The sequence below is a fragment of the Balaenoptera borealis genome (assembly GCF_965194805.1).
Source record: "Balaenoptera borealis genome assembly, chromosome: 9".
Lineage (NCBI taxonomy): Eukaryota > Metazoa > Chordata > Mammalia > Artiodactyla > Balaenopteridae > Balaenoptera > Balaenoptera borealis.
In genome coordinates, this window is record NC_138873.1 from 59,295,766 (window position 1) to 59,863,458 (window position 567,693).

General features: G+C 40.5%; 2 protein-coding genes and 4 long non-coding RNA genes across 9 annotated transcripts; 3 read left to right on the forward strand and 3 right to left on the reverse strand.

The window, feature by feature from the left end:
* Nucleotides 1-53,567: 53,567 nt before the first annotated feature.
* On the forward strand, nt 53,568-108,794 carry LOC309634827. The gene is made up of 3 exons (XR_014248451.1): nt 53,568-55,951; nt 99,967-102,833; nt 107,679-108,794. It is a non-coding gene; the product is annotated as an uncharacterized lncRNA (long non-coding RNA).
* On the reverse strand, nt 73,428-420,408 carry LOC309634829. Its single transcript, XR_014248453.1, has 2 exons — nt 418,643-420,408; nt 73,428-81,392 (listed from the first exon to the last, which is right to left on the reverse strand). It is a non-coding gene; the product is annotated as an uncharacterized lncRNA (long non-coding RNA).
* On the reverse strand, nt 142,880-164,075 carry LOC309634830. Its single transcript, XR_014248454.1, has 3 exons — nt 152,796-164,075; nt 144,336-152,451; nt 142,880-144,304 (listed from the first exon to the last, which is right to left on the reverse strand). It is a non-coding gene; the product is annotated as an uncharacterized lncRNA (long non-coding RNA).
* Nucleotides 194,436-261,106, forward strand: LOC309634820. 3 transcript variants are annotated; one of them, XR_014248442.1, is made up of 5 exons: nt 194,436-195,069; nt 218,809-218,925; nt 239,739-240,243; nt 247,092-247,167; nt 249,215-261,106. It is a non-coding gene; the product is annotated as an uncharacterized lncRNA (long non-coding RNA). The 3 variants fall into 3 exon arrangements; XR_014248443.1 differs by having other exon boundaries at nt 247,092-247,155; XR_014248441.1 differs by having other exon boundaries at nt 247,092-261,106.
* Nucleotides 294,094-364,503, forward strand: FBXL4 (F-box and leucine rich repeat protein 4). 2 transcript variants are annotated; one of them, XM_082405235.1, is made up of 9 exons: nt 294,094-294,243; nt 309,536-309,652; nt 310,304-310,887; nt 322,508-322,850; nt 331,588-331,832; nt 339,027-339,240; nt 355,486-355,557; nt 359,031-359,343; nt 363,954-364,503. In XM_082405235.1, exons 3-9 carry the CDS (start codon nt 310,376-310,378, stop codon nt 364,115-364,117), a joined length of 1,863 nt encoding a protein of 620 aa, XP_082261361.1. In that variant the 5' UTR covers nt 294,094-294,243; nt 309,536-309,652; nt 310,304-310,375; the 3' UTR covers nt 364,118-364,503. The 2 variants fall into 2 exon arrangements, with proteins under 2 accessions (XP_082261361.1, XP_082261362.1); XM_082405236.1 differs by having other exon boundaries at nt 309,536-309,623.
* POU3F2 (POU class 3 homeobox 2) lies at nt 391,776-398,543 on the reverse strand. The gene has a single exon (XM_082405262.1). The coding sequence runs from the start codon at nt 398,371-398,373 to the stop codon at nt 397,054-397,056; it is 1,320 nt and encodes a 439-aa protein (XP_082261388.1). The 5' UTR covers nt 398,374-398,543; the 3' UTR covers nt 391,776-397,053.
* Nucleotides 420,409-567,693: the final 147,285 nt, after the last annotated feature.

Here is a 567,693-nt window from a genome sequence, read left to right on the forward strand (position 1 = left end):
TGTCATCATCCTCTTTGTGATCTTGCTTGAATCGAAATCTTTTGTTCAAAGAACCTTGGAAATGTTTCTACAGATCATCAACAGCTACAAACAGTCTTCAATTCTACTGTACATTTGCAGAGAAGCCTTTCTTTCGTTGCCTGAACGCACACTGGAACGTTGTCCTTTGTTGATTCTGGAGTGTTAAGTTGCCTACGTTTGGTTTACTTGGGGGGAATAAAGCTCAGGAATAGGATGGATTTAATAGTGGTGAAGGGGAGAGGATTTGATTGATTTTTGTAAGCAGAAGCTCGCCAACTTGTAATGTCTTTTTTGAAAACAAACCTTGCAAGATGTATTGGAAAGATGAAGTAGGAAGAGGATCGTTGTAACTGGTAGCAGAGCACTTTGTGCAGTGTAGACCCTATGCAGTTTTATTAGCGCAACTTTTCTGGTGTTCTCAGCCATTGTCCGGTGAGGGGAAGGCAACGCTGAGGAAAGTCTTAATGTTTCTTAAGGATTTTTCCTCCCCTCCCCGTCCTCTCTCTCCCTCCCAATAGAGCCCCTGAACTCTTGGGGTTACTGTGTTGACTGAGGCACTCCATCTCTGAAGACATAGTTTTGGTTGACTTAGAACATTTTCTAGTGAAATATAGATTGAAGATCCTAGGGTGATGGCTGTGGATTTGGGCTTCTGACCACAACTGACTGGGGAAGGGTTATTCCTTATGGGGTTAAAGAGGAACTTCTTAAAAGACAGCGTCTTCTGGTAAGTTCACGTACTTTATTTGAAGAAGACTCTCTTTGAATATGGTTTTGACAAAATAGTCCTAAAATGCTGTGGATTCACAAAGAAGTAAAGGGGGAGAGTTTTTGAGGCTATTTACCATTTAAGCAACAGGGTAGGGCATATGTAACTGGGAAGAAATGCTGAAATACCCTAAGCTAGACATTTTTATTCCACAGAAAACTCAGTTGTTAATATCTTATTAAAGCCCTTCATCTTTTGAGAGGACTATTCGATGACTAAGAAGAATGTGTTGGAGGATGTATGAATGGATAAGCCTGTTTTGTTTCCAGCATCATTTGGACTGTTCGCCTCTCCTCTCTCTAGCTTAGTGAGTTCCAAGGCCAGCTGGTGGTAGTTCTGTGTGACAGGGAAACTCCTGGCCTGAAAATGTGAATGTAGTGAACAGGCAAACTGTGGACCAATCTCCACAAGGACTGAGTTCCCCTTTCCCCACCCTCAGCTGGAAAGAGTTGTGTTTGAAATTTTGTCTACAGTTTATTCTTCCTGTATAGCACCAAGTGTGCTGTATCTTCACGCCAAGAATGATTAAGTTATGAGTATGTAGAAGTCACAGATATTTTTTGTTGTGTGTTACTTGGAGGGCAAGTCCATGAAGAGCCAACATTCAAAGTGAAGTTGTAAGACCTTCCTTCATTCTCTTCAGGAGCCTCCCGCAGGGGCTTGAATGGACATTGCTGGAGTCCTGGGTACTCCCTGACAGCTCATGACTGGGTATTCAGCATTTTGTACGGGTAACTTGATTAGGAACCCTAGAGTAGACCGAGGTTTTACTTTCCCAAAGTTGGTTATGGAAACAAAATGACCAAGACAAAACCCACTGTGGAGTGGGTGACTGATGCACTCTTGATTGGGAAGGCTTTAATGTTATGTGCTTCATTCTAAAGCTATCCAGGTTTGAAGTGTTCTCCAAGTTGATGAACAGGTGCTACTTATAAGAAAAATAAGAAATTAGGGGATATTTTGGTCATCTGGCTTACTTGTTCAAGTTCTGTATTTCTTTTTACTGGAAGGTAACTTAAGGAAATGTGATCTTTAATGGTAGTAGATGATTTTGGATGGACAGAAGACCCATGGGCTACCTGTTCTTTTTTTTTTTTACCTCTCATTGTAAAATTAAATTCTGCCCTTCTCTCCACTTCCCTTTGCCTCAGCCCACCCCTGTCTCCACTCGTCAGGATGAAGGAACAGCAGCGTCACGCTGTGCCCTGCATACGCCAGAGTAGATACAGGGATGATTTAAATTTACGCAGGAGTAAACTATATTGTCGGAGGTTCCCATTTCTTGTTGTAACATCATGACTTGTGAATAGTGACACTACCAAGGCCACATGCTACCCAGCTGACTGATCACAGACTTAGAGCAACTGGACTTGAATCAGAACTGCAGTCTGGTCTTCACGTGAGCCCTGCCTGTGTGCACTGAGGTATGAGGATATGTGTTTGTGAAACAACTAGGGTTCAAGGAAAGGAAGCGTTAAGGATTATAGCTGTGGGGGTCTTACCCAGGTTATTTGAGAGAAAGTATAGACTCATAGAAATGGATAGCTGGGCCGTGGATTCGCTCTAGAAAGCCATATTTATTTGGAGGACAGGCCCGGAACGGAGGTCTTTCACCTTGCCTTTTACAGGGTTCTTCCCATTACATCATCTTGACTTGGATTCTTTTTAAAACCCACCTCCCCAAGAGGTCACTCCATGTTCATAGAACCAGCCGTCCCTAGTCTCTCTCTGACAGTGCTTGGAATTCTCCACTCTTGTCCCCTGTATCTCTTCAGCCTGGTCTAGGCCAATTCAAAGGATCTTTCTTTGGTATCTTCTCTGTGCAAGGCACTGCTGGGCTCAGTGAATGATACCAAGAGGATATCCAAGTCACTAAGACTCTTCATTCTCGGATTATATCTTTTAAGGAATCCATGCCCATATGCTCTCTCACTGGATATTTACTCACTGGTGAGTTGATAACCACCTACCCTGTGCCTGGCCCTGGGATCCACACTGGATATAGAGGGGTGAACAGAACAGACATGGCACCCTGGTTTTAGGGTATTCTCTTTTACCTAAGCTTCTGTGTTAACCTCTTTTACGTGCTTAGCCACTTCCCTGATCCATTCTGCTCATCACCACTAGATTAATATTTCTAAAAAGCTCTAACAGGGCACCGTATTGCTGCAGGCTGAGGTATTCCTTAGGGCCTGGTGTTCTCACCTCTTTCTTCACCTTGTTTCCTGGGGCTCCTCCACATGGTCTGTCCAGTGTATCCACGCTGGTCCATTTGCCATCGCCTAGACATGCCTCACGTGCCTGCGCTGTGCCTGTGCTCATGCCAGCCCTCTCCTGAAATGCCTGCCCTTCCTCTCCACTGGCGCAAGTCGTATGCACCTCGCAAGGCCCAACTTCGTCAGTTCTGCAGGAAGAGGTCTCATTATAATCTCCCCTTCCTCTAGAAACACAGCTCCCATCATTTCCTTCCCTGAAGGCTGCATGGGAAAGGTATGCCCAGAAAGTGGGCCGTACACTAGAAAGTAATGGTTTTTTTTTTTTTTTTATATTAAAATTGAAAACTTCTAAAAAGTTTCGGTTTTTAATTTTTTTGTCTCCATTGATAATCTAATTCAAGTCCTATGCCCTAGTCCAAGAAAAATACGTATCTGCAGATATATGAAATTTTACATGTAAGTTCAGGAGATTTAGAGACATCTTGACATTATCCGTGGATTCCTTAGGGGGTTCATGGACTGCAAGTGAAGAAGCCTTCTTCTAAAGAGTCTTTAAAAGTCACTGTTGTTAGTGTTTGTTCTTGCTTGCTTTTATCACAGCCAGACAGGAGACAAATTGGAATGGGATGTGCAAGCAAAAGTAGTCTCCATCATTATCCCCGCGGAGAGTGTGCTGAGTGACAGGGGAGGAGGGTAAGGCCTCTCACATTAGTTGAGAAAATATCTTTGTTTTGACAAGTGTGGCATTTTGAAAGTGACAGGGTTTCGTTGTCATCGTCATTGTCATCTCCCTTCTGACCACCCAAAAAGTTGATTTCGCAAAATCAGTTCAGGGCCAGGGGAGCTTCCCTTCAGCCCTGAAACCCACCACTTCTGCATGGGTAGGCTGGCTGACCTGGGCTTAAGGTGGGAGAGAAGACACTGGATTTTCCTTACAGGAAAAAGTTCTGCACAGTCAGGTTTTTCTACATTAATTAAGCAATTAATTAATTCATAGAACAGTTGAGTGTATTTTCAATAAAAGGATGGTGCCTTTTGTTGATAGGGAACAACTCAGGTTCTTCCTCTTCTTCTTTTCCTTCCTCTTCTCCTTTCTCCTCCCACTCGCCCCCCCTTCTTGCTTTTTGTTTTCAGGGTGAAGCTCCTTTCGTATGACCCAGGATCCTTTGTTCTCCTTTATATGTAGTGCTGTTTAAGATGAACACAGACTAATGAAAGTACATTCAATGACAAATACTTCTTGAGTCTAAATGCTGAACTCTGGCAACCCATTTCTAACAGGTCCGGGTCGATGGCTTGACCTTCCTTCACTTGCTTCTGGTGGTCTGGATGCAACCTGCAAAGCTCAAAAGGACCCCTTGGTGGGAGGGACCCCTCATCTGGCTGGCAGAACCCTTGCTAGTGCCAGGAGTAAATGCAAATGGATGTGAGGCTTTCCTCATTTAAATTTCTTACCAGAAATTTAGGTTTTTATTCTCTGACTTTAAAGAATATCTTAAAGATATTTAAGATTCTTTAGTCTTTAAGATAACTGGAACCAGCAACACATTGGCCTTGTGCCTTTGAGAAGGTTACAGAGAATATGAAAAATAGCGTAAAAGGAAGCAACTCACTGTTTTGGGGCTAACAGTGTGACCTTCTCAACCATTCTGGCTCTTGCCAAAGCAGGGAACTTGCCCCCAGACCAAAGCTTCTTTGAAGCTTCTGCTGCTGGCTAGACCATTAAGGTGGTCTCAGTGTTCAAGAGGATTATTGCCCCTAATTGTCAAGTTTGTAGACAGTAAAGGGGACCGTTGCAATAATAAGACAACTTATGAATGTGGTCCAGCCAGCACCAACACTCTTGATTATTTCCGTGTGGAAACAAGTTATCTAGAGCAGAAGATTGGTACAGTACTTTTGGTGTTCCGTACACAAATAATTTCACCAATTAACTTGATGGCCTTCTTGAATATTTTTCACTTGCTGTTATCCCTAATTACAGCTTTAAATATTTTGAAACAGTTCACTATAGAGCAATATATATTTATGATGATATTTCATTTTATGAAAAGTAGTATTACTAAATGTGACCAATTCACCTCCTTCCCCCCACCCATTGGCAAGCATCCCCCCCCACCCCCTGCTTTTTTTTCTGTTTTACTTTTAGCTCTAGAATAGAGTAACTTTTATTTATCAGTAAAATTTAAACCTTTTTTAGCATTAAAAAAAAAAGTTACCCCATGGCTTTAAAAACAATAGGATTTAGCTCCTGAATTGTCAAGTTAATCAGCAGTGGCTAAACAGATAGCAGAGGGAATGTGATATAATTGGAGGCTAGAAAAGAGTAATGCTTTGGGTATTTACTATCTCCCTCCCTTAAAAAAATACAGCAACCTATGGACTTTTCTCTTTAATAGTTGTTCAGAATTGGAAGTGTTCCCTCATATTTTCTTCTAGCCGCCAACAAGAGATCACATTCGGCTTATTAAAACATCAACGATGTCCAAATGATTGTATTTTTACCTTTAACAAATTATATCTGAAATTTTTTGCAGCAATAAGACTAAAGATAATGCTCAACCTTTGGAGGGATCTCTGCTTCAGTAGGGGCAACATGTTTGTGTTACTTCTGTCAAAATGATTTTACCTCAAGTGATCAGTCTCACAGGATCATGCTTATTGTAAACGTGTTTTTTTCCCAGCGATCTGTCTCCTGCTGAGTGTCTGACAACTCCACCGTTGATGAGGGTGACGGTTCCTCGATGGTGGTGATTGAAAAGATGAGGGTCCGAGTCCTTCATCTGGTGGTATTTGAATTTCACTGAGTGGGAGGAGAGGAGGAATGATGAACAGATACTGGGGCTTCAAGGAACCACGAGGTGTGGCTGTGTTAGAGATGCGTCAGGCACACTGAAAGTTTTCTGGGTGGTAGCATCTTACTAACACCATCCAAGGGACTACGGGTTTAAATCAAAAACAAATGCAGTCTGTAGGGAAGGATTGTCTGTGAATATCCTGTTGATCTTTGTCCTGGTTTCTGGCTTGTTCTGGTTTGCCCCGCCTGAGGCTGGGCCTGGGAACTGGAGGAATGGTCCCTGATTCTGGAACTTCCTTCTCATCTCTCAAAAGTGTTTGTGGCATATAGTTTCCATTTTACGATAGAAAATGTACAGAGTATATTTGTATATTCGTTTTATAGAAGACCTTTAAATGTTTAGAGACACCCCAAAGCATTCCTATGTAGGCAGTGGTTTCCAAGCCTTTGTGCTCATTGACCTCATCAGTAAAACTATCTGAGCATGCCCTGAAGCTTAGTTATTTATAAACACACACACACTGCTCTACTGATATGCTATCTACATTAAAAACCATAGCAAACTTAGAAATTTACAAAGAATAGTCTCTACTCAATAGAGTTTAGAGTATGGGGCGAGGAAGGCTTAGGCGTAGCACCCAGAATGTAGCAGTTGGTTAAAGAATGTGTAGGTAACGTTGGTGGGAAAATGGATGTAAAATAGGCATGGACGCATGATTTTAGGTCAAGATTATTCATTTATTCATTCAATCTTTTTTCTTTTTTGGCCATGCCGCACAGCATGCGGGATCTTAGTTCCCTGACCAGGGATGGAACCCGTGGCCCCTGCAGTGGAAGCGTGGAGTCCTAACCACTGGACCTCCAGGGAATTCCCCATTCATTCATTCTTAAAACAGGCATTTTTGGTTAGGAGAAGAAAAGAGTGAATAACTAGATATGACATTTACAAGAGCTCTTTTAAATTCTGTTTTTGGGACCACTTGATCTAGAACGTCTTGTCAATTCCTGCAAGATTTCCCAGTACAGTGATTTAAGCAAAACAAGAAAAGAAAGGAGGAGAAAAATCCCCATTAATGCAGATGCTGGCTCTAATGCCTGAGAATTTCTGAATCTGAAAAGCAAGTTTTGATAATTCCTGGTAATCATCATCTCACTGATTATGTGTCTTTTTTCTTTCCTTCTTTCTTTTAATAGATCTTTATTGGAGTATAATTGCTTCACAATACTTAGTTTCTGTTGTACAACAAAGTGAATCAGCCATATGCATACGTATATCCCCATATCCCCTCCCTCTTGCGTCTCCCTCCCACCCTCCCTATCCCACCCCTCTAAGGTGGTCACAAAGCACCGAGCTGATCTCCCTGTGCTATGCGGCTGCTTCCCACTAGCTATCTATTTTACATTTGGTAGTGTATATATGTCCATGCAACTCTCTCATTTCAACCCAGTTTACCCTTCCCCCTCCCCGTGTCCTTTCTTCTATTTGTTTATTACCCTGTGTCTCCAAATGTGTGGAAGATGTACAGATTTATTTTCAGATGTCTGAGATAGGAAGGACCAATGTTGGTGTGATTCAAACCCACGTTTCAGCTGCTTGGGGGGCTGATGGGTGGCCACTGCCTGGAAAACATTTACCTGCACCATCTGTTTTGCAAACACAGTGAATAGCATCTTGCTGAATGAGGGCCTCGACGTGGAGGTGGCATTCCAGTGTTTATTTCTGGACCTATGAGTTACTTTAGCAGTTATTGTTAGTAGTTTATAAAGCCATATTTAAACTTGTACACTTGACTGTAAGATAGATTTGAATTGTGCACTATGTTGATTACTGTATATAAATGTGGAAATTCTGTATATTTGGTCTTAATGCTGTATGTATTTGATGTGTAAATGATAACTAACAGATATGAAATAGCTGGCTGTGAATGTCTTTATTCCAATTCACTTCTCTTTTGCAAATTTGAATGTTTAAACTTTACACCCATGGGGAAAATCTGAGATTTTTGCATCTAATATACTGTTAAGTGGCGGTCTCAGATGATTGGGAGAATATTTTAGTTGTAAGGCTCTTGTATAATTAGAACAGAGGTAATGAATTTTTTAGGCATATGACTTTCTGATAGAATTTTAAATGAACGTTTTTTAAGTAGAAAAACAGGTCTCTGGATTACGTTGTCTTTACTCTCCTGCCTTTGTTTCATGCCCAGTGTTCCCGTCGGAGCCCTGTAAGGACTGATGTCCACTGGCAGAGAGAAGAAAAGGAGGTAGAGAGACTGGAACACATGTGAACCTTTACTGTGGCATCTGGGCCTGATGATAGACCAATTTTCCTTCTATATAAATTTGTCTCAATTAGTTTTCCCAACTGTTCAGTGAAGTAATTCTGATTCCCGTTTTGCAGATGAGGAAAGAGGCTTGGGGAGGTAAATTAGGACAACGTGGCTGAGATGCTCAAGTTACATATATTGGGATCAGAGATTCACAGCGAGGTTTTGGAAACACAAATCTTATTACTGTTTCACACACACGTGCCTGGCAAGGAACCGCGCAGGATAGCTGGGCCCGCGGGCATTTCAGGATGGGTAGAGACATTCGGGATGTTTGAAATCCGATCTACAAATTTGACCAACTATTATTCAAATGTTAGCTTCTTACCATTTAGAGCAAATTACATTAAAATCCCAAAATCCCAAACTCCCCCAAATATGGGGATATCTATTAAGTAACAAATGAGAGAACCCCCTAATCCCACATTCTAGAGATAATAGTTTGGTTTTTATCCTTTTAGAACTCCTTCTCTCTTGACCTATAAATCCTAACTATTCATCTCTGCTTATTTTTTTTTAAAAATATTTATTTATTTATTTATTTATTTATTTATTTATTTTGGCTGTGTCGGGTCTTAGTTGCGGCATGTGGGCTCCTCAGTTGCAGCATGCATGTGGGATCTAGTTCCCCGACCAGGGATGGAACCCGGGCCCCCTGCATTGGGAGTACGAGGTCTTACCCACTGGACCACCAGGGAAGCCCCTTCAGCTCTGCTTATTAATAACACAGACGCCGATTGGAAATGCTTTGGGGCAAATCTATTGTATATCTACTTCTAGAACATGTGTGGGGTCTTGCCCTCAAGCTTGGTGTCTGTCCCTTTACGGAAGCTTTATTCTCCTTGCTTTCAGGAGGAAGGGGGTTGTTTGCCTTTCCAACACGCAGTGCTCTCAAAAGTGTTAAGAGAAATACTTTGTGAACAGTTGTACCGGATATTGCATGAAGCCATTTTTCACATTTTTGTCCTTCTTTCCTTTTAGGGCAGAGACAGCATGGTCGGCCTCCTGTTCTCTCGGGCTGCCTGTGTTTTTTGTAGATGGTGCCACTGTCAGCACCCATTAAACGCTGCCCAGCTGGGCTGGTACCCATTAGCAACAGACTTTTAAAATCTGCCAAGGTTAAAGTAGCTTATCCTTCGGATGAAAGGGGGCTTTGGAAAACAAAGAGGAAAGAGAACCAGATTCCTTCCTCACGGGAATGACTGCATTGCTGCCCCGTGTGCCTAAGAGGTACCTGGTCGGTTTCAGTGATGGTGTTCTTATTGTGGAGACACGGGGTTCATCTCCGGGTGAGGGACCATCAGGATTGGAGTTTACCTCCCTGGGTGTTTGGCCTGGGCAAGCACACTGGGTAACTCGTGCTCTGCACGGATCCAGGAAAACCCTGATTGAAACAGCATCCCAGGCAGCCTTGAAAGAGAGGAGACTTGAGGAAAGGTCTGAGTGTGGGAGACAGCGGCCCCAGGCCTCTTGCCAACCCTACTGTGTCCTCGGAAGCCCGGCTCCTGCTTCTCCGCCCTCACAAGGCTCCTCGGCTTCAGCTGGCGCATTCCAAGGAAAATAGCAGAAATTTTAAGGGCTGCTCAGGGGTGTCAATAGTCCCGATTCACCGGTGGCACAAAAATGGGAAGTGGGGGTAAGTGGGGAGGAAGGACTCGGGGCCAGACTGTTTGGAAAGTCATCCCTTTGTGGGTAAGGAGGGTTTCTGAGCAGGGGACTAATGTGAGGAGAGAATATTTAAATAAGACTCACTGATGACAGCCTGGATGCAGGACTAGTCAGAGAAGAGGCTGCAGCAGAGCAGCTGGACCTGATCTCAGTGGCTCAGAGAGAAGTTACAGGTGGGAAATGAGGACAGGGAGGGGAAATGTGGGTGTGGGGAGAGCAGCCGCCTTGCACAAGGACACCCTGAGACCCCCGGATGCGGGGAGCCCCGGGGGAAGGTAACGCCGGGAGATCGGGTTCCTGATGCTGCTGCCGCCAGATACGGGAAAGATGGGGGAGGGGGAACTGATTTGAGGGAAAAGCAGCGTTTGGTTTTAGCCGCCTTGAATTTGAGGAACCAGTAGGAGATGCAGGACTGGAACTTGTGAAGGGGTAAGAGTGAAAACACAGCCCCCGAAGGGATGGCTGAAGCAAATGGGCTGGAGAGGGAATCAAAGTTATTGGCACCTTGCATTTGCATAATGTATAACTTTGAGATACTGTTAGAGTCAGTAACACCCGGACCGCATCACTTACTATCTTCGTTTACAAAATGAGAGTCTTATAGGTTGATCTTTAAGATAGCTTCTGGCTCAAATCTCCTTTTATCCTTCCCTGAGGCTGAAAACCACTTCTCTGCCGACACTGATTCTACCTCCTGCTTTGCTGATTCTCAAGCGCTAAAGAGAGGAGTTTTTTGACCAAATCAAATAGTAATAGCTAATTAATTAATATTGATAATATCAATTCTAACAATATAAGTATAATGTAATATTATATATAATTATTATACTATATTAATATTAATAATAGCTAATTAATTAATTAACACCATATTAATTACTGTGTACCAAGCGCTGTGTTCTTAGAAGCCTACTTCTATTTACTCATCTGCTCCTCACCACAACCCTGTGAGGTTCTGTCATTCATCATCATCCTCATCACCACACCTTCATCCTCGTCATCACCATCATCACCATCTCTAGTTTACAGATGAGGAAACCGAGGCAGAGAGAGGTTAAGTAACTTTCTCTAGTCTCTGCCAAGTGATCGGCAGAGCTGTGGTTTAAATGCAGAGAGTCTGAGTTTGAGTCCAGCTTTAACCTAAGTGTCCATCGACAGATGAATGGATAAAGAAGATGTGGCACATATACGCAATGGAATATTACTCGCCATAAAAAGAAGGGAAATTGAGTTATTTGTAGTGAGGTGGATGGACCTAGAGTCTGTCATACCGAATGAAGTTAAGTCAGAAAGAGGAAAACAAATACCGTATGCTAACACATATATATGGAATCTAAAAAAAAAAAAGGTTCTGAAGAACCTAGGGGCAGGACAGGAATAAAGATGCAGACGTAGAGAATGGACTTGAGGACACGGGGAGGGGGAAGGGGAAGCTGGGATGAAGTGAGAGAGTGGCATGGACATATATACACTACCAAATGTAAAATAGATAGCTAGTGGGAAGCAGCTGCATAGCACAGGGAGATCAGCTCAGTGCTTTGTAACCACCTAGAGGGGTGGGATAGGGAGGGTGGGAAGGAGATGCAAGAGGGAGGGGATATGGGGATATATGTATACATATAGCTGATTCACTTTGTTATACAGCAGAAACTGACACAACAATGTAAAGCAATTAGACTCCAATAAAGATGTTAAAAAAAATATCCATACTACAAAAAAAAAAACAAAAAAAAAAAAACCCCAGCTTTGGGGACTTCCCTGGTGGTCCAGTAGTTAAGACTTAGCCTTCCAATACAGGGGATGCAGGTTCGATCCCTGGTTGGGGAGCGAGGATCCCACATGCCTTGCGGCCAAAAAACCAAAACATAAAACGGGAGCAATATTGTAACAAATTCAATAAAGACAAAGAAAAAAAAAGTGTAAAAAAAAAAGAGTCCAGCTTTTATACTACCGTCTACCACTAGCTCTACAGCACTGAAGAGGAAAAGGAGGCAGAGGTATGGAAAATGGGCTAAAATGGACACAAGTGCCTCTGTGGTGGCAGCGACAAGGTTTTGCTCAAGAGACACCATGCCAGGTGCTTGGAGGCAGGTGGTGTGGGCAGATTGGGTGTCTGTTCCTTACGTCTTAGCATCAGTGAAGTCAACCCCTTCTCCTTAAAAGCAGCCTCCGCGAGTCACTGGGCAGCTTTTCCCTGTGAGCGGAGCCCAGGAAACTACTTAGACAGAGCCCCGAGGATGGAGCACTCGGGGAACCCCACTCCCAAACACCTGTGGCTGTAGCTTCCTAAAACATTTGTTTTACTCCTTTGTTGCTGTTGATGGGTATTTACTCCCCAGGCAGGGCTCTGTAGCTGGCTGTAGGATGTCTTATTTCAGGTGTTGGATAACTTTAAGGGTTTAAGGCCTGCAGCAGCTGGCGGCCCTCAGGGGAGAGGCACACTGCAGCTCTCCCCATAGCTCGGTGCGTGTAGGAAATGATCAGTAAAGGTTGGTTACAGGAACGGACAGATTCTCAGGTAAAAGACAAATCAAACTGCAAAGAAATATCCAAAGTTTGAGGTTTGACAAGACAGACTGTGCAAAGGCAGCCCGTAAATTACTCATAGGACAAACCGCAGGTGACTGAAATATAGGGTAGTGATTTCTGGAGGCTCAAGTGGTTTATGCAGTCCTCAGGATCCCTAGATGGAATTATAGCCCCATAATTCAAACAGCTCCCATTTCCTTGACACACAGATACCACGCATCTGAATCCCAAATCCTGCCCATGGTTGGCACTGCCTTCTTCTCCACCCCTGCACTCTTATGTTGCCCAATAAATTCTTTTGTTAGAGCCTCTGGTGTTAGGTACCTTCACCTGCTCTTTGTCTTACATTGTTTCTATGTACTATAGGATATTTAACTTATTAATGAGACTGCATACATTAAAACTCTGTGTATAGCTTTATTTTGGGGTTTTGGAAGCTTAAGCCTTTTAGCTCTCACTTTTTGCATCCTATAGGAAGCAGAGCGAGGTTAGTGATGCATTCTTTGGATTTAGCTTGGACTCTGCACATAAAGATAGAGGGAGAATTTCCTGGTAGGTAGGAGATAAGTCGTCTTCTTTTACGTTTTTCTCCTCCTGCTCTAACTCTTTCTTTACATTAGGAATTTGAATTCATAGTAATATGCCATTGTTCTTAGCCCTATTTCCTATACTGTCTTATGAATATGTAACTAGTACCTTAAAAGCAGACATGTCAGGTACAATTATAAATTACTATTTTTTAAAATAACTGCCCCTGCAAAGCCACTCCACGGTGCTAGTATTTCCCCTAATGTTGGATGAAATTTTAGGCGAGTCTCATTGTTTCTCTGCTCACTCTTAGACAATTGAAAGCTGGGGATCCCTCTAGTCCCTCAAAACAGTTGCAGTTCTGTTATTAATATGTACAGTCGGGCTTCCCTGATGGTGCAGTGGTTGAGAATCCGCCTGTCAATGCAGGGGACGGGGGTTCGAGCCCTGGTCTGGGAAGATCCCACATGCCGTGGAGCAACTGGGCCCGTGAGCCACAACTACTGAGCCTGCGCGTCTGGAGCCTGTGCTCCGCAACAAGAGAGGCCGCAATAGTGAGAGGCCCGAGCACCGTGATGAAGAGTGGCCCCCACTTGCCGCAGCTGGAGAAAACCCTCGCGCAGAAACGAAGACCCAACACAGCCATAAATAAATTAATTAATTTAAAAAAATGTACAGTCAAGGGCAATAATACAAATTCTGAATTGCATTTAACGCTGAAGCTGCTTCTCTGCTTAGCCAGAGTCTCCATCAGAAGAGGGGCATGGTCTTTTTTTTTTTAAATAGTTGCTATTTTACACAGGGTCATCTGGGAAAGGTTTTTAATTTAATTTTATTTATTTATTTATTTTTTGGCTGCACTGGGTCTTTGTTGCTGCACGTGGGCTTTCTCTAGTGGCGAGAGGGGGCTACTCTTCGTTGCGGTGCACGGACTCTAGGCACGAGGGCTTTGCGGGCTCAGTAGTTGTGGCTCGCGGACTCTAGAGCACAGGCTCAGTAGTTGTGGCACACAGGCTTAGTTGCTCCACGGCATGTGGAATTTTCCCAGACCAGGGCGTGAACCCGGGTCCCCTGCATTGGCAGGCGGATTCTTAACGACTGTACCACCAGGGAATTCTGGGCATGGTTCTTTTATTTTCTTTATTCTATCGACTTCTCCCTCTCTCATCCTTTCCCACCCCATACATGCATTGGCCAGCTGCAGCTTCTGACCCTTCTAGGGATAGACCAGAGAAAGGCAGAGGAGTTTAGAGAGTTTAGAGGTCTAACTCGGCTGCCACCAAAATGGTTGTAGATATTTGCAGGTGTTTAAAGATGACTCTCTTGTGGGCACTTTCACGGGCCCTTTGGAGACCTCCTTAGTATCAGGAAATCTTTCACCTGGATGTTCCCATGATACAGGCAAATGCCTCTCCTCTGGCTGAGCCCTTATGACTCTGCCATTGCCCCACGGCTGGGGTTGGAATTCTAGCACTCTTCCAGAAGGGCTCGTAAGCAAAGTCTCTTTTAGATGGTGCCATCATCTCTGTTTCTCTCTGTGCTAAAATGTAGACCTCTCCACCAAAATGTTGAGCTCTCCACCAAGCCCCATTCCAGTTCCTGAGGCAACTGGAAACTTCCCCTGCCCCCTTGCCCACCTCTGCTTATGTGTCTAAGACCCCACTGCAGAGTGGGATTAGTTGATGCCTACTGTCTTGGGGCCTCAGTGGAAGGTGAGGGTGCAGTCCTGTAAAATGTAGCATATACGTGTGAATGAGAAGCAGATAATTATTTTTAGGTGAGTTTAATGGTCATGAGTCTGTGAATGTCCTCCACTGACATCCTCACCTAAATGGGCGGCATTCTGGCATCTCTTCTCAGGCTGGTTATGGGAGGTTCTTATCACAAGGGCTCAGGGAAGTTTTAATGATTTGTGTTTTTATTATGCCTGTGTATAAGATTAGGGTTAATCTAAGACTTGTCAAAAATAGTAGAAATCCATGCTTTTAAAGTCTGGGTGTTACGTGCCGTCGTGCCCCTGGTGACAGCAGGTACAACCAGGAACAAAAACCCACCTTAAGTGCTGAATTTGTTAAAAAAAAAAAAAAAGTTAAAACTTTCTGACATCTTAAAATTATAAATGATGAATTATAATAATAAGATGAGTGGAAAAGATTATAAGTGCAGATGAGTTCCTAGTAAGTGAAGCCAGCATGGGCAAGAGAGATCGCTGATGACCGTGGGGAAGATGTGGACTCGAGCTTCTTCTGGGTGAATGGGTAGGATTCAGGCAAAAAACCGTAGAATGGGTGCTCCATTGGACTGCGGGTGTTCCAAAGTAGCACTCTATTTTATGACCCTTTCGTTTTCACATCTAGCACAGAGCTGGGCACAAAATGTGTGACCATATATGTTTGTTCATAATGAACTGTGCGTATGTTGGAAATAGAGAGCAGCATGTTGACAGTGGAAAGGTCTTGTTGTAAGTAAGTGGCAAATGAGTCTGTAGTAGATCTGTGCAAGGCCATAGAGCATGGCGGGTACCAAGAGGAGGACTTTGGACTTTGTGTGGGATACAGTGAGGACTTTCCGGTGGAAGATTCGTTAAGATGATAAAGGAGGATTAATCCAGCAGTAGTGTGCACTAGAAGGGAAGAGCAGGACATCCTGTATATTTGTTCCTTCCTTTCTGTTCACATTGTTGCTCTCACCTTGAGTCCTGCTTGCTTCTTGTCAGAACTTCTTGCTCAGACACCTTTGGTGGCTCTTCCCCTTCTACAGAGTAGTCTCACCTCTTTAGCCTGCTTGTCAAGGACTTCCTGTACAGAGTTCCCCCACTCTCAGAAAGTACGAAAACTTTCATGAGCTGAAATGTTATAAAACAAAGAAGCAATTACCTTAGAATTCATCTTGCCAATGGACGCCAAAAATAAAATGAGATAAAGCCCAGATGCTCACAGACACAGTTCAGAGTTATGGTGGCTTGATGCTGTGATGCCAAGTGTAGTTCCCAGGGAGCAACTTGGGGGACCACGCCCCCTGCCTCTGTAACAGCTCACTGCAAAACAATCACTGGCTGCTATTTTCTCTTTTCTCCTTTTTTTTTTTTTTTTGTAAAAGTGAAAATCCTTTTTGGATTTCTTTTGGTTAGTGGAGATAGGTAGGTCTTTCTTAAAAGTGAAGTCACACAAAGCAAACATTCAAAAAAGGGGGGATTCCTATATTTTGGTCCTAATGATTTCATTTTCCTACTCTTCAATGTGAACGCCGTCCTTTACCCAGAGAGCTGATTTACTCAAAAATGTGTCAAACCCTTGGCCACTTTCATGTCTTGGCTCATGGGATTTCCATCCTGTCTGCTTGTCTGTGCCCTGAAACCCATGTATTATGGCCATATCAAACTCATCCTTCTCTGCAAGTCTTCCTGCTCTGAGAAATGGCCCTTTCTTCTTCATTTCTGAAGCAATCCTTGTTCATCTGTTCACTGATCACCTAGCATATGCTCACATGCTCTCCTAGTCACCTCTTGCCGTATACCATGTCCCACTTTCTAGATTATAAACTTCCAGAAATGACACCTGAGTTCTTGTGTTTTGTAAAATTTCCTCTGAGGCTTCGTGTTGTCCAAAATGGGGACAGTGGAAATAGAGGGGAAGAGATAGAAGCATGAATGATTTCAAAGGAAGAATTCACAGAATTTTGTGATTACTGTCTTATCTAAATCCTTCTTGGGGACTTATTTTTATTTGTATGCTGTTCAAACTCTTGAGATAATAGGTTCCATATACATCCATACTCCTGTGTAAAGAAATTCTTCCTTTTATTTGTCCTAAATTGCCCTTTATACTGATGATCCTATTTAAAGCATAAGGTCTATATGCCTTTTAAAGGTTAGGGCACTGTTTAGCCAGACGCCCAAATATTTATATACTGAGACCTACAGGAGTGTTGTCTGATTAATACCTGTCTTCTTGGGAAAGCTGTGAATAATGTCAACATGAACTACATTATTCCTGCTAAAAATTCATCCATTTAGTTTAACTTGCATGTAACTGACACCTGAAAGTCAGGAGTTGTTTGCTGAGCGCATTTGCAATACTGTTGTAGCTCATTCATAACAAATGGTGATGAAGTACCTTCAGCATACGAAATGGGAGCCTCAGCATAAATTGGAAATTTAGGGGCTCCTGGAAACCTTTAATATGCAATGAATGTAAAAGGAAAATGCAATGGGTCTCAGAGCAATCCTTGTTTTGGGAAAAAAAGACGCCTTTAGTAATAAAATTGAATTGGGTATTAAGACGATGGTATTAACCACATGCTTTATGTTAATGCCAGTGGAAATTTATCAAGATAGCTGAACAATAAAGAAGGTGGAGATGGGGGTATTAAATAGAGCTAGGAAGGGCTGGGGAAGGCAGAACCTCTCCGTCTTTTCATCTTTCTCTTTCCTCTTTTTTGATTTCTTCTTTTCTCTCCTGTTACATGGTTCTGTTTATGCTTTTTCTTCCCTCTTGAAAGCTTTTACTTCCCTAGGTCTTTCATCAGCTTCTCCTCTTTCCTCTAACTGCAGATTCCTTTCTCCCCTCCCACTTCTTTCCTACTCTCTGTGAATCTACCCTCCCTCCACTTCAGATGATCTGTTGCCCCTCTGTTGTAAATTATGGAGGTTTGCAATGAGAGGGACCTTGAGACCATGTAGTTTAGTTTTCTCTTCTTACAGATGAGCCTGAAAAGCCCAAGAGAAATTAACTTGCTTGCTCAAGTCACATAGATAGTGAGTGACAGGATCTACACAAGAGGTACCACATCTTAGTATTGAAAGGGACTAGAATGTCATCTATGCCATTCTTCCATCTGATGCAGAAGCACTTTCTAAACTGTGTGGAGATATTTAGCTTGTTTGTGAATATTTCCAGCAGGACTGAGAGCCCATCCCTAGGTAGATTGACCCTTGACTTGTCTATAAGAATCTGGTGGCTTGACTGAGGTAATAGGCCTTGGAGTTATCCAGCTTGGTATGAGTAAGGGGAGAATAAGGAGAGGTTTAGATTTAGTTTCCAGAAACTTCATAATGGAGAGTGGGGTATTCTGATCTCCCAATTTCATCACCCTGTGTTTCCACCATTCGCCCATTGGCTGCCTGCTTATATGTAGGCCCTGGAAGAACTCAGACGGTTCTTAGGAATAATCAGACCCAAAGCTTCATTTGATAAATGAGAAAACAAAGAGGTTTTAACCTCTCACACAGCTAGTTAAGGCAGAGCCAAGGATTTGACTCCAGGTTTCCTGTTTCCCAGTTCAATTCTTTTTCTCCGGATCACCCTGACCCTGAAGCTAGAGGAGGTGTTTTTTTTTTGAGAACTGTATTTCAAACTAGGGTGGGATCAAAGCTCACATTTATTTTAAAAAATAATTATTTCATAAAATTTCCAAAGATACAATTACTGTTATTAAATAAGAAAATATTTTATAATCAAATATATTATGTATTAGTAAAATATATTATTAAGAATAATTAATAAGTTACAAATATTTTATAAAAAATAAACAGCTATGGAATGACTCACAAGAGGCCAATTAACCATCTAGTTGTGGGGTGGGGTAAAGTAGATCATGGAAAGCTGCAGGGAGGAGGTGACATTTACCCTGGGTTTTGAAGGATGAGTAGTAATTCACCAGGTAGTGGGGGTGGGAAGGACAGGGGAGACATCCCAGGGAGATCAGGATAAGTGATGAGTTAGGGGGCCATGTAGTAGGGTGTTTGGAGGAGTGGCCAGAGAGGAGAGTAAGAAGGTGGTGGGACCAGGCTGTAAAGGGCCTTGTTTGCCTTGCCAAAATTTTTCAACAATATCTTATAGAAAAATTCTGTTCAAGAGCCCCTTCTGATGGACAGGGCCATGTCAGGGGGTGTGTTTTGGGGTGTCTGTGAGCTTAGTACGACTTTAGACAGCCTGTCTGCTGGTAGGTGGGGCTGTGTTTCTGTCTTGCTCATTGTTTGGTCTGAGGCATTCAGCACTGGAGCTTGCAGGCAGTTGGGTGGAGCTGGGTCTTGGTGCCGAGATGGGGACCTTGCAGAGCTCAAGCCGATTAATATTCCCTGGGGCTGGGAATTCTCTGGTGGTCCAGGGTCCTGGAATTGGTGCTCCAACCCCAGGGCCGCAGGCCTGACACCGCGCTGGGGGACCAAGACCCTGCAAGCCAAAAAAAAAAAAAAAAAAAAGGAAAAGAAAACACACAGTCAAACAAAACCCAAGACAAATAACAAAAACAAAAACTAACAAGCAAATAAACAAATAAGAAGGCCCCTTCTGTGATCTTGGAAATGTTTGACATTTGTATTGTCCAATGTGGTAGCCACATGTGGCTACTGAGCACTTGAAATGTGGTTGGTACCATGGAGGGGCTTTAATTTTAATGAATTAAAATGTCAATTTAAATAGACACACGTGGCCAGTGGCTACCATATTGGACAGTGCAGCTCTACAATATGTGGGACCATAAGAGATGCTAGGTAGGTGAGATGTATGTTTAGGGATTCCTCCATCTGAGGAATCATGACTATGAAGCTGCATTTATGCGATGCTAGGACAGTCAATCAAGTAGGAAAAAAATAAATTCATTGATCAATTTCTGCACAGACCAGCCTCAGAATGAAAACAGCAGTGATCTTGGGATAGAGGATGCTCATAAAACAGGCATGAATTCTCACGGGATCAGAATGGATGCTGCTTTAAAACCACAACTCCAGCAATGGTATCAGTAGCCTTTGTATTGTGATATACCAATAAGGAGATGATAGCAAATAAAACACTGTTTCATTAAGGTTCCCCTCTTGCCTTAGATTATTAGACTATGCGGCTGCATTTCTATAAGATTTCTGAAATTTCATGTATACATTAAGAATATAATAATTTTAAAAAGTTCATTCCGGTTCATTTATCCGTCACTAGTTAAGTTGCAAGCAATGAGTCGGCAAGCGAGGGAATCTTCAATGTTTCATTAGCACAGGTAGTCCCCAGAGAGACAGCAACTTCAACACACATTCTGGATATATTCTAAGCTAGGGAGTATATCTTTCAACAATCCTAAAACAAAAACAATTTTTTGAGCTCCTGATGGGCTAAGGTCTTGTTTGGCCCAGTGGGGATAGGACTGGGGCTGCCTTCAGTGTGGATTCACCTCCCCTCCAGCTCCCTGGAGCCTGGTTCGGTTTCATAGTTGATCTAGTCCAGGATTTCATAATGGGCCTAAGCCCCTGACCTTAGTAACCCTCAGGATTGGTCCTGGAATACCTCACCTTCCTAGCTCTTCCCCCCCCTCCCCCATTACCCTTGGCTGGACCCAGGTTGGGCCAAGAGCCCAAATCCAGATTGTAGCACAGGAAAATTATAAACACTGTAAATCAGACGTTTTATTGTTTCTCCTCCTTCACCTTTTCCTCCAAGGCTAAAGGTATACCCAGACTTCCCTTGAGTACACTGAGCCTTGGCTAGAACTAGACCGATTTCTGGACACACATGGGATGGTCGGGAGCAAGCAAAGGTACAGTTTTTCCAGGTGCCTTGCAGAGGTGAGCAGAGCTTTTGGACACCAAGTGTATGTCCCTCCTTTTTGCCTGTGTCTCATCTTGGAAGCTGGAGGGACAGGATACCAAGTCACCCACAAGAGGGCAGCAAATGATTTCCATTCTAGTTTTGTTTCCCTTCCACAGAGCTTCTATTTAGTCAAGAAATAAATATTTGCTGCTGTTGGGAGGAGCGGGACCTGGGGCTCATTTCCCTTCGCAGCTTTTGCACATTTTCCCGGGTATCCTTGTTAGTACAGCTTATTGCTGGAGTGTGGCAAGTCCTGGCTGGAGGTCCCCCGGCCCAGGCACGCAGGATGGGAGGCCTGTGGGGATGGGGCCTTGTCTCCACTCAGCTTTCGAGGTCAGGGTTTATCCCTGAGGAAAGGAACATCACAGCCCTGCATTTAGTAGAGTATTTATACATTACCTCGTTTCAACTTCCCTTGTTCTGAAAGATACCTCAGATTGTGATAATTTGTGGACCAAGTTATCAGATGCTGCTCAGTTGCCAATTTACCTACGCAGGATACTGAACTCGGAGGGGGTGTCTGGAGGGCAGAGGTCTTTGCCTTGGTGGTCATCGTCAGGAATCCGCCCTGCTGGTGATGAAGCGTGATAATTCCTGTGTTCCCACCACGTGAGGCGCAGACAAGCCTAGGCTGAACTGTGAGAGTGGCCCTAACCTGGCATCGTTTGATTACCTCCTTCTCTATGCCCCTCTCTTGTGGGAGGGGTTTTCTATAGTCTCCAAATTCAAATCGAGGAATATTTATTAAGCACCTCCACTGGCAAGTCACTGGGTAGATGCTGAAATGGCCATCAAATGACACTAATAATAACTTAATTATTAAGTGTGTATGCTTAGCTCATTTCATGACTGCCCTAAACAACCCTAGCAGGTAGGTATTGTTCCCAGTTTGCAGATGAAGAATTGAGGCTGGGAGAAGTGAAGCAGTTTGTCACTTAGCTGGTCAAGCGGAGGAACAGGAATTGGAACCCAGGCTTGGCCAACTCCAGGACCCTAACTGCACTGCTATATTGGTTTTCTTCCTAGAAAGGCCTTTAGTCTCAAAGACCTTGTAATTTACTGCAGTGGGTTTTTAAACTTGGGTCTACATCGGGATCACTTAGGGAGCTTTTAAAAATCCCAATGCCAGGGTCTTATCCCAGGCCAGTTAAAGCAGAGTATGTGTGTGTGTGTATGTGTGTGTGTGTGTGTGTGTGTGTGTGTGTGTCTTGGGTGGGGGGTGTACTAGGCATCAGCCTTTAGAAAATCTCCCCCAAGTGTCTCCCTGTGCAACCAGATTTGAGGAGCCCTAAACGGAGGGGGAGGGATGGGTGATATGAAGTCCAGGCACCAAAATAACGAGCAGAATATATTTGTTTTTGCTGGGATTGCCTGTCTGTGTTCCTGCAAAGATGGGTACCTGTGTCCAAAAGGAACTCCCAGTTAATAATGGTTACAATAACTAATATTGGTTTGAATGCTTGCCCCTTGTGAGGCAGTTTTTAGATTGTCACCTATATTAACTCTTTTAATCCTCACAAAAACCTAATGCAGGAAGTTCTACATTTTCATCGAGTCTAAGAGGCCAGGGTTCCAAGATTCATCATCATCGTATGTACACTAAGAAATAAAGAAAAAACACCACCAATTCATTGTCAGTCACCATAAATTATGATTGTTTTTTTCAGAGATGTTAAAATGTGGGAAAACATGCATCTTAAAATTAATGGAATAAAAAGAAACGAAATTGAGTTATTTGTAGTGAGGTGGATGGACCTAGAGTCTGTCATACAGAGTGAAGTAAGTCAGAAAGAGAAAAACAAATACCATACGCTAACACATATATATGGAATCTAAAAAAAAAAAAAAAAAAATGGTCACGAAGAACCTAGGGGCAGGGCAGGAATAAAGACGCAGACCTACTAGAGAATGGACTTGAGGACACGGGGAGGGAGAAGGGTAAGCTGGGACGAAGTGAGAGAGTGGCATGGACATATATACACTACCAAATGTAAAACTGATAGCTAGTGGGAAGCAGCCGCATAGCACAGGGAGATCAGCTCGGTGCTTTGTGACCACCTAGAGGGGTGGGATAGGGAGGGTGGGAAGGAGGGAGACGCAAGAGGGAAGAGATATGTGGATATATGCATATGTATAACTGATTCACTTTGTTATAAAGCAGAAAACTAACACACCATTGTAAAGCAATTATACTCCAATAAAGATGTAAAAAAAAAAATTAATGGAATGTGGTTGTATTTCCACTTATATATGAGGAAACAGAGGCGCAGAAAACTTCAGTACAGTGTCCAGGATTGCTCGGCTAGGAAGCATTGTAAGCATTTACCATGTCATTAGTATTCTTCCTAGACATTTTTTTTTTTTTGGCCACACCTTGGGGCACGCGGGATCCTAGTTTCCCGATAAGGGACAGAACCCGTGTCTCCTTGCAGTGGAAGCGTGGAGTCCTAACCACTGGATTGCCAGGGAATTCCCTTCCTAGACATAATTTTTAATGGCAACAGTAAGTTTCATATAAATAAACCCTAATTACTTTAATTACTCCCCTAATTTTAGTTGATTGTATCTCAATGTAGGTTTTTATATGTGTCTTTTCCCAGGGCATTGCCAACCATGCATTGGGTGCTGACTATTTTACAGCTGATAATTCAGTTAAGTCATCCCCACTGGTGTGAGATAGATGCTGGGACAGTGCAGGCCTCCCGTAGAGCTTTCTCTTTTTCACCCGATTGGGTTGCTGATTGGCTACACATTGGCTGGTTTCATTATGCAGCATCTCTAGTCCTCTAGCTTCTGATTGGTCCTCCCCTCTGGACTGAGCCAGTTAGTCGCTCTTTGAGACTGACTGATAATGATTATACGGTAAATCAGATCTTGGGTGCATTGCTTTTCCTGCAGTTTTGGGAAGTGAGTGGAGGAGCGCCACCTGAGGGTTGAGCACACTTGATGATCAGGAAAAAGTGTCTGGGGCTTTCCGATTCCGGGAGATCCAACCCTCTACTGCAAACCCCTGTAGGCATTCCTCCTGTGTGATCCGTGAGGAGATGCTGGCACTTCTACGAGAAGCCTGACCCGTCTTTTGTCGAGTCTATCCTTTCCTTCAGCAGCGTGCTGCGGTTTGGAGTTCAGGCATTGATGAAAGCGACATAGTTCGTAGCTTATGGGAGAAGGTGGCAGGTTACCTCAGCTGGTTGAGGGTTTGGTTGGCGACACCTGAAAGCAGGTGTCTCACTCTGAAGAAAATCAGCCAGATGCTCACTTCCCTGTCCTTTCTCAATCGCCCTCTTTTAGCCAAGTGTTACAGTGTTTGGTCCCCACGCACTGGGATGCAGGTGATGTATCAACTGACCGCTGGTCGGTCATCTGGACGTGTTGGTTATTTTCTTTCACCCCGGGTAGATTTCTGGTAGGTAGGGCTACCTTCTTGAGATCCCAAGACTATTTCTGATTTACCAGAACTGTGTGGTATCAGTCATTTATTATTGTGTAACAAACGTCCCCAAAACTTAGGGGCTTAAAACAACCACCGTTTTATTATTTCTCATTTGGTTCTGTAGGTTGACTGGGCTCTGGGCTCAGCGGAGCAGCTCTGCTTGTGTCACTTGGAGTCTCTTTCAAGGAAGCGCAGTCCCATGGTGCATAGACCTCGAGTCATGGGGAGGGCTACCCTAGCTACCCTCAGTGGGAGGGCTGAGCCTCCGTCCCTCTCCACAGAGTCTCAGGACCTCTTCTGTCCATGGGGTCTCCCCATCAGGAGAGTCAGATTACCTGCATGGTGACTCAGGGATCTCCAAACAGCAAAGGTGGAAGTTGCCAGGCTTTCTTAAGGCTTAGGCCTGGAACTGGTGTGGTGTCACCTCAATTCGTTAGGGAGTCACAGTGCCAGTCTAGATGCGAGGGGAGCGGTTCATAAATGACTTTTTAAAATTTTTATTTTTTTATTGAAGTATAGTTGATTTACAATGTTGTGGTAGTTTCAGGGGTACAGCAAAGTTATATATATATGTAATTTTTTCAGATCCTTGTCCCTTAAAGGTTGTTACAAAATATTCAGTAGAGTTCCCTGTGCTATACAGTAGGTCTTTGTTGGTCACCTATTTTATATACAGTAGTGTGTATATGTTAATCCCAAACTCCTAATTTATCCCTCCCCCTCTTTCCACTTTGGTAACCATAATAAATGACATTTTTATGGAGGGAGTTAACAAAGAATTTGAGGTCATTGTTACTCTGCCACTTATGTTCACATGTGGTGGTGATACCGGCGAAAGTAGGCTAAGAGAGGGATCTGACCCCAAGGGTTTTAGGGTGTGCAACTGCTTCCCTACTGTTGCTTTGATGAGGATGCCAGATGGGTCTTGTGTGCATTGGCAAATGTTTATTAGGAAGAAACAGGAAAGTGTAGTGGACAGATAGGGTGCCTGGTAGTCTTTCTGCGTTGGGCGATGGCTGTCTCATCCAAGTACAGGAAGGAGAGTTGGGCACTTTTCCTAATGAAAACTGAATTCTTACCTCCAAGTTCAGCTATAATTTGTTTGTTGTCATGTTTGCTCTGTTTTGGCCGGTGAAGCTCTTCTCTCAGTTGTTCGTGGTCTTGGAGAGCTCCCAGCAGAGCTGCTGCTGGGCTGAATGACAAGAGAGAGTCTAGCTCTCCCCGTGTGGACGTATCTCCTGGAGGACACGCCAGTGTCTTCGCTCCCTTTGTTAACTATAGCGCCTGGCATAGGGTAGACAAGCAATTGATTGGTTTCAGTCGAGTCACAGGTGTTATGAAGGAGACAGGGCAAACCTAGGTAAGGTCAGATAATGAAAAGCACAAGAGACAAAATAAAAGTACTATCTTCCTACACTCAGCCTCCTATACGGGCGGAGATGGGACAGGGTAGCAATAGGGACTTGAGGCTGAAATCAGGACAGAATCACTGAGAAAACCTTCAGGGATGTTAATCAAAAGAGGGAGGACTCGGGAGGGCCAAGTGGGTTGAGGAATGGAGAGGCTATGACGTAGCACAGGCTTTTCAGACTTTTACGTGCAAGGAAACCACATGGAGGTCTTGAAAAAAGAGAAATGCTTGTTTAGTGGTTGGCATGGGGTCTGAGAGTCTGAGTTCCTAACAAGTGCCCAGGTATTGCTGATGCTGCCCTGTCCAAGGAAGATGGGGTGGAAAGGAGAAAAACGAGGCAAGTTTTCAGGATGGAGAAAAGTAGGTGAAGCTCGGAGGTGATGCAGAGGGCCCGGCTAAAGGAGCCCTTTCCTCTGGACGGCTCTTACCTTGGAAATTTTCTCTGTGAAAGGACATGTCCTTCCAGAAGGCAGGTGCGTGGGAGGCAATGGGGGGAACCGTGTCAGGTTTTTGTCTGTTTATTTTGTGCCAGATAGACCTCAGATATTTTCTTAAACATTCCTCACCTGACACTCCTCTCCCTCAGGGGTGCTGGGATTCCATCTTTCCAGGTTACCTGTAAAATGGTCTCAGAGATTCCTTCTGGGGGAAATAGGGAATTTGCTAATTTTGAAACTGCTTTGAGATGTGGACAGATGCCATGATAGCCCACAACACATTTGAAGATCAAAGTGATGTTTGAAAAACCTCAGATGGTCAACAAAGATGAGAAATTCTTGAAAAATCTATATCTAAAGACTCTTCGCCATTTCAGGATATTATTTATTTTCATTCTTACTCGGCAAGACTTTCATTTTCCCAGTTCAATATGGTAAACATTTTAAGTAGTGTGGGGTTACTTCTAATTCTAAGAATATGCTTCTAGGCTCCCAGTAAAATCCTGTTCATCCTAGGAGCACTCAGTACTGACTGACTAAAGCGGAGATTGTACCCAGGAAATGTCTGGCTTCTGCTGTAGCTGCACAGAGTTCAGTGTCTCCATTCCATCTGAGACACATGGGCCCAGGACCACCATGCCCTCCATGGTGAGAGCAGTTACGGACTGTAATGGGAAGTGAACACCTCTGCAGGTTTATGACCTCCAACCACCCCCCGTGACTATTCAGATAGACGATATCGCCTCTTATCACATCCCTTCTGTCATAACCTGGGAGATAGTGGTCAGGGTCCAAATAAATGATACCACTGGAGTTCAATTGGTGATTTTTGTATCACGGTAGTGATTTCAGGTATATACTCCCAAGCTCTATGAAATGCAGCCTCATGTCTTTCCTGTAGAGGAACTGTTGATTTTTAACACTAATTTTCCAGATGATTGTTTTCCTTGGTCTTGTATTGCTTCAAACTACTCCCTAGAAAGCTAATATTGTATCTTCTTCTTCTTTTAAAGTGGTCCAGTTTAGATAAGGAAACATGCTTTCAGATTCTTATCCAAAGCCTATGCAAACCACTTAGGTTTAGAAAATTGGTCTGTTAATCTTACAGGGTCTGGGATATTCTTGGGCACTTATGTGGTCTCAGGTGGGTCAGAAATTGATGCAGCGTGTCCTTGGAACTACAGCATTGCCAGCCTGTAACTGCAAATACTGGGCAGGGTTACGAAAGGGAAAGGAGAGGTACTGGACGCTTTGAACTCTGAAAAGGACTTCTGTTTCCTTTCCATTTCGGCTTAAAGGTCAGTTCTCTCCAATGGCAAAGCTTGTCCTCTGGGGCTCACCTCGCCTCGATAAGAACAGTTTGCCTGCTTTCCAGGGGTGCCAGCTGAAGGCAGCCAGATCGGAGTGACGCTGCGTCTGCCCTGTCTGCTGAGCTTGAGCTGTGTGTGGTACTTGTGGTAGCCGGTGACAGAGACAGTAACAATGATATGCAGGTTGCTGGTGTGCATGGCTTGTCCGGGGAGAAAGCAATGATACCTGCTACCGTTTATTGTATGCTTACTGCCTGCTGGGCTCTGCGCGTTCATTATATCATTAATTCCCTCAATAGCCCTGCGACGTAGGCATTGTCATTCTCCAGCTTTCTGCCAGGGTGACACAGAAGGGCCTGTCAATACAGCTAGCTTGCAGTATCTTAGTTCCCTGACCAGGGATCGAACCCCCTCCAGTGGAAGCGTGGAGTCTTAACCACTGGACTGCCAGGGAAGTCCCCAACAGTGGTGAAAATTAATTGGGTTGGTCTCCACTTCCAACTTTATCCATCCCTTTAGTTTCTTTGTCCTGCCTCCCTAACCCTGCTTTGCTCCTTAGGGAATCCAAGAAGGGCGAGAGGGGAGGAGGAGGGGCAGAAAAAGAGGATGGTGTTAGTAGTTCAAGCTAGGACAAGCTCTCAAGGAAGTGGAAGTGAATGGAATAAAGTTGCTCTGTCTTGAGTTCCAGGCCCTGACACACATGAGAATTTTTTTCACGGGAAGGAGACATGAGTGGTCCAGCCAAATTCTTCTTCTTTTTTTTTAATTAATCAATTAATTAATTTATTTGTGGCTGTGTTGGGTCTTCGTTTCTGTGCGAGGGCTTTCTCTAGTTGTGGCAAGCAGGGGCCACTCTTCATCGCGGTGCGCGGTCCTCTCACTATCGCGGCCTCTCTTGTTGCGGAGCACAGGCTCCAGACGCGCAGGCTCAGTAATTGTGGCTCACGGGCCCAGCTGCTCCGCGGCATGTGGGATCTTCCCAGACCAGGGCTCGAACCCGTGTCCTGTACATTGGCAGGCAGACTCTCAACCACTGCGCCACCAGGGAAGCCCTCCAAATTCTTCTTGGAAAGAGCATGGAGGGCAGGGCTGGAGGAGTGGTTCCCTGGGGTGAGATCTCCTTGGCATCACTGCCAGCACCAAGGGTGCTGTGGTGTGGAAGATACAGGCATCTTCCATTAGTATATGGGGGTACTCGCCTACTCTCTAACGACAGACCAGTGACTGCCAGCTTATTAACATTCAGAATTCAGGCAGTTTTTTTTCACTTTTCTCAGTGCAGGGAGCCAGACTTTAGGGAAGCACTTCCTTTCCTTTGTTACCGACACTCCGCTCCAGGGGTAAGGCTGCTGCCGGATGGCGCTTCACAGAGCTGTGGGATGAGGTCCCGCAGACCCTGGCTCTGGAAAGTCGAGTCTTCCTTCTGGAATCCTCCATTGCGGCTCTGGGTTTACAAGGCAGCTTGTCTCTCTTCTTTGAAACCAGGGTCATTTGCTAAGCAAAGGCAGCACTATCACATCTCACTGACGCTCCCAGCAAACCTCAGCAGCAAACAATCCCCTTAAGCAAGTGCGAGGGGCTGGAGGCAATGCTGGGGGCGCAATGTATGGAATGGACTCCAATCAAAACGGCTGCTCAGCCTCAATGCCACCGCACGTCAGAGGACACCTTGAGAATGCTGATGTGGAGAAGGTCCTCAGACCTGCAGGTGGGAGGATGGGAGAAGGGGCTGCCCTCCATGAGAGCAAGCTGCCTCCATCCCGGGGCACCGAGTCGGTGACCTCAGCTCTTCAGCTTTGCCTTTTTTGGCTGGAGAGAGGCTCAGCCACGGAGGCCAGCTTGCATGAGGGCGTAAGAGGACTGGACCTGGGCTGGAAAGGGAAGTGCCTTCTGCACACTGTGGCGCTTTGATTGCAGCAAGTGGTATATCCGTGAGTCCAAATGGACCCTTCCCATCAATTTTATCTTTTAATTAAAAAAATTGTTTTTTGGCTGAGCGGCATGCAGGATCTCAGTTCCCCAACCAGGGATCGAACTCGTGCCCCCTGCAGTGGAAGCGCAGAGTCCTAACCACTGGACCGCCAGGAAAGTCCCTCCCATCAATTTTAATAGGTGGCAGAAGTCCCTGCTACTCGAATATATGGTCTCTGTTCTGATTTTGGAAGAAAAAATCCTTGGCTATTTTTCACATCATCTTTGCTCAGTCTTACCACTCCTGTCATCAGTTTATTCTAAATCAAAGGAATTCCCTTTCCTGATGGAAACCTGGGACAGGGCTCTTTGCACAGAAGAGAAGTCAAGGAATATTAGTGGCTGGTGGCGCTGGTGTTACCAGGTTACTAGTGTAATGGCGGCGCATAGAAGTGGGACCACGTGAGGATTCAAGCTCTCAACCACAACGCTGTTGGTCTGCTTTCAGATGACTGTTGGAAAGGTCCGTGGAATTTGATGTTTGCATTTTTCTGGAACTTCATCTCAGTTCTCCTTTCTCTTCACTGGAGTTATTAGGGTCCTCTTTGCTCCCCAGCTTGTCTGATTTCCAGCCACAGTTGTCTCTTCGCCCCAAGGCTGGGTCTTCCTGAACACACCTGTAGTGTCAGCTCTGCCCCGGGCTCAAGGACTAATCCCACTTGCAAGCAAGAGGGATTTAAGGAGTTTCAGGTTTGAGCATCAAGTGGCCTTTGGTGCTGGTACAGCTTTGACCTCATGCGCTGATTCTGATAACTGAAGTTGTGTGCCAGTCCTGAGACATCCATCTTACCCTGTGCCTTACGTCTGATAACTGAGCTTCTGTCTAGTACTCAAGACCCAATTGTTGGCATTTTAATTGGAGAGTTTAGTTTTTTTATTATTTGCCTGTTATAAATTATTGTTTCAACAATCTGCCATTTATTTTTCTTTCTTCAGGGTGAGGATTCTCTTCATTCTCTCTCCCTGAATACCTTCTATCTGCAGATGGATATCTCTGATACTGCCTGCCTGTCAAGGCTGCTGGGTTTCTCCTGTGTCCCTTTTATCCCCCGATTAGCTGCCTTTTTAGGTAGCATGCTGTCTCTTTTTGGACTCTGAATCTGAATGCCCATTCGTCCATGCATTCATCCACCCATCAACCTCCTATCCACCCTTTCATTCACCCATCTACCCATCCTCCCACCCACTCATCCATCCATCCACCCATCCATCCATCCATCCATCCATCCATCCATCTATCTATCCAAGCGTACCTACTGTGTGTCAGGCATCATCTTCTCTGACTATACCCTTTAGAGACGATATTGCACCTGTTAGGCTGTGTTTCCTCCCAGCGCTTATAACTAGATCTCTCGTTCAACTCCATTGAGTGGATTTAGGTGTGGGGCATTCTTCCCTGATGTCAGACCCTTCCAGCTGCTCTGTCTAGTTGTACTTTACTGAGATTTCTCATTTGCCCACATAAGCCAGAGGCTTCAATTCAGTTTTTTATTCTTTCTTTTATGATTCTGATCACCATTATGAAAATATATAGTTTCACATTTTTAATCCAATTATTATTAACTCCATAGTATTCTTTGAACTTTATTAAGACTCTGGATCTGGTCAATGTAAACATAATTTTATTGTTTCAGATATGTTCAGATTCCTTCGAAGTTGTACAATTGGTTCATATTAATTCTACTCCTACTTTGGTCTTGATAAATTTTAATGTTGTATTCTTCTGAGAAATTTTGTGTCATTCTATCAAAATCTCTCATATTTTCAATACACTTATGGAAAACACTTATGGAAAAAACAAGGTGCAAAAGAATAAATGTCTTGCCCAACTCAGGCAACCTCAGAGAGTGACAAGCCTAGAGAGAAAGCCATTCCGTGTTCTCTCTTCAGACTCCTCAATGGGCAATTATTGCTCAGCTTTGCAAATGAATTGTTTAAAATTATTTCCTTTAAAGTGGCAGATTTGTTCTGCAAAACAGTAAAGTGGTAGAAAGAGTTAAATTAAGAAGACATAATAAAATTATTAGGTTTAAAGGAGTATGAAAAGACATCTAATAATTTGAAAATATGGTGCAGGAAAAATTTTTTTAACTTAGAGATTAGTGGCCTACACAGATGTAGACAACAAATGTATGGGCACCAAGGAGGGAAGTGTGTGGGGGGGTGGGATGAATTGGGAGATTGGGATTGACATATATACACTAATATGTATAAAATAGATAAGTAATAAGAACCTGCTGTATAGCACAGGGAACTCCACTTCGCTGTACAGTAGAAACTAACACAACATTATAAAACAACTATACCTCAATTAAAAAAAAATCAGTGACATAGATAATAAGTGAGTCCAAAAGCAAGCGCTAAATGCAAATTAAGTGCTAAACTCAGCGAGTGGGTAGAATACATAAATCTCTCAGGGAGAGGAGATTGGGCCTTTTTGAGGAAGATTGTTGGAATCTGGGTGACATACTCAGGAAGGTCAGAGGTTCCAGGACAGGGGTGGAGACATTTAAAGACAAGCAGACCCCACCGGAATCCTGGACACTTTCATTTATGCTTCCAGACAGTGTTTTCTGAACGAGCACTTGAATAGTTCCTCTGGGCAAAGTCCTTAGATGTGGCGGCTGAAAGCCAGTCCTATTATCTCCACAGTCGTCCTTCTCGCTCTTAACTTTATAACAGTTCACTCGATTCCCAAATGAAATGTTTCTCACCCGTCAGAGTCTTTGATCTGGCATGTCAGCGTCACATCAGATTGCGTCACCTGCTCCCTTCTCTCCTTGCTGTATCATCTTACTCTGTTTCTTCTGAACTGCATGTCCCTTCACATTTGGATGATTATGTTTGAAAACGTTGCCTCGACATTTTCCCTATTGTATCATGTGTCTCGTGCTCCCACTCTCTGTTGGAAATGAGAATGCACAGTTAAAGGAAACCCAAACATTTTAGTTAACAAGATGGGATGGAAACCTCCCTATGTGTACTACACACTGGAATACATCTGAAGAGACGCCCTTGAGAAAAAGCACTCTTCTTTAAAGCACTGCATATAATTCATTTAGAGTAGTTAAAGTTTAGCAATCTCTAAATTCTGCATAGACTCTGATTGGTCCATTCTCTTCTGCATTTTGGCAAATTAAGACCTACCTGCTGAGCTACTTGGTTCTCTCTGCTCTTTATACAGCATAGTATATATTATTTATCATAGAATAGTATTACAGTATGTTGTATTGTTACTTAAGCATGATCACAATCATCTGGATCCTCATCAAATTTATAATAGGTCCTACTTATTAAGCACATACTGCATGGAGTAGCGGTTTTCAAGCGTGGGTGCACCTCAGAATCGCCTAGGAAGCTTTTAAAAATCCCAAGGCTGGGACTTCCCTGGTGGTCCAGTGGTGAAGACTCTGTGCTTCCACTGCAGGGGGCGTGGGTTCGATCCCTGGTCGGGGAACTAAGATCCTGCTAAGATCCTGCATGCCATGTGGCATGGCCAAAAAAAAAAAAAAAAAAAGAAAAAATTCTCAAGGCTCAGGCCACATCTCCAGATCAACTAAATGAGAATCTTGGGGGTGGGACCCAGTCATCAGTATTTAAAAATTTTCCTTGACAAGGTGTAGCCAGGTTTGAGAACCAGTGATGTAAAACCTCGCTCCTCAAAGCTTGGGCTGTGTACCAGCAGCACTGGTGTCACCTGGGAGCTTGTCGGAAACCTCATCCCAGACTTAATGAATCAGAATCTGCATTTTGTCAGGATCCCAAGAGGCTTCCTTATGCACTTCAACACTTGGGAAGCACTGATGGCCCCGGAAGGGCACTCTGCTAAGCATTTTAAGGCCGTTCATTCACAAACAATTTATTATATTTCCATAATGTGCTGGACACTGGACAAGGCTTAAATTCATCGCTACCTGGCAAAGTAGTACTTGAGCATTATTTTATGAGGAAATTGAGGCTTAGCCAGGCTAAATATCTCAAAAGACACTCAGCCAGGATTTGAATCCAGGCCTCTGTTACTCTAAGACACAATTTCCGCCCGCAACACCAAGCAGCTTCTTAGTTCTTGGATATTTTCTACAGTAAATCAAATAAACAACACTCCCTAAATCTTTACGCTATTAATAACATCTTTAATCTATTTATCAAGAACAGAATTAAAGGCAGTTTCGCCTGGCAAAACATGTATTTCCTCGCAGGGAAACGGGAAGGTGATTAGTCGTTTGTTAGGCACTGAAGCAGAAGGCAGGGGGCAGGACTAAATTATCCCTCTTTGGTTATGAGGGCGTCCCAGTGAGCCCCACTGAATACTCATTTTAAAGATGAAATATCCTCAATTTAGTTACATGGGGGCTCTAGTGTGCCAGACTTCGGGTAACAGGTTTGGAAGAACCAAAATTGCCTGTGGGGTAGCTTCGAGGAATTCAACATACATTCTTGTCATCTCACTCAGTTGCTTGCCTCAAGGGGATCATTCTGGGGTTAGTTGTTCGAAGATTTTGTGTAAGCAATTCACGGGGACTCTGGCAGCTAGGATGTGAGGGATATGTGATATGACTGAAAATGTGCTCAGTGATGTATATTGTATGTATGGATATTATTTCTGCTAAATAATAATAATGATCTGCCACTGTCATTCTCTCCCACAAGTTTAATTCTTGGCTATCTTGTGTCAGTTTCCTTCCCAAATTAGAGATGGTTTTAGTGGGACATTTCTAAGTTATATGAGATGTAATAAAATGGAATAGGTAAAATAAACCCTACCTTTTCACTTAATCACAAGTATTTTTTTTCCTATCATTAAAAACCATAAACATGCAACAGCTTTTCAAAATTACTGTTTAATATTCTAATCTATGGATACATCTTAATTTACTTCACCATCATCATACTTTGGCTACCTCACTTTTTTTCTATTTTATATGAACATTTTTCTCCACAAACTTTTGCTCACCATTTAGATCTTTTCCTTAGGATGTGTTTCCTAAGTGGAGATAGTGAGTTAGAGAGCATACACATTAAACTCAGAAAGGGAAGGTATTCATTTACAATGAAAAAGATAATTATCAAAAAGACCACTCATCGACACATTCTTTCCTTGTCATAGGAAAGTACAGATATTTTAAAGGCTCATGATCCATATTGTAAAGTTCCTTTCCAGAAGTTTATGCAAGTGTGCATCTGCACCAAAGAGGTGGCATTTGAACACCAGCTGCCCCTGCAGGGCTTCTGATGGTGATCAGCCTGGTGGAACAGTCGTCAGAACGGGAGCCGGTACAACAGTGAGCTAACCCAAGCTCTGCCACTGGAGATGCATTGGAGACTTAAAATGCGGGGTCAGACTTTGTCTAGAGAATTAATTAAGCTTAATTAAAAGGAAAGTGATAGTTCTACTGAAACCGAAAGGGTCAGCTGCCTAGAGGAATGATGGTAGAGAATCTTTCAAGCGGAGGGAATAGCTTATGGGAGACATAGGAAGAGCTGGGGTTGAGAAGGATCACGTCCATATAAAGAAGTCCAAAGTGACTGGAACAGAGAAAACAAGAGCGGTGCAGGCCGTGGCTGGACAGGTGGGTAAGGGCCAGATCATGTGGGTCTTGGAGGCCACGGTAGAGAGTTTGTGTCTTGTTCTAAGGACAGTGGGGAACCACCTTAAGGTTTAAGCAGCAGAGGGACATGATTATATTTGCATTTAAAAAGATCACTCTAGCTGAAGTGTAGCTAAGAGAGATGAGCAAGACTGGGGAGTGTGGAGTCCATCAGGAGGCTGCTGCAGTGGTCCAGGAAGGACAGGGTAGTGTCCGAACCAGGTGAGGATGGTGGAGGTAGAAGAAGGAGGAGAGGCCTCAGAGATGTAGGAGACAGAATCAGTAGGATTTGGATGCAGGGGAGGGGGAGGAGGAAAGGGTGCATTCGCTAGAGGGTCCGCCTAGATGACGTGCAGAGTCCTTTGTACCTCTGAGGTGATATTCCATGAGCAGGGGGCATATGCAGGGTCACATGAATTTGAAATTTTGTTGTTTTGTTAAGAAACACACTTGGGGCTTCCCTGGTGGCACAGTGGTTAAGAATCTGCCTGCCAATGCAGGGGACGCGGGTTCGAGCCCTGGCCCAGGAAGATCCAACGTGCCGTGGAGCGAATGAGCCCGTGTGCCGCAACTACTGAAGCCTGTGCACCTGGAGCCCGTGCTCCGCAACAAGAGAAGCCACCGCAATGAGAAGCCCGTGCACTTCATAGAAGAGCGGCCCCCGCTCGCCACAACTAGAGAATGCCCGCATGCAGCAATGAAGACCCACAGCAGCCAAAAATAAAAATAAATAAATAAATTTTAAAAAAAGAAAAAGGAAAAGAAACACACTTAGCTCTAGGGAGAAAATGACAATCCTCAAACCCAGGAGGAATCCTCAAAACCAGGATAAAAATAAGCATAACAATGATAATATTTTTTTAATATTTAAGGCTTATTTATTTCCTTCTAAATAGCTTTATTAAGAGATAAATGACATTCAGTAAACTGCACATATTTAAAGACTACAACTTCAGGGCTTCCCTTGTGGTACAGTGGTTAAGAATCTGCCTGCCAATGCAGGGGACACGGGTTCGAGCCCTGGTCCGGCAAGATCCCACATGCCACGGAGCAACTAAGCCCGTGCGCCACAACTACTGAGCCTGAGCTCTAGAGCCCGTGAGCCACAACTACTGAGCCTGCATGCCACAACTACTGAAGCCCATGCGCCTAGAGCCCTTGCTTCGCAACAAGAGAAGCCACCGCAATGAGAAGCCCGTGCACTGCAACGAAGAGTAGCCCCGGCTCACCGCAACTAGACAAAGCCCGCGCGCAGCAACGAAGACCCAATGCAGCCATAAAAAAAAAAAAAAAAAAAAAAAAAGGACTACAATTTCATAAGTTTTGACATATGTACACGACCATAACATCATCATCGCAATCAAGATAGCGAACATACCCATCACCCCAAAACGTCTCCGGGTGCCCCTGGTGGTCCCTCCCTGCCACCCCATCCCCAGTCAAACACTGATCTCCTTTGGTTACTATAGATTAGTCTGCATTTTTTAGGGTTTCATATAAATGGAATCGTACAATGTTGTACTCTTTGGGGGGGAAGTTCTGGCTTCTTTTATTCATGAAACTCTTCTATATACCTTATCTGATTATTTAAAAAATGACCCTTTATCAAGGAACAGATATTCAGAGAGGCTAAGTCCCAAGTTCTCCCAGCTGAACAGTGGCAGCGTTGGTCTCGGAGGCCATGCTTTCGCTGTTGCCACACACAGCCTGGCTGGTGCACCCCTGCCCCCGTAGCACGCGTAGTCTCTGAGGTGCTTCATCTTCATGGCATGAGTCTAGGAGGCGGGGCCTAGCCCACGTCTCATGGGTTTGGAGGTTGGAATCAGGACCTGGTGAATCTGAAGATGAGCCCCTTACCTCCACGACAATGTACCTGTGAAGAATTCCAGTGGCAGAGAAACAGACATGGGTGGCCTGAAGTTTTGTAGGATTTTCATTTGTGAAGGACACCAGAAGCCTGGGCTGGTGGAGACAGAAGGAATTAGAAGGGTGGGACACATTGTCTGCTCCCTTGGTTTTGAAACAGAACCCAGTGCAGACCTGGGTTCAGCGAAAGGTAGGGGGAGGGCTCTGGATGCCCACCTCTGCCACAACCATAGCAGCTCTGTTCTACCTATTCCATACATTGTGCTTCTGGGAAAGATTTTTTTTTTTTTCGGCCATGCCATGCAGCATGCGGGATCTTCGTTCCCTGACCAGGGATCGAACCTGTGCCCCCTGCAGTGGAAGCACGGAGTCTTAACCACTGGACTGCCAGGGAAGTCCCCAAGACATTTCTTTTTTTTTTGACAGGAGACCTTCGTTCTTTAAAAAGTCTGAAAAATCACTGATCTAGTTTAATATTCCATCTAGAGATGAGGAAACTGAGGTCTCGATAGAGCTGCCAGATAAATAGCAGGATGCTCAATCAAATCTGAATTTCAAATGTACAAAGAAAAAAATTTTAGTATATCAAAAATATTGCATGGGAATACATATTAAAAATTATTCATTTTTGCTAAATCTGACGACCCTAAGCCTAGAGAGCGTAACTGCCCTGCCCAAGAGAAGGTCAGGGCTGGAGTGTAGGAGAGGCGTATGTGGCTGATGCAAATGAGTAGCCTCCTGTCCGGATGTGGACCTTGGTTAGAACATGTTGTGTAGAAGTTCAGCAGATCTTCCCATGCTGGAGGGCTGATAGTTGTTTGCAGCAGAGCCACACCCCTTTCCGGGCTGGAGTGAGGGAGGTTAGTGGAGACAGAGCCCTTGATGAAGCCAGTGGCCCTGCTGGCATCCCCCGTGCCTGCTTCCTCCCTTCCCAGCTGTGCCCTGGGGTCTGGGGATAGAGCAGCCCACGACACTTGGGGTGGTGGAGAGCCATGTACGGCTCCAGTACCGGCGCCTGCGGAAGGGGGCGCGCTGAGTCCTCGCCCTGAGAGCGCCCAGCTTTCTCTGGAGCAGGGAGAGAGGAGAGGAGTGCTGGGGGAGAGAAGGGGCTGAACGTTAACAAGCAAAGTCACTCAAATGATCTCCTGTCTTACTCTTCCCTGACTCGGCCTCATTAACACAAGGAGGCTAATATTTGGCTCCGGAGCGAAGGCAGGACTGAAGCTCTCTCCAGTGGCTCTGTTAAATGTCATAAATTGCGAGAGCGCAGCTTGAGGAGTTTGTAAATGGCATCTGAGCCCGAGGCCATCTAGTAATATTTATACTGTGGAAGTTCAGCCTTTTCCCCCTTTAGAAAAAGTTTCCGATTTGTTTCAGAGGATGTCCATCTTAATCACTGTTTCGGGCGCTCTAATGGGCAGGCTTCTCAGTTCCCGGCTGCCAGGGGAAGGGCGCGGAAGACACAAGACTCCGCACTGCGGCTGGCTGCTCGGTGGCGCTCAGATTGCTGACCTTTATTCCGCCCGATGCCTTCTTTCTTTTTGGGGTACACTTAGGAAACAGATGTCTAGCTGTCGTGGGCCAAGAGAATCATACTTATTTTTAGTCTATAAAATCCAAAGAATGAATTAAATATGCCTGTTTAGCCATGTCCAAAGAGCGTGAAACTCTTCAGGTGGGTTGATGAATCTCACCAAAAATAAGAAAATAATAACATACCTAAAACTTATTACTTGCCAGGCCCCCTGTTCTAAGCTATATAAAATATCATATTATATTATATTAGCAGTATATATACATATATACTGTATATATTAGCTTAGATATATAAGCTATATAATGTATGTATTTTGATATACATATATATTATATATACATACATGTATATATATTACCATGAATTAGGCACTGTTATTATGCCCATTTTAAAGGCTGAGAAACTGAGGCTGGGGTCTTAACTGCTAATCTCTATTACACATCCAAGTAGAGGGTCATGCTAGCTGCTCACGCTTAGGCTGGCTCCTGAACCCCATAGTCTGGCATTCTAGGCCCCTCACAGTTTGTCCCTAACCTGTCTTTTCAGTCTTATTTTGCACAACTCATCTCTGGGTACAACTCAGATGTGGCCCTACTGTCCCTGAGGTCACCAGGCATACTCCTCCTCTGAGACTCTGGGTCTACTGGGCATGTTGTGAATGTTGGCTGCCCATCTCTTCATAAAGAAAAAAATTCCATCCACCCTTGGATCAGGTCCTACCTTCTACCCAGACATCCTCATGGCCACTCCAGACCATCGAGATTTCTCTCTTGCTCTGAATTATTGGAGAACTGCTCCTCAGTCGGTTAAGCCTGGGCAGCCTTGAAGTTGCTTTGTGCTGCCACCCAAGTCTGATGCTGTTTCTTAATGACTCATCTCTTTGTCTTGTTCCCAAACTAGATTATAAGCTGCAGGAGGGAAGAGGCTTTGAATGAACATAATGGTCCCTTGGTCAGAGATACTGAAGGATAAGGGACTGAGTGCTTTGTGTTACACTTGCTGACTCTTAAAATAACCACAAAAGAGGTAAGTGGTTCTCTTCATGGGCAGTTGGGATACTCCTGGTGTCTCTTGTAATAGGCAAGTTCTGAGATTTAATACTGAATATAAGCAGACACTTATGCATTTCTGGTCTTACCCAAATTCTATTTTCCTCAAATAATTCTATAAAGCCATAGTAAGATTTTAGAGTCACAGAAAGATAGGGTTCTTGCAGGAACAAAGAGTCAACGGTCAGAAGCAGCAGCCGCTCTGAGCAGGGCTTTCCCTTTCTTTCTGGGATGATGTGGGTGACCACGGGACTCAGGAGGAGTTAGCCTGGGGTATGTCAGTGTTATCCGTGTCATTGTCCTGTCAGCTGCCATGAGTTCCCGTTGATCGCCTCACTAAGTGCAGAGCACCGACTCTGGAAAGGCTCGAGCTCTGACTGCAGACGTAAGGGTGAAATCCAGCGATGCGAGCACCCACTTTGTGCCTAGTCACCGATGGTTCGGTAGATTCAGCTCATGCTTATTTTTATAATGTGAAAGTGAGCTCCGATGGGGGATTGAAAGGAAGAAAAAATTATGCTGAAGTGTTTTTGACTTTCACAAAATTTGAGTTTTGCAGGACTTTTGCTAACTGAGCATTTGGGTGCCTTAGGGAGCATTTGTCATTTGTGCATCTGGGTGAGATAAACCAAAGGTGAACTCTTTTTTTTTTTAAAAATTAATTAATTAAATTTATTTTATTTTTGACTGTGTTGGGTCTTCGTTGTTGCGCGCGGGCTTTCTCTAGTTGCGGTGAGCCGGGGCTACTCTTCATTGCGGTGCGTGGGCTTCCCATTGCGGTGGCTTCTCTTGTTGCGGAGCATGGGCTCTAGGCGTGCGGGCTTCAGTAGTTGTGGCACGTGGGCTCGGTAGTTGTGGGTTGCGGGCTCTAGAGCACAGGCTCAGTAGTTGTGGCTCACAGGCTTAGAAGGTGAACTCTTTCTGGAAATGTGTAAGCATTTTGTGCCTGTGCCCTTTGCGAGGTCTCCAAGCTCACACCCCTGGTTCTTCTGGCCTCCAGGCTTTTCCTCAACTTTCCTTATTGCCCAGAGAGAGCTGTTTGTCCTCATGATAAGGGGAGGAGACCTGCTGGGGACAGAGAGTGATGACTGCTTTTCTTTTGTGTTCATCCTAAAGATCGATAATCTGCACATCATTTCCACATTGGGCGTAAGGAGTAATTATGAAATAATTAAATGTGCTAAGGGTGGCCAGGACTGTTAAAAGAGCAATTATGTAGCTAACTCCTCTGGCTGCCTTCACTCTGAGTCAAGATGAAATAATTTGAAACATAACATCAGGTTTCAGAGTGAACATTTCAGAGTCCTCTTCTGTTACACACTGTTTACCTGTGTGTTTATCTGTTCATTTACTTAATGAACAGATACCAGTCTTAGGACGTCAAACCAGGGCAGAGACAAAGGGAATTCAAGACTGAGCCAAGGTAGGGCCATCCCTACTGCATTTGTTCATGCTGCTACTAGCAGCCTGCCAGCCTTTCAGCATCTAGTTCAAATACCACTTTGTCTTGAAAAAATTCTGTCATCTGAATTATCTTGAATCTCTCCCTGACCATAGTACCTCCACTTCTATAGTAGAACTCTGTAAAATCTGTCTTATTTTATGGCTTTTTGATAATAAACATAATAAAAACCTTTCTAAAGTGCTTTGTAATTTATAAAGCATTTTCACATATCTTATCTCATTTTTATCCTCATAATAACCTGTTAACTATACAGAGTATTGCAAATTTATAGCTGAAGAAACTAAAGCTGACATGACTTAAAACTTTTAAACTCAAATGCCCATAGGCGCTAAGCAAATACAAACACAAAATAATCTCTTCAGGTATGTATCAGTCAGCATAAGCTAAAATATGGGCAGTAACAAAGTGATCCCCCAATCTTGGTGGCTTGTATCAACGAAGGGTTATTTCTCAATCAGGTTTTATGTTCATCGCAGGTTGACTGTGGTCCTGCTCCATATATCTTCACTCTGGGATCCAGGCTGAGCAGCAGGGGCATTGCTGGGAGTGAGGCAAGAGGTAATATGGTACAGCCGTGTGATGGCGTCTAAAGATCCTACATGAATTTGGTACACATCTCTTCTGCTCACTAATTAAAACATGTCCTTTTCCTCAGGCTTCTCTAGTAGATCTGTATGAACCAGACATTCATCCTACATTGGGGTTGGCCAACTGATTAATGCTCATGGGCCGGATCTAGCCCACTACTTGTTTTTGTATGGCTTGTGAGCGAAGAATGGTGTTTAGATTTGTAAAAGATTGAAAAAAATCAAAAGAAGAATAATATTTTGTGAGATGTGAAACTTACATGAAATTGAGATTGTAGTGTCTTTGTAAATAAAGTTTTACTTAGACAAAACTACTCATTTGTGTATTGTCTATGGCTGCTGTCACGCTGCAATGGCAGAGATGAGTAGTGGTGGCAGACTGTATGGCTCACAAAGGCTAAACTATTTGCTGTCTGGCCCTTTACAGGAAAAGTTTGTTGCATCCTGTCCTGTATCATCGGTCAGAAATCAACTCGGCCATGTAGGAGCTCAGACTAAGTCTCAGCTGCTTTTTTTCCTTTACAATCTCTATGGACAATGTGTTTGGAATCCAGGACCACTGCATACCTGGTGGGTGCTGTTCAAATCACTTCCAACCTAACTAGAGCCCCTGAACTTGTGTGATGTGGTGCCTTGCTCCCATCAGTGGATGTTAGGGTCTATATGTAGAAAGTTTCTTACTTGGAGCACTTTCAAAATGGCATATATATTATAACTAATGTAAATATCCTAAGTGATATTAAAAAGCAAATGTTAGCCTGTGGGAAATCCTGGAAACAAATATGGTAGACCAAAGATGGATATTTTTAATGCATAAAGAGCTCTTAAAAATAAATAGGAAAAGATAAATACCATAATATAAACAATGAATAAAAGTTATAAATATTTAAGCAAATATCCAAACAGCATATGATAAAATGTCCAAGCTCACTAATAAACAAAGAAATGCCAATTAAAACAGTGTGCTCTCAATTTCACCTATTAAACTGGCAAAAATGTGGAAATGCCCCCTATTGGCAAAGGTACAAGGAATAGAGCATAGTCTACAAATATGTACAATTTTTGATGGGCAACTTGTTAATATAAACCAAAATCTTAAAAACATTCATACTCTCTGACTTTGTCTACTTCAAGGGATTTATCATAAGGAACTAATAAGTAGAGATGCACAAAGAGATTTATGCACGAGAACTTTTACTACTGATGTTATTTCTAATAGAGAAAATTAGAAACTACTTAAATATCCAACAGCAAATATTATACAACCATTAAAATTATGTTGTAGAAGAAAAATTAATGTCATGGGAAATTGTTTGAGATATTAAGTAAAATAAACAGAATACACACAGTCTATACAAAGTGTTTCCATTTGTATAAAAAAACAAAAAACTAGGTGAGACAAATGTACATGCACAGAAAAAACACTGGGATATATTCACTAAAATGTTAATAGCAGTTATCTCTGAGTTAGTGGATAACGATTGATTTAAAGTTTTACCTTTGTGGTTTTCTGTACTTTTCTAATTTTCCACCATAAATATATACTTGGCAATCAGAAAAAAATTAAATATGTTTGGACTGAGGAAACTTTGTACTTACAGGATTCTCATGACTATATTGAGGACCATATAATCCTCTTCATCATTTCCTTCAACTTGGAAGAAATCATTTTGGAATGGCTTTTTAGGTGAATCATGAGCTTTGTCTTCCTTTTTTTTTTTTTTTTTAATATTTATTTATTTATTTATTTTTGGCTGTGTTGGATCTTCGTTTCTGTGCGAGGGCTTTCTCTAGTTGAGGCGAGCGGGGGCCACTCTTCATCGCGGTGCGCGGGCCTCTCACTATCGCGGCCTCTCTTGTTGCGGAGCACAGGCTCCAGACGTGCAGGCTCAGTAGTTGTGGCTCACGGGCCTAGTTGCTCTGCGGCATGTGGGATCCTCCCAGACCAGGGCTCGAACCCGTGTCCCCTGCATTAGCAGGCAGACTCTCAACCACTGCGCCACCAGGGAAGCCCTTGTCTTCCTTGATACTAGAAAATGTGTGAGTCCTGAGCACGCTGGAAAAGGAACATCCTGATTCAGTCTCTCTTACCTGGGTATTAAGATGTATTAAAGAGGAAATAGTTTGTTTGGATGCTCTGAGGTATTTAGAGAATTGCCTCAGCTCAACAGACTATTTTCTTACAACAGCTATGGCTTAAGACAGTTGGAAGCCAGGGTGCTTTCTGAGATGCAGTGATCCAGCTTTGAAGAGAAATGCTCTTCTAAATTGGGGTAGGACCTTGCAGCCTGTGGTTTTCATCGAGAGTCAGCATGCTTCCCCACCCCCTGAGATGAGTGGGCGCCTGCTCACCCAGTCCAGGCACGCCTGAGCATCAGGGGGAGTGGCCTGATGGGGCCTCCCTTTGGAAAGGTTGCCGACTCCTACTCAAGAAAATTGCTTTTGTTCTCCAGCTCTTGTTACTGCTAGTCTGGCCCTGGGTGTCTGCGGTAAATGAAATTCTACGTAAAGTTTGGAGAAAGTTGAATACTTTTCTTGGGTCTGAGGCTAGAAATCTAGAAAGTTCTGGGCAAAAGCCTGTTCATTTTTATTTTGGAAGTCAGCTTTTACTCGACCTCTTGGACATGGTGCCATCACAGAGTCGATTACCTGCTATCTCTGGTGTCGTGTCCTTTTTTGGGGATTCACACTGCCCTGGATCAGGGGCTCACAGGCAGATGGGGCAGATTGAGGGAAACTGGGAAGAGGCCAGGAATGGCTCTTGGTCTGCTTGCAGCAGCCGAGGGAGGCTTGGTTTGGCCAGAGCAGGAGAGATTCCAAGGCGCAGGGAAATAGCCTGGCAGAGTCAGTCATGCAGCCAGCAATGGGAATCCAAGACAAGGTAGCTGGGGGCCCCAGCAGAGAGGCAAATCCCAGCAGAAGGAGTTAGTCAGTGATCTGAATACCCAGTAAGCAGCCGGTCAGTGGGTAGCAGGGCACCAGACACCAGGTGAGGGTTCAGAGACGCTGGACACTTAGCACAAGAGAGTTGTATGGTCCAGCATTGGCCATGTGGTACGGCTGAAGGGGCATGGGCTTTGGGGTCAGACAGACCTGGATTTAATCCTGGCTTCACCACTGACTCACCATTGGTAAAGACCTCAGGTGTCTTACCTTTGAGCTAATGCCAACTAGCTCTGGGGGGTGTTGGGAGAATTAAGTAAGTTGGGATATATTGTATAATGCATTCAGAGCAGACACACAGAGGGACCTTCTTAAGTTCTATTGCCCCAGCTCAGGATTAGAACTGGGAGGGTCCCTGGGCTTGCAAGTGGAGAACCAGTTGTCCCAGCCAGGAGACCTGTTGTGCTGAGGCTGAAAGCCAGCCTGGGTCTCACACTTTTGATGGGAATTTTAGGAAAATATTCCCGCTGGATTTTTCTACTTTCTTTTCTAATGGCTTCTCTTTGGAAAGCCAAGGACTTTGATTTTATTTGATCATCATCTGAGATGATTAGAAGAAATGGGGGTGGTCTGAAAAGCAACTGAAGTTGGACTGGTGGAGAGAATTCCAAGATGCAGCGAGAAATTCCTGCAAAGAAATAAAATTATGAATGTCTGTGGAAAGGGACAATAAAAATGTAAAGATTATTGTTTATCTGACACATTGCTTTCCAATTTCAGTGAAAGAAAATGAGTATGGACCTATTCTTATGGTTTTAAACTCTTTGCAAATAATCTAAGAAGAGTTATTGAGGTCAATATTTTTTTTATCAGTTGTAAAATTACTACCACTGTCACCCTTTCAGCACTGCATTAAGAAACTCCAGCTTTTCTATAGTCATGACATAATGCCCACTATGACATTCGGTGAAAATAAATTAAGGATGTTAACTCCTTGAACCTACAGGAATGTGCCACATTAACCTCTGCCTCACTGACTCATTAGCATAGTGTTTCTCGCTTCCTTGCAGGCTCTCAATAAAGGGTTAAGCTGAAATGAATGAAGAACAACATTTTATTTTATAGCTTTATTGAGGTATAATTGATTTACAAGAAGCTGCATCTATGTAATGTATACAATTTGATGAGTTTGGACATATGCATACACCTGTGATGCCTTCACCACAATCAAGGTAATACACATACTCCCCACCTTCAAAAGTTTCCCAATAAACATCATTTTTAATTGAATGCTCCATTTATGCTCCATTCTAAGAAAACCCAAAGAACATTGAGATTACCAGACAGATACATAAGATGATGGTGGTTTGGATGTGAGGGAAGTTAAAATTCATACTACAAATGGTTTCTTATTTTACACAGTAAAAACAACTTTAAAGAGAAGGTTCCTGTGTTGAGTTAAAAATAAGATTCAGCTTTGGGAAATTCATCTTTGCATCCCATTTTGGGGACGTGTTTAGTTTCATGAACTAAGGAACATAGATACTTATTTTTCTATTAAAGTCATTTTTTAAAAAAGCTTGATTTGGACTTCCCTGGTGGTCCAGTGGTTAGGACTCCACACTTCCACTGCACGGGGCACGGGTTCGATCCCTGGCTGGGGAACTAAGATCCTGCATGCTGCATGGCCAAAAAAAAAAAAAAAAAAAGGCTTGGGACTTCCCTGGTGGCGCAGTGGTTAAGAATCTGCCTGCCAATGCAGGGGACACGGGTTCGAGCCCTGGTCCGGGAAGATCGCACATGCCGCAGAGCAACTAAGCCAGTGCGCCACAACTACTGAGCCTGCACTCTAGAGCCCATGAGCCACAACTACTGAGCCCGTGTGCCACAGCTACTGAAGCCCGCACGCCTAGAGCCCGTGCTTCACAACAAGAGAAGCCACCACAATGAGAAGCCCGCGCGCCACAACGGAGAGTAGCTCCCGCTCGCCACAACTAGAGAAAACCCACGTGCAGCAAGAAAAACCCAACGCAGCCCCCCAAAAAAGGTTGATTTCCCTTGAGGTGTCAGAGAATATGTAGTCTCTGACCCTGATGAGAAAAGGAACTTTCCCAATTCTGCTATGGACCTAAAACCTGAATTCCTAAGACCGAGATTCTAAACCCTTCTCTAATTCACCCGCTGAAGCCTCTACCCCAAATCTGCGTCCTTACACATGTGGTGGAACAACAGTCCTGGGGACAGAAAGTCCCTGGACAGGAGATGTCTGTGTGTCAGAGTCTCTTGGCCTCCCAGCACTGGTCATTCTTGGTGTGGTGGGAGTTCTCTGCAGAGAGCTGAATGACCCTGTGGGTGCTGGGCTGTGGGGAGAGATTCTAGTTCTAGAGTAGCCAAGGGGCAGAGGCGAGACCTCAGTATAATGGTGATACACTCAGAGAAGACGATGCCCAAACTATAAGGGAGGAAGTGGGTTATTTATGGTTCGGCTGTAAGATTCAGCCTTGTTTACATTGCCCTGATGTGTTTGTTTACCAATGCTGAGAGCCATGCCACTGACATATTTTGAAGCATCTTCGGTGGGTCATAAAGATTAACTGTAGTTCACCAGCAAGAGCACTTCATAATCAATATTGGAGGCCACTCAAAGACACAATTTTAGCCACAAAGACAAGGTAGAGTCAATCTGAGCCTGCCTCTTGGTCAAGCCAAATAGTTTGCCATTGAGATAGAGTAAGGTTCTTTATGCAGGGATTGAATTTTTTAAATGTCATCTATATTTCTAAAATTATTTCAAACTATCCACATTACATATTGATCCTATAGCACATTGATGTATAATCCAGCTCTCTCATACCTACCCTACTGCATTTCTCCCAGCCCCACTATGTGTATCCCGAGGTCCAGATTTGCTGAATTATTCACTGTTCCCTTTGTACAGCCTGTGGTTATTTGCCTCTGTGTCTTTGTTGAGGCTGTTCCTTCACCTGAAATATCCCTGCCCTCCGCAAGCCAAATACTGTCTTTTCTTTAAGACCCTGCAATGGGACTGAATATTTGTGTCTCCCCAAAATTTGTATGTTGAAACCTAATGCCCAACGTGACGGCATTAAGAGGTGGGGCCTTTGGGAGGTGATTAGGTCATAGGGGTAGAGCCCTCATGGCTGGGATTAGTGCCCTTATAAAAGAGGTCTGACAGAGCTCCCTAGTCATTCCCATGTGCGGTTGCAGTGAGAAGATGGCTGTTTAGGAGCCAGGAAGTGGGTTCTCACCAGATAACAAATCTGCTGAGAACCAGCCTTGATCTTGGACTTCCCAGCCTCCAGATCTGTGAGGAAAAATGTTTGTTGTTTACAAGCCACCCACTTTATGGTATTTTTGTTATAGCAGCCCAAACGGACTAAGAGAGACCCTGCTCAAGTACTGATTCTCTGTGACGACTTTCGGAGCGCAGGCTAGATGCCCCACCCCATTCCCTTACCCCATCCAGAGGACCCACAGATGGGTCCTGTAAACACTGGAACTTCCTCTGGAGAGTATTCTCCGGCCACAGGCTGGGGTTTGTGCTGCCAGGCAAAGAGAGTGACTGTCCTAGGAGCTACCTTCAACCCTGAGCGATGAGAGTTGAGGGAAGAACACTCCAGCTTCTTCCTCCCTCACTGCGATGATTCTGAGGTGTGTTCAGGCCTCCTCCAGTGGCTCCGCGTGGAGGTGAGCCCCAGCTGCTCATAATGGTAACCTACTCATTACAATACCTTGTTTTGGTCTTCCTCATTTTGCTGCCTTCTACTCCCTGTGCTTCCTGAGATCCTCTCCCACACCAATAAACTACTTACACTCAGATCTTTGTCTCAGGGTCTGCTTTTGGGGAAATAAACTCCCAGACAACTTCCCCGATATTCCAAATGCCAGTAATGTCTTTCCATTCCCAGGACACATGCCACTCTACTTCTTCTTTTATCATTGCAACAATTATATTTTACCTTATCTTTGAGAAATTATATCCGTGACTTATCTCCTCTATTAACCTTTTTGAGGGCAGGATCCTCTGGTGAGCTCTCCTTTCATTTTCCACACTGCCTCACACAGTACTTTTCACGGAATAGATATTCAATATCTATCTGTTGAATAAGTGAATAAGTGACTGATGAATGGATGAACGAATGAATGACAAAGCTCCTTGTGCTTTGTCCGTATCGGTGGAGACAGAACACATTCCGGAGGCTCTGCCTCCCCACTCTTTGCACATGGGAAGAACTCAAAAGGTGTTAGTGGCAGGAAAGAAAAGCATATTTGGTGGAAACAAAGCGATCCTCAGGAGGAGCCAGAGTCTTTTACCAGGCCCGTGCCCAGCTCGTGGTAACTTGATCCAATGGTATTCGAGAAGCCTGCATGTTCTGCAGACTCTAGAGGCCATTGGCAGCCAAACCCAGTTTGCTGGGGCCTCACAGAAACAGCCAGAACGGTCTGTCAGTCTGGGCTCTGTCCCTGTCTCTGTGAATGAGCCTCAGGACTGGCCGTTGGCAAGAGGGAGGCTTGCCTCCCTGACAGCTGTCAGCTGCCCATGGATGGTAGGAAACCAACTCAAGTGGCAGCCTATAAAATTCAGACTACTCTGAACCACTGAAGGGAAGCCTTAAAACCCCTCACATAGTGCCTTAGGGCCTGATCTCAGCCTGAAGAAACCCCTGTGGGGCTGAAGCTTGGCCGGACTCCCCTGGGATGCATGGGAGAGGGAGCCCAGAAAATTCTTTGGCTTTTGGGAGTGTTGAGGAGACACTGAGGCCCCAATTCAGACTCTCAGCTGCTGAAGTTTTTCATGCTGGTGGACTGTGTTGACACCCAGGGTCCAGGGTGGTAGAAGAGGTGACACCTACTTCCTGTGTGAAGGGAATTGCTTAGCGTGTTAGGACAAGACCTCACCAAGGGCACTGAGTGACCGCCCAACGCCACCTCTTGGCAAGGAGTGGATTTTGGGAGTTGAAATCACGGAGGGACGGTAGAAAAAGACAGACCTAGCTCTGATGCTCGTAAGCCCCGGTCCATGTGCAAGTCACATAAAGACACTCGGCCACAGTTGCCTTCCCTGTTACTGGGAACAGTAATGATACCTAGGACAATTAGGAGGATTGTGAGGGACAGGTATGTAAAGCACCTGGTTCACAGTAGCTACTCAAAGCCTATGTCCTTTCTTTTGAAGCTCTCCTCTCCTCTCCCCTTTCCCCCATTTCTTTCTCATTTCTGTTGCACCTTGGAAGAATAATAAACTAGAAAGTATTCTTGAAGTATCTCGTATTTTATCCTTATCACTAACAAACTGTCAGTTGACTTGTGTGTTTTTTGAACACTGCAGAGACTCATGCAGGAACACGAACATTCCAGTCACTTGTCAAGGGCAGCCCCAGGCAGGGAGCCCCTTGTTTGAATTCTTCTCCCGGCCAGTCTAGATCCAGGGCTTTGGGTGCCACCCTCTCCTCCCACCCCCTGTGCCTTGGCTGGGCCGGTTCTGACCTGAGACCCCAAGCATCTACCTGAGAGATCTCCCGGGAAGCTGATGCTCCCAGGTACATCTGAGACACCTGAGGCAGGAAGCTTCTGAAAGTGGAAGAATTCAGAAGCAATCTGGTTGATGGAGATGGTCTTGCATATTCCTGCCTCCTGAAAGGAAGCAGAGAGGTATACTTAATTTAAAAAAAAAAAAAAAGAGAGAGAGACAAAATCCCCTGGGAGCATCCCACACAACTTAGAAAAGACCTTAAAGGCGTCACAATTTCCCATGTTAAAAAAGCTTATAATTTAAATACCTACTTGATAACAGAGAAACAGAAATGTTACATAGATAATAAACTTTAACACTTTTACTTTTGTTGGGAGATTTGCAACAATGAGGGGAAAGTGAAAATTTGTAAGCCAAATCTGCTTTGTTAAGGAGAGAAAACAAGTTTAAAAAAATCTCTTTTACAGTACTTCCCTGGTAGCGCAGTGGTTAAGAACCCGCCTGCCAATGCAGGGCACACGGGTTCGAGCCCTGGTCCGGGAAGATCCCACATGCTGCGGAGCAGCTAAGCCCGTGCGCCACAACTACTGAGCCTGCGCTCTAGAGCCCGTGAGCCACAACTACTGAGCCTGCGCGCCTAGAGCCCGTGCTCCACAGCAAGAGAAGCCACCGCAATGAGAAGCTCGTGCACCGCAACGAAGAGTAGCCCCCGCTCGCCTCGACTAGAGAAAGCCCGCGTGCAGCAACAAAGATCCAACGCAGCCAAAAATAATAAATAAATAAATAAAAATCTCTTATTACAGGTAAGTGAGAAGTCTCTTCTGTCACAGCTTTGTTTTTAATGTTGGTAGCTATACTTTCTATTACTTTATTAATTTCTCTATATCTTTTTAAAAGGATTCATATTTCAGTAGAGCAGAAAAAAGCTTTGTGTGTTTCTATAGATCTCTGTCAATTATGGTGAGGTAAAATACATTTTGATATAAAGATTGTGTTATAGCTCTATCTTGTTATCCGCATCTACTAATCAAATGTTATGGGTTAGATTTGTGCATTTTACTGTCATAAAGTTCCAATGAAAATAATTATGTTGACATTCCAAATACTCTTTCTTACTTTGGACAGTGAAATGACCTTAAAATGTTTATGTAAAAGAAAGTGAGATGTCCAGAAAAAAATTATTCAATCTCTTCCAGTGTCATACATGTGAATTTAGTGATTGCTTAAAGCTAGCTACCATCTTGAATGGGAGATGGATATCTGTACCTGTGGTTGCCAAAGGGGCTTCGGGTGGTCTTGGGGGGAGGGCAGGAGGGGCTGGAGTGGGCATGCAGATAGATGGGCAGGGGCAGGGGGGATGTTTCCATGAAGGTCATTAGAAGGTCAAGCCAAGATGAGGGAAGCTTATGTCTCCATTGTTGTACAGAACCAAAGATAAGTGCAGCCTCATGCAGGAGGAGTTGTAGGGGGACCAGGTTGGTCCAGTCTAATCACATGGATTCTTTTTTTTTTTAAATTTTTATTTATTTCTTTTATTTTTGGCTGTGTTGGGTCTTCATTGCTGCGCGCGGGCTTTCTCTAGTTGAGGCAAGTGGGGGCTACTTTTCGTTGCGGTGCGCGGGCTTCTCATTGCAGTGGTTTCTCTTGTTGCGGAGCACAGGCTCTAGGCGCGTGGGCTTCAGTAGTTGTGGCACGTGGGCTCAGTAGTTGTGGCTTGCGGGCTTTAGAGCGCAGGCTCAGTAGTTGTGGCACATGGGCTTAGTTGCTCTGCGGCATGTGGGATCTTCCCAGACCAGGGCTCGAACCCGTGTCCCCTGCATTGGTAGGCGGATTCTTAACCACTGCGCCATCAGGGAAACCCCACATGGATTCTTAAGAGTGGAGAATCTTTCCTGGCCAAGGTCAGAGGGCAATGTGACTACAGAGAGATGCAACACTGCTGGTTTTGAAAGATGAAGGAAGGAAGGGGCCACAAGTTAAGGAATGCAGGTGGCCTCTAGAAGCTGGAAAAGGCAAGGAAATGGATTCTCCTCTAGAGTCTCCAAAAGGAATGCAACCTTGCAGACACCTTGATTTTAACCCAGTGAGACCTGTGTCAGACTTCTGACCTACAGCACTGTAAGAGAATAAATTGCGTTGTTTTAAGCCACCCAGTTTGCAGTAGTTTGTTACAGTAGCAATAGGAAACTAATACAGTAGTAGAGAACTAATAACTACAGATCTCTCAGAGTGGGTCCAGTTCTGGAATTCCTTAATCCAAACTCCTATATTATTAGACAGTTCCTCCTATATGAATACTTTCCCCATTAGCCTCCCATATTTCCAGACAATGTGACAGCATAAAATATTTAAGTCAAAACAAATAGGCTTAATGAGTTGACTTATCTTGATTTTATAAACATTTTCTCATTGATCAAAGATAGTCTTTTTTTTTTTGGCTGCGTTGGGTCTTCGTTGCTGCGCACGGGCTTTCTCTAGTTGGAGCAAGAGGGACCTACTCTTCATTTGGGTGCACGGGCTTCTCATTGTGTTGGCTTCTTTTGTTGTGGAGCACGGGCCCTAGGCGTGCAGACTCAGTAGTTGTGGCGCACGGGCTTAGTTGCTATGCGGTATGTGGGATCTTCCCGGACCAGGGTTTGAACTCGTGTCCCTGCATTGGCAGGAGGATTCTTACCCACTGTGCCACCAGGGAAGTCCCTTTTTTTTTTTTTTTTTCCAATTCCGTTCACTCAGAATAGTCCCATCCAAATACGCTTCTTCTGAAATGAGTTCACATGCATATCCCCTGCACATTCCCAGGGTTTTGTGCTCTAGGACCTTAGGAGATTAAGTTTTACGTGTTACCTTTTAGATGCCAAGATGGGTCACTGACATCTTAACAGACAAGGTTTAATTAAAGCTTAAATGAAAATGTACCAATGTGCTACTGAGAGTAAACCAGTCTTGGCTGAAGACAGCTCAGGACAGCTCTGATTCTGAGAGTCAATTAGGGAGAGGAAAGAACTCAGGTACTGCAGAGCAGGGGGTCATATTGACCCCAGTCTCACTGTGCTGCAGACACCACAGGATTGCTCTAGGAAGGGATCTCCCTTTGAAAGCAGCCATTAGGCAAAACATCCTAAAATAATTTTTAATTGAAGTGTAGTTGATTTACAATGATGTGTTAATTCTAGGTGTACAGCAAAGGGATTCAGATATATATATATATATATATATATATATATATATATATATATATATATATTCTTTTTCAGATTCTTTTCTAGTGTAGGTTATTACAAGGTATTGAATATAGTTCCCTGTGCTATCAGTAGGTCCTTGTTTTTTATCTGTATAATTATTGGTTTTTAGGATTAAAATAAACATTTATATTCAAAAGACTAAAAGTTTTTTAAAATAAATTTATTTATTTATTTATTTATTTATTTTTGGCTGTGTTGGGTCTTCGTTTCCGTGCGAGGGCTTTCTCTAGTTGCGGCAAGCGGGGGCCACTCTTCATCGCGGTGCGCGGGCCTCTCACCGTCGCGGCCTCTCTTGTTGCGGAGCACAGGCTCCAGACGCGCAGGCTCAGTAGTTGTGGCGCAGGGGCTTAGTTGCTCCGCGGCATGTGGGATCTTCCCAGACCAGGGCTCGAACCCGTGTGCCCTGCATTGGCAGGCGGATTCTCAACCACTGCGCCACCAGGGAAGCCCAGACTAAGAGATTTTGAGAAGGTCACTGGGTCTGTCTTATTCCTTCCTAGAGTGTTCTTGCTGCTCCATCTTACAGCTCAGGAAGGAAGAGGAGGCACAGCCATGCAGAGGCATCCACTTTCCAAAGAGAAAAACAAATTAAATTTCTGCTTTTCTACAGGTGAGAGGATCACAGCCACTGAATCACAAACTTTTTGAAACCACTGTTCCCTGGACCCGTTTCTACCTCAAAGCGTTCTGGAATCTCTAGACAAGAAGATACATGGAGGGCATACCATTCCATTCTGTTTCATTCCATTTCACTGAATTAAATTCATGTTTATTGAGCACCTGTTATCAGTCACGCATTGTATCAAGAGTTGAGAAAACAAATCAGTAAGATACAATGTTTACCCTCAAAGGACTCAAGGACTCACTGTTGAGGGGTGGGGGGTAAGAACAGCAAACAAATTTCAGTTGAGAGGTTAGTGCTACAATAGGGGTAAATATAAAGGGTAGAGGACGCAGAGGAGGTGCCAAGCTGGGCTGGCTTTGTGGGCGTGGGACCTATGTAGCCGCACAGGGGCCCACACTTGGTTTCTGCTGTCCAGTCTTGACATTCTTAATAGTTTTTAAACAGAGGACAGCTGCATTTTCATTTTGCATGAAACACTGCAATTGACGTAGTTGGTCTTGGTGGTGGGGTTGTCTTGGCGGCACCCTGTCCCTTCTATGCTGTACTCCCCTCTTGCTCAAGGACTATGGAATCACACCCCTTCTTGAGGCCCTTTCTGGGGGAAGGGCCAAGGCAGCACTTCCTATGTGTCCCCGAGATTCCTGGTGCAGTGCTGGCCAAAAGCCCCTCATCCACCAGCTCATCTGGCCCTATTCTGGGGTATTCACAAAGGTGGATTTGGCATATCCTCTGCCTCAGGGGAAGCTCACATGCTAGAATGTGGAGACCGGTGTACATACATAATCAACTACAGACTGATATGGCCAGTGCTAGAAGCAGGGATGTAGATGTTCTGGGAGCCCAGGGAAGGATGAGCAGGGATCACAGTGTGTATTGAACATTTATGACCTTTGTGTGTGGTTTCCTTCTCCTGCTTCTCTTGGCAGAAAGAGTAATTTTTTTTCTCATGATTTTATTTCCATGAATGAGGGTCCAGAGAAGGGAAGATTTGGTAGTGCAATTCTTAAAACTCAGAAAGGCACAAAACTTGGACTTGTATGAGCAGAGGCCTTCTGTCCCTGAGATTGCACAGCGGGTCCTGGAAGCCCTACTCCACCAGACTGTGTGAATGGCTGTAGGTAACTCTATAGTCTGACAAACAGTCCTCTGTAGCCAACAGGGCCTTCATCATAAGGTCCTTCAACATATTTTCTAATAACTTTTCCCTGGGTAATCTTATCTTTTCCATAATATCTCCCTCCTCACTTGGAAATGTCTTGAGTGGTCCCTTTGCTAGAGGTGGAAGGATTTTAAAGAGGAATCTTCATCCAGTGCTCTCAGTTATAAAATGTTTTCGTTGGCCATCCAAAGAAACCATCTAGGGGAGATTTAGGTTTTTTTTCTCCCTCTCTGACAGTAGAATTGTAAACAAATGTCTAGATTAAAAGGTGGCTCCCAATAGAAAAACTGCTCTCTCTTGGTACTGAGCTCAGTAGAGGCGGGGCTCCTGTCCCGTTGATCTTTGTCTCTGCTGTGCCTAGCACAGTGCCAGACACCTGGTCGGGGGCTCAATCAACAGCTGGTGAAATGAAACAATAACAACGGAGTGAGAGTGAATGCTCTCTGGAACACGAGTATGCAAAAGCAATTTTGAAATGTATAAGGGAGCTTCCACAGCTTAAGCTGCTGAAAAGTAGCCAACTATGGCAAGATCCTGGTCCACTCAGGATTCTGGACTGTATCTACCTTTAAATACCACGGTTATGCCTCCTCGATGCCGAGCAATTGGATTAATTAATTTCAGCTTTCCCTGAATTGGCCAGTGGTGTACCGTTCACGTGGAGAGAGCTGGAGAAAGCTCCTTTTTCTCTTCCGTGACAGTGTAACCGAGCAGGACCCTATGGGGGCCTTCCGGGACAGACCCCTCCCCCATATCCTCTGTTGTAGCTCCTCTCTCAAGTACCTAGATAATAGTATCTCATGTATATTTCCTGAGTTTTTCAGATGCTGAAAACCACCACCAAATGGAAGGAATTAACTGCTTGATGATTCCGAGCGTGTAATCACGCCCCCAGACCTTCTGGCGCCTAAGGGTTGATCATGTTAACCTCCCTGTTACCTCACCATCAGCCAATCAGAGGTCTGTGCACGAGCTGATCGCATATCCTGCAACCCCCCTCCCTCACCTGGCCTTTACAAATGCTTTGCTGAAAGCCTTTGGGGAGTTGGGGGTTTTGAGGGCAGGAGCCACCCGTTCTCCTGGCATGGCCCTGCAGTAAACCTTTCTCTGCTCCAGACTCTGACATTTCGGTATTGTTTGGCCTCACTGTGTGTTGGGCACACAAGCTTGCATTTGGTAACAACAGAAATGGAGGCCTGAGCCACTTTCCAGAAGATTTCCCAGCTGAGTTGATTCACCACATCGCATTAGCTTATTTAACCAAGTGCCCTTTCCACGCAGAAGCACCAAACCTGGAGTCACTTACAGCCAAGGCATGGACACGGTACATCTCTAACGGAGTGCCGAGCTCTCTCAGAGCCAAATCCCACCGCGTCACCCGGAGCTGGAGCCCATCTCCACGCACATCAATCTGCGTTTTGATTCCAGTCATGTTCTCCACCAGCCGAGGAAAGCGTTCAAGGTGAGCAGGAGCTCTGGGGAGCTGAACTTCTGCTCCTTATTCCTTTTGAGAAGACCTAGGGTTTCTCATAAAATAACACCTAGCATTTGTTTTATTTGATGAGGAGGGAGAAAGAAAGCAAAACCAAGTAAAACAGAATACATTTAAAATAGAATATCTCTGTAGTTGAAAAGCTGAGATCAGACTCCTGCCCTGGGTGTCTTTCTCCTCCTCTGTGGGAGAGATAGCAGCTCACTGTTGATCAGATGACCACCATAGCCATTATTAGTATGTGTCAGTCCCACAGCTCCAGAAACGTGCCAAGTGACTTACTCTCATGCTTTACAATTTATTAAAGAGAAAATAATTCTTTGAAGCGAATTGACTTTTCATCTGGGAAGTGTCTACTGATCTCTGGTTCACTTAACTCAAGCAGCCAAAATACATGGCTCATTTTCACTCCTGAATTTGAGCACCTTTGTACACAACCTCCAAGTTTCAGAATTTAACACTTTGGTGAAAAGTAAAAGCCAGATACAGTTTTTGTGAAAATTCTTTAGCCTTTTATAAAGACATCCCTTTGGCTGGACTTGTAATATTGGTAGTTAGAGTGAATTAAAATTAAAAAGAGAGGAAATAGGTTAGAAGGAAGAAGAGAATGACTTGAGTTGGAAGCAAATGTTGTCACCTGCACTACCGCCGCTTAGATTACCTTGTGCTGTCTCCCCTCCGCCTGTCCATCCTCTACAACGATGGGCTCATGGAGGTGAGCATGTCTTCTCTTGCTTGAACTTGTTGATGGCTTTGCATTGCTACCCAGTGTCTGACACACAGTAGACGGAAAGCAAACACAAGTTGAATTTGTTTGTTGAGATTCCCATTTATGATACCCCTAGGCCTTAGGGAAGGAGGAGGGAAAGAGATTTTTGACTGATTACTAATAAGGTGGGATGTTTTCCCTATGCTTGTTGAACTTTTGTATTTGTGTGTGTGTGTGTGTGTGTGTGTGTGTGTGTGTGTGAATTTCCTGTATATTCCCTCATCTACTCTTCTGATGTGGTGGGTATACTTTTCTTTCTTGATCTCAACATATATGTTTAAACAGTTTCTGGTAAAAATGTGATAGGCCAGCTCTTAGCTCTCTTGGCCATGAATGTGCACTCGCGAGCACACACACACACACACACACACACACACACACAGCTGTTCTGTGACCTTTGCTTTGCACCATCATTTGGTAAATTGTGCTTAAACTGCTTCACTAAAGAAGTCCTAGACTCATATTCTTTTCTTTAAAACCTTGCCTTTTCTCCCTGTCCCAGACCGAAAGCACACATTAGCAGTACTAATATTGTCTAGGCGTTTAAGTCTCACCAATGTAGTCTTTTTTATTTTATTTTTAGAATTTATTTTATTGAAGTATAAAATAGTATTTTAAATACTATTTTTATACTTTATACTTCAATAAAATACTTTAAAAAGTATTTTATTGAAGTATAGTTGATTTACAATGTTGTGTTAATTTCTGCTGTACAGCAAAGTGATTCAGTTATACATATATATACATATATACATATATATAACATATATACAGTCATACATATATATACATTCTCTTTCATATTATTTTCCATTATGGTTTATCACAGGATATGGAATATAGCTCCCCGTGCTAGACAGTAGGACCTTATTGTTTATCCATCCTATATATAACAGTTTGCCTCTGCTAATTTAAACTCCCAATCCATCCCTCTCTCACTCCACCCTCCTCTTGGCAACCACAAGTCTGTTCTCTGATAGAGAATGTAGTCTTAAGTACAGCGTTTAAATAAATTCCTTCACCGGGGAGGCCTAAGCTGTGTTCTGGCGTGAGCACTCTCCCCTTTGCTGGGGATCCTTTCCCAGGTCCCCGCTCTGCCCGTTGGTCCGATCTGCAATCTGTTCCTTTTCCCATCAGCCCTGAATGCAGCTGGGAATGAAGGATTAGGAAAGGAACTGATGTTCAGTGAATGCACTAAGGAGCACTTCCTGCACTCTCATCATTGGGCAACTGGTGCAGAAGACGCATTCCCTCCCCATGCCCCCGCCTCCACCCCTGAACTTGGCCAGGTTGGGTGGTTGTGCCATAGAGACAACATACACTTCAGTTATGAAAAAATACGAGGCCATAAGTGGTTAAGAATTTGAGGAACTGGTTTAGATAATAAGCGCCATAAGAATCAAAGAAAGGCGAGATCCGTGGGAACTAAAAGGATGGGGAAATATTGCTAGAGAAAATGGGACTTGACTTGGAATTTGAAGCGTGGCTAGTTTGGATTGCAAAGATGCTCCAGGTGAGAAGAGAGTCTGAAATCGGGTTTCTGTTGCAGAGAATGGGGAGGTAGGTGGATTCATTGGGTGGGTCTGGATATCATGTGGCCCGGGGGACAGGTAAAGCCTGAGCTCTGGGCTGAGGACCTGCTGGGGACTTCCGAGCAGGGCCGGTGGGATCAGAGTTTCAGGAAGATGACTGCTGGCAACAGGGGGTTAGCAACGAAGAGGAAAGAGCCTGGACGGTGGGAAAACCTTCTCCGGGGCCCAGTAGTCCAGCCGTGCTGTTGGAGGAGGGTTTCATCTGAGGAGGGTAGCCAGAGCGGACAGGCTTGACCAGATACGGGGTCTGAGAACTGATTGCACATAGGTCAGAAGTTTAAAATGTGACTGTGTGGTGGGGTCCCTGACGATGGCACGCAGAATAGGAGGGAACTCTGTGTCTGGTCTTTGGTGAAAGAACCAAAGAGCTGGTTCAATTCTAAAGCTTTGAGGGAGAGTGTGCACTGGTCCTCTGAGGGCCAGGGCCTCTGTCTCTCAGTCACTTCCCTGCTTTCATGATCACCCAGGATTGCCTGGCTGTTTTGGTGCCACCCGGGGCTGTAGGAGATTTCACGAGGCCATCGAAGGGCCTGGGACTTCCATGCCAATCCTGGCACTGATTTGTCCTGCTGCTCCCATGCTTTCCTGGGAACTGGGTGTGTGTGATGAAGTGCTTATCAGCCTAGACACAGCGTGTGGCTCTTTCCTCCTTGGGCATAGGGAACTCTGCATCACTCTGCTGTTTCCCGGAGCTCTGTTCAGGAAGAGCCTAGGTTCCCTTTGCTCTCCATTTTTTCCAACCTATCATCATATTTCATGCTCTTCCCCAGCACACACACACTCACACACACACACACACACACACACACACACACACACACGATATGAATACGCTCTTTACTTCTCTGCGTCTCCTTCACCTCTTCCTTGATCCAGGCAAGAAGGTCTTTATCTAACCCTGAGGTAGGGTATGTGGGGGGCTTTGCTCTTCTTCACATCTCATCTTTCCAATTATTTTGCCTAAGTCAGGGCAAATGAATTTGAATCAAGAACTGACTCCTGTGTTTTCCACTTTTTGCTGTGTCATCTCTTCCCTGTGGTAATTAATAACACATCAGGAAGAGTAGGAGCAATAAGAAATACTACGGAAAAATCCTGACTAATAATTCAATATGTGAAGCAAATTTGGGGATGGGAGTGTATCCTGCTATTTTACTTAAAATTGTATTTTCATTATTTTCCGGTCTTATCAAATATTTTTCTAAGACATAATTTTTTTTCATTCATAATTTGTTTTTAATTTGGCTTTTCAGCATTTACCCATCCCCCCATGCCTTCGTTTTCTTTTTCTTTTTTCTCTATTTTTTTAACGTCTTTTTTTTTTATACAGCAGGTTCTTATTAGTCATCCATTTTATACACATCAGTGTGTACATGTCAATCCCAATCGCCCAATTCATCACACCCCCACCCCCACCCCCCCGCTGATTTCCCCGCTTGGTGTCCATACGTTTGTTCTCTACATCTGTGTCTCAATTTCTGTCCTGCAAACCGGTTCATCTGTACCATTTTTCTAGGTTCCACATATATGTGTTAATATACGATAGTTGTTTTTCTCTTTCTGACTTACTTCACTCTGTATGACAGTCTCTAGATCCATCCACATCTCAACAAATGACCCAATTTCGTTCCTTTATGGCTGAGTAATATTCCATTGTATATATGTACCACATCTTCTTTATCCATTCGTCTGTCGATGGGCATTTAGGTTGCTTCCATGACCTGGCTACTGTAAATAGTGCTGCAGTGAACATTGGGGTGCATGTATCTTTTTGAATTGTGGTTTTCTCTGGGTATATGCCCAGTAGTGGGATTGCTGGATCATATGGTAATTCTATTTTTAGTTTTTTAAGGAACCTCCATACTGTTCTCCATAGTGGCTGTATCAGTTTACATTCCCACCAACAGTGCAAGAGGGTTCCCTTTTCTCCACACCCTCTCCAGCATTTGTTGTTTGTAGATTTTTTGATGAAGCCCATTCTAACTGGTGTGAGGTGATACCTCATTGTAGTTTTGATTTGCATTTCTCTAATAATTAGTGATGATTGAGCAGCTTTTCATGTGCTTCTTGGCCATCTGTATGTCTTCTTTGGAGAAATGTCTATTTAGGTCTTCTGCCCATTTTTGGATTGGGTTGTTTGTACTTTTAATATTGAGCTGCATGAGCTGTTTATATATTTTGGAGATTAATCCTTTGTCCGTTGATTTGTTTGCAAATATTTTCTCCCATTCTGAGGGTTGTCTTTTCATCTTCTTTAGGGTTTCCTTTGCTGTGCAAAAGCTTTGAAGTTTCATTAAATCCGATTTGTTTATTTTTGTTTTTATTTCCATTACTCTAGGAGATGGATCAAAAAAGATCTTGCTGTGATTTATGTCAAAGAGTGTTCTTCCTATGTTTTCCTCTAAGAGTTTTATAGTGTCCAGTCTTACATTTAGGTCTCTAATCCATTTTGAGTTTATTTTTGTGTATGGTGTTAGGGAGTATTCTAATTTATCTTTTACGTGTAGCTGTCCAGTTTTCCCAGCACCACTTATTGAAGAGACTGTCTTTTCTCCATTGTATATCCTTGCCTCCTTTGTCACAGATTAGTTGACAATAGGTGCGTGGGTTTACCTCTGGGCTTTCTATCTTGTTCCATTGATCTATGTTTCTGTTTTTGTGCCAGTACCATATTGTCTTGATTACTGTAGCTTTATAGTATAGTCTGAAGTCAGGGAGTCTGATTCCTCCAACTCCGTTTTTTTCCCTCAAGACTGCTTTGGCTATTCGGGGTCTTTTGTGTCTCCATACAAATTTTAAGATTTTTTGTTCTAGTTCTGTAAAAAATGCCATTGGTAATTTGATAGGGATTGCATTGATTGAATCTGTAGATTGTTTTGGGGAGTATAGTCATTTTCACAATATTGATTCTTCCAATCCAAGAACATGATATATCTCTCTATCTGTTGGTATCATCTTTAATTTCTTTCATCAGTGTCTTATAGTTTTCTGCATACAGGTCTTTTGTCTCCCTAGGTAGGTTTATTCCTAGGTATTTTATTCTTTTTGTTGCAATGGTAAATGGGAGTGTTTCCTTAATTTCTCTTTCAGATTTTTCATCATTAGTATATAGGAATGCAAGAGATTTCTGTGCATTAATTTTGTATCTTGCAACTTTACCAAATTCATTGATTAGCTCTAGTAGTTTTCTGGTGGCATCTTTAGGATTCTCTGTGTATAGTATAATGTCATCTGCAGTGACAGTTTTACTTCTTCTTTTCCAATTTGTATTCCTTTTATTTCTTTTTCTTCTCTGATTGCCGAGGCTAGGACTTCCAAAACTATGTTGAATAATAGCGGTGAGAGTGGACATCCTTGTCTTGTTCCTGATCTTAGAGGAAATGCTTTCAGTTTTTCACCATTGAGAATGATGTTTGCTGTGGGTTTGTCGTATATGGCCTTTATTATGTTGAGGTAGGTTCCCTCTGTGCCCACTTTCTGGAGAGTTTTTATCATAAATGGGTGTTGAAGTTTGTCCAAAACTTTTTCTACATCTATTGAGATGATCATATGGTTTTTATTCTTCAATTTGTTAATATGGTGTATCACATGGATTGATTTGCGTAAATTGAAGAATCCTTGCATCCCTGGGATAAATCCCACTTGATCATGATGTATGATCCTTTTAATGTGTTGTTGGATTCTGTTTGCTAGTATTTTGTTGAGGATTTTTGCATCTATATTCATCAGTGATATTGGTCTGTAGTTTTCTTTTTTTGTAGTATCTTTTTCTGGTTTTGGTATCAGGGTGATGGTGGCCTCATAGAATGAGTTTGGAAGTGTTCCCTCCTCTGCAATTTTTTGGAAGAGTTTGAGAAGGATGGGTGTTAGCTCTTCTCTAAACGTTTGATAGAATTCACCTGTGAAGCCATCTGGTCCTAGACTTTTGTGTTGGAAGATTTTTAATCACAGTTTCAATTTCATTACTTGTGATTGGTCTGTTCATATTTTCTATTTCTTCCTGCTTCAGTCTTGGAAGGTTATACCTTTCTAAGAATTTGTCCATTTCTTCCAGGTTGTCCATTTTATTGGCATACAGTTGCTTGTAGTAGTCTCTTGGGATGCTTTGTATTTCTGCAGTGTCTGTTGTAACTTCTCCTTTTTCATTTCTGATTTTATTGATTTGCGTCCTCTCCCTCTTTTTCTTGATGAGTCTGGCTAATGGTTTATCAATTTTGTTTATCTTCTCAAAGAACCAGCTTTTAGTTTTATTGATCTTTGCTATTGTTTTCTTTGTTTCTATTTCATTTAGTTCTGCTCTGATCTGTATGATTTCTTTCCTTCTGCTAACTTTGGGTTTTGTTTGTTCTTCTTTCTCTAGTTCCTTTAGGTGTAAGGTTAGATTGTTTATTTGAGATTTTTCTTGTTTCTTGAGGTAGGCTTGTATAGGTATAAACTTCCCTCTTAGAACTGCTTTTGCTGCATCCCATAGGTTTTGGATTGTCGTGTTTTCATTGTCATTTGTCTCTAGGTATTTTTTGATTTCCTCTTTGATTTCTTCAGTGATCTCTTGGTTATTTAGTAACGTATTGTTTAGCCTCCATGTGTTTGTGTTTTTTACATTTTTTTTCCCTGTAATTGATTTCTAATCTCATAGTGTTGTGGTCAGAAAAGATGCTTGATATGATTTCAGTTTTCTTAAATTTACTGAGACTTGATTTGTGACCCAAGATGTGATATATCCTGGAGAATGTTCTGTGCACACTTGAGAAGAAAGTGTAATCTGCTGTTTTTGGATGGAATGTCCTATAAATATCAATTAAATCTATCTGGTCTATTGTGTCATTTAAAGCTTCTGTTTCTTTATTTATTTTCATTTTTGGATGATCTGTCCATTGGTGTAAGTGAGGTGTTAAAGTCCCCCACTATTACTGTGTTACTGTCGATTTCCTGTTTTATAGCTGTTAGCAGTTGCCTTATGTATTGAGGTCCTCCTATGTTGGGTGCATATATATTTATAATTGTTAGATCTTCTTCTTGGATTGATCCCTTGATCATTATGTACTGTCCTTCCTTGTCTCTTGTAACATTCTTTATTTTAAAATCTATTTTATCTGATATGAGTATTGCTACTCCAGCTTTCTTTTGATTTCCATTTGCATGGAATCTCTTTTTCCATCCCCTCACTTTCAGTCTGTATGTGTACCTAGGTCTGAAGTGGGTCTCTTGTAGACAGCATATATATGGGTCTTGTTTTTGTATCCATTCAGCAAGCCTGTGTCTTTTGGTTGGAGCATTTAATCCATTCACGTTTCAGGTAATTATCGATATTTATGTTCCTATGACCATTTTCTGAATTGTTCTGGGTTTGTTTTTATAGGTCCTTTTCTTCTCTTGTGTTTCCCACTTAGAGAAGTTCCTTTAGCATTTGTTGTAGAGCTGGTTTGGTGGTGCTGAATTCTCTTAGCCTTTGCTTGTCTGTAAAGCTTTTGATTTCTCCATCAAATCTGAATGAGATCCTTGCCGGGTAGACTAATCTTGGTTGTAGGTTCTTCCCTTTCATCACTTTAAGTATATCATGCCACTCCCTTCTGGCTTGTAGAGTTTCTGCTGAGAAATCAGCTGTTAACCTTATGGGAGTTCCCTTGTATGTTTTGTGTCGTTTTTCCCTTGCTGCTTTCAATAATTTTTCATTGTCTTTAATTTTTGCCAGTTTGATTACTATATGTCTCGGCATGTTTCTCCTTGGGTTTATCCTGTATGGGACTCGCTGTGCTTCCTGGACTTGGGTGGCTATTTCCTTTCCCATGTTAGGGAAGTTTTTGACTATAATCTTTTCAAATATTTTTTCGGGTCCTTTCTCTCTCTCTTCTCCTTCTGGGACCCCTATAATGCGAATGTTGTTGCATTTAATGTTGTCCCAGAGGTCTCTTAGGCTGTCTTCATTTCTTTTCATTCTTTTTTCTTTATTCTGTTCCGCAGCAGTGAATTCCACCATTCTATGTTCCAGGTCACTTATCTGTTCTTCTGCCTCAGTTACTCTGCTGTTGATTCCTTCTAGTGTAGTTTTCATTTCAGTTATTATATTGTTCATCTCTGTTTGTTTGCTCTTTAATTCTTCTAGGTCTTTGTTAAACATTTCTTTCATCTTCTTGATCTTTGCCTCCATTGTTTTTCCGAGGTTCTGGATCATCTTCACTATTCTTATTCTGAATTCTTTTTCTGGAAGGTTGCCTATCTCCACTTCATTTAGTTGTTTTTCTGGGGTTTTATCTTGTTCCTTCATCTGGTACGTAGCCCTCTGCCTTTTCATCTTGTCTATCTTTCTGTGAATGTGGTTTTTGTTCCACAGGCTGCAGGATTGTAGTTCTTGCTTCTGCTGTCTGCCCTCTGGTGGATGAGGCTATCTGAGAGGATTTTGCAAGTTTCCTGATGGGAAGAACTGGTGGTGGGTAGAGCTGACTGTTGCTCTGGTGGGCAGAGCTCAGTAAAACTTTAATCTGCTTGACTGCTGATGGGTGGGGTGGGTTCCCTCCCTGTTGGTTGTTTGGCCTGAGGCAACCCAACACTGGAGCCTACCTGGGCTCTTTGGTGGGGCTAATGGCAGACTCTGGGAGGGCTCACACCAAGGAGTACTTACCAGAACTTCTGCTGCCAGTGTCCTTGTCCCCATGGTGAGCCACAGCCACCCCCACCTCTGCAGGAGACCCTCCAACACTAGCAGGTAGGTCTGGTTCAGTCTCCCCTGGGTTCACTGCTCCTTCCCCTGGGTCCCGATGTGCACATTACTTTGTGTGTGCCCTCCAAGAGTGGAGTCTCTGTTTCCCCCAGTCCTGTCGAAGTCCTTCCATCAAATCCCACTAGTCTTCAAAGTCTGATTCTCTAGGAATTCCTCCTCCCATTGCCAGACCCCCAGGTTGGGAAGCCTGACGTGGGGCTCAGAACCTTCACTCCAGTGGGTGGACTTCTGTGGTATAAGTGTTCGCCAGTCTGTGAGTCACCCACCCAGCAGTTATGGGATTTGATTTTGCTGAGATTGCGCCCCTCCTACCATCTCATTGTGGCTTCTCCTTTGTCTTTGGATGTGGGGTATCTTTTTTCGTGAGTTCCAGTGTCTTCCTGTCAGTGATTGTCTGGCAGCTTGTTGTGATTCTGGTGTTCTCACAAGAGGGAGTGAGAGCACGTCTTTCTACTCTGCCATCTTGGTTCCAATCCTTTTTAAGGTCTTTATTGGAGTATAATTGCTTTACAATGGTGTGTTAGTTTCTGCTTTATAACAAAGTGAATCAGCTATACATATACATATATCCCCATATCTCCTCCCTCTTGTGTCTCCCTCCCACTCTCCCTATCCCACCCCTCTAGGTGGTCACAAAGCACTGAGCTGATCTCCCTGTGCTATGCGGCTGCTTCCCACTAGCTATCTATTTTACACTTGGTAGTGTATATATGTCCATGCCACTCTCTCACTTTGTCCCAGCTTCCCCTTCCCCCTCCCTGTGTCCTCAAGTCCATTCTCTATGTCTGCATCTTTATTCCTGTAAGACATAATTTTTAATGGCTGCATTATTTATTTAACTACCTTTCTGTTGTTAGGATTCATTGTGTCTTAGTCTGTTAAGGCTCCTGTAACAAAATACCATGGAATGGATGCCTTATATAGCAGAAATTTATTGTTCACAGTTCTGGAGGCTGGAGGTCTGAGGTCACGGTGCCAGCATGGTCAAGGAAGAGCCCTCTTCCAGATTGCAAACTTCTCTTTGTATCCTGACCTGGTGGAAGGAGGCTAGGGATCTCTCTGGGGCCTCTTTTATAAGAGCACTAATCCCGTTCATGAGGGCTCCACCCTCATGATCTAATCACCTCCCAGAGGCCCCGCCTGCTAATACCATCACCTTTAGGGGTTAGGATTTCAGCATATGAATTTTAGGGAGACACAAACATTCAGATGATAGTACTTTTGTTTCCAAGTTTTTTTTCTTTTTTTCAATTTCAAGTAACTGAGTGATGAAAAACATTGCACATTCAGTCTTTGACTACATTTCTCTTTGTGTTCTTAACATGGATTCCTACAGAGGAATTGCAGAGTCAGAGCACATAAACATTTGAAGGACTCTTGATAATTGTGTCTAAATTGCCTTCCAGCTAAGTGGTTCCAAACCCTCCAAACCACAGCACCTATTTATCCACACTGTCAGCAGCCTCATTATACTGAGTGTCATCAGTTCTTAGAATCTTCTCTATTTTGAGATTCCATCTTTCTGTGTAGTTTTAAGTGGAATGTCTTTATTTGTAGTGAGGTTGGATATTCAAAAAGTATCGGGAAGCTCTCTGGAGAAGAGTGGGTTTGGGTTTGTAGGGGAAGAGGGCAAGCGCCTTGACAGACTCGGGAAGGGATTACCATGGGTACCCAGGGAGGCAGGTGAGAATGTGGGGTGAGAAATGGGAAAATGAGGCTTGGGCATGGCGGTGGGGTGGGAGGTCTTCCTGGGATGAGGGGATGGAGTCAGGACACCCAGGTGCCACCCAAACCTTCAATTACTTGCGAATCTCAGCGTAGTCACACTCACTTTTATTTGCAGCCACCGTATTAAAAAATAAAACCTCCCTGTTTTTTTTTCTAAGTAAACTAGAAGACAGGAAAACTGTCAGGCTGACATACAGCACATTCCAAGTGGGACCCATTTGCTGGGTAAGCAGTAGATCAGCACAAATTATGAGCATTTAGACGCGTTAACCTACTAATTGAGGGTAGGGTGAACACTAGGTGATGCATTCTCCCTAGATGCCCTTGATCTTCCCCCTCCTGATTCCTGAAACGCCAATTAACACTCTCAGTCAATACCAGAAAACATATGGTGAGGATAAACACTACCCCATAAAGAATCTCACCCCTGCTCTTCACAGGACATTAACCGACCCATACTGGCACCCCTAGGGGGAGGCAACAGCATATTGTAATGGAAAAGTTACTCTCTTCCTATTTAACTTCCTATATGGGAAAAAGATCCTTTGGATGTCTAAGAACAATAAGAAAGTGGTGTGTGTGTGTGTGTGTGTGTGTTGGGTCTTTGTGTTCTATCCCTTTCTCATTCTCATGCACACGTGATGCTCTGACTGTTGTTGCTTTGGCATAAGGGCAGCCTAACTGCAAAGGTGGGGAGAGAAGTGAGTACATGGTGTATTTTGAGAATCATCCGAATAATTTCCCAAATGAAGTCTGAAATTTCACCATTGGTCAATCATCTCCCTGTGTCAAGTGGTGCCCCTTCCTCAGGGAGTGCCTGTGTCACGGGAAGACTTGGGGAGTCTCTTAGCATGGGTTAGTTCATCACTTCACACTCTTTCCTCAAAGAAGAAGCCACCTGAGAAGCAGGGGTGCTCTGACGACCTCCCGGGGGTGGATGGCAGCACTGGCCCTTTGGCCGAGGGCTCTGTGGAGACAGTGTTCTCTAGTGCAGGCCTTCCATTCTCCATCCTGAGCCGCTGGTTCCCAGGACTCGGGGACTTTGCTTTCCTGTTCTGCCTACCTGTGGTGGGCAGAATGATGGCTGCAAAGCCATCCATGTCCTGAGCCCTGGAACCCATGAGTGTGTTAGATTACATGGCAAAGAGAATTAAGGTTGCAGATGGAATTAAGTTTGCTAATTAGCTGACCTTGAGTTGGGAAGAGTACACTCGATGACCCAGGCTCAATATAATCATAAGAGCTCTTACTAGTGGAAGAGGGAGACAGAAGAGAGAGGACCAGAGAGAAGGCTGAGTGAGAAGGGGTTGGCCTGATGTTGTTGGCTTTGAAGTTGCAGAAATGGGACCATGAGCCAAGGGATGCAGGTGGCCTCCGGGAACTGGGAAAATCAAGGAAGTGAATTCTCCCTGAGAGTCTCCAGAAGGAATGTACCCCGTGACGATACCTTGATTTTAGCCTAGTAAGACCCATTTTAAACCTCTGAGATCCAAAACTTTAAGACAATAAACTGTGGTAATTTGTTACAGCAGCAAAAGGAAATGAATACAATGCCCAAGATATCTGTTCTCAGCCTGGGACCCCAGTAGGGACATTGACTGAGTTCCCAATGTCACAACGCATCTAATGTTGTCCTTAGTCTCTTGGCTGGTATATGCTGGTTATTTGGTAGAAGCTTATAATTGCCAGGAATGGGACACCTGGGATGATGCTGCAGAATATCTCTAAACCAGACAAGCTGGGTTAGTGAGGAGATGGGAAAGATACAGGATGATACTTTGAGACCCGATGCATTTTTAAACTCATAAATAGTATTTTTGTGGTCCCTGTTTAAATCATTCAGATCTACTGTCCACTTGAAATCCTCCTTGTGTTCTGTTCAGCCTAGGCAGTTACTCCAGGAGGTCTGTGCTATTCAGAATGTGAAGAATCATGAAAAGAAGGTTTTTGTCTTCAAAGCATTGGGCTGACTGGAAACATGTATTCATTTATTTATTCAATGCAAATTAACTTAAAGTTTTTGGTGTTTAAGCTGGCATGAGAATACATATGTCTTGCTCAGGAAAGGCAAACTTGTGGGAAGGTTCAACTCAAGGACATGGGATCTGCCCTTGAAGTACTTACCCTCTAGTTGAGGAACTGAGACAGATTTAAAAAAAAAAAAAAAAACCCCTGACGCCGTTACAAGGAAGATTGTGACAACTCCCCAAGAAAGGTATTAGCAGGGGGCAATGTGAGTTCAGACGATCAAAGACAAATGGATATGTTGGGACATTGGAACCGGTCTTTAAAATGGGACAGATCATTTATTGCAAAGGTTCATCTTTCTTTGAAAGGAATTTAGTATTCAGGGCAAGTTCGGTTTGAGAGACAAAAGTCTCAGTGCAGCCACAGGAGCAAACCAGCATTTACCCTGGGGGCCAGAAGAGCTAAACACATTTTTAAAATGGGGTTACTTTTTTCAGGTTTCCTGATAATGATGCAAGTGTACAATAGCAGCGTACTGTTCTTGAACAAAGGATCGGGGCTTTAAATACAAATGGTCAAAGTGTAACAGTGTCCTAAGGATGTGGATCATAGGAGGGCAATTCCAGAGCACTTACAACTGAGTTGCTTTGTTGTCGAAGCTCAAGTAATGAGCCAAGCAAGTATCTGTGAGTCATCCTACTTCTGTTTCCAAAACAGACTCACTGACCTGATTTAAGAGGCATTAAAAGGGATGAAGTTGACATTTGCAAATATATTTAACTTATTTGTCTTGCAGGCAGAGAACATGTTGGGACAACTTTCAACTGCATTATGTGTGGTCCAGGAGCTTTGATCTCTTTATGCTTGCTTTATGTTGAAAAAAAGCTTTGAACTATTCTGCAATAATGAATATAATAGACGCTTGTTGTAATGGGTTGGTATGAAATTGATTTGACTCTACCAAGGGTCAACTCTTGTCTCCTGATGAATCCCTCACGTGCTGTAAAAGCCTTTTGCCTCCCAGTAACCTAAGAGAAGAGTGTTAGTCATACTTCCTATTTTCAGCTCATGGAGGGATATTTTCCATTTGTTTCTCCTTCAAGTCTTTGATTAGATAGGGTATCTGTGCCAGAATGGCTGTCGCATTGGCCAGTACAAGTGGAGGTGACGTGATTCCCACGCATCTACCTCTACGTGATGTTTTTCAGTTGTAAATGAGCTTTTTGAGCGACGCTGGTGATTCTGACATGATGCTTTTGCTTATGACTGTTCCACTGATCAGGGAAACTAAAGCGAAACCTAAAAATAACAGTCTCTTGGATTTGTATTATCCATGGATCCCAGATAGGTTTAGTTTGATTTCACTTGCCACTTCGGAGCACATAAAAAGTAAATCTTGTGTTTGATCAGCTTGAGCATCCCTTGCTGAGCTCTTTGCCCAGGCTTTCCAAATTGGCTCAAAGAATTGGGAGCTCTACAGCCCCTGAGATCCCACCTTTGCTGGGCCTTGGGACTCAGAGCCAAGAGTTCCTGAAGCGGGGGGGGGGTGGTGGTGGTGGTGGCATGCACCAGGGGTCACTGTGACCCCTTGCCATTCTTCAGGAGACGGAACAAGCCTGGAGAGCATAGGTGTGCTTCCACTAAGCAGGGAGAACTTTCCTTTTTCTCCTTCATCCTTTCCTGCCTCCCTCCTCGTCCTGGTCCTTTCATATTCCCAGGTTTCTGGCCGGGGGGCATCACCCTCTCAGAAGTAGAGAGGGGTATTTGGGCACAGAGCGTTCGTGGTTCCAGGTTCCCATCCCCATCTACACTGAGACGGCCCTGTGTGGCATACAGGACTCTGCCTTGGTTTTGCCAAACACTTGTCTCTCTTCTGAGAAACGCTTATCCAATGGGATGGGTCATGCGCACCCCCTGGATTTTACATCTTCTGAGTGAGACTAACTCTCTGTAGTTGGTGCCGTGTTGAGAAGGGGGTGAGGGCAAAGAGACGCGCCTGGGTAATAAGTGTCTCCCCTGTGCTGGGTGGGTGGCTGGGAATGTGTTTTTATGAGTTAGGGAGTGTGGCTGTAGACGTAAATGATGAAGACTGGAATTCCAGCAATGAGACACTGGTCTTCAATAAACTCCAAGCAATCTCCTCTCACTGGATTGACTTTCACATCAGGGAGATCTGTTTGTGGCCTGAAATCCATTCACAGTGCTCCTTTAATGAGAAGAAGAGTGACCTGGGATGAGGGAGGCCTGTTTCGAGCACAGATAGCTATTATTACAATTTTAGATAACCCAGTCTAACAGAAGGCCATGTGATTGAAAGGAAAGATGATAAAATCTAAATATGAGCAGAGCCTGAGAATGCCCTCTTTCTTCTGGTACTGACTGTCTAGTTGTGCTCGTTATCTAACCCTGTAATTAGGACGGCATTCAGAAAATATGAGGAAAGTTGGTATTCTTTTCATAACCCCCAAATCTTTGCCTTGCTGCATGAAACTTTTGGCTTCAGTTTCTCCCTGTTCATTAACCATGCCAAAATTTTTAATCTAACACCACTGTTAAAGAGTGGCAGGCTTCCAGGGAAATATATCAGCCAGGCTTATTAATTTCATGCCAAGTGCTGGAGGCGTGAATGTGGAGAACGCTGTTTGACTTTGGATAATAGGAATCAGGCAGCTTAAAGGCAAGGGATAAAGATCAGGAGCCCCGCGTCTCAGGAGGAGGAGCAGGTGCAGGCTTCAAGCAAGGCCTTCAGGCCCAAAGGGGCAGCCCGTGCTTAAAACAATCTGCAGTGCATTTTTTTTTTTTTTTTTAATTTGGCGTGTGCCTCTCACAGCTTAACAGACCGCTGCTGCACAAAGAGGGGTAAACAGAGAAAGGGAAATTAAAAAGGGAAGTCCCAAGGTAGACAAAAACAAATTAGGGCAAACAAATTACACAGAGTCAACAAATAAACAAGGGAACATCTGTGAATATATTTCTTGGATTTTCTGATTCTGAATGCAACCTGAGACATGGTAGCGGGAGGTGAGGATTTTAATCTGGAGCAAAGTCCTTTTTGGAGGCAACGAGCGAGCTGATCACAAAAAACAGGGAGAGGTACCTGATTCCTGGCAGGATGCTGCTGGGGGAGATCAGGGATTCTCCAGGGGCGCCGAGCAGCCTAGAGCAGTGACCCCGGGTGAGCTGGTCTCCTCTCTCCCTGCTGACCCTCTCTCCCCCTTGGAGGACTGTTGATGCTGTAGTTTGTGCTGAGCTTCACATAGGAAAGGGCTGTAGAAGTAGAAAGAGGTGGCAGTCCATTCACATCAGCAAGACAAAGTAAAGCAAGCCACATTCCAGTAGTGGATGTGTGCTCACCTAATCCATTTTCCATTTTCCACCTCTATTCCACAGTTACCTCTACCAACCACTAGACGCTTGCCAGGTGTTGGCTGGATAGTGGGACGTATTTGAGCTGCTCCTTCGGGCAGTTTGGTTGCTACCGACACAATTTCCCTTTTACCCCGAGGCTGGTGAGATGGGCTCAAGGTTATAAAGGAAGTTCAGCATATTGCACGCTGTTAACCAAAAGCGGAAACAGCGTTACTGAATTTAGAGACTTACATGTCTTTATCTAGAAAGTGGAAATTGGTTTACAACATTGACCATGGCTCTTCTCACTGTGGAGAGCAGGCAGTTATAATACAGGAGTCAAGAAGTGATAAATATTTAATTTATTCATTGCATAAACTCAGATGATGCTCATATAATTTCTAAAACTTCTCCGTTTAGATTTTTTAAGCTTCGTGAAGTTTGAGGCTGCATAGGATCTGAACTACTCTTTTTTAATCTTATGTTCTAAAAGCCCTATTTACCTATCCCATCTTTTATCTTCATCATGCAGGTGATAGTAACCTACTAGAAATGTTCAACAAGGTGGAAACATTTTTTGGTAAATGCAAGAAGGAAATGAGTGCCCAATTCTCTCACTATTCCTCACTTATATAATATTGCTATATTGCTTTTTCATAAATGGGACAAAATAGGTGTGAGCTGTGCATTAGAAGAATTATACCAGACGTTGTTAATTCGCACACATAAGAACGGTACCACTATATTAGAAACAGTCTAGCGGTTAGGATTTGGTCTATGAAGTAAGCAGTGCAGGGAGTAACAGTAAGCAGAAAATCAACACTAATCAATAACTCATTCGATGGGTAGTGGGGACACCCAGGCACTTGACCTAGCTGAGGTGGGCATGTGATGTGACCTTTGTGGAAATATTTGATTTCTGTGCTGTAAAATGGGCAGAGGCATATTTGTTTCTTCCTAGTCTTTCAAGAAAAGGTAAGAAGTCCAGCCAGTCTCTATGAGACACTTTCAATTCTGGTCAGAAATTGGCTATAAAAATGCCAGCCTCCATTTATTATTAATTCTCAAGTTACAGGGCTGCAAGGGGCCTTATGAGGGCAACCTATTCTCACCCAGCTTGTGGTGCTTGTTATTTAGAATCTTAGAGAAGCGTGATGATGGATTATTCCAAATTCCTTTGTGTCAAGGTATTAAGATGAGGTACCCAATTACTATCAAAGCCCCACTAAAAACTCATCCTAGGATGCAAGAAATCAATATCATCAAATATTTATTGTGTGTCTGTTGGGTGCTTTGTGTTTCATTTGTAACTATTTACTGTGATTTAGAGCTCAGGTCTACAAGCTCTTGCTTATTTAGTAACTTTTCTCTGCATTCAGGTTTCTGGTTATTTTTAATCTTTAGATTTTTCTATAAGCTGAATATGCTTCTCTGGAAAGAATTTGTAAGAAATCCAGGTTTAATGCCAATTCTGGAGAGAAGGCATGGAAAAAACTGCAACTTCATAGGAAAAAATATCACTTCAAAGGCTACTGCTACAGTAAACCTGAAAGGATAAACAGAATATGGTTTGTAATATTGTCATGGCATCACTTACATGAGAAACCTGATTCTGAATTAAACTGCAGTATTTGTTGTCCTATAAATCTTATAGAAAATTATTTCACTGCAACAGACATACCTCGTTTCATTTTGCTTTGCTTTATCGCGCTTCACGGATATTGCGTTATTTACAGATTGGAGGTTTGTGGCCACCCTACATTGTTAGAGGGTGGTTAGAATTTTTTAACAATAAAGTATTTTTTAAGTTAAGCTGTGTACATTTTTAAAAGACATAATGATATTGCACACAATAGACTACAGTGTATTGTAAACACAACTTTTATATGCACTGGGAAACCAAAAAAAATCATGTGATTCACTTTATTGTGATATTCGCTTTATTGTGATGGTCTGGAACCAAACCAGCAATATCTCTCAGGTTTGCCTGTAATTATAGTTTTAAAAACATAATTTGAGTAGCCTTGATGCAACCTATATTTACTCTGCTTGATGAAGTATCCAAACCAGCACTTAGTACATGCTACATAAATTCCATATCCCTTTAGGTCACTAGAGGTTATGGGGAGTGATATGCTTAATATGAACCATGGTGTACTTGAGGGGAATCTATTTGCTAGGATTTCAAAGCACTTCAATGATTTTGCCAATCAGCCTGTTAGTACTGTTTTTATCTAATTTCTCTGAATGGCTATGTACCTGGGAACTTGTTATTTTATCCATTATTCCATTTTAAAATTACAAATTAGAGCTGGAGGGAACTAGTAATGGTCCTTTTTTAATGTGTAGAAGTGCTTTGAAATCCTTGGAAGAATGGTGCTGTGGAAATTCAAGATGGTTATTAGTCTAATTAGCCAAATAATTGAATGAATCCAATTAGTTATTAACTTTGTATTGCTTATAGCCTATTAAAAAGTAATTACCACTCCTGCTTTCGATTAAGATTGAGTAGCTAGTATCAGACTAACCTTCCTGCTAAAAGCAACTATAAAACAGATGTTTGAAGGCAACAAAGGGAGATCAAGGCAGCCAGGACTTGACAGGTCAAAGTTCCAAAGAGAAGGAAAACTCACTGAAGTGAGTCCTACATTCACTATCAATTTTTCCTTATAGAGCAATTGCCAGTTGTAGGGCAGGGCACAGAGTCTGGACAGAAACTTTGCAGCAACTGTCCTCATTAGGCTGGGAGTCAAATATTAGAGTTCAAGATTCCCAGGGCAGCCAGGACTTGAGGATCTTAGAGATCTTAGAGGAAAGAGTGCTGTAGGATATTGAGCCCAGTATCCTGCCTGTAATTTCTCCTTGGGTCATTTGTCACATCCTAAGAAGTACATGCTTGGAATGGGATGCTGATAAACTAAGTAGAAAGTAGATGCAAGAGGCTAAAAAGCTAAGCAGAGAAGGTGGTGTCACAGTGCTAAGGAGACTGAAATTGGAATTCAGGAAGAGGGGGGCTGGTAATGAGCTGTAGCTTTCAGTTGGGACTCCAGGAGGGCCAAGCACTGAGACAAGGGGAAATCAGAAATAGACTCACCTTACCTGGATCAGGATGATCTCCCAGTTCTCTGTCTTCCAGGAAAAAAAAATTAAATCCTCTCTGTGGAATTATACACAGACAGGATTTCTCACACACTAAAATAAGAGATTACCAGGCATAATAGGAAACAGGACCAAAGGACTGAAAAAAACCCCAAAAAACAAAAAAACAAGGAAAAACTATAAAAGAAACAGACCCACAGATGATTCAGATATTGGGGCTCTCAGACACAGGCATAGTTTAAAATAACTATGATTAATGTGCTCAACAAAATGGAGGAAACAATGGAAAATTTCACCAGAGAACAAGAACCTATACAAATGAATCAAATAGAAATTCTATAACTGCAATTACAATTAACTGAATTTAATAATTCAAAGGTGGGTTTAATAGCAGATTAGAACACATGTAAAAGAGGATTATTGAACTGGAAGATAGGTCAGTAGAAAATATCCAGATTGGTGCACAGAGGGAGAAAAAGGATGAAAAATATGCAATATGAGATATATATGGAAATGATGAAAAACTCTAAATGTATGTAATTGGAGTCCTAGAAAGCAAAAAGAGGGGAAATGGGTCTGAAGTAATATTTGAAAATATATTGGCTGACAATTTTCATAAATCCATGGGACATCAAACCACAGATACAGAAGTTCTATGTATTATAATTAGGATAAATGCAAAGAAAACCATACTTAGACATATCACAATAAACTGAAGAAAAGACAAAATCAGGAACAAAAATTTAAAAGGAGTCAGAAAGAAAAGAAACATGCCCATGAGCAAAAATACGACTAACACCTGACTTTTATGAGAACTAATGGAAGCTAGATAAAAATAGAATGGCATCTGTTAAGTGGCAAAAGAAAGTAACTGTCAGCCTAGAATTTTCTACCAAGGAAACATTCTTTAAAATGAAGGTAAAATAAAAATGACATTTTGAGATAAACAAAAGCTGATGAAATTCATCTCTAGCATATGAACATCAAAAGAAATAATAACAGGAGTTCTTCAGGCAGAAGAAAAATGATCCCATGTGAATATTAATGAAATTAATATCAGATAAAGTAGATTTTCAGGCAAGAAGTGTTACTATAGAACAGGGCTACTCAATTCAGCACTACTGGAAATTTGGACTGGATAGTTCTTTGTTGGTGGTGAGGGGTGGCGGGAGGACTGTCCTGTGCACTGTAGGATGCTTATCAGCATCCCTGGTTCCTACCCAATAGACACAACAGCACCTGCCACCCCAAATTGTGACAACCAAAGTTGTCTCCAGACATTACCAGATGTCCCCAGCTGAGAAGCACTGTTACAGATAAAAAGAGACACTTCATAATGGTAAAAGAGTCAACTTACAAGGAAGATAAAACAATCATCAATTTAAGCTGTACTCTTCTTCCAACATAAGCATTAAGGTTATACATTTTTCTCTAAGCACGGTTTTACTTAAGTTTTATTGTGAACATTTCTTTGATTTGTGGATTAATTAGTATTATATTGCTTAATTTCCAAATGTTTGGTGATTTTCTAATTATTTTTCTGCTGTGGATTTTCAGACAACAAAATTTAGTAGGCACATAACAAATGGAAACAGCACGATCCACAAAATTTACCTGACTGCATGTATGGACTATCGTATTGAACGACTGCAGATATACACTTTCTTTTCAAGTGAATGTGCAACATTTACCAAAATAGAGTATATGCGGGGTCATAAAACATCTTGACAAATTTGAAAAAATCAAAATCATACAGAGTATGTTCTCTGACCATAGTGGAATTAAGCAGAAATTTTAACAGAGTGAAGGAGAAAAAAAATGATCACCTCAATGAATTAAGAAACCACATTTGATAAAATTTAATACCAACTTATGAAAAAGTCCTTAGCAAGCTAGGAATAAAAAGTAACCTTCTTAATTATAAAAGGAATCAAACTCCCCTCCCTGCCAAATCAACAGCAAACATCACTCTTAATGATTAAAGAGTGAAAATATTTCCCCAGATACCAGGAATGAGGCAAGGATGTCTACTACCACTACTTTTATTCATTATTGTACTGGAATTCCTAGCCAATGCAATGAGACAAAACAAAATATGTAAGTATTATATAGGAAGAAATAAAACTTTTTGTTTGCAGATGACAGGATTGTGTACACAGAGGTTTCAAAATATCTACAAATGAATTATTAGAATCAGTAATAGTTAATTTAGTAAGGCCACTGTATACAGTAAAGTCAACATATAGATATTAATTATATTTACATATATCAGCCACACCAAATTGGAAAGTAAAGTTTTAAAAAGATGACATTTATACGAGCATCAAAAAATATTAAGTAGTCAGGGAATATGTAATAAATGCAAGGCCTCTACACAGAAAACTATAAAATATTATTGACAGAAATTAAAGAACTAAATAAATGGAAGACTATAACATGCTCATGGATCTGAGGCTCAATATGGAAAAGATATCCGTTCTCCCCAGATTGATCTATAAATCTAATGACATGTTAATAAAAATTCCAGCAGGTTTTAAAAAATGGAAAATGACAAATTGATTCTAAAATTTATATGTAAATGCAAGAGTTAAGAATAGTGAAGACAATCTTGAAGAACAAAGTTGGAGGCTGTAGACTTTCAGATACCAAGACTTCTTATAAAGACACAGTAGTTAACACTACTGGACCAAGGACAGACAAATTGACTAAAGGAATAGAATAGAAAGTCCAAAAACAGACCCACATATATCCCTGGCCACTGGATTTATGACAAATGTGCCACAGCTGTACAGGGCCTGTTTTCTTTCTTAAATAAATGGTGCTAGATCAATTGCATATAAATAAGGAAAAAAAAAGGACTTTGGCCCCTGTCTCAGACCATACACAAATATCAATTCTTGGTGGATCATAGACCTTAATGTGAAATAAATATTCTAGAAGACAACATTGGAGAATGTATTTAAGACCTGGGAATATGCAAAGATTCCTTAAGTAGGACACAAAAAGAACTAACTATAAAGTGAAAGTTTGATAAACTGACTTCATTAAAATCAAAAATCTCTTTTCTTACCATTAAGGAGAGTGAAATGAGAAGCAACAGAAGAAGATATTTACATTAGACAGGAGAAGATATTTACATCACAAATATCAAGGATTAGCACCTAGAATTTATTTTAAAAATTCTACAAATCAATAAGAAAAGAAGAAAATCCAATTAAAAATGGACAAAAGGCTCAAATCAGCCCTCTTCAAAAGGGAATATCTCACTAGTCAATATGCATACAAAAAGATCCTCATCATCAATAGCCATTAGAGAAATGCAAAATAATACCCTAATGAGTTATTCCCAACCACCATGAGAATGTATAAAATTTTACAAATTAACAATACTAAGTGTTGTAGAGAATGTGGAGGACTGGAACTCATATATTTTTGGTGGGAGTATGAATTGTTAAAATCAGTTTGGGAAACTGTTTGGCAATATCTTCTGAAGCTGAACATATGCATACCCTATGCTGCAGCAATTCTACTCTTAGGTATAAACCCAACAGAAATTCATAAATGTGTGTACCAAAAGGCATGTACAAGAATTTTTATAGCAGCATTATTCATAATTGCCCAAACTAGAAACAAACCATATGTCCATCAACAGTGGAATGGATAAATAAATTGTGGTATATTCATAAAAGGGAATACTATACAGCAATGAAAAAGAATGACTTAACGATATCCACCACAACATAGATTCATCTCATGGACATAATATCTGAGCAAAAGAAGCCAGACATAAAAGAGCACATGTGGTATGATTGCATTTATATAAAGTTCAAAACCAGGCAAAGCTCATCTATGGTGAATAGAAGTCAGAATTGCAGTCACACTTGAATGAGTTAATGTCTGGGAGGAGCTACGTGGAGGCTTCTGGGACACTAGTAACATGTTTTGCTCTGGGTGCTAGTAACACAGGCTGTTCAGTTTGTAAAACCTCACTAGGTGTACCCTTAAAATTTCTGCATGCTGATGTATATCAATTGAAAATTTACAAAAATAATTACTATCCAGTAATCTGGATAGACCATGGGCTGCTTCTCCAGGGTAGTGGAAAAGTACCTTCAGAAGACTGAATCATGTCAGGTTTTTTTAAAATTTATTTATTATTTATTTTTTATTTATATTTTTGGCTGTGTTGGGTCTTCGTTTCTTTGTGAGGGCTTCCTCTAGGTGCGGCAAGCGGGGGCCACTCTTCATTGCGGTGTGCGGGCCTCTATCGCGGCCTCTCTTGTTGCAGAGCACAGGCTCCAGACACGCAGGCTCAGTAGTTGTGGCTCACGGGCCTAGTTGCTCCGCGACATGTGGGATCTTCCCAGACCAGGGCTCGAACCCGTATCCCCTGCATTGGCAGGCAGATTCTCAACCACTGCGCCACCAGGGAAGCCCCCATGTCAGGTTTTTAACTGCAGCCTTCTAAGAGGGAAGATTGTCCTCAAGTCCCTCTGATCCCTTGTTTACTGAAATTTACCTGGTGATTAGATAGTTATGCTAAATACAAGGGAAGTTTTTTTTCTTTTAACTGTTCAGACTGATCAGTTGAGTCTGGTTGTTCAAAGTGTTGTTTAAAGCTTCTTGAGACAAAAGACACACTTGGAAATAACAAACTCTTTTTACTACCTTCTCTCTAGAACTGGATGCTGAGACTGAATTGATAAAGCTTTTCTCATGCTTGGATTTTAAATCAAAGGAAAATTTCTTCCAGTCTGGCATCTTTCAGGGCAAACAAAAGGAGACATGTGGGCAAGGCTAAGGGTGGTAAGCGTGGGACTGTGGATTGGGGATTGAGAAGGTCCAAGAGAGCAGGATTCAGAGCAGGTAGGAGAGAGAGAAAGGGAATGTCAGAGGCCAAGAGTTAAGAGGCAGTGAAGGAGCCTGGAGTGAATTGGCATTTGTTCATTTGGATATGTAAAGCACCTAAGGGAGAGGAAAACAGGTGCAATATGAATGCATTAATGAAATGAAAAATGAGGCTTGACCTATGAATAAATATTCAGAATAAAAGCATTTAAAAATGTATCTTGGTTTTAGGGCACTTACTCTGTCTGGCAGCTAATTCAAAGTTTTCATGGTCACACACACTCACATACATGGTTTGTTAGCTTCCTGTCTGCCTGAGACAAACTCACTGCAGTTCCCGGTGTCTGTGTGCCTCCTTCTCCCCGCTTTGCTGCTCAGTCTTGTTTCTCTTATGAACAGAGTCTGTCTAAATTGTATAAAACAAGATTCCTTATTATATAGACTCAGGTGGTCAAATTATGTCACCAAAAATCATGAGCTAGACCTAAAGCCCAACAGCAATCCTAACGGCTGGTTGGTTGGTCCATTTTCTCCAGAAGAGCCTTCAATGTCAGCTGCATCAAAATCTCACCAGAAACCAATGAAAGAAAAGGATATTATAAGTTATTTCCCCCCTTAGAAATGTGGCTGGTGGCAGGTTGGGTGGAGACTCCCATTAGTTCATATCTGTGGGGAGTATCTCTGAAACACAAGGAAATAGGCTTTCAGAATGCTTTCCTCATCCTGGAGATGCGCAGGGACACCAGGAAATTGAATTCCACCCACAGCTGTCCCTCTGGCCTGAGACGTGAGCACAGAAATGGGCCTTTCCACAGTTTAAAGGGCTCTACCCCTCAGCCCAAACATTGGAAAGTTTTCTTCTGACTCAGCGGGGACCCTTCTGTTAGGGACAAACTAAAATCCCTTAGGGCAGCCAGGCTTCCATCGTCCCACCTGGAGGCAGTACTCAGCCTTCTCCATCTACAGGGATGCCCGTAGCTGCCTCCCCTGTGCTTTGTCCCGTCTTATCCTACCTTCTCTGTGCTGGCCTTGAAGATGCTAGCCAGCCTCAGCCTCTTTAGAAGTTCAATCTCCTGAAGATTATAATAATTTTGATTTTTTCCTGCTGTTATTAGATAATATCTTTTTTTTTTTCTGCACCACACGGCTTGCAGGATCTCAGTTCCCCGACCAGGGATTGAACCTGCGCCACGGCAGTGAAAGCCCGGAATCCTAACCACTAGGCCACCAGGGAACTCACTCTTTTCTTTTTTTTTTTTTAATTAATTAATTTATTTATGGCTGTGTTGGGTCTTCGTTTCTGTGTGAGGGCTTTCTCTAGTTGCGGCAAGCGGGGGGCCACTCTTCATCGCGGTGCGCGGGCCTCTCTTGCTGCGGAGCACAGGCTCCAGACGCGCAGCCTCAGTAGTTGTGGCTCACGGGCTTAGTTGCTCCGTGGCATGTGGGATCTTCCCAGACCAGGGCTCGAACCCGTGTCCCCTGCATTGGCAGGCAGATTCTCAACCACTGCGCCACCAGGGAAGCCCCACTCTTTTCTTAATAACAGTAATAGTGATAGCCAACACATGTATTAAGTCATTTATATTTACAACAGCTCTATGAAGTAGGAACTGTTATTAGCCCCATCTCATAAAAGAGGAAGCTGAATTACAGAGGTAAGTGACCTGCCCAGGGTCACCAGCTGGGAAGTGATGGAGCTGGCATTTGAACCGTTGCTCTTAACCACCATACTGCTTCTTTAAGAAGAGTCCTGAGCTTATCTTGATAAACTACAGGCCATGGAATCAGATAGGGCATAGATAATCTAGCCATAGAATTTGGAAAGCTTAACTGTCTCACTCCTGTATTGTTTGTTTGGTTGATTAATTCATTCATTCATTTAAACAATGAGAGTCTGCTATGTGCCAGACATTGTGCTGGGTGTGGGGAATTCAGAGATGAATGAAACAGGGAGCCCATCTTGTAGGAGAAGATGTATGTTTACAATTATTTACTAAATAGTAGTACATATGTGAATGTGGAGAAAAGTACAGCAGGCTTTTGAATCATCCAGGAAAAGGCAAAGGAAATCAGGGGAAGATTACAGAGTTGACATTTGAGTAATGCGTAGTTAGAAAACAAAACAGAACAAAGACAATTATTCAAGAGATACATTTGCTGTATAAGAATGCAAACTGTACAGAGTGTATAGAATAAGAAGGGAAAAACTACCCCCCTTCCAGAGGGATCTTTTAAAAATTTAATATGACATTTTTCTATATATTTACATAAATGTACACATATGCTAATACAGTTAGGACTAAAACAAAATGGGTGCATATTATACATACTGTCTGTATATTTCCCCCCACTCCAGCTTGATAATATCTTAGAGATTTTTCCATGTCATATCACATAGGTTCATCTCATTCTTTTAATTGTTGGCTAATAATTGATTAAATGGTTATAGCACAATTTATTTCCCATCATACTGCTAATGGGCATTTAGATTACAGTAGGACCCCCTTATCCGTGGTTTCACTTTCTGCAGTTTCAGTTACCTGCAGGCAACTGTGGTCCAAAAATATTAAATGTAAAATTCCAGAAATATACAATCGTAAGTTCTGAATTGTGTGCTGTTCTAAGTAGCGTGATGAAATCTCATTCCGTCTCATTGGGTCCTGCCTGGGATTCCCCAGCCGTTGACGTTGTCTGCTCCTAACATCAACCATTGACATCATCATGACTCAGGGATTCAGGATCACTGGAGCCAGATGATCCTCCTTCTGACATATGGTCAGAAGATCGATAGTAGCTTAACGCTACATCTCGATGCCTACATCATTCACCTCACTTCATCTCATCAGGTAGGAATTTTATCATCTCATATTATCACAAGAGGAAGGGTGAGTACAGTACAACAAGATGTTTAGAGAGAGATAGAGACCACATTCACATCACTTTTATTACAGTATATTGTTACAATTGTTCTACTTTATTCTTAGTTCTTGTTGTTAATCTTTTATCATGCCTAATTTATAAATTAAACTTTATCGTAGGTGTGTATGTATAGAAAAAAACACATAGTATATATAGGGTTCTGTACTATCTGCGGTTTCAGGCATCCACTGGTGGTCTTGGAATGTATCCCCTGCAGATAAGGGGGGACTACTGTAGTATTCGAGACATCTACATGCCACACAGATCTCGGCAATAAGCTATCTGTAAGTTAAGTGACGGATGACATTATGTGTTTTGTCCTCTCCTCTCCTCTCTCCTCCCCTCCTCTCATCTCCTCTTCCATTCCCCTTCCCTCCCCTCTAGTTCTCTTTCTCTCTCTCCCTGTCTTTGTCACTTTCATGTTAGCTAATTTAATGGTAGCTTAAGAAGGGATAGTTAGCCAGACCCCATTTTAACAAATATATTTTGACTGCTTCAACTGTAAGACACCTTAGCTGTTTCCTTTGTGCCTTGGCATTTGGATAAAACAATTTTTTGGTTTTTATTTTTTTATTTATTTATTTGCTGGTAAAGCCTCATGGCCCCAAATAAGCAGTGATCCCAGTGTTACTGGACTCTCAGTGTTGGCTGGACACTCTTGAGCCTCTCAGTTTCTCTTGCCTCCCAGTTTAGATTACCACTGAACTAGGTACTTAGAGTAGCAGTGTGAGAAGGGTGGAGTGATGTGGTACTGGGGTCAGTGGTGATGTGGCATTTTAAATAGAGGAAAAAAAAGTGTGCAATGGGGGTAAAGACAGGAGGAACACAGTGCATGTGGAGAGTGTTGAATTGATGAGACTATCTTAGTCCTAAGAATCTGGGTTTTATTATTAGACCAGCTCCATTACTTATGCTATGTGTGAACTTTTACAGGTCACTGAGACACACTTCATTTTCCTCATCTGTAAAATGGGGACGCTAAGAGTAGCTAGTTCATATGATTGTTGTACACATTAAATGATATAATACATGCATGCTAAGGACTTAGCACGGAGTAAATGTCAATACTGTAACTGTTAGGTTCTGTTACTGCTATTATTACCATTCATGTTTAATTGTGAGCTAAAATGCAGTTGGAGCCATAGGTGTGGTCGGAGGATGGCCCATGGTCAGAGCCGTAGGTATGAGAAACCACCAAAAAGAGCAGGGACAGTGACATGACTGGATTTGTGTTGAAATGTCTGTCTGCTGTGCTTTGAAGAACAACTTGAGTGCAAGAGACAAGGGACCCGGCTGTGGTGTGTTGGAGAGGGTATGTATCAGATGTGAGAGCCAATTGTTAGGTTTTCAGGAATTTTCTGAGTGGGTTATTGAACATGGATGTTATTAAATATTAAATTATATAAAGTTACTATTAAGTTATATTGAAAACAAAGACAATACATGCGCAAAGCGTATCGTTTCCTAATTATCTTACATTTTACCATTACCTATGCTCTTGAGGTTATCTATGTGCACTGTATCTGTATGGTGGAAACACTATATAATGGTGTGCTGCTGGGCTTCTCTCCCCAGCACTGTCATTGTGGTGTCGCACTGGTAGCTAGAAATGAGCCAGGTGGGAGTATTTATACTATAGAAATCAGCAAATTCTACAAATCAGGGCCTTTACTAACCTCCCACTGGGCCAGAGAGACCCATTTGAAAGCTATGGAGACAGTTCTGTAGAGAGATGTTGAGTGTTTGAATCTTAGCATTTGGAGTGGAGAGGAGACAGACTTGAGAGACACTTCAGTGTTAGAATGAGTAGGACGTACTGACTGACTTACTGAATGTGTGGGAAAAGAAGAAGAAGACTGAAGCCTGAGTGTGTGGCTTGAGAGACTCTTCCTTGCAGTCTGATGAATCGAGCTGCCCTATTGTGATCAGACTTATGGAAAGGCCCACATGGAACTGAAGGAGGCTCCTGGCAGATAAGCCAGCAAGGAACTGAGGCTCTCAGTCCAACAGCCTGCAAGGTGCTAAATCTTGCCAACAACCATGTGAGCTTGGAAGTGGATCCTTCCCCAGTTGAGCCTTCAGATAAGCTTTGGCTGACATCTGATTGCAGCCTCTTGAGGTAGAGGACCCAGCTAAGTTGTGCCCAAATTCCTGACACATCAAAACTATGTGATAATAAATGTGCGGTGCTTTGAGCTGCTAGGTTTGTGGTAATTTTGTTCTGTGGTGGTAGATAACAAATTCAGGGTCTTTGACTACTTACCTCTGGGGAGCACCTTTCTGCCCTGGGAGTTGAATTGACTGGAGCCTGGCCTTCAAGTCCACTGAGCAGAGTTCCACAGTGGAACCTGCAGTGGGGTTTGTTCTGGGTGACAGGTGAGTCGGCTCAGAGCTTGTCATGCTGGACTCTGCTTTTCCTGTGTGCACCGAGTGAAGCCTTCAGGCTCTGGAAAGTGGTCAGCGGTGCCCTATTGGGAAAATCTGGGTAAGAGTGATAGCTGACCTGAGTCCTGCACTGGCACGCAGAGCCACTCACCGATCCAGCATCGGCCGTGAAGAATTCCTCTCTGGTTATGAAGCCACGATCCTCCCTGTGTGGATGACCTCTGGGCTGGCCAGAATTCATGCTGGAAGATCTGCTCAATTTCCAGAGGTGGGAAGGGCCCTTAAGAGAAACATGGGTAATTTTTAACATTAATTGTTTGACATGAGAAAGACCACATGCTACCAGATACTCTTTTTTTTTTTTTGCTTTTCAGCAGAGAGGACTTGAAAAACTTTCATGAAGATTTTGTTTATTTAAATTGTGCAGCATAGAGGAAAACAGAGGGTATACATTTTGAGATGACACTAGTCATAAAGGGATCTTTGAATAGGATTTGGAAACTAAATGGCAAAAGTGCGGGTCAGGATCTTACTCCTGACCCCTGAGGCTGAAGAGAAGTTGTGTTTTGACTTTGTGCCCCAGACATGAGGTTTAAGAAGGACCATTGTCAAAGCAGGAATCTACTAAAGAGACATCTTCCCAGACTCTCATTTTTAAAACAGCAGTCTAATTGCTTGTGGGAATTTAAATAGCAAAAAATGTAATTTATTTTAAAAACTAATTACCATCATTTAAAAGGCTCCTTCTGTAGGATGTCAAGCTGAACCCCTCATTTAAACGGACCCCTTAATAACACACCCATTGAATTTTTTTGCCTGAAACAGACTAATTTTAGATAAGTATTTTTAAAAGTAAGATTCATTTATTTATTCACGAAATATTTACTCTGTGGCTACTTGGTGCCAGGCACTATTTCTAGGCACTGTCTTTATTTCAGTGAGAAAGAAAAACAATAAGTAGACAACAGATTATATAATATGATAATATAATGATATATTATCAATAAAATGTAAGTAACATATACAATATGATATTAATTTTGAGTAAAATATGTTTATGACATATAGTAAAATTAATCAGTATATTGGCAACAACTTTAATGGATTAATTAACAATAAATATAATTATAGTAATTAAATAACATAATGTCAGGTAGTGATAGATACCACTAAATTCATAAGCACACAAACTCTAAAAAATTTCTTCCTTTGTGGTATCATGCTGAAATGGAAAAAAAGATAATTTACTCTTCAGGAAAATAAAGACTATTAAATAAAGCCTCTTTCTCAAAGTGGGAAAAGGATGAAGAAACTTTTAAAGGTAGCTCTGGCAAGACATTTGGTGGCCCTGTATGTTAAGTAGGAATGCTTTGGCCTGCATGTGACAGGAAACTCAGTTTATAGTGGCTCGCGTAACAAAGGGTCAGGGAAGCAGGCAGCTGCTAGAGTTGGTTCAGCAGCTTGACAATGTCACGGTAAGCTTTCCGTTGTACTTGTTGCCTCCTAGCCACAAAATGGCTGCTCCAACATCAGATATTGCACTTACCTTCAAAGCAGAAAGATGGGGGATTGGGCAAGGCCAGCTATATTTGCCTCTCTTATCAGGAAACCAAAAGCTTTCCCGGGACCATCCTCACCTCGGCAGACTTTTACTACATCTTATTGGACAGATCTATGTTATGTGGTTAATCCTACTTGTAGAAAAGCCTGGAAAAGTGCATACTTACTCATTCCATGTTCTATAGTGGAAAGGACCAAAGGAGCAAGAAATTGGGTATGGATGTTGCATCAGCCAATCAGCAGGGTTTGCCACAGGAATCTCCGAGTTGGGGCCAAAAAATGCATTGACTTGTTCTCAAAGCTTTCCCTGCATCCCATTCTTATCTTTTTTTTTTAACTAATCTTTTTTTTTTTTTTTAACGTTTTTACCATCCTTACCTTTTTTTTTTTTTTTAATTTTTTTTATTTTATTTATGGCTGTGTTGGGTCTTCATTTCTGTGCGAGGGTTTTCTCTAGTTGCGGCAAGCGGGGGCCACTCTTCGTCGCGGTGCGCGGGCCTCTCACTGTCGCAGCCTCTCTTGTTGCGGAGCACAGGCTCCAGACGCGCAGGCTCAGTAATTGTGGCTCACGGGCCCAGTCGCTCCGCGGCACGTGGGATCTTCCCAGACCAGGGCTCGAACCCGTGTCCCCTGCATTGGCAGGCAGATTCTCAACCACTGTGCCACCAGGGAAGCCCCATCCTTACCTTTTGATGTGGGGAAACGCAGGAGCAGTTGGGTAGCATCAGCCTCAGGATGAACTGTATACTTATTTTGGTGAAGGGGTTTTGGAGAATCATAACGATGGCATAAAATGCGAGGTTTGGGTTTACAATGATAAACATAGCGGGGAATTGACAGTAATGGTCTGGCTTCATGCTAGGGGTGAGGAAGACCGTGGATTAATGGGATTGTAAGAAACAAAACAAACTGCTACTCCTTGTCAAGAAAAGTGGAGGGAGGGATCATCGACTTTTAAGTCTGTATGATATGATACAGCAGAGGTGGTTCAAAGAAAACAACTGGTTGTGGGCAATACAGAAAGATGTGATTTGGATAAGAGAACCCGGTGCGGGGGGAAACCAGGTTGAAAGAGTTTTAATGTTGGGTTGAAGCTGGGACTATGTGGATATTGAGGGCTGCTGGAAGTAAAGCAGGAGAGATGCCACCCTTTTTTTAGGCCATGGGCAGAACACCTGCTTGAGTACCAGGCTAGGAAACAAATACAGAAAGACAAAAAGCAAAAGGCATCAGAGGATGTGTGGGTCACACCCTATATGCCTTTAGAAATAAAGTAAGTGGAACAAATCCCACTATTATTCTTAGTAGAGTTAGATTTATATTGGTTCACTACATGCTCATTGAACTAGTTTGAAACAAACTTGGGTCACTGGCAAGGTCTGGCATGTGGGGATGATTCCCTAGTGTTTGCATGTAGGATGATCTTCGTTATTCAGAGATAATCTTTACCAGTTAGCCGAGAAAGTGTTTGTCATGTTGAAGGAACTCCATCCAAACTCTAGAGAGAGGTTTACTGACTAACATATAAGAGTGGTGACCATCAATCTCTGACTGGTGGGCACAGATACCTTGGTTGGAAAGTAGGCTCTTTCTTTGGAGGGATTACAGGTGTTTCGGCTCAGTTGATGAAGGTTAAATATGATCACCATTAGGAAAGTTAATCTCCTAGGTTCAGAAGTAGAATTTTAGGGCACTTTTGTAGGGTTATTGAAAGAATAAGCATTTTGAAGTATTAGAACAACTAATATGACGGGAACCCATGTGGCTTGCCTCATACTTTAAGAAACAGTCCAGCAACCATAAGAAAAAGTAATTTCAATCTTTACTTGTATCTCTTCAAGGATTAAAGAGAGATTACATTTATAATTTAGAGTACTACTTATTAAGATCTCCTTGAAAATTTCTAAATCTCTAAGTTTCTAAATCTCTCTCTCTTTTTAAAAAAGTTTATTTATTTTATTTATTTATTTTTGGCTGTGTTGGGTCTTTGTTGCTGCGTGCAGGCTTTCTCTAGTTGCATCGAGCGGGGGCTACTCTTCATTGCGGTGCGCAGGCTTCTCATTGCAGTGGCTTCTCTTGTTGTAGAGCACGGGCTCTAGGTGCACAGGCTTCAGTAGTTGTGGCTCGGGGGCTCTAGAGTGCAGACTCAGTAGTTGTGGCCCACGGGCTTAGTTGCTCTGCAGCATGTGGGATCTTCCCGGACCGGGGCTCGAACCCGTGTCCCCTGCATTGGCAGGCAGATTCTCAACCACTGCGCCACCAGGGAAGCCCCCTCTCTCTCTCTTTATCATGACTTTCTCCAACATTCAGGACGCTTTGTTCTTCTGTCTTCCTCATTTCTTGAGTTCTTCAGCATATATCAGGCAGATAAACTTAGGCTTCTTGTTTCATTTTGTTTTCCTACCCCATGGACTCTTTCCCTAGATTTTCTACAACCTAGGAAAGACCAAGAACTGATCTAGCAAGTAAGTTTACATCCTCACCCCTTGAAATTTGGGATATTTGAATTTCTTTCAGCTTATAAGCCATGAGGAAAGTAAGACACTCAGAAATATTGCCTTGAGGCAGTGCCTTTGGTGATTTTATATGTCAAGAAACTGTTCAAGGGCCTTAAAAATAGATATTCTGGCTCTGTCTGAATCTCTTGGCAGAAGGAATAACATCTTATGCTGGTGGGGTAGGGAACCGGAGCAGGGGGAGGGGAGAAGAGTTTGGTAACTTATCAAGTTCAAGACAATAAAAAAGTGCTTTATTTACTTAATTTGAACAGGAAAAGCTTAATATAAAGAATTATTGATTTCAGTAGGGGGTTGGAGCAATGAGGGATTAGCTAACAAGTGTAAAGAGAATCTGAAGAAATAGGAGTAGCAGATACCAGGAGCAGCTATCACCCCTCTTCTAGGGCTGAGAGAGAGCATCTCAGGAAGAACCCCGCCCCCCAACTCACCCCTCTGCGGGGGGCCTGAGTTCAAGACTTGTTGGTGGGGGCTCAGCAGATGCAGGGCAGTTGCTGAGGTGCTCTGTCGTCAGAGTGTGTTGGAAATCCTTCTTTCGGAATTCAGAAGAAAGCATCCACAGCGAGGTACAGCGTCTCAAAACTCACTGTGAAGCCACCTGAGGGGCTGCTGGGGGACTGGGCAGGAGCTCAGCACTGGAGAAGCCACGTGCGCTGCCCCTCGTTTTATTTTTCTGCCAAGAAAGTACACTAGGTCTGAACTTGATGGTTTGTGAACCTCAACTTCTCCCTTGTTGAATAATCAAGCAGCTGCTTTCTGCCAGGTAACTTTTGAGTCTGTGGAGAAACAGCAAAAAAACTCATTGCAAACTGTTTTCATATGTGCACATTCATAGGGGTTTCCCTTTGGCTTGAGGTTTTGGACTGTTAAAATGCAAATACCCTACAGAAGAAGTGGCATTTTAAAGCTGTCATTTATACCTTAGTGTTCACGAAGGTACTGTCTCCTTTCCAGAGAGCAAGGTTTGATGTGATAGTTGGGGGTGGAAGGGAGATGAGATGATCCTGGACTTTGGAAAGGGATTCTCCCAACTGGAATGGACCCTGGGGTACCAGCCATGACTGAGCCCACTTCACAGTGTTTGGGACTTCTGTCCTGACTGAGTTCCATCCACACATCAAATGCAAAATCCACTTCCTTTGTAGAACATTTCCCTTATGTTTCTCTTTTCTTACTTGCTTCGGGGAGGTTTATGGTTTGAAAAATTAAAGTGCGGATCTATTTTCATTACCAAAGGATTTGCAAAACTGAGCTGGGCCTGTCTGAGCTCACATTTGCATTTGCCATCCCGTAAGCTGATTTTCAATGCTGAGCAGCTATTTTAAATGTTTTCAAGAGCCTCCTTTTTAACTCTTTTCCTTACTTATGTTATCTAGTTCTGCGGTTAAAAAAATTCCATTGCATGGAGATATATGTATACATACAGCTGATTCACTTTGTTATACAGCAGAAGCTAACACAACAATGTAAAGCAATTATACTCCAATAAAGATGTTAAAAAAAAATTCCATTGCTGATTCCTGGTGGAAAATCCCCATATGAGACGCCAAGGAAATGACTGGGCGGTCGGAGCAAACATCCCAGGGGTGGCTTAGCCCGAAAGCCCTGCTGGGGGTGTGGCTGGCAGCAGATCTGGAGTCTCAGAGGATTTAGATGACTTCAAAGTTTCTTTATGGCTGGAGCAGTGATTGGCCCAGAGCTGGGACTCAATAAATATTTGCTGACATGAATGGGATAAAGGAGCAAAAAAAAAACTGCTGGGGAAATGAGGAATTATCCATTGTTCAATAATGCTAGGTGAGTGGCTTATTGGCTTCCCATTTCCTACAGGATAGACCCTGTGAAGTCCTCCATATGGTGTGACCCTTCCTAACGTGGCTCTGGCTTGCCTGTCCAGCCAAATCTTCCCCCTCCCTGCTTCATATTTTGTGCTTTCACCTGAAATGCTGCTGAAGCTTCTTTGTGAGGTCTTCCCTGACTCTTCTAGGGTGTGGTTCTTCTCAGCTTTCACCACACCTTGTGCATCCCCCATTAAAATAATGGTCATCCTGTTTTCATATACCATAATTTAATTATAACTTTTGCTTATCTGTCTCCCCATTAGACTAAACATTGGTTGCTTCTGGGCGTCATGTCTTTGTCTTTGAGCCCTTCACTATGTGTTTGTTGAAGGAATACGTGAACTTGGAACCATAAACTACAAGCAGATCAGCAGAGCTGTATCGAAGTAGCCAGGATGCCTCTGGCTATGGAGTTGGCTCCTGGGGCAGTTGGTGGTGAGCCCTGGTGCGCTCGGTAGTGAAAAGCCAGTCAAGGGGAATTATACAGCAGAAGGCCAACCCAGTGCTGGTTCCAGGACCAATTGCTAGCCCCAGTCTAACTGTCTGTGAGAAAATGATTATGGTTGACTTTTTGTATTTTTTTGGTCCACCATTACTTGTGTAAGTTCATTTCCTTTTCAAATTTATTTTTCCTTTTTGGGTAGTAGCAGGAAACTTAATTTGTATGAACTCGTACTTGATAACCCAACCCTAAGAGAGAAAAAGGGGAAGGTCTCTGGTCAAAGCAGGGACAGAGCATGTAGAGCCTCCAAAACTGGTCCCCCTTCACTTCTGTGTGTGATAGACCCTCAGACTCCAAAGGAGCACAATTTGAAAATCACTGATTTGGATTAAGGAATAAAGTGAGCACATGGGAATAAATCATTTCCTGGTATATTAGGCAGAAACCCTTTGGCAACCAGGTTATATATTTACCGAGCCTTTCATATGACTCAAAACTCTGTAACTCCAAATCAGTTTTTACAGCTTAAAAATTGGTATTGAAATTGTTACTTGGGTTTAATTTTAGAAAACTCAGGTCAATCAATATGTATGACTTTTAAGTTTAATCCTTCCTTTGGGGATCACGGAAGCGCCTTCCGGCCCCAGTGCTCTTTGATTTTCTGATTGTGAAGGGCAAGGTGGGAAAGAAATAAACAAGGTCACGAGGTTTCAAGGGCTAGCTTTCTTGGCATGAATGAGTAATTGGAAAGCCAGCATAATCAAAGTAATTTCATCCATCATGTACGGAAAGGGAAATAGAATTCAGGTTATTAAGGTTGCATGAAACTGCTTTTTGAATGTATGTACATATTTCTTCCTAGGGGCTAGGTAACGTTTCCCATTTTTATTTCTAAAAGGAGTTATGGAAAAAGACAACTGAAAATAAAACAGGAGCTGCAGTCTCAGAGCAAAACTAGAATAATTCATTAAAGAAAAGGGTTTTAAGTTCTCTTTTAAAAGAACAACCTCGCAAACCAGAATACCTGTTTTTAGTTCCTGAAGGTCCCCTAGGCCATGATTCAGCAATGTCATTTGTGACTCCCGCCCAGGGTGGGAACCGGTCTTGAGAGGCTAACAAGAACCTTAGTTCTTAGTTCCTCAGACCCTTGGTCTGGAGGAAGGAATCACGTAACTGACTTTTGGCTTTCACAATTGCCTAGGTGTATGACCTTTTGGAGTTTGGGGAAAACAAACAAAATGGGGGAATCGAGGAAAAGAAAACCTCAATTGCAGGTAAGAGAGATGGAGAAGGAGCCAAGGAAGGCCAGATCCAGAAGGCAGAAGAGTGATTGCTAACTAGAAGGGCAAGGGGGGCTCTTCCTGAAAAAGAACCAGCAGGCAAAGGCTACAGATCTAGACTCAGTGTCAGAGAGGTGGTGTAGGATAGATAAAAAAAAAAAAATCCAGGTTGACTTTCACTAACCCATGGGGAATTGGACCTAAGTTATATTTGAAGCTTTGTTTATCTCATTCTTTTTAAAAATCATAAGATGGAGAATTTTTTTTCCCCATTGGCACAAAAGCTCAAAACTGTAAGAACTTTGTTTCTTTTGTTCACAGCTGTGTCTCTAGTACTTAAAGCAGTTGTAGTTGCTCAATAAAAAAATTCTTATGTAAACAAATAAATGAACTTTTCCCCTGTATTTCCCCCTCTTTCAATTTTTCTTCCTTTTTTTTCTTTTTTAAAAAAGAGATTGGTATCGGTAGAGAAAGTGCATTCCGGGAGCTATGATGGTTGCATTCTGGGGCAATTCGGGGTGGGTGGATGAGAAGAGTATGGTTGTATTTTCTCAGTGTTAAATGGGCCCAGACTGTTGAGCCTTCAGGGTTCTGCTTCATCCGTTATTATTCGTAGTTGCTACTCTCTGGTATCAGCTGGTCTAATTACAGCAGCCTCCCCATTTTTCTCCTACTTACTGTTTAAGTTTGCTGCTTCTCCAAATCTAGGAAGAACTGAAGATTGTCTAAGAACATGTCACTAAGGCTGTTAAATCGTCAAGCTCATTTTATATACATTTCTAAGTCATGGCCAAGGGCAAAAAGTCTCCATCTTTTTAAAAATTAATAAAGAAAAATAAAAAGAGGGAAAAAGAAAACCATACAGTTTTTTACATACATGTAATTCCATGTATGAGTACCAATTCTTTCCTATTCTTGCATATCCACTTGAGACTAGTTCTGGTAGCATCCTTCAAAGCCCAAGTGCATTAATTCCATGAAGTCTTTCCCAATTAGTCTCATTTTAGTTCGCCTTCTCTGAACAGCTATGACATTAATTTTTTACTTAATCATGAATTATGGCATACAAGTCCCTAATTGATGTTTGCGGATTTTTTTTCCCCAGCTAGATTTTAATTTCCTCGAGGACAGAATCCTGCCTCATACAGTGTTAAGATATCTATCTCCTCGGCTCCCAAAACAATGCTCTGTGTATAGAGGGTACACGTTGGTTTGCCAATTTGTTCATCACACCAAATGCCCAGGGAGAGCTTCTACAAAATTTTTACCAAGCCAGGAAAGGACAGACTAGATTCTCTGGCCTGCCAAAACCCAGCATATACACTGGTCACCACAGCTTCCTAGTCTGTTAAGTCTTTCAATTTGTTCCTGATAAGAAAGGAGAGTAGGGGAAACTTATCTTCTTGAGAGAGGCAAAAATCATGTGTGGGACCATCTGACCCTCTAGCTTAGAAGTTAATGTTTGGTCCTAAGTCAAGTAACTTTCCCTTTACTTGTTCTTGGAGTTTTCCAAAGAATAGTAACTTATCCTTAAAAAAAAACAACCCAAAAAACAAAAACAAACAAAAAAACCCCCAACTCTGGGATCTAATAATACAAGAAGAACTTGTATTATTGTTATTTAACCGTTGCTATTAATGGTTATATATTTTGTATCTGTCCCCTGGGGACTGAAATGAACCCTAGACATCTTAATTACATATAATGTCACTCTCTCTAACCTGTTACGTTCCACAGGGTCCCTAAATTCTATGTAATGAGACTATTTCTGGCTTCTACATGTTTCTTCTTTCATCTCATATTATATCTGGGCTTGCAAAAGCAGGAAATTTAAACAGCACCAAAGTGAGAGAGAGAGAAAGAGAAAGAGAGACTTGGCATTGTTTCTAAAGACTGACAAGCTTTTTTTTGAAATTCTATTTTTCCAGCAAAAGTTTCAGATTCCCTTTGACTTTATTATTAATACCCTGAGGGTTCATGCATGATGATACAAAGATGATGTAGCCAAAATATAATTGTGTTTGAAACTTTTTAGCTTAATTCCTCACTTTTCTAATCTGTATGCCTCAAAATTATGAAAAAAATACCATGAATTTAATTTCCCTTGTTAATGTTATTTTCTCTTTAGTTACAAGATTAAAATCTAATATAGTACATCTGGGATTTTCTTTTCATTGAATTTGGACTATAGTATTTATGGGGAAATTGTCTTTTATTTATTTGGTGTAAGGTACATTGAAAACAGTAGAATATTAGAGCTATAAGCGGTTCTGGTTGCATGTTAGCATTACCTGCAGAGGTTTTAAAAAATATGGAGATTCTGTCCCAGTAGATCTGTGATGGGGCCCAGAAGTTTGGAATTCTAATATAACTGGTCTACCTATAGTTTGGAAACACTGGTTTAGATTTTACTTTGTGGGATTCCAAAAACTGGTATAAGATACTGATCAGAGAGAGCCACGTTTTTTTCCCCCTGGATCTAAGTTACCTGTTGGTTTTAACTTCACCACGTTTGGGGCTTATATTAATGACATAAAACAAATAGCATGCACTCTGAGTGCACAAAAGCACTCCTGCCTGACTATTATTAAAAATCATTGCAGCTCCTGAAGGTGTTTTTTATATACGACCATAGCGTAGGTAACTGTTGTACCGGGAAAATCGTATTCAGATTTTCTTCTTGTTATTTTTCAGCAAAAGCAGCCAATTCATTCTAGATAAAGTAGACCTGGTTTTGCCAATGAGGGAAGTGTGAATTGTTTAGATTTTTCAAAAACCTTGATATTTTATTTTATTTCTTTATTTTTAAACCTTGATATTTTAATAAATGTTCTAAGGGCTCTGGACAGGACACCTTGCAGGGAATGATTTTCTCAGAATAGCTGAGCTTCCAGATAACTGAGAGTTACTCAACAGCCACCATCTCATTCTTTCTCCTTTATGTTTTGCTGCCAGGCACATAGCTGCTCCTCAAGAAATACTGTTTAAAGAATAAGTGGATCAAGCCATAAGTCTCCTCTTATTGTTATTGTATATTATGAATATCTCTGCCTCTTAGACTATAGCAAATGTAATTTAACTTTTTTTATGATGACTTATGCCATCGTGCTGAGCTCTAGTGCCCTCGGGGGTCTGTTGTAGTATGCAGAATGTTTTTATTCTACACTAAATGATCCTAAACTGCTGTGATTTTTACTTCTTTTGTTTGCCTTCTATAGTTATTTTTCCCCCTGTTTCCATCCTTGCTGTTAAGCCATCAGCTGTCACTCGTTACTGTTATGCATGTGCCTCTTCTATCCTCTTTTTCTTTTAATTTGCTGCTCTTATTGGGCTGTTTATTTGGAAACCGTATCACCAAGCCTATTAGAATTTCCAAAGAGGAAAAGTAGGCCTCGAGTAAGAACCCTAGGAAATCCTTTCTGATAAAGCTCACTAATGAAGGTGTGTTCTGTGGTGTAGACGGTGGCTGTTAGAGGTCTCTTGTGTTCGTTTCTTGGTTCTCAGCTGTTTTCCAATAAAGCAAGTGCTGAGTAAACAAAGTGACAATGTGTCTTTAAAGAGGAGTGAGGTTCCCTCTACTCAATACTCTGTAATGGCCTATATGGGAAAAGAATCTAAAAAGGGGTGGATATATGTATATGTATAGCTGATTCACTTTGCTGGGCACCTGAAATTAACACGACATTGTAAATCAACTAATACTCCAATAAAAATTTTAAAAAAAATAAAGAGGAGTGAGGTTCCCTTCTTCTACATTTCAACTTCTTATACTTCTTGGCAATTAGAGATGGTTGGCAAACATTTCTGTCTCCAAGCCCCTCCTTTCAGAAAGGAATCAGCTTGAACCCAACAAAGCAGTTCAGGGCAGTTTGAGGTTGAGACCCAGTCTTCTTAGGCCCAAGGTGGTGGAAAGGGCTGGCTCCTCTCCATTCAAGCCTTTATGAAGCAGAGTGGAAGGGAGGGGAGAATTTCTAACCCTGTGAGGAAAGCAGGGCGGGTATTTCACCCTCATTTATTACTCTCATTTTACAGATGAGGAAAGTAAAGCACTGGCCATAAAGTGGCCACTGGGACTCAACTTTAAACTTCTGCTAACGTTAAATTCCACTCGTTATAATTGCTTTACCTCATGGGCATCTCAGCCCTCCCCTTATATGGTGGCTTTCAAGACTGGTGAGCATGTCCACTGGAAGCTTCCCCTTTCCTGGGTTTTTCGGGAAAAACTACCTCTCCTCCTTCTCCTCCTCCCTCTCAGGCCCCTCCTTCTCAGTCTCATGGCAAACTCCCCTTCCCCTTCCTGTCATCTGAACATGGATGCATCCGAGAGCTTCATCCTTAGTCGTCTTCTTTCCTTTCTCCTTACGTTTGCCCTGGTGATCACAACCGATCACATGGCCCTGCCTGATTTGATTTGCTTCTTAAAAACAATGACAATAACAACACAGAAGAAGACCCCCTGGAGCAGTTACCTAAGCACGTGGAGTCCCTGAGAGACCAGCAGGTGGCTTCCTCAGGCCCCTTTCCCACCTGCCTGCTTCCATCCTCCATGTTCGTTGGCTACCATGGTTACTCTGTCTCCTTTGGCTCCAGTCTTTGGCTCCCTCTTTCTGTCTGGCCCTTCAGATGTGGCCTGTTTACCAGGCTTGGCCCTTGGCTTTCCTTTGGCGTTAGGTCCTTATATCCAACAGAATTCTAGACCTGGCCACCTGAATGCCCTATAGCAAGTTATAGCAAACTCAACATGTCCAAAATAAAACTGGTTATCTACCATCTCAGCCAGTAACTTCTGAGTCATTCTTTCACTCACATCAGCTCCAACTCTACTTCCTGTCAATGCTTTCTTCTGAATATACTACGTATTTGTCTCCTGCTGTGTATATCTGTATTTTTTATATTGCTGCATGAAAAACTGCCACAAATTTAGAAGCTTAAGACAACACACATTTATTATCTCACAGTTTATATGGGTCAGGATGTCAGCTTGCTGCCTCCTACCTAGAGGAGCCTAGAGGCTCCTGCAGATCCTCGCCATGTGATCCTCTCATAGGCCTTCTCATAACAGAGTAGCTTGTTTCTTCAAGGCCAGCAGGAGGGTATCCCTGATGGTTCCAGTCTCTGACCTCTATATACTTTTTTTAAGGGCTCATCTGATTAGGTTGGGTCCATCCAGGATAATTTCCCCTTTGAGTACCTCACAGTCGACTGATTAGGGACTTCAATTACCTCTGCAAAATTCCTTCACCTTTGGTGTATCACAGAATGAAACCCATCATATTTTTAGTCCTCCCTCACACTCAAGGGAAGTGGGTTTCACAGGGAATGTGCACCTGTGGGTGGGAATTTTGGGGCCATCTCAGCATTCTGTCTGCCACAGTATCTCATGACCTCCTGCCTGAAAATTGTAGCCCCTTCCATATAGATCTTCCTGCCTCTTCCTATTCTAGTCTATCTAGCCTCAAATCCACCTTCTACACTATTAGCCCAGTGATCTTTCCAATGGGTAAATATGATCAAATAATTATCCAGCTCAACTCTTCAAATGTTTGCTAAAAAAAAACACCCCAAATCCACAAAAAACCAAAATAGGATAAAACAGATTCTTTCAGGTAGCATATAAGACTCTTTATGATCAAACCCTTACTAGTTTCCAGGCTCATCTCTTACTTCTTTCCTCCTAACATCAAATATTGTGCTTCAGCAAGCAAGCAAGCACACAAGCAAGCACACAAGCAAGCATGTATTTCCCTGAACACATGGTACTTTTTTCATTCCTCTAAGTCTTTGAATTGGCTGTTCCTCTACTTTCCTGAGATTCCATCCTCCAATGTGCACAATGATGGTCTGACTCATGAAGTGCAATGCATTTTTCAAATCTTATCTCCTTAATGACGTTTTTCTGACTCACCTGCTTTTTCTGCGCTCCACTGTACTTCCTCCACAACTGCACTGGTGCTGTCCTCTCTGGAGCCCAAGAAGGAGTGACACTTGTCAAGGTGTGTCTGTGATCTGCTGGGAGAGACCCCATAGAAATCTGTTGCCACTGAGGCTAAGGAACCTCCTGGGAAAAGAAGTCAGGCTCTGTCCTTTTCCAAGATTCAGGCAGGTTTGGTGATGTCTGCACAGCCAGTGGGGTGGCCTGGCTCAAGGCCTTGCCAAGGAGGTCAAGGAGCCTCCTGGAGGCTTGGATTTGTCTCCTGGCCAAACGCACATTGGCCTTGTTCCGATGAGTCTGAATCCGGCGAGTCTGCAGGTGCTACTTCACTAAATTCTGTAAAATTTCTTCAGGGTCTACAACATGGTGAAACACAAACGGGAGAGGGTTATATCCTCTTAATCGGCCACAGACGGTAGGCTGGTCTTGACTAAGGAGATTTTGGACAAGGGAAAATGGGCAAGGGCAATAGAGGTGTGGAGGAACAGTGTGCACTGCCTTGGTCACAGAAGCAGCTCTGGTAGGGTGGCAGGGGAGACTCTGTCCTACAGGAGGAGTGGCAGCGTGTATCTGATGGGAGAGGAAATGTTTGGGCCTCAGTGTGGGGATCCTCAGTGATGAAGCACACAGACGGTCAAACTGGGGGAAATTTTGTTGCATACCGATTCTCATTTTGAGCCGTAATTGTTATCACATTTTGTCTCTTCACTAGACAGTATTCGTTTCTGGGGATAGACACTGAGTTCTCACTGCTTGGTATACCTGAAATTTAACATGCAGTGGATGAATGAATGAATGACTCTTTTCACCGTATGGAACTGAGCTCTTTGCACTCTTAGGAGCACTGTATGCATAAAACTTTGAAAACAGATTGGGCATGCGTATTTAGTCTTAGGTGAAAGCCTTTGGAAGGTCTACTGGATTGTCTATTGCAAACGTTAAAAATTGTCATACAGTAGTGTGTGTTCATGTGTTCCTGATAGAAAATAATAATTTTATCGGAAATAATAATAATAATAATACTTTATTATCTGTTTCAGAGACACTTAACCTCACTGGTCTGGCAGCTTATCCAAGGAAACTTCTTTTTCTCCTGTTCGCTACGGAGTGCATATTAGGCCACTGGAGGGAGAAGAGTGGACAACGTGGTGAGTAGTTTCAAAGTGGTTCTAGATGATTTGAAAACTACAGGCACAGATGATCTCCAAGGCCCCCTTTCTGCTTCATATGTCCCTGGCAGCTGTATCAAATTGATCCTATTTGACCATGAAACATGGAGTACTTGAAATCACCAGACTCTTCTATTCCTAGCCAGGGGAAGAAAAAACAAAAAGGAAAAAGATTTCTCTTATTGGACTCAAAGTTTGGCAAGGTTACAGATGTGATCAGGAGCTTGGGACTGGATGTACAGAGACATTGGTCAGCAAAATTGTCTATGATTGAATGGCTGGTTCCAATGTAATTCCATTAGCCTCATTTCTTTCTTTTTTTTTTTTTTTTGTAGAAACAATTAGAAAATTCAAATGCTGTATTCGTAAATTGCATTTGGGATTTAATGGTGGTATTCTCTCCCCAACTGGAATGCCTCTGTGAGTTGCCCTCTAATTCCCATTTATTTTTCCTTTATGCTTGAGCCTAATTCACATGTGGCTCAGAATAAAAGCACTTTGTGCAATCTCTTAACTGTTAAATTTGTCATCCATAGAGGTCTTGGGGTCCTGACAGGATGCCACTCTTTTGACTGCTAATGTTAAAACAGGAGCTCTCAGGAAATGTGGCAAAAGGGCTAACATTTGAATGTAGCTGTTCTCTTAAAATATATATTTATATTTCAGTTATAGTCATCTTGCTATTGACTTAAGCTATTTATTTTTTGATCTTGAATGGAATCTCCCAGTGCTTATCTCGAAGCTAATAAACATATTTATTATGTGTGTTTGTATTAAAACAGCATTATTTTCTAAATTATGTGAATTAGGTACAAAAACACAGGGAAATTTATTTACAAAGCACAAGATGCGGGAGATGCAGTTGGGAATTTGAATGTAGAATCATTTGCTCTTTATCCTCTTGTAGAGTCAATAAATAAAATGTTGCTGTTGTTGTTTGGTCAATTTATTGGAACTCTCCATATTTTACTTATTTGTTTTTACCGTATTTCTTTGTCAGAAGAATTGAGTTGGTTGTGGGTGTTTATTAGATTCTTGTTGACTTCATTTCAGGAATAGGTACTGATAGTTGCTCTCACCTAGAATTGGTCCATGTGAACTTTGGTTGGCTGAATCCCTTTGGCCCAACCAGGGAAACTTTCCAGAAATTAGGTCTAGCCAGGGTAAACATCATGTGAAATGAGCATGAAGAAGTAGCAGGTAAAGCCTACGTGATTGAGACTAAGTGAACTATATATCTATAAAGGAATACTCCAGTGAATAAGTATTTGTTGAGAATTCACAACATGTCCAGTACTGAGGGTATACATATGCTCTTCCTTCAGGAATCCAAAATATGCTGAAATTTGCATTCACTTTCACAATGAATGTGATATGGCACATATGTGACATATACATACATCAGTGCAAAGAATACGGCAGTTGGAATTAAATAGGGATTTCAAATTCTGACTTGGCTACTTATTCTGAGTTACCTTTGTTACGTCATTCAATCAACATGAGACTCTCTTTCCATTTGAATTATATACTGACGACAATAAATACCTTCCCGGTTGTTGTCAGTGTTAGAGGTAATGTATATACAGTACATTGCATAGGGCCTGACCTATAAGGAAACTTAATGACAGATGATAACACGTAAACATGTATGAAGTGGGGTTTCATGATTTCAAATAGGCTGAGAACAGATCCACGTTGTTTATGATTGCTGATATTGTCAGAGCCCTTCTTCCAATCATACACCTTGATGAAAATTTTCAGCAACAGCGTTCTTACAAAAGCAATCACACCCTAGCAAGCCAGGGAAATTCTCCTTAGATGATCCTCCATGTCTCAAAAGACGAGTAGTTGTGGCTTCTTGAGGTGCCAAACATTAATTCATACTTTTTTTTCTGAGAATTTGTGCTTTGTACAACCAGAAATCTCTGCACACTTGCCTTGCCGGGGGAGAAAGCGGGGTGGCCGTTCTCTGGGAGGGTAGGCTGACTGAATCTCACCAAAGGCACGTCTTTCTTGGGAAGGAGCAGAGGACGTTTCCCCAATCCTTTTTGTCAACACAGTGGGAGTTATCTGAATTTCATTTGGGTATTACGTGCTGTGTGAGTTGGGTTTCTCTCTGTTAGAAGAGCTGCTGTTATTGGATTAAAACCACAGTTGTTGGGAAGCACTTAAGACTCCATGGGGGATTTCTCTAGCCAATAGCAGGGTCAGAGTTTTGTTTTTTTCTTTTTTCTAGTAACCCCACTCACCAGAGATTCCTGTTTTCGAGGTAACTATATCACATAGCTGAAGACCAAGGGGACGCAGAATTTCTTTCTTACTACCAAGGTGCCAGACTAGTCAGCCCAGAAATTATCCAAAGCTTGATTTGGCTCTTGGCTGTGGGATAGGACCACAGCCTATTTGGGGACACAGAATTCAACCGTAGGGGAGAATTTCGTAAGCAACAACCTCCAGGTAAAGCCACACATTCTTATGTTGGGTAAAAAGGCCACCTTATGAATATTAACTCACTCCCTGATTCTCTTGTGGTTTACATTCACTGTAGATTTTATCTTTCAAGACAGCCCCTGGCATTTACCAGAGTGATGTTCTCCTTTAGGTAAAAGCTGGAGGCCAATGCCAGAACCACTGGGATGTGCAGGGTGATACCCGCCTGCCCACTGGGCCGAGAAACCGAAAGCCTGCGTTCTAGCCCCAAACCTCGTCTGCCAGCGCTCAGCCAACAAATCTACCCGGTAAGGAGAAGTGCATTCGGGTGCCTTGAAAGTTTAGCATCTGCTTCTCTTTGGCCCCTGCTGCTTTAGAAAAATATTTGGAAGTTTCTACTGGATTTGGATGAGACAGAGAAGGTGTATTTTCCCCATCTCTAGAAACTTGCACCCCACTTGGGGAGCTTCATTTACATGCACATCGGGTGCCGTCTGACTGCCTCGGACTGTACCTTTGAGCGGATCCGATGGGATCTCCACATGCATGTAAATGAACCTCCCTTAGCCTGAGCCTTGCTCCAAAGAGGCAAAGAGCAGGCTTTTCTTGAAACTTGTTACCGCGACAATCTCAAACCAGACTCCCCAATAAGGAATTTTTTTTTTCTTGCTTGTGTGTGTGCCAGGAGGATGCCATGTAACTTGGTTTTCCAGACCGAGGTAATTTATTTAAACATGGATTATTTGAAAAATGGGAAGGGATACAGGGCTTGATTTTAATCCCTGCTAACACAGAGAAAAGAATGCTCGTGTCACAACTCAGTGAGTGTAAAAATTAAAAAAGGCTGAGACTATTGTTTGAAAACAGGCAAAATAATTAAAATTATTATGGAATAATCACATATCACACAACAACCTCCCACTCTTACGAGCAACAATCCAAAACAGCTCCTTCAAAGCGGGCCCAAGGGCAGAGGTTCTGTATATCATTCAAAGACCATCTGTCGTGCAATTCCTGTAGCGCCTTTGCACTATTCTGAGGGCAGGCTGAAATTTAGTCCTGGCAGTTCTCTTTCCATTTGCTAACAAACAGCAGTGATGGCAGATAAATACGGCAAACAATAGGCATTGGTAATGAACTGGAAAAGGATGGGGAGTTCTGCATCCAGCACCAGAATCAGAAGTTTTGGGTCCTGTGCTGGGCTCCTGAGACCCCCAGGGCTTGTTCTTGCCATGTGGCAGCTCAGACAGACATCTGCGGGCTGAGCAAGGTTTCCACGCGTTCAGCCAACCTGCTCAGGGTCTGATTTAAATAAAGTTCTTTTTTCTTAAAAAAATTAATAATCACAAAGACTCAAAGTTAGGGTTTTTTTTGTTTTTTCCATCATTGCTGTTGGTCCAGGAAAGTCAAACATGGCACATGGTTCCCAAAGTTGACTTTTTTTTTAAAAAAAAATATTTATTTATTTATTTATGGCTGTGTTGGGTCTTCGTTTCCGTGCGAGGGTTTTCTCCAGTTGCGGCAAGCGGGGGCCGCTCTCCATCGCGGTGCATGGGCCTCTCACTATCGCAGCCTCTCTTGTTGCGGAGCACAGGCTCCAGACGCGCAGGCTCAGTAATTGTGGCTCACGGGCCCAGCTGCTCCGCGGCATGTGGGATCTTCCCAGACCAGGGCTCGAACCCGTGTCCCCTGCATTGGCAGGCGGATTCTCAACCACTGCGCCAGCAGGGAAGCCCCGCAAAGTTGACTTTTTAGTTTGCAGTCTGTACCTTTATTCGGAGGCCACGTCACCTTCCGTAACTCCCCTCGCTCTTGTCTTCTTGTATCCTGTCTCATTCTGTGGTTTTACAGGGCTGGTTAGAGCATAATCTCGATCGTGATGCTCCCTGCGGTGTTAATTTTCCTTGTTTCAGAAGTATCAGTTTTGAGATTTGATTGTTTGATGTTGAATCAGGAAGGCAAGATATTGTTACATCCACCTTCAATAATTAACAGTTTTAAATCACAAATTAGTAATACCTGAGAAACTCTAGATTAACGCTGTGGTTTTGAATGTTCAGAGCAAGCTAGAATTCTGACCCAAACCCTCTTTTAAAATCATTTGTTGGTCACTTTTCTGTGAACCGTATCTATGTACAAACAAGCTCATAGGTTCATATACCCAGCTCTCCATACCCTATTTCTACCCTATTTCCTCCCCCCTCCCAATCTCTCTGTTTGTCTGTCTGTCACACCCCCACCCCCACACTCACACACAATTCATTAGGCAGAAGTTTCTGGAACACTTCCCAGCAGGTTCAAGAATGGATCACATAATGAGTGGAACAGTGTTATTTGCAATAGGCACAGAACTTTTAATAATTTAACTTCTAGTTGGAGTAATAAAAAGGTTGTTCCAGCTCATCTTGTAAAATTAGCACTTCATGCCACAGAGACCCTTGTCTATATTGATAAGGAGCCCATGTGGACCTTAAGTAGCAAGGCCGCCCTAGACATGTGAAGTGGGCTCTGGGGAGGGGTTGCATTTGTGTAGTCTACGGTTCAGGCCACTGAGGGGCTGCAGTGGGTGGGTGTGGAGAAGTTCAGAGGCAAATCCCAGTCCTCCATTACTGAAACTCCAAAAAGGCAAGGAGCTGATATGGGGAGCTCTTCCCACACTGCCCCTGACTTGGGTTCTCACTGGCAATTCTGTCAGCATGGTGTGCTCAGCTCCTGTGCTAAAGCCCTAATGACACTCAGGTTGTAATTTATGCAGGTTTTTATTTCCACCACTACTTTTCAGCAAGCATAGTTTTAAACTCAAAACAACTGAGTGATTAAAAAAAAAAAATTCCACTTGGAAGCCTAGGATTTTAGAGTCGTAAGGGACTTTAGGGGATTATTTACTTTATAGATGAGGCAAACTGAAACTTAGAAAAGTTAACATGATCTTCCCAAAGTCATTCAGTAGAGGAATAAGGACCATATTTGGGGCTTTCCAATCCTAGGTCAGTGCTTTTTGTCACACCACACTGTCCCTTTAGGTCTTGGTAGCATAGGTCCCTGAATCGTACCATGCTTGGTGATTTAAACTGACGTACAAGTAGAATTTGTGGAATCACAGGATTGGAAGACGCCGACCTTTAGACCAATCCGTGCCAGTATTACGATAGCATGGCGGACAATTGAGGCATCTCTTCAGTCTTTGTGAACTAATTGCCAGAGCCCTTTCACGTGTGCAGTCCTCTGTGTCATTTTAGTTGGTTCTGTATGTAACAGATCTGTTTACTTATCTGGCTGTTGGCAAATAACTATAATTCAGGTTACCTGACTTCTAGAACAGTTTTTTTTTCCCCTTCCCACTCCACCATTTTTTTTCCCCTACAGGGTGGGGAAGATCCCATTAGTTGGATACTTTTGCCACATGCGATTTCTTCCCTGCCCAGTGGTGTGCTGGTGGTGCCACTCTTGAGAGCCAGTTTTTGTCAGGAATTTTGCAAGTTAGTTGTTAAATGGCTGACAGCTTTAAAAGGACCGCGGCGGATTATTTACACCACAGAAATTGGCAAACATTACAAGTCAGGGCAACCCCTCCCCAGAGGGCTGGTTGTTCAACATTTCCCAGCACACAATGGCTCCTGGCCTTACTTTCCTATCTTTCCTAAGACCAACAGGTGAATTAAAAGAAAAGTTAAAGCTCAGTACTTTTACTGCTGCTGGCTGTCCAGTGAGACAAAGGTAAACGACTCTACGTATAGCAAGTCTGTACTAACCAAACAATAATCTGACAGCATTATTGTTTTCATTACTGGTACTTGTAGCGGTGACTTCATTGGAGACACATAGAAATACTTACTTCTAGACCTTTCTAGAACCGTCTCACTGCTCATATAGACAATATTTCACAGGCCATGTCCATGTATGCTGCCAGAAAGGAATTTGTTAGACTACTGAATAAATTCAACACATCTCCATTTAATGTCTGTGGATTCTTACCCTCTCCCTGTTTCAGACGAGGAAATGAAGGCCCTGGGTTATGCTGGCTCTTACTGGGCTTCCAGGGCACGTGTAGGCTTTGTCTCTGCCAGGATAAGTCAAACTGGAACACGTGCCGAAAGCAGATGCTGCTAAAAACCATACAGGGAATCGAGCTACTCCAGTACCTCCTGGATGGTAGAGTCAAAACAGCGAAGAGAGAGTTTCAAGCTCAATGCCAGGTCGACGCCTAAGTCACCAAACCTGGTTAATAAATTAGCCATTTTGTGAAAACCTATGTGTGCATCTCTGGATAGTATTTTTTCTGGTGAGGCTTCCTCTTCTGTCCTCCTGTTTGAACTTGAGTGACTACAGTGGGTTATCTGAGCACCACTTTTCCTTGCAAGGGATCAAGTGTGAAATTTCTTTCCCTGTCCAAAACAGTGACTATCCTAACTGCTGACAATGTTTTGCACTGGAAAACATAGAATAGAGGAGAACTGAAATTTAGTTCTAGTCCGTTAGTGCTAGACCAGCCTCGTGACACTGGGCAAATGACCCAATCACTCAGAGCCTCGGTACACCCATCCCTAAATGAGATTAAAACTACTGGATCTGTATATATACATATGACAGCAGGCTGGTAATTTTCTAATAACAACCACTTGGGATCCCCTCTTCCCATCATCCACATTTTCTTCATATAACTCATTTATTTTTACATCTCCCACACCTCTTTTAATATTCTAAATAAAGTGCTTTATCTTTATAGCCGTGATTCTTAAAAGAGTGGTCTCCAGATCAGCAAGGCCAACATCACTTAGGAATTTGTTAGAAATGCAGTTCTCAGGCCTGACCCTGGATCGGCTGAATCAGAAACTCCTTACATGGGGGCCTAGCAATCTGTGTTTTGACCAACTTTCCAGGTGATTCTGGTAGACAGTGTTAGGGAGTCAGATTGAGGGGTGAATGTGAGGAGTAGGATGACACGTGTGGGGAGAAGCCGTCTCAAAATCCCTCTGGTGATCAAGGCCAAAGTTTTCTCTAAAGCTGGGCACTTTTATCCAGTTTGCAAAAAGCATACCAGGTACCAGCTTGCAAAAGTGAAGAGTCTTAGATGACAATCGTTAATCGTAAAAGCAGTAATAATGTGTGTGTAGTGCTTTTTACGTTTCAGTATTTTTACCTCATTTTCTCAGTTGAGGCTTGGAGCTGGCAGCTAGAAGAGTGATGGTGAGAGGCTGTGATACTCCGCGTGGAGGCCTAGCATCTTAACAGGCTGATTTCCATTCAAGGAGCAATGTGGTCCCTGCTCCCAGGCCACGTTCCCTGGAGTGTGGTGATGGGCAAAACGCCACCGGTGCCACACACAGATTCTTCTGCTGTCTCGGATTTGGATCAACAAACTTTTCTGGGGAATTGTGGATCCAGCAGACCAATAATCACTTATCTCAACCAATGACAGATACCACAAGGGAAATGATTTTCAGATTTAAGTCACCCAAGTCCGTGACCAAACAAGTTACAGTGTAGATGGAAAAACTCTCGTTTCTGCAGCTCGTGGGTGAGAAGAGCCTGCTGACTGGGAATTATTTACACCGCAAGTCAGAAGGGGCTGCAGAATCGGGTGACATACGGCCCTCGGGCCTCTCACGCCTGTGATTGGCAGGTCACACTCTCTGGTTTTTTGACTAAGGCCTGTCACAGTTGAAAAGACAGCTAGTGAAATGGTTTTCACTTCACTGAGGGCGATGCCACAGGTCACCCAACGCTGCTACCCCAACAGTGAAATGCTGCAGTGCCTCTCCATTAAGGACCCTGCTCAGAGTAGTTTCACTCTGCTGTGTGTTCCTGCTGGATGAGAAGGTTGCCAGATGGACCAATGGAAAGAAGAGGAAACACTGTAACTTACACGTATTTGCCAAAGCTGACAAGACGATGTATTATTTATTTAACAGACTTACAGGGAAGTTAAAATCACAAGTGAGCAAATATGAGAAGGAAGTGTGTCCAAAATAGCTTGTTTTGGACAAGAATTAAGAAACAAACAAGAAAACACCACAGCAACATCCTGATGAAGTAGGAAATTTATAAGGAAGATCTAGAAACTCAAGAGTGTCTTTCAAGGGATAAATTTGATCTGATTTGATAGAATCTGAAGTACAGTTGATGGCAAACCTCTGCAGAGTTTCCCTGGCTTGTACACATCACACAAAAGCATATATTCATTAATGCAAATACATATTTAATTGTCCTTAAAGTGAAGTTATATAGCATTTAGAAATGAATAAATGCATAGCCTTTGGGATTGTTCATGGTGACATCTCTCATTCATTGTGTTTGTGTGTGTGTGTGTGTGTGTGTGTGAGAGAGAGAGAGAGAGAGAGAGAGAAAGAGAGAGAGGCCTCATTCTCATCAGTGATGGTCTTCTATGGTTTCAGAGAAGGATGTGGTTCATTCTGGACATTTGATAGAATTTGAAATGGTAAGGAGCCTGGACCCTGTGTGCATTTTTCTAAGCAACACCTCCCTTCTCTCTTTCTGTTTTTTCCTTTCTTTAAAAAGTTTTTAAATCTTGAATTGGTGCTCAAACTCATCATGGGACGTGATTAGAAAAACAGAAAATAACGTCAAATCTGATAACACTGGTGAAACATATCTTTAAAGGGATTAAAAAATCTAAAACCGCATGAATGTATGTATCTAGCTTTCACATCTTTGCTGCACCCTATTTCAGAGAGCACATTGATTTTTGAGTGTCGTCCTTGGTGCAGCTGTCGAGATCAGGAGATACTGTGCAGTTTGTTCATCACAGGAAGGGCGGGTTCCCAGAATGGTTAAAGAGCAAATTGCACTGAGAGAAGTATATATTTGGTCAAAATAAAATAATTCTATGGAAATGAAGATTTCTCCTTTTGTCTCGCCTTGTCTGTCTGTGGTTTTTAAAACATTTTTCAACTCTTATTTTTCTTTCTCACAACTACTGACAGAAAAAAAATTAAACTTTGACTTCGATGTTTTAAACTTTCTGAGTGAGTTGATTGTACACATCATAATTAAAGACCAAACATTGGCTAATGTCCACCTGGTAAAAACCGATGGCGAATTAATTAAACAGAGTGCTTTTTATTCTATATAATCAAAGCTAGTTTGTCATTTCTGCTATTATGTGAATAAATATGAAAACAGTTAATCTGAAATCCATAGGTAGGTTTAAATTTAATTCCTATTGTAGTTGACAGTAGAGACCCAGGCTCAATCAGTGTTTTTTTTACAGTGAGACTTTTTTTTCAACTTAAAGTAACAAATGATCATCCTTTATGTTAAAAGTTTGAACTATATCCACAATTCATGCATGATTGTTTCCTGCCATGGATGTTATGATTAGATGTTATTATAGTGGTTTTATATATGCATGTTTGAGGACACCTACTAATTTATAGGGTTTATCACCATCTGAAATCCACCCTTCCCCCCCCTCCCCACCTTTAGTCAGTTGGTGGTCTTTATTCAGAATGTCCTTTGCTTGTTGTATGCCCAGCCTGGTCCATTAGTAGCTGTTTTTTCTTGTGTTTGTCCTTTCTCAGACATTTTGGTTTTGGCTGTTTGCACGTGAGGTCAAATGACAAAGAAATTAAAAATCCTGCCATCAAGTAAGCAAATGCCCCAGTTGACTTACTGAGTAAATTTGTTTTTGTGTAGTTGTGCACAATACAGCCTGACTGTAAGACATTGGAGGGAAGATGTGTCTATACTTCTAAGAGATATATTTCACCTTGATCTTGAGTTCAAAGATCATTCAAGTTGTGGCTCGCTCTTTCCTTCAGCAAACCTGTGTGATCCAAAAGTAGGCAGACTGGGGTAGGTGGCGAATTCCATCACCTGCCCCTTTGGCTTTCATTCAATTAGCAACAAGGCCACTTTTGCCCATTTCTGCCATAGAGTTCAGAGGGCAGGTTAGATATTCACTTTGAAGGGTCTTAAAGAGTTGTGTACATGACACTCCAGTTTTTTCACCCTCTCAGGATATCTTTCATTCTGAATCTCTAAGCAAATTGGAATACGTTGAAACAGCTTTTGTCTAGTGAGTAGTGTTAAATAAAAATTATTAGCAATTCCTGACTTGTATTGATTTCAAATATTAAAAGCTCTGTAAGCCTTTGCTTTTTGGTTATATGTAACCACTCTATCTGTTTTGGTGAATAGTGTACTGGTCTTCCAAATTCTGACCTAGTTCCTGAGATAGCTGATGATGTCTTTTTTCTCCGTTGGAAGAACTTTTTGAATAACAGTACGTGCATCTTAAAATATTTTTCTTACTACAGAATTAAAGTTTATTGTAGAAAATATAGATTATCAAAAAGAAGACAATAAACATCACCTTTAATTTTACCTTCTACAGATAAGCACTCCATAATATGAGGAATTTACTTCTAGACATTTTCCTCTAAGCATATAAAAAAACGAATATTATTTCCTTATCAGAGCTTAAGGGGTTAAAAGGGAAAGAGGATTATTTCACTTCTTGCTTACATTTTCAGCTCCCTCAAGGTCCCCTCTTTAACAGACTGTCTCTGGAGTGATTCAGGATGCCGAAGCAGTTGATCACTGAATAAATCTTCCCTGACTCTGAAAATGTTACAGTATAATGCAGCGCACACAACGCAGGTTTCAGCTGAACTGCTCTGTGGCCAGAGATGATCTCTGGGTAAAGAAACTGCTTGGAATTACCCAGGGGAGTTTGCATTTCTGTAGCGAAATAGTGAGCACAGAAATGGAATTGAGTGACTTGCTCAATATTTTGGCCGTATAAACACTAAACACTGGCTGGGGGAGCGGAAGATAAAAGAAATCTCGGTATCTTTTGATTCAGGGAAGAGAAGGATACCTTATAAATGTCACTCATTTGGAGAGCCCCAGAAATGGGCATTTCAAATACATCATCAGACGGCTGGCAGGATGGAATATCCTGGGAGCCCCATTTCTCTTGGTGCCACCGTGAACAAGAGAGCCGTAGCCATGTAGCATGAGGTAACGTCTGCTTCACAGAGCCTTGGAGCTTCAGATGTCGGCCTGTCCTCTGTGTCGATATTGGGATGTGAGAGGCGGGGTGGGCAGTTGCTGGGGAGGAACACTTCAAATAGATTTTCTGAGAGATCGGTTTTCTCAGCCTTCGGACAGTGAGAAATCAGTTCTTGCACTTGCATTTCAAGGAATATTTTCATGCCATTGTGACCATCAGAATCATTTTGAAACCTATCCCTCCAAACTGGGAGCTACTGGTCTTATTCAATTTTTGTATTTCCTGTGCTGAGGCAGGTGCCTGAAACATACTAGACGCCCAGTAAAAACTTACTGAATGAAGAAATGAGTGAATGTGTGTTGTTAGCAAAGGCTTAGGATTAGCTACAATGTGTGAAGGGCATGGCCATACACAGCAGAAGATCCTTTTGTGTACCATCTCTGCTTCAGGTACCAAGAAAAGTAAACCCTTAACTACGGCCACTATGGTCTAGTCCATGGAGGTTGCAAACTGTCAGTGTCAATTCAGTACAGAGACCCGTTTTCCAGGGGCATGAGGTGGGGGGAAGGGTGACAGAGGTGGCTCAGAGTATTAAAAAATATTCTCAATGTAAATGCCTTTGGAAGAAATATTTATTTTCTTAGACACACACTTGCTTGTGTTAAAAGACATTGTCCTATACCCCCATTTACTTGCCTTTCTTGTGAAGGCATGTGAACTTGACAGCCTTGGTGTGGTGCAAAGCTTCTCCATAGACCAAAATGTACTGAATCTGACTCTCCAGGGGGAGGAGGATCAGGAATTTATAATTTCAAAAGCTCTCCAGATAATGTGGATACAGGTGGTCTGCGCACAGGCATTTGGGAACCAGTGGTATAGAGGAAGGGCTAATGTGGCTTTTCCATTTTTCTATAATTTATGGGAACCATTTAGTCTTAATGTCCAATTACTATGCAGTGCCATAATAATTACCACATGTATGTTGTTAAATGTGTGCCTGATTAACTTTATTACAGGTTGTATCTGAAATAGCAGTAACTGTACCTACATGGGGTCTTGGTCTTCAGAGATTTTATGAGCAGAATATTAGAAACATAAAGGGAGCAAAGTTTAGGGCCAAACTTTGTAAGTTTTTACGTGTATCTCTGTGTGGAAAGTTAAGCTGTAAACAGTTTGTCATCATTTTTTAAACATTATTTTTAATCTGTAGAATATTGTTGTTATCTCTTTCGTGGTACTTGGACTTTCATTTCCTTTGTGATGAATTTGGGAGAAAGGAAAAAGATGATCTAAAAGTATGCAGAACAAGCAAAATTTTGTTGTGATGGCAGTCTCCCTGTTGATCTAATATCAGACCATACACCGGTACCCATCCACCCGCCTGGTGACTGGGGGACGGGGCCAAGAAACCTTGAACCAGAAGCCATATTGAATTCAAAGATCCATTCCAAGGAAAGAAAGAACATTTTGCTCAGGACAGACTCTATAAATGACCGATGTGTCCCTCATTCTACCACAGAACTTTACCACACCAGAAATTGCTGGCCACGACTTGTTTATAGCACCCATGACACCAAATATGACCTTTTCTGACAGTGGTCTTGAAGTACACGTGTTAAATAATTAGCAGACATTGCCAAATATCACACCAAATCACTGGTAGGACATCAAATTTCATCAAATTTCAGCCAGTTACCACCATCTTGTCCCCTTCCAGTAAAAAAAGAGGGGAAAAAAAGGCAAATTGAAAGGATTATATGGATGAAATAAGTACACAACAAAGCACATGTTTGGAGATGGGTCATTATTTTACCTAACTATTGAGGATGGTGGATGGACAAGAAAGGCCCCTTCCCGAGTGCCACAGGGGATGGAACAATGATGTGGTCCTCACCTTCAAGAGTTCACAGTTTGTCAGGGTTCCTCTGGGTCTAACCATCACTGGAATCAGCAGGAATCTCACTTCCTGAGTCACTCGGCCACTCATTGACACCAGCCCCCTTCAGGTTTAGTGAAGAGCCGAGCTCTGACATAAAGGAGCTGCTCTAGCTCCATTTCCACCTTGAGTGACCCCCAGGGAGGCCACGATGATTATTCAAGCCTGGGCTTTGGTGCTCAGGACCACCTGACTTCACATTCCAGCCTTAATACTAACTTCTGGTGCCATGCAGGGCTGGTTACTGCAGCCCCATGAGCCTTGCTTCTGTAGGTGATAAACAAAGAGGACGATATCCACCTTGCAGTGTTGCTTTGAGGATTAAGTGAGCTTGTGTAGGTACAGTGCCCGTCACATGGTCATTACTGAGCGGTGCCATTTTCCTATGCGAGGGGCTGTGGAGCTGGCTTAGGGGGTCTGGACGCCACAATGGAGGGTTCAGACTCTGTTCCAGTGCGGAGGGACCAATGTGCCTTTCCAGGGGAGGGGATCTTCTGCAAATCAACCCTCTCCCCCAAGCCCCGAGGGTAACTGGGCAGTTGTCTGTAACCAGGAGCACTAATTTGGATCTGGGGACCAGGTCTTCCCAGAAACATGTTACCAGTCTCACAGTTGCACGCTCTGTTAAAGTGTCATACAGAGGCCTGGCTGGCGCCAAAAGGGGCCAAGAGTGTGCTGCCTTCTGCACGTGCGAGGGAGAAGGGGCGTCAAAAGGGCCAGAGACCGCTATGGGTCAAGGTTAGGAGGTGCTTTATGATTCTTTGAAGAACCTGCAGTTGTTTACGGCAGTGAATTTAAGGGGTAAAGCAGATTAGTTAGAGATATCTTACTGCACCGGGGCTGTCTTTTGAAAGACTGCTTTCCCCTCCCTTCCTCTTTCCTCCTCTCTTTGTGACCAAGGCTGTTGACCCAGAACCATACCCCTGCCCCTCCCTCTGGGGAAATGTTCAGCAAACCACCACCAGCCAGATCTCTAGCTGTGCTCACAGCACAGGAATAAGAGAGTCTAAGCACGAGGAAGCTGGTGCAAGCTGGTTCAGCTCCAAAAGTGGGACCAACCTCGCCCTGCAGCCCGTTACCATCTCGTTGTAATAGTAAGATCTCCGCCTGCCGTGCCGTGATGGTTTGACGGGCTGCTGACCAGATGCCAAAGGACCATACGAGGACAGAAAAGAGGTGGCGTCCCAGTTCCCGGAAGAACCCTGCCTATTCCCAGAAAACCAATACTTCTGCCTCCTTTCCATTAGCCTTGCCTTTAAACCTTGTCTCAATTGCACCCCGGCTGAGAAGTTGATTTTTGAACTAAGTTCCCGCTTCTCTATTCTCTGGCCCTCGGATAAAGCTTGCCCTGCTTGATCTCAGCTTTGGTTTCGTTTTTTGGCTGCGTGATTCAGAAGGTTAAAAAGAAACTCCCTGGCCAAGACAGGGGGTCTCCGCTCAGGCTAGGGCCCCAATGGGGGGGGTTCATACCACCCAGTTGGTGGCACCTTCAGGGCTTAACAGAGCCTAATGCAAGCATCCCCTTGGCCGAAGGGCATCTCCTGATGCATCCCATCCACATTTGGTCTTGTTCTTTAGTTAATCCTCTGACACTTTGTCCTACCAGTGATTTGGTGTGATATTTGGCAATGTCTGCTAATTATTTAACACGTGTACTTCTTATCTCCTTTAAGGAGGAGTACGCTTTAAGGATTGTAAACTTCAGAAGGGCAGAGAAGAATTTTCCATTTCTTCTGTCATTCTTTCAGCTCCTAGTCAGGGGCCCTGTGCATACTGGTGAGTGTGGCAACAAATATCAGTTGCATAAACAAGTGCTCATGTTTCTAAAAGGCTGTCGGATGCAGTCAGTGAATTCTTATCATACGACAGATTGGAATTCATTGGGAAGGGGATGTTCCTTTATTAACTGTCCCGGTCACCTTAACTTAATGCAGAATATTCAACATGGTCGAACTTCACTTGCTAATCAAGGAAGGACGTCTGGAGTGATGAGTAGCACAGACCCAAAGTTATCCCTGGTTTTGTTTTCAAGAAGAGGTGTAACTTTTCAGACAATTCACTTCAGCGTTTACTGCTTCAGCTTCCTCATCTGAGTTGAGTGTTGAACAGATAATATCTAAGTTTCTGGTATTGTCTAAGACTTTGTTATCTTTAACTTAGTGTTTTAAGGTTTCTCTTATGATTATGACTGCTCCATGTATCTCCCATAGCTGTTTTGGAAGATGTAGAAGCTGAATTATTCATCTTTTAAAAAAATTACATTTCCAATGAACAGTTTTTTGTTGGTTTTGCTTACTTTTGATAAAATTACAAACAATTATCTGATAAAATGAAGGTTTTACCCAAGATGAGGATTCTAAAAAGGTATTTTTAAAAAATCAAGAATAACTTTCTAGTAATTTTTATGAAAAATATTTTATAGCATTTCTATAACTATATTTAAAAATTTTGTGTTTAATTTAAAAACTCAAAACTCAATGCTATAAAGCTGTGAAAAGTAGAGAGACTAAAAAAATCTAATATCTAAATACATTTTTTTTTCTGGTAAAATTATAGGCAGTATTATGAATGTTCTGCCTGATTAACTTCTGATTACAACATTCTAATTGGAAAAGTCCTTCAGGTAAAATAGGACAAGTGGTAGTATAATAATAGGCTGAGAAACATGGCTTCATGGACACAGTCAGGCATCAAGTATTTAGCTGCTCCTGGGGTGTTGAGTTCTGGGCTGGAGACTTATAGGGAGACAATAAATTTTGGTAGATTCTGTCCTCAGGGCATACATTCTGATGTAGGACTTGTATTTCCTATACAGTATAATATCTATGTCTATATGTACCTATCTCTTTATTTCTATCAACTGAGTAAATAAATCCCCCCAACCAAACTCTTACTTTAAAAAAACAAAACAGACAACTCCCCCCCCAAAAAAAAACATAAAACAGTAGTTTTGCAGTTTCTTTTCTAACATAATTTTCAAAGTTCTACTTACTCTGAAAATTTTACATTGGCTGTCTGCACTTGAACCCCAGTGACTGACATTCTGATAACTCCTGGCCTGCCCAGATTCTTTTTCTTAGCTGAAAACACAGCATTTGCCTGAAGACAACATCTCTGAGTTATTCTACAAATATGACTTCCGTTAAAAACCAATCAGAAGGAAAACACAAAAAAGACACAAATAAATTATCCTGATTTCTTTTAGGCCCTGGACCTAAGTTTATTTTCAGGCCCCTCTCAACATTTTGTATTTATTTATGCAGAGTCTGCTTTGTTTTAAAAAGGACTTAGGGTTACTCTGTGTTCTCTATTTTTAGTTCTCCAGCAGAACTAATTTGACCAAATCCACCAGATAGTACAAAGTGGGTCCTATGTTGAAGATGTGGCAAACGCCCAGCTGTCACTGAGAAATTAGAAGGGTGCTGAAAAGCCTTATGAACCTACACTGTTTTCCCCCTTTGACTTTCTCATTATCAGATTTCATTAGAATCACTTCTTAGGAATCTTCTGTAGACAGGCATTTTAACTGGGTGAAGATGTTACCTGGGAGAGGCGCCAAATAAACTAATCTTTGTTAATGTGTTATATATCTGATTAATTCATGGTTGCAAACACAGTGCCTCAGGGGCCAGGCCAGTAGCTTGCGAGAGGGCTGCTGACTGCGGTGGCGCTGGACAGGAGTGGCGGGCCAGCTGCGGCCCGGCCCCTGCGAGTGTGTAGGACTGAGGTCCAGGCAGCCGTTTGCCTTCCTTTTGAAAAGATTAATGCCTGAAATAGCCTGATTTTTAAAATGTTGATAATTAATTCAGAATTTCTGGAAACACTGCATGGTCTTACAAAACCTCTTTGGCCGCCCTGATTTGGGCCAGGCTCATGGGCCTCCAGTTTGCCACCTCTGGATTAGTGCATTAGTCGTGTTGTATCCTAATGGCAGGTCCAGAAGCAGGTGACTGTTCTAAATGTTCTGTGAGGGCATGAGTGGAGAAGGAGGTCTGGGGATAATACCTAATGCCTGGGCATGGGATATGGGGGCGCTGGGCAGGGCTCGGGTCCCGTAGACCTGACTGCAGTCAAGTCTGAAGGAGGGTGAGGGGCTGAGGAGGGTTGGATGGGGGCCACATCCTCGTCTCTTCTGCCTGGAGTGAGACCCTGAGTGACTTGGAGGCTTTTGTCAGCTTCAGTAAATGACACTCATTTTCCTTCGATGTGGAAGCTGCCCTTGTCCGGTGTTCAGAGAGCTCTGCGTCTTCTTTGGTTCTCAAGGTGCTCCTGAGCAGAGCAGATAGCAGGGCCCTATCAGTGAGCAAACAACCCCCGCTGTGAGGCTTGCCGGCTGCTTCTCAGCCAGAGGATTAGCGATGATTTAGAGGAACGCAGGAGGACACTTAGAAGAGTGTCTTCTTGGCACTGGAGTCAGCCAACAGCTGGCCTTCAGGAGGAAGGCCGTCCTTTAATTCAGGACAAAAAACATAATTTTTCAAACGGCTCCCCTGAGTCCACTGTGACAGTCTGGCATTTGTGACAAGGAGACGCCTTCAGAGCCAGGTTCATTGTGAAAGCTCTTCACTGTGCTCCAGGCATGAGCCTTACTTGGGGGACAGGGGCACCCCACCAGGTGGCCTTGACAAGTGGGATTCTAACACAGAACCTGCTGGCGATGGTATGGGAGTTTGTGGGTAGAGGTGAGAGGGTGCAAGGAGGGCAAGATTATCTTGAACAAGATTAGCATTTGAGAAGTGGCTTGCTTTGTTTTACGTTTTTTGGAAATACAGGACTGTATGAAACTTCCGGTTCTCCGTTTTATCCGCTTCCTGGGACGGCCATTAGGGGGAGCGCTGCGCTTGACTAAGATGCATAGATGGCTTAGTTCAGCGGGCATCTGAGATTTTCAGAGAACTCAGTCCTCATTTTCTTTTCTTTTTCATGCTATGCCTTTGTCCTGCAGCAACAAGTGATGACTTTAGGGTATTATTTCAGGAATGGATGTGAGAAGGCACTGGGGGTGAACAAAAGAGAAGTAGTTGGTGATGATTTTGGTATTTCAGAACAAGAGGAAGTTCTGTTAGAAAAGTAGTGTGTGTGTGTGTGTGTGTGTGTGTGAATACGAGAGAGAAAAAGAGAAGAAGGGAGGGAGGGAGGAGGAAGAGGGAGAAAGAGAGGAAGAGAAATTCTTAGTTATTATGAGACAGACTGTATGTGACTTAAGTGAGTCTTACAGGGGCTTTTGGTTTTCATTGATAGGACCACTGCATTTCCTTGTCATAGACACTGATTAGACTCCTGAGTTAATCATCACAGAGCAGTTGACCAGCTGACCCATAGATCAGATGGAGCTAAGAACAATCCACGATGGAGTGCACTGCTCAACAGCAGATAAGTGAGTGGTTGGAGCGTTTGCACCCACAGCTAAGATTTTACATGGTCCCTTTTGGTTTGTGCTGCTGGCTGCAGTGCCTTGATTTAATTCCCAGTCAAGGTGAGGATCTGGAAGTACACGCAGGATCGGTAGCTGTTGTGCAGCTGCACACACAGAAACACCGTGCATGTTGCTTTTGTAATAAGGAGGAATCTAGTCTCCGACATTCTCTGCCTGGCTCCCTTCTTCCTCAGCGTCATCTTCCTGCGCTTGTTGTGGACTCGCTACTGTTTCATTCTCACCAGTTAGCAGGGAATGGAAGAAAGAGGAAGTCCGTGAGGTCGACTATGTTAATTTACCAGCCTTTTTTCGTTAAGCAAATAACAACAAACATCTTTGGCCAATATGAAATACAGATTTTGCGTATGGAATTTGATGATCCAGATAACCCTAGGCTTTCACTAACATGTATACGTATATTTCCTAAATAGCAATATCAGCAAAACATCACAGGCATTAAGGTGGGTAATAAGATTTCTTTAAAATGCTTAGGAGAGGGGCTTCCCTGGTGGCGCAGTGGTTAAGAATCCATCTGCCAATGCAGGGGACACGGGTTCGAGCCCTGGCCCGGGAAGATCCCACATGCCTCGGAGCAACTAAGCCCGTGAGCCACAACTACTAAGCCTGCGCTCTAGAGCCCGCGAGCCACAACTACTGAAGCCCGCGCACCTAGAGCCCGTGCTCCGCAACAAGAGAAGCCACTGCAATGAGAAGCCCGCGCACCCCAACGAAGAGTAGCCCCCTCTCGCCGCAACTAGAGAAAGCCCGTGCACAGCAACGAAGACCCAACGCAGCCAAAAATAAAATAAATAAATAAAATGAATAGATTTATTTAAAAAAAGTACTTAAAGTCATTTCAAAGCACTTTAATTGCCATGAAGTGATTCCACTTCCCACTTAACTTCTTCTGCCTCAAGGTCCCCTTTACTCAGACTGTCTAAGGCATGATTTAGGTTTTTGGAAGCTGCTGATAGTGGCATAAATCTGGCCAGACAGGGAGGGTGCTATGGAACTGGCAGTACACTCTGCTGGCCAGTATGCCCTAATGTCACAGCAAACACTCCAGAATGAAGCAAGCAGGGACTGCTGGGCACCCTGACCAATGCAGACAGGTATATAGCTGCCCTGGTATCCACGAGGGACTGGTTCCAGGACTGCCCCAATACCGAAATCCTCGGATGCTCAGGATGCCTTATATAAAATGGCATAGCATTTGCGTATAACCTACGCACATCCTCCGGTATACTTTAAATCATCGCTAGATTACTTATAATACCTAATACAATGTAAATGCTATGTAAATAGTTGTAAATACAATGTAAATGTTATATAAGTAGCTGTCTGTGTACATCAAATTCAAGTTTTGCTTTTTGGAACTTTCTGGAAATTTTCTTCCCCCGAATATTTTCGATCCATGGTTGGTTGAATCTGTGGTTCTGGAACCCGCTGATAGGTAGCATCTACTGTATAAGGAAAGGAGAAAATGTTGGGTCACGTGTTTAATTTGGAGAGGTACAATTCGAGAGTAGTTTTGGCCCCAAGAGGGGCAATGCTAGAAAGGCCTTGGGCAGTGTTCCTCAAAGTGGGTTTTAGAAATTGACCAGTAGTGGGACTGCAGGTGTTTCAATCTCACCTCTGACCTACTGCACCAGAGCAAGGGAATGTTTGCTTGAAAAAGTGTCCTGGGTGATTCTTTGCACACCAGTGTTTCAGAACAACTGCTTTAGGGACCCCAGGGCCGCTATTCTGAGAGGAGAGAATAAGGAAGGGAGGGTGTAGGCCAACATACATCCCAGGCCCTTTCACCTGCATCCTCATGTATCCTCAAGCGAGAGTAATACCAGTGAAAGTATGGAAGCACAGAGAGGTTAAGCAAATTGTTCAAGGACACACAGCTGGTAAGAGGCTGAGCCAGCCCTTGGTTTGGAAGTTAGTGTTCTTTTCACTAAACCGTGAAACGTAGAAGATTTTTCATTTCCTTGTCGAAGAGTCCCCAGACATCACTCATTATAACCAGGCATGAAAAGAGTTTAATTCCCATTTCTTTACATTTGTTCAGTTACTTCTCAATCTTGACATCTGCCAGCTGTGGAACGAACCCAAGCTGTCCCTCACACTTCAGAGCAGCCACCCTTTTCCCTGGGGCCATTCTGGAAACTTGGGAGAGAGGAAAGATGCATGCCCTCTCTCCAGGGAGAATTCAGACCCAACACTCCTGAAATTTTGTATTCTTCTAGCCAATGTGATGTAGCGTGTCTCATACCAATCTTTGTTTTCAATCATTTGTTGAAATAGAGATAAAAGCTCTTCTTAGGTGAATTTTAGGTGAAACTACTGTCTTTGGAGGTTTGGCAGGATTCACTGTTTTTCAGAAGATTTTAATTTACAAAAGAAAATCTCACTTTGAAAGGGGTTTTTCCAGGAGAATCTACCACCAGTCAAGGACCTGGCCTCTTATTTTTTGAGATCCTGATTTTAAAGCACCTGAGAAATGTTTCTTAGTGAAATCTTACCTACAGCCTTTGTCTTTCAGATCAAGAGTGGAATCAGCACAATTTAGTGAAAAGATTAGAGGCTCTGGAGGCAGACAGAAGCAAGCTATTGAGCAGTTTTGGGCCCTTGTTTCCTCAACCATTAAATAGAGATAATAAAACCAACCTCACAGAGAGGCTGTGATGATTAAATGAGATAAAGGGTGTGAAGGGCCAATCCCAGCATCTGGTGCATGGAAGGCGTCAAATGCCACTTCCTTCCTTGTTTCTGGAAGGTCGAAGAGACAAGTGATGACCATGGGCTGGGAGCCAGCAGCAAGGGAAGCTGAGGTCAAGCACAGGTGGGGCTGTAGTGAAGGGCACCAGCTGACAGAGACCAAAATGTAGGTATTTCACCTTTACAAGACAAGGGCTGTGCTCATCTCAGCTTCTTTGGCTCCAAGCTCTGCAGCCAGGCCGTGCAACTCTTTATTTATTTTATTTTATTTTATGGCTGTGTTGGGTCTTTGTTTCTGTGCGAGGGCTCCCTCCAGCTTCGGCAAGTGGGGGCCACTCTTCATCGCGGTGCGCAGGCCTCTCACTACCGCGGCCTCTCTTGCTGCGGAGCACAGGCTCCAGACGCGCAGGCTCAGTAGTTGTGGCTCACGGGCCCAGTTGCTCCGCGGCATGTGGGATCTTCCCAGACCAGGGCTCGAACCCGTGTTCCCTGCATTGGCAGGCAGATTCTCAACCACTGCGCCACCAGGGAAGCCCCCGTGCAACTCTTGAAGAGTGCTTTGCAGTGTGTAAAGCTCTTGTCAAACTCACAGTTGATTCCTCGGGCTCTTTTTTTTTTTTTTAAAGATTTATTGATTGATTGACTGATTGCTATGTTGGGTCTTCTTTTCTGTGCTAGGGCTTTCTCTAGTTGCGGCGAGCGGGGGCCACTCTTCATCACGGTGCGCGGGCCTCTCACTATCGTGGCCTCTCGTTGCGGAGCACAGGCTCCAGACGCGCAGGCTCAGTAGTTGTGGCTCACGACGGGCTTAGTTGCTCCGAGGCATGTGTGATCTTCCCAGACCAGGGCTCGAACCCGTGTCCCCTGCATTAGCAGGCAGATTCTCAACCACTGCGCCACCAGGGAAGCCCTCCTCGGGCTCTTATTCCAGCTTTGCCACTTATTCGTTGTGTGACTCTGGACAAGTTACTTTCTCAATTTCTTCCTCTGTAAAATGGAGGTAATAATGGTGCCTACTTTAAGGGTCATGGTCAGGATTGAAAGTGAAGTGCTTCCACAGTGCCTGGCATGCAGTAAGTGCTCCATAAATGCTATCTCCTTGCTTCCCATGCTGCGCAATGTTTACTTTTATTATCCACAGAATGCAGTTGGAAAAACTGCTTTAACTCACTGAGGTCCTCTTTCTCTCCTTGGGGCTGCAAAGTTAAGTAGGGGCAAAAGGCATCACTTAGTGTTTAAAGGAGGAAAAGTGTGAAGAAGAAAGGTCACTTGCTGATTAATGGACTACATTCTTCCAAGTCTTTTTTGTTAAGGCTAAATTTGCTTCTATGTCTATAAAAAGTCCCATCTTTAACTCTTTTTCATAACTGTCCTACTAAGAAAATTCAGATTTCTCCTTAGCCAAGTTTTGTATCCTCCTTTGTCCCCTTAATGATTATATTGACACATGCAACAATGGCAGACCATCTTATCTTAGCCCCACTCTCCTGGTGAGAATGACTAGAACAGGTGGACAAATGTCAACAATCATTTGTTTGCAGGCACTGGAAAACACTGAGGCAGCAAGGTCCTGAGGGACCAAGATCCTGGAGGGAGGGGAAGTCCAGAGAGGTGAACCTGACATTGAATGCAGGGCACTTGCTTACTGAAGTGGCAGCTAGGAGGCCGAGGGGCTGAGCAGAAAGTGGTGGCTGAGGGCTGAGTAAAACCACAGCAGTCTTTCACAAGTGTTGGGGAATAGTTTGGGGTTCAGGACCCACCAGGAGAAGGAGCTCTGGAAAACACCCCAGGACTTCAGCTGGGTCCCCTTAAAACTCATCTTTCTACCTGATTTTCTTCCTTTCACCACTCAAGCTGCAATGAATAGGTGTTTGTAATAGGTTAACCAAATCCCGCCATTCTTTTTAAAAAAAAATTTTTTTTAATTGGAGTATAGCTGCTTTACACTGCTGTATCAGTTTCTGCTGTACAGCAAAGTGAATCAGCCATACATATACATATGTCCCCTCTTTTCTGGATTTCCTTCCCATTTAGGTCACCACAGGGCACCAAGTAGAGTCCCCTGTGCTATATAGTAGGTTCTCATTAGTTATCTATTTTACACATAGTAGGGTATATACAAATCCCACCATTCTAAACAACTGATAGGGGGCTGAAAAAAGCTACTATGTGGGTGAAGAGCAGGTGCTTCCTGGGGACAACAGCCCCTTCCTCTTAGCCTAATTGGCTGCAACTTTTGGTAAATCATAATCTCTTCATCAAATTGTGAGATCAGAAAGAGGTCAAATAGAAGTGCAAGATTTTTATTCAGGCACTATAACGAAGTAAAAGTTTAGATTGAGTTGCCAACTGCTTAGATATTTGTGGGCTGTTCGTAGAGAGATATTGCAAACAGTGTTAATTAAATAAAAGAGAAGTCATAATATAACTTACAATAATATGTTTCTGCAAACTGTGTTGTATATCTTAGGTTGAATATTTTCAGAATGCCATCTATTGGATACTTTCTTTCTGTGTTGGGATACTACAGGAAGATATATTTGAGCATAACTGGAAATTTCTAGATGTACAGTAGAATTGCTTTAGAATCCCAATGTTGAAAAGTATTTGGCTTAAGGTAGCATGCAGTTTTGTTTTATTGTCTTTCGTTTATGCACGAAAATTTGTTAAGACAGTGCTTTATCGGTTAGTGATTGGGGAAGATTTCAAGTCCAGGATGTGTTGCTTCTGGTAGAACAGATAAACTGCAAGTAAGTAAAATGCATCAACACATCTCTGTGTAATTTCCTGTGATTTGAGCGTCTATTCAAATGAAATAAGCAAGGAAGATGCAGTGCTGACTTGAAGGCTTAAACATTAAAACAAATCTTTTTATTTGGAAATAATTTCAAACTTACAGAAAACTTGCAAGAATTAGGATAGTATAAAGAACACCATAAAGTCTCTGGCCATATTTACCCATTGTTAACATTTTATCCCACTTGCTATATTATTTGTGCTCTCTTTACATGTACATATATTTATACTCTCCAATATGATATATGTAAATGTATATATGCTCAGACTAGTTTTTCTGGACCATTTAAGGGTAATTTACATATATTATGGTCCTTTATCCCTAAATACTTCTGAGTGTATTCTTAACACAGGGATATTTTCTTACATAACCACAGTACCACTATCAGCTTCAGGAAATTTAGCGTTGTCACAATATTTTTGTCTAACCTAGCATTCACATTTTAATTTTGTTAATTGGCCCAATAGAACCCATTATAGCATTTTCCCCCTCAATACAAGATCCAGTCTAGGGTCAAATATTGCAATTAGTTGTCATATCTCCTTAGCCTCCTTTAATCTAGAACATTTCCAGAGCCTTTCTTTGCCCTTTTGACATTGGCATTTTTAAGGAATACAGGCCTCCATCTTTTTTTAATGGAACATTTCTCATTTTGTCAGATGCTTCCTCCTGGTTGGAAGCAGGCTACGCATTCTCGGCCGAAATGTTCCCTGGGGGAAGTTGTGGTACATCCAGAGGCAAACCATGGGCACCTTCCCTCCTTGGTGATGTTACTTGTGGTCACTCAGTCAAGATACTTTCTGGTTTCTCCATTTTATAATTACCATATTTCCCCTTGCAACTAATAAGCAGTCTGTGGGGAGGCATTTTTTTTTTAACATCTTTATTGGAGTATAATTGCTTTACAGTGGTGTGTTAGTTTCTGCTGTATAACAAAGTGAATCAGCTATACGTATACGTATATCCCCATATCCCCTCCCTCTTGCGTCTCCCTCCTGCCCTCCCTATCCCACCCCTCTAGGTGGTCACAAAGCACCGAGCTGATCTCCCTGTGCTATGCGGCTGCTTCCCACTAGCCATCTATTTTACCTTTGGTAGTGTATATATGTCCATGCCACTCTCTCACTTCGTTGTGGGTAGGCATTTTAAGACCATGCAGATATCTTGCCCAGCATGGAAATTTCCTTTAGATTTCGCATCCATGGATGATTCTTGCCTGATCCGATCTTCACTCTAATGCTAATACGCAGGCTTTTTAATGGTAAATATTAGGCAGTGAGCAGGTCATTAGTTTTAGAATGTGTGTAGCCAATAGCCAGCGACAGCTTTGAAAGAGTAAAATCCCTTTTTCTTTTCTTTACAGTCCAGGACACCAGATTGTGTGGAAGTTAAACCCATTTTTCCTGGCCAGCTAACACCACTCTGAGATTTAGATGAACGGGCTACCTCTCTCCCCTTGCATTCAACCTGTCTTTCGCTGCCTGACTTCAGGCTTGGTGAGGGTGGCATTGATGGTGACTCATTACAGAGCTCAGAAATGAGTTTATTACCTGTTTTGTCTCCTCCTAGTCCCATCACAACGGATTGATCCACACCTGGGATTCTCAGGGTTTCCTTTGCTTAACTTCCTAGCTGGTTTCTCCTCCCTTGACCCCTCACCCTTGGGAAGGGAATGGGGTGGGCGGGCAGAAACACTGACTTGGCAAGTATTGACAGAACTGCGTGTAGACAGGACAAATAAGTACATAAATAAAAGGAGGCAGGCAGCCAGCTCGGAGGAGCTTGCAGTCCTGCCCCCTGCCGGGACTCTGCACTTTGGGGCCCCCAATTCGCACATTACAAGTACATAAGCAAGGAGATAGCGATGCCGCGCCTCTCTGCCTTGGGGTGGTTGCTTTTCCTGTGGCAGAAACTATCTGTGCTCCCCAGTAAGTCCAGGAACAATCTCCACTTATTATACCAGCTCCAAACCCAGGACTGTTTACAGCCTCACACCGACCAGACACTAACCCTCACTCATTACTGTCACCGTGGGGATTGATCTGCACCATGCTCGCCTTGCATGGGGCCCACATTTTCACCCAGTAAAATCACATGTTGTTAACTCAATATATACAGCGAAAACAGCATGAGTAATGGAATCTTTAATCCTTATTTCTCAAAATTAGATTTCCATTTTATCCTTCTCCCCTTTCCTCTCTTTTAAAACAATTTCTTCTCAGCGCCAAGCAGAATAGATGTTGTCCAAACCTTAGCTCTAAGCAGCTTCTGTGGTATTTCCATTCCACTACCAATTTCGGGGTGGATTGATTGTGTTTCTTCCCCTGGTCACTTCACACGTGACTCGGGAGAAATTAACATCATCCCTGTCACAGGGGAAGAGATGGTCCCATTGACACTGAGTACGGAAATGGAGTGAAAACGTCATGTCTGATTAAACTCCTATCTGTAATATCAGAGCACGAAGACACACTCACAGCCTGGCCCTTTTTCTCAGTCTTCCTCTCTAAACGGATTTATTGGGTTGGAATTATTTTTGGTATTAAATCAGAAACCAGAAATATTAAATCAGGTTCAAGGATGGAGTTTGTCAAAGACTGGTGTGGGGCATTAAGAAGCCTTTGTTAATATACGTAGTTTTGTTTTTTCTTTTCTTGAGATTTAATTTATAAACATTAAAACACAGAGATCTTAAGTGTACATGATGTATTTTGACAAATGTATGCAACTATGAAACCAACATTTAAATAATTATAAAGAATATTCACATTATCCCACAATGTTCTCTCTTCATCTTTTGTCAGTCTCCTTGTGGAGGAAACTAACTACTTCTCTGATGTTTTTCATTATATGTTACCTTTGCTTGTTCTTGAAAACACTTGTTAACTTATGGTGGAAGTCAATAAAATAGAAGACAAAGCCAAATTTGATTCCTTAAAACGTACAGCAAAATTCTCAAACCAAGGTTGAGGAAAGATGACAAAGCATAAGAGTTCAAGAGGGAACATTACTACAGATCCTACACATATCAAAAGAGTAATAAGAGAACATTATGAACCCCTTTATGCCAATAAATTCGATAAGCTAAATGAAAAATATACGTAGTTTTATACAGCATGCAGACAAATACACCTAAGGGTCGTACCAAGGAGCTTCAGCTTGTTAAATTTTCATTATTCCAGATGTAGGTAAGTAAAACCAAATGGACCGGACCTGCGCTGGCTGTTAGGATGGTCAGCCTGCATACATTGACTGTCCCTTCTTCCTGAAGTTTTAGAAATGGTCACCTACATTTCTAAAGTACCACAGCTCTGAATACCTGAATACACACACATACACACTTTTGCGTACTATGGATAACTGGATTCCATGTGCAAATCCAGTCCTGACTCTGCCCCTATGTGCTAGGTAGCCCTGGCCAAGTTCCTCATTTCATCATCTGTAAACTAGGGACAATCATGAACCCTACCTTGCAAGGCTGTCCTAGGCACTGAATGTGTCAATGCATGTAAAGTGCTAGCATGGTGCCTGGCACATATACTAAACATGCAATAAATGTTAGTTGTTGTTATCAGAGAGGGAGTTTAGTAAAGAGTGGATGAATTCAGCTGTGGCTCAGATAATCCTGATCTGAAACCACAGTCTTAAAAAACAAAACAAAACCCAATTAAAAGCTCTAGCTAAAACCAGATTGATCTATATCAATTGTCAAGGTGGCCAAGATAATAGATTGGTTAGCCTGTGATCTATTCATTTCATGAATTTAAATCTATCTTAAGAATTTCTATAGAAATACCTTAACAATGTATCTCTTTGCTGTCACCCCCCCAGATCTTAAAGAGATAGATGCAATATTTTCTCTTCCAGATGCTTCTTTCTTTGGATGGCTTATTTTTTAACAAATGAAAGCCTTGATTAATGTATTTGGAGAGATGAAAGCCTTCATTAATGAAAAGTTCTTAGTGGGAAATAAGTTGCAGGTCGCTACTGTGTGTGCCTTTCCATCGTACCAAGCAGGCCTTCCGAGTCCTGCGTGTGAGGCTGCCTATGCACTGCGGCGGCCCTGGTCCTCCTGGCTGCAGCATTTGCTCCTGGCACACACCGTCACCTATGTCTCTTCCTCATTTTAGTGATAGATTATTTGTGTAGAAGGGAGAAGGGCATGTGAGCAGGTCTGGTGCCCGGGGCCAAGCAGAGCCCCCGAGGGCACCACTTCCGGGGGAGTGGGAGGCCGGCCATGGCCAGGCTTGTCTGTTCCTGCAACACATTGTCACTCCAGCAACATCTATCACTTTGCACCGTCCAGGCATTTTTCAAGCACGAGCAAGATACCTTTGTCAGAAAAGCAGATGTTCCTATTCTCACTTCGTACAGAAGGAGATAAAGGTGGAAGAAAGGAAAAGATTCACCTCATCCCCAACCCTACCTGTGCTAGCACTGGCAGAGGAGCCAATTTCTGGACGTGGAAGGGGTCCATTTCTGCATTTTCCTCACCTGGTTGCCTAAGCCTTCCTTTGTGAGTTTATTACCTGTCACTCAGTTTACAACCAAGTGACAAAATGACCATGTCCAAAAAAATACCTTTACATGCGTATGGAGTCTTCTGAGTTGCAGTTTCAAAATCTCCTATGTGGCTCTGTTAGAGGAACAGGATCACTGAAGCATTCAGAACACACACAAGTGTGTGCCCATGACCTTAGAGAGCTGGGTCCATCCATGAAGGTCCAAACAAGAGAAGATCCAAGAGGGGCCGGCACACGATGGAGACAGCTGCCCATCCTGAGGTTCTGAATTTCCCGAAGTTTGATAGTGTTACAGCATGATTGGTCACCTGTGGTGACTTCTGTGGTCTTTAGAGAGACGATGACTGTAAGGTCAGCCTTGGTCTCCTCATTTGCCTTATTATTATCACGTGTGCTCTCCCCTCCCCCTCTCGCCCTCCCTCCTTCCGGGAGCACAGGCCCCGCCCAGATGAGGTAAGTTGCCTCCCAGGACAGTGTGGAGCTCAGGGCTGCAGGGACGCATTAGCAGACGGGCGGCCTCACGAGTGGCGCAGGACTTCAGTCCTAGCCCGTCCCGTTCAGACCCTGCAGCAGATTTAATGGCTGGGCACGTGATGTGTCATTGTCTAGCAATGTGTCATCTTCTCAGAAACTAAATTTGGTTTAAATGAGGGTAAAGCTTCTGTAGTTGTTGTCTAGGGTCTTGTCAAAGTGTCACTGTCCTGAAGTCAAGGAAGATGAATAAAATGGGAAATTCATCCAGTTTTTATTAATTGGAGATACGTCCTCTCTGTATCCAGACCACTGCTCTCTCTCCCTCAGTGTAGCTTGTCCCTATCCCTAGGGTCAGTGCCATCTGGCTTATAACTTCAAGACCAGGGGCGAGGTCCATTGAAATGGAGCTGAATAGCACCTTACATGCGGATGTGATTATTCTGATGAAGTCCTAGCTGTGGCTCCTCTATGGTCAGGATGTAATAAGGTGAATTCTCCCTAACTTAGGTGAGTTTATATTTAATTCTGTATCTTAACTCCATTTTGGAAGTGGGAAAAATAGGTACAGAAAATGTCAAAATTCTAAAAAATAGAATACAGTAGTTAAATAAGGGTTAAGTAGTTTAAAAAGTTAAATTCAGTGCTTGTTTCTGAGTTTGTAACGAATTTAGTGCATATCATGACTCTGTAGGTCAGAGGTGTGCTGAAATTCAGTTGGTCTTACTTTGGACTTCAGGAAACACCTTTTGAACAAAGGAAATTTGTCCTTTAACTATGCCTTAACAGCAAAGCATTTGTATTGATATTGCAAATATGGGTTAGTGCCAAATAGTCCCAGTAACGGCATTTGTGGCATGGTTTGGTGGACTGAAGAGTGTTATGTCAGGTGGTTAGTCAACTGATGCCCATGGGTTGAATTGATTTCTTGTGTGTGTGGGGTGTGTGAGCTGCATTAATTTAAACTCCCCTACGGTTTGTCCAGCTTTGATTTTCCATAAAACATGTGCTATTCCCTCATAAATTCAGTGAACCCTGTAAGGAAGGGTAAGCCGCTCAAAAGGTACAGAAGAGAGTCCAAGTTTACCCTTGGTGGGGTCACCTCTGTGGTGTTGTGTTGCCTCAAGATCTGGAATAAATGAAAGGATGCGACCAAGGCCAGTGCCTTGTAATTTTATCCAAACTGCTCATAGTGACAAGTCTCTGGAACCGTGAGTAAAATACAGCACTCATGTAGGAAATAGGAGGTGGCAGTCCTTTTTTAAGGTACCTAATTTTAAATTCCTTCTTTGCCCAGCAGGGGACAGTCTGACACCAGAGTTGTTTATAAAAGGAGCGGAAAAAGAGCTCTCAATCTGTAGTCACTTAGCTGTCTTCACTGGAGGGAGATCCCTCCAAACCCAGACAGATCTTGCTACCTTGGTGAATCAGACCTGTCACTCAAACATAATGTTAAGTGATATTAGCACAAAGGCAACCACTCGGCTGTTTTAAACTGTCTTAACTGCAGGTAAAAGAAAGATAACCTTCAGTCTCATGCATGAGCATCTCATACTTTGACAGATCCACGTGTCTCTACTTTCCAAGTGTGTGTACACTGCTTTATTTCCTCTCTTGGGAGTCTGTCCTTTAAGGTTAGGATGTTGGTCCCAGAGCCTTCACTGTTCAATCATTGCTCTGATGGGGGCTGTCACCATGGCAATGGAAAGTTTCCCCACTCCTGCTGTCTTCTTGGTGGCTGAACCCAAGATTGGACCCCTTTTCTAGTTAAAGACAAGATGGTTTCCAATGTGCAAAACTGTTCTTAGTTGTTAGAAACTTGAACATGTGCAGCATCTACTGATTCCTAGAAAACAAAATGGTCTATGTATAAACTTGAGTGTCTAGATTTGTATCGTCCAACACGGTAGCCACTAGCCACTAGCCACATGCGACTTTTAATTTAAATTCATTAAAACTAAATATGATTAAACATTCCCTTCCTTAGTCACACTAGAATATTTTATTTTATTTATTTATTTTTACACTAGACACATTTTTTTAAACTTTTAATTTTATTTCATTATTTTTTATTAATTTAATTTATTTATCTATTTATTTATTGGCTGCAGTGGGTCTTCGTTGCTGTGCGCGGGCTTTCTCTAGTTGTGGTGAGCAGGGGCTACTCTTCCTTGCGGTGCCCGGGCTTCTCATTGCGGTAGCTTCTCTTGTTGCGGACCACGGGCTCTAGAGCGCAGGCTCAGTAGTTGTGGCGCATGGGCTTAGTTGCTCTGCAGCATGTGGATCTGGATCCCTTCCTGGACCAGGGATCAAACCCGTGTCCCCTGCATTGGCAGGCGGATTCTTAAGCACTGCGCCACCAGGGAAGTCCCCTAGACACATTTTAATGTTCAATAGCTATGGGTAGTGAGTGGCTATCAGATCGGACTGTGCAGATATAGAACGTTTCCATCATCTCAGAAAGTTCTGTTGAACTGAACTGGTCTAGAGGAAGTATGTGGGTTCTTATTCTGGGTCCTGAAATAGAACAAAACAAAAGATCCCCCCTCCACGCTACTATTTCCATTAGCCACCTCACCAGGGTAAGGGCTGGAAGGGGACTTTTCCTTTGTAGGGGGATCTAGTCCAGCTCTCTCTATATGGACTTAAACTATTGATAGTGTGGTGAAAAATGCCTGTGTCTACAGGGAGGGACAGTCCCTAAATGCCACCTTCTTTGTGACTGCTTTAGTGCAGTCAGCTAAAGATGGGCAGCAGAGAACACTGGGCTTTTTTATTAAAAAATAATTGGAAAGAAGAGAGAAATTAGATTGTAAGTGAGCCTCGTGCAGTCTGTTCTCAGGCAGCATTTCTTCCACCTGAAGTGTTAGAAAAGGAGACTGATCTTGGGAAAGAAAAAGGCCGTCAACCTGGTATACATTTTTGTAGTTCCTACAAACTCTTCGCCATGCTCATTTTTTTTTTTTTTTTTTTTTTTTTTACTTCTCTCCTAGTTCCTAATCAAAAACTAAGGTTTTTGTAACACTTGGACAGTGTTTAAATGAGAACACTTATTTAAAAGACCAGAAAACTGATTTCTAGGCTAACTGAAAAGAACTGAGAGAAGTACAATTAGTGTAATGATTAATGGCACTGCCTTTCTCTCTCAAAAATGTCCCAATTGGGGTGATAAATTATACGGTCATGTGTATGTTGTGTAACAAATCCTAAATGTTTACAAATTGACTAAATTTAGGAATATCGTTCTTTATATTTTAGTTTGAATTTTCCTCTGAACTGCCATGAAGCTGACTTTCAGTATCTCCAGGTCTGTTTTCCCCTCTCTGCTCTGATCAAAAATTTATCACCCCAGGAAGTCTCCCATCTCCTTTCAGACCCCATTCTTATTCCTTTTTCTTTTCCTGGGGCATCATTGTAAAACTCCAAGAGAGGATTCCGTGATTCTGTTTGGATTTACATACTTCTGAAAGAACATCAGTCTTGTCACCGTAAAACCGTGCTTTTGTTGTGATATGGAATTTTTTTTTTTTTTTTTTACCCACTTTAACCAGTTCTGTGCTTTTGTGCCGCAGTTTTTCCATGTGTTAAGCCGGGATGTCGATGCTTGAAAACACCTCATAGGAATGTGATGGGGAGAAACGTGGTCCGTGTTTTCAAAAAAAAGTGCTTTGAATTTGCTAGATGAAAGATATTGCCAGCATTCAAAGCATTACTTAAGAAAGACACCAAATTGTTTTACATATGTATATCGTTTAACATCTTGAAAACACAACTGTTCTGAAAATAATTTGCCCTTCCTGACTTATGAGCCGCCACACTAGTGACTGAGGAGAATATCCGTGGACACGCATGCCCTCATGAAGAGCTAGCTGTGCTGGTTATAGGGTCTTCCCTTTCCTCTCAAATACCTGCAGATAGAGAAAGAGGGGCAGATTTTGTCGGGGTACCCCAAGTCAGCAGCCTCTGATAGAAAGACAGCTGCCGAAAGCCTTGACTGGGGTGTGCGTGATTTCATTTGCATTTTGATTTCTGTGATTTCACTGAAGGCACAGATTGTGTCTGCCAAATATCCCTGGCCTACCAAGGGATGCCAGGTAGAACTGCCCAGAGCAGCTTGCCTTATGAGGATGGCCACGGCAGCACAACCAGTGCATCCCTAAACATTCAGTAATAAAAAAATCTGTTGTTCTTTGGTCGCCAGGATTTAACAAGCCTAATCCCTAGGAGAGGCGATAAAAATTCATTAATCTAATTAAATACTTCTTATTGCCAAAGTGACTTTGTTGAGTAGCTTTGCTGAAGGATAAGTGCAAAGTAAAATGGGGTCCCAGCAGAGAAACAAACGTTAGACTTGAGCAAGCTGGTGCACGCTTCATTAAACTCATAATTATCCTTTGGTTCTAAGTAGCTGCTAATATTTAATGAGTATCCAAGATAATTTAAAGAAAATGTTTACTAATGAGGTACAAACAGTGCCATGGAACACGGATACCTAGGGTGCCATAACCGTGTATCTTCCTGCTGAATCTTGTTCATTGGCTATTGGGAGGGAGGCCGCAGGCATTGTGACAGGCGTTTGAACCCAGTGAAGTGCATTTGATGGTAAAAACACATTGCTAGAAGCCAAACGTGTCAAAAGTTCTAGAGACAGAGAGAATGCTGAAGAGATTTATTATTGGAATAATGAGTTGGGGAAATAAGATTATCAAGAAAGGATCAAATGCCACACTATATGAGAAATAGTTGAAGGGCTTGGGTGTTTCTGATCTTTGTGGAGCTGCCCCATGGAAAACAACTAAATTTGTCCTCATGGACAAAGCACAAAATGAGGACAAATGGGTGGAAACTCCAAGGAGGTAGATTTGTAACCGTCTTAAGGTACAATTTTCTAATACTTATAACTGACTGAAAGTAGAATAGTCTTCTTTAAGGGGTGTTGAGGTCCTAAGCATTGGTTGGATGGCCATTTTGGGAAAATGATGAAGGGAATCTTTGGAAGTTTGCTAAATATTGCAATCCCCTCTCTCTATAGGAGAATTATATATCTCTTGACCCACTCAAGAGTGATCATATGACTTGTTTCGGCCATTGAGATGTGAGTAGATGTGACATCTGCCACTTCCAGGAAGAAGTTCTAAGAGAAAGGGCATGGTTTGCTATGTCTCTTTTCTGTTTGCCATACAACTGTCAAGGTGTGGTCAGCCTGGGCCCTGAATGAACATGGTGCCGAGCAGAACCACAGCTGACCTACAGTAGACATGTAGCATGAGCAGAGACAAACCCTGGATGGGTTTTTTAAACATTGGGATTTTGGGGATGTATATTACTATAGCATAATAGCCTATCCTGACTGATACAGATTATATTCTGGATGAAATGACCTTTAAAACTACTTCTGCAGCTGAGGTGTTATAAAGATTTTCATAAAAAACACTTAACTGTGTGATACCATCTACGGTATCTTTTACTTCTAGCTATTTAGTTCCTTTACTTCTTTTGTCACAGTTGAAGTGTAACTAACAGAGGTTATAAAGCCAGTGAAAAATTATGAATTGTCAAAATTACCCTTGAATAATGAAAACGTCCATAAACAGCAATATATATATGTATCATCTTCTAAGTGTTAGGTATGCATTTATATAAAGTGGTTGGGTTGCCTTTAAGGATCATGTTGCATGACAGTACGTACCTTTCAGTTCTAGAATTTTGCACAGTGTAGCAGGATGCTTATACTTTGAGAGGTTCCAGGAAACCAAGGCCAAACTAACTGAGGAAATAGAAATTAACGTCTCCCATCTCATGCTAATTGGAACATATGCTGACTGAGTGGAATGGCAGGTGGAAACATCCCCATGACTGAATGTTCTCTCTTTGTCTGTACCCTCAGCTCCGTGCATTAAGTTGAGTTCAGGTAAGTTATATGTTCTCACGCTGCCGGGCTGTTGTACTGCACTTCCTGCCTTTTTATTGCAGTGTGGGTGTTAGAAAGCAAGGCTAGACCCTGAATTCAAATTTCAGGTGGTCACAGGTTTTGGGAGATGACCAAATGTGGACACTATCCTTTAGTGTTTATTCCCTACCGGGGATTTTCTGGGGGGAGATGTAGCCTTAAATTGTCTCCTGGCCCCAATATGTACCAGTCCTCACCTTGGCCAGGAGCTGGCAGAGCAATGGGCTCAAATAGCAGGGCAGCAACATTTTGTTAGCCAAGTTCATCTGAGAATAAAGAAGAAAGGAGACAAAGAGGGAACAGACTATGGCACACAAAAAAACCTTTTTTGTTCCTGAAGGCAGTGGATTGAGAGTAAAGCTAAATCATTGCGGCCTAAGGATTCTGTGAACCATGCTTCCTCTTCTTGCCTACTCACTTTAAAAGGAGACAAGTGAAATAAAGAGATGAAGCACTGTACATATTCCCCTTCTTGGTAACAGAGCAAAGTCAGTGTGCTGGGCAAAGAGATGGTGATGGGAGAGAGGATAAAAGTGAGTGGCAGGATTAAAGGGAAGACAGGGAAGGCCAGATGTCTTCACGTCTTCTAGCACCAATGCACCAAAAAAGCCCAAACTTTTTGGCACAGATTAGACGAAAATGTTAAATAAACCAACAGCCTTGTGTCAATCATACCAATTGCACTTTCAAAACCTGTGGCTACTCAAGGATTAAGGCATCGGGTATTGCTATCAAATACGAATCCCTGGAATTTGTACCTTATTTGGAAAAAGGGTCTTTGCAGATGTTTGTGGTAAGAATCTTGAGATGAGGAGATTATCCTGGATTATCTGAGTTAGTCCTACAGTGCCACCACAAATGTCCTTATAGGAGAGAGGCAAAGGGAGATGGGACAGACAGAAGAAGGGCTGTGACCATGGAGGCAGAGATTAGAAAGATGTGGCCACAAGTCAAGGAATGCTGGTAGCCACCGGAAGCCGGGAGATGCAAAGAACAAATTCTCCTTGAAGACTTGATTTCTGACTCCTCTGGAACTTTCTGGAAACTTCTGTTGTTTTAAGCCACCCAATGCATGGCAATTTGTTACACCAGCCCCAGAAAACAAATCCAGATTTTAAATAAAAATGTGAGAGAATTCTTGGACCACCATTTCATGAATGTGGCTTTCTGGGCCTCCAGCCTCGTAGGAAACAGGCAGAGATTTCCACGAAGGTTTTGCTGAATCCTTGCTCTTAATCAAGGACTCTGGTTTCATTACAGAGAACCTCCTGCTTTGAAAGTTCATCCTCTGGGAAAAAGTGAGGTGCCCAATTCCTGAGGGTAATATTAAGCATAATCCGGATGGACCCTCATGATTCTGGTGGGCTGCTGGGTAGTGGGCTAGGGAGACCGACTTTGTACAAGAGGCAAATGGGTTGGGAATGGAAAACTTTTGATTTTTGCCACCTTGAGATGTCCTCTTCTACTGAAATGAATGTTTCTGGTTAAACTCTATATGCATGCAAATTTCAGCCTTTTGCAACCCAATGGGAGACTGGTTGCCTAATGTGGGAATTAGGGGGTCTATAAGCTGTAATGGTTTGGTTTCTGTTGCTTCACAAGAGGTGGAATCCTTGCTAATAATAGAAGCCTGGCAACATGACTTGATGATATTTTCAGAAGACTACATGTATATATATAAAGCTCATCAACAGGGATCAGGTAAGATGACTTCTTAATGGTACTTGCAAGGCTCACGACTGGGGGTGGTTTTAATGCAGGAAGAGTGTAATTTTAACAGCTGCCTTTCCTGCTTCTGAGAGCAGTTTTGCAGATGTGTTACCTATTGTGTGGCACAAAAGGTGCCAGCATAGTAACCAGTCATCAGTACGGAGTCAGGAGCTGCCTGTTCATATCCTGGAAATATAAGCACATGATAACGGCCTGAATACTTCATCCTGTAGACACAGTGAGATTCATAAAACTGTCTTTTAGCCATTTTAGAGTTGAATCTTTCTCACCCTCCAAAGCACTCCTTCAAAAACTAGCAGGCATTTTACAGTTGAGCAGTGAGGCTGATACTTTTAAAACTGCTTTAAGGGGCATAGTAAATGGAAATAGCTGTCTTAACTTCAGACCAGCTGGGAACGCAATCTCCATTTTATATAAAATGAAATGATACCTGGTTAGCTTTATTTTTTAATACTCACCTTTATTATTTTTTTCCTGAATTTTACGGATGCTATTGAAATATTCCACTTATAAAATTATACCCCCAACGTTAAGTTATGCAGAATGATTGTTTAAAGCTGTTAGAAACTTTTGCATTCTCAGTTCACTCTTAATTCACTTTTCTCCCTCCCTCTCCCCCACCCCCATCAGTAAATAGCTTTGCCCGTATCTATATTTGTAGCATGAAATGGAAATTTAAGGCAATTTTCTGGGTAATTGAAAATGTAAAACCTCATTCTACTCAGGAAATACTTTGTTTGGGCTAATTATCCAAATACTAGTTCCTTAAGTTCTCACTTTTTCAGTGATGACCATTTCAGTGCTACACACCCAAATTTCTTTCCACCTGCCTTCCATCCTGCAAATCAAAAAGTACCTGTGCTATATCTCATTCTCTTCAGCTCTTGCTCTCCATCTTCCAATGTGACACCTAGGATTTTTTTTTGCTGGAAGAGATACTGCATTTTGTACTTAGTTTCCTGTGTTTGTTTAGAGAGAAAAGTCTTCACCTCTGAGCTTTTATTTTTAAAAATATACTCTATTTGGAGAAACTGTGTTATACATATATCCTGATATGGAGTAAAAAGCATGGGCAATCTACTCTCTGTTGTTTTAGATTTAAAAAAAAGTTTGGAAGCTTGGTTCTGAGCTTCCCCAATCTTTATATGTAATATATTTCTTAAGAAGCACGTCTTGGCTGGGAACATGTACATGAAAAAGATAGGTTTCAATCCCAGGCAAAGCAAGTGCTTTCCTTGGAAGCTGTCCAATGGTGAGGGATGGGGGAAGAAGCATTGTACACATTTCCTCTACCTTGAGTGAGAGAGTACGGTGATCCAGGCTGTAAAGAGTAAGATGAAATGAATTTCTGCAACATCTGTGGGTTGCAGAGACAAACTCACACCATTTGGAAGGAGGAAGTAGTTCAGGGTGCCTATGAGAAGAGCTTACCTATATTTACTCAAAAAGGACTACCATTCCTGAGTATGGATCTACTGGCTTTTGTTTTCTGGACATTCAGTTCTCCTGCATTACTTGAATTTTTACATTGACATATCCTTTCCCCACTGTTCTTGGAGAGTCATTTGATTTCCAGCAGATCCTATGACAATTCCACCCTGTGCCATCAGCATGGACTGAAATGCATGCCTCATACACACCATACTATGCTTTCAGCTTTTGACTTTTTGATGTGGTTTTCTATTTCTTTTTTCTGATATGGAGAAAGCTTATTCTTTTTTATTCTTTAACAGCTTTATTGAGATACAATTAACATATCACATGATTCACCTATCTAAAATGTACAATTCAGTGTTTTTTAGTATGTTCCCAGGATTGTGTAACTGTCACCACAGTCAATTTTAGAATATTTTCATCTTCCCAAAAGAAACCACATATCCATTGGCAGTCACTTCCCATTTCCCCTCAACACTTCAGCCCTAGGCAACTACCAATCTACTTTTTGTCTGTATGGATTTGCCTATTCTGGACATTTTGTATAAATGGAATCATAAAATATGTGGTCTTTTGTGACTGGATTCTTTCACTTAGTATAATGTTTTCAAGGTTCATCCATGTTGTAGCATGTATCAGCAAGTTATTCCCTGTTGTAACTGAGTAATATTCCATTGTATGGATATAGATGTGGTTTTCTACTTATATGATCCCACATTTTGCGTGTTGTATGCAATACCCAGCAGAGTTTGGCACTTTGGGCAGAATTTTTCGGTATAGATTAAATCTCATCTTAGAAAGGTCGTTTTTTTAACCTGATTGACTTGGATTCATAATTTTTTGCACCTAGTCTTCCAGAGCATAGTTTTTGGTGAATAGTTTAAGTTAGTTAACATCTTGAGTCTATGATGCTTCTAGACTTCCAGACTATAGAATTCCCAGAAAAGCGAGAAATGCTATTATTCCCTGTCAGTTCTTTTCAAGCTACCTTAGGCAGGGCCACATCAAGCAGAACAACCAGGTATAGCTAGATTTCACTATTACATTTAGATCGGAACTTTTTTGGGTCACTGACTTATTTGAGAAGCTGATTAGAGCTACGGATTCTTTCTCAGTTGGTATAATTTGCACATATAAACAACATTTTGTGTATTAAGCCATCTATGTACTTCCATGAATAACCCAGGTATTAGAGATATTGCATTACAAAATGTGAAATGAAAAGAACAGTCTATATTCTACACCTGTATTCTATATCTACATCTAGTGGCTCAAAAATTATGACCAGAGAGTGATTCATTATCTAAGAGTTATCTTAGCTTAACAGACTGGGGTTGATAGGGATGGACCAAGGATTCCTGACCCTCTTTGTTTCACTTAAAGCAAAGGAAATGGCTATGCTACATTTAGTGAACATAAAAATGTAATGTCCTAGCCAACTGGACCTTTGGTGAACCATTTTCTGTTTCTCTTGTTTTAAGAAAGATACTGATGGAAATTTCTACTTCCTTTGCTGTGGTTGATATTTTTATCTAATACTGGATACCAGGGGTGTTTGTGCCATAGAATATAAAGGCTGAGAAGAACAATCTGGAACATGGTATATAGAAATTTAAGATTATTTCTATTATTTATCAATTCAACAAGTACTTTTGAGGACCCCTATGTGCCAGGCCCAGCTTGTTGCTGGGGATACTGTAATGAACAAGACCGAGATGACTTGGAATAAACTTTGTTATGTCCTTAAATAAATGGAGTGAGTTCTCCATGGGTAAGAAAAGTTGATTATGAGGAGCAAATATGTATTTTTAATTTTTTTTTCTTTAAAAAAGGTCAGCAGCTGATTTCTGAATTAGATGAAACGTGCTCTAGAAGAGCACTTGGGGAAACTGGGAGAGGGAGGCCCATGTGATGAATTTAATCGCCAAAGTGGTAATGAGTGACGGCAGGAATGGAGATTCCATGGTGCAGGTTATTAGTTAAGAGAAGCCAGCATAAAAAAGTGAGAGAAGGGAAGCCTTCCCCAAGTCTGGAAAATTACCCTACTGCTTGAATTGCGAGAGAAGCTTACAATCGTAATAAGTGATAAGGTGAGAAGCTTTTTGAAAGACCCGAGGAAAGTCTAGTGAATCAATTATCCCCACAGCCATAAAAGAGCCTCCTCCTTTGTAGACAAAGATGAGAAGAGCAATAAACGCGTGCAAGGAGCCGCCGCACCAGCTTCCAATAACATGCCTGCCTGGCTTATGGAAAAGACTGACTGCAGGTGATAAAGCTGTCAAGGTGTAAAGGACACTTTCCAGGACTACAGAGGGGACACATGTGGTGCCAGGGCCTCTGGTCTGATGTACTTAGTGAAAAAAATAAGGAAAAGAAGATTTAAAAATTGCAAGGTGAGCAAAATGACATCAGTTGTTTTTCTGTATATAGTAAAAGTATGACTGGGAAGGCTCTTGTTATTAATGTTGTTATTAAAATTAGTTATATTTTCCCGGATTTCCTCTACCACTTGGTGTATGGGAGAGCTATTTTTAGAGGTGGGATGAAAATAAAGTAATGAATTACAAGTAAAAATCAGTGATAAAATTAGGTTTTAAGCCATATATTTATTATGTGTTTCAACAGCTGCTCACACGTTAGGTTGGCATCCTGAGAAGTTTAAAAATAACCAATTATGTCAAAGTAAAATATTTTTCCTTATTTTAGAAATGAAACATCTACATCACCTATAAATCACCTTGCTCAGCAGTTTGGTACAACAACAGGGTCGCCAGTTTTACAGGGGAAGAAATTCAGACTGGGAGGTATAGAGAACTTCTGTCAGCCAGGGTTGCCCAGCATCTTTTGTGCACGAGTTTTAAATTTTGATGGTTTCCTATATTGTGAGAATTGTTTTCTCAAGAGCGACTCCAAAACCCATATTTCCCAGCTGTTCTCTTCAGCTGGGGAACAGATATGTCACTTAGACTTTGTTATTCAGATGCATAAGAGTGAGACTTGAACGCAGAAGTGAGCAACACGAGGTGGTGTCCAGGTGAGAGGGATCCACTGCTCAGCATGGTGGTGAAGGCATCTGGTTCTCTAGATGTCTGTGATGGAGCCCCTAGATCCTTGGTTATCGTGTTGATCCTGCTGTGTGGTTCATGACTTTGAGCCTGAAACTAGCCAGAGTGGATTCTGTTGTTTGCAACCAAGAATACTAACCAATATAACAAGGTAAACAATTGTCTTGAAATTACCTGGTAAATTAGAGAAAGAGTCAGAATTGGCACTAAGCTGTCTCATTTCCAAGTTTCAACCCCTAGATGGAGTTAATACAATACAGTGATTGCAAGTTTGTGTCCCCACCCTTATCACTTGGCTGAGATGCAGGCTTGGGCCTTTCTCCATTCAGTGCTCTAGGCTGGGAGTCAGCAGACCAAACCTAGCCCACTACCTGCTTTTGTAAATTAAGTTTTATTGAGACACAATTGTGCCCATTTGTTTGTGTATTATCTGTGGTTGCTTTCACACTATAACGGCAGAGTTGAATAGCTGCCATAGAGACTGTGTGGCAGGTAAAGTCTAAAATATCCACTGTCTTGCTCCTGGTAGGCGGTCACTACCAATCAGCAGGATCTGGCAGGTGAAATGAAGCCTGTTTGGCATCCCTGGTTTAATGTGCACTGTTAGTCATCCACTGATACTTTCGTTAGCAGCGTTAGCTTTCAACACGGGCTCTGACCAGAGGCTGGTGGAGATGAAGACTGTACAGAGATAATAAGGGAATGCACCCACACATAGGTTAGAGGGTATGTACATTATTCATTCTTTTGCCTCTACATTTTTTTTTATTAAAATGGATAATTTAGGAAGCTGTGCTTTTTCACTAAGTAGGTTTTACCTCTGTAGATGATTAGACTGATAGATTTCAACTAGAAAAAAAAAAAAAAAAGAGAGAGACCTGATCAAGATTGCTTCCTTTCTAAGCTGGCATTTAGTAAATGTCTTCAATCAACCTGGACATTGGCCACCCTTAAAAATGATTGATTCAAGTCCAAGGGGGCCTTGGGGAAAGTCCATAGGTCATAGCTTCGGATCCGGAAGATCGATATTGTCTTGATGCCAATGCCTCCACTTTTGACGCAGATTGATCCAGGTAACAGACATTTGGCTTCTCAGAACCTTAGGAGGAAGTTACTGAGTTGATCACATCTCCGGTGGATAACCCCTTTTGTTGCCCCAGCTGTGTAGAATGACTCACAGGTCCTGAATCTGCCTGTCTGTCTAGTGCTGAGGTTTTGCTCACACTGCTGGCTCTTCTCCGTGGCATGTGCATTCTTCATGGCCTAACTAGGTTCTCGCAGTCCTTTGAGACTCAAGCCCAGTGCCATCCCCTCCGCACCCCCCACCCCCGGGAAGATTTTCTGATCCCTGCGCTCTGGGCTCACTCCTGTCATGGGCTTTTCATACTGTGTTGTCCATTTACTTCTCTGCCTCCCGAGGGTGAGACTGTGCTGGCACTGAGTGGTTTACCTCTGTTCCCTGCACACAGCCCAGTGCTTAGCACACAAAAGGTGCTCAAAATATGTTTATTAGAAGAGATGGCATCCTTTTTGTGGTCCAGAGGCAGGGCCTGGTGAGTGAAGCTGAGCTTTCCTCTGTGGCTTCTTTTTCAGCAAAGGATTACAGTGCAGCAGGGGTTTTAATTGGATTCTGAGCCAATTTGTTTATTTACTCTAAAATAAATGGAGAGAGAAAAGGAAGAAAATGCATCAGAATGCAATGCTATGCAATTCGAGATGGTGGGATTCTCAGTGATTTTTTTTTTATTTTGTTTTTATGCTTTTCTGTATTTTCTAAACTTTGTATATGGGTGTGTGTGTTTAGTTTTACAAATAGAAGAATAGACATTAAAGGAATTAAAAAATAAAATAACCAGAGTAAGATGTCCAATAGATTAGTTATTGTTTATGATAAAATTAAAAATTTTTACCAGGCATGTTAGCCAATTTAAAAATTCTAAATAAAATATTGTAACCAGGAAATAAAAATAACCTCGGTCTTTTTTTTTTTTTATAAAAGCTATATCATATGTTGAAACATTAAGATGGTTAGAATGAATAACTAGGATTACAAGCTTTGGTTTGGCCCTGAGTTAACTCTAGAGTGGGATCCTATGTTCACCTTGCCTTTTCCTCATTTATCCCAATGAGCACAGATGGACATTTTTTGTGAAACGTCTTTATTAACAGGGCTTCTCTATCCTATAGAAAAAATATAAATGAAAAGGTTAGGTTTCCAGGACCAGAAGGGGAAAAAGTCATCGTCACACAGACTCAGGGAAAGCACACACTCAGGCAAGGGTCGTGGGTTGTAGCATTTGTAGGTCCAGCCGTCAGCTCCAGGGCTTGGGAGTGAAAATACCCAGGGCAATCGACCAAGGGTTGGTTAGTCAAGTGTTAAAGTTACTTACAGGCAACCTTAAAACAAAATACTCAAATGCAAAGCCTGTTATGAGCCTGAGTGTAGCACACTGAGGGAAATCTTAAAGGAAAGTGCTGGTGAGTCTGATGAAGGCCAAGTGCAAGCTTGCAGGCACCCACTGAGATAGCTTGGGGTGCTGAACCAGGGGGTCATGCTTAGGGGCACAATACTGAATTCACTTATAAAACCCCCGCATCAGAGCACTCAGACAATAGCCAAATTGGTAATGGTTTATGGTTACCCCAGAATATCTTTCAAATTGTATATAAACTCAGAAGTTTATAATACTGTCATACAATGACTTTAACATGTATCTAAACCTCAGTTCTCAACTAAGCTTCTAGACTGAGATTTTTGAAATTTTATTTCCTCTATTACATGTTAATGCATGAATAAGCACATCTGAAAGCACAGATGAAAAATATACCCACATCAGGAATTCCTCTAGGTACACATAAGTAAATGAAGGATATGGCAAAATTTTGGGGAAAAGATATTATTCCATTTCCCATTATTCAAATTTAAGAGCTAAATTTTAAGTGTGTTGGAAAAGCCATTGACTCACTAATAATATCTCCTATATTAGAGATAATTCAGTTGATAATTCTATGATCGAATCAAAAAATCCCTTTTATACCTGAGCAAAACTACATCGTAGAATTCATGTGCTGTTTGCAGTAACTATCACCACCATGCCACTCTGAACCTTGGAGCATTTGTCACTGTGGTATGGAAATTATTATTATGATGATATTAAAGGTAGAATTTGAGGGAGTATTTCAGACAGCACCCTTTAAAAGCAAGTATATAGAAATCAGTTGAGTAAATTGGATAGTTGAAACCCCCTGCCTTTCCTGACCCCCAATTTCATAGCTTTACAATGATTCATCCTGAAAATGTAGGCTGGGCGAAGCGTCCTTAACTCCCGTTCAGTTGACGCTAACCCCAGTTCAGTTACTCAGCTTTGCGGAGGTGTCATAACTTTAACATTTTCTTCCGTAAAATTGTGACAAAAGATAGAATACTCTTGTACTGATGTGTGGTTACATTGTTTCTCCTTCTTAGAAAAATTTCACATTTTAAAACCTACGGCTTTTTCATCTCCAGGGGACAGGTGGGGTGACCTCTTCTCGTCACTGTAGCGTTTTCCCCTCCTAGGCTGGAAGGCGTCTTGGTGTAATTTCATGGATAGCTGCATTTGTCTTTGGAAGTTTTCTGCATCATCACCAAACTACACTGCTTGTTAGTGTTCCAAGCCCTCTTCATCTGCAAAGCGCTCACTCTTCACAGTAGCTGGGGAGGTAACTCCCTATTACCACATTCCAGATGAGAAAATGAAAACTTGGGGATTAAGTAACTTCCTCAGATTCAGACAGTGTCTGTTCGTGCGTTGTGGAGTGGAGGATGGATGGGGCAGCAGATGTGTTCAGAATAGACCACAGACCTGATGATTCATTCAGACATTGGTCTAGTCATCCCTCCCAGCCTCCTTAAGTCCCTCTTCCTGTGCCCCCTTTCCTCAATAAGTCTTTTTTTTTTTTTTTTTTTTGGCTGCGGCTTGCGGGATCTTATTTCCTGGACCAGAATTGAACCCGTGCCTTTGGCAGTGCAAGTGCAGGGTCCTAACCACTGGACTGCCAGAGAATTCCCAGTAAGTCTTTTTCCATGAGTTCCCTGGTAGTGTCCCAGCCTTCCCCTCCCTAATATTTCACTGTGCTCTTGTGAACAGAGGCTTAGAGAGCTGGAGATGGTGGACAAATTTTTCTGGGCTCTGTGTGATTTCTAATCCATGGTCAGAGCATCTTGGGAAGAAGTTGGACACTCTTTCACTCTCGTCATCGGGCTTATGCAGGGTATCTGGCAAGGAGCTCCTTCAGTCCTGCTATTTCTTATTTGCTCAGGGTTTTTTGACTCCATGAGGATGAGATTGACAAGGTAGCTTTGGGGCAACTGTCCCTCACTGGGGATCATTGTGCCCAATCCCCTGTAAACACCATCCATCCATCCATCCATTTCCTCACTCAATAAATACCATGTTCCAGGCATTGCCACAATGATATAATGGCTAAGAAGAATAAGAGCTATTGGGACTTCCCTGGTGGTGCAGTGGTTAAGAATCCGCCTGCCAGTGCAGGGGACATGGGTTCGAGCCCTGGTCCAGGAAGATCCCACATGCCACGGAGCAACTAAGCCTGTGCGCCACAACTACTGAGCCTGTGCTCTAGAGCCCGTGAGCCACAACTACTGAGCCCACGAGCCACAACTACTGAAGCCCGAGCACCTAGAGCCCGTGTTCTGTAACAAGAGAAGTCACCACAGTGAGAAGCCCGCACACCACAACAAAGAGTAGCCCCCGCTCACTGCAACTAGAGAAAGCCTGAGCACAGCAACAAAGACCCAATGCAGCCAAAAAAATAAATAAAATAAAATAAATAAATAAATTTATAAAAAAAAAAGAATAAGAGCTATGTGCTCATGGAGTTTGTTCTAGAGGGAGAGACAAACAATAAGGAAGGAAATGAACAAACAAGACAGTTCCACCTTGTGACATATAATGAGGGAAATAAATGGGGGACCTGACAGACAATATCCCAGGAGGATGATTCCTTTAAATAGAGCTGTCTGGAAGACCACTTTAAGGGGCTGCCTTCTGCACTGATGCCTGGCAGAAGGGAAGGGCTCAGCCATTCTGGGACCTGGAGAAAGACCATACCAGGCACTGGGGACAGGAAGATGCTCAGAGGTGCAGCTGAGTCTGGCTTGTTCCAGGGGTTGGAAAGGGGCCGGTGTAGCTGGAGCGTAGTGAGTGAGGGGGTGTGTAAGCAGTGGGGTGGGGTCAGACCTTGTTGGGCTTTGCCCATAGCAGTGATTCCCAGATGGAACACACAGCACGGTCGCACTGGCTGTTTCCAGCGAGCGTCCACTTGGGCTATGCCTTGTGTTAGATATTTAGACTCCTGCCCCAGAGACAGGCCATGGCGAGGACCACTGGACTGTGAAAGCATGTGTTTCACTATTTCCTGTTACTCTTCCCAGGCTGTCAACATTAGGGGAGCTGTTGAGAACTTAGGAGCTCAGCCCCCAGAGAGGCGACCGTGTCACCCCCTGAGGACATGAGCGGGAGCAGAGCACAGGTTGCCCTTGTTCCTGTTCTGACCTTCCTGTTTATCCAGAATCATTCTGAGACACTTGCATTTCCTTTGGCAGCCTGCATAGCACTTAACCTTCACCATGCAAATCAGTATTAATCTATCAAGCATTCTAGGCTAGCCTGTTTTTGTCCCCATTAACCTCTGGCTAGCCCTACACTTCTCCAATAAAAGAACTCCATTTCCTAATCAGTGGTCACTTCCCGATGGAAATCATAATTATGGTGATGCAGCATTCGCTTAGCATACACAGCTTTTATGAGTGTGATTCATAGAAGTGAGGCAATGGGACTGAGTAGGTTGTGTGCCCAGTTGTTTTGCCCATCTTATTTTCCAGTTCTGTAGGGTGGCCATATACTTTACTGTCCAAGTAGGGGTGCTTTGCGGGATGGAAGGGGGCTCTATTAATAATTACATCATGAAAGTAGACGTAAACTTGGGTGTGTTCTCCCCCTAGGTTTTCAGTATTTGGATACCACACACTGCTGTTATATTTTCTAGGTTTTTCACATAACAATGAATGACAGTCAGTCTTTCTTGCCCCGATATGATAATCAAGTACATTAAGTCCATCCATTTTATGGGTTTAAAGAGGAAGTCATAAAATGACTCTCTTACTTGTGGCTGATGCCAAGGTTATGAAGGAAATAGCTGAGCCTAAGCTTGTAACCTCAGTTCTGCCCTGAGGCTCTGGATGGTTAGGAAAATGGCAGAGAGGTCTGAAAGCTTTTTGCTTCCCTCTCTTCCTATTTACGTCCCTGCATGAGGACAGCGCCTCTTGAAAGGGAAGGTGTGGAGGTGGCAGGGAGATCATTTGCCTGATGGTCTCCGGTCAGACCACCTGCTAGTGACAGCGAAGGTGGAAAAGGAGTGATTCCCAAAACAACCAATCATTTACCACAGTGAGAACCTGTTGTGTGTGCCAATAAGCAAGGAACTGTCTCAAGGGGAAGGAATGATTGGGGTGAATCCAATTGATTACTCATGGCAAAATAGATAATTCTGCGTATCCTCAGTTGGCAATAATAATTTTTTATTATTCTTTAATTTATTAGAAAATCTTTAAAAAGAGTCTTGGCTGAATGTTTGCTAATTTGCTTAAAGAGCACAAAACCGTGGGATCAATTTAACACTGTATCCTGTCCTCCCTCCTCAACCCACACGTAAGCCAAAGTCTCTCAGTCAAGTTAAAGGTTTTCTGCAGATACTGAGTCACAGTGAATCTGCTGTTAAGAGAGTCTTTCGACTGGGATGACATTCTTGAAAATGCAAATTATTCCTAAACAGGACCTGATGGTTTGTTTTTTCCAAGGACAACTTTTCTTCTTTAATATAAGAACTAACTGAGGCCTGCTGTGAAGAGAGTATTTAGTTCAGTAATTTAGACTAAGTATTTATACCACAATTCCCCACGAGGGTTTTATAGTAAGTCAGGTCAACCCACTGAGATGTTGACATTTACAGGGAAGCTCACCTAATCCTCCAAAGACCCATCTCCTCCTCTTCCTCCTGCCCACTCTTGTTCCTACCCTTTCCCACTGTAGTTCTGGAGCCTGCAAAACCTGAGCCTTCGTCTGTACTGGGAGAGCTATTCCCTCAAACCCGTTTGTGCTCCGTTCAGTGCAGCTCAGCCTGGAAGCAAATATTTTTGCGAAACAACTGGGATATAATTACATGACTAAGAAATAAGACAGGGATGGGGTTGTGGTTTGATTCTATGGAAAAATAACAAATTGCTGGTGTGAATCCATGGATGCAGGTTTAAGGATGCTTGACTCTTGAAGTGTTTTGCCATCTAGACCAGTGTCCACAAAGATATAATGTGAGCCACATATGCAATGTAAAATTTTCTGGTAGCCACATAAAAACAGGTGAAATTAATTTTAATAATTTATTTTGTTTAACCCAATATGCATAAAATATTATCATCCTAACATGTAATCAACTTGAAAAGTATTAATGAGATATTTGACATTCTTTTTCATGCTAAGCCTTTGATATCGGGAACACGTTTCAATCCAGACTAACCACATTTCACATGCTCAAGAGCTACACGTGGCTAGTGGTTACTGTATTGGAAAGGACAGTACAGATGCAGATCATTGCTACTCAAAACGTGGTCCATGCCAAAGAAGACATACAGATGGCCAACAGGCACATGAAAAGACGCTCAACATCACTAATCGTCAGGGCGATGCAAATCAAAATCACAATGAGATATCACCTCATACCTGTCAGAATGGCCATTGTCAAAAAAGACAAATAAGTGTTTGTGAGTCTGTGGAGAAGAGGGAACCCTAGTACACTGCTGGTGGGAATGCAAATTGGTACAGCCACTATGGAAAGCAGTATGAAAAATCTTCAAAACATTAAAAATAAAACTACTATATGATCCAACAATTCTACTCCTAGGTATTTATCCAAAGAAAATGAAAACACTCATTTGAAAAGCTATAAGCACCGCAAAGTTTAGCAGCATTATTTACAGTAGCCAAGATATGGAAGCAACCTAAGTACCCATCAACAGATGAATGGATAAAGATGTAGTATACTCACACACACACACACACACACACACACACACACACACACACACACACAATGGAATATTGCTCAGCCATAAAAAAAGAATGAGATCCTGCCATTTGCAACAACATGGATAGACCTGGAGGGTATTATGCTTAGTGAAATAAGTTAGGCAGAGAAAGACAGATACTGTATGATTTCAATTATATGTGGAATCTAAAAAACAAAACAAACAAATGAATATAGCAAAACAGAAATAGACTCACAGAGAACAAACTAGTGGTTACCACAGGGGAGAGGGTCGGGGAGAGGGGCAAAATAGGTGAAGGGGATTAAGAGGTACAAACTGCCAGTTATAAAACAAACAAGTCACAGAGATGTAACGTTACAGCACAGGGAATATAGTCAATATTTTATAACTTTGTATGATGTGTAATATATAAAAATATCAAATCGCTATGTTATATACCTTGAAACTAATATAATATTTTAAGTCAACTATACTTCACCTGAAAAAAATGTGATCCATGGACAGATGTGAGCTGTTTGCTACAGGACCACAATGAGATAAATTCAGGAACTGAAAGGAAGTGTTTAAAAACTTTGATAGCAATGTGAAATTGCCATGACATCCAAGCATGTGATCATTTAAAAAGCAATCCACCCTTATTGTATTTTAAAGAATATTAGTCTGCAATTGATTGGGGGTGAGAACGGAGGAGCAGCTTGAATCTTCCTCACAGAGAGCTTGAGAAGCCTTGTTCTGGGTCTTCCACTATTCCTACTCTGCGTTTCTCAACCTCAGGTTAGCCCAGCAAGTTGCAGAAATGGATCCCTCAAGGGTCACTAGTACGGCTCACTGTGGAACTGTGGTGTCATTCTGGTTCTCATTATCCTCGATGTTTCGTGATATTTAACTGTTGATCATCTCTTTTTTTCTCTCCCTAAGATTAGTGGTTCTCTTATCTGATTTCTTCATCACCCTCCTACCTTCTAAATCCAGGTTCATTAGGGAGTTGCATGGTTGGAAGTGAGCTAACTTAGAAAGAGTAATTTGTCCATTGAGCCTAATATGGTGAGAGTGGGAAGCTGAGAGATGGGTCAGCAGGGAGAGAAAGAGTACATGTGTTAGGATTCTCCAGAGACAGAGAACCAAAAGGATATATTTCTCTATATAGATATACCTCTGTTGATCTAGTATCTATCTATCTATCTATCAATCAATCAATCAATCAATCTATCTATCTATCTGAGAAAGAGAGAGAAAGAGAATATAAAAAATTGGCTCATGAGATTCTGGAGGCTGAGAAGTCCCCAGACAGGCAGTCGGCACGGTGGAGACCCGGGAGAGCTGGTGTGTAGTTTCATTCTGAGTCTGAAGGGCTGAGAACCAGAAGAGCCAATGGTGTAAGTTCCAATCCCCAAATCTACAGAGTCGAGACCCAAGAAGAGCCAAAGTTCAGTCTGAGTCTGAAGGCCAGACTCAAATGTCTCAGCTCAGAGCAGTCAGGCAGGAGGAGCTCCTGCTTATTCTCGGAAGGGTCAGCCTTTTGTTCTAGTCAGACCTTCAACTGATTGGACGAGGCCCACCCACATTGGAGACAGCAATCTGCTTTATTCAGTTTACTGATTCAAATGTTAATCTCATTCAAAACACCTCCCAGACATACTCAGGATAATGTTTGACAAATATCTGGGTACCTTATGGCCCAGTGCTGTTGACATATAAATTAACCATCACAGTGCATATGGAATTCAGATGAGAGGTGGTAGAGCCTGCATACAGGCAGTAGTCAGGTGGTAGAGAGGAGAGGAAAGGACCAAGTTGGGAGACCATCAGGAGAGGGACAATGGCACGGTGGAGACTCACGGTGTGAGAGAGGGAGCAGGTGAGGCTGACTCCAGGCTTGGTAAAGGGATTCCAGGGACGGCCAAATCCACTTTCCCCTGAAAGTCAAAGTATCCACAGTGGAACCCCTTTCCTCCTCCTATCACAGTCCCTTCCTCTCAGCTGCATCTCCTGAAGGCCATTCTGTGAGTGACATCACCAGTCTTCCAATCACATGGGCTCAAAACCTGGAGCCACCTTTGCCCCCCTTATCCTTTTCTGCCTCATCACTTGTGGCGTCCTATAGACTATTTCCACAGACCCTTTCTCTTCCAGCCTCTCGTTTCCATTCACATGCCTTAGCAACCAGCTAGACTAGACTCATTACCTCTAGCCAAGCTCTTGCAATATTCTCCTAACGCGTTGTCTTGTTACCAGCCTCTCTGTGCTCCAAACCACCTCGCATGTCACTGCCAAACAATCTTAAGGAACAGCTTCAAGACTGCCTTCCCTTCCCTCAGTGTCCACTCATTGGCTGCTAATGATGTCGAGTCTCCCTCCTCAGGGATCCCCCATGCCCTGGCGCTAGCAGGTGTTTCAAGGCTCATCGTCCCTGTGTTACGGAGCTCCCTGGGCATTGGGCACTGTGTTCCTGAGGGTGCAGCCCTAATGCGGTGAGAGGTTGTGGAGGGAAAAGCAGGGCTCACTGGGAGCACAGGTAAGGGACTTTAACCTGACTCAGGGTTCTCAATAAGCTGAAGCTTAAAGAATTTTTCGGAATTAGCCAGGAAGAGGAAACCATACATGCTAAGGCCTGGACATTAGAAAGAATGTGATGCATTCGAGGGCCTGGAAGAACAGCACGTGGCTGAATCCACAGAGGGAAAGGACAAGCTTAAAATGATGCCAGGGAGGGGCATAAGACAACTCTCTTAAGCATGTGGGCTTAATTCTAAGAGTAGTGGAAAACCATGGAAGGATTGTAAGTGGGGGTGTGAAATGATCAGATTTGCCTTCTTTTTTTTTTTTTTTTTTTAAATTTTGGGTTTATTTATTTATTTATTTATTTATTTATTTATTTATTTATGGCTTGTTGGGTCTTCGTTTCTGTGCGAGGGCTTTCTCTAGTTGCGGCAAGTGGGGGCCACTCTTCATCGCGGTGCGCGGGCCTCTCACTATCGCGGCTTCTCTTGTTGCGGAGCACAGGCTCCAGACGCGCAGGCTCAGTAGTTGTGGCTCAGGGGCCCAGCTGCTCCGCGGCATGTGGGATCTTCCCAGACCAGGGCTCGAACCCGTGTCCCCTGCATTGGCAGGCAGATTCTCAAGCACTGCACCACCAGGGAAGCCCCAGATTTGCCTTCTTAAAAGTTCACTCTAACTGCTGTAGATTTTAACTATTGGTCACCTCTTTTTCTCCCCCTAAAACTTCCTCTAACATTTTTAACCCTAGGTTAATATCTCCACGTAAGTTGGGAATTCCAAAATGTATTTGTCAAGGAAGCTATTTCATGTAACATCTCTCTTACACTCCCCGTGCGCTTTGGAACACCGTCTGAGAAATGCTGACTTAGATAACTTCCTCTGCCCAGGATGCCTCCTTGCCCTATTGCCCTATTGAAACCCAGTGCAGCTTGCCAGACTCAGATTCCACCCATCTTTCCAGTCCTGGCACCAATGGCTGGAGGCTCTCCCAGATCCCACTGTCAAGTGTCAAGTCAGTTGTCTTCATCCCTTAAGTCAAGGCTCCTCTCAGATCTTAAAAGGCTGCAATTCTAGGGTATAAGAGAGCTCGGTCTTTCCTGAAATCCCGCGGTGCATTGTTACAGTATCTCTTGGGCACTAATCAGCCGACTGTGAATTAGTGCAGAATGTGTGTCTGTCTTAATTCCCCATGAAGGCAAGGGTTGGGGGTTATTAGTTTCTGTATCTCTCTCATACCCCTACTACCTTGTCCAGGGGAGGAACTTGATTGCTATTTCATTAATTCTCCGCCCTCGAGAAGCCACGTTCCCACTATTCTAGGCCACATATAAGTACAGCTTCCTTGTGTCTTGGGCAGCACAGCAAGCCTCCCCACCTCATCCGGGAGTCAGTCTGTCAGCACCTGTGTCTGCAGGTGTGCTGCCGGGGGGAGCTTTCCCCATGCGCAGTCCACTGGGAGCCTGAAAGCCTTGGCAAACTCCTGCTACCTCCCCTCTATTTTTATCCTCAGATTGAGGCTCTGGAATGCTTTCCAGAGATCCCCAAGGACACCTGGAAAGCACAGACCAGGACAGGCATGCGAAGGGCTTGCTCATCTCTCCACCAAGCGCTTTCTCAGCTTCCCGGTCCAGGAACCAGAGGGGAAAAGGTCTGCTTCCTGTCGTGTCTTTGGGTGTTTCTCAGCTTGCGCCTCAGAACAGGCATCCTTTGGTCCAAAGGGTATCACAGCTGCGTTTCCCCTTTTGTGATGGCATGTGTGTGGCGAAGGCAAGTGGGGAGTAATGGCTTTTGTCAAAGAGTCCGTCCTCCCCCGCATCAGTGTCGGTTCCCCTTACCCGGGCTTGTTCCTCTCGCTCTTTGTGGGAAGGACTGTCAAAGGATGTCAGGATAAATTCTCTGCTCCTGCTTGTGCCTTTTCTTCCTCTCTCCCTCACTCTCCCTCCTCTCTTTTGATTCTGTCTTGATGTCATCTCTTCAAAGTATACTACCTGTAAAATATTGATTCACAGCAGGCTGCATCTGCCAGGATCAGATTTCTCTTCTGCTGGCAGCAGTAATAAACTACCACAGACACTGCAGACCCGGTGCCAGCTTCACCGCTGCTTCACACACATCCGTCTGTCTTCTGCCTGACTCTACATAATGAAACAGCATCCAGAGACATTTCAGAAGTAGAGAAACCAAGTAACAACCAGTGGGGACATGAAAGAGCCAGAGGAGCGTGCAGACGGAAGGTGTAACAGGCATCACCCCAAGCAGCAGATGAAGCACAAGCTCCCTGGTTTCCTGACAGCAACTGGAAGAACAGCAGTGGAAAACAAAGCTGCCCAGTTTACTGCCCATGGGAGCATAATGGCAATGGTACCCCACCTCCTTCTGACCTTCTCCCTTTCCCCCAGCATCTTGGGCCAGCTCGTGGAATTGCACCTTCAAACACGGATAACTTATGAGCCCTGCTGGGAATGTCAAACCTAGAGGAAGCTCTTATGTAACAGAGACATGAATTTAGTTTGTGTAGAAAAAGAGAATTAATGGCGCGGCAGCGGGCTTGGACTTGAAGAGCTTGGACTCTGGAGCCCAAGCCTGGGTTGGGTGCCTGACTCTGCCACTTACCATCCGTGTGACGTGGGGCAAATTGCTACGTTTACATCCCAGTTTCCTTGTTGGTATTATAATGGGATTGTCATTGTGACAAGTTGCAAGGCATTTAGAATAGTGCCTGGCTTATAGCACTATTGAAATGTTCATAAAACACACTCACAAATTTCCCTGCTGGGGAGTCAAAAGTCCCAGTTGATGGGAACAGTGTGGGCATTCCTCTTCCCTCTTGGGGATGTAGGTCATCATCCAGAAAGGCTTCCAGAGCAGATAGGCAGCTGGAGGTTGAGCAAGCCCCATCCCCCCAGGGTGGAGGGGGGAGCCTGAATATTCTCCTCTTGCTTTGCCTGCAAATGTGCACTTGTTCCAAGATGTCCCAGTCTCTGAGAAGGTGACTCTTTATTCCAAAGCACAGCAATTGTGGGAAGAGTTTTCTGAATCTCAGTGGCGTGTGTCTGTGTCATTCGCATCCTGGCTGGGGAGGAAAGTATTAAAAAGAGAAGCGGCCATCCGAAGTCAGTAAGTCCGTCATCAGAGATGACAGCTGTGTGTTTGCATTCTTGTTTTACTGCGACTTTGAGCAAGTTGGTGAAGGTGGCAATGGCATCCAGCTCTGGCCTGTGAAGAGTTACGATTTTCTACTGTATTAGCTACTGAAGGGACCCTACCACTTAGCACCCTCTGAGGAGCCTTCCCTTTTGCAGTACGGGGAAATTTACCCCTTGTGACCAACTGTTAAGCTTCCTTTGAAGCCTCTTTTAATTCAGATTTGGTTCAGCTCACGACGGCTTCAGAGTCAGTGGGGAAAACGTTTACGATATGACAAACCAGCAACCTGTATTTTTTACGTACCATTAGAGAAATCATGGGTCTTTTATTCTTGCGTCCTTCTGCTTTTTTGGGGAGAGATGTCCTCTGAGAGCCCTCAGTTCCTCGCTTTATATTCTTTCTCCTCTTCAAGCCTCAAAGCCTCTGTGCACAGTAGCAGGCTTCCCTTTGTTGAGGCAGGCTGGAGAAAGTTTCATCTGAAGCCCGCCAGAGCCAAAGGTCTGCGGGTCAAAAGGGAGACTGCCGAGTCAAGTGAAGCATCCATCCCATCCCTGGGGGTTTAGTTCCTCAGACCAAGGGGGTTTACTTCCCTTCCCCAAAGGCCTCGAAGGGCACTGTGATCTCATGGGCTACGTGTGGTCCCAATGTGCCCAAGCTGTCACCCTCACCATGGCGTGCTCCCAGAACCGTGCTGTTCTTCATGATGTCAGGATCCTGAATTACCGCGTGTGTCCCTTTTCAGAGATAGAGCAGGGGATTTAGCACTGTGCAAAGCATCCAAAGGTGGAGCTGTGGGAGAAAGAATGACTGAGCAAAGAGTGGCAAGCGAGGGGCCAGCAGCAAGACACGGGCCCTCAGTCTTGACCTTGAGCCAGGGTTTGCTGAATATATGATGTGGAGGCTGAATATCCCCTATGAAAAAGGGAGGGAGGTCAAACCACAAGGAGGGGTACAGTGGTGTGATTCGTGGCCTGGGTGTGGAGATCACTTCTGCAGTCGTGTGGCCTTGGGGAGAACGACTACACCTCTCTGTCTCCAGCTTATCTTCAAAATGGATTGTTAGGAGGATTGGATATGATAAGCCATGTAAAGCGCTTAGCGCAGAGACTGATACATAGTAAGGCTCAGAGGAATGTTAAAACATATTGATATAAAGAAGTATTGAGAGTAAGGGGCTCCTCAGGATATAACCCCTTGGGAACACAATGGGGAAACCATGGAAAAGGGATTTTTTAAAGGCTATTCAGTAAAGAACTTAAAAGTCACCCTTGGCTTTATCCATACTCTTCCTCCTATTTACAGCCTCTGGTAAGCAGTAGGCACTCAATAAATATTTGTTCAATATATGAACAAATATTCAGTCTTATATTTCTATCTGTGAGTTCAGCAATCATCAGTAGTCTAAAAAATTTCACCTTTGGCTCCACTCACCTGATTGCAATTGTATTGTTCCTGTCAATTAGAAAGAAATCTTCCTGTTATCTATTTTGTGCTTTTTCTGGTCTGAAGCTTAGGAGTCTGTGTTAATTTGTATATCTGGGTTAATCTAATGTTAATGGTTTCCTATGCATTTACTTAGCCAGTATTTATTGAGGATCTTCCATATTTCACTAGGTGCTACAGTTTAGTTTCCACCTCAACATCTGAAGTATATACCTTGATAAGTATTAGGACAGATATAAAGAGAAGCTGCTATGGAAATGCAAAGGGAGAGAGCTCTACCCACCTTGTGGGTGTGTGTGCATGCAGGGATGGGGGAGCTCAGGAAGGTTTTCTGGAGACGGTGGCTTCTCATACTCTAATAGTGATGCATTACATTTCAATGAATAGGTGGATACCATGTTGAGAAAAAAATGTTTGGAGACTGACTAAATATTTAGTGAAATATACTCTGGTACAATGGGATGAAAATCTTTGGATGTGGAAATGTGACTCTCAACATCCAGCCTTGCAAGATATAAAAGAAAAAAAATACCCGGACTAAACTTCCCTAGTATGAGTCTCGTAAACACTTACTTGTTTGTTTGTTTGTTTTCCAGCTTTATTGAGATATAATTGATATCTTTAACCTTTAAAGGCATTTGGCCCTGTGATTGTCCTACTGGAAGGTCAGTGAGAATGTGGAGCAGATTGATGGGGAGAAATGAGTCTTTTATGATGAACTAAATTACAATTCCAGCTTCTGGTGGCAGGAACTAACCAAAAAAGGCAAGGGTGTTGTGTAGGACATTTCTTTCATAGTTTCTGTTCCTGAAGGGAGAGAACAAGAGAGCTTTATTTTATATTGACTAATGTCTGTCAAAGAAGAACAATGCCAAGAGTTAAATAGAAATATCAGTAGATCACTTTTACTAATAACATTGAAATGAGATACAGACTGCCTGCCATATTACTTAGGAAATTGCTTGGATAACAGAAGCCCTTTTACTTCATGAGTAAACACAGACAAGGGTATAGGAGTCACAGGGAAGCTAGTTCAGGTAATGGCCTGGCATTCACAATAGTAAAAAGAAGTGATGAAGGGTTGAAAAGCAAAGGGAAAACTCATTTGAAGAGTGAGAATCAATAATGTTTGCTAGCATATTTGCTCATCTGTAAAATGAGGAGTTTGGGACTGGATCAAGTCCAAGGTTCTTGCCATCTTTGACACATTATGGACCTATGGATACAATAAGGAGCAGACAGGCAGCAGAGGGAAATGACTGGCTTATTAATTGGAACTTAGTATACTTTTCTTCTCAAGAATTAAGGTTCTATAAACAATGTTCAAATTCAGGGCATTTTTAAAGATAAAAATGGAACTATAACAATATGCAGGCAAAAATTACAGAACACAAATAAGTGTCATACTGTCAAACAGATGCTCCAATCATGTGCAATTTTCTCTGTGAGTGAGGTATATGGAAAGTTCATTAAACCTTTGGGATACTGAATAACTTTTAGTACACCATTTCTTTGTTGTGCTAAAGAGTATCCCCAAAACCTCAAAGAGTGGAGAATTTTAGAAAAATTAAGTAACTTATAATCATGGTGTATTGATATGGAGAGAATCTGCTTCAAAATAGAATATGAGATCAGTGCATGTCATGAGTTCATGAAAATTTCTATGTTCAGTTGAACATTTTGGAAGAGCGAGATGTTCACCAAAATAAGTGCTCCCCAGTCACAGAATCGTCACTGGAAAGTGTCTGCCCAATCATGGACATCTTTGCCAAACTCCTTGCTTCTTGGTAGGATCACATGACTATTCTTGTTGGTGGGCTATTAGTGGAAATGATATACATTTCTTGGCCCAGGGTATGGAGAACAGAGAGTGCCTTCATCAAAGTCTGTTTGTCCTTGTGATTGGATGTAGGGAACTCTGTAATCCTAGGGAATGTCAGAACCACAGGATGGAGGAAGCCCAGATCTCTTACTCACTGAATGCAAGAAATCTGCCCATCTACCAGAAATACTACATAGTGCTGTTAAGTGAACAGGAAATAAACTTCTATTGAACTTTTGGGGTTTATTTGTTATAGCAATTACCTGATTGATATAGGCACCAAATTCCTTGGTCTTCTCCAGAATGGTAAATTAGTTCATTGGAGAGAAACACACGCACTCTGATTTATGAGTAATGGAGCCTATTGGAAATCCTGACACGTTCTGTGGTCTAAAGCTATGAGGAAAGAGAAATCAGTAATCCTTTTTCTTTTTTTCTTTTTTTTTTGGTGATGTTAAGATCTTGTAAAACAACTGGAGTTCTCTGGCTTTTTTCTTGCCTAAGTCAAGGTGGGATATTTTGCTTCAGCCATTCAAAAGCATCAAAGAGTTGCTTCTTGATAATCTGCCACCTTGATTTCAGAGAGAAACACAAGTTTTTGACTTTTCTTTGGCCATACTTGATGAAAGGCGACAAGTATAATCAGTATGAGGTAGGCAAAAAAAATATGGTTGAGACTTGGGAAATAGCAGAAAATGCCATTTATTTTTATACTTAGTCCATGAGCGGAGAAAACGAATCATAGAATCTTCAACTGTCAATAGCCACATTGCATTTTTAATGTTATTGCTAGCATTAAAAAACACAATGGACCAAATAACATGTGTGATAAATATATCTGCTAGTCAAAGGAATTTCCTATTAAGACTCAATCTTCCCTCTTTTAATCGGTACTCACTGTTCTTTGTAGCAGCTAGTGGTCAGTACTCTTTAAGTACTGAGCTAACGGAAACCCAAGAGTGAGATAAACAGTCTCATACAGTCTTAAAGACAACACTCTATATTCTGGTAAAGTTTAAGAATTGGCACCATTGTAAAAATTGGTAGAAACTGATCATATCTAAAACCTGGGCAAGGGAAAATGGATCACTGTAAAAAAATGTGTGGTAAAACAGTTTAATTGGTATGATGACAAGATGAAAGAAAAAGGGAATTGCAGTCAAATTGTTGTATTCACATCAATGTATTAAATAAACCAGCTAGTTTGGGCAAAACTAATAGGAACCTATCTCCTAGGACAGAGATGAATGTTTCCAGACACCTCTGTGTTTTGAACACCTCAAAGAGTCCTGCTCTCTCTGGGATGACTAGTTTTGTGTGTAATTCACAGAAAGGCTTTATCAGTCAATGTCTGCTTCACTCAACTCCCTGTTTGTGTGAAGATTAAATATTTAATCATTGCTCTTTGAAAGTTTCCAAAACAACTCAGTACACATTTTGGTAGACTATTAAAAATTTATTTTCATTTTCTTTTTTAATGATTAGGGATTACTTAGAAATAACAAGTTCCACCAGGGCCAGGACTAGGTTGAGGGAGGGAGGCAAGCAGGGTATACAGTTTAAGGAGGCACTCATCCTCACCCTTTACTTGCATGACTCTGAGAGTGAGTTCTTCCTTAAATGTTGTGCCCTAGGCACTTCACTTGCCCCACCCTAATCCCATCCCTGAATGCCACAGATAAACTATCATGAAAACGGTATATCTGAGGTGTGCAAGGCAATCTGGGACTGCTTAAACATAGTTTATGTCTGAGTTTGGGTATCTGGTAGTAATTTCTTAATGAGAAATGCAGGAAAATCAGCTCCAATGTCAAGGTGAGTTCCTGCTGAGCAAATGACACCAGGAAAGAAAAGCTCCTCTTTTGGTCTTCGCTTGAATAATAATAATAATAAAAAAGACCTATAATTGGATTTCCTTAAAGACATGGAGAACTCACATCTTTATAACTTTTCAGATTGAAAGGTAGTCCTTTTGAATTCTATTAACTTTGCAGCCTACATTTTTTAGAAAGTAAGATTATGTAGCTTCTGAAGGAAAGCAGGAACAATGAAGGGAGCAGTATTTGCATTCACAAGTTATTCTGTGTTGGCAGATTGTCATCTTTTGTAGAAATATCACAGTTTTTCAAAAGGACCACTTTGAAGATAAAGAATTATATTTAATCATTTTGTTGTTGTTGTTGTTGTTAATAAAAAGTCATTTTGGATGCTCACTTTGCAATCAAAGATCCCATTGCCCTTTAGCATGGTGCAGCCCACTTCAGGTAACCACACTGCAATCAAGGGCACCATCCGCCTCTCATCTTCAACTCTGAGAGAATAATAGCCCACATGCACACCTCTGCCACTTACATTTCTAAAGATTCCTGTTAGAGGAATGAGAACCCGGTCATCTAGGAAATTTTAGTAGTACAACATCTAAAGAAATGGCAGCTAATAGCTACAGTAGGAAAGAGTAGCTAGCAAATTTCATGCGTGGGTCAGAATTCTGTGTTTTTATATTCCCATCTTAGTTTAAATTCCTAAACCTCCAAAACCTGTAACATGTGAGAAAGAGTTGGCTACAGTTGGGTCACTGATGAGAAAACAAGGTCTCCAAAAAGGTTGCCCTCTTATTACTTACAGAAGTTTCAAGGGATCGAGATTGGTAGATTGAATCTCCTCTCTTAGGAAACTAGATTTTCACATCACATAAAAGATGGTGGCAGTTTTCCTATATGTGATGTCACAGTCAGGGCTCAGGAGGTGATCACAAATGTAACTGCTCTGCTGAATGCACGGCTTCTAGGATATGATGAAACCCTACTCTGCATTTGCTTCTACTGCTTCTTTAAAATTTAGGCAGGGAGGAGAATCTTTCTCTGCCCCTGGAGAGATGATCCCTTGATTTTTATGATTATTCTTAGATAAAAGATTGGTACAGGATCCCTTTAAGCTGAAAACAAAGTCTCCACTCAGAAATTAGATTTTCTGGCCCAAGTGGTAAACTCTTGCTTTCATCCTCTTGCAAAGGGAAGACTTCAGCGCTGAAGCCCCACCCCCATGTTAAGGCCTGTATCGACGTCTTTCACTTCCTGCTTGTTTCCTGCTTCTCATCTCCACGAGGGAGAGGGAGGAGAAGTGAGGGGCTCTTCCCTGGCGGGCGCTTTCCTGGTTCTTCAGAGAGTCCCATCAGCGGGGCCTCTCACCTGCGGTTCCCGCGGTGTAGGCGGGGTTCACAGCCCAGCCTCTTCCTGGGCTCCTGGGCAGTGGTGGATCGGCTGCGGGCTCCTCCTGTTGGCGTCTAGGACCCAACAGAATCTCGCTCCATCGTGGCCTCCTTCGGGTGCAGGGGAAACACGGGCGCTGCAGGTGCAGGCTGACCGGGCACCTGCTCACCCGGCCATCGTGGTCCTCGGCGTGTTGGGCGCGGCTCTCCGGGGCTGCATCCCAGAGGATGCCCTCACTTAGGCGCCAAGTAAAGGAGTCACACCCCTGCTGAGGATCCTCACCTACGAGTAGGTAACAGGTAACGGCTAATTGCTCCCTCCAAATAAATCTCTTCACCAAGTCCCTTTGCTCTTCCTTCCAGCCCTGGTTCTTGTGTGTAGCAGCTCTCATGCTAGGGCCTGTTGTATTAATGCCTCAGCCAAAACTGCAGCTGGAGGATTCCCATTTCAGCACCGTGCTACATAAATGAAACAGAATGATCAAGAGATTTTCTATTAAACATCATTTATAGAATGTCTAATGATTGAATGATTTTTATCTGCTTAATATGATCTATCTGGTAAAAATCCTTCCCTGAAGCCTGCTCTGTCCCGGCTATGGTACTGGTACAGTTAGATGATGTGGAATGTCATGATCTTGCTAATGTGCTTTCACCCAAACGCTCTCGAGCGCAGAGATATGTGCTCCTTATTCACCAGGGCCAGCCAGGACGTGGGTCCTCCCCACCTCGGTCATTCACGCCCTGGCTGATTTTAGACAACCATGCCCACTTTCTCCAAAAATGGAGGTGTTTTCTAAGTGTCTCTTTCTTTTAAAAGGCAGTAAATATTTCCCCCATCTAGACACTATATTAAGTCTATAACTCACCAAGAATAATTTCATAACCTATTGGCCTAACACCCTTTACCCGCAATTTAGCCTCCTCAGGAAGGGTGCTTGTCAAGCGTCAGTGACATAAATACACTTGCTAGATCACCAAAAGCTGCCATACCCATGTTTAGAAAAGTAAACCCTGGCTGTCTAGGGGGCGGGAGATGCAGGCTTCTTTCCCTCGTGGGGATCTGGGGCCCACTGATGTTTGAGAACGCGGCACTTCTGGACAAAAGAATTATCTAGGAAACCTGAAGGAGCTACTTAAATAGCTGACACCTAAAGAACTTTCCCTCTTCATACTTTTCTTCTTTCTTTCCTCTTAGTTTTGGCGCTTGGGAGATAGCACTCAGAGAGTGTGTCAGGGCTGTGGGGAGAAGCTGAAGCTGACTATTTGAAAGTGCTCCTGGCTGGAGGTTTTCAGCAGGCAGTTGTTTCTGTCTAAGTTGTTCCCCTCAGCTCAGCAGGGTGGGAAGTTGACAGGTACTGCAAAAAACACACAGAGAGAAGGGAGCCTAGCATAGAATACAGTTTTAAGGAAAATGGTAATTCACCCCCATCAGTATTCAAACCACATACTTTCTGCTCGTGAAATCTTTCATGCAGGGAAAAATCTTACGTAAGCAAAATATTTGCCTTGAAAGAAAAATATGAACAACCCAAATGAAGTCATTTCCTATAATTTTCTATTCTTTGCAGTAGACCATGCAACACATTTTACTGAATATCTTCTCCACGCTCACAATGGAGACATAAATTTGAATAGGTTGCAAGCCCTGCCTTCCAGGAGCTTACAATGAGAAGGATATTAACTGGTATTTGATAGTTAACCATCTACTGCTTTAAATCAAAATTGATTTTCAGAGCAGCAATGAAACTACCGGTTTTCTACTATGTGACAATCATGACCAGGAAGATATTTCTAATGTTAATAATTTCTCCTACCCAAGGAACTCAGGGGATGTTAACAGCACAATGGCATCTAAAACCAAAAGCCATGTAGCCCGTTCTTTAATTCATGAGAAAAGACTGAAAATTTACCTGAGAATAAGCGTGTCCCCTCTTTCCAGGGACTCTTTTATTATTATCTTCTAATTCCAAAAGGATACTTCCTGTCTCTGTGATTTAAGCAAAAAGTTATCCCTTAGAGCTCATCCTCAGGGCTTATTCTTTCATTTACTTGGTGAACCTCGTTTCGTGGCCTATCATGCAACCCCATTATCCATTCTATAACTTAGCATATCATTTTACTCTTAGCTTATCCAGCTTACATGTTTGGTGTAGAGCAAATCCATCTTTTTCTCCAGCATAATGAAAAAACATGAACCTTGTGTTCCAATCAAGTGAGACTCTTCCTTATCACATTGTTTGGAGCTTTCTTATCTCCATGCTTTTTTCTCTCTTCTCTTTTCTCTCCATCTCCATTCATTTAACTCCTTCCCACCTTTTATGTATAACCCAAATGCTATCTTTCCTGGTTAAACCCAGTAGGTCTCCCCTGACCTTCCCACCAAAACCAAACGTTTTTGTTGTGAACGCCCATTGTGTAAGTCATTAATGCTGTCCACTGCATTTGTTTCTCTCATTTAGGGCTTGTTAGAAGATTGTTCCTCTCTACCCTGAGCTCACGTGTGGTTGTGGCACATTTTCAGCCAACAAAATGTGAATGGAGGTGATTGTGTCACCTCCATGTGGAAGCTTTACGAGCCAGTATGTGCTTTGTCATGTTCTCTTTTCCCTCTGCCATCGCGACCAGTGATAATCCACATGGTGCCACATCCGCCTGGATCGTAGATTGACAGTGATCTTGATGTGGAATAACGTTTGTTGTTTAAGCCGTCGAGATGGTGAGGTCGTTTGTTACTGCAGCAAAACCTAGTGTATTCTGACTGATAATGTGAATACATAATGCTGATGTCTCTTCATTCAGTTCACTTCACAAACGTATGCTTGATATTCAGTCCAGTTGAGACTTCAGATGATGGCAGCTCCAAGCCAGTATCTAATTGCAACCATAGGAGGGACTCCAAGGAAGAGCTAAGAAGGAAAGCAGGGTTTCTGGTCACCTATTTTCTCAGTGGCTATGGAATTTCTTTCCAAAGGAGTCCTTAATACATAAGGAGTGTGTACAAGTAGGAAGTGAGTAAGACAGACCTTCCTTGGCTGACCCTGTGAAGGCTGGTGTTCCCAAGGTTCTGCCCTTGACCCTCTCTTTTCTCTGCACATTCTCTCTGAAAAATCTTATATTCCACCATGATTTCAATCATAAATTTTATGTCTGTGACTTCCATATCTGTATTTCTAGCCCTAGAAAGACCTGCCCAACTGAACCCTTTCTAAGTTTCTACGATATCATGAGTAACATAAAATGTTTTTTTTTTTCACCACTAATTTTGGAATCATTTGTTATGCAACAAAGTAACCAGAATAGTGAATTACCTTCATTGCTCTTGCCCCTTCCCTCAGTAGTGCCACTCCTGCAGCCTAGGGATGGGGCAGGCATCCTCCCTGACCTTATCCCACAGCCCCTTACCCATGGCCCCATCCTGCCTGACCTTGACCCATCCTGACCCCCCCACACTTGCTGAGATCCTGATTCTGAATAAGCTGAATGACATCTCAAATGTGGATGAATCTAATGAGTCCTTTGTGTTCTCAAAGCTCTTCAGAGTGGTGATGTGCAATTTTGCTTTCTTTCAGTGTATTAGTATGAAAAGAGGAGAGGTTTGGCATAGGGAAGAACCTATATAGTCTCTGATTTTCCCTTGATTCTGATGGTAAAAAACTTTAGGAAAAGTTTCTGAGAATCCATGTTCTGGACTGAATATCAGCATTTAGGAACATGGCAGCGTGCCATTGCTCTGGATAAGGAGCTTGCCTTGGCAAAGTATCAATGCTGGTGGATAGTGGGAAATGTTGTCAGGATAGGCTGTGGCCGGGATGGGAAGGACCTTGAAGACCAGGCTAAAACATTTCCACTTCATCCTGTGGGCATTTGGGAGACATCAACATTTTTTAGGCACAGAAGGCATGATTATAAGAAAGCAGAACTGGAGTTAGTGTGCAGGGTGGGGTGGATTCTAAGGGTATCAAGACTGGGGTCAGGAGACTATTGCAATAGTCCAGGTACCAACGTGAAGGGAATCTGTAGTAAGACTGGTGACAGGATGAAGAGGAAGGCAAAGATGTCAGAGACTCTGAAAAGGACTGAGAGGACATGGTGGCCACCTCCATTAATATATGGGACAGGCAGTGGCAGAGAAGAGATCCAGCATTAAACCTCCTCAATATATATAACTCTTCCTACAATTAAGCATTTGTACAGTGTGTACTATGTGCTGAGAACTTTATGTAGATACTTATATTAATTGTTACAATAACCTTGGAGGCAGGTACTCTCAAGATCACCATTTTACAGAAGTAATTCAATCACAGAAGTCAATGCCCAAAGTTTTATAGCTTTGGGTAGAAAGCTGGTAAGTGGTAGAGTCAGGATTTGAACCCAGGCAGTTCACCTTCACAGCTGGTGCTATTCACCATTATTCTTTATCCTCTCTATTTATTTTCAGAACTCCCAGTCTTCTTTCTTTTAGTCTGATCACACTTGGAGGGCTTAATAAAATGTTATTTGATGCTGAACCTCGTTTTTCAATTGCTAATAAATGACCATCCTTCCCTGACCGAGGAAATAAATCAATTATGTTCTGGGTCTGTGGAAGCATTTTCTGAAATAGGGTCTGTGTGGGTCAGCCAAGAACATATTAAGTGGTATAACAATATCATTACCAACTCTTTCACCAGTCTGATTCTGTATTGCTAGATATTTGCAACAATAATTGCTCTATAAATCCACATGTGAAATTTGCTAAAGAGAGAGAGAAAGAGAGAGAGAGAACGTCAAAAAATGTGACTTCCATAGAGTTATTTATACGTAGTAAACACTCAACGTTTCAAGGTGACCTACCCCAATAATAGAAATATCATTCATGGAAAAGATGATCAAAAGCACAACTACAGACAGAAACAACCTGAAAACTGCATTGTTAAATATAGTATAATGAAATACATTTCTGTTGTTCCCTGAAATTTGTGAGATGTAATCCAATAAACCAAAGAACTTTAATGATGAAAATGTATGTGTTTTTTGGAGGTGGAAACAGGCAAGAAGTGGATTTTGAAAATGATTTGTATAACTGCTTTACATATACCTGGTACCTTTGCTGCCAGGGCTTTCACATACTTCAAGAACGACTTCTCAAATAACACATTAATCACCCCAGGGTCCTCAGAGAATATGTGAGAAGTAAACAGTGTTTATCAATAAGTTTTGTTCTCTTGCAAAAAAGAAACCCAACCTTGGTAACAGAAAGGTGATAGCTCATTAACTGTGGACACAGCTGGAACATCTGGACTGAACCTGCCAGGTTTGATAGACATTTGAATGAAATGGGGGGAGGGGAGTCTCCTCCCTCCCTCCCTCCCTCCCTTCCTGCCTTCCTACTTTTCCCTTTTAGGACATTTTCTGAAATGGCTCAGATTCTGACTAAGCACTGGAAAAAAACTAGTTCTTGCTTTTTCTCTTTTTTCTTCCTTTATACTTAATATGAAAACACAGTTTCATCATAGTAGTTCCTGATTTACATTTCTGCTCCATTGGTGGATTTTTCCCTCTGTGTTCAGCAACATTTCACTCCTAATGACTATTTATAGCCTCCCAGGGTCTCTGTGGCCCTAAGTATCACCGTTGAATTTATCAGAGTTCTTGCCTATCCTGATTGCCTAGGTGCACCTGCTGTGGGATTTATAGCCTTGAAAATAAGTACCAAACACCTAGTGACTTCTAAACTTTTTTAAAATCAGTTTTCAAGATAGGTTGTTTCCCACCCTTTGCCTCCTTAGGAGGTCCACAGTAGCTGTTTCTACATGATGTTGAATCATCCAGATGAAAAGTGAAAATTTTGCCAATCTCCTGTTCTCAGTTGTAGTTTAATGTAAGAGGCATTTGTGTCATTTTTGCAATGAAAACAAGGTTTTGAGGAGGGGAAGGAGCAAGATCTCTGCCTCCAGGCCCTTGTGTCTCTCATCCTGAATTACTCGGTCCCTTCATCCCACTACCATCACCTGGTGATTGTCTCAAAGAGGCGCCGTCTGCTTTCAAGACCAAATTATGGGTACCAATGTCTTCTGTCCCCAAACCTGCTGTCCTGTGCCATGCACCTTGTCCTGCCACACAATCTTTCTGTAGTCCTTTGCAGAAAGGCTGAATATTTGTTACATGAATCTACTCCCTTTCCATTCACAAAGAATGAGGATCATCTCAGCTAAAGACCATCTGCATGTATATGTTTCCTCCATCTGTCAGTTCAGAGCAGGGCACATATGAAGAATGAGGGACTTCTGATGAGAGATGGTGGATATGTTGTTTAATCTAAGATTGTCTGCTCCATTTCTGATGTGGAGATGTGGGAGATTAAATGCATAAACCCTCAGACCAAGCTGGTGAAGGGGCTAATGTGGCAACTTGATGGTTTAAGAGATGCCAGTGAGATCAACTCTGCTTTTCCATGTAGCCCCAGGACCAGTAATTCTGGGCATGGTCAGGCAGTGTGGCTAGAAGCATTTGAGAAGCACTTCCATGCATTTGAGAAGCACTTCCATGCATCACCTGTGTTTCTTTTCAAAGCAGCCACAAGTCTGCAATCATATTCCAAGGACCGAGGGGCAGGCTCTACCATTTTTCCTGTTGGGCTGATCTTTGGGGCCACATTATGAGCTGAGGGGTCAAGAATGCTTGATTTGATGGCCCCTGCCTATGGAAGGGGGACCCTAAAGCAGCATGACTGTTAAAATCTGAAGGTCCCCTCCTTCTGTAACTCAGACCTAATGGGAGCCTCCTGTTACATTCAAGTTGACATGACTTAGTCTATAACCAAGTTCATCCCACCTGTTTTTGTCTTAAATAGGCAAATCTTGAGGTCCTTTCTGTCCCCATTGGCTTCTCAGTCCTTTGGAGCCCCTATCATATTTCTCAGAGCAAGTTCTTGCCATCTTGGGTATAGGCTTATTCCTTTGGCTTTAGGTCACTGCATTCCCCACTGGAAGTACAGCCTGGCTCCCGGCACTTGGAGAAGAAGAAGGCTTGTCAGTGTCTCACGGCTCAGCAGTGGCAGTGCCTTAACTCTATAGTCTGGGATTTCTTTGCCTCTAGTATCTAGGGACATTTTGTTCTCCCCACTGTCTATGTTCCCCTGGCCCAATATAAGCTTTGCAGTCTCCCTTAATGCTTCCTGTGAGTTCTGCTTTGCTTTATGTATTATGTCTATTTGAGCTTTTCTACAATACTCAGTGTAACTTACATCTGACTCTCGCTACCCAAGCTAATCCCTTTCACCATCCCCAAGCTCTTTCCTTCCACTTTGCTCTGCCTGAGCAGTCCTGGCTTATTGCATTGATCCTGTGTTCTGTATCCAGGTAAGTGTCATCATTAACAAAGACAATCACCTTTACATGAACCATAAATAATTGTGTGTGGAGAATTGGAGTTTCTTCACAAGTCTTGTAAAATGCATTAGCACCAACACAGGCCTAAGCAACCACTGAGGACCATCATACCAGAGGAAAACATCTGGCATGTGGGCTGTTGGCTGTTTTTTTTTTTTTTTTTTTTTACTGTTTGAAAATTTTTTATTGAAGTATAGTTGATTTACAATGTTGTGTTAGTTTCTGGTGTACAGCAAAGTGATTCATATATATATATTATTTTTCATATTTATTTTTGGTATTTTAACTGCAAATTGGGTGCTGTAAAGTCATGGACACAGTAAACAAGAGCCTGTCCAAAGCTGCCTACCTGGTTTGCTTTTGCCTTGTGGGCCAGACAATGACAGCAAATGACACCGAGGAGAAGGACATGTTGTGCTTTGGACTCTTTAAATAAGCTGTTCACAGTGATTTCACTTCTTACTTTCATTCTAATTACAGCAATATTTCTGAAATGACCATTCCTGGTGGTTTATTCTCTTAGGGTGCAACCTCCTCTACTCTGGCTTTGTCTCCCCATCTTTCATTCTTTTCCTGAAAGATCTGAGATCTAGGAGTAAGCAGTCATCACATGCTTCTCACTCATCTTGAAAGAGGTTGGGAACGCTGACATGGAGGGCTTTCTGCATTTCAGTTAATCTCTTCACTATTTCCCCTGCCATTTCAGCCAGAGTAGAAGGCTGGTGGATGTCTCAACACCCTTGAGGATGTCAACATGTGGTCTTGAAGTTGGCCAGACCTCCCCATACAGTCTGCACGCTTTGTTTATTGGTAACATTCCCAGAAAAGGCCCAGCAAAAGGGCTTCTAGTCCAGTTTCTTTTGGTAAGATACACCCAAACAATGGCGTTAAATCTGTCAACAGATAGGTATTGAATACTACCATGTGCCAGCCACTGTGCTAGGAGCTTGTCTTGAAGTTGATTCTTCTTAGAACTGCTTTTGCTGCATCCATAGATTATGGAGTGTTGTATTTCCATTTTCATTTGTCTCAAGGTATTTTCTGATTTCCTCTTTGATTTCTTCATGGACCTATTGGTTTTTCTAGTAGCATGTTGTTTAGTCTCCACGTGTTTGTTCTTTTCCCATTTTTCTTTCTGTAATTGATTTCTAGTTTCATACTGTTGTGGTCGGAAAAAATGCTGGATATAATTTCCATATTCTTAAATTTGTTGAGACTAGTTTTGTGGCCTACCATGTGATCTATCCTGGAGAATGCTCCATGTGAACTTGAAAAAAATGTGTATTCTGCTGTTCTTGGATGGAATGCCATGTAGATAGCTATTAAGTCCAACTGGTCTATTTTGTCATTTAAGACTACTAGCTCCAGGCAAGACCAACAGACTTTGGATTTGGGGATCTCTCTGTGGAGCTGTTCATTCCACATGTGACTAAGTTAACTAGTTCACTGAAACTACTAATTTGGATAATTTTATTGGTTATTTGGATGAATTGATCAAATGCCCATTTTGGCTTCGGATAACCAGAGTAAACCTTAACCAGTTTCATGTACCAACTAATATTCTGTGCAATAGTTAAAGTTCTTCTGACTTTTTAGTTTTCCAGCAAAGTAGTGTAAGTCCTAGATACATGAAAAATGCTTTGGGCCTCCTGGGATATTTCAACAGAATGATTAGGCTATTTGGAATTAATCTCTCACCCTTCACCTCCATTTTGTTTTATAAAGTCAGGCAGGTGGGAATGTTGGGTTATATTTTGATTTGTGTTGAAGATGGGTAACATGACACTTTGAACTTTCTGGATGGAGAACTTTCTGGATGGAGCAGTTCACTTTTTGTGCTGTTTCTCCCTTTCACTGAACCTTTCTGCCAAACACTCATCCTTCCCTTTTGCAATGCCTGATTCCTGCTCTGTCCTTGAAAGCATTCTTTGATCTTTCTTCTTTTTGTCAGCATTTCATTTTGATAGAGTTGCTCAATGAATTACTGCATAAATGCTCTTATAGGAGTCTGAAATTATATCCCTGGAGATCTTTGTAGTTTTCTGGTTTCAATTAATATTCAAGTACTTGTCCAAGAAGTCTCTTTCCTACTGCTGAGTAGTTTACATTTTTGCCATATGTAACTCAATTCCAATTATGCACACACACACACACACACACACACACATAGTGTCATTGTTAGTGAGAGGGACACTATCCTGCTGTTAGCTATTGGCTTCACTCACTCATTGACAGACTCTTAATTCATATACTCACATTCCAATATAGTGGATGAGCTACTTCAAAAGGTGATTATAGCACCATATTCATTCAATAGGTAATTACTAAACATTCCTTAAATGTCAGGCCTTTGTTAGTCACTGGGGGTAAAATGTTGATCAGACATGATAAATGCCCACATTATTAGAAAAGATAGAATTTAATCCAATGGTTACACTAATAAATATAAAATTATACCAATAGCTGGAAAGTAGCAGTAGGTGTGATAGCCGGAAAGCCTATGAGAGACGACATGATCTAGCAAGGATGTAAGAGAAGGCTTCTCTGTAGAAACATTGGTTGAGGTAATACCTGAAAGAAGAGTGGTTACCACACAGGTGGACAAGGTAGGAATATGTTGTAAGAGGGGAGAAGAGCATGTGCAAAGGCCGGGGGTTACGAGGAAGGGTGGCACGTTTGAAGCCCGAAGAACTGGATTAGATAAAACAAAATGTGTTTGAATGCATCAGAGAGCCATCAAGGAAGCCCAGGTTTGCAGGACCAAGGTCCAAGAGCGAAGGGAGGCACATTCAGGTAAGCCTCACTTGTGCATCTATTTTTACCTTCCAGCATTTGCTGATCCAAGAAATGGAGAAAAGAAACTAGGCAGATAGGGGCGGCCTGAAGCTTTCTGCAGTTTCACTGGACTGAAAGATAGAAGTTGGAGTTTAAAGTTGCCAAGGTAGCCAAGACTTGAAGAGCTAGGAGAGGAGGCAATTACAGAGAAGTGGTCCAGAAATTCTCTTTGAGGCATTTGCTGAGTTAGAAGCTATGAAAATGTAAGGAGAGATGCCAAGACACCTGACGAATAGCAGCATCCAGGAAGATAAAGAGCTGAGCAAGATGTAGAAGCAGTTTCCTGGGTCTGGGAAAGCAGAGGGGCCCACCAAAATAGAGGGGCACTGGGAAAGAACCCAAGTTTTCAGTTGAGACTCTAAGAGGACTACACTCTAGAGTAAGTATATGATAAGAGCAGGACTAAGTCAGAAACATATCAGCCCTAACAAAGCTTGGCACTCCCCTTTGACTGGATCAAGGTGGTCTGTCTCTATGCTGCTTGCCAAAAGAAAATTAAAACTTTCCTGAAAAAAAGATACCATCTAGAACCACTATGATAATTACCAGGCATGCCAAGAAACTAGATCAAATGTCCAAAATCAAAAAGAAAAAAACATTAGAAACAGACCTACAGCTGATCCAGATATTAGAATTATCAAGTAGGGACTTAAAAATAGCTATGGCTAATACGTTCAAGAAAGAAGATGTAGGGAATTTCACAAGAGGACTGGAATACATTTTTAAAAATCAAATGGAAATTTACAACTTAATAATAGAAGAAATTAAGAACTCAGTAGATGGGTGTGTTAGTTTAGGTTCTCCTAGAAGATGACACCAACACAGTGATAGATGTGCAGGAGATTTATTGGGAGGAACACTTATGCAAGAAGGAGGAGGGAGCAGGAGAAGGTGGAAAGAGGCTTCCAATCACAATGCAGGTCTGATTCCTATGGAAGGAGAGGATGATCAATATAGATAAAGTCTCAGGGTTCAGAACAGTTCCAAGAAAGTTTCAGTCAGGTTGATGAGGAGTCCTCAGGTCAAAGTTGCTCTTTTGAAGAGTCCTGCATTTCGCTGGAATGGACCTGATTTAGTAGCCCTCTGTGCTGGTGATTGGCTGGGACTTGCCCACGGAAAGTGTTGCCTCTGTGTAGACACAGCGGTGGATTCAGAGGGCAGCAGCTGGGAGGAGCGGTCAATTACGGTCCGCACAACAGGAAATCTGACTGGTATATTTTCAGTGCCATTGCATTCTACCCATCGGACCACACAGCTCTACTTCTCCATGCAGGTTCAAGGAGCAGCTCCTTCATGGTTCCTTGGGCTTCTTTTCCTGAGGGGAAAATTAGACATGGGAATTAATGGGATAAACTACAGACCTCATGGCTGCAATTGGTCTTGGGGTGTAACTGGCGCTTACCCTAACCCTTCCACACTATCTTTTCTAAATTACCCTCATCCTCAGCTATCACCTCAGCAAGTCCTTGTGGTTATGTAGCCTCTATCTCTGTCACTAAGGCCAGTTCATTTGTGTGCCCACCATGCCAGTTTGGGGTTAGCTGATGATGAAGGCTGACCAGTGTCGTTTTGTCTCCTTGGTTGTTCAGTGCCTCTTATGTGGTAGATTCTTTCTGGGGGGCATTAATATGTGATAAAAAAAATTCTCACTTTTTGGGACTTCCTCGGTGGTGCAGTGGTTAAGAATCCGCCTGCCAATACAGGGGACACGGGTTCAAGCCCTGGTCTGGGAAGATCCCACATGCCGCGGAGCAACTAAGCCCGTGCGCCACAACTACTGAGCCTGCTCTCTAGAGCCCGCGAGCCACAACTACTGAGCCTGCGTGCCACAACTACTGAAGCTCGTGCTCCTAGAGCCCGTGCTCTGCAACAAGAGAAGCCCATGCACCACAACGATGAGTAGCCCCCTCTCACTGCAACTAGAGAAAGCCCGCACACAGCAATGAAGACCCAACGCAGCCAAAAGTAAATAAATAAATAAATTTATAAAAAAAGAAAATTCTCACTTTTCATGTTCATGCCCCTATATCCACCCATATGCCTTTACCTCAGACTTGTCTGTCTCTAAACTTTCAGGCATATTCCTTCCAAGCCCCTAACCAGCATCCAGGCCGCTAGTCATTGCCTTAAACTTATACAATGTCATATGTCAACTATATCTCAATAAAGCTGGAAAAAAGTAATAAGAAAATTTTAAATAATGGAAAGGATATATCATGCAAAGTTAAACCAAAGAAAGCTGGTATAGTTTTACTCATATCAAAGTTGGAATTTGACCTATCCTGTGCTGACTTCAACACTCAAAGAAAACCAAGTTTTCTAACACTGAACTGCCAAAATAAGTAAATGCGTGTTTTTCAAAAATATCTTGAAAATTGTTTTGATGGATTGTCTAAATAAAAGATCAAATAAAATAATTTGAAGCATATTAACTATTTGAAATGCACATGGAGTAAATGCTGATAATGTTATTAATGATGTTCACCTTTGAATGGGATATTTTTAAGTAGGAAGATTTGTGAAAGTTTAATGATTTAATGTCCAAGTGTGCAAACAAAGGTAAAATTATAAAGCATGCTATATGTTTCCCAAAGCACTTTTCAAGTTTTAATGATAATGCTGTGTATAGTGAAACCTCACATTAATTTGGAAAGGAGCATAAAACTTTGGAAAGCTCTGAATGAATTAGATTTAGACTAACACTTTAGTAAAGAACAATAGTCCATTTACTTGGATAGGAAATAGCAATTGCTTCAACTTTATCCTGTGTTTTAACAAACCATTATCAGACTAACAAGGTGTAACTTACCTTAAGTAGTGATTAAACAATCAGTGCTAGTATTTCAGAATTTGTTTCAAAAGTTAAAGAAGGTTGGGACTTCCCTGGTGGTGCAGTGGTTAAGAATCTGCCTGCCAATGCAGGGGACACGGGTTCAAGCGCTGGTCTGGGAAGATCCCACATGCCGCAGAGCAACTAAGCCCGTGCGCCACAGCTACTGAGCCTGCACTCTAGAGCCCATGAGCCGCAACTACTGAGCCCGTGTGCCACAACTACTGAGCCTGCGCTCTAGAGCCGGAGATCCACAACTACTGAAGCCCACGCGCCTACAGCCCGTGCTCCACAATAAGAAAAGCCACCGCAATGAGAAGCCCACACACCACAACGAAGAGTAGCCCCCACTCGCTGCAACTAGAGAAAGCCTGTGTGCAGCAACGAGGACCCAACGCGGCCAAAAAAAAAAAAAGTTAAAGAAGGTTAATGAATATGACAAAGGAGATCAGGTCAGTGTTAGCTTGAGATGATCCTCAACTTGAAAGTGTTTTATCAGGCACAAGGATATTGGCACATTTTATACATTTGTTAATCTTGTGCGAAGGCTATATTCTGTCATAAAATAGTCTTCATTTGAGTAAAATGGGCAAGAGGCACAAACTCTTATGTCGGGTCTTCACAAAGGGAAACACAAATAAGTCAGAAATGGAGCTGTGTCACCAATGCTTTAGAATTTATTAATTAGATGAGACCACATGTATAAAGTGGCCAAGAGTATGGGCTCTGGAGTCAGACTGCCTGGCTTCCCATCCTGTTCTGCTACTTGCTGTGTGGCCTTGAGTAAGTTACCTAACCCCTACCTTCATTTTCTTACTGTAAAACAGGGCTGATAAAAGTAACCAATAAAACTTTCCCTGATCAAGTTCTAGGACAAGATTTTAAAAACACAGTGCCTGGCATTTAATAAGTGTTCAATAAGTATTAGTTCACTGTTATTAGAAATACCTGGCATGGGACTTCCCTGGTGGTCCAGTGGGTAAGGCTCCGCACTCCCAATGCAGGGGGCCCGAGTTCGATCCCTGGTCGGGGAACTAGATCTCACATGCATGCTGCAACTAAGAGGTCACATGCCCCAACTAAGACCCACTGCAGCCAAAATAAATATAAAAAATTAAAAAAAAAGTACTTGGCATATGGTAGACCACTAAACATGCATCTACACACACAATCATATATACATATGTATATCAGTTAATTTATTAATCAATATATTAACATATGTATTAAGATATATTAATATATTAAATCACATTGTATTGTATTATACAATATCTAATATTATATTAGATTTACATGGTATTTTTATATACATTAGATATATATTAGACTAGATTAGCTCTCCAGATGTCTTTAATTCACAGCAAAAATATGAAAGTCAAAGGATATCCGTATCTGACAGCCCCTTAACATGCCCAGCTTGAGGAAAGATTTATCCCAATAGTTTCTTCTTTTTTTTTTTTAATGAAAGCTTCTTTTATTTATTTATTTATTTATTTATTTATTTATTTTTGGCTGTGTTGGGTCTTCGTTTCTGTGCGAGGGCTTTCTCTAGTTGCGGCAAGCGGGGGCCACTCTTCATCGCGGTGCGCGGGCCTCTCACTATCGCGGCCGCTCTTGTTGCGGAAAACAGGCTCCAGACGCGCAGGCCCAGTAGTTGTGGTGCACGGGCCTAGTTGCTCCGCGGCATGTGGGATCTTCCCAGACCAGGGCTCGAACCCGTGTCCCCTGCATTGGCAGGCGGATTCTCAACCACTGCGCCACCAGGGAAGCCCCTATCCCGATAGTTTCTTATAGTATTTACTGCAAGTCCCTGGAAATCTCTACTAAGGAAGACTCAATTTTATTAGGAAATTCAAGAATCTAGATGTACAAATGTTACCTTTTCTTGTAACTATTCACATTGTTAAAGCTTCTCTATGTTGGGAAAAGAAAAGTAAGCAACTCCGCTCATATAAAAATGTGACCCACAGGCTATGTTTACCCTCATGAAAAATCTCTGGATAGTTCAAGGGGAAAAATGAGGTGGTCTCAAGTACACATAACAAGAATTACATAGGTAACTGCTTCAATTTTCTATCAAATGTTTACTAAAGGCACTTTCTAAAGCCTTTCATTATTCCTTAATAGATGGCCCTTTGAATAGTGCTTTTGTTATAGAGATTCTCCTGCAATGACGTTTATAAATGTAATATGGCTTCACTCCCCAGTTAATAGGACAATAGCACATTTTAGTAACCTATTCTTTGGATGTTCCCTTGGAGAATCTTCTCATTCAATTTGCTCTTCAACTCTTGGTGATACAGTAGTACAAAGGAGAAAAAACGGTTACCTACTTCTATGGGTAATTAAGATTTTATTTTAAAACTTAAGTAAGTAGTACATCTTTTGTAGTATACATATATGGAAAAGAGGGTTTTCCTGGCAGAAAATGAAACTGGCCTGGTAAAGATAGATCCAGAGAACCATATATCTCTAGTTAATACTTTACAAAATGCCTGGTACACAGTAAGTGCTAAATAAATAAGTCAGAGCTCTGAGACTGAAATTTTCAGAAACATTCTCTTCAAACCTTTCAATTCTCTCTCTTCAGGGTCCAGCTCAATGTCTGGCTAATTTAATTGAGGAATCGATTTTTAAAATATGCTAATGATTGACAATTCTTTTTTTCTTTCTTTTTAAAAAGATATTTGTACCGTTGTGGACTTCTAGTAATAGTGTAGGAGGTATAATAGAATGGTCCTCAAAAGCCCAAGCTCTGGAGTCAGTACAGATCCTTTCCAGAGCTGTAAACTTGAATAAATCACTTACCTCAGGTTCTTTAACCCTAAAATGGGGAGAGCACTATTGCCTCCGAGTGAGATAACCCATTTAGAGCACTTAGCTACATTATCATGACCAGTGAAAAATCTATGAATTGCTGAGATTCAGAAATCCAGAAATTTAGAGATATTTTAGAGCAATGGAACACTTCTAGAGCCCACAAATCATGCCTCCTAAGAAGTTATCTGGGCAGCCACTGTTCGTGCTGGCCTCAAAACCACTATAATCCATGGCTTCCCACCTGGTTCCCTATTGTGATTACACTGGAGATGAAAGAGTCTGACATTCATTCACCAACGTTTATTCAGCACTTACTGTGTGTCCAGCATTTTGTAAGGTACTAACTAGAGATATAAAAATGAATAAGACAAGGAGTAGATAATTTGCAATTCAGTGTGATTAATGCTTTGGGATTCTACTTCCTCTCTTCCTGCTGGACCAGATTTATTCACTGAGAGAGTCCCCTGGAACAATTTACTTGGTTTAATGTAGACATTTTTCTGTAGTTCCTTTAGGGCTGAATTTACCTTAAAAAAATCTAGATGCATTTCTTTTCATTTTTCCAAAGTGGCAAAAGCTTTTTCTCATTTATTCCCAAGTTGCTGCTGGGGTATGACCCCTCACCGCCCAGCAGAGACCCCTAATGAGGGCTGAATTGGGCATGTCTCATTCTGATGAATAATGGGACTCGTCACCCTTCAGTGCCCTCCAGATTTACTCACAGGTCGCTGGGGACATTGCCAGCAAATAAATCCCCTAATCTGCTATAGGATCTTTTTCTCCTGCTGAGGCCCTTCCTGGGGCTTTTCACTGACTCCTTAGCTGGGTTACCTCAGGCTTATCCAATCCGGATGTCAAACCCAGAGTACCCTCAGTCCCCCAGATGCATGTCTGCACCAGGCAGATTTCTAGACTCTTTGGTCTGCTGTAGGCAGAGCCATGACCCTGTGAGTTTCCCCTTTTCTCATCAGTGTCTCCTCAGTCTGTGATGTACTTGTTTGTTAACCTGCAAGAACAAGTTCAGTACCCACACGGGCTGGCTCTTCACTTTGACTTATGCTCAACGGAGTCAACTATGTCTGCATACATGCAGTACGGTGGATTGAGCCCTCCTGGCCCTTCTGAAAGCATCCCTGGTCAACCTTGACCTTGAGTGTTGCTGTTTCCAGACACAGCCTTGGGTCGGGTGTGAAATGGGAGAAAACCGAATAAATCATGGCAGCAGGGCTGATGAGTGGCTTTTTCATTGCTTATGGTTGTCTCAGGAGCTCTGTGAAAATCTGTTGGTGCCAAACTCTGCCACTGCTACTGTCAGGCCCTTTGCAAATAAATATTTTATCCTATTACTTTGGAAGATTACTTTTGCATTCAGAGCAGAAGTCTACTGAATAAACCAGAGGTACCCTAAAGAAATCACAGAAGGTTGCTTCGTAGGTTTCTTAGTTGTTCTGTGGCGTACCATCCCACGCCCCCTTACAGATGATCTGAGAGCGATTTTTGCCTTTCAGTGCAGTAAGATCAAAGAAACGCCTATCAACTGTTGCCTCTAATCGCTTTAGACAGTTCAAGCTTCTGGAATGCCCCAGTGTATCAGTTTAACATTTACTGTTGTGTGCCTTGTGCAAATAGATGCAGTTGAAATTTAAGCCTGTTATAATGGGGGGGTTGACCACGTGGAGCAGGGGGAGGAAAATTTCTACCCAAATTTGAAATGGCCAAATGCCAGCTCCATATTTTGCCCTGGTCCTCCTGGCTAAACTCAGGGTACCAGCTCCCATTCATTTCCTTCCGCTGCAAGCCTGGAAGCCCCCGTTCGCAGTGACTACAGACTGGATATTATCTAAACTCTCAGTGAATCACAGCTGACAGCGCTGCTATTTCTAAGCCACAGAATCACTCTTTGAACAAAATGCAAGCGCTGTGTCTTTTCAACCTGTTCTTCAACGGCGGAAGCAGCAGGATTCCAGCACTGTATAATAACTGTCAGAAACAATTTCTGCTCTGTAAGTGAGGTGAAGCAAAATGTCAAAATATTTGAATACATTTCATTGAGGATATCTTCTTTTAAATTAGTGAAGGCTAGAGAAGAAGAATCCCATTCTCTCGCATAATAAATATGCATGGAACCGGGGAGCCACGTGCATTCTAATAAAGCCGAGTCCTGTCTGGTTAATACGTTATAGGTCCACAACAATAAAACACAATAATTACTCGTTAAAGAGATGCCAGTGTTGGCCTTTTACCAACAGCCCTGAACATATAATTCATGATAAATTTAGTAAGGCTGAAGTCGGCCTGTTAATTAACCTATTTTCTGCAATGACTGGGACGGAGGAAGCCATCGTGTCATCCAGCACGGCGTTCTCCCAAATGCGCGCATCTCATTGCTGGTTGGACTCTGCAGTTTGGACTCATCAACCTCACCACAGGATCCTTGCTTGTGTTCATACAGGTGAGAACGCTGTGGGAGAAGTGCTAAGGGAATACCTTACTCTGTAATTACCATATTCGAAAAAAGAAAATTGCAGGACGGTATACACACGGACTGGTGGGTTTAGGGGACTTTTTTTGGGAGCCAGCAGTTTAGGTAGGAAAACCTGAGGGGAGGAGCTTAGTGACCCAGGGGACTGCAGTAAGATGATGCACTGAGGACATACATTTTTACTTTTTTTTTTTTTTTTTAATAAATTTATTTATTTATTTATTTATTTTTGGCTGTGTTGGGTCTTCGTTTCTGTGCGAGGGCTTTCTCCAGTTGTGGCAAGCTGGGGCCACTCTTCATCGCGGTGCGCGGGCCTCTCACTGCCGCGGCCTCTCTTGTTGCGGAGCACAGGCTCCAGACGCGCAGGCTCAGTAGTTGTGGCTCACGGGCTTAGTTGCTCCGCGGCATGTGGGATCTTCCCAGACCAGGGCTCGAACCCGTGTCCCCTGCATTGGCAGGCAGATTCTCAACCACTGCGCCACCAGGGAAGCCCTACATTTTTCATTTTTTACTCAAAACCCTTAACATGACAAAAAAAATATAAACATGTCATAGTGGTAGTAAACAGGAAAGGGTATCATTTTCCGCCAGAAATTAAGAAATTTCTGGACTATAGAAAATAGAAGGGCTAAAACTGGCCAGAGCGGAGAGTGCCACAGTCTAACATAAACCAAGAAGAAAACCACCCTGAACTTACAGTTTTCTGAATCTGCTATTACTCCCTAGTAAATGAATAGGAAGAGGAAAGACAGGTCCTGGGAAATTATCAGGATTTTTTTTTTTTTCTTTCTTAAAAACCTGCTTTAGAACATTCCCCCTCCTTGCTCTCTCATACTGAACGGTACGTAGCAGAGGTGCTTGCCACCAGCCTCCAAGTCAATAACTATTCTCTAAGGAAAGTGCTGGAACTGGGTGTAGACCTGAGGGAACAGTAAACTCCATGACAGATGTCGGGTGGGAGGCAAAGACATTCATGTCCTCGAATGAATAATATACTTCTTATTTTACCAATGGAGAGGAGGGCTTTGGAGTATGTGGGCATAAACAGGCAGGCTGATGGAAACTCCTCCTCCCCTTCCAGGCAGGAGAGAGGCATGAGGGAGAAACAGAGGAAACCTATTCTAGTTCCATACATTCATCAACCTCACTCATTATTCATAAAAATGATTGGGCAAATAAGGATAGCCAGACATTGTCTAAAAACTAACAGGATAAAAGAGAAGAACCAAGTGAACCAGAAGAATGACTGGAAACAGAGATAATTCAGAGTGACAACATTATTAAATCAGAAGAAAACATTAAATCAGTCCTAATTAGTATCGTCAGTGAAATTCTAAAGTTTATTTATCCATAAAAGTAGAACACACTGCTATGAAAAAGGAACAAACAGAAAATGAAGAATTCTTGGAAACTAAAATTTTCATCGCTGGAATTTAAAAATTAACAGAGGGCTAAATAATAGAAAGGACTTAGATAAAAATATATTACTAATCTGGAAAATAAAGTTGAGGAAATGTCTTAGAACATAAAGGGCGTTAGAGACAAACATATTGTAAGAACTGAGTTTAGGCACTTGTAAGATCAATATCTAAGTTCCAACATCCATCTAATTGGTATTTTTTTGTAAGAGTCAGAGAGAAGTGAAGAAATAATAGAAAAAAATTTTCCCCCAATGTAAGTCACAAACTTCAAACTGAAAGAGTCTATTGAATGGTAAAGAAATTGAATGGGAAAATGAAATATCTGAGCTAAGATATTTCAACAGTAAGAAATTTGTTAATAAAATTTACTACTTTAATAGTTTAAAAGCTAAAAGCTGTGTTAATAGTCAAAATAATATGTTTGTACATATTCATCATTACTATTCACATTATGTTGAGTGGCTAAGACTAGAGAATTAATTAGTAGATATAAATATTGGTGAGTAAACTTAAGGTTTCAACCTACTGTCAATAGGAAAAAGCAAATTAAATCCACTCAGTATGAACATGTGTTCTTCCAATGAGCATTTAAAAGTTTGAAAATGGGGAAACAGGCAGTCTCAAACATTGTTGCTGGGAGTGTAAAATGGGAAAGCTTTGAGAAGGCGGAACTTGGTATATTTACTGAAACTTAAAATTCAGAGATTTTTAGAGAGAAGGTATTTTTCTAGATATATACTGCAGAGAAATATTTGTGGGTGTGCATGAAACTTCACGTGAAGGAGGTTCATTGCCATATTGTTTATCTAAAGAAGAGAAGGGCAGCAACCCAAATGTTAAAAATAGAGAAATGGGTCAAAGAAATGAAGATTATAACTACTGAGACATAGGATGTAGTTGTAAAAAAAATTGAAATGTGGTTCTTTGAAATCCCCAGAGGAACCAACAGCATGATATTTGGAAAGGAGCGAGAGAAACACTGGGGTTGTGGTCTCCTTCCCCAGCCTCTCTGGTCTGTAAGTTGCTGCTGCCTGTGGTGGGCAACGGTGGCCATCTTCTGTATTCAGAATCACCCCAAATTCAGAATTTCAAGGGAAATTCCCCTGGGTACCTCCCGCTTCAAACATCACCCCCCACCCCCGCCCGCCAACTACAAAGCTCCCTCGAAGAAGGGACAACAAAAGTTGTTCTTACCTTCCTTCTCACGTTTTGTCTCCATGTTCTTCTGTCCCCCTTTAGCTCTCTCACCACTGTGAAGCCCGGGTGCTGTGAATGGTACTTGAGAGTGTGCTTCCTTGAGCTTAGAGTCTAAAGAATTCTGTTTTCATCCATTCCCCTCCCCCACCCCTCAACTATGAACTCCCTCCACAGTAATCGATGCTCCTCCTGTTTAAAAATCAGATGGAAGAAGGTCCACAGGACAGAGCATCTTTAGTTATTTACTTATATCATCTCTTCCAGGAAGCAGGACTTAAAAGAATTCAGGGAATGAGAAATGAAGGGAAAAATTGAGATGTATAATGAGCATCTTGCATTGTTAAAGTGTTTTTCTTAAATAAAAATCTGCAGGGATCTGTGTTTTGGCAAGTTCCCTAGGTGAGTCCCTTGATGACCACGTTAGGAACGACTCTCCTGTTGAACGAGTTCTCCTTGGTAGCAGAGCAATAGTGATGGACCAACGAGATGGACACTCCTGATTCCAGAGCATTAGTGGACATCTGGAATCTGGGTGGCTGCTTGCTTAGAGTAAGAGAAGCAGAAAGGGAAAGATGGGCAGAGGAAGCTCAGACAAGAGATGATGGATCCAGCTGTTGGCTGAACTCCTTTGCAGTTCTTTTGAAGCCTGGCTGCACTCACTGTCACTGTGGGAGGTTCTCCAGGGTCTTTATGATGATCCCACTTTCCTCATCTTGCTTTGTTAGAATGGGTATCTCAGCCTTAATCTCACCAAAGGGGTGAAAGTTGGTTCTTGGGAGGGGAGTTAAAAGAGTCTTAGATATAATAAAATCTTATTCCTTAATATTTAATTGCTCTCATTAGGGAGAAATTTAATCTAAATTTTAATTAATTAATCAGAATGATTTAATTTAAATTCATTGATTAAAATAAGGTTTTCTCCTTAGGGGAATGATAGAGAAAAAGAAGGTTGAGAAATATGCAGCACGACCTGACTGGGACAAGTACACTTTTCCCTAAATATTTAAAAAAACAAACAAACACAAAGGAGAAAAGAAAAGCAATTCTTTTCCTCAAAGTTCCTAAGGTTCTTTTGTAATATCCACAAAAGTGAATTTTAAATTCTATGATTCCGGTCCATTCTTAGAGCAGCAGGAAGAAATCCACATTCATATCATCCTGTCAGAGAAAGAGAACTTAAAATTGTCTTATGTCCAATAATCAATGAGCCATCTAGCCTAGGTTCAAGTTATCCAATCGTTGATCGCCACTTCTCTGTTTTGCACTGAAAATATCGTAAGATCAGCAGGCTGATATGACAAGAAATAAAAATTGACTATAAAAATAATAAGCCAATCCCATAACTATTTTATAGCTTTTGGGGGGGTTAGGAAAATAATATTCTTACTCCCAATATTGATAAAGCTTTAGAAAAAGGGACTTATTTCTCCCTGTGTTACCATAATTTTACATGTCATTCTCCTCTGACTATGAAAAAATTATCTGTAGGAGTTTGAAGGTTCTGTTAATGTGTGTGTTGATTTAAGGTAATATAGCCTTTTATAAAACCAAACTAAAGAATATACTACCTATGGAAGAAAACAAAAAGAAATTGTTTTGTTTGGACAAAACAATAGGACAACTCTCTTCTTTACATTATAATAATGTCCACAAGAATCGTTTGAATTGGAAAATAAACCAGGTAATGAAAGCCATTCTTCTGCTTCATTAAAGATCTCCGCCACTTGAAGGGATATTGGTCCTACCTACTTCTACATAATCTTAATAACTTTACTGTTGTTCCATTAGAACTGTTACCCTCTTATGCATTTGCAGAACCTCTTTAATGATATAAATGAGACTCTACTTGGATCCTCTCACATGTCTGGGTAATTTTAATTCTAAAGTATATTGTGGTCTCTTGGCTAATTGGTTAAGAGGCTCTTTTCCCTTCCATTCACCTCTTTTAAAATTACCTTGAATTCTGAAAGCAGTAAAAGTGATCTTTCAAGTTGCCTTGTTCACTCCTCTTGAAATAAACTATAAATACTTACCTAAAACAACCCTGAAATATGAGATATTTTGAATTCAGTAGGAGACACGACAGGAGTGCTAATGGTAGGTAGACTTCTTGATTCATTGGCTTATCTCATTTATCCAAAATAAAAATATATCTAACTTTTCTTTAAAACTTTCACTTCATTATTGGGTAAAGTCTGAGTCCTATGTGTACTTATCAGTATTAGGTAGCAAAAATGTCACAGATATTTATTTATAAATCAATAGGAAATATTGCCAGCTTACGACAAAAAAAATAAAAGAAAAAAGGAAAGTTTGATTCAAGAACAGAAGAGATAAGAATATTGAATATTTAGGGTCTTTCTCTGACATTACACATCAGGAATTGCAATTATTATCGATCACCCATGTCATAGGTAGGCATCATTTTTGTTCATAATAAGATTCCTTCCTCAGTAATGACAAGATTAGGATGGAGAGCCTATGTCATACCCATCTGAATGAAAAGGGTCTCTTTCAGCAGCAAGTAACAGAAAATCCCAAAGTGTAAGGAAATTTATTGGCTCCTGTAAAGCCCATGGGTGGAACTGGCTTCCAGGTGCTTTGGGTGGAAATTTCCCTTTGTCTCTTAGCTGGGCTCTGCTCTCCTTTGTGAGTTGGCCTTGTCTTCTTCAGGCTCTATTCTGTGGCAAGAAGACTGGAGAAAAGATTCTGAACCATGCCTGCCTGGTCCCACAGCACTTGTTCCCTGTTCCCCTGGACACGCCTTGACCCCTAGCAATGTGACTTTACACTATGTCTGTTCAGACTTGTGGTACCTTCTGGTCCCGCTTAGCTGGAATCCTAGACTCTTTCTTATTGACTAACTTATTTTATTGCTTTCTAGACATCAGTGTGACATTCTATGAGCACCAAACACATGGTTGTTTTATTCTTTAAAGATCCATGATTCTTGATCCTGGTTGTATAATTAAACACCCAAGGAGTATTTAAAAAATACTGTTGCCCAGGGCACACTCCAAGGCAAATAAATTAGGACATCTTGGAATGGGGCTCAGGCACGTTTATATTTAAAAAGTGCCCCCAACCATGATTCTAATATATGTCCTTAGTCAGTGTTATGTTGGTAAATATTTAACAGCCAGCTCTCTGGAGTGGAGGGGTGGGGAGGAAGAGGCCCTGATTTGTAGGGTTTGCTGCTTTCCATGATGTAAATACTCCCACCATGGCCAATTCAAGCTATGAACACTTGAAGAGGGGAAGAGATGTGCACATCTGGCTCTGGTGAGTTGTGACCCGTCTCCAGCACACAATACACACTGATAGAATAGGTTAGTTGATTAGCAGCTAATTCTTTGCAGCACTTAACACTGTTGACTAATTCCTTTTTCCTGAAAAGCTGTCTCCCTTTGGTTTCTGAGATACAACATTTCCTAGTTCTCTTCCTGTCTCCCTGGATGTTCTTTCAATTCCCATTTCAGACCTGCCATCTTTTAACTGAACTTTACATGTTGGATCTCCTCAGTACTTGATCCTGGGCTCTATTCTCCTTACCCTAAGTTCTCTCTTACCCTTAAGGTCTCATTCCTGCCCTTGCTCCAATTCCTATCCATGTAATTCATGACTGAGTATTAAGCCTTCAACAGTGACCTTTCTCCTGGGCAGACCCCAATATCCAACTGCCTACTCCTCATCTCCACATGGATGGCTCAGGTCTCCCTGAAATTCAACATTATAAAAATGGTGCCTATGGTTCTTCCTTCATCTTCCTAAATCACATAGCTCTCTAGTTTTCTATAGCGAGTGAATGGCACCACCATTCCCACCATTGGACAAGCCAGCATCCAGGGAATCACTGTTGACACCTGCTCACCTTCATATCAAACGATCACTATGTCCTGCTGATCTTTATTTCCTTAAATTGTTCTTGAAACCATTCACTTCTCCCCATGTTCAGTGCTGAAATAAACCCTAGAGGCGAGAGAGGCTGACTTCCAGAGAGGTACATTTGAATGAACATGAAGGGTGAGTAGGAAATTGATGAAGAAGAGGAGGAAGGTATTCTGGACAGAGAAAGCCACATACTTAACTTCACCACGACAGACCCCTCAATGCCATTTTCCATCTCTACCTGCCTGTCTACTAGGCATCTCAAGTTTTTTTTTTTTTTTAAAAGGAATTCCTTTATTTTTATTATTTATTTATTTTTAGCTGTGTTGGGTCTTCGTTTCTGTGCGAGGGCTTTCTCCAGTTGTGGCAAGCGGGGGCCGCTCTTCATCGCGGTGCGCGGGCCTCTCTCTATCGCAGCCTCTCTTGTTGCGGAGCACAGGCTCCAGACGCGCAGAGCTCAGTAGTTGTGGCTCACGGATCTAGTTGCTCCGCGGCATGTGGGATCTTCCCAGAGCAGGGCTCGAACCCGTGTCCCCTGCATTGGCAAGCTGACGCTCAACCACTGCGCCACCAGGGAAGCCCGCATCTCAAGTTTAACTCCAGTAAAGCAGAAACTTGATTCTGCCCACATCTCTATATTTTGAACTATTCTTCCCTGTCTTGGGAAATGGCCCAACTCTCCATCCACCAGTTGCTAAATGCAAACACTTAGGAATCATCATGTTTTCACCCCCACATCCAGTTCCTCAGCAAGATTTATTTGCTCTTCCTAAAACTATGCCCCGAATAGGTCTACTTTTCCCAACCTCCACTGCTACTACCTTTGTCTAAGCAACTGCATATACTGCTAGAATCATAGCAATACCCTTCTAAGCAGTCTCCCTCAAATCCTTTTTCAACATAGGCCGATGGCTTTTATAAAAATAATCAGATCATATTTCCCCTTAAAGTCTTCCAATTGCTTTCCATCATACTTAGAATAAATTGCAACTCCTAGCCCAGCCTATAAGTCTCTGCACAACCTAGACCCAGACCACCTTTCGTGCCGTGTCCACTGCCAACCTCACTCCAATCTCCACTGGCACTGGCTTTCTTTCTGTTTTACAAACACACAAAAAACTCCCTTCCCCCTCCACAGTTCCCCTTCTCTCCAGTCTGAGGAACCTTCATTCTTGCTGCTCCTCTCCTAGAATGATCTGATCTCAACTCTTCATCTCCAGGAAGGCCTTCCTGGGCCATACAGACTTAATTAGTCACCAGCTTACCCACCCATCTTACTGGCCATCATATCACTCTGTTCTGTTTTCTTTACAGCACTCCTCATTACCTGAACACTTATTCATTTATCTGTGTACTCCCCATTCTCTACGAGAATATGTTCCCCCTTCCATCTATAATAATGGTCTCCGTGGGTGCAGGGATCTTATCTGTCTTATTTATCCCTATTTCCTCTAGAAATGTGCCTGGAATGTAGTAAGTCCTCAGTAAATACTTATGGTTGACACATATTTACTGTTGAAAATGTTTTCAAAGACAGGGACAAGAAAAAAGTAACCATTTACCCTAAATGTGTCTTGTTCAAATGACTTGTGTGACCTCAGGCAATCAGTTACATCCCTTCTTTATTTGGTTCCTTACTCTGTAAAATGCAAATAATAATATTTCCTATATATATATATATTTGCTAATATAAAGAATTTAACTATGAGAATACAAAGTACTTTTGTAGCATAAATGTATGGTAACTAAGTATGTGGTAGGGACACCAACTATTAAATCATGGTTGTCCACAGCCCACATCCCCTCCAGCTTCTAAGGAGCCCAAGTCTTGGCCTGATCCTGTAAATCAGGGTAAGGAGTGAGGAGGAAATTGAAGAGGAAAGGAGGTTAATGGGATTTATATTGCAGATGGAGAGGATTACTCATTGAAAAGGGGGAAAAAAGAGACAGAAGGCCAGAGAGAGTGGAAAAAAAAAAAAAGAGCTAGAAAGATGCTCTGGCTAAATTGGAGGGTGGGTTTTGGAGAGATGAGAAGAAGGAAAGGGCATTAGGATCAGCTCTGGCACAAGTAGCTCTCCATGGGAAGGCAGGGGTGTGGAGAGGCAAAGAGGATTTCACAAAGATTTGCTGTGGTTTATGAGTCCTTTTGTTGGCACTTCCAGATGACAGTAAAGACTTAATTTGATTTCCAATTAATTTTTTGGCCACCAGTTTGTTTTCTTTACTGTAAACCCACAGCCCCTTTCTGGGGCCGACCTTGGGGAGAGAACAGCAGGCCTGGCTTTGTGAGGATTGTAGAGGGAAATGTAAGTGTCACCCCCTGGCCCCTGGTCATCTTGCATATGACACATCCCATAGACTTAGCTGGGAAATTGTGTCTCAAATGCAGCAACTTGCATGTGGAAGAATGGGAAGATAGAGACAAAGAACTCAAATAAATGAACTTCTTCAATGTGGAAGGCACTGGGCTAGGAGCATAGGAATGGTTATTAACTTGCCACAAGGTTATACAGCCAAGCCAGGATTTTACTGGGCTCAGTCTGACTCCAGAAAAAGCCTTATGACACAGTGCCTTCCAGCCGCTGATGTTAAGAAACTTTAGTCTTGGCACTGGAAAGCTGGGTGATGAATCTGGCTTTGGCTTTTACCAGCCATGCAACTTTAGGAACAACATAGAAACCATATCCTCATTTCTAAAATAAAATGTTGAGCCAGGTCAGTGCCTTCCAGACACTAGTGTGAGAGGCAGCGTCAGTCTGTAAGGAAATTTTCATTGGTCAGTGAGTGTCGAATTAAAAAAAAAAAAAAGATAATGTTACATCTGCATCATTATATATTTGTAACTGGAAGATTGCTAAGCACCTTTTCTTGGAAATGAATGTTCTATTTTTTATTATAAAGATAATTGTATTTTATGATAACATGGTGATATAGACAGTATTTTTGAAGAAAACAATTGTCTTGGCTTAACAATATAAAAAGTTCCAACCTTTTTGTTGGTCCATCAACAGCTGTGAATTCATTGAATTAGATTACTTCTTTAAAAAAATTTTTTAAAATTTTATATTGGACTATAGTTGATTTACAATGTTGTGTTACTTTCAGGCATACAGCAAAGTGATTCAGTTATACATATGCATATATCTATTTTTTTCAAAGAATTAGATTATCTCTAAAGTGCCTTCTAGCTTTGAAAATCTTGACTAGGGAGGAGAGTTTCAAACTCAAATTCTTGAAGAGTTTATTCAGGTAGTTAAATATTGAGTTAAGCAAGGTGTAGGGCAACAGGTACTAAGCTGTTTATAGCAATCCCACTGTAAGATTTACTAGTTACACTGCCTTTTAGAAAGCATTGTCCATCTCAAGCAAATAATAACCAAATAAATGTGTTAATGGCTAGTACGTGACTGCTGGCTGCCACTTTGCAAACCCTGCTTAGTTAATTTCTAACAGTTTTCTTGCAGTTCTAATAGTCTAAATTCCTGGTTTCAATCCCCCACCAAAATATTTAAGCACATAATTATTTTAAAAATTTTATTCATTAGTTAACCTGGCAATAAAAATTACATTATATTGTGGTCTATAAGTGCTTCGTATCATTCTGGAGATTGTTTGACAACAAGAGCATGTCTTTATAAGCTATTATATGCAGGCTTTTTGCTTGGGCAAAGATGTGGAGTCGGGGCCTATTGAGAGTGTTTGAAAAAACATAAGTTGAATTTCTGTATTGACTATATCACAGCATCTGATTGAACAGCAGAACTGCTAGGTCTCATTCTTTACATTCTTATTTTACGGTTTCTTCATGAATATGATAATATCATCCCCCCAAAATTAATGAAATAAGCAGTCGGGCTACCGTCTGCATTATGAAATCTCAAAAGCAAGAATTGAAGCTCCTCTAACAATTTTCTAATTTCAGGAAGAGCAATGCAAGCTTTTTACCATTTTCCAAAAGTTTTCGCTTTGTGGATTTTCAACTGTATGAACTGTTGGAAAGTATCCTGTCCTGTAATGTAGCTTTAATCCATCTTCCTTTCTCAGGGGGGAGAAAAAAAAGAATCAGCTACAAAAGAAATGGTATCTTGGAGGTATGTAGAACGAGAAGATGCCATCAACCTACTTAAGTCTTTGTTTTGATATATGATTGTAGACTAAGGGGAGCTTCCAGACATGGTAAGCATCCAGCTCCTTTGGTGTTGGTTCCCACAAAAGTCCAATAAGGGAAAAAAAAACGTGATGAGTTTGAGCATGATTTGAGTAACACTGAGAGACAAGAATAGGAAGCTTTGAGAGATAAGTGACCCTGAGTCTCTTGTTTAACGGCGAGGTCCTCCTAGGATAGGGGGGTCTCTGGAGGTCCCCAGGGGGCTAGTGGCAGAGCAAATATGAGAGCACTCATCTCTCTGCCTTGTTAGTGTTCTCTATACTACACCAGATTCATCACTAGACAATAGTTGTCCTTAACCATTTTGGCGGGTTTCAGCCCCTTCTAGTCTTTAGTCTCTGCTGTGATTATCCTTAAAGTTTTATCCTTGGTCCTATGCCCTTTGATCCATCTTTTAGATTTGAGCATCTAGGAGAAGGCCTCTCTAGCCATGCTGACTCCCCATCCTTGCCTTTGTATTGCCACAATTTGCAGAGCTATCCATTGATTTATGTGTATTTGGGTATTCTCAGTTCTGAGCCAGCTTTCCTTTTGTAGTCTCGAGGCATGGCAATCTTTCCTGATTTTTCTCTGAGTGTCCAGAAGCAAAATGTATTGACACTTAAGGTCACATTTCCCAAAGTGGGGTCCACAGAAAAATGAAGTTCCATGGGGTAATTCCATGAGCTTCTATTGTTGTGGGGAGTGAGCAGAAGAAGTATTCCCTGATTGAATACATCTAAGGAACACTGGATTCAAATATTTTCAGACACTTTTTCCTGAATGATTTCCCAAGACATGAATTTCCAAGGGGGTGATATAGTAGGGCTGCTGGTATCTATTAATATTTTACTTTGGAAACCTTTTTTTTTTTTTTTAACTCTAGGAATTTATTTACGAAAATTCTAGTTTTATGACAATGGTAGCCAAATACTAGTGCATAGGGTATAACCTGGGGAGCTTAGCAAACATTCAGATTTGTAGGCCTCATCTTCTCAGTGAGTGATTCAATAGTTCTTCCAGGGAACTCAGGAATCTGCATTCTATGAAGTATCCCAGGACAGTGCTTCTCAAACTTTAACTTGAATGGGAATTACCTGGGATTTTGTTAAATGCAGATTCTGATTCCATAGACCTGTGCTGGGGCTTTAGATCCTGCATTTCTAATAGTTTCCAGGCGAAGCTATTGTTTACTGGTCCGAAGTCCACACTTAGAATAGCAAGGCTGCAATGATTCTGACCATCCCGTGTTCTCCACTTCTGTTATTATCACAAATGTCACTGTCTTCTAAGATTTCTGTCACTTTCAATTCCTGAAGTGTTGCCTTATTGGTCATTATTAAGTTCAGAATTGTAGTTTCCTTCATTGCTTATTCTGCCATCTGAGAGGTAGAACAGTTAGCAAACACATCAAGATTTATCAGATGCTCTTGTTCTAACCTAATGTGACGTGCAGATAGCTGCAGTCTTCATCTCACTATTCTGTCACTAATCTGTGTCAGGATTTTGGTCTGACTCCGGTATTGCCATGTAGTCCTCCAGTCCTACTGATGCTGGGAGGAAAAAAGTTTCCTCTACCCTTCTAGGTTCTTCTGGCTGGTCTAAGAATTAAAATGACATGAGAGAGATTAACGGGAGAAAATCAAACAAAGTGTAATAACATATATAAATGGGAGAGACCCAGGGAAACTGAATAACTCTCCAAAACTGCTGAAACCCTCACTTTAAATACTATCTTCAGCTAAAGATAAAAGAGGTTGTTGGGGGTAGTGGTTTGGGACTTCAAGGGGGAGGAAGGCAATTCATGTGGAGATGGAAGAGCAAATGTTTGGTAAACAAATACTTGCTGAGCCATGCAGAGACAATGGGACACAGAGTGGGCTCTGATTTCTAGGCCCTGCCAAATTTCCCCCATCACACCTAGCCCTTGTTCTTTACAAGTATCTCTGGTGATAGCTCTATTTTGGGGACAGGATCTCTGTCTAAATTATTTTAGGCAGTTAGGGGGATAGTCAAAGTTTCTTCCTGAGTCTTTTGGGCCTTGATTGTTTTCAGTTCGAAATAATCCTCATGCCAGAGAGACATTTTGGGGTGGCATATCTACCACTACCTTTTTTGCTATTGTTGTCATATATTTGCCTTCTACATATGTTATTAACTCCATAATCATTATTAATGTTTGTGTTTGTAACAGTAAGTTGCTTTTTAAAGAAATTAAGAAATTCAGAAAAGAGAAAATCTTTTATATGTGTTCATATATTTACTATTTCTGGCCTTCTTTCTTCCTTTGTGTATATTCATATTTCCATGGTATTATTTCCTTTTACCCTGAAGAACTTTCTCTGCATTTCTCGTAGTGTGGATGTGCTGCTGCAAAATTCTCTTGGCTTTTGTTAATCTGAAAATGTCTTTATTTCACCTTCATTTCATCCCTTTTATTCTTTTTCTTTTGAAATAATTATAGATTTACAGGATGTTCCAAAAAATATATACAAGGCAGTCCCATGTATCCTCCCCCAAAATCTACCTTCATTTTTTAATATTATGTATGTGAATACATCCAGAACTTGAAGTCATGTGTGTTAGTCCATTTGGTGTCCTAGAAGTGACTGGTGCTCTGTTGATTCTTCTTTAAGCCTTTTACTTTTTCTGACTCAGTTTGAATAGTTTCTATTGACTCGTCTTCAGGATCATGGATGTTTTCTTCTGCAGTGTCTGATCTGCTGTAAAGTCTGTCCAATGGCTTTTAAAAAAATTTCAGATATTGCATTTTTCAATTCTAGCGTTTTCCTTTGGTGTTTAAAAAAATAGTTTTATTGTTCTCCTGCAATAATGCTTATCTTTCTCCATTATATCCATATTTTTCTGCAAATTCCTGGTATATTTTATGTTGTTTTAAAGTCTTCTTCTGGGGAATTCCCTGGTGGCACAGTGGTTAAGAATCCACCTGCCAATGCAGGGGACACGGGTTCGAGCCCTGGTCTGGGAAGATCCCACATGCCGCAGAGCAGCTAAGCCTGTGCGCCACAACTACTGAGCCTGCGTTCTAGAGCCCTTGAGCCACAACTACTGAGCCCACGTGCCACAACTACTGAAGCCCCTGCACCTAGAGCCCATGCTCCACAACAAGAGAAGCCACCGCAATGAGAAGCCTGTGCACTGCAATGAAGAGTAGCCCCTGCTCTCCACAACTAGAGCAAGCCCGCATGCAGCAATGAAGACCCAATGCAGCCAAAAATAAATAAATTAATTAATTAAAAAAATATATATAAAGCCTTCTGCAAATTCCCATATCTTTTTTTTTTAGAATATGTGCCATGTATTAGATTTACTTCTCTTTTAATTAATTAATTAATTCATTTAAAAATAAATTTATTTATTTATTTATTTACTTTTGGCTGCACTGGTCCTCACTGCTGCACACAGGCCCTCTCTAGTTGCAGCGAGTGGGGGCCACTCCTTGTTGCGGTGCACGGGCTTCTCATTGCAGTGGCCCCTCCCATTGCGGAGCACGGGCTCTAGGCACGTGGGCTTCAGTAGTTGTGGCACACACGCTCAGTAGCTGTGGCGCACACGCTCTAGAGAGCAGGCTCAGTAGTTGTGGCACACAGGCTTAGCTGCTCCACAGCATGTGGGATCTTCCCAGACCAGGGCTCAAACCCGCGTCCCCTGCATCGGCAGGTGGATTCTTAACCACTGTGCCACCAGGGAAGTCCCCCATATCAGTTTTTATTGAATGTTTTTCCTTTTAATATAGTTCACATTTTCTTATTTATTCTCAAGTCTTATAAGTTTGTATTGTACTCTGAACATTGTATATAATAAACAGTGGGAACTGAGGAAAAGTTGTTTTGTTTTACTCATTTCTCAGAACATTGAAACCTTTCCTCCACCTGGTCCTTAGACTGAGGCCAATTCATTCATATTTCTCCCAGAGCGGAGTTGAGCAGGAGATAGGCTGCAACTTTTAATTAGATTGAGATCACCTGTGATTAGCCCAACCCCCAGACTCCTGTGCCACCACTGTGGTTTACATCTTGTCAGTATTTAAGCAGGGAGGGAGTTGGGCAACAGTTTCAGATATTTTTAGTTGACCTTTGGATTCATCTCTGGTGGGGCAAGTGCAAGACTATGTGATTTCTCTGATTTCAAGCCCTTCTTCATTACATTTCTTTGCATAATTCAGGGTAGGGTTAGGTAGGGATGGGAAGAGAAGAATTGTCAGGCAGTTTGCATTTGAGTCTTTTTGAGATTCGAATCCTTTCTGCCAGCCCAGACTGTCAGAATGTCCCTGCAAAGTCTCCTCATCTATGGTGAGTCTATGACAACTTCTCCATCTATCGTCCACAGATCAGGCATCTGACCCCAGAGGTGGAAGGGTCTACCATTCTCTTCTCACCCTTGTAGTGCTCGTTTCTCTCTGGAGCTCAACTAATCCAGGCTTCCTTGCTTCCTCTGTTCTTTGCTAGCCCCATTAACAAGTGTAATTTTAAAATTTTCAGGTTGTGTTGTTGTTGTTTTTACAATGAGAACAGAGGTCTTTTGCTTCCTTCTTTATCCTAACCATTTTAAGTAATCACAAAGCAAGCGAATACTCCCCCCACTTTTTATTTGAAATAGGTAAACCTAGAGTACATTTAATTGCTACGTAAATAATTCTTTTATTTTTTTTTAATTTTTAAATTTATTATTTATTTATTATTTTTATTTTTGGCTGTGTTGGGTCTTCGTTTCTGTGTGAGGGCTTTCTCCAGTTGCGGCGAGTGGGGGCCACTCTTCATCGCGGTGCGCGGGCCTCTCACTATCGCGGCCTCTCTTGTTGCGGAGCACAGGCTCCAGACGCTCAGGCTCAGTAGTTGTGGCTCACGGCCCCAGTTGCTCCGCGGCATGTGGGATCTTCCCAGACCAGGGCTCGAACCTGTGTCCCCTGCATTGGCAGGCAGATTCTCAATCACTGCACCACCAGGGAAGCCCCAGTAAATAATTCTTACTAGCAAACTTTTTGAATAAACTCCATGACTATGCACTGGATAATGGTTACGATTCAATTTTCCTTGATTTCTAGGTAACAGCTGAAGTCCATCTTGAGGCATATGTGGAGTTAATGCTGGCTACATTGGGTGTCTAGGGCCATTGTTGATTCCCTGTGGGATGGCTGGGTACTTTAGCTGGGATAATTTCTGTTACTACTTCCTTAAGAGCTTTCCAAGGAAAGAATTCCCTCGAGTATTTTCCCCTTTACCATTCTTCCTTTGCTTTTTCTATGTAACTAAAGCAAAAAGAGAAATTCCCTAAGATAGAATCTCACCCCAAAGCCACTTCCCATGACTATCAGAAGCCTTTAATTTCTTCTTGACTTTTGGAGAAAAAGGTAAATAGCTCTCGTCCCGTAAGTTTCCCAGCTGGAAATGACTACCATTAATGTCATTAAAATTCATTGATAATTGCTCTGTTGGCAGATCTTTAGTAATAATTCTTCTAGCCTCAAATTTAAAACTTCCATAGGTGTTTTCTGAAAGAATTTGTAACTCTATTAAAAAGTATACACTGAATGAAATTTAAATCTGTTTTAAAAATTAATTTAAAATGGCTTTGTGACATTGCTGTTTGAATTATAGTCATCATCGTTATCTTACATTTAAATTGACTATTTATGTTAATATCCTTCAATTTCTGCATACTACGAAAAGCGATTTAAAATGGAAATCACACCCAAGGATATATATTAATGATAGTTGTTGCAAACAGCAAACCCCACTGTTCTCTATGACCATGAGAAGATGATTTAGGGCTCCTCTTCCTTTCCCTTCTATCTTGAGTCTTCTTCTGGTGGTTGAGCAATGCATACAATCATGGCCCCATATATTTTTCCACAGTCTATGTCTCACTGTGGGCCAAGGAAGAGGCAAAAAAAAAGGACCATGACAGAGGGGAACGAAGGTTTTGTGACTGCCTAGTACCTGGAGTCATGGGATAATTGGCAAGATTCTCTTTTGTTTTCTCCTCCATACTATCTCCATCCAAATCTTTCTTTTTGCATGTGTGTTTATACTCATCGCCTTCTAAGAAATAGTCATACATTACACAGACTAATGAGACCATGGGCATCAGCCCATTTCTTCTTTTAGCTTGTCTCTTTGACATTCACTTCAGCCTCTGTCTTTGTTACAACCAAACCATCCTTCTTCTGACAATTACAGAGAGGATTAAAAAGAATTTGTTAGTTTCCAAGTAGACTATCAAATGTATGATCAACTCTGAGTGTTTGGTATATACCAGGCGAGGGTGTTAGCTGAATACAAGGTTATGTGGATTATCACAAAAATCAAGAAATTTATCTCCAAAACAATTGATTATATATACTTTGATTATATGTACTTTATATGGCTTTTTTTGTTGACAGGGTCATTCTTTTTGTCTGTTAAGAGTTTGTCATATATTCAGGCAAGATCCTGGTAGGGCAGGAATAACTAATAATTATTCTCTATTAGCACTAGTGGGTATGACCCCTGTACCTCTTAGGAATTGCATTAAGCAATTAGTAAAAAAGTAAAACTATTAAAGAAAAACAATAGCAGAAATAACAGTGGCTTACGTAAAACATAAATTTGCTTCTCTCACACCTGAAAGAAGTCTGGAAATTAGGCAGCTCAGCCGGGTATGGAAGGTTCATGGTTATTAGACACTAGACTTCTTTTAGCTTTCAGTTTTGCTATTCTCAGACATGATTTCCAACCACAAGGTTACCTCATAGTCCAAGAGGGCTGGTGAGGTCCCAGCCATCGTGTGTTGGAAATAAGAAAGGGAAAGAACAAAAGGGATGTTCATGTCAGCTGAGTGAACTCCCATTAAGCTGGAATTCCACAGAACACTTCCAATTACATCCTCTTGGCCAGAATGTCGGTAATTCCCACAACTAGCTGCAAAGGAGGTTGGGAAGTGTAATTTTATATTTGGTCATAACGCTGTCTTCTGTCACTAAGGGAGAAGAGAATGGATAGTGGGGAAAAACTAGCAATCTCTGCCACATCCACCCAAGCCTAAAAATAGAAGACGGCCTTTTGGATCGTTTTGAACATCAGTTGAAATTACGCAACATTTGAAGCCTATGAAAATGTACGACATCTATGTAACTCTACCTTATACTTTAAAATGTCTGAAGAGAGAAGGAACTATCAGGGAATACCCAGAGAAGGGTCAACAGGAAGTGGGAAATGTAGGAAGCATATTTTTTGAGAAATTATAATTTTTAGCTGTTATCAAGTACGTGAAAAGCTCTAGCCCCAAAGTGGAATTAGACTTATTCCATGAGAATAAGAAGTAGCTTTTATTTGAATTGGACCTGTCCAACAATGAAAAAGTTTGTCTTGGGATATACACAACTTCCCACCACTAGAAAAGTTCAAAATGAAGCTGAGCAACCAGAAATTTTTTCAGAGAGGTAACTGGAAAGGTTTGCAAAGATGTATGATCATAATTCCAATGTTTGAAATGTCAGGAATATGGAATAATATATTTACTTAACAATAAAGGATTTGGCTGAATACATAATGGTGTTATGGTAGATCCACAAACTATACAGGCTTTAAAGTGACTACATAAATACTTATTGGAAGAGAAAGAGGTTCATGATATGTAGTAGATTAAACAAATGAATTACAGAACAGACCTTATAGTATGGTTTTATATGTGTCTATAAATAGATAGCTATGCACCCAAGGTTAATCCAGATGGTGAGATTGTGGGGACATTTTTTGGTTCTTTAAGAACATATTGTATGAAAAACAGTTATTTGGATATTTGGCAGTGAATATGGATAGTAATATCTAATGTATTTAAGAAGAAAAAGCTAAATAATTATTTGTCAGGGACAAGGAAGAAGAGACTGTGTAGAAGTTTAGGCTCGCTGTCCTTTACGGTTTCTTCCAACTCTAAGATTAGATGACACAAAATCCATGTTTATGACTCAAGTGCATTGGATGATTGCCGGAATGAATAATTCACTTACCCACAGGTAATCAAAGAGACATCCTGTGGGTATTGCTGGTAAAGCTCAGAAGGGCTGATCTCTGAGCCCATTACAGCCCACGATCTTGGTGGCATGCTTTTACACATTCTTTATTTTCACCCTAAATTCTTCAACACAGCGACTTCTTCAACAACTGACAGCTGTCGTTTTCTAAGAAAACAATCTACCTAAACCTGTTTTATTTGCACATCGTTTCCTTTCTTCCTTCAAAAGCTACAACCCAACACCTAAAAACATACTGGCTAGAAACTGACATCTTAGAATAGCTCTCATAGCACAGCTGAAGGGAGCCTTGGCAAGAAAGATGGCTGTCTAAAACCCGGTTACACTGAGAGGGGGCAAAACAGCAATAACAAACAAACCAAAAACCTGAAAAACTTCTGGAGGATGGACCAAAAGGGTGATTTTGGGAAATTTAATATTCTCTTTAGAAAATTTAGTAGTTTGGGATGATAAAGAATGTACTACTTACTTCCTTCTTAGAACTGTGAACCAGTAAATGCGCCCATCCTTATGCACCCTGAGGTTCTTTCCCCAGGGATGCTGATGTGTTTCTGCATATCAATTCACCCATACTCTCTGACCTACTTCTGTTCTTGATATGCGAGCAAAATGACTAGCTGGGTTTACGCATATATACATACATACATAATTAACGAGAAAGATTTGTGCTAATTCCATTTCAGTATCTCACCCACAATCTTGGGTAATAAATCAGATTCTTGATGGCAAATAAGATTGTGCTTTGAATCAACACACACACATATACAAAGCAGCTAAAATTGGTAAACATCTAAGAAAATATAGGAAAAGCCTAATGAGAATATTTTACCAAGAGTTATTTTAAATGTAAGCTGACTAGAGTAAGTTGCTCTGAAGTCAAAACATGGACATCATATAGGACTATTTTGAGATGGAAACAGTTGTATTATTGAGGAATTTTAATGAATAGTGAGCCCATTTGTTATTTATTTTCTTCCAAATGTTAATAAACAACTCCAGTTATAATTGCTGATTTTCTATATTTATGGAAAACTGGCATTTCATAAATATCAAATTGTGATATCATCTACTTGTATGCTGGTTTTTCTATGAATATATAAATTTAGTAATTACCTCTAGAAGTGTGAGTTAATTTTTTGTGTGTGGATAAATCAAGAAGGAGAATGACAAATCTGTTAAAATGGTAGAATCTTAAACATCCTTTTCATTGTTCTTTTTAAGGATTTATCTAAAATGATGTCATGGAGTGGCAGAGAAAAATCTGGGATACAAGATTTTTCTATTAAAGCCACCAAGATGTTCGTCAAAACTAGGTCAACATGCAGGCATTTGACAGGGACAGTGCATAGAGCTTTCTCAAAAGACCAAAAGGTTAGGAAGACTTTATAGGTCCCAAATAATCAATGTTTAAAGGAAAACAGTTGTACAGAGGTTATATTAATTCAAACTAGCAAAGGATTTCTTCTTAAAAGGAAGTTTTAGCTTATTTTAATTCCAGGGAAAAGAAATTCTCACTTGGTATGTTTACTATTATAATGTATTCTGTTGGATAGTATTGGCAGAAACTCCCCATTAATATTTATCTTTAGAACTTTGCTCCATTTCATGGCTCAGTAGAGAATTAATATTTAGCAAATGTGTGATTAGCCTTTTTTTTTTTTGTCTTATGACTCAAATTCACCAAAGTCCTTCATATGCAGAATTTATTTTTGTTATGACTTTTATAATGAGTAAATATTTTACTCCACATTGTAGTAAAATACTTTATTTTGGGCTGCAAACTTTCTTTCAAAGTTAAGTCACGTCAAAATGGAATGTTTTAGTAGCTAAGGGAAAAAGTTGAGTCATTGGCTGGAAGACACTTGATCTCCTATTTATGACTCTGATGTCCTAAAATACATGAGACTGGCCAATACTGAAATAATTATCCCAAATCATGATAACATCTTTAAAAAGGCTTAAAAGAAGCTAGACCCTATTTTGAGCAGCATCAAAATTTTCTATAATTGGTAGACTATGTGTCTCATCAAACCACAGTTTTAAAGAGGTCTTTAAATCCAACTGGACATTGACACCTGTGCTGTGAAGGATAGTTTTAGTGGTGGTGAGGGACCACCTACAGTAAATAAGTTCTGTCTGTTAACAGAGACACTACTAATCGGACAAAAACCATGCAGTCATGAATTCAGGAAGCAATTCCAAGATGAAAATTTCCCTTTAATCGGAGGAACGTATCCTCTTTGTAAACGGTTCATGAATAACCCAGATGAAGCCTGTTTACAATCCAGGTGATGGTGCCAACTTTACCTCCCAGAAGCATCTTAACCAGCAGGTGGGAGCACATCTGTGTTCCATGACCTCCTCAGGTAGAGTTAGAGCCCCACCCAAAGAGCTTGGCTAGAACAGGAGTCCAGCCGGAGCTAATCAGTCAGAAAATGCCCGCCATGTTTTTTCTTATTAGGAAATGAAAAATAATTACTTGTGTACTTAAAATCAAATATGGCCCAAGTGAAATTTGGAATGCTTCAGAAAACATGGTTTTTGGATCCAGTTTTCTGTGGCTAGAAACTGATCAAAACATTGGCTCTGGCTTTGGTCTTCAGAGTTTCTTTTTTCTTAAAACAAGTCAATTAAGTGGTTTCCTGAGATGTATATTAACAGAAGGTGAATATTGATTGTGCCTCTGCAGACCCCTGCACAATATTTACCATCTCTGTGTTTTCAGTAGCAATCAAGTTCAAGCTCTAGAATGCGTATTGAACACAACGGAGGCAAACTTTTGACTCTCAGAGTGTGTTTGTGCTCAGGACAGATAGAATTTTCCTGAAGTGGTCTCCTGAATCCTAACCCACATGTTGCTTCAGCAAGGCTTTCTTCTGTTTTCTGGTGGTTTTTGTTTGCTTAAAATCTTTCAAATTGCAACTAGATTTTTATCTTATTTTTTTTTTTTGTTTTAGAACTCCTGTCCTTAATTTTATCCTACACATTGGCTTTGACTTTATGGGATTTCTTGGAGCTTCAGAGTTGCACAAAATGGTTATTGGCAAGGTTGTTCATTATTGACAGAGGTGGCTTCTCCACCTCAACACTCCACAAGAAGTCCAAACTTCTAAAAGTTCACAGACGCTCTTCATCATAATTTTATCATAGGAACTTTCTTCCTATAAAGAAAAAGCATAGCGAATACTTTCTAGAGTATATAAAATGCTCCAATAATTATTTTAATCATCCTACTTCTGTGGGTATCTCCATGGTTCCACACAAGTGGGCTTGGTCTGGTAAAAATAATCACAGCCTCTAATAAACATCTTCTTTGTTGACCATTGTCTTCATAGCCAATAAATAACTGGTACAGATAACTGCCTCACCTAGCCCTCAGGGCAGTCTTTAGGGGCCACTTTTTCAGGCTTCAATATTGCTCAAATATTGATTCCCTAATTGGCATGCTGATGTGAATCCACAAGGCTTCTTGAAGGTAATGATGCTGGTTTTTTAATCCTGAAAATTCATGGGGCTGCACGTAAGTGAGGTATCAACTTTTGAACCTATATTCATGTATAGATTTTTAGCTCAGCTTGCCCTTAAAGTTGAATATCACTAGATAACTCAGAGTATTGACTGCATCTAAATGACAAGTTTTCAAGAAGTATAAGGCTCATTTCTCTTCATTGACTGTGAATCAATGTGGGGACTGTGAGTGTGTAGGACCCCGAATAACAATAACAATAACAACAGTTACTAACCCTTATCAAGGACTCATTATAGATTAACTCTTAATGCTCAAACAACTATTATTTTAGAAATGAGAAAGTATTACTCATGGAGCTAAAGAAACTTGTTCAAGTCTGAAGAACTAGTCAGGGGCGGACCTGGCATTTAAACCCGGCAGTTGGATCCCAGACCACAGGCTTTTCAACACTGTCTTCTTAACAGCTAAATCTTTCTGTGAAATGGGTTCTGTCTGGTCTGGAGGCCCTCAAAGAGCAACTCATCCACTTGAACTAAAGGAGCATTTATTTTGTGTCCTTCATGCCAGTAGAGGAGTCTAAGCTGAACCTCATTACAGGGAGTGGGGTCAGCAGGACCTTTCTCTTTGGGTCAGAAGGAAGGATGATGTCTGTTGAATTCCACTTTCAAAAACAAAAGCAGAACAGGTTATCAATAGGGTTTCCCGCTGCCATCTTTGTTTGGCCAAGATATTAGGAATTAGAGTATGAGGCTATATTTTCCGAACTTTCTAAGATTTATGAAACTCTATAATTTCCCATGTTTCTTGTGTTTGGCATTTCCTGTTTTCCCATGGTTTTTGGTAGTAAAATCCTTAAAATTAAATGTTTATTGTTATTTGGAGGCATCAGGAAACTAGGGCTCTGGGAGGCAGAAAGAATAATCCCAAAGGATTGTGTGAGTGATGAACAGCTTTAAAGAAGAAAGAGAATAGATAGGAAAAGATTAAAAAATATAGTATTGATTGAAAAAAAAGCAAGATGCAAAATGATACACACAGGGCTTCCCTGGTGGTGCAGTGGTTAAGAATCCTCCTGCCAATGCAGGGGACACAGGTTCGAGCCCTGGTCCGGGAAGATCCCACATGCCGTGGAACAACTAAGCCCATGCGACACAATTACTGAGCCTGTGCTCTAGAGAGCCCACAAGCCACAACTACTGAGCCCACACGCCTAGAGCCCATGCTCGGCAACAAGAAAAGCCACCGCGATGAGAACCCCGCGCACCGCAACGAACAGTAGCCCCCGCTCGCCACAACTAGAGAAAGCCCGCGCGAAGCAAAGACCCAGTGCAGCCAAAAATAAATAAATAAAATAAATAAATTTATTTAAAAAAATGATACATACTGAATGATTCCATTTGTTCAAATATAAATCTATAAAATAGCATGGTAGAATATTTGTGGATTCATATATATATGGAAAGAACAAAACATGGAGTGGAAACATATACAACAAAGTCGTGACGGTGGTTGCTTCTGGGGAGGTGGAAGAGGGACTTTGGTTATAGTTGCAATATTCAATTTTTTGTAACAGAAGGAAATGTGATACGTGTTATTTTTGGATGGTAGAATGTGATGTTATATTTTTTTAACTTTTCTATAATTTAAAATTGTCTCAAAATAAACTAACTTTTAAAAATAAAAGGAAACAAAAAATAGAAGGAAAGAAAGAAGACAACTGAGAACTTCAAAAGAAAAGTGAGGCTGTGGAACATGAGTCTGGGTTTGACAATTGGTCCTGCTGTTCTTTGGAGCTGACTCTAATCTAGACTATCAATGAGACCTCCCTGGCGGTTCAGTGGTTAAGTCTCTGTGCTTCTACTGCAGGGGGCACGGGTTCGATCCCTGGTTGGGGAACTAAGATCCCACATGCCGAGTGGCACGGCCAAAAATAAAATAAAATAGACTTTCAATAACTATGAAAATTCCTATGCAGTGTTTCATATTATTTTACAGGTTAAAAAGTAGGACTCTTGTTTGTATGTGTGTGGGGAAGGGTTTTGTTTTTTTTTTGAGGGGGTTGTTTTTGATGGGGAAGAATATTTTTTGGAGAAGGGGCTGGATCACATGCACACACAGAATTACTAACAATCCAAGTCTTTACTCTTGAAATCAAAGTCAAAAACAGTAGTCTGATTAATATCTGACTTCAGTATGTGAACATTCTTGTTTCCTTTCATTCTTTACAGCCCTCTTTTCCTCCTTAAACGATGAACAGTGCATTCCCCAGGGGTTTAATGTGTGCTGTAGGATAGTAAGTTCCCTGAGAGCAAGTGGATTCAACAAATGCTATTAATTGCCCTGAGTTTCTTTTGCTTCAGTGGATTTATACAGTTCCTACCCTGTTTCTATATTCATGCAAAATGCTTTGCCCTTTCACTTAAATCCCGATGAAAGAGGAAGCAGAATCTTAGGAAAGGTCAGGCTGGAAAAATTAGATATGGCATCAGAGAACAGTGTGATTAAACAAACTGTACAGAATATTGCATTTTCATACCAGCCCTTGATTCAGTAGCATGTGGTAGAAACTTAAGGGGCTTTTTCTTTTATCTTTAGTATCTCCTAAAGATATACAATGAAAACTGCCCCCCAAGCTAAGCAAACAAACAAAAAATCCCATGGTCTGATGTTTGCAGTGGAAGAATGTTCTCTAATCTGCAACGTGTTATGTATACAGATACCTGCCCAGAAAGAAGACGCCATCTCAGGGTTTAAACTATGACTTTCATTCTGAATATAATAATTCAAGTGAGACGGCCTTAAAACTCTCAGAGCATTGCAAGAAACCAGGAGGCAACATTTTCTTGCTGTTTGATGTCGGTGAGACTCACAAGGGCAAGGCAGAGGAATCCAGTGGTAATCCTGACTCTCAAAGGAATACAGAGAGTATTGTAATAAGTGTCTCCCCTTTCCTCCCAAGCTGGTCCGTTTCAGATCAAGGTTGATCCAGTGTCCTCACAGGGGCCAAACTAGGCCAGTGTGTTACGATCCAGAACCGGCCGTGCCCCTCACTGATCTCCCTTCTTAGTGAGAAGCCTGAAGCAGGGGTCAGCAAAATATATCCTGTGGGCCAAATCTGGTTCCCCACCTGTTTTTGTATTTGGCCAACCTCAAGCTAAGAATGGTTTTTACATTTCTAAATGGTTGAAAAAAGAATCAGAAGATTATTTCTGATGAAATGTAAACATTATAAATATTCAAATTGTAGTGACAATAAATACTATTATTGGAACACAGCCATGTCCATTCATGTTACATATGATCTCTGACTGCTTTCACACTATAATGGGAGAGCTGAGTAGTTGTAACAGAGGTCTATGTGGCCTGTGAAGCCAAAAGTATTTACTATATGGCCTTTTACCGAAAAATCTTGCAGATCTGTGCCCGAAAACACTGTTTTCTATCACTGGAAAGGCTTTAAACAATTGCAGCCAATCAGACTGACCATTTTGAAAACTGTCTAGCTTGCTTTGGTATTGTAGGTAAAGTGCCACTGGAGTGCTCCAGAAACTCTCAAGCAGCATCCCATTCTGTGAATAAAAACTCTGCAGGCTTGAGCCGTGGGACAAGATGGTGGAGTAGGAAGATCCCGGGCTTGTCTCCTCCCACGGACACACCAAAGTTACAACTACACATAGAGGCACTATCTCTGAGAATGACCCGAAGACAAGCAGAAAAGATTTTCCACAACTAAAGATAAACAGAAAAAGCCACACTGAGACAGGTAGGAGGGGTGGACACATGATCTGGCTGGGACACACGCCCCAGCACTGAAACCCACAAGTGGGTGGGATATCACAGCTCCGGAGGAGTGGGAGCTCCAAACCCCACAAAGGGCTCCCCGGCCTGGGGTAGCTGCATGGGGAAGATGAGCCCCCATACCTCTGGCTTTGATAAACAGCAGGGCTTACATCCAGGAGAGCCAGGGGGCTGTAGGAAACTGCGTCTTCCGTCTTAAATGGCGTGCACAAAAACTCACTTACTCTAAGTCCTAGCACAGAGGCAGCAGTTTGAAAAGAGCCTGGGTCATACATGAAGGAGATCATTGAATAATTTTAGGGCGTGTGCCCATGGAGCGGGGAACTGTTTGAAGTTTCTTCTGGTATGGAGCAACTGGTGGGTGCCAGTTTTTTGTTTTTATTTTCGTTTTTGGCTCACCTTCTACCTAGCTGGCCCAGCGCTGGCAGGTGCCATTTCCAACTCTCCCCATCTAACTTACTAGCACAGATCTTCCTCCTCCTGGTTCACCTGTGGGCCTGACCCAACCAGCGCTCCTTCAAAGTGGCCCCCTGCCCCACCAGATGTGGCAGATGACCTTAGCCAGCATTGGCATCACTCCAAAGTGGCTCCCACACCAGGGGCTGGCCCTGTACACCAGAGCAGATGCAACAGTTTCAGCTGGGCCTCACAGCCATCCATACGGGGGACCAGCCCAGCTAACGCCCATAGCAATTTGGCCCAGTTACAACAGGAGGGTACATGCAGCCCACATAGGGGACACTTCTGCAGCACCTGTGACCAGGGAGGACCATTCTTATGGGCTCAGTGGGACACCTTCTACACAAAGCCACTTTTTTCAAGACTGGAGATGTAGATGATCTACCTAATACGTACAAACAAACACAGAGAGTTAGGCAAGATGAAGAGACAAAGGAATGTGTTCCAAAAGAAAGAATAAAGAAAAAAAAAGTCAGAAAAAAGACTAAATGCAATGGAGATAAGCAATCCACCTGATAAAGAGTTCAAAGTAATGGTCATTAGATGTTGAATGGAAGAACACAGTGAGAACATCAACAAAGAGATAGAAGACATAAAAAAAGAACCAATCAGACCTGAAGAATACAATAACTTAAAAGAAAAACACACTGGAGGGAAACAACAGCAGATTAGATGATGCAGAAGAACAAATCGGTGATCTGGAAGATAGGCTATTACCCAATTGGAACAGCAAAAGGAAAAAGAAATATACAAACACAAAAAAAATGAGGATAGTTTAAGGGACCTCAGGGACAACATCAGGCTTACTAACATTGGCATTATAGGGGTTCCAGAATGAGAAGAGAGGGAGAAAAGGACAGAAAACCTATTTGAAGACATAATGGCTGAAAACTTCCCTAACCTGGTAAGGAAACAGACAGCTGAGTCCAGAAAGCACAGAGTCCCAAACAAGATGAACGCAAAGAGACCCACACCAAGACTTATCATAATTAAAATGTCAAAAGTTAAAGAGAGAATCTTAAAAGCAACAAGTGAAAGCAACTAGTTATATTAGGAGAGAGCCCATAAGACTATCAGCTGACTTTTTAGCAGAAACTTTACTGTCCAGAAAGGAGTAGACAATTTATTTAAAGTATTGAAAGATAAAAGCTTATGACCAAAAATACTCTATCTATCTGGCAAGGTTATAATTCAGACTTGAAGGAGAGATAAAAAGTTTTCTAGACAAGTAGAAGCTAAAGGAGTTCATCACCACTAAACCAACCTTACAGAAATGTTAAAGGGATTTTTTTTAAATAGAAAAAAAAAAAGCCCATAACTAGAAATGTGAAAACTCTGAAAGAAAGAAAAATCTCACCAGTAAAGGCAAACATAGAGTAAAGGTAGCAGATTAACCATCTATATAATTAGTATGAAGGTTAAAAGACAAAACTAGAAAATCACATGTATCTATAACAATTAGTTGAGGGATATACAAAATAAAAATATGTAAAATATGATGTCAAAAATATCACGGGGGGGAGTAAAAACATAGTGCTTTTAGAACCTGCTCAGCCTTAAGCAACCATCAACTTAAAATAGACTACCATAGCATAGATTGTTACATCAGAACCTCATGGTAACCACAAACCAAAAACTAATAATAGATACACAAAAAAATAATGAGAAAGGAATACAAATGTAACACTAAAGAAAGTCATCAGATCACAAGGGAAGAGAGGAAGAGAGGAATAGAGAACAATAAAAATAACCAGAAAACAATTTTAAAAAGGCAATAAGTACATACCTATCAATAATTACTTTGACTGTAAATGGATGACATAGGGTGGCTGAATGGATAAAAAAAGAAGCCCAAGACCCATATATATACTGTCTATAAGAGATTCACTTCAGATCTAAAGACAAACACACAGGCTGAAAATGAGGTGAAGGAAAAAGAGGTTACATACAAATGGAAATGAAAAGAAAGCTGGGGTAGCAACACTTAGACAAAATAGGCTTTAAAACAAAGACTGTAACAAGAGACAAAGAAGGACATTACAGTGATAAAGGAATCAATTCAACAAGAAGATATAACACTTGTAAATATACATGCACCCAACATAGGAGCACCGAAATACGTGAGTCAAAAATTAACAGACATAAAGGGAGACATTAACAGTAATACAATAATAATATTGATACAATAATATTAGGGGACTTTAACACCCCACTTATATCAATACATAGATCATCCAGACAGTAAGGAAACATTAGCCTTAAAAGACACATTGTATATATTAGATATATATAAGACATTTCACCCCCAAATAGCAGAATACACATTCTTTTCAAGTGTACATGGATCATTCCCCAGGATAGATCCCATGTTAGGTCACAAACAAGGGTTAATACATTCATACAGACAGTGATGTGAATAGTGCCCCCTTCTGTTGTGTGCCACAATGGCCTCCCTCCTAAAATTTGTGAGAAGAAATACCTATAAATTAGGAGTGAGGCAGGTAGTGAAGGTGTTAGTTTGGGTCTTTGGAAAAGCAGATACCAAGAGAGACTGAAATGTGCAGGATATTTATTGGGGGAAACACCTGTGAAGGATAAAGTTGGGAGGGAACAGGAGTTGGTGGGGAGACCTTCAGATTGAGATGAAGGTCTGACGTAATGAGAAAGGGGAGGAAAGTGGACTGGGAAAGAAAAGCCCCAGACTACAGGCTGACGGGGGGCCCCAGAGCAAAAGTTTCTTGTTTGGTGAGTCCCTAACTTACAAACCCCTGGACTTATTTCCACCGCTGTGCTCTATTATCAGCTGGGAGCAGCCCGGGAAGAACATAATCTTGGTGTGAACACCAAATTGGATCCAAAGGTGTCCAAAGTGGATCCAAGATCGCAACTGGAGTCTGTGTGCACTCCTCAGGGCAGGTTCTCTTGTAGGGAGATATAGCAGCACACTCCCAGAGACCACAGTGATTGTGAACCAGGGGTGTGTGTGTGCGACTCTGAATTGGAGACTTGGAGAGTTGATTGTAGGAAAGAGATGTGAAGACACAGTTTGGAGCTGCCCTGGTTCCATTAGTTTGCAAGTGATTGAAGTTATCTGCACCAACACTGCAGAAGGTCTAATAGCCATAGTCCTTTCTAATCAGGAGATATTACATGGTCATCCATACTTCCCATAAAATCCCTAATTATACCAATATCGTTCCAATTTTCCAAATGCAATCTTTGATTTCCCAAGTAGATTCCCTTTCCCACAACTCCTATGGTCCATTCAAGGTGATCAAGACGTACCTGCCTTTAGCAGGTCAAGGATCTCTTAAACCTCATATCATGTACAGTTCCCCTTAAGTTGGAGAGCACTACTGCTTTCTCAAAGCACAGGCATTTCTATGATATGATTTTATTTTTATACAATCCTGAGAGAAAAATGACAGATATTATTTTACTCATTCTACAGACGAGAACTTCAAGGCTCAAAGATTAATTTTTCCAGAGTCAGACTGCAGATGTTTGGCTCCTGGCCCTTTGCTCTTTTCAAGGGACCAAGCAGCCACCTGTTGAAATAAGCCCCTCATCAGGTGATGAGGGCAATGGGTAAGGGTTTGTGCTGACCTAATTAATGCTCTCTAACGCTCTCTGCCTTTCTCAGGAAATTTCATTCTATCGATAGGCAAAGTGACCCAAAACTGTAGCTATATGTGCATCACTTAAAACTTACAAAGATAGAATTCCTAGAAAAGAATTTCATACCTGCAAAGAGCAAACATGGTGCGAAAGTATGCTTCCCACTCCCAGAAATTTATCCTTCAAGAGAGAAAATAGAAAAAATAAAAATATAATGAGATGGGATGGCTGAATAACCATTTAAGAAAAAATATAAAGCTGACTCCTTAAGCAAAATGGATTTTAGAGGAAGCAAAGATCTACATGTGAAAAATAAAACCATAAAATACTAGATTAAAGTATAGGAGAATAATTTGACAGCTCTGAGTAGAGGAGGATTTTTTTCCTACGCATGACAGGTAGTAAGATTCTCCATCAGACCAGCGTTTCTCTGATTCCCTGGTCACCAAATAATCTGATCGTGATTTATTTCTCCACGCAGCAATAGCAGTAAATACGCCTTCAGCATGGACTTACCATCATGATGAACATTTTACATGAATTTTTTCATTTAATTCTTAAAACAGCCTCATGAAAAACACTGTTATCGCACCAACCACACCTTCTTGGACACGAAAGCAGAGTTTAGTTGACCAGGATCACGCAGCCACTGAGCGGCAGGTGAGATGTGAATTCCAGCTCCATCTGAGGCTAGGTCGCCTGCTCTTCTCCACCAGGTGGATTTCCCTACAGGAGAATGTGCTGAATTCCTGATCCACTGTGAAGCTGGGCTTCTCATGGCAAATTAATAAACTGGCATTTCCTTTATCATCATCTCCAGCACAGTCAAGGTGAGCTCAGCTCCCAAGACCGATCGACGCTGGGTGCACAGACTGAAATAAAGTCCTGAGGCACAGAACTCAGGATGGAGGGAATCGTGGAAGGAAATGACTGTTTGGCCTAGAATGGCTGTCTTGCCTCTCCTGTTGACAACTTTATATCATCTCTTCTGCGATTTAACTGTAGATTATGACTTCTAAAAGGGCAAAACACATAGTAGATAAAACATAACATAGATAGCAGAGGATAAGGTTGCTAGTCTGATATGTTACAGCCCTTTCCGTGGAGTAAATTTCTGGCTTCCAAGGGGACATCATATCAACTGAATAGTCCCCAAGCTTATTGTAATGTGGCAGAGCACATGCACAAAGTTGGTTATTTCTATAGAATACAATTAACATGAGATTAAGCTTGAAGTTTGATGAACCTCCAAAGAATCAACTAAAAGGCAGATTTGGTGTGCCCTAAAACCACCGGTTTTTGGTGATTTCACAATGTTGACTGAAGTCGATTGAGAGCTTTAGGTGATACACTATATTCTGACAATTGACTCTACAGGGTATCATGGTTGTTTGTCACAGCTTTCTGAAATCAATAAATAGCACTGGCAAATTTTCCTGGCAGGGGAATTGTTTTTAGTACAGTCTAGAAGGGCAGCTGCTGAGTGGCAAGGAGGGAGCCAGAACCACAGTGCCGCTGTTGACCTTAGAAAAGGGTTGATTTCCAAGGCTGATCCTGACTGCAAAGAATAATTGCTGTACAAACACTGAATTGATTAATTTGGTGGGAGAAAGTGTGATTTTCAAATATACAGCTAGGAGGTTCCCAAGATGTCTTGAAACAAAATGTGTGCCTGTTATTTTATTCAGTAAGCAACAATTGGGATTCCTGGTTAGTGACTATGTTACAAACATGGTTTGTGTTCTTTGCCGTTTTTCTAGAACATTCTGACTTTCTGGAAGCGTAGTCTTTGTGCTCTGTCCTCTTCAGTACCCACTCGCTTCCTACCTCCTTAATATCCGGCTTCTGGCCCCCTGTTCTACGCACAGCGTTCTCTTGACTTACCTGGCAGCTGTCAGATTCCACACCTCTTTTTTTCCTGCTGTTATCCTTGACCTCTCAACTCAAACAGTAACGTTTAAACTCCTTTTTTTGGGTGTCTCTGGCCTCAGGTTTCATGATGTGATACCCTCCTATTTTTGTCCCTCGGTTCCACCTCAGTCTCTCTCACTAATTTCCTTTCTGCTTCAGATCTCGGGAATGTGGCCGTCCGCCCAGAGGATCTATACTTTCCTCTCCCCACATCCTGCCTCTGCTGTCTCAGTCTCCAGTGCCTCCACTAACACACTCGGGAATGTCTCTCTGGTCTGGGTCTCCAGCCTCCTAACTCCTGCACTCCCTCCAGTGTGAAGTCTGCCACACCATCACCTGTACAGACAACCCTGTCCTGTGACTGGTTTCTCAGGCAGTTTAACTTCCTACCTGCCATGTTAAATGCCCTGGCAGTTTATCAACATAACAGCATTTTAATCAGCATTTTTCTCCCCAGTCATCTCCATATCTAACCTCCATGCTGTTCTGAGTAGTACTGCTTAAAGCAGCTTGTGTACAGTCAGAGTCAAAACTGCCTCCTTTGTCTTTTTTTTTTTTTTTTTTAACATCTTTATTGGAGTATAATTGCTTTACAATGGTGTGTTAGTTTCTGCTGTATAACAAAGTGAATCAGCTATACATATACATATATCCCCTCCCTCTTGCGTCTCCCTCCCACCCTCCCTATCCCACTCCTCTAGGTGGTCACAAAGCACCGAGCTGATCTCCCTGTGCTATGTGGCTGCTTCCCACTAGCTATCTACTTTACATTTGGTAGTGTATATATGTCCATGCCACTCTCTCACTTTGTCCCAGCTTCCCCTTCCCCCTCCCCGTGTCCTCAAGTCCATTCACTACATCTGCGTCTTTATTCCTATCCTACCCCTAGGTTCTTCATAACCATTTTTTTTCCTTTTTTTTTTATTGATTCCATATTTATGTATTTGCATACGGTATTTGTTTTTCTCTTTCTGACTTACTTCACTCTGTATGACAGACTTTAGGTCCATCCACCTCACTACAAATAACTCAATTTTGTTTCTTTTTATGGCTGAGTAATATTCTAGTGTAAACATGTGCCACATCTTCTTTACCCATTCATCTGTCAATGGACACTAAGGTTGCTTCCACGTCCTGGCTATTGTAAATAGAGCTGCAATGAACATTGTGGTACATGCCTCTTTTTGAATTATGGTATTCTCAGGGTATATGCCCAGTAGTGGGATTGCTGGGTTGTATGGTAGTTCTATTTTTAGTTAATTTTCAATAAATTTATTTATTTATTTATTTATTTATGGCTGCTTTGGGTCTTTGTTGCTGTGTGTGGGCTTTCTCTAGTTGTGGTGAGCAGGGGCTACTCTTCGTTGCAGTGCGTGGGCTCTAGGCACGTGGGCTTCAGTAGTTGTGGCATGCGGGCTCAGTAGTTGTGGTACTCAGGTTTCGTTGCTCCATGGCATGTAGGATCTTCCTGGACCAGGGCTCGAACCTGTGCCCCTGCATTGGCAAGCAGATTCTTAACCACTGTGCCACCAGGGAAGTCCTATTTTTAGTTTTTTAAGGAACCTCCATACTGTTCTCCATAGTGGCTGTATCAATTTACATTCCCACCAACAGTGCAAGAGAGTTCCCTTTTCTCCATATCCTCTTCAGCATTTATTGTTTGTAGATTTTTTGATGATGGCCATTCTGACTGGTGTGAGGTGATACCTCATTGTAGTTTTGATTTGCATTTCTCTAATGATTAGTGATGTTGAGCATCCTTTCATGTGTTTGTTGGCAATCTGTATATCCTCTTTGCAGAAATGTCTATTTAGAACTTCTGCCCATTTTTGGATTGGGTTGTTTGTTTTTTTGTTATTGAACTGCATGAGCTTCTTGTAAATTTTGGAGATTTATCCTTTGTCACTTGCTTCATTTGCAAATATTTTCTTCCATTCTGAGGGTTGTCTTTTCATCTTGTTTGTAGTTTCCTTTGCTGTGCAAAAGCTTTTAAGTTTCATTAGTTCCCATTTGTTTCTTTTTCTTTTTATTTCCATTTCTCTAAGAGGTAGGTCAAAAAGGATCTTGCTGTGATTTATGTCATAGAGTGTTCTGCCTCTGTTTTCCTCTGAGAATTTTATCGTGTCTGGCCTTACATTTAGGTCTATAATCCATTTTGAGTTTATTTTTGTGTACGGTGTTAGGGAATGCTCTAATTTCATTCTTTTACATGTAGCTGTCCAGTTTTCCCAGCACCATTTATTGAAGAGTCTGTCTTTTCTCCATTGTATATTCTTGCCTCCTTTATCAAAGATAAGGTGACTGTATATGTGTGGGTTTATCTATGGGCTTTCTATCCTGTTCCACTGATCTATATTTCTGTTTTTGTGCCAGTACCATACTCCCTTGATTACTGTAGCTTTGTAGTATAGACTGAAGTCTGGGAGCCTGATTCCTCCAGCTCCGGTTTTCTTTCTCAAGATGGCTTTGGCTATTCAGGGTCTTTTGTGTTTCCATACAAACTGTGAAATGTTTTGTTCTAGTTCTGTGAAAAATGCCATTGGTAGTTTGATAGGCGTTCCATTGAATCCATAGATTGCTTTGGGTAGTATAATCATTTTCACAATGTGATTCTTCCAATCCAAGAACATGGTATATCTCTCCATCTGTTGATATCATCTTTAATTTCTTTCGTCAGTGTCTTATAGTTTTCTACATACAGGTCTTTTGTCTCCTTAGGTAGGTTTATTCCTAGGTATTTTATTCTTTTTGTTGCAGGGGTAAATGGGAGTGTTTCCTTAATTTCTCTTTCAGATTTTTCATCATTGGTGTATAGGAATGCAAGAGATTTCTGTGCATTAATTTTGTATCCTGCTACTTTACCAGATTCATTGTTTAGCTCTAGTAGTTTTCTGGTAGCATCTTTGGGATTCTCTATGTATAGTGTCATGTCATCCGCAAACAGTGACAGTTTTACTTCTTTTCCGATTTGGATTCCTTTTATTTCTTTTTCTTCTCTGATTGCTGTGGCTAAAACTTCCAAAACTATGTTGAATAATAGTGGTGAGAGTGGGCAACCTTGTCTTGTTCTTGATCTTAGTAGAAATGGTTTCAGTTTTTCAACATTGAGAACGATGTTGCCTGTGGGTTTGTCATACATGGCCTTTATTATGTTGAGGTAAGTTCCCTCTATGACTACTTTCTGGAGGGTTTTTATCATAAATGGGTGTTGAATTTTGTCAAAAGCTTTTTTCTGCATCTATTGAGATGATCATATGGTTTTTATTCTTCAATCTGTTAACATGGTTTATCACATTGATTGATTTGTGTATATTGAAGAATCCTTGCATTCCTCGGATAAACCCCCACTTGATCATGGTATATGATCCTTTTAATGTGCTATTGGATTCTGTTTGCTAATATTTTGTTTAGGATTTTTGCATCTATGTTCATCAGAGATATTGGCCTGTAGTTTTCTTTTTTTGTGACCTCTTTGTCTGGTTTTGGTATCAGGGTGATGGTGGCCTCATAGAATGAGTTTGGGAGTGTTCCTCCCTCTGTTATATTTTGGAAGAGTTTGAGAAGGATAGATGTTAGGTCTTCTCTAAATGTTTGATAGAATTTGCCTGTGAAGCCATCTGGTCCTGGGCTTTTGTTTGTTGGAAGATTTTAAATCACAGTTTCAATTTCAGTGCTTGTGATTGGTCTGTTTATATTTTCTATTTCTTCCTGGTTCAGTCTCGGAAGGTTGTGCATTTCTAAGAATTTGTCCATTTGTTCCAGGTTGTCCATTTTATTGACATATAGTTGCTTGTAGTAATCTCTCATGATCCTTTGTATTTCTGCAGTGTCAGTTGTTACTTCTCCTTTTTTCATTTCTAATTCTATTGATTTCAGTCTTCTCCCTTTTTTTCTTGATGAGTCTGGCTAGCAGTTTACCAATTTTGTTTATCTTCTCAAAGAACCAGCTTTTAGTTTTATTGATCTTAGGTATTGTTTCCTTCATTTCTTTTTCATTTATTTCTGATCTGATCTTTATGATTTCTTTCCTTCTGCTAACTTTGGAGATTTTTTGTTCTCCTTTCTCTAATTGCTTTAGGTGTAAGGTTAGGTTGTTTGTTTGAGATGTTTCTTGTTTCCTGAGGTAGGATTGTATTGCTATAAACTTCCCTCTTAGAACTGTTTTTGCTGCATCCCATAGGTGTTGGGTCATCGTGTTTTCATTGTCATTTGTTTCTAGGTATTTTTTGATTTCCTCAGTGATCTCTTGGTTATTTAGTAGCATATTGTTTAGCCTCCATATGTTTGTATTTTTTTACAGTTGTTTTCCTGTAACTGATATCTAGTCTTACAGTGTTGTGGTCGGAAAAGATACTTGATACAATTTCAATTTTCTTAAATTTACCAAGGCTTGATTTGTAACCCAAGGTATGATCTATCCTGGAGAATGTTCCATGAGCACTTGAGAAGAAAGTGTATTCTGTTGTTTTTGGATGGAATGTTCTATAAATATCAATTAAGTCCATGTTGTCTAATGTGTCATTTAAAACTTGTGTTTCCTTATTTATTTTCATTTTGGATGATCTGTCCATTGGTGAAAGTGAGGTGTTAATGTCCCCTACTATGACTGTGTTCCTGTCGATTTCCCCTTTTATGGCTGTTAGCCTTTGCATTATGTATTGAGGTGCTCCTATGTTGGGTGCATAAATATTTACAATTGTTATATCTTCTTCTTGGATTGATCCCTTGATCATTATGTAGTGTCCTTCTTTGTCTCTTGTAATAGCCTTTATTTTGAAGCCTATTTTGTCTGATATGAGAATTGCTACTCCAGCTTTCTTCTGATTTCCATTTGCATGCAATACTTTTTTCCATCCCCTCACTTTCAGTCTGTATGTGTCCCTAGGTCTGAAGTGGGTCTCTTGTAGACAACATATATACGGGTCTTGCTTTTGTATCCATTCAGCCAGTCTATGTCTTTTGGTTGGAGCATTTAACCCATTTACATTTAAGGTAGTTATCAATATGTATGTTCCAATTAACATTTTCTTAATTGTTCTGGGTTTGTTCTTGTAGGTCTTTTCCTTCTCTTGTGTTTCCTGCCTAGAGAAGTTCCTTTAGCATTTGTTGTAAAGCTGTTTTGGTGGTGCTGAATTCTCTTAGTTTTTGCTTGTATGTAAAGGTTTTAATTTCTCCGTCGAATCTGAATGAGATCCTTGCTGGGTAGAGTAATCATGGTTGTCGGTTTATCCCTTTCACCACTTTAAATATGTCCTGCCACTCCCTTCTGGCTTGCAGAGTTTCTACTGAAAGATCAGCTGTTAACCTTATGGGGATTCCCTTGTATGTTATTTGTTGCTTTTCCCTTGCTGTGTTTAATATTTTTTCTTTGTATTTAATTTTTGATAACTTGATTAATACGTGTCTTGGCATGTTTCTCCTTGGATCTCTCCTGTATGGGAGTCTCTGTGCTTCCTGGACTTGATTGACGATTTCCTTTCCCATATTAGGCAAGTTTTCAACTATAATCTCTTCAAATATTTTGTCAGTCCCTTTATTTTTCTCTTCTTCTTCTAGGACGTCTATAATTTGAATGTTGGTGCATTTAATGTTGCCCCAGAGGTCTCTGAGACTGTCCTCAATTCTTTTCATTCTTTTTTCTTTATTCTGCTCTGCAGTAGTTATTTCCACTCTTTTATTTTCCAGGTCACTTATCCATTATTCTGCTATTGATTCCTTCTGGAGAATTTTTAATTTCATTTATTGTGTTGTTCTTCATTGTTTGTTTGCCCTTTAATTCTTCTAGGTCCTTGTTAGACATTTCTTGTATTTTCTCCATTCTATTTCCAATATTTTGGATCATCTTTACTCTGATTACTCTGAAATTTTTTTCAGGTAGACTGCCTATTTCCTCTTCATTTGTTTGGTCTGGTGGGTTTTTACCTCGCTCCTTCATCTGCTGTGTATTTCTCTGTCTTCTCATTTTACTTAACTTACTGTGTTTGGGGTCTCCTTTTCACAGGCTGCAGGTTCATGGTTCCCATTGTTTTTGCTGTCTGCCCTCAGTGGGTAAGGTTGGTTCAGTGGGTTGTGTAGGCTTCCTGGTGGAGGGGACTGGTGCCTGTGTTCTGGTGGATGAGGCTGGATCTTGTCTTTCTGGTGAGCAGGACCGCATCTGGTGGTGTATTTTGGGATGTCTGTGAACTCAGTATGATTTTAGGCAGCCTCTCTGCTAATGGGTGGGGTTGTGTTCCTGTCTTGCTAGTTGTTTGGCATGGGGTGTCCAGCACTGCAACTTGTTGTTCGTTGAGTGGAGCTGGGTGTTTGTGTTGAGATGGAGATCTCTGAGAGAGCTTTTGCCATTTGATATTATGTGGGGCAGGGAGGTCTCTGGTGGACCAATGTCCTGAACTCGGCTCTCCCACCTCAGAGGCTCAGGCTTAACACCCAGCCGGAGCATCAAGACCCTGTCAGCCACAAGGCTTGATTTCCCCTCTGTTCTGTGGTTGAGGAAACTGGGACTCAGACACGCTGGGTGACTCTCATGTGGCCCATGGCTGATGAGTTAGAGTGAGATGTAAACCTGGGGAAACTCCAAGAGCACTTGTGGTGTTCTTGCTGCAAGTCTGTGCCCCATGGTTGGCCGAGGGGCTGGCTCCATCCACTGAGAAAGCTGCTGTCTCTGTATCTTCATTATAGTTGAAGACTTTTCCCATCTCATTCTCTGCTCTCTCCAAAGACAGCAATTTTTCCTGAAACTGTTATGCTTCCCTTTTCCTCGTGCAGACACTGCAGTGCCAACCTGGTTCCGACTGACACTGTGAGGAGGGAAGGAACACCAAACCACCCTCACCAGCAGAGACGGAGAGGCAAGCGCCCCACCTTTGTCTTTCAAAATTTCATGTGAGTAGATAAAATAGCCAAATAAACATAAAGGCAGCTGTATGAAGCCTGGCTGTCAGTTTGCCTCCTCCAAGTTAGAGAATTACAACAGGAATTGATTTTATTTTATTTTAGTTTCATTTTATTTTTTCATTTTGCTTTGTTTTAATTATTTTATTTTGGAGGTACTAGGTCAACTCTAATCTAGTCTTTGGGCATAACACCATCCTCTACAAAGTCTCCCAATGCTGGGGAAGATCCCAGAAGTTATGATTGATATGCAAGATCCCAGAGCCTGGATATTTAAAGACCTAGTCCCTATTTGAGGACTTCTTTCTTTTATATATATAAAAGTTATTTATTTATTTATTAATTTTTGGATGTGTTGGGTCTCCGTTGCTGCGTGGGGGCTTTCTCTAGTTGCGGTGCGCGGGCTTCTCATTGCGGTGGCTTCTCTTGTTGCTGAGCACGGGCTCTAGGCGTGCGGGCTTCAGTAGTTGTGGCATGCAGACTCAGTAGTTGTGGCTCGTGGGCTCTCTAGAGGGCAGGCTCAGTAGTTGTGGCGCATGGGCTTAGTTGCTCCGTGGCATGTGGGATATTCCTGGAACAAGGCTTGAACCCATGTCCCCTGCATTGTCCGGCGGATTCTTAACCACTGCACCACCAGAGAGGTCCCAGGACTTCTTCACCAGCTCTTCCTATACACAGATTATCAGTTCTTTTTAGTCCTTACAGTATTTGCTTTATTAGCAGCTATCAAATGGATCTGCAAAGGCTCATACAAAATATGGAAAAGAAGGTAGGTCAGGGCTTGGGAGTGGTTATCAGTGGAAGTGACAGAGTGAGAACTGCTCATCTTTAGGCTGGAGGAGACAGAGTTGGGCCAGGGCAGGGTCTGTCACTGCCCAAGACCCCGGGTGAGGAGCAAAGGCATAGATTGTGCAGAGAAGATCCTGTATGCTTGGGAAAGCAGAGGCATGCCAGCTTCGTACACAGCTGTGAGGCAGGTTTATGCTTCATGTCTTTGCTAGATTTCAAAATAGCCCTGGGCATATTTATAAGAAAGGAAGTTTGGGGATCCATGGGGGTTTAGAATAGGTAAAGGATCATGGAAATACCATATTTCCTTGAAATGGAGAAAGAAGAAAGGCTGCTCATTAAACTAAGATATCTCATAAATTTTGACACCAATTTCAGAGATGTTAAATGGTTCAGAAAAAGGAAATCTAAGAACTGATGAAATATGGTAAAGCATTCCATCATGCAAAAAAAAAAAGAAAAAAAGAAAAAAGACTACCCTAAAGAGAAAGTTCTTTTTAATTCCCTGCCACTTTCGGTGGGCGGCTGAGATAAAAAAGTGCTGTAAAAAATTGATAATTCATGAAAGGTGACATTCTTTGGTTGACACTGTGAGTTAACGGAATCCTTTCTTCACCTGTGAGTTTTAGGCAACTTCTCTTAAAATATAAGGTAAATTGGTTTCTTTTTCCCTAATGAGCACAAATGGATGTGTATCTGAATATAACTTTGTTCTTTGGTTTTTGAGGGAATTTAGACATCTTAAAAAAATTAAGAGACACAGGAGACCTTTTCAAAGATGCAGCCCATGTTCTGTCATAATCAGCATGCTTCTCCCCGCCGCTATGAGTCAGGACGAACCCGCTTCATCAGTGGGTACCGCCTGGGAAGGGTGCTCTCTCCACACCTCCTGACAAACCCGGAATCACACCATATGGTGATTTCCATGGTTTTGACTGATTTCTAGCCAAGGTGATAGTAATTTCCCACTGGGCCAGGTTCAAGTGAGCACTGCCACAGAGCAGGCGAACACACGAGCAGTCGATAGGTGAAGTTTGCTTCTAAATTAGCAACCGCCAAATACACAAGAGTTTTCAAAGCTGTTTTCCTGACTGATATGACTGCACCTGATTTCCATGGTCCTTGATTACAGCAGCTCTCAAAAAAGAAAAATCCTTCCAAATGCTGCCGGTGCTAAATCGCAAATTATCTGCTTGACTCCAGTGGTGGTGGCTTGAGAATGAGCTCTGAGGACATCAGAGGCTCACCTTGTTTGGCTACTCTCAGGCCCAGCATAGCTCACGAGTTGAGTTTTTGAACCATTCCTGGACTCATCACTAGGTTCTTTAAAAGAGAAGTTTGGGGAACTTTCTACCCAGAGAGGAGATTTACAACTCATGTCTTTTCTTCTAATTGCCAGTAAAATTTGGAGGACTCTTGTTGGGTGCAGACACATCTTTCCCTATCGAATCTCTTACCTCATGAGGGAGAGAAGTGCAGCAAGCAGGGTGATGATTTGTTTTGACAACATCAAAGCAAGTGAAGAAAAAAGTTACTTTTTTCTCTAAGTGGCACACATCATAAAATTATAATCTTGCACCTCTTCTTGTTTTGATGCTGTAAACCCAAGAGAGATGCTTTTATTGAAAATGTAATTCTCAAATACCTGATATCAGAGAGAGATATTTTGTTGTCTGGCATTTTGCTGAGCTACGGCTTCCAGAGTCACTTAAGTATATTTTCCCCCCATGTTCTGCTGGATAAAAGAGAGGATTACAATGCAACATTCAATTCCATTTTTATACAAGTGTCCTTAATGTCCCTGATATGTACCATCACCATATTTATGTTTGGGGACTGAAAATATAAATGAAACTGAATTCTTAAGAAGGTGCTTTGATCAAATTTTCATACTCTAAACCAGGAGTGATAAAGCAATACAGAAATTGCAAGACTGTTTCAACCTTCTCCTGTTTACTAATAAAAGCAGCATTTTTATGCAATCAAGCTTTTGTGTTCTGAGGTGAGCATAATATAATGATTGCATTTGCATTTTCAAGCATTGATCATGGTACCGTCTTCTGCAGCACACCTGTGAAATTTCTACTTTGAAGAAATTGCTTTGCAACGTGAGGAGACTCCATTCTGGTTTAGTTATCCGAGGGTCGCATTACAGAGTGGTGGTTTAGAACACGGACAGGCTTTGGGGCCAAGCAGAACTGGGCTGGAATCCCAGCTCGGCCCTACCGGCTGTGTGACCCTGGACACATAAATTAACCTTCCTTAACATGTTTTCCCATCTGTAGAATGGAGTTGATAGTAACACCTACTTATGAGACTGTTTCGTGATTAAATGAGATAATGCACATACAGCACTTCGCATAGAAACATGCACTCAATAACACTGCCTTTGGTTTGTGATGTTGGTGCTGTTGATGGGATTGCCATTGACATGACTAGTAAGCAAAGTCAGACTAGTTGTCTCTAAGTAGACGGAGGGGCTATGACACCTACACCCATAGAGAGAAATGGTCTACAGTTTGGGAGAGAGAGCTGCAGAGGAGGTATTCTGCTTATGTAGACTTGGATTTATTTGTTCTGCACCAGCAAAATGAAAGTTTTTTCTTGAAAAGGAAGGAGGATGGAAGGAAAGAGACGGTTCCAGGCTGCACTGCAAACAGAATGAGGGTTAGAGGGTTGTCAGTCTTAACACCTGTCTCGGGACCCTGTACAAGGTAGTCACCCGGGGACTTGTAGCTCATTTAGACTACACCATGTTGTTGTTTTTTTGCAACAGGAAAAACTTTCTCTTTTCTTGTTTTCAAAAACTAGGTAAAAAATTGTTATCTCTTCAGCAAACCTGTCCTCACTGGGTTGGACCAATGGTGCGGGTGATTTTGAGCCACACTCACATATAAAAATAAGAGGAGTCAGTTGTAGAAACTCTTTATTTCAAGGGTCCTTAATCTTGGGAATGTCATAGACAACTTTGAAAGTTTCATGACGTTTAAGTGCTCTTTCCCCGAGAAAAAAGGCTAACATACAACCATAGATACAATTTTGTGTATAACGATGGGAGTCCCAAGTCCTCCTAAGCCCACCCATGGGACTCCAGGTTAAGAGCCCTTGATATAGCGATTTCCTCACCTCAGGTATCAAGAAGGCTCTGGTCCTTAAAGTCCACAACTTTGATTCTGTTGGCTTCTGGGGACTAGGGTAGCCTTCTAATGAGAATAGGCATCTTGCCCAAAGGTGACACCTCAGAGCTGTGACTTTTGACTCTAGAAATGAAAGGAGACTAAAGAGAGGTCTGTCCACAAATAACAGACAACTGTTATCAGAACCTGGAAGAGGGTAAGGTGGGTAAGGTAGGACGATTGAACCGCGGACACAGACTAGGAATAAGAAAAGGGATTGTATCTTCTTCAAGGGGTGGATGGCTGATGCTTGAATTCAAGAATGGGTTCAATGTTTGTGTCTCAGTTAAGGAACTAATTATACTTCAAAGTAGAGAAGACTGTCAAAGCGTTGGTCGTTTTGCTTAGGTTGTGTTCATAGTACCACGGGAACTTTGTGAAAGAGACTGAAATTCTTCACAGGGCATATTGCAAAATGAGCCCTAGGGTGATTGAGCGGTATGTCTGAGGTTACAGAATGGAAGAGACAAATAAAAACAACAGCAGAGTCCTTTTGCGTATTCCTCTGCCTATGTGCTCCATGAGGAAAGAGGGCAGTTCCAACTGCTGGGTTGAGTTTTTTAGAGAGGTTTTCTTCATTTCTTGAGAAAGAAGGGAAATTGTTCAAGGACAAAATTGCTCTGTGAAGAACACAGAAAAAAGGAGTCTGCCGACTAAGAGGGAAATTAGAGAAATGAGAGATTGTGCCTCTTAATTTATATGTTCAAATTTTAGAATGATTGTTTCTTTCTCTTTGTAAAATATTTTCTAATTATTTCTCTTAGCGTACTGTTTTAAATAGCATCACTTCAGATCTTCAGGGTCGTGTGTGTGTGAGGGTGGAACGTGTTATCATTGTGAATACATTTTTTTTCTTACTAATATCGGTCTAGACTTGCCTAAGGGGATAGGTACGTGGGATTTTGCCAGGAAAGGTGAGGATATATTCTGACTGCGCTACAGTGTCGAGTCCTGGGGTCCTGGCGCATGCCATGCTGTGTCCCTCACTCAGTTAGCCCCGGGAAGGCCTGCGATCACCACACAAAAGATCTGTGCCCTCAGGACGGGTGTCAGCCTCCTACCACTGGGCCCAGTGAGCCCTTTTTTTTTTTTCATATTGAGGTTCTGTTTCTCCCATTTGGCTCTGAAGTTACACAGAGTGCCTGTAAATAGATCTTTGTGGAATTTGTATACACCCCCAAATCCATCTACTTCTCTAAAATTCTTTTTTTTTCCCCCAAACTCTACACCTAAATTCTACTCATGTCCTCCCACAGCCCTTTCAGAGAGAGAAAAGCAGCCACTTGCAAGGCCCCACTGTTTTTATGATAATGCTACAGCTCACAGAACAACATCTCATAGAATTTCCACAGCAAACCTCCAGGTAGCCCTTTAGAATGCCTGTGGGTTCCATATTATAATTTTAGCACAATGGATTTCTTTAAATTTATTTTCTGTTTAGATGAAATTGAGATAGCCTGTGTTGTTTCTGGCCCATGTTCATGGAGAATTTTTGAAAGCTTGAGCATCCAAATGCTATGGGAGACCTGGGATTCATTTCGCCCCCTCAGGGAAAAGCTTCCTCGTAGCTCTTGCCCAGGCATGGCAGGCCCAAACCCGTTATGACGACCAAAGCCGCATCTCTTCATCATATGTAGCCTCAAAGGGGGCAGGAGAAAGGGAGATGCGAAGACCACAACGCCAGGAAAGACACAATGTCTCAGACGTGGGAAGATTTGTCTTATGGTGCTGTCTCCAGGAGAAAACCATGTTTTCCATGGGGAGAAAGAAAGTACCAAAAGTAACTCTTTAGAGTAAAATTATTCCCTGCATACCACACAGGGCGACCATGCACAGATTTAAGGGAGATGTTTTTTGCTTGTTTGTTTTTTAAGAAGTGGTTTAAAGCGTAAAGAACTCTAGAGGTCAGTTAACAGCCTCTGGACAAGAGTTCTAGTTATCAAATTGGACAAGCTCCTTGTCTTCCTGGCCCTTTGCATTTTCCTCTGGTGGTGGGTTACACAGCACCCCACATTTCAAAGTGTAAAGTCCCACGTTGGGCTCCACTGATTTGCCACTTCTCTTCTCTGGCTTTATCCTCATTTTAGTCCAGTCGCCCCTGCAGTGACCTCTTCTTCTTTGAGCTTCATAAAATTTTAGGCAGGTAAAGTCTACCCAGGTAAAATGGATCCAGATTGTGACTGATTGCACAAGTGTGCAATGGGGAAGGCATTGAGTGTTGACCATGGCAGGCAGGTAAGCACTTGGGGTGAAGCAGTGAACAAGACAAAGCTCCCTGCCAGGGCCCTTACACCTGAGGGAGAGGAAACATGTAACGATAAATGTAATGAACAATTACATTATATAGAATGCTTTAAAAGTATTATGGGGGTGGGGAGGAGGAAAACAAAGAAACCTAGAGTGATGAAGGAGTTGGTTGTAACTTCAGATAGGATGGTCAGAGTGGGTCTCATTGAGAAAGTGGTACTTGAGCAAAGACTCGAAGGAGAGTTAACATTAGACTGTGTGTAGAGAATCACTCCAGGTGGAGGCAACAGTGCATTGAAGAGCCTCAGGGCATGTTCATGTTCCAGAAACAACAAGGAGGCTGGTGTGGTGGACTTGAAGGGGCAAGGGTCATGTAGTAGACAAGAGGTCCCAGAGATTATGTGGGAGAATCAATCCCTGCCATCGGACTAATGCCTTTTGCTGATTGGCCCAAGCCTGGGTTTCTAAACCAGTTACTGGCAAGAGAGATGAGAAAAACAGCACAATCCCATCCTTGGCTTGTGTGTCTCAGAACTTGAGCTTGGAGCTAAGCCCCCAAACCACAGGGCGGCTGAACATCTGGGAAGGGTAAGGCGGATGCTGAGACTCAACCACGACATCCTCCACTGTGACTGAACCTTAAGAAAGTTTCCCCGCACAGTCCCTAAAGTTTGAGTCCCAATCTTGGCCAAACAGCTTCTCGGTTTTGGCTGTTATACCACTGGCTGTCATCAAATATCTTTCAACCACAGGAACTGGAAGAAAAGGAGCAAGGCATAGATGATGTGGGTGGTCAAGGAGATACATAAGGAAGACCTTACTGGCAGTAGATGGCCGTTTCTGAAAAGGATGCTGAAGGCCCTTCTCTGGGCGTCTACAGAGACTCGGGGGCAAGGCTGTGGGGCTGCGGTGAGACCGTGCAGGAACACCTCTGACAGTGGCCCCATGAGCTTTCCACATTCTCCCCAGCTCTTATCTTGTGTGACCTGGAACACAGGGTAGTGGTTCAGAGGTGACAGGAGCCTGCTTTATTCCCTTTCTTCCTGCTGGCTTCCTGTTGTCTCCACGTTCACAGCTTTCCTTTAGATCTCAGCTTGAAAGATCAGGCTCAGAAACTGTGAGAGTTTAGGGATGATCTAATGCTAATCCGATGCCCTTGGATTTCAAATGTGAAAACTGAGCTCGGGGAAGGGCACTGACTTGCCCAAATGTACACTCTTGGGGGTTCATTTTCCACCCTACTTAATCCAGTAATCTGACTACAATAACACTAAAATGGCTCTTATTCAGTTTCTTAAAAGTTTTCTATTCTTACAGATTTGCTGAATCCTGGCTATAAGCGTCAGGAATAATCTCAAAGTTATTTAGAAGGTGACAGTGACTCTTGCAGACAGGAGGGATTATCTAAGACTCGAGTCATCAAGGTTGATTAGGTGGTCATTACCTACTTAAAAGCCAGATAGAGGACACAGGAAAGTGTGTAGGGTACATATTACCTCGGGAAATGAAAACAAATGAAAGTGAAATTCTACCTTGAGTAACATCATAATAGCAATGCACTCTAGATTCTGAGACAGGAAACATGGGTTTTAGGTGTAAAGTCTGCTCTTTCTGTGTGACCTTGAGCCAAGGCACTTCATCTTTCTGAACTGCAATGTGCTCATCTGTAAATGGGGACAGTGGGGTTAAACTGGTTGGTTATTGTGAAAATTCAGCTAGAAATTGATGTGAAAGCACTTTGTAAACTTGAAAGCTCCTCACAAACAAACGATAGTATTATGGCCAAGTGTAGACTGCAAACACATTGCCCTGGTGGAGGTAGAAAGGTGATATGGTCCTCATCAACTCAGGCTGCAGATTAAATAAATTACTATAAATCGTTCACTATTATAACTTCTGAGTCTCATAATATGATAATTTACAAAGTAATCCATGTAGTTCAAAGGCATTTGGGGCGATGTGCTTCACCATAAGATTTGTAACTCCCTCCCTGAGAGGTGCTATGATATGGCCTCACCTGTGTTACTGCAGGAGCCGTTGGTGGGATCTGGGGGTTTACTCTGGTCACGGCTGGGTGGTGAGGAAGGTGCAGGACCTGTGCCCTGGAGACCAAACATATGCTGGGTGGTGGGAGGTTGAGGGCTGTCTGGCCAACAGCAAAGGATAATTTGGTTGGGGAAGATGAATTGCTGTCTCACAACGAGAAGGCTTGGCGCCATTTTTAGAGAGGGCTGGAAGCTGGTGCCACAGAAAACATTCTTTATTCTTGGAGGCAGTGTGCTTCATGGTTAAGAGTGTAGGCTCTAGAACCAGATTGCTTAGATTCGAATCCTAGTCCTCTTAAGTTTTAGTGGTGTAACCTTGTGCAAGTTATTAAATACCTCTCAGGGTTAGTTTTCTCATCTGTAAAATGGCGATAACAGTAGTCCTAAGGTTTATTGTGAGGATTAACTGAAGTAATTCATAAAATATGCTTATGTTAGCACCTGGCATGTAGCAAGTAAACGGTCAATGTCCCTATAAATTCATTCAGGTAAGTTTCTTTCCCTACATACAGCAACGGGTATGAATACCACATATTTAAAAACCATAATTATTATTCCTTCTTGTATTTGAATATTTAGCATAAAAAACTGACCCTAAGGCTAAATTTTAAAATCTCTCTTTTAATAGAAAAGAAAAAATGATAAATAAGAAAACTTTTTTTTTAACATCTTTATTGGAATATAATTGCTTTACAATGGTGTGTTAGTTTCTGCTTCATAACAAAGTGAATCAGCTATACATATACATATATCCCCATATCTCCTCCCTCTTGCGTCTCCCTCCCACCCTCCCTATCCCACCCCTCTAGGTGGTCACAAAGCACGGAGCTGATCTCCCTGTGCTATGTGGCAGAGCCTGAATTTTGAAAAGTGGGAGATTCTTACTTACATTCTAAAATTAAATAAAGTCAATAAAAGAAGAAATAACAGATAGTTACTTACTGTCTCTAAATTGGCTAATTGAAATTGTTTTTTAACTCCACTGGAAACAACAGAATAGGGAAATGAAAATAAGTTGAAGTTTCCATGAAAAGAAAGAAGAAAGAGGTGGACTTTTAGGAATCTTGAATGATATGGGTACAAGGAAAGCATTTGTACTCTGTGAGGAAACCCCCATGAGAATCAGAGGACAGCCCACCATCCCAGCTCATTCCCAGAGGGCCACCCTGTCACCTCTTCCTGAACCATAGTAAGATCTACTCTGGGGAGTAATTCACATCGCTGCCCTTCCTTATGGAACTAGTGACTCGGAGATGTGGCGTTTAGTGAAAAACTACAAAGTATGACTTTGCTCAAATTCTGGTTAAGCAGAAGCCAGTGAGCCTTCGTGATACCAACAGCCTATTCCTGGGCAGAAGCATGACTACAGCAATCTTCACTACCTCACCTGTGAGCCCCCAGTGGGATTGTAAGTCCCTCTACATACATTCTAACAGACCACTCTGCCAAGCTTCTCTGTTATACACCATGCTCTGAAATATGTAATGTTTCCATCATAAAGCCCATCAGGGGTCAGCTCCTCTTCCATTTCGTAACTCCTTTAAACTAATGTCACAGAGAAGCTGCTAATGAATTCACACTTTAGGTCTTTTCTTCCTTAAGGATAAAGTCGGATTAATCTGGTCCTGCTTCTCTTTGAATTAATCATCTTCAAATACAGTTGGTCTCCCAACTTGCTTCCTTCTTTGGAATATTTACTGCCCACCCACAGAGAACTAGAGAGGAAGGAAGTTCCCTGAGAATCAGATTCTAGGAGCACAAAGCAATAGTTGGAAGGATGAGATTTCCCAATTTCTACTCTAACCAGCAGCCACTCAAGCCTCTATTTCATCATCCGTCCAGAGAATTTTTGTGGTAATCAAATCCAGCCCCGGTCATGCCACAGATCACTGGCCTTGTCCAGAGTTCTAGTTCATTCTTTTAAAGTTTGGGTTGCAGAAATCACATTTTTATTATCCCTGCCCAATGGCACATTCTGAGTTGTGGCTTCTGCTCTACTTCATTCTAAGGAGAGCACGAACCAGCCACAAGGACAGGGGAGAAACGGATTTGTTGAGCACATTATTACTAGTATTATTCTACCTCATTATATATAAAGGGAACAGCTAACATTTTTTTGGAAGCTTATTTTCCTCAGTCACTGGGATAAGGTTTTCAGAATATCTAGATAGGTTGGAATTGCAGGAAAAGTCGCCACGGGTGATTTCAACTTTCTGCAGCACAAATTGGTTGATTCTTAGGTGGGTGCATGAAAGCTGCCAGCAAAATTCCATGTGTTTTGCCTGCTAATGTCAGCACTAGCCATTGCCAGAGACTAATGTTTTCTCTTCTCTTTCACTTTCTAAATTTCATGGGAGTGCCTCTCACTGATGGAATCTATCCCTGCAGACAAAAAATTCTGGAAAATAGAGTTCCCAGGCTTCTACCCTGTGATGCAAGGGAGAGTTCAGAAGGAACTGGGGATGGTGCTGAGTTGACCGCAGTCTGTTCTAGTCACTACTTTCTACTGCCTTCCAGTAAAAGACACTTTTCCACTGTAGTGAACAGTACCACCACCCATTCCTCAGGCAAATAGTGAACATCTACAGATGATAGACACACGGATCTGAGGGTTTTAAAATCTGATATTCCTAGCCTCAGGTGCTCTTCACACTACCTATTAATCTTATTCAGATGCCTGGAAATTTTCCTACTGTGTCATCCTTTACTATAGAATTTACTTTATTTAGTGAAACGTATCAATTCCCTTCAGATTGATAAGAATTGTAATTATTACAATCATTGTTGATTCTCCCCCCTCCCTCAGGTTTACCTGTTACTGTTTATCTTGAATGGTCTTCTCCCATGGAGTAAATACGGGAATTTCTCCTGTTAGGGTTTTTAGTGTCAGTGCCTCGTTAGAGATTGTTTTGTGGTTTATGAATTTTTATTAAATCAGTGGCTCTGACATCTACATTAGACCCCTCCTCTGTCAGATTGCATTATTCCCACAGGGCCTTCAGGGTCCTGAATTCTGGAAGAAGACCAAAGAGTCAAGCCATATCTTAGGTGTCATGGGTAGATCTGGTATGAGTAATAGAAGAAGGAACACTGGGGAAAAGACTAGAGAATAAGGTAAGTGAGAAGTAGAAGGGAAAGGAGAAAGATAAAGTAGAACCATGTGTCTCAGAAAATGGGTGCAGTAACACCACCAACTGGCTTTAAGTTGCCCAGAAAATTGAGGCAATAGATTCTATCCCCTTAATATATCTTCACTCTGTCCGTTCCTCCCCCTCAATACCACCATTCATCACCAACCTCTTGGGTTATTGCAACAGCTTCCTTATTTGTTACCATGTCTCCAACTTCACTCCCACAAATGCATTCTGCTGAGGACAATCTCACAAAAAAAGAAATCTCATTATTTTAACCTTCCTTGGCCCCTTGCCAAGCTTACTCATAATCTGTTAATGTTTATAAAAGTTTTGAATGGAGCAAAGTTTATGGGATTAACTTTTAAAAGGTGTGTATAAAATTGCTTTTACAGTAAAATCTCAGATAGGTAAAATAAAAAATGTAGAAAAATATTGGAAGTCATCTGCCAAAATGTTAATTGTATGCCTCTGCATGGGTAAGATTATGGATGATTATTTTTTCCTTTCCAATTTTCTACAATGAGCATATACTACTTTCATAATCAGAAAAGAGCAAAATTTTTCTTTAAATGAAAAATAATTAACCAAGTTTCCATGTTAAGTTAAAACTCAGCCATTGTCTCTTCATCAACATTATAAAGCGGGGCAATCAGTTTTACTGACCAATTCTTCTTGGGAAAATGGATGGAGACATTAGAACAAACTTATCCATTTGTATTATTTGTTATCAACTTTCTAATGAATTTATGACCCACAGTAAGAAGTAAAAAAGAAAGTATATGTATAGCTATGTATATACACATAGAGTATACATATATGTATACATGTATGTATATGTTTGTTTATGTGTGTTATAGAGCAGTTAAAGTCATCATATAAATTCTGCATATACAAAGTATGAATTCCAAAAAACAGGGAAAATGGAGGCCCAGAGAAGTTCTGAAATCTTTGTGAGGTTTCCCAGTAGCTACCGCCTCATGAACATTACTCAGTACTGCTGACACCAGCCCTCTGTTAGTTCCCTGATCCTTGCTACCTGTCAGGTAAAAGAATGGCAGAATTCTCTAATCTCTGAGTCACTTTGATATTGTCAAAATTTATTGGAGGTACTTATTGTTCTGGTCAGTCTTCAAAATCCAGGAGATAAAAAATAATCTGATCCAATTAAAAGGATGTTTCCCCTCTACTGTGAGAAATTAGCATCTTTTCTTTGTTCCAATTTCCCGGGAAGTTTTACAGGTTCCAGACCTGGGCCAGTTTACGGCTCTCTTGGTACTTAATTGATTTTTTTTTTTTCCTCTCTAGGCAAAGACTTAATAAGGATCCATCCTTTCTGTGTCAATTCCAATGCAATTCATTCCATAGTGGTAAAATTTTAAAGGTACAGAAGAAAATAACAGAATGTTATTTCTTACTAAATTCACAGTGATACACACACACACACACACACACACATCTTAATCTCCAAATATCCCTAAATTTTTCTCATTTTAACCCAATGTTGTATAGACTTAATTGGTATTTCCACTCTAATTTTTTTCCCCTCTGTATTTGATGACATCTTTTTCTTCCCATCTTTTTTTTTTTTTCCCTGTAGTAGACATAACCAATATAGGAAATTATTTTTAAGGTAAAATTTTAAGGTAAGCTTTTACTCACTTTATTTCCCATGTTATTTTCCATCTGTAGTTGAATGTGACTGAATTATTTTAAATGAGTTTCCAAATTATTATAATGTATATTTCTGTCAAATGGTTTGTTTTCACACAGAACAGTCATAAGTTAGTGCTTCTTTCATCTCAGCACTGTTGTGTACGTCTTTCTCCCTTCAGAATTGATTGTTAATACATAATAACAGCCATATCCACCTACTCTAATGAAGTTATCAGTCACTTCATCAGATGCTTCAGAAGAAAGCTAAAATTAATGTTGAGTTTGTCTGCCCAGCAGCAGAATGGGTTCCAGAAATGAATTTGACTATAACTTTTCATAGAATCATTTTATCACAGGGACCTTTAGAGTAAGAAATTTTGTCAAATTAATGTAATTTAACTTGACAACATTTTTTGTTTGTTCTATGCCATCAAAACAACTTGTATTTTGAGGCCTTGACAATTTTTGTTGCTGTGTGAAGGGCTCCTAAATTATCTATCTGATGCAAAGACTAATGAAAGAATAGCCCTGAAACCCTGACTAAACATAGTCCTGAAGATTGACTTCCTGGTCCAACGGTAGAAGGAAAATCAATCCCAAAATTCTGGGGAAATATTTAGGATTTTTCAATATGCATGTTAGGATTATTGTTTTGGATTTTAAAATATTTTTTCCCTCATTTCTCTTTTTTATTCTACAGTTTTTACTTTCACATTTGCATTATATATTTGTCAAAATGTCATTGGATTAGGAAAGAAATGAAGACATGAAGGAAATAGTGAATAGTGAAGAGGGGGTGAAGTCAATGAATTGGGGGTCCCAAGTGAAATGTTATGGAAATCAGGGTACTAGAGAGAATAAGCAGAAAAGATAGAAGGAGGCTTGTAATTGAGATTATGAGGGGTTACAGATATTGGTAATGACAAAGTCTAGAATACGACCACAAGAAAAAATGACTGAGATAAAGTAGAGGACAAGTCATTAGAGAGGGAAGCTGGTATATCAGAAGTGTCATCCCCTTGGATATAAGAATCAGCAAGACTGAAGTAGTGTGAAGAGGTGACAGCCAGCCTGGTGTAGCATCTTTGAGGAATGAATGGGATGACTGGGGGTTGGTAGAAATTCTGGTTGGTTTGGCTGATAGCAAGAGCCTCAAAAGCGCTGAAGGCTTAAAGTCAGGAGAGAGAGTGAGTGATCTGGAAGAAAATGAGGAAGGAAGCTACCTCAGCTCCAGGTCCATCTGTGGGAAGACTGCAAGAAAAATTGCTTCCACTCTTTAAGGCTACAGGGGAGGCAGTGCCTTCAAGGTATGGTCAGATTTTATTTAGAATAAGGAAGAGGAAGGAATGCTGGGAGAGGAGGTTAAGGATAAAGGGGATTTGGGTGTGATGCAGTGGAAGGGTTTAGGGGTCCATCAGAGGAATGGAGCCCAATTAGGGGATGCACAGAGGTCAAGGGGATGAGGATGGTGCGCCCTCCTATCTAGTGACACAATGACGGGGTCATCTGCGTTAGCAGAATAGCTGTGCTGGGCTGGTACTCAGTTCTGAGCTGAGGGCCCTTGGAGTTGACTTCTCACCTTCTGTGCGCTCGGCAGTCTTTGTGTAGCTCTGCTGGTAGCCCTGACCTGGGACCTTTGGGTCAGTGCGGAGCTGGGGCAGCTGAAGAGGGCCAGGACACAAAAGGCGGCTGGACCAGAGGGCAGACAGCAGAATGGACACCAAGGGGGGAAAGTGGTGAGGGGGGGTGGTGGTGGAGGGATGAACTGGGAGATTGGGATTGACATGTATACACTAATATGTATAAAATAGATAACTAATAAGAATCTGCTGTATAAAAAAAAAAAAAAAAGGCGGCTGGTCCACTGCACTCACATCCCAGCAGTTTCCCTGTTGCTCCTTCACTCGGTAAACCTTCTTGAGCCTCCACCACGCTCTACACATTAGGTGAGTGTTGGAGTTATGCCAGATCCCTGCCCTCGGGGTACTCATACTGAGACATGCAAATACATGATTGCAATCTAATGAGACGGGTGAAAGATAAAGACATTAGTTTGTTTGGTTTAGGTTTTTCTGGCATGAATTTTAGGTACTAATGGAACATACAGCTAGAATTCTTTCAAGGACAGTTGGTATATGGATATGAAGCTCAGCACAGAGTAAAGGATAGAAGTATATAGGTTTGTAAGTTTGGAGGGTTTGAGGGGGTCCAATAGAAAATAAATAAGACCCGTCTTCTTCATCTGAGATCTGAATCAATTAAATTAAACAAAAGAGAAAGAGAGAAAGAAGACCAAACTGATAAAACCTGCAGTGGAGAATCTGGCTCAAATCTGCAGACAAGGAGACCTGTAACACTAAGCACAGAATTAGACAGAATTACCAGCCCCGTGATGGGCAACTGCCAGGGACCATACCTCCTGGCTCAGGGCCTTTACCGTGGAGCTTGTCATGTGCTTGGGAGTAACAATGACACGTGGCACTGAGACAATGAGGGAAGCTTTGGGCCAAGCACACCCAGTTCATCCTTTCCACATTTACCAGTGTGATAAGTGACTCCACCTTCCAAAGGACCGAGTAAGTGAGAGAGGGAATGGGACCAGGACGGTTTCACCGGCAGGGACATTTCCACATGGAAGGAAACATCAGTAGTGGGGCAGAAACATCCTCTCGACCACTCCCTCCTTAATCAAGTCAGGCCAATCAAGGGCCCAGGAGAAGCAAGAAGCTGGAGCAGGAACTCTGGGCGTGAGACACCAGGAGACCGGCAGCTGGGAGCATGGGAGCACCTGGGTAGAGTGAAGGGCAGAAAGATCTCAAGACGAATAAGCGTCTCCCATTTAAGGGAATACATCTGACTCTACCTGTCGCTCCAAGGACTCCTTTAATGGGAGATTTTATGTTAATAAAATTTTGACTGCATCACTGTCAGTGTTTTCTAAGACTGTCCTATATGTTTTTTCATGACTACTCACCACTTAGAAAACTCTAAGATAAATAGTATTTTACTGCTATCGTATAGATGAGGCCACTGGAATCCAGAGAACTTGAGTCTCTAAAGCATGATCACTCAGCCACTCAGGAGGAAGTTCAGACCTCAATCCAGGATTCTGATGCAGCCCCCTCACTAGGTACATACAGAGCTGAAAAAATGTATGTGATGATCTCTTTTGATCTGGTGATCGTTTAAAAGGATGACTGAAATGATTATCTGTTATTAGTTGTGGCTCCTCAGGTACTAATAGGACAATTAAAAAGAAAACACAGGATCTTCTATTCTTTATAAGAGTGAAATAATTGTCATAAATTATTTGTTTGAGGTTAAATCAGTATTACTCTAACTCTGAGACATAATTGGGTTCCTTTGGGCTCTTTGGTAAAGGGGAAAACTCAAAGCTGAGACAAAAGTCGTGAAATATCTGAGAAAACATATATTCAGCATCAGCGCTAAGTTGTGACATGTATGGCAATTTCACTTACTAATTCAAAAAGAGCATTTAACATAAAAAAGCTGAACCTCAGATTTTTTTTTTTTCCCCAAAGTGTGCTTGTCCCCAATCTTCAGTTCTTCCAGTGTTCCTTAGGCCTTAATTAAATAAGAGCAAGAGAGAGCGCTGGGCTTGGGTTCAGGATAAATATCCCGGGCTTGAGCAGGAGATGTTGCTTTATTGCTTTAATGACTTGGAATACATCCAGAAAGCTCAGACTGGCTAGCGGGCAAATCTGACAGCTACTGAATCTCACAGCAGCAACATTCTAACCAATTAAAAACAGAGCTAGAAATAATGGTTTGTCGCTGAGTGGTGTTTCAGAAACCAATTGGTCCAGATTAACCAGAGGATTAACTTTTCTAACTGAATTTAAAGGTCACGGGGAGCTGACTTTAATGAAAGAAAGAGAAAAGCATTCAATTAGAAGGGGAAGACTTACACAGAGAAATTATGTTAATAGATCTTGCTTTATTATTTATAGACAACTAACCAAATTGCTGTCTTATTTTACGGCAGGAGTTCACAGTCAAGGATAAGTACGTTCAGTATACAAAAGAAAGTTAAATGAGCAGTCAGGTGTTTCTAAGGGATCCCTCTAATGGAAAGGACATAGATGGCCTTCCAAAATCCATAAGTATGTTCATTTTTAAAAAAGGATTTTTGTTAGGTAAACCAGCCTACTTTTGACTGATACCAAGTCGGATGGGATTGAAGTCAAGTTAGTGACAGACCATCTGACTTGTGGAGGCACCTGAGATCAACTTGTCAGATGGCACTTGCGTGGATAAGACCACAGTAGCCTGTTCTTATCAGGGCCACCGAAACACGTGCACGAAGGGAAGGCTTTGGTATCACTGTGGCAAAGCTTTTCACCGCTGTGTGACGGATGGCTTTTCCTTGTTGTACGAATCTTTCCTCCAAGATAAACTCTTCCTGCAGTAACCTACCTCCACAGCGTACATCTTCCGTTGTGCGCGTCACCCTCGCACCCACAGAGTGAAAGCAGATTGCTGTGGGTGGGAGGATCTTGGGCTGGACCCTAGATGAAATACTGGTGTGCAGTTAAGTGTTAAAATGACCTCCTGTTTAAAGTTACTTCCTGTCCCTAGCACATAGTTGGTTTTAATAAACATTGTGGAGAGAAGGTTGGGTGTGTGTGGCAGGGCGGGGGGAGTTGAAGGGAAAGAGAGGGAGGAAAGCTAGTCCGACGGAAGGAAGATGTTGCTACTGACTGTAAGGGATTAGAATGGCCAAATAACCGAGGCAGTGTCCATTCTGTCATTTACGTGTAGAGCTTGCATTACGTTCTAGAACTGGATTTCGAGAGCTGGGTTTTGCCGCAAAGAGTAACCTTGTGTCAGAGGTGTGTGAAGAACCTTCCAGAAGCATGACACCCCAACTGCTGATAATTTAAAGGGAGCCCTTTGATTCCTCTGTGTGATATGTGTCAACAGCCTCCAACAGGCACCACTCGATCCTACTGAAGCCAGGCAGGGATTAGAGTTTCAGGCAGGATCTGAGATCGTACGCTGGCTCTAGTCACAGACATACAGGGCCCAGTCAATTTTCTGGACTCTCCCCTCTGGTCGGTTGGTCTAATGTAGAGTCTGGCTGGGATGTTCTGCTGAATGGGACTGAGTACTCATTAAAACTCCTCGTGGGTGGAAACCAGATTTTATACCAATATTCAAGGATAATTTTCAGTTGGGGTGCGCTGGTGTGACTGACTGTTAAGAGATCACTGCTTTTGTACCAGTGGTAAATGGCTGCGGCCATAAGCATGCCTGCCTCACACCCGCTGCCCCCTACACCTGCTGCCCTGGCCTCTCCTTCGCTGTCCTGCAACTAAAGGCCTGGCCCAGAAGGGGACCCTCAGGACTCTGAACCACGACCTGCAACCGGTGCCCGTTCTTAGGGTCTGTGTCGAGCACTTGGAATCTTGCTCCTGCCTACATCTGCACGAGGCTCTCAGCAGTCACTAATGTTTGTTCTGTGTGCCCCCTCATTGTCTCAGTTTAGAGGGGACACCTCACTGACTCCTATTCGCTCAGAAGCCCATGAGTAAATTACCTGCAGCTATCAAGGAAGGAAACAGTCGCTTAACATCTTCATCCTATATACACCACAGCTAGGCCTATATATCCCAAAGAGAAGCTTAGAGTTACTGTTAATCTGGCTTACTTAGATGTGAAGGCAGTCAAACAAGTTTTCTGCATATAAAATGCACTTTCTGACCGAATATTTAAATTGGCTAGTTAGGGGGGCTGAATTAACCAGACGGCTGACAATCTCACCTCGTTCTAGGTATAACCTTATCGTTAGCATCTTACAGCTAGAAACACGAGCATTTCAAACATTCTTAGCATTAGCAAAATTCCTTTGTTGATAGTTCATTTTTCTGCTGGCCGTTTAAGTTTTCTTCCCTTTTAAATCAGTTTTACTCAAAACATAAGAAATAACTGTCACCAAATTAATTGACAAAAGTTCACATTTTAAACCTCTAGTAAAAAGCAATTGTCCTTCTAGTGACATTTCATCTCAAACTGAAGTTATCCCTGCTGTATGAGGGCAGCAGAAAGATGAGCCACGTCTGTTCCTCTTCTGAGACTTGGCTGAGCTACAGTTGATAGGTTTTGCGACAAGTGCACTTAGATGCCGGTGGAGTTCCTATTATGAGCCACGCACTCTTCTGAGTGGTAGGGATTCAACAAGGAGCAAAACAAAGTCCCTTCCCTCCTGGGCCTTAAAATCATCCCAAAGTATTGTGCTGTTTGTGGGAAAAGAATCATGAATTCCCCAGATGTTTTGAGGATCTTAAAAAAGAAATTCTGCTAAATTATTTTTTATCTTATTTTTTGTTCATCCTAGTGATCCTACTTTTCTATTGTATATTATACTGGAAAGAAAACCTGGAAAGAAGAAAAAAAATATCAGAAAGATACTTCTGGTTATATTTACCATTTATTTACACTGCACATCCTTGGGTGTAATCACAGTAAACTACTCCCCTGTACATTTTTCACAAAAGGAGTGCCTTCTTTGTTGGCTTTGGTAAAATGCACAGTGCCTAGAAGGATGTCTCTGTCCCAGAATCCTCCCTGCCCTGGACTGGACCAGCCCTCCCTCCTGCTGGAAAGCTCTTCCCCAGACACCGCCACTTGTGCAAGTTCTCTTTTCCTGGTCATTTGCAAACACACTCCTTTGGTGTGTTTTTCCTCCATATATGGTGTATCCTTTAAAATTGAGGATTTAAAGCCATGTGTAGACCGCCCATTCTTCAAAGCCTTGCTCTGACGTTACTCGCTCCAGCAGTCCCTCCCTCTCAGAGCCCATGGGATGGAGCACATTTCTCTTTCTTCTCTCATGGCTCATTGTTTAATATTTCCTCCAGTCTATCATGAATTAGAGATCTTTGTGTATGCATTTGCCTCTTTCTCTAAAGCATGAGCTTCTAGAGGACTAAGACTGTATTTGAATCATTTTTGTATTTCCCAGAGTATCTAGCACGGTGAGTTACACAGAGTAGCCACTCAATAAATGCTTACTGAATTGAGTAGAATAAAATAATTTAGTGTCACTGCAATCCTTTATCACTGACTTAAAAAGGTAGAGAGGGAAGAAATTGGGTTAAGCTAAACATATTCATTTTTGCAATATACTCTATCAGACAGAAAGATTATTCAATGTATTTGTTTCCAGTTTCTTATAGAATATTCCTTCAATTTGTAGATATACTGTATATTGGAGTGTGGAAGTGAATTGCACATGAGGCACCCTGTCTAAAGTATATGGAGTTTACAGAATTGCCTAGGCTTCGTGGGACGCCCCCCCCCACAATGAGGGAAATAAAGCCCATCCAAATATTTTTGAAAGCCACTGGAGAGGAATAAAATACAAAAAGGTAATCATGCAGTAGCAATAGCAACCAGACTCCCTAAGTTTTGTCAAACTACCTGACTAGTTAGAGCCATGTTCAGGGCGTCTCCCGCATTTATCTCTACCCGTCTCTACATTCCCTCTGCTGCCTTGGGAAGCTTGCTCTCATTAAAAGGGATGGGAAACTCGCCACATCATTACATTCTCTTAAGGCAGAGTTTAGCTGGTCAGTACCCACTACTGTCAGCAACAAGGGCCACTTTGGGATTTTGAGCCCTTACGGGCATCTTGGTTTGGGCTGGAATTTTTATTTGTCTTACTTTGAAATTTACATGTCTTTAGAACAACTAAAATTCACAAGAACGAACTAATTAATGGATTCCATTTTTGACAGCTACAAGAAGACGGATGAGAAAGTAACATGCTTCTGGCAGCGTGTTATCAATTGGGAGGCAACAGTGCATTCTCTCTATGTGGAACAGTGAGCTGGAACCGACACTGACAGATGACACGGCCCTTTGACAGTGACGTCTGTACGAGCTGACAGCTCCACTTGCAGTCAGTCAAGTCCATGCTTTGCAGTGGAATTTTAACGGGCTTGATTTGCAGAATATGCTTTGCCTACTTCTCAGCTTGTAGTAGAAGTGAATAAAAATTTCAAAACATCCACATTAAAAAGTGGATTCTAGGCTCTGTTACCCAACCTTCTTCTCCCTTCAAAGCTAAGGGTAATAACAGTAAATAAATCTTAATCTTAAAAGACAAACAAAAAAATAAAAACCTGTAAGACATCTAGGAAAGGAACAATTCTCTCCTTAAAATTAGGTTTTCTATAAATCAAGGTAATTCACATATTAGTCAAAATCCCTTAGGAAGGGCAAGATGCCAAATTTCCCAAGGTAATTATAATTTAATCATAAAATATATATGTGTGTGTGTGTGGTTTGTATTCAAATCACAGAAAAAAGGACTGACTGATTCAGTTATGCTTTTTTTTTAAAAAAATTTACCACCTTTACCACTTTTTTTTAAAATAAATTTATTTTATTTATTTATTTTTGGCTGCATTGGGTCTTCGTTGCTGCACGCAGGCTTTCTCTAGTTGCAGCGAGCAGGGGCTACTGAGGGGGGCTACCCTTTGTTGCGGTGCGCGGACTTCTCATTGCAGTGGCTTCTCTTTGTTGCAGAGCACGGGCTCTAGGCACGTGGGCTTCAGTAGTTGTGGCAAGTGGGCTCAGTAGTTGTGGCTCATGGGCACTAGAGCGCAGGCTCAGTAGTTGTGGTGCATGGGCTTAGTTGCTCCGCGGCATGTGGGATTTTCCTGGACCAGGGCTCGAACCCGTGTCCCCTGCATTGTCAGGCGGATTCTTAACCACTGCACCACTAGGGAAGTTCCAATTATGGTTTTAAAACTTATTGACTATATCAAAAACTGCTTCCAAATATTAGAAAATATTTTTCTTTAAGGAAATTGTTTACTCATTCACTTCCAGGTTTTAGGTCACGCTTTTTCTTTTACCTTTTTGCAATCTCCTATCTTTGAATAAACCATGTGCATGAAGCTGATTTTCCTGTGTGACATTTGTAAAGTTACTGTTCTGTGTTTCAATTCCTTCACCAATAAAATATAGCTAATCACCCTGTCACCACCAACATACCTCCCAGGCTCAGAGCAAGAAATGAGGGTGTCTGGGGTGACAAACTAGTGACTAAAAGGCCAAATTGGACTGGCAGGGGTGAAGTTCTGCATTTGAATGCCCCTAGGCTGGGCAGGTATGCTCTGGTTTCCATAGCCTCTGCTCCCTGTCTAACACTGTATCTTTCCACATTTCTGTAACTTGCCTGGGCTCTGCAGGCAGTTGAGTTTGTGACGGTGGCAGCATCAACCAACGTATTCTCACTCTTCTTCATAGAAACACATAATAATTCTAACATTGTTGATTTCAAAAGACTCCATAAATGGAAGAAATAAATAGAATTGGATGGTGGAGACAGGCAAATACAAATGAAATAAACACACAGTTACCAAGAACAACTAAGTAAAAGGATAATATTGGCATATGAAGCAAACTCTGTTTCAAGGGTGATAAACTAGCCTTGAGCCACGCACTGGAACACTCCTAACCAGTCCTTCCCAACCATCCCCACCAGCCCCTCCCAATAAACAAACATAGAGTAGAAAGATGAGACTAGCTATTCTTTCTTAGGCCAAGCTTTGTTGCTTGGGTTATCTAGCCAGTTAAGATAAGCCACCCAGCCTTCACATGTGTACAATTATAAATGATTCAAGGAAGTGATAGGGAAGGCAGATGTATGAGAGTTGAATTTCCGAAGTGTCTTGAAGGAGGAAAGCTTCATGGATTGGTGGAGGAAACGAAGAAGTCATTTTAAGCAGAGAGAATGGTTTCTGCAAAGGTTCAGAGGTGAGAAAAGACTATGTTATTGGAATAGCTTCAACATGGTGGAGGAGTAAGACGTGGAGATCACCTTCCTCCCCACAAATACACCAGAAATACATCTACATGTGGAACAATTCCTACAGAACACCTACTGAACGCTGGCAGAAGACCTCAGGATTCCCAAAAGGCAAGAAACTCCCCATGTACCTGGGAAGGGCAAAAGAAAAAAGGAAAAACAGAGACAAAAGAATAGGGACGGGACCTGCACCTCTGCGAGGGAGCTGTGAAGGAGGAAAAATTTCCACACACTAGGAAACCCCTTTACTGGCGGAGACAGAGGAGAGCACAGCAACAGGGGTGCAGAGGGCAAAGCAGAGAGATTCCGCACAGAGGATCAGTGCCGACCAGCACTCACCAGCCCAAGAGGCTTGTCTGCTCACCCGTCGGGATGGGTGGGGGCTGGGAGCTGAGGCTCGGGCTTTGGAGGTCTGATCCCAGGGAGAGGACTGGGGTTGGCTGCGTGAACACAGCCTGAAGGGGCTAGTGCGCCACAGCTAGCCGGGAGGGAGTCCGGGAAAAAGTCTGGACCTGCCTAAGAAGCAAGGGACCATTGTTTCGGGGTGCGCGAGGAGAAGGGATTAAGAGCACCACCTAAACAAGCTCCAAAGATGGGCACAAGCCACGGCTATCAGCGTGGAACCACAGATGGCCATGAAACGCTAAGACTGCTGCTGCCGCCACCAAGAAGCCTGTGTGCGAGCACAGCTCACTCTCCACACCTCCCCTCCCGGGAGCCTGTGCAGCCCGCCACTGCCAGGGTCCCGTGATCCAGGGACAACTTCCCCAGGAGGACACACAGCGCGCCTCAGGCTGTTGCAACTTCATGTTGGCCTCTGCGGCCGCAGGCTCGCCCCGCATTCCGTACCCCTTCCTCCCCCCGGCCTGAGTGAGCCAGAGGCCCCTAATCAGCTGCTACTTTAACCCCGTCCTGTCTGGGTGAAGAACAGACGCCCTCAGGCGACCTACATGCAGAGGCAGGGCCAAATCCAAAGCTGAACCCCAGGAGCTGTGGGAACAAAGAAGAGAAAGGGAAATCTCTCCCAGCAGCCTCAGGAGCAGCAGATTAAATCTCCACAATCAACCGGATGTACCTGCATCTGTGGAATACCTGAATAGACAACGAATCATTTCAAAATTGCGGCGGTGGACTTTGGGAGCAACAGTAGACTTCGGGTTTGCTTTCTGTATCTAATTTGTTTCTGGTTTTATGTTTATCTTAGTTTAGTATTTAGAGCTTATTATAATTGGTAGATTTGTTTATTGATTTGGTTGCTCTTTTCCTTTTTATATATATATATATATATTTCCTTTTTCTCCTTTTGTGAGTGTGTATGTGTATGCTTCTTTGTGTGATATTGTCTGTAGAGCTTTGCTTTTACCATTTGTCTTAGGGTTCTGTCTGTCTGTTGTTTTTTTCTTAATATAGTTTTTAGCTCTTGTTATTATTGGTGGATTTGTTTTTTGGTTTGGTTGCTCTCTTCTTTCTTTCTTTTTTAATTACTTTTTTATTTTTAATATTTTTTAAATTTCTTATTTTAATAACTTTATTTTATTTTATATTCTTCTTTCTTTCTTTCTTTCTTTTTCTTTCTTTCCTTCCTTCCTTCCTTCCTTCTTTCTTTCTTTCTTTCTTTCTTTCTGTCTTTCTTTCTTTCTTTCTTTCTTTCTTCTTTCTCTCCCTTTTCTTCTGAACTGTGTGGCTGACAGGGTCTTGGTGCTCTGGCCAGGTGTCAGGCCTGAGCCTCTGTGGTGAGAGAGCTGAGTTCAGGACGCTGGTCCACCAGAGACCTCCCTGCCCCACGTAATATCAAATGGTGAAAGCTCTCTCAGACATCTCCACCTCAATGCTAAGATCCAGCTCCACTCAACGACCAGCAAGCTACAGTGCTGGACACCCCATGCCAAACACCTAGCAAGACAGGAACACAACCCACCCATTAGCAGAGAGCTGCCTAAAATCATACTAAGTTCACAGACACCGCAAAACACGCCACCAGATGTGGTCCTGCCCACCAGAAAGACAAGATCCAGCCTCATCCACCAGAACACAGGCACCAGTCCCCTCCACCAGGAAGGTTGTGCCAAACCAATCACAAGCACTGAAATTGAAACTGTGATTAAAAATCTTCCAACAAACAAATGCCCAGGATCAGATGACTTCACAGGCGAATTTTATCAAACATTTAGAGAAGAGCTAACACCTATCCTTCTCAAACTCTTCCAAAATATAGCAGAGGGAGGAACACTCCCAAACTCATTCTACGAGGCCACCATCACCCTGATACCAAAACCAGACAAAGATGTCACAAAAAAAGAAAACTACAGGCCAATATCTCTGATGAACATAGATGCAAAAATCCTAAACAAAATACTAGCCAAGAATCCAACAGCACATTAAAAAGATCATACATCATGATCAAGTGGGGTTTATCCCAGGAATGCAAGGATTCTTCAATATATGCAAGTCAATCAATGTGATAAACCATGTTAACAGATTGAAGAATAAAAACCATATGATCATCTCAATAGATGCAGAAAAAAGCTTTTGACAAAATTCAACACCCATTTATGATAAAAACCCTCCAGAAAGTAGGCATAGAGGGAACTTACCTCAACATAATAAAGGCCATGTATGACAAACCCACAGGCAACATCATTCTCAATGGTGAAAAACTGAAACCACTTCCACTAAGATCAGGAACACGACAAGGTTGCCCACTCTCACCACTATTATTCAACATAGTTTTGGAAGTTTTAGCCACAGCAATCAGAGAAGAAAAAGAAATAAAAGGAATCCAAATCGGAAAAGAAGTAAAACTGTCACTGTTTGCAGATGACATGATACTATACATAGAGAATCCCGAAAATGCTACCAGAAAACTACTAGAGCTAAACAATGAATTTGGCAAAGTAGCAGGATAAAAAATTAATGCATGGAAATCTCTTGCATTCCTATACACCAATGATGAAAAATCTGAAAAAGAAATTAAGGAAACACTCCCATTTACCACTGCAACAAAAAGAATAAAATACCTAGGAATAAACCTACCTAAGGAGACAAAAGACTTGTATGCAGAAAACTATAAGACACTGATGAAAGAAATTAAAGATGATATCAACAGATGGAGAGATATACCATGTTCTTGGATTGTGAAAATGACTATACTACCCAAAGCAATCTACAGATTCAATGCAATCCCTATCAAAATACCAATGACATTTTTCACAGAACTAGAACAAAAAATTTCACAATTTGTATGGAAACACGAGAGACCCTGAATAGCCAAAGCAATCTTGAGAAAGAAAAACAGAGCTGGAGGAATCAGGCTCCCTGACTTCAGACTGTACTACAAAGCTACGGTAATCAAGACAGTATGGTACTGGCACAAAAACAGAAATATAGATCAAGGGAACAGGACAGAAAGCCCAAAGATAAATGCATGCACATATCGTCACCTTATTTTTGATAAAGGAGGCAAGAATATGCAATGGGTAAAAGACAGCCTCTTCAATAAGTGGTGTTGGGAAAACTGGGCAGCTACATGTAAAAGAATGAAATTAGAACACTCCCTAACACCATACACAAAAATAAACTGAAAATGGGTTCAAGACCTTAATGTAAGGTCAGACACTATAAAACCCTTAGAGGAAAACAGAGGCAGAACACTCTATGATGTAAATCACAGCAAGATCCTTTTTGACCCACCTCCTAGAGAAATGGAAATAAAAACAAAAATAAACAAATGGGACCTAATGAAACTTCAAAGCTTTTTCACAGCAAAGGAAACCATAAAGAAGACGAAAAGACAACCCTCAGAATGGGAGAAAATACTTGCAAGTGAAGCAACTGACAAAGCATTAATCTCCAAAATATACAAGCAGCTCATGCAGCTCAATATCAAAAAAACCAAACAACCCAATCCAAAAATGGGCAGAAGACCTAAATAGACATTTCTTCAAAGAAGATATATAGATTGGCAACAAACACATGAAAGGATGCTCAATATCACTAATCATTAGAGAAATGCAAATCAAAACTACAATGAGGTATCACCTCACACCAGTCAGAATGGCCATCATCAAAAAATCTACAAACAAGAAATTCTAGAGAGGGTGTGGAGAAAAGAGAACCCTCTTGCACTGTTGGTGGGAATGTAAATTGATACAGCCACTATGGAGATTCCTTAAAAAACTAAAAATAGAACTACCATATGACACAGCAATCCCACTACTGGGCATATACCCTGAGAAAACCATAATTCAAAAAGAGTCATGCACCACAATGTTCATTGCAGCTCTATTTACAATAGCCAGGACATGGAAGCAACCTAAGTGTCCATCAACAGATGAATGGATAAAGAAGATGTGGCACATATATACAATGGAATATTACTCAGCCATAAAAAGAAACAAAATTGAGTTATCTGTAGTGAGGTGGATGGACTTAGAGACTGTCCTACAGAGTGAAGTAAGTTCAGAAAGAGAAAGACAAATACCGTATGCTAACACATATATATGGAATCTAAAAAAAAAAAGGCTCTGAAGAACCAGGGGCAGGACAGGAATAAAGACGCAGATGTAGAGAATGGACTTGAGGACACGGGGAGGGGGAAGGGGAAGCTGGGACGAAGTGAGAGAGTGTCGTGGACATATATACACTACCAAATGTAAAATAGATAGCTAGTGGGAAGCAGCTGCATAGCACAGTGAGATTAGCTCGGTGCTTTGTGTCCATCTAGAGGGGTGGGATAGGGAGGGTGGGAGGGAGACGTAAGAGAGAGGAGATATGGGGATATATGTATATGTATAGCTGATTCATTTTGTTATACAGCAGAAACTAACACACCATTGTAAAGCAATTATACTCCAATAAAGATGTTAAAAAATAAATAAATAAAAATAAAAACAAAATTCTTCCCTCTTCTCAAAAAAAGAAGGCTATGTTATTGCTGCTGGAATAGAGCCCATGCAGTTTGTAATGAGGAAAAGATAAGGCTGGGGTCCCAGGATTAACTACAGACACAAAGTATTACAGTGTGCTATTTTGTGAGGAAATACATTTCACAGACTGCGTACAGAAGGCAAGTAAAATATAATGACCTTCCATTTGTTTTATGGTAATTGGACTTTTAGTTGATAAAGTAAGTACTGCTATTATACCATGAGCTGTGCTAGAAAGGAAAACTTTTCAGTTTACATTTCACCCATCATAACCTTGAATATTAAAATAAACTTACATGCTCCATTAACTAGAAAATAATTTCTCTCCATGCTTTGAATTTGCCTAGGGTGTGGTTCTCAGTGAGGACAAATTCAATGGCTATGCTTGAAGAATTCTAATTAAGAAACAAGGTAATTTCAAAGGTATGACATTTAATGCATTACTAGCATCTTTTAAATGCATGCTTTTATTCTATCCTTCAATTTCTTGAAACTCCATATTTTTTTTGAAGCTTAACTTTGTGATTTCTATATGAATTAAATCTTATTGGTCAACCTCTTACCCCATAGATGAAAATTATCATAGGCTGATAAAGAATATTTGGTTAGTGCCTAGTATGCTTAGAATAGTGTATCAATGAGGGTTAGTTGGATATCCATGTGCTAAGTGTCTTGGTGGTATTCAAAAGAATTATTGGACATATTTTTTCCCTCTAATGAGCAGTTGATGATATAAAATAGAAAATTGTAGAAAATAGATTTCCTTTTTAAATTAATGCTTCTTGTCAGGTTTCTTTTTTTCTTTAATCTCTAATCAGTTTTTATTTTAAAGCCCTTGACCAATTATATGATAGGAAAACACAAAATGGTTATAAAATCAAAAAGTCAGGTTACATAAGAGTTTTAAATAAGATGGGTAGACTGTAAGACAGCTAAATATAATTATACAAAACTAATTATGAGAAAATTTCCCATTATAGATAGAAAAATGAGGGAACCAAAATTCCAATAAATAACTCTGGTCAGAGTAAGAAAATAAGAAAAACATTTTAATAACAGGAGTTAAAATGACAATCATGTTTGTTGTTCTAGTGGGATAAATGCAATAATTTAATGGAAATGTCCAAAGAAAGGCTTTATAGGTTTTTAATTGAATTTAAAACAAAAACGTTCATATAATAGCTGTATACCTGATATTTTATGTAGCTGTTGAACTTGGCATGAAGTAATCATTTATCTTTTGGCTTTGACTTTAATTTTGAATGATGCTAATTTAATAGACACTTTTAAGAATTAAATACAATTTAATTTTTATTTTTTTTTAAAAAAGGGAACTTGTTTTTCTATAATTGTGAAGAGGAAAAAGAAAACAGATTTAAACAAATACCCAAAAAATGAAATGAAAATTTCTTTAAAAAATTTTTAAGTGTATAATAAAATACTTTATTATTGGATTGAAATTAGTATGTTTCAATCATAGAGAATGAGAAAGGCGGGGGGGGGGGGTGGAGAGAGAGAGAGGGAGAGACCTAAAAAGTTTTTAAAGAGTGACCAGTAGGTCACTTTAAAGGAAAGTGAGTTGCTGTGAGCAATGTAAATTCAATACCCAAGATCTTGTTCTTTAATCCATGTTTTTTATTTTTCTACTTTTCTATCTTTGTTTACTGATTTGTAAACTGACTTTTAATTTTATCATTTTTACAAATGTAGAATGGATACCTCAATAATTGCATCAAATGTAAAACATAAATAAATCACTGTGGTCAGGTAGCAGAGGAGAAGTCAGGTCAGACAGGACCCCCCAATGTTTGGGGTATCCAGAATCTTTGTCAGACCTCTCACTGCCACTTTTATGGCCCACAGACCACTGCATTCGTATGGTAGAACTGAAAGCTAATTTGTAGTTCTACTCAACACTGCATTGTATTGGAGTGAGAGAATTAAGCCAATCAGGAAATGCATGGTGATTTGGGTCATCTTCATAACTATGACTCCATTTTCCCCTTCTTTTTTAACTAGGATAACAAATGGTTTTTGTTGGGATATCACTCTGAGCATGTAAGCGTTCAAGAAAGGCTTATAGATAGCAGAGACCAAAGGTGATAGTTCTTGGCTGAAATGAGTTCTGTGTTCAAAATATGAAGCTTAAAATTCATTAAAAACTCTCTTTTTGATGGTTTCTGCACACCCAAATCAAGTTATTTGTTTTATTAATTTCCTTGGATATAGTTGCATGGAATTATCTTGACTGGTATATTCCTCGTAAGTCAGGATAAAACTAAAAAACTGGGACAAGAGTTTTTGTCTGATATTAAGTGAAAATTTCATTTAATAAGAACCACTTCAGAACATATATATAGCTAGTAATGAGTGTATTAACTACAAATAGTCTTTGATTTTTCAAAACCTATTAACCTCATCAGCAATCATTTACTCTTTTTTTCTCTCCTTTCCCTAACATAATTTTCAGCTCAGTTGCTTCCCTGTTGACCTTTCCACATCTTCTGGAACTCCACTGAGTAGATTTCCCAGGAGCCAGGAAATCCAAGACAACGCTGACTCAGTGTACCTGCCATCTCTCCTCTGGCATGGTCCATCTCTGTTTGCTCAGGCTGCAGATTTCTTTCCTTCCCCTCTTCTTCATTCATTCAAGAACTATTTATTGACTATGTGTTGGATTGTGCTCAATGCTGAAGAAACAACAGTGAACAACATAGGCTTGGTCACTGCCCCCCAGAGCCTACAGTCTCCGTAGAGGCAACAAAACAAGCAATTACAATGCAATATAGGGGGTGCCATAAGGAATCAATATAGGAGGGGAACACAGCCCAAAGGGCTGGGAGACTTCCTGGAGGAAATGACATAAGCAGACACCTAAAGGATGAAAGGGAATTGGCTAGTGACGAGGTGGAATAAGTTCCCTGCAGACGGTACAGCGTATGTCAAGGCCCATATGCAAAAGAATGTGAAGGAAATTCAGTATGTCTGGAATACAGGACACTTGTGAGGGAGTGGTGGTGGTGGCGGTGACATTGAAGCTAGACAGGTGGGCAGGGTCAAAAAGTCATTCAGGGCCTTATAAACCTTGCTAAGTTAAGATTTCATCCTTGGAAAAATGGGGAGCCATTCCAGGAACTTCTATTTGAAGCACATGTATGTTTTCTATACTCACCTTATTATCATGGGTAAAGAAAGAGAAGGACATTTAATTCCTTTCCTTGACAAATACCATATTGTCCTCTTCATCTCATTATGCTTCTGTGAGTTTGTGAGTGTGTGCTGGTAGAAAAGAATTTCCCATCTGGAAAATTGGAGTTCTCTCTGCGCCAAAATAGTCTTCCAAAGGCTTCTCTGTCATCTTGAGTCTTCCAACTCTCTTTTCTAAAGAATGTCTTCATTTACTAAAAAAAAAAATATTTTTAAGCACCTAGCATGACCATTCATTGTGCTAAGTATAGGAGATGTAACACTGGGCAAAAACAGAGATGTTACCTGCTGTTGCGATTTACATCTCTGTTAGAGTTTCCAAAAGAAAACCCTAAATAAGTAAATAATCAGTATTTCTCCAGTGATAGTGGAATAAAAGTTTAGAAGTACAGAGCAACTTTTTTTCCCCAAGAACACTTCAGAGAATACAGATCTGGATTGAAATGAATTATTGGCTCATGTTTGAGCCCTGTTGACATGATGACAAATAAATATTTAGGCAAGTTATAAACTGATGTGTGAAGGCCACAGCAGTATCTTAACTTCCCCATCTCCCCTTCCGGCTTCACTCAGAAATGTTTTGTGAAAATGTTTCAAACTGCTGTAGTATACTGTCACATTAAAGGCAGGTTTCCAGGAAAAAAAAAAAAAAAAAGTGGCAGCAGCTTCCCTGCCACCGCAGAGATTAATGTTTTTCAGTTATTTATATCCCATAGCATGTGACTTTATGGCATGCCTGAAGGTGTTACAGCAGGAAAGACGAGTAAAACAAGTGAGAGGGGATTGAAACACATGACTAGAAAAAGAGGAGACATGCAGGGGGGAGGAAATAAAATGTATGCAGTTTTTCATAGGATTCAATGAGGAGGCATATTAATTAACTCAACCTCACTGGCTAAATTCACATCCCATAGGTGATGTGCCTTAAGGACTGATATAATGGGAGGCTGACTCTTTCTAAGCTTACAATAATTAGTCAGTGAGTGTTTATGGACTACCTTTGTACTACATGGCACAGAGAGATACAAAAGAACAGAAATCCAATGAGGACATGAGAGAATTTCGTTTTCTTGTAACTCCATGCCACTTGTTCCAGCTCTGGTTGAGAGGAGTTACGGATCCCTGCGTTGGGGGCACTGGTACCTTGGAAGATGCTCAGGGTCAGGTCCCCTTCCCGACGGTTTCCCTGGTGCAATTCTGGGACCTCCTCACACTGGCCAAAGTTTGAGAGAGTTGAGAAGGTCATTTTTGCAGATGCTATGATATGGGACCTCTTGGGATCGGGTTTCCTTCCCCTGGTGGCTCACCTGGCCAAACAGAAGTACTGGGGAAATTTATTTTTATTGAATTGAAAATGCATTTGGGCAATGTTCCCAAACCTGGCTGTCCATCAGAATCCCTGTGGGGACCTTTTAAAAATATGCATTCCTGGCCTAGTACCAGACCTTCTGAGTGACTCAGAGCCTTCAAAGTACCAGAATCCCACATTTTCAAAAGCGTTAGTGTGAGTCCTGTGCAACCTGTCTTTGCATGTGCTGGGGGAAAACTAAATAGTAACTCATACTACAGCTATGTTGTTTAACTCTAAACAGTTTCCCTTTGGAATTTTGATTCAATTCAACAATGATAATGTAAATATCTACCAAGTGTTCTTTGGGAGTCACTAATAAACATGACTGGAATTTATTTCTCTTAATACAGATTAACAATATAGTCATTAAGCTTTTGAGCCCTTCACAACTATTGTCTTATTTGATGGTTACTACAGACAGCCTTAGGAGGTAGATACTATTATTATCCCATTTTACAGATGGAGACATTGAGGGTTAGGCAGCTTAAATATCTTGACCAGGTCATGTCAGGATTTGAATCCCAAGTCGGCATAACTCAAGAGGCTGAGCTTCTAACGGCTCAGCCTACTGAATCTTTTTCTGTGCATTTAATAGAGATGAGGCTTAGAAGGAAATACTGTTCAATACTGTGTATTGTTTAAACAACTGGAAGAAACGATTAGCTTGCTGGGTAAAATGTTTTCAGTGGACAACTTGCCTAAAGATTTTTTTTAAGTTAAATTAGTCAGTGAGCAATGTGTCAGCTCCATTCAAAGGTAGGGATCCAAATTTAAAATATTGCTGAACTAAATATTCATGAGTGTGAGTAGACAGTTATTTACATAGGTAGATGTGAACATAGCCCAAAATAGATGTCTATGATATTTTTTTCTCAATCAAACTTTTCCTAGAATTCCTACTTTGATATGTTTTAAGTGATCTATATTTACATCAATGCTGAGGTGATTATGCAATTCAAGGCTGGCAGAGTTTGATATCTTCCAAATTTGCATGTGTCCAATGAAAGCAAATAACAAAATGACCTTGATGCAAATGATATGTTTTATAGAATTATGGGGAAAAAATGTATGTGATCGCAGAAGAGTTTCCCTTGATTACTTGATTGTGCTTTTTGAAATTGTCTATTTTCAGTACATAACTGTATAAAATAAGTGTTTTCATATAAGATGGTGTTGTTTGCTAACAATTCTGGTTTTGGCCAGAAAAGAGGGTGTTAAAGATAAGACAGCATTTACAAAAAACCTGCTAGAAACCAAGAATTTATGTCATGATCTGGGAATCTCCTTAACTTGCTTTCACCGCTTTGATCACAGGGTGACTCTGAGCAAGTTACCTAACCTCTTTGTACTTCCGCTCCCTTATCAGTAAACTAGGGTTGACGGTAATACCCTCTTCCTAGGGTGATTGAAGGATGAAAGGAAATAATAAATATAAAGCAGTTGCAAGACTACTTGGCACATAGTGAGCCCCCAATACTATTGGCTTTTGTTATTAATTCAATTCAGCAAATATTTACTGAATGCCAGGTGTAACAATAGCTGACCATTTTGTGGGTTACAACTGTGTTCAGTAAGTGTTTGTTGAATGAATCATTGACATGTCAAACAGATGAAGCAGAATCAGGATACTGAAAGATAAGGCTTCTGGCCAGCATTAGAAGAGCAACACCAATCTACTCCCTCCTAGATGAGAGTCTACCTGATTCCCCAGTGAGGAAAGACCATGAATATACCTGTAAACAATTGTTGAATCATCTGGTGTTGATGGAGAAGAAACATAATCTTTTTCCCTCTCCAAACCACGGCCTTTAAGTCTTGGATTGGCCAAAAATTTCGTTTTGGTTTTTCCATAAGACGCTATGGAAAAAGCCGAACAAACTTTTTGGCCAACCCAATGTATTCTGCCAAATCCTCCTTTTTCATCATTCCATAACGACATCTTCAACAGTGGCTTTCAGCTGAATAGAGTCCATTCTCACTGAAATCTTTAGTTTCATATCCAAGTTAGTGTTCATCCATTCTTCCCTCCCAGCACCGGCCTTTGATAGAGGGGCTTGGCTTCTTCTCCCACTGGGTTTCCTTCTCCTCCCATAGATTGGCACAGAAAGGGGGACAGTGGAAACGGACAAGCATCTCTTATTTACCATGGTCTTCTCACTGCTGTCTCTGCTTCCTTGGCCAAGAATGACTGACCATGAGGTTCTCTGGGTGGCAGGTATCCACATGACCTCTCTCTCATGGGATGAAGTTGTTCCAGGTCTCCTACATGAGGGTTCTTGCTCTTTGGGGAGGCCCTGGAGGGATGCCACACTGCCCCGCTGCACAGTACACTGCCTGGCGGTCCTCTGGGCTCCATCTCTTCCACCCCCTCCACCTTCATCTCTAGGAATAGGTCCCACTACCTCCTGTTGCTGGTGTCCTCTCACTCTGGACTTCAGCCCAGCTGACCTGCTGCTGCATCTGCTTGATCCGAGGGGAACGCAGCCATCCTTGCCTCCCCAAAAGGTGGGAGTCAGCCCACTTGTCTCTGGTCCTCTCTCCACTCTGCCATCCCTGTCTTTTCTTTCTACTTAAAAAGGAGTCCAGAGTAGTAGGCTGCATAGTACATGTTCAACCAGTCTCTACAAGTAATTCTCTGAAAGCCCTCCTCCTAACTGGGCAGAGGAGTTGAGGGCTGGCAGGGAGGAGGAAAGAGAGAGAAGACCCCCAGGGTGCTCCACACTCAGTCGATGACTTTTGACTCCAGTGATCCCTTTGAATCCCCCATCCCTGTAATAGTGAAACCTATCTGGCCAACTCTTTTTTTCTTTTTTGTATGAATTAAAAAAAAAATTTATTGAAGTATAGTTGATTTATAATGTTGGTTTGGCCAACTCTTAATAAGCTCTAAAGAGGTGTTTGTTTCTGTTTTTCTGCTGTCTTTATAATATAGGGTAATTGATTCCTCTTCAGTGTCAGTATTGGGTCCTAGATGCCAGTTCCAGAGGGATAAAAAAAATTTTTCTAATCAATATCTTGTGGTATCCTACACATTTCTCCCCATTTGCTATTTACAGATATATGCCACCAGCTGACACTGGGGTTGGGGGCATTTCCTCAAACCCCACCTTCTGGAACACAGGCCTCCTCACTAGTTCTGTAAGTCATTCATCACATACTTTTATATATTCTTTCTGCTCATATTTTTATGTGCTTACAGGTACCCAGTGTCCTTTGGGGGGCAATGAATGAAACTGATGAATTGGCTGCCTCCATGGAGCTTGCACTCTGGAGATGGAACAAACGTTCCATATGTAGCTGGATTATTACAGATAAGAACCTGAAAGGAGTTAGCTCTCACTGAATGCCTTGGGCGGTTCCAGATTCTGGTTCTTTTATAATGAGACTTCTCCTTCCCTCTCTCTCTGTCTCTCCCTCTCTCTGTCTCTCCCTCTCTCTCTGTCTGTCTCTCCCTCCTTCTCTCTCTCTCTCTCTCCCCCCTCTCTTTCTCTCTCTCTCTCCCTCTCTCTCTTTCTCTCTCTCTCTCTCCCCCACTGATTAATCCTTAGTCAGTCTGAGCTATAATCCTTTGGTCATCTACAAGACACTTCTTCCTAAAACTGCCCTCTGCCTCTTGACCCACTGTAAGGAGTTTAATTTTCATCTCTTATAACCTGAGACTAGAACAATCAGGCTCCTCCTGGATGAGCCATACCCTTTCCCCATCTTTCACAAAGGATGTCTCCTGCCTCTTTGCTCCCATAGCCCTTATCTGCGCCTCCATTACAGCACTTCCACACTTGAGGGCAGAGACTAGGTCATTCCCCTTTGTAACTCTCTCCCCCTCACACACACCCCCCCCCCCACCTCCACCTCCAGCTCCATCACTGCCCGTGCCACAGCTTCCAACACTGCCATCTTTGTGCCTTGTACAAAGTAGAAATTCAACAGAAATTGTTTGAGTTGAATTGTTTATCCATCAGCAATTAACCTTTCACAATGCCGGTGCAGTCTTTTAATAACTCTGCCTGGTCAGGCAATTGAAGAGCTCCTCCACTTCCAAGCTGGCAACAAGGACAATTCATCACAGATAATTCTACAGGAAGTAACTGACCCTCGTGGCCCAGCTGTCCGTTAGCCGTGGCTATTGTAAGAATAACCAGAGGCCTTCAAATTCCATGTCCTCCCATGATCCATGAACTCCCAGAAAGATAGATACATAAAGGACAAGTCTGTTTCAAAAAGCTTTGCAGTGTTAGCCAGCCTTTAAAACCTTATTTATTGTGTTCATAATACGTCAATTTAGGACTCATGTTTGGTCAACTCTGCTGAAAAATGTTAGAACTGCTATCTGAGCTTCCTTTGTTGGTTTGAATTTTCCATAAAAGAATTTCTCCTATAATGAAAATAACCAAGAGGGCTTTCATTCATGAAAATATTTGAGGCATTCGAAAGCCTAGTACATGTAGGAGTACTTTTGTACTGGTCTTTTTGAGGAAAATTTCTTTTAACTCTTTTTTAACTGTATCAAAAATGTTATGACAGATCTCTCAGCAACTGCCTCTTTGCAAACGAACATAAAATAGACACTAATTTTTAAAAAAGATATTTTCATTGGGAGTGGACAAGAGTGGAGGGTAGATCAAGGTTGGTGTCAGTCAAAGAAAATAAAAATCAAAATGCTTCCTAGGGTAATGACCTGACAAAAAAACAACAATGAGTTTTCCAAGGCCAGTTTAGGGCAAATTTTCTATGGTAATTGCTGATTAAACAAAAGAATAAATAGAGACTTTACATGTCATTTATTCTCCACCTGACTTGGAGAAATTGTGAATCCTACTTTCCCTAATTTTATCCCTTGCTAACTTTGAAACTCAGCTAAGGACTTGGTCATTGAGTTAGAGCATTAGAAAAACAATTCCTTGAACATTAAACCACTCAAAAATTTCTAGAAATATGGTCTTTCAGGAGATCTCGGAAGAAAAAAAGTAAAATTTATCGTAACAGAGGAGAATGTAAAGGAGGATTACATTGGGGATAGTAATGAATAGGATTATAGGTATTGATTTAAAGTGGTTTAGAATAGAATTAGACTTTATTTGCTTCTCTTTGAAACAGGAAACTAGTAGATGATTCCCCCATTAATTCATTCAATCATCTAACAAATATTTATTTTGCATCTACTATGTGCCATAATGAAGAATAAGAGTGGATAATGAAGACTCATAGGAGAAAACACCCATGTAATACAATTAAAATTACTTATTTTGAAGATCCTAATATCATATTAGCAGCATATCATTTACTTTGAAGCATTTCATAATCCTCTGTCTTAAGGATTCCTAGAAGATTTTTAAGACTAATTCAGACTTAAATTCCAGCTTCCATAAAATCTATAAAATTCCACATTTCTGGAGTTTTCTGAGAATTATGAATAGCTAAGCAGTGAAGTTGTGCAAATGATGTTGGAAACAGCAGGACTGGTGATTACATTAAGTGTATTCTACCTGTGGTAAAGTGTATGTCATAAAACAGTGTCTAACATATTGAAAAATTAATATTTTAATAATAAAATATTTACTAGTAATAATATATCAATATGATAAGAGGGATAGTCTTTCGTATCCCTAAAGAATAAGCCCAAAATAAACAAAATTCATTAGTTTAGTAACTAAGAATACACATTAAAACAGGAAGGAGAGAACTGTTTGCCTTCAAATCAACAAATGCCATTTTACAATGATAGTGACTATTTTTGGTGGGAGTTCTTGAAAATAAGCATCCTCAAATAACTATCAATAGGAGGGTAAATTGATACAGTCTTTCTGGAAGATATTTTAATACATATATCAAGAACTTTAAAAATATTCATTCTTTCTGATCAATTCTGTGTTGAGGAATGAGAGCTATACAAAAAGGTAAATCCAAGGATATTCATTACTGCATTACTTATAATAATAAAAAATTGAAAACCATCAAAATGTGCAACAATAGGAGATTGTTAAAAATTTAGGTTGCATCTATGTTTTGTCATATTTTAAAGCCATTAAAATCACATTGTAGAATAGTTAATGCATGGAGAAATGTTCATCATATACTAAGTGAAAAAAACACAAATGATATAGCAGGGTATGATACACCTGTTATTAGTCTGTTCAGGCTCTCAAAACGGAATACCAGAGACTGGGTGGCTTAAACAACAGGAATTTATTTCCCACAGTTCTGGATGCTGAGAAGACCAAGATCAAGGTACTAGCCAATTTAGTTCCTGGTGAGAAGTTTCTTCCTGGCTTGTGGAAGGCAATTGCCTTCTCTCTGTGTCCTTACATGGGAGAGAGAGAGAGAGAGAGACAGAGAGACAGAGAGAAAGAAAGAGAGAAGAAACTCTCTGGTGCCTCTTCTTATAAGAGTATTAATCCTATTGGATCAGGGCACCATCCTTGACATCATTTAACCTTATGACATCGTTTAACCTTAATTACCTCCTGAAGGCCCTGTTTCCAAACACGGTCACATTGAGAGTTAAGGCTTCACCATATGAATGGGAGGATGTTGAGAGTGCGGGCAAACAACCAATTCATAGCAACATGTCTATTTACAAATACACATCGTGTATTATAGATATATGGAAAGAGGCCTGAAGGACATACGTCAAAATGTTAACAATGTTTGCGTTTAGGTAGTAGGATTGGAAGTAATTTACATTTTTTTCTTTCTTTGTGAGTTCCTGTCACTTCAGAATGTTCTATTAAGAAAGTGTATTACCTTTGCAATTAGAAAAACACTGTATAAATAGTATATGTATTTTTAATCTCATTGCCATTGCGCCGATCTTCAACGATCTGACCATGTGCAGCGCAAAGGCAGGTCCTGGAATCGCTTTGGGCAAGGTACGCACGGCGCAGTAGGGAACAGAGACTTACTTGCTGAACTTCCCAGGGAACCCATAAGAGATAATACAAAGACAAAGCTTTCATGGGATTTCAAGAAACAGCTACTTCTCCAGGAGAGCCTTATTATAAATGGGATTTTCGAAGAATATGAAAGCCAAATAAGAATAACTAACGCTAGAAGGGCACTTTTAACTTTTCCAAAGCACTCTCACGTTTATTAATTCAATTGATCCTCATAACAACTATGCAGGCAGGACAGCTATTAGTATTCCGATTTTAACAATGAAGACAGAAAGGTAGAGAGCGATTAAGAGGCGAACCCAAATCACACAATCCGCGGAGCAGGGCCGCACTTGGGTGCCAGGCCTCTGGCTGTGGGTCCAGAGCTCCTTCTCCTGCCCTTGAGCCCTCACTCACAGGACTCTTTCCACAGCAGAGCCTCGTGGAAACTCTAGGATCTTTTCAGCTCTTATTAAAAAAAAAAAAAAAGAAAAAACCCTAGCTTTCTTGTGAAAAGAATGACGCCAAGTAAGAAATAGTACAATTCAAATGGCAAAATACAGCCTGCTTTCACCCAGACCGGCGGCTTTGCACCTACAGCGTGTTACATGATTGTTTCTGGGCTTTAGAAGGTGTCACTTTTTCCACTGATTATATACTGTTGCTCATTTTCTCTGAGACCTGGATAGGTAACAACTCTTAAGAAGTTAAGTGTAGCGAATGCTCCCCTGGTGAAGTGCTTAGGGACAATGCGCATTTAATTCTAGGTTGAGTGACTGAATGTGCAGTACAAGATTACACGGTCCTAACCTCTATCTTAATTAGGAAAGGATTTCCTATATAAGGACATTATTTTGTATACTAGACGACTTCACAGTTCTACCAAATGCAGTGTAAGAATATGATTTAATCATTTTTTTGCTTTAAACACTCAAACATGGCAGTTTGGGAGATAGTTTACAACTCTGTTTTTAATGAACTGATTTAACTATAGATATTATAACTGCAAATAAAACACATTTACAAAAAGCTGTTGTCTTTAGAATTGTAAATCTGGCAAGGTTTTTAGCAGTAGAGTCTTAGATAAATAAAAAGTTGCAGCTTTTTAAACTGCGGGTGTTAATTGGGCTTTTCTTATCATCCGGGAGGAGTTAAAAGCAGATGTTGATCTGAAACAATCACTTATCATGGCTAGTGGTCCTGAGAGATGGCATTTTCTTTGATGCCCTTATTTGTTCTGATTTATTATCAACCGGATTTACCTGCTGGTCACATACTTATTCTGGCTTGGATATATCAACCAACAATAAGTAATTCAGGAGACAGCTATTACTAGAGAGGAAGAAGACAAACAAGAATGTCACAAATGTGTTTTGTCAGTGGACTCTAGCCATGTCAAGGTGAGATAAACTAATCGTTTCACCTTGACGTGCTAAATTAAGTAGTGTGAAGAAATCAGAAGACAATGGTGAATAAAATGAGCTGAGTGAATAACTTGCTATTTCCTTGCATAAATACATTTTTTGTGATGATTAAAGCTTAGTGAATAAGTTCAGGGGTGGGGACAGATGAGGCAATTATTCCACACAACAGGAGAAAGCATCTGTAATTACTTCATGATAACTATTTAGAGTCAAACTGGGGAAGTTATCAGAGGTTTGTGGTTGAATATTTATCTAGTAAGCCAGGAAAGGCAGAATTTGTCATTCTGGCTCAGAAAACGTGGGTTCAAATCCATCCCTTTCAAAATGACAAAGAAATAGAAACATGGTCATTGAAGAGAAGTTCAAGTATAAAAAGGATGAATGCAAATACTGGAGGCTGTAGGGTTTGCGGCAAGTCGCTGAGCAATGAATGAATAAGAAAGCTTGCTCCCCTCTTCATCTCTTTCTTGACTTCACTCTTTCTCCCTCACTCAGTTCTTTCCACTTTAAGAACAACATTTATTGGGCATTATTCTAAGTTCAGGTCCTGTGCCCATAGGCACCGAGGCTACCATGGAAGCATTTCTGCTCTCAGGGAACTTCAAGGAAGGGAGCTAGTTCCATTAGGTGAATTCTTACTTTAGTTAAGTGCTGCCCAATCAGAAGACTTTCCACATCAGACTGGATATGAAAAGCAATCTCAACGCAGTTAATAAAGGCTAAACAGGAAAAACACACATTGTTAGGTAAAGTGTTAATGAGTGACAACTCCCTTCTGGGATTGTCCGGTTTGCCTCTCCCTCAAATGCACGTGCACATGTGTGTGCATGTCCATTCATATGGGGAGCCCAAGTGTGTAAATGTGAACATGTGTGTGGGCACAGGTGCATGCATACCTGTACATGTGTGTCTCTACTAGACCAGCAGTCAGCACAGCACGGGATTTTGCAAATCTGAGGGCCTAAGTCCGAGACCTTAACAATCCTACTTTTACTCAACTATTCTATTTCACAAGTTGGTGACTTCCCATTTGTAACATAATACATTTTTCCATTAAAATTGAGTAAAGTAAGGTCAAATGCCAAACCTATTAGCCCTTGGCTGCTACTTGCAAGAGTTTGAACTCAGGTTTCCTCCTTAGTGTCATGTGATATGTCATGACACTCTACAGAACCCAAAAGAGGGGTATGGACCAGGGCTGCACAGATGGAAGTCTTCCTGGAGGAGGTGTTGTCTAAGCCAAGAACTGAAGGATGAATAGGAGTTAGGCAGGCAAAAGACAGAGGGGAGGAAATGCATTTCAGGCAGAGGGCTTGGCAAGGGCTATTTTAGAGGTTAAAGAAAGTTATACATTCAAGGAACTTGTATTCATTTGCTAGGGCTGCCGTAACAAAACATGACAGACTGAGTAGCTTAAAACAGAAATTTATTTTCTCACAGTTCTGGAGGCTGGAATTTCAAGATCAAGGTGCTGGCAATGTTGGCTTCCTCTAAGGCCTCTCTCTTTGACTTGCAGACGGCGACCCTCCTGCTGCCTCTTCAAGTGGTCTTTTCTCCGTGTGGGAGCATCTCTGGTGTCTCTTTTTGTGTCCAAACCTTCTCTTCTGGTAAGGACACTAGTCAGATTGGATTAGGACCACGCTAACAGCCTCATTTTAACAGAATCACCTTTTTAAAGGCCCTATCTCCAAATACAATCACATTCTGAGATACTGGGAGTTATGGCTTCAACATATGAATTTTGAGGGGGACACAATTCAGCCTATAACAGAGCTTAAAGCAAAAGTTAATGCCATTTGAGCATTTATTAAAGAGGAAATACTTGCCTGAATTCTACAACCAAACCACAATATCAAATACATCAGTATTTTGGGACAACTCAAGAAAATACATTGTTTCAAAAGGCCCTGTGGGGCTTTTTCTTCTTGCCTCCAAATGGAACTGAAAACAGTACTTTGCTCACAGGAAGATATGGGCTTAAAAACATCTCAGCAACTTGATAGTAGCAGTCTCCGGAAAAATTCGTTAAACAAAAATCCCTGCCTTTTAAAAAGAGCATGTTCCCTTTATTCTATGAGCACAATACCAGACAATTCTCCTTCCTGTCACTGGGGGAGAACTGACAACACAACGGTGACTGATTCTTGTCCCAGCACCTGGAGTGACATTATCATTAAAAAACCTGTTGCCCGGTGGTAGCGCTGTGTGGAATCATTGTTATTAACATGAAAGAAATTTCATGCATGTTTAGGGCATCTGTCTGCTGTAAATTTGTCCTGAGAAAGGTCCTCACGAGTGAGGTTCGAGCCTTAGGGGTGCATCGCTCTGGTTTAACTCTAAGAGAACGACGTCTGCCTGTGCTGTCAAGAGCCCTGGATTCAAGTACAAGTTTTGCTGCTTACTATGATTCTGAGGTCGCTCCTGGCATGGACATTCTGTGGCTCTATATCCCTCCTCTATAAAGTCATGTCTGAAAGGGATCACAGCTACAGGTAAGGCTGCATTTACGCTTTGTCCTCATCGCCAATCGTAAATGGTGAGCTGATGTCAGAAAGCTGTCTTCTTGTGCCCCCAGCCCTGCGATCATGAAGATAGCACTATTAATGGGAGGACACCTGCTTTTCTTTTCCGGGCCTCTAGGCACTAGGCAGTGAAACCGTTCAAAACTTGGAAAGCTCTTGCCTGCATAATTTATGGCTAGAGCCATTTCTTTATTCACTCTCTTTCATAAGCACCAAATTCCGTTAGAAAATTTTGGGGAAAATCTGCCAATCCTGGGCTATTTTGGGGTTTCTTCATCATCTCTTGACCTTTGATATGACAAGCCAAATAACAAAATGAAAAATGGGCTCCCTAGTGCTGACCATGATTGCCACCAGAGCAAGGCAGCACGAGGAAGGGGAAACAAAAATCCACGCCATTCGGTACAAAAGATTCCCAGCTAGCCCCAAAGGAGAAACTTGAGAATTTGGATATCAAGTCCCAATAAAGTAAAGTAAGTTATTTTAAGTATGACAAATTATGCTTCTAATTTGCACCTATCTTTGTGGGATAGAAATGGAAGCTTAAGGAATTGTATGCCATTTTCTGTGGCCGTCTATATCAGGCACATCTCAAAGGGTAATTTTGATGTCCTTGACTTCTATGAGAGTGTGGCTATAGAGTCTATAAAATCCACCTGGTATTATTAATATCCTTAAGCTATTCCGCGAAGCTAACATTTAAAAATTTCGCTTACCAGTGATCAAGATGTTCTTGTATCGAGTTGTAATTTTGTATGAACATCAAGGTATTTCAGTATTGTTGACGGTTTTCCATTCTTGCTATATATAAAATGTCTAAATTTGAAAGTGAAAGCAAAGTAATGAGGAAATTTGCGAAGCACAGAAATACATTCCACTTGTTCCCTTCCTGAATTTTTTCTTGCAGGTAAGGAAGAAGGTGCAATGTGCAAGTTAATCTATTTAAATGAAACCGTAGCTTTTTAAGCTTTGAGGATAAATATTTTTCAGACATTTACATGCATAAACAATTGCCCTATGAAAGCTAAACTTAGTCATACAATCTACCTAAATCTTGAGAACATGCGCATACATTAAACCCGCTCAAAATTAATAAAACTCTCTAAATTATGCATGGCGCAGAGGGTGAAAAAAGTTGATAACAGGAACTGCTGTCTGCTTGGTGCTATGAACTTGGTAATGCACTGAGAGCAGCCCTATGGCTATGCACTAGAGAAGATCATAATAAGGTATAATTGTTGCTTGCTCATTTGCTTGAACTCCAAAACTATATCAAATAACACTTAATTATACACATAGAATACCATTACAGCAAAGAACTTGTGCTTGAATAGCTCAGTGTAAGTGAGGACATTTAATATTATTTGGCTCCAATAGGTGCAAAAAAAGATACAAAGTAACAGCTGCTAATTAATCTGGAGTTCTAGGTTTGCAACCTCAAAAGAAAATCTAAAGAATATTTCCTGGAGTTTGAATATGTAAAGTTTTAACAGCTCCATCTGGTGCATGCCCTCTGATTACCCAGAATGTTGGCTGGCAGCTTGAGGGACGCATTTGATAGTGGGCCAAGTTTAAAGGTCTGCTGGAGGTAAAACAATGCCCACCCTTTAACAAGAGTGCCATTGTTCCTTAACAATGAAGCTCTCTGGCTTATTTGAATGTCAACAATTCAGAAAAGTTGATGTTTGGAGCCATCAAATAAAATGTTTTTGTGAAACAGTTTATTATTTCAGTGGTAATTATTTGAATCATTCATGGTAAAGGATGTTTGCTAATGAGAGCTTGGCTGCTGGAAATTCCAGAGAGACTGAATGCTCTTTGTGCTGACAAAAAGACCCAAATCACTGGAGAGCAACTGACTGGACAAATCATTCATCTATGCAAATGCCAGCCGAAATGGTCAGATGCATTTATTACCCTCCTCATTATAGTAAACAAGGCAGGAATCGTGACTGGCAGTTATCAACTTGCCCTGAAGTATGATTTGTTCTCTTACCACTATTTAAATGAGAGGAAAAAAGGCATGCCACCAGGGACTTTGTTGGTTTATAAAAGAGTAAATGTCACATAGCCCAGTGCTTAAAGACTTTTGATTGACAAATGTTTTATTTGACATATCAAACAATGATGGTTTTCATATCAAATAGTCCATATTTGTTAGCAAAAATCTTAACCCCTTGAAGTTTGGCCAATGCTTTTAGCTCACTTCTGCCAAAGCTTAGAAACTAGAACACAGATGGCAAGTTACATTAAAGGCAATACCAAATATCTCTACACATAATGTGCAAAGACCTAAAAATACTCTGCATTGGGTGACAGAAATGACACAGTGTTTTATCACAACACATATAGTGTAAAATGTTCTTCTGAACTGATAATGCAAATTAAAGTGATGTTGACCTACTTGCACTTACTAAGTATTCTTCTGCTGTTTAGTGCAAGATAAGCTAAACATTAAAGAATTTATACAGCATATGTCACAGTGAAATCTAAATTGTCTGGTGTAACTCTTCTTAAATGTCACAACAATGTCACAACACACTCAGGGTTTCAGGGCTTACAGTTAAAGCCACAGTACCCTCATATAACCTCTCGTTCTCATGTGCTCAAAACTTTTCCTTTCTTGTTTCCTGGGACTTAAGTCTTGTGTACATTTCTGCCCAGTGGATATTTATAAGTATACCTCAAAATACAGAAGCCTGCCAGGCGGACATGTGAGTTTATGGTATTTGTAATCAAGGTTGTGACTTGAGAAACACCGCAAGACAACCTCCTTTGGAGACTTTTAGGATGACGTGTTCCCCCAAGTGCTTTCCTTCCTTTGTTGCTATGTTTTAGGCTGTCACCACTGCTGGTGGTTAGTGCCTCTTCTTTCTTAGAACCAAGACGGAACTGTTCATCTTGAAAAGCTAGAGACTTCCCTGGTAGCCCAGTGGTTAAAAATCCTCCTGCCAATGCAGGGGACACGGGTTCGAGCCCTGGTCTGGGAAGATCCCACATGCCGCGGAGCAACTAAGCCTGTGCACCACAACTACTGAGCCTGTGCTCTAGAGCCCGTGAGCCACAACTACTGAGCCCATGCACCACAACTACTGATCCTGTGCGCCTCAGGCCCATGCTCCACAAGAAGAGGAGCCACCACAAGGAGAAGCCCGCACACCGCAACAAAGAGTAGCCCACGCTCGATGCAACTAGAAAAAGCCCACACACAGAAATGGAGACCCAATGCAACCAAAAATAAATAAATAAAATAAACAAAGAAAGAAAGAAAAGCCAGAAAGTAACTACAATCACTAGAAGAGGTTCTAAACACACCCCAAGCAGTGGTATGTTTTCCTTGCACAGAATACAACACTAAATTATCATTATAGACTAAACTACTGGTTAGTTGTTTTCATTCCATGGTGTTTCAGTCAGGTAAGCTGACATATTTTTAGGCCTGTATATTATTATTACCTTAAACATAAAAATAAATTCCATCATTTTCATTGATATAATTTGAGCATCCTAATGAGTGTTTTATCTAAAGAAATAGTAGTATTCCTCCTTTAAATATATGATTGTAAAGTCATTCATGTCATCTTGGATCTAAACTTTCTCTACAGAGGCATTTCCACTTTTGTAAGTTGCAATCACAAAAGAAAACATGATTATTAGGGGAGGACACTTATTCCCCAAAGCTGCTGTTTCCTTCTATGTCGACGGCCATCCATTGGGAAACTCTTGACCTATATCTTCCCCATCACTCAGGGGCCTCTCTGGCTGATGCACTCGGGAAAAAACTGAGCCTCTTTCTCTGCCTGTCACTTTGGGGTGCGTCTTCCTGGCTGCCTGGAGAGTCCACGAGCTCTGATGTGCCCCTGGAGTGGGCAGGTTGGATCTCCAATCCCTCCTGAGACTGAGTGAGTAAATCTGCCTAATAATTCACGCGGCAGCATGAGGAAGCCCACTGCTGAATTCACACATGAATGTCATAAACTTCAGTAGTTTTATCAGAAGTTTGATCACCTTCCCCTGACTCCTTTATTTCTCAGTCAGTTTGGAACTTGGGTGAGCCAGGGAAATATATTAATATTAATATGCAGTAAAAGTCATTTCATTTATAAGATTTGGGGAACACATTTCTTCTGAAAGAAATGGTACAAGTGCATTGGGAAAGCCTGGGACTCAGCTGGCTCTGGTAAGTTGAGAGATGCTGGAGTTGAACAAAGAAAGGACAGGACCACGAGAGGCAAGAGCACACAGGAAGCTTTATTGAGGGGTGTTCGGACAGGTTGGCGGGACAGGGGAGCCCCTCTCAGCAGGACACCTTGCAGAGGCAACAGCACGCTGAGACCACCACCGAAAAGGGGACTAGGGCTGAAGGGGAAATTGGAGTGGGGAGCTTTGTGTCTAGCGATGTTGCTAAGCTGGAGGTAGGGAGTTTCTGGGTCCGAGAGCACTGAAGGGCAGAAGTGGTTTGACGTCTTTTATAGCCACGGGCTTTGTCTTATCCATGGTTAGCAGATACTGGGTGCAGTTTCAGGGAGTGTGTAAAGTAGGTAGGCTCCAAAGGGCTAAAAATACGTTTATTTGGACTCTATTTAAAGCAACTGGATGTGTGAGAATTTGAGTTTGGCTCCGGCTGGCTTTGGGCTGACGGTCTGAGTCTGCTGTGAAGTCAGTAACTCTGGGGCCATTTTAGGTGAATGCGCAGGGACTGTCTCTGGTTCATTTACAGAACTCTCGCTCAGTCAATTTTTGTTTCTTTTAGAGGTAAAAAATATCTCTTTAGGACTAATGCACTAGGCTTTGTTCTCTAAGGCACCAAAATGTCTCTGGGGGTAGGAGTTTTGGGCTCAGGTAGGAGTACATATAAAAGGCCCAAAGTGAAGGCACTTTTCTGATCAAATGAAGACTTGTAGTCCTGAAATCACATTAAGTACATGGCTGTGATTTCATTTCTTGTAGGGAAGCTTTCTGGATGGAAAGCTTCCTGAGGACAGGGAAGCCTTAGGGACATTTAGACAGATATTCCCTTTCAGAGCTATGACTTTTGCTTGGCTTCAATTAATGACTGCAGTTGTTCTTTGACACTGAGATTACGTGTGTGAATTTGTCTAATCAAACCTGGGTTAGTCAAATCCTGCCTTTTGATTTGGGGCTATAGTTGCTGCTTGCAAGAAATAATCATAATCTTTGCCACAGGGCTTTCACCAAAGAAATGGTTCCATCTTGCATGGCAATTGCTGTTGATTGCTTGATGATATGTGTTATATGATGTTGCCATTCTGCTTTGCTCCCCCAATACATCCCTCTTTTTCCAGCTACAAGCTTTTTGACTCTGCCTTTTGAAATTCTGACTTCTGAAATGTTAGCATGGTCATCTCTAGATGATAAGGTTATGGACAGTGGGATTATTTGCTTCTTTAGCCTTGTTTATGTTGTCTTTATGCTTTGGCATGTTTGTTTTATAATTAGGAAAAGACTATAAAGTTATAAATAGAAAATACTCAGATTTGAACGATCTCATCAGTTGCTTTCTGGTTTCCCTCTCTTTACTGCTGGACTATATTTCGTCTCTGTTGATTTTATTTTCAAACTTGTGACCCTTCTTGTGGGTGCAAGATGGCTGCCAATTGTCCTTGGGCTACAGGATTTCTGGCCCATGCCCACCTGGAAAGTGTGAGAGTATTTGTTCCAGTATTCTCCTTTAAACTCCTGACATTTATTTTGATTGGACCAGTTTAGATCATAAGCCCATCTTTGAACCAATCACAGTGGTCATGAAATTTGACATTTTGATTGGCTTACACCAGGGTCTACCCCATAGGAGCCTCCTCTAACCCCTGACAGTGAGAGCTGAGTGCGGAGAAGGGGTGCATCACTAATCAAAAATCATCCAGGCAGGGAAACAACAAATGTCCACTCTGTCTTTCTGGCCACCTTCATGGGAAGTGACCAAAAGAAAGTTACTAGAGTCACAATGTTGACAGTTTTATGACTCTCTCAGCATGTATCTGAATTACCTTTGCTTTGCTGGCTACAAAGATTTTTTTTGTCATGGAGAGTTTTGAAAGTGCTTTCATTCTCCATAAATTTCATATTGTTTAGTGTATAGCACCTTGAGTTCCAGTTATAGTTTTTTAATTTCCTCTTAGCCTTTGAAGTATATGAACACATATGTAATCAGCCTAACTTTTTTTGGAGGGCTAATTAACAATGATAACCATGGTAATTAACAATGGCAATAAACTCTATAGAATCCAACAATGACTTTTCCACCCTACATATATTGCCTAATAAATCATGATAGAAATTTTAGGTCACATTTGAAATATTTAGCTAAAAGTTTTGTCAAGAGAAGGAAACACTCAAATTACTAATATACTGAATTTAGTGAGATTAATGCTTAGAAAAATTGGTATATGTACTCTAGATGATTCTGGAACTAAATTTTAAAATAGTGATTTATTAAAACACATATAGAGTTCTTTAAATCATAGAGACCTGCTAAATCAACTGTTGATAGATATACAGTGAGAGACTGAATATCCAAGAAGACAATGGCCAGGTCATAAATGAAAATAAAACTCTGACCCACAGTCTGCAGCAACCAGACCAGGAAACCAATCCATTACCTGCAGTAACTAGTCCAGAGAGCCAACCTGCTGTAAGTCAGACTTGTAGTCAGACCTCTATCTCCAGCAACCAACCCAGAAAGCCAAACGCTAACCTCTGTAACAAAACGGCCAGGACTTGATTAATAAGACAGCTTCCCTAATTGTTGTCCCTGCTCCCAACTGAGGACCAACCAGAGAAAGCCAAATATATACTCTTAATCAATCACACAGGATGTCCCACTTCTAGATAGCCTGTCTTGGGGCTTCCCTGGTGGCGCAGTGGTTGAGAGTCTGCCTGCCAATGCAGGGGACGCGGGCTCGAGCCCTGGTCTGGGAAGATCCCACATGACACGGAGCAAGTGGGCCCGTGAGCCACAACTGCTGAGCCTGCGCGTCTGGAGCCTGTGCTCCGCAACAAGAGAGGCCGCGATGGTGAGAGACCCGCGCATCGCGATGAAGAGTGGCCCCCGCTTGCCACAACTAGAGAAAGCCCTTGCACAGAAACGAAGACCCAACACAACTAAAATAAATAAATAAATAGATAGCCTGTCTACAGCTTCCCGTGCTAACAGCCTTCAGTCAAGGCATACCTGAAGATCCCTTTTTTCTACTGTAAAGCTTTCCCACTCCTCTGCCTGCCTTTGAGTCTCTGCCAAAATGTGAATGATGGCAGCTGACTCCCTTGCTATATAGCAAGCTCTGAATAATTATCCTCTGTTTGTTCTCATTTGAATGGTCTTAGATTTTTCCACAACGGTTATTTGAGAAGTCAAGTAATTATCTAATGCACGTATCCTAATAGTCTTTCCTATGCATGCCAGGAAAACTGTAATTCTGTCCACTTAAATAACATTTTTCAGTTGCATAGTATCAGTGATTTAAAAAATATTAATTAATTCTACCAGGGTCCTCATCTTTGTATCTCTATTTTACAAATGGAGTGACCTAAAACCACTAAATTGAGTAACCTATAATAAATAAAAGGCCGAGTTAGAATTTGAACTTGACATTTTCGTTTCACAACTGATCTTTAAACAAACATATAATAGGGATTGTAAGAGAAAAATATAGCTAGAACTAGATTTTATTTTTTTTTAAATCAAAGTCTGAGGAGAGATAAGATTGAAGTTTATAAAACAAAGAGAAGTATGTTTACCATGGGCATCCTCTGATATTTGAAAGGCAACATAAGGCAAATGAAAGAAATTGCTATTTTATTTGGCTGGTATAAAACATATTTCTCAGTTGCTGTGTTCTTTGGACTGATAAAGGATAATAGGTAAGTGGAAGAACTGTGTACTTAAATGAAAATCAAAGGCCCACTTCTTGTCCCAGGACTGATCTTCTCTACCTGAGTAACCGCGGTCAAGAAACTTCACCTCTCTGGACCTCAATTTCCTCATCTTCTAAAACGAGGTTTCTAACCTCCATCTGCTAGACTATTGTAGGAATTAAATGAGATAACGTGTGGCATCTGATACATATTTGTTCCTCTTTTCCTCTCTGTTCTGAGTGCTGTCACTCTGAGAATTATACCTGTCCATTGATCATATAATATCATCTTTATTGATTTGCCAGTCATTTTCTCTCCAGATTGTACTCCTCCAGGATAGAGATGGAGTGTTACTCATCTCTGTACGACCAGAGCCTGATATGATATAAACACTCTGCTAGTCAAGGCTAGTCAAATATAGATGAAGTATGTATGACATGTGGTCTGGGACTTCAGGAAGCACATACCCTATAAAAAAAAAGTAACATGAATGATGGAATAAAGGAATGACACAGACAGCAAACACTTAAGGGATAAAATGTGTGGCACTGAGTAAGTGAAAAAAAAAAAGGATAAGTGAAGTTAGGGAAAGCATCATCGAGAATGAATGAGCCATGAGGTAGACCTTAACAAAGAAGAGAATTATTATGGCCAAATTTTTTAAAAAATTGCAGTATAGTTGCCATACAATGTTATATGTTACAGGTGTATAATACAGTGATTGACAATTTTTTAAAGGTTATACTCCATTTATAGTTATTATAAAATATTGGCTATATTCCCATGTTGTACAATATGTCCTTGTAGCTTATTTTATACCTCATATTATAGTTTGTACCTCTTAGTCCCCTACCCTTATCTTGCCCCTCCCTCCTTCCCTCTCTCCACTGGTAACCACTAGTTTGTTCTCTATATCTGTGAGTCTGCTTATTTTTTGTTATCTTCACTAGTTTGTTGTATTTTTTAGATTCCACATACAAGTGATATCATACAGTATTTGTCTTTGTCTGACTTATTTCACTTAGCATAATATCCTCCAAGTCCATCCATGTTGCTGTGCAAAGAAGAGGATTTTATTACTAAGCGAAAGCTACAAAATATAGTGCAAGAGGAATTCATACAGGCATAGAGGTAGAAATAGACAAAATGTCTTGGAGAAATGGTGAAAATGGGAGATTAACAAGCAGAAAATCTATTTGGGGCTGAAAAAAGATTGCATAGTTATGTTCAGATCAAATGAGACCTTGAGTTTTTCAACAGGTGTTTGTGAGTACCTATCCATGCCTATGCTTGCAACAGCTTACTTCCTCTGCTAATCCCCTTACACCCCAGTCCTTGCTGTTTCTTGAACATTCTAGGCACTATCCTGCCTTAGGCTCTTTGCTTTTGCTGTTTCCTTTACCTGAAATGCTCTTTCCCCAGATATCTTTTTGGCTATCTCCCTCACATCCTTCAGGTTTATGCTTCTGTCTCACCTCCTCCTTGAGGCCCACCTTGATCTCCATATTTAATACAGCAACTGCTCCACCCTACCCCCCTTTCCTAAATCCTCCCCATTCTGCTCTACATTTTCTTGTTCTCAAAGCACTAATCACCTCCTCACATACCATAGATTTATTTATTTATTATGCTTATTGTTTTATATCCTTACTCAAGTGTAAGCTTTATGAGTGAAAGGTCTTTGTTTGGTTTACAGATGTATCTCAAATATCTGGCACACAGTACACCCCCAATAAGGAATCATTTACTGAATAAATGAGGAAGTGGAAAATATCCAATTTTACTAAAATGAAAACAAGGCTGAGGATTCAAATTTAAGTAAATCCTCTGCCAGCCGGTGTTAGGATTATTGATGTTTTAGTTTAGTATTCTGACCACTTTGGTAATACATACTCAAACCTAAACAGAATCTGGACCTGTATTTACTCTCCTGAAAGTCACTTGAATTTATAGGGGTTAGAGGGAAAAAGAGAAAGTAATGGATGGAGAGCCACAGACTTCATACTGACGTTAGCTGAAGCCAAAGAGACAAATGCAGAACAGAAAACTTTCGATCAATGAACTTTGTTTCAAATGTGTATTAAGAAAGCCTGAAGTCTTAATTCCTTTCCTCAGAAATGTAGAAAGGTCAGGAACCTTTGTGACAGAATTCTTTGATCTCCCAGCTGAAGTTTCCAAATGTTTTTCAGATATTTAAATGTTGATAAAATGTCAAACATCTTGAACTGCAAGTTACAATCAGGCTTTAAAACTTGGTTGAACAGTTACACTAACTAAATCACCATTCATAAGGGAGCAAGAGTACCGAAGAAACAAAAGCTATTGCACTTAAACATTATCAGCACAAGTGGTAATTTGGAAATCAGCTCAGTTCTGGATAAGAAAACTTATTTTCCCAGTGATAATGGTTGTAAGCATAATGAGACTTTTGTGCCAAATGGAAAAAATAATTTAGCCATACAATAGAAATTCAAATTGAAGTTTCTTATTAGAATTAATAATATTATTTATCCATGGCATTCCTGTCATATGACATTGGTACCTTAGCCAGGAATTAAAATTGGAAGACAGGAATCATCTTTATTTTTTTCCCCATCATACGTTGTATTCTATTAACCAATCATCAGAGTTTATAAATTTTTCTTTTGTTTGTTATTTTATTTTATTTTATTTTAAAAAAATTTTATTTATTTATTTTTGGCTGCTTTGGGTCTTCGTTGCTGTGCATGGGCTCTCTCTGATTGCATTGAGCCGGGGCTACTCTTTGTTGTGGTGAGCGGGCTTCTCATTGCAGTGGCTTCTCTTGTTGCGGAGCATGGGCTCTAGGCGCATGGGCTTCAGTAGTTGTGGCTCGCAGGCTCTAGAGTGCAGGCTCAGTAGTTGTGGTGCACAGGGTTAGCTGCTCCACGGCATGTGGGATCTTCCCGGACCAGGGATCAAACCTGTGTCCTGCATTGGCAGGCGGATTCCCAACCACTACACCACCAGGGAGATCATAAAGTATTTGTCTTTCTCTGTCTGACTTATTTCACTTAGCATAATGCCCTCAAGTTCCATTCATGTTGTTGCAAATGGCAAGATTTCATTCTTCTTTATGGCTGAATTATATATATATATACACACACATATATGTATATATTATAATCTTTACATACAATAACGATTATATAATACATATATATATAATCACATTTGCTCTATCCATTCATCCATAAATCATGGACACTTAGGTTGCTTCCATGTCTTGGCTAATGTAAATAATGTTGCAATAAACATGGGGGTGCACATATTTTTTCAAGTTAGTGTTTTTTTCTTCAGATAGATACCCAGAAGTGGAGTTGGTGGATGATATGGTAGTTCTAGTTTTAATTTTTGAAGAATCTCCATACTGTTTTCCATAGCGGCTGTACCAATTTACATTCCCACCTACAGAGCACAAGTGTTCTCTTTATCTTCTCTCCAACACTTGTTCTTTGTAGACTTTTTGATAATATTCAGACAGGTGTGAGGTAATATCTCATTGTCCTTTTGATTTGCATTTCCTGATGATTAGTGGTGTTGGGCCCCTTTTCTTATACCTGTTGGCCACCTGTATGTCTCCTTTGGAAAAATGTCTATTCACATCTTCTGCCCACTTTTTTTTTTTTTAAACTTCTATTTTTTTTTTTTAATAATTCTTTATTTTATTTATATATATTTTTGGCTGTGTTGGGTCTTCGTTTCTGTGCGAGGGCTTTCTCCAGTTGTGGCAAGCGGGGGCCACTCTTCATCGCAGTGCGCGGGCCTCTCACTATCGCGGCCTCTCTTGTTGCGGAGCACAGGCTCCAGACGCGCAGGCTCAGTAGTTGTGGCTCACGGGCCTAGTTGCTCCGTGGCATGTGGGATCTTCCCAGACCAGGGCTCGAACCCGTGTCCCCTGCATTGGCAGGCAGATTCTCAACCACTGCACCACCAGGGAAGCCCCTGCCTACTTTATAATTGTATTGTTTGGTTCTTTTGCTGTTAAGTTGTATGAGTACTTTATATATTTTGGATATTAACCCCTATCAGATATATGATTTGCAAATATTTTCTCCCATTGGGTAGGTTGCTTTTTTATTTTGTTGATGGTTTCCTTCGCTGTGCGGACGCTTTTTAGTTTGATGTAGTCTCATTTGTTTATTTCTGGTAAAAATATCAGAAATCTTGATAGCTCTTTCATTGCAAAGACTGATGCCAAGGAGCTTACAGCCTGTTTTCTTCTAGGAGTTTTATGGTTTCAAGTTAGTGATTTTTCTTTCCTTTCCTATTATCACTGCCACACCCTAATTGGGGTCTCTCTGGCTTTTGTTTCTCACTTAACCAGGACCTGTGACTTACTGCTTTCAGAATGATCTTCCTAAAATTCCTCTTCCAACACTCAACTTAATAAAGATGTGTTAACCCCTCCTAAGTGCAGTCCCTCATGCTAGGTGTTACTCCTTCCTCTGTATTTCCTACTAGAGACCCTGGGCTAAAGGATTCTCCATTCTTCTCTCATCCAACCCAGAATATGGGCATCATGTCAGCTTCTTTACAGCACATGTCAGTTTTCTCTGAATATCTCTTATCCAAAGTCCTCTCCACTCCCACGGATACTATCTTAATCCATCCAGTTTTGCCTTAATTAATGCACTAATCTCCTAAATTGGCATCCATTCTTGTTTCCCTCTATCCACATTGCGTGCAGAGCAATATTTTAAAAATATAAATTTTAGTCTGCCATGGCCCATGTAAATTCCTTCAATGGCTTCCCATTACCTCCAGGATAAATCCAGCTTTCTTAACATGCATGCATTATTTTTCTTGGTCTGGCCTTGTCTAACCGGAAACGTTGAGAGTGGGTCCTTAGGTGTCATTATGAAGGACATCATTCTCACCTCCTCTTTGTGTCCCAGACCCAAACATTCTGGCTAAGAGAGAGATGGAGCATTGCCAGTCCAGAGCACATGCTTCCTTCTGTAAGGTCACACCCCAGCCTCGCAGAGAACTGTCATTTTTCTAAAGTAGTCTAGTTAAAGGTTACTATTTTGCTGAATTCCAAAAAAGGAACTGAGAGCAGGTTCTTTTCCTCTAACCAAATGGATTCTTTAAGAACTGCAACTCACCAATGCCAGAACAAACCCAGGCAAGCTTCAATGCTTCCTTCCAGCCTCCCTCGGACCACATGGGTAGGGAGGGATTTCCAGCCCGGAGAACAGTAGAGAGCTTTATTTCTTGTCTCTCTAGGTAGGGTACAGTGCTAGCTAGAGGTAAAGGAGAGAATTGGGTGTTGGAGTAGTATCACCCCAGGAATGATGAAAACACCTCTGAGGAGAGAAGGATCTGCGTTTCAGCCAGTGGGGGTTTCCTGTTACTTCATGCTGCCTGGAAGAAAATCATAGGGTAAGCCCCTCTTCTCATGCTAATTGGGTGTAGAACAGGTTCTTTTTAGGAGCAGCTGGGCTCTCACGACCTGGGCTGTGGGGGGCAGGAAAGTGTTAACTCAGCAGGCCTTTGTTGCTCAAATTCAGTCCTTTCGAAACAAAGGTGTGGCTTCAGGGCTGGCCCTTGACTAACTCCTGGGAGATAGCCTCTGAACCTTGGAGTATTCTGCCAGTTAAGAGTGTTTTGTGTGCCTGAGGTCTTGGGCCAGGCTACACCTGTTTGACCGGATAGACTTACCCTAAAAATATGGTTTATGTGTGGAGCAACAGGAACTCTCATTCACCACTGGTGGTACAGCCCATTGAGAAGTTAGTTTGGTGGTTTCTTACAAAACTAACCACACTCTTACCATGCGATCTAGTATGGTATTACCCAAATGAGTTGAAAAATTAATGTCCGTACAAAAACTTGCTGACGAATGTTTATTACTGCTAAATTAATAATTTCCAAAACTTGGAAGTAATCCAGATGTCTTTGAGTAGGTGAATGGATAAATATATGCGGTATATCCAGGCAATGGAATATTATTCAGTGCTAAAAAGAACTGAGCTATCAAGCCATGAAAAGACATGGAGGAACCTTAAATGCATATTACTATGTGAAAAAAGCTGAGCTGATAGGCCATACACTGTATGATTCCAACCTTATGATGTCTGGAAAAGGCAAAACTATGGAGACAGTATAATGATCAGGGGTTTCCAGGAGTTAGTGGGGAGGGAAGGATGAATAGGCTGAGTACAGAAAATATTTAGGGCAGTAAAACTACTCTGGTGGATACATGTTATTGCAAGTTTATCCCAACCCACAGAAGGTGCAACACCAAGAATAAACCCTAATATAAACTATGGTTTGTCAATGTAGGTTAATCAATTGTAGCAAATGTACCTACTCTGGTGGGTAATATTGATAATGGGGAGGCTATGCATGTGTAGGGGCAGGAAGTATATGGGGAATCTCTATACCTCCTGCTCGATATTGCTGTGAGCCTAAAACTGCTCTAAGAAGTAAAATATATTTTAAAAAACCAAATAAAACGTGACTTACAGTGAACGTCTGCTTTTGCTCTGGGCGTATGGGCAGAGTCTGAGTAGTTGAGAGCATTCATACAGCCCTGCATGCCTGCATGACCGGCGTCCAGTATAAACCCTGGACACCAAGACTCAGTTGAGTTGCTTTTTTTGGGGAACATTTTGTATGTGTTGTCAAATATCTTTGCTGGGAGAATTAAGTGTGTCCCTGTGCAATTCCACTGGGATGACACATTTGGAAGCTTGTGCCTGGTGTTTCCTGTACTTCACCCTAGGTACCTTTACCCTTTTCTTATCTTCCTCTGTATCTTTTCCCTGTAATAAATCATAACCGTGAGTATAACAGCTTTCTTGAGTCCTGTGAGTCCTTTCAGCAAATCATTCAGCCTGACAGTGGTCTTGGAACTCTTGACATAGCTGCCTATGCATACAAACTACCAAAGTGTATTTTTAAAAAGTAATCATGTACTTAGTTCAAACATCATCTTTTTACTTAAATTTAAATTTATTGCATTGTAAACAATTTTCATCATCTTTTATTAGTTTGATGCTTGGTTCATGGGCTCCACTCTAAGGCTGCCTTTGCTTCATATACAATCTCTTCCCCAGTCAGCAGTGGCTATTGTGGCAGTTTGTTTTCACTTGAAGCTGGAGGCACACCTCACCCCAGCTTTTAAAGGGAGAGAAAAGCAAAGCAAAACAAAGCAGTTCAGGAGACTCTTCTTAGAAAGGAGCAGCTTACACTGCAGACCCTTAGGTCTTCATGGGCTTGTGTAGTACCTCCCTCTTTCTTCATCCTACAAGTTATATGATGAACTCAGCTATAAGTAAATATCCCAAACTAGGGCACATCCCCAGTGTGGTTCCAGGTGTGACGAAGGTAACAATTTCTATCCTGCCCCAGTTTGGATGCTCTTTTTATATTGAGCTGGATCATTGACTTTTTTTTCTCTGTCCCCCACTGATCAGGTCTTCAGTCATCTATATTAAATGATCACCTCTCTACACCAGATCTGTGATGTCAATTCCAGAGAATGAACAGCCTTTGCATTAGCAGTTGCTTCATCAGTTGTATTTCTTCCTGACAACATGCCATTGAAATGCCTGCTATGGCTGCCTGCTTTTCTAGGAGTGAGGATTTTATACCTGTGCAGTGCTCTCTGCTCCCTGCCTTGTCTCCCTGTGGTCTGTCTATACCTACTCTGCTCCAGGGCAGTGCCATGGGAAGCACTTTGCATCTCATGCTCCATTTCTGGGAGGAGGGAGTAGACAGAACTGGACTGAAACAGGCTCTTCTACTGCACAGAATGTATGGAGTTTATGATACCTTGTGGCATCTCAGGGGTTTATTGGTTAACCGTTTCATACCCATTTTAAGAGTAGGTGATGATTATGCCAAACATGGACTGTCTGCATTTTCCTAGTTCAAGTTTATCAAAATAAATTAAATACCTTTTTTTTTATTACAGGATGATAATATGGTTTTCCTCTTTTGATTTATTAATACATTTTCTACTATTGAACTATCCTTGCATTTTTTGAAATTAACTTTGCTAGGTCATTCTTTTTTTAAAAAAAAAACATTTCTTTTTTATTTATTTATTTTTTGGCTGTGTTGGATCTTCGTTGCTACACGTGGGCTTTCTCCAGTTGCGACGAGCGGTGGCTTCTCTTGTTGCAGAGCACGAGCTCTAGGCGCGCGGGCTTCAGCAGTTGTGGCTCACGGGCTCTACAGTGCAGTCTCAGTAGTTGTGGAGCACAGGCTTAGTTACTCAGCGGCACGTGGGATCTTCCCGGACCAGGGCTCGAACCCATGTCCCCTGCATTGGCAGGCGGACGCTTAACCATTGCGCCACCAGGGAAGCCCCTAGGTCATTCTTTAACGTTTAAAAATATTCAAACTAAATGGGCTCATCTTTTACTTAGGAGTTTTGTGTCAGTTCTTTTAAGGGCAGTTGGTTTGAAGTTTGTATTCTCCTTGTTAGAATGGATGCTAACTTCATGTAAGGGAGAGAAACAGTTTCTTTCTATATCTATGTTCTGGACCAGTTTATATAACATAGAAGAAATTTGTTCCTGGAAAGTTTGAAATAATTCATCTGTAAAACCATCTGCGTCCTGCACATTTTTGAGGAGTAGTTCTGTGACAACTTTATTTTTTACATGAAAATTGATTTATTTAGATTTTCTACCTCGTCAAGGGCCAATTTTGGTAATTTATATTTTCTTAGACTACTGTTCATTTCTTTCTGATTTTATTATTATAGAAATGTGCAAAGTATTTTCTTGGAGTTCTTTTAATATCCTTTCTGTTCTCTTTTTCATTTCTGTCTTTGTGTATAGGGTACTTCTGGCAGCATAATTGCTTTTTGTATGATTGTTAGAAGTCAAGTCATTTTTAGATAAATTCTTTAGATAAAGTCCTATACATACAGTGTTATGAATTGGAGCTCTGGTCCTAATCATGCTATAAAAATACCAATGTTAATCATAAAGTAAATGCAAGGAAATTATAAAATATAGTTAATTAGAAGCAAATATTTATAAATTCATAAAACAAATATTTACAATAAAATATATATTGCAAATATCCCATTTTGAGGATTTTTCTCTGTGGAATTTCTTTAAATGAATTCAGAAAGTTTGGATTGAGATTGTTTTTCTTTGTTTCTTGAAAGGTTCCTTGAAGCAAATACAGATGCTCTTCATTGATCAAGGTAAGATCTTCTGCCTTGAGAATTCCACTGTGCAGGGTTTTTGAATGGTAAATTCTGGAAGGTAGGGCTATTTTCATGATAATTCTATATGACTGATCCTAGGGTACAAGAGGTAGAGATGAATCTGGACAGAGAGGCAGAGAGCAGTTCATGATGTGTCCTATATGTTATGTACCATCTACAAAATTTTGGGCTAGATCCTTGTAAACAATGGAGAGTCATTGAAGAGTTTTAACCATTTGTGTAGTGTGATCATATTGCATTTTATAAATATAACTCTGCCAATATGAGGCATGGATTAGAAGAAAGAAAGCATGAAGGCAGAGAGACCAGTTAAGAAGTCAGGGAAATGACTTAGGAGACAGAAGAGATAGATTCAAACAATATTTAAAAGGTGAAATGGCAAGTCTTAGAGACCAATTAAATGTGAAGGGTGGGGTAAAGGAAGATATTTAGATTGGTTTCCAGATCACTCATGGCCAGAATGATTGGGTGAATGACGGTATCATTTGTTAAGGTAATTTGGAAAAGGAACAGGTGTTAGTGGGAAGGTGATAAATTGCTTTGCACATATTGAATGTTCAATGAATGTTCTATGGAACATTCAAGAAGAGCTGTGTGTGGGAGCCAGCTGTATATACTAGTCTAAAATTCAGCAGAGAGGTTTGAGCTGGATCATGAATTCTGGCACGATTAGAATACACTAACCAAAAGCATGAGATGAGTTTGCCTAGAGACTGTTTTGTGGAAGAATGAAGAGGGCCAGGACCAAACCCTGGGAAATACCACAGTTTAAAAACCATTATATTTATTTATTTATTTTAAAATATTTATTTACTTATTTATTTACTTTTGGCTGTGTGGGTCTTCGTTGCTGCACGCAGGCTTTCTCTAGCTGCAGCGAGTGGGGGCTACTCTTTGTTGTGGTGCATGGGCTTCTCATTGCAGTGGCTTCTCTTTGTTGCAGAGTATGAGCTCTAGGCACATGGGCTTCAGTAGTTGCGGCACATGGGCTCAGTAGTTGTGGCGCACGGGCTTAGTTGCTCTGTGGCATGTGGGATCTTCCCGGACCAGGGATGGAACCCGTGTCCCCTGCATTGGCAGGTGGATTTTTAACCACTGCACCATGAGGGAAGTCCCAAAACCATTACATTTAAATAAAGTGTTTTCATCACGCCCTCCCAAAATTCGGTCCTCTCTTCTGATGAATATGTTTTCAAGCACTTAGGCTCAAACCTTCAGGTCATATTCCTTCCTCTCCTTCTGAGTCTATTCTTTTCAAGTGTCTCCTCTCTGACCCTTACTCTCCATTCTCCCTGCCCCTTCCCTAGACCCCTAATGTCACCCACCTGGCACGAGCCCTCCAGCCTCAGATAAGGCTCTCTTATCTGAGATCATCGGGGCCAATGGCTTTCAATGTTATTTTTAAGTCTGTTTAAGCAGGGAATTGTAAAAATAATGACACTCAGATACCTTATGAACATATAAATGTACACTCACTCATCTTTCGATGTAGCTGTAACATTTTCCTGACTGTTGATCCATTTATGGCTATTCTTTATTGTCCTCTTAAAAGCTACATCCATAGTGAATAATAATAGTAATAATAATAATAATAATAATAATAATAATAACAACAGCCCTTCTTTAACACTTTCAATGTAGCAGATACTCTTGTATGCACTTCAAAAAATTTAAACTCTATTAATCCTTACTGCAGACTCTGAGGTAGGTACTATTAGTAACCTGATTTTACAGATAAGAAAACTGAGGCACATAAAGGCTAGGTAAGTCTCATAGACAGCAAATAATAGAACTGGAATTGGATTTAATAAGTTTAGCTCTATAGGCTCTTACTTGCTGCGCTACACTCTGAAAGTGCAAAACTCTTACAAAGTAACTTGACAATGGACTCTTTCTAGATGTTCATTTTCCCCCCCTATCTTTTACCTGTCTCACCCACCCTTAATCTTACAGCATTTATTACACTCTTATTTAGTCTTTCCCAAAGCAGGTAGTTTCGTTTTTACAGAAACTACCACCCTCTTTCCTTTTGCACTCATAATTAACTTTGTCTTAAAATATTTAAATTATGTAATTGCAACTAAAGTTCATACACAACTTTGGGAACAAATATCATGACTCTTGGTCAGCAAGCAACTCCTCTGGAAAGAGGAAGAACACAAGGGCGTGTTTGGATATGTCTTCCTGGTCTCCGCATCCAGTGATTTGAGACACAGCATTGAGAGCAGAGATTAATGAGGCATTTCAGTTACGAGGGGGTCAGTTAAGAGAACTGCTTTCTCTCAATTTCCAGTGTCTTGCTATTCTGATCCATTCTGCCCAGGGCTTTCAGAGTGAGTCATTTTCCTAAATGATTAAGTCACTCACCTGATCGAAAACATGCAGCCGTTTCTCCATTGCCACAGAACAAAGTCTTGAGTCCAACAGAAAACCTAAATTCTCAGCATAAAGTCTTCCGTGATTTATCCCAGACTGATCTCGGGTGGCCTGGGCCTGCAGCGGCTTGAAGCAGGGTTTCAGTTCCCGGCCAGTGATTGAGGTCTGGTCGTGGCGGTGAGAGCACCGAATCCCAGCCACTAGACCAGTGGTCAGTGACAAAGCCCTGGCCCTACAGCTTTGCAGAAAAAGAATTCCCACAAAGACGGAAAGTAGTGAAACAAGTAAAGTATTTATTAGGAGAAAAAAAAAAGAGTACAGTACGTGTGGATGGACACACGGGTGGGCTCAGAGAGAGAGTCGCTCCCTTGAGGCAGTTTGAATCACTGTTATGGGGCATTTCTTCCAGGTTTCCTTTGACCAATTATTTTGATTTGCCTGATTCAAAGTCCGTATTTGGTGGATCTCAGGATCGTCCCACGTGTGCGGGCACATCTCTTTGCCAAGATGGATTCTACCGAAGAGGCCTATGGGTAGTGAACATCAGTTGGCCTCATTCCCTTTTTGACCTCCAAGGAGCCTTTCTGCTCATGTGTAGTCAGGTTTCCTGACTTTGAGAATGAGGAATATGTGGTCTCTTATCTTCTATCTGGGCAGGGCCCAGCCTCCTCTCTCAATTGTCTTATTGTTCCTGGCTCGGAATATCGGTCTCCAGGGAACGAACTCAAACCTTTGCCCTGAGGGCCCATCTATCTCCTGCCTCAAAGCCACCTCTCTAAATACATTTTTCCTCTCCATGCTCCAGGAATATTAATCTGTACTGAGTTTGAGTTTTGCAAACCCATAATCAACTTTATTAATAATTCCCCTAGGCAGCATGTAGGCTTCTTGTTAAGTCCTCTGCCCCCTCTCTTTATTCTAGAAACTGCAACAGCTACAAGGGGTATAGGAAAGGGAAGGAGAAAGGCAGAAACAGAGTACACAGGATCGGTTGTATGAGCTCTCCAAGGCCCTGTGGCAGATTTTCCTGATATGGCTATGGCAATATTTCTGCTTCAGACATGTTCTTAAGAACGTTGCCATTCTTCCCTCCAAGAGGTGGGGTCTCTGTTTTCTCCCTGTGATTTGGGACAGGAACTTGTAACCACTTCTGCAATGTAATGCTATATAACTTCCAAAGCTGGGGTATAGAAAGGATATAGTCTACATATGGCTCTCTCCCTTAGGATGCTTGTCCTTTGAACTCTGCCACCATATTGTGATGAACTCAAACTAGCTTTTTAGCCTAGAGACCATATGCAGAAGCCCAAGTGGAGAGGAACTCCAGGCCCCAGCTGACAGCCAGTATTAACTGCACAACATGTGAGTGAATGAGCCTCCAGATGATTTCAGCCCTCAGCTTTGCAGTCTTCCAGCTGGGGCCCAGAAAGTATAGAACAGAGGCAAGCCGACCCCACTCTACTCTGTCCAAAACCTGATCCACAGAATCTGTGAGCATAATAAATTGTTGTTTTTCTCCACCAACTTTTGGAGTAATTTGTTATGCAGTCATAGTAAGTGAAACAGGCCCTTTGTACAAATAAGTAGATAAATAGGGGTCCTCGTCCCATAATTTTGAGTTAGAAATGGTTGGAGAAGCCCCTCCCTCTGAGGACTACTTGCTCAATGTTTTTATCCCCAAGTCCTACTGCCCTTTACTACCGGCTTCCACCGGAGTATGAAGTGGAACTGGGGGCCTGGACTTGTAGTCTCAGCCAACAGCCCCTCACCCCAGGGGCCTCCTGTGCCTCCCCCCACCATCTTCCCTGTGCTCCGATTTTGTCAGATGGCCGCCAGCACAGTATCGCTGGATGATTCTTTCTTCCTTCTGTGAATTCCTTAAGCTCCTGCTTAACGTTGACTGTGTTGGTTAATGCCAACCTCAGTTATCTTAGGCCATTAGAAGCAGTGAAATTAGAGTGTATGTGCTCCCCAGAAAATCACTTCTGCTTTAGAACTTCTTCACATACCAATCTGTGTTCAATAACAATATTTTCACAACATTGATCAAAAGGGGGCAAAATGATCACAGTATGCTGTGGGTAAAAAAAGGGTTGGCGATATTTTGCTACTCTTGGCAACTCTCTCCTATCACTAGTCCCCCAAAACTCTTCCTGCCTCTTTTTCCCCTGCAGGCTCTTCTTCACGTCCTTGCCTTTGCCTGGAAATCCTGGAATTTTACCTATCTTTTTTAGCTCAGTTCAACACACCAACTCCTTTAAGTAGCCATGCTTGGTGGCATCTTATCCAACATTATGCTCCTTCAGAATTTTGTTTATAATGCTTTTAAATCCTCTTCTTGTGATTAACATATCTGTAGATATGGATTATGTCCTTGGCTAGGGAGTGAGGTCTTTGTTAGTGTTTATGTCCTCTGCACTTAGCAGAATACCTTTCACATAAGAGATCCACAACACAAGTTTGTTGACTTAAATTTCTGAGTTAAATTTCTAAATGACAAGGAATGGTGAAATATTATAATAAGGTTATAATAGTATAATAAGGTTTATATGATATGTATTTATTATATATGATTGTAAGCTTCAGAAATTTAAAACTGATTGGAGTCTTTGAGTCTGGTGTGTATGTGTATGTGTGTGAATAGATACATATGTAAGTATAAAAATATATATATATATATTTACATGCAATGTAAATTAGTGTCTCATTTCCTTCACATTTCTATAAATTATTGTTCCCACTATTTGGGCTTAACTTTGTATTTAATTTCAGAAAAGTCTTCAAGGGACTTACCTGGGAGAACCAAGGAATTTTAATGATGGCAAGTTATCACACACACCTAGTGTTTAATCTGGATAGTTGGTAGAAGTGTACCCTAATTATTTGGTTCTGATTAAGAATTAATAAACGCTTACAGCAGCTGAATGTGAAAATTTGAACATGGAAAGTGATAAAAAATATGACAAGAGGGAGCAAGAAAAAAATGTTAACTTTTAAAAATATTTATTTATTTATTTTTGGCTGCATTGGGTCTTCATTGCTGCGCGCAGGCTTTCTCTAGTTGCGGCGAGTGGGGGCTACTTTTCGCTGCGGTGCATGGGCGTCTCATTGCAATGGCTTCTCTTGTTGCGGAGCACAGGCTCTAGGTGTGCAGGCTTCAGTAGTTGTGGCTCGCGGGCTCTAGAGCGCAGGCTCAGTAGTCGTGGTGCATGGGCTTAGCTGCTTCGAGGCATGTGGGATCTTCCCAGACCAGGGATCGAACTCGTGTCCCCTGCATTGGCAGGTGGATTCTTAACCACTGTGCCACCAAGGAAGCCCAATGTTAATGTTTTAACATAGCTTTTACTTTAAGTTAAAAAGTGTTATTAGCATATTTCTATTTCAAAATATTTGCTAGAATGAATAGCTTCTACTTTGGAAGTGAGATAAACTACATAAAATAATTGTTTAGAAAAAGTACACATGAATGAATTGTTCCTTACTAACAATATGATATACATCTTCCATTCAAAGATATTAATATCAGTCCTTTCTTTATGCAAAACTTTTTCCAGCTACAGCATTTCAATTAACATACCCATCTATTTCCATATGAACAGGGATCTGTGCTAATTTTACACTAATTTCTAAGATGAATAATTGAGATATTGGATGCAACGCCTCAAAAAACTGAATCTTGTTTGGTGCTTGAAGTAACAAGTCCTGAGCCGTGAGTTAATCAAGAAAACTATAGATAGGTCTTCATTAACATACCAAGAATCAGCCCACCAATAACGAAATCACTGAACATGCACATTTAATGGTGCAAAATTCAATCACATTTAACTCAGCCTGAAAATATCAGTATCTTAATAATTCCTTGTGTTTATATAGATGAGAAACATTCCTGTGGAGAGAGCAAAGTTCTTTTGCATATCTTGATTAACCACATTTAAGAGCAAGTGCCATTATCCGCACTTGACAAAATATCAAAAAGGTGAAGTAACTTAGCCAAGGTCACACTGACAGAGAGAGATCTAAATCAGCTCTAGACATCTTGGCTGCAATTAACACTCTCCTGAATCCAGAAATAAACAACACAAAATATATTTCTATACTTGCATGCTTCCAAGATATTATAAGGTCTCAAATGGTACTGTCACCCACCTGTGCCTCCCTCCCAGTGTTATATGCAATGAGTGAGGAAGTGTGGAAAGCAAAGGAGGCACCTGCCAGCAGTTTTGGAGCCTTGATTCTGGAAAAGGATGTAAATGGAAACCAGAGACACATCTATGTACCCAACTATTTTGAGCTGTGGCTTGGTCATAAACATTCTATAGCATGGTTCAAGGGTGCTGTAACGTGATCCTTTGTGACCATGGAATCAGGCACAAAGCACCCAGTCATAATATGGACCCCTTTAAAAACGCTAGAGGATGAAGGTTGCCATGTATGTGGTGCTGAGGAGCCCCAGATGCTGGTCAGTCATGGAATAAGGAGTAGAGGAAGTCTGAAAGGGAGGTGAAATTGGCAGAGTTGTCCTAGGCTCTTGGTATGTCCCCAGTCCTTCCTCAGATGTAATTTTGCGGCCTGGTTGGTACTTGTGTCTGGATCGAGAAATAGTTAAAAAAAAAAAAAAAAAAAGAGAGAGAGAAGGAAAGAAAAGAAAAACTCAGATTAGAAGTTAGGGTTGATACTAGATCTGGATTGGAAAATAAAAGGTACATCTGTCCTCATTCCTCTGTCCTGTGGCACTGGAAGTGAAACTCATTTGTCACCCTGGACTAGATGCTCTTTAGAAATCCTTCTAGTTATATCATTTTCGTATCCTGCTTAAGTAAAGAGCTTTTGAAAATTACAGAGCAAAAAATTTTTTTCCCAAATGCTCTAGTCTGTTAATTACCCTCTCTGAATGCGTGAAAGTGTGATTGTTTTCTTAAAGGTATAACTTAAGGCAGCTATAGCACTACAAGGTCATCTCAAGAGGAACAGGTAAAAGAGCAAGATGTCCTCTGTTTAGATACGTCAATATCTAAAAAAAAAAGCTCACAGAGAATGTCAACTGACTGATTCAACACATTTCCAGAAGATGAAGGTATATTAGAATCCTGAAGAAAACAAGGCAGAGAAAACTTTGCTCATTAATCAGCAATTACTGCTAGCTAGTCAATATCACAGGTTTGATAAAGTGCCAGAGCCCACTGATGGTATGAGAACATTAAGTCTTTGGTCACAAAGTCACAGCAAGACCTCGTTTAGATTTACTTTGGAGCTGTCTGGGCTTGGAGCTGTTGCTGTGAATAACAAATCTGATATTTTTCTTATGCCCCCATTTCTGTGCTGCACTTGCACTTGGTGAAAACAAAAGCAGGCCAGAGCAGAATAGCAGCTAGAGATTGGCATTACTGGTTGAGAACTTTGACACGTAGAAAGCTAAACTGATCCAGCTCATGTAGTCTTGGCACATGCCAGAATTCGATCTCCAAAACTCTGCTAATACTGGCTGTCGGCTTCCTCGATTACCTTGAAAGATGGGCCAGCTACAGTCTTCTGAGACTAAAGGGATACCCACTTGGGCTATCACCTCATAGATATTTCTCTTGCACCGGCCTTTTCAGTAAAATGAAAATAGAATCTAGATTACCTCCCCCTATTCCCAAGGAAATTTAAAACCATCTAAAGGAGTGACACACACATTTAACAAGATTCTATCCACTTACTACCTTATTCAAGACTTCAGTTGAAGTTGAGATATTGCTCTGTAATATTGGTGCTTGGTCATGCTAAATCATCATAGGTCAGATACAATATTCGCAAGTGAAATGGCCTAAAGCTTTCTATTCAAAGTGTAGTTCAAGGCTTTGTAGCATCCATATAGCCTGGGGATTGTTACAAGTTCAGAACTCAAGCTCCACCCAAAATCAGAATCTGTATTTTAACGTGATACCCAGGAGACTCAGATTCACATTAAAGTACTGGCACATACGACTTTTACTATTTTTACGACAAATGGTATTTGTCAGGCGTTCCTTGTGAAAGAATGCCTACTTAGATTCCTACTTGAAGTCAGAAGCACAGACAGAATTGGAATAGAATAAACCACCAAACACAATTTGTATGTAAGGTCCAACTCTCTGTCTAAATGAACATAAATTCTTATTAGTGGGAGAATAAATAGTGATATTGTCCTTACCAAAAAATGGCCCCTCCCGTCTTCAAAATATGACCTTCACAGAAAGTAGCTTAAAACCCCACTCTTCTGAATTTCAAATACTTGTGTTGTTTCCCTAAAGAGGTACTTTTCAGTGACTGCATTCAGCTTGCTTCCTAGCTGCACTAAAGGCTATGGAAAAATATTCATTACTAGGGAAATAGGACATACAAATATGAAATTAGCTCAAGACCTCTCATCCTATAAAATAGTCCAACACTATATGAATAGCTATCTACTTAGTAAATAAAGTGCTCGGTTCCATAACAGATTGATCCTGGCTGACCATTGTTAAATCTTGTCTGGCCTGTCTCCAAGACGTTTGTGTTGTCCTGGCAGCCGCAGGTGTTCTCAGGGGGCAGGAGACCAAGAGGAGGGAGGAAGGGGGAACGCTGCCAGCAGCCCATCCTGGATTCTCACCCTCTTCTTTTAGTGACTTGCTTTGTGAGTCATTTAACTTGGAGGAAAGACCCCCTACTCTAAAGCAATCAGATCTGTCACCATTAAAGGCTGAAATGATAAGCAAGAAAAAAAATAGCAGAAAGATAGTGTATAATAGGAACTTTATCCTTGGTAACATTTTGAGGAACCCATTAAAGAAGAAAGTCAATTTCTCCTCAAAACTTGGAAAACTTCTACCAATTTATAACCAGAAGAAAGAGAGAGAGAAAAAAAGAAAGCTACTTTTAAATTTATTTTCTATGTTTCTTTGACATAGAGGAATTTTTCCCAATAATAAGGCACTGAGGATTCTAACCAAGAAATCTCAAACAGTTATAGTATCACAAAGGATGATACTTACAGATACACTTTTAGGGTGCTTCTTGCCAGATGATGTTTGTCTGCTCACACACCATCCAGAAGAGATAATGCTGGATGAAGGAAATAGGTCGTCAATGGGTACTGGGTTTGGGGGAAGCTTTATAATAAAGGTTCACCAATTATTGTAAAGATTTCATTTTAAATTATGCATAATAAATTATTCTTGGTTCATTTGTATTTACTATATAGGTGATATTATTATTATTTTTAAAATAAATTTATTTATTTTATTTATTTATTTTTGGCTGCATTGGGTCTTTGTTGCAGTGCACGGGCTTCTCATTGTGATGGATTCTCTTGTTGCGGAGCATGGGCTCCCGGTGTGCAGGCTTCAGTAGTTGTGGCACATGGGCTCAGTAGTTGTGGCTCACAGGCTCTAGAGTGCAGGCTCAGTAGTTGTGGTGCACGGGCTTAGCTGCTCTGCGGCATGTGGGATATTCCCGGACCAGGGCTTGGACCCGTGTCTCCTGCGTTGGCAGGCAGTTTCTTAACCACTGTGCCACCAGGGAAGTCCCTGTGATATTATTTATATTAACTTGATGGGGAAAATAGTTATGGCTCAATAACAAAAAGAGGATATACTTCTTTATGTTCCAATGGATATACGTAACCTAGAAAAGCATATTTTCATAATTTTCTTTTAAATAAATACATAGATTATATTACAGTGGGGTCAGGATATTCACACTTGTGCCAAAGCACAAATAAATGAATGAATACTGAGTGTTTATCTGGATAATCCAGTCCCCTCAAATCTTCCACTGAGGACAAAATAGTTGTAAGGGATTAAAGACTTTAAATTATATGGAACATTACTACTGAAACTCTCAGTCACATATCACTTTTGCTTTACCTGTATGGACAGAGAATCTTTGCTTTTCTTCTGTCGATTACCATGCCACTCTGTGAATAGACCATAGGGATCTGCCTAATGCAGACACACAGGAGCTCTTTTAAAAGCATCTCCACTTAAAAAAGGAAAAGTAGGAAGGAGAGGGATTGTAGCCTCAACTGGGTTTAGTGGAGGTCCTGACCGCAAGCTTCATTTTCACAGCTGTGTGTTCCATCCATCGTAGAACCACAGGTGTGAAGGTACTTCAGGAAGAGATCTATTCTGTCTACTGTCTCCAGGTGGTATTTCTCCTATATTATTCTTGACCAGTGAGAATCATTTATCCATGCTAAAATTTTAAGTAAATGATTCAAGCTGCAGAAGAAAGAACAGGACAATCAGTATGAGTTAGATAAGTTATTTTAAAAATATATTTTAAAAATATTTTAAAAAATATTTCAAGATATCCCTTCAAGACCTGTGTAGATTGTCTAAAGTTTTATCTGGTTAGTTTAAACCATCTTACTGGTTTGTAATTAGTATTCACTTATCAAAGATATTAGAAGTTGTAAGTTAGGAGACCTATATTCAAGTCTTGGCTTTGCCAGCAACTTACCATAAGTCTTTGGGTAAATTACTCACATTTTCTGGGCTTTTCTCACCTCTGGTGACAATGGGAAGGATTAGACTAGAATGAACTTGAAGGTTCTGTTCTGACATTTTGTACTGGAAAGACTCAATTTCTGATCTTCAACACCTTGTAATAAATATTAATAATATTCATACACTGCATACTACTTTATAGCTCACAGATTACTTTCAAATATATGATTTCTTTTAAATCTCTCCAGTGCCTGTGAGTTAGGCACATTTCATAGACCTGAGAACAAGCTCAGAGAAGTTGTAACTTATCCAAGATCACAGAGTTACTTACATAGCAGAGCTAGATAGACAGGTCTTCCTACTCCCAAGTTGAATTTTCTTTCTATTGTATTCAGCTCTTTCAAGGTTATGGTAATATAGAAGCACGATTAGTTTAGTTTTTGTTAAATAATAACATGAAAACGTGGTATCATTAAAAAACAAAAAACAAAAAACAAAAACCCCAAAGCCTCTGGATTTAAAGTCAGAGAACTAAGTTTCATGGACAGTTCTGACACTTTGATTTGGGGAAGTCACCTAACCTCTCTGAGCCCCAGTTTCCTCATCTGTAAAAAACGAGGTTTGGACTACATGACTTTTGGGCTTACTTCTGGCTTAAAATTCTTATTTTCTTCTTAACGGCTACGACTATTTCTAGACTAATTTTGTGATAGATTAATATTAAAGTGAAACTCTTTTCTAGACTGTAAGAGGTTTTAAAAAGTACACTGATAGACCACTTTCACTACCTATTATTCATGCTCTTTGGCCACCTGCAAATTAAAAACCTTGGGCTAATATTACTGACTGAATGCCATTTTCCAACAAACTAGTTAAGATTTCACAGAGGGGTAAATTATTTTGGCTGAGTTATGTAGGAAATGTATGGAGTTGCATTTTCTGAGAGGTCTTGACAGAAGAACTTATTTGGGAACCAACGGCAGAAAACCTAAGGGAGCTCACTATGAAGACATTTGGGGTCCTCTTGGCAGCGTATTGAATGACATCTCTGCCTCCCTGCTATAGTATCTTATTGCCATACTTACTCATTGCCCTGAAAGTTTATAACTGGTAGAAATTTCTTTTTAAGATGAAGAAAAGGGACTTCCCTGGTGGCGCAGTGGTTAAGAATCCACCTGCCAATGCAGGGGACACGGGTTTGAGCCCTGGTCCGGGAAGATCCCACATGCCTCGGAGCAACTAAGCCGGTGCGCCACAACTACTGAGTCTGCGCTCTAGAACCCGCGAGTCACAACTACTGAGCACGTGTGCCAGAACTACTGAAGCCCGAGCGCCTAGAGCCTGTGCTCCGCAACAAGAGAAGCCACTGTGATGAGAAGCCTGCGAACCACAACAAAGAGTAGCTCCCGCTCGCTGCAACTAGAGAAAGCCTGCACTCAGCAACGAAGACCCAATGCAGCCAAAAAGTAAATAAAATAAATAAATAAATAAAAAGATGAAGCAAAATCACTTGAAAATAGCGGAGGGTATGACGGTGAGTGTTCCAAGAGTTAGAGACAAGAGTTTTGAACCTGCTGCTTCTTTGCCCGCCTCCCCATCTGAGCAGAACATTGTAACTTTTGAAGCTAACATAGAATGGATCATAAGCAACTTGCTGAGCTGGTGACTTTATGCACAATTAAGCTTTGTTGGGACTTTCTTTATTTGTAATAGCGCTGTTACGGCGTGGGATGCTATTCAGCTCTAAACAACATTCCATTTAATAACGAGGCATTAGTTCACCCATTAAATCAGTGCCATCATGAACTGATAAGTATCACCCTTTTCCTTGGCCTCACTTGGCTCTTCTGCCCAGCAAACAAAGCACGGCAATGGCATGGCCCTTGAGATGAGAAGGATGGAGGGAGGATAGATTGAACAATGATGATCAAAATTCCATCTACTCACAGAAATGGAACTTTGCCGTGGTCTTTTCCTTTCCTTAAATATAACCTTATATACGTTCCAAGCAGCACTTCAAGTGCCTTTAAAAACAACAGCACCAACTACTACATCTCTTACACACCAAAAAAAAAAAAAAAAAAAGGAAATGTATGGAAAGGAATGCAAAAGATGTGCACTGACAAATATGAGTAAGAATGTTCATAGCAGTATCACTTGTAATAATCAAAACTAAAAACAGCTCAATGTCCATCAGGAGTAGAATAGATAAATAACTTAACGGTATATTTGTACAACAGAAACTCGAGAAACTACCACTACACTCAACAGTGTGAATAACTCTCACAAACCTAATTTTGAGAGAAAGAAACCAGATTCAAAAGAGTGTACAGATAGTGTATGAATCCATCTACATAAAGGCAGAAGTTAGCAAAACGAATCTCTGGTATTAGAAGTCAGGATAATGGTTACCTTTGAGGAGGAGTAAAGGGTAGAGATTTAGAAGAGCAAGGAGAGGCTTCTGAGTGCTAGTAATTAGTTTTTTTAATCTGAGTGATGAATACATGTGTATGTTCACTTTTCATTGAACTCTGCATTATATTTTGTGTCTTTTTCTAAAGACATTTTTTACTTCAATGAAAAGTTTATTTAGAAATTATATGAGAAATGAGAAACTGTTTTAGTAAGACTGAGTGAGTGCTCTATGGACATCAGCTCAATTAAGTCTAGCTGGCAACCATAAACAGTCAGTTTCATTTACTTACAATTAATTTATTATTTGTAATCCATTCTTTATTTTAGAATAAATCGAGATTTACAGAAAAGTTGCAAAGATGATACAGAGAGTTCCCTTATATCACTCATCCATTTTCCTTTTATTGTTAATATTTTATGTTACAATAGTACCTTTGTTACAACTAAGAAACCAGCACTGGTACATCACTATTAACTAAATTCCACTCTTTATTCTAGTAGAACTAGATTTCCCACTAATGTTCTTTTCATGTTCCAGGATCCCATTCGAAATACCATGTTACATTTAGTGGTCCTGTCTCCTAAGGGAGAGGGCTCTGGTCTGTGACGATTTCTCAGTTTTTCTTCTTTTTTTGTTTTCATTAACTTGGCATTTAGTTCAGGCTTTTTATAGGATACCTGGGCTTTCTGCTGTTTTCTCAAGGTTAGACAGGGTTTACAGGTTTTGAGGAAGACTATCACAGAGATGAAGTACCCTTTTCATCTCACCACATCAAGGCACATGCTATCAACTTGGCTTATCACTCACTAATCGTGTTAACTTCCATCTGGCCAAGGAAGTGTTTCCCAGCTTTCTCCACAATGAAGCTATTTTCCCCTCCTTTCCATATTCTTTGCAAGCAAGTCACCAAGTGCTGGCCACACTCAAGGAGAGTTGAGGGTGGAATGGGGATTAAGCTTCAATTCTGTTAAAAATTTTCCATTTTTATATACAATTTATACTGCACATCATGTATTAGCTCAGTTCATGTATTAATTTATAAATAAATATCATTATTTTGCCTCTTTAGGAGCAATTAGATAGCAAGTAATGTGTAGGTCAACCTTTCTTCATTATTAAATGTTTTCCATCTTAATGGAAACCTTGCAATATGCAAGATAAATATGCAAACTAAAAAAAGGGTAATATTGTATCTACTCAAAATACATTAAAATGATTAAGGGAGACCGTGAGAGCATCTTCTTCAACAGAGGTAATGATCACGGCCTTCGGAATGTTGGGAGGGAGATGAGCCTGCAGGAAGGACTTCTATCTGGGACAGAAGAGGTTTGCAAACTTGATGAATTATGCCTTTAGAGCGCCTATAACTTTCGTTCCACTTTTCCTCTGAGAACCTTAACATCAGTAATCCCTGTGCATCCCCTGACCCAACAACTCTAGACTGGAGAAGTCCTAGCAGGCCGATAAGAGGAAGAGATTATTTCCACAGTACATCTGCAACCGCTGCCTTCTGGGGAGTAACGGGCAATTTGTAGGGTACGACTCCGGCAGGGAAGGCAGTAGGAAGCTCCTCCCCTCGGCCTAGGAGGGGCGGTCCAGACGCCGCCGTGGCCCCGCCCCGTCCCTGGCCCCGCCCCTCCGCGCAGCCTGCGCTTCTTCCTTCCGGGTCGTGCTCGGCCGGGCGTGCCGTTGCGCCGCTGCGCGGAGCCTGGCAGTCGCCCCCGCGCCCCGGCCTCCCCGCGCAGGCTGGTCGCTGGTGGAGCCTACGGCGCGCGCCTCTACCGGACCCTGCAGGGTACGGCCCTTCCTTTACTTCTCTCTCCTGCGGGTCTCCGTCTTCCTCTTTCGGTGCTGGGGCTGGGCTGGGCCCGGGCGGAGCCGCGCTTCGGGGAGCCCGGGCGCCCGGCAGAGGTTCCCTCCCCGGCCTTACTGGCCCCGCCGCCCGCCTGCGCTTGCGGGGCTTGCTGGTGACCCTGCAAACAGCTTACTTGCTTCGGGCGCTGCTTCTCTGCTCGACTGTCTGCCGGGCGTGAGGCGTCGCCCAGTGCGCGCGGCGCAGGGTTGTTTACACCGCGGGGTTGGCGGGTAGTGCTGACCCTGCAGCCCCGAGTTGGCCACCTGCCCGCCTGTGTACTTGCTGGCTCCTGCGCGTGCTTCCTTGATTTCTTTTTGGCACCCGATGGTTTTTACCTAACCAGGCCCATGTCTTAATTCAGGACTGCCACGAGATACCCGGCAGCAGCTCTGTTCCTATGTTTTAGGGATATCCTTAGACTACAGTGTGATGATGAACATCCACTTGGCCTCCTTGTCAGCATGTTTGCAGTGGGAGTGGTTTTGGATTTCTTTGATGGTTTCCCGAATGCTCGTTGCCACAAAGCCTCGCTTGCAGTCACAAATTAAAATATACAAATAACTAGAAAGTCAAGATGCTATAAACCTGTGGTCAGGTAGTTGCGTTGGCAAGGATGCTGTGTCTGGCTTTATGCCCCGGAGGACTCACGGCAGGTGTGGGGATCTTGCCTGCTTTGGTCTGTTAGAGGACACAAGCTGCTTTTACTGCTTCTTGGTATTCTTAAGTTCAGAATATAAGTACATTTTTTCCCCCTTAAAGCTCACTTCATTGCTTCTGTTGTCCTATATTACATATTGTACCTGTTGGTTGAGTAGAGAGAGATTTTCCAGAGACATCAGTGCTTCTCTAGCCCTTTATTAGATACTAAGTTTTTTGGGGAAAGGGACATGTCCTTATTTTTCTAGTGACAGTATGCATCACCCCGTAGTAGGTGTTCTACTCGTTCATTGAATTGGATCCTTCGTTCCACACTTCCTTTCTGAGTACCATATCTTTTCTTTTCTTTCTCTCTCTTTCTCTCTTTTTTTCTTTTTACTACTGTCCCAAATTTTGGCTTTTCTGAGTCCTGCATTTTCATACTCTTCCTTTCTGTTATGGACTTGAAAATCAGAGAGGTCAGCTCTATGTAAGATGGTTAATTCCTTTTTACTAGTGCCGCGATCCAGTAATGCAATTACAGTCCTCTGTACAGTGACATCGTAAAATGTTGCTGTTTATCTTTTACTTCTAAATATGGCCAGTTAACAAAAACCGCCCTTTCTTTCTTTACTGGGTTAGTCTCATTGCCTCATCCTCTTAAATTTTGCTGTGATCAACATAATCGGTTTTAACTTCATGGATCTAACTCTGATATCCTCTGAAGAAAGACCTTTTGCCACGTGAATTGTATGTAAGTGTCCTCCTCTGTTTTCTTCTAGTACTTTTAATGGTCTTATTCTTTTTTTTTTTTTAAATTTTATTTATTTATTTATTTATTTATTTATGGCTGTGTTGGGTCTTTGTTTCTGTGCGAGGGCTTTCTCTAGTTGTGGCAAGTGGGGGCCACTCTTCATCGCGGTGCGCGGGCCTCTCACTATCGCGGCCTCTCTTCTTGCGGAGCACAGGCTCCAGATGCACAGGCTCCAGACGCGCAGGCTCAGTAGTTGTGGCTCACGGGCCTAGTTGCTCCACGGCATGTGGGAATCTTCCCAGACCAGGGCTCGAACCCGTGTCCCCTGCACTGGCAGGCAGATTCTCAACCACTGCGCCACCAGGGAAGCCCAATGGTCTTATTCTTCATATTGAAATCTTTAACCTACCTCAATTATATTTTAGTATAAGGATGGAATTAAGGCCCTTTTTTTCCTCTCTCGTAGTTGTTAGTCATTGTCCCCGTCATCATTTGTTGAATTCTGTTTTTCCCTACTGATGGCAAGTACTGTATTTATCTGAGGTCCTAATTGTTGTATATTCTTGGGACTTTTTCTAAATTAATGTTTAGCAGTCTCTGGCTTCCTGTACTGATACCATGCTGGTCTTATTACTTTAGCTTTATAATGTGTTTTAGTGTCTAGTGATTCAAACAGTACCTAAATATTTTTGGAATGGACACATTTAGTGAGGGTAAGTTGATTTCCTTTTTTACCCCTTCCTCCCTACTTCACCCCCTCCTTAAAGTTTCTTGCCTCTTGTTGAAATTATTTTTTAGCTTGCCTTTCTCATGGTCAGTTGAGTCATTAACCATTGTTAAATAAATCCCTTCTCTTGCTAACTCACAGCTCGCCATGTTAGAGTTGCTCCTCAGAGATGTACCTAGAAAAGCAGCGTGATTCAAATCTGCATGTCTTTTGACTTTGCATTGTGTACTAGTAAGTGGAGTGTGTCTCTCCTCATCAGCTGTGACTCGGGATGTTCTGTACCTGGTTTCAGTAGCTCTAAGGGATAAATGCCTATAGAAGTGATCCCTGGGACTGCACCATGCCCATTTGTATTTTACTATCCCAGTTGAACATCTTAAACGTAATGAATTTTCAAGTGTTGCTATAATAGATACTTAGAAATGTTATTAGATCATAAAATAAATGTATACGTTCTTTAAAAAAAAGTCAAGTAATACAGAAATAGCCAAAGGGGAAAGTAAAAGTGTGGTATGCCCATCTATCTGGTAACCCCATTTCCCAGAGATCATCACTGTTTAATCACTTGTTCTCTTTCCTTCCAGACATTAAAAATACATGTGTATAAGCCTATGTGTGTTTCATAACTGGCAGTATACTACATATAATTTTCATTAACTGCCAGTTAGTAATAATTGATGAACATCTTTCTGTGTCAGTGCATATAACGTTATCTTTTTAAAGTATTTTGATATTTCATTGTAGGAATAACCCAAAATTTATTTAACCAATCCTCTGGTGATATTTAGGCTATTCCAAATTTATTTCTGTTAGAAACAAAGCCTCAGGGATTACTTTTGTGTGCACGTATTTGCACATTTACTTAGTTCCTTAGTGTGAATGCTTAGACATGGAATTGCTGGGTCAAAGGCTATATACGTTTTAAAATTATGATAGATTGTTCCATATTTCTCTTCAAAAGGTTGTCATAAGAGTAAATTTATACAATTTCTGAGAATGCTGTCTGCTGTTGCTGTATCATTGCCAGGAATTGTCAAGACTGAGTTTTACCCTACTTGCAAGCTCATAGTTTCATGGTTGCTGGTAGAAGACATGAGATCCTGGGTCAGAGACAAAGCACAGCAATAACAGTAGCCAGAGGATCATCATTGTTTTGTGCCATTTCCTTGAACCCTAATTTCCACAGGGTGATGTGATGAGGGTCAGATGATTCTAGCACATGCAGTAGATTGCATTACAAGAGAGGAACCCTGAGCTTAGGGAACCTGACTCGTTCAGGCTGCAAGTAAACCTGCCTAACCTTTGCCCTAGAGAGAGACATTATCTTTATTATGCTGGATAGTAAAAAAAAAACAAAACCTTCCCTCTACTCCAGAGGGAGACCTCTCTTTATCTGCCAACAATGTTTGCTGTATAAATACCCTTGAAAGGATAATTTGGAACAGAGATTATCAGTGACCCTGCTTATAGGCTATGCAGAAATGTGAGAGACCTGTGAAGAATTTTCCTGAAAAACAAATCACTGCTAAAATGATATCATTTTTTACATTTTAGTAATTTTATGGATGAAAAGTAGTATTTTTACTGTTTTAATTTTGCATTTTTCTGCTTATTGATGGAGTTGAATATCTGTAAATGTTTTGTTACTTACCTGTTCATATTCTTTGCTTACTTTTCTGTTGAAGTGTTCCTCTTTTCCTTACTGATTTGTAATAGCTCTTTACATGCCATGCTATCAATGACCTGGTACACCATTTGCTAGTATTTTTTTTATAGTTTATTCTTTAAATGCTGTTTCTGGGAGCTTTTGCCATGTAGCAATCTTTAATATGTATGTTGTCAGTTCTGTGTTCTCTTCCTTTATGGCCTCCTGAGTTTCCATTCCAAGGTTTTTAAAATACTCTTTGTACATATTCTCTTATTGGATATTTTGTATTATATGTTTAGATTTTTAAAAAATGGTTGCTTTGATAATATAGTTGACCAGTGAATAACATAGATTTGAATTGCATTTGCTAGTATGACGTGGATTTTTTTCAATAGTAAATGCTCAGTACTACACAGTCCACTGTTGGTTGAATCTGCAGATGCAAAACTGAGGATAAGGAGAAACTGTGTATATGCAGGGCCAACTATAAGTTATACATGGATTTTCAACTGCACAGAGGTCCCATGCGCCTAACCCCTGCGTTGTTCAAGGATCAACTGTATTCTAAATTTACTTTTCTAAATGTATGGACATTTTCCCAAAACACTTTTGATAAGCTGTCCTTTCCCTGTTTTTGGTTTGACACATTCATTGTACTATATCCTTATTTACTGTTTTCTCAAAACTGACAAATCAGTAAGCAAAATATATTAGTCTCTTACTGTGACTGTGAATTTGGTTGTATTCATCCTTAAAGATGTTTGTTGTTAGTGGATTTTAATCTTATAAAATATAAATTTTTTTTGTTCTGTTTAATGATTTCTGATATTACTGTTGCCATCTCTGTCAGTTTTGTGTATACTGGATAGATCTTTATTGCCCATATGTTTCTTTCAGTTATTCTACATCATTTTGCTTTACTTGCCTCTCTTATAAATGTAAAACATCATCTAGCTAGACTTTCATTTTTCCTTAAAACCTTCCCCCCTCCCAACTTGAAAGTTTGTCTTTATTTATTATTTATTTTGCTTTGTTAGAAAACTTTTTTAAAAAGATAATTATAGATTCACAAGCACTTAAAAGAAATTATACAGGAAGATCTTGTGTATATACTTCACCCAGTTTCTTCCTGTGGTAACATCTTGCATAACTATAGCACAGTAGTACATGCAGGAAATTGACATTGACACAATCTGCACACTTTACTCAGATTTCATCAGTTTTATCACTACAGGCACTTGTGTGTGTATGTGTGTTCTCTGACATTTTATGTAGATCTTGTCATCACCACCATAGTCAAAATACAGAATCACTCCATTACAAGGATCGCTTGCAAAAGGGCTTACTTCTTAATAGGAAAATTTAACCTATTCATATTTACTTTTTTTCTCCTTTGCAAGTTTGGAAATTCTAAAACCATGTAGAATTGACTTTCTGTTGCCCTCACACCTCCATTTAATAAAGTGAGACCTTGACTCCTTGCCTTCCCCACATTCTTGGTTCTATTGATTTGATTTCCTTTTTAAATCACTTGTCTTCTGTTTTATTCCCTAACCATCCTTTTCAACTTTACCACTACTGCATCTATAATGATTTAGACTTAACTATAAGGTCACTGGTTACTTGAATATTATGTCTTCCCTTTTTAAAAATTATTTGCTTTAGTTCATTTGTTTTTTGACTGGAATACTTTCTTGAGTAATGTTTTTAAGAAGAGTTATGGGAAGTATACTTGCATGTCCAGAAACAGTTTTCTGTTTGTTGTTTGTTTCTCTATGTGAATAAGAGTTTGAGTCAGTTCTTTTTCCTTAAGTATTTCTAAAATATTACAGTATCTTCTAGCATTTTCTTGAATTTTCATCAGCTTCAATCTCTTCTTGAATTCACTTTATATAGATATTAGGTTTCTTGCTTCTGTGTTCCAGGTTACTTATTTTTTTCATTTAGATTTTCAATATATTTTGAACACCGTGACTTTAATTTCCACGAACTTAAAAAAATTTTTTTTCTAAATTAGCTTGTACTTATTTTATGGATCCTATGCCCTATTAATTCACACTAAAGATAATAGTTATTATTTTAAAACTCTTCTATTTTTTGCATTAACTTTTGTTAGAGACCACTTGCTCTAATTACCCAAGTTATTTCTATGTCTTTAACCTGCCTAATTCTACTCATATATATAAATTCAGATCTGTAGTGACTGATTTGTTCCTGGTTGGGAATCACTCTGAAGTCATGAAGGTCTCTTTTCTGGGCAGGTGGTCCCCAAGGGCCAGGTGAGCGGCTGGGGCTCTGAGATCAGGCTTTGCCCTGTGCATAATGAATGGGCAGGACATGCCAACTAGTAGATACCTTTCAGGGTGTGCTGGTCAAAAACAGACTAATAAGCTAGGATGCCCATAAACAAGCCGATTCTGGGATACCAAATCTCCAACTTGACTGTCTTGGTCCACAGCAAAGACTGAAAACAGAAGTATACAGAACAGTTTCATTGCTGTAAAAATTCTTTTGCGTGGCCCCTTTGTAGTCATTGGAAGCAACCCTGTCTTCTCCCCTAACTCCCTGGTAACCACTGATCTGCTTTCCTTCCCTATAATTTAGCCTTTTCCAGAGAATCATGTACATGAAATTAAACAATTAGGTAGCCTTTGTGTGTCTTCTTTCAGTTAAAAAATGCATTTTAAGAGTCATCTCTGCTATTGCCTGAATCCGTGACTCATTCCTTGTTATTACTGAGTAGTATTTCATTGGATAGGTGTACCACTGTTTATCCATTTGCCTGTTGAAGGACATCTTGGATATTTCCAGACTGGAGTGATGATGAATAAATCTGCTATAAACATTTGTGTACAGGTTTTTGTTTAAATATAGGTTTTAATACACTTGGGTAAATACCTAGAAGTGGGATTGCTGGATGGTTTGGTAAGAGTATGTAAACTTTATAATAAACTGTCAGACTTTCCCAAAGTGGGTGTACCATTTTGTATTCCCACTGGAAGTGTTTGTAGCATCCAGTTTGATATCTTAAAATTTGAATGATCTGTATTTAACTGTTCCCAGATTTAAGATATTAAACACTATCTGTCGTAGGGTTTATTCTTTTGAAACTACTCTTAAGTAAAACACTTGCTAGGACACACAAAAATATGTCATAAAAGACAAATGATAAATTGCCCTTAAAAATTGAAAACTTTTCTCTTTAAAAGATATTTTCAAATAGATGAAAAGGCAAGGGCTTCCCTGGTGGCACAGTGGTTAAGAATCCACCTGCCAATGCAGGGGACACGGGTTTGAGCCCTGCTCTGGCAAGATCCCACATGCTGTGGAGCAACTAAGCCCACGAGCCACAACTACTGAGCCTGTGGGCCGCAACTACTGAAGCCCGTGAGCCTAGAGCCCATGCTCCGCAATAAGAGAAGTCACCACAATGAGAAGTCTGCACACCGCAATGAAGAGGAGCCCCTGCTCACCGCAACTAGAGAAAGCCCGCTCACAGCAACGAAGACCCAATGCAGTCAAAAATAAATAAATAAAATAAATGTATAGGAAAAAAAAAAAAGAAAAGGCAAGCACAGACTGGGAGAAACTATTTGCGAAAGATATATCTGATAAAGATTGTATCTAGAATGTATAAAGAACTTTTACAACTCAATAAATAATAAGAAAACAAAAAACCAATGAAAATGGGCAAAATAGACATTTCACTGAAGAAGATACATATGGCAAATAAGAACATGAAAAGATGCTCCACATCATTACTATTCCATTGAGAAATGCAAACTAAAACTGTAGGGTATCACCACCCAACCACTGGAATGTCTAAAGACTGACAATATTAACTGTTGATGAAGATGTGGAGCAGCTAGAACTCTCACTTATTGCTGGTGGGAATGTAAAATGTTACAGCCATTTTGGAAACATTTTGGTCCTAGAAACAACCCAAATGTCTGTCAGCAGGTGAATGAATATGTCTGTATAATAGATATGATTTAGCAAGAAAGGAACAAACTACTGTTACATGTAACAACAGGGAAAAATCTCAGTTATGCTGAGCAAAATAAATTAGACACGAAAGTACATACATATTTCACTTATATGTTAACTCTAGAATAAAGGACAATCTGATTTATAGTGACAGCAAGCAGATCAGTTTTTTCCTGGCACAGTGAGTGGATGGGTGATTGGGAGAATAGAGATATTCTATATCTCGGTCCTGGTGGTGGTTGCATTGGCATATGTCTTTGTCAAAACTCATTGAACTGTACACTTAAAATGGAGTACATGTTTTGGAATGTAAATTATACCCCAAAGTTAATTTAACAGTATTACGCCATTTTAACTAATGGCTCTTTTAGCTTGAATGGCTAGCAGTGACATACCTATGACCTTGTACTTGGATTTTTGTTAAGAAGGCTAAATAAATTCAGTATATTTTTATTAGGTAAAATGCTCTTTATTTTAATGTACAAATGTATAGTTAGTATTTGGCTAAAATAAACTCACATTTACTTTATGGTTTTAATAGCTAGAGAGAGATTGTTTTCTCTCTTTAGTGTGTCCATTAAAATTATCTGCCACCAGATATTCTTAATTTTTAATACTGTAGGTTTTAGTTAAATATACATTGTGTGTCTGCTAAAGGTTTAGGGTTATTATAGTTCTTCCCATTCAGATGGTTTATTCTTATTCATCATTAAACAATTAAGGAACATGTAAAATAGAGATAATATAGCATTAGTGACATTTGTAAGTAAGGTACTTTATAGTGTCATACCTGTGTAATTAGAAACATGTCCCTCTTTGTCACTCGTGAGATAGTATCTTGGGTAGGAAGAGGGTTTCCAGATCTATTGTATCAGAAAATCACCATTCATTTATCCTACAGTTGTGTGTGTGTGTGTGTTTTTAACATTGACTCCTTAATTCCTTTTTCTTGCTACTAAAGATTGCTTATGAAATAGTTCATAAGTTTAGATATGCTTGTTAAAGTCTAGGAAAGAAAGAGGAGAAATAAAACATTCTGTAGCACTAACCATTGTCAATTCCTAGTTTAAATTGATTCTAAACCTCCTTTGTTTTCTGACAAGTTTATTCCTAGTTTCACTGGTTAGGCACTTCCTGCTTAGTCCTCACCATTTGTTCATTAACTCAGCAGAAATTTTGAAGAGCCCACTGTGTTCCATACTTTTTGTATTTTCAAAGCTGACCTTGATTCCTGGAAGAGAAATGGATACTGTTTACCTCTTTGGTTTTCAAGATTTTTCCCTGGCCTTTAGGTTTTTCTTCCTGGTTGGTTCCCTTGCCTTCTCCTTCTGCTTTATATGCCTGGATTTTCAAAAAGCCTTGAAGCTGGATAGGAAGCTCTCTTCTCTCTGTTCATCCACATGGTTCAGTTAAGAACTCAGCCTGTTTATTCTATATTGGGGCCTTGTTGGTTAAAAAGTATAGTCATAATAAAAATGTTTCAACTGGAGGAGAATTTACTTAGAGGAAGAGAGAAATGTCAAGTAATAATATTCAACCCCCAATAGTCTCCTTCCTGACACTGTCATATTTTTTCAATATAGTACATTGTAAGTAATTAAGGGATGCTTTTGTTAAGACTTTGCTTCTCCTTAGCATATCTAATACCTGAACAATATTAACCTGTCATTTTACCCTTACTCTTATATTATTGCCTCTCTTGGCCTGTCTCTTTTCTTTTGCTTGAGGTTATCCCTTTTTTTTAAAAGAACTTCTTTTTCATCCATAGTTTTTCCAGTTCTCCATAATCACCGTATGTTAAGACTTAACAGAGATTTGGAGTGTTAAAAAAAATCATCATATTTGAGAGAATAGCTTTCTTTTACCTCTCTAATCATCTCTTTCATGAATCTTTTTTTAATTTCAATCAAAGTTTCTTTGTGGCCAAGGTCAGGTCTTTTTACGTATTCAAGGCTGCTTTTGTACTAACAGAAATTAGTACAAAAAGTTACCACTTTTTTACATTCTCTTTGAACAGTAAAATTTCAGTATATATACTATTCCTTATTGGAGGGCTTCAAGGAAGGTCATACATTTGGTTCTTACCTATTGTGTTTCCGTTTTTCTTACCCATTTCCCCCCTCTTTTTCTCTATATCAAGATATGGAACTTTTTTTGCTTCATTTTTTGGTCTACATGTGCCTTATATTGAAGGGTTTTATTTCTGTGTCTATTTTAAACTTATTTATTTTAATTCTCTTCTGCCGTCTACTCTGCCAGTCTCCAAAAAAATGAATAAATGTTTATTGAGTATATATTGGCATGTGCTAAGCCCTAAAGATATAGTTCTAATTAAGACACATTCTTAGAACTTGAGGGGTTTGTAGTCTATTAAGGTAGAAAAAATATCTCAGCATGTAAGAAATGGCACACAAACTGTAAGAGCAAGGAAAAAGCGGGCGGTGGATAAGGTCTGAACCTTAAAGATGAGTAAGAGGGTGCCAAGCAGAGGAAGAGCAAGGGAATTCCAGAGCCACGCAGCCTCAGTGGGAGACTTGAAGATGCTGAGGTGTGAAAGCACAAGTGCAGTTGAGGCCGTGGTAGAGGTTCTGGTGGGTCTACAGGAAGGGTGGGGTGTGTAGAAGTGGAAGGGACAAGGAGAAGACTGGTCCAAGGTAGGTGGGAGCTTCTCATGTATCATGTTATCAAAAAGACAGCCTTTCTTTAATGGGACCTCTATATATTTTAGAAGAATGAGGAGGGAGAAGACCCAGAGAGGAGACAGAAGTTACCAGAGGGGTGGGAGGAGATAGGAGAGCATGTGGTGGCGTAGAAGCCTACAGGGGGCAGGCCAGGGAAGGGGGCTGGTTATGTCAGCTGCTGCACCAAGTTCAAGTGTAATTCCATTCTTTTCTTGATTGATATTTTCCTCCATTCCCTCGTGTCTTGATGTCTAGACTCAACTAGAAAAGTCCTTTCCTTAAAGCAGTGTCTCTTGATTGGTTTCATCAGGATTCAGAAATGACAGCACTTAAAGTTCAGCGTTTTTTCTTGATCTGTTACCACATTACGCCTTTTATGACATTTTGGTAACATCCTGCAAGGCTGCCGAAACCCTCGTTTTCTTCTATCACTTCATTGACACATCTCTGTGGGCTATTTTACAAGTAAGTATCGTGTTATGACTTGCCTTTAGTGTAGGACTCTGCCTTTTTTGCCTGGCCTTTTTATCTTTCCCATATCTTTTGACTTTAATATAAGTTGAGAATCCTCTTTGGAGTTTTAAACTTGTTTTCCAGGTTATTCCATCACACCATGAACCTAGGCTTTCGAGTTCATCCCAACTGCCTCCTTTTGTTGATTTCGTAAAAAGCCCTTTTCCTTCCTCCTCTTTCCTCTGCCATCTTCTCTGCAGTTCCTGCCATCCTGCTTCTCTCCGCCTCATCGACTCCCCATCTCACTTCAAATCTCAGTAGTAAACATATGTTCTCCCTTGTCTATACCTCTTAATTTCTCTTTTCCACTGTTATTGCTTTCTCTGTAATTGTATTGTTTAACTTCATTAAGCATTTTATAATATGAAAGATGTGGTTGAAAATAAAGTTGCATTAAAATAAAATCATGTCGTATAAAGCAAGTTGTTTCCCAAGGTGTATGAAAGTCTCCTGATGCAGGTTAAAATGGCTGTTGTTTTGTATTCCTTGATTGTGCTAGTATAAAATTTCAGTGAGTTGTGGGGAATTTCTTACTTCGTAATCATTGTTGACAATTGATTAGATAAAATAACTTGTAAAATAAAGATCACCCTATTTCTATTTCAGACTTTTTGTTAAATAATATTTTTATGTATTGTGAGAATCTTTAAAATTAATGTAGCTTTTTTTTGTTTTGCTCAAATGTTTTATTGCCAAAATTATTTGAAAAGCACATTTAATATATTACAGACATTTCACTGTAAAAATGATCCTTGTATAATGTAGCTTTTTGAATGAACTGGAAAAGAAAGGTATATACCTCCCAAAAGGTATATCTTACAGTCACCCTCTTGGACAAATTTAGTGTACCAGACTAATATTTGTTTATTTGCACCAGGTGGGAAAAATCATTTTGTCTTTGAATTCCATTCTCCTTCCAAAGGGGAGTTATTGTATCTTTTGCATTTGGTTCACTGCCCATTGGGATATTCACTGGTTATCACAAATTGCCTCAATGCCTTGGCAAAAGTCCAGATAGTACATGGACAATTTAAACTTCTGCATTGGTCGTTGTTGCCCACATGAGTCCTGAAACTGTGGCTCTATTCCCTTTTTCAGCTTCATTTCCCAGGGAAAAGTAGAGTGAGCTATCCTTTCTTCTCCATATGTTCATCCCCACCCCCCAAACACTTTTATGTGTCATCTTAGTTGACTGGAAAGGAGTTTAGAATCAAGAAGGATGTTAATTATGGGTTTACACATTTCCCTTTTTTATTTCTATGCCGTGTTTGTTTTCAAAAACAGGTTTTAACTTCATTACATTTTTCCAAATAGTATGGCTGGAAAAAGAATAAATATATTTGCTTTTCCAGTACTTTTTTTCCAGTGCTTTTTTTTTTTTTTACACTGCTTTTCCTTCTTTTAAAATTTTTGGTCATTTTAGCTTTATCTCACAAAAAATTAACTCTAAAGATTATTGTTATCCACAGTTGGAAAAAATCAAGCATCCATTTACATTTCTCTTCTCTACTGAGAAGTTTGAACTTCTTCATATGTAAATGTGAAAATGTAAACTTCATGTGTAAATGTAAACTTCTTTATATGTTATAAAGTTATAATTCACTTTTACATATATTACTTCAGTGCAAAATTTTACTTAACTTTAACAACAGCTTAAACATGATATTGCCCACACGACAGTCTTGCTGTTTTTGATATTATCCCATAATCTATGATGGTAAAAGCTAGCTGGGAAACAGTTGAAAAGTTCGTGGCTCGGTAGGTCAAATAGAATTTGTCTTTCACAATTTGTCTCAACCTTTTTGCCAAGAATGATTGTGAATATTCCCATGAATGATATCTTATTTTGCAGATGTTTCTTTGGTTTTATAAAACTATTACTTTCTGATAAATGCAGTTTTATAAAGAAAGTAAAAGGAGCTCAGTTGCAGCAATTTATAGACTGTGGAGGGAGAGGTGATGTCCATAGATTATACAGTCAGACCCATCCATCCACCTTGGCAGATGGGTTTCTGTCCTTCCCTTAAAGATTTCCAGGAATAAAACATCCACAGTCTTCCAAATTAGCTGAGCTGTCAATTGAGTTGGATACTTGTACATTATTCTTTATTTCATAAATTTCATTTTTGCAGTTTAAATTTGCTTCATTAATTCTCTTTTAAGAAAGAGATGGGCCAAGTCACTTCTTCAGAAAATTATACTTCTTAATTTACCTGGGGGCCTATTTTGAAATAAAGTGTATGTGGTAAAAGAAAGAGCTACTTCATTTCAGGTTTTGGTGTTAAAGGTTTGATATTTGTGCATTGGTAAATTTTTTTATTTGACAGATTTATACTTGTGGTAGGTGAAATGTCTGAATAAAGAGGTGATATTCTAGATGATTATTTTCCCCACATTTATAACCTGTCCTATACTTCAGCCCTTGGTGTTGTATGTCCTGAGGTGAATCTGATTTGTCAACTCATGATATGTCAGCATTAGAGCATGTGCTGCAGAAACTCCTTATTTATTTTAATACATGCTTTGTTAGTCTTTTCAGAAAAACTCTCGTTCAGAGTGTTCTATTATTTCTTGTTTTTAGGGTGCAAGTTCTTCCATTTAGTGCGTCTGCCTACTGACTGTACGTCCCTGTGATTCATTTTCTTTTACGGTCTGTAAGTTTGTACTGTGATGCATCTTTAGTAAGGGTTTAGTCAGTCTCGTGTTGTGGAAGCATCCCTGCAAAGAGGTTCCCATCTGCCCCTACCAGTTCAGGACCACTCTTTCTTTTTAGATCTTTTGGCTTAGGGATGGTGTAGGGATTCTCAGCCATGAAGACAGTGTGAATTTAGGCCCACACTCTGCGTGGTACACGCCTAACAGGGTTCTGATTTCCCTCCGGTGACTTTCCGCCAATGCCTAGGTTGATGTCAAGTGTCCTTTGGCTTCCTGGCCGGTGAGCTAAGTTTTCGTGTTCCTGGTTTTACAGATAGGGTGATTTTTCCTGAATTTGGCTTTATGAAGTTTCTTCCAGATGTGACCTGTGGCTTGAAATAACCTCTCTGCATGCGTGTTAGAAAGTCCCCTTATTACAACCACTAAGACCCATAATTGGTTCCCTGACTCATATTACCTTCAGTTCCTGCTCTCCGCGCTTTGACTTTCCTCTTTGTTTCTCACAACTGTGGGTTTTCCTCACTTGTTTCTAACTCAGCTCTTTATTTACTGTTTTGCTGGTTGTATTTTGTCAGGCATTTCAGTGTGTTTGGATCTGGCTGGGATTGAGAGGAAGAGGATGCTTTATCTAATTTTAAATTATTTTAGATTTGTATAATTTTTTTGTTTGCTCATCATCTTTCTGTCTACATGTGACATATTTTGTGCCTACTATGTACTGAGTACTTTGATAAATGAAATCTTTGGCTAGATTCCTTCCTTCAAGAAACTTGGTCCTAATGTGGGCCCTTGTGGAACAAGGGTATATACCTGATACAAAGGTGGTATCAGATAATAAGCCGACTTATGGAATAAAGTGGTTGGAAAAGGAATGTAGAGGTAGAGTTAAAGTAAAATATGAAGGGTGTTTAGAAAGTGAAAGAGTTTACTGCATTAGACAAAAAGAAATGGGTCTAGCTTGAGGAGAGCCTTGAAATGTCAAACCAAGGGATTTAGACTATATCTTGTACGTAAGAACAAAAAGCTGTTAGAGGTTTTGGGTTGGAGAGACGTTTAATGTTTTATAATCTTAGTGTTAACGTTTTGCTCTACTAAAGAAAAGTTGTTTTATTTTCCTTCTTTTACTTAGGAGAAGTTAAACTCAAGACTTTACAGGTAGAAAAATGAGGATGCTTGATTTCCCTGTTTGTGTAGACAAGAGGTTACTAGTCAGTGCAGACAGGGGCCAGGCCTGTGTTGTAAACTAGTAGAGCTGGCTGGTAACAGGAGCGGCCACCAGGCCTCTTCTCACAGGGTTTTCTTGATTGTTAAAGGTTGCAAACTCCTCCAAATTTTAAAAATCACTCTTTGGTCCTAATATATCTGCTGGCATGGTTTGACCCATAAGCCATGGGTTTGCAACCTCTATATAAAAAGGGTTCATTAATAATATGTTTATTACATTCTGTCATAAAATTTTAAAAATATATTAATTATTCAGAATTGTCCACATGATTCAGAAAAATGTGATGTGTTCAATTTGAACGTTCTGTATCTAATAAGTAGCTATTTATCTATGATAATAATCTTGTTGGGATATTTGACTTCCGAAGTCAGAAATAAAAATATTTTCTAAAACTCTTGTCTTACAGGTAAAAGAATGTCATATTTCAACATTTGTACCTGAAATCAGAGTGAATTGTCAGGCCACATGGATGAGTGCCAACCTCTGCATTTCTGGTGTGTATCCTGTGACCATTCTATCTGGGGTGAGTGATTTCTAAGAGTAGCTGGCAACAAACCAGATGCCAGCCAGCCATGGACTACCCTCACAAATAATGCTAGGGGTTATAAATTAAACACTGTCTGGTGATGTGTGATGTGTAAGGCAGTTAATATAGTTGGTCTGGATTAACTCTCAGCTCCAGAAAACTATATTCCCATAATGTGAAATCTGTACTTAGCATGTTCAGAAGTGAGTCATAATTAACAATAGGGAATCATTTGTTAAAATGTGAAGTTATAAAATGCCTAAGATCCTTTTGGATTTACAGCAGTATTTTAGTGGTTCCCTGTATATTTTAAATAATTTTAATTTTAAAAGTTCAAGGACTTAGTATTTCTTGAAGGATAGTTATAATTTTGCATAACATAGGTTTTTTTGGGTCATACATCTGCCATTGCCTTATAATATCAGTTTTGATTCCCATATAGCATAAAATTGTGTACATTTTCAATGTTCAGTTTTCTTAAAAGTACATTAGATAAATTATACCAGAGAGTCTCATTTACGTGAATGTTGTTGTTTTCAGTTTCATTCTGGGAAGTTACATTGGGTAAAAAGCCTGTTTATTACCTTATCCATGCATTTTTCTGTTTATTTAAATTATTTTACTTCAACAAGCCATTCATTTTTTTAGAACATCCTTCAGAGAGTTCACGCATCTTACCGAGGACACCTGACCTTTTGAAGCTTCATAATTCACACCTAGATGCCACCAGTCTTTCCCATGTTAACAGTTCTGACTATGTTTTATTATATGTGCCTTCGGCGCCGAGCCAGGACAGCTACAAGAGGAGAAATGATGAACAGCCATAGAACTATAGAAGCAAACAGCCGGACTTCCCCTCTCAATGCAGAGCTGGTCCAGTATGCCAAAGAAGTAGTGGATTTCAGCTCCCATTATGGGAGTGAGAATAGCATGTCCTATACCATGTGGAACTTAGCAGGTGTACCAAACGTATTCCCGAGTTCTGGTGACTTCACTCAGACAGCTGTGTTTCGAACGTATGGTACATGGTGGGATCAGTGTCCCAGTGCTCCTGTGCCATTTAAGAGGACGCCGCCTAATTTCCAGAGCCAAGACTATGTGGAACTTGCTTTTGAACAACAGGTGTATCCTACAGCCGTGCACGTTCTGGAAACCTATCATCCTGGAGCAGTCATTAGAATTCTAGCTTGTTCTGCAAATCCCTATTCCCCAAGTCCACCAGCTGAAGTCAGGTAAGACTCATTTTTTTAATGACCATGTTCTATGGCTGAAAGGTTGTGGTGGTTTTAATACTGGAGGTCTTTTTTCACTGGAAGCATTCTCTTAAGTCATTTAAACAAATTCGATTTTTAAAATGTTCCTTAGTTTTCTGATAGGGAAAGAAAGGTTAGACATATGCAATGTAATGCATTCTTTATACCTATAAAACCTCACACCATAATAATCATGGATTGTGAGATTTGTGTGTGAATTTACTATAAATGAAAAGCACGATTTGAACTAATTGGGACATGGGCCAATCTGAGAAGTTAGTTGGAAATATGATTTCTAACATATTTTCAGACAGGCATCATATTGCTGCTTTTAAATACTTGGAGTAACTCAAAGTCGACCTACAGAGTGACACTTTAGAGGAAGTCCTTAGGGGATTAGCTTTAATCTTAGGTGGATGTTTTTGTAACAAGTATATTCATTTAAAAATAAATGCTGGGGACTTACCTGGTGGCACAGTGGTTAAGAATCTGCCTGCCAATGCCGGGGACACGGGTTCAAGCCCTGGTCCAGGAATATCTCACATGCCACGGAGCAACTAAGCCTGTGCGCCACAACTACTGAGCCTGCGCTCTGGAGCCCACGAGCCACACCTATTGAAGCCCACATGCTACAGTTACTGAGCCTGTGTGCCGAGAGCCTGTGCTCCGCAACAAGAGAAGCCACTGCAATGAGAAGCCCGCGCACCGCAAGGAAGAGTAGCCCCTGCTCGCCGCAACTAGAGAAAACCCACGCGCAGCAATGAAGACCCAATGCAGCCAAAAATAAATAAATTAATTAATTAAAATAAATAAATGTTGCCTTAAGTGTTCATGCATTCTCCCTAAAGGCGCTCGCTCTCTCTCTCTCTCATTTCTGTAGTTCAGCCTCCTGATTTTTTAAAATATAATTATTTGACTAGGTAATATATTCACATGGTTCAATAATCTAAAAATTACATAATGCAGTCTTGCATGTACCCTGTTCTCCATGTGCCTCGGACCCACCCCTCCCTCAAAGAAACCACTTTTATCCACTTCCTTTGCATTGTTCCAGAGTTTCTTTATGCAGATACAAGCAAATACAAATGTATTTATTTTACTTTTCTTTATACACAAAAATAAGCACACTATTTGCATTGTTCTGTACCTTATTTGTTTCACTTACTGGTGTATATTGTATCTTTTCATGTAAGTGCAAAGAGAGCTTCATTATTCTTTTCTACAGTTGCAAGTAATGCAGTGTATGTGTACCCCAACTTATTAACAACTCCCCTATTGATGGGTTCTTAGTTGTTTCGATACTTTTGCTATTATTAATATTAATGCAGTGAATAACCTTGCCATGAGTCACTTCGCATGTGTGCAAGTATATCTGTGGGATAAGTTGCCAGAAAGATTGCTGGGCCAAGGGTCTATGTATTTGTAATTTTAATACGTAGTGCCAAATTTCCCTCCAAAGAGGCTCTCCTATTTCTATTCCCACCAGCAACGTATGTGCATGCATGTTTTCCCGAAGCCTCACCTACAGAGTGTTTTAATAAATTTTAGCATTTTTGTCAATTTGTTAGGTGAAAAATGTTAGGGGAAAAATGTTATCTCATGTTAACTTTCATTTGAAATGCTTTTATCATCTCTGAGGTTGAATATCTTCTCATGTTTAAGAGCCGTTTCTATTTCCTTCTCCTTGAACTGTCTGTCATGTTATTTGTCCATTTTTCGATTACTTATTGATCTTATCAGTTTTTAACCTTTATATTGCTTGATTCATTCATTAAGTACTTGAGTGTCTACCATGTGCTAAAGCATTGTTCTGGGTATTGAGCATACATTAGTGAACAATGAACAAAATAGACAAAAATCTCTGCCCTTCTGAGCTTATTCTAGCCCAAGGGCAGTCTGCGACACCTGTTAAACTGTAGGAGCCCAGCTGCCTGTGGAGGAGTGAGGGTGCAGATCACGTTGCATCTAACACACTGCTTCCTTGAAGTCCCTGTCCCCTCAACTCCCAGGGAGCACCTCCCAGTCTACCAGGAAGCAAATGCAGAGTACAGCTCAACTCAAGCTGGAGACTGCTGGTATCTTCTTTATCTGTTCTTATCAGAACGATTTTGATAATTCATTGTGAACAGTATTATTAATGGGTCAGTTTTTTTTTAAAAACAGGAAACCAGCATCCTTTAATATACAGGCTTTTTTTCCTGAGGAGAAAAAAAAGTACTTTGAGTAGGATCCTTTCTTATGGGAGAATTGTTTCATTGGACTCTGTCATTGTTTGCCTCTTTCCTACAAAGCTATCTAGTTTTTTTCTAAAAAGATGAACCAGTATGGGGATAAGATCCATGCAACGTGTAATGTCTTTCCTCTGATCTAAAACTTAATGTCTGCAGAACTGATTTTGGGTATGAATCTTGCTCTTGGGTTCCTAGCTGAGAGCTGTAGTGCGTGATTGTGATTAAAGTGACAGCTTTATTTATAGATGTAGCTCTACTTTGCCTAACTGATTTTTAGCCTTATTCCACAGAAAATAAGAGAATAAGAGAAAAAGAAGCTAACCAATATATATTATTGCAGAATAAAAGAGGGCCTTTTAAATTGTACTGATTATGAAATCAGTTTCAGTGTTTAAAAAACTTGTTAGAAAATACCAAAAAAGAAAATATATATATATATTAAAAAAAAAACCCAGTTCTTCTGCCCAGATTCAGTAACTGTTAACGTTTTGGTGAATTTCTTTAGACAATCAGAAACACTGATTGAACACCTTCTCTGCCCACTCACTGCCAGGAACAAAACAGAGCCAGACAGAGGTGGGTCTTGTTCTTTGAGTTTTACAGGCCAGCCTGGAAGAGGGCCGTGAGATTGCAGGGTGCATGTGCTGGCAGAGGGGAACACCTAACCTGTGGGGCTCCGAGGAGTCCTCCCAGAGGAAGTGACTTAACTGGGACCTGAGGGTTGAGTGAAGCTTTAGTTTGAGTATGAAAGGTGGAGAGAGAATACCACATGCAAAGGTGAAACCATGAGGTGAGATCTTGGTGTTCTAAGAAGTGAGGAAAGCCCCAGAGTGGAGAGAACAAGCTGTTGAAGGGCCACAAGCTTTGGGATTTCATAGAGCTCTTGGATCCAGTTTCCCAGAAGCAGACCTTGAGAGGACTATGCCTCTACCAAAGATTTGTTAAGAAAGTGCTCCTGGAGAAACTGGTAAGGAGTGGGGAAGATAAGGGAGTGGGGAAAGCACTGTAGGGAAGGGAAGAAGTCAGGCCAGGATGCAAAGCCCTGTGACATCCCAGTCAGCCTGGAGGCACAGTGGCCCGGGAGCTGGGCTCTGATGCTCCTGCCTGTCTGTCTTGGGCTGTGGGCTGGGGGAGTGGGAAGGGGGGATGGAAGTCTTCCAGGCACGTGCCACTCTCAGGATGAAGCGGCTCTGGGAACCTATGTAGATCTCTGTAGAAGGCTACAGGTGGGAGCCCTTAGGAGCAAGCCCGCACATCTGGGACATGGGCACCAGACCTACCAGGAGATCTAAGCAGAGCACAGGTAGAGAAAGTCAACTCCAATAAACTGGTAAACATAATGGTATTGATAATAAAAGTTAGAGAACTGATTTAGGGTTGTCAGGTTATTTACTTTGCTACCAACATCATTCTTCATCACTATCATTTCATAAAAGAAACCCCAGTTTATACTGAGAAATTAGCATGCTCAGAATCTCGAATAAAGAGCGGTTGGCAACTTACGTGTATATGTGTGCATATCTTTATATATACCAATGTATTCTTTATTTTTCACATTTAATCATGGAAAGCTCTATCACACACTGTGGTTTAGGAACCACTGGACTGTACTGCCTATTACTTTAATTAATTGCATACGGTTTTATTTCTCCCTTAGGAGTTAGCAAATAAGGGAGTGTGTTGGAGTAGCTCAGGAATTTATGGGAAATGAACTTGTCCCAGAACATTTAAAATTTAAAAGCAATCTTTCTCCATTTTGTCTGATTGCATTTCTTTGTTCAGTGAGTGAGGTAGGAAAGTTACAGGTAGTTCTGTAAGATCTCAAAAGTCTTCTGACTTCAGGCCTAGTGCTCTACTAAGAGAAAAGAAAAAAGGTAGTATAGAGTGTCCTGGTTCTGAGTATAAGATCTTAATAGATGCTTGTGTAAGAGTCAGAAAAAAGCCTAGTGCAGGGTTACACATTGGAAGAGACACAGAAAAAAGAGGAGGAAGAGAATGACAAATTGAGGTCATATTAAGGAAGCCTACTGGAATGAAGCTATTTGGGGATAAAATTTAGTGGTGTGGATTTTTTTTTTTTTGAGTGTTGAAAGCATTTTCACTACATAATATTGAAGTTAAGAAAGCAGGGAGAAAGAAAGTGGCCGTCACAGAAGTTGCCAAAGGAAGTTGCTTAAGCAATGATTTCGCGAATTGGTCATAGTCTGGTCCCCTTGACTTTGTGAGTCAAGAAGCATGACTTTGTCATTTAAGTCAGAAATGATCAGACCCTTTATAGGTTAGTTCTTTTTAAAGCAGATGCCACTTTGTTAGTTACAATCAGGGACAGGCTGGGAAGCAGGGAGTGAGTAGGTATACCTATGAGAGTACTTTAATTTTATTCTAGTTTGTTTTCCTATTCTATCCCTTCACTTTCAGCAGGTAAAATGGAACAGTGTTGGCAAGAGAACTTTCTTCTTGCTGGTTACTAGATGTGCTTACTAACCAGGAGGAATTTTGTTTATAGGGAAGCTCTCTGCATCCATGTGCCTGGCTTCCAACCTGAATATGTTAGAAAACTTGCTTTCTCCGGTTTCCGTTGATGAACGTGTCTCTTCCTCTCTTGTCTACCTGCTGCTTCCTGGGAGCCCTAGAGAGACGTTCTCAGTGAGTAACAACAGGTCAACAGTTACAGAGACAGAGTGCTTTGTGTCCAAGCACGGGACATATAGTAGGCATTCAGAGCAATCAACAGAAGGAGAAATAAGTGGGCTGGTAAAGAGAATGCTGGTTACCAACCCAGAATTAAGGACTCCAAGTGCAGACAAAGCGCAGCCTGATAGGGATTCCATGCTGAATTTTGCACATGATACTGTAGATTTAAAATACTTACAAAGGACATTAGTGTTTGTCAGATTTGTCCAGTAGATGAATACAGTGTGTGGGCATATATAGTCAGCACATAAATGTGCAGACTACAAAGGCCATGACTTAAAGCAGTTTAATCTCATCAACACTGTTCTGGGTCTAGAGGATTAAGAGTCAGGGCTATCTCATGGAAAATTGTGTGTGTATGTGTACACACATGCATGCACATGTGCATTTGCTTGTATTTGCTTATTTTCACTGACTAGTTTTTTAAATTCTGGCATTAATTTTCTAAAATAAAAAGATTGGCATAGGAAATATAGCCATTATTTTATAATAAATTTAAGTGGAATATAATCTGTAAAAATATTGAATCACTGTGTTGCATACCTGAAACTATTATAATATTGTAAATCAACCATACTATAATTTAAAAAAAAGATATTGGCATATTCTCTTGTTGGGTAATGTAGATATCTTTCTCTTTCTAACTTTAAAATAATATATTCTAGTTCTATTAGAATTTTAAACAAAATCACCTTAATACAGATGATACCCCCAAATCAATTTGTATTGGTCTCAGAGTTAATGTTAATTTAATTCAACTGGCCACCGACCTATAAAATAATTTTTCCATCTTTTTACCACTTTTCTTTATTACTTCTTAGGTTATCAAGAAAAATCAAAATAAAATATAAGTAAACTAATGATACTTGAATTTTTTTATGTTTAGACATTTAAAAATATTTCTAATAACTGATAAGGTTTGATATTTTTCAACTTTAAGAATGCTATCATATTTAAACTTATGATATATGTATAACTAAATATATAATGTTTATGCTATATAAAGTCAGAAGCAAAAATGATGCTAACATAGCATTAAACTTTTAAACATGCTAGAAATGTTAAGGAAGTCATTTTAAAGCATCATCTTAACCTTGTCCATTCTGCAAGGTAGAGAGAGAGAGAGAGGACTTTAATAGATTAATACATTATTACAATAGAATATTTGTGCTCTAATCAGTGCTTGTTTTTAAGTTTGTTTTATTTATAATTTTATAATGTAATTTGCATTGTAATACAAGTCAGGCTATACATAAAGAACATGTTTTGTCTGTATCTTTATTTATTGCAAAGAACCTGGCAGAGGTGATTTCTATATTACATTTTCAGTGTTTCTGTTAAGGCTCATAAAAACTTCTCATTGAAGCTAAACAATAAAATAGGCTGGTTTAGTCCACATGTGTTGTGAACCAGTACAGGCAGTTATTTCACAGGGTCCTGAGTGGTCCTTGTTTCTTGGACATGAGACATTCCTCCAACATCATCTCGTGTCATTTTCCAGCAGCAACAAAAGGATGAGTAAAACCAAAATTTGAATTTTCTCATACCTTCCACCATTTACCCCAGGATTCTTGGAAATGTACTGTCCAAAATTAGGAATGCGTTTTCCCACGAACATGGTTTTAAATGTTTCATACTTCTATTCCTGTATAGCTAGCTCTGTTTAACTGTGTGGATTTTCAGTAGAGTGTTCAAATCAATTCCATTGTTGGAAACCCTAAAGGTTTTTGCATTTAGGCTTTGGGGGCACTTCTTAGGTCTAGGCTGGCATTCCAAATTTGCTTTTCTGCCTTGTCACAGAAAGTGAGAAGATGCCCAGCTAGCTTTCCTTTCCTCCTTAAATCTGCCACAACCTGCTCTGTTCCTTAGAACTCTTCCCCTGCCTCCCAAGATTGGATATAGAGAGGGACCAGTCTCTCCATTCCTACTTTCAGGTTGTCTCTGAATACAAATACTCACAGGTTCTTTATATGTTTGATGGGTTTTATTCCTAGTTTTCAGGAGAGAAGTAGCAAATCTAACAAATAATGGGGTGATTATAGGGTTCTGTTAACTGCAAAAGTCCTACTGTTACGGTTAGTGATATGTTTACTGGAATCCCATTGAGTTTCTGCCTTATGCTTTTATTCCTAAAGGTAGAAATTACCAAACTTCCCTTCTCCCAAGAGTGGTGCTATATGCCTTTCTTGCCCCCATCTTGGCCTAAAGACCATTATGGTACTTGTATGTCGATGACTGCTATAGTCTCAGCTCAGATTTCTCCCCTGAGTTTCATACTCTTTTGTCTATTTCAGTTCCCTAAATGCCTTGCTGTAATCAGTTTTTACCTGGATCTCAATAGGCCATTGGCTTATCAAGAAAAAGAGGGAGAGGACTCAAATCAATAAAATTAGAAATGAAAACGAAGAAGTTACAACGGACACTGCAGAAATACAAAGCATCATAAGAGACTACTACAAGCAACTCTATGCCAATCAAATGGACAACCTGGAAGAAATGGACAAATTCTTAGGTAAAACCTTCCAAGACTGAACTAGGAAGAAATAGAAAATATGAACAGACCAATTACAAGTAATGAAATTGAAACTGTGATTAAAAATATTACAACAAACAAAAGATCAGGACCAAATGGCTTCACAGGTGAATTCTATCAAACATTTAGAGAAGAGCTAACACCCATCCTTCTCAAACTCTTCCAAAATATAGCAGAGGGAGGAACATTCCCAAACTCATTCTACGAGGCCACCATCACCCTGATACCAAAACCAGACAAAGATACTACAAAAAAAGAAAATTACAGACCAATATCACTGATGAATATAGATGCAAAAATTCTCAACAAAATACTAGCAAACAAAATCCAACAATACATTAAAAGGATCATGCACCATGATCAAGTGGGGTTTATCCGAGGAATGCAAGGATTCTTCAATATATGCAAATCAGTCAGTGTGATACACAATATTAACAAATTGAAGTATAAAAAACATATGATCATCTCAATAGATGCAGAAAAAGCTTTTGACAAAATTCAATACCCATTTATGATAAAAACTCTCCAGAAAATGGGCACAGAGGGAACCTACCTCAACATAATAAAGGCCATATACGACAAACCCACAGCAAACATCATTCTCAATGGTGAAAAACTGAAAGCATTTCCTCTAAGATCAGGAACAAGACAAGGATGTCCACTCTCGCCACTGTGATTCAACATAGTTTGGGAAGTCCTAGCCACGGCAGTCAGAGAAGAAAAAGAAAGAATAGGAATACAAATTGGAAAACAAGAAGTAAAACTGTCACTGTTTGCAGATGACATGATACTATACACAGATAATCCTAAAGATGCCACCAGAAAACTACTAGAGCTAATCAATGAATTTGGTAAAGTAGCAGGATACAAAATTAATGCACAGAAATCTCTTGCATTCCTATACACCAACAATGAAAGATCAGAAAGAGAAATTAAGGAAACAATCCCATTCACCATTGCAATGAAAAGAATAAAATACCTAGGAATAAACCTACCTAAGGAGGTAGAAGACCTGTACTCAGAAAACTATAAGACACTGATGAAAGAAATCAAAGATGACACAAACAGATGGAGAGATATACCTTGTTCTTGGATTGGAAGAATCAGTATTGTGAAAATGACTATACTACCCAAAGCAATCTACAGATTGAGTGCGATCCCTACCAAATTACCAATGGCATTTTTTTACAGAACTAGAACAAAAAATCTTAAAATTTGTATGGAGACACAAAAGACAATGAATAGCCAAAGCAATCTTGAGGGAAAAAAACGGAGCTGGAGGAATCAGACTCCCTGACTTCAGCTACAGTAATCAAGACAATATGGTACTGGCACAAAAACAGAAATATAGATCAATGGAACAGGATAGAAAACCCAGAGATAAACCCACACAGCTATGGTCAACTAATCTATGACAAAGGAGGCAAGGATATACAATGGATAAAAGACAGCCTTTTCAGTAAGTGGTGCTGGGAAAACTGGACAGCTACACGTAAAAGAATGAAATTAGAACGCTCCCTAACACCATACACAAAAATAAACTCCAAATGGATTAAAGACCTAAATGTAAGGCCAGACACTATAAAACTCTTAGAGGAAAACATAGGAAGAACACTCTTTGACATGAATCACAGCAAGATCTTTTTTGATCCACCTCCTAGAGTAATGGAAATAAAAACAAAAATAAACAAATGGGACCTAATGAAACTTAAAAGCTTTTGCAAAGCAAAGGAAACTACAAACAAGACGAAAAGACAACCCTCAGAATGGGAGAAAATATTTGCAAACGAATCAACAGACAAAGGATTAATCTCCAAAATATATAAACAGCTCACGCAGCTCAATATTAAAAAAACAAACAACCCAATCCAAAAATGGGCAGAAGACCTAAATAGACATTTCTCCAAAGAAGACATACAGATGGCCAAGAAGCATATGAAAAGCTACTCAACATCATTAATTATTAGAGAAATGCAAATCAAAACTACCATGAGGTATCACCTCACACCAGTTAGTATGGGCATCATCAGAAAATCTCCAAACAACAAATGCTGGAGAGGGTGTGGAGAAAAGGGAACCCTCTTGCACTGTTGGTGGGAATGTAAATTGATACAGCCACTGTGGAGAACAGTATGGCGGTTCCTTAAAAAACTAAAAACAGAATTACCATATGACCCAGCAATCCCACTACTGGGCATATACCCAGAGAAAACCATAATTCAAAAAGACCCATACACCCCAATGTTCATTGCAGCACTGTTTACAATAGCCAGGTCCTGGAAGCAACCTAAATGCCCATCGACAGATGAACAGATAAAGAAGATGTGGTGCATATATACAGCGGAATATTACTCAGCCATAAAAAGGAATGAAATTCGGTCATTTGTAGAGACGTGGATGGACCTAGAGACTGTCCTACAGAGTGAAGTTAGAAAGAGCAAAACAAGTGTATATTAACGCATATATGTGGAATCTAGAAAAATGGTACAGATGAACCGGTTTGCAAGGCAGAAATAGAGACACAGATGTAGAGAACAAACATATGGACACCAAGGGGGGAAAGCGGGGGGTGGGGTGGTGGTGGTGGGATGAACTGGGAGATTGGGATTGACATATATACACTCATATGTATAAAGTAGATAACTAATAAGAACCTGCTGTATAAAAAAAAATAAAATTCATAAACAGTAAATAGGCCATTGGGGCAAGGAAATGAACTGACAATATATTGGAGGGGAAAAAAATTGATATGATTAATAAGCATATGAAAACATTTTAAGTGTTAGTAGTCAGTGAATTATAAATTATGTCACAGAGACCTGGGTCACTGTGAAATTAGAGCTTATTTTTAAAAATAAAGAGTGCTTTCAGTGGTCATTCTTATATACTGTTGGCATAAGCTTCTTTGAAAGCAGTTTGTAGTATGTATTGGGAGACTTAAAAATGTTCTAAATCTTTGACATAAAATCTTTATGTAAAAGTTCTGCTAGCTAAAGTAAATAAGTAGAAATAGAAATATTTATTGAAGTATTTTTGTTTGTGTTTTTAATTTTCTCTGATATATTAGAAAACAATATTAGAGAAATGGTTATTTATGCCATATATTTGAGAATATTATATATCTAATGATGCTATGTTATGAAGAATCTTTAAATAATTTTGGAAAATAATTTTTTAAGAAGACCTATAGAAAGACATGGAATATGAGTTAGGCCTTGAAGAAAAGATGGGCAGATAATTGTAGGTTAGGCATTTCATTGGGAGAGGAAGACAACATGAGCAAACACCTTCGTGTGGAAATAAGTTTATTATCTGGAAAGTAATGATTAACCTGGCTGAAAAGTAGAAGTTCATTTTGAAGGAATAGGAGAAAATGTTATTCACCTGTTATGTGTTAGCCACTTGCTAGGTACTGAGGATACAAGGATGACTAAAAGATGACAATAATGGAAATTTAGGAGAAGGGCATATATGAGACAATTTCATGAAAACTCTGATAAAATTTAATGACTGGATAAAAGAAAATCAAAGAAAATGATAGTTTTGGGACTTTCCTGGTGGTCCAGTGGTTAAGACTCCGCACGCTTCCAACGCAGGGGACGCGGGTTTGATCCCTGGTGGGGGGATCTAAGATTCCACATGCCGTGTACTGTGGCCAAAGAAAAATATAATGAAAGTTTTGAATTTGTATGGCACCAGTAACAGAAACAGAAAAGGGGACCTTCGTGAGGCAAGGTGAGAAGTTTAGTTTCCACAGTTGGTTTAGGGCATGCACACAGGAGTGCTTTCTACTGTGTGCTTTAATACTTCGTGTTTACTTTATCTGTAAAACTGAATGTTGTTCATGTACCTCTGACTACCTATTCCAGTTTTTAACTTACCAAAGTGAAATCTGCCAAAAAGGACTTTCTAGGGAGTTGTAAAAATAATTTAAGTAGTAAAAATATTTTAAGTAATAAGGTCTATGGCATTTAGGTTTTAAATTTTTTTCATGTCCTGGAAACAATTCTTGGTTTGATCCTATCCACCTTGTCTAATGCTTTTGCTTCACACTGTAATGTATTGGGCTGGGCCCCTAACATTAAGGTAACAATAAATCTCATTCCAAACTGTATTATAGGGAAGTTTCTTTCTTTGGCAGATGGGAGATTCTTTGGTCAGAGAAACCTACGAAGGTGAATGCTTCCCAGGCTCGCCAGTTTAAACCTTGTATTAAGCAGATAAATTTTCCCACAAATCTTATACGGCTGGAAGTAAATAGTTCTCTTCTGGATTATTACACTGAATTAGATGCAGTTGTATTACATGGTACAAAGGACAAGCCAGTGCTTTCTCTCAAGACTTCACTTATTGACATGAATGATCTAGAAGATGACTATGAAGAAAAGAATGGATGTGGAATGGACAATCTGAACAAAAAGTTTAGCAGTATTGCCCTCAGGGAAGGGACAAGTAATGGATATTTTGATAAACTACCTTATGAGGTAAGCCAAAGATATTCAGTAGCAATATTGGACATACTATCATTTTAAAATGTTTAGATGTTAATGTTTATTTTGCTAGATGTCAGAGAAATCGGAGCATTAGCAAGGTATACATAATCTGATGTATTGTGTATTTTGATTTTGGAAAGACTAGACAAAATTGTGTTCAGTAACTTCACCACCTTTGTTTTGGATTGACTTTAGTGATTCTGAATAAACTAGTAAATATATGTTATTTTATCACTGATTAACAATAACCAAAATACATAAAGCAATGATAAATTACACTCCACTTTAATTCATAATTACACAGTGTTAATATGGGCAATATGTGCTTAACTTGATACCGGTTATGTTAAAGATGATTTGCTATGAAAAATAAGAGTATTAATAAGACTGTGAGAGAAATGCTTATTCTGTTTAATAGTGCGCAGTTTCTCCAAGTGTCATATAATCTTCTATACTAACTCTATTCTGTATTCTAACTAGCTATGATTTTTGGTCTAGGCAGGTATAGAGTGCCTTTTACCTAAAGTCTTGTTTTCAGTGTGTCACTACAGGGGTGTTTCCAGGGTATATTTAGCACTCCTGGCTCACAGGCCTCAAATGCCATTAGCACACCCCCTGGGGTGGGAGTAGGGCCAGGCATTCCTTCCCCTGCTTAGAAGAGCTGTGTGTGGTTAAAAATAATATAATCAGATCTTTTAAAGAAAATTTTATAAACTTAAACTTTAACCAGTTCAACTATCCCCCTTCCACACTGGTGGGTATTTCAGGTTTCATTGTAATAATACAAGTAGCTTAACTTGCATGGAACAATAAGGTCGCCTCTTGAGTGCCTAACAGGAACTATAATGCCTGTTCAGCATTTCACAATTCAAATGCTATGGTACATCCTGTGAAGTAGCTAAAGTTGCCACATAAAGATGAATTTAAGGATCCAAGGTAATTCAGTCAGTAAGCCATGGAACCAGGATCCAACCCAGGCCTTCTAGGTCCAGTCTTGTGTTATGGAAGGAAGCTTCATAGGTGGACAAGACACCCTGGCCCTTAGAGGGAGGAGGGAGGGAGGAGGGAGGAGGAGCTGAGCTGGCAGAGAGGAGTGTGGGATGTTGACAGCGTTGTTCCCTGGGGCTTCAAGGAGGGTCTGTCCTGGCAGCAGTGGCAGCAGTTCATCTGGAGGAAGCTCACTTCCTTGATTCTTACCCATTTCCTAAAACTACAGTATAGAGATTTAAATTCAGCAAATGTATTTTAAAGAGTTTGTTGAATTTTATCCAGACCTGGTAAAATGCTTAACATATCACATTCAAATGAATAACGGGAACTTCAGGCAAAGGGAAGAGTGTGTCCAAAGGTGAGAAGAAGTGAAACTGTGTGACCTGTTTGGGAACTCCAGTATTTCACTGTGGCTGGAATAGGATTTGATAGCAGAAGCTGCAAGAGATGAACTTGGACACAGGCTCAGGGCTGCCTCGGTGCATCACTGCATAGGCCACCGTCCACACAGATGACAGTGATTGGGACATCCCAGCCCTGGCAGCGCACAGCCCACCCTGCCACGTCGTAGAGGGCTCTGTGGGTTTTACCGAGAGGTTTGCATTTTCTCTCTTCAGCCAGTGGTCCTCAGGCTGCTGTGTCTCTCCTGTACGCAGCAGAATCAGTTGAGGGGAGTCATAGAGACCTTAGATTTTATAAATCATTTACCTTTGGTAAAAAATTAGAACAAATCCAAGATTATACCTATAATAATTTCACACTCACTTTCTTGTGTTCTCTGAATTCTTCGTATGCTTTTTTTAGTGGGAGAAAAAGATGTGGAATAATAGCTAGCATTCCAGAAATTATCCATAATATGCAGGCATTTTTTTAAAAATTATTTATTTATTTATTTATTTATTTATGGCTGCGTTGGGTCTTCGTTGCTGCACGCAGGCTTCCTCTAGTTGCGGTGAGCGGGGGTACTCTCCGTTGCGGTGCATGGGGTTCTCATTGCTGTGGCTTCTCTTGTTGTGGAGCACGGGCTCTAAGAGCATGGACTTCAGTAGCTGTGGCACGTGGGCTCAGTAGTTGTGCCTCATGGGCTCTAGAGTGCAGGCTCAGTAGTTGTGGCGCAGGGGCTTAGTTGCTCCGTGGCATGTGGGATCTTCCTGGACCAGGGCTCGAACCCGTGTCCCCTATGCAGGCATTTTTGCACATGCTTTGGCCCACAGTTAAAATAATTGCCCAGGTGTTTGGCCTCATGTAAAGTTTGTTTTTCATATATGTCATGGTATGAAGAAGATTGTGAACCTTTTCTGTAGTCAGTAGGGGAACATAGAAAGTTTTATTCATTTTAAAAGAAGAATAACAAAATGAGGTTTCCTTCTTAGATTATTCTGTTGGTAAATGAAGAATAGACCAAAAGGAGGTCAGGGTGGGAAGCAGGGATACCAGTCGGGGAGCTACTGCAGAAATTTAGGCAAGAAGTTATGAAGCTCTGGGTACTGGAAAGTTTGGAAAGGAGGTAAGCTGGAGAAGTATTCCAGAGATGCAGAAGGTAGAAATCAAAGTAACTATTGAATGTGGACATGAAGCAGAACATCACAAGGACTTTTGGGCTTGTGGTTGAAATGACCTGGTGGATGGATATGCCATTAATCATAAGCCAGTGGGTGAAGGTGGAAGGGTGCATTGACTTGGAGGTGCCTGTGATTCATCAAAGCCGACTTCTCTGATTGAGAAGTTGACAGTAGGCAGTTGCTATTTGAGTTTGAAACTCAGGAGGAAGGTCTGAGTTTACGTTTGTGTGAGTCTTCTCAGAAGAGGAGAGGGCTACCATGGTAGATGAAACTGACCAGGAAAGCTCTGAGGGTGTGAATAAAGGGCCAAGAATAGAATTCTGGGATTACTAACATCTAAGAGTCCAGTAGAGGAAGACAAGTCAGAAAAGGCACTTGGGACAAGGATGAGATTGTCTTAAAAGCAACGATAGGAAGCTAAAGAGGTATATAAAGAACATAAAATGGGTGTGGTCAGCCGTACCGCTGCAGAGAGCTCAGGGACAAGTGCCCACTGGTTTTGGTCATCGGGAGATCTCTGATAATCCTTTACCATTATCAGTTCAATGGAACTATGACCATAGGGTGAGAGATGAGAAAAACCTTACCATATCTGGTTACGGCATCAAGGAGGGGGGGAGAAGCAGAGACAAAAAGTGTTTGCTCTCTGAGCATAAGCAGAAAAATATTTCTGTTAATATACACCAATCACGGGCAAGACTGTCCACCAATAGTGAATAATACTTGGCATCCTAACACTCCACCCCTTCATGTCACACTCAATAAGGCATATCAAAATGAGGAAGAGTATGAAATTATTATAGATATTATTTGCTCTAATTTATCTTTTAAAAGGAGAAAAGACGAGTGGCAGAAGATGTAGCAGGGTGGGAAGGTTTCTGTTTGTGATGCAAGCTGGGAGAGATTTCAGTATGCTCTTAATGCTGTAGGGAAGGAGCCAAAAAAAGAGTAAAAGCTTCCAGTACATGCAAGGGGTTTAATCAATACAACAGAATCACATAGATGAAACCGAGAGATAGAATCAGTCGTCCTGAAGGACATTAATTAGCCATGATGAAAGCAGTACAATGCATAAAGAGTTAATGCTGCAAAACACTGAATGATCTCATGGTGAGTAAAAAGAGAAACTCTTTTTTTAAAAGTTGCCCAAATTATAGGTAATCCAAGTTATTTAAAGGAGAAAAAACCCCACATTTAAATATGTCAAGTGACATAATGTTTCTTTAATTGAAAATAATTGTATTATGAGTAGAGTGGGTTTTGAGGGCAGATCAGCTGTGTTTTGAGACATACAACATCCTACATGCAACATCTTACTTTCAGCATGGTGTCAAATGGTACTTTAGGCTAGGATAACCCCATATAAAAACATCTTTTGACAGACACTAGATACTAGATGAGTAATAATTAATGGGTATTATCTTGTGGGCCTAAAACCTGTTATCTTTTGCTTAATCAGAATCCAAAAGTGCTTTTTCACATGCCAATGTCATGGTCTCATTATTCTTTTTCTACTTTGATATTTGCTTAAAATATAATATTAAGGATCAGAAAATGTTTTCACACAATATACATCTTTTAATATTGATGACTTTGGAATGATGCCAGCAATTGCTGGGAGTTATTTAAATTATAAATCGTCTGGAAAAAAGTAAATTATTTATCCTCTGATACATGGATATATTTAACTTTTAATGCCTCTTTGCACTAACTGCTTAAAATTTTTACTGAAATAGCTTTTAATATTGTAATATTTAATATTGTAGTTAAAACAACAAATTTTTAATTCATTCTACAAATATTTAAGGTCCTACGGTTGCCAAGCCCAGATGGCTCATAGGTTCTTTCAGACATTTAAGAAGTGATCAAATCCTGTATTATTTAAACTCTTTCATAGCATAAAGAAAAAGGAAAGTTTTTAACTTCTTAGTGAAGCTGATATAATACTATAGCACATAAAAATAAAATTACAGACCAATTTTACTTCTGCAAATAAAATATAGTGAATAGAATTATTTTAAAATATAATACAAAAAATCATTCCGATGTATTCCTGGAATTCAAGGGTGTTAAGGTATTAGAGAATCTATATGATAATAGTACAGTACTATAAAATAATAACATAGTCAAAGGAGAAAAATCCTACGATCATCTCAGTAGATGTGCAAAATTGTTTGACAAATGGCAGCTGGATAGATATCCAAATTTTTATCAGTGTCTGTTAAAAAGTAAATACCTTATTAAGCTATCTACGAATTGTCTGCTACCAAATATTAGTAACCAAAAGCTAACATCATATTTAATTATCAAACACTAAAAATGCATGGTTCAGTATGGTAGCCACTAGCCACATGTACTGTTGAGCACTTTATGTCTAATCTGAATTGAGATGAGCTGAAAGTATAAAATACACACAGGATTTCAAAGACTTAATATGACAAAAAAAGATTTAGTATCTCAGTAATAATTTTTATGTTGAACACACGTTGAGATGATCATTTTAATATATCTCATCAAATTAAATATATTAAAATTAGTATCACCTATTTCTTTAGAATTTATTTTATTTTTTAACTTCATTGAGGAATAATTGACAAATATAATTGTATATATTTAAAGTGTACAACATGATTTGATATACATTGTGTAGTGATTACCGAGATCAAGATAATTGGCACATACATCACCTCACATTGTTAACTCTTTTGTGTGACTGTGTGTGGTGAGAATGCTTAGGATTTACTCTCAGCAACTTTAAAGTATACAGTACTGTATCATTAAACTCTTTTGACTTCTAAAAAATTGTAGTTACTAAAAATTTTTAAATTACATATGTGCCTCACATTTATGGCTCACATACAAATTAAAGTCAGGAACAAGACGTCAGTGTTACTTAACACTGTTCTGGAAATACTATCCAATGCTGGAAGATGGGAGAAAGAAATAAGAGGCATGATTTTTGGAAAGAAGGCTGTACAATTATCATCATTTGCAGACAATATGATTTTGTATTAGAATACTCAGGAGAAGAGACCAAAAACTATTTGGAACAATAAGTAAGTCAGCAGGTTACAAAGTTAATAGATAAAAATCAGTAGCTTTAGGAACTCTAGGATCAAAAAAGATCATTAAATGGTAAATCATGCCATGTCCTTGAGTAGGAAGACACAGTGAAGTAAAGATGAAAGATGTCAGTTTTCCTTAAAGTAATCTATGTGTTCAATGAACTTCCAGGTAAATGTTGTTTGTTTTTTAATAGAAAAGTTCACCTAAAAACTATGAAAATGTTCAGGAAAATTCTGGAAAAGAAGAGTGATGGAGGGAGCACTAGTCCCACCAGATAATAAAGCACATTATGAAGCCATAGTACTGATATTTGTGGATCAGCAATGAAGATAGAGTCTCATTTGCAACCAAATGATCCAGTGCATTCCCACACATAAACTTTTAAAAAGTCAGAACAAAAGTTATTTATTTGACCCAGAGGGCTATTGGTATGGGAGAAATAAATGGAACAGAATAGAGTCTAGAAACAGACCAACAGGAAAGAAGGGAACATTAGCAGTTCCCTTGGCAAAGGATTACATTTCTGTAGTTAAAAACAAAGCAAATAGGGCATTCCCTGGCAGTCCAGTGGTTAGGACTGTACGCTTTCACTGCCGAGGGCCCAGGTTCAATCCCTGATCGGGGAACTAAGATCCCACAAGCCGCGCAAAACAAAACAAACACAAAACAAAACCCCAAGACAACAGTGCCATACTATTTTTGTTTCTGTTTTATTTTATTTTTTCCTTCTCCTGCTTTCAGAATGGCAACATTTAAAGTATTAATACCAGTGCTGTCTAGGTTATGAGTGAATGGGTACTTTTATGCCCTGTTTGTGGTAAATTGATGCTAACATTCTGAAGGGCAATTTTGTGTTTATATCAAAACTTTTAAATGCATGAAATTTACCCTAAGATATATTTGCAAAATTTGCCAATATACACATACATACACAAAATGATATTGCAGTGTTAATTTGCAGTAGGGAAAAAAGCAGGAAATATATCAATGAGAAATTAGCTGAATTAGTGTATCACATCTGTAAGGTGGAATGGGGTGGATTTGTATGTGCAGATATAGAAATATCTACAAGATACATCATTCAATGAGAAAAGGTGCAGAACAGTGTATAAAGTATCATTCTTTTAGTGCAAATCCAAGAATAGAATTTCATACATATTTATCTGGAAGAGATCAGAAAAACTGTTAGCAGTATTTACCAAGGGGCAGAGGGATTATTAGATTTGAGGTTGGAGAGGGAAAAACTCATTTTCTACCTGCCTTCAGTGTTTGGATTTTCTAACATTTTACCTGAATTTTCTTTTGTTGATTGTATAATTTGCTTGTTGACAATTTGCATGTCATCAGAATGATGAGATTTTAGACTAATTTTTAATTTCCTTATATTTCCCTATTTTTATAACACATACACACACACCTTAATGTTATTTTTCCAAAGCCCAGTTCAAATGTTAAAAATAAACAGCAGGGATTTCCCTGGTGGTGCAGTGGTTAAGAATCCGCCTGCCAATGAAGGGGACACGGGTTCAATCCCTGGTCTGGGAATATCCCACATGCCGCGGAGCAACTAATCCCACGAGCCACAACTACTGAGCCTGCGCTCTAGAGCCCACTAACCACAACTACCGAAGCCTGCGCACCTAGAGCCCGTGCTCTGCAACGAGAGAAGCCACCACAATGAGAAGCCCAAGCACAGCAACGAAGAGTAGCCCCCGCTCGCTGCAACTAGAGAAAGCCCACGTGCAGCAACGAAGAGCCAACGCAGCCAAAAATAAATAAATTTTAAAAAATAAATAAATAAATAAATAAATAGCAAAAACCCCCCAAGCCTTCTTATACTCAATATATGTATTAGTCAGCAATCCTCATATTTTATATGTACTCTTCAAGCTTTTTTAAAATATGTTGTTGTCACTCTTTACTTTGTCATATTTTGGCCTCAAACAGTGTTATTCTGACCTAAATTTAATACTGGGCCTGCATAGTTAAATAAATCGACAAAGAGCATTTAGGTTAAAGGGCATAATTGCAAATGAAAACGTATAGCTAGATAAATACACTGCATTAAGTAAGAAACCCAACCTTCTCTCTCATCTAAAGATTTTTTTACCATTTAGCAAATATTTGATTTTTTTTTCTTAGTGTTTCTTGGTTCAGAATAGGCTATTTAGCAGTGATTCTTTGAAAATTAGTTTAGGAGCCCCCGACTGTTCACCATTAAGAAAAAACAAATCTTGAACTAGTTCAAAGAAACTATTTTAATTAGAGATAAAAACCTTTTTGATTCCTCCTCCTTAATACTTTTTTGTATCTGTTAGCTACTCCCTAGTCACTGCCAGTTGCCGTAAGCAGGCCCCTGATTCCTCTTTTCTGGAATCTGCAGTAGCCGCCAGGCGGGTTTCCCTTCCTGCCTCCGGTAGTGCCCCCTGCAATGATCTTTCTAAACCATAAATCTGACTCTGTCACTCTGCAGTTACATAAATCCCTTCAAGACTCCTCATTGCTTTCAGAATAAATCCAGGCTCCTCTGTGAGGCTCTCTGTGACCCAGTCCTTACCACTAACCAATCTTTCCTCTCCCCAGTTTTGCCTCTCACTCTTCAAAGCTGAGCCTTGCTGGTCCAAGTCCGCTTTCACTGTGGTTAGGCCTGTGTCTTGTGTCAGGCTCTAGTAGCAGTCTATGCGTCCATCCAAGCTATTAAAACATATCATCGTACTTATCAGTCCCCACTGGACTCTGGAAACCCTGAAAGCGGGAGCTCTTGTCACCAGTGTTTGATGTGTAGTCGATGTTTAGTAAATGTTAAGTCTGTGAAAAATTGTATTATTCAATAGATTACCAAAATATATCTTTGCACTGTAAAAAAAAAAAAAATAGTTGACATGAATTGAATATACTTTGAACGCTCTTGAAATGTAATATATATAGCCTTATGTATGTATGGTTACTACTGATTTGGATAATTCTGTTGAATGTTGATTTATTTAGTATGTGAAAGTATTGTTATAAAATGTATGATACTGTTGCTCTTTATTAGATCATATCATATGCTTCAGAAAGTGATATTGTTTTTTCAGTCTGGGTGATCTTGGTTTCTCTGTTTTATGTAGCTCATTCAACTGATTCTGAATCATCTGACACTACCAGACCTGTGTAGATTAGCACAGACTTGCAAACTACTGAACCAGCATTGCTGTGATCCTCTGCAGTACATTCACCTCAATCTGCAGCCATACTGGGCAAAACTAAATGACACCTCTCTGGAATTTCTGCAGCCTCGCTGTACTCTCGTCCAGTGGCTTAATTTATCTTGGACTGGCAATAGGGGCTTCATCTCTGTTTCAGGATTTAGCAGGTTAGTGCCAAGCCTTGTTGAGGTTATTTAAATCAGCAGGCTATACTTACTATGTAGTAGTTTCGATGATAAAAGTTTGAAATTATCATGTACTTTAGATCATGTTCAGAGTGCTTCTGCTTACAGAAGTGGATGAGTTAGTTTCACCGTCCTCTTCAGCTAGACTTCATAAGATGGAGGGAAATGATGCCCTTTACCGCATATTTTTTAAATCCCAAGTAACTTTGAACAGAGCTCCTTTTTTTTCTTTCTCATATTTTCAGCACAGATGATTAACACATTTTAAAAACTATTTCCAAATCAAAATCTACCTCCCTAATGTGATTTGTCAGAAATGGAAAACAATTTATTATAGAACATTTTAAATTAAATCTTAATTACATGTGCAATACATCACCCAAATTTAGAAGCTCATTTAAACTAATTATGTTGAAAATGCAATTGCATGTTAAATAGGCGACCACACTTGCAGACCTGCCCAGGTGTTTCTGCTCCTTTCTATTTAAGCATTTAGTTTCCCTACTATTAAATGTCACCTGTTAAACATTTGAAAGCTTGCACGAGTACATATTCATTTAGTAATGCCATAGTCATTTTTCTTGTGAAACAAACAGGTGTTTTTCTCTTAACCTTGATGGTTATTCTCATTGTATGTTACAGTATAATCCGTTTCATTAAGTTAAATAACGAAGAAGTAGACACTTCGGGGAAATTACCCGTTATTTTTGATTAACGAATAATCTCCTATCCTGTTTTTAGAAGTTAGAATGAACTACAGCCCTCCCTACACATATCCCCAGTGGATACATTCCTCAACAGTGGTTTATGAATTAGAAATCTGTATTTTGAGCTTTGTTCCCCTTGACTTAGAGTATAAAAATAAAGATGCAGTTCCAGAAATAAATATTTGATACCATTAGATTCAGATGAAGTCATGTTTGAAATAGTACCAATGTGTTCAAAAGGCTAATATTGATAGTTTATGCATCAAAGTAAAAAATAAACGCAAGCAGTAATGGCTTATAGCACATGTTGAAACCATGGATGCACTGAGTTTCTTTCTTTCCTGCCAGAAATAGAGCCAGGGGAAGGGGTTCTTAGATAAAACATGATGGGATTGTGGGTCAGAGTCTAAAGATTTTACAACAGGCTAAGTATACAAAATTCTTTTTTATTATGTAAATTTGCTTAAAAGGGGATATATATATAATATATATATTATATATGTATAGTAGAAAAATAAGGCATTTCTCTTTGGCAGTGTGATTTTGGTAAATTTTTATAGAATCCACATTTTGAAAATTGCTGGATCTTTGACAGCTCTCCAGTGGAACACAAGCTTAGTCCTTTTTACTTCCTTTTGCTGCAGACACACCCACTTCATTGGCTAATTTTCCTCGCTATTAATGGGACCAAGAAGAACTGAAGCTAATGATGACTGTGGGTATTCAGAGCGTGCACTATAGATCATAAACCAAGACTAACTGACTCTGAGAGCAGATAGAACCATTGGTATCAGTAAGCATTATTTTACATTATAAGGACCTTTGGGTGTTTTAATCCCTCATAGCTCTTTTTTCAATATTTCCCACCTTTAGGAACTTACTGTTTGTTTTCACTCTTGGTGTGTAAGGCATTATGGTGAGTGTTGTGGACCATGTAAAGAGATAGATAATATAGTTCCTGCTACAGAAAAGATAAAGAATAAGAATAAACATTTAAACATATCCTTCCTATATTTTTATAAATAAAATAACAGGGAGGCAACTAATGAGTATAGACATTAAACAAAATATTGGTAATGAATGGCTGAAGTCCAGCTTCTTCGGCAAAATGTTGCATATAACCATGGTATAATGAATAAAATGTAGAGATAGTATTAAATCAGTTTTTAAAAACTCTTTATGTAGCTTCTTCTGGTGCATGAGCAGAAACATAAGTTGTGAGAAGAAGACCGCAATGCTATTTTTTAAATTTTAGACACGTGATGGATAAAGATCTTCTTTTATGAGGTTAAAGCTCCAATCTACTTTCTCACCAGCAATTTCTCTTCCATTTTCAGTTCAACCATTTGGTTGCCATGGGGCTGTTTAAATAATCACAAAAGTACATACATAAATTTAAGTTTTCCATATTTCACAGGAGTATTTCAGCCAGTAAAACCATAAATCTCGATAGCATTCCTTTAAGTATAGTCATTGTTCTCATTAAGAAAATAAAAAGGTTAAATAACAGGGAGAGAGAATCTTCTTTTGGGTGGGAGATACTGGAGTTTTGCCTACTGATTGCTGTTGGCCCCCTTGACTTGACTGCTGAATTGATAGTCATTGTGGCTTATAGGCAGCATTCCCAGAATAAACAGTAAATATTCATGGCTTGATTATTAATGAACAATCTATGAGTAAGTATGGTCTATTTATGCTCATTACTGTGAAGAAGACTTGTAATACTTTAAAGAAAAAAAGTACATTTTAAAAATAGAGACCAATGATGATGAGCTTGCTTTTTGAGTAAGTCTTTGGGAAAAGCTTGATATAGTTTATTTTTGTTACCTGAAAACCTTATCTTCACAAGCTGGAATTGTTTCACTGGATTTTAAAGAACTTAGGAATTTATTTTATTCAAAATAACAGGGAAATTGGAATAATGAGAACTTAAAACTTTTAATCAGTTATTAAAATCCTGTTCTATCTACAGATTTGTGATTTGTAACTTCAAGTACTGCTCATTTAGATCATTACTCATTAAAATCACATCTACTGTAATTCCACTTTTCTCTTATAATACACTTCCCTAAAGTCTCGGATATTCCTTTGCCTCCCTGCCTGTTTGTGCTCTGAGGCTTAATCATATCATTCTGATGTTCAAAAAGTCTTAGGTTCTGTTTATTTTTCCTCTATCGTTTTTCTTCAGATAGTTGCTCAAAATAATCACCTTGAGCTCCACCTCAGTTATGTAGAGATTTCTATCCCTCACCCTTCTACTTGTTCCCTTCAGAAAACATTATTGGATGCTTTCTAGATTTAAGAACTTGATGTTTTGACACAGAGCTACAGTTTTATGGACTAGAGAGCTTTTTGCTTATTCATATATTTGTTTATTCAGTTGCCTGCCTGTGTTTTACACTGTTGTCTCTTTTAGATGGTCAATTCCTAGAGATTAAAGACAATTTAAGACTTTCTTTTCCACTTCCTTCTACCATTGCTAGATAGTACCGTACACAGTTAAGCAAGAAGTTTTGTTTTTAATGACTTTATTTTGGATCAGCTATAGTAAATAATGCTCCAGCTATTTGGGATTAAAATTATCTTAAATATACTGTCTCATAAAACTCAAGTGAGTCAGCTAACAAAACATGAGATTAGCAATCAGAAGCCATGGATATTTATACCTAATTCTCCCCTTTACCTTGATACTTCAGGCAGCTTGTAAGGATTAGTGCCTTTTATTTTGTGATGAATAAACTCAGATTAAATCATTCATTCATGTGATGTTAATTATTTTAGGGTGCAAGTTACCATTTAGTAAATTAATTTTTATGTACTTATATTAATCTGGACAAATGAATTCACCTCATAAAGATAAGCAATTTATTTCTCTCTCCAGAGACTCCATTTCTTGTAGCAAGAGACCTCGTTTAGGAATTGTTTATCTGAACTTAGGTCTTCTCTTAATACCCTCAGTATCAAGAAATACTTGATGAGAATTCATAACATGGTATGAACAGGCTGCAGGAAGTAGACAAGCTATAATTCTCCTTTCAAGTGACCAATATCACAATTGAGATGAATAAATAGATGACCAAGACAAAAGCATGTATGTAATTTTGCGTTAAAATAAAACTATGAGGAGCATTAAGGCAAGAAACAAGAGTTGTGTTCAGCTAATTAATTGATTCTGCTCCTAATTCTACCTTCTTGGAGTGGAAATATTATGAAAAAGTAGGTAGTGTAGATCTTGTAAGTTTAGGAAGAGAGACTATGGGGATATTGACCAAATAATCTCAGTAAAAATATGCAATATAGAAAAAGGAAGAGAGAGAGTCATAAAGGTAGATAAGCATTATCTTTATTGTGCTTCCAGATTTTTTCATTCATTCAATCAATTTGGGATGTTTTCTAGTCTATTAACAGTTGGCTTTCTGGTGATTTACTTTCTATCTTTAGAAGGGAAAAGTTCATTAATGAGAGCAAAGAGAAAAGAAATGTCAAAGTATTCCAAGTCCAATACCAAAAAGAATTGTAGAACAAAGTGCTTTGCCAAATAATGAAGACCTTCAAGAGATAAGATGCCTAAAGATTTTAATTTTAAGAGTTAATATACTCATCTAACTTTTGTAATCTGCAAATAATTTTAGAAGTATCAAATCAAAATAGGATACTCCAGATCGCTGACACCCTACATTCATTTCTAGATTGCTAGCTTATAAATAGTGAAGAACTAGCCATAACTACGATGTATACTCAGAGTAAGGTAAAAACGTTAATTTTGTCATATTTCTTAGGAGTAGTTTGAACCTCTTAATGGAAAAATTCTCTGAGTCCATAAAACTTAGTCTGTTCCAGAGTAGAGGAAATCTAAATTCTTCAAATGAATATTCACCATTGGAAGATTTATTCAACAAAGTCATCCAGTGTTTTTTACATGGCTGACATCATGCTAAGTACCGGGTACACCCAAGAATCTATTTCAATTGTCGAAGGATTTGAGGCACATTATAAAACTCAATGTAAACAAATCAGTATGTAAGGAAACTGTGGTTAACAGAAAAATAAATTATTGTTGAGAAATAGGTGAGCCTGAGTTCAGTTCAGTATGAAGAAGGTATGTCATAATGTAGTACACACTGCCTCCCTTTGAAATAGATCCTGAGTCTGAATATTGAGCACCACCTTCAGTGCCACCACCGGATCCAGTGCACCGTCCTCTCTTCCCTGAATATGGTCGTGGTGTCCTGAGGGTCCCCCTGTTTTTACCCCTGTTCTCCTTCAGTCTGTTCTCCGCACAGAAACCGGAGTGACCCTGTTAAAGTACAAGCAGGTTGTGCCACACCTCTGCTCAACACCCTCTGATGATTGAGGATCCCATCTCCCTCAAAATAAAAGCCAGAGTCTTTATAGGACACGCACTCTGAACTGCCCCTTACCTCTCTGATCTGCTCCGCATCTCCCTGTCACTTTGAGCCTCCGTACAGTTCGGCACTCTAGGCATTGTCTGAGCTATCCCGCCTCAGAGCTGTCGTGCCTGCCCCTCCCTTTGCCTGGAGTGCTGCTTCTCCAGGGAACTGCTTTGCTCACCCGCTCACTTCCTTTGGGTCTTGATTCACCTTCTCAAGGAGGCTTCCCTTACCACCCTGTCTACCCTTGACACTTCCTGTTGTCCTTCTCTGCTTTTATTTTCTCCTTGGCACTTTTCACTCTCTAATATACTATTAATTTTACTCATTTAATTTATTTGTTTATGGTCTACCTCTCCTACCAAAATGTAAGTAAGCCCCATGAGAGCAGGAACTTTGCTTTGCCCACTGCCAACTTCCAAGTGCCTGGAGTAATGCCTGGGTCATAGTTGGAGCTCAATAAATATTTGTTGAGTGAATGAATTAAGGTGCTTGATGCAAACTGGCAATTTAGCTGCTATAGTAGCAAAGGACACAGCAGTGAGACAGGTCGGAGGAATTTAAGGAGAGGGAATAGCGTGAGGACTATCTGAGAATTTGAAGGAAGGTGAGGGCGGTTGTGTGAAATGCCACAATAAATCAGGTAATACAAGGACTGGAAAGAAAGGCCGTTTAATTTGGCATTTAAAAGGAAAGGATGAGTTTAGGGAGAGCAGAACATACGCTGCAATGGATTAAGAGTAAAGGGATGTTCTTGGATGTTTGGGTGTAAATAAGATGTGTGGGCTGCTGAGTTATTTGCAACATTTAAAATAAATTTGTAACAATTAAATTTTTAAATTGTTGTTTGAATGTGTGTTGGCCAAGATTTCACTTTTATCTTAATGTTCGTGGGGTACTTTGGTCTTTGCAAACTACTTTCACTTATTGTGGGATGTTCAAAACCACAAACAGTGTGGTGAATGCTGTTAACATATTTCTAGTCTGCCTTCTACATTGGAGGAAATGCTGAGACTTGGGTAAACGCCTTTTCCAAGGTCACATGCTAGGAAGTGGTGGAACAGGGCAAAATATCCATCTTTTGACTTAGAAGTCCAGTGTTACTTCCTTTACTTTCATAAGTGATTGATTTAGTCAGTTTTATTTTGCATGTGTATTTGTAAGCTAATAATTAAATCATGTAGAAAAAAGATGCGGCATAAGTAAAATAACAGTATATGACTGATGTGACACTGAGATGGGCAAGAAAATGTCAAGAGACCTGGACAGGGATGAGTGGTGCGCTTGTTTAAGGGATAAACAAACATACCACTTGTTGATAAAGTTTCAGGGATATGAATACTCGTAGCCTCACAGTTTACTTTTATTATCAGACGATGATTATGGACAGGACTGTTTTCCCCCCATCTGTAACGTAATGAAGACAAATATTGTTATTCCTACTTTGATAAAGGGTTTTGTGTCCTCCACATGAAGTTATTTCTGTGTATTTTGTGTGAAGCTGCAATTGAATATCTTGTAATAATTTCAACATCAGTCTAGGCGTTAAATAGTATCAGTTACAAGGAACATATCTCAACAGTATAGTTAAACCAACCCAGAAATTTTCTTAGTTGAGAGGAGGCTAGTCTGATTTGTTTTGAGGTCATTTAGAGATGGCACTTTGTGTGCCACATTCAAAATAAATTATCCAGTACTGAATGGGTACTGTTTAGGGAGAAATATCTTCCAAGAGTTTAGAGTTTTGTTATGTTTTGTTTATTGGCTCTACCAGCTCAGATGTGAATTACAGGTAAGTAGAAGAAAAACACCCTCTGCTTTCTTAATTTCCCACTTAGCAGTAGCTGACTTTTTATGTGATGTGAATCCATTTTATCTTCTTAGGTTGATATATTTTAGCCTAACTGTGCCTGTTTTGGCATGCAGTAAATGAGAATTTAAGTGAAACAAGTTTTTAATTTTCCCTAATAGAAATCTGTTCTTCTGAAGGTGTCTGCTTAGAGTCGATATAATTCCAAAGTGCTTGCAAAAAATATCTTTTAGTTTTATGAAATTCACATGGAACATTGTTTTTACAGGTTTCTGAAGGTCTGTGGATCTGAATTAGTGCGTCTTGAATTATCTTGCAGCCACTTCCTTAATGAAACTTGCTTGGAGATTATTTCTGAGATGTGTCCAAATCTACAGGACTTAAATCTCTCATCCTGTGATAAACTACCACCTCAAGCTTTCAACCACATTGCCAAATTATGTGGCCTTAAACGACTCGTTCTCTATCGAACAAAAGTAGAGGTAAGATTTACACCTCTGCTAGTGTTAATAGCCAACCGAATATTTAGTTACCTGTAATTGCTCATAATAATGTGATTTCTGACTTTCAAATAGTTTAAGTGTATGATGCAACCTGACTATTCTAAAATCATTAGAGCTGGCTGATTCAGTCATTTTAGAATTAGTCTATTGTGTTGTTTTTTTTTTTCATTTTAAGAAAATGTTATCCTCTGTGCTCTTAGAATTTTTGTAATGCTGTTCATGTTTCTAGGTAAAGAAGCAAGCAATGGGTTGAGGTGAGCTGAAATGCTGGCAGGGAATGAATTAGAGAAAGAGGTGGGAGGAAAGTATGTAGGAGAACATTTGCTTGGAGTGGGAGGAAGAAAAGTGGAATTTATCGAGGACCAGACTTTGGAGTTAAAATCCCTAATACATAGTTTAGGAGTCTCATTAAAGAAAAATGGAGTCATATAATATTTATTGATCTGCTTGCTTTTTTTCACATAGCTCTAGGACATCTTACCAGGTCATTACATATACTACCACCTGACAGTTTTCATTTTTTTTTTTTCTTGGAGTATAATTGCTTTACAATGTTGTGTTAGTTTCTACTGTAGAACAAAGTGAATCAGCTATATGTATACATATTACATTTTACTGTAATCTACTCAACTGTTCCCCAAATGGTCAACATATCAGTTTTTCCAGCTGTTTTTCTTTTACAAACCATCTAGCAATAACATTATTTTGCACAGAGTTTTATATGTACCGGTTATTATTGCTGTAGGATAGAGTTCTGTAAGTGGTATATCTGGTCACAGTATGTGCCTGGGCCCCTGTGGTAAACATCCACTTACTGCCATAAACTTGTTTCCTCTACTCCAGTCATGTTGGCCTTCTTTCTATTCCTTGAGCATTCTGATCCAGTCCCAGCTCACAGCTTTTTCTCCTCTGCCTGTCTGGAATATCCTTCCAGCTCATTACATGGCTGCCCTATTCTCAACTCAATGTCCAACTTGAATATTTTTTTTTCAGAGATGGCTTCTTAGACATTGATAAAAGGTAACCCTCCCCCCCTTCTAGTTTGCTTCTGTCATATCACCCACAGTGTATTTTCTTTTTAGCAACTTTATCACTATGAGATTATCTTATTGGTTTTCATACTATCACCTGTCTCCTCACATTGCGATATAAGTTTCATGAAGGTAGAACCCTTGTCTGTCTTTTTCATTGCCGTGTTCCTGGTATCTAGTATCATACTTGGTAAAGACTGGCCATTCAGTAAATATTTAAATGAATGCATAAGATAGCCAAATTACTTTTCCAAAATGGTGTACCCCACTCTAGTGACCCCTTGCCTGTCTTGAATGTTGCCTTGGCCAAGTATTCAATCTCTCTGTTTCCTCATATCTAAAGTGGAGATAATAAAAATACAGATCTCATAGGGTCATTGTGAGAATTAATTAGATGTAATGTACTTAGAGGGTGCTGAACACATAGTAAACTCTCAATAAATATTAGCTACTAATAACAGTAGTAAGAGTATAATATTACTATGGCAGTTTTGTAGTATGTTTTACTATGTGTTAGGAAAATCTGTTCTTTTTAAACTTAAAAAAAATCCTTGTGTATTATTCTTTCAGATATTTCTTTCAGCAAGGATTTTATTAGCAGTGCCTTTATTATATTTCATTTTGCTCTTTAATAAGGCTTCCTATCTGTTCATATAGGTCTTGTTTTACATCCAAGAACATGTTATAGTTTTCTTCACTTAGGTTTTATATCTTTCTGGTTAAATTTAACCCTTGTATTTTTTAGTCTCAGATACTATTTTCTTTTATTTAATTTTAATTGGTTATTGTTAATATAAAGAAAAATGAGGTTTTTGTATATTTATCTTGTATCTGCTCACCTTACTGAGTGCTTATAATTGTTCTAATAACTTATGTCTTTTGGGTTTTCTAATGATACAATTATATAATCTGGAAATTAATATACTTTTTCTTTCTGTTCCAATATTTAAAGTGTTGCTACATTAAGTAGAACTTCATAAATAAGGTAGAATAATAGAGTCACAATAGGTATACCAGTTGTATTTCTAATATAGAGGGAATTTTTTTTCTTTTTTTAATATTTATGTAACAAATGTTTGCATGCCTGTTATGTGCCAGGCACTGCTCTAGGCACTGGGACTTCATTAGTGAACTAAATAGAAATTCCTCATGTAGCTTACTAATTTTATATATTGTTTGATGTTTCTTTCTGATAAGTAGTCTTTATCATTCTCATTTGATTAAGAATATTTTTATCAAAAATGTATATTGTATTTAAAAATTTTAAAGCCTCCATTACCACACTGATCTTTTTTCTTCTTCCTTTTTTTTTTTTTTTTTTTAAAATTTATTTATTTATTTATTTTTGGCTGTGTTGGGTCTTCGTTTCTGTGCGAGGGCTTTCTCTAGTTACGGCGAGCGGGGGCCACTCTTCATTGCGGTGCGCGGGCCTCTCACTGTTGCGGCCTCTCTTGTTGCGGAGCACCAGCTCCAGACGCGCAGGCTCAGTAGTTGTGGCTCACGGGCCCAGTTGCTCCGCGGCATGTGGGATCTTCCCAGACCAGGGCTCGAACCCGTGTCCCCTGCATTGGCAGGCAGATTCTCAACCACTGCGCCACCAGGGAAGCCCATCTTCTTTTATTTATTAATATAATGACATGTTGAACAATCCTTACATTCCTGCGGTAATTCCTACGTGTTTTAACTTAATACATAGCTGGGTTATTTTCCTAATGTTTTGGAGTCAAGCTTTATCACCTAGAATCCAATATTTCGGATTCTAACTTTATCACTTATGAATTATGTTACCTTGAGAAAGGTTCTTGACCCCTTGTGCTTCAGTAGAGTGGAGATAATGATAGTATGCCTTTCAAAGAGTTGTTATGAGGATTAACTGATTTAATATATACAAAGTGTCTACAACAGTACCTGGTTCATTGTAAATATTCTTTAAGAGTTAAGACTTATCAATACTTTTTACATCTGCTTTCTTCAATGAAATTGAGCTGTGTTTTTCCTTTTCATGCCATTTTATCAGGTTTGGAGCTAAGATTATGACACCTTAGCAAAATGATTTGTGACATTGACATCTTTTTCTTTGATCTGGAATAACTTTAACAAATGAGAATTATCTGTTAGATAGAATTTATCTATAAAACCATCTGGGTGTATAGCATTTTTTATTGGTAGGTCAGAGTAGATATCTTAGCTTGACATAGTTTTTAAACTAATCTATGGAAGTCTGAATATAGTATTCCTGGTGTGGGGCAAAATTTTTACCTAGAGTTTAACTGATGACCTGCTTTGTTGGAAAGAAGACTTTGATTCTAGTTCTGGCCCTACCAGTGACAAGCTTAACTCACACAGTCTCTCAAATTCCAAGATTCTTTCTTTGTAAAATGAGAGGACTATTGTCCCTGAATGCTAGTTTAAAGATAGTGTTAGCCCATGTTTTCACTGGTCTGTGGTGAAATGACTCGTCATTTATGTGGGTGTAAAATTGTCAGCTATCTTTTCTTGGGTAGACCTATCTATTCTGAAATTATGCCACACCGGCTTTTTACTGGTGTATTTACTGTTTTATATTGCTCTGTGTGTCTGATATCCTCTGAGCAAGATGATGCCTCATTTTAAAATATTCTGATTAAATTTAACTTTAAGAAGAAATGTAGCATAGTTCATTAATAAGTGAACCTTCGGGAAGAAAAATCGGGTAAAAACCAAGAAATTATATCAACTTGCTAGGCATCTTACATCTGTGATGGTTTGTAAAAATATATTCCATGTGATGCTTTTGAAATGTCATAAATTAACATGATTTAAGTGTCAGGGAATCATTACATAGTCCGCAGTTTTCTTCCATTTACCCCAAGAAACTGATAGAATATGACTACATATTTTTAAAAAAGTGTGATTTATAGGAATTGAGAAGATTTCATCTCTCAAGAGTGGAGACCTATACATATGTATCCAAGTCTAAATAGCATCAGCTCAGCTTCCCTCAGTTACTTAAACATAGATGTGAAATTACTGTATGACTGCATTAAGTAAAATTTGGTTTGTACCATATGTTACTACCTATTAAAGTTTGTTTTTATTAGTCTATCTGCTAAAATACCATAAAATCATTTATAAATTTACCCTACACAATTTTTCTGACATTTAGTACATAGAAACAATCATAAAATTGATTTTCATTGATCTACAGTTGACTTACAATAAAATAAAAAATAGTGTCATCTTAGTGATATAAATGGCAAAATTCAAAATTGAGAAAAACCTACCCAGGCAGTGTTTACTTTTACAGCTTCCCAGCTCTCTCTGCCTATACTTTTTTCACTTCTGTTATCTTGTCATTCTTGGGATCTGCATCAGACTCCCCCACGGGCACCAAGTAACTCAGAGGAATAAAGGGAAAAGACAACACAATCAGCTGGTCTCTTTTAAAACAAACAAGCCACAGCACTGGTATTCGCATCAATCTATAAGCACCTCCCTTGTCACTTAGGCAAAGCATTATGTCACCCCCTTTTCCCTTCCATATGTTCACTGCTTCAGTCCTGCACTCAATGATGTTGGTGGATGAGAGAAAACAGAGTGAGAAGACAAGATTTAGGGGATTGGCTTCTCTCTAAACCTTCCACATAATCACTGGCAGTACATTCAGATGTTATAAACTGTCTTGGAAAGAAGGAATAGCAGTTGACTTCAGATGCCTCTGATGGCTCTAAGGAAATATATGAGGAGAAAAAGAAGATATGAATTTGAACTTCCTGGTAGAGGTTTTTTTTTTTTTTAAAGGAATACAAATTATCCAGTGCCACTTTTACCCTTGTTTTTCTAAACACTACATAATTATAAAATAAGCAAAAATTAGTATTTAAAAATGTTGACTCTATTATAGCGTATAATCTTCAGAGAGGTCAGATTTATGATGTAGTAGAGTTATATTTATGTGCCTATATATAATTTACATTAATAAATGTAATATATTTATGCCATTTTATAAGATAGAAGCAAATCTGTGTGCATAGTGAATATAGCTTTAGAGGATATTGGAGACCTGGGTTTTAGTCCCAAAGTTTGGGAAAACTTACTGAATATGTTGTTTGCTGTCCTAGACATTTCGCATATTATTTAATCCTTTACACTAGTCTAATGAGAGTAGATGTTACTCTTAAATCTTACAGATGATGAAATGAAGGTCCCAAAAGATTAATGTTTCCCAGTGGCACAGAGCAATAAGTTAGAGTCAGGATTTGAACCCAGATTTGGTGGCCTCAGAGTTACAGTGAAAATTGTAAGATACATAAGAGCATAGAGTCGTAGTTATTCTAATAGCTTGGCTGCCTCTATCTAAAATAGAGCTTTTCTCTTTACCACTTAATCCTTTTCTAATCCGTAATTGGTAAGGAAATATAACATTGTAAATAAGATACACAACATTTTGATCCAGTGTAAAATGCAAACTATTAAGTTATATTCTGTAAACATTTTCTAGTCTAAAATACCTACTATAGACAAATGGACTTTTGCCTTTTATTTTTATTATGAACAAACTTAGTTTGAAGTCTTAGTTCTGAATTTATAATAACAGTTAGTTATTCAAATTACATTTAATATCATTTAAATAATAGTTTGTGGAATCCATACATAATGAACTACCTCAAGCAAATGGTTTATATATATAGGCCAACTCTCAATATTACACTATAGTGGGGAGCAGCATTGGTACATATAATTTCCCCAAGTATGTTAGCATGTAAAGTGGTGCATTGTTGATGTCTAGGTAGTGTGTTCTTAAGTGGTTAGGTATAGCCAGGCATATTGCAGGTCTGGTTACTCAATAAGAATGAGAATGCAGGAGAACAAAACTATAGTAGGGTCAGAATTGCCTTATATGCACGTAGGTAGATCCTGGTGTGCTGCTGTGGCACCTCCCTGAGCCAATGGTGAAACAGGCAGTGGGCCCAGGGCACTGGGCTTCTCTCTACCTGACATTTTACCAACAAGGCCTGCTGCGTTGACCACTGAGCCTCATGTGTAACCTTGTCAGACACTGGGGCTATATCCCAGTGCATTGTACTGCTTAATTGCTGCTTTGGTAGTCAACTATGTGAGAGCAACCTTAAAACAAGCCCCAAGTGTCATTGTCACCAGTTTTTGAGCCCAGCCTTTTATGACCTGGCCTAGCTCATTAAGATTTTTCTCCCCAGCTCCACTGCTTTGGCTAATACCATAGCTAGTACCCTACAGTGAGAGGAAGCAGCAGTAGGATCTTGTTCAGACTTTAGGTATGGTTAAAACTGCTTAGCAGTGAGGTCTGGGTGTTGATTCAGACATTATTTGATAATTTAAAAGCTGGGAAGATATTTGTTATTTGGTCTGTATCAGAGACCAATGTCAAAAACCTCAGTCCTAGAGAGTTCCAAGATGGTGGAGGAGTAGGAGGACGTGGAGTTCATCTCTCTCTACGGATGCATCAGGAATACATCTACAGATGCAACAGTTCTCACAGAACACCAGCTAAACACTAGCAGAAGACCTTGGACACTGGAAAAGACTATAAAGATCCCCGTATAACTGGGTGTGATGAAAGAAAGAAGGGAGAAGGAGGGGGAGAGGAAGCAGGACAGGACCTGCACCCCGGGGGGTGTGGGGGTGGGAAGCTGAAGCAGGGGAGAGATTCCCGCATCTGGGGAAGCCCCCTCACTGATGGGGAAATCGGTTGGGACAGAAGGGAAGCATTTGAGGCTGTCAGAGGAGGGTGAAGCGACCAATCTGTGGCAGATGGGACAGAATGAAAAAACTCAGTCCTTCTCTTGGCTTTCCCACTTGAAAGATTTTTGTGCTTGGGTAAGTCACTTAAACTAAGCTAAAAGTTTATTTATCTGTTAAAAAAAAACCTTACCCTATCACATAGGCTATTGAGAAGACCAAATTAGGTTGTACATGTAAACGACAACAACACACTTTATAAGTTAGATGGACTTGTGTAAATGTGAAAATGATAGTATAGGTTTACTCAGCATAGTACTACACAATTATTCCCAACTTTGTGAAGTATTCTTATAGGTCTTCCTAAATAGGAATATCTTTTCCATCATGTGCTAAGAGAGATTTAGGCCGATTACTGCTTTCACACTTATGATCTGTTTCTGGTAAAAGGAATGTTTATTCCTAACTTATAAACTCCCTAATGGGAGGGACCATGTTTGACTGTTTACTTTTTACAACCAGTACATAGAACAGTGTCTGGTATTCACTATAGTGAATATATCTAGTAGATATTCAGTAAACTTGTGATGAATGAATGAGTGATAACTCTCGCTTGTCAATTCATTTTTTCTTTATTTGCTAAGTTAGTAAGCATAAGTTTGTCTTCCTACAGAATAACCACATCAACTAAGCAGAGGGGTGGGTGGATCTACAACTTGGAAAACTTGTAAGAAAATATTTGAACTGTATTTGTCCAGAATTTTTAGCTCTAAAAAATAGTGAAATATAGTTCTATTTGTTTTGTTAGTTTATTTCATGAGATCTTTTTCTTTCTTTAGGTATGCTTAGGATTGTGATGAAAAATCACTTCATCAGAGAAATAGCAAATGTCTTCTTATAACATCAACCAAAAAAAGAAAATCATGAAATAACCTCTTTTCATAGTTAGAGGTATACATTTGTTGAATTTCAGCAGTTGCGGAGCAGTAAATGTATGCCTGGTGAAAAACAAGATAGTACTAGGTGATGGAGAGACAGAAATGACCCTCAAGCTGAGATTTAGACCCTGTTTACTGCATGATCCCAGCATAACTAGTGAAGTGAGTGGTTAAATGCAGTAATTTTCTTTTTACTAAATTTGGTAGATCTTTTAGAATTGTGTAGGCAAGACTTTTAGGCAAAAGATGGGAACTTAGAACAAACAAGAAGGAGAACTTTAGTTGTGCTTAGTTTCTTCTACCATTCGTGACAAAGAAGTAATTATAGTAAAGTGAGGTATATAATGATTGGAAAGACTTTAAGTACCTTTAGTCCTTTTCATCTCTATTCACAAGATTCTTATTATTTATGATAAACATTAATTGCAAGTACTTCTTTAGCCATACATGATGATATATTCTTATGAGAGGAAGGCTATAGAAATTTTACTCATTAAATAGACTTTTAAATACTTAAAAGGAAAAAGCTTTTATTTTAAAATAATTTTAGACTTACAAAAAGTTGCATGAAAGGTAGATTTCCCTACTATATGCATATTTTTTTCCTGAACCATTTGAAAATAAGTATAAGATATAATTCTCTTTTACCCCTGAAGGGACATATACCTGCAACCTATTCGTAAATACTTGTGCCATGGGCTGAATTGTGTCTCCTCAAAATTCATATGTTGAAGTCGTAACCCCCATTACCACATAATGTGACTGTACTTGGAGGTAGGGCCTTTAAAGAGGTAATTAAGTTAAATGAGGTCATTAGGATGGGGCCTAATCCAATAAGAGCAGTGTCCTTATAAGAAGAGGAGATTAGGACACAGACACACACAGAGGGAAGACCACATGAAAACACTGGAAGGAGATGGCCAGTTTCAAGCCAAGAGGAGAGGCCTTAGAAGAAACTAACCCTGCTGACACCTTGATCTCAGACTTCCAGCCTCCAGAATTGTAAAAATTAATTTCTGTTGTTTAAGCTACCCAGTCTATGGTACTTTGTCATGGCAGTTCTAGCAAACTGATAAAACTTACAAAGGATAGCATAAGGATAACTTTTTAACATATTGCATAAAAAGTGACTTCAAGAGAAGTCCTTTGCATTGTCTAAAACAATCTGGATTAGTGTTAGGAATTTGAGCCTATTTATCTTTTCTTTGTTTGGGAAAAAATATCTGAAGTTGGGGGTGAGATGGGGCATGATAGGTAGCTCAGTAAGAATGTCATTCTGTTGCTTAGCAGCAGACAAGAAAACCAAGAGTGTTTTTTTAAAAGTTGGAGTTATAAATGGAACACCTGCATCCAATTTTGATTGCCTCACTTCAGGAATGATAGAGCATAAATTGAAAGAATCTGAAGTAGTGCAAAAACTGATTATAGGTATTGTAGGGGACTAGTATATGACAGTAATCCATAAATGTGGTTCAGCAACTGTTTACTTGGCCTACTAGGCTGGGATGACAGTTTCAAGGACCCCACTGCCTTCATCTTCATGAATTAGAAGACAAACAAAAATAGCTGAATTTTACTTCTGTTGGATATCAACACTCTCCTCCTAGTTTCTTTTTGCTGTGCCAGTTTATTCAGCAGAGTGAATATATAAGTAAAAATGCATACCACCCTGTCTGTTAATGAAAGCACCTGAGCTTTCCTACAAAAGATACGTAAACTGTCTTTTGCAAACAATATGATTTGATTTCGTGCCATGAATTTGCTTTCTGACGCATAGATAATGGTGTTCTCCTGACTGCGTTCTTATTTGATTTAGAGAACGCATTCCTGTATATTGGTAAGTAGAAGCAGGGATGGTCTTTCTTTTAGTAGAGCAAGTGCATTTAACAGACTTAAGGAAAGGAGTGGCCTCTCACCAGAGCCAGTGCTGATTATTAACTAAGATCGAACAACTGAAGCAGGAAGAACCTACTTTGGTCACCTAAATTGACTAATGCAGGCTGTCATTAGCTGTCACCTAAAAGGCAGTCCATTTCAGACAGATTTGTTCAGCTAGACAACATATAAAACAAAAGATATTAATAATTACTTTGTTCTTAAGCAGAATCAAGAATTAAGATTTTAATAACTTTTAATATATTATATCCTAAAACTAACAAACTTTTAAAAGTCTTTAATATATGTCTCCAGGCAAGAATATGTCTATACTTCTTTTCTATCCTGGATTGATTTACAGAAGTGCCAGTGGGAAGTGCCAGGCTTTTGGTGGGGTTGAGTGTGTGTGACCTGCATGATGGGCTATGATTCAGTCACAGTTGAGAAGCTTCTTGGGGGTCAGATTCATTATCATCCACATTCAAGACAGTAACCAGTATACCGGGTATAAGGAATCTACCTGGTAAGGACACATTCATTAGAGATAGCTGATTAACACATTCTCTCACTGTTGGCATGTCACAGGGGAAACCAAATTACAGTTATAAGACCTACCTGTCTGGTGAGTTCAGAATGAGAACAGTGAGCATTAGTTATGTGACTTAAATGCTTGAAGGCATCAACAAAAAACAGATTGATACCTTCCTCTTAACAGGAAGGAAAGACATGCTTTTGGAAGAAAATAGATAAAGTCTTTGGACCAGTGTACCGTCTTCAGCTGAGCATCGTTTAGATGAACAGTGTCAATCAATGTGTGCTTCAGATTCCTATGCTCCCTTGATGGTCCAACCCTTACCCCTCTGATCAAAACATTCTTTCTTTTATATAGGCAATAAGGTTACAGTCAAGTCCAGCTGGTGTGCAAACTGGCATGACTTTTTTTTTTTAAATTTGAAGGGCTTTAATACTGTTTTTTTTTTTTAATTTATTTTTGGCTGCGTTGGTGTTTTGGTGCTGCACGGGGGCTTTCTCTAGTTGCGGTGGCTTCTCTCCTTGCGGAGCATGGGCTCTAGGTGCGCAGGCTTCAGTAGTTGTGGCTCACGGGCTCTAGAGCGCAGGCTCCAGCAGTTGCGACACATGGGCTTAGTTGCTCCGCGGCATGTGGGATCTTCCCGGACCAGGGCTCGAACCCGTGTCCCCTGCCTTGGCAGGCGGATTCTTAACCACTGCGCCACCAGGGAAGCCCCTGCCATGGCTTTCTGACTGCTCATCTCTGCCATCATCCATCATGGGTTGATATGGAAATTGATCAGTTTAGTCATCTGTGAGCAAAGATGTATTCAACTGTATTATTATAGGAGAGATCCACTACAGTGGTAAAAATAGGTTCTGAAAGGAGACTACAGGGCAAGGCAAATGTGTGTGATTTAGTCTTAGGTTTTGTTCTTTCACACATATGGGTTTTTGGAATTTAACACATTATTTGAACCTTATACTAAAATTTCTGAGACTGTGGTCTAGGGTAGGTCTACAGTTAGGTTTAGAGAACTTTCCTTTTTTTTTCCTCAAAGGCATGTATAAGAGCTTTATTAATTTATGTCATTTATGATCTTGAACATTCTCTTTTTAGAGAACAATCAGAAGTTTTACTTTTCCACCACAATGCTGATCTTCAGGTTTAACCTATAAAAGACAATATTATTTTCAAGTTGTGATTATGTATCAGTATGTAAACTATACCGTATTGTAGATTTAAACTGTATAAAAGAACAGTTTGGTTTATAGCAAATATCTATAAAGTAATTGAATTGAAATATTCTAAATATAGTTAGTTTCAAGTACTTTAAATAGGTCTTAAAATACTTCAACTTTTATTCTATATTTCCCTTCCCCAAATTTAGAGATTGGAACACTGGGGCAAAAAAAAATTAAATTAGAGAAAGAGAAATTCATACATATATGTAGATGGATCTTAAATTACAATAATTGAGTGATTGTGTTCTTAGGATTTCTTTGGTGGTATTTCTTTTGTAAATTTATAAATTTTCATTTAATGAACATACTTTTATAAAATAGTATCTCATTACTTGTAGTTATTGCTGTGATATGTTTGAAATATATCATCGGTGAAGGTATACTTGTGATCAGGTGATGTCACTAGTCTCTCTGTTTTAGCTGGTGCATGTCTGTGATATATAAACTTACCTGTTTCTTTCAGATGCTTTCTAGGAATCATGGTTTGTTTATTTGTTTGTTTGTTTTTGCCATGCCATGCAACATACGGGATCCTAGTTCCCCGACCAGGGATGGAACCTGTGCCCCCTGCATTGGGAGCACGGAGTCTTTTTTTTTTTTTCTTAATAAATTTATTTATGTATTTATTTTTGGTTGTGTTGGGTCTTCGTTGCTGCGTGCGGGCTTTCTCTAGTTGCGGCGAGCGGGGGCTACTCTTTGTTGCGGTGCGCAGGCTTATTGCGGTGGCTTCTTTTGTTGCAGAGCATGGGCTCTAGGGGTGAGGGCTTCAGTAGTTGTGGCACATGGGTTTAGTTGCTCCGCAGCATGTGGGATCTTCCCAGACCAGGACTCGAACCCGTGTCCCCTGCATTGGCAGGCGGATTCTTAACCACTGAGCCACCAGGGAAGTCCCGGGAGCACGGAGTCTTAACCACTGGACTGCCAGGGAAGTCCGTAGGAGTCAGGACTTAGAATAGAGAAATATAGACTTGGGATCCTATCTTCCTATATTGAGTGTTACAAGTAAGGGTTGTATTCTTTATTAAAGATAAGCAACAATTAACTTTTAACTGCAAAAATTTTTAATTGCAAAAATTATTAATTAGTTATAATAATTATAAACCTGTATTAATATAAAATAGTGAACACAGTATTGCATATGTGGTTTATGTAAGGTTTCATTATATTATAAAATGTACATGGTATGCATAATTATAACTCTACTAAGCTATAAATCTGGAATATCTGAACCATTTATGTGAGTATAATAAGTATCAGTTATCATTTTATTAAGTATTTTTGCTTAGCACTTTAGTAGTGTGGAGGATAGGAGATTTTGAACTTTATGGGTAGCATCTCTTAAAAAGCTGTCAATGAAAATTTGAATTCCTGCCTTCTTTTACCTCTTAATAAATTTCCTTGTAACAAGTAGAGGCAATAATAATTCTCTATAAGTTAATAGTTATCCATTGGATTTTGAGGCTGCTGAACAGGGTTAGTAGGTAGATTTTAGGTTGAATATAAAAGGATTCTTTATTTCTTTTTTAAAAAAATATTTATTTATTTATATTTTGGCTGCATCGGGTCTTAGTTACAGCACGCGGGCTCTTCATTTTGATACGCAGGCTTCTCTCTAGTTGTGGCGTGCGGGCTCAGTAGTTGTGACACGCGGGCTCTCTAGTTGTGGTGCACGGGCTCAGTTGCCTGGCAGCATGTGGGATCTTAGCTCCCCAACCAGGGATCAAACCGGCGTCCCCTGCATTGCAAGGTGGATTTTTAATCACTGGACCACCAGGGAAGCCCCAAAAGGACTCTTTCTTTATGAACATAAACCCTACTACCAGGTGCCAGCTTCACCTAGAGTATGTTCTGAAAATTCTGTAGAAGAAATTAACATGGAACCAGTCACCTCTTAGTGACTCTGGTTCCACAGTGATTTAAATAAGGTTGGCCTTTGTTTAAAAATTGCAAACTCATTTGAAAATGAATCTGCTGCATTGCATTATTAAAGCTGCTAACTATTTAAATTGTGTTTTAATTTTATAGAGCTACTCTTGTGCTTATATTGAATTTTACAGGTCTAACCAGCAGAATTTGTCAATTTGGGAACCTAAAAGATATCTTAAGTCTTAAGTAAGAGGTTCATAAAGTTGTTCAGTTTTTATTTCTGAATACCTTTTTTTGTAGTACACTTAATATAGGTTTAATCCATCTATTTGTGTGTTCTACAAGGGTAAAAGTGATGCAAGTACTCATTAAGGTAGAATTGTTTTAAGTTGGGGGTGGGCGAATTCTTTCTGCGAAGGGCTAGATAGTAAATATTTTGGGCCTTGCAGGCCATATGGTCTCTGTCATAACTACTCAGCCCTGCTGTTGTAGTGTGAAAACAGCTATAAACAATACGTAAATGAATGGGTGTGCCACGTTCCAATAAAACTTTATTTACAAAAACAACCAATGGGCTGAATTTGGCCCATGAGCAGTATTTTCTCAACTGCTCTAAATCACTGAGACTGTGGTCTCTCTAAAATCAGGTCATTTTATGTCTGGAAGTGAAGAGGAAGTTTCTCCTTTTTGCTTTAGCATCAGTAGTAGTACTTTAATTCTGAATACTAATAGCATAGAGAAAGAAGATACTAAAGATATTCTAGGAGGAAATTGGTTAACTGGATTTGGAGAGATTGCAAGCTGATCTATAGATGTGTGCTCTATACCTGGGTACTCCCACAGTCTCTGGCTTATCATGAGCTCTGCTGGAGAAAGTCAGGAAACTGTTAACTTGTGCTTGCTCACCTCAGTGCTACCAGTCAACCCTTTTATTTATCTCTATTTGACTCCTTGTTACGTTCCTCACAGCATCCCTTCCAAGGTCATCCTTATCCCCTTATAGCTTGGTCTCAGCGTTTGATCTCATGTCTCTTATTTAGCAAAGATGTGTGATATTCAATATGAATCTCTTTATGTTCTATGTTAGTTCCTTTTTTAAGGTAGGAATGAAAAATGATGATTCTCTCTACTACTAAATGAATTTTTAATTCGCAATTTAATATGCAGACTGTGTAAGTTATTGTAAAATATTTGCCTGAATAAGTATAACAGGCCATGGATTCCTCTTCTATGACTTGAAATTCCTCCAGAATGCATCTACCCTTACATAGGTGTTTTCTAGATACATAATTATGAGAATATTAATTCAAAAGTGATCCATAATGTATAGTAAAGTTATGTAATTTTCAAGCATGTTTTTAAACCCTGAGTCATGATAAAGGTCACTTCTGAGAAAGTATGTGAATGGATGGAGGGATACACAAATAGAGTAGATAAGCAAAGAGGGCAAAATGTTAAGATTTGATAAATCTGAGTTGTGACTACATGGGTGTTTATTGTCTTGGACTCTATACTTGTCTGCATACTTGAGGTTCTTAATTGTAAGTAATTTAAAAATAAATGACCAGACAATTTCCCTGAATCATGAATGAGGTGTGTGTATATGTATTTTTTTTAATTTAAAATTTCTTATCCACAAGAATGTATGGGATCCTCTCTAAAAATTCTCTACCGTGTTCTGGAGCTTGCTCTGGGAAAATCTTATAAAACAACCTTGTGATAAGATCTGGTACTTTAATAAAAACAAACCTAATGTCATTTTCCCATCAGTAAGTTAAAATAGCTAAGTATTATGGAGAATCTGAAACTTAACTTATCTTCATATACCTCTTCTGATGTCAACATTCTGAGAGCTACATGGCATTGTCTTACAAATGTTATAAGTTGTGTTGAAACTTAAGCATAAAATCAATATAAACTTTTTTTTTTTTGCTTAAATTTTAAAAAATGCACAACAGTGAAACAATTAGTCTTAAGTCTAGTACCAATCTAGGGCCTATTATAACTATTATTATTTTATTTTTGCCCTAAGTTTATTTTAAATGAAGTACTTCATTACTTTATTTTCTCTATAAGAATCTGAATAAATATTTTGTGTTGTCATTGGCACATTCCTCAATCCCTCCCCAACTGATAATTTTTTCGTTTCTGAACACTTGGAATAGATTAAACAGAGGCTGTATAATATCATCTTAATTTTGTTAAATATGATTTATTTAGCTCAGAGGTTTAGAAAGTTTGCCACATGTTTGAGTAGTATTTTTTTAAATTTATAAACGGAAAAACTAGAGATCTGAATGCTTTGCGTTGCTCGTTTTTAAATTTTTCATGGCAGGCATGTCATCAAGTGAAATTTTGACTGTTTAGAGATATTTCAGGAACCATGATTATGTAGCAGTCTCGGACACCTTTGGGTTTCTTTAGTGGTGAGACCGTTTCCATTGCACAGGACGGATGGGCTGAAATGGCAGAAACATGACTAGAAAGTGCACGTTTCAGTCAGCATGTCGCTAGTGACAGGTGCTCGATGGTTGTTGGGATCCTTGTCAACAAAGAGAATTCTTTGACATTAAAGTCACCGGCTCAATCCTGAGTTGGGGTGGCTATTGGCAGTTCCATCAGCCTGCAGCTGATCAGTGAATGTCAGAGCTGCCACTGTTCTACAGTTGTCACCAACCCTCGGTGCTCTTTTTTTTTTTTTGGAGGGAGGGAGGGATGGTTTAGCTTGTCTTGTTCAGTCTTCACCAGGCTTTCAAATTGCTTACGTTTGGAAAATGCACTGAGAGGTCATAGGGAATATAGGTGTCTTTAGGGCATGCAAAATCATGTACAGAGTGACGACTTACTACGTGGAGACGAGTAATGATTACCTTGACTCCAAGCCAATCAATGGTGTGAACACCTGGGGACTCATTAAATGGCATTTGTGGTGTTTGTAACAGAGGTTTTGAGCTCTATTTCAGGAAAAGCAGTGACAGCCTTTAATGTCTAATTGACCTCTTCTCTTTGTTTCACTTTCTTGTCCTTTCCTTATTTGCCTCTGATGTGGTTCCTGATGGCAGCAAACAGCCCTGCTCAGCGTTTTGAACTTCTGTTCAGAGCTTCAGCACCTCAGTTTAGGTAGTTGTGTCATGGTGAGTATTTGAAAATTCTTTATTCTCAGTTGCTGCTTCTCTTTTTCTTCCCATGGGTGACTTTTATCCGGACCCGACCCTCCCCACACCCACCCACAGCTTTTCAGATTTATGCATAACTATGTGCACCCCGCTTTAAAACATTTTTCTTAAATGGGAGAATTTGTCTTTGAAGCATTGACATTATCTGTGAGAACAAGGAAAGAAGTATAGTGTGGTGCAAAGAGTGTGGTTCTGCCTCAAGCCAGATGTTATCTCAGACAAGCTATTTAACTCTCTGGGCTTCTTTACAAAATAATATATCAATCATACCCAAATGCCAGTAGTCTGCTAAGTTTTTCACAAAGCTAATTTTAGTTTTTGAGTTCAGAGATTATTTTCTGGAAATGCTGATGATAGTAGATAGGTTTATTTTGTTTGTTTTACTGTCCTTACTGAGTAAGATAAAAAGATGGACACCAACCTATGTTGGAACTAATTTTTTTGAAACGTTACTGGTCTGTGAAATCCAAAATCCTAGGGACTGTTGGAATAAATAATCTTGAAAGTCCTTTCAGATATAAAATTATAAGTTATATGTCATTGGAAGAGTTCATGGGATGAATTAAATGTTTTTCAACTAAATTACATGGTTAATAAATAAGACTGACACTCAAGGGACAGTAGAACTCTGTGCGCATGTGTGCACACATGCACACTCACAGGAAATGCATCTCCCAATATAACTGACTGTGGAGGGATCCATTCTTCTTTATTTTCTTACCTGCCCCCCCATACCCAAAGTAGATTCAGGAGATGCTAAACCCTTCCAGTTTTGCATCCACTTATTAGGAAGACCTGAATAAGCAGGATGGTTGCAAGATCAGAGAAGTTTTTAGGCCTTATTAAACCCCATGTATGGGCTCAGGCCCATCCCGGTCTCTGGAAACAATCTGAGAGCCCACTAACTCAGCATTAGGTTTCCCTTCTGGTCAACTTTTGACGTTAGTAAGCCATTTCATGGGCTTCTGTTGGGTCCTTCTAGTGGCTCTTCTGGATGGGCTCAGTGACACTCCTTGGCACTTTCTGTGACAACACACCAGCCAGTTACTGTCACTTGGACTTTGCTTATTGTTAGCCTGCCTTCTTTAGATTGGTAAGGACCCTGCTTTGACTTTGGCCAGAGGTACCTTATTCTGCCTGTTAATTACCTCCCCATAACCTAGAGCAGCATTCTCTAGAAAAGCAGGCCGCTAATCACAGACACTTTAGAGTTGGAATTATGTATGAATATAGTTGGAATTAGGTGTAGTTGAAGTCAGCATTTTCCAAAGCTGACCTATGGAACATTAGTCCTAAAAGATATTCAAGTTAAAAAGTTGTGTATTGTAGGGGGAAAGAAGGGGGAATAGGAATTCTGGGTCTAAATTAGGAAATGATGCTCCTATATCCTCGCCCTGGAGTTTTCAATGGTATGTCCTACAATAAAGAAACAGTTTGCCTTTGCTTAAACCAGTGTTTGCCAACTTTACCTGGCTAATGAACCCATTTTTTCATGTTACATCTATTATTATGTAATATGGTATGGGAAATGCTATTTTAGATAAATAGGCTATTTTTAAATTAAAGTATGTAGTTACCAGTATTGTTATAATTGATATTTATTCGCCAGAAAATGAAGTTTTAAGGACTTGACATTCAAAGTTCAGAAATACTGCTAATACTGCTGATACTGCTACTAACGTGGTGATTGAAACATTTCATACTTGTCACAGAAGTACTGTTCTTCACAGCAGATCTGGGTTCACCAGGACAGTAACACATACAGCTCTTGGTTGATACTTTAATACCATGTTTATTTCAGTTTCTTTCCTGTCAGCTGACCAAAAGGCAGGATGATTCATTTGATATTTTATTTTTGACTATCAAAATAATAGCAATCAGAATCATGGGTTTTGGAAAGTTTTTAAATTGCTTCTTTCTAAAGAAGCTAATTGGCTGCACTAAAGATCAAAGCTAGTTTTGTGTTGTTCGGGTCCACTCACATAAGAAGATAGTTGTATTTACCCAAATCTATTTCTCGTGGTCTTCTGCATGATTGTTCCTGAAGAACCTTAGAAATCATCACCACTGTATCTAATCTATCAGCTCTTTGGTTCTGACTCAAAATATAGCCCCCCAACCTGTCCACTTCTCCAATGCCACTGCTTCACCTTAATCCAAGACCCGGCATCTCTCCTCTGCGCTAGTGCAGGCCTCTTCACTGGGCTTCCTCCTCCATTCATACCCACCTTAGACCATCCTCTAGAGTCCGGAGGGGTTTTTGTTTTAATGTGAATCATATTTTTTTCAAACCCTCCATTGATCTCCTTATAGTTAAAATAAAAATTCAAAGCCCTTCACGGCCTGATGGCCTGGCCCCTGCGTAGCTCTCTGGCTTCACAGCCTGCCCTCTCTCTCACTTCCCTTGGGCCATGTACCCATCATATTTCTGTTCTTGAATGAGCCACGCTCATTCCCAGAGATCCCGGCAGCCACCACTCCCTCCCTCAACCTCTGCCACTCTGATCGCTCTCATGTCACCCTGTTTTATTGTTTTACTTATCACTCTCTGAATTTATTTTGCTCATTTATTTGTCTGTATGTCTTTCCAAGAAATATGAACACAGTCTTTTTTTTTTGATTCACTGTTGCTCCTAGTATCTGGAGTGATGCTGGCACGTCGTAGATGAAAATATGAATAAACAAATGAACAAAAGGAAGTAATCATTGGAAATGTTTGCTGTTTTGTTTCCTTTTGACTTCTGGTGATAATGCTGATACCTGATTATAACAAAGTCAAATGAAACTCCTAAAAGAATCTGTTTAAAGAAACATTATTAAAACATTCAAAGCCCATGAACTGAAATGTATAATTCTTGACTAGTGGAAGCTTATGCCACGATCATGAGGTAAATCATTGGACACCTCCAATAACTGACAGCAGCTAACTTATCACAATCTAAATTATTTTTCAGGTTGCATTTTCAGTCCCCAAATGCCTCATTTAACCCAAAGCTAGTATCCTTATTAGTACCATCAGCATATTCACTTACTATTTTAGAGCCTAGCAAAGTGCATACCTTTATCAGGGAGATCTTACATATATCAAAGTAGCAACAGCACGGTCAAAATGGGAGGCATACAAGGACAATACATAATCCTCAGATTCTTTAAGAGGGACTGAGGATTTCAGACTGCTTTGGGATTTAATTCATGAACGTCCTCTGTCTGGAATTCTGTTAAATGGATTTTTAAGTAAGTGATTACTCTCGCTGTTTAACGAAACCGTGGCAGATCTGTGAGATGAGTGGGCAGATCTGTGTTAACGACGATGTGGGTATGTTTGCACAGAAGCAAACAACAGGAGATGATTAAGAATGCTCTAACATGCTCAAAACAGTTTTGTATTTCTGAGCATAATGTGGGAAAGATTGAAATTATTTGGTTTCCAGATTGAAGACTATGACGTGATAGCTAGCATGATAGGAGCCAAGTGTAAACAACTCCGGACTCTGGATCTGTGGCGATGTAAGAACATTACTGAGAACGGGATAGCAGAGCTGGCTTCTGGGTGTCCGCTTCTGGAGGAACTTGACCTCGGCTGGTGTCCTACTCTGCAGAGCAGCACCGGCTGCTTTGCCAAACTGGCACGCCAGCTTCCAAACTTGCAGAAACTCTTTCTAACAGCTAACAGGTCTGTGTGTGACACAGACATTGAAGAACTAGCATGTAATTGTACCAGATTACGCCAGCTGGACATATTAGGTAAGGATACAATCTGTAAATTTCTTTTAAAGCCTTGACATAAAAACTGACCTCAGACTTTTTATAGGGAGAAAAAAAATTCTTGGATACAATAAAAATGTTGTCCTGATAATTATAACTGTATTTAAGTAAAAGAGTGAGGGTAGTAACAGAATTTTATAGTTGAACCTATCAGAGAGCTCTAAATAACCATAATTCTTGGTCTAGGAAGAAGAGTGAGAATTTGTGTGAGCTGTGTTCTCCATTATTATTGACAGATAAGAAATTAATCCGTTTGTATAATGAATTCAAGGCACACACACACACATATGGCTTCTTGATGTTAAATTCTTGATTAAGGAATATTGTGAAATTTCCATCCCTGATGATTCTAGTTTTTAGGAATAGTTCTACCCTAAGGCAGAGCTATTGAAAATCCTTCCCAGTGCTGGGATTCCTTGTGTCTTTTTTGCAATTTACAGCCAGAAACCCTGTGATATTTTGTTACTTCTGACATTGGCCAGAAGTGCTAGCAATGCCACTGTTATAATTGCCCACACAGTGGTGAACCCAAATAGCACTTGCACTGTGTTTCTAGTAATCTATTAATACTAATAGATTAGTCCTTGAAGTGCTAATTATATCCTTTCCTGTTTATTCAACATTCAACCAAAGGGAAACCTGAAGATATTCAACACTTATGTTTGTAGTTTCAGTTAAAATCTCTCCACAGCCCAGGCTTATGGTACATTTGTAGATGTTGCTTATGTAGTTGCATGTTACTTATTCAAGTTCCTTGTAGGCAGAAATTCTTGCTTAAAAATTTAGGAAGGGAAAATTAAGCATATGGGATTAACAGATACAAACTACTGTATATAAAATTGATAAGCAACAAGGATATATACACTGGAATTATATCAAGTATCTTATAATAACCTATAATGGAATATAATCTGCAAAAATTACTGAATCACTGTGCCATACACCTGAAACTAACACAATATTGTAAATCAACTGTACTTCAATAAAAATAAATAAAATTTTAAAAAATCAATAAAAACAGTTGGCTAAAAAAAAAACCTTAGGGAGAAATTCTTGCCTATTATATGCACACTTTAGGCTAGATACTTCATCTGTGTTATATTCTCCTTAATCTTCATAGCTCAGGAAGCTGGGTATTATTGTCTTTTCATAGATGAGGATACTGGAGCCAGCAGTTAATATGTGGCAGAGCAAGGGTTCACGTACAAGGGTTTTGTCTCCACAGTCAGTACTGTCTTTTCAAAACACCACACCACTTACCTTGCTTGTTTCTTTGCCTGCCTATCTACCTTCCCCCTTGAATTAGCCTAGACTTTTTAAAATAAGGTAATTATTTTGAAACGTTCAAGAAAAAGTCATGACTTCACAGGGGCAATGAGGAAAGGCAGTCAAGGGCCTTTTAAAATGATCACTAATTGCGTCAGGCTTCACTTCAGAGGATGGTGTCATTGTTGTTTAAAATCTAGTTTACAATTCTCCCTCCAAAAAACCCTCAAATAAACCCAAAAAACATACACTAGAGATGGAGAGTAGCCAGTAGCTGAAAGAGATGCTACCAAAGAAGTCGGTAACACTGATCCCAAAACAAAAGCACCGTTGTGATGAACAGTGGGTTCAGTTGTCAGGTGGCCTAAGTTTGGTCTGTAAATGTATGAATTACTTGACAGAGACATAAAAGAAAAGGAGGTACGGAGTATAATGACTTCTTTTTGAAGACATTTGTGACTTTCATGAGCATAAGAACAAGGCAGTATCATTATTTATTATGTCAAATCTAATTACCGATGCAAGATGACCGTCATGCGAATATATTGGAACATCTTATTTCAAATATAAAGAGCACAGTAAAAAGTAATATCACTAGTAGTCAATAATTAATATTGTTAACAACAACATGACTATGTGCTTTATACTGTTCTGAGCATATATTAACTGATTTAATCATCACAACAACCTTATGAGGTAGATATTATTATTAGCCACAGAGGAGGAAACGGGTGGAAATAGGTTAAGTGATTTGCCCAGGGCTCATAACTAGTAAGGAATCTGGACTTGAACCAGAGTCTATGCTTCTAACCACTGTGGTATATTTTCTTTACTTTTATTGTTGTTTTTTGGTTTCCTTTCATCGTTTAGTGTTAGAATCCTTATTTTTTTTTTGAAAAAAAGGATTCTTAGTTAAACCATGCTGATATTCATTATTTTGTCATTTTGTGATTAGCACATATGAATGTTAAGTGGCATATCTTCGTCATACTTAACGTACTTATCGATCAGTACAAAGCTGAATAAGACACAGTCCCTGTCTTCAGGAGTTGAAAACCTAGCAAGAAAGAATAAAACAAGCATATATATAACTGTAGTGCAAGCCAGAAGCAAGTCCACTTTGATGGGGCTCAAAGAAAAGAGAGTATATATATGATCAGAGAAATAAGGAAAAGCCTAATTTAAAAGGCTAATAGATATTTGAAAGGTATCCTTAAAAAGTGAGCAGGAAATTGGGGGAGAAGGGCATTTTAGGCAGAATGAATAGCATGAAGCAAAAGCAAAGGAGTTAAAAGTACAGAATATCTTTAGAGAATAGGCAGTCTAATTTGATCGAGAATGTTGGTATAATGGAGGGTGTCATGGAGAGTTTTGAACACCAGGATGAGGCGTATGCACAAAATTAAACAAGAGCTTTTACTGGGTTTTAATTAAGGTTATGAGTGATGTATTTAGAGCTGTGTTTTAGGAATACTTATCTGGAAATGAGTAGTAGGTGAATTGGAGAAGGAAGAAATCAAAATCAAAGAGATTAGCTTCAATAATCCATCTCACGAGGGTCTACACCAGGGTGATGGCGTTGGGCAGTTAACCACCATTCCTTCATTTTTTCATTCATTACACACTTATTGAGCATATACTGTGTTTGGCATTATTTTAAACACTGGAGATATTCAGTACCCTGAAGGAGCAAGCTGACTGAAAACAGAATTGTGTCCTAAGTGGATAACAAAACAACAGCACACAGTACCCTGGAAACATAGGACAGGTGACCCTAGCCCAGTTAAATGTTCAATCTCTGACTTCCTTCCCTGGCATTCTCTTAGGCTTTAGGAACTCCTAATTTATCAGGAAACTCAGATTCTAATGACCAAGACTGGCAAATAGAAAAAAGTCACAGCCCTAGGTGAAAAGCTCCACAGAGCCAAATGGCTTAGGTGAGGTTCTCTGATCTTATATAACAGAAACCCCCTCAAGATAACTTAAGCATACGAAAAAGACGATTATTATGAAGATACAGGTGTCCATCTCAGATCCCATGGGTAGAAGCTGGGTATGGTCAGACCTCAGGAGAGACTGGAAAACCATCAAAAGGCGAGGAAGCTTTTTCTCATTTTCGTTCCTTCTCCTATCCTGCATACTCAGGCCCCTGTCCCTAACCCACTCCCTCTGCCGCTGTACACTTACAGAGACGTTTGTGTCTGCTTCTCCCCTTGGTTTTGCTTTGTTCTTTTCTTGTCATGCTGGCCATCTCTGTTCCTCTGGGTACACATGGCTAAATATAGCAGCCCTGACCCAGTTTTCCATGTCTTTAGTTCAAGAGATCAAATGGGCACTGGAGGCTTTACTGAATCCCAATTCTAAATTCCCAGGAGAATCTGCATTGGTTTATCATGGGGCCATTCGCAGCCAGGGTAGCAGTATAGTTACAGCTTCTGGTAGAAGTATAGTTACTTCTTCCTTCTCATGGCGGGAAGGCGCGGAGAAAGGATTTCTCAGAGAAAAAGGCATAGACTAGTGTTTCAGAACCTTTAATCCCCATCCCAGGTATGTATATGTAATATGATTGTGATGATTTTTTTTCTCCCTAGAAAAGCTATAGTTACAACAGATGACATCTTAGAGCCTAGTGATATTTGGTACTTATTGAGTGCCTGCCATGCATCAGGTGCTTTACATAATTTATATGATTTATAACTCATCTGAATATCCCATAATCACTTCAGATTTAACATGGGCTAAATAGTACTCATCATCCATCATTTGTCTTCCAGTAATGCCATTTTATACCTACCACTTACTGTAAAACTTATCGAATTGTGTTGTAGTTATTTGCTTTCAACTCTAGTCGATGAGTTCTTTAAGGCAGACACGTGTCTTACTCATCTTTGTATCTCCAGTGCCTGAAACAGAAGTTTCTACAGGGTAGTCGCTCAGTAATTGCACTGCATGGAATTAGAGGTTGAATCATTAAGTATTGCTGCCTGATTTGACCCATGGGTTCAGGAAAATGAGATGTGCAAACAGTTTTGAACTGGGGTGAACAGAAATAGGAAAGTCTGGAGGAGCTGATTGGAAAGGGTAGGAGGTAGGACTGAAGATAGAATGGGTAGAGATTGACAAAATTCAGGTCCTAGATACCAATTTGGCTGGGAAATTTTATTTTTTTTTAACAGGACTATTTCAATATGAAGTCTTGTTTTAAGAAATGTTTTTAATTTGTAAAAGTCCATTTTAAGTGTATTGTAAATAATAAAAAGGGACTTTTTATCAGGATATTATATAAATGTTATATAATATTTTGTTTGGTTTTTTTTAAACAGGAACAAGAATGGTAAGTCCAGCATCCTTAAGAAAACTCCTGGAATCTTGTAAAGATCTTTCCTTACTTGATGTGTCCTTCTGTTCACAGATTGATAATAGAGCTGTGCTAGAACTCAATGTGAGCTTTCCAAAAGTGTTTATAAAGAAGAGCTTTACTCAGTGACTTCATATATGTCTTATAATAAAATTAATGTGCTTTTTGTAGGGTTTTGTTTTGGGGTTGGTTTTGTTTAGTTTTTATAATGGTGGGAATATCTTAAGACATTTGTGGATTTTAAAGAAAAATATGGAACTGTCCATTAAATCATTAAATCAGTGATGTAAACAAGTGTTTTCATAGAATATTGTAAGCACTTTCTTTTAAGAATATATGAGTGGCTCATATTATTTTTGTCTTATGTTAATCAGTGATATTATGCTTTAGTCAATAACTACATGTTTAATAAAAGAGTAATATGGAAACATTTTAACTTATTTTGAAAGGAGCACTTTGAACAATAAAGTATCATGATATTTATGCAAAAATAAAGTGAATTTTTCACACCGCCATGTAAAGATGCCTTATTAATAATAAGCCTTATGACCTGGCCAGTATTTCGTTTGGTATGTACAAAATTGTCAGAGTTGGTTGGAGAAAGAATCTTACTTTTTATCTGTTAAGATTATTTTTTACGTTGATATACTAATTCTTCAACTTGAAAGTTTTCGGTTTTTCCAATTTTCTTCTGATATATTTATCTATTTTACTACTGGATAATATCAGTAGTAAAATATGGGCATAATCAAGAACAAGAGGTAAACTATTAAACGAAATAGTTTTCCAACTGTTCAGCAGATACCTTAAAAATTTGCCAGAGGGAAAGGTTTAAGACTTCTGAATTATATGTGGATTTTATTTTATTTTTTTTCCTGTGCCCCAGCACCTTAAATAATTAGAAATCAGGAACAGTGGAGAAAACAAACAAACATTGTTTTGTTAAATAGTAAATTGATTTAGTTCTGCTGCTAAGAAAGTAGACAGAAAATATTTTGTGGAATGAAAAAGCAGGGCTGTTTCGAATAGCAAACTAATACTAAATATATAGTGTAACAAAATTTATTTTCCTGCACAGGGCGAAATGTTTATTTCCAATATCCACACATCCTAGAGTGATCCCATAGAACTCTGCTGTCCAATACAGCAGCCACTAGCCACATGTGGTTATTTTATTTAATTTTAGTTAACTTAAATTTAATTAAAAATTCCATCCCTCAGTTGTACTAGCCACATTTCAAGTATTCGGTAGTTACCTGAAGCTAGTGGTTATCATATTGGACAGCACTATTCTAGAATTTCTTGCTATAAGATGTAGTCATTTAAGAAAAAGCATATTTAGTTTAAAAATTAGCACAGTTAATATATATCTCTAGGAAAGTTTTGAGGATACTCTCAATAGTACTTATATGAAAGCATTTTACCACCAAAGTAAAGCTAGTGGATTTATACATACAGAAAATAGTAGACATTCAGTAAATAGTTACTGAATGAATAAGAATATATTATTGAATTAAGCCATATGTCAAATTTTAAAATTATAAATGTTATAAATTACTAGTAGCACTGTGTTTATTCTTTTATAGAATATAAAGAATGTAATATGTGACATTTAAAATATTAAAATAGTAATCCAATCTCCTCCACGTAAGAAACCATTGTATGAGAGCTGCTGTCTTGTTGGTGTGCCCCACAATGTCTTCTATTTGATGGCAGAAGCAAAGGGCAGTTGGAAAATGGCTTGGTTATCCTCTGTTATTAGCTTCACGCATTTGGATTTCCTTTTCACCCAGGAATGTATGTAAACATCTTAAATGTTTTATTCAGTGGACCTTTTAGGAGGATGAGATTTATAATTGGACTACCAACTGGGTGAAGCAGTGCTTTTATCTTAAGCTAACAGCTGCCACTGAGTTAATGCTTACTTTGTGCCGGGCACCCTTTCCTGTGTTTTGCATTTACTAACTCACTTAGTCCTCTTAACAACCCTGTAAAATAGATACCATTGCTTACTCCCATTTACAGATGAGGCAGAGAAAGATTGAAGAACTTACTCATGATCCCATGGCTGCTAGTGGCAGAGCCAGCAGCATACAGACTCAAGCCATCCAGCTTTAGAGACAGTGCATTCAATCCACGCTTTTAAAAATGTCCAGGTAGTATCTGGTTCTAGAGCAGAGGTCAGCAAAAATTTTCTGTAGAGGGCCAGATAGTAAATATTTTAGGCTTTGTGGGCTAAGAGGCAAAATGGAGATTATTATGTAAGTACTTACGTAACTAAAGAGAAAATGAATTTCCACAAAATTTTTATTGACAGAATTCAAAACATAAGAATAATTGAGAACAGTTTTTTGTATTACAGTTCTACTAAGAAGAAGAAAGAAATACTTTGGGGGAGGATAACATTTCACTTAATTGGGATTTAATGTTAATATTTCCTGTCATCAAAATTGATTGTATGTATTCTTCTGTTAACGTTGATCTATAGTAAGATTTTACATATTTTGTTTTTGAAAATATCTTTCATACAGATAAGTATTGCCAAATACTTACATTAATCCACGAGAAAATGATTTTCATGGAGCATATTTATCACTTGGAAGGCATTGAAAGAATTCCATTAGGTTCTTTCTTCTCTTGATATTTTTCTTTTAGAATGTTATTACATTGCAGATTACTCACTTCCCGACTCACTTCCTGATTGAAGGTTAGGTGGAAGCTCCTCAATTGCATAATTGAATGGATTTTGACAAATGGGTGTTTCCTTTACACTTGCACTGAGGTCCAGAAAACGCTGCTGGACATATCCTTTGAGCTCAGAAAGTATATCTGCTGTCAATTCATGTGAGAATAGAGCTCCTGCTGCTTATCTTACCTTTGATAGCACAGGAAGTATATAAAGCAGCTTGACCTGACTTCATGATTCAAACAGTGTTAGTTGTCATCAAAATTACTTTACTGTAGTCTGTTTCACATCTAAGCACTGTTTTGCTGGCTTCACCTCCAGAGCTTCTGATTCAGTAGAATTTGCATTTCTCATGGTAGTCAGGTGATGCTCATGCTGCTGGTCTGAGGGCCACCCTTTGAGAAGCACCGCCCTACAGCTCTCCTTGAGTCGGAAGCTTTTCCCTGAATCCCAGTGACTCCCACCTACAGTGGGAGTAGCTATTCTCACCGTTGTGCACTGTTTCAGTTTTTGGTTGCATTCATTACAAAACATTATCAAGACTGCAACAGAAGCTAAATTACAAAGCCATTCAGTATTCTGTAATACTGGTTGAGTGCATTTCTTCTGTTTCAGAAAAATCTCAATATCAGCTCTGATCTCAGAAACTCACAATAAAACTACCACTGCTTAGCCAACAGACTGTTGTGTGGGAGGACAAATCAGGATATTCAGCTTCTATATCTGATGAAAAAATAACAGCTGATGACGGTAAGATGCAGTTCACCATTGACACTGCTAGCTCAGTAACATAAGATTGAATCATACATATTCCACAGAGTACCTGCAGATGAATAATACAGTAAATAACCATAGGTTTTAAACATTGCATTTTCACAAACTTCGTAAATTTGACCAACTAAGCCCTTGTTTACCCCACACATATTTTTACCACCACAAGTTGTAACACATCTTAGCAGATTCTACCTCAGGTTATACTGAACTCATGTTTTCTTAACTTCTTAGAAAATATTCTTGTCCATAATTGTCCTATGCAGACGACTCATAGAAACCAACTCTTCAGTCACTTCAACCTTGGCATTGACTCATCAAATAAATCACAATAACCAGGCAGTATCGGTAACATCTTTTGACACATCAAGAGCCAAGGAGAACAACTCAGAATCATTTGCCTTGGTTTTTTATTGACTAATGATGTTGTTCTCAATGTTCTCGATTCTTTGAGCAACTGTTCTTGCCAAAAGGCTAATTTAATAGTCTTAAGCAAGTTTACTTTGGACACATTTCTTTAGCTGACGAATCAAAAACAATTTAATTAACTCACCATTGGCAAATGGCTTTCCTTGCTTGGCTAACAAATGAGCCACTCAGAAACTTACTTTGGCTGCAGCTTTATTTTCATTTTTTAATTTTTGTAAAGAAATTCTGCTGTGATGAGATAACTTGTTTTAAATTTTCTAACTTTTCTGGCCACTGCATTCCTATGAATTGAAAATATTGTGGTGAGCGCTTAGTGTGGTAATTCCACCGTGTATAATATTCTTTCAGAGCAGCTACAGGGTCTTTGCATTTTAGACACAATGCTTTGCCATCTAATTCGATAACAATCCATACTCCTCCGTGCCTTAAACACATGACGCTTGAAGTCTCCTTTTTTGTTGTTCCGACGTTATCGGTATGCACGGGTAATAAAAAATTTTGAAATATTGTGGAATGACAGTATGTGTGGCATTCAAAATGTTGGTGGTAATAACTATCACTACAATTTGTAACGTGCTGAGCAGTAGTGCAAAACGATGAGAGCACTGCCTAGGTCTCTGCTGCTACAGCTCAACTCTGCCATTGTAATGTGGAAGGCACCATAGACAAATGAGTGAGTACGTGTAGGCACGTTCCCATAAAACTCTATTTCTGCACACTGAAAGTTGAATTTCATGTGATTTTCATGTGTCACAAAATAGTCTTTTGATTCATTTATTATTAGCCGTTAGAAAATGTAAAAACCATTTTTAAGTTGCAGTCTGGATTTGGCTTGTGGTCCGAATGTGCGACCTCTGAGGAGATTCTCAGATCAGTTAGTTAACCCAGGTTTGCCCATTCCTAATTTTATAAACCACATTCAAACCTGTCCTCAGCTTATAATCTTTCTCATTTTACCATTTAGATTTTAAAATTAGGGACAGTATTTTACTGACTCAGAGAAAACAAAACTTTTTTTACCATAACAAGAATTTTGGATTTTTTTCTTTTTTATTGAGGTATATTTGACAATTTAGAATTATATATATTTAAGGTATACAATTATTCAATTGATAATTCGATATACATATACATTGTGGAAAAAAATCACATCCAAACTAATTAACCTATCTGTCTATTCAGATAGTTAACACTTTTTTTGGGTGGTGACATTAAGATCTACCCTCTTAGCACATTTCAAGTAAAAAGTATTGTTAACTCTAGTCACATTGTTGTACAATAGATCACCAGAACTTATTCATCACGCATAACTGAAACTGGGTACCTTTTGACCAGCCTCTCCCCATTTCTCCCTCCCAAGTCCCTGGTAACCACCATTATACTCTCTGCTTCTATGAATTTGACTATTTTAGATTCCACATATAAGTGAAATCATGTAGTATTTTTCTTTTTTTTAATCTGAAAAAAAATTTATTGATGTCTCTCTGGAAGTGAATCAAGTGAATGTACGGCAGCAAGAAACACAGCATTGAAGATCAGCTATACCCCATTATAAAGTAAATTATAAAAAAGAAATACAAAGACAGTGAGAGAGCGAGAAATACTTACAAAATACGTTCAGGGGCTGTAATGCAACGTGGACTGACCGCACAAGACCCACAGCTGCATGAGACCTAAGGCTGGACGCTCGTGGGGCTGAGAGAATTGGTGAGGATGGGTCAGCAAATGCAGCCCCTTTAGAATAATACTTCCTGGCCCGCGATTGCATGGGTCCCAGAACTCCAGGTGCAGGGGACCCTTCCTACAGCTGAAACATGCATGGGACACAAAGAGGATGGTACATTGTCTGATCGGGAAGAGTTTGGAAAAGGCCCCTCATCTCCTCATCTCCTGGTGCTCAGGTTCTCCCCACCGGCCTCTTTCCTAACAATCTCCCCACTTGGGGAATCCGCACCTTCAACATCCTGTTTCGAACAGTTTGCAATTTGTCCGGAGGATGAAGGGGAAGGGGGGGGGGAACCAATGAGAGACAAGCCCTAGGTGTTTGGACAGGCATCATGTAGTATTTTTCTTTCTGTCTGGTTTATTTCACTTAGCACAATGTCCTCCAGGTTCATCCATGTTGTTTGCAAATTGCAGGATTTCCTTTTTTTTTAAGGATGAACAATATTCCATTTTATACATCCCCCCCCCCAACCAACGCACAAACACCATATTTCCTTCATCCATTCATCTATTGACAGACATCTAGGTTGTTTCCATCTTGGCTATTGTGAATCTGTGAATAATGCTGAAAGGAATGTAGGGGTGCACTCTGTGAGACCCTGGTATCATTTCCTTTGGATGTATACCCAGAAATGGGACTGCTGCATCGTATGGTAGTTCTATTTTTAATTTTTTGAGGAACTTCCATACTGTTTTTCATAAAGGCCATACCAATTTATACTTCTACCAACAGTGTACAAGGGTTCCCTTAATGAGAGAGAATATATAGACTATCCATTAAAATTTGAAGCCAGATGACCCATTGTTACTAGCATTGTCAACTGACTTTTAAATTTTTTTATAATTAGAATTTTGGTAAGACAAATTATCTTCCCAGTGGCTTGTAATAGATAAAAGGTATGTTCCTGACTCTGGGAGCATAATTAAAGGATCCTCTCAATTTAAATGGCTCTGAAATAAGACCCTAAAAATAGACAACATGTAGCAAAACGTTTAGACAGTTAGTGTTGTTCCTCTCCTTCGGAGTGATTAATTTTGAACCAACATGTAGCAAAGAAAAACAATTCTTTTCAGAAATATTTCTATTTTTTGGTGTTTCCTAGGAATTAGAGACTGAAAACTCATATTTGCAAGTGTAATAATACTAACCAAGGAGAGTCAATAAAAATTACATTTGGTTACCAGATATATTATTAATGAATGTTGGGCTTTTCATTTTTTACTTTAAGGTATAAAAGGATGCCTATTACTAACAGAGTAATTTTCATTTTCAAAGCCACTTATCACACATTTATTGGTGTTGCATGTTAGTTTCCCCCCATTTTGCACATTTAATATTGCTACTTCAGAACTTTTTTTAGCCACTCCAAAAATTTTGTCAATGACCCTTAACAAAATGTTAGCTATTGCCAAAACACTACTTCTTGCAGCTATGGTTTTATACTTGCAGCCGAGCTCTTTAGCAGTACATTAATGTCAATAAGCAAATGAGGTGATGATTGGCAGCTATAGCTACAAGTCAAAAGGGAAGAGATAAATTAATCAGAGATGATTTATTATATATATTTTATATATTGCTTTATAAATGTGGATAGAGGCCAAGATTTTTCCTTTGGCAGAGCGGAGTGTATTTAATGTTTTTGCCTATGAGTCTGAATTTTTGGCTTAAATTTTTGTGCATATGAATACCATTAATTGTTTATTCGATTTTGAAAGGAAAAAGGCTATTATGTCAAAATCGACATTTTTCAGAGGAAGGAAGATTTTTTATCAATGTATTTGGTAAAGTAAATTAGTGCAGTCTTAGCTATAAAATTTTTAAGGAAAAATTTTAAAGCAAAGCAGTCATATGATCAGATAAATTGAGTAAATTATGCCAAAGATAAAACAGCTCCGTTACAAATGAGAATCTGTGCAGACAACTGACTGAGATGTTTTAAATTTTATTTGTATAAAAATGCTGTTCAGTGTCTAATGATTTTCATTGTTCATATTATCCTGTACTTTAGAATAATAAGATAAGCTTGAGTATCTCATTAGTTCACTTTCAAAACGGATCATTTCAGGACACTGCTGAATATCATGGAAGGTTTGGGTAAATAGGTTTGTGTCACAGCCTCTACGAAATTATTAGACGAAAATAAGCCTGGAAGATAAGCTATCATCATCTATGTGCTGAACACTAAAAATCCATCCTCATGCTATGAAATGACATCAGCTCGGGTGCGTTGTAAACTCTAAAATTACATGCATCTGCAATTAAACTGTAAACTGCATTCACACTGTTATTTACTTTTCCTTTATACTGTCTCAGTAGTTACCCCAAATAAGATTTATTTACTTAAAGTTTGTTTAGTTTGTTATTTAAAACAAACCAGGGAATTCCCTGGAGGTCCAGTGGTTAGGACTCCACACTTTCACCGCTGAGGGCCCCGGTCAGGGAACTAAGTAAGGTCCCACCAGCCATGCAGTACGGCCAAAATAGTAATAATAACAAAATAAAATAAAACGAAGTTTGATACAGTGTTTTCCTACTTTTATTTATAAGGTGTCATGTACCTTATTTGCTTTTTGTAGAAGCCAATTCCTTCATTACCAATAAGCTCCTAAGTTGTTCCACAGTTCTTCGTCACACCCAAACTACTTTTAGTGAGCTAGAATGGAATAAATGACACAAGATGAAACACATTCATCTATTCATTTAGTCAGCAGTATATACTGACAACAAAAATGTACTGACATCTGTGTGCTAGGCAAAGATGCGGCGGGGGTTACAGAATGTATATAAACAACCACAGAGCAATTTTCAAAAATGGTTATATGCAAAGAAAATTTTATGGTGAATAAGCATAGGATACAATGGATTCAACAAAGTTAGGTTTCTTTACTACTGAACTTCAGAACCTTTAATATCTAATGGACACTGTGAGGGTGGGATAAAGTGAAGATTTGTAGTGTTTGCCAATTTTCTGCAGAATACCTGTAAAGATTTCTTGGAAACTTTAGTTTCTCAGAGCACAGTTTGGAAAATGCTGCTAAACAGCATTATATGCTGTATTATCAAAAGTATTCACTACAATAATTTTTAATATATTTGCTAAAGATTATACATTATGATTTGTTTCTAATAAAAATATTTTTAATTTTTATTTAAGAAGATTAGGAAGTTGACTAAATACTTTGATGGTATGAATTTTAAAAAAATATTTCTGAGCATGATTACTTTATATTTTGGCCCATAATTTCTAACTCAATTTTTATTCCTATATTAGATTTTTAGAATATGTGTTTACTATTGGTTTCCTAAAATCCTGTGAAATATGAATCATGGTCTAGTCATTGGAAATGCCTAAAGGAACTGCTGTACCATCTGATTATTTTTAATATTTTTAATATTTAATTCAGTATTAATAACACTGAATGGCAGTAGAATTTCACTGTCAAGTTGCTTTATTTAATATTTGTGCCAGCCCATAAACAATTCTAATCATCAATTGTGGAGTAATAGAAAAAAGTAGAAATTTTAGATTAACTTCTGATCAGTGACTATTTTAAAAATATTTAATATGTAATATATTTTTTTAAAGGTATAGTACCAACAATTCACTACTATCATCTGTTGTTAAAGTCTTTTATTAAAGGAATGTAATTTATTATGAGAATTGTTTCTTCCCTAATAGATACTTTTATATGAACTCTATTAGATGTTAGTTACATATATATACATGTATTTATTTGTCTCACAGAAAAATATGTGTTTATTTTGTTAAACTTTTTTCTAAGTGGGAAGTTATATTTCAGCAATATGTTCTATAGAATATTTATGAATTGTTGCTAAGATTACAACAACACAAGCTAGAGAACTGTTAATACTAACACACATTCTGGCATACCATTCTTCTTACTTGAGATGTTTTTGCTGACAGATACCCCAAGTAAAGAACTGATAGTGTTGAAGCCCTGCTAACTTGTTTAAAAGTCTTAAAAATAATTGCACCCAGTAAAACCTAAAATAAATATTTATACATTTTTATAATCAGAAGGATTTGTAAAGTTGAAAGACCTTTAAATGTGTGTTTTTAGCATACTTTATCCTTACTGTTTGTCAGCAGTGTCTGACCATGTGTATCTACCCAGAAAACAGAAACACTGTTAGACTATTAGATGACTGTTCAGCTTCTGTCTTTTAAAATATCTTCTGATTTCCCATCTATGGGCACTCCTTGCCAAAATCAAGGGTCTCATTTCTTAAGCTGGGTGCATCAGTTTTACCAGTCTCGAGTCTGAGTGGCACAGGCGCATAATCTAGTCTCATGCCTCAGTGCCTTCTGTCCTTCTGAACCTCTGTAACAAGCCACTAGCTTCCGTTGTAACTGTAGCCTTACATTCTCCCTCATAAATCAAATTAGGCCATCTATTTTTTAATATTTTGAACGTTAAAATACCAAATGTTAAAGAAGGTGAATTTTTAAGCCCAGTGGTACACTGATGTGTTTAAAAACCAGCTCTCTGGCAGAGGGGGAAAACCCCTGATTTGTAGTGCTTTCCAATTTTTGTCTTATAAATTCTCCCACTGTGACTGATTTCAAGCTATCAATGTGAAGTCCCTCAAGGCGAGTTGGGATGAGATGCACACTTTGCTCTTTTGAGTTGTTATGAACTGGCTCTAGTTCACCACTGCCAGGTGACGTTATTAAACGTTGATCTCATAATTTCTGAGAAATAGACATAATAAGCTATTGCTAGTTTTCCTCCAGAGGTGTAATCAAGTGGTCCTCCAAAATCTATGAAATTCTTCCTTGCCATCGAATACGTTGAAAGAATAAAATTCAAAAGCATTTTTTCTAAACTAATATTCAGTAATCAGTAGGAGAATTAAAAATATTAAGAAGAAAAACTTTGAAAAAACTCACAAGGAGAAGCCAGTTGTTTTTGCTAATGTAAAACTGACACTGGTCATGTACGTTGATAGAGAGCATTGTGTGTTTGTGGGATTATAATTTTAAAAACCATTTCCCTATATTTCCATGGACTGAAAATTATATCCCCAGATAAATTGTGACATTTCCTTTCCGCATGTTGGTGCAATTTTACATTATGAAATTGTCATGTAGATTCATTACACCTATTTTCCAGACACAAATGACCATAACTCAAATATGCACCTATCATATATCAACCTCTAAACTACATAAAAAACATCACTAACGTATATGCAGGCACATTGATAAGATATTTACATGGTTTTGTTATAACAAAGACTCTTGGCTTGGGACCCTCAAAATTTTTACTTTTGATATTTTTCTGCCTCAGGTACCAGATTTTTGTCCTGGATATGGAAGCATTTGTGTGCTAGCTTTATCAGGTTGCAGTGAATAACAACCTCAAAAATGTCAGTGGCTTTCAATAACGTTTATTTCTTAGTCACGTGGCAAGTTGGCCTCTGTGGGCTGTTGGCTGTGGCTGTCCTTCAAAATGTGGTTCAGGTTCAGGTGTGCCCCACCAGGACCCAGGCTGACAGAGAAGGCCTTACCTGGAGTACGCCCTGTGGTGGCAGAGGGCGCGGATACGGGAGAACTGACAGCAACGGGAAATGCATCTAAAAGTGTCTTAAGTGCTCTATAGTAGGTCCTTGTTGGTTACGGGGAACTCTGCTCAGTGTGATGTGGCAGCCTGGATGGGACGGGAGTCTGGGAGAGAATGGATACACGTATATGTATGCCTGAGTGCCTTTGCTGTGCACCTGAAACTATCACATTGTTAATTGGCTATACTTCAACATAAAATAAAAAGTTAAAAATAAAAATAAAAAATAAAAGCGTCTCAGTGGATATACTGCTCATCAAGTCTGTTCACATTCTGTTGGACAGAGCAAGTCATGTGACCAAGCCCAGTCGCTAGACAACAAGGCTACTCATCCTGTTGGAGCTATGGTTAAGTCATAGCCCACAGTGTTGGGAGCAGATAATTCTGAACAGTGATACCACAATGTACCACACATATTTGCACTCACTATGAGTAGCCAGAGGATGTCAAAATAATATGAAAGGAAATAACATCTTAATGTTTAAAAAAAATCTATTACTGATTATATTGGCTTAGGTTCAGGATTTTTAGAAGGATCCTTACTCTTTGTATTTCATTTTTTGGAAAATAAAATAAAATTTTCCCAAATATCACTATCACCTAATTCTGTAGGAAATTAAAAATATGATAAACTCACAGAAATATTCCTAGATAAGTGATGGTGTAGTAATGGAAATAACAGAGGGGAAACGGGAGTCATGAGACCACAGTCTGGACTGTGCTTCTTTTTGGCTGTTAATTCAACTTTTCTGAGTCTCAATTTTCTCATCTGTGAAACAAGAAAGTTGTTCCACAAGTTTCCTAAGGTCATTCTTACTATAAAGCTCTCATTCTAATGCTTTCTTATCATCATCTAATTAACAAAGCATATCCTTCTGCAATTTTTATTATAGTTTAACTCACTGTTTTTTTTTAAATTGTGGCAGAGCGATAGAATTTTACTTTTCTTTTATTCATATTGTGCCCGATTAAAAAATAGATTTGAGACAAAGTAATAGAATGCAATCCTACTTGTTTTTATCTTAATATTTAAACTACTATTCTTCCATTACTCTGAGATTTACTGGTTTAAACATCATTATATATAAGAATCATCTGGAAGCTTGTTTAAAATGTAAATTTCCTGTCCCCAAACCCATGGAGATTCTGAGACTAGATAGAACCCAGAAAACTACATTTTAAACAAGCACCCCAGGTGTCCAAACTAGTCTAAGCAGTACAAATCCTATAAATTATTTTGATAATAATAATTTTTTTAAAACCCACATACTGGGATACTATACACTTAGCATAATAATTTAAAATTAGTTATTAATACCATGCTTCTCAGTTATACATTCATTATTTGGTGTTTGTATTTTGTCTTTGTGAATTTAGTTTTTTTATCACCACATTTAGTGCATGGGACCTCTGTAAGTGATGGAATTATTTCATATATAAATTTTAGAAATGTGGAAACTAAAATATCTTAATATTCCTTTGAAGTAAAAGTGCTTTGATTAGTGTTAGCCTTCTCCAAATGCATACAGGGCAGATCCATCTCATAATGAAATGAAACTGAAATACTACAAACTTAGAACTACTGTTGGATTATTACATCCAGTCCCCTGCTTCTTCCCTTGTTTCCTTTCAATCTAATTTCCATATCTATATACTTCTTTTAACATGTACTCACATCATGTCATTTCTCTGCTTAAAATCCTCCAGAATAAAACCCAGAGCCCTTATCCTATCAGATCTTAGTTCCTCAACAGTCCCCCTCACCCTCAGCATCTCGCTCCTTAATGAAATGCTCTTCCCCATATATCTTCACCATGCCAGCTCTCACTTTCCTTAGATCTCTGCTCAGATATTGTCTACACAGAGAGGTCCTTATTGACCATCCAAAATAAAGTAGCATAGTCTCTTCCACCCATCAATCACTGGCCTCCATACGTTGCTATATTTTTGTTCATAAAAGGACTATTATGACTATGGCACTTATGACTATTCGACAAACTATGGATTGATTTATATCCACCCCACTTTCATTTTTAGCTCTATAAGCACAAAGACTGCTTTGTTCATTGTTAAGTCTCCAGGGCTTAGAATAGTACCTGATACATAGTAGGTACTCAATAAATATTTGTTGAAAAAAATTTTGGAGATTATCCACAGCTTGGCCTGTCTCTAGTATAAGGGAAGACTATTAAGATCCAAGTTTTATATAGGCAATATTTTAAAAGGCAGTTTTATTTTTTCTTAATTTCCCATCTATTTTGAAAGTCATTTTAATGTATTACTTTCAGATTTATCATCTCTTTTGCAAACTCTCTTCTTTCCATCTTTTTCTTGTCTATTTTTTAATTATGTGTGATACTTTATTTTAAATGGTGGCAATTTAAAGTGGATATTTCATTTCAACAAGTTTTAATTACTTAATTGAATATGAAACTCCAACTATGAATTCAATGTTGGTGAAAGGCACGAGATTTACATTCCCATAAAACTGAGCACTTATCTTCACGTGAAGCATACACAGGATAGTATATGAATGGGTAATAGCATTCAGGATTTCCTCTGAAAACTAGAAACCTTCTTGATTAAAAAACAAACTAAGAGGATAATTTATTCCTCAGCATCCTCTGATACATGCCCGCTAAAACCAACACATACACTGGTAGAGGTTTTTCTGCCATAAAAATAAGCCGACTGGAACAGAACTGAGGTTATTCAGACAATAGGTCCAAAGCACTATGAAAACTGAAGGAAACAAATAGCTGTTGAAAAGTTTACAACATTTTTAGTAAAATAAGATTAAAACACATTAAAACAGTCCACTTATTTGGACATTTTCCCCACCCGAGACTAGACTTCCCTGCTTGTCACTTACTGCCTGGCCTGGTGCCTCAGTATTCCCTATATGACAGTACACTGTCAGGTATGAAGGTTTGGGTCACTTCACCAGGTAAAGAACCAGGACCAGCAGAGGTGCTCGCTAAAGGCAAAGGGAATACGGAATAGGTAGTGGAAGGAAGTAGTCATGAACACCAGCCAGGACCATGTGACCAGTTACAGAAATAAGGACTGAAATTGTCATATTTCTTCCTTATTTTGCTATGAATATGTTTGTGTGTGTGTTTGTATAGCAAATATCTTTTTTTCTTCCTTCTCTTATCTCCTTATCAGGTAATATAAGATGTACTGTCTTTATATCATAATATTTAAGTATTGTTAACTTTCCACTGTAGTATTTAAGTTAAGGATATCAAGAAGAGTAAACATCGTCTAAGGACTTTGCATCCTCTCCTCAGGAAAGGGTTAGTGCATTTTTGGTTGTATGCAGAATAATTGTATCATGTTAGGTGGAATTGTGACCTTCTTATTGTCTTTATTTGGAGATAAGTATGGTCTCAGGAGATATGTATGGATGCTAAGTTGACAAGGAGTACATTTGGAATGGTTAATTGTACATGTCAACTTGGCACTATGGAGTGCCCAGATTTTGGGTCAAACATTATTCCGGGTGTATCCTTTGTGTTTGGGTGAGATTAACATTTAAATTGATGGACTTCGAGTAAAGCATAATGCCCTCCCTAAGGTAGGTGGGCCTTACCCAATCAGTTGAATGTCTGAATCGAACAAAAAGCTTGGCCTCTCCCAAACGAGAGAGAATTTCTCCAGCATACTGCCTTCAGACTTCATTTGCAACACTGGCTCTTCCTCTTCCTACTGCAGACTACCTTTGGGCTTCAACTGGAAAACTGGTCCTCCTGGGTCTCCAGCCTGTCAGTCCACCCCTACAGATTTTGGACTTCCCAGCCTCCATAATCCCATGAGCCAATTCCTTTATGTATGTATATACATACATACATATATATCCTTTCTCTGGAGAACACTGCCTAATCCAAGAAAGCTTATGACCTACATATTATATACAAGAAAATAAAAACATTTTGTTAACTAGATTCAAAGTATTGTGTATGTAATAATGACATCATACAATCACTCAAGGCTAGCAGAAGTTTGCATTACATATACTTTTCTATCGCCATGCTCTTGCCTACCTTACAAACATCTACTTTATTTTTTAATAAACGTCATTTTTGTAGGACATTTGCTTTTTTATGAACTTGAGACCCAGAATATTCAAGTTACTTTATCACTACAGACATTTTTTTGTAAATTCTATAAGTTAACATAACACTGATGCACAATGAAACCCATTTTCAACTTTGCGTATTACCAATAATGGTAACAATTTAGTTCTTACAAAATAGTAGAAAATGTTTCTGTTGTATATAGTGCTAATATCTGTAGGCTGAATACAAGCTAGGAAGGAAAATAAAAATCATATTTAAATATGTTGGTGACTACAGACATAAAATCAATTACATATGAAATTGAGCCGCAGAAAAAAGTACAAAATTATGGGATATATTTTCAGAATCATTTCAGAAACTTCTGTGAGTTATCAGGGCTCTGTAGAACAGTTTACAAAACAACATACAAGAAATTAGAGTATAACATTTGTAGGCTTCCTACAAGGAAAAAAGCAATTTTTGAAGTTCCTTCAAGGACAAAAGATAATGGATGTTTTTATAGTTTGCATCTGGACTAACTCTATTAGCATCATTAGTGGTAATGTATTCCAGAAGCCATTTAATGTAATTATGCAGATAATATTTTTTCGTTAAGAATGTTGTAGAATTTCAAATAAGTACATTTTTTAGATGAAATCTTTTAATCTTCTAAGGGTAGTTTCCTAGAAAGGTCTATTACCTCTACAGTAAGAAATAAGGAAACAGTAGGGTAAGAGACAAATAACCTTCTCTTTTGTAACTCAAATATTGATATAACCTATTTCTTTAAGTTGCTAAGTCAAGATAGAAGAGAAAAAGAGCTCTCCAAGTATCCTTACTTTAAGTCATAGCCAACAGATGATTAAAATACAAGTATTACTGTATTAAAAGTACATTGACTATAGTAGACACTTTATTTTATTCCATTTATTTTGTCTATTCAAGCCACATATTACCCCTTCCTGAACCACCACCCTGATTTTCTTTAGGAACACTCAACTCTCAGACTCTCAGGACATATGGTTTGGATGCAGCTGATTCCTTGGTTTTAGAAGTTGGCATGTGAACTCAGGACTGACCAGAGCATTGCAACCCTCCTTACACACACCTGTACACACACACACACACACACACACACACACTTACTGTTTAAAAAGATGGGCAATAAGACTAGTTCTGGGCCTCAGGTGGAACTCTTTGAGCTAGGGCTCCTCATGGTACAGAGTACAAACTTACAACTTCAAGCCAGCAGCTCCAGGCACCAGAATGCATTCAGCTGCCAGGAGAGGAAGTGAGCCAGACTCAGTCCTGCTGACGCTTTTTGTCCCCCCGGGATTGAGTCATTTCAGAAGGGTTATGTTGTCTGATCCAATAAACTCCCATTTTTGTTTACTTTGGGGTTTTGTTTTGATTTTGAGGGCTTAAAAGCCTGTTTGATTGAATTTCAGTTAGCTGCAAATGGGAGTATCCTAATAGTCAGATCCTACTATTTTGAAGAAATAAGCAACTCCTCCTCCCAACCATTTCCTATAAACAGCAAGTTCTCTGTCTTTTCCATTCATTCCCTCTGTAGAGTACCATCCCACTTCTTCCTGCCAGATCCCGTCTTCTCATTTTATTAAACACTGCTAAATCATTTTCTTACCCTACTCTTCCTAGCTTTGAATTCTCCTCCAACTAAGGATTCTGAGTCAGCTGACACATAATACCTATCTGTTTCTGTTGTTCTGGAAATTGGTATGTGTTTGTGTACTTGGATTATAAACTCCTCATGGCAAATATAAATAATACTGATATCAGAGGAGTTCAGGGCTCCCCACACGCTTAGGGAGTCACTTGGACTGGTTGTGTGAAAAATTTCATCTAGTGCAAAGTCTCTGTTCATATTAGACATACCTTGGAAGACTGTGAGTTGGGCAGGAATGGCACCCCAAGAACTTAAAAAGTATTTGTTTTTACTATGATGCAGAACTGGTAAGACTTCCCTCTGTGGACATTTTCCTACGACTTCACCTTACCGCGCAAATGTGCCTGAGCTATAGCACAAGCCCATTCTCATATTACCTTGTTTCAGTTATTTATTCCTGCGTTGTAACCACCTCACAATGTCTGGCTTAAGACAATGATGATTTATTATTCCTCTTGATTCTGTGGATGGTCTGGGCAGTTCTGATCTTGTGTGAGCGTCCTTGTGGCTGCATTCGGCTAGCTGACTGGCTGGGCTTGGGCTCAGTCAGGTTGTTGGCTGAGGCATCTCATCTCTCCTCTCCCCTCAGAGGTTCCAAGCGTGCAAAAATAGAAGTGACAAGGTCTTTTGAAACTTACCTTGTAAGCCATGTAGAGTCATGTCTATGGCCGCGTTTTCTTGGTAACAGCAAGGACCAACCCAGCTTAGGTAGGAATAGTGGTGGGGGAATAACTCTACCGCCTGATGGGAGGAGTGGCAAAATCTCATTGCAGAAAGGGTGTCGGATGGGGGTTACAGTGTGACGAGCTTTGGAAACAATCTACCTCCCTCTTGCTTTTATTTATAATGGAGAAAGAAACTAGTACACTTTTAATTTCCAAATTGTCGTGATGCATATAGTAGAATCCTTCCTGAACCATGTAATACTTATAAAAGTACTCCAAATGAAAAATAATGCTTTCTATTTGAAAGTACATATTTCTGAAGGGCCAAGTATTAGGACATACAGTTATTTATAAGTACACATACATTCCAGTCTATTTTCTTTGGCTTATATATACAACCAAGCTGATAATTTGTAAAATATAGAGATTTTGCTCTTATTGAAAAAGGCAAAAACACATTGTAATTACTAATTCTGCCTTTTACTCTGCTCTGCAGAGCTTCAATTTTTGAAAACATAACTGGTTTGGAAGAGCCATACAGGCCTTTGAACCAATATGTTGCATTATGTAAGTCTGAAAAGTATAGCAGTGTACCCAAGATGCCTTTTGCATTTGAGATATGTAATATTGTTTCTATGAAGTGTGGTTTATTCCAAAGTTTTATATCATTTATATAAAGTTTTAACACATAAAAAAATAGAAATGCATGTGTAAAAAATATGTAGAAAAATATTTTTAAATTCATGGATGGCAAAACTGTATTCAGGATAGCAGTCACCTCTGGTGGGGAAGAGAGTAGAAGTCCATCAAGGAGCCATAACTGAGGGGTGAATAACACATTGGCAATGTTTTATTTCTTAAATGGTGTGGTAGGTGTGCAGGTATTTGTTATATTTTTCTTTTGATCTTTCTGTATGAAATACTGCAAAATTATAAAGAGAACGGTATCCATTAGAGTTATCAGCTGATTAAGATAGCATTCAAATCTATGCTACCTGAAACTCTCTCAGAAATATTTTTTAAATTGGTTTCTAAAATGTTGCCTCACTATACAGATTGTTCTGATAATGCAGCTCCCATGCACTATCATTTCACAATACCCTTTTCTCTTCTTTCCAAATTAATTATGGTAATGACAAGCAGAGAGGAGGCTCCACTGTACACATACGTCTTCCAACTCGGAGCCAAAAGCCTGTCCCGTCCACCTATTTGCACCTGAGAGGTTTTTTTTATACGGCATATTTGTAAAATATTGCAGGGGGTGGGGTGGGCTTGGAGTAGTAGGTCTACATCTAAAAAAAGTGCTTGTGAAAGTACTCCAGAAAACTTTCTCTTAACATATTAGGACTATATCTTATTCTGACAAATATTGCAGAAAATAGTTGCTCATTTTTCTCCCAAGAGCCCCCAAATATTAATTTCTAACAAACTTTTTCAGGTGAAAAAGCAAATAGAACCACCAGGGAATTCCCTGGTGGTCCAGTGGTCTTGACCCCAGGTTCAATATCTGGTCGGGGCCCAAAAAAAAAAAAAAAAAAAGAACCACTGTAGGTTGACTATCAGTGTCACACAAAAGAGGAAAAGATATGATGTGGAAGGAGGTTTGTGCTCTGTCGTTTAAGTCAGGCAGTCTCAGTTCCTTTATAGTATATTCAAGAGAATATTGACATACTTGTATTCCACTGGCCTCTTCAAATTGCCTGCCTTTCCTCCTAACAAAAAGTAATCCAGTATACCATTCCTATCTTTTGAAGGCTAGGAAATCTTAGAAAGGGGTTTCTGCACTTTAATTGGGAAGTAGTATTAAATGTAAACAAATATCCCCAAATCTAACCCCTCCTAGTTTTAGATGACTTAACATGTTAAGGAAGGAAATTTAGCGGATGTCTAAATTTCTTTAAAATAGACTCCTTTCTTTAACTCCCTTGGAAGCAAATAAAGATTTGGATGAAAATATATGGTAGAAGATACATGAAAAAAAGAAGTGATATGGCTCAAGCAGGCCTCCTTCTGGGAAGTTACAGGAAGCCTGGCTGTGGGCCTTCTGTAAAGGTTTCGCAGCCCGTGGATCCCGCCTACTACGTATGAAAAATGTGTGGCCTCTGATTTATGTTCATTTTCTGTTCCTTCCTATTCTCTCCAGCTCAGTTAACAGAAACACCATTTAGGAAAGAGTCTCGCATATGGTAGGTAGGTGCTTAATAAAAATTTCTTGAATTGAAATTAAGTTGATTTTAGTAGGGTCTGCCTTAGAGGTAGGTTCAATAGACAGACAAATGTTGCTGAGAAAGCTGCTATCCTGATGGCTTCATGCGACTCGTGTGTGTGTGTGTGTGTGTGTGTGTGTGTGTGTGTGTGTGTGTGTATGAGAGAGAGAGAGAGAGAGAGAAGGAGGGAGAAACTAGTGCAAGTAGCACATCTGAAACTGAACACAGTTTCTGCAGTTCTCCTTGCTTCCCTTTTCTCTGTCCTGGGCCAACTGATGCCACCCAGGTGTAATCATGGCCTCACCATTCTCTCCCTCCTTGCCATCGGCTGCTGTCTCTTTCAGACTTCTCCGACCACTGCGTAGTCAGGGCCCTCCCGCAGGTCCCCAGCTAACCTTCTTGCTTTCTGTCCTCCCAGACCTACCCAATGCACTGCGCCGACTCTCTTCCTTCCTGAAGCCTGATATTCATCGGATCACTCCCCTACAATGGCTCTTAATTGCCTTTCGAATCTAATTAAAACTTCTTCAAGACCCTCTACTAATTAACTCCATAGGAAGCTCCTTAGCAGCCTTCTCAAGCCGGGTGCCGGCTCCAGTGCTCTGGCCCAGGGACCAAACCAGCTCACCCTCTGCCTTTTCTGCTTCCCCGTCTCACCTTGGGCCAGTCGCCTCCTACCTAGAGGGCCCACTCCACTTTCTTTTTTCTGCCAAAGCACTCTCTCTCTTTTTAACAAAAAGAGTGCTAAATTACCTTTCCCTTCCAAATTTGATTATTCCAACTAAGGATCCTAATCGATGGAACTAGGGTGTGTCCTTTGGGAAACGCGTGTGGGTTCACGTCCAGGCATTAGCAACGCCTTGTTGCGGGAAGCAGTGCCCACATATCTTGGTTCAGGACTCCACGCACTTGGTAGAAGTCCTGCGGTCCGGGGGCTAGTGTTTTGGCTTTTCCTGCAAACAGGTGACAGTGCATCTAGTGTGCAGTCCTTGGCTCCCGCCCAGAGGCCGTCCGGCTGCCCTCTCGCTTCCCTTCCCCGCCCACGAGGCGCGCTGCCCTCGGGGCTTTCGGCAGCCTCCGAAGCCCCTCTGCCCCCATCGTGGCGCGGCGGGACCAGGGAAGGCTCAGGGGCCTCCAGGCGTTCAGAAGGAAACCATCTAGGCGAGAGCTGTTGGATCACGGCTGGGGCCGGCGGGGAGCGGATCGCGGGACCTCAGGTCATTTCCCGGCCGGGCCACCTCCTCATCTGCGCGGGGCGGCTTCTCCGGGTCCCGGGAATGCGGGATGCTGGGGCCCCCGATGCTCCGCTCGGCGTGGCGGCTCCGGCCCCTGACCGATCGCCTCTCGCCTCCCCACTTGAACTCCTGGGGAGACAAAGTGTTTGTAAAACTTGGCCCTGGCCCAGCCCCGGCCGCCCCACGTTACCAACAGGAAGAGGGAGTGCAGCTCTGACCGGCCCGGGGCGAGCCTCGCTCCGCCTGCACATCGGGCGCCCCGGGCCTGCCCGCGCCTTCGGGGCTCCCGCGGGACTCGAGCGCAGACTCCGCCTCGCCCGCGCCCGACCCGCACGTGGGACCCCAGCTCCGGCGCGGCCCCTCCCGGCTGCGCGCCCCAAGGGGGGCCTCCCGGGGCCAGCGAAAGGAGGCACTGGCCGGGCCACTCCTTAGGGTGGTGGAAGGACTCTCTGAGTGGGACGGGGCCCCTGAGCGGCGGAGGGTACCCCGGAGTGGGGGACCGACTTCCGCCACAGCGCCTCTCCGGGCGACTCCAGAGTGTCGCAGAGCGCCTGTTGGATCCAAACCGTCTTTATTTGCAAGCCCAGTGACTGGATGTGGCCCTGGAGCGCTGGAGCTTTCCACAGGTGGGAGGCCTGTATCTATTCACGATGAACTGCTGGTGGTTAGTGCTCTTGGGGCTGCTGCTACTTTACGTGTGTGTGTGATTGGTTTTTAAGTGTATGATCCCAGTATTCCCTTCCTGACTAAGGCGGGCTGCTATAAATGACTCCCGGAGAAGGATGCAATAAACGTCAAGAGGTTGTAAGATGTCAAAGACGTGGAGTGGTTTGCAGGAGTCCTGGGATGTGGAGCTGGAGGCCCTCACGACGGTTTTAACTACAAGCCAGGGCCTGAACATCCTAAATACAAAAAAATCTCATGCAGCGGCAGCCCGGTTTTAAAGCTACTCAGAATTGGTGATGCCTTTCCTGGATAATGCAATTGAGATGGCCGTCCCTGCATTTCTCTTTCCCCACTCTGGTAGACATAAGACTGCATTATTATTTTTAAGTTAAAAACCTTTCTTGCTGGACAATCACAGCAGAGGCCTCCACTGGCGTTGGCAACAAGAGCCCTTTCCATTAGACTCACACTTTATGTGCATTCCTGGACATTATTTCACTTGACCCTTACTTAAATCCTGTTGGAAAGAAAGAAGTGGTATTAACCACATTCTGCACAGCAAGAAACTGAGATTCGGAGATCAACTGACTCCCTCAGTTTGCTCACAGAGAAGTGCAGAGCTGGTGCACAAATGCAGGTGTTCTGACTGCAGGCCCATTTCCAAGTCCATCTACCTCCAGACCGTTGTTCTCCTCTTCTCCCTCCTTGTCATGTTACTTGGGAGAAGGCAGAGGGGAAAATCGCCATCCATGGTGAAAATGGCCTATAGAGTGAAAGAGGGACTAATTCACTGGGCTCTGAAGAAAGCAAAGCTCAGCTCTGCATGCTGAATTGACACCCCTGGTAGGTGTTGAGGGAGCGAGGGAGATGTTTTCCCTGTTTTGGAAAGTTCTTTCATGGATGGGTCTCTATTCAAGTTACAGATGGAAACTCTCTTTTGAACCCTAAAACTGAACAAACCTACTTAGATAGGAAAAAATCACAGGTGAAACCTAGGTTGAGTTAAAATAGCGTTTACTGGACACCCTTTTTCCTGATATTAACCATTGCTTCTAGCCTGGTATTCTGGTCTTGATGGCCCTGAAAAGCTGGGGCTTCTCTGAGAGACTGAAGACTTGCCCACCACAGTCCAAACATGCAGGAACCAAGGACTGGGGGAGCGTGCTTTCCTCTTAACTTTGTTTGGGAACTTTTCTGGTGTTGCATGTATGGTCTTTGCAGACGCAGTTTTTCAAACTCCTACTTAGGAACCGAATGGTTTAGAAACTACTTAGTTTCTAGAACTGGATGTTTAGAAACCTTTGTATGAGTCAGATGCATAGAGTCACCTTCACAAGCGTTTGGTTAGGAGTTGAGGGAAAGAACGCAGAGTGAGGAGGCAGAGGAGGAGGATAGGGAAGGAGAATTGGATCTTCAACAAAACATTTGAACAGATTAGGAGGCTGTAAAACCCGGAGTAATTCTGAGCCGATGCCACTGTGGGGCGCCAAAGTTCTACTCGGCTAAGGCCTGCGGCCGTCTTGGGTGCGAGGACAGAAGTCCTGGAGAACAGATGCACCGGGGGAAGAGAGGGGGGAGGAAGGAGGGAAGGAAAAGGAAAGAGGGGGTGGGGCTGGGGTGTCCTTTATTCTCCAGTTAAACCCGCCTGGGAGACTGTTACATAACAAGTCTGTGAGTGAGGGAAGAGGACTTTGTTAGAAGGAAAGAAGGAGGGTGTGAGTGGGGGGAAGCTCTTAGAAAGGAAGAAACTCTCGGACCACTGAGCTGACCAAGGAGCACAGACGCTCCTCTTCGCTTCAGAAATTCTTGGGTTTCTTCTCAAACTGGGGCCACGACCTCTTTTAAAGAGGGCGAGCGAGGAGGGGAGAGAGATCTGGAGAGGCTCCGATCCCCACCATCACACCAGCTACCCCGTCCAACCTCCCCGCCTCCCACCCGCCATTTGGGGGCTGCCGCATCCGGGAAGCCGAGCGCTTTCTCCTCCGGGACGCCGCGGGGTTGCCCCAGTCCATCTGCAGCCCGGGAGGACTCCTCGGCCGGGATAAAGGGCGGCCTCCCCCAACCTGCGAGCGCCCACGATGCTCAGCCGTCAGCTGCCGGGAGGCTCTGATTTCATTCCCGCGCGGCTTTCGCTGAGGGCGGCGGGGGGCGGGGGGCGGGGGCCGGGGGGGCGGTGGGGGGCCGGCGGGGCGGGAGGCGGGAGGCGGCGGCAGAGACCGGGCTAGACTGAACGCCCCGGCCCCGCCAGGGTTTATTACATCCCCGCCACCGGCAAAGGTTAGGAACGCGCATTTAGAGATGGGATAATCCGAGTTTAAATATTAACAGTAAAAGCAGAACCGGTGGAATATTTACCTAGAAACTGAGCAGATCTCCTTCTGCCAGGGGAGAGGATCACCGAGGAGGCCCCGCTCCCAGGCCTGCGGCTCTGACCCGGCGCTTCCCCGTGGCATCGCCGAAGCCGCCCAAAGACCCACCTCGGGAGCTTCCTCGGATTGTGATTAAGCGGGGAGGGCCGCAGACCCCCTGGCTTTGCCAAGTGGATCGCAGTCTGTGGGGCTCGCTCCAAATCTTCTGCTTTGTCATATTCTCCTTTTTAAAGGGCCTCCCCGACCAACAAAAGGTGGCGAAAGTACGTTGGATCAATAGCAAAGATTGTTATTTAGATAACGAATTAATCTCCCTGTTATAATACTTTTTATAGTGAACTTTGCACCCCTTCCATAAGGAAAAAGGAATTTAAAGGGAAAAAAGTCTCAAACAGGATTAAGGTTTTAATTACAATTCCCTACCGAAATAGTATGTTTGATGAGCTGATCTTATCAATTAATAGTAACATTAAAGCTCAAGAAACAGATTCACGGGAAATATGCTTAAGGGCGTCTCTTAAAAGTAATCGCAACCGGGGAACTAGCGGGGCAGCGGGCCAGGGAGGCGGCGTCCGAGCAGGTTTCGGACCCGCGTCTGCTCGGACTCGGCCGGTGCGGGGCGCGCATCTGGGACGCAGGATGGGGCGGGGGCGGCGGGCCCAGCTCTGGGAGACGCGGCCGCGCGGGTGGGAGGGCAATAATAAATAACAGACGCCTTTTCCAAGCCGAGGCCCACATCAAAGTTGGGGCCCCGCAAGGGCCGTGCAGTTCACTGCGTTTGGGTCAGCGTTATATTCCAGGGGCAAATAAAGTAATTTGAACATGCACCAACAGTTTTCCATAAAATACGAGTTAAAAGAAGTAATAGAACTAATCACTGTCTCCTCAAATCAAGTAGAAAACATTTCAATGCACTAATTAGAGTAATTAGAATAATAAGCCTCTGCCTATATGTGGTAAGACAATGTGTACAAACAACTTTATTTAATGTATACTGGTAATCAGCGATGCGTGCCTGCTTGAATGCTTAGCGCAATAAAACTACCCTCCGTCCGCCCAAACAATCAAATACAAATTAGTTTAATGATTGTGCCTGCTGAATGTCTTAGAAATCCACAGGCAGAGGCGAGTAAATAGAAGCATCCTTGTTTGCGTGCGTCCCCGCCCGGGCTGGCTCCCGGGCCCGGTGAGTGGCCACGGGCGGGCGCGGCGAGAGAGAGCAGGAGGCCCGGCGCGCGGGGCGGAGGCCGGGCCGGGCGCCAGCCCAGGCCTGCGCCCCGCCGGAATCCCTGCTTCTGCCCTGGCCGCCTTCCCACCCCTCCTCGGCCAGCTTCCCACCTCAGTGGCCCCGCCGCGCACCCCAGGCCCTAACAGCCCCAGTGCCCCGCTGGGCCTCCCCTCCTCCAGAGGCGGAAGGCCTTGCTAGAACTCCCAGCGCCCGTCGACAAGGGTTTTAAGAAAGGAGTGATTTCCTCCCACCAAGCGATCCTTCCCAGGGGCCTTGGGGGACCAAGGGGGCCATCCGCCTGGGCTTCGCGTACCCACACCCCAGAGGAGAACCCCAGGCCTCGGGTGGTGCGGCGCGGCCCCTCCCCGCTCGCTGCCCTCAGCTCTGACTTGGGACGACGGGGTGCCCAGTGGGGCTCCCAGGTTCCCTTCGCTGGGGAACTGACTTTCCTCCTGTGTAGACGTAAGAGCGACTTTAGGTCCAGCAGGGAGAGATCGGTGTCCGAGGGTTTAGAGGTTCGTTTTCCTCCCAGTTTCAGCGCTGGGAGACTCGGTTCCGCTCCACTGGAGGCAGGCGGCTGAGGTCGGGAGCAGCCACAAGTTTGATGGGTGTGGGCTGAAGGGAACACGCTTCAGAACTTCGCTTACCAGCTCTCGGCTCCCTTGCTCCATTCCTTGACCCTCCCCATCTCCCCACCCCCCCTCTCCCCCCAAAATAGACAAACAGGACAAGGCCAAATTATCTACTTTACAGGCAGCTTTTTTCCTCCCCAGTTTTCCTGCAGTCGCCTCCTCTGCCCTCTTCTCTTGGGGGTCCTTCTCCCACGATTGCCTCTCTCAAGCACAAAGCCATGTCCTGGGCCCAACTTTGCAGAGTCAAGCGGAAAAGCCGCGCAGGCAGAAAGCTAGGAGAGTCACTCGCCCCTGGACCCTCGACACTTAGTTGCCTCTGTGCCCCATCGCATCTCTGCCCGGCCACGCGCGCCCCCACAGAGGCCCCGCCAACTCACCGCGACTAGGAACAACTTCCCCGGGGGCGGTGGCCGCACCCAGGGCATCTGCCCTCCTTCTTCTGACCACCAGCTCTACCCTCAGCCTGGGGTGGGCGAACCCACCAATCGCCGACCCCCGTCCGCCTCCCAGGGTCTGACTGGAAAGGGAGAGTGCTGGAACGGCCCAGAAGGTCCGGGCTGTCCACCCTCCCCCTAGGGGTCGGGGCGTCCGTGCAGCGGGAGCCGCAGAGAATCTCCATCTCTGGCCAACACTCAGGGGCAGTTCAGCGTCCCGGAGCGAAGGCCGGGGCTGGAGTCAGGGAAAAGCCGGGCTCGTCTTCCTTCGGTCGCCCCCAACCGTGCCCGCTGGCCGAGCAGCCTGGGCCTTCCTCTCGGCGGCCGGGCTCCCCGAGGTGGGGGGCGCGCAGCGGGGCTGGGGCGTCTCCCGTGCGCCGGGTGCCGGGCCGACGCCCGCGCGCAGCACACTAGCCTGCCTGGCCCAGGCGCTGTCACAACTTGGAAGGAATATTGTTAGGGCAGCAAACAAACGACCCAAAGTTGTTAATGTCAAATCATTCTCTCCAGAATCCTGTGCTGTGGAACATAAAAATCCTCGGACGGGATGAGATTTCTTAACAGGAGGAGGGAAAGAACTCCTAACACTTTCCACAAGGATTTTTTGCCCGAACCGTAAAGCCCAGTGATTTACAATGGCTAATTTGTGTTACAAACCCGCAAGAAACTTTTTCTTTTTCCCACTCTGCTGCCAAACTTTGGCCATATTTAGCTGTGTGTGGCTTTCTTCTTTCCTTCTTTTTAAACAACAAACCCAGAGGAAACAGTGGTGGGAGGAAAAATATATGCTCCAAATCAAAATGGATGCAGATTCAAATTTACTCCACAGCGAGGTTTCCTATCGCCGTCGTTCTGCACACCGAGAGTTAATCGTATACAATTTATAACAATCAAAATCCCCTCCATATTGCTCAGATGGGGTCCAAGTGCTCCCCTGTCTTTCTAAAATCAGTGACAAGTGAGTCTTTGTGGGGCATTTATTTTCTTCTTTTTTCTAGATGACAGCTCCCCATTCTGAGAGCAGAGAGCTGTTTGCCGCCAGCCACAGACCACTCCAGAGCCCAGGCTCTTCATCTGCGATCCGCGTAAGGAAGTCCCCCCGACCCCTCGCCTCCAAATCCCAGACAAAGAGCTATAAAAACTCAGAAAGACGTGGAAGAAATGAACTTTAAGATATAGATGCACTTTTACTGGTGTATTAAATAACATTTCAGACATTAAAAAAAAAAAGAAATACATCTTAATGTTATCAACAACCAGAATTCTAGGAACAATAAGAGAGGCCAGGGTTGTTTTGATGGGATATGATATTGTGTCTAAAACCTCTAATAGCTAAGCCAAGCAGAGTTGTTGGTATGGTAAAGGGAAAGTACTACATGATAAAGTTAATTAACTTTTTTTCTTAAAAGAAAAAAAGGAGGAAACAAATTTCCTAGCTTCCCACCAAACACAAGAACAATGTGAAAATATTCTGATTTTTCTTTAACTCCACAACCAAGCAAAGCCTTAAAGAAAACTAAAAAGCCATTTTCTGGCCCTTCTGTACCCACATCTACATAAGGGTCATTGAAATAACTCTGGCCCAAGTTCTACAAAGGTGAGCAAGTTTATTCCATGATTTGCTAGCCGAGTGGCAAGCCCCTGCCACTTTTGCATTATTTCCCATCCTGAATCAAGTAGGGGCAATATGTACCAGGAGCCCTGGTTCTCTCCTAACACCATCTGCCCCCTGTTAAGAGACTATGCATCACTGAAAAAGTAAACTTTCCTGAACAGGGAAAACATTTGTATAAATTTAGCTGTACATCCCATTTAGTCATATTGTCAAGATTCATTCATAGTACTTCAAAGATGCATCTTTTTCTTTCATTTTAAATAAACACTGTCCCTTTTGCCTCACTGAAATATACAAGCAGACCCAAAGAAACACTTTTACCTTTGACCCTCACTTCACCATCCTTCTTCCTTTTTCTGTACAAGCTCCGTTCTTTACCTCATTCTTTAACTTGTCTAGGAATTCAATAGAATCTAGAACAGAGTTCTGTAAACTGATTGAAAAATCAACAAAGACAAATCACAGAGACCAGTGATAAAAAGATCATTTCTCTCACCCTGCAACCCAGTACTACCCAAGCCGCTTCCACAGTAAAGGCAAATGAAAGGCAAATGAATGCAGCATATAGACACACAAGGGCAGGTACCAATGTGCTCACATGCCATTTTTTCCCCATTGTTGCTGTTGCATCTCTTTATTAGTTGCTTTTGAAGACATAAGAAGATAGAAAGATGAACGCCTTTATTAAAGCCATTTCACCAGAAAATTTTGCCAACCAGTGTGTGGTTCCCACTGGCAGGAGCGGGAGGGGAAGGAGAAGAGTGCTTTTGTTGTTGAATCTGAAATATAAGGGAGGTAACTTCATGGGAACTGAGAATGTTTAGAAGTGCCAGGCATAATATTATTTATGGTCACTCCCTCCATCTGACCTTCGCATAACTCTCCCACACGATCATTTCTTCCCCATCTTACCCCATAAAATTTAGAAGTGACCTATCTTGAGGAAACACAGGAGCTCTTTCAGGATGGCCGTGCTCTGCATTATTGTCTTTAGGGAAACGAAAGGGTTTGTCGTTGTGGCTAGTCAACATTTTAGGGATGACTGCCCCACAAATTTCTCCCAGTGGCAGCCATGGAGTTTTTCACTTTAGCATGCCATACACTCCCCAAACGGGCATCAAAACTGCCCAAGTAGCTCTAGAGTCTGAACCGCAAGCATGGGTCAAAACCGTGGCGTGTCCGTTTAACACGTGATGGTTTCCAGACAGTAGCCCCTGTGGCTAAGAACAAAAAAAGCCTTCTCAAGGTCCACTCAAATGCCCTGCAGAGGGCAGATGCTGCTTGTTTTCTGCTTACAACGGAGGGGGATATTGACGCAGAACTCAAATCTATAACCAGCCTAAACATTTTACCCAACAGCATGACTGCAGTCACAAAACACTTCTTCTTTCTGTCACTTCTTGTTCAGACTATTGATAAGATCATTTGGCTGAATCTGTTTGGGACCTGGGTAATATTGACTAGGAGTTAGAAAAGATGATCAGATGTAATAAGCCCAGAAACTACCTTTCAGAATGGGCATATATACTTAAACCACTGTTCCAAGGAGGACTTTCAATAGATCAGCAAACTTGTAAACTAATGCAACACTGCTTGGATTTCTCACTAACCTTAAACCTTGTGATGTTCCGTCTATGACTATCTGAAACAATTTGTTATTAGCATCCCGGTCTTGAGTCTTTCCCCTATGTTATTTTCCTTTTTTTCATTTCTTGTTTCAGATCCTGTTTGCTTGTCTGATGGGAAATAGACACTATTGTATAAACCATTGCAAATTCCATCTTTTTCTGTAAGCCTAACAGGAACAATTTAGAGGACCTACCTCTAATCACTTTGTAAACACACATAGTGCATATTGTCAGAATCATTCTTTGTTGAAAGATATTTGTTAATTATGAAAAAGAATAATCCTCTTTACTAAGCCTTGCTCTTCTGTAGGTCCCAAATTATGTGAGGACATGTGGGTAAAGATCAAAGTCCACCTAGTTCCATGGATGCTCTCCAAAAAAGCACAATCAGATAAGGTAAAGCTAACCTGGAAAGATGATGCAGGGGCACTGCAGATATTTCAGGGGACAAACACCTCTTTGTCAGACCATGAAATGGCAAACAAACTGAAGTTCAAACCCAATGACGATTTCAATGGAATACTACAGGCTTAGTGACTGCAAGGTTTGGGACTGATAGTTTTTGCAAAGAAAAGTGAATCAGAAGAGTATTCTCTCTTTAAAAAAAAAAGCTCCTAAAAGTTATAAACATGAAACCTGGCAGTATATGTATAAAATTTATTCCAAAACTTTATGAAGTATAAAGGAAGGGAAGTGTTTTACACACAACTCAACTCAGTCAGTATAAGGTCTAGGGTTTTCCCCCCTTAAAACTTGGCACTATTTTTAAAATAAAATAAAGATATTTCAATAATTAGAACAAACTATGAAGGTATTGTGCATTTCTGTTTTATGTAGATAATAAAATATTACTTTAACATAAATATATAAGGATCTCTGCGTTTTTATTTTCCCCACAAGCACAACCAAATGTACCAAAACAAAGTATTTTTAAAGAGACTGAACAAAAAAAATTACATCCCATATAGATTTTGCTCACCTACTCATTTAAAGCTACAGAAAAACAGTTTCCAGAACCTTTTTGCTTTAAAAGAAATAAATATACATTGAGGCAGGCCACTTAAAAATGATATGAAAATATTTCCCTGGGTAGCATTAAAAAAAAAGAAAATAGACAAAGAAACATTTAAACTATTTCTGCATTTCAAAAGACAGATATTAAACATATATACATAGTGGTAAGGTTCAGTGGTAACTTTCATCTTAGTAAACCTATGAGAGTTAGAGGAGCTATAGACACGTCCCCTGAACTCCAGCTTCTGACCTTATCCACTTGGTAATAAGAATGTGAAAATTCATTTCCTCGCTTTACCATTGGCTCTATGCCCTGCTCTGGATTGCTTCACTAAAGGCCAGTTCCCACACCTTAGGAACAGGCGGCATGATGCACCCCGAAGCAGCTCCATGCCCATCTCCTTGTGACAGTCATTGGGGGAAATGAAATACAGGCAAATAAATATGCCCATTATAAGCCATCATTTATCTTGCAAAAACATTGAAAATGAAACAATCACAGGTGTTTGAAAAGACAATATAAAGCATAGTTCCTAAAACATTAACTACTGATTGCAATGCTAATCTGATGCCGAACAATAATTTTCTGGTAGCGAGAATTTAATTTCTTAAAATAAAAATTTGTCTAATAACTAACCAGAAAAAAAAAGCCCCAAACTTTTAAGATGAATAAAAAGTGTTTTCCCTTTTAGCGCCCTTTTGTGCTGATTATTATTTAATATTTTAACTGATCACAGTTTAATGGTATTTATTTTCAATAAAGTTACAAGTTTTTTTTTCCACCTTCACTTCCCGGTAGAGTCTTTTGTTATGAGAGTTAACCGTTTTCCATCAAGATAAGGTCAAAAAACGCACTTAAAACTGTTAACAAAGGGAGAAAAGGAAGGATTGAAAATAACATTTTTTTCTACTTCATTTGGCTTCTTTAGTAAAAGAGGGGGGAAAACTGTCCAAGTCAAACTGGTATTTTCTGTAATAAATTACAGAAGAAGAGGGTGTGGGACCTTATATATGATTTGATAAACAAATGAGCTAGTGAAGACAAAGTCAGCCTAGAGTGGAGATATTCTCTGTATGCATATGGGTATTTGTGTGCTAAGAATCACAGTCTATGCATACACCATTAAGTTCCCAGATTATTTTCTTTATGTTAAAAAACAAAAGCTATTAGAGGAACAAAGTTTAACTGCTGCTGTCAGCACAAATAATTCCTCATAATTAAGTTATTAAAACCGAAGGCAGAGAACTGTACAGGGGTGTCTGAAGATGCATATTTCCCTAGTTCTCTTCGAAGTGCCACTTTCCTTCTGTTGGACAACTCTGGAAATATATTTAACCTCCACATTTCCTCTGAGCTCTTTCACAATGGGCCCGCCTGATAAAATGAAGCAATCAGTCACTCACTATCGATTTTTCTTTTTCTTCCCTCCTCAACCTCCCCCAGAAACACTGCCTGAAAATGAAGTTTACTTTGTGGCTGGTAACAAAAACCAATGCTTCACTTTCATTTTTGTATTCCAAACAGAATTCTTGCCTTGGATAAAGCGGGTAGACCATGCACATTTCCTGAAAGCAGAGAATTATTTATTTTGTATGAAGTCAATCGGTTTGCTTTGGTAAAAGGAGCAAATAAACGTTATACCAATGTAAGGAGGGGGGAATCTGAAGGTAATCAAAGTTCACAAACAGTAAGAATAACTAGAGGGGCAACACAAGAACATTAGAGATGGAGAGTGGCCAAAAGCTGGCTTCAACTCTCTCCAAGGAATAAAAACCAAACCAAACCAAACCAAACCAAACCAAACCCGGCAACTTCAAAATTAACGCTGGGAGAAAGAAAAACATATTTGTGAATTTGTTCATGTAAACTTCAATTTTCTTGCAGTGCAAATTTATGTGGTTAAGTTTTGCCTACATCAAAGAACGTGTGTATTTTTCCCTCTTTCCTGATGGGGATCCACATTAAATAAACACAGCAGCATGTGCCAACTCCAAGCATCAGGAGCTGTGTTTTGTGTTTCTCACGGTTTGGTAGATTTTTTTGTCTTTTTGGTAATTTATTTAGTTTTGCCAGGTATTTAACTCAGTGCTTGCCATCTCTCTCTCTCTCTCTCTCTCTCACGCACACACACACACACACACACACACACACATTCTCTTCTCACTCTCTCTATGAGACACTCCACTCCATTGCCTGGGTGCTAGCCTGTAAAGGTCAAAACATCATTACACCTGCTACCGTTTAAAGGATAGTCCAGTGCCTTAGTTGTTTTCCTTATTTTTTTTTTCTTTTTAAGGGACGGGGAAATAATAATTAAAAAGAAAAGAACAATCAGAAGTTAGAGAGGGAACAAGGGGACCGGGAAAGGGTCGCGGACCGAAGGGGAGGGTGAGCCCCGCGCTCTGCCCCTCCCCCCCCGCTCGAGTTCACTGGACGGGTGTCTGTACCCCGTGGTGTGGTGGCGTGTCCCTACTCCCCCCGTACACATCCTCGGCGCCCGGCAGAGTCCCTCCGGGAGGGGTCATCCTTTTCTCTTTCTGTCTCCTGTTACAAAACCAAACTCTCACCACCTCCTTCTCCAGCTGTAAGCTGTCCGCGAGGGAGGTGATCTCCTGGGCCGAGGGCTTGGGGCATTTGAGGAAATGGCTCTCCAGAGCCCCCTTGACGCTCACCTCGATGGAGGTCCGCTTTTTCCTCTTGCGCCCCTGCGCTGCGATCTTGTCTATGCTCGTGGGGCTGCCCGAGGACGAGTCCGCCTCCTCCAACCACTTGTTCAACAAAGGCTTCAGCTTGCACATGTTCTTGAAGCTCAGCTGCAGGGCCTCAAACCTGCAGATGGTGGTCTGCGAGAACACGTTGCCGTACAGGGTGCCCAGCGCCAGCCCCACGTCCGCTTGGGTAAATCCCAGTTTGATCCGCCGCTGCTTGAACTGCTTGGCAAACTGCTCCAGGTCGTCCGAGGTCGGCGTGTCCTCATCCGAGTGCGGGTCGTGGTGCGCGCCGGGGTGGCCGGGCGGGCCCTGCGGGGGCGGCGGGGGCGGCGGCTGCTGGTGCGGGTGCGAGTGCGGGTGCGGGTGGTGATCAGCGTGGTGCGGCTCGTCGTGCGCGTCCCGCAGGCCGTGGTGGTGCAGCCCGGCCGGCTGCCCGCCGGCGCCCAGCATACCGTTCACCGTGAAGCTGGGCTGCGAGTAGAGCAAGCCGCCGTTGGACGCTCCCATGGAGGGCGGGAGGTGCGCCGCAGCCGCCGCGCTCCGCCATGCCCCGGGCCCCGGGTGGTGGTTGGCAGCGTGGTGCACCAGATGCGGCGGCCGCTGCTGCTGCTGCTGCTGTTGCTGCTGCTGCTGCTGCTGCTGCTGCTGCTGTTGCTGCTGCTGCAGGGCGCCCGGCCCGTGCAGCTCGTCGCCGCGGCCGCCCTGCTGTACCACCACCGAGGGCTTGATGTCCGGCTGGCCCAAGGGGCTGGTGGACCACGGGGAGCCGTCGCCGCCGCCCCCGCCGCCACCCCCGCCCCCGCCGCCGCCGCCACCGCCCCCGCCGCCGCCGCCGTGGGACAGCGCGGTGATCCACTGGTGAGCGTGGCTGAGCGGGTGCCCGTTGCTCTGCAGCGCGCCGTAGTCGCCCTGCACCAGGCTCTGCGCCTCGCGGTAGCCCCCCGCGCCCTGCTGCATGCCGCCCGGCGGCTCGGCGTGCACGATGGAGGCGCTGGAGGTGAGCAGGCTGTAGTGGTTAGACGCTGCGGTCGCCATGACTCTCGGAGCCGGACTGAGCGCTCTGGTTAAAGGAGCCGCGCATTTGACAGTTACTTTTTCGCCTCGGGCTCCTCTCCTCGCTCGCTCTCTGTCTCTCTCCTCTCTCCCCAGCGGGCAGCTCCGACGCCCGCTCCGACGCCTTCTGTTGCTGCTCCTGCTATTACTGCTGCCGCCGCCGCCGCCGCCGCCTCCCGCCCGCCCTCGCTCTCTTTCTCCTCCTCTCCCTCCTTGCTCTCTCTCACTCTCTGACTAGCTCCGCGCTCCCCCCCTCTCCCTGCTCTCTCCAGCTCTCTCCCGCTCTCTTGGCAGCGCCAGCTCGCAGCGGCACGCGCCTGGGCCCCGCCCCCTCCGCCCCCTCCCATTGGCTCCGCGCCCTTTGATTTACGTGGATACCGCTAGCAACCTCCCAGGCCGGCGCCACTGATTGGCGCAGAGCTGTCCCCTCCTCCTCCCCCCCCCGGGCGCGGAGTCCTCTTAGCCCTCCTCCGGTCCCCCCTCTCCACCCAATTCAGAATCTCAGAGTTCTCACCTCCCCTTCTCCCCCACCCCCGGCCTCCTCCGCCCCTAGGATGGGCCCGCCCCCCATCTGTCTCCCAAGCAGACGCGCCGGGCGGTCCCGGTGGAGGAGGGGGGCGCCCCAGCCATCTATCGACCACAGACACTTGCAAGACTTGGGTGGCGGAGGGGAGGGGGATGTCAGTCCACCTACTCCTCCCAATAGGGCGGGAGAGGGGGGTGAAGAAGGAAGAAGAGAAGGGCTGAGTCCCAACAAGCCATGGGGAGTCCGATTTTTATTCACCTTGGGACACACACACACACACACACACACACACAAACACACACACGCCAACGTCTCATATCTAGAGCCAGAAGTCAGACTAGACCCCCTGTTGAAGTCTCCTTTCCCCCACAGTTAGAATTTCAGTGCCCATGAGCTTCTTGCTCCAGGGTGTGCGGACACTTTTGCCCCAATAAAGGTCCTCTTCTTCCCCTCCACCCCGCCGCTAGCGTAGGATGTCTTCCTTTTAGGTTCCAGGCCTAACTGTCTTCCAGCCCCTCGGGATGAGGACCCCACGAGAGGCAGGCTCAGCCCGTGCCTCGGCTTGTAAGAGACTCCTGTCCAGGAGCGGAGTTGCCTGCTCTGACAGCGCAGCGGTCTGGACTGAAAACAAAACTCTGAAAGTCTCTGACACATTCAAACACTGGGGCGCGCGCACAGTTTTTGGTTTAGGAAACCAGGACCCTGAGCCGGTAGACCTTTGCCCTGTACCAGGCTACAGGAGCGCCTGGCAAGGGGTGTTCGGCCTCCGGGTGCGGGGGAGGCACCAAGGGCGGCTCCAGGAAGCGGAACCGCGGGGACTGCGTGAGCGCTTCCTCGTGCTCCTGGAGCTTTTGGATGCAACTTTTCCGTTAGCTGCTTCGAAAGGGAGGAAGAGCGTGTGAAGAAAAATGGGCAGTACTAGGGGAACCTTCCTGATCCTAAACTTCGGCGGACGCCAGCTGGTGGGTTGGTCTAACTCAGCTCCCAGGCGCTCACTGGCGAAGCTCCGTGCTTAGCCTTCAGCCGTGAACTCCAGAGCGAGACTGCGGGACCCTGCCCTGGCTGCACAGCTCTTCCCAGCGCGAGCGCGTCGCGCCGTCAGTGCCGTAGCCGCCGGGAGCAGGTGCCTGCCGCGGGTTTCGGAGCCTGCTAGCCGGGTAGCAGAGACCCGGGCGCGGACCCGTGCTGGAGCAGCGGAACCACCGCGCAGGCCCGAGTGTACCGGACGGATACTGCAAAACGAATCAGAAGTTGCTGCCGGGAAGGGAAACAAACAAACAAACAAAAAACCACAGGGAAAGTGAATTGCGTCCCCACCTCTCACCCTCGGCCTCGCGCGTTGTAGCCCTAGCGCTGGCGCTGCCGGTGGTCGTGGGTTTGTTAGGGAAGCCAAATCAACGCTCAAGGGGAGCACTTTGGGGCCTCCGAGCATCTTAATCTAGACAGCAAAGTGGAACGGGCCAGAGAATTCATCATGACTAACGAGGAGCGGAGGCCTTTGGGGAGTGGCTGAGCTGTTTATAAATCACCACGTTGAGCACCCGCCCGGGCAAGGCGCTTTGGCTGAGAATTTCCACGTGCCCTCTGTTTACGAGCGTGTGTGTGGAAGAGAGAGAAATCGTTAGGGGAGGGGCGAGCCCACAGGCCGCCAACGGAACGGACCTGCATCCCCCCACGCGCGCACCCGCGCGGCGAGGCGAGGACACACACCTTGTGGCGCTGGGTTCCCGCGCAAGCGCGGAGCCACTCCGGCCGCTCGCCTGGGGGCTGCTAGGAATCCCGTAACTTTGCCGGGCTACGAAAAAATGAAAAAGTCCAAGCCCCGGAGCGCGCAGACTATGCGGCTGGCGCCCGCGGCTTTTCCACTGAGAGTAAAGGGGATGGGCGGAGGGCAGGACCGCCTCCCTCCGCAGCAGTTCCGAGTCCCCAGCGCTGGGCGCTTGGCTCTCCCGGGGCTTTGGGAGCGCACAGGCCGCTCGCCAGCCGCGTCCCGCCCGGCCCGCCGCGCCTCTTCTCACCCCCTGCCCCCCGGCTGCCCTCCTTCCCCGCCTCTCGGCTGGGAGAACTCAGAGCTCCCACAGATGGAAGGATCCAGCCTCCGGGAAGGGCCGCGTCCGGGCGCTGAACAAGCTCACCCCCCTCCCCCTTCCGGGGCAGGTGTCTGCTTTTCTCTGGATTTGATTTCTCATTTCTCAAGGGACAAGGCCCTTTGCAGCCGGTGGGGTGAAACACTCGAGGGAAGAAAAAGGTTTCCAATCTCCGAGGGAACCGAGGCGGCCTGACTCAGAGACACTTTAAAAGTCCCCCTCCCTCCTCTCCTTCTGCCTCCCTTTCCCCAGTCTCGGGCTTTGGGCGCTGGGGTGTTGGGTAGGGGAGCAAGAATAGGCTGCACGTGTACATCCCAACTTCCTGTCTGCAATGGGACTTCACTGGCGATTACTGCTCGGAGATCCATGCCACGCTGACGTCCCGGGTCTCCACTCCACCCCCACCCCCGCCTCATTTCGCTGGCAGGCGACGGAGCCGAAACGTTCCCAACAGGGTAAGCCGGGTGGTTCTACCGGATTAATACACCCAGTAAATCCCGGGGAGTACACAAAGCAATGCTCTACTCCTGGGCCTCAGCCTCTGCATCCCACCCCCACCCCCGGAGCCGGGCCAATCGCCGGGCCGGCTGGGCTGGGCTGGGCGCGCACAGTGGCTCTGGGTACCACCCCCCCACCCCCCGCGCCACTCCCGCCTCCCCGGCTGTCGCCGGAGGCCCGGTTGGCGCGAACGCCGGGTCCTGAGTAGCCTCGGCTTCCAGTCTGCCTTCCGGCGCTGCCCCTCCCCGGGGCTCCGGGAACCTGGGCTCTCTGAGGTTTCAGCCCCAGATGGGGGCTTCTCGGTCCTCCCTTACCTTTCTCCCCCCATCGTGGGCGCCTTTCTTTGCGGCTGACCCCGCTGGAGCAGAGTCCGCATGTCTGCCTGCCTTTCTCCACCCTCATAAAAGCATGTTGAAGGTGTCTCGGAGGAACACCTCCAGGTTTCGATTCAGCTCATTCCCTTTCACTGTTCAAAGCAACTGTTCAAATACAGAGGCTGCTTACGTTGACGAGGAGAGGATTTCAAACAACCCTAAAATGCTTTGAACTGACAAGGTGTCTTGATATCTCCCTCACTCCAGTACAGCTCCCCGAGATCATTGGCTAGGACAAAGGCTGAGCAGGCGGTTCACGCGGGCCTCGCAGCCTCCGGGGCTGACTGAGGGGTCCCCTGGGCCCCCTCCTCGAGAACAAGCTCCAGGCGCCCTGAGAGGAGATCCTGGCAACCGCGTCAGCCCATCCCCTTCCCCTAGGTCCCAGCAAGGGCTCTACTGAGTCGGTATCCTGACCTGGACGAGTCTAAGGAATTGGTGAGGACTCCCTCCTGCACTGCCTGGAGAGAAACGACTCAGCGAATCCGAACTAAACCCCAAAGACCGATATTTATCCCCACATTGTCACACTTCTCGAAAGAGCGAGCCGGGCCTGGGTCTTGGTAGTGCCCAGCACCTTGACCTGAGGCCCCCAAAGTCTTCACCTGAGTAACAGTAATGGTATCAACCTATGCATTGTAACCTGAACTAATTTATTAACTTGGTTCATCTAGTAAACACACTCACACAGTATGTAAAATATCATTTATTGTATTTCTCTATACCAGGACTTGGCAGAAAAACCACCATAATCACTCCCATACATGGAGCTGAAAGGACACAGTTATTAAAATAGAGGTGAGACGGTATTCGTTTGATCTTCATTTATTTCTTATCGATGTAGTTTTATGATAACAGAAATCAGAAAACGAAGGAAATTTTCTTAGGAGGTGGCAGCTGGTTTAAACTTGGGTAAAATTGCCTACTGGGACTTCCTTTTTAATGTATCCACTTTGGAGGAGGATTCTGTGAATCCCTTCTCTTTCTCTTCCTTTTCCTCTCCTCCTCCTCTTCCTCCCTTGTCTCAGTCATTCATTCCTGTGCTTTCTGCTCTCCTGCTAGTTCCCAGAAGCTGTTTGAGCTTCGCACGTTTAATGGAACTTCTTTGCTAAGGGCCTACAGAATGTCAAAACTGAGGTTCCCACTTCAGAGCTGCAGCTTTAAACAGCCAATCCACACAAAGAGGCAGCTAGCTCCTTTAATGAAAACCTCCTTAAAGCTCGAAGAATTGCAGGCTTGGGGATGCATTTATAAGGAGCAAGGAACATGCATTTCCAAGTTGCCAGTTCTTGTGAGAGAAACAATAAACATTTACCTTAAAAAAAGGACAGAAATTAATATCTTTAATTATGTAGGAGCACAATGTCTCCTCAATTAAAAAAATCTCACATAGATTTATATGTTACTATCTATACATACATTTTACAAGTTTCTAAATGTGCATCTGTCTCCATGTCATAAACGGTCTTGAAGAAGGAAAAGTTTTCTGAAAGTTGAAACTCCCATTCTTCATATTCTTGGCAACTCTGTGTTTGTCCATGCCTCACATACGGATGATTCTATTTTATCTTCACTACTGTGTAAACCAGTGAGATGTAATGTTCTAAGTTCAGTGTTTTGAAATGAAATTACTTGAATTCATGGATATTAACCTCTTTCTCCTTTTCTTCCAGTTCTGAATCTCATCATTAAAAATGACACCCCCTCTGTAGTCCACAAGTGAATATTTTATAGACAGGCATGGCTTAAAGACTTCTAAAACCACATCGCCCAGGCAGTCTCGCTGTTTCAGGGGTTACTTTGGGTAATTTACCAAAGGAAGCCTGCTAAATTTTGAGTGGTGAATTTGAGGCCTTATGGGGGAGAAAGCATAAAGGACACATTCCATCAGTGTGCGAGACAAATTCTATTTGGAGATAATACAGCTTGTTTATATTGAAATATCAGGAACAGAACACGAGGGGATTGGTGGCTCCTAGTTCCCTTTCTGAAATTTCGTTTTCAAAGGACTATCAGTTAAATGACTTCCTAACAGTGGAGCCTGAAGGTGTTTCCCACCCCCATCCCTTGCCCTAAAGCAGGTGGATGGCCACCAGGAGGAAATGACAACTCTTTGATACATAAAAGTGATTTCAACAGAAACCACCTCAGCTCTGAAGCTTTTGGAGATGTACTGAGATGAAGTCCTTGCCACCATCCCTTCCCTTTCTTATGCTCTGGGACAATCTGAGGAGCGGAAGACAAGGGGCAAGAGCACTCCCACACACTTGCGCACAGGCGCGGGGAGAGGGCGTATTTCACGAGGACTCTGTCCAAGGTCTAGGGCTGGGTTTCCATCGCTGGGGGAAACAAAGATGCATTTAGTTGAGGTCGGACTTCATTTTTCTTATTCTGGTTCAACAGAGCACGAATGCAAATCCCTGCTAAAGTGTTAAGAGTGCCCTTAATAGTCTCTTGCTAGTGTCCGGGTGCACGGAGCGAAGTTTTTCTTGTGTACAGTTGACCACAGCGGTAATAGCTGTGGGCCGGGACCTTCTTCTAGGTCTCTGAGATTCAAAGCTGTCATTCTGGGCACTTTTGGACTTAATGAAGTTAGAGAGGACTATTTTTTAAAAGGCAGGTTTCCAGAATGTGGGTCCTGGGAATGTAGAGGCTGGCATTGTCTGGAAGAAGACTCAGAAAAAGGGAGCCTTAGTCAGGTTGGAGCAATGAGACCAGCTCACCCCTCTAGTCTTTCCTGCGAGGTTTCGGTGGTAATCTAGGGCAGCCGGGTCCCAGCATTAAATGCAAAAATAGGAAAACAGGACACGGTAGAGTCACAGGCCTTGATCATATTACGCCCTAGGTTAGAGGGAGAGAATAATGAATAGGCGCGGAAGGGAACGTAATGAGCCTTGTGAGAGTGAAAGAAAGTCAGAGATCAAGCCTAGGACCGTGGTTTAGGATGCTTACTTATATTTATGTGAATGTGCAGGGGATGGGGGGAGTAGTCTCCTTCGTGCATTATACTAACCTTTTTTTTTTTTTTTTTTAACCCTGAAAAAAGCTGGAGTTTCTGCTACTCAGGGCCCGCCAACCACCCACACAATCCCTCGGAGAAGTCCGCGGTGGGAGCCCGCGTGCTCCGCCGGGAGGCTGCGTTTCCCGGTCCGGGCCTGCGTGGGGCATCAGCCCGGGTGGGGAGAACGGGCGGCGGCGTCCGGGCGCCCCGGCCTGACCTCCGAGGGGACTGCTGGGGAACGCCGCGGGCTGGGAGGGGGCGTTCCCTGCCACCGAGCCACTGAGCTCCTAGGCAGGTTCTGGCTGCGATCCGGGGGAGGAAGGAGAGGGCGAGAAGCGGGAGGCCGGGCCATTGTCCAGGGAGGGCGCATTTTTGTCCGGATGCTGCCGGTTGCTATAGCGAGAAGGGAAATCCAAACAGAAGGGCTCAGTTCGCCTCCCTCGGGCCTGGGAGCAGCGTTCCCTCCTCTTAGCCAAAATAAAAGTGCCGCCCGGGGCCTGGCACCCCTTCCCCGGAGAGCTAACTGCGGGCTCCCGAAGAGGGGCCCAGAGGATCCAGGCACAGAAAGACGGGAGGGGGTATCCAGCCCAGCAGGGAACAGCCGCGCAGGTTACTACTGGAGCGGGCGGAATGCACCAGTCTCTCCCTCTCTCCCATCTCTTCTCTCTCTCTCTCTCTCTCTCTCCCTCTCTCTTCCCCCCTCGCTCCCTCTCTCTCGCCCTCTCTCCTCTTTCCCTGCCACATTTTACCTAGGAAAAATCTCACAACCTTCTCAAACTCGGGAGATATTCCGATGGGTAGAACCCCCTCTTTGCCGGGACTGATGGCAGCATCTCCAGGCTGGAAGCGCCGTCGGAGGAGAAAGACCTGCGCGCGGCGCCGACGCTGTACCTTGTACCGGGAGGGAGTGATGACACCAGAGGCAGAATGACCTGTTGTTATGTTTAAAAATCATTCAAAGGGAAATTTGACTAGAAAGGAGTATAGATGCAAATTTCTCACATTTAAAAGACTCTTATTTTGCAGTAGTGTTTTCTTTCTTTCTTTCTAAATCTTACTATTCAACTTTGAAAACAGTGTGTGAAGGGGTTACAATAAAGGCTCTTTACGGCATATAATTTCTCCAACCACATAGCTCAGAAGAGCTAGAGGAAAACAGCACTATTTAGTTAATTGTGAGCTGTTAGCTTTAGAAAATTTGGAGTTGGTATTTTTTAAAAGGGGGAATATTCGTTTACTCTAGGACAGGTAAAAAGTAAGATTTTATTTGTGGGGACAAGTTATCTACACCAGAAGGGAATCAGATAGTAAAAACTTAAAAAAATTAATTCTCTTACTCTCTTGTGACTTTTAAATCTCCCCCCCACTTTCTCCCCCTTTCTCTCTCTTTCTGTGTCTCTCTTCTCTCTGTGTCTGTCTCTTGCCTAGAAGCTGCCTGAAAAACTAGAGAGAAAACTTTTAGTTGGCTGGAGGAAGCCATTTGAAAAGCATGGCAAGAGAGTTTCTCTCCCTCCTCCATTTAAACTATATCCTTTCCTTCCAAGTGACAAGTCTTTAAAAAAAAAAAGTTGACACAACTTTGTAAGAAGTTCCTTAATTCATAATAATATTCACATTTTTAAAAATGCTTGAAAGAAATCACGTTAATGAAGAGAACATTTGTAGTAATTTGGTGATAATTATCAGAATCGCCACATATTCGCAGAGGCTTGAACAATTCGTGTTCAGAGAAAAGCAAAACACATTATTTTAATAGTCTGATATGCAAACTATGGACCGTTCAATTACGTGGCTTAATAATGCATACATGATGTGATCTTGTTATTAGGATGGGAAGGTCTGTGGTGAGTCACTCCTAAGACCAAGTGTGCTCTCACATCTAGTAAAATCCATTGCCATGGATCAGGGGCACCTGCCAAACTGCATTTAAGAGAATAAAAATTAATGACTGAGAATTTGAGTGTTAAATTAACATTAATTATATGACCTCCACGCTGGAAAGATTAAATTTCTTATGCCCTAATTAGATAAAGTCTCCTCATACATCAAACAATTTCCATTTTCATTTCCAGGTTCCAGGGATACAATGCAAGGTGGGGAGAGGCAGTAGTGGAAGGTTTTCCTTCTCTGAGGTCAACCTTTGAGGTGTCCAGCCACCATCTACACTGCTTTCCTTTCCTTCTTCCGTTGGCTTCATCAGGAAGAGCCATCGGGTTGGAGGTCATACCGTAGAGAATGAAGTCGTTCTCCACCTGGTACAGACAGTGGTAGATGGAGAGCAGGGAGCTTGATGGGCGGTCCCCAAGTAGACCTGGAACACCAGAGGTACCCGTTGCAACTGTCCGGGAGAAGGCTGGGCCACCAGTCAGTGTCTCAGGCAGGGAAAACTAGGCGGGAAGATCCCTGCAGGCACGCGGAAGGAAGGAAAGTCCTGTCAAAACGTACCACGAACGCCTTTGAGAAAAAACATCTAAGCTAGAATTTTGCAGGGATGCAAGTGATCCTCGATGTTGTGTTTGCAAAAGAAAAAAGGTTTTCTTAGGTGGGGAACAACCAAAGGCCAAGACAAGGGCACTCATTTCCTTCATGAAGAGGTCTGATAAGAGGTTTGTCTGCCCTCTCCCCAGCAGTGCCCCGACGTTTTGAAATCTCAGACCTTGTTGGCCACAGGCGTCCACGCCTTCAAGGCCAGTCTAGCCTCAGTCTGACCCTGTCTGGGGCAACACAGGGCGGGGCGACGGCCACAGGGCGGGGAGGAGGACCAGGTGTGTGTGTGTGTGTGGGGGGGGGGGTCTCCGTACTTGGAAACCTGCTGCTGATGAAGGGTGGCAGGGTTAGGGCGAGCAGTACCCGCACCGCCCCTCAACCCCAGGACAGATGGTCAGGGGTGGAGCGCGCGTCCGTTCTCCCGGTTCCTAAGACGTGATTTGGGGATCCCAGGGCTCCGAAGAAAGCTGCCATGTGCATTTGGCTTAGAAACAATGCACGGGACTTAAATTCCTGGGATTAGGATTTGGAGTGTCCTCTTGGATATTCCGAGTGGCCCCAGACCTCTCACGTTGCCTCCTCCCCCCATCCTTCTCCCCTCACCTTCCCCGGGGGCAGTAAAGAACGCCGGGACCTTGCGGACAGCTGCCCCGAGCGCCAGGCGGGACGAGCCGAGCAAGATTAAAACCTCAAGGCGGCGGATGCTAAGTCACTCAGAATAGAGTTTTCACGTGTCAGTGTTTCCATTCAGCCACTTTCAGGCTTCTGGGGAAAGGGCAGGCGTGCGGGAGTGCGAGTCTACACGGTCGTCAATGGTGTGTTACGTGGCAGGGGAAGGAGGTGTCGGCGCAGTTAGCAGATGCGGGCGGCGGGGGGCTCTGCCTGCGGGGTCCCCTTCCCGCGGGGCCGTCGGGACCGGGGGTGGGGGAGGGTGGCCACGGAGGGGGTGGGGAGGGGGCCCGCGGAGAGGGGCTTGTTCCCGGGCGGGGCGGGACGCTTCCCGAGGCTGCAGGCGGGGCCGCTCCCTCCCTCCCGCCGCCCGGCCGGCCGGCCCCCAGCGCGCCGCCCCAAGCTCGCTCAGACTCAGCAGTTACTTCACGAACCCCGAGCCCCCGGTGCAATCCAATCTCAGGGTTGTAATGGACCTGAAAGTTAAGCCACCGTTCCTCTGGGCCCCGGGGACTGCAGGGCGGGGAAGCCGGGAGGGGCGCCTGCACGGAGTCCCGCGAAGGCCGGGGGCTTCTGGAAAGTTTGGTCGAGTTTGAAATCCAGTGCGCGCGCGCTCCCCGTCCCCGGTCTCTCCCTCTCTGCTGTGCAAGGATGGGGTTCGGAGAGGAGGGCGTAAGGATCGGGGTGATCAACGTGAGGCGGCAGTGAAAACGGATGGAGGACGGTTCGTCCCGCCTCCCTGAGAAATACAGAAATCTCTCTCTTTTGGCAAAGGAACAGCTCTCCCGGCAGGTCCACAGAATTAGAGCGTCGCAGCTGTTGTGGTCAGAACTTCGCAGCCTCGATACTTGGGCAGAGAGGAGCCGCGGCTCGCTCACCGCAGCTCCCTCTTCCCCACTCCTCAGCGCTTTCAGTTTGAAGTGTGTTTCCCCTTCACACAGAGCACCCCTCCCCGCCACCTCCCGCCCCCAGCGTGCTTTTGCTGCAAATGGTTACTCCTTTTAGAAATTGGAAAATCGATACCAGTTTAGCCTCTTCCGTGAGATGATGCACTGTCTAACCTTACAGGGAGGGAAACGGCCGAAGGCATGACTCCAGCCCCTGGAGAATTTTACGCAGAAATTTACAATGAACTGTACTCAAGAGCGCTGCTGAAACACACTTTGGTTTACTAGCACTGCTATAAACCCAAGACACATCGCTCACATACTCTCTGTTTGGTTGTGGTTGCGGTTTGGTTAAACGATTGATTAGAAGCTTGCACGGTGGGTGTTTATTCTTCCAGTTTTCTTGAACTAAATCTTGGATGGCTTCCTGATAGTTTTCAGATGCCATTTGCGGCACAGACAGATTTCATATGCCTACTGCAGATTGTCTTCAAAGTTCTAGTTTAAAGAGCATTATGTAAGCCTCTTTCTATTTACATAAGAGCTTTAACTCAAACCTCTCAGAAAACCAGTTATTACCAACTGAAACCCATCCAGGGGAGCAGTATAACCGACCTGTATCTTTATGACACTCTCAAGAACAGCAGTAGTTCATTCTTCTCGAAAAAAGGAAAAAAGTAGATGTAACAAAGAATTGGAGTATTTTGCATTTTTATTCAGCTTGGCTTGATATAATTTGAGCATCATTCTTAAGCTTAATTCAGACAGTGGGGACCATTTATAGGATACACTTTTTCTCCATGTGGTCAGCATTTATCTAGGCCACAGAGCTGGCCGGGCCTCCGTCAAGTTTAATCCCAAACGTGAGAACAAGTTCTAATTGGTAGAATCAATTAAGTGCAAATTTAACTAAATTCTAAATTATTAAAAGGATTCATGAATACACCATCATGCTAAACAAAAGTCAAGCAATAATAAAATATATAGAATAAAATGTACATTTTCTTTTCCACTACCTTCACCTTCATCATGTTTCCCTTCCCTTAGGTAACCACTGCTGATAGTTTGAGTTCTTTCCTTTCTCTCTCTCTCTCTTTTTCCACCTACTTACTAAACTTTTGGGAAGATTTTTATTGTTATACATTGTTATAATTCCCTTTAGGAAGATGGGGCCTGGTGAGATAAGAAACTTAGTAATGAAGAGTTCAAGTTTGGGGCCCTCTAAAGAAGGAAAATATCTTGTCCCAAATGACGTGGGAAGCTAGCTTTGTGGTATTGCTCTCTCACTGTTGCTGCATTAGCTGGAAAAAACCAAAACAAAACAAAACGTCATTTAGGAACTAGCACTTTCATGTCAATAGAAAAGATCAACAAACGTTCTGGGAACATCTTTGTTTAACTATTAGAAGCTAGGAATATTTCAAGAAGGTTCTTAGAGTCTGAGGTTCTTTCTGGTGAGCATTTTCTATTTAAACAATCTCCCCTCGCCCTGCAGACCCAGGACAGATGCTGTTCTACAGCCATGTCTCCAACATGGAACTTGTCTTGTTAGGGGAAGGGACTAGATTCCCAAACATCCTCTCAGCAGATACCCTTTCAACACACAATTAAGTGTGTTGTGGGTAACGTTATTACCAAGAGAAACTGTGAATCAGATAGGCTGTGTCTCGAATGTCCTGTCATCTGCCACCCTTTTCACTTTGCCCCATCACCCTGATCACACAGTTCCAGGTCTGCCCTTTGTGATATTTTAGCCTGTTTAGACTCTTTCCTCGGAGGGACTCCTCACTTGTTGCCTTCCCTGTCATCATCCATCTGACAAGGTAATCAATGTCAAGGTGTGAAAAGCTGATACATGCTAAGAGGTATTTACATGTTTTTCCAAAGCAGCTTGGAGGGTCCATGTTATAGGCCCCAAACAATGAATCTCAGTAGTGGAATTGGAATTTAAGGCTGTGGTTGGCAGATGGGGAAGATATTTTAGGCAAGAGGAATTTGCAGCATTCCTAAAATATAGCCACATGGCCATGAGTCACCTTCTTTGTCCTCTCTTTAAAGACCAGCTCTACCTCTGTGATCTACCCAGATATGAAATTTCTACTGGAAAACAGTGCCATTGTAGAATTATTTATTAGTAATTGGGCAGTGTTGGAACTATTTTAATGGGATTGCTGTTGTAGTGAAGAATTTGCTTTTAGTAACAGGTTCCATGGGACCAACCCCATGATCTGGGGAGAATGACCTATGTTTGGCCAATGAAAGTATTTGCACCCTATGGTGATTGGTTCAGGAAAGGCACATGACCGGAGCAGGCCAATTAGGGTCAATGAACATCAGCCTCATAATTTTGGCTAAAATGGTGAGGAAGAAGAAGAAAAAAGTTAAATCTCTGGTTACCCTATATGCTAAGGTATAAGTTTTCATCCTCTAGGAGCTCTGTTGTGAAAAGGAGATACTTGAATGAAACCAATACAGAGAAAAGCAAACGACAGAGTAACATAAGATGATATAATCAAGCCCTTGGATTCAGCTATGCCTAAAGTCTACCCTTGGATTCTTTTGTTACATAAGCCAAGAAATCACTCTTTTTTTCCGCTGAAGTTAGTTTGAGTTTCTGTCGCTTGAAATTGAAACAGCCATGACTCTTTCATGATTCTCATGCTCTTAAGGGCAGAGGGTTAAGTTAATCATACATCTCAGTTCATGGCACAGCATTATCGTTGGGTCATGCAAAGTCCTTCTCATATCTATCTTCCTCCCACCCTCCCTCCCTCCTTTCTTTCCTTCCTTCCTTCTTTCCTTCCTTCCTTCCTTCCCTCCTTCTTCCCTTCTCCTTTATCCCCATACCTCACTCAGATTCCTGTCTTTCTCATAGGTCACCATTCTTATATGTTTGTATGTATTTTTCTTTTTTCTTTTTCTTTTTAAATCTCAAACTCCTAATTTATCCCTTCCCCACACTTTCTCTCTCAATTTGTCACCATAAGTTTATTTTCTATGTCTGTGAGTCTTTTTCTGATTTGTAAATAAGTTCATTTGTATCATATTTTGGAGTCCATATATAAGTGATATCATTTGATACTTGTCTTTCTCTTTCTGACTTAATTCACTTAGTATGATAATCTCTAGGTCCATCCATGTTGCTGCAAATGGCATTATTTCTAACTTTCTTTTTTATGGCTGGCTAATATTCCATTGTATATATGTCCATTGGACATTTAGGTTGCTTCCATATCTTGGCTATTATAAAAGTACTGCAATGAACAGTGGGGTGCGTGTATCTTTTCAAATTATAGTTTTCTCTGGATATATGCTCAGGAATGGGATTGCTGGATCTTATGGTAGTTCTATTTTTAGCTTTTTAAAGAAACTTCATACTGTTTTCCATAGTGGCTTCACCAGTTTACATTCCCACCAAGAATTCCACGTATTCTTGAAAATACGTGTTGTTTTTCTGAAGGAATTATTTTCAATTCATGTAAATGACATTGTGTTGAACATCTTGTTCTGTTTCTTGCATTTTCACTCAGTACTGTATATTTAATATTTATTTATGTTGCTATGTGTACGTCTAATCTATTGCTTATAATTGCTTCATAGTTCTCTCTCGTGTGTGTATCTGTCAAACTCCAGTAGGTAAAGAAGAAACCACACTAGGTATTTCAACAAATAATTTAACTTATGGGTTTGATTACACAGGTGTTGGAGAGCTGAAAATGCAAAAAGCGAAAACTAATGAATAATAGAGGTAATAATTGCAGCAAAAAGTAGGGCTGGGGGAGTAAATATGAAATATTGAGGCTACTAAAACTTTAGAGTTTGGACGAGGGGCCCCAGGGAGAGGGGATTCAGACCTCTGTAGAGAAAGTGCTGCTCAGCTAGTCTTAATACCTTGAGGTAAGAGGAATAGTCTTGAAGAGTTGAGACTCAAAGCCCAGGAGGCATTGGCAGCTGTTGCTGGTGCTTCCAAGGGAACCAGGGCTGATGAGGCTGCTCCAGAAGTGCCAAAAGAAGTTGGAGTTTGAGACAAACTGCTGTGGCCAGGGTAAAGTACCTTTGCTTGGATGATACCGACAGGAAGAATAAGCAAATAAAAAGGACCAAACCTCTCTGGGCTCTCCCTGTCTTCTGGTCTCTCTCTAGGCTCTCTTGACAGAATTTAATAAGGATCCAACTGACAAAGTAATCTAAAGAATCTCAGCCCTAGTTTTACAAAGTAAGATCTACAAGGGGGAAAATTGGAGTTAAAGGACAATGGTGTAATACTGTGTTCCTACACATATCAGAACTTTTATACAAGAACTTTATGCTTCTGCCTAGTAAGTTGCAACTATTCTTCACAAGATGCTCTAACCCTCTCATCACCTCCCCTCAACCTGCCCCCCGACAAAGGAGACCTAATTTTCCAACAGGTGTTGTTTCCATGTATGGGCCACTAATTACTCTTGTATTTCAGTTACAAAAACACTAAATTGCAAATTTAACTAACACCAACATTCCTTATAGAAAGTAGTAGGAAAATAGAAATAGAAATATATATATAAGCAAGGAAGATAAAAATATATAGCTGCTACTACTGTCCATGTTTCTACAACTGGTCACAAGGCTATGGTTGATATTTCTAACTTTCTTTTTCTGGTACCCATTCCATGTTTCTTTGGCTTTCAGCTGGTACTTCAGCTAGTTCTGCACCTGGCCAAAGGACCCATACTTTCATTTATGAAAGATTTTAATCCTCAGTGGTTCTGTCATTTTTTTTTTTTTATTACTTTGGTTTTCCATTAATTTTCATTCTTGGAAATGTAAGTTCTAAGAGGCATCCCAATGAATCTCCTGTTTTCACTACCTGCATTTTGTGGCAGCAGGATCAGTCAGGATCAGTCAACCTAGTCGTTAGAGCAATCCCCTTCTTTGCCTATTGGCTCAATGGCATAAGGAACCAAGAAACGGACAAGTTGACAGTGTCAACTTTCAGTTCAATGGAATAATTGTTATGTCTATTGGTATAAACATTCTTCCTGTGGGAACTAAGACCTCTAAACCAGCAGAGCACAAAGTTGTGAGTGTGGAAAGCAAACCTTCTGCAGTCCTACCTGCAATGGAGGCCATTTGGTGAGCAGGTGTCTTCACACTCTGTGCTCATTCTATAGGTCTAGCCACAAACCTCTTCCCTAGTCGTTCTTGGCATCGATAGTCCTACCTTGTCCTTAACTGTCAAACCAAACTATTAGTCACTGCGTGTAAGTCAGATGCATATCTCTGGCCATATCCAGTCCTGACAAAGGCGGCAAATATACTGCTCTAATTTCTGCCCATTAGGTGGATTTCCCTTCACCACGATCTTTCAGGGACAGTCCTGATTGGGGCTATAATGTGAAAGGTGTCTGCTTCTGACCACTGGGTGGTGCCCACTCATTTAATCAGAAAGATTGATTTAATCTTTCTGATTAAATCAAAATAACTGATTAGGAGCCCTAATTACATCAGCAAAACCCCTTTCCCTTTGCCACACAAAATAATGTAATCGTGGAACTGCCATCCCACCATATTCGCTGATCCCACCCATAGACAAGGGGAGAGAATTGTACAATAGTATGGATCAGTGGGAGTCATCCTACATACTATCATGCTATTAAAAAAAAGTTTTCACTCAGCATTGTCTTAAGTATCCATCTGTGCTCTTATGTTTACACCTTTTGTGCTGCTTCTAATTGCTGTATGGCTCCTCATGTGTCCTCAGGTTTTACTTTTCTACTCTCCCAGTTATGGATAGCTTCTAACTCTTTGCCACTACAAATAACGCTACACTGACCAGCTTATTATTGATACATGTTTCCAATGGACTTTTGTGAGAGTTTCCTATATCTATCTATCTATCTATCTATCTGTCTATCTATCTATCTATCTATCTATCTATCATCTATCTATCTATCTATCTATCTATATCTCTCTCTCTATATCTGTATCTATCTATCTATCTATCTATCTATATCTATCTATCTATCTATCCGCACACACACACACACATACATATTTTTCTCATAATCCAGACATCCAGGGGGAAATTTCTGCATCACAAGTTATTTAAATACTTAATGTGACTGAATACTGTGTCAGATTGTTTTCCCAGATGGCTACACCAGTCTACATTACACCAGCAGTCTATGATGATTCCTCTATCCCAGGGAGATCATGTGATATATTGTCCAAATGGAGACACTTTTGACAATGAAAGCAGATATTAATAATTATGATGGACAATAAATGTAAACTAGGACTGTTTCAGACAAATTGCTCTATTCCAACATCCAGGCCAACTCGATGTTATCCAGCTTTCCTATTTCTGCCAATCTATATATATGAAGGTGTATCTCCCTTTTATTTTATTTTGTTTTTCTCTGATTATGTTTAAGAATATTTTTCATGCTTGGGTTTTCTTTTCTGTAAATTACCCATTTATATCCATTGTCTATCTTTCTTTGGTTGGGATTGCTACAGGAATTCCTTGTACATTCTAGATATTAGTAATTATTAGTTATAGACATTGTTGACATCTTCACCCTTTCTGCTTCCTGCCTATTAACTTGATCCAAAGTGTTCTTCACCAAACAAAAATCTTTAATTTTAATGTAATCATATGCATCAGCAAGGTGGCTACAGAGATATACCATTCAACTCCCTCTTCAAGGAGAGAAATTTTACCCCAGCTGCTGGGGGTGCTATTAGTAGAAATACTTTAGTTCTCAGCCACTAATGGCCTCAAATGGATTCTCAATTCTATTCCATTGGCATTTATGTCTATCCCTATGTCAGTACCACACTGTTTTGATTACTGTAGTTTTGTAGTAAGTTTTGAAATTGAGATGTGTGATTGCTGCAATTTTGTTCTTCTTTTGTGAGATTGTTTTGGGTATTCTGTGTTCCTTGCAATTCCAAGTGCATTTTAGAATCAACTTCACCATTTCTGAAAAAAAGGCAGTTGAAATTTTAACAGGGATTGCATTGATTTGCAGATCAGTTTGGAGAATGTTGCCATTTTAACAATATTAAGTCTTCTAAATCATAAATATGGTGTATCTTTTCATTTATTTAGATCTTCTGTAAGTTCTTTTAACAATGTTTTGTAGTTTTAGTGAACACATCTTGTACTTTGGTTAAATGTATTTCTAAGTATTTTATTCTTTTTAGTGCTATTGTAAGTGAAATATTTTTCTTAATTTCATTTTTACATTATCATTGCTGGTGTAAAGGAATGCAATTGATTTTTATATATTGATCTTGTACAATCTTGTATACTGCAACTTTTTGAATTCATTTATTAGTTCCAATAATTCTGTTCTACATATAAGATCATATCACCTATGAACAGAGATAATTTTACTTCCTCCTTTTCAATATGGATGACTTTTATTTATTTTTCTTGCCTAATTCCCTTGGATAAGACTTCTAATACAATGTAAGTAGAAGTGGTGAGAGCATACATCCTTGTCATGTTTCTAATCTTGAGGGAAAGCTTTCGGTCTTTCAGCATTAAGTATGATGTTAGGTGTGGGTTTTTTACAGATGCCCTTTGTCAAATTGAGAAAGGTCCTTGTTTGTTCAGTGGTTTTATCATGAAAGGGTGATGGATTTTGTCAAATAACTTTTCTATGTCTATTGAGACAATCATGGGTTTTTTCCTACCTTTAATCTATTAATATGGTGCATTGATTGATTTTCATATGTTGAACCAACCTTGCACTCCTGGAATAAATCCCACTTAGTCATGGTGTACACTCATTTAATATGCTCCTGGATTGAGTTAACTAGTATTTGTTGAGGATTTTTACATCTATATTCATAAAGGATATGGGTCTGTAGTTTGCTTGTGATGCTTTTGTCTATCTTCAGTATCAGGGTAATACTGGCTTCATAGAATGAGTTAGGAAGTATTGCCTCCTATTCTATTTTTTGGAAGAGTTTGAGAAGGCTTGATGGTAATTCTTCAAATGTTTCGTAGAATTCATCAGTGAACTTTTTCATTGATTATTAAGATCACTTTGCATGGTATCAGCTTGAATGGTTATTTTTACATTCCTGCACTACTATGCAAAGTGAGGACTGCCCCTGTGTGTGTGTGTGTGTGTGTATTTTGTGGTACACAAGAGCAGACTCTACACAGGGCATATATCAGTTCTCAGTTTATAATTATGAGAAGAACTTCAGATCTTTTCTAATAACTGACCCAGTAAGATCTGCTCTTCAATAACCTTGCTAAGTTAAGTTCAGCTGGGCCGTCAGTCTTACTATGCTAGGCATTTGTACAATAACATAATTGCATAATAGGATGTCAAAATTCCAGTAGGTGGAACTAGTGGCTCTCTAAGGAAAATAAATCAATTTATTGTATAGATGTAGTTACCATGAAATCATCATTATTCAAACACTTGGTAGATTTTATGTTTTGGTTTTTATTTTATATATGTATTTAATTTAAACTTTGCTTTCATAACAATTTATACTTACATACACAACTTCCTGTGAGAATTTCCTTTTAAATGTCATGATAATTCTATCAAAATATTTAAAGGAGATGAATTTACCAAGATGTATAAATAAAATAATGAGAAAATAAATAAATATACACATGTGCTTTTAAGTTATTTTATGTGCTGAAGAAAGAATTTTGCAGGATAGATTCAGTAAATATTTCACCCTCAAAAATGAGAGTCTCTCTGGCTTTGTCTCACAGAATTCAGGAACATTCTAGCCGTATTTAGCCCAGGAGAGCAAGTAAATCTCATCTAATTCACACTGTGGATGGGGGGAACATAAGAGCAAGTATTCACTGAAATTGGAAGCAGGCATCACTGGCTACTCAGGACAGTGTATAATAAACGGCCATCCAGTAAAGGATGCATTGTTTACATTAGTGTTCATGAGCTGTGAGCCTGGCCTCCTTGGATGATGTGCTCGGCTCTTCCAGGAGAGCCCAAGGAAGTCTAGTTAAAAGCCAGAAAGGATGTATTTTCCCACTTCCTTCATGATTTTCTCAGAGTAATCAGTCAAAGCCAAATTGTCTGTTGTACACTGACTATTAAGTACGTAGCTCTATGTTTATGGAGTTAGCACACAATACGTATGGAAGTGGAACTCTTTGTTCTCTTCTTTCACTGGAAACACATGAGCAAAATCTAATCTTCTCTTAACTATCTTCTTCTACTTAAAAATTAAAAAAAAATTTAATTGACCAAGAAAACTCTTTTCTTCTATTTCATGTTAAATTATTTCAAACAAACACTGAGCTCTTATATATGCCAAGGGATGTAAAGGTGAATGAGACACTGTGTTAGGAGATGGGGATAGAAAACACAGCTCTGTGGTTCTCTCGATGAGCTCACAGACTGCTGAGGGAGGTAGGGAAATATTACAGTGTGGTCTGTGACATCTTCACTCATTTACTGACTAAATTTACCTACTCATTCTATGTAACATGCCCACACACCAGTGCTAAGCCTCTAAAGCAGTAATTCTCAACCTTGGTTCTCATTAGGAGAATCCCTTGGGAAACTTAAGAAAAATGTCTTGGTTCATCCTCAGAAATAATGGTTTAAGTTGTTTAATTAATTAATTTATTTATTTTTTTATATTTTATTTTTGGCTTTGTTGGGTCTTCGTTTCTGTGCGAGGGCTTTCTCCAGTTGCGGTGAGCGGGGTCCACTCTTCATCACGGTGCGCAGGTCCACTCTTCATCACGGTGCGCAGGCCTCTCACTATCGCGGCCTCTCTTGTTGCGGAGCACAGGCTCCAGACGCGCAGGCTCAGTAGTTGTGGCTCACGGGCCTAGTTGCTCCGCGGCATGTGGGATCTTCCCAGACCAGGGCTCGAACCCGTGTCCCCTGCATTGGCAGGCAGATTCTCAACCACTGCACCACCAGGGAAGACCGGTTTAAGTTGTTTAAACGCAGCTTAGGCGCTGGGACTGGGAACAATGCCCCAGGAGATTCTAATTGCCCTCAAGGCTGAGAACCACTGCTCTAAAAGAGAAAGATATTCTTCCTTTCTTCAGGGAACTCGCAATCTCAAGAGAGAAACAGACAAGTAACCAATTACAATACAGTGTGAAAAGCCTTATGATAGACGTGAGTGTGGGGAGCTATGGTCCTTCTTCCTATTTTACAAATGAAGAATCTGAGGGTTTCACATGTTAGTGGTTTTGACCAACATCATGGATTGAGCAGGTAGGTGATAGAGTCAGGACAGAAACCTGGATCAGTCAGATCAGATCACTACACTAACTCCCAATAAAAGGAAACTCTACTTCCCGATAGAAGGAAAAGATTAAAAACCAGGATTTATTTTCATTATTTTACAAGGGAGTTTACAGTGTTCCAACATGGATAAAGTGCTCACATGAATTTCTAAAGGTTTGCAGGTGAAAACTATAACAATGATAAAAATGCTTTCATGATTCCAAGTTCTCAAAATATTTACCAAATTGGATACCTGTAATGTGAGGAAACCATGCAAAGGCAACATTTTTGCATCATGATTCCTACGTCTCTCAGAATATCCACCTCACACAGTTGGGCAATGTTTATTTACTTAACATTCTCATGAAAATATGGTAATAGTGAATACAATTCTGGACTTTAGGGTGGAGGCCTCTCTGATAATCTGACCCATAATGATTAAATCTTGAACTATACAACACCATGTACTTTGGACATCCCCCAGGCCTTCTTAAAAGCGCCGTTCTAAGTAGGCTTTCTTGTTTTCCCAGAGACTTCACAGCATCCTCTAATTTTTATGCAGGAAACTGTAAAAGTCTGAATGCAAAGTTTCTGTTTATTCTATTTTAGGCTTTTTTTTTAAATAGTTTTTCTTTAGGAAAACTTTTGCCTGTGGAAAAACATCTCAGCTCATCATAAAAAGGGTATATGCAGGCAAAAAGCAAAAGAACTTTTCTACATTTTGTACTGATGTTTTATACATCAGTGAGGTTGTGCATGGTATGTCTAAACTGAAAAGAAAAAAACTGAAGCAGCATCTCTGTGATGATCATCTGGAGGTTTCCTGAGTAAGGATTATTAGCTAAACTCTAGAAGGAACCCCTAGCCCTTGTCAAAACGAGGCTGGAGGTGGAGCTGACAAAAACATAAATAAAGAAAGAAAGAGGGCTTCCCTGGTGGCGCAGTGGTTGAGAATCTGCCTGCCAATGCAGGGGACACGGGTTCGAGCCCTGGTCTGGGAAGATCCCACATGCCACGGAGCAACTGGGCCCGTGAGCCACAATTACTGAGCCTGCGCGTCTGGAGCCTGTGCTCCGCAACAAGAGAGGCCGCGATGGTGAGAGGCCCGCGCACCGCGATGAAGAGTGGTCCCCACTTGCCGCAACTAGAGAAAGCCCTCACACAGAAACGAAGACTCAACACAGTCATAAATAAATAAATAAAAGAACGTGAATTTCTTTAAAAATAAAAAAAATTTAAAAAATAAAAAAAAAAAAAAAAAAAAAAGAAAGAAAGCAGAATTTTCTATCCAGATTGCAGCAGCAACCCAATCTAGGTAGAGATTCAATTTCTAAAAGTGAGTTTAAAAAGAAAAAAACCCAGTGATGCAGATATTTTATGAGAATAAACATTTGAGCGTCTTTGAGATATTTAATAGTTATATTAGAATGCTTTTGATTTGGAGATTTCAGAATGTCTGAAACTTAGAAATATCACAATGATTCAAATTATGCATGTCTGTAGGGTTTCTTTTAAATGTCATATAGCTATTCCGTTTTTATCTGCGAGACTCTGTTGAAGTTCTATGGAGTTGATTGTATGAAAAGGTCCTACAAAGTTCAAGATAAATTTTCTTCCCTAGATCTCATAATAATGATAAGCAACGGTTACTGCTTTTGGTAATTATATGTAATAAAACTTTAGTTATTTCCATCTATTGGTTTATATATATAAACCAGCTTCTTTTGGAGCCATACCCAGGAAGCAGATGTCCGGTTTTGTTGTTGTTGTTATCTCAAAGAGACTGGGGCCCGAATGAAATTTAACGTGGGTAACTCAGCATGAGATGCTCCACGATGGGCATTCGATTCTGAGGAAGCATTTTACAGAGTACGGAAAGAGCTCTTCTAGGATATAAGGTTATACGTGGTATACAGAGCTTGTCTTATCTGCAAATTGTGTAACTGGGCTGTTGTGTAGCAGTGTTCCTACAGAGCGCAGCCCTCTGTATCAGCAAGGATGTACGTAGTGACTCTCAACCCCAACTGTCTTAACAATAAGGAACTTCTGTTATCCTACGTACCAAGAAATCCTGAGCCCGGTTAGCTCAAGTGCTGTTAATTCATTGGTTCATTGATTCATTAAGAACCCACGTTCTTGCCATCTTTTTTTCTCAGCTACCTCTAGTTTTGTCCCCAGCTAGCTTCCCTCAGGGTTACAAAATGGTTGACGCGGTTCCGGGCATAACATAAGATATCACAATGTCCAATAGTAGAGGAAGGATGTTTCATCCCATATGTCTCTTTATTGAGAGGAAATGAAATTTTCCTGAAGTCCCCAGCAGACTACATCCATAGACTGGCACTCAGTGATGTGCACATTCCTGAACCAGGTACTAGCAAAGGAAACAGGATTATCCTAATTGGATTCCTAATCAAGATTTATCCTGAGTCATATGGGGAGGATGGCCACTTGAACTGATTTGGGGCCACCCCTGGTAAGGGAGAAAGTGAATGACTGTTAGCTGGGCAAAAATGGGTGACTCTCTAGGGATTATAAAGAAAGTGGTGGAGGAGAGTGAGAGGAAAAAAAAAAAAAACAGTTCAAGGAAATAAGACTCAGAGATGATTCTTTATAGGAACAGATGGACTTACAGCTATAGGAAGCAGGTGGCAACGGAGTAGGACTCTATTTTTAGCCACCCTAAGTGGGCCTCTATGCATACCAGGTCAGGAATGTGGGTAAAACAGAAAGGGAATTTGGAAACTGCCTGTACTGGTCACTGAATTGATGTCCATTTTGGTTTTTGGATAATTAAGCCAATTAAGATGATTTTACAATAAATCAAGATGAGGGTGCAGTGTTTAAAGTGACTTGTTCAGGTTTACATGATACATTCGATCATTCCCTCCAATCTGGTAACAGACACGGGAATGGTCTCTCGTGAATGCTTAATTCTCCGCCATCATTTGTTCATTCATTTTTTCACAAGTACTTCTTGAGCACATATGTGCCAGGTGCCATTTTAGGCTCTGGAGTTAATATTAAACTCTGGATAGAAAGTCTGTGTCCACATGAATCTTACATTCTAGAGGGAGAAATAAACAAGTAATCAAATAAATATATAAAGAATAGATCGTGATAAGTTCTATGGAGAAAAATAAAGCAATGTAAGGTAGGCTGAGGCAAGTTTGGTATTTTTATATGGTATGTTCAGTAAAGACCTTATTAAAAGAGTATTTGATCAGAGACTTCAAGGAGGGAGTGGCCATGAGGATATCTAGGGGAGGAATGTTCCAGACAGAGGAAATGGAAGATACAAAGATCCTGAAGTAGGAGTTGACTTGAAGGCCAAGAAGGCCAGTGTGGATGAAGCACAGAAAAGAAGGTGGGGAGTAACGAGGGATGAGCTGAAAGCAGTCACAGATCATACAGGGCATTGTCGGCCAGTGGTTCTCAAAGTGTGGTCCCTAGACCAGCAGTATCAGCACCTCCCAGGACTTGTTAGAGACGCCAATTACAGACCTGCCCCTCAGCTTTCTGAATCAAGAAGCTCTGGGGTGGGACCCAGCGATCTGTGTTTTAACAAGACTCCAGGTGTTCCTGATTCTGTTGCAGCTCAAGTTCGAGACCCAGGGTTGGAAGCTATGGTAAGGCCTTTGGATTTTATTCTGAGAGAAATGGGGAGCCATTGAAGGGCTTTAAGCACAGGACATAACCAGATTTCCATTTACAAATGATCACTCTGGCTGCTTTGTAAAAAGCAAACTATAGTGAGGCAAAGGAAAGAAGCAAAGAAATCAGTCGGAGACGCTGTCATTGTCTGAGCAAGAAGTGATGGCTTGGACTGGAATTGTGGTAGAGGTGGTGAGAAGTGGTTGGATTCTGCATATATTTTGAAGACAGAGCCAACAAAAATTGCTGATGGAATATATGTGATGTGAGAGAGTTAGAGAATAGATAAGAATGACTCTAAAGTTTTTGGACTGAGCAATTGGAAGGATGGAATAACTCTTCATGGAGATGCAAAAAAAAGAAAACAAAACAAAACTGTACGGGTGGGTGGTTTAAGGGTTAAAATGAGGAGTGTGGTTTGGGGGTAAAACTTGGGAGTTGTCAGGGCATATGTGCTATTTCAAGCAACGGGCCCAGATGAAATCATTTAGGGGATGAGTACAGACGGAGAAGAAGTCTTAGAGCTGAGCCCTGAATATTTAGAGGCTGGAGATGAGGAGAAGCCAGAAAAGGAGACTGAGAAAGTGTAACCAGTGAGACTGGAGGAGAAAGAAAAGATGGTGCCCTTGAAGCCAAATTAAGAAAGTGATTGAAGAAAAAGGAAGCGGGAGCAGGGCTGAGATAGGGTGGGGAGAGCCAGGCACTTGCCTCGGGTGCAAAATTTAAAGGAGGTACCAAGAAACTCAGAAATCAAAATAATTAATATCTCAATGAAATATTTAAAAAAATAAAATTCTATTAAAAAATTCCATGATAAACAAACTATCACAATTTAAGTAAAGACAAGATCTGACCCTACACTCACACCACTTAACTTATGCCTCTCACCTTGGTCCTGGCCTGGCCAGATCCTATCTTTATCTAAAATTTTGATATTTGGTTCATCAGGATTTTTTTTGCATTTACATTGAAATATTATTTTCATTGTTTTGGGCACCTCCTTAAAATTTGCACCTGTAATGAATGCCTCACTTCTCTCAGGGTAAGATAGAGACAGAGGATGTACTGGGTTCAGGAATCCAGAGTCAGTGGTGATTCTGATGAAAGCTGCCTCAGTGGTGCTGTGAGGAAATGTATAACTGGGGAGGATTCAAGGGGGAATGGGAGGAGAAGAATTGAAGATAGTGAACCCAGGCTATTCTTTTAAGGAGTTTTGCTATGAAAGAGGAACAGAGAAATGGACATTAGTCACAGGGCATGTGGGTTCTAGCACAGGTTCTATTTCACATAGATTCTATTACAGCATGTTTGTATGCAGAGAGAATGACAGAAAAGTTGGAGGGTTGATAATCTAGAAGGAGGGATGCGTCCCATAAACAGGAGTAGATGCTGGACCCCTGTGTATGCGAATGTGCTGATGAGGGAGGGGGCCCATGGCTTGGAGTGAAAACAGGGATGTCTTTTCAGTTTTACTAGAAGCAAATCAAGTCAGCTTACAAAAGGACAAATATAAGAAAATATGAATTCTTAAAAGAGGAAAGGAGGTTTACGAAGGGAAAAATAACACTAAAGTACAGTGGCTGTGATTGTGAGCATAGCCGTACTGTAAGTTTTCTGGCAGCAAAGGCAATAGGGAGATGATATAAATTACTTAGCTCATTATGGAGAGGAGGAGATACAACTGTCCCTCGGTGCAGGTGATGTTCCTATATAACTGACCCCTGGAACTATTGTATATGCAACATGAGTAACAGAAGGGGCAAACATCCTTAGCAACTATTGCTTCACCCATACAGAAGTGTGATCAATGTGGATCATTCTTGTGCTGTCCTTTGAGAAAGGGCCACGTCCTACGTTACGAAGGGAAGTTGCCTAAGTATTTAACTTTTGATATTTAATAAGATGTAACTCTAGAACTTAGACTCCAGAGGTGCAGGCGGAGGAGCATTCTTAAATTCACTTTCTGTCTATTGGGTTTTTGATTGGATCTCACTGTCAGACACAGCAAGGTGATTCTATCAAGCTTGGCAAACATCAGCTCTGCCCCACTGTGGATTAAGGATAGAACTCACCTCTATGGGAACCAAGTGGTGATATCCACACATTTATGAAAGTTAAGGAGGCTGCTTTGTGTCCTTGCCCTCATGTGAGGTCTCTGCACTTTCACTTGGAGGGTCATCGCCAGACCTGTGGGCAAAGCCAGGGTTTTCCTTGGAAAGGCATTTGAAACAGTGTTTCATTAAGCCCACCCAAGGAGTATGGCAGAGATGACTTTAGCTTTAGTGTTTTTCAGAGAGGGTGTTACCAGATATCCACAGCCATATCAAAATGTTAGGTTTTACAGTGTGCACTCAGCATCTCGGAATCCTGACCGGCCTCCCAGGGTTACAGAACACACCCCTTACACGATAGAATGAATTGGACTCATGTATGGAATTATTTGTTATTGATTTCTTAAAGGCTGGAGGATATCAGCCCAGAATTGTAATTTTCATTTAACAAATTTTTTTAGTTTAATTATTCCTGAAAGTAAGTGGCTACTAGGATCATTTAGAACTGAAGAAAATAACCATTTGGTGTTTCGTTCAGTCAAGTAAGCAAACACCACAATTAAGATATAGTCAGTCAAATTAAGTGTTTTGTTTTGTATAAACCAAATAAATACACACTGACTAAATGGTTGAAATTTCAGCTTGTGGAGTTAGTGACAAGTAAATCCAACCAGAGCATGTGTCTCCAATGCCCTTTTCCCTTCCTTTTCCTGCCATCAGTGCAGAAACTCTGCTAGGAGAAGGGACGGAGGAAATACAGCCAGAGTAACTGAGAGTCAGCCTGCCCAGGGGAGCCCGGACCGATCAAAGAAGGTAGAGGGAAGGAGTGAAGTCTCAGGGCTGTGCTGGGTGACAAGAAGGGAGACAGAGTGCCCGGGAGCCCAGAGAAGTGTCACAGGGTTAAACTAGTACAGACACTAACGTTCTACTTGGGAGGAATCACACACGGCTATCCTGGGCTTAAAGTGCCAGGATCTTTATGAAATCATGAAGAAGTCCTGTCTTAAAAGGGGAAACTATTCAAATCTCTGGTCTCTTAGAGATGATGATTCATCTCTAAGTCATCTTATACTTTTGAAATTTGTCAGTGATATAATGAGAGCAAAGTTTTTCCCGTAAAGAAGACATAGGCTGTTTGTTCCTTGCAAAGGAAGTGAAAAATGAGGAAACCATCTGGCATTTGCTCAAAATATCTAGATAATTGAGGCCAAAGTATCTTTTAGCTTAATTTTATATCAATGAACATCCTTCATGCCCCCTTCCACATTTGCTGGGTAGAAAGTATCTTAAGGAAAGAGCCTGAAATTGTCTAAGAAGAATTTTGAAATACAATGGCTATTAATACTATTGGATTGTGTTCTCTATCCCTAGCAATTCTGCTATTGTTGAATTTAATATATATGTGTATATATATTAATTAAAGAGATATTCTTTAAGAATCATTATAGATCGAAAACTCCTACCTTTATTGAAAATTTCACTGCATTGATCAGATAGTTTTCACAGGCGATGTGATCTCTATGTTATCTCTTGAAATTTGCATTTCAAAGCTGATAGACTAAATGAGATGAAGTTGATGTCCTTTCTGTACAATAGAGATGTAGAATGAATCTCTGCTGGAGAAAGATTATTATTTACTGCTAAGTTTATTTAATAAATTTAATTTTGCCTTTCTAATTCAGAATCCTATGTTTTGTACCACATATTAAAAGCTTCACATTTCTTAGGAAAACAGAATTATATTTAAAACACATTTAATAGCTGTTTTATCCCCTCTACATAAGTGTATAAAGTATTGTTTTATTATTCATTAAAAATATTTTGTGATATCTTCTCGTGTTAAAAGATGAGTACCACCTTTAATTCCTAGTGTTAATCTGGAGTTTTCATCTTCTACAAAGTGTACGCTACTTTTTGTTTTACTGGGAATAAATTGAAAAGATTTTGGGAAATCTTTTTCACTGGGAAAAAGATGTGGGAAACATCGTAACTCCCTAGTTAAAGAAAAATGTTTATTTCATGGGAAAAAATAATATTAACACCAATCAAACTTGAAACCATTATGTCACACAGGTGCCAGTATAGTTAACTAGGTTCCTTAAATCTAACTGGTCAGTATCTGAAAACCGCTGTCAATTTTGCATTTCCCCTAAATTCTATCACCCTAAATGATATGAAAAGATTATGTATCATGTTCTTCAAAGTTTAGAAATTGGATGATCCAATTAGGTCTTAGATTTGAAGGAAGCAAAATTTCCCAGAGTACTGAAAATATAGAATGTTATGGTTTTGCTGGGAAATACATAACAAGAAGTATATGACATGAATTTAGTGTTGGCCTTAGTATTCTATATATTCTTAAAATATTTCCCCACCCTTCAAGTTTCTTCTTCTTCCTCTCTTCCCACCCCTCCTACCCCTGCTCCTCCTCCTCCTCTTTGGCTTTTGGTTCAACTTGATTTTCGATAGAAATGACAAGCACCCACTGAAGACCTCAATAGCTAATTATCCAAACAGGAGATGAGCAGTGGCTTTCCTTAGTTGGCGAATCAGCATTATTCCTAATTTATATTTCTCTCCTTTTCCCTAGGCTGTTTCTTAACTAGTCATCAATTGAAAATAACTCTGGTTATTTTGGATGGAGTTTGCCTATTTTTTTCTGTATCTTAAAAAACGTGGTTTAGAAGGACCAGGTTTACACTCTCACCTTAAGCAACTACAAAACCAAAAAAAATATATATGAAATAACAGTTTGCAAGACATTGGGATCACGCAGTGAAAGACAGTGATTCCTGAGAGATGGGAAACTAAAGAGGCGAGCCCCCTGATTGTCCCAGCCTACTTCCGGGAGAGAGTTTTGAGGCCACAGCACAGCGGGGGGAGAACCCAAGTGGATGTTGGCAGTTTATCTGAATTCTGTAACCAGTGAAAATATTTTTTAAAAGCAATGGTGAAATAAGGGCTTTTTCAGACACAAGCTAGAAGAATTCATCACTAGCAGAATTGTAGTGTAAGAAATGTTCATGGAAGTCCTTCAGGCAGAATGAAAATGGTACCTGATGGAAATCTGGATCTACAGAAAGAAATGAAAACACTGGATTAGTAACTATGTGGATAAATATAAGGTATTTAAATCTCTTTAAAAGATAATTGACTGTTTAAAGCAAAAATAATAATGTATTTTGGGGTTTATGATATAAGTAGATATAAAATGTATGAGAAATATGGAACAAAGTTCAGGAAAGAGAAATGAAAGCATTATTGTAAAATTCTTAAATTGTACACGAAGAGGTATAATGTCATTTGAAGGTAGACTATGATGTTATACAATGAATCCTAAAGCAACCACTAAAATAACACAGCAAAGAGCCTTATCTAATAAACCAACAAAAGAGAAGACAAAATCATGAAAAATACTCAATTAATTCAAAGGAAATTTAAAAAAAGAGGAAAAGAGGAACAAAAAGAAAAAAACAGTTGGGACAAATATCAAGCAAATAGAATGTGAGAGACTAAACCAAATTATGTTACTAATCCCATTAACTATAAATGGTCTCAATACCCCACTTAAAAGGTAGAGATACTCAGATTGGATAAAAACCCAAGCCTCAAATATATACTGTCTACAAGAAATATGCTTTAAATATAATGACACAAATAGGTTACAAGTAAAAGGATGGGAAAAGATGCACCACACTAATTAGACAAATGCTGAAGAGGCTGTATTAATATCAGACAAAGTACCATCAAGAATGACAAATTACCTTCAAGAGGGGTTTTACAAAGTATTCATTCCTTTATGCAGTCTGAAATAAAAATATCACAAAGACTAAACCTTGCCCTGATCTCATTCAGCAATGTGATTCTTAAGACAGTTTTAAAAATTGCAGATACAGAAAGCTCCTCCATGCATATCTTTCTTTTAAAACACTCTCTTTTCAAGGTGGGGAAAGAGAGAGGCAGAGAGAGAGTCAGAGAGAGAGGGTTTATGTCAAAACAAATACACAAATACAGAATAAATTCTTAGCTCTCCACCTGATTTTGAGTCAAAAGAAGGGGAAGGGGAAGTTTTCTTTCTTTCCTCATGAGGATTCCTCCTTTTTTCATTTTTTTTTTTCTCTTTGGAGTTGTTTTCCGTATGCCCTGGGCTCCCCGTCAAACACGTGCAGGCATCGTTATTCCACTTGATAGCAAGTCCACCTTTTCAGTTGCTTAGGCTAAGAGCCTTGGGGGTCATCCATGAATCTTCCCTCTTTCACTCTCCACATCTTATCAGGTATCCTGTTTACCTTCAAAATACACCCAGAATCTGAGCTCTTATCACCTTCATTGCTCTTACCTCCTTCAAACCCCTATCCTCTCTCCCCAGTCACTGTGATGGTCTATTACATGGAGTCAAATCATGTCCTCTTCTTTTCAACACCCCCTCACCCCCACCAGCATTCCCCCTTCTCTCAGTATAAAATCTAAAATCTCTACAGCCGTCCACAGGCCCAGAATGATCTGGTGCCCACGACTTCTCTGCCTTCTCTATGACTCTCTCCCTCGTCCCCTCACTCTGCTCCAACAACCAGCCTCCTCGTGGTTCCTACAACACACGGTGTGTGCTCCCTCTTAGGCCTTTGCAATGTTTGCTCTCTCTGGTACACTTTCCCTCCAGATATACTCATGAATAACTCCTTCATCTCATTCAGATTTTTGTTCAAATGTTAATGTCTCCATTAGATCTACCCCGACTGCCCTATTTGAAGTTAAACCATCCTGACTTCAAGCCGCCTCTCCGCTCCCTACCTATCCTGCTCTGTTATGTCCTATAGTTTTTATTACATTCTGACCTACTATATAATTTACTAATTTACTATTTTTTATTGTTGTTGTATTATTATTTTTTTGTCGGTCTCTCTACAATAGCACTGAAGCCCTATGAGCACAGGGATGTTTGTCTACTTTGTTCAGTGGTGTATCCCAAGGGCCTAGAACAGTGCCTAGTACAAAGTAAAAGCTCAATATTTATTAATGATCAAATGGCCATTTGCAGGAAAAAGACCTTGCCAGAGGAAAAAAAAATGTATTTCATCTTTTCTGCCAAAATGTTTACCACAGTGCCACACATGCATCTCAATTTAAATTATTGGTTGGCAAACAACTGAAGATGACACGAATTGTTTTTAAATTGAAGTGTAGTTGATTTACATAAAAATGACACTTTTGACAGATGAGAAGATGGCTAAAGATTTTGGCCACATGGGCAATTGTTTTATTTTTGTTAGATTTCTGTGGTAGAAATACCCTATTGTTCCTATTTGAGTGTAATTCTTATACAACTCAGTCAAATGATTAATACATTATTAGGTTGTTAGGCCTGAGGAGGTGGAGTTTCACTTGCTTGGTTATTGTCATTTGTCCATCATGGAGGAAGGAGGTGTATCTCTTAAAATGGAAAATTCCTCTGGGCTTGTGGGTTCTTGAGAATCACTCAAGCTTTAGCAGGTCTCAAGGTATGTAAGTGGTAGTTTCTATGTGGCGAGTCTAAAGATGGCACCCTTCACCTGGAGAGAGATTTGGAACAAGAAAAGACGGAGCCAAAGCTTTGATGTACCTGACCGTGGGGCTACAGGACACACATGAGACATACACTCACACATACTTGTGAATCCCCAACACAATGGCTGTATTCCCCACTCAGGACAGTAGACCAATGAAGTTGGAGGAAAGTCAACCAGGGTAGGAGGTGACCACCTCTTTTCAAGGTGAATCCTTCTGGGGGTTGAATTCTGTTTAAATGAGAGAGGTGTTTTTTTCAATCCTTTCCTTACCTCTGGTTGACATTTGCAGTTTGAATTTGCCGTGCATTTGGCTTGTGCTATGTATAACGTGCACTGTATTATTGCACAAGTATGTACAATGTTTGAAGTGGCCAAGAGTTATATTTGCCTGGCCTTGTTATTTGCTGGAATTGCATCTCCCTGTTTGACACGGTTATGATATCATCCTTTGAGCTCACTGAGTGCAGGGGCCTCAAGTTTTCTTTCCTTCATAGTCTTCCATTGCAATAATGTTACTTGCAGATGACCTAGGTTGTGACAGCAGAAGTCAAGCAGAAGGAACAATCACATCAATTTCCATTTATTGATCATCTGCTATGTGACAGGAAGTATATTAAATATTTTACAAACTTGTAAATATGTATAGTTATTATGCTGTCTTTTGTTCTCTGTGGTTTTCTTAGACCTTGTGATGCTTTCTGGAGGAGATGGATCTACTTTTTACGTGCCAGATCAGTTCCATACAGAGAATGGGCAGGAACAGGAAAAGGGTGGATGGGGACGGGGTGTGGAATATGCAGGGTCACTACCAGCTCATGCCTAAGTAAACAGATTCAACCTGGGGCCCAAGAAACAGTGAGAGCACTAAACCATGTGTCCTGCTGATGAAAGCTCGTGGGAAAGTCCTTCGGTTAGAGGAATTAAAAGATGAGGGATGGATACCAAGCCTTTCCAAATAACTTCTGATAATTGGCCCTGGATCAGTACATTAATGAATTGTGAAAATGATTTTTGGAATGCTTTAATAGTTTGTATTTTTCTCATGTCCCTCCCTCTACCAGGGTAAGAGTCAAAGCTAAATTTACTAGTTTTCTATTGGTTACTTCCCTAGAAGTTGTTTCCTTTTCTTCCCACTATTATAGTTCAAATTTTACCCTAAAAAAATTTATCCTAACGAATTTCAGGACACTTGTCCAATTTTTACTGAAATTTGGCGGCATTACATGATTTAGTTGGTCATTGTTGATGTTTGGGGAACGAGCAATTTGTTACACAGAGATTTTCACTGTGGTGCTATTTGGAAATAGTATAAGAAAAGCAGAGTTCCTTTGGACTAAAACCAGAGTTTCCTCAATCTTCCCCTCTGTTCTTCGAGTCTGAAGTGAAAATTGACTTTATAGTTACAGGGACTTCCCTGGTGGCACAGTGGTTAAGAATCCACCTGCCAATGCAGGGGACACAGGTTCGAGCCCTGGTCTGGGAAGATCCCACATGACGCGGAGCAACTAAGCCCGTGCGCCACAACTACTGAGACTGTGTCTAGAGTCCACGAGCCACAACTACGGAAGCCCGCGCGCCTAGAGCCCGTGTCTGCAACGAGATAAGCCACCACAATGAGAAGCCCGCGCACCGCAATGAAGAGTAGCCCCCGCTTGCTGCAACTAGAGAAAGCCCGCGTGCAGAAACAAAGACCCAGTGCGACCAAAAAAAGAGAAAATCTTTATAGTCACAATTTCCCTCCTATTTCCATTGTCATTGCTTCAATTGAGTTCCTCACGCTCTACTACTTGGATCAATCATTAACCCACTTATCCCACACTTACAGAGGGTTTACTTTGGGTTAGGGTCTGTCCCCAGGACCTGAAGACACAAACCTCAATCAGAAATGTACTTTGTCTTCAAGAAACACTCTAACCATTATTAGGAAGAAATAGATATATGTATCAGTCAAGTTCCACTCAGGATATCAGATACTACAGTGGGTATTTCGATGGGGAATTTAATATTGGGAACTGGTTGCAGAGGTATTGGGAGGGCTGAAAAAGCACAGAGGGAGAAACTGATGTATCCTGGAGAGAAAGGAACTGCAGGAAACAGGTCTCATCTCTAAGGGGGAACACAAGAGAGAAGTGGTTAGGGTTACCAAGCCCCAGAAGCACAAAAAGGGCCCTACAGAACTGCTGTTCATACCTGTGAGGGCTATGAAGAGCCCTCACACTGGTTCTGTGATCACCCAGAGAAGCTTGGACCAGCTGCTGCTCTGGGAAAGAACAGCTACAAAATAGAGAGGAGCAAGTGGTGTCTCCTTCCTCCTGCTTTCCTGTCTCTGTCTAGTCCTCTGATTGGCAGATTCTAAAGGGGAGACGGTGACAAGGGAATCTGGGAAATGTAGTTGGCTGAGTCCCAGCCCCATCATCACAGAGAAGAGTTTAGAAGGGTAGAGAGAAAAATCTGAATAACTGACATAACATTTTGAAATAGAAATAAACGGTTAATAGTTAGGTCAGCTGGTTGAAATGCATGGTGGCCATAGTGACAACACAGAATCAGGCAGTCAGGTCGGCCTCAGGCAGAGTCAGTGAGTCGTGAAAGACAACACGACAGTAATAATAAACACACATGCAGGTGTCCATTAAGCAGAAAGCAGAGCTAGTACCAGGGCTTGACACAAAAGACAGATGTTTTGGGGGCTTTCCAAATAATTCGTAATGGCTCAAGGGTCATAACCATTCATTCATTCTGGCGATATTTTTAAAAAACTTCCCATGTTCCGTGAAGGGTACGATGTGCTAAAGCTACATCACTGAAGAAGGTACACAAGGTCTCTGCCTTTATGGCACTTACTTTCAAGTAGCTAAGATGGACAATAATCCCATAGAGAGAGAAAGTAAAATGATTACAGACTGCAATAAAGGCAGTAAATGGGGTGCTCTGATAGAGAATAAACAAGAGCAACCCAGTTTAGTCCAGTTAGTCTGGGAAGGTCTACTAAAGTTGACACCTAAAGGATGGAAAGGAACAAGCCACTTGAAGTGCCTGGAGATAATTCATGAGCACTAAGCTAGTCCTTGAAGCCAACAGAAAGCCAAGGTGACTGGAATACATTCACACACACACACACACACACACACACACACACACTTTCTTTGTTCACTGCAAAAAAAGGAAGAAATACATATCTGATTAGATAAAGCCAGGGAAGTGTCAGTGCTTCAGAGACCTCTGTCTGGGTCAAGCTGAACTTCAGAGAAGGGTCTGGATAGGTAGGAAGGACCCTGTTGCAGATGACTTTGTGTGAAATGCTCGGGATGGGAATCTGCTCCATTGCAGTGGAAAGCCTTGGTACAAGTTAAAGCTGAGGCCTGTTGACATCTGTTTTATGTGTTACAAGAGTTACTTTGGTGGCAGTGTGGAGAATTTTTGCTACAGGTAGGTATTAAAGACAATTTTAAATAATTGAAAGATGCTGATATGTATACCACATATATTGCATGAATAACATCACATTTTCTTGAATGGTCAAACCAAGTAAAAAATCATAACATTATAATTTGAACAGAACTTATGGTTTTAATTTTATCTTTTGCCAAAAACAAGGTTTGATAAACTAGAGTAGGGGACCAAAACCATGATGAGACATAATTAATATACTCTGTATTTAAACCATAATTTTATTAATTCAAATAGCTGTATACAAATAGCCAACAGGTATATGAAAAAATGCTCAACATCACTAATTAGGGAAATGCAAATCAAAACCAAAATATGATGAGGTATTACCTCACCCCAGTTTATATATAAACCCAAATGAACTTTTTGGCCAACCCAATATATATAAAACGAATGTTGGCAGTGATGTGGAGAAATTAGAACACTTTTACACTATTGGTGGGAATGTAAATGGTACAGCCATTATGGAAAACAGTACGGAGTTCCCTCAAAAAATTAAAAATAGAATTAGCATATAATCCAGCAATCCCACTTCTGGGTATATAACCAAAAGAGTTGAAATCAGGATCTCAAAGATATCTGCATGGGATATCTGCACTCCCATGTTTATTGTAGCATTATTCACAATAGCCAAGTCATGGAAACAACCCAAATGTCCATCAACAGATGAATGGATGAAGAAAATGTGGTACATACATACAGTGGAACATTATTATTATTCTTAGAAAAGAAGGAAATCCTGCCACTTGCTACAACCTGGATGAGCCTGAAGAGCATTATGCCAGGTGAAATAAGCTAGTCACAGGAGGACAAAACTGCATGATTCCACTTATGTGAGGTAGCTAAAATACTCAAACTCATAGAAACAGAACAGAATGGGCTAGAGAGAGGGGGAAAAGGGGAGTTCTTTTTCAAATGATGTAAAGTTTCAATTATGCGAGATGAATTAATTCTGGAAGTCTGTTGTACAACATAGTGTCTATAATCAACAATACTGTATTAGGCGCTTAAAAATTTGTTAGGAGAGTAGAACTCACGTCAAGTGTTCTTTTTTAAAATTAATTAATTAATTATTATTATTTGGCTGTGTCAGGTCTTAGTTGTGGCACATGGGATCTTCGCTGAGGCATGCAGGATCTTTTGTTGTGGCACAGGCTTCTCTCTAGTTGTGGCATGCAGGTTTTCTCTTCTCTAGTTGTGCTGCGTGGGCTCCAGACTGTGTGGGCTCTGTAGTTAGAGGCACGTGGGTTCTCTAGTTGAGGCGCCTGGGCTCAGTGGTTGTGGTGCGTGGCTTAGTTGCCCCGCGGCATGTGGGATCTTAATTCCCTGACCAGGGATCGAACCCGCATCCCCTTCACTGGAAGGTGGATTCTTTACCACGGAACCACCAGGGAAGTCCTATGTCAAGTGTTCTTGCCACACACACACACACACACAAAACCCCAAAGAGACATGGACATTTTTGGAGGTGATGGATATGACTCTTTCCTTGATTATGATGATGGTTTCATGGGTGTTTCCATCTATCCAAACTCATCAAATTTTATACATTAAATATGTTCAGGTTTTCGTATATCAATTATACCTGAATAAAGCTGTTTAAATAAAAAAGAAATACATCTAAGGAAAAAAGATATTGATATATAAAATATTTGATAACTACGAACAATATATGTAATAGAACTAAGATACTGAGCTCAATAATGAAACACATAGTTGTGAATCCACTATCTTACTTCATTGCAAAACATTACCAATATCGTTGTGTCTACCTGTATATTTCCTGCCATCATCTACTTTTGAGTGGTAACTGCTAATCTGAATTTTGTGTTAATGTTTCCCTTGATTAAAAAATTGGTTTCACCTCCTAGTATGTATCCCTAAATGATATATTGTTTTGTATTTCTTGTCCTTGAACTTCATTAAAATGGGATTATATTGTACAGTCTTCTGTGACTTTCCTTTTAGTCTCTTCAATATTGTGGTTTCTATGATTGATCCACATTGTGTATTTTTAATGCTGCCTTATATACCATTGATAAACCACATAAATAAACCACAGTTATTTCTAGTGTGGTAGTGGAGGTTTAGGCTATTATTATTATTTGCTATTACAAACAACACTACTCTGAACATTTTTGTGCATTTCTCCTGGTGGATGTGTGCAAAGCATACATATATATGCTTAAGAGCAGAATTGTCAGGTTTACAGTATGTGAATGTTTAACTTGACAAGGTCATGCCACATTATTTTCTAATAAATTGTGCTCATTAAATTTTTTTTAAATTACAGAATTACCCACGATTTATCCCCAACTCCTGCCTGATCACTGTAATCCCGGTTCTTGGCTGCTGAATAAGAATCATTTTGATACATTAATTTTAACACCAACTAACCTCTCTTTATTGCTGTCTCTAATTATGAGAAAGATCACCTTTAATTTATTCAAGTGAAAGCATCTCAGGTCCTGTGTTGTGAGATTCAGAAGATGAGGCGACATCCTCATTCCTAGCTCCTCCCAGGAGTGGATGTACTGTGAGGCTGGGCTCCTACCAGCATCATTTGAAAATATTCACTTTTGTGTATATTTTTTATTCATAATTTAAAATTCTTTTTCTTAAAAAAAGACCCAAACTTGAATAAGCTTAAGGTCCCAGGAAACCTGAATTTGTCCCTAGTTTCTTTTATATTATAATCTCTTTACTTTGGGGTTTAATTTACATTTTATAACCTTGGTCTTCCCAATCCTCTGCAATAGTTTCTAAGAGACTTTCTAAATGATTCAAAACATTTTTCCCCTGAATATTTAAAAATCATCTCCAACAACAGACTAGTCGTTTAACTCAACAATGGGCTCTTCCTAAGGGACATCATCCCAGTTTTAGTGAAGTTACTTGGAAATGAGTCAGAATCCTAACAGTTTTCAACACAATGGATTAATTTAATCGATTTAAGTCATTCTTCTTGGAACTACTCAGTTTACTTTGCTTATGACTTGGCTCTCCGGGCCAAATCAGATTTAAGGGTCTAATGTATGGTATTAGTGTTTCATAGACTTGTCCCAGGTTTTGCTATAATCTCTGCCTGATTTCTCTGAATTAAAATAATGGACAATGTCAGGTGTGATAAATCAACCAGGTAGTTATGAGAAAGTATTGTGTCCATAAATAGCTAACAATCAAAGAAACAACCAAAAAACACCTCTTAGATTCATCAGAATATATCCACAGACCTCAATTCAAGAAACACTGGTGTATAAGGATAAAACTCGGCATTTTAGTCAACTTAGATGTTCTCAAACTCACAAGATGAGGCCTTTCCCATTCAAGCCTCGGCCTCGAGCATCTCCCATGGAGGCTCCCTCCACCCAGACCTGTCTTGCTCCCCCTCCCTCCAACTGTAACCTGCCTTCAGGTATTTCGGCTGGTTACCCCACTCCTTCCCCAGAGAACGAGGCACCTTTGTGTTTCTTAAAGACTCCAGTCAGAATGGCCATCATCAAAAAATCTAGAAACAATAAATGCTGGAGGGGGTGTGGAGAAAAGGAAACACTCTTGCACTGTTGGTGGGAATGTAAATTGATACAGCCACTATGGAGAACAGTATGGAGGTTCCTTAAAAAACTAAAAATAGAACTACCATATGACCCAGCAATCCCACTACTGGGCATATACCGTGAGAAAACCATAATTCAAAAAGAGTCATGTCCTAAAATGTTCATTGCAGCTCTATTTACAATAGCCAGGACATGGAAGCAACCTAAGTGTCCATCATCGGATGAATGGATAAAGAAGATGTGGCACATATACACAATGGAATATTACTCAGCCATAAAAAGAAAAGAAATTGAGTTATTTGTAGTGAGGTGGGTGGAGTTAGAGTCTGTCATACAGAGTGAAGTAAGTCAGAAAGAGAAAAACAAATACTGTATGCTAACACATATATATGGAATCTAAGAAAAAAAAAAGTCATGAAGAACCTAGTGGCAAGACGGGAATAAAGATGCAGACCTAACTAGAGAATGGACTTGAGGATATGGGGTGGGGGAGGGGTGAGATGTGACAGGGTGAGAGAGTGTCATGGACATAGATACACTACCAAATGTAAAATAGATAGCTAGTGGGAAGCAGCCGCATAGCACAGGGAGATCAGCTCGGTGCTTTGTGACCACCTAGGGGGGTGGGATAGGGAGGGTGGGAGGGAGGCAGACGCAAGAGGGAAGAGATATGGGAACATATGTATATGTATAACTGATTCACTTTGTGATAAAGCAGAAACTAACACACCATTGTAAAGCAATTATACTCCAATAAAGATGTTAAAAAAAAAAAAAAAGCCCTGAGGTTAAAAAAAAAAAACAAAAGAAAACTCCAGCAGCACCTCAGTCTCTGAGAGGGTGCGCTTTGAAGATCTCTCTCCCCCCACCTCTGAAAGTAGCACTAATCCATTCCCTGCCCATCTCAGGTTAGATAATGCGATACTCAGCCAGAGGGAGGGACGTTCTTAGCCACAGACTAGCAGCCCCAGTAAATTTGCAAGGAATATCTTATTCCTACGTCTCTCTTTTGTAACACTTTTCTTCTGGTGAATATAAGACTCCTCAAGCAATAACAACTTGCATTTATACAGCCTTATGAACATGAACTCGCATAAATCACATTCATTAGTACCTCTTCCCTTCGGAGGTCCCTTTCCCAGGTGACTAGCGTGGCTCCAGCCTGCCTGCCAACCTCGGCCTCGCCTCTGGTATCGGTATAATTGTACTGACTCTCCCAGGAGAAGCCCACCTGCCCAGTCCTTCTCCTCACTCCTCGTGACTGTCACACCAGTTTAGCTGAGGCCCGGGACTGGCCCTTGGCTCCTGCCTTCCACTCACCTATGTGTCTCTCCTGTAGGAATCACTCTTCCGTGGGGCTTTGTCCAGAGGACTGAGGTCCCCTCTTCTGTGTGAGCACCCATCTCTCATCTCTTCTCCAGCTCAAAAATCTCCGTTATTTTATTTTATTTTTTTTCACTCTCCCATCTTTTCCCTAATACTGGCTAGCTGATTCAGTGAAGAAATACAGCATAACGTGGTAGTTCATGACTGCCAGCTGGAGGGCCAGAGTTCTTAAAACGTTCAAAACATCCACCTGTCCCTGAATATTTTAACCAAGGGCTAAGTTTTACAAAATTCTCCAGGCTTCGGTTTTCTTATTTGTAAAATGGAGTGGACAGTAGTGCTGACTTCACAGAGAGGTTGTGAGGATTAAAGGAGAAAATAAACATCAAGTGTTTTACCACAGTGCTTAGCACAAGACATGTTAGTTTTCATCACAGATTTGTCCAGGACTGCTGATTGCTCTGTGTCCAGCCGAGTGAAATAGTCACATTTTACGCAACGTATCTAAAATATGAAAATTCAAAATGTCACATTTTAGGCAACGTGTTTGATTTAGTTTTGATTAGCCCTTTTAGTACGATTGTTTTTTTCTTAAGTGTTTGAAAAGATAACATTGTCTCCCTGACACTGCCTAAGCGGTATTTTTCTACATAGGCTGAAATTCCTCACAGATAAATATTCATCCATTTTACTCCTCTCAGTTTACTGGAGGACAGGAACTATATTTTACTATTACCATTCCCATTTCAAAGATGGGGAAATAAAGGCATTGAGAGAAAAGGTAACATGCCCGAGGTCACAGAACGACTACGTGGGAAAGATAAGGCATCAGCCTTGACCTAGTTTGCTCTTTGTGCAATTTTGTATCAGTGTTTTAAAAAATGCACCAAAAAACCTAATCAGAATCTTCTGAGTAGTAATCATGCGCTGAAAGATGGTGTATTCTTTTTGCATAAAAGATTTTCTGCATTACAGCAGGGGGCCTTACCCTGATGTGTCAGGAGGAAGAAGAAAATTCATTTCTTATACCAGCCTGTCAGCTGCCCTTTATGATTGAACTATATACCATTAGACAATCACAAACAGTGACAAGAGCTTTTGCTCTGTAGCGATTCTCATGTTTGAATTGGTTTGCTGAAATGCTGCACTCCTCTGCATTACTGGAAAACACTACAAAGAACAGATGTGCAGGACCACGCCATAGTTATCATTTAGCTGTTTAATCTGGGTGTTTTAAATACTACTCCGATTTTGTTACAGTGTATTTGATATTTGAAGTGTGTTTTTTAAGATCTATGTTAAAAGCACAAGAAATGATATTTTTTTATGGATTAAGCAAATCCTTTGTTTTTGACATAATCACATCCTGAAAGTGACGGAAAATAAAAATCTTCCCATTTTTCATATATACATAATTTTGATGGTGTATTTGTAGTGATTTTACCAGAGTAAATTCACATCCTCTGCAGCTGGTATAATTCTCATACCTACCTTAAGGAAGACGTCTATGGAGACACAGAAGATATGTGCTCTTATATTAACTCCCAGTAGATTACAAAAAGTAATCAGAACTAAATGGAAGATATACTCTCCAACACATATTTTCAGACCTGAAGTAGAAATTTTTCCCTGCATACTAAAGCAAGTAGGGACCTTTTACATTATCTCTGGTCACTTTATAACTCCTTGAGTAAGTGTGTTGCAAATAAGCACATTTATCATTGAAGACTGTTAGTAAAGAATACGGTATTTATTCAGATGATTCAGAGACACAACGTTTGAAGAGTTTTTAAATTGCTTATTTGGTTTAGAGCCATATTCACTTCTTGATGAAGATATTGTTAAAAGTGATGAAAGTAAGAAAGCTTATCATTTCACTGATCTCTGTCACAGCCAATGAAAACATTAATTTTAAAGAATTAAAATGTAGGCGTAGGCTATATGAATTTTAATGAGTTTCATGTTTAAATTATTAGAAAATTTAATAGAACATATATTCCTAAGGTTAATTTTAAAGACACTGCATTTCTTGAGTCAACATGAACACTCTGAAGAGATTTCAGGATGAAAAATTAGTACAGAACAAAGCCCACTGTGGAGAATCACTAGGTACCAGCTATGATAATGACCTATTACAAGGCACCTGGTTATACCATGGATTTGATTATGGAGGTCAACTCCTGTTCTCTGTGTAAATAGTGATGTGCGGTGCATCTTTATTCTTGAAACTTGGAAAGCGTACAATAAGGGGGTTGTGTGTGTCCTCTGGCTCCTGCATTACAACAGGATTCTATGTAGTAAGGCCATTAAGACCTTAAGTGTATGAATGCATCATTGGTGACTTAGCTGGGAGATTGCAAAATGCTTGTGGATGGAAAATTCGTCCTTACATATTTATTTGTTTAGGATTTTCCCCTTACTGCTTAAAGGATATGGAGTGGGTTCCATACTTAGAGCAATGAAGTAAATATATTAAAACAAATATTAGCCTTTTAAACAAACATTTTCTCATTAGTCTTCTCTCTGTGACGAGAACGAGGTTAAAAATGGCTTGAAGTTTCTTAAGTCATTATGTTCTGTGGCTTTTCTAAAATTAGAGTGTCACGTTTTCAGTAACTGTGTTTGTATTTACATAATTTTATTAATTTTTATTACAGTTCAAAGCATACAACCATTTTACCAATTGCCTTTTTGTAATTAGAATGTTATATCTTCACTTTGCTTTGGCTCTCAGTGAACTCAGTAGTATCACATTTCATTAGCAAATACAGAACAGTATTTCCTGATGTAATTAGACAAGTGTATTTGGTGTTTAACATGATTTTCATCTTCATTAGAGAGAGATGTGAAACTTATGAGTCTCCTTTATCACTTTGAAAATTCTTCTCCCTTGAAAGAATATCTCTGTATAATTTTATTATTCCCGTTTGATTTTGTGAAGCAGCACGTCACCTGTTTCTGCGGAGGTAGCAAATTATCTTCCTTGGTCTGGTGGAAGCATAAAAGGGTGTGTGTATGTGAGAGAGAGACCTTGTTTGGAAAGATAACTTAACATGATTTTTTTTTTTTTTTGCTCCATCTAACCCCGAAAGTTTTCGGGGTTAGACCTGCACATCTGACTGGGACCTTTCCCTTTTTCTCAAAACTGGACCACTTTTGAACGCTAGGCTACCTAGTTACCTAACACCCGCTTTGTGGATATTGATGGTTGTTTACGGTTAAACAAAAGAACATTATGTACTAGTGGACAACCTATTATTTAAGAACACCGGAAGCGGATTCAGTAGCAGCCATTTGTCACTCTATGTCCTTCTTCTACTAAAAATAGGAGTTACTTACTCACGCTATCTTACTGAGCTACAGAATAAACAATGGAAACAGGGTTTTGAAGCACTTTAAACTCCCTTCCTTCCTTCCTCCCTCCCTTTCTTTCTTCCTTCCTCTTTCCTTCCTCACTCCCTCCCTCCCTCTCACTTTCTTTCTTTCTCTCTCTCTTTCACAAAAAATCACCTAATCATGTTCGCTATCCTCCTTCCCCTTTTATTGGCAAAATATTGACACTCTATATATTTCTATTTATGTTACCACTATGTGGTCAGTTTTAATTTGGCTTCTTACTTCTATACAATATTGTCCATGGCAAAAATGTCATTAGAAGTGGTGTTGACTAACACTTTGTATAGGATTAGGTACTGTACTCATTATGATAATACAAACTGGTGTTTGAAAGCCTATAGAGGTTAAATACTTGCGATTTTTTCATAGATAAAATTGCTTATGATGTTTACTTAAATTTGGGATAGTTCTTTTTTGGTGAGGTCTTCCTCTGCAGTGGTTTTGATTTGAATTCTCAGTTCAATGGAACAGACAGATAGAAAGGGACCATTGTGAGTGTCTCAGAACTTTACTATGGCTGTATTTTGTCCTATATGTCTTTTAAAATACTATTTATCATATTCTGTTTATTTCTTCAGGGATTTGAATTAATTTACACAAAGAATGGCAAAATACAAAACATTTAAAAAGTAAGATTAAGGAAAATAGAAATTAGAACAAGAGACAAGATCAGAAACAAAATAAGACACATTTGAAATAGCCGTGCTCTATATTTAGGTGTAAGCGGCCTAAGTGAAAAGGGAAAATTGGATAATTGCTCAAGATAGGGAAACGAACATTTTCTCTGGGGCACATAAAAATTTTCTTAGCACATACCCCTAAAGGAAATTTCTCTCATAGAACTGCATATGAGAAGGCTCTGAGTGGTGTTCTCAACAATGTTTCTCTAGCCAGTGCAGTAAAGGGTTCCCCCAAACAAGACTTTTTCCCTTCTCGTTAATATATAATTAATATATAATAAATGAAAACAAAGAGAAGACTGTGAAAAGAATAGCTCAGTATGAGCAATTCCATAGGGGTCTAGAAAATATGATACTAATGAGAGCTTTTTGGTAGAGGGATGGTTAGCTAACAAGTCCCTTAAATTCTTCTCTCACGGGTGGTAGGCGGTTTGAAGCTGACTCTGGTGAGGTATCCTTTGTTGTGCATTGAGGTGATGAGTGCCCATGGTGCTAGGCGTGTTCACCACATACCCACAGTTCCCTTCTGAGCAAGAAGTTCCTTGTATAATCATTTCCTGTTTTGTCACGTGACCTTGTTACTCCAGCCATAGCCAGAGTTGGGTTTGTGGTAAGTGCCAGCGCCATCTTTCGGGTCAGCATTTGAACGGCCAGGTAAGAGAGCTCTTTCCATTGTGGCTCCTTTCATCTGGATGAGGACTGATTAGCCAAAAGACATCCTTGTTCTTGAAGAGCTTGACTTTATAATAAACAGAAAGAGATGGGGGCCAAAAGGATGGCTCTGAAGTGAAGAGAGGCCCTGGGAGGAACCGAGCAGAGGCCTGAGTTAGAGAGAGATGGAGCCGGAAACCAAGGCGCACAACGGTAGCTGCAGCGCTGGCGTTGCAGTGGGATGCTGAGTGATGGTTAGCGTCTTCACATGTCTCGCTTGGAAAATTTTTTCTCGATTCTTACTCTCTTGGGCATCCTTACAATAGGACCCATTATACTAGGTAATCAGCATGTTTCTGTTCTTTGTAACCAAAAAGAACCAAACACAAGGGTCGACCCATGTAATCTGGAGATTAAACGACAGGATACTTTATTATCCTTTTATAGAATTTATGAATTCTAACAAAATTCTTAACAGAATGGATCACTATGTATGTTTATGTCTTTTTGTCATGAGTGACAGAAACAGAGCAACTAACATTTCTTCCTGGTGTAATTACAAGTAACACCTATTGAAGATTACTGGGGCTTATATTTTTGTTAAATCCATAAAAACATTTAGGAATTCTATGTAGAAACCTTGTAATGTATTTGTTCTATGGGATTAAACATCATGATGTTTTAGAACAGCATAAGATTTCTTAACACAGTGGTTCAAATGTTAAAGAACACTACACTTTGGAAGGTAAGGTCTTCTATGATTTACCATTAAGTAAATGGTAAAGTATTACCAGGTCATGGGACTGATATCTTTGATTGTAATCAGAACAAACAGGTGGGCTTCTTTTACAGTGTTATGTTTGTATTTTGGAGCAACAGTGTCTTGGTGTAACTAGCCATCCATTTCCAACAAGAGGAGTATGGAATCCGGGACTTCCAAGCTGTCCTACCATCTCTTCCTACTGTAAAATCAGAATATGAAGTTACAGTGAGATAATTCTAATGAAGCAAGGTACATTCATGCTTTAGAGCACTCTGCTAATGTGATCTCTTTTCTTTAACGATTCAACCCAAATCGGTGATGACCTTTCTAATGAAACATAAAACCTACAATATGCAACCTTACTAATATATTCTGGTGCAATTAGGTCACACAGAAGGCTTGTTAAGTTTGTAATGTCTGCTTTCACCTTTACTAGAATTTCTGGTTACACCAAAAGTGTATCATTCCTCACTGTAGCACTGTAATTCTACTCCAAATAAACAGTTTATTAAATAAAACTTCTAAACATTATCACTCTGTAAAATATATTAGAGTGTTTGATGATTTAAAAAATCATGAAAGATAGTTAAGAGTAATAAAAAATTGTTTTACATCTTACTAATAGCCACATTATATGCTATCATTTTTTAATTTAAAAACTATTATATGTATTCTTAGAGAGAGAACTAATTTTTTAATGTATTAAATAGTTTCAAATTTAATAGTGTTTTGTAGGTGTCCCCGTTAAATGGTTTCCTCATTAGGAATAATGATCTATTTAGAGCTGCTGACGCTTGTAGGGATTTTGCCTTCCTAAATAAACATCCACGTTGATGCCAAAGTCCTGTCGTGGCCAAACCTGTTTGTTGAGCTGCTTGTTGAAAACTGACATTTCAGAGTTACATCCTAGTTGTTTTGAAAATGTATTCACCATCTGCCCTATATAGGAGTTTGTTTTATTAAAAAAAAAAAAAATCACCCAACGACTTCTTATTGTAGAGTTACTATTTTGCATGAATAAGTATAGGGAGAAGGAAATCAAAGCTCTTGGAATTGCAAGCATACCATTTTATTCTCTTATCCGAAGTTTCTGGAACTGCTGCCACTGCAGCAAGCTGCCTGGCCTAAGGTTCTCTAGAGATAGGAGGTTGCTTACTTTCTGGGTGGAATTTATGGAACACAGATAACTATCCGCCAGGAACTAAACTGAGCCCACAAAAGTTATTGAAGGTGTGAGATTAGATCCAGGCCTGGTGGAAGGGGATAGCAGATGAGATCCCAGAGGGGATTCCGAGGGAACCAAGCTGTGCTGAGACGCGCGCAGGGCCCGCTCCCGGCGGGGAAGTCTGGGCTGGCTTCTCCACAGTCAGCCACCAGAGTGAACGTGGCTGCAGGCACAGCAGAATCTCTTAACGTACTGAAGAAGAAAGGGGGCGAGGACAGCAGGGGAGAAACGTATAAAAAATTCACCACGTAAATTAGCTGGGCCTCTTGACTCAAAAACTAGCAAGTTCATCTGAATGTGAATTCCGCAGCTCCTTCTCCAAGTGCCTGGAGAAACTGCATCATGTAATCTACAAGGTAATTATTAAAAATGCATAGATGGTCACGTAGGTACCAAAAAAAAAAAAAGAAAAAAAAAAAGGAAAGTTGTCTCCAGAAAAACATTAGAAGGTCCCCTTATGTCTATGAATTAGAGTCTGTTTGCTTCTAACAGCTGCTATTTTGGGAATTCCTCGGAGGATGTTTAAAGAGCAAGTTTTGTATATTGAGGTGGCGGCTCCATTGTCGTGGACAGTTGAGACCAGAGTAAGCTATTGAGGGGAGCTAACGGTTTTGGCACCGGTTTTGGGTGTTAAGTATCAACTAACATGTTTATGCCCGCCCTTCAGATGTCCACATACAAAGACCCCTTTCTCTCCCTCCTGGCAAGAATCCAGGCCAATCTTGGAATGCTTAGTCCCCCGCCCATCATTAAGGGCACTGTGTTAAGCGTGGGGCTTCATCTCAGAAGCACCCTGGAAAGGAATGCTCACTGACCCACAAAATCCACAGTTCCTCTTCTGTGGAAATCGCATGCACATGAACATGGGGTTCTGAGGCAGAACTAAGAAACAGTCAAGTTCAAGTTCACTTAAAACTACCTAGAGGTTTAATATTTTAGGCATGCTAATGGATAGGTCATTGAGTTGCTACAATCATTTAAAAATCTGTGTTATACTAGAGATGGTATGACATTTCTGTATATGTGATATTATATTTATGTATATATGAGATTCTTTCTCGCCATTACTTCTATGGAGAACACAGATACCACGTATTTTAGTCAGTAGCATGTAGGCCAAGTCTTAGTCTGCTAAAACGATGTTAGCTTGGTCTGAAATAATATGTTCAAATTAAATTTTGATAAATAAGACGATAACCAGGTAGGCAGAGAAAACATTACATCTTTCTTTGTAGCTTTAAGCTGAGTGCCATAACAGTGCTGGTATAACTAAAACAAAAATTTATTTCCTTTTGTGATCTATTTGGCATTAAAATTATCATTATGTTCTGTAGGTTTTGTGGAAACTGAAGATTTTAAGGAGCTGTATGTTTATAAATTTATTAAAATAATATCTACTGTCAATAGAGAAGAGAAATTTGAATCATTCTACTAGTGAACAATTTAAGGGTATTTTTTGGAAAATAAATAAAAAGGAGTAAATTGTTTCTTTTATGAATATTGCAGGTTGGGAATCTTCAACTTGTTATTTGGGAAGGTGTTAAACATGGTCTTGTGCCTAAATTATTAGGGTTTTTAGTACATATACATGATTATTTACTTAAAATTTGACTTATTTGGATTACATATTTAGCATTATGGTTCTTCTCATAGGCTTAATACTTTTATTCTTATGATTCAAGAATGAGTCTTGACAACCACCATTCTGTCCTGCATCAATGAGTTTTGTTTTGTTTGTTCATTTGTTTTGTTTTTTATTTCACATATAGGTTAAATCATACAGTATTTATCTTTTTTATCTGACTTATTTCACTTAGCATAATACTTTCTAGGTCCATCCATGTTGGATGGCAAGATTTCATTCTTTTTTATGGCTGAGTAGTGTTCCATTGTATGTATATAAACCACATCTTTATCCATCTATCCATCACAGATGGTAACTAGACATATTGTGGTGATCGTTTCACAGTGGATATAAATATTGAGTCATTATGTGGTACACCTGAAACTAATATAATGTTATATGTCAGTTATATCTCAATTAAAAAAATGATTCTTGAATCTTTGGAAAAGCAGAAAAATTCTCCCCTACATGCCAACTATTTTGCATATTTATGCTGTTCAATTTACATTTTTTTCCTTCAAGGAATTCAAGCAAGAATATAATAGTGAGAACTATGATAATTTGCTTACTGGAAAAATCCTCACACATTAGCTTTATTTATTACTTCTCCAGTTACATTGCCAGTGTGGTGTCTTTTTCAGGCCAGCACAGGCATGATTCTTCATCCTCCAGCTGGAATGGTGGTTTTAAAAATCCTTGGAGACAGGCCTGGGTTGCTTGCCGGTGGGACATCTGTCCTGCTCGGTACTGTATGCCTGGCACATAGCTGGCACTCAATAAATAATTTTTGAATGCATGGCTGGATAAAGACCTCCGTGATTTATGCGAGTGTGAGAGGAAGTCTTATGCCCCTCCTCTTCTCTATATGTGCGTTAGGCAGAAACCACAGTGTCTGAGAGGCCAACGGCCTTGGTAAGTGTCACTCAGGTTTCATGAAAATAGGCTTTTGGTTTCCTGGTTCTCTAGAAACTAGGCTGCTATAGCCCTTTGTGTCCTTACCGGGAGTAATCAAACTCAGCAAGTCTCACAGCCCTGCCATCACTGTGGAGAGCAAATGATTTCTATTGGAGGGGATGGGAGAGACTTGGGGGGCGGGGGGCGGGCAGACGTATCGATCGTTTGTGTTCAGTACCCTCTTCCCCATTCAGCCCTGTCTCCTCTCTGTGACCCGACTCCCCGTTGACTTTAAGATAACTCCCCATCTCCCTTTGATATTTCCCTCCATTTTACTTTAGGTACGCTTTAGTCCTCTGGTGTATCCATAAGTCTCATTATGTCGTTGGCATTACTTTAAATCTGTGTTCTATGGAACTGCTTCTGCTCTGAAATTTCAACATCCCAGTTGCTGACCACGATCCATCATTTCTTCTCACTGCATCTCTTCCACAGCCTGATAAGAACCTCTAGTTCCTTGAACCCCTTACCTTCTAACTTCTCTCTCTTTTCTTCTCTGCTTAACTTAGACTTTATACACCATCCTTTAAATGATTCTCTTGCCAACCACCTCCACCCACTGGCCCCGTTGCCCCACAGGCCTGCAGAACCCCAACTCTGGGTCAGTCTAGCTCTTTGCTTCCTCCTAACCTACACCAGGTTGCCACGCCCTACTAGAGAAGACCACTTGGCAAACCAGAAATTTGGTAGTCAACCTTGACAGATTTTCCCCATCTCTCCTCCTCCCAGGTTCTGTGTTTCTTACCTAAATTCCTCTTAAATATGTCCTCATTTTGCCCGCAGCCACGCCCTGATCAAGCCAGTCTGACCTTTTACCTGTATCGCCTCACTGAGCTGCTAACAGGTCTCAGTGCCTTCGTGCTTGTCTTCCTACCATGGTCTCCACACAGCAGTCATAATGTTCTTTATATATTTCAAATATGATCAAGCAACTCCACTTCTTTTTTTTTTTTTTTTAAACATCTTTATTGGAGTATAATTGCTTTACAATGGTGTGTTAGTTTCTGCTGTATAACAAAGTGAATCAGTTATACATATACATATGTCCCCATATCTCTTCCCTCTTGCACCTCCCTCCCTCCCACCCCTCTAGGTGGTCACAAAGCACCGAGTTGATCTCCCTGTGCTATGCAGCTGCTTCCCACTAGCTATCTATTTTACGTTTGGTAGCGTATATATGTCCATGCCACTCTCTCACTTCGTCCCAGCTTACCCTTCCCCCTCCCCGTATCCTCAAGTCCATTCTTTAGTAGGTCTGCATCTTTATTCCTGTCTTGCCCCTAGGTTCTTCATGACCATTTTTTTTTTTTTTTTAGATTCCATATATATGTGTTAGCATACGGTATTTGTTTTTCTCTTGCAACTCCACTTCTAACACCGTTTAAGAAGCTCCTTTATGGAGCTCCTTTATGGTTGAGAACAGAATCCAAAGTTTTAATCATGGTGTGTCCCCAGGGATCTGACTCCTGCCCATGTCTCCGATTTCACCTCCCATCTCTTGCCTCTCTTTCCCCAACTCCAGAAGTACTTTTTCAGTTCTGCAAATGCTTCATGTACTCTCTTCCCTTTGGGCTCTCTCTCTTTTGTCCTCCCTCTTCACCCTCTCACCCCCGACTTCATTTTTCCTGGTGACCCCTTACTCATTTTTCCAGGTTTCGTTTACTGTTTCAAGGACTTCTTCCCTGAGATTGCCCCTCCCTCCAAACATATCTGAGCTGTGCTCCGACCGTGTGCTCCCGGGGCACACTGTATCTCCACCATGCTAATACCTAGAATCCTGTATTTTAGTTGCTTATTTGTCTATATCTTCCACTATTTTATAAAATCCGTAAGGGCAAGGACCCTATTTGCCTTGTTCACTATTGTGCCCCAGTGCATAGTACAATGCTTGTAATATAGTGAGGGGTAAATAAATATTTGTAGCAGAGAATATAGAGTGATGGTAAGGTAAATGAACAGAAACCAAACTACCTGGGTTCAAATTCTGAGGCTGCCAATTACTTGCTGTATAATGTTGGATGAGTTATTTAACTGTTCCATGTCTAGTTTCTTATCTATAAGGTGGGGATTATAATAGTCCACACCTGATATGGTTGTGGTGAGCATTGAATTAATACATGTAAAGTGTTTGGAGCAATGCCTGACACAGGAGGAACCCAACTGACTACTGATATTCATTAAAATATTTAATACGGCCATTTAAAAAAATACGAGTCTATCTATCTTCCTATCTATCATCTATATCTATAGATATATCTTCAGCTGAAAATGGCCATATCTTTACACACCTTTATGAACTAGTTGTACCTGTTAAATTGAATCTGTAACTCAATTAGTTGAACGTGTTCCCCATTTAAATAATATAAATCTCTATCTAGACTCTCCCTTTAGTGATGTAGAGAGCATGGCTGTGTACCCTTCGGCATAGTGTCTGTGAACCTGTGTCGCTTCATCTTTTTTTCTGTCTGTTCTTAAGTGACCTCACCCAGCAGCACCAGCAGTGGATTTGGCTATCAAGTTGACCGTGTCTGCCTTTATATCTGTCTCTAAAACCTGGCATTATCAGGCTTACTGAATTTTCAAATTAGAGCGTTCCTTACTGTTTAGAGACTTGGAATCATCCTTCATCTACTTAGGGTGACCTGAGGCGGAGACAGTCACACCTTTTTTTCCATAGGAAGGAGATTTCCAACTACCTTTTATAAGTAACAAAACAGAAGCTTGCAAAGGCTTAGTTATTTGTCCAGAGATAAGCATCAGTTAATACTGAAACCAGGAATAAAGAACCAGCATTCCATGGCTCTCTTGAATTCACAATAAAACAGGACTGCAAAATAGTGTTAGGAGAGAAAAACTCAAGTATGAGAACATAAAATATGGTATTCTTTTTGAAACTATAACCATGAATTTATGCTACACTGGTCCAACTTCCTCATAAGGTAAGGAGAATTGATAAAAACAGGTCCTTAAGTGTGGGTATGTATACATGTATACATGTATGTCTATATATACACACATATACATATATAGCCTGTGTAAATAAAATGAAGCATTGGAAAAGACATCAGACAACTGTCCCTAGTTCTTCTAGTTGTTTTGGGGCCAGAATTTTGTTCACTTTTTAATTTCTGTCTTGGAGATAGTTAGGTGAAAATCTTTCATCTATGTCCTTGATGGCCTTGGGTCTTAAATATTAGGTACTGCCAGGTGAGCCGCACTTATTTCCTTCCATCCTTCTTTACCCTGTCAGACTTCTGCTGTGAGGCATTCTTCAACCCAGGGACGTTACTTCCTAACTGCTTTCTCATAATTAATCCTTGGTTATCTAGTTTCTGGTCTTTTCACTCTACATAAAAATGACAAAAGTCACCTGTGATCTTCTGACATTTTCCTAGCTTTGCCTCACCTTTAACTTTCCTTCTAGGTAATGATGTCCCTCAACTCTCCATTGTTGAAACACACCCGTACTCTGGTGGCAGTGACCCTGAGCTTATCCAGGTTGTTATCCTGGTTCTCTCCTGCCCTGTGTCTGTTGGCTCCTTTTCATTCTTGCATGTTCGACAAAGGATTCACTAAGTTGAAGCCTCTTCTTTTTCTTCTTTAATTTCTGCCCTTTGAGCATTCCATTCGCTTCCACAATTTGCCCTGAGTTTCATGAAAGAAGGAACTCTGTCTTTGTCATTCTTAAACTTGTTCCTAGTGCTTAGTGCAATACCTGGGTCATGGTAGATGCTCCAAGAAGTCTATTGCCTTGAACTTAAGCTGTGCACCTGATTCCAAAGTCTAAATCAATGACTCTGACTTTTCCCCACCTCTAGTCCCAATAACATCACCCTCTTTCTGTGTGTTTCCAATAATAATAAGAGTAGCTTCTGCTATGAAGCACCTGCCGTGGGCTAGCCAGTCAGCTAGGTAATTTAAATACATTATTTGTACTCTACACCACAACTCTTCAAGGTACACCTTATCATCGGTACTTTAATGTTGGAGAAAATTGACATCCACTTGGATACCAAGTAAGCATCTCAAAGAACTCTTGCCCCAAACCTGCTCCTGTAAAGTCTTCCCTGTCTCAGGAGGCAGCACCTCATCCATCCAGATAATCTCCACTCACTTCTTTGCTTTCCCACATCTAAGCCATTAACATGTCCAGTTGACCACAAGAAATACTTCTAATCTATCTGAATTTCTTCATTTCTACTGCCCAGACCCAGTCCAGACCATCATCATCTTTTCCAGACCAGTACAAGGGCCTCTTAACTGGACTTTCCTTCCATCTGCCTGCACTCCGTTCCCTACAGAGCAGCCTGTGGTCCTTTAATCTCATCACATCACAAGAGTGGTTACATTCTGCAGTGGCTGCAAAAAAACTGCCTACAGGTTTGATTTGATGGTATCAGCAGCGTGGCTCTACTTGTGCTCTACTTTAAGGCAAATGTTCGAAAATTTAAGTTCTTTAAAAATATCAACCGAGGATTGATTCACTTATGAAGGGATTAGCAGAGGCATCCATAAGCAAACCTAAGAGATGGCTATTTTATTGGAAAATTCTACACTTTATAGAAACATAACATTCCTTTAAGTGGCAGGCACTTAACATATTAGCTCACTTACTATAATTTATTTACACAATACTTTGAAGGAATATATTGATTACATAATGTGAGGAATGTTCATACCCACATATGGATAATGTATGCTTCTTAAGTTTTATTATCCTATTCAAACAAGTGCAAAATACTATCTCTTGTGGTATTTGTATTACCTATAATTTTGATTTTCATTGAAATCTAACTACTAGAAGAACAAATAACCAAAGAGAGAAGGAAGGTAGCCAAGGGAGCTGTCATTCATGGTTCCACGGTCTGGCTTTTAAACCACTATTATGCATTTGAGATCAAATTAGCCAGTGCTGGCTATGAGACTCATAGATGTCACCTGCTCTGGTTGTTTCTAGACTACGTACACTGGCCCAGAAAGCACACACTTGGATACTAAATATAAGGCCTGTTTCTCTTGATGCAGTGTTAACAGTATGTAAAAATTTCTCACATACATAGATTCATGTTCATGTCTTTGAAAAAGTATTTCAAAAAACCCCATTCATTTTTGCATTAGAAAAATATGACTTTTGAAGATTATCAGTAATTTATCAGAAATGCAAATATTTATCTCTTTTTTAATTAGTGGAGACAACTTACAAGCTGAGAATTCTGTCAATGTTTGCTTAATTGGTGCAATTCTCACTTCACTGAAAAACATTTACCAGTGCTATTTGTTCAATGATCTGAACTTGCTCTCATGGAAAAACAAAGGTAGAAAATGCCTATACTCTTTCTATATGAAAGTAGTTTTTTAGAGTTTTTTTCTTTTTTTTTTGGTAGTGCTCTTGGGTTTTTCCCGAAGCCTGTGACAAACCTCTCTATGTTTAAGAAATTATTGACTTTGGTGGAGAATTTGCTGGTTAGAAGATCTCTTTGTTAGTTATTTACAAATAATGTAGTGCCTATTCAGCTATTAAAATAGTCATATTTTAAATACCATTAATGGGAGGGAAAATGAAATATGAGGAAATTACAAGCCAAATATCTTTCAAGGGTAAGATTATATTTTAGAAGTTTAAGATGGTCAGATTCTTTAGTTTGCTTCAACTTTTCTCCTTTATTCCCCCTTTCTTTCCTTCTTTCCTTCCTCCCCCTCCATCCCTCCTCCATCCTTCCTTTCTTTGTTTGTAGACTTCTCTTCCTCATCTCAGCTCTTTTACCCAAGGGTCACATCCTAGGTGACCTCTTCTTCCACCTCTGCATGAAATTTATCATCACTGCTAAGTTCACTCACGTCCATGGCTTCAGCCATGCCCATGACAATGACAAGCAAATTTCTATCTTCCAGCTTTACCTCCCCTTAACGCTTGAAATATATTTCTAGGAGTACCTCAAATTAAGCATGCCCTAAAAGGAACTTGTTAACATCCATAATCAAACTTCCTTTTCTTGCATTTCCATCTTGGTTGATACTTGACCAAGGGATTCAGTATCTCCCCAGTGGCTCAGGCTAGAAATTATGTCATCCTGGACTCCGGTGTTCACCTCATTCTCCACCTCCTGTTCCCAGGGTCACCAAACCCTGTTAATGTAACCACTAAGTATATTTTCGTTCTATTTCTTCTTATGCAGACCCACCATCATGATGAAAATCCTCACCATCTCTTGCCTATGCTTTTGCAACAAAATCTTAACAGGTCTTCTTGCCTCTAATTTCCTTGGTCTCCAGTCCATTCTTTATGCTGCCACTAGAGTAACATTTCCATATCCAAAATCTGATTGTGTTATTTCTCTGTCTTAAAACCTTTGATGGTCATATTCTATGAAGTTCAAATTCCATTGCAAGACATATAAAGTCCTGCACAACTTATCTTTCCATCCTTATGGGCAGTGCTGTGTAATGGTTAGAACCTGTGCTACAGGATAGTGATTATAGACAACAATTCTGTATTATAAACTTCAGAGTTGCTAAGAGATTAATCTTACTTGTTCCCATCACAAAAAATACATAAATGTATCAAATCAACATGTTGTACACTTTAAACTTATGCAATGTTATATGTCAATTATATAGTAATTATAAAAAAGATACCTCTGCTAGAGTCCAGCTATCTGGATTTGTATATTCGTTTTATCCAGATGAGACCTTGGATACATTATTTAACTTATCTAAACCTCAGTTTTCTCATCTGTAAAATTTGGGTTATTTTGAACGGTATTTTCAAGATTAAAAAATACATGAGTTCATGCATCTAAAGTCCTATGAAGAGTAAACGTCAGCTACATAATGTTAAATAAATAAAAAACTCTTCTTCAGGTGCATGTGGAATTTCACGCAGTGCCTCATGTTGTCTTGCTTCTGGAAATTTGTACATGGGGTTGTTCCCTTCAGGAAGCAACTTTAATGTCCATTCTCTGGAATTTTCTTCCAGACAGCCAGGCTAAGCACCTGACTCCCTTCTCTCTGGTCCAGCCGGACCTCATAGAAACCTTTGTGACGGCCCCTGTTGAGTTGTTTTGCAGTTGTTTATACGTGTGTGTCCTCAAATAGACAATTGGAGTGGATGGTCCTATTCATGTTTTTAGTTCCCTCAGTGCCTATCACATAAGAAATGTTTAATAAACATTTGTTAAAGGAATGTATTAATTGGGGCACTCTCTTTTCTTGGGCTCAGGTTGTTTCAGTCCCCTAAAAGATTTTTTTTTCTAGAGGATGATAGTATTCCAAAGAGAGATTTAATGATTTTGTGACTTGAAAAAAGAAAATCCACACTTTGTTTAGGATGAACAGTTTTTCTTCTCTGGGAACTTCTATCCTGCTGATGTGAGCAAAGTGAGTAAGTGTTACCCTGAAGAAAATTAACTTATATTAGGTTTTATTTGATTTGTATTTGGAAAATATGAACTATCTAGACAAAAAATTTTAAAAGGAATTTTCTCTTTCTTGGATAATTCATCTGATGCCCTTTTACACTCAAAACTTGTTGATTACCAGGGAAGTTGTTCAGTACCACAGTTATTGTGAGAATTTTTGAGTCTGGTCTTGCAAATATCATCAGAATTGCTGAACCAAAGCAGAATGTCAAAGCAGGTGAAGTGTGGATCTGGGGCGTCTACCCCCATCCCCTCCTCTCCCTCTGGGATCCTCTGTTCTCATGATGACCTCTGCTTTCTCCGGACTAAAGTGTCAGCTGTCCTCCCCAGGACTCTGGATACATGGCTTTCCTAGCCCCTCCTGTCTATGGAAACAGTGACTATTGAACTCAATCTAAGACAGAACCGGGTTCTTCTGGCCTCATGTCAGGTAAACGATCTGCATTGCAGCATTTTGGAAACAGTCTTTGACCCAAAGGAGAGACTTCAGTGCTTTCCGTAGCATAGCCCTCACCAGGACTGTGCAGGAGACATTTTATTAATGAAGAGCCCTCTCCAAATCAGTCTGCTATGGGTGAAGATGCATCAGTGCTCTCAACCATCACTGGAAACCAGAATAAAAAAGCAATTATCCCTTCATTCATTGCAGTGTCATAAAAGGGGCATAGACCACGAGGTCTAGAAAACCTGGATTTGGAGTTTTTCCCCACATGGTCCTGTTGTTGTTGCTATTGTATAACTTCTTTCTGAGTTTCAGTTTCCGGCTGTAAAATGGGAACGATGCCACCTATATAGGAAGTTTTTTGTGATGCTTAAATGAGATAACAGTCAACTACTTAGAAATCGGCCTCATACATAGAAGTATATCATTAATAAAAGACATAACTGTTAATATTGTACCCACTCAAGTTTTAATTGATGGCTAACTTCATCCTAGGTATTGTGCCAATTGCTGAGGCTATAGGTAATCTCACATCTTTCTTTTAGCCTCAATTTTGTACTTCTCAGTAGTCAAACCTTTTAGACACTTTCCCCAAATAGTTTTCCACTTTATGGTTAGGATTAACTCCCTTAGGGATGAGAGTAAAGGATGTGAATGGAAAAGGACAAGAGTGTCATTGCAACACAAAATTGATAACCTGTCCCAGAATGCAATGTGCCTCCATGAAAATGATTTAGAGCCTGTAGAATCTGCCAAAGTTAATCAAGGAGTAGTAACAGCCTGTTGAAATCCCTTATATTTAAGTGGGGGAGGGGAAGAAGGGATGGGAAAAAGGAGGTCTTTTAGTAGCTGAATGTTCAAAAGCAGAAAGGTGAAAAGCCCATAATGCTTAGGTTGGATTATCAGCTCTGAAATATTGTGAGTTGTCCCTAGGTGTGATGCTGATCTCTTTTCCTCTTTGAGTAGCTGACTTGAATTACTTTTTTAAAAATTTGTAAAGGTTTAAAGTGAAGACCAAGAATTCTCAATGTAGAATACAAACAGCTACTGTGCAACCACACTGGAGTGCCTACTCATTTGAAAATATAAAATCAGAATCATTAACATTACCACCTTTAAGAGTTTTTTCCATAAATTAAGAATACTTGATAATGGAAATTCACAGGAAGAATATTTGCTCCTCTGTTTATATAATTTCAGTGGCTTATTCTGCTGTACATGTTAATAGCACATGTTTCTTGCATCTCTCCAAGTGGAATCTTTTTGAGACCCTTTCATAGACCTTTGCTCAGCTCTCAGTTGCTTGAAGACTGTAATTCGGGGATCATCCAGGGACATAATCACCCTCCAAAAACTGAGCAGGCTTCCCCAAGGGAAAGCTGCCAAGTTTCTATTTCGGATGAATTTCTTAAGCAAAGATTTCATTATTCATATTTATGGAAAATTGCATTACCTTTCTCCATTTATTTCATTATTTATCCAATAAACATCTCCTCCTGGAATGGACTCTGTAGTATAACTTCTGCTACATCCTTTTGCCCTTATAAGTGTGATGATCAAGCCGTACGCACTGAAGTTGATATTAATGTTGATGGGATCAGACTAACTGTAAGTACAATTTTTAATTTATCACAGTTACTTCGTTCGAGCTTAACAGTAATTGGAAAGTGGTGACACACCGCTTAATAGTATTACATAAAGCAAAAAGTTTTACATGCTCACACAAACAGTATTTAGTATGACAATGTAACACAATAATGAATTGGTAATGAATATGTCCAAAATTTGAGGTTGTATTTTAACTTCGGTTTAAGCAGACAATTTTTTACTACTTAAAGTAAGTTGTATAGAGCTTGAATCAATGTTTTGATTATTCATCTGTTTTGAAATGAATTATCTAGAGCAGCGTTTCTCAAACTTAAGTGTGCGGTAGAATCACTGTTGGAGGACTTGTTGAAACACTGCTGGCCCTCATTTCCTCCCCTTCCCTTCAACCTCCATCCCTTGTCCCCCAGTTTTTGATTCAGTAGGTCTGGGGTGGGGCCTGAGAATTTGCATTTATAACATAGTCCCATCCGAGGCTCCTGCCTCTAGTTGAGAACCACCTTTTGAGAACCACCGATCCAGAGATTGTGGTGGAAAAGAAAGAAGAGAGTCTTAGGAAATGGATTCTGGTACCATCGGCTTCTCCACATACAAGCTGTGTAACTTTAAACGGATCTTCTTTTGGGAGACATATTTTCATTTATGAGACAGGGATGAGCACGCATGTCCTGCCCACTTCCCATGGATGGGAGGATCAGAGACCACACGCTGTAAATACAGGACAGTATTAACCTTGACACAGAGTAGGAATTGCTTGATGGAACCGTTGGCGTTTCTCAGGCTATTATTTACAAAAGGATACTTGGAATGACTTGAGAAGACCTGAATTACAGAATGGGAATTCAAACCTCTCAGTGTTCTACAAGTTGTCTTCATTTACATGCTGCATAAATAGTAATATTTGCAGAGAACCTCAGGACTCCAATATATAATCAGGTCAGAGGAGCTGATTACCGAGACAGTAAATTAATCTTCTTTTGGTGCTAATTAGCATAGAAACTTGGTTCTGAGTCTGCATTTACTTAAGAAGACCTACATCTTCCACTTTTCCTTCTTTCACTCGTTCAGAGAGCTTTTAGTGAGGGCCTGCCGCACGTTGTGCATGGTGCTGGGAAGTGTGGTTAGAGATGCGTTCGTCGTGCTCACAGTCTGGAAAAACACTTAAGAGTTCAAAGTGATGACTGTTATGTAAAGCAGTGTGCTGAGCCGCGCGGAACACCGAGGAGGGCAGACCTGCTTCTGCCTGAAGGGGTCAGGGAAGGCTTCCAGATACTGCTGTTGCTGTCCTTAAAAAGTGAAAGTACAGCTATCTTTGAGGCAGGTCTAAAGTTTCAGTCAAACATATCACCCTCGTAATCCAAAGGAAAGAGGAGAAATGACTAGAGAGGAAAAGTAGTATTTATTTATGGAAAACAAACACCTAAAAAAAAGCAACATATGATTCCTTCCATTTTAAAAACTCTTGTTCCGGAGGGTTAAGCGGGATCATTCACTCACTCATTCACTCACTCACCCTATCTCTGTATCTAAACAGTTCAGGGGCTTTTCAAAGCACCTAAAATAGAGTCCCAGTTGATTGCCATGGATGGTAAGGTCATGCACAATATGGCCATAATGGGGTGTAATATGGTCACTTCTCCCCTTGCCTCCTGCTACTTTCCTCCATGCTCTCTTGAGCCACACTGAGCTCTCTTGAGCCTCCCTGGTCTGTGGTCAAACCACCCTCTTTGCCACCTCAGTGCCTTTGCACATGTTGTTTCTTCCGCCTGGCTCTTCGTGGGGCTAGCACTTCTCGTCCTTCTGGTCTCAATGTGTATGTGTCCTTCTCAAGATGTCCTTCTTGTTCATCGAATCTAAGGTCTGCACCCTCATTCCCATAATCCTCCATCAGACCACTCTGTTCTGTTCCACTGTATGCTTTCAAGGTGTAAATGATATATTTGTTTGCTACTTGTTTGCTATCTGCCTTCCCTATCCTGTTTTGTCTCCGCTGTCAATCACAATACCTTGTATAAAAGAGATTTTTTAATACCCGTTTGTGGAATGAAGAAATACTTTTAGAATATTTGCCAGAGTTAGAAAACTGATTGTCAGTATGAGGTCTGAGATAAAACTGAAGATTTCTGGGGGGGCGTTGGACTGCACAATTAAGAGTAAGCTAAATGGGGTCCTCAAACGAGGACTCAGTCTTCTGAATCACGAGACTGGGGTATTGGAGTGTCTTCCCTGGGACTTTGTTCCCAGCAAGAGCAAAGTGAAATCTGCCTACTGGCAGACAGCACCTACTGTCACTCCTTTGCCTCACAAGCAACCGGTGCCCCTTCTATAAGGGTTATTGCTTTAGATTTGGGCACATAATCTGGAGGGGTCATAAGATTCCACCTAGACTGAGACTTTTGTCTCAGACTAGTGAATCAGCGAGAATTTATTGAGCACCTACAAGGTACAGCATTACGATAAATAAGTAGGTGTATATGTCGATTCCAATCTCCCAGTTTATCCACACCCCCATTACCGCCTGGTAACCATAAGTTTGTTTTCTACATCTGTAACTCTAGTTCTGTTTTGTAGATACTATATATAAAATAGATAACTAATAAGGACCTACTTTATAGCACAGGGAATTCTACTCAATACTCTGTAATGGCCTATATGGGAAAAGAATATAAAAAAGAGTGGATTTATGTATATGTATAACTGATTCACTTTACTGTACACCTGAAACTAACACAACATTGTAAATTAACTATACTCCAATAAAAATGTTTAAAAGTAAGTAGGTAGGTTATGTTACATTTTAATTTAATTCAAGAGATTAAAAAAAAATGTCTTGTACTTAGTATTAACCTGGGAGGCAATGAAGAGAAGTAAAAGTTTTTGATATGTAATCTCTGTGCTTAAGATGTTTCCAAGCTTAGTTGGGAGACAGAAAGTATGGTTAGGTAACTGTTAAATCAAAATGTGAAGCAATTTGTAACTGCAAAATGGAATGAACAAGTCGGACTTGGAATGCTTTAGGTCTAAATGTCATATTCTTATAAAATTGCTTTATCTCTATTGAAGAATGTCCATGGTCTCTAATGTAAAAGAACTCACAGTCTAAGCTAAGGCAGTGTTGTCCAGTAGAATTTTCTGCAAGAGTGGAAATACTTTACAATCTGTTCTGTCCAAAAAGGTAGCCACTAACCACATGTGGCTTTTGAGCACTTGAAATGTGGCTGATGCAGCTAAAGAACTGAAATTTTGATTTAATTTAAATTAAATTTAAATAGGCACGCATGGTTACCATACTGAACAGTGCAGGTCTATGGGGGAAGAACAGAATTTGTGTCCTTTGGCAGGTTCGGCAGAACCAATTCTAAACATGTTTACATATAAAGCAATTTCTTATTATTAGAAAGTAACTTATCAGGGATAGCATTGTGGCACAATATGTGTTTGTTATTATCATAAAATAATAATTCTGAATAATATATTTGGACCATCTGTAGTATCTGTAAAATGAGGTGGCTTAAAGGAATGTTTGTTTCTATTTTTAAAGCGTGTATTCTTGAAAATACTCTAGTCCTTGAGTTTGCAAACTTTGGTGCTGAGACTTCTATAATTTTCAAATGATTGTGATGACAGTAGGAAAAAAGTAATTGGAATTGTAGTTGATGTGGGTACTCTGCAGAATTTTCTTTCACTAATTTAAATAAATCAACATCTCTCCTTGTATGTAAAATTTCTGAAATAAATGCAAAATTGTCTTAAGAAAGGGCTCATAAATATCCATGTACTTTCTGGATATCATTTAGCTAAAGGGCATGAGAGAGAGAGAGAGAGAGAAAAGAAAAGAGGAAGGAAGCTGTAGAAAGCAATGCTTTGTGGCTAAAATTTGGGAATAGTCTCTAAATTTAGAGGACTGTCAAAGACATAATTTGCGTAATCCATTTATCACAACTCATCCAACAAATATAGCCCAGATCAATAACCCACTAGAATCTAATCAATCACCCAAAGGACACAATCATGCACCAATCCTGCCCACCTCGGTCACCAATATCTTCTTACCAATCTTGTCCCAACTCGCCTAGAGTATCAGTACCAGAATATCAGAAGCCTGACTCATTCCTGAAAAGTATTCCTACCAAGGAGCACCAGCTCACAAAATTGAGTGTCTTGGAGTATTAAAAACTTTCTACAAACAAAAAAACCTAGCCAACCCACCCAACAAAACCTGTCTGGCAACCCAACTCAAAATTACCTTTTGAGAAAATGGAGGTAGGTTCATCTGGGAAGATTGGAATAACTTTCCCCCAGTTTTGCAGAAAAGGAGCCATGGGATTTTGAAGAATGGTCTTAATTATGATTATAACAAGCTGTCTGCCATTTCTGACTTCTCCTGATCACTGGCTATTTAATGTTTTTTTGAGATTTGTCTGCAGCAAGTGTCCTTCATCAGGTCTTATTGGATCACCTTTGATCACAGGAAGGAACAAGGAAAACACAGTATGACTTCACGTTCCTTATAGGATTATTTTGTTTTGGTGTGAAATGACCTTTTAGTATTTCCTGAAAGTTTGCCAGGGATCATTTATTTGATTTTTAAAAATTGTGTAGAGTAGGTAGAAGAAATTCATGATTCTGGAAAAGGTTTATCCAAAGGTAAAAGCTGGCACTGCCATAGCCAGAAAGGGCATAGCCACAAAGAGTTCAAACATGAAACCTGCTATAAGTTCTAAGACAGAATCACTGCTGAGCAACCATCTCTGAGGGCCATGAGTGTGTCTGAGGCCCTGAGAGACATGCTTAGTGGCTGGTGCCCCCTGACTGGTGAGTGCAGGTTGGAAAATCTGGGAGGGACCACCTTTGCCTCAGGACCACCCATATGCCCAGTGGATGGATGGATGGATGGATACACTGGCGTCCAAGGAGAAACATCTCTTCAGAGAACATGCTTATCTGAAAGATGTAGGGTTTTTTTCTTTAACAAAGAAGTGGGTCCCCCCAAATAACTGGGATCCGCTTGTCCTTTCTTCTCCACTTACTAGAGTAGAAGGTTCTTAACTTGGTGGCCTGTGTGAGTTGGTTTTTACAGCTGGTAAGGGGGAGGAACAGAATGTGTTCAGTAGCTGTTTGGTGAAGGCTGTTTTCAGGTGGTGATTTTTAAGTGTTTTAGTGGGTATAGCATGGACCAGTTTAGGTGTTTAATTGGGGCCCCTGGACAGCTGTCGCAATCCTGCCTGCAACAAGGGAGGAGGAAAACATAAATGATGAAATTCACATAGAAAATTAAACTAGCCTGTGTGCTGGGGATCATTACATATATGAATCACAAAATGAATATTTTATGTTTGACAGCTAAATTGGTTAATTAAAAAAATAAAAGATTTGAAGCAGTTATAGAAGTGTAAATTTCATCAGTATCTTGTCTAGGAGCTTGTTAACACTTTTTTTTTATTTTAATTTTTTAATCTTGATTTGTTTTATTTTTTTTATACAGCAGGTTCTTATTAGTTATCTATTTTATACATACATATATATATGTCAACCCTAATCTCTCAGTTCATCCCAACCCCCTCCCCCCACCGCTTCCCCCCTTGGTATCCATACGTTTGTTCTCTACATCTGTGTCTCTATAAGGAGCTTGTTAACACTTTTCACGCCAAATGCACACAACTCTCATATGTCACAGAAGCACTAGGCTATTGATGAATCATAAATGGTCAGCTATCTCAGACCTGGATTTTAACTCATCTCTTAGGTAATAAATTCACTTTTGTTCCCCCCAGCCTGGATTGGTGTGCCTAAATAAAGATGTTCTTCTAAAAAGTCCTCAGATACTCTTGAAGTTCTTTGATTGTTAGATTAGATTCAGCAGATGGAGGGGAGGTAGTAGTCTTCGGAGTCTGTCTCTCGGGAGACAGGGTGAAAAGGTGAGGTGGCCCTTGGAGCAGAATGGCTGAGTGGGCCACTTGGCATCTTGTCAGCACAAATTCACTGGGTCTTTCTCAAAGAAACAGAATTGTGTTTCCACATACGGATGCTAGTGTCAGGTTGTAATAGGGGGTGTAAGTTTCTTTCAGTAGCCATTGATGTACTTTCAAAGTTTACTTGGATTGAGGGTTGACCAGATAAAGCAGATGTCTGGGATCCCAACTCAGTGCTGAGACCCAGCAGGGTGGGTCAGAAACTTTAAACCAACAAGGGAGAGCCCTTTAAAAAGCCGAAGAAGAAACATGTGAAGAATCATAACAGCCCTCAGTTTTGTCAACAATGGTTCCATTACATGAATGGCTGTCAAGTGCTTCAACAGGACATTGAAACTGAAAATGTGAAGTTGCCCAGTCTACCTGAGTCCTTCAGAATATCTCACCAGTTTAAATAATCCCACCCGTGGGAAAATCTGTAGAAGACTTAGATGGCACAATCACAAGTGCTTTAGGGGTTTAAGGTCTTGTGTGTTGATGGCCATTCGTGTTTATCTTAGGTTAAAGGAATATTTGGAAGCAGGAAGGTGAGACATTCTGCGGAAGATATTAGAGCCACATATGGGCTGACGAGGGAGCAGTGTCTAGTTTACAAAAGGAAAGGTTAGGGTGGTAGAGAGATCAGTGCAGTTGTTTATCCAGGAGATTTATATTAAATACTCCAGACCAGGATCCTTCAGACTAAGGGCAGGACTAGACCCCAGAGCACACAGGCCCTGGAGCTGACACCTAAGTTTGAGTCTCTGCATAGCCATTGGGACTGATTCAGCATCTCTGTTATGGGAATCATACCTGCACCTACGTCACTAGGTTACTATGAAGATTAAATGATCTGTTATTAGTAAAAGTGTTCAATAGTGCCTGCACGTAGTAACTGCCATATATGTTCATTAAATAAATATGTACATACATACTGGGGGTGACATGGCATTCTTTACAGTTGGACAAAGGACTGATGTTCAGGACAGAAGTGAAGAAGATGGATGAAAATTGTTTTTGTATTGTGCTGTCCAGCATGGCATGAACACATGCCTTCCTCCAAAGTACATAATTAGGTATAATCAGCTCCTTGTCTCTGGAGCTCCCCCAGGTGGGGTTGTGGAGATATAGGTCCTCAAAACCTGGTACAGGCTTCCAGAAGAAGCCACCTTTTGAAATCAAAGAGAGAGAAAGGCCCTCACGTTTACATTTGATGAGTGTGACTATCAGATAATCAAGGAACTAGCACAGCCTCAGAATAAGAACATTAGTTCAGGTCAGACACGTAAAGCAAAGTTAAGCCATTTTCTCTGCCTCTGAAATGAAAGCCAATGCTGTTTAGAGCTGCTACCAATTTATTATTAAGGATATAACCCAGCCCTGTTTCTGGAAGCACTGTGAGATGTATTGATGAGACAAGGTCCATTTCTTTCTGATAAACTATCCAAGTTTAATTCTCTATTCATAGGCTTAGTGAGGATGAATCACCAGCAGAACTACTATATTCTGACGCTGAGTTCTGTCTTTGCCTGAGGGAGAAGGCTTGTATTGGGAGAGCATCATTTTCACAAACTATGTAAAATATCTCTGATTCAGCAACATTTTAGTGCCATGACAACCGAAAAAGAGATGCATGAGGGAAGATTTTTATCTTTCACTTTTAGACAGTCATCCCGAAGTTGCAACTTCATTCCCAGACAAGTGGAAAGCTTTAAAGAAAGAGTATCTGGTGCCCTGAAGCTGTACTGGGTACACTGTGGGACTTAGGCAGAGCAAGGGTTAACAGGATTGTGTGGTGTCCCAACACTACATGGGGCTGGTGTTTGTGCGATGCACTGTATTTCTTATGAAAGGTGATATCTCTTCTGAGAAAGGGGCTTAAGACAGCAAAGCATCACGCAGAAGCACCGTTTTAGAATATCAGTGGTCTGGGTGGGGCTCATGAATGTTGGTGCCTAGTGAATAACTGGATTGGAGAGGAGTTGGTCTACTGAATAACTGGATTGGGGAGGAGTTGGTCTACTGGATAACTGGACTGGGGAGGAGTTGGTCTACTGGATAACTGGACTGGGGAGGAGTTGGTCTACTGGATAACTGGACTGGGGAGGAGTTGGTCTACTGGATAACTGGACTGGGGAGGAGTTGGTCTACTGGATAACTGGACTGGGGAGGAGTTGGTCTACTGGATAACTGGACTGGGGAGGAGTTGGTCTACTGGATAACTGGATTGGGGAGGAGTTGGTCTACTGGATAACTGGATTGGAGAGGAGTTGGTCTACTGGATAACTGGATTGGAGAGGAGTTGGTCTACTGGATAACTGGATTGGAGAGGAGTTGGTCTACTGTTTAGAAATGAAGCCATAGAAATGGAAAAACAGGCTTCTCCTGGCTCATTTGGAATAGGCAGACTCAAAGAGCAGTAAATCAGAAACGCTGCCCCTAGAAATGGTGTACGTTTTGAAAGACAAGTACTTGCAGCTTAAGATGACTCATAGACTCTTTCCTGGCACCACTCCCAAGGGCACTAATAGAGCAGTTTTGCCCACGTGCTGCTGCAGTGGCAGCTTTAACAGAGTCCCTTTTTTCTCCATTTTTACTTTACGAGGGTTGGAGATAATCAGAACCAAACTAGCACCCTGCTCTGGGTAGGCTGCCAAACTGGGAGAAAAAAATGGTTCTGGACCTTGACAGCAAACCCTAGGAGGTTCATCGATTATCCCATAGTTTCTCTTTTCTCCCAACTTGTTTTGATCCTCTCATTTGTGAGAGCAGAAACCACCGGGTCTTCTACATGGTGACATTTTAAGTTGTTTTCCAGAAGTCCTGCTCCTCACTGGTGTGAATGTCTAATGTAACCTGAAAATGATCAAAGATGCCTCCTATTTTCTGGTTAGTGGATCGCCACGCCAGTTTGAACTTCCCGTCCTTAGCACCGGTCTGAGGCCCACGCGCGTGTGAAAGTGTTCTGTGTTTCTGGTGTTTGAGCTCCCATCCCCCACCACGTTCATAAGTAGCTGAGAGAAAGGCAAAGGAATCAGGCGGATGAAGATGAAAACTCCAGCTTTATTCCTGATGGAGACGTTGGAAAGCACAGGTGAGGCGTGCAGGCAATGAAGCACTTCTCAAAACCAAGCCCACACTGGGACAATCAGCCTCTCCATCCCGGGCTGCACAGGAGAACCGAAGGCAGGACGGGGAGGTGGAGCTGAGCGAGTTCTCACGATGAAGGCAGATCCCAAAGGGAGCGAGCGGATCAAGTGGCGAAGCCACGCATGCCCAGTTCTTTCTCCTTAAATGGGTGGTTCTCAAAGTATGGTCCCAGCTTCCCTAAGGTCAAGACTATTTTCGTAATAATACTCAGACATTATCTGCATTTTCACCCTCTTTCTCTCGAGAGTGTAAAATGGAATTTTCCAGAGGCTACATACACATGGTATTGCCAAAGAGTGATATGAGAATTCATTTACCTTTCGTAAGTCAGACATTAAAGAGATTTGCGAAAGTGTAAAGCAGTGGTGCTCTTCTCGCTATAATTTTGTTTGGCAAATATATTCTTTCATAGAATGTTATGTATGTTAACATATAATGAATTTATTACTGTTATTTTAAAATAAATAATCTTTAAATTTATCAGTTTTAATTTGTAATGCAGTAAACGTCAATAAATGCAACCCTCATAACTAAAAGCTCTTAGTGGTTGTTTATGAATTTTAAGAGTGCACAGATGCCCTGAGACCACAAAGTTTGAGGATTGCTGTTTTAAATGAACAATCAGATGTGTCCTGAATGAGGAGAGAAGAAAAACCAGAATGGGTTAGTTTAGTGCATTTCCCACCATAGAAGTGCCCACCACCGTACCATATCACTAAGTAACCTACTGCCTACCAGGGTGGCAGCTGCTTAAGATAATTACTCTGGTGTTTGTGAATAATGATGCCTGTAGAAAGTAGGGCAAAACGCTTTCAACTACAAATGTAGTGATATTAAGTACCTTGACCTTTCTGTGAATGCGTAGGGGGTGGAATAGGTACCAGCTAAGAAGCTTAAACTGGATTTCAAGATAGGGAATTGTCTTAGAGTATAGAAAACTTGTGCAGGCTAAGGGGAAGCTTAAGAAGGACCATCTATGCAAAATGGTGGACCAAGAAAACAGCTGACACTCTGCAACTTATCTCCTGAGTCCAAATGGCTTAGTCACCCTCAAATGCATTGAGACGTTTTGCATATTTTCCTCTGTGGAGGAAATGCCACCTCTATGGATCCTATGGGATAGTGGTCAATATCTACTCTTACATCAACTTGGAGAACACTTTTTTCACACTGCCTTTCTCTTCTCATTTGGCATTTCTTCTTTTTAATCTAAAGAGGCTTGAGATAGGGAGAGAAAATGCTTTCAACATAGTGAACTAATGCATAGGCTTTGATTAAATAGAGATTGGGAGTTGAGACTCACTTGCTGGAGATATGAAGAAAGGCCAAGTTTTATTATGTCCAAATAGTCTGATCCTGGAGGTAGCAGCACCTAGATATTGTAAGACTCAGTATTTGTTGAATAACTCATACATTCCAAGCTTTGGTCTCAAAATTTAAGTATCTAAGGTAATTTCAAAGTCCCATTCTCCTCCAACATGGATTTGTAAGCTGTGAATAATTGAATAAGAAGGATTAATTAAATAAATAATAACGATTGAAGAAAATGTTTCAAATTAAGTTATTACTGTCTCTGAAATGGCAAGCACACATGCACGTGAGCTAACACGCCAGCCACCTACGATGAGGTGAGATTGACTGTAAGGGCTGTACTTTGACGTTTAATTCTCACAGCTACCCTTTACACTAGGTAATATTATGCCTGCTTTATATGCGAAGGACCTGAAAAACTCTTTAGTGGTGGGAACAGGATAGAACCCCGGCAGCAGTCCGACTCCTGTGCCCAGCGCTAGCCCGTTCAGACCCCACCGTCAGCGGCTGAGTATGTTGGAGATGATTCCCCCTCCTATACTTGAGAAAGATGAATTCAGTCCCTTTGCATTAATATGTTCGCTTAGGGGGATGTGTCAGTAGAGGTAGGTTTTGCCGGAAGTTAAGTTCAGGACAGTTCCTACAGCTCTTCGGCTGCCCAGCGTCAGTCAGAGCCCCACAAAGCTTTTGGGGTCACATCTTCGTTCCTCTCTAGGCTGGATCCAGCTTCCCGGGAGGGGATCAGAGCCAAAAACGAATCCCCATGATTACAGAAAACTCCTCCATATGTTTCTTCTTTTTCATCCACAATGGAAACGGCTTTATTTTGCCCTCTCAATAATTTACCTGATGCATACTTACTGAACAAAACAAAACCAAGCAATATAAAACAACTATAAGCGGGCTTCCCTGGTGGCGCAGTGGTTGAGAATCTGCCTGCCAATGCAGGGGACACGGGTTCGAGCCCTGGTCTGGGAAGATCCCACATGCCGCGGAGCAACTGGGCCCATGAGCCACAGTTACTGAGCCTGCGCGTCTGGAGCCTGTGCTCCGCAACAGGAGAGGCCGCGATGGTGAGAGGCCTGCGCACCGCAATGAAGAGTGGCCCCCGCTTGCCATAACTAGAGAAAGCCCTCACACAGAAACGAAGACCCAACACAGCCATAAATAAATAAATAAATAAATTTGAAAACAAACAAACAAAAAAAGAAAACTATTCCCTAAAAAAAAAAGAAAAAGAAAAAAGAAAAAAAAACAACTATAAGCAAGAAAATAAAAATCAATTTAAATCCTACCTCCCTGGATGGGGTGGGGAGTAGCATTAATGTTTTAGTGGCCATCCTTTCATGCATCTCTTTATTATACATACAGACACAGCATCATTTTATACAAATGGGATCATATCACATGCAATCTATTAATACAGGGCTTTAAATTATTATTTAAAATTTTTTTCTTAACTTTCCTTCCTCCTCTCATATTTCTCTTCCACTACAAACCATCTTCTTTTACCTAATGGACCCCATGTTAATAATCTGTTGTATTTTTCTGTGCTTCCTCAAACTTTTAAAATAATCGAAAATGTATGTACATGTAATACATATATCATCATTACTTGTTTTATAAAATATTTAGATGCACATATAAAGATTTTTGCCACAGTTTTACAAATAGCAGAGTCACATATTTGACTATATCTTGTTTTTCTTGCTTAACAAAACTTCATGAATATTTCTCAGATCAATTGGTATATATCTAACTCATTCTTTTAATGACAACATTATATCCATGAACTGGAGGTAGCTAAGACCTTTTCAACCATACTTACTGATGTACATTCATTTTGTTTCTTCTCTTCTAAATTAAAAGTTAAAGGTTCTTTTCATCAACTTAGGGATCTAGAAAATCTTACCTCTGGTGAAAAATTAGAGGAAGCTATTTTATATCTTACATTTTTTGATATTGATTGCAAACATCTTTAATATTATCTATTTATAGAATATGAAATAATGCAAAATGATTCATATATAATATTGCATCTGACAGAGGAAATAGTTCTCTTCAACCCCAAAACTGTACAATTTTACTGGAAAGTTTTAGTAATATTGTTTAGTGGAACCCTTAATAAATCACACAATTAGAAAAAGCACTCAAATAAAGAAATTACTGCACTATTGAAAAAAAGTATGCAAATGTCCAAGGGGCCAGCAGTGGCCAGCAGAATTAAATTTCTTGTGAATAGACTGCATTTCAGGAAGCAGACCAGATAAGGCAGGCCACATGCTTGTAGCTCTGATACAGGATTGCTTCCCACTCATGGCGTGCGATGGGCAGTAAGGAGGAGTAACAATACCAGCCCAGGTATTGTGTGTGATGCGTGGGTCTCATTGCAGGCAGAATGGTTCAGAGGAATCTTGGAAATAGTGATCCCAATCTCATTGTGTTTGGGATCAGGGTGAAAATGAAAGTGAAACAAGATAGAGCAGGAACAAGTGAACTTCGGAATGGCGGGCTTTAATAGAATTCAGAAATTGTTTAGAATAGGCGAGGACCTGACGGAAGAAAAATAGGACATGGCAATACATTTTTCTCTAAAAGTCATGACAATGCCTAAGTGAATTAGCCAACAACCAATTTACGAATTATAGTTGAAACAAGATAAAGGATATAAAGAATAATGTATTAGAGGAAGTAAGATTAAAAGAGACCTAATAAATTATTAGCAGTAGAAGGCTGCTAAAGGGAGAAAATAAAAACAGAATAAAACAAAACTTAGCTAAAAAGGGGTTTTAGCTGAATATTTCCCAGACATAAAAAGGCAGTTGGTGATAGATAATGTGTGTCATTGAGAGTCTCAGTTAGCTTTTTGCCATGAAGATTGCAGGGATAGGTGAAGATTGCATTTTGGAAACTGGGATCTGTCTTCCCAAAGGAGAGACGGAGAGAGGAAAGTACCAAAGATGCTGAGATCATACTCAAGGAAATTTTTTGACAGAGAGAGAGAGATGGAGAGAGACTGACTTTTTGGACAGTAAAGACAGAGAGTGTCTACTCAGTGTTTTATCAAAGGTAACCTAAGGTCTAACAAAGAAAAGAAATCTGTATCAAAAGAAGGTCTATGCTGATAGACATTTAGGTTGTTTCTATATCTTGGCTATTGTGAATAGTGCTGCAATGAACATAAGGGTGCTACTATTATCCCTTTAAGATCTAGATATCAATTCTTGTGGATAAATACCCAAAAGTGGGATTGCTGTATCATACGGTAGTTTTATTTTTAGTTTTTCAAGGAACCAACATACTGTTTTCCATAGTGGCTGCACCATTTTGCATTCCCACCAATGGTGCACAAGGGTTTCCTTTTCCCCCACATCCTTGCCAACGCTTCTTGTCTTTCGTTTTCACAAAAATAGCCATCTTGACTGGTGTAAGGTGATATTTCATTACAATGGAATACTTCCTATTCAGCCTTAAAAAAGAAGGAAATTCTGCACTATGGGACAATATGCAAATCTTGAGGACATTTTATTAAGTGAAATAAGTCACAGAAAACCAAAAAATACATGACTCCACTTATATATGAGGTATCTAAAAGAGTCAGACTCATTGACCCAAAGAATGGAATAGTGGTTGCCAGGGGCTGGAGGGACAGGAAAAGGAGGAGTTACTAATCAATGAACATAAAGTTTCAGTCAAGCAAAATGAATAAGCTCTATAAATCTGTACAACATTGTACATATAATCAACAATAATATTGTACACTGAACAATTTTTTAAGAGGACAGATATCATGTTAAGTGTTCCTTCTACAAAAAATAAGAAGAAGAAGAAAGTCTCAGTGTTCAGGGGAAAGTCTTCTAAAGATTTAGTTTAGCTTCCTTCATAAATCTAGAGTTTTGGACACAAAATTGTAGGTGCTTAAAAGTAATGAATTTCTAAAATAGGCATGTCAAGTATATCGATCTTGTTTGTCAGTTTTGATGCCCCCAAATTAGCAAAGGCATCACTCAATAAGTGTCAGTTGGTGAAATATTTACTTTCAAAATCATGGTGTCTACCTAATGCAGATAAAGTCGTAAATACTGTAAAAGCTTAATTATAGCAACCGTAATTTACATCATTAAATCTACTTTAATAAGTTAAACTATGGTGGTTTTTACTTTGTGGGTTATGGTGTTAGTTTCTTAAAAAAATGAAAAGATACAAACATAAACATTTCTTTAAATTGTTGCGATATGGATATCTTAGTCTCTTTGGCTTACATTAAACCCAAAATCAAAGAAACTGAGAGCTCTAACCACATATACAAAATGCAACATTCATAGTCAGTTTTGTTTAACCTTGTATGAAATCTGCCTCTATTGCTGTTGAAAGTTGAGAATGGTCTTCAACAGTTTTTAAACCATTTTAGCAACAAGCAAACATGGGTATACATTTTAAATATAAAACCTAAAGTAGCATTAAAGATGACAGTTGTAGAAAGAAAATGACATAGCTTTTGTGTAGGTATTTTAGCATGTAATTTTCAGCACACAATTCATATAATCAAAAGGCTTGAGATGACCTTGAGAGGTCATCAGGCCCATCCTTCTGCTGTTACAGGGAGCAGTTAACATAAGGCACCAAGCAATGATCGGCACAAGCAGGTGAGGTAAGGGCCATGACTGTCTTATGTAAAAGTAACATTATTTTCATTTGACTTTCAATAAAATGGATGGCTTTCTAGCAAATACATGGCTCTTTTGAAACTTATCTAAATCCCATATGGTAAATAATTTTGATCAAATTGCATTTAGCTTTATATATAGCAGTTGCATCATTGTGTAGTACAAAGAAATGGTTTAATGTAGCCATCAAGGATATATATTGAAAGAAAAACATTTTTTAACGAGAAAAATTTCAGAATTTGTGCAATGGCTTAGAAAAACTTTGTATATGGCTGCTGGCTCTGAATTTGATTATCTTCTGACCTAGCTTTTATTTTAGATTAGACTGTGAGTCTACTTTGCAATTTGGGACAACTTTTCTTTAAACATATTTTCATAGAAGAGTTTCCTTCTGAATAGAACCAGGATTCTAGGAATAAAGATGGCAGAGTAGAGAAGGATCACAGAATATCCCTCCTTCCAAAGCTTAAAAACATTGTAAAACATCTGGCCCCAAATTCCCAACAGCAGTCAAGTAAGGAAAAGGGTATGCTTTTTATTAATAAACTTTAAAAAGTGGTGGTGAAAGAAAAAAACAATAGAAGATACTGGTGCAGAGAGGTGTTTCTCCTTACTTTACTCTCAGTTTTTAGGAAGCAGGGCAAAGACGGAAGGTGACAGGAAAAAAAAAAAAGAGAAAGAAAGAAAGGAAGGAAGGAAGGAAGGAAGAAAAAGAAAAAGAAAGAAAGAAAGAAAGTCAGAAAGAAAGAAAGAAAGAAAGGAAAGAAAAGAAAGAAAGCCAAAAACAATTCTCCTTAATATCCTATTTTGGAGAAAAGTGAACTGAGAGAAGTCTTCCTGGATGAAGTCAAGGAAAACTCCTCTAAAGCAGAGAACTTATATATCCAGTAGAGATAGAAGGGTAAGAAGCCAGCTCTTGCCACATTCCAGGACATTGAGAGGACTGAACACATCCGTGACTAAAAAAGTGACTGTGATATTGGACATCTAATGAGATGTCATTCATCAAAAGAGCCCCAAACCAAATTCCTCAGCAAAAGTTAGACTCAATCCCAGCAACTGTTGACCATTGCCTTATGTGATGATTCATTTTATGTCAACTTGGCTAAGCCCTGATATCCACATATTTGGTCAAAAGTTATTCTATATGTTTCTGTGAAGGTACTTTCTTAGATGAGATTAACATTTAAATCAGCAGACTTTGAGGAAAGCAGAATACTCTCCAGAATGTGGGTGGGCCTCACCCAATCAGGTGAAGGCCTGAATAGAAAAAAGTTTGTCCTCCCTGGAGGAGAAGGAGGGAATTCTGCCAGCAAAGGGCCTTCAGACTCAAAACTTCACCAACTCTTCCCTACATTTCCAGCCTGCTGGCTTATCCTGCAGATTTTGACTTGCCAGCTTCCACAATTGTGTGAGCCAATTTCTTCAAGTAAATCTCTATCTCTCTCTCTCTCTATCTCTATTTCTATCCTATCTATCTCTATCTCTATGTCTATCTCAATCTCTCTCTCTCTCTCTCTCTATCTATCTCTATTTCTATCTCTATCTCTATTTCTGTATAGATACACACAAGTATCCTACTGTTTCTGTTTCTCTGGAGAACTTTGACCAATGCAGTTTAGTAAGGTAAAATCTTATTTCTTGCTCTTGCAAATACAAATAAAGATGTTTCTGGTTAGCACCGGGCCTTCTACTTAGTTAATTAAGGATCCAAGAACCTTCCATCTTGTGGCTTTAACTAATTCTAGGGCCTTGAAGTTCTCTTCTTGAAGTTCAGGTTAAGATCCCTTGCACCTGATCAGCAGACATGGAAAGAGAGAATGATCATTCGTGGGAGGTTTTTCTGGATTGGCCCTAGACCAGCACACATTACTCTGCTCACAGCCCATTAGGCTGAGCTTGGTCATGGGCTCACTCCACTGCCAGGCAGGCTGTCAGGGAGGCTGGGAAATGGTGTGTATCCTTGTGCCAAGGAGGAAAAGGAAATGGGCTTTTGTGATCTCATAGGGGTCTCATCCACATGCTCTTAACCTAATTCATAGACTTGTTTAGATTACCAAGTGGGAAAGTGCTTGAAAAGCAATAAACTCGTACACAAATGTGTGCTATTATTATTATCTCAAATATTCAGATTCTGCAAAAAAGACTGATTTTTCAGTTCCTTGGTGAGCTCAGTGTACTGCCTGATATAAATAATCAAGAAATATATTTCATGTGGGGCATTCGAATGGACTACTTAAAATAATATTTATTATTCTTACTGATGATAAAATATTGTAGAGAATATGCAAAATAGAGAAAAGCATAGAAAGAAAATCCCAGGCATTCCCAATCTTTGTGTACAAAATCTGATCAATTAAAGCTCTAAGTTGTAACAACACTCACCCAAACTGGTTTAAGCAGAAGAGAGAATTTGTTGGTTTGTGGAACTGAGCAGGCCAGGGGGTTGTCTCTGGCTGTAGGTGGTTTCATCCAGCAGGACTCCGACCCTACTTCCCAGTCAGTGGTCCTCTCAGCTTTGCCTCCTCTTTGCCCTGGCCTTGGCCTCAGCCTGGTTCTCCTGTGAGAGCAGAAATGGCTGTAGTGGTTCCGATGTCCTGCTCTTACACTGTACTAACCAGAGAAAGGCAGGATGGCTCTTGTAGTTGCTTTCTCTGAAGAGCCAGGACACTGTTTTCTTTTCCTCCCAGAAAAATCTGGTGTCTCATGGGCCTGAATTCTGTGCCCATCCCTGTGGAAGTGGGGATTTGCTCAGGTCAGACAAGACTCACCCCAGGAGCTGAGTGACCCCAGGAGCAACTCTCTCTGAGCACATAGGCTGTGTAGGAAAAGCATGGACACCAGATGAAAGTTGGAGAATTGTTGTCAAGAAGAATGGGGGATGGATACTGTAGTCTAAAGCAACAAATGCCTCTACACACCCATAAACACACACATACTAACACGACTTTAACGGAATCAGTAGTATGTTGTACATACTTTCTTTTATAGCCTGTTTTATTTTTTCCACTTAAGAACACATCATAACCATTTCCCCAGGCTGTTAGATATTTTTTATAATGTGGTTGTCAGTGGCTTCAATTCTTCCATCGTGTGGATCAACCATAATTTATTTAATTTGGGTAATTTCCAAGGTTTTTTTTGATATTGCACTGCAACACGCGTCCTTATACATATTTTGTGTACATCTCCAATGATCATAGCAACATTTTAAATTATAATTCTAGCTTTATATTATTAAATTGATTCCATCTGCAAATCATTTTTACAGCACATTACTAATTTCATAGCCGGCCATGAGATCTTGAACAAATTTCTTTATCTCTCTGTGCCTCACTTGTAAAAAGTGTTTAATAGTAGCATCAACTTTCTAGGTGAGGATTAAATGAGATGATTTGTGTAATATCTGAGTATAGACTATGCTAAGTACCCAACATTATGTACACATTGTCCCCACTCCCTATAGCAACGGGCAAAGTAGGTTTTCAATGACTATTAATTAGGTGAATAAATGAGGTGATATTTGAAATACTTAGCAAGTCTTCATGTCACATGAATTAAATTTTTCTTGTTTTATCACTTAATTTAATCTGTATATTTAACACCTATTACTATTGTTGTTTGACAGTAACACAATTTCATTACACTAATTTTATAGATGAGAATGATGCTGGGCAAAGAGGTGGAACAAGATTACACATTGAGTTCATGGTCCAGATCTTAAACCTTGAATCCTATACGTATGTAAATAGGCCTTTTTTCCAAGTAGTGGATAAGTCAGTTAGGAGACAGGAAAATTATCTTTTACCTCTGATGTCATTCACTTTCAACCAATTCTTCACACAAATTCATTTTCACACAATATATTTCACCACTCCACAAAAAGCGACAACTAGCGTAGATTAAAACATAGGCAAACAAAATAGAGAATTAGAGTCTAAAAGGACATGAAACTTGTTTAATAAAAGTTCACTTAATTTTTAAAAATAAAAATTAGGTTGCTTTATAAGTAGATAAATTGTGGCATACACATAGAATCTAATACTATATAAAGATGAAAAAGAATGAACTACTTTTACACATGTAACATTAATGAACCTCGCATAATAACACTGAGCGAAAGAAGCCAGACACAAAAGAGGATCTATTTATGACTATTTATATGAAGTTCAAAAACAGGCAAAAACAGTTACACATGTATGTGTGTGTGTGTATATATATATATATATATATATATAACTGAATCATTTTTCTGTATATCTGAAAATAACACATTATAAATCAACTATACTTCAATAAAAAATATATCAACAAGGCAAAGAAATTAGCTTGATAATTCTCCACTGGTGGATGTGTGCTACACAATTTCCTTGCTTGACCTTGGGCAGCGTCAGGCTGAACAGTGTGTGTCTGCTTAGAGGATGTGTTCTGCGTGAGCTGTGGACGTTGAGCCTGTTGCCGGAATGTTGCTGCTGCCACTGCCTTTTGAACGTCCACCCCACAGAGCTGGACTTGTGCAGTATCAGGCTTAGGACAACAGTCATCAGCTGCCTCACAAAGGAAAAAATGGGAACCTAATTTTACTTTGGTAATAAAGAATGACTATCCAGGAATCACTGCATTAGCAGAGCCTGTATCATGACTTCTTCTCTTCCTTAAGATAAAGGAGCAGGTGGTCCATACTTGTCTGGGAGGCACTTTCAGTAATGTTGCTATTCCATGTGTCCAAAGATGGGTAGTAATATCTGTTACCTATTTAAATACATTCTGAATTTCAGATAGTGCATACCTATAATATGATATTTAAACTTTTTAATGAATTAATTTTAAGTGTAATTGCCATTCTACTTTTGTATGAGAAGTCAAGTTCATAGTACAGCTGTTGTTATATGAAAAAATCAGGGAAGATTGCTGAGAAATAGTCTTACTTGCCTTCTCCTTCTCTAATCCAGCCATTGAATCAGAGCTAGAAATTTGCGTCTTGTCTTGGAGATGCCAGTTTCCATGTAGGGCTGACCCTGATGGGTGTATTGATAAGTAGCATAAAACAATTTGAAACAAATCTGACTTTTCTTCTGCATGACATGCTTTCTTTCACTAAGAAATGAAACCTTATTTATATTAATAGCAGCTCATTAAAATTCTTTAGACTGGTGTAAATTTTAAAGTGTTCTTTCCCATCAGGATGCATGGCATTAATGTGTAAATGTTTGTGTTTTACCCCAATTAATCTATTTTTAGAAATATTTCTTCAAAATTCATATTTTAGGCTTAGTTCTCATATCATCTGAATATTCAGGAAGAAAATACCATGAGTGATATTTCTTTAATGGATAATCACAAATTGGAATTGTTAGTGAAACTGCTTTATTAAATTTAGTCTCAAATTATTCTTAAAATATGCAGGACCAGAGGACTAAAAATATAAATAGCTTTGATTATAGGCCAAATTCTGCATAATTTTGTTATTTTGTAACTTGATATCTTGAAGGGGAAAAATCTTCAGTTCAATGGACTAGACCAAAAGTAATGAGACTGGTATTTTTTTCTACGAGCATATAAGATCTTAAATGTTTACCCAAGCACTATTTTCTTTCTAAGAAGCCATCTTTAGAAGTTTCTGTAATAATGTGTGTTTGAAATACGTTTGCTGGTCTTTCAGCTTTCTTCTTTACAAGATTCAGCACTGAATAAATTTTATTTCCGAAAATCAAGTCCTCTCTTTAAGAATAAAGATTTTCTACACTTAAAAGTACTCAAATAAATGTGCCACTAGCTTTTGAAGCCCAAATATTTGGGACAGTGGCAGCGGTTGTTCAGGGTAGTATCGCCTTGGAAGGGGGCAGTGCATACTTGGGTAGAAAACTTTTGATAAGCTTGTTAAAATCTGGCATGTAACTCTGAAGTCACATGTTCTTAGAATTTATGTGAATTAATTTTTATGCCAAGTTTATTGATTTTAGTAGACTCTTGTCATATGTCTCTAAAATTCTAGGTTTTAGACTTGAAAGGGTCAGCCCTGCACTCACCTTTGTTTCCTTACACAAGTCCTTGTCTGCATTTTTGAAATAATTCCATGTACTTAGAGACAGAGGTGATATTTATTTAATATCTTAGAAAGGAGATTGTGGAGTCAAAAGGCACAGCCAATATGAATAATTAAGCCTGTCACCATGCCCATATAGGCATCAAGTGCCGATAAGATGAATGATATTGGGAATTTGGATGTTGTGCTGCAGTCACATCAACGTCAGGTTTACACAAGTTTGTTGAATTCATGGAAGAAGAAGAGAGGACATATACACCATTTCATTTAGGACTCTTGATTGCAAGTGACAGAGAATTGAGTCTAACCTGGATTAAACTGAGAAGCTGTCTTATTGGCTCATGTAACGAAATGGTCCAGGAATACTGCTTTTTAATCATGGCTGAGTGAAGGTGATCAGGACCTGGTTTCCCTATATCTGTTGGCTTTGCTTTCCTTCTTAGAATTCATGTGGAGTAAAGATGACAGTAGCAGTTCTATCCTACATGCTTCAAAGTTCAAGTCCATCTGGGAAGGATCCTTGTATATGTCCCCCAAATCCCTGAAAAGGTCACATTGGTTCAGATTAGGTCACATGCCTGTCTCCAGTCACTTTGAGAGGAATGAGATGTGCTAATTGGTTTAGGCCAAACAGGAGCTATCCTTGGAACTGGCAGTGGGGTTAATCCTGCCCAAATACGTGGGTTGAGAGTAGAGTTAGGATGTGCCCAAGGTCAAGTTGGAGTATGGAAGCTGGCTGGTGGAAACAACAGATATCCCCCAAGGGCACAAGCAACTATTACATTTCTGCTTTTTCCCAGGTATATGTTAGTGCTGTACATACATTACTTTATGTGGCACATAAAGTGCTTTCCTCTTGGTGACTGTGTCTCATTTGCAGGCAGTTCTGGAGCATGTGTGTGTGTGTGTGTGTGTGTGTGGTATGAGGGAGGAAAGGCTACTCCTTGAGGTGTCCTGGATATGAAGTTCCCAATATTAAGTTGATTCTTGATAGTATTTTCCAATGTAAAAAAATTTGCTTTATAGTGTGATTGTGTGAATTAAAGAAACAAATAAAGCTAAGTAACAACATTTGATGAAGGGGGAACTAGACACTGTCAACTTCTATATCCTGTCCCTTCCCATCAACTTCTTGGTACTGGCAGAGAACTGATGACACTATTTTGAAGCCATGTATATGTAACATACTGTTCAAATATAAGTGGGAATAGCCGTTTTTTTTTTTTTTTTTTAATTTTATTTATTTATTTATTTATTTATGGCTGTGTTGGGTCTTCGTTTCTGTGCGAGGGCTTTCTCTAGTTGTGGCAAGTGGGGGCCACTCTTCATCGCGGTGCGTGGGCCTCTCACTATCGCGGCCTCTCTTGTTGTGGAGCACAGGCTTCAGATGCGCAGGCTCAGTAGTTGTGGTTCACGGGCCCAGTTGCTCCGCGGCATGTGGGATCTTCCCACACCAGGGCTCGAACCCGTGTCCCCTGCATTGGCAGGCAGATTCTCAACCACTGCGCCAGCAGGGAAGCCCAGAATAGCCGTTTTGTAGTCCTTCTATGGTCTAGCACAGAGCTGGGCACCAAAGAGAATGGTAATTGTTGTTGGCTAATGTTTCAAAATGTAGATGTAAATTTTTCTGATTCATAAACTAAGTATAAGTCCTCTGACTTCAGGCTGCTGTTTAACAGCCTGAATGGAGCTTGAGGAGGATAAAGAAAAGATGATCTTCTGTGAAGATATGGTCCTTGGTGCTGTCAGGCATGGGAGAGGAGACAGACAATCAGTTACTCAGAAAAGTCCCTCTTCCTCGAGGTAATGACCTTGAACAACCTGCACTACTTCCCACTCCTTTATGATGGGCTCCATAGGACAGTCAGAAGGAGGTGGAAGGGAGGCGCTATTATCCCAGTATCTGTAAAGAATTGACCACCAGGATAATTAAATCGTGGCTAAGGGAGCGTTATAATTGTTGGATTAAAAAAAACTGTTCTATTAAAAACCCATTAGAAAACTTTATGATCATCTTAAAAGTGATATCTGTCCTCAGATAACCTACCTGTTACAGAAATTAGCATAATTTTCACATTTCTACAGTTTTTTAAAAAGTACCATGGTCTTGAAATTATTCGAATGATGCTCGTGCTGTGGTTGTGATGTGGCTTCTGTGAAATCAAGACTTCTCTGCCCCTGGACACACATTCAGTCCAAGAGGTAATCTCTGAGAGGGGTGAAGTTTTCTTTCAGCGTTATAGACCAGTCAAAATTCACAAAAAGGAAGCTTTCAATTTCCACATTGGGAAGGCAGTTGTTAAAGCTGGCTTTTAGGGTGATGAAACTGCAGCTCGGTATTCTGAATACATTCTCTGTTATCCCCTCCCCTCCCTCCACTCCCTCTGTCTGAGCACTTGCATTTAGAAGCTGGTAGAACTGTTGTCTACATTAACATTGCCTCCTTTCTCCATTGATTTGTGTTGTGAATAGGCTTCCTTGAATTCACGGTCATCTGCATCTTTAGGGTTCCCCTAAGGGATATTGGATTTCCTGCTTGGAGGACGAATCTGAACCATTAATCAGCCATGAAAATAAGCCCTGGTTTATAAACCAAGGGCTTGAAGGAAATCAGGGCTGGATTATTGAAAATTAAGCAAAGGTATAGAAGAAATATATTTATTTGTGAATAACGAGTCTTTCCACAAGGAATTTGAAGTGGCAAAAGCAAAAAGATTTTTAGTGTTTGCGTGGATTAGGGGCTCAGAAATTTATTCAGGGATAAGTGGAGGCTGTGAGGAGATGCTCACTTTCCCTCCTCTATGATCAGGGCCACATGGCACAGGGGACAGAACTTCAGGTGGAAGGAGTGAGCACGCCCTTGACCTGCTGATCTCCATTTCCACATCTGTAATTAAATAATGTGCTATGTTATTCTAATCTCTACAATAATTTTTTTCAGAGAGTTGTTGTGGGGATTAAATAATGTAGAATATATCACAAAATAGGAACTCAAAACTGCTAGTTCTTGACTTAGTTTGGGTTTTCACTGAATCACACAGGGAAACTCTGGGAAGAGGGACAAAGCACTCATCTCAGAGTTATCGCATCCAAGGGCTGAGGAAGCTGGGGTATTGATACAACAGTCCTGAGAGTGACTGCTTAGGTATGCAAACAGCAGGTGTTGATACCTCAGCATTTCATACATTTGCAGATTACTGGTCGAGGGCAGCATAACTTTCTCTATTTTTTCAGTATTCCAGGAGAAAGAGTTCTCAGGGCCAGAGTGCAGATCCCCACAGTTGGAAGGTAGCTGTAGCAGTAGAATTGTGGAGTGATGTGGTGGGTTACTGGGTTACCGACACCATCTGCAGCAGAGGTAAATAGGTTTATCCTGAAGAGTAGAGTGAATGGGGTACCTCCCAAACCCACTTTACCAGGGAGATACTTGAAGATGAACACCAGCAAAATGAGGGTGTAACCAAGAACAAGAAATCATGGGATGCAGGAACAGCAGAACCAACCCAGGAAAGCAGTGAAGGGGGATTCTGGGATGAGGGCAAAGTGGCATGCCAGGGGAGCAATCAGTCTAGGTGAGAAATGAAGAAGCAAGTGTACTGGGAGGGTGGTTTCGGGTAAAGTGAAAATGGATAGAACACCCAAAGAAATGGAGAATTAGAAAAATGAAGAAAATGATAGAGACTATTAGTGGCTAGAAAGAAAAATGATGAGGAATTCCAGGACAGAAATAAGCTGTATGTGAAAGCAAATGTAATTGTAGTTTACTACCTGAGCTTTCCGATGACTTGAGTATGGTTCATAGTCAAAGTTCCAACTTTAAAAATCAACCTACAGGTAATGCAAAAGACCTAATTATGACATCAGAATGCAATGTAAGTATTACCAGCAAAGGTAAGAGTTGGAGAACAAAGGAAAGCTGAAGGGAAGGGTAAAAGTATTAATAATGTCTTCTGCCAAAGTAAGGAGTCAAAAGATATCCATAGATGTTGGAACAAAAAAATGAAATCTGCAAACATATACATATATATATACATATATATATATGTATGTATATATATGTATATATATATATATATATATAAAATACACATAAAATGGAGACCAAACAATAAATTAGGTCTCAGTTGAGTTTTTGTGAAGTAAATTACTTCTGAAAATATTTTTATGACCAGATTAGTAATTATTTTATTTGATGTGAGAGTATGAAATAGATTCACAAAATTTTAGTCCTATAGAATCTTAGAGATGTAGTCCAGCCTTCTTACTTTGTAGCTATAGCAACCAATATCCAGAGAGTTGAACTAACCCATGCAAATTTGCATAACCAACTAGTTGTGGGAAAGACAAGCCTGGGGCTCAGGTCCTGTCTGAAATTCCTCTGTTCTTTCCCTACCCTGCTGTAGAGCTAGGATCTTGGATGAAGAGCTATTAGGATGTTTAGCAATAAGAAATGACAAAAGCCACTGTGGGAGACGTTACAGCACCCACCAATATCTTGTTCTCGTCCATAAGCAAGACACTTCTCAGCGCTCTTGCAGTTAAGCAGGGTCATTGTGACTAGTGTTTCCACTGGGAGGAAGGATCTAATTGCTGGTGAGTTGTTTCTCTCTCTTCCACTTTCCTTGCCAGTGACCAAGGAGGAGTTATTTTCATGTGGTATCGCTACGCCCTTGTCAGTCTGGCTAAGTGACTACATAGAGGAGACCCTGCTGTTGAAATACGCTGGATGTGTAATATGAACAAGAAATAAACCTTGTGATGTTAAGTCACTGAGATTTCGGGGTTGTTTGTTATCATAGCATAGACTTTCCTTTCCTAATACAGACATCAATACTCTTTTCACCAAAATTGATTTATAATATTCCACAAAACTGAAATCTGCCATGAAACAATTCTACAGTATAATGGTGTAGGACATATATGAACAAGGCAAAAATTACACCTATTTTACTTTAAAGTATTCGACATAGAACATTCCTTTCTAGATGCAAAAGATACATATTTTTCCAATGGTTGCCATTAAATTACTATATAATCTCTAAAATGGATTTCTTGCCCTAGATCTTCATTTTAAACTAATTTTAAATTTTTGTATGTTTTAATTTAAAATAACTTTCCTTAATATGTGTATTGCTGATGTCATTTTATTATCCAGTAATGCATTTATAATTTTCCATTTTTACCACAACATTGATAACTAAAAAATGGTAAAGAAAAATAAAAATGAGTTTAAATCTACTGCTTTTATAAGATGAGAAGGAGTATATTTGTTACTTAGTACTTTAAAATGTCCAGAAAAACACTAACAGTGTAACATTTATAGCTCTACATTCTTAATTTATGTGTACCATATCTTTTGTACATTACCAGAATTTATAAATTTTAGAATTTTTCATTTTTTCCCATCCTGAGGGGCCTTACCCCAGTCATGGATTGACGCACTTTTCTCACTTTTTTCTCCCACCCACTCCCCATATATCTCCTGCCATTGTCCTTAGTTTCATCTTCAGCTTTGTCCTTAGCTATGTCCCTACTCTTATTTATCACTCTTTGGTGAATTCTTCTGCCTCATAGTTTCTCTCTCTCCATGTTGCTGCACTGTCCTTTGCCTCAGCTACTTCGAGGTATATCCAACCTGGATCTCCAGATTCCAAGGCAAGTTTCCACCTCTGCTCAGATAACTTCAGTCTGGCAGGCTGAATCTAAGCCTAGAAATTCAGGCATACAAGAAATATAACTCTTTAGCTGTCTTCATTCCTGAACTTAATTTCTACTTTTAAGTTCTCATTTCCTAGGTGGCAGAGCCATGTGATGTCATTCATTTTCTTGATTATCCATCTCCTTTTCTGAAGTATCCTGTCCCCTTTGTTTCCAGTTGCTAACTGTAGATATCTCTTAGGGTTCTTTCTGGCTCTTTGATCTTATTCCTGTCCTTGCTCCTGTAGAAGACAACCCCTGGTCTTACATCTTCAAGGTTAAATCTTTCTCTTGAGCCCCTGATCTGTGTTTCCAACTCTCTACTGAGCATCTTGGACGGCCTGCCAACAACTCACCTTCAAGATATCTCAAATTGCAGTCATGACATTTTCCAGTTCAACTTCCAGCCCAGTTGACTCTCCATTGAACTGGATCACCGTGGTAGCCATGTCATAGAGTTGTTTGGTTAGAAGGAAATAAGCTGATGACTTTAAGCAACTCAGCATGGTGCCCAACCATTGTTTGTGCTCCATAAATGTTTGCTAATACTGTTATTATGTAAATGAGTTGAGGGGATCCTAAACACCTAGATTTGTCAGGTTAAAATTTGTTCCTTACAGTAGATTTTAAAATAAGATTTCATGCTGTTATTTCAAGCTGTATCCCTAGTGATATGATACAAAAGCCAGTGTTCTGCTTCCTTTCTTGGGGCATATTTACAAACTTACTTACAGACTCATAGTTTTTGGACAATTGTAAACTGAAGCTTTATTCAAACAAAGCTTTGTTATTAAGATGATTTTCCTTTATGGTGCTTGTATTTGGCAGGAACATTTAGAGGGATAGGGTGCTTGTATTTTTATTTGCCCTTCTAACCAGCAGTTTAAATATTGAATCCACACATTTGAGTGATAAATCCTAGATTGCATTTTATAGCTTCTGTTGCCTGTAATATTGGAAGTACTTGTTTTAATAAGAAAGGAGTGATAATTAGTTTCTAACATGGAGGGGTTTGCTGTTTTTAATACTGCTCTATTTGTCTTTCGGCCTGTAACATCCTTCCTGCAGAACTTGGAGCAGAGGTAGTATGTGTTTCAGTGGGCCAATGTGTTCTTCTTGGAGTATGTTTTGGAATATTGCCAAACTTTTAAGAATTTATTAACAACTTTGACCAGAACACCTAAATTAAAAATTTCTTATCATTCTTTAGATTTGTTAACTGAATTCTCAGGTGTTTGCTTTAATTTCCCAGGCCCCTTATATGGAACTAGGTCATGGAATGAAATAGGATATTCCTGACCCACCATCTCACTCACTAAAATTGTTTTTCCATTAACGGTAAAGGATTTGTGCTGACTTATGCAACCATCCTTCCCTGATGCCTTTGCCTTTTTTCTCTCTTCTGCCTTCATCAGTCCACCCTTCCCATTCAGTGAGTAGTGTCTCACACTGGACAAAATTAAATGGTTGACCAGATCTAGGGGCATAGGAAAAAGCTGAATATTAAACTTGCAGAGAAAAGGATTAAACTTGTGACCTTATGTTATCTTCAGTGTGATTTTAATTGCTACATTATAATGTCTTAATTTATTCAATTCAAAATTTTAATTGGTTAACAATAAAGTATGGGCCTATTTAAATAAAGTTTGGAGGAAATACAAAAAAAAAATTTGTTCCTTATCTTTATCTTTCATGATGATTCTTCAAAAAACAATGGCTAATAATAGCACTTATTATCATTCAAAATGGAATGTTGCTATTTTAGAGAAGAAAAAAGAAAGAAAATAATATTTAGGCTGAAACACAAACTACAACAAGTACACACAAGTTTTCTAAAGTTCACTGCAAAAAATTCAGATCTCTGCCTTAAGCTAGGTGGATTCTGTTGATTGGTACACTAGATGAAAGGTAAAAAAATGAATCAGTCAGTCATCAAGGCATTCATGAGTATCTGAAAGTGTAGAAGAAAAAAGGGATTTTCTTAGGTAGCATCAGCGATTCATTGACAATTAAAACTAGTTAATATCTTGAGACTAAATGAAAGTAGAATATAAATAAGGAAATACTAAAAAATTTTGTTAAGATGATTTTGGAAATATCATAAAGATCTCAAAGTTTTTAGATAACTATTGGTTCCCAAATGATGGCATCTATTTGGTTGCCTGTTCTAAATACCAAATCTATCTATCTATCTATTTTAAATTGGAAGTTTAAAGGCTAAGTGGTATTGAATTTAGTCAGCATAATGATTACAATTAGTTACTTATTCTAGCCTTGGCAGTTCAATACATTTTGGTAAAAAAATCCAAAGCCACCCCTTCAGTCACTGTATAGAAGATTAAATCCAGCATAGGGTAAAATTACTAACATTAATTTTTAAAATAAAAAATTTTAAATAAAAATTAGAAAGAGGGAAAGCTGAGATTTGAATCTTTTTTTTTAACATCTTTATTGGAGTATAATTGCTTTACAATGGTGTGTTAGTTTCTGCTGTATGACAAAGTGAATCAGCTATACATATTACATATATCCCCATATGAGATTTGAATCTTGATCTTAAGTTTGCAGAGTGCAGAGAGTGTTCTCCAATGCTACCATCAAGGTCTCTCTTCTCAGTCAATTTTATTTATGTAGAATCTTTCATCAAAATATCACAAAGAGCTGTCTCACCTGCTATAAAGAAACATAAAGCAAAAAGAAAATGAAATGCTCGAACAATAAAATTATATATTAGAGGCCCATTTAAAGCAGAGCATTTTAAGATGAGAGAAAAAAGTTGTGGCTGGAGTATACAGAACATGAGTTATAATGGGAAGCTATTTTATAATTTGGTGAAAAATGAAAAAGGCCCACTTCTAATAGTGGAGAGTCTATTATTAGGAATGATCACTTGCATACCAGTGCTGTAATGCAGGGGGTGAAGAGCATAATAACGTGAAGTGGAATTGACGAAGTCTGGAGGCACTCTTCTCGCTGCTCCAGCAAGGAAAAGACATTTTTTTTATTCCATAAATGGGCATTGTGCCCAAGTCTCACGCTCTTTAGCATGTCTATTGTGGATTTGCAGCGTGCCTTTCTCGGAAGGCTCTATGCTAAAGTCCCACAGTACATATATACTACACCTATCATGCTTATGATATATATCCACCACACAGGGGTCTCCAGGAAGCCGAGGTGATCTTTCAATCTCTGTTGTCCTCTTTACTTGCTTCTTCAGCACAGATTAATTCAGTGTTCCCCAAGTCTCAGGATTTCCAATTTATGGTTGGAAAATATTCATTTTAATGTCCCCTAGCATGGAGAAAATATAAGAATCTTGTAATACTCTTGCCTTAACAAAACCCAACAGAAATACTTTTAAGCTTGCTTATCTAGAGAAGCTCAAGAAATCTGAGCCATCAGTCTTTTGTTTTATTGGCATTAAAATAAATATCAAGAAAATATTCTTTGGCATAAAGTTTATAACATTCAGATTAAAGCCTACATTCTGATTTTTAGAATTTCAAATATCTCTAAGTTTCCTGTCTCCTTTTGTTCAAACCTGACTCTTTAGATAATTTATCTTATGGCTTGAGGATTATGCCTGACTACTTGTGGTAAGAAAATTTACACAAAGTGTTATATTCATACCTTTGTTAACACTAAACTTCATGTTCAAAGTGCTGTACACTCTGCATGAAATATATGTTCAGTGAAAATGATAATGGTAGTAGATATAGAATTTTAGCCTTTTCTTCATTTATTACCTAAGGAATACGTGGTTTACTGTTTGTGTGCTTCCCAGAAATTAACAATTGCCAAGTTATGGACTAATATGTATGCAAAGGAAGAAGAAAGAGGTGGAGAAAAGAAGGAAGCAACATGGGCATTGGATCATTTCTACCACATGGGACGGTCCCTCTGAATTAGTGACATTTGAACTAAGGCCCGAAAGAAGAAAGGAGCTATCCATGTAAGGAAGGGAAAAATGAACTCTTTGAGCGAGAACTGGATGTGCAAAGGAAGGAAAACAGATTCAAATGGTTGAGGAACTGAAAAAAAGTCCAGTGAACCTGAATGCAATCAACCCTGGGGAGAGTTTGATAAAAATGAGGATTCATAGGCCACGTATCAGCCAGTGGTTACAAAAGGAAGGCATGATGGCTACCCTAAGCAGAAAGGAATTTATTCTAATGAATGCAGTAGAGAGTAATCTGCATCCACAATTGATGGGAAACGTGGAGAAATAGGCTTGGAAAATGAGCAGGAACCAAGGAAGGGTAAAAGGAGAAGCTATCTCTTTAGGTGATGCTGGTGTTTGTGCCTCCATTGGAGAGTTAATGCTGCTAATTGATGTCAGTAAGGAAGAATTTCTCACCTCTCTCTATAGCTTTGTGGCCTTCTTTCAGGGTTGAGAATCCCACCTGGAAGGGCCCATCTGGCCAAACATAGGTCATGGCTGTGTGCCCTCACTGGCTGGGGATGGAGAAGGAATGCTTGGACCCTTGACTTCAGGAAGACTCAAAAAATGGGGATCTCCCTCCACGTAGGAAGAGGATTTAGTTGCTGTGTAGTCATATGGCCACCAACCCATAGTAAGGGATTTAGGTTTTATTTAGGTGCAGTGGGAGGCCAAGAACACTTTTTGGCAAGGAGGTGGCATAGTTCTGTGTTTTATATTAAGATCTCTTTGGTTGCCGTTCTTGACCGTGTACTGTAATCTTTGACATAAATAAGAAAAATATCAACCCAGATAATTTAAATATAATGTCTATAAGAGGATAATCCCTTCTTTCATATGGCAACTAGAATTTAAAACTTGATCAGCTATGGTATAAATGCTTTCAATATTTTTGCTGTTAAGTTTTAACTGCCTCTAGCTTCTCATCCTTCAAAGTCAGGAATGAGGAGGGTTTAGTTCCTACCTCCACTTTGACTCTGGAGGACTAAAGCAGGAGATCAAAGAACAAAGCAGGGACTATATAAAGCACTGAAGCCCCCACAGAAAACTTGGTAAGGTTTCAGTAAAACTCAGAAATGAAACTGGACAGAATTTTTTTTCTTTTTTAAACAAAGAATTCAAGGCACAAACAAAGCATTTGGCCCCGTGACGCTGGAATGTTAAAAATTGCTATTCTTTTCATTGTGACTTCTGTGAAAGCAATTTTGGAAAAATAGGAATAATTTAAAATACCATTTTCTTTCTAGAGTCATAGATTTTCAAATCACCAGCAGACGTGATACAAATTCTTAGCGGACGTCTAAAAGAAAGGAAAATTTTAGTCCAGAAAGGGCGAAAACTTGCTGCCTGTTGGTTTCTCAAAGTGAACAATAAAGAAATCATTTGGAAGGGAAAATGTTTCCAGTTTTCTCTGACAGTCAGTGTCATAGTAATAAAATTCACGTAGCTAATATATTTTAAAAGCACTGAGTTAGTAACCCTGACATAATCTAATGAATTTGCTAAATGATTAATAATTCATAAAACAGTCTTTCGTAACAAAAAATGAAAATTTCCCTGAATTTACACTTCAGATAAAAATACATGGGAGGCACTTAGTAAGATCAACTCTTGCCAGAAAGGCAAATCGAGTTATAGTGTGACATATAGCTCATCTTACCACCCGCTCCTCCACACACCCCTGATTCAGACAACAAATTAGAGCTGTTTATTTGATCAATTTGTCAATTGCCCTTCAGACTACAGTTTTTAGAGCCAATTTAGGAAGAAGAAGAAAGAAAGAGGAAAGACAAAATATTTGTTGAATGCCTTCCTGGTGCCAGGCAGTGTACTTGGTATTTTATACATGTTTTTAAAATTTAATTCTCATAATAACCTTCCAGGTAGTAATTACTGTTTGATAGGTGAGGAAATTAAGAGCTCAGAGAAGTTAAGAAGTTTTACAATATCACAGAGCTAGTATGTATGCAGAGCTGAGATTCAAAACTATGTTTGACTAACTTCCCTATTCATGTCCTTTCTGCTGTGCCAGGCAACCTCCCAGAATTTAAAAAATTTAACTGCTGTAATTTAAGGCTAGGATACGTGCTTGTGTTAGGTCAAACCATATGAAATTCTTTTTAAAAATTTTTTTTGGCTGCACTGTGCAGCATGCGAGATCTTAGTTCCCTGTTCCCCGACCAGGGATCGAACCCACACCCCCTGCAGTGGAAGTGCAGAGTCTTAACCACTGGACTGCCAGGGAAGTCCCAAACCTTACGAAATTCTAACATTAGATTGTTTTGACCTATAAAAATGGTAATTTATATGTTTTCATTGAAATTATAAAAATCTGCAAATGATGGTAAATACTCCACTGTAAATATTGGTGAAATTAATTTTGCCTTCAATGGTTATCTGATGATAACTTGATATTCATGCAAATAATAATAGCATGTAAATTCTAAAAATATTAGAATGGTTTTTTGCAAATGAGAGTGGAAAAAGACATAAAAAGTCAAAGAAAAACAAGAATTTAAAAAAACTGAAAAGATAAAGCAGATAAATTAAATCTCTCTGATTTGCCCATGGTAACACTGCATTATTAAGCATTAAGTGTACTTGTGTGAAATTGGTAACTAAATTGCACTCAGATATAAAATATCAAACCCATTAAGTTATTAAAATGATTATTTTAAACACATTTTTCTGGAATTACAAAGGTTGAAAACAAAAAGTATTAGATACATTTTTTAAGGTGGAAATGATTGAAATTTCTAATATAAAAGTACTAAATAGGGGCTTCCCTGGTGGCGCAGTGGTTGAGAATCTGCCTGCCAATGCAGGGGACATGGGTTCGAGCCCTGGTCTGGGAAGATCCCACATGCTGCGGAGCAACTAGGCCTGTGAGCCATAATTACTGAGCCTGCGCATCTGGAGCCTGTGCTCCGCAACAAGAGAGGCCGCGATAGTGAGAGGCCCGTGCACCGCGATGAAGAGTGGCCCCCGCTTGCCGCAAGTAGAGAAAGCCCTCGCACAGAAACGAAGACCCAACACAGCCATAAATAAATAAATTAAAAAAAAAAAAAAGTACTAAATGATAAACTGGTAAAGGACGTTAACTTTTCTGATCATGCGCATTAACTATGACAGCTTTGAGTAAATCATTCATCATAATAGGAATGCACTGTATAAAAATTGATGGGCAACCCAAAATTTAAACTGAATATTTTCATACATATTAAAAACTTTGAACTAATGAACTATATGAGTTTTGGGTATTAGATTAAAAATTAGCATAATGGAGAAGAAATGGTTTGATTTGTGTATAAACTAACTCCCTAGTTGATTCAAAGTTGCATTCTTTGATTGTAAATCTCAATGACTCTAAGTGGGAAATATTGATACATCTTTCATTGGGCATTCAATTTTGGAAGAGCTCATTGCAGATAATTATATTAATTATTTAAAGAATTAATGTATCAAAGATTTATTCAAAACCCACTACGTGTCATCAGGCATCCAGAGATAATTAAGGCATCTCAAGGAAGTATCAAAGTGCTCAGTCAAGAAAATGGGAATCCGCTTGTTCTTTGAAGGACACTGGGTTGACAGTTTAGTGAGGAAAACAGAGAAACTATTAGAGGCATTTTCCTGGCACATAATAAGAGCTCCGGAAACGATGGCTCTTTTTATTATTATATTAATCATTTGTAATATAAGGAAAAATCCCTTTTGGTGTTTGGACTCCAGCAAGAGTCTCAACATCACCTTCTCCCAAGGGAAGTCCCATTACGACCAGGAGAAACTAACACTTAAATTGTAAAGTGTAAAAAACAAAGCATTGTGATTGTTGTTTTTAGCAAAAGAAGTTTTTGTGTAGTGGACTTGAGGCAGTAAGTAGTACATTAATCACTTATTTTGTTGTGGGAGGACCTGATGAGGGGCTAATTTAAGGGGACCTGAAACAACTCAGAGCTTGACTTTGAACGAGTGCTGGAGTGAATCTTGAATATCTGGTACAATTCTTTATTTTCTTATATAAGACCAATCTTAACACGGCTGTCTTCAAGCCCACAACTATGGACACAATTTGTGTATATACTTTTCTTTTTTGTAGTGTTTGACATCTGGGTAGCTAGGGAGCCACTGTCTGAATTTGTCCCCTCCATGAATGACTTTGGGAACCAGTCAGGACCGGGGGATGTGGAGGACACAGCTTTGAATGGGAGCAGGGAGGTGACGGTTAGCGCACAGTTTCGAAGTCTGGGAGAGTCGGACTGGTCCAATCGCAGTAGGGTGAGAATAGAGTGTTCCCATGAGAATCGCAGCCAGGCTTGGGGTGGGGATGCATATTTCCCTGGGGATGGAAACACGTGCCCCCAGTGAGTCTCCCTTTTTGTCGGACACTGTCCGTGAGTCCCAGTTCTGGAACCCCTGGTAGGAAGTTTCAGGTCAGTGCTTAAGAAATTCTGGCATCCTCTATCTTCTCTCTTCTGGTGTGATCCTCTGCCCTGTGAAAGATTTCTCAGCAACCTGGGTCAGAAGTTAATGGCCTTAATGTGGTGGAAAATTGCGTGAGTATATCCTCATTTGCTCTGTTTCAACTTCAGTAGAGTAAGAGCTCCTTTTTTTGGATCATATTTCCTCTAGGAACCTTTGAGGGAGTGCTTTCCTGCTTTGTCACATCACAGCACATAGAATAATGACAATATTTGTACAAAAATTTTTGGTGAAGTATTGAGGCTGCTCTAGCAGGGGATGCCTGAAGGTCTAGCCCAGCCTCTCTGAGGACCGAGGGGGTGTGTATCCTCTGTATATCCATTTATAGCTCAGAGGCTTGTTTTAGGGCAATGACATCTATTACACAGTAGACAATACTGTACCCTAGCTTGGAATTATGATGGCAAATATTTACTGTGTGCGAAACCCTGTTCTATGCACTCCAATTGTATTAATTCATTTAATGCTTACACAACACGTGAGTTAGATATAATTGTTATTCCCATGATATCTGAGAGGAAACTGAGGCAAGTGAAGACTAAGCAATTGGCCAAAGGTCACATAGACCTGTCATATTAAGTGACAGATCCTGCGCAGCTGGCTCTGGAATTGTACTCTTAACCACTACATTATGTTGCCGGAGGGAAGCAGTTGCAAGAGTGGTGAACTGTGCCAATGATCTAGATAATATGGGCACCAAGCCTTTTGGGTCCCTAAGGCTTTAAGAAGATTCTTGGCAGCAGAAAAATCTATCAAAATCAGGCATCGGACCAAGGCCAGGGTTGGGATCTGCAGAAATTATGACGGACTTTAGGCAGTAGAACTATGAAAATTGAATCCCTTGATTTTTGAGCATAAAACCAGTAACCTTCAGGAAGAGGCAGGGTTTGGTGCAGAACTCTTTTATACAATGGTGTCTATCTCTAGATAGGAAGGGGTCCACAGGTAATTGGGAGATCCAGACCCAGAAAGAGACAGGGTCAGGGAGGTCCTTGACCATAGAGATGGTTCTACTGCTGGCCTGGCAGAATGGAGGCAACTTAAATCCCACTTGACAGCCCAACAGATCGCTGAAGAGAAGATGCGGGCAGGAGTACTCAGTGAGGGGTGGGGCTGGGATTTGGGAGGTGGAGGAATTATGTCGAGTCCTGGGGGCATTTCCCAGGACTGTGCGCAAATGCAGCTCAGCCTCAGAGGGCCAGGCCAGACTTGGTTTAGTGACTCCCTTTTTGTTCAATTCCCTATGGCAGAAACAGTCAGCCTGGAAATCTAAGGCTTCCCTACCTCCTTTCCAACCCAGAAATCATCCAGCTAGAAGACCCCATTGCTCCATGCTGATGAGGATAAGGAAAGGAGAGGGAAGGCAGCTTAGGGCTGATAAGAGATAACATCAACGGTTGATAACCCAAAGTGAGTTAATTAGTGTCTAAATTGCTTCAGCCTTAAATTAGCCCTGAGGGTTGCTCAGAAGCATTTTCCCTTGAGGGCCATGAGGCGATTGTGGGAGAGACTAAACTAATATATGATGACTGAAGACTTCTATCTCCTGGGCACACAACTAGATTTAAGCTCCCCTTCATTAGGTGTGGTCACGTGACTTGAGTGCTGGTCAAAGGGATGGGCAAGGGAGTGGGGTGCCCCCCTTCCAAGCCAGGCCCTTAAACACTGCCCTCACATCCTCCTTGCTCCCTGCTCTCTCTCTTCCTTAATCTGGAGCTGAGATCCAACTGAGGACCAGGGGATGACAGAGTCACAAGATGAAAGGTACCTGTGTGTTGAATTACCACAAAGAAGAAATCCTTCCCACTGATCAGAATGCCCAGTTGAACTTTGTGAGGGCAAGAAATGAATTTTTAATTTATTAAACCACTAAGATGTCAGTGTTTGCCTGTTACAGCTGCTAGCACCGTCTAATTCAGTGTAGCTAATAACGGAAGCAACCGACCTATAAATAGCAATTCTATGGCCAAAAACATTTTACGTATGTTAACTCAGTTAACCCAAAGAGAAACATATGAAGTAGGTACTCTTATTATCCCTACTTAAGAGATGAGGCACAGTGAATTAACTTGCTCAAGGTCACACACCGGAGGTAATTTGGACTTTTGAACCTCGGCAGTATAGGTCCGGAGACTATACTCTACTGTGTTTTAGCATCTGAAGCGTTCCCTCTGCTGTAAGGTTCTTTTAGAAGACAAAGTATATTCCCTTTAATCAAACGAATGTGGTAAGATTTTTGGCACACGTGTGAGTTTCCTGATTGCCATGGGTCTCTGAGGCCTGAACACAGATAAAAGAAAAGAGGAACTGGCCCGGGGAAGGGGAGAGGAGGGTCATGGGATGGTTAAGAGGTGAAAGGAACTGTGGTCTGAGCTTCTGGAGCTCAGAGCTAGGGTTATAGGACAGATGGGCTGAATAAGCTGTGTCCAGTATGCCAAAGAAACTAACTGGAAACTGAAGGAAAGAGCCTCTTGGACTTACAGGGTCACTGTAGTCCCAAGAAAGCCGATCCTTCAGAGGCTGTCCCCTACAGAGAAGAGCAAGGTGCAGAGGGGAGGGAGGATGGAGGTGGGGAATTCATTTTATCCAGCTGCTCTGTGTCCCTGCTGATTCCTGACTTTAAAAGTGCTGCATGTGTGTCAGTCCTGGTGTGAGGTGACATAGGACCCTAGCTCACAAGTACCATTTCTGCAAAACCCAAGGGGAGAAGAGAGTTTGTCCTTCTGCTTTCCTCTCTGGCAGCCTTCAGGCAGATTGTGACATCACCAGTCCTGCCAGTATCGGTGCCTGGTTCCAAGAGGACAATGTGTAGCTGTTGCTACTGAGGAATGAGTGCTTTGGAGGAGCTTCCCAGGGCAACCACCAATGATTGAAAGTGGAAGTTCTGCTTTTGGCTCTGTTCCATCAGAACCAGCTTGCTGGACCCAGTGGAATTCACAGAGGTTTTGACGAGGGGTATCCGGATGTTACTGACTAAGTGGGTTGTTGGAAAGGCTCACTTTTCCCATTAACATTAAAAAAATAAGACAATTCATTCTTGTAGTGGTCCAGATACAGGCTCTGCAAAAGTAAAGATAGAAAATTTCACTTTGTTCCTTTTGATGTCTATGCCTGGAATAAGTTTACTGTATTTATTAGTTAGCTTATATTGAGAACCTCTTATTGAGGTGCTACTAGCTCAGTAGAACTGACAGCTAGATGCTGTCAGTTGAGGGGAGTGGTGGCTAGAAAAAAACCAACACTGCATCTCTTACTATGAATTTGGTGAGGAAGACATGTACACAACTCATAAAATGAAGTGCATAACAAGAAAATGAAGGCAGGGAAAATGCTGAGTGGAGCTAAGTATTAAAATACTCACTCTTTGGTTGTTCAAAACTGATATTTAGGGTGTTTATGCATGGGGAGGGGTTGGGGAAAATAGGGATGGGGTTGGTATGATGAGTCATATTTAAACCCTACCCAGCAGCAATCAATGGGTCTAGTAACCTGGTACCGAGTAAATTGAGTTAACTTTGCCAAATCCATTTCCTGTGCAGGTTATTGTATCAATCCTTCAAATAAGGAATTTTCACTTCCCTCAGATTGTGTGGGTGGAGTTCTGTGATTGACAGCAAGCTTCATGTGCGGACACTCTGTTTTAGGAAGGAACACTGGGGAAGATGTATACTTTTTGACAGTTCAAGGAGGCCTCTGTGTGACTTATTGCTGAGCGCTCAATGGCTGCTACATTTGTTTACATCCCTCCCTGCACTGCCAGTGTCAAATTCATTGTTCATAAAGCTCTTTGGGATAATTTGTATATGAAGGATTCCATAAAAACCAGTGTTTATTCCTTTTTGTACTATGCCTTTGGAGCCTGACACATAAGGGTGCTTTTATATGCATCATGCAGGAAATTAAGCACTCAACGCCTATTAACGCCTCTAGGAACAGGGCTCCTGGTGGTCTATCCAGGGACAGTGGAAAGGGGCTCACAGGTAAGCAAGTAAATTGAAACAAAGGGCAGAACTCAGATATTTATTCAGCTGTTGAAAGTTTTATGTGCAACCAGGCTACAAATAATGTGAATTATTTTACTGAGAGTTTGCTGAAGAAATGGAGCTTAAACTACCCCCTTCATTTTATTTGCTGTGCTGTGTATATATTGTGTGTGTGTGTTCGTGTGTATATGTATTGATAATAAAATGTCTATTATCAGCATCTTGCTATCTGGAAATTTCCATTAATTGACACAATTGTGGTTCATTGAGGAAATGATGCTCTTCATCTGTTTAATAAGCCTGAGACAATGCAAAATCCTTAAACAACATCTTGTTGAGGCTTGATATTTATTGCTTTTGAATTCCTTGAGCAGAGGTAATTTCTGTGACATGTATTGTGACTTCCTAAACAAAATATAAGATTGTTCAAAAATATTTCACATTTAGACCATGTTGAATGAAAGAGTTTATACTAAAAGGCACACAAACACATATCTCATGATAAAAGCACATAAATAGCTCATGTTCTTTAAAGATATGCAGACTAATAAATTGTTCTCTCCTTTATATATGTAATGTTACATATTGTATAATATTTTATATAATATGACCTATATTATATATACATATATATACACACACACATATATATGACAGTTTTGTGGCTCATTTGTGACACGGCAGATCAAAAGGGTGTTGCTTGAAGCTTGCAAAATGATGGTAGGTCTTTCTTACTCGTAATCTAGTTGTTAGAAAATTCTTTGGTTTTAATAAAAAATGATAGTACAGCACCCAGGTGGTGTCAATACACTGTGGATAGAAATCAAGAGTGATTTAAAGTTCTCAAGTACATGTTGTGATCCCACAAAAGTTCTTCCAGGCACGTGGTACCCACAGTGGTGGATGCTGAAGTGTCTGTACAGTAAGAGGTTCCCTTCACTCCATGATTTTAAGGTAACAGATGCTGATCTTCTCACGATGACCTTGGGAAATGCTATTATACTTATATAACCCAAAAGTTCACAGACTTCATCAGCATGTGGGTTTGAATAAAGTCACTTATTATTGATGCTATAATCACAGTACTTGTGTGACTTTGGGTAGTCACTTAACCTTTTAAAAATCTGTTTGCTCATCTGTAAAAGGAGGATAATAATAGGAGCACCATCATTTTGTCTGTGGATTAAAGAAGATGATCCATGTGAAGACTTTAACAGAGTACCCAGCACATAGGAACTTAAAAATAATATTACTAATAAAGATATTATTCTATTTATTGATAGGTTTACACTCTATTTTTTAAAGGGCATTTAAGTGATAAAGTAAAAATCTAAGGTAAAGCAGGGATTATATATTAATTTTATTTCCAGTGAAATTTCTTCAGAGCAAAATATTTGAAAAGAAAACCACAATCATTGAAAGAGCAAGAGTTGTCGGTATTTCAGAAATTCAATTCAAATACATCTTAAAAAGTTGAATGCATGTTTAAAAAGTCAGTCAATTTCTACATTTTGAAGATAGATTCCACTTCATAGTTCTTCCTTGGCTGCAACACAACTAAAAATATAGAATTTTCATTTCTTCTGTCAGACTGAATTGCTATCAGATTTTCATAAGCATTCACTCTGGAAGAATGCTTCGTTCTGGAAAAGACAAGTGCTGGGAAAAACTCAGCAAGACCTCACAGATTCTTCTTTGAAATTTAGCACTTGATAAGGGTGTTAACTCGACATGTCATTTCACTTAGTAAAGGGATCATTGAACAGAATGGATGCCATGATTAAACTGCAATTACACACTATAATTATTTTGCAAAGGAAAAGTACATATAACAAATAAAGGAAATATTTAAACATAGGCATAGAGAAAAAGAAAAATCCATTATTTAGGATGAGAAAGGGTAAATATGTGTGCAAATCAATGGAAATAAAAGCAGTTTGGAAAAGTTTACATTGAAATAATTGGAAGAACAGAAAGCATTAGTTATGACTCACCAATCACAGCAAAGCTCTCTTGGACAAGATATTTTATAATGTAAGAAAAATTGAGGAAATGGAAGGGATAAATATTTTTTGATTTAATGAATCAATGAGAGCCGAGTGAATTGAAGAGTTTAGAGACCTTTAGAAAGAGGGAAGAGGGGAGGGGTCAGACAGGGGTTGGGGATTACGAGGTGTAAACTACCATGTGTAAAATAAATAAACTACGAGGATATGGATTAAATGCTCCAACCAAAAGACATAGACTGGCTGAATGGATACAAAAATAAGACCCATATATATGCTCTCTATAAGAGACCCACTTCAGAACTAGGGACACAAGCAGACTGAAAGTGAGGGGATGGAAAAAGTTAGTCCATGCAAATGGAAATCAAAAGAAAGCTGGAGTAGCAATTCTCATATCAGACAAAATAGACTTTAAAATAAAGACTATTACAAGAGACAAAGAAGGACCCTACATAATGATCAAGGGATCAATCCAAGAAGAAGATATAACAATTGGAAATATTTATGCACCCAACATAGGAGCACCTCAATACATAAGGCAAATGCTAACAGCCATAAAAGGGGAAATCGACAGTAACACAATCATAGTAACGGACTTTAACATCCCACTTTCACCAATGGACAGATCATCCAAGATGAAAATAAATAAGGAAACACAAGCTTTAAATAACACATTAAACAAGAGGGAGTTAATTGGTATTTATAACGTATTCCATCCAAAACAGCAGAATACACTTTCTTCTCAAGTGCTCATGGAACATTCTCTACGATAGATCATATCTTGGGTCACAAATCAAGCCTTGGTAAATTTAAGAAAATTGAAATCATATCAAGTATCTTTTCCGACCACAGCACTATGATACTAGATATCAATTACACGAAAAAAACTGTAAAAAATACAAACACATGGAGACTAAACAATGCACTACTAAATAACCAAGAATCACTGAAGAAATCAAAGAGGAAATCATAAAATACCTAGAAACAAATGACAATGAAAACACGATGATGCAAAACCTATAGGATGCAGCAAAAGCAGTTCTAAGAGGGAAGTTTATAGCAATACAATCTTACCTCAAGAAACAAGAAACATCTCAAATAAACAACTTAACCTTACACCTAAAGCAATTAGAGAAAGAACAAAAACACCCCAGAATTAGCAGAAGGAAAGAAATCATAAAGATCAGATCAGAAATAAATGAAAAAGAAATGAAGGAAACAATAGCAAAGATCAATAAAACTAAAAGCTGGTTCTTTGAGAAATAAACAAAATTGATAAACCATCAGCCAGACTTATCAAGAAAAAAAGGGAGAAGACTCAAATCAATAGAATTAGAAATGAAAAAGGAGAAGTAACAACTGCCACTGCAGAAATACAAAGGATCATGAGAGATTACTACAAGCAACTATATGCCAAAAAAATGGACAACCTGGAAGAAATGGACAAATTCTTAGAAAAGCACAACCTTCTGAGACTGAACCAGGGAGAAATAGAAAATATAAGCAGACCAATCACAGCACTGAAATTGAAACTGTGATTAAAAATCTTCCGACAAACAAAAGCGCAGGATCAGATGACTTCACAGGCGAATTCTATCAAACATCTAGAGGAGAGCTAACAGCTATCCTTCTCAAACTCTTCCAAAATATAGCAGAGGGAGGAACACTCCCAAACTCATTCTATGAGGCCACCATCACCCTGATACCAAAACCAGACGAAGAGGTCACAAAGAAAGAAAACTACAGGCCAATATCACTGATGAACATAGATGCAAAAGTCCTCAACAAAATACTAGCCAACAGAATCCAACAGCTCATTAAAACGATCATACACCATGATCAAGTGGGGTTTATCCCAGGAATGCAAGGATTCTTCAATATATGCAAATCAATCAATGTGATAAACGATATTATCAAATTGAAGGAGAAAAACCATATGGTCATCTCAATAGATGCAGAAAAAGCTTTTCACAAAATTCAACACCCAGTTATGATATAAACCCTCCAGAAAGTAGGCACAGAGGCAACTTACCTCAACATAATAAAGGCCATATATGACAAACCCCCAGCCAACATCATTCTCAATGGTGAAAACTTAAACCATTTTCCTCTAAGATCAGGAACAAGGGCGCCTCAACTGCCCTGTGCCCAGTGGCCATTATCCTTTAACTTTCTCCGAGCAAGACCACACAGCTAACCTCCTGTATGTCATGATATAGATGGTCTGCTTGCCCCTGGAAAGAGGCAAAGCATTTCCACCGCTTGCATCTCCTACTTTTGCTGAGGCTGGAGAGCCGGCAAAATTAGAGCTTCACTGAGCTCCTTCTGGTTGTTTTACAATTTGCCAATTTCTTGCGGTGCTCTGGATTGCTACAATCTTATCATTTTCCAAAACGCATCATTACTTGCTCTCTCCGTGTAGATCATTTGTAGTTATGAGGAAAATCTCCCTCTGCTTTTAATCTCACACTGGGGTAGGGTTTCACGTTTTACTTTTCAAGTGCACTTTCACAAAAGAGAAATAAATAGGCATTCTGATTCTCTCAAGACCAGAATACTCTCATGACTTTTTATCTTTTACTGCTCTACACTCAAAGGTGGGTGGAGAGGCGTTTTCTTTCTCTCGCCCTGAATTACTATTAAACATAAGTGTTAAATTTGGATTGACCAGGGAAAGAGGCAAAGAAGTTAAAAAGAGCTCCTGGGTACTCTCTGTCATCGACAACTGCTTACACTAAACAGAGAAATCATTCTGAACATGTAAAAAGTTACATTTTCAAAAATCATATATGTCATGTATGTATCATGTAATCATATATAGGTATATATGTATATTTATGTAAATATAATATGCGTGTATGTGTATATATTATTTTGCTAAGGAAAAAGTGTGTATTATCCTGATTAAACTGAAGGCTGCCTGAACAGATGGAGGTTTTGGACTAAGGTATTACAATGCAGGTTACAGTGGCAGAGTAAATGGTAATGGTACAGCAGACATGAGGGCCTTCAAATATTTGGCCCTCTGCTGGAAGTATCACTCGAGCAAAGCATAGCATTCTTTAGTGGGCTTGCAAAAACTGGATTCTATTTGTGAGGTTACAGCAACTGAGACTCTGGGATGGCCCTTTCTTTTCATGACTATGACTGCCCATATTTGGCCTCGTTCAAGACACTTTGTTTTGGGGTATTTTAGGGATATCGTAGAACACAGAGAAATGTTTGTGTGTGTGTGTGTGTGTGTGTGTGTGTGTGTGTGTATGGGGGAGGTTTGGGGAGGGTAAAGCAAGTGGGCTTAGAAGTAGCTGTTTTGACCTGTTATTTGGATTAATAAGGAAGAATAGTCCAAAATGTGAAAATTAATGGAATTGTGGAAAAAATTACTGCTCATCTTAGCATTTTAACATGACAAAAGGCTAGGAAACTGGCCATGGTGAGATAAAATTTAGACTCTATGAAAGTAAATTTCTTAAAGCTCAGAGAAAATGTAGGTATGGTTCTCTGACCCAAGACTGTAAAAGGGCAGCAACTTAAGTAAGATGAGAGATTCTGTTAAGGAAAACCTGACAAGGAAAATCGAACTAAAAAATTACTTCGATTGAATAAAGGATGAAGGCATTACAGCTAACGAGATGGCAGTAGCTGCTCAGGACCTCTCAAACAGGCTCCGGATGTGCACAGAGGATGGAGAGAGAGACATGTTACCAATGTCACAGTGACACGGTCTTATAATTAGAGCAGTGACTTGTGGAAAACACAAAAACAGCAACGCGGCATCCTTGAAAAATAATTGTTTTCCTTTTTACAAATATTTGAAGGAAGAATAAACAAAGGCAAAATCCTTTTTCGCAACATCTGCTTTGCCTCTCCACTTAGGAGGATAATTTCTAAAGTAGAAAGGGTATAATAAACATTATCATGATGGGATGGAAAGTATCATAAAGCCAATCCCTCAAGCTGAGATGAGTGGCCTACAAAATTACTGAAATAGCTTGTAGATCTAGTTTGACTTAATGCCTATACAGTTTGGCCACACCGTGTACAAGACCTCTCAAAACACAGTGAGCTATTCAAAGATATTCAAAAGGAACAAAGTCATCCACAAGCTCCTGTAACATGCCTAGCACCCACATATTCGGGGTGCTGGTGGGAGAGAGAACTGGGGTTGGGTAATAGGCATTAGCCCTTGTGGGTGATGGGTAACTTGGTGTTTGTAAGTCAGGGGCTGACTGTTTTTGACTATACAACTCCTCTGTTTTTCTGATAATAAATTGTGTATGTCTTTGTGTTTACATTATTTAGTACACTTCTTTCAAAGGGAGGGTTTTCTAGTTTTTGTTATCAGTAGCCATTATGTTCAAGCACATTCTGCGATGGACATGGCTTTGAAGACCCTGATTTTTCTTCTGTTTCCACTTTGGTTTGGACATAAAAGTCTAAAGTTTAACCTTCCAGAACCTGAGATAAATGGCCCAGAGTCATAGTTCGGTTATTCCGATTGCGGACTGGCCATTGAATTGATTTCTTCATCGTATATAAAGATTAGCCAAGAAGCAAACGAAACTTGGGAAATAATGACATTCTTCAGTTCTTCAATCTGAAAGTCAACCAGCTGGGAAGAGCTCCACGTCCAGTTAGACTAAGAAGGGTTACATAAATGTACAAAACAGTGAACCCAAATGTCCAGAAAATCAGGGGCCATTGAACTTTATGTCCCTGCCCAATTGCAGCATTACTCAGGATTTATGGTTATACCAGCCTTTGCACCCTCCAAATATTTTCCCAAGTATTTCAGGATTCTCACATAAATATTGCTGCAGTAAGTACCATCAACATTTAGTAGCTGTTTTTCAAGAATAGCCAAGTGACATTATTATGGTCTGCCATCAAACCAGGGGAGGTGTGGAGGAGGCCAAAGCTGATCATTGCAGATAAAGATGATGTTTATACAGATACACACAGCAGAGTTTGTGCCAAAGAATCTGTAACACATTTCAACATACTAGCAGCATATTTGAACCTTTTGTCTGCTTTTGGTACAGCTCTTCTTGTACATTTCCATCCAAAGATCCCTAAAGAGAGAGGAGAGTGAGTGTATATCTACCTTGCAGATAAAATTTTGAAGCCTTGCATTTCTTTTTTAAAAACTTGTATGGATTTTGTATTCAATCAAAAATGATTATAATATTTTGCTCTTGTCCATTTCCCAGTTGTCTTGAGGTAATTATCAGCAATTCTCATACTTTCGTGTACACAAGGATCACTTGGAATGCTTGTTAAAAATGTGAATTTCTGGTCTCTATATTCACTCCTCACCCCCCAGATCCTGATTAGGTGAGTGTAAGGTAGGACCTGAAAATATGCACCCCAGGAGACTGAGTCTGTTTAGATAACCCAAGTACCATGCTATGAGAAACTTGGCTCCACGAAGCAACCCTGGTATGTCTTGTTACCTCACTTTGAGAAGCACCTCTCTAAAGACTCCAAGAGGATTCGCCATAGAAATGGATAACCTACTGAGCTTTATTTTCCACTCCTGCCCTTCACTCATCAAATGGTCCATCAGTCTGAACTCCTTCTGGGTTTCTTACAAGACCCATGTTTCTCTATCTTCAGTGTTTTCACTAGAGCTGTTCTCTCAGCCAGTACTTATACTTGATCGTCACATCTTCCAATGCTATTGGTCCTTCCAGGTTCTCAAATACTGCCTTCCCCACAAAAAGCCCATCCTTCTCCACCCACTCAACTTACCATGACTTTCCCCTTGAGCTCTCTTCAATCCTTGTCTTGTTGTTTATATACACGCCTTATTTCTCCTAATTGACCATTGGTTACACAAAGGGTGTCCATGTCAGATAAATCTCTGGGTACCACCATGGTCTTTTGAAGGCAATAGCTGCTCAATAAATATTAGTGAATGGAAAACTCTATGAGAAAAAGCTGGTATGTAGAGTCGCGAAGAGCACAAAACCAGAATAAACAATAAGCTGCTACTTAGTTCTGGTAATGTAGTGATCAAATGGGGCAAGGTCCTTTTCTTTAGAGATCTCTTAACTGGGTACAAGAGAAATCCAAAAATGATTATAGCAGTAGTGCAATGAAAAATGGGTATTTGGACCCATAGACTGTACAACACAAAGAGAAACTCTAATGTAAATTATGAAATTTAGTTAATAATTATGTATCACTATTAGAACCATTGTACCACACTAAGGCAAGATGTTAATAATAAGGGAAGCTAAGTGGGAGGAGTTTAAGGGGATATATAAGAAGTCGGTACTTTCTGCTCAATTTTTCTGTAACTTGAAACTGCCCCCCAAATAAAGTCTGTTAATTAAAGATATCAAAAAATGGACATTTTGTAATAAGAGAGAGAAAAAGGAAATGAGCAAGGTGAAGTGATAAAAAAATCTGATCAGTACATTTCACCCAATGCTTGTCATGAGTGGTATTTCAAGAGTAGCAAAGCAAGGCCTGGCTTGCTATGGTAGGGAACAGGCTTTCAGGATTGTTTATATGTAAGACTCCTAAAGAACTCTTTGAATTCAGTTTTTTCATTAGTGAAATGAGGTTTTCCTGTTTAGAAAGGTATGATAAAACACAAGTATCAATAAGTAAGCGTGAACCTTACAATAAATATTACCCAAGAATTCACCTTGTTACCAATTAGAGTAGAATTGGTAAAGTGAGTGTATTTATAAGGGCAGGGGTGAAACAGAGCTGTAGGGGGGTACATTCTACCAAGGAGTTTAAAGAGTACTTTCAGTGGAATGAGGAGGCGTGGGATAGCATCAACCATTCATGGTTGACAACAAGAGTGATGAGAGAGAAAGAGAGGACAGAGCAATCAAGCTTTTTAGAGCTGGGCTCACACATATTCAGCAGTTCATTTCAGAGGAAAAAAGAACAACTTTCAATGTATGTACAGTGTAAGTGTCTAAACGATTCAATGTAGAATAACATATTGCAAATTTCTCCAGAATTATGCAGTCAGCACAACCTACACATTTGAATTGTCTTGGTTTAACCTTTATCAGCGTTCTCCATCCTCCATTTAGTCTTATTAGCAATCCAGAATCTGTCTCTATTTTGTTGCTAAGCCATTTTCATGCACATTAATATATACAGAATTATATATACTTCATATGCATTTTATAAATAGAAAAGAGATGTTTGCACCTAGTGTTTCTATTTAGCTTTCTCTTCCTCTGTTGATATGGAGAATACCGTCTGTAATTTAGAAGGGTGCTTTGTATCTACACCAGACAAGGTGGCAGTGTGTCCTCTCAGGGCAGAAGTTCTAGAAGCAGTTGGCTCAGGTTAAATCTTTTCAGAAACTCGCACAGCACCATACTGCCGTGCAGGGCTTCTCAAACTTTAATGTGTAAACTGACCATCTGCAGATCTTGCTAAAATGCAGATTCTGAACTGGTAGTTCTGGGGAGTGGCCTGAGCTCCTGCATTGCTAACAAATTTCCTGGTGGTGGTGATGCCACCTAGTGGGGTGCGGAGGAGCCCCCCACTTACTGTGTGACTCTGATCTGATCTGATCTGATTTTTTTTACACTTTATAGTAAGCCATGGACACTCTGGAGATAAGGAGGAAGTCGGATTTCTTTTTCATTGATCCTTTCAGATGCTCTAAGGATTCACATCTTGTCCACTTCCTTCTGTCTACTAGGCAGGTGGGTATAAGTAGTTTGCATGAATGCCTCCAAATACCGTCCTGGCTTCAGCGTGTGGCATGTGTGAAAGAGATTGTATGTGGTCAGTTAGTAAATGCAATCATCAGGGAGGAGGCTTCTTCTCTTTCTTAGAAAGGCAGATTAAGGGCAACAAAATGCCATTTGGTTATTTTAAAAAGCAAAGGAACTGGTCTCCATAATCACTTTTTAAAAGGTAAAGTGATGATGAACCGACAATTAAAAATAGACATATTCATGTGTTTAGAGATGATTTCTTAGTGGCTTATTCCCATGGAATCTTCTGCCCTCTGCATATTTTCACATGGTTTTATGACTAAGCTCTGTACAGACAATGTAGAACACCTTATACCATTATTTCTTGTGTAAATACATTTAGCACAAACAGATTGATCAATGAACTCCCAGCAATTGTTTGCAATTCCAAATTTTCCTGCCAGATGAATGCTCCAACCTGCTGAAAGCACTTTGCAGAAGAGCAGAAGTCTGGGTAGGAAAGGGGAGGGGGAGAGTGAGAATAATGGGAAGGAAAAGACAGCTTCAGCGGAGGGAATTCACTCCAGAGGAAGAAAATGTGTCCTGCTCCCCAACCTTGCAGGTAGCATGTTTGGCTGCCGCAGGAGCACATTATTTGTTCTTTTTCCCTGACACTGAACTAAAGAATGCATTGTGGGAAAACCCATCGTGACATATGACACAGTGCAAAGGAAGATCACAGCGTGAGGCAGCATCAAGGGGTTGACATGGCCTTGATGCACTCGGGCACAGCACGGGGTCTCGGGATGAGTGGTTCTTCCAACGGAAGCCCGGGTGCAATTTGCACAATTCTTCTGAGAGCTCCCAGTGAAGCCCCAAGCCCCCGTAAACTGGGCCAAAGAGGAGAGCAAAGACCCTGCCCCCCGCCTGGAGACACACAAAGGGAGACATTTCAAAAGGAGCTTAGTTAAAAGGAGGAAAAATTATACACAAATATTAGAGGAAAATTGGAATGGATTTTTTAAAAAAGAGTCTAACAGTAAGAATGGGAGCAAAGGGGATGGGAAGAAAATAGAAAGTGCAGGGAACTGGGTGCAAAGCACATATCAAAGTCATGTGTTAAACTTTCTTCTTTTTCTTTTTTTTTAGGGAAAAACTCTTGGGAATGTTACAAGTGAACCTGATTTGTTTTGGTTAAAGAGTCTTCCCTCCCCTCACTTTCTCCTCACTTTTCAGCCCTTGTCCACGACCAAATGAAAGTCTGCACTTAAAAAAAAAGGGAACCCCTGCTAGTCTAACCAGTGTTTCCTTCTATTCTGTCTCTGAGCAAAAGACCCTCCTCCTCCCACTGCCCCCTGTCGCTCCTGTTTATCATATTATGCCCCTTTTTGTTCATCAAATTCACATTTCAAAATTTCTGTATTGCTGCCATATATTAATTATTAATCTTCCATCAGTCCCTTCTGTAGAAACATTTTAAACTTTGATTTCACTATCCATTTTGAGGAAAAGAAGCTTTAATCATGACCCCTTCCTAGTGGGTGTTTTCCTTTTCTCATCCTGTGAGGAATTTACCCTATACATTACTAGATAAGTACTTAGAAAGATCTCGTAGATTTTTGTTTTTTAAAGCAGCCTAAAAATGTTTGAGATAGACTGTGTATTCCAGAGTCATTGAAAGCTCTTTTGAACAATTCTAGGTTATTTTTAGAAACAAGGATTTGACTAAGATTGAATTAGGCTTAGGGTAGTATAATCTAACCAATTTGTTTTGACTCAATTAACCAGCTGCCTACTGTTCAAGCCATCCCAAACTGTCAGACCAATTGTGTGGCCCCTGCCTTTGATGGAGTCTTCCTTCTGCTTGTAAACCTAGAGGCTGCGTTAGTGTGGCTTATTGATTTCATTTCATATTGAATCAAGGGAAACGGATCAAATTTATCATTTCAAGGTATATTTCAATATGACTTCTTAATGGTTATGATTTTTTCTAACTTATTCCTATCTCAAAAATTGGCTTACTCTCTATAATAACTGTTTTTAATATTTTAGGAAGATCCCTTACCTCTTTAAGAATTTTATAAAGCTATAAAGGTGACGTGTGTTGATATATGTATGAGTGTGTGTGTATATGTATACTTTCTTGTCTATACTTTCTTGTATACACTTTATATATACTTGTATATACTTTCTCCACACTATTTCGAGATGTCCCTAGGGCCCTAAAAGATTGTACATAAATCCTTTAAGGTTCTTGGATCTCAGGTGGTGGATTCATGATAGTGATATAGAAGTTCCTGAGTTTTACCACTCCACTTTCTGACCTCTGCCCACATGAATCCCAGCTAAGGGCTGTGTTGTGTTAAGTATCACATATAAATAGTCCCAACATGATGTCGATGTCAGCTGCACAGTATCGTGGTTGTGCAGAATTTTGGATGCCAATGCTATTACGCTCTGGTGTTGCAGTTAGATTTACTTGGTGCTATATTCTAGTTGTGGTTCTCTTGATTTCACTTTTGTTGTTAAGTAATGTATTTGACTTTGTGAAATATAGTTGAAGGATCACAGCTCATGGAGGAAAACCCACAGGACTTGGAGGTAGGTGAGATGGCTCTAAGGGTCTTGCTATGACATCGTTGTGTGACCTTGAGCAAGTCATTTCATCTTCCTGGGCTTCAGTTTCCTAATAATTGCTGGCCAGGTTTAGAGTACATGCTACATGCTGGCTAAGTGCTTTACAGATATTATCACATTTAACCCTCACAAAGACCCTAAGAGACACCTTCTGTTAGCCTCAGTTTAGAGATGAAAGACTTGAGATTCAAAGAGGTGAAGAGCCTGGATTTGAATGGAGTCTGATTGAAGAGTCAAAGCTTAGATACTTTTCTACTCTGTTCTACATAGCTTACAGTGTTCAATGAGGCAGCAGGACTTGAAATCAATCCAAACGGTCTATAAGTCTAAAGGAGGTGACTGGGAGCCATATTGACTAGTCAATATTCCGATCATTTTTAAAAAAGATTTAAAAAACAGCTTCATTAAGGTACAATTGACAAACAATAAATGTCCATATTTAGAGTGTATCTTTAGTTGAGTTTTGACCTATGTATGAATTTGTGAAACTATCATCACAATCAAGATAATGAGCATACCCATTACTCCCTAAAGTTTCCTCTTGCCCCTTTGTAATCTCTCCTTCCCGATCTTCCCTGCACCTCCTCCCAAGGCAATCACTAATCTACTTTCTGTCACTATAGATTAATTTCCATTTTCTAGAATTTTTTTTTATATATAGTAATCTCTCACTGTGATTTAATTTCATTTCCCCAGTGAGTAATGATGCTCAGCATATTTTCATGTGCTTATTTGCCATCCATGTATCTTCTTTGGTGAAATATCTTTTCAAGTCTTTTTGCCCATTTAAAAAATTGAATTGTTTGTTTATTGAGTTTTGAGAGATCTTTACAGATCTTTAAAATTCTTTATCAGATATAAGATTTGAAAATATTTTATCCCTGTCGGGGGTTCTTAGAGTCTTTTGTAGAGCCAAAGTTTTAACTTTGATGAAGTCCATTTATCTCTTTGTTCTTTTATGGATCATGTTATAGCTGTAGCTAAGGACTCTTTGCCTAACCTAAGTTCACAGAGGTTTTCTTTTAGAAGTTTTATAGTTTTTACATTTAGGTCTATGACCCACTTTGAGTGAATTTTTGTATGTGGTGTGGGATATGGAAAGAAGTTAATTTTTCTTGCAAATGGATATCTAGTTTTTCCAACAATGTTTGTCGAAGAGTCTATCAATCCTCTACAGAACTGCCTTTCCACATTTGTGTAGGGGTCGATTTCTGGACTCTCTGTTTTGTTCCATTAATCTATTTACCTATTTTTGTATATGTACCACACTGTCTTGCTTATTATAGCTGTAAAATAAATCTTGAGACGAGGTAGTGTTAGATTTCTAACTTTTTTTTCAAAGTCGTTTTGGGTATTTTAGGTCTATATAATTTTCATGTGAATTTTATAACTAATTTGTCAATTTCTCTAAAAGTGCATGCTGAGATTTTGACTGGGAATGTGTTGACTCTTTAGAACATTTTGGGGAAAATTGACCTCTTAACAATATTGAGTCTTCCTACTCAGGAACATTGTCCATCTTTGCACTGATTTAGGTATTCCTTAATTTTTCTCAGCGATGCTTTATAATTTTTCATGTATAAGTGTCACACATCTTTTGTGAGATTTATCTCTAAGTATTTCAAAATTTTTTTGCTATTGAGTTTTAATTTAAATTTCTGATTGTTCGTTGCTGACATATAGAAACATAACTGATTTTTCTATTTTGATTTTGCATCTGCAGCCTTGCTAAACCCACTTATTAGCGCTTTTTTTTTGATAAATTCTATTGCTTATATAGACATTCCTTATATAGACCATCGTATTGTCTGTGAATAAGACAGTTTTAAGACTTCCTTTCCAATATGGATGCCTTTATTTTTCTTACTTTATTGTACTTTTAGTACAATTTTGAACAGAAGTGATGAGATCAGACAATCTTGCCTTGTTTCTGACCTTAAGGGAAAAAACATTTGGTTTTTCACCACTGAGCATGATGTTACTGTCGTTTTTTAAAAATATGTGCCCTTTATCAGATTGAGGAGGTCCCTCAATTGATTTCTAGTTTGCTATGAGTTTTCATAAAGATTATATAGTGGGGTTTTTCAAATACCTTTTCTGCATTAAAACATCTTTTTATTGTTTTTTAATATTAAAATAAAATTATTAAAAATAAAGTTTTTAATAATATTAATATTGTTTGTTTTTAAATTGCATTGATTGATTTTTGAATGTTAAACCAACATTGCATCCCAAGGGAAATCTCTCTTGGTCATGATATATTATCTTTTTATATACTGTTGGATTTGTTTGTTAAAATTTTGTTTAAAATTCTTGAATCTGTGTTCATGAGGGATGATTTTTTAGTGATGTTTTTGGCTTTGTATCAGGGTAATGTTCGCTTTATAGGATGAGTTGGGAAGTATTTATTCCTCTTCAATATTCTGGAAGAGTTCATGTAGATTTGGTATAATTTCTCTTTATTTCTTTACTTATTATTTTTAAAAATTGAGATCTAATTGACATATAATGCTGTGTAAGTTTAAGGTATACGATGTTTTGATTTGGTACATTTACATATTGCAACAAGATTGCTACCATAACATTAGCCAACATCACATCACATGGTTACCATTTCTTTTTTGTGGTGACATTTAAAATCTTGTCTCTTAGCAACTTTGAAGTATATAAAACGGTATTGTTGACTATAATCACAATGTTGTGCATTAGGTCTCCAGGACTTAATCATCTTTTGACTGAGTTTGTACCCTTTGACCAACATCTCCCCAGTCTATCCCCACCTTCTGAATCAATTCTATTCTCTGTTTCTATGGGTTTAGCATTTTTAGATTCCACATACAAGTGATATCATACAGTATTTGTCTTTCTCTGTCTGACTTATCTTACTTAGCATGACACCAAGCCAATGAAGGCTGGGGCCAGGCTAATCTGTTGACTAATATATCTCAGGGGTCTAACTGTGCTACGGAGTGCTGGACAGTGGGTTGACAGAGGAACCCTCGTTTCTGTCCCAAGGAGCACATTTTTAGTGCAGGCACTATAAGTGGAGCAAAGTCCAGATTCAGAAGTTTCACTTTATTCCTTAGAGAGTAGGGATCTGATAACTGCTGTTGCAAAGGGCCTGATGGAATGAAAGTCATGCTTTAGCAAGACTCTGGCAATCGTGTGTTATATGTACATGACAAGGAAGAACCTGGGAAAATCAACAAGAGAACGTTTCAGGATTGAATGTGAAAGGCTTAGATGGAGGCAGTGGGGCTGGGAAAGGAAGGGGCATGTGTCTAAAAAGAGGAGTTGACTGGGTGTGGAAACAGACTTCGTACACAAGGTAAAACCAGGAGGCAGCCCAGGATGACTTGAAGGCTTCGAGGGGGCTTGATTGACAGAATTCTGGTGCCAGGAATAGAAATAGGATGACAGAAAAGGAGCTTGTTTCAGAGTGAAGATGACAAATTTATTTTTAGATACTTGAATTTGGAGGTGACAGTGGGATACCAAAGTAGATATGTATAGCTGTTTGGTTGAAAATGTGGGATTATCAAGATTTCAGGGCTCACGATGTAGATTTGGGGGTCAGCTGATGAAATTATACTTCAGTTCATTCACTTATTTATTCATTTACCAAGTGACTGGCATTACCAGTTTGTCAGATGATGAGCTTGGCTTTGGGATGCAAAGACACAGAATTGTGGTCCCTGTCCTTGTGGAGCAGCTGGAGAGATGGTGTAATACAGTTTGCTGAGGGCTAAGAGAGTCATGCCTGTGGTAGAATGGCAGCACAGTGGAGTGACACCCAACACAGAGTGGGGCATGCCAGGAAAACTTCCTGGAGGAGGTGTCAAATAGAGGTTAATCAGGAAGAGAAGCAGGTGAAGGATATTGAAGGCTGAGGAAACAGCATGTGAAAAGGTATAGGGGCAAGAGAGAGCTTGGGATATTTGGGATCGGGCTGGAGGAATGAAGACATGTGAGGGAGAGAAAAAGGATAAAGCTCGAGAGGGAAGCAGAAGCTATGGAGGACCTTGCAGGGCACTTGGTGACTCTGAGCTGCTTTGCAGAACATCCAGATGGGGATGCCCAGCATCACTGGACTCCATCCCGTGGGTAATGGGCTTCTCCGACTAATTTAAGCTTGGAAGCAACGTGATCAGATTAGCAATTTATGAACCTGGAGGACACTATGCTAAGTGACGTACGTCAGACACAGAAAGAAAAACCTGTGTGATTTTACTTACATGAGGAATGCAAAAAAGTCAAATACATAGAAGCAAAGAGCAGAAACGTGGTTACCAGAGGTGGAGAAGTGGGGGAAATGCAGAGATAGTGGATACAAAGTGGCAGTTTTGTAGGATGAATAAGTCTAGAGGTTTAATGTCCAGAATAATGACTGTAGTTAATAGTACTGTATTGAATACTGGAAATTTGCTAAGACAATAGATTTAAGGGGCTCTCATCACACACACACAAAAAGATAACTATGTGAGGAGAAGATATATTAATTAGCTTAACTGTAGTAACCATTTCACTAGATATATACATATAGCAAATCATCATGTGACACACCTTAGATGTATAGAATTCTTATTTTAAAAATTAAAAAAATAGAAAGACTGCTCTGGCAGCAGTATGATGAATTGATTAAAGGACTAAATGTTGGAGTCAGGGAGACTAGTGACGATACTACATTAGTTATGAAGGAGAAATGAAGACGGTCTGATTTAAGGCAGCGTCAGTGGGGATGGAGAAAAAGGGATAGTCAAAAAGTCTGAAGAGTTATAATAGGCAGGATTTCATGACAGATTGGATATAAGAGATTTGAATATGGAGTTTATCAGTGTACAAGTGATGTTTGAGGCACTTGAAGGGAAGAGCTGTCCCAAGGAGCATAGTGATTACAAAAAAAAAAAATGCAGTACTTGTTAAGTCCTCAGTTATCCAAACTCTGAGATTCCTGTGATTCGATGGGTTTTCTGACAAAGAAGATATGAAGAAAGATCTGAAGATGCAAGAAGGAAACTAGATGGATATCCCCACTTAAGGGAGCAGGAAGAAGACAGGAATTTGCAGAGGAAAGAACAGAAAGAAGGGACGGATGGGGTCATGTCACAGAAGCTCAGTGAGGGCCTCAGTAGAGAAAGCGGGGTCAGCAGGGCTGTCGGGGAGGAAGGGGGCTGAAAAGATGGCACCTGGGGACACGAAAAAGACATACAAAGTGGCTTCGGTAGGATGTAGAGAGACTAAGCCAGATAACCCCAAGCAGGACTGAGACGATTTTGAGGAAGTGGATGTGGTAAGTGTCGATGAAACCGGTTTTAGGATGCTGGGCCTCCAGCCTGCCTAGTCATCCGAACTGAATTATAACAGCCTCTCACATTTTAAATTTAGTTCTGATAGTTTGTGAGAAATCGGGGAAATCTGAAATAGAACCAACTACGAATGCTGCAGTAGAACTTGAGCAGGATGGTGTTTCCTGATGTAGGTATCTTCCACAGTGCTAAGCCTATAGGCCAAAAAAATTTTACAGAAAACAATTATTAAAAAAAAAATCAGCTTCCTTGAGGGATTGAATGTAGTTCACATCAGCCTTTGCATCAGCAGCCTTATTTTCTGAACTATTGATAATCCACTGTTCCTGGTTTCTTTTGATTCTACAATTTTATCCTTTCATGGTCACAGAGATTTTTCCTAAGCGGGAAAAAAAAAAAAAAAAAAAAAAAAAAAAAAGCCCTTCTGTGCTCTTTATCACTTTAGTTTATTTCCTGACTTTTTGGAAAGGCTGTTTCTTCTGTGTGAGGCAGCATATGGCAGAGTCCGAGGCTGGTGAGAGGCAGGTGTGGAGGATGGCTGTGTGATGTCAAGGCTGTGCCCCCAAGTTGTAATTGGGGGGTCCCTGGCAGACACCCACCGTGCAGCCCAAACACCTGCAGAAGCTCTCTCTGCCCACCTTGAAGTCCAAGGGATTTTTTGCTGTAATCTACTTTCATGTAGGAAATCTTTTTTTTCACTTTTATTTCTTCCTTCCAATCTCATGCTCGGAGATGTGCAGTGGTCTGAATTAGCTGATGATATTGATAAACAATTATGCCAATAGACCATTTTGCAACTTAAAGTAGTCTTTTTTACATACTTGATCTCATTTGATCCTCAAATAAAAATACCTTGTAAAGAAATCACTTTATGTGGCATGATAAGTAGAAAATATGCTAAGGTTTTTTCAAAAGCTATTGTTTTTTTTTATCAAGACTATTTAGTAAGAAATATCAGACCAAAGTGCATTGTCTGATTCCAATGCTGGGTAAAGTGAAGGTTAGGAAAGAATACAAAAAAATGTATATGCTGCATACGTTCGAGAAATTATTTTGGGGCTATCAAGGCTGTGTAGCAGATGAGCCTACTGTTGACTGTTCTTAAGAAATGTTTATATTGTAAAAATATTTAAGTATTTAGAAAATTAAAGAAAAAAACAAATATTTCAAAACTTAATTTTCCTCACCCTAGTTTTTGGTTTAGAATTTATTTTTTTAGTTGTGGTGACAAGTTTAGGTTATATACTCTTTCTCAGTCCTTCTTGTAATCAGGACTAAATTTTCAGACCTAAAATAAATCAGGATATATGCCTGGCAAGTCCGGACATCTACCGGGGTTGAGGAATAGCTATTTGAAATCATGTTTAGAACATGACTCGAGTGAGGTGGGATCTCTGATGGAGAAACCTAGTCTTTCTCCTTGGACAAAACGAGCAAAATGAAAAGTAGGGTCTTAATGATATGTTATTAATTAAAGGGAGTTCTACTGAAAGGGTAAAATGGCTTAAAGAATGGTGCTACATCAAAAAATTAGAATCAATGCATTATGACCAACTAGAAATCATTATTCAGCAGAAAACCATCCAGACCAAAAGTTAAAACTCATTGCTAGATGGCTTTTTTGTTCCATCATTAGTTTGTCACTGTGGTCATTTTAACCTTTATCCAATTGAGATGAATCTGTGGTAAATAAATATATTCTTTTTTGAGGGGAATCCCAATTGTAGTCACAATTTGCGACTAGTTTAAGAAGAACACCAAATACTAATCCAATGTTTACTCTTTTTCTGATATAGATGCCTTTGCCTTCTTTTCCTATAGATTTAAAGAAGTAAATGAGTTGTTTTTGACACAAATTACAAACATACATAATATTCCCGGGACGTGTTTCAGTCTCTAGTTTATGTGCTCTTATAATTAACTAGATATCTTCAAAAGAAAGGATTCTAGTTCAGGGCTCAAATTAAGGGCAAATAACTATAAACAGAGTGCTTGATTCATAAAAATAAACAGCACATATGGGCTTCTGCTGCAGATGTTATACCCTGGAGCATGCCCTGATTTCTTTTTAGCTAAATAAGAATAGCAAAATCACATAGATGTGTAGTAATATATGAGTGTCAGTTACACTGGAATGCACTTCATATATAAAGAAGACAAGAGCACTTGTAAGTAGACTCTTCTAACCTCTGAAACTAGAAAATGCTGGTCATGCTACTTTTGGTTTATGGAGAGCAACATCGTTCAAACCTGCTCTGTCGCTTTCTCACCCATTACTCAGTCTCATGGTGCTTTGTGCTTGTCCATAGCACATGCACCTGTGTACACCCTTTCTGGTAAGAAAGAGAAAGAATGGATATTATTGAATACTTAATATGTGCTACTTTCTTTTGCCTCCATTCAATTCCTGAATATGGTTTAAGAAAATCTCTGTGCCCCAATGTTTGCATCATTTCTGATATAGACAACTCCAGATTCTAGCGGCTAATTTGCAAAGGTAATTTAATCCTGACTCACCCTTCTGCAGACCCTCACTGAATGCCCACTCTGTCTTGCTTGGTGAGTGCGTATCATTACTCTCGTTCTTCCGGAGGAGCAGACCCTCAGAGGCTGTTTCTCGTGCATGGCAGCACCACGAGGTCTGTCTTGACACCCAAGCTAAATCTCTTTCCTGAACACAAATTAAGGGATAACCACATACACTTGGCAAGCTGTCTTCGCTTCACAATTACTGTTCTCTCCCCCCTCCCATACTGTTCCAAAAAGTAGGGGGTAAAGGAGATCTGCAGAGAGTAAAGTGATCCAGGAGAGTCTGATCACAGATGCTGTTTTTAAATTGTGGAAGCCTCTAGACCGAATTCTCCACAGAGGTATTTGCGTTTTGAAAGAGGAACTCTGTTGCTATAAATATATAGGGGATACCCCTCCCCTTTAAAAAGTGTTTTGTTTGAAAGACAATCAGCGATGCAGTGGATGGAAGTGGGAGACCTTGTTGTGGAGGCATCGGGTCCAGATTTCAGTAGGTATCCTTAAGACCTTAAGAATAGTCAGGAGCCCCAGAAATACCCATCTAGCACTGGTACTGGTGCACACAGCATCAACATTTTTTAGATGATTTTGTTTTGCTGATGGGTTGGTAGCTAGAGCCTACTGAATGTATTAAACTTGGACACTGTCCTACTTTCAACAATGCTTGAGAGAGTTTACAAACTAAACTTGGTATAGTGCTTTAGGATAAAATCAACTCTCTCAAGGGGGGAGAAGACATCAGGGGTTTCAGGTATTATATTGGCTCTATTTTCTACAAGCAAAGGCAAACAAACACGTTGGTTTATAAACCAGAAGTCTCACTTTCTGATCACTCACAATAGACACATTTATTTACAGAGGTAATCAATATATGAAAAATATTTTCTTTTCTACAATTAGATTTGAGCAGGAATGTATTGAGTCTTATGTGTAGGGCATACAACAAAGATGCTGTTTAGAAATGGTATCTTTAATCAGACCCTCCTAGATCACTGCAGATCTCCTTTGACCCCTGACCAAAAATGGGATTAGAAGATATATTCAACCAGCTTTATAAAAGACACCTGGAGGGTTCGCATCTTGACCCTCTTAAGGGCAGAAGGAACAGCATGGTCAGATGTCTCAAACGAACAGCTCGCGTTCCATTTGTGATGGTGATGCTCTCATATATTCTAGTGATGCAAATGAGTTGCAAATGAGAGTTATTAACCTGGATTGAGAAAACCCTGGGTATCATGAAATCTCTGTATTGGCTTGTTTTTCTCAAAATCTTTGACTGACTTTTTGATATTTTGATATGTACCTTTTCTCAGGCTACTGGTTTAGGCATTGGCTAAAGAAAAAAAAGGGCAGATCAGTGAGGCTAACTTACTGTATCTTGTAATTGCCCCCTTTTGGACCTTTTCTGCCTTGTTATAGAGGAGTTCCACAGGGCTCTTTCTTAGCTCCCAGTGTGGACCTTGATATGCTATGAATCCTTATGGGACAGAAAGGCGCCCTTGGAGGGAAACAGTCATTTCTGAGTCCAGGTTGGGTCTGGGGACTGGCTCTGATGAAAGGCAGATGTTTTCGTTAACTGTTTCGTGTAACAACATCCCCAAACTTAGTAGCCTAAAACGATGATTTATTGTGGTCTCTCATGGGTTTTTGGGTTGATTGGGCTCCAGGTCTAATGCAGTTGCAGTCAGGTTGGGACTGAGTCGCCTACATGCTCTGGATGTTCAAGATGGCACTTGTACGTCCAGCACCTCTGCTGAGAGTGTGGGAACAGACCAGCCAAGGTTGGCCGGGCATGCCTCTCTCTCTAGGTAACCTCTCGGTCTGGCTAGCTTGGGCTTATTCAAAGTTTATTCTGTTTCTTACCTAATGGCCTGCTTTCCTCAGAGTAAGAATTCGAAGAGACCCAGATGAAGCTACAGGTATTTTTATGAACTAGTCTCTGAAGACATGCAGCGTCACCTCTGCTGCGTTCTACTGGCCCAAAATGAGTCACAGGGGCCAGTCCGGATTCAAGGGGAGGGGATTTACACAAGGGTACGAATTCCAGGAGGCATGGTTCATTGGGGAGTCAACTTTGGAGACTAAAACCGTGGTAGAACAAGAATATTTTGAGACTTTCTAACTGAACTGGGTTCTTGGCTTTTGGTAAATACCCACAATGATACTGAGGGGACCTCCCGACTGGAAATAGGTGTGGTGAACTCATTCTACAGGCACAAAGTACTAATTGTCCCCAAAGTACCATGAATGGGGCATAGAAGACCAGTTTGGTGGGAGGAATGGTTTGGTCCTTTGTTTGAATTCAGTATTTTAGAACTGGCCAAGGCAATCATTTATGGGAATGATCTGGAAGATGCTTAAGGAGAAGCCTGTACCTAGAGACAAGTGAATTGTGCTTCCGAGGTCCTATATCTGGATAAATTCCTGTCCTCACAGCCACTATTACTTGGCATTAGATAATAAAGCAAAGCAGAATACAGAGGACCAAGGGCTAATTCTCTGTCCCTGTGGTCCATTTGTGACATTCATTCATATCTCAACGTAGAGGAGTTTATTTATGAAATCAGCTCATTGACACTTTGGGTCATACCTAGTGCTCTGTCTGAATGTGTGAGGTGCCAGGAAGATGGGTTAAGTGCGGGACAGGGAGGAGTGAGAAAAACAGGACTATCAGGTATTGCCCAAGAAACTGTCTTGCTAACCCTCCAATATCCTCCGTGTCTCTCTTTTTTTTAATGTCTCATCCTCATTTCCCCTCTTTCTTTCAAATTTGCAAATATAATAAGGAGAAGAAAAACACTAAATTAACAACAAAAATAACAACAGCAATAGAGAAAGAGGGAACAGACCCACTCAGGAAGAATTCCATATGATGGGAAATGTACTTAAAGAAAGGATAACCTTACATATGTACAGTTTCTGGACACCTCACTCTGATGGATTTCATGCCAGGCATGTAATTCTAAAATCAAAGAAACAAACAATCTGGGATGGGCAGAGGAGAGTGGGTAGAATAGAGATCAACTTAATGAATGCAATGTGTATGTAATCTCTGGGGGCCATGATTTCAGGAGAGAAAAACAAGGGAAAGAGCAAGGAACAGTGTGGCAGAGAAGATAATAAAATGAGAAGAGTGGGTGGGAGCCTCAGAGAAACGTCGGGAGAAATCTAAGGAGAGGCTGCCCTGGGGAGGAAAGTACAATCACTACCAACATGTTCCTCTCCATTTAAACGCTGAACATAAAACAATATGTAAAGTTTACAATAGTAATTTTTCTGAGAGAAAGAAGTGGAGGGAAGATGAAGGTGTCAGGAGAGGGGACTGTGAGATAAACATGCACGGTCACAGTGACAGAGGCAGAGGGTCCAGGGCAACGTATTTTCTCATGGTCTCTTGAGAGCAAAAACCTATGGATTAGGTTAATCCCCACACTTTTCCCGGCCAATATTTTTGCTGATAGGGTTGCAATAAATGCTCCTACCAAAAGAATTTTTCACTAAAACATTCATCTCTGAAAACTCCCTTTGAATGAAGACATAACCAAGAAACCAAGAAAACCCAGCCCTTTCCCAGTGGTGTGAAATGAGCCAATCATTTATCCTCTTTCAGCTTCAGTTTCCTCATCTGGAAGGTGGGGGACAAAAGCAGATCACATCTCACGCGGTTGCTGTGAGGATTAGACAGAATCCGCGTGCAGAGACTGAGCACGTTAACGGAATACCTCGGCACGCGGTAGCCAGTGTTATTATTACTCTGTTGTTACAGGTAATAATAACACATTTCAACCTCCTCTCTTCCATATTATTTGAAGCTCCTGCCCTCCCCCAAGGCTGTACTCTCTGCCTGCAAAATCGAAGCATGTTTCTTTGCATGGTACAGTGATATTTCTGAAAACATTCTGAGAGGCCACACATGAAATGTTTTGGCAGAGATACAGTGTTGACTCAGATATACTGGTTAAGCCACACACAACTTTTCCATTTTCCTGCCTCTCAATTAGCTCTAATTCTTGACTCCACTGCTCCTGCTTTTGGAGTGAAAGGGTTTTCGATGGTCCACTGGGCTGCTGGATTAAGCTGTACTTAAGTTACTTATTTGCAGAAATAAACTTGTCTTCTTTGCTCTTATCCTTCCTGTACAATGGCACATTCCTACTAATGACACTATTCTCCATGATTCTCCAGGGTCCTCCGGATAAGAAGAAGAAGCAATGTCACAAGATATATGCTTTTACGCTTTATTGGCCACCGTTATCCATGGGCCTAACACTGAAGCTGAGCAAACAGTCCAGACCCAAACGTGAAAACCCACCGATTGTCAATTGAGTGGAGTCTGAATTTGATTAGAGTGCCATTTTCCTGCCCTTTCCTCTGTGATCACAGAGAAAGTAACAGCTTGTAGCCACTAGGAGATGCTGCTTGATTTAAGCCCTGTGAAATTCTAACCAAAAGGTAATAGCGGGCTTCCCTGGTGGCGCAGTGGTTGAGAGTCTGCCTGCCAATGCACGGGACAAGGGTTCGAGCCCTGGTCTGGGAGGATCCCACATGCCGCGGAGCAACTGGGCCCGTGAGCCACAATTACTGAGCCTGCACATCTGGAGCCTGTGCTCCGCAACAAGAGAGGGCGCGATAGTGAGAGGCCCGCGCACCGCGATGAAGAGTGGCCCCCGCTTGCCGCAACTAGAGAAAGCCCTCGCACAGAAACGAAGACCCAACACAGCCATAAATAAATAAATTTAAAAAAAAAAAGGTAATAACAAGGAGAAACCAACCTGATCAAATTGTCCTAGGGGCACTGGTCTGTTTCACCTGTGGTAACTGGCCGAGTTCAGGCCTGCCCTTCGACAAGCTACGGGAAGTTGCCAGAAAGAACTACCAGTAAATAACCCAGTGCTTTGGAAAACAACCTTTTATGCTCTCTGGTATTGATTTAGATGAGGTCTGAGAAGACAGTAGAAGTACACAGGGCTAGTAAGTTCATTGGGGCGACTTTGGGGGGAAGTAATAGTTATTGGTTAATTATAAGAAGAATTTTGGTGCTATGAGGTTGTTAGTCGGATGAAGGACACTGTTTGGAATGAAGGTTGTTTTCTAATAAAGCAGAGTAACAGAGGAAGAAGCCAAGGAGTCAGTATTACCTCCTCCTTCAGACACAGATAATTTAGTCTATTTATTGGAGCTAAGAAACAAAGAAGGAAAAAAAAACAAAGAACCTCACGGGTGTCCTTTTAATTTAATCAGTGCCGTTGGTACTGTGACCAAAATTGCTTAGGCTGCAGGGCCTTCTGCTAAAAGGGCACTGCATAGAACCATCAACCAACCATAGAAAGGTGCCAGGAATGCACCTGTTTATGGCGTAAACAGGGAGCTGAATCTTAAACAGCTTACTCTGAAAATCTGATATGAAAAATAAGAAAAGGCATCAGAGCGTGGGTTTCACAGGCGGACGCCGGCTCACGTCAGCTTTGCCAAGCCTGATGTTCACATGCACACACAGCCCCCCATCATGGCTCGATGGCTTTTGATGAAACTGGAAACTGGAGACAGAGTTGAGGAAAACTCGGTTCATGGTGAAGACGGAGAGATCAAAGTCTTTCTGTCTTTTGTGCCAGCGGGCACTTGGCTGCTATTGGGGACGGAGCAGAGAGCATGGGGGGTGGGGGGACGGAGGTGGAGGACGGCAGCAAGCAGATGTCAGGGCAGCTTCGCTCACCAGGAACAGGGAGCAAGACAGAAATTCACACTGGTTCTTGCCCTTCCATCAAGGGGGCAAATGTCTCTCCTGGATCAACTCAGTTTTTCTTTTCATTTTGTCCAAGATGCACTTCACATCAAAGCCAGAAAGAAATTCCAGAAATGAGTTTCAATTCAATGCTGCAAATATTTATGGAGCACCTAAGGCACTGGTATCTGGGCATGGTAGCAGAGGAGAGATTAAAAAGCAAAGATCAAGAGCTGGCCGGCCACTCCTTTCCTTTGGAAGGGAAGACCCACGTTCCAGATAACGCGTTCAGAGGTGCTCTATTCGAAGGCAGCCTTTGTGACACCCTCACGTGGGAAGGTTTCACAAAAGAAACTTTCTCTGGCTGTGGGTTAATTTAGGCACAGCCGAAATGCCCCTTTGATGGCACTTAGTTAGTGCACCGACGTGTTATTTTCATCTCAGCGAGTATTAGGAGAGAATGATTTCCCTTTAGTGCAGAAAGCACTACTGTGATGAGCTGGGGGGATAGAAAGGCAGCGGCCACATGACCAGGAGAGTCAGCCCCTCCTGCTGTCCCAGGCTGAGTCCTGGCAAGGTCCAGACTCCACAGCCAGCAGCTCTGGCCGTTGTCAGCTGCAGCGACACTACCGTCCCTTTGAGGCCTGGGAGAACGTGCCTGGGATAACAAAGACACACATGTAAGAAGGAGCCACTGGGGTTCGCAGGGTTTTGACAGTTCACCAGTGTCCATTTGTTGAATTCTGTATTCAGGAAGCAATAAGAATAGTCTCTGACCTTTTGTTATGTGCAAGAAGACCAACTGGGGGCCTGAAAAGTACATAATGACAAATTGGCAATAATATTAATAATAAGACTTTTGAGAAATGGGCTTTTTTCTCCCCTCTCCCTGGCCTGTTTCCCATCCCTAGCCTTGGATCCCTGGGTTAGAAAAGCAAGCATCTCAGTTTTCTCCCCCGTGCTTTGTGAGCCACTGCCTCTGGGGGGATTGGCCATCTCTCTTCAGGTCCTCCCTGCGACTTGCAGGACATGTTGCTATTAACCCCACGAGAAAGCACTGGGCCCAGTTCTTGGCTCTGGAGCCCTTTTTAATTTTTTAAAAAATGTTTTAAAATTTTTATTGGAGTATAGTTGATTTACAATGTTGTGTTAGTTTCTGCTGTAGAGCAAAGTGAGTCAGTTATGCATATACATATATCCACTCTTTTTCAGATTCTTTTCCCATTATAGGTCATTACAGAGTATTGAGTAGAGTTCCCTGTGCTATACAGTAGGTTCTTATTAGTTATCTATTTTATATATAGTAGTGTGTATGTGTCAATCCCAATCTCCCAATTTATGCCTCGCCACCTTTCCCCCTGATAACCATAAGTTTGTTTTTTACATCTGTGACTCTATTTCTGTTTTGTAAATAAGTTCATTTGTACCATTATTTTAGATTCCACATGTAAGCGATATCGTATATTTGTCTTTCTCTGTATGACCTACTTCACTCAGTATGACAGTCTCTAGGTCCACCTATATTGCTGCAAATGGCATTATTTCTTTTCTTTTTTTCTTTATGGCTGGGTAATATTCCATTGTATGTATGTGCCACATCTTTTTTATGCATTCCTCTGTCAATGGACATTTATGTTGCTTCTGTGTCCTGGCTATTGTCAATAGTGCTGCAATGAACATTGGGGGTGCATGTGTCTTTTTGAATTATGGTTTTCTCTAGATATTTGCCCAGGAATGGGATTACTGGATTACATGGTAGCTCTATTTAGAGTTTTTTAAGGAAAAAAAGGGAACCCTCCTACACTGTTGGTGGGAATGTAAATTGGTAAAACCACTGTGGAGAACAGTATGGAGCTTCCTTGAGCCCTTTTTAATTGAATTGGCATAACAATCCCAAATTGAGAGAGTGTATCACCATTTTTGCATTTTTAACACTGGAATCCAGAAAGCACAGAAGATGATGCCTGTGCTTCATGAATTATGTCATTCATTTCACACTTAATACGTAATACTTTGCTATTACCACTTACTTAGTAGTAAGTAATTAGTATTACTTAATAATACTAATTACTTACCTTCCTGGAAAGTTTTATTTTTTCTTGATTATGAAAAGGATACAGCCTTACTGAAAAATCTTAGATCATACAGAAAACAAAGCTATAATGGGTGAATTAAAAATCATTTGTCATTTCATTATCTAGAGGTAGCTACTGTTAATATTTTTGCATTTGTTCTGTAAAATTAACTTTATGTTAATACACATTCTTTTGTTAAAAATTCGACTATACTATGTAAGCTGTTTAGCAAATGCCTTTATTTTTATCTATATCCATGAATACAAATCTTAATTACTTTTTTATGGCCTCATAGTATTCCATAATGTAGATGAACCGTAATTGACTTAAGTTATCCATTGTTGTTGAGTCTTTGGCTTGTTTCTGATATTTTAAAATCTTTGGTCTTAAATAAACACAGCCACAGTGAACATCATTGTACGTATACCTTTTGGACTTGCAACATTATTCCTTATGAAAAACTCCTAGAAAGGTAATTTCTGGCTCAACATGTGTAAGCTCTTGAAAGGCTGGAAATGTATATGACAGCCTCCAGAGAGATTGTCCCAGTTTTGTTTTTTTTTTTTGCTAGCAGCAGGATCTGAGTGCCCATTTTCCCAACCCTCACCAGAACTCTCTATGCCTGTCCATTTCCCATTCTGAAGAAAACTAAGATGTTAACCACATTTTGATCTTTGCCAATGAATTTGTTGTTTTATTTCACTTTCTTTATCAGTGACATTTAAGGTCTTGCCATTCATTTATGTATTAGCTTATTTTTTCACTCATTTTCAGTTTTCTATTAAATGACTAGTACGTGGAGGCATTGTGCTGTGACCCGGGGAAGCAGCAGTGAGGAAACAAAGAGTTCTCACCTTCATGGGGCTTGGGGTCTGACGGGATACTGTATTCCTTTCCTAGAGCTGTCACAACAAACTGCCACAAACCGGGTGGCCTTAAAACAACAGAAATGTATTACGTCAGTTCTGGAGTACAGAAGTCTGAAATCAAGGTGTTGGTAGGGATGTGTTCTCTCTGAAGCCTGTCAGAGAATCCTGCCTTGCCTATTTCTAACCTCTGTTGCTTTGTTGGCAATCTTTGGCGCTCTTCAGCTTGAAGATGTGTTACCTAGTCCTTCGAGGTTTCCAGTTTGTGTAGCAAGAGGGATGGTAGAAACCACACAGGGAATTTGCAACACTTGGAAGAGATCCAGGGATCCAGATTTCGGGCATCTTAGTTTGAGATGCCTTTGGGATGTGTGGGTGGAAATACTAGGCAGGCAATTGAAGAACTGGGTCTGGGGCTTTGAGAGTGCAGATGGTGGAGTCAAAACCCCGAGAGCCTTTAGGGCTCTCTCTTTTGCGATTTGCGCATTACCATTTCTGCCTATCTCCTGTAGACAGGAGCTCTTGATATGTTATAACAGCTCTTTTTCATTTATAAGAGCTTGTTATCTAATGGGAAGTGGGGCTCCAGCTGCTTGCCGCTCAAAAGCCAATAAAGAGGCAAGGTTGGTGGAAAGGAAACTGCTTTATTTCAGATGCCAGCAACTGGGGTGTGTGTGGTGGGAGGGCAGACTTCTGTCCAAAGGCCGACTCCCCTCACCTGACAATCAGGGGACAAGAGTTTTTATGGGCAGAGGGAGGGGGCTACAGGTAGAAACAGCACAGTCAGCTCTGAGTCATCTTGAAGTTGGTCATTGGTGGTCTGACCAGCGTCATCTTGATTGTTTTAGGTACAGTTAATCTTCAGTTCCAGGGTTGGTTTGTTTCCATTTCTTTGAGGCCAATTCTCTGAATTGTGGCAGCCTATGTGATGGCTTCAGTTTGGTCATCATGTAGTTAACCTCTTCCACCTAATGGGGGTTTCAGTATCTATAAGTCAGCTCACAGGATATGGCTCAGGATATTATCTATAGCTCATGAAGAGGAACTAAAGGTCCTTGACTTTGCTTAATGACTAAACTGTTATTATTTAGTCTTGTTGGACTGTTTTCCTTTGTTTTTGCATTTTCTCACTTCTTTGATTAAACTTATTCTTCAGCTAAAGTTTTTCCATAGACAAAAAGGCAGTCAGAGGACATGGTGGGGAAGGACCATAGGGTCCTGCTTCGTTTCTGTTATACGTTCACACATTATTTGAAATATATATTGCGTTTTCTCTCAGTTTGTTGCCCATCTTATAACTTTATTCATGATGTTGTTGTGATTGTTTTAGGCATTAGGAAGGTTATAGACATTTATGTCATTTTAGGTGTCAACATTTTCCTTCCAGTACAGTGCAGCGTTTAAGTTTTCAAATCACACTAAGTTTGAATCCTGCCTCTGCCACTTATTACCTGTGTGGTCTCAGGCAGGTCATTTGCTTTATTTGTGTGTCAGTTTTCTTCCCTGTAATATGGGGAGGACAGTAGCACTTACCTCATTATGGACATTAAATAATGCATGGAGAGAATAGCGCCAGGCACAGTAAATGTATAAGTCAATAAGTATTAACAATTATTGTTGCTGTTACTGCAGAGTAAATATGACAAACAAAATTGTAAAGAAAATGTATTTGTAAGTTCAAGTTCGAATAGTATTTTAGAAATAAGTAAAATTAACTATCTGGGGAAAAACAACTTTACAAACCACCAGGACCAAAAAAGTACAAGGAAAGTGGAAAACAGAGAGGTCAGTTTAATACCATCGATAAGCTGTAATAGAAAATAAACCTCTGGTACTTTGAACATTCTAATCACAGGAGCAAAATATGGTTTGCACACACTTGGGAGAAAACCAGCTAGCATTGTCTCCTAGGAAGAAGTGTCTAGGCTTCCTATAAGAAAATCTGGGACCTCAAAACATGCCCCATATTATGATAAAAGGTTATTTTCTTGATCCCCAATTTCCAACATGGGCGGGGTTGGTTCCGTACAGCAACAAACAATTCTTGGACACCAGGAGTGTGTCCAAGAATTCAACTCAATTCTGACACTATCTGCCAGGAGAGAGCATCAGATTTTACAGGGTAAGGGTTCAGCCTTACAAGACTTCTTTGCACGCCGCCGTCCCCCCACCAACACACACACACACACACACACACACACACACACACACACACACACACCACTTCAGACACCAGTCGCAAGCCCAGGCTGTTACCTGTGCTTCTCACCAACTGGCTATAAGTCAGAGGTTCCCACAAACCCCTCCTCAGGTATGGTTAATTTGCAAGAGGGGTTCGCAGAACTCAGAGAAACATTTTACATACTACATCACCAGTTTATTATAAAAGGGTCAGGAACAGTCCGATGGAAGAGATGCATAGGGCAAGGAGTGTGTCAAGTGGGAAGGGGCACAGAGCTTCCATGGCCTCTCAGGGCAAGTCACTCTCCCCGTGCCTCCACATGTTCACTAGCCTGGGAGCTCTCCAGACCCTCTCCTTTTGGGTTTTTATGGAGGGTTCATTACATAGGCATGACTAAGTCATTGGCCATGGCGATTGAACTCAGTCTCCAGCCCCATTCCCCTCAACGGAGGTCTGGGGGTGGGACTGGAATTTCCAACCCTCTAATCACATGGTGATTATTGGAATCACAGGGCTCCGTTGGAAACCAGTCCCATCCTTAGGTGCTTTCCAAAAGTCACCTCATTAACATAACAAAAGACTCCTCAAGAGCTCTCCTCACTTAGGAAATTCCAAGGGTTTTAGGAGCAGTGTGCCAGAAACTGGGACAAAGACTGTTTGTCTGAAAAATATGTATTTCTTATAAATCGCAATATCACAGTTATACATAGGGGTGATTGTATGAGCCAATTTGGGGCCACGCAACTGGCAGCACTGAGGGACTGCCCAGGCTGATCAAGGTTGCCTCGAAGGTGGTACTCCAAGGTAGAAGTGGCCTGGAATCAAAAGTGACAGCAGAGGAGGTGGATTTGGTTTTGAATAAATATGTAGATCAGCAGGTCTGGCTGAGCATTTCTGGGAGGCTCTGTACTCAGGATTCTTCCCACTGATCTTTTGTTCAGTTGACGTTGTTACACTAGAAACCTCAGGCAGGACGAGGTAGTGATGTTACCTGCATGCAGTGACGTTGGCTCAGGATCTGGGTGATTTACACTCCTTTTTTGTTTAGATTGACTCCTTGCCTTTGCTCTCAGGAGCAAAGGGCTGGAAGGGCTGTGCCTGCCCGGAGTGGACTAGATCTGATAGTGTACCACTTGTAATATTGTCATTATTAGTATACTGATTGTCATAAATATTATTAGCAATGGTTTCTGTCTCTGTCATCATGCCTAGTAAGACCTTCCTCATCCTGAGATTGAAAATTATTCATCTGTATTCCCTTTCTTGTGCTTCTGTGGTTGCATTTTGCTTTAGAGCTTCGGTGTTAATCACTGTAACACATGTTTTCTATCTCCCTAATTCCTTTCTAAGCTCCTGGAGGTCAGGAAAAATGTCCTTGTTACTCTCTGGCTGGCCCAGCACCGAGCCGATCCTGGTGGACCTTCAGCAAGTGTCTACTGATGATGAGGGTGATGTGACATTGATTACAAGAGACTATTTTTCCTTTGTGATTTGATGTTTGGTAAGGTTTTGGTCTTAGTTTTTGGATGGTGTTCGCTGTGAATGAAGGAGCCTGGATTAGGTTCTCTCAGTAAGTGGTCAGAGCCTTCCACAGTTGGAGGTGGGCTCAGGAGGAGTCCCCGAGGACAAGCCTGTCAGGTAATAAATACACATCACGCTCTAAACTGTATGACAGGCAGCCATTCCTATCATCACACCCTTGCCAGCACACGCAGTGTGTGTGTGTGTGTGTGTGTGGAGGTGGCCCATCACTTTTATCACATCTCAGAGAGGTCAGGGACTAACAAATAATAAGGACCCATTGTTCACCGCTCCAACCTGGGATAACTGGCTGGGTTGTTCTTGAACTCTGAGGACTCCATTGCCTCCTTGTCCTCTTTCCTCAGCTTGTCTGCTCTGGAGAGAGAGACTAAGACTCCAGCAGAAGGATAAGGGGCTCTTTGCCCCGAGGCCCTGAGCAGAGCTGGCTCCAGGGACCACCGTGGACCCTTAGTGGTTCCCAAGGCAGATAAAGTGCTCTGGCCTCATCCTTGGCCTCATCTAATCCCACAGCCTCATGGGAGGGGAGAGAAAAAGAGAGAGCTCATTGAGCTTAGGATGGAGTTTCAGGACCTCTTTTTTTTCCTTTGTCCCTCATAACTGCCTGATAGAATGACTTATTTCTTCGCTTATATGTTTAAATGCGCCTCCTTTTACTAGGTTGTGAATTAGATGAGAGCAGTGGCCTCATCTATCTTGTTCACTACTTTATCCCCAGCAGGAAAACTAGTATTTGGCACACAGTAGGTATTCAATAAAGGCATGTGTTAGCTAATACATGAACAAATTCAGGTTGAATTATTTTTTGGACAGCACTAATTGTGTTTGCTCAGCTAAAGTCTTTCACAAGTGCTAGAAATCATCAAGGACAGGTCTTGTTGCCATGTCCATTCATACCCACAGAGCATCTGGATACACACAGAGAACCAACTGGGTACCCATGATCTAAACAAGGCAGAGCCTGTATCCTCTGTACCCTTCCCCAAACTGCTTCCAGGGAAGTGCAGTTCGTTGTATAAATCTAATCTAATCATTACTCAAGTTGTGATCCGCTTTCATGATTCTAAATGACATGTAGTAGCAATCGCAGTTACTATTGTCCAACATGCAACGGCCTCACTCCTTTTTTTTTAATTTAATTTTTATTCTATATTAGAGTATAGTTGATTAACAATGCTTTGTTAGTTTCAGGTGTACAGCAAAGTGGTTCACTTATACATATACATATATCCATTATTTTTCAGATTCTTTTCCCACATAGGTTATTACAGAATATTGAGTAGAGTTTCCTGTGCAATACAGTAGGTCCTGTTGATTATCTATTTTATATATAGTAGTGTGTATATGTTAATCTCAGACTCCTAATTTATCCTTCCCACCCCACCTTTCCCCTTTGGTAACCATAAATTTGTTTTCGAAGTCTGGGAGTCTGTTTCTGTTTTGTAAATAAATTCATTTGTATCATCTTTTTAGATTCCACATATAAGTATATGGTATTTGTCTTTGTCTGACTTTCTTCACTTAGTATGATAATCTCTAGGTCCATCCATGTTGCTGCAAATGGCATTATTTTATTCTTTTATTATTATTCTTTTTATTCTTCTTTTATGGCAACCTAAGTGTCCATCGACAGGAACGGATAAAGAAGGTGTGGTACATGTGTACAATGGAATATTACACCACCCTCGCTCCTCTAGAAGCCTCATCTCTGCTGGTGCATTCAGATCTGTGTCACGTGGTAGTAAAGCCTCCTCATCTTTCTCCTCCTCCCACTGAAATCTTCCCCGTGATTCATTCTTGCCGATTTCATTAAGTGCTGGAGATCTGTTAGTGCGTCTATTCCTGGGGGCAGAGCGATGAGGGAAGAAAAGGAAAAAAATATTGACATTTGTTTAAGTAAGAGATATTTATTAAGTGCTTCTTAATACCAGAGACCGTACTGGCTCATGTGGAAGCCCAGATCCATGGAGGTCCTTGAGCAAGAGAAGAAAAGCTGAAGCAGGAAGTTAGCACTAACTTTCAAGTATAAGGTGAGGTATATGATCTGCCTGTAAGGTGGTGAGCAGCTTTCTTCATGTCAACTAAGGATAAGGCCAAAACACACATCAAGAACCCAGCGACAGGGCTTCCCTGGTGGCGCAGTGGTTGAGAATCTGCCTGCCAACGCAGGGGACACAGGTTTGAGCCCTGGTCTGGGAAGATCTCACGTGCCGCAGAGCAACTAGGCCTGTGAACCACAACTACTGAGCCTGCGCGTCTGGAGCCTGTGCTCCGCAACAAGAGAGGCCGCGATAGTGAGAGGCCCGCGCACCGCGATGAAGAGTGGCCCCCGCTTGCCGCAACTAGAGAGAAAAGCCCTCGCACAGAAACGAAGACCCAACACAGCCATAAATAAATAAATAAATAAAAAAAAAAAAAAAAAAAAAGAACCCAGCGACATTTGGGTTAGATGCGACTGTAAACAGGACTGACGTAGGTACAGGGGCCATATTTTCTGAATTGAGACACATGGTCTGACACACGATGGAATATTTTGGATTATGAGTGCCCTAGAAAAAATGTCTTACAGATGGCATGGGTGTCGTACACAACCATTGACGCTGTGACTTGAGGGGCATGGAGAAAATGCTGTGCCCTTCTTCCAAATATCGTTCCCATAATATGCATTCTGCATATTCTGCTATTAGAGATCTACTTCTGTGTCTCATGGAAGCTTTTAGATATCCCAACTTGTCTTATTCAAATGGAAATACTTCTAGTAGGTAAGATTTGGAACACTTCTCAAGTTTTAGATTTGGGGGGTTCAGTTGTGAAAGTAAAGGTATGCAGGAATGGGAAACCTGTGGGAAGAAGCAGTGACAGGAGTGAGGGAAATATTCTTCTCTTCTGCCTAGAGCTGGCTTCATCTACAAGAGTTGCCAGATGGTGTCACAAATAGCCAGGGAAGCTGTGACTCTCTTCTTTGGAGATTTGAAAGACGAGATGGCTGGCCAAGGGGCAGCCTGGCCCGAGGGGCCCAAGCCCAAAGCCAACACTGCTCAGGTCCAGTCGAGCAATGAATATGATGCATAAAGATGCAGGAAACCCCTGCCCCCCCGTGCACGTCCAATTCTGTGACTTAGGAAAGAAAGTTCACAGGGTGGTCATCTCAGTAGAGCAAACTCTTGCCTTTAAACTGGCAGGATTTGAAGCGGCCAAGTTTTGTGTGAGCTCATGAAGGAATTCCACATTCTTGTTTGTGCCCAATGCGTGCGATGGTTTTTAAATTTGAAAACTATAATCTCTTACAGAGAAAAAAGAAAAATGACCTTGAAAGATGTCAGGTTTAGAAATAATTATTTCATAAGTACACTGGGGTGGAGAGTAGCTGAACTATTGGAATGTTCCAGTCCTGCCCTGTTCACACCTTGGCCACAGCTGCTCACTCTGGGCAACACATCTCAGCAGACATTTCATGATGAGACATTTCTTAATAAGCTTTGTATGAGCGTCTGTCTTGACTGTATGCCACTTTATTATAGTACAAAGACAAACGCACGGAACAGTCAAAGATACACTGCATAAAAGACATCTGTGTAAGCTCTTCTGCTAGAAAAGAAGCTGCTTGAAGGAAGTGTTCAGTTCTAATTTCCTTTGGGTTCCATCCCCTCCTCCAACCACAAAGTGATTTTAACAAGCTAGGCTGTTATTCAATTCATGAATGAATGGTTTAGTTAGGCAGAAGACATTTTTAATCAAGGGGTTTTCTTAAGAACTTTTCATGACTCAGTTGAGTTTTTTGTTTTTTTTTTTTCACTTCTACCTATACTAACACTTGTACAACTCATGAAAAAAAATCTCAAAGATGGGCCAGAAGAGGCTACATTAAAAAAAAAAAAAGAAAAGACCTCACGATATTCTTACCATCTACATAATTTCTGCTGTAGTTATCAGTGGCTATTTAGTGCACCGCAGTTTCCAGTCCTGTGAACCTGTGAAAGATTATCCTGTAACATAACTTCAGTTGGAGAAATAAAATGGAATCCTCACCTTTTTCGCCCTAGACTGGGAGCAGCTGGTGGATAGAAAATGTGTCCATTTTCTCTATTTCCTGAGCACTCAGCCTGGTACCTGGCATTTAGGTGTTCAATGTTTGATTGTGAAATAAATAGCAGAATAAAATGTTTCCAGTGGCTCCTTTGTTTAACTGCCTCGAGAAAAACTTTGAATAAACGACGATACCTATTTTACACACTTATCACTTCTGGCTCCTCCTAAAAGCATTTTAGGGGATGCAAGAGTGTGAGGAAATACAGAGGAAACAATGCAGAACATCCCAGCGCTGGGGACACTCGCTTGCTCATAGTAGGAATTTAATAAATATGCTTTGGGCTAATGTATATGTACACGTGCGTATGTGTATGTATATATGTATCTACATTTCCCCTTAACTGGGATGTTTAATACAACCTCTGAAGCTTTGAGCTTGGTAAACACAAAGACACTGTTATTACTCTAAGTACTCAACGGTGGGCCTTCGGAAACTGGTAACGCATATTTTAAAAACTCTGGTCGGCATGCTTTAGTTCAGTTGCTTTTTGAAAGAGGTGAACTCTTGTCAGCTCCTTCAGGGGCAGAAGAGGTCTGCAGTGCTGGGAACTGGGAGCAGGGAGCTATTGAGGTACACAGCAGTCTGCAACAGGTGTTCAGGAGGGCACGTGACAGCAGCATGAAGCAGCTAGACTTCGATGGAGAAGCCCGCAGGGCAGGTGCTCTGACCTGGCTTTCCAGCTCCTGTTTGTAAGAGGGAGCCCCAAAGGCCATTTCTCTTATCTTCCTAACATAGAAAATAACTGTACAATGGATAGTAAGGGATTGAGAATATTTTGACAGCATTTCTGTTGATATGCCAGGGAGAGGTTTAATTCTTGCTGCGGCCTATTCTTTATGCGGGAAAAACCAACCGGTTCTATTACCAGGACATGAGCTAGAAAGCAGTAAAAACAAGGGCGATTGATTGTGAATGTGTGTGTGTGAATGTGAGTGTGCGTTTATCCTTGGTCTGGAAGAAATGTGTGGAGTCATCTTCCTGGTTGTAGGTTAATCTTTTCCCACATAGATAGAGGGGTTTAAAGAGAGATATAAATACTTTCCTATCCTGAGAGAAAACAGACTTTGTACTGCAATGTACAAAGTATCCAAGTGAAGGAAATTAGAAGTAAAATAAGGAAAGAGAAGGGGAGAGAGAGACAGGAAAGTGGAAACATCAGAGTGTGTACTAGTGAGAATTCTCTAGGGAAACAGAAACAATAGGATGTGTATCACATTATCTATCTATCATCTATCTATCTATCTATCTATCATCTATCTATCTATCTATCTAACACCTATCTTTCACCTCTTGAGAAATTTATTTTAATATTTATCCTAAGGACTTGGCTCACAGGATTGTGGAAGCTGGCAAGTCCCCAGTCTGCAGAGCAGACAGCAGGCTGAAGACTTACAGAGAAATTGATGCTGCAGTTCAAGTCCAAAGGCTGTCTGCTAGCAAAATTCCTTTTTCCTCAGGGGAGGTGAGTCTTTTTCCTGTTCAGGCCTTCAACAGATTGGATGAGGCCCACCCACATTTTGGAGAGTGATCTGCTTTCCTCAAAGTCTACTGATGTAAATGTTACTCTCATCTAAAACAAACCTTCACAGAAGCATCTGGAATAACATTTGACCACACATTTGGTTACCTTGGTCTAGCCATGTTGACATACAAAATGAACCATCTCAGAGGACATCTACACGAAGCCCATGTGAGGATTTCTGGGCAGCTGCAACAGTGTGAACTATAAGCCCCCTGCAACACATATGGGAGAAGAATTTAAGATATTTCTACCTCTCCAGGAGAGGGAACTGGAGGTGCTCTGCCACCCTGCAGGCAAGTACAAATCAGACCAAGACCTAGGACAGCTCAGACATGGACCAGTAGAGACTTAAGACCCAAATAAAACTTATATTTGTATTTAGCTACCTAATGATATTGTGATACATCTGACTTTTATATTTGCTTTAGTTGTCTATGTGTAACTTATACTTCCAGTAAGCTTTGCTTATAATGTCATCTAAAATGTGTATTAAGTTTCACATAATCCTCAATATATTTTTGTACCTTCAGATTAAGAAACTCAGAGTGAATGAACTGTAGTTAAGGGTTAAATGGAGGGAAATTCCACCAACTCATTTCGTTCTAAACTCTGCTCAGGCAGAGTCAGACTAACTCTGATTGGCACAGTGGGGAAACACAGGGTTTGAATGCACGCTCTGCATTACAGATGTGCCATTTAAATGATGTGACCGTCACTTAAACTTTTAGAAACTCAGTGTCTCCATCTGTTAAACAGGGATTATGATACCTGTCTTGTAGGGTTATTGAGAGTATGAAATGAAATCATGCAACCAAAGCATCTAGTACAGTTCTTGAAAAAGAGTTGGTGCTAAATAATTGCTACTTACCTTCCTCCTGGGTCAGGCCAGGGTTGGAGTATATGACAGACACTGTTAGTTGCCTATCTAATTTCCCTTCTTTCCTTTTTTGTTGGTTCAGGCCAAATCCTGTTAAAGAAACCCACATTTCCCAGCCTCCCTGTGGTTATGAGTGTCATTTAACATGTTCCATCCAATGTGACATAAATGGAAGCCATCTACTTTGCTGATAATGGTGCCATCTCTTCCTCTTCTTCACTTCCTTCTTTTCCCTACCTGGTATGCAGATTTGATGGCTGGAGCTGTGGTAATCATTTTGTGACCACGAGAAAATGGACAAGAAATCCAGAGGTCTCAGCACAGATATCCTTGCATCACTGACAACTTCTGCATCATCATCTGCACTGCATCATGACAACTTCTACCTGAGTAAAAATAAGCTTCTATTTTGTTTAATCTACTATTTAATCAGATTTTTTAAATCAGTAATAGTCTATTGCAATCCAACCAATATGGGGGTTAACTTAGTGAATAGTAAATGTAGCTTTAAAAAGTTCTGTTTAGGAATATTATTGACTACCCAAATAAGGTTGCCCTGTAAATATCTGTTACTGGTGTCAGTAAACTATGTCATACAACTTGAGGCATACCTTCCCCTGCTCCCTGTGCCCTGCTACTTTAAATAGTTGCCAAAGTTCAGTGGATTCCCCTCCTTACCTCTTGCCTCTTCCAAATCCCATCCACCTTAATTTTTATTCAAGTCACGCATACAGAATTCTCTCTCAACCATTAACCTCTATTCTTTCATGCCAGAAGGAAAAAAAAAATGGATGTTTTTCTGCTTTCACAAAAATAAAGTGAGGTATTTCTATAACATTTAATCCAGTTTTCTAAAAACAGAATTCTATGCCTTCCATTTGAGGAAGACTTAAAAGTTGCCTCTTAGGTACCGCACATCAAGCTCTAAGCAGTACTGCTGTTTGTTGGTTGCTGGTCTGCAACGAGATGATACAGACATTGAGAGCAAGCATTTAGAAACTTTCATAATCATTAGACATGATGGCAACATTTACTTTTATTGTATTTTAAGAAAGTATTAGTCCATCATGGATTGGAAATTTGAAAAAAAAGATTTCCTCCTTTTTTTAAAAAACACCATAGTTAGTTTGAGAAGCACTGTTGTAATGGATAAATACCAGGTGGTAAGAAAAGTCACTACAGAGTTTATTATTATTTTCAAAATTAACCTTTAAAAAATGATAGTATTTTCATAGTGTGAGAAATAAACCTACTGAGTATTTGGAAATGTTATTTGAGGATTTGTCCATTATTTAGTTCACACACGCCTGCACGCACACACACACGCACACGCACACACAACCCTTGTGTGGTTAGAGACCAACATGAATACTCACTACAACAATAGCTTCTTATTTTTCTTAACTAAATGTGAATACCCCTTTGCTTATATAAATTAATACTTCAATACACAGAATGATAATGAATTATTCTCAAAAGTAGGACATAATAGTATCTATAACACATCAAGAGAAATTTAGAAATAGGACTATCTAAGATAATGAGAGGCAATTGGGAATTTGGGGAAGAGGCGAATTTAACATATGGAAGTAATTATTATGAATTTTAAATTATTTACTAAGTGTAGCAACATCGAGATGCTTTTGTTAACCAACTTCGGAATTTTTTTTTAAAAAAGAAAAGACCAAAATGTGGAACAACTGCAGGTATTCTGTCCTCTAAAAAAAATATAATGAATCAAATGTCTTTAATCCTGTAAAGCTCTTGAGAAAATCTAGGACTAATCCTGGATGGATGCAATGAAGTTTGTTTTGTTGTTAGTTGATACAGTCATTGTTCCAAGAAGAACTGTGAACCACGTCAGTCAGCCCGATGATGTGGCGCATTTTGGCTTGCAACTTTTTGCCTAATGCTTTTCTGTTTTCCTTAAAAAGAAAAATATCTCTGTGCTGTTTACAAAGACTTCGGGGTGCTGCTTACTGTTTTAGCTACTAACACAAACAACCTTGACAATAATAATCTATTTCTTTTCATCCCTTTTCACCCAGACAAGTAAGCAATCATCAATTATAGACCCTCACATGAAATACAAATTTAGCACCATGGAAATGAAAACTAAAGCAATTTGTACCTTTACTATTCCAAGGGGAATCATTCTTGGTCTATTTATTATGAAATATTCCCTCTATCTTATACTCTTCTAAGTTATATCAATGTCATCTACCATAACTTGAATCATAATGAGTAGATGATACTCTTGCATGACTGGAATCATGTCGTCATTATTAGATGACCTAGTTAGCATATGTGGTTAAAAATGTCACTGCCTTTTTATTTATTGACTTATTTCAGAATGGCATAGGTTATATCAGGACCAGGCTCCTGGATGTATCTTTATGAAATAGCATAGTGTTTTGTTTATTTTTTAACCCATATCCACTAACCATATACATCCACACTACTTTAAAATATTTCTTTACAAACCATATATTTTTCCCCTATGACTTTTATTATCAATGCCCCTGGAAAAAAATGTAAAACACGGGCAAAGAAATGTGATGGACTTGTTTCAGAAACATTGATAGACTTTAGGAGGAGGAACCTCAAATCAGGAAAGATGTCAGTGAGAGAAAAAAAACCTTTTTTCCTGAACCCATGGGGCTCTGATCTGTGCCCAGTGTACTTGTGTTCCTCGAGGTCTGTGTACATTTCTGAGGGAAGGAGTGGGTGGTCAGAACTCCCTGAGGATGTTTCCTGAGAACACCACATCCAAGGTCAAATATCTTGGCACCATTTCTGGTCTTGTGCTTACGAATAAGCATGCATAAAGGAAGAAAGAAGCATTTGCTTTAGAAATGATGCTAGAATTTATCTTTACCTGACTCTCCTGCCACCGAGATCTGTATTTGGCCCTTAATCGTTACTTCCTGCTGTGGCAGTGCCCCCCCGCCCCACCCCTACTCTTCCTTGGCCACTACTCTCAGAATGCTCTTCAGGGGAGACCAAAGTGCTCCAGACAAGTTATTCTCTCCATTTTGGAAGAACTCACTGTCTCATGTCCTTTGACTTTTTCTCTGGCCTTTTGCTTCTTTTCAGATTCTATTCAACTCTCGCCTTCTGTGTCCTAAGCATGCTTTGGAACTCCTTCTTAGTGTTTATGGGTCTGTTCACTTACTTGCTAAGTCTGCCTGAGCTATTTCCCAGGATTTAAAAGAAATTAGGTTAGATTAAAAATATTAAGCAGCATGCCTAATGAGCAATGAAATGTATGTATATATTTTTAAGCTTTGTCCTCTTGTAGATGGTTATTAGAGACTTTGGGTTTGTAAGGAAACTGAGATTTTCTATGTATTGATATGATAATATCAGTGATTCTACACCATGTTTATTTTCTGATCTGCTTAATGGTTATACTAGTTTAGTTGCACGATACCTAATTAATGATGTCTTTGGAAGTCTCACCAGGTAATATAATGATAAATTAACTAGAAACTGATAGAATTAGCTGAGCCACCCTCATATGGTCTGAGTTTTCTTTGCAGACCCAAACTGCGAGTAGTAAGAGAAGGTGAGAGTATTTGAATGAGTAGTATTTCTAAAGGTTAGGAGACAATGCACATACTGTAAGTTAAGTTAAATGAATCCACTTTTTATTTCTATTATATAATTGGAAGAACAAAACCTTACCCCCTCTGAACCATTACTCTCACTGTAATGTTCATTAGCTCATGATTAAGTCTTAATATAAAATGCCATGGCTTCTTTATCAGACTAAAAACTTAGCTTACTGAAATATGACTTACCTTCTATTGGCAGTCATCTGGCTATTCTAATTAACTCCCCCTTCTTTCCCATTTTCCCCAGTAGCTTCTTCTTTCTTAAAAATAAAAATATTTGAGAATGTGGATGTGACACTCAATCTAAAATGAAAGTCAGAGCTATTACTAAGGAAATCATATAGCTTCGATTCCCAACTGTATACCCTCTGACTAGTGTATTTTATGGCAACGTTTGTTACATATGTTAGTCATTGGACTGGATTTGTGGTCCCTGTTTTTGAGCACGTGGCATAGTGAGTTGCAAAGATCTCAAAGGCAATTTTCTCTGCTCTGTGCAGAAGGACTTACATTTTTGAATAGAATATACACTAGAAATAGAGGTCTGGATTGCAGCCTTAATGTCAAAGAAGTGTGTTTCAATTGACTAAGCAGGACACTAACAATTTAGATAAAAGTATGCAATATATCAATTAATGAACTATAAAAACCCTTCATTGAGCATTAACCCTTTAGAGCACATAGGTGTGTGTATGCATTGTAAACATTTATTTAGTTGGTGATAATGACAGCTTTCATGGTGACACTGTTATTATTTAAGTTTGTGATTAGCTATTTATATACACCTGGGTGGAAAATAAGAAGTCTGGTTCTAAACCTCATTGCTCTGGTCATGAAGGGTTCTTTGAAGGGGAAATTGTAGTTGACATAGAAACTGAAATACAGGCTAAGAGTCATTTTATCAAGAGTCACTTTAAACATTTATCAATAAATGTTTAACAGATAGTTTCTTTGGAGGTGGGCCTGTGTCAGGTGTGGTGGAGGTCACGGCCCCATGCCTCAGAAATTACAATCGTAGAAGTTCAAGCTAGTCTAGTAGTCATGAAGCAACTCAAGGGTTAATGGTCTGACTGACTGAAAGCACTGACAGAGCTCAGAATAGGGAGGGAAAGCATCAGAGTCTCGGATTGCTGGGGAAGGCTTATGGGACTGATGGTCCTTGATCTGGACTTTAAACGAAAGGCTGGATTTGGATCAAGGGAGATAAAACTGTAGCAGAGGCTGGGAAGGGGAATGAACACCATGTGGTCATGGGCATGGGGGAGACCAACTGGGCTGGAGCTGAACAATCAAAAATGCACAGAGGACAAAGGGATGGAGTGCCCTGACATGTGCAACTAGTTAGAAGAGTCATGGACTGAGTGACCAGCTCTGACACCCGTTGCTGCTGATCTGGAGGAGTTAATGGGCCTATGTGGCCAAGCAGGTTGGGAGCAGGTCGGCATCATGGAGGTGGAGCCCAGCCTTGCGAGTGTTGGAGAAGATGTCAGGTTTGCAGAGGGAAAGACACATCTTTTGGCACACGGGGCTGGCTGTAAATGAATTAGTGTATATGGACATTTATCTTTGGCATCTCTGCTTTATCACCCTCTGCGTTTCTCCCATAGTTTGGGTATCTTGCTCTGGCTTCAACTGCACAAGGCTTCCCTTTGCTTTGCCTTATTTTGAATTAGTTGTAGTTTCACTTTCCTTAGTCTCACATCCTGAAAGTTAGAATCTCTGCTAACTACGTAGGTTACATGAAAGAAGGATAGCATCCTGTGCCTAGTGACTTTGGGGATGATATCTCCCCTTTTTTGGGTGAACATTTTAATATTCTTTGGTTAAATAAGTGTTTTAGTATCCCTAAAATCGTGTCACCCTCCCCCCCCCCCATTTAGTCTCTGTATAGTGGTCAGGCTTCATAAACTCTGCTTTGCTTAATTAAAACAATACCAAGCCCTTATTAAATGATACAATCGGTGTGTGTGTGTGTATATGTGTGTGTGTGTGTGTGTTGCCTGGCTAATTCAGTTATTTAAATCACGATATTGAGTCTGAGTTTTCCTGTATAGGCCGGTTAAACTTGCAGAGATAAAAATGTAGTCCTGTGCACACAGATTTCATTCCTAGCTTTATATAAAACCCTAAGAGGACCTTATAAAGGAATTGTGGCCACTACTTAAAGCTGGTATTGTGGTGATGTCTCAGGCGTGGTGGAAGAAAGTGGTGACCAGTAACATCAGGTGTGTATGTATAAAACCACTTTTTGGGGGGAACTAATTATTTTCTCAGAAAATAATTTGCAACCCACAGAGTTGCTCCATGAGTTCTGCATCGGTTATTTCTTAAAAAATGGCAGAGCAGGTCTCTAATCTGATTGATTATTACAAGATTTCAGGCTTGAACTGTCCTTTAAGATTTGACTTTTAGGAAAGAAAATGGAGGGAAAGGAGCATAGGAAATAAATCTTTGAGACTACGGGATTATAATAGGAAAATAGCAACTGAGTTCAGTTTCACAACTCAACTCAGTTGAATTTCTCAATTAAACTTTGGTGTTAAAGATGAGAAAATGTTAGTGAGCAGTTTTAAACACAATGCAGCTGTGCAAACTCTGGCATGGTGATGTTTATCTTGCATCGTCCTATGGTCTGAACACAGTGTTTTTTAAGAGTGGTACCCAATAAAAATTGGTTTCCTGAATAACTGAACAATTGAAAAGTGAGATTATTATTCTAGCTGATGATTTGGAATGTATAATTATTTGACATTTGACATGAAAAAAATTGAAAATAAGGCAAATCAAATACGAATTTAAGTGTTAACTACCAACAACCTGTTTCCTTTCATGTCACCAAAAGTTAAAGAAGGACATTTCCCATGATTAACTAGAATTAGTTGTTTTTCTATTTTTTTAAAGTTGAAAAGTATATATAAAACTATATTTGATGCTTTAAAATGAGGAGATTAATGTGTTAGTCTATTTTAAAAGGATTTATAATTGGTCTGTGTAAAATGCAATATTGTTTGAGTGTTATATATTATATTAGTAAAGCCATGTAATTTAGAAACTCTGTAGACATGGTTTCATCTTACTTAAGTGACCATCTCTAAAATGTGTTACTATGTGCTCTGTACAGTAATCTATCAGTTACTTTTTACTTAAATAAAGCCTGATCATTTCTGCATTGCAGAAGTTTGGTCAATTAATTGTTTTAAGGATTATTTTCTTGTCATGATACATGTAACTGTTGATACCACAAAAGGTGGGCACAAAAACTGCACCTCTTCTCTATCATTTTAAGGCTCTTTACTAGACTTTTTGGTATAATTTATTAAAAATTTGTCCTCTTAAAGTTAAACATTTTAAATAAATATTATATAGGAAAAATCATTAAAACTTTGAATTTTGGAAGTTTGTCTTCTCTACCTTCAGTTTATTCTTTATGGTAAAATATCTCCACATCATATCCCCTGTCATGATCTAAGGCTGATGCCATCTGAATATTCTTGTCCAGGGAAATAGGTTTCTGTAACTCATGGTATAAAATATCATTTCACAGCATCTTATGTTCTCCTCAGTGTAGGTGGAACCATTCTAGTACATTGGGAGCAAGTTTTAAGTAACATGGTTTAAATGTGAATTTCAGAAAATTGCAGACAAAGCACATACATAAAATTTAGTCTCTTGTTTTGTATTAGTTCTTTCTGAAATCAGAACTAACATTCCTTTTGGAGGGGTGGGTAGGAACTGTTCTTACCTAACACAATAAAGATCAACTCCCTTTATGATATTTCCTATTGTAGTAGATCGTTATAATAATGGCCTCTAATGAATCATGCCGACCTGTGTCCCTGCCCTTTTGTAATGGAATGCTGCTGCTTGTACTACCGTGAGGTAGAGTCTATTTCTCCACCCTGTTGAATTTGGGCTGGCCTTGTAAATTGCTTTGACCAATAGAATGTAGCAAAAGTGACAATTGTATAAGTTCCAGAGCCTAGGTCTCAAGATATTTGGAAGAGTCTGCCTTCACTTCCTGGGAACCCTGAGACCACCAGGCTGGGTAGAACCCTGAAATTAAAGAGTTCTGGTTATGCCAACCAACACTCATCACTAACTGCCAGACATGTGAGTGAGGCCACTTTGGAATTTCCAACCCAGATCAGCTGTAACCGCACAGAGAGCCCGGCCAAGATCAGCGAAGAGCCACCCAATCAACCCACAAAATGATGAGAAATGACAAATGGTTCTCATTTTAAGCTGTTAAGTGTTGGGGTTAGATTAATACCTGAAACACCAATGAAATACTAAAATCTGTCACATCAGAAACACCCTAACTCTGTAATAGCCTAAAGAACATTCTGCATTATTTTTCTAAACAATTTGTGCTGATCTTTGCCAATATCATCTAGCTGACTGGAAACCTTCCACACTTCATAAAGAATCCTTGAATTTTAATTTGCTATAGGGACCCTCCCAGGACTCTGTATTTCTTTGTTGGCCTTTTGGCTGCAGAGTGGAATGTGCTTCGATTGAGCTGCTTTTCATAGCCAAGGTAACCCGAGTTACTTCACAGAGGAATGTACTGGGGGGTAGTGTCTCTGCCAGCTGTAGAAGGACAATTACGTAATGGCTCATACAGCACTTAATTTTTAGAACTTGTCTTACTGAGAGGAAGTGTGAAGAAAAGGCAAAATAATGGCTGAATATTGGACCCCAAATACAGAGAGGAACAGCACCCAAACTTTCCATGTCATCCTTATATTTTGCAATTCATTTTTAATTGACATTAATGAGATGTTGGTTAAGTGAGTCATAATTCAATTCTGGAAGTATCCTGTGTAATTACATACCTTCCTTATTTCCACGTAGCAGACAAATAAAATCATATGTAACTTCTTTTGAATTAGTTCATGTTACATATTCTTTCATTTCTTTAATTTATGTTACAGTGAAATTTACCTACATTCAAAGTACCTTGTGATATAGTCCACATAGATTGATGCCATAGGAGATAGAGCCATCTGAATCATGAAGATATATAATTCATATTGCAAAAGAAGTCACAAAAATGTGATTAGTGGATTATATTTTTCCCCTGTTACCACTCTGTTAAATAAATTCTATCAAAAATGTAGAAAAACAATAAGTTGTATAAAATCTCACAGTAGAACTCAAGTGGAGAAGTGTCCTAGTAACAAGTGCTCTAACTGCTTTCTGGTACCCCAGGAACCAAGGAAGGAGAGAAACTCTATTTCACAGGATCTAGCTTGTTTTCACCTCTGGTACAAAGCAGTAGGTCTACATTAGATGAATTAGTTTGGGGTCAAGGTTTCATTTTTTAGAATTCAACTCATGCTTCTCCTCCCCTTTGCTTAAATAATGCTCATTCTAAACAGGTATGGATTCCTTCATGTCACTTTTCAGTTTGCTGTGCCTGTGTATGAATGGTCTAATTTACAGAGAGCCTGTGATTAAGCTCCAACTAGAATGTTGGAGAAATACCTGCACTGCACAGCCCAGGGGTTCAGTAGATAGCTCATGTTCGGCATGAAGCAAATCCAAGAACCCTAGAGTGCCAGATAACCCAGTTCCTTGCTCTTCCCCAAGGAGTCGTGTTCCACCATCCTTAGATCATCTTTTCATCCTAGGCTTCCTCATCGATGTTTCCCCAGAGTTAGCCACTGCTTTGTGTCCTTTGACATGCTCATAGTGAAGTAGAGGAAAGGGACTTGACTACCTGAACAGTAAGCGTGTTAAGCCAGATAACAGAGATATGGACAAAGTGCGAAGGGAGCAGAAAAAGGGAGATTCACAGAAGCTTTTGTGTCAAGGCATCAATACAAGTTTACTGCTGGGGAGAGTGGTCCAAGCTGCTAAAGCACAGAGTCAGACATGAGCATGAATTGTTTAGAAAATAATGCAAAGCTTCTCATGAATAACTGGGCTTCAGATTCTTGAGGGCAGGGGATTGGTGGGATACGGAGCGTGTGAGGTAAATTGGGGCCAGATTGTGAAGAGACTTTTATGCTGTAATGAGGGAGAAAAACCTCAGTTTTGAACCCAACTTGTTAACGGCTGTGCAACAAAAACTTGACCTGAGTATTGAGAGGGTCGTGGTTCTTTCTAGGACTCTCTGCTTCATTATGCATAAGACTTGGGTAATAAACAGGCAATTAGTTGACATAAAATTATTTATTATTCAATTATGTGACATCATGATGGTCAATATCCAAGAATTTGGCTTTTTCGAAACTGAAACCTGAAGAGTTAGAATGATATATAACATATAGAAGCAAATTAAAAAGTTATAACTAATAGATCTGGCACTATTATTAATTAAGGATAATCAACAAATAGGGTCACTCTATTGGAATGAAGGATTGAGATAACTGTTTGGATAATTGACACCCAGAACCCTAGTTGACCCGAATTACCTGAGGTTTTTGACTTTAATTATGCAATTAGTTGCCTCTAATTCCCCATTTTGCTTTGCCAGCACACTACAACATCATGACTGAATAGGCCACCGAAAAGGAAATGAAGTTCTCAGCAAAGATGATCAGAAACTCTTTCAAAGGGCACCTGACAAGCATGTGAACGGCAGTTATAGGGTGACTTCCAAGAGCAAACAGCACTATATTTCTAATGCTGTCAACCTGAGATAAAATTACTTCTTATTTTAAAGAAAATCAACTATTTAAATTGTGCTTAAATTGTTGCAAAATTTTAAAGGACTCCATACTGAATGAGGACAGCATCCTTTTCCCTTGGTTTTATATCCTAATATAATTTTGTGCAAGAATGCTTATACCTGTGAATGTTTTCTTTTCTTAAACATTTGGTTTCTACTGTCTGGAGATGTGTCTCTTGTTTTTGTGAAGATTCTATAGAGGACGGTGGTCACGTGACTCTCACTCCACTGCTTGTACACAAACAGAACCATCTAAAGCAAATATCAGACATTGACAACTTACAGTAGAGACAGATTTTTGAAAAATAAACAAATACCTGTACTTTTAAAAATTGGCTCCTAAGTAAGGAAGTACATACCAAAAAATAATAAAATATACTCTCTGCCTTTTTTTCCTTAGTGCATCAGAGTTAAAAATCAAATCAATATCATTTCAGTGTAAGATAGTGGCTACAGCATGTAGACATCAGCAGAGTAATTAAAAAGCCAATGAGTTTAGTTGGTAAGATGTAATTTAGCCATAGTCAGTGGCTGCTTCCAAGAAATCTATTTACCCCCAAGTATCCTCAGGCATGGATGGGAGAGTGTGAAATGATGGAGTTTTAGTTATTCTTGTATGTAGCAAATTTCAATTACCACTTCTTCTGTAAAAAAAATTGTTATAGTAATATTACCTTGAAGTTCCCCAAGCTTACAGGCACCAGAGATGTAAGAGCAAAAGCATTTCTGTTTTACTGATTCTGAAAACCTCACTTCATAGATTTCCGCCCCCCCCCCCATTGGTTAGAAATTCCTTGATTCAACTCACAATACCTGCTGTTTCTGGAGCTTAGGTGGGATGCCTGCTTAGACACAATTTGTGGAAAACAACAACAAAACTTTGCTTCTGAGGTGTTTTGATAAAGTGTACCCAGATTCTCCAGAGAGATTTTCACCCACAATTTAACACATAATGAGACCTTGCTACTTGTTTACCACTTTTATGACGCACTTCAGAAAGACCAAGGTATGCACAGAAGCACAGGAGTTGGAAAATAGGTTTCAGCTCAAGCGCCAATCCCAATAGACTGTTAGTGGGGCCCTGTGCTGAGACCATCACCAGGAAAAAAAGGAACATTTCATTAGCAGCGTCTGCTATGCATGCAGGAGGTGAGGAGGCCAGCTATCCTTGCTTGGCTCATTAGAACAGGCTTTTAGGGAAGCATTTCAAAGTGAGGCCACAGATTCGCATCTTTTTGGCCTTCTTCTGCCTTCAAGAGTTGTGTTCTTTTTCTTTCCCTATGCCACCTAAAACAATACTTTGAACATGAAGACATGGGACCAATACTTTGAACATGAAGACATGGGACAAATACTCCTCTGATGACCTCATTGTCCCCAAGTAGGAAGCAATACCTTTGCCATTGACTTGCCATAAATGCCCCAGGCCCTCGCTGAGAGTTATCTGTAATGTTACATTAAATCCTTTTAGTTCAACATTTCTATATCGTTATGGCAGAAATGTTCAGTATAGTCATGGTTTTGAAGAAAAGGTTTTCCCAAGTGTAAATGATTATAAACGTTTCATATTCTTGGCTTCTTAATGTGTTTTATACAAAAAGTTTTATTTTCTTCTACAGAAACCTATAGAGTCATTAGTAACTTTTGGAAAAATTTTAATTATTAACTAGTTTGTTTTTTACCATTTCCCACCTGAAGAGTAGAAAATTGACATTTATCATTTTACTTTGAGGAAGAGGAACATTGATCAAGGGAAACATTGATCAAGAGAATACACGACATAGGTACTTGATACAGGCAAGTCTGAGGCCATTTTCTAATGAAAAATTCTAGAACTGTGCTCTTCTCACAGGCTGGGCATCTTCCAGGGCTGTCGACTTCCCAGCATGAAAGCAACAGTGCAATTTCTTGCTCAAATGATACTGAATACATCTTGTAGAGCTGCACTGCCCAATGCAGTAACCACTAGCTAAACGTGGCTATTTAAATGAAAATGAATGAAAATCAAATAAAATGGAAAAGACAGTTCCTCAGTCACAAAAGCCACACTTCAGGTGCTCAACAGCCACAGGTGGCTTGTGGCTACCCTAACGGGACAGTGCAGAGCAGATAGAGAACATTTCCATTATCACAGAAAGTTCTATTAGAAGATGCATTTTAGAAGGTTCCCCTGTTGGCAAAAGACGGTGGTGATTCCATCCCCATTCTGCACCCCTCACATACTTTGAACATCCATACAGCAGAGACAGAGCTAGAAAGCAAATTTTCCTAGTATATTCAGCTTTCAGATTTACCTTTCTCCATTTATAAATTAACATATTTACTTATTGACACTGTCACAATAGCCTTCCTATTTTAAGACTGGATTTTTTTTTAAACATCTTTACTGGAGTATAATTGCTTCACAATGGTGTGTTAGTTTCTGCTTTATAACAAAGTGAATCAGCTATACATATACATATATCCCCATATCCCCTCCCTCTTGCATCTCCCTCCCACCCTCCATATCCCACCCCTCTAGGTGGTCACAAAGCACCGAGTTGATCTCCCTGTGCTATGCAGCTGCTTCCCACTAGCTATCTATTTTACATTTGGTAGTGTATATATGTCCATGCTACTCTCTCACTTCGTCCCAGCTTCCCCTTCCCCCTCCCCGTGTCCTCAAGTCCATTCTCTACGTCTGCATCTTTATTCCTGTCCTGCCCCTAGGTTTTTCAGAACCTTTTTTTTTTTTTTTTAGATTCCATATATATGTGTTAGAATACGGTATTTGTTTTTCTCTTTCTGACTTACTTCACTCTGTATGACAGACTCTAGGTCCATCCACCTCACTACAAATAACTCAATTTCATTTCTTTTTATGGTTGAGTAATATTCCATTGTATATATGTGCCACATCTTCTTTATCCATTCATCTGTCGATGGCCACTTAGGTTGCTTCCATGTCCTGGCCATTGTAAATAGAGCTGCAATGAACATTGTGGTACATGACTCTTTTTGAATTATGGTTTTCTCAGAGTATATGCCCAGTAGTGGGATTGCTGGGTCGAATGGTAGTTCTATTTTTAGTTTTTTAAGGAACCTCCACACTGTTCTCCATAGTGGCTTTATCAATTTACATTCCCACAAAGAGTGCAAGAGGGTTCCCTTTTCTCCACACCCTCTCCAGCATTTATTGTTTGTAGATTTTTTGATAATGGCCATTCTGACTGGTGTGAGGTGATACCTCATTGTAGTTTTGATTTGAATTTCTCTAATGATTAGTGATGTTGAGCATCCTTTCATGTGTATGTTGGCAATCTGTATATCTTCTTTGGAGAAATGTCTATTTAGGTCTTCTGCCCATTTTGGATTGGGTTGTTTCTATTTTTGATATTGAGCTGCATGAGCTGCTTGTAAATTTTGGAGATTAATCTTTTGTCAGTTGCTTCGTTTGCAAATATTTCCTCCCATTCTGAGGGTTGGGGTTGTCTTTTCGTCTTGTTTATGGGTTCCTTTGCTGTGCAAAAGTTTTAAGTTTCATTAGAGTCCTGTTTGTTTATTTTTGTTCTTATTTCCATTTCTCTAGGAGGTGGGTCAAAAAGGATCTTGCTGTGATTTATGTCATAGAGTATTCTGCCTATGTTTTCCTCTAAGAGTTTTATAGTGTCTGGCCTTACATTTAGGTCTTTAATCCAATTTGAGTTTATTTATGTGTATGGTGTTAGGAAGTGTTCTAATTTCATTCTTTTACATGTAGCTGCCCAGTTTTTCCAGCACCACATATTGAAGAGGCTGTCGTTTCTTCATTGTATATTCTTGCCTCCTTTATCAAAGACAAGGTGACCATATGTGCGTGGGTTTACCTCTGGGTTTTCTATCATGTTCCAATGATCTGTATTTCTGTTTTTGTGCCAGTACCATACTGTCTTGATTACTGTAGCTTTGTAGTATGGTCTGAAATCAGAGAGCCTGATTCCTCCAGCTCCGGTTTTCTTTCTCAGGGTTGCTTTGGCTATTCGGGGTCTTTTGTGTTTCCATACAAATTGTGAAATTTTTTATTCTAGTTCTGTGAAAAATGCCATTGGTAGTTTGATAGGGATTGAATTGAATCTGTAGGTTGCTTGGAGTAGTATAGTCATTTTCACAATGTTGATTCTTCCAATCCAAGAACATGGTATATCTCTCCATATGTTTGTATCATCTTTAATTTCTTTCATCAATGTCTTATAGTTTTCTGCATACAAGTCTTTTGTCTCCTTAGGTAGGTTTATTCCTAGGTATTTTATTCTTTTTGTTGCAATGGTAAATGGGAGTGTTTCCTTCATTTCTCTTTCAGATATTTCATCATTAGTGTATAGGAATGCAAGAGATTTCTGTGCATTAATTTTGTATCCTGCTACTTTACCAAATCCATTGATTAGCTTTAGTAGTTTTCTGGTAGCATCTTTAGGATTCTCTATGTATAGTACCATGTCAGCTGCAAACAGTGACAGCTTTACTTCTTCTTTTCCAATTTGGATTCCTTTTATTTCTTTTTCTTCTCTGATTGCTGTGGCTAAAACTTCCAAAACTATGTTGAATAATAGTGGTGAGAGTGGACAACCTTGTCTTGTTACTGATCTTAGAGGAAATGCTTTCAGTTTTTCACCATTGAGAATGATGCTTGCTGTGGGTTTGTCGTATATGGCTTTTATTACGTTGAGGTAGGTTCCCTCTATGCCCACATTCTGGAGAGTATTTATCATAAAGGGTATTGAATTTTGTCGAAAGCTTTTTCTGCGTCTATTGAGATTATCTTTTGGTTTTTATCTTTCATTTTTTTAATATGGTGTATCACATTGATTGATTTGCGTATATTGAAGAATCCTTGCATTTCTGGGATAAACCCCACTTGATCATGGTATATGATCTTTTAATGCGCTGTTGGATTCTGTTTGCTAGTATTTTGTTGAGGATTTTTGCATCTATGTTCATCAGTGATATTGGTCTGTAGTTTTCTTTTTTTCTGACCTCTTTGTCTGGTTTTGGTATCAGGGTGATGGTGGCCTCGTAGAAAGAGTTTGGGAGTGTTCCTCCCTCTGCTATATTTCCGAAGAGTTTGAGAAGGATAGGTGTCAACTCTTCTCTAAATGTTTGATAGAACTCGCCTGTGAAGCCATCTGGTCCTGAGCTTTTATTTTTTGGAAGATTTTTAATCACAGTTTCAATTTCAGTGCTTGTGATTGGTCTGTTTATACTTTCTTTTTCTTCCTGGTTCAGTCTCAGAAGGTTGTGCTTTTCTAAGAATTTGTCCATTTGTTCCAGGTTGTCCATTTTATTGGCATATAGTTGCTTGTAGTAATCCCTCATGATTCTTTGTATTTTTGCAGTGTCAATTGTTACTTCTCCTTTTTCATTTCTAATTCTATTGATCTGAGTCTTCTCCCTTTTTTCCTTATGTGTATGGCTAATGGTTTATCAATTTTGTTTTTCTTCTCAAAGAACCAGCTTTTAGTTTTATTGATCTTTGCTATTCTTTCCTTTATTCCTTTTTCATTTATTTCTGATCTGACCTTTATGATTTCTTTCCTTCTGCTAACTTTGGGTTTTTTTTGTTCTTCTTTCTCTAATTGCTTTAGGTGTAAGATTAGGTTGTTTATTTTATGTTTCTTGTTTCTTGAGGTGGGATTGTATTGCTATAAACTTCCCTCTTAGAACTGCTTTTGCTGCATCCCATAGGTTTTGGGTCGTCCTGTTTTCATTGTTGTTTGTTTCTAGGTATTTTTTTATTTCCTCTTTGATTTCTCCAGTAATCTCTTGGTTATTTAGTAGTGTATTGTTTAGCCTCCATGTGTTTGTATTTATTACAGTTTCTTTCCATAATTGATATCTAGTTTCATAGCATCATGGTCGGAAAAGTTACTTGATACGATTTCAATTTTCTTAAATTTACCAAGGCTTGATTTGTGACCCAAGATATGATCTATCCTGGAGAATGTTCCATAAGCACTTGAGAGGAAAGTGTATTCTGTTGGATGGAATGTCCTATAAATATTAATTAAGTCCATCTTGTTTAATGTATTACTTAAGGCTTGTGTTTCCTTATTTATTTTCATTTTGGATGATCTGTCCATTGGTGAAAGTGGGGTGTTAAAGTCCATTACTATGATTGTGTTACTGTCGATTTCCCCTTTTATGGCTGTTAGCATTTGCCTTATGTATTGAGGTGCTCCTGTGTTGGGTGTATAAATATTTACAATTGTTATATCTTCTTCTTGGGTTGAGCCCTTGATCATTATGTAGTGTCCTTCTTTGTCTCTTGCAATAGTCTTTATTTTAAAGTCTATTTTGTCTGGTATGAGAATTGCTACTCCAGCTTTCTTTTGATTTCCATTTGCATGGAATATCTATTTCCAACCCCTCACTTTCAGTCTGTATGTGTGCCTAGGTCTGAAGTGGGTCTCTTATAGAGAGCATATATATTGGTCTTGTTTTTGTATCTATTCAGCCAGACTATGTCTTTTAGTTGGAGCATTTAATCCATTTACATTTAAAGTAGTTATTGATATGTATGTTCCTATTACCATTTTCTTAATTGTTTTGGGTTTGTTATTGTAGGACTTTTCCTCCTCTTGTGTTTCCCGCCTAGAGAAGTTCCTTTAGCATTTGTTGTAAAGCTGGTTTGGTGGTGCTGAATTCTCTTAGGTTTTGCTTGTCTGTAAAGCTTTTAATTTCTCCATCAAATCTGAATGAGATCCTTGCTGGGTAGAGTAATCTTGGTTGTAGGTTTTCCCCTTTCATCACTTTCAGTATGTCCTGCCAGTCCCTTCTGGCTTGCAGAGTTTCTGCTGAAAGATCAGCTGTTAACCTTACAGGTATTCACTTGTGTGTTATTTGTTGCTTTTCCCTTGCTGCTTTTAATACTCTTTCTTTGTATTTAATTTTTGATAGCTTGATTAGTATGTGCCTTGGTGTGTTTCTCCTTGGATTTATCCTGTATGGGACTCTCTGTGCTTCCTGGACTTGACTGACTATTTCCTTTCCCATGTTAAGGAAGTTTTCAACTATAATATCTTCAAATATTTTCTCAGTCCCTTTCTTTTTCTCTTCTTCTTCTGGGACCCCTATAATTCGAATGTTGGTGTGTTTAATGTTGTCCCATAGGTCTCTAAGACTGTCCTCAATTCTTTCCATTCTTTTTTCTTTATTCTGCTCTGCAGTAATTATTTCCACTATTTTATCTTCCAGGTCACTTATCCGTTCTTCTCCCTCGGTTATTCTGCTATTGATTCCATCTAGAGAATTTTTAATTTCATTTATTGTGTTGTTCATCATTGTTTGCTCTTTAGTTCTTCTAGGTCCTTGCTAAACGTTTCTTGTATTTTCTCCATTCTATTTCCAAGATTTTGGATCATCTTGACTATCATTACTCTGAATTCTTTTTCAGGTAGACTGCTTATTTCCTCTTCATTTGTTTGGTCTGGTGGGTTTTTACCTTGCTCCTTCATCTGCTGCATATTTCTCTGTCTTCCCATTTTGTTTCACTTACTGTGTTTGGGGTCTCCTTTTTGCAGGCTGCAGGTACATATTTCCCATTGTTTTTGGTGTCTGCGCCTCATGACTATGGTTGGTTCAGTGGCTTTTTAGGCTTCCTGGTTGAGGGGACTGGTGCCTGTGTTCTGGTGGGTGGGGCTGGATCCGATGTTGTGTTTTGCCTGTGTCTGTGAACTTAGCATGATTTTAGGCAGTCTCTCTGCTAATTGGCAAGGTTATTTAATGTCATGAAAAATGCTAATACTACATTAAGTGAATAAATCAGATCACAAAATTCTATGTTCCTATTTTATTTTAAACACATGTACAGGTGCATCCCCCCCCAACCCCCCACCCACACACACACACTCATGGGCAAAGACTTGAACACCTTACCCGAAAGAGCAATAGTCTTTGTCTCTGAGATATGGAATAAAGTGCAATTTTTTGTTTACCTTTTAACATGAATTTTCCAAAATTTTACAATGGAACCTGTACCACTTTTCTAAAAAGAAAAAAGTAGCTTTTAAAAAAGTTTCTTCCAAAATATCTACTATAATTATTTTTTATTGGTAAATTCTATTGGCAAGTTCCAGAAATGGTACAAACTTGTTTCTTTTCTTGAGAAATAAACATTTATCTTAAAATATTTGTGATAAATTATTTCCCCCCGGAGATAGTTATTTTTTAATGCCCACTAGTTATTTTTACAGAGACATTAGGTTAGGCTACAATTTGAAACTCACAAAGTCTGAAGTTGAAGTCACCATCTTCCTGTCTATACTCATCCCTCTAGCATTCTTTACATCTGAAAATTGCAGTGTTGCCCTCTCAATCTCTTAGAGTTAAAAATCACAGACAGCTTCCACATCAAAATTCTCTCCTGACTCCCCAGTTCATCCATCATGCAATGCTAGGCTTTTTTTTTTTTTTTAATCATAATGTCCTTCTTCAAAACCACTAATAACTGCATTGTCTAAGGACTAGAACTACAGCTCTAGTTGAGTGTTTGACATTTACCCTTGTGTGGCCCAATTTACCTCTCCAGGTATATTTTCCAGAATACAAGATACATCTTGTGCCCTATACAAAATGACTTGCTGTTTCCCTTACATTCTGTACACCACTCTTTCTCACCTTCATTCCATATGTCAAACTTGGAATCTGTTTATCCTAACTCATTCTTTCAACCTCAATATCTGTGGCTATTGAAATCTTATTTTTCCTTTAAATCTTTGATCGGTTCCTTGAAACTTTTCCTTTTTTAAAAATTCCCATCAGAATCCATCTCTTCTCTGATCCTCTATGTTGAGTCTATATGTTGAGGACTATGTTGAGCCTCCATTATAGCACTTTTTATAATCTCCTTTATGTAATGTGAGTGATGCCTACATCCATTTTCCTCAATAGATAAAAATATCCTTTAGGATAGGGACCATGCTTTTGTATCACCTAAAACACACAAAGTACAGATCTTTGCACAATACATGGCTGTTAAATTGCATTGATTTAAATTACATTAGAAGTCATTTGAAAGTGCTAGCAAAATACCATTAATGGTGTCTGTGTAAGATGCTTTGAATTAAATGTGAGGACAAATACATTAATGCTAACATGCTCTCAAGCAAACACCACCAGCTCTGCAGTGAAGATTATCAAACATCAGCTTCCCTACCTAGGACTTGTGATTTGAATGCCTGATTCTGTAAGTTCAGAACAAGTTCACTTTTCTTGTTTGAACCAAGACCAGAAGAGTGCTTCATAAAATCAATATAAGAAAAAGTGTAATAGATGCACAATTTGAGAAGTGGTCTGAGATCATTTTCTGTGTAAGAACATGTTTGTGCTACGACAATGACAAGAGAGTGAGGAAAGCAGAAGAAATGTTGTGTGACCCCCTTCTCTCTACTCTTCTCCCCTCAAACCAAATTAGCAAACAATTGATGATCCAGATTTTCCTTTTTTTGAAAATCAAATAATCTTCCTCTAAAAGTGGTTATTTGATCATTGCTGTATATGGGAACATGTTAAATGTGGTTTGACATCCCTTCAAGAAAGAAACTGCTGTGTTGGAACTCCAATGTCCTTTGTGAATTTGTGAAGGCTTTTAATAATAACTGATTTTTAATTTATAGTAATGGAACAAATATCAAATGACATTGCTTATAATGCATTTTTAAGAATCCACTATTCAGCTGCATAGCACAGGGAGATCAGCTCAGTGCTTTGTGACCGCCTAGAGGGGTGGGATAGGGAGGGTGGGAGGGTGGGAGGGAAATGCAAGAGGGAGGGGATATGGGGATATATGTATACATATAGCTGATTCACTTTGTTATACAGCAGAAACTAACACAACATTGTAAAGCAATTATACTCCCATAAAGATGTTAAAAAAGATAATATTGGGGGAATAAAGCATGTTGCATAAAAAATAAGAATCCACTATTAATTTCTATTATAGAAACATGTATTCCTATGGAAACCCAAGATGCTGTCCATGGTCCTGATGCTCACACAGCATCAGGGCAGCAAAATCCCAGATATTAAAGAATCATAAGAGGAGCCTTCATTGTGCAGTACATTCTTATAATCGTTTAATTTCCCACTCGATTCAAGGGTCAATATTTTGCTTAATTTCTTATTTATTAATTTGCATATAAAGTTGTGGCCTATATAGACTATAAGCCACTGACCTCTCTTATACCAAGTGTTTAATGTCATATTTATTGCAGTATAGTTTTAAATAGCTGAAAAATAAACTGTGTGTAACAGTAAAACAATGAAACAAATCATTAACTCCTCAGAAGACCACGGTAACTTGGTAAATCTCTGGTGGGGTGTGTGTGTGTGTGTGTGAGCGTGTGTGTTTCTCATTTTTTGTCTAGCTTTTGTGTTCAGATGGATTCTGTTACTCTGTTGTTACAGGGTGTCAATGAAATCAACAAAAAGCCTTTACACACAACGTACACCCAAAATTTGCTTTAGTTAAAAAAACTAAGTTTTCTTTAAAATATTTTAAAGACTGAAGTATTCCAATCTATAATTATAAAGAGGTGTCAACTCTCTTGATAGTAAAATTGTTTAGATCAATTATTTCCACTGTCATTATGTCATAAATTCTGATGAAATTCCTCAAGTCAATGAAAACAACACACCAAATAAATAAAATGATTTTAAATCCAGAAATAAAACTCAGGACTTAATTTGTTCCTCTGTCCAGATATTCAGGGCAAGGTTGGACCTGACTGGTGATACACTGCAGTAAGCACTAAAATTTAGAGGCTTGATAGGATCAGCTATAGCAGTGCTACTTTAAGTTTGAATTCTTTCCATTTATCATCATGTGTCACACTTGAAATACTACCCAAATTCAGGGTATATTTTGTATGTGTGGTAATCTAACTTTATAGGCAATAGTCTAGTGATCCTTGTTTACTATCAAGATGTAATGCTGGTGATTAAATTACAGATGACACACCACATCAATTCTTATTAGAGATGTGCAGGCAGTAAAATGTTTACATTTCAGTAGATGATTTGAGCCATCTCTCTCGCACACTTTTCATTATATTAAACTTGGTGATTATCAGTGAGTATTTCAGACTACAGTTGCCCAAGTTAAACGTTTGGCATCTTATTAAGGCAGTTTTTTTTTTTTTTTTGGATATATTCACATGCTAGTACTTCTCTAGGTGGTTATAAATATTAAATGAGATGAGGTATATCAGAATGGTTTGTACATTTTAAAGTCCTATAAAAATAAGGTGGGACATTATATTTATGGAACAAATATTTATTTAGCATCCATTATGTGTCAGGCATTCCTGTAGGTACTGGAGATAAGCTAGCTGAAAAAGAAACTCCTGCCTTCATGAAGCTTATATTCTAGTGAGGTAGACAGACAATAGAGAAGAAAAATATAGTATTTCATGATGGTAAGTCTTATAAAGAAAAATAAAGAATAGGGAGTGATAGAGTGAATATTAAGAGGTAAAATTTAAAATAGAATGGTAAGGGAAGGCCTTGTGAGAAGATGTCTTTGAACAAAGGTCTAAAAGAACCAGGGAAGGGATTTCTGGAAGGAAACTGTTCCAAGCAGAAGGTACAGCAAGTTCTAAGTCAGGAGCATGTGTGGTATGTTTGAGGAACATCAAAAAGACTAATGTGACTGGAGCAGCGTAAGTGAGGGCAAGAGTAATAAGATGTGATGATAGAGCTAAGATAACACGGGAAGAAGATAATGTAGAGGGCTGTAGACCTTACAGCCTTTGGTTTGTCATGTGACTGGTGTTGGCCAATGGAATGTGAGTAGCAGTGACATTGTTACTCTGGAGAACTCATGTGTGCCTCACCTTCCTTTTCTTTCTTCTGAACTGCTACTGACAATGTTACAGTTGGTGGCTCCTATAATAATCTGGGCCCTGGGGTGTCCAAGATGAAAAAGTATGAAGTATAGTGTTCCTCTCACTTAAAATAGGCAGATAATGGCAATAAGATATGAGCCTTTGATATTTTAAGGCACTGAGATTTTGGGGTTGTTCGTTACCACATCATAATGGAACTCCTCATACAGGCAATCTTTGGAGTTTTTTTGAGCAGAGGTGTTACATAATCTGACTTCTGTATCAAGTGGGTAATCCTAGCTCCTGCACTGAGAATAGTCCATAGAGGTCAAGGACAGATACAGGAGATGAGAAGGGAACTATTGCACTTATACAAGCAAGAGATAACTATAGTTAAGACCAAGGAAATAGCAATGAGGATAGCAAAAAATGGTAGAATTGTAGGTATATTCTGAAAAAAAAAAACAAATAGTATATTCTGATGTATTTGATGTGGGATATGAAAGAAAGAGGAGATTTAAAAATGACTTCCAAGTTTTTGACTTGTACAATTGGAAAGACAGAGTTGTAATTTACTGAAATGGGAATGACTATGGAACAAATGACTTTTGAGGATCAAGAGTCTTATTTTGTACATGTTAGGTCTGAAGTATGTGTTAGCCATGTAACTGAAGATGTGAAGTAGATATGTCCATATGTAAGTCTGGAGTCTGGGGCAGATATCTAGGCTGGTGATACCTTTTAAAGAATAATCTCTATAGATGCATTCAGTTATTTAAAAATATTTTTTCACCTAATTCCAATATCTAGATCCTCTAAGGATTTGTTTCTATTGGCTCCCTTTTATTCCTCTCTCTTTTAAAATGATGTGGTATTTTCTTTCGGAATTTTTAGAAATTTTTGGTTGAATGCTAGATATGATGAATGTAAAAAAACCCATACATGGTAGAAGCTGCAGATGATGCTATGTTCCTCCAGAGACAATTCACCCATCCGTGCCTAAGTCAATAGCATGGTCAGGCTGGCTTGTGGCCCTCATAGGCTCAGTTTATCTCTAGCTGACCCGTGATCCTCTCTCCTGTCAGGCCCCAAATTCTAATCTTGGTCTTGTGAGGCTGCTGAAATCTCTACTCCGCTTTCAGAGCCTTTCTGCTTATGCTTGGGGTCTCTTGCCCCATTCAGCACTGGAATTTTAAAACTGTCCTGAAGAGATAACTATCCATGGGCATGAAGTTCCTCCAAGTCTCTGCCCAATCTCTGCTAGTTTCTCTTTCCCCTAGAAATGGCCCCCTATAGATACAAAGGCTTAATTCTAAGCCTCTTAATTTACTCAGAACTGACAAGTGGGACAAAATAAATGGCTAAGAAAGTCAGCTGACTTCTAGGAAGCTCTTACCTTTCCCAAGTTTTAGCATTTTCAGTTCTTGTTGCCTCCGCAGTTCTCTGCTGGCTTCACACAGATGATTTCTGAATTTTTTTTTTTTTTTTTTTTTTGGCTATCACAGTTGTTCTTGGTAGAATGCTGGTGTTCTGCTACCCACTCCATACCATCCAGAAGTGAGAGTTCAGACAATATTTAAAGTTATGAGACTGGTTGACATATCAAAAGGAATGAATGAAATAGAGAAGAGAATTGAGTCCTGAGGCTTGGAGCATTCCAAAGTTGAGATTTATCCACAAATACAAGGAAATAAATCATATTCTGTATGATACTGAAGTATATTTAAGAAGATCATATAATGTAATTGTCTTATCACTTTTGCTATTTTTCAGTATTCACGCTTATTTTCTTTTCAAATGATTTGCTGATTAACAGATAAATGTGGGATCCCAGTTGGCACAAATTCTTTTGGGCCTCTTCTAATAATTTCCTTTTTTCCACCAGAAGAACTGAAAAGGGTCATTTTGTTAACAATTTCATTCACGGGTTAGAGCCAAAAATACTTTCAATACGAGTAAAATTTACATATGAATAAAATTGTAGAAGCTCTTGAAACAAGTACATTCAGTCTCTTATGACTATCGATTACTGTCTCAGTAGCAATGAGATAGGATAGTCAAATAGGGTAACTTAAGAGGAGTTTAATGAGAAGACAATTTACAAAGAGTGTTTGCAAGGGGTATTGTCATACCTTAGGGCTAGAGATACAAGGCATTATTATCACCCCTAAGCCTGAAGGGGCAAAAGAAGGGAACATTTACTAGAACCATGAGACAAAGGGGCCAGGTGCTGACAGGCACCCACAGTGATCCCATAGAGAGTTAATCTCAATCCTCCTTTCTATATTTGCCTGTGCTTCCCAAGGGGAAGCCAGAAAACAAGGTAACCTATGAGTTCATTCTTACAGGTAAACTTCCAGCACAACATAGCTCTCTCTCTCTCTCTCTCTCTCCCTTTTGTTCCTTTTCCAGATTTGCCATATGGCTCTAGAGTAAACTCAGCTACAGTAATACTACTTAGACCGTGAAAAATATGGTACATCTTAGCATTACTCACATAACTTTGTAAATTCATTTAATAGAACTCTGTTACCAAGCTGGTAAAACTGTAAAGATATGAATTGGACTTAAACAATGTACTTAATAAACCTGTCCTGAATACAGAGTATCAGGTATTTCCTCTTATAAGCATTCTTCATATTCTTATAAAAAACTATCCTGCCATGTGTCACACACACACACAAAACAGTTTGGGAGTAGTTTGCTGAAAATATAAACATCAGAAAACTAGATGACATGGAAGGTTGGGAACCAATTTGTTTTAATCTGGTCCACATTCATAGGAGTTTAGTCTAGAACCTTTGAGACTGAACTTCTGCTTTTGAAGCCTAAGTTTTTAGAAGCATAGGCTCATGTTTTAATCTCAAATCATTCTTTACATGTAACTGATATTATAATGTAATTTCACTGTAAGTATCAATAGAGAAGTTACAATGCCAAAGGACATGGAGACTGAGCTGGACATCTCAGAGTTATGGATTACTGCAACATCATTAATACATATTAGACATTGTAAATAATCCAAAAACTTGACTCAAAAAGCTGCCTTAAAGTCTCATGATGACTCACTCTGTTTCTGGGTCCCTGATGTGAGAAGAGGGGTCTATAACTAAATTTGTAGCCCTTGATGAAACTGCTCCCTTTCCTGTGTGTTTTTTAATCTTTATGAAAGATGCCATAATTCTCCAGTGACCCACAAACAAAACACTGAAATAATGTATTCATCCATTCATTTAATCAATGATCATTTATCAACCATTACCATCCTGGAGATAAAGTCACATGAGACAAATGAGGCTGAGTGGGTCTCATCTAGAAGGAATGATGGAAAAGTTAACAGTATTCTAAATCTCATAATAGATCTTTGCTCGGTGAGCTACTGAAGTCCTGGAAAGACACTAAAAGACCTTATGTGTACAAGTCTGTGAGGGAGTGTACTCCAAGGAAAGCCTATTTCCCTTTCTCTAAACAAGGATTACATTCACTTCATCTCTAAAATGTTTCTTGGAAATCATTCTCTTGTCTCTATTATGGCTGCAAGGATGCAAGTTGAGGACTTCTTACCTTCTGTTCGGCCTTGTTGCAGTTGTTCCTTACTTAGTCTCCTAACCTCCAATTTCACCTACCTGCAACCCACCCTTCCCAATTATTGGCACTTTATTTTTCCTGGAGCACAGTGTCCTCACCCTATCTTGACCTCTTCATCTACTCTCTGCTCTAAGCTACACTCCTAAGTGTTCACCTTGTTCCCTCCTGGCATGTCCTTCCTTGCTCATCCCTCATTTCCATCTTTGGAAATCTTGCCATTTCCTCAAACTCTGTGTGGCAGTAAACACTCTTTCTTCTAAGCTTCCGTAAGTGTTTGTATTTTTTTTTTTTGGACATATATTTTTATTTTACCTAGGCAAAGCCCTCCAAGTAGGATTGCTGGATCATATGGTGAGTATATGTTTAACTTTATAAGAAACTGCCAAATTGCTTTCCAAAGTGCTTGTTTCATTTTGCATTTTCACCAATATACGAGAGTTCTAGTTGCTCAGTCTTCTTGACAAGGTGTTTGTATTTTTTCATAGTACTTATGACAGTCTGCTTTGTTTTATGCTTTATCTCTCTTGGAAGATTCTAAGCTTTTTGAGGGCTCTGATCACACCTTTACTTATTTTTCTATGTCCCTCCTCATGGCAACTGGTATGATGTCTTTACCTATGGGGGGGAGGAGGACTTAAATTTTTAAAACTTGAATTATGCAAACATTGCATAACTATTAGAGCAGACTAGAGATAAACTCTAATTCTATCTGGTACTAACAAATTTTGGTGTCAGGTGGGGTGACGCTGGAAAAGCATTAAACTTGTCTCTTACATACATTCAGTGATTAAAGAGTCATTTCACCGAGAGAAGCAAAAGTTATAACTTTTATATACATAAGTCAGTACAGAGAAATCTCACTGAAAACATTTAACAGCCTCCTATGTTCCCAGCTCCCTACTAAATTCTATCATAAACGTGCCCTCGTGTAGCCTATATGTTGCATGATGAAACCAGAGTCTTGAAATGAAATACTTCCCTTTCTTAAAAAAATTGTAATTTAGTAGTTTCGTTTTCATGTAAAAATTTGCATGCAGAGTATGTTTTATATTTTGAAACACAAACTCCCTACCTTAAAAACAATCCATTTCTTCCCCATGTAGAGCTGTCAGAAAGGAGAGATTCAGTAAACTGCATGTCACTATCAGCCATTGATAGCCAGTGATCTGTTCCAAATCCAAAGGCTAAACCAAACCTCATGCTGCTGTATGTCAGATACAATTGGTCCACAGTCAAAGTTTTACAGCTCAGACAGGGCACACTTTATCCTTCAGGCTGCTACTCAAGATAGCCACGACCCTGAGGAGAACCAGTCAACAAAACAGACAGACAAGAGGATGTGATTTGTATGCATCTCTGAGCCAGCTCACATCACCCCTGACCTACAGGTCAGGCTGCAAATGACAGCAGGGTGCATGCACCTGATCAGACAGAATATTCTCATTATAAAGCCTGGGAAGAGGGGGCAACTCCTCTGTGTTTACCCACAGACCAGATGCAATCTACCTAGGAAATGAGCCAAAAAAAAAAAAAAAAGTACTGATTTAGCTCAACAAGAAGATGTGACTGACATGTCAATACCTTACAAAATTTTTAATCAATCATTTATCCTGATAAACTTGGGTGAACACAGGATGATTATACAAAGGGAAGTTTATCAAAGAGAAGCAACAGTTTGTTTAATCACAGATGGGTCATCCAAAGAAAGCTAACCCAAAAAGAATAATCCTTATTGAACTGCAATAGAGAAACCTCATCAAATACACTTGGCCACCATCATTTGTTTTTAGAATAGATTCTGGTTAAGCATGAGTTTGAAATGGTAGTGCAAGCCTACAAATGTAGTTTCTTTTAAATTATTGGAAGGTGGTGAAAGCTTTCATATTTTTAAATGAAATCTGGATTTCCAAAAAGATCTGCATTGAAATGAGAATGACTGTGGAGGAGGTTAGACCAAATTGCCACATGTGGTGATTCTTAAGAATGGAGAAGAGGACTCTCTCTTGGATTATTGGAAGTAGCTTTGCCTGAGGCCAGTAGAGTAGAGATGACCTCTGGAGCTCCCCATGAGAGCATGATTCAGAATAGCAGTATCTTAAATATTGTTAACATTCATCATACAACTGCCCTGACACACCCTGGATGAAATTTCACTGTCCAAACTGTACTAATTACATACACTAAATCCCATCATTATACAGTTGGTGTGTAAAGTCAGTATTAATCTGAAATACCTGAGTAATAAAGGAGCTCATATATATGAATATGTGTAGATTCATAATTTATATTTATCTATATTTCATTGTAAACAATGTCTTTATACTCACAAGAATACTGAGATAGTGAATGGAATCATGCAGACGAGATCCCTGAGGAAGCTGAAACACAGCCCTAGCCAACAATGTCCAGTTTATGTCTCTTTAGCAACGTGTAGTAGAAAGGCTGGGTAAATCAAATTTCTCTCAATGAGCGTTCCCTTCTCCTTAGACTGTAAGTTCAAAATTTCACAGACAATGTTCTCTTTATCTTTATGTTCTCAACATGTAGAACTATGCCTGTTGACCCTGAAAAAGACCTAGGCTTGAAGGTATACAAGTGATCAACTAATAAAACCTACAGCTGATATTTCTTAAGGAAAAGCAGGTAGAATTCCTTTTCTTTCCTTTAATGTTCGGTTTGGCTTCTTAGGATTTTATTTTATTTTTCTGCTAAGCTCATCCTTCATGTTTATATCAACCAAGTTTTAGCTTTAGTGTTTTAAACTATATTAACTGCAGAAAGTTCACGGAGATAAGGGAAAGGACCTTCAAGTGGCAGCACATATGCTAATCCTGTGACTGGGCAAATTTTACTTATACCTTCTGAGCCTTATCTTTTAAAAATTTGAAATATAAGAATAGTTAGGCTGATATCATAAAATTATAATACTTTTTAAATGAGAATATATGTGAAATTATTTGTAATACATAACATGCTATTAAATGTGAATCATCATGTTATTTTTTCTCCCTTTGGAGAGATCCCAACATTAAGGTCTCATAAGGAAATTCTATTTAATAATATGGAAGTTTGGTAATAAATAAATTCTGCCATATATTCTGCACCCTGTCTCATGATGTGATGCTAAATAACAAGAAATAGGATACAGAAGAGAAACTGGTGTCCTTTGGCATAAGGAAATTTTAAATTTAGAAAAACAACGAACGTTTTTTAATGTAAAAAATGTCTCATATAATATTCAAATTTAACTGGGTATCCTGTATTTTATCTGGCAAGCCTACCTTGGCATCAATAAAAAAATTTTAAGCCTTGATTAGTTGTAACCCAGCTTTCTTCTAAAACTGTCCTCTTGACCCCCTTATTAAGTGGATCTTATTATTTTATCTTCATTTTCATTGTCTGATTGTACAGATATCTTTTATAATAAGCAACCTCAAATCATCTGGGGGAAATAGAAAGACAACGACCAAGAGATTTTTAAACATGCAATGTGTTTTATTAATGTCTGAACATTCCTTCCCCCCATCAATCGTTCACTTGATACATATCCCTGGGGCACAAGCTAGGTGACAGGCACTGTGCTAGCTATCAGCATACTCTGGGATCCACGCTCACCATTTATATAGTCCTTTGTACTGCCAGGGTTGGAAGTCTGCAAACTATATATTCTCAGTTCCTTTGACCTAGCTAGCTAGCTATTAGGTTCTGGCCAATGGGATGCACTGGCCTCACCGGAAGGTAAGGGAAAAGGAAAAAGCTATTTTTCCTTTCCATCAGTTTTCATCAGCAGCAGTTGTGGGGGACTGGGAATTATTGCAAATGGCTATCAGCTTCAGCAGCAACAACACTAATTTCAGAAGCCTCCATAAGACTTCAGACTTCTTGATGTCTTGCCCTGTGGCAGCAGTGTGATTTCAACAGCAGTGGCGGCTGCAGAAGCCATGCCTCCTGGGAACCCAGCAGTGAGTGTGGGGTCATGGCCATCATCCAAGAGATGGTAGCAACTTCCTAATCTTTATGTAAAAACTTTCTGATGCCTTGTACCCCTCTAGTTCCTTCTCATATTCTTATTCTTCTAGTTCCTCCAATTAGTCTGTAATCCACGCCTTGTATTAAAATGCTGATATTTAAAATACCTGGAGTCGTTTCTGCTTTATTGACTAGACATTGACTGCTATAAGAGTTTATGGGTGGAAAAGTTTGAGAACCGTTGCTCTACAACATCACTGCCAGTTTACACCATCTTTGGAATCATGTGACCCAAAAGTAATGGAACAATCTGTGGCTCTTTTTAGTCACAAAGACCTTCCAACATGGGGATTTTAGGGAGGAGTCTATAATTACTAATAAGCTACATAAAAATCAGAGCTACATCAAAGGAGCTTCCACTTACATGGTCAGCAAGAAAGTAAACTTTTATGGTCAAATTTTGTGTCCTTAGCCACTCATCAATAATAGCTTGATCAGATTGCTGGTAATAGTAATACATGTAATATGAGAGGGGAAAAAAGGCCTGTAGATATCACTAATATAAAATTAAAAAATTTTCCCTGAGATTCTATTAGGAGAGAAACTTATTGGCAGACGATCTGTATTTTACATAATTATTCTGTTGAATTGAGTTTGTCTGGTTTACTTCTCTGCTCCTAGATGGATCAAAGCCTTTAATCAATGTAGAGTTTTCAAAACACCTTTTTATTGAACCTGTTACAGTATTTCATTATCCTATAGTCAAGACATTATATCTTATCTCTAATTAAATTTTCTTGAAATTTCAGTCTGTTTGCTCTTTATCTTTACTTGAAAAGAAGAATGTATCTGGATTCTTCCTTAACACTGCACATACTCCTGAAGATAATTAATCATTAGCCCTCTTCCCCAGTATTCTCCTTTTTTTTTTTTTTTTAGGTGAACAAATCTCAATTCCATTGACCTTTAGGCATGATTGTTTCCATCACATTACGTAGTCCTCTGCACAGAGTATAATTGATGTAAGCTGGCCCATCCTCTAACTGCCACAATTAGAGCTAAGGTTTTTCTAATCCTGTTAAAGAGTGTCACCTAAGAAGTTATTTAAAGGAAAAATATTTGTTTTGCTTTCACAAGAATGCAAAAATTTGTGTGGAGAATATCTGACAAGAATATGGATGGAGTTAGAAATTACCCAGGACTATTGGTCTGACTTCATAAAATGCTTTCTAAATGCATAGTCTCATGGATCAGATGTTCCAGAATTATCTTAGTTCAAGCAACATTTTCCTCTTTCACAGGGAAGCATTCTAGCCTAAGTCTATAAAACCAAATAAGTTAAGTGTACTCAGTAAGAAAACTTTGTCCAAAATCTGGTTTGAGATAAAGTCTGAACTGAAACAGTTGATAAAACAGTGGCTGCTGGTTTTGTGCTTTTCTCCTTAAGTCACTAGAGACTTAAAATGTTGAATTCTTAAAGAACCAGCAAATAAACCCCCAAAGGAAAAAAAAAGAAGCCTAATGTTCATTCCTGTATTAGACTATGTTGTAGTTCCTGGTTGAGGTCAGGCATATAGTAGGTACTTAACGCAGGGTATAGAGTTAATTATTAAATAATGACAACAGTAATGTGTTTTAAAGTAGTAGTTTAAACATAATAATAGTGAATTTGAAATCTATTTGATAATTTCAAAATTATAAGTCATTATAAAATTTATAAGTCATACCTGAGGGGGAGAAAAACCAATTATTTATGACAAAGTGCTCATCAATGCTTTACATTGTAGTGAAATCTTTTTTTTTTTTTTAAGAAATTTATTTATTTATTTTTGGCTGCGTTGGGTCTTTGTTGCTGCGCGCGGGCTTTCTCTAGTTGCAGTGAGCGGGGGTACTCTTCATTGCGGCGTGCGGGCTTCTCATTGCTGTGGCTTCTCTTGTTGCAGAGCATGGGCTCTAGGCGTGCAGGTTTCAGTAGTTGTGACACACGTGCTCAGTAGTTGTGGCTCGCGGGCTCTAGAGAGCAGGCTCAGTAGTTGTGGCCCACAGGCTTAGTTGCTCCGTGACATGTGGGATCTTCCTGGACCAGGGCTCGAACCCGTGTCCCTTGCATTGGCAGGTGGATTCTTAACCACTGCACCACCAGGGAAGTCCCTGTAGTGAAATCCTAATGTATAGTATATAATATGCTACATAGCTTGTATCATGAAAAATTACAAGAAAAATCTGTTGATTTTATTTTTAAAGATCAATATACTATA

Excerpts from the sequence above, each read along its gene's own strand:
- FBXL4 (XM_082405235.1), top strand. The coding sequence starts at position 310,376 with ATGCCACCAGTCTTTCCCATGTTAACAGTTCTGACTATGTTTTATTAT. Across the intron at positions 322,851-331,587 it reads TTGATAAACTACCTTATGAG|CTCATTCAACTGATTCTGAA; the intron begins GTAAGCCAAAGA and ends TGTTTTATGTAG. Across the intron at positions 359,344-363,953 it reads ACGCCAGCTGGACATATTAG|GAACAAGAATGGTAAGTCCA; the intron begins GTAAGGATACAA and ends TTTTTTAAACAG.
- POU3F2 (XM_082405262.1), bottom strand. The coding sequence starts at position 398,373 with ATGGCGACCGCAGCGTCTAACCACTACAGCCTGCTCACCTCCAGCGCC.